At 39.7% G+C, this 482455-nt stretch overlaps 2 protein-coding genes and 2 long non-coding RNA genes across 7 annotated transcripts; 1 reads left to right on the top strand and 3 right to left on the bottom strand.

Moving 5' to 3' along the window:
* Positions 1-78108: 78108 nt before the first annotated feature.
* Positions 78109-82063, bottom strand: FZD10 (frizzled class receptor 10). Its single transcript, XM_009473107.2, has one exon. The coding sequence runs from the start codon at positions 81045-81047 to the stop codon at positions 79290-79292; it is 1758 nt and encodes a 585-aa protein (XP_009471382.1). The 5' UTR covers positions 81048-82063; the 3' UTR covers positions 78109-79289.
* A 25973-nt stretch (positions 82064-108036) lies between these two features.
* LOC148056079 (uncharacterized) lies at positions 108037-155673 on the bottom strand. Of its 2 annotated transcripts, none has more exons than XR_015704135.1 (5): positions 155569-155673; positions 151812-151873; positions 150215-150274; positions 114008-114114; positions 108037-109079 (listed from the first exon to the last, which is right to left on the bottom strand). It is a non-coding gene; the product is annotated as an uncharacterized LOC148056079 (long non-coding RNA). The 2 variants fall into 2 exon arrangements; XR_015704136.1 differs by having other exon boundaries at positions 108037-108770.
* A 31278-nt stretch (positions 155674-186951) lies between these two features.
* TMEM132D (transmembrane protein 132D) lies at positions 186952-466617 on the top strand. Of its 3 annotated transcripts, none has more exons than XM_087754869.1 (9): positions 186952-187028; positions 262742-263630; positions 309555-309701; positions 369334-369517; positions 423004-423147; positions 456979-457184; positions 458307-458580; positions 460330-460521; positions 463519-466617. In XM_087754869.1, exons 1-9 carry the CDS (start codon positions 186998-187000, stop codon positions 464692-464694), a joined length of 3243 nt encoding a protein of 1080 aa, XP_087610995.1. In that variant the 5' UTR covers positions 186952-186997; the 3' UTR covers positions 464695-466617. The 3 variants fall into 3 exon arrangements, with proteins under 3 accessions (XP_087610995.1, XP_009471371.1, XP_087610994.1); XM_009473096.2 differs by lacking the exon at positions 186952-187028 and adding an exon at positions 201412-202168; XM_087754868.1 differs by lacking the exon at positions 186952-187028 and adding an exon at positions 246049-246135.
* Positions 441100-452348, bottom strand: LOC148056078 (uncharacterized). Its single transcript, XR_015704140.1, has 3 exons — positions 452187-452348; positions 442595-442684; positions 441100-441273 (listed from the first exon to the last, which is right to left on the bottom strand). It is a non-coding gene; the product is annotated as an uncharacterized LOC148056078 (long non-coding RNA).
* Positions 466618-482455: the final 15838 nt, after the last annotated feature.

Here is a 482455-nt window from a genome sequence, read left to right as displayed (position 1 = left end):
AGTTTGTGTCCAAATCCTGAGCAAAGTGAGCAAGAAGTAGTTTGACATAAGTTCTCAATAAATAGCCACATTAAACGGAGAGGTCACATTAAATAGACAGGAACAAGGCCTCCAGAAGTTAACACTATAATTAGATTTGTAAAGCGCATTGTATAAATAAGTACAAAATTCTGTAAGATGTGGTCCTGTCCTTTATTATCTGTATTTTTTAAGTAGTAAGAGGAGATGGTGAATTAGGGTATGGAGTATGTAAGAATAGAACCGAAACAGTCTTTTGATTTAGGTATTATACAGTAAAATATTGTATTATTCCAAAAGGCAATGGGATGTATTTCAGTAGAGAGACTAGCAAGAGTTCTTAAGTTTAGATAGATTGATTTCAGCTCCTTTAGCAACCCGGTTTGATCTAATTGTCTTTTTATTGCTCTGAACATCCCTGAATTATGCAGAGAATTTGGGTTATGTGATTTAGTGTTGGATTAAAAAATGTCACAGCTTAACTTTCTTTAAAATAGTGTAGAACTTTCTTCACAGTCAACGAAGTTCATTATTTTTTTGTTCAAAGCCCAGCTGCAGGCCTGGAGCATTTCTCATAAATATCAGGAAGTACCCGAAGCCACAGTCAGGATTAAAGAGTCGATCTGAACCTTAGATCTCAGCTTTAAAGCTGTAATGCACAGTGAATTTGGTTTCACAGTAAAGGAAATGGTAATTGCTGAAGTATGTTTTCTTAAGTTGCAAAATCATTTTTTTAACTGTTTTCATTGAAACCTCTGTCAGCGCTGTGCATGAGAATGAGGGATCTTGCAGCACAGCACTTAGGCACGACCACAGCATGGCATTTGCCTATTGGTGTCACTGCTACCGAGACGGAGGCCAGCGTGGCTACTCCTTTGTGCACAGTATCAGACCCGCAGTCACAATCTAGAGGACTATCTAAGCAAGTGAATTAACAATTTCAATATGCTATTCCAAGAATTTCTTCTGAAAGATGGGTAAAGTTCTTGGTTACTCTCTTGAGAACCAAGAACACAAATCCACAAGTGCTATTCTTAGTTACAAAAGCGCAGAGTAAATTCCTCAGTATAGTAGTCAGGTATTAGAAAAAGCACTTTTCTCCTGGCTCCCTACAAATAGAGTCTGGTCTGCAGGGCTGAAAGGAGGGGAAGAACACACCTAAGTACCAAACACGTTTCTACACGTCTTCTACACCTGGGTAGCTGCACCAACCAAACCACACACCCCGTATTCTGTTTCCATAGCGGTTTATTTAATCTGAACATTTCATTGCATGAAGACGACTGTCTTTATTGTAGCGGAAAATAAAATATGAACATTTGGTACTCCCTGACCTTTTTCAAAGGGTGTTGCATATAAACATGTACTTCTTTCCACAAGTGGCAGTATTTACTCATAGTCTACTGCTTCATTCATGTAAGTGATCCAGATACAATATAACTCTTAAGACTGACTGTTGTGCTCTTGAAAACTTGGCTTGCTTGGATACTTCATATACCAGGTATAGAAGGTATACTTCATAAGGCACTTGCACAAAGAGGAAGCATTGGCAAAAGTATTATTATTTGCAGTCTACATAAGCAAAGACACAAGCCTGTTTTCACAGCTTCAGTGAATCTATCACAAGCTGCCTATAAAGGCAATAGGTTTTAGTTAGCGTGCTTGTGAATTCAGTATTGCGATGATACCAAAACACTGATGAACACTTAAGCCTCTATTGACCCACCCGCAATTCTGTGGGATTCCATATAGATCTTTAAGATCCTGGCCAGCAGTTGTAGACTTTCTTCAAGGATTCATAGTTTTCAGAAATTTTGCTAGATTACGTCAAAGACATTAATAAGAGTTTCATATCTTTTCCTCCTATATTTGATTGTCAAGACCTGAAGTCACTTTTGTCATCTTGTATTGCACCCTCTCTACGACAACATGAATATTTCAGTGGTGTTTTAGCACTTAACTTCATTCCAAACTGTCTAGTAAGTACCTTGGAAATTAAATGCATTGCTCCATATTTAAGGCTGTCGTTTTAAATTATTGAACAGCAAAATAATGAAGGTTTAATTTAAATTTTAAACCTGTTCCTTAAATCTTATTTTAGCATCTCTCATTTAGAATTAATCAATCACAATGAACTGATATATAATACAGTAAGTTAAAATTAATAGGGCTCAATCTTTACTGCTGCATATTTAAAGGAAGCACATTTGTCACTACGGAAAGATGTTTCTCCTACATGTAAAATGAATTAAAAACGAGCACCACATAGTAAAGTGATGCAAAGATTGCATGAGAAAGAAAAATGAGTGCATTGTTTCATTATGAAACGTTCCAGCCTAGACCTTCCTCCCAGGGCACACGAGTGAGGCAATCTGCTAAACCAGAGCCATGAAGGGCCTGGGAGCAGAAGGTACAGAGCCACGTTAACAGAGGCTGCACTGGTGTGCTGATGCCCCTACAGGAACGGCAGCGGGTTTCTTGGTGGTGGTTGTGTTGGGAAGGTAGTGGTGATTAGAATGAGAAAGAATTGGAATGGGGTTTCTTTTAGGTGCTGTCAAAGTATGGATGTAACCTCAGATACCGAAGATGCGTTTCAGTTCAGGATCTGAATAAGTTTCGGACTGCTTACTCTGTCACTAGTTTGGGTTTCATATTAGTTCAGTCTTTCATTTGTGTGCTTGAATTACTGACACAGATATCAATAACAGGGGAACTAGCAAGAGTTATTATCTGGAGTCTGATGGGAATCAACTCTCACAACTGAGATAATTTTGCTCCAGATGAGCAACTGATTTTAAATTTCCCTACCTTAACACTTGAATCCATTTTGGTAACCAACAGCAGGCAGGGCTTCATCCAGTGGGATGCTGGCAGGTTTCTGCAGAGCTCCTAATTTATTCTAAGCACTCCAGAAATAAACACATGGATTTTAATTCCCTAAATGGCTTACGTGACAAACTTTCAATTGAGGTGCGTGGAGGAACAGGCTCTGTGTGGTTATAGTCTACAATATAGAACTTGAACACCAAACCGATACTGGAATCTCCTGCTTCGATGGTGCCTATTCTTGAAGATGCCTAATTTCATATGGACTGAATGTTTTGATTATAGATTTCCTCAGGCACTCCAGGTCAGTCTTTTGTACTTTCCCAGCACAAAACTGTCTTGACAAAACTGATCAGGTTCTTTGCACCAAAGAGGCAGCTTAGGAGAAAACAAGTCTCTCCAGGTCAGATGCATGCAGCCTGTGGGTTACATCCATGACAACATGGGCAAGATACAGAAAGGCCCGTACCAGGAAAGAGCGGCAGCCAGGAATAAGCAGCAGTCACAGTCAGAACATTCACCCACCGACAAGATCATTTCTACGCGCTCTCAAATTCAGCCTAAGCAAAAGATATGTGGGCCACGTGAATTATTCCCATAGGGGCAGCCTAACCTCAGCCATTCTTCATCTTGGGCATCTTTCGAGCATGCAGGGGCGTATTTGCATGAATTACCTGTGAACTGTGAGTCCAGTCAAGAAATGAGAAAGCAAGAGAGAAGAGGGGCCATAAGCATCAGCTCTTCCTTTGAAAAATCTACATGACTTGTATGATCAAAAAGGACACACACCACTAGTTGAAGACAAGAGCTGGAGGTCATTCACTTGAGAGAGGGTTCAAGTGGAGCCTAAGTGGATGACAGTACACTCTGGCAGCCCTGAATAAAGCCAGGAAATAATTTTTGAGAGTGGTGGAAAGCAGGACCGTAGCCTCCTCCATGGCATGTGCTGGTGCATGCACTTCAGGCAACGCGGTGGGGAAATTACTGTTACTCTGCAGAGCTTTCCTTACTGAATCAAGCCTGCATCCATCTATAAATGCGAAGAAGGGGACAGAGGGGTTCAAGTCCAGCATGCAGATGTTAGGCTGGCTCAATGTGCTGACTATTTGGGACTCCTCCCGAGTCTTACTTACTGGGCAGAGGAACTTTGGCCAAGAGCCAGGCATCTTTACTGCATCGAGACCCGAGTTGCTAAACTCGGGTGCAAAGTTTGTAATACTTTGGTAGTTTCTGTTGTAGCTATAAAATGCTTGAAGTGGGTCTTTTCAGTGACAGAAGAATTATACAGCGACCAAATCTGCAGGACCATCTCTGAGATGGTCTGGGAACCTATGTAACCAGCTCCAAAGGGTGTTGGGAACGTACAAATCCCTGCCCGCCAGCGCGCAGTGAGAGCACAGACAGTGTTTTGCTATGTGTTGTGTACACACAGACAGGCAATAGTCAGCTCCCAAAAATGTAAGCCAGAAATGCCCACTGCATTCAGACTTCTGTCAAGGGAAACAAAACCCCATCCAGAACACAGAAAGATGTTTTGAAAACAGGTTCTCTTTCACATTGCTTTGTTCTGTTTTTCTCATTGTCAAACATAGAGTTAACTCCTGCCTGACACTGTGCTATGGATAGGAGACTGGCAGATGCTATAAAAACACAGTGAAATCTTCCAGTCTCCCAGTAAAATAAAAAGCACCAGCTTCCAGCCCTTAGAAGTCGTTAAGCACATGTTTAAAAGAAGTGATTTTTTTTTAGAAGGACACAAAATTTTTCTAAACTTCAAGTTTTTAATGGCTCCCACCAAATCCAGGTTTATGGTCTTATAGTGACAAACACAACATCTGGTTGTACAGAGCAAGAAATACCAATCAGTCCTAATACCAAAATATAAAAATCTCTGAGCCATTTGTAGTTTTTCTGTACTGCTGGTGGCAAGCAGAGAGTGAAGGACAGAGCAATGATGCTAGAAGATTGATCAGCATTAATTTGAAAACTAATTCTTAAGATTTATCCTTTATGACTAATGAAGAAAAATTCATGCTGAACTCTACTTTATATCATTTTACATATCCCTGGCCCAATCAATGAATCTCCCGAGTGCATTTGCCCCTATTTCAGCCAAAGACGCCTGTGACACTAGTCTTAACTGCTGTCCTTGTGACAGCTCCCTAATCAAAATCAGGTTTTTACAGTATTTTTTTTAGCCTGTGGTTTCCTTATTTCTGTCTGACTCACTTTTCTGATGGACACTACAAATAAAAGTTATTTTAAGCAAAATTTCTACAGGGAAGATGCTTTTCCTGAAGGAAAGATGATCAATCTTGCCTTGGACTCATCAGCAATAGCCTTCAAGGAAAAATAAAACAACAATCTTGTTTATTACCTGATCTCCATCAACTGCTGTTGTTGCATGCAGGACTTCCGTATGGCAACTTTGTGCTACTCAGACTGTGTTGTTATTTCACCATTGTCACTACTAACCTTTTAATTTCCACAGATTTTCATCTCTAAGTGTCTTAATTAGGCAGAAATAATGAGCTAGTGAATTCACCTGATAGCACCTCCTGAACTAAATACAAGATGAGTGATGCTAAAACTGCTTACTCCGTGCATTTTAGATAGGAATCATGAGCTAAATTTCATTGCTACTGGTCAGGGAAATAAAAAAGAAAGAAAATATACACACAGATTTACTCCCATTTTTCCTTTCCCCTTGGCTTCATTTTTACCCTTCTTTCCACTGGAGGAATTGTCTGGACCGTTCCTTTTGGACCAGATAGCTGCCTAGATGCTACCTAGATAATTAAAACTGTAGTTATTTTTTTTCCTTAAATCTGTTTATCAAATTCATTGTGATGGCTACATTGATATTGCCTGACAATCTGTTTCATTATAGCCTAAACAAATGCTAATCCTTTATTTAATTAAGAAGATATATAGATTAAGGCAGATGCAATGTCTTTTTGTAACAAAAGACCTGCCCAGTGTTTTTGGAAGCAGACAAAAAACAAGACATGTCACATTTCAGCCAAATAAAAAAATGCAAGTAGGGCATTAGTCCAATGCTTTTGTATTGTGCATTTCAAAGTTTGCACCCAGTGGGTGGGGCAAAAATAAATCAGGGCCTCCTATGGTGAAAGTGTATTTGGGATTCAAGCATCTAGATCTGACCCTATCTTCTGCTCCCTGGGATTGTCAGCTGCTTCAGGGGTCGTCTGATATATACCTCCTTTTCTCACTTCTGAGAATTTTTAGCTTGGAGTGTGTTTGAAAACACTTCAGAAAAAGGGTGGAAAACACAGAGTGCCTTCTTTGAAATAGACTCCTTTGTTAAATTCCTTTCCCAAGGGTAAAGAGACTCTCAAACACCTGAGGGCAACAAATGACTCTATTCAACGCTCTCACAAATGACCTAATAGACTCCCAAAGGGTGACAATAGCTTATTTGTCATCATTTCTTGTCAGCTATTTATAGCACCAATGTAAATTGAAGGAAAACAATAAATACCTGAGTTATTTTCTTTATTTTGAAGATTCGTTAAAGTCCAAATGGTGCTTTACAATTTTAAAACCCCAATAATTAATTTTGCAATTGAATTTAAACCATTCTCACACTTTTTATGTTATGTTAAGTAACGTTTGTATCTACCTAAATGCAAAACATCTGTCACCATTTCACTCACTTCCCTTGGAATATTTGCAGACAATGACTTTATAAAATTCTGGTTTGGTTAACTTTTAAAATGTCAAATCATAGCCTGATGGACCATGTTACAAATGATCCTGCTCAATGGATTTCCACGTGGACTTGGGTGAGAAAGCATGGTGATCAATATGGTAGTAGAGATCCTGATCTCAGTAGCAGTAATTTGAAGATGTAGTAACTCCATTGTATTTAAAATCTGTTCTGGACTGAATTCTGATCCATGGTGCTACCCACTGCATTGCTCTTGCATCTATCAAATATAGATGTACTATTAAATATATTTGATATTATAATATATCCTGTCAAGCAGAGGATGTACTTATGTACATGGCTTTACTGACTTGAGTTGTGCAGATACGTGTTAAATGAGTCTAGTACAAATGGCTTTACCACTATCACTAATGCTTTTCAAGCAACACTTCTGAAGCATCACCATGTCTCTAGACACAACTGAATGAAATGACTGAGGGCTCATTAGGTTTTCTTTTGGTGTCTTTTTTGTTGCAATTTATTTGCCCAGATCAATTCAAGTCAGTGGAGCTGTGCCAATTTACACTATCCTGCTGAAGTGGCCCTAAGAAATCTAGCCACATAGTATATTCTCTGAGTTCTCTCTAGGGTGTTTTATGTGGACTGCATCATTTGTAATGCAGCACGGTATGTAAAATATGTCTTTCCATCTCTTGCAACATCTTTTGCAATATCCTTTGACTTATCAGCTTCATTGTCATCCCCATCTCCTTCATATATTTCTTTTGATGTCTGTGATGAAAACACCCATCTCCTGGCTGCAGGAGTCAAACATCTTGGTTACTAGTTTCACTGGTCCATATACATATGCATACATGTATACAGATCTATGTATGTATTTAAATTTTTATACTTATTACATGGATTCCCCCTGGAAAAAAGAAGAAAGAGACAGAATTCACATGAGGCACATGAACAACACTCAGATACTGCTGTGGGATACTGCTGTGGTCATGGCTGCAGCAGACACAAAATTAGGAAGAGTAAGTGGCCTGGTTTCGGCTGATATAATTTTCTTCCTAGTAGCTGTTTTAGTGCTGTGTTTTGGATTTAGGATGGCAATAATGTTGATAGCACACTGATGTTTGAGTTGTTGCTAAGCAGTGCTTACACTAAGTCAAAGACTTTTCAGCTTCCCCTGCCCTGCCCGATGCACAAGAAGCTGGGAGGGGGCACAGCCAGGACAGCTGGCCCAGACTGGCCCCAGGGCTGTTCCATACTGTATGGTGTCATGTCCAGTATAGATATTGGGGGGGTTGGCTGGGGGGCAGTGATCGCTGCTCGGGGACGGGCTTGGTGTCGTTGGCGGGTGGTGAGCGGTTGCATCACTTGTTTTTCCTGGGTTTTTGTTCTTTTTTTGTTGTTGTTTTCCTTTTCACTATTATTGTTGTTGCTGTTGTTTTATTTCAATTATTAAACTGTTCTTATCCATGAGTTATCTTACTTTCACCCTTCCGATTCTCTCCCCCATCCCACTGGGAAGAGGAGGGCGAGCGAGCGGCTGCATGGTGCTTAGTTGCTGGCTGGGGTTAAAGCAAGACAGTAAGTGAGGATTAACGGCTGTCAAAAGAAACATTCATGTGCCCCAACCAAGTTTTAGAGAGATTTGGGCACCTAAATCCTCAGCTTCAGTCTGCGTAATTTTTTTAGCATATGTCTAACCTTGGATAGGCCTGAAATCATTCTTTGACCACTTAGTTTCCAGATCCTCACAGTTCTGTCTTCTCGACATAGGCGGGTGAGCAGCTGGGTACCACTCCTGCCTGAACCCTCCTGGAATACAGGACCAGAGGGACTATCACAGTACCAATTCCTGGAGGAGCATGCCAGATACATAGCGATAGCCCTGAGCTTGGCACAACGTGCAGGGGTTGTGGCCATTCGTATTTTAAAATAACACACCTGACTTTTACATGCAGTGGTTTCATGGTGAGAGAGCTCAGCCAGGAGGTATAGGTTCAAAACCAAAAAATAAGGTAATGAAGAGACAAAATGTACCATTAGTTTATATTCACTAGGAGGAGGGAACTGTGGGTGCCCATGCGGGTGTAAAGAAGTTCTTGCTTTCAAAGTCTGCATAGTGCTGTGCTGTGGCTCTTACTCCTACTAACCTCCTTGTAAGCAGATTAAAGATGTCCCAAAGGAGAAATATAGTTCACTAAAAGTATCAAGGAAGAGAAATCTTTTTTTCAGAGTTTTCAGGGATGAGAATAGGAAACAAAAGGGAAAATTCAGCTCATGGTAGCTGTTAATTTTAAGAAGAATTAATGATTGTGAGCATTGCACCAAATCATCCCGTGCCTTAGTAAGTGTGAATCATCTCACCCAGTCTCTGCTACCTAAAAGTTAGGAGTTTGATCTGAACTAGTTATCTGGACTTCGTCAGTGGGGGTAGTATATGCCATATCTAGAGGATATGCTTTCCCATCGTAAGTATTGATAGGATGGTTGCATTCTGCAGGTGCTGGTTTCTTTCCGTCAGCAATATTCTTCTAAACTAATCATCAAGGTTCATGCCTGTTTTAGATGGCTGAAGCTAAAAGAAAGTAATTCTGCCTTTTTGTAGACATTATAATTTTGTGTGTAGTCACTATGTTCAAGGAAGGATGAATGCCTTTAGGCAGCTGGAGACGAAGGAGCAAAGGAAAATATATATGCTCACTAACGTCTGGAAAAACTCTTCATGTTGCAGTTGTGTTCCTGTATGCATAATGGCTTATGGGACTGAGAGACCCCAGGCTTGTAGGGAAGTCAGCTTTTGTGAGCTCAGATGACAAAAGGGGGCTAGATTTCAGGCCCACAAAATTGTCTGCTGTTTATTTTTGTTCTGCAGAAGGAGAACTCCTTTTCATTGGTTCTGAAGCATTATCTCAGTAGGTATGATTAATAATAACAATCAAATATTACAAACGTACACAGGTAGCTAATGTCAGATAATGATTTTGTAAAAGCCTGTTCAGAGCTGGATTAGACTTGGTACGCAAAATGCTAACAGCAATGATGATAAATGTTATTGAAATATTGTTAATGCAGATACATCCTAACATATGTCCTCTGCATCTTTTCTAACTTAATATATGATAAACAAAACATCAATTAGATCTAAGGAAAAAGAAAAAAAAGAGACGCTGTAATACGGCCATAATATAGCGATAAAATCAAGTGCCTCTCCAAGTCTCCATTTATGTATTTAAATGATCTTTGCCTTAAACAATGGTTGTAACCAGACAGACATATGGTAAATATGTCCCGATCCATTATGTGCTAGTCAGACCAAGAAAGCTGGTCGGGCAGGGGGAGGTTTGGTATTAAAAGTGATCTGGTGTTATGTACACTCAAGTAACCCCTTCATGGGGAAGAAGGGGGGGGAAAAAAACTTTGTGAAAAGGGAAAAAAAATCTTAAAAAGCAAAGCTGAACACTTTGCTGCTGTGCAGTGAAAGTGAGAAACGGTCCCCCCTGCCGGGGAAGTTGATGAATAATCCGCAGATCTCAAGCTGAGCCTTGGGCTCAGAGCGGCTGGTATCCCATACTAACACTAATCAACCAGTATGAAACATCCATTTTAAACGCAAATGAGGGGGGCCTTTTCAAAGGAGACCCAAAGAGGGGAGGGAGGGGGAGTTCAAAGCTCAAAATGGTTCTTTCTTTCTCTCTCTCTCTCTCTCTCTCTTTTTTCTAAAGAAGACAGAAATATGGTTGGTTATTATCTAAGTTATTGCTGCAAAGAATTTTGAAATTAAAAGATAAGCTTTCAGAGGAAGCTCAGTAATTTTCATAAAGAAGGACTTAAAACAGATGTGCCCTCTTTAATCGGGGTGTGCTTGAAAAAATATAAATGCATTTTTAACATAGCAGGGGGAAAAAATCATATGGTTACACATTTGTCTCCTGGGCAAAAATAATTAAAAAAAAAAAAAGTCTCACTGCATTAAGTATCTCACAAATAGCCACCACTACAACTTTCTTATCTTGCAAAAAGTGGGGTGAATGATTAGCCAGTGTTTAGAAAGCAGAGAAATATCTTATGTTGTTTGCTCTATTTTTCCTTTTTTTCACTCTGGCTTTTTCCTATTCAAATAACCGCTAAAGTGAATTAACATCTTCATCAGGGTCAGTCTGTGACTGCTAGTAAAACCCTAATATTTACTGATATTTCATTGGTTGTCTTTCTTCTCAGAAAACTTTTTCTTACAATTTCTGTGTCCGGTAGCATGCTGTGGCAAATAAATTCTCTATCCAAAACTCTGGTCTCTTACCTTCGTTCTGGCAATATGGGACTCCCTGTATGGATTCTGCCCAGAAAAAAAGATGCCACTGATAGCTGAGAAGGTTTCCCTGAATAAAGGCTAGGGACTCAGATGTTAAAGATTCAATGTTTTCTAAATGTTCTGCCTGAACACTACTAGCTTTGAATGAGCTATTTTTGCCGTGTTTTCCTAAGTCCATGCTGAAGGAGGATGCATTTTGGCTAGGAAGTTATTGCTAGAATATGGAATAGCAAGGAGCTAATTTGGTTTTCTGGAATAAAGTAACACAACAATCCTCATAACGAGCCTCTCCCCAAGAAAACCACATGTCCTGACTGGTTGCTCAACTACAGCTTATAACAAGTCTGACAGCTGCCACGGGAAAGTTTTTGTACAGAACATTACTGACATGTTTTGTAAAGTGCACAAAGAGCTAACAATCCTGCAGCATTAAACTTGTGTACCTTTTGGCTGGAGCAGCAAGAAGTTGTAACTTCTTTTTCAAGAATGCCTCTTGAAGAGGGCTGTTTCTGCAAACCCACCCTTAGCACACCTCAGCCAGGGCTTTCACAGCGGGTAGCAAATCTCCCACTGGTGTCAGAGAGAACAGCAGCTCCTGCATCTATGCTTTCTTCTTGTTGCTATCCAGATTGGCTCAGGCTACATCACAGATGTCCAGAATGATCATCGCTATGTGCCACCCCACGTCTGCTTGCGTGGGGGGCACACAGGCCTGTGTCCTTGCAGTAGACCTTATGGAGAGTCACCTGAAGGCGGGCAGCTCGTGGTGCAGGCACCTCTCTGTCAATAAGCCCTCATTCCCATGAGGTCACTTCACCCAGGAAATCACCTGGGCACAGCGAGCTTTTCTAGTGGGCACTGAACTGGCGTTGCTACCTGGAGCCTTCAAGGAAGAGGTATGCCAGGATGGGAAGGTCCTCCCTTATTAGTTATCAGACCCAACAGAAGTTTTTTGCTCTTTGAAGTATCACAGGAGTCTGTAGAGACCCTGAAAAAGGATGGTAGGATGGTAAACCACCTTTCAAACAGCAGCAAGACAGGCAAGGCATAAATGGCTGTTGTATTTTTCCTTGAGCAAATACGAATTGGAGCCCTCTGTCTACACATGGATATGCTCCCAACAACCTTTGCAATTGCCTTTTTTTTTTTTTTCAGCAAGTCGCTAAATTATGTTAGTGGTTTAGTGCTCCAAACATCTACTGTGGTGGCTGGGGACCACAGGCGTACTCCTTCCACGAGGTGCCTTTCTCTTGTCTTGTGCTCTCCAGGACTTGTGTGAGGGGGAAGGGAGCCGGGGCAGCGCAGCCGTGTTACACCGTGGGGCAGTGCCCGGGAAGGGAGAGTTCCCAGCTGGGCAGTGAAGCTGTTTGGTTCTTCTGAAACAACGCAAGGCACACGCATAGCTGGGTGGAAGGTCTGATCCTCCTTACTTTGTACGAATATAAATTTTCAATGTTAAATACATGCATAGGCTCAGATACGATTTTGTGTGCGCAGCTATAGTCTGGAACCCGATTCTGCAAATCTGATGGCTGTAAATATGCCATGAATTTTGAAGGGAGTTGTCTAGCTATAAGGAATGTGGTTCCATTACCAGTTATGTCAGCTGACAGCTGTACTCACAACTAAGCCACAGAACAATAAAACAGCACCTAATTATTAGAGGGAGTCAGGCACAGCAGGAGACCTGCTTTGACATTTGCCCATTTATGACTTAAATATTATGGCCACCCAGCAGTAGGAGAAAAGCAATACAACCTTTTGACATAAAAAGCACCCATTATCTAGTTTTCCTTTTGTATAAGCAAAATAATCTTCTCAATACGCACTACAGCTCTTTTAACGAAGAAGTGAGAGGAAAGAAATTTGCTGAAGAAAAATGAGATGCCAAATGCAAATGTTTCTGTCCTCAGCACACAGAAATCATAGGCTTAAGGTATGGCAGTAGCCTTGAGAACTGTGTTCACTTTTCTGTAAACCTGACTATTTCGGTTTAAAATTTTTCCTTTAATTTAATAGTGGCATAGTTTTAGCATAACAGAAATACAGTGTTCCTTCTCCTGTATTCAAGAGTCCGCTTTCAAGGCTGAATGGTGACTTCTAATCTCTGTACTAACACTCCACATGTTTACACAAAAAAAGCTGCTTCCCATAAATTTTTTGTGGATCATAAAGTCAGTCTTCTTTATGTCCCACATTAGACCTCATTCATGACCAGTAGCCTAAGAGTGGACCAAAATAAAAAAGTCCTGAACATAAATAGCAAGTAGTTGATCATGATCACCCTTTGGGTAAGCCAGGCAAAGAGGGGGACAAAAACGAGAGTGCCCACAAAATGGACGGTTGTCACCTCTCAAACCACTGGTTCTCTACCCTGGTCTGCGGTAAGCTAAGTTCTATCATTCTTTAATAATAACATTTTAAAATGCTTGGAAATGCTGATGATAAATGCAAACTCACTGTTTTTTTGGTTTTGTTTATGATTCAGGAGTCTTCCAAGTGGTTCTTTGACCTTTATACAATATTTCACTTAATACCTTGCCTATCTGATGAAATTTTGCTGCTCTATCAGTCTGTTACAATGGTCCATAATACATAGACAGTATGTCAATCAAGCACGATTTACAACTCAACACAGGCACTTAAAAGAGTTGGTGTTACTGATGTAACATATTAAGGATGTAATCTATTACGGATTATAATGATGCAATGTGCTCGTTTTCGTTATGCAGATTTCTCTTATATAGACGAGAATCTACTACAGCTTTGCACTTGTAGCCCATTGCAATATTTACTTTTTACAATTCTGGAAAAAAGGCCAAATCTTGTTTGCCGTGCTCCCATGAGATGTTTCATTGAGTGAGAAAGTAGAACAGCATTTGGGCCAAAATCGAACATATTTCGAAACAATCTGCTGTTCTGTGTACCTCTCAAATGTCTTTGGAATTCTTTTAATTCAAAATTCTTTTGGCTTCTTCAGCTTCAGCACAAGTTAATCCTATAATAGAACAACACTCATTAAAATTAAGAAAATGTTAGTTACACTGCGGCTGTAATTAAAACCAGTCCTTGATGTTATAAGAGCTGTACACTATTTTCAAGATATAATTGATACCCATGGTGATTTATTCAATCTATGCACACATTTTGCTAAATCTTTTAAACACTTTACATTTTCTTTTTAGAGAACAGACCATTAAAATGGAGTGATTTCTGCAGTTTAGATTATACGCATTTTATGGTCTTCTTCATTTCAAGTTCTATTGAGTAGCATATTAAATGTCTCTTGATTCTGTTTATGCATTGGCTTGAGTTGATATAAACTGTACAGTTCTTAAGTGCCATTGATCGCTCCTACAGAACAATAGGCTATTACTTGGATGTCCTACATTTGTAAAATAAATCAGTGCATTTAAGCTATACTTGGTTTCTAGTCAGTGCAGTATTTGTAGCATTAACATTTTTGATCTGTCATATCAGTTGTAAAAGAAAACAAGTATGAAGTCTCCTTCATGATTTGCTTTTAAAATGTAATTGAATTCTACAGCCAAGTGCATTAATCATGGTTGGTTATTTAACAGAGGTTTTCAAATTTGTGAAGTACTTTTTGAAGTTAATGTTACCACCCTGTTTTTCTTAAGAATGATTATTTACAGCCAGTTTGGTTGGGGCTACCAAAGCAGTGGGGTTTTATCCTCAAGCTAGAGAGAAGTGGGTCATCTGGTCTCTTGATTTCTGTAGCATTTGTCTGACGTGCTGTCCCTGGAGAATCCAAGTCAGATCAGAACTCACAATTCTTGCTGAAATGAATATATTACTTAAAGTTTGCTTTCATGCAGTATTTTGCAATATCTCTGCATGCAGGCATGTCCTTTGGTATTTTTCCCCCACACAAATGATGCTACTGTAAAATCTTCAAGTTTAGACAAAGAAGAAGTACTTTCTTATTTTTTGTATTTCAGCACTCAAGGAGGACCTCCTGCTCCTGAATCCAGACTCATCTTTTCCCCCTTGCTGACTCCACTTCATGCTGGAGATGTCACTATTTCTGTGGTCTTAACTTCTTCCCCAGATGGAAATCTCCCTCGTGGGCTAAGATTTAGCTGCAGAGAGGAAGCATAAACTGAAGGAACTGAGGAAAGGAATAGCAGCTTCATTTTGGTTGGAAAAAAGTCTGAGACATACCTATCTCTCACATCAAGCAGAGATTAAACACAAAAGGCAACACAAAATAGGGAGGAAATAATTTTCTCACAGAGTGCTCTCTCAGCATAAAGGAATTTAAAGGAAATTATGTCTGTAGGATTCTGTGTAACAGTGGCAGAGCTGTGCAGCTGTGGCAGAAAAAGCAGTGGTGGGTTCAGAGCAGATGTTGGTGGGTACACGGCCTGTACGGAGACAGCCTCTTCTTGATTTGAAGAATCTGGTGGGTTCATGTTCAGCTTTCACAAACTCTTTCACGAGAAGATAAACCTTGTGTTCAGAGAAAAAACTCATAGAAGCTCAGTGTGAAGATACTTCCAGTGTTTTTCCTTGGATTTTTTCCTCCTCACAAATTTCTGGTGATCTGAGCAGTGATCCAATCCCGAGGCAACTGAGAGAGGTGACTTTCCATGTAACCTACAAACATCCTCATCTGGTCTCATCTGTGCTTTGTCTATGTTAGCACAACTGGTGGCTCTTCTTTTGTTTGCCTTGCACTGGAGCCAAAAGAAATACTCACTCTTATCTAAGACAGTGATATGGAGCAAAAAGAAAAAGAAGCATTTGAATAACCAGAATAATGGCAAAATATATGCAGGTTGATCGGTGTGGTGGAGATCTGTAAAACGGGAAGGGAAGGATAGGTCTGCAAAATCTATTTCTTACTAGAAAATGCATTCTAATCTCTTGCACCAGTATTAATTTTATTCAAAGAAACAAAACGTGCTCAACAAGCTTATAAACACGGGTAGGAATGATGGTAGTTTCCAAAAATATGCCTGTATTGCCAGTTTTCCAGACCTGAGTCCCCTAGTGCCAAAAATGTGTATTGCTTGTGCCTGTGGCCATCATTCTTTATGTATGACAAGGTAATAGATTGTGCTTCTAACGGGAAAAAACAAAACAATATTAAATGATTCTCCAGCTTAATTAAAAGCATAATAATTAAAGAGACTTGCATACAACTAGATTGAGAATCCAGATTGTCTGAGAAGAAAAGTTCATAGATGTTTTGCACGTCCTATCCTCCGCTCAGACATCAGATCCTCACTGAGCAGCAATGGTACTACACTGGAACCTGTGCCAGGTTACAGCAATAATTGCAAGCCCCCCAGGATCCAAGCTCAGAAATTTTTGTATGTTCTCAGGAGACAAAGATGAGTGATCATCAAAGGCAGAGGAACACAGCATGACTGTCATAAGCCTGAAGTTACAACTTAGACATGCAATAGAAAATATCATTGGTACCTCTCCAGTGCATAGCCTGTAGTAATTAAAAACTTGATCCCTGCTGTTTTATCATCTCATTAGCAATGGGGGCACAAGACTTTTATCCTTGTTTGTCAGGAATCAAACATACCAGAGGAACTCTGATTATAAATTGATGAAAGTAAAGTTAAACTTTTAAATAAGAGCAGTTTCAGTTCACAATGTTTTTAAAGCTGATTAAAGAGATCTCATTTCAGTTAAAAATAATACGTAAGTCCAGCACAGATAGTAGAGGTCATCACTGGGAACGGGATGTGAAATAGCATTTGAAAAAGTGCACATACTTTTAAAATGTACTGGCTGAGAAGTAAATACAAGCCCTTTCTGATAGTTTTAATATAACAGGTTTCAAACTTTTGATGAATTTTAACTCTTCAAACATTTCAAAAATCTCAAGTTTGTGATGGTTTTCATTGCCTAAAGTTATTGGACAGAGAGGTATCGTTACCGTGTCAGTGAATACAGTGTGGTATTTTGTTTCTATTAATGATAAATTCTGCTAGTAACAGTAGTAGTGGCTCCCCCTCAAATACCTTGCCAACAACCAGTTCAGCATTTGTTTCAACAAGGCAGGATTATGGTATAACGAAAAGCCTCTTGAAATCAATGCAAAAGATCCTATTTACTTTTGTGGGTTTTGGCTAAGTCTCTTTAAGAAGAATTCTTCAAGTAGTTCCAGGATGGTCCCAGGTTTCCAGAAATATTGTCACTTTATTGCATTTTAATAAATCTCTGACCTGAGCAGTGGTACCAGCATTGAACTGGGCAGAGGCAAATTTGGTGGGAGAGAACTGAGCGTAACATTCTTTTCTTTTGTTTGATACCATCTGAAATCACATTTTTCCCCCCTTTTTTTCTCCCATGAATCTCTGTTTCTCCTTCCCTTTCTTCTTCTTCTTCTTCTTAAGATCTGTGACTTTCCTGTCGGAGGTCTAACAGGCTAACGTACCTGAACCACTGTTCTGATTTCATTAACAAGTTTTTTATCCCAATGAAAAAGCTGGGCCTATGTCTTTTCATAGTGAGGAGGAAGCCACCCTTGATGTTTTGGGTCATTATAAGAAAGGATACCATTCATTATTTCGGAGCAATGGTGAATCAAAAGTACAGAATCTGAATAACTTTTTTCTTTCAACCTGGCAAAAGACAAGTCCTTTAAGACAAGAAGACTAATCAAGAACTCAAGGACTTTTTTCAAGTGAAAAAGGCAAGCAATGAGAAACAAAGCAAAAATGATGATACAGTAACTCATTATTTTAGTGTGATTACTTTATGAGAAATAAAGTTATCAGATTCAGCAGAATTCTTTATGTCTGAGCATCTGTCCATCGAAGACAGAAGAGAATTACATGTTGAACTAACTTCTTTTACAGAAAATTGCATCTTTAAAATATTGTTTCTACAGCAGATAAGTGAGACGGTTGCTTAAACAATCTCTCATCAGTGTCAAAGCCCAGAATTATTCCAAGTGAAAAATAAAGAACTAGATAGGCTATTTTCTGAAAACTTACGATGAAGGATTTATTTTTCAAGATGGGAAAAAATATACTTTAAATTTTGACCATTTAATTAAATTGAAATGGATCAAACAGAAAAGTGACAGAAAGGAAATCTATTTAATAACTGAGCATAATTGGCTGATTGAACTCATTGTCACCATACAAACCGCGGAGGCAAGAACGTAATGGGACTCTATGAAGAAACAGATACATCACAAAAAGTTTTGTGAAATTATGATAGCTATTTTTCCAAACTGCAGTTTTTGAAAGGATATAAAACTTTATACTTCAGGGCATAACTCGAACTGTTGGGGCTTGGGGAGAAAGCTTTCCCCCCAGGCAGGTTACCCCTGGGTGACTAACTGAAGCATTCCTTTCCCCTTCCTATGCAGCATCTGTTCCTAGCTTTTCTTAAAAACAGGATACTGGGCTAACTATACCACTAGTCTGATCAAGTATGGAATTTTGACTATGTGTCTAAGTGAAAACAGAACTCAGCCAAGCAAAAAATTTTTGAGCAGTGGGATATTCTTTCTCTACAGGGATGTTTAGTCAGAATTGTGTAGCTCCCAAATGGACAAAGGAATAAGAGGAAACATACTACCAAAAAAAAGATATTTACACTGATTCCTGAAAACATAGTTAAGAACATATGCTTGAAGACAATGAGCCTAGATACTTGGGTAGATAATAATATATGCCTGAGGTTTCTATTACAAAAGCAAAAGCCAAAATAATCTTTCTAAAATCTTAACTATCTGGATACAGATATTTTCCTGTGGTACACAGCAAATCTGAAATCTGCATGATTTCTTCTTAGCACAATTTAACATTATTCCTAGCGAATACAAATTACAGTGTTCTTACACTATACAATCTCCCAAACAGAGAATATTTTATTTTCCATCTACACACATCTAAAAACTCCTCATTTTTTATGATCTAAGGTATGAATTCTTTTTCATAATACTGCTAATAATCTGCTACACAGAATTCTAATATTAAATCTTGGTCCTCTTGATTTTCAGATTAAAGAGGAATAGTAGAGAGAAAAAAGCAAATGAGTGTCTTCCATCAAGTCACTTTGAATCCTTAAACTGGAAATGCAGATACCTCAGACTAAGTTAACCCACATGGACCAGCATGACATTTCCAGAATCTCCTTTTTTCAGCCTCAAACCCTTTAAATTAACAACAGTTGAGGAATGCATCATGGTATGTATGCTGCAACTAAGGAAAGAAAATGGTCTGACAAGATTGCCATTCAATTCTACATTTAACCTGTTCAGTATTAGCACCAATGTTTCATTACACTGCATCTGGTCTCAGGTCTATGTGAGGGGAGCGTTGTTAGAAGAAGGAAGGGGAAGCCTGTTTATTCATGGATGTAATTTTTTTTCAGGGTGGCTAGTAATCTTCATATTAGACTGAGTGGTTTGCTTCATTAACTTTCTATTTGTTTTCCCAGGTTGATAAGAAGAGGATGTGTACATGTGTTAGGGGTTTCTTAAACAAAATATCAAAAGATAAACTATTTGTACTTCCATTCCTTTCGTAAATCCATTAATCCATTAAACATTATTCCAAGACAACTATGAGGAAAAGTCTTATTTTCTACACATATGTTCTCTGTTCAAGGCTATGTGCTTCTGTAAGCAAATTTGAACACAGGATGGTCAAATGAAAGGAGAGCACAAAAAAGAGGCATCAGCTAAATAGTCCAGATCCTATCTGAGAGCACTCTAAAGCCCAAGAGAGAAGGACAGAAGCATTAATTCTCAAATCTGTAGTCTTCTTCTCCCCATCAGTTTCACTGGCAATTGCACAACACACGGGTTATTATTTAGTCACGCTAGTCCTTCCACTTCTAAATGAACCCTCTTTCCTCCCATACTCTGTTCACACACACGTAGCTTGAAAGCTAGCACTCCAGGAGAGTAGGGAAATGGATCTTCTGCAGAAGTCATGGAGCAACAGGATCTGAGAGAAAATAATCTTGAAGCAGTATAGTGAGTGGCTGGCTTCCATGAAGCTTTCAGAAATACAAAATCACTGCCAAGTTTACGAGACTGGAGCACAAGGTAGCGGCAATCGGATCAACATCCTTTTCAACACCTGACAAGTCAGAGGTGGTACCACTGTCAGCACAGACAGTAAAAAGCAGTGCTATTGCAAGGTGAAGCTATGCTTGCTGGCATCATACTCCTTTATTTTTTTTATCAGTGCTGTGGAATTTCCTGTCCCTTTGTCCAAATTTCCCATCCAAGGAGAGTTAGGAATTTTGCAAGTAGCAGCTACTATGGTCACCCTTTGACTTCAGCCTGGATAATGTTCTCTGTGCCAGCACTGATCTCCGCTGCATGCTTTTCTTATCTTGAAAGTGAGGTTAGTGCACGTGGGAAAACAGACGAAGAGTTTCCATTAAATTAGTAAAACTAATTGTTTACTTAGGCACCATTCAGTGGGAAAGCAGGAGAAGTGGTCCATTAGAGTGATTCTCTGAATTGGTGTAAATTGCAACAGTTCAATGGAAATAAATGAAATGACAGCAGTTTGCATCTGCTGAATATCTGGCCTTCTGTATTTAGCCATTAATGCCCATACCGATGTAGTTTTAAACAATTTTAAACAGTAATATTTCTATTACAAGCCAAAATGCACTATGACCACCATTTTAATATGAATTTTTTCGGATATGGGGTTTTTTCCAAGTGACATAAATCTTGATGGATTGATCACCTCAGCAACTCAATACATTTTTAGTGACAATAAAAACAAGTTACAATTAGATACTGTTAGTACAAAAATATTCATCTAGCTAATTCAAGCTTGGGTGGATATACCACTTATCTGCATTCAGCCTCAGGTCATTCAGAAGCAGACCTACTTAAATCAAGCTATCAACCCAGTATATCTTCCTACTAGAACTCTAGTTAAATGATACTCCATTACTGGACAGACTAGGTATTTATATCCAATTTTACAAGTATCAAATCATGAATTCTTTAAAGAAAAAAAAACTTGACCAGAACTTATACACTTCAGATATTCTAGTAATGCAGGTCCCATATATCATTACTGCTTACACAGAATAATAGGTTTGCATATACAAAAGCTTTTCCCCGTGGTTGCATACATATGAGTTACTTGTCCACCGCTCCCTTTTTTTGTGCAACCAAATTCGTCCCCATGGGTTCATTCTCCAAAAGGATCGTCCAGTGAAAAGGAATATCATAATGGCACTGGAGTGCACATACCTTGCAGAAATGTAGTAATCGCAACACTGCAACTGGGATTTGCAATAAAGAAATCAAAAGATTCCCTCCAAGATTTACTAGAAGAACTTTCTAATTCCCTGACCTACCCAGATGCAACTAGATAAGTAACAGAAAAAGCAAGTTCCACTTCCAAACTGAACACAATATAACAATAATAGTGAGTTCTCCAGTCTGCCACAAGTACATCTGAATTGCTTTGTGTGTCAGGTAATTCAGAGTAATCCGAAACTACAATCTTTTTGTTTGTGTTCGTAGAACTAGCAGGGTACTTACTAGGCCCTTGTCATGAACGTAGGGTAAAATCCTTGTGCCTAACTCTCAGAGATGTTGAGCACCCACAGCTACAGTTGACTTCATCTGAAATTGCAGTGATCTACAGCCTTGGAACTTGGTTTCTCACTCAATAAATTAGGCAAAAAATTCAAAGTGCAGAATACAGTTTGCTCTTAATCACATCATCATTTGGTCTGAACAAAATTAAGGTAACAAAGATCTCAAGGGTCTTAAAAACAAAAATATAGAGAAAATAATGACTGGAAGGACACACCCAATTGTATTGCATAAGTACAATCTCATTACTGCTAAATATATTGTAACCTGCTTATAGTGATTGCATCTTCTGATCTGTAGCCGAGTAAGGAAAAATGTTATTTCTATTCTGAATGGTGGATTCTTCCCATTCTGTATTGCTGTTTAATTGTACAAGATTTAAAGAGCAGCTGCACATGGATGTCACAGACCACTGCTTATATTCTCCCCCTGCTCCAAGACCCTCTTCTTTCAAATTGTGCATTTGGTTAAAATAGGTAAATTAAAGCTCACAGCAGTGTTTCCAAAGTATACTTAACTTGAAATTTGTTCTTTCTAGTTTAGCCATACTATCATCTAAGCAAAAATGGATAGTTCAAATACTAAAGAAAGATGAAGCAAATACTGCTTGCTCTGAGATTCAGAACGTTACGAGTTTCTTACCAGAGACTACCATATACGCCATGCAAGATCCTATATAAGAGAGCCTGGCACTGGCGATACCAGGCATGCTTACAGTCCAGTTACTATGGGTACAGCAACGGAAGACCACAGAAGCCAAGAATATCACAAAGACTCTTGTCAGGATGTCTAATACTCAGAAAGAACTATAGCCAAGAATAGCATATGCTTGCTCCTAACTATGCCCAGCCCTCTGAACAGATAGGCAGCTGCACTGATGGCATGTACTTCTGCCCAAGGGCATAAGCTATGAGGACAAAAGAATTCAGAGTCTTGAAGACCGTGGGGATACCTGTTAGAGTCTGAGAACCAACATGTTTCCAGGGTTTGCAGGCTTCTAAGCAGTTTTGTTTCCACCAAAACTGCAGAAGGAGGCAGGAAAAGGATGTACAGATCAAACCATGCAAAATCTCAGTTTATTCTTGATACGCATTCACATTGTGATGAGCACTGCATTTGGCTTTTCCCTTGGGGCATCAACAACAAAGCCTCATTGGCCCATCTTAAACTGGGGATTTTGAAGCTGCCTACAGCATTTGCAGGCCTGCTGAGCTCTCCCTAAACCCCATGTATGGTTTTTCAAGAGGATTGCTCCCTGAGCTGGTTTTTTCCTTTCACTACCCGACAAGTGGTCCAGATTAAGGCTTGAGTGCTTCCTGCAACTATGGAATGCCTGCAAAAATAAAACACATCTTAAACAGGGTGAGTACTAGGTCAAATCTATCTGCTGTAACAACTGTCTGAGCTGAGCAGAGTTTAGAACAAAATCTGGAGTACAGATCTCTTTCTATAAACAAACTATAAACATTGCCACGGAGAAACTAGTCGTCTCTTAAAATCATATATGTACCAGCAACATATAAATCAGGCTTACTATATAGCAGGTCAAACAAACAGCTATTATTACCTTTTCTCTTTTTTTTGGCACTGCTATTATTTAAAATATGTCTCTCTTCTGAGATGAGGAGAAAGACTTCATTCCCAGGCACAGAAGGAGAACTTCAGAGATAAATATGTTTCTGACTCACTCAAATCAAAGCTGACCCTGTGGTTGAAGTTGGTGATAAAAAAAAAAAAAAAGTAAAAGAAAACTGTTCCCCTTCACTATAAGTGGAAAAGAAACTTCAGCAAAGATAGTGTAAAAAAGGGAAGAAAAGGATTGCTCACCCCCAGCCAGCTCTTTTAGGATCTTATCACTAATATAACATTTAACAGACAGCCGTCTCAAGCGTGAACGAGCCATTCCCCCTCTTGAAAAGTCTTTTTGCTTAGCCAAGCTTAAAAAACCTTTTCAAGATAAACATTACACAAAGTGAAGCATAAATTCAGTAAAAGTCACAAAGATGCAGCATGCAGCCAGACTATATAGGATGTTAAAATACAATCTTTCCTTATGCTGACATCTGTGACTCACGCCCAAGGCCTGATCCAAAGTCCACTGAAGTCAACTGAGTGCACCAGCTGTCCGTCCGTAAGAGGGAAGTTTGCTGACCAAAAATCAGAATAAGGTCCCTGCTGATGGGATTGCACAGATCCCATGGCCAGGAAGGTCACCCAGGGGATGTTCTTGCTTATGCATCCCTCCTCAGGTTCTGGCAGAGACACTTCTGTAGAATTTATTCCCTGTCCTGTCCAACTGGGAACCCCACCAGAAAATCTGAGAGATGGATAAAATGAATATTTCAGCAAGGAATCCCTTTTGTTATGTAGGAGCCATTCTACCCAAAATAGATGCAATTCATACAGCTGCTCAAATGAAATAATTGCATTTTGGATTGTTTGCATTAGTCTCTATTATTTATTACACACCCAGAGAAACAAGATAAACAAAAATTATTCAGGTCAAACTCAAGCACTTAAAAATAAGAAAATGCCAGGAGTTAAGATGCTCGTGGAGCAGTACTAGCCTCCTGCTGTTTATACATTATGGCAGAGTTCTTAATTACATAATTACATTTTTTTCCAGAGAACCCATGCCTCATTCAGCACATGGAGACAGATCGGTGCTGTTCAATGCTTCCCTTTATCTCCAGCATTCGGTGTGCACCTCCCTATCTTATGTACAGCACGCTAACTGGCTTTGAGACAGAATTATTCATTTCCTAATGGACCTTTCTGTAGCACTTATCACTGAAGTATCACTATCTTAAAAACATAACTTATGCTTTCAGGCTCTGTGAAGACAAATAACAGCATTATTGCCACTTTGTTTGCCAGAATTTTTTTAACACAAAACCACGACAAATTTATCCTTCCTCTTACTCCCAGAAATGACTGAGGCAGTCAGCTGAGATCACACATTTCAGGACAAACAGATACAGTTTGGTAGTACTATGAGCAACTGAGATGTGTCTCGTAATTGGAAGCGTTGGGCAACCTGCCTCACAAACAGTGCAACTGGCTCCATTTGCTGTTCTGTGCAGGAAATGTATGCTTCCTCTTGAAAAAAACCGAAAAGGAGAATGGTCATGCCCTTTCCTCCTGCCCCAAAGAATTTATGGGCTAACTCAGACAAATAAAATACATAGTTTATTAGAAGTCAGGGAGACATTAGTCATCACAGCAACAGTATAATAGACTTTCTCTGAAAAGGGTTTTAAGGAAGGAATTGAAGATATCTGTCATATTTGGCATATGCAAGAATGTACATACACCTTATGCAAACACTGTTGGATTAAATGTAAGTTTTTTGATGGATGTTGAATCTGGCCCAGAGGGAATAGTTAGAAGATATAATGGATATGAGCATGATGGGGAGATGTTGGGCGAAATACACTTTGGGGAAAGCAGCCAAATTTATTTGCAGTTGTTATGCATGAATAGCCTGGTGTAAGTAAAGAACGAACTTCACAGGGACAAATGGGATATATCCGCTTTATTTGGTAATATGGATTCGAAAGGGCAGATCCAGTAGTGCTGCCTTAGGGGCATGAACGACACCAGATCAAATAAAATAGATACTTCCAGTTGCCCTATAGTTATATAGTTTGTACTTTTAAAATATCTACTCCCTTTATATGCAGAATATTTCCATAAACCGCACTGAAATTCTCAGCTGGTACTTTCTCATCCCGTTTTATACCCAAGACAGTTAAGGCAGGTAAGCAGAAGTCTGGAGTCCAGTGCCCATACGTTAGAAGTTAGCATCATAGCCCTTGCTAGCAAGACCTGGCACTGAAAGTGCTTTGCCTTTACAGGAATGGAACACTTTCAGTTCCTATAGGACTGGCCATTTGCGAATTTTAACTCCAAGGTTTGGCTTTCCATTTGGTCTGTGTAGAAGCACATGTGGGTTTTTTTGTCTTCCCGGTTGTGCACAGTAGCCCTGGTTGCAAAATTGGCGAGTAGAGCCAAGCTTCTGCAGTTCCCTGTGCCCCGCACCAGGAGGGTAATCTTGTCTGCTTTCAGCTCACCAACCTGACATCGCTGCTTACACATGCAGTGGCTGGCACAGCAGCTATTTTGTGTGGATGTAAGAAGGTTCCTTGGGCCTTCCAATTACTCTGCCCAAGACGAGTCGCACAGAAACCCAGGGAATTAAGGTGCTCAAAGCCCCAGGAGGCCTGACTTTGCATTGTCACGCCTGTATTTCCTCACTATCCACTTAAGGAAAAAGGCTGAAGGCTGACCGTGCAATGGAGACTGAGCTATTCCTTTATCTGAAAAAGAGAGCCGAATATATTGAATGTTTTCTCCCTTTGCCACACACGCACACCAAGCAACACGGATTTACATGAGCCTGCACCGCACCGCTCAGCCAAGCACATTAAGCTATCAGCACATCATCAAACCATCACCAACACTTCCTGCCTTCCTCTCCCCTGCTTCTTGTTATTCACCCTTTGCCAGGCAGCGGCAACCACAATCTGCAGCTTAACAGCTTGCACTACACTGAAAAGAAACCCCTGCACAAAGAAATGTAACCACAAAATTATGTCACTCAGTAGCAATTAGCTTTGTTTTCAATATACACAAACTTTGGGGCTGGGGAGGAATTAAAATGTAATAGCAATTGTGCGGGGAAGCAGGTGAGTGACTTTGTGGCTTATGGGGGATCTACTACTTCTCTTGGGATGGATAAAGTCTGTATTTCACTGACGCTATGGCAAGTCCAAACACTCTGGCATACAGGGAAAACTAGTGATTTGTATCTGATCTGAAACCACAGAACAAACAGGAAGAATGTTACAGACTTTTGCCCTCATGCAGTGACTGACACGATGTTTTGAACAGCAATTACATGTCTGAAAATTGACATATTGCTGGTAGCAGCACAAAAGGCACCCTCTTTCAATAGCTGTTACTCAGCAATCAGTGTCCAACCCTTAATGTTTTCTTTTGTTGAAAAAAAAAAAATCAGAAAACCTAAAGTAAACCACAATCTGGTTCTGTGCCAACAATATTAACCAGCTTCTTCTAGAGCCTTTGAAGTTAGCAGGGGGCATCCAATCTTGTGGTGCAAGTAAAGAATGATACTTTAAGCGATTCCTTTTCATCCCTTTAACTTAATGAAAGATTAATAGCCTTGTTATTTTTGTTTCTGCTTTATTTTTTATTTTCGGCGGGCGGGGGGGAGAATGTTTGGCACTTGTTGAAACTGAAATGCTGCCTATAATGATTTTATGGATCAGTGAAGCACTGAGTTGTTTGGGTGTTGGTTTTTTTTCTTTCCCCTGCCTGTGAATCCTGTTTAACAATGCAAGGCACAAACCAAGTTACGTTCTGTAAGTCCAAAAAAATAGCCATACATATATTTTGGGGAAGTAGGTGGAAGAAGGTAGAAGGAAGCTTTTAGAGTGCACAGACCTAAAAGAAAAAGTAGTGAGGGGGGGCTTAGCAAATCTTTTCAGTCAAAAAGCTGCGGATTAGTTATAAAAATGTAATCCACTTCTAGCTGAAGAAAGCAGCTTTATGTCGCTGCTGGCTGTGAAGATACAATGTGGGTTTTATAACCACCATTTATTTATATATTTTCAACCAAATCCAACAGGGCAGCATTCCTGGCTTGTTGCCATTCGGGGTGTAGGAGATAGGTAGCTTTTATTTTGTCTTTCTGTTTTCATTGCATATCCCTTTTGGGGGGCGAAGGGGGGTCATAGGTCTCACAAATATCTCCTAAAAACATTACTGCAGCCATCTATTCCCTTTGCTTCCATATTCAGATTTTCTGGGCTACATTGTGTTACTTGTTACCATGTGCGCAACCCCATATAAAACCGTAGCGAACCACAGGAGAAGCATGGTGTAATACCGTGCGACCTGCAAGAGTTTCACGTTGCCAGCTGAGGATCTGGCCTGACACCTCCCCTGAGCTGGCACAGCAATCGTATATGGAAGCGTAGCTGCTATTTTTAGTATTATACCTCAGACATTGGATTTTGAGCATGGGTAGGACAAATGCGATGTGGCCCATGACAATTGAACGAGAGACCCGATAGCGCTCTAAATAAACCCATTATAATCACTACTTACGGTGTGTTTATTAACTTCGGATCTTGTATTCAAAAGCTCTTTACACATAATAAACCTAGGGTAGAGTGTGCACATTCACTCCAGCTTAAGCACACCAGGAGAAGAATATGTATTTTTACTTTCATTTTATGAAAGCAAAGTCCTTAGTGTTTCATTTCCACCACCAAAGGAAGTCGATCTTTGCTATAATATATTTATATATTTTTATATAGCATAAATTACAGTGATACAATTATAGTAACTTACATATTTCTAATATATTAAATTACTATATGAAATAAACTACTCTCTCAGAATCATACAGAGATTTGTGATGGGGCCAGGACCTGATTCCAGATTTCTCATCTCCTAAGCAGGGTTTTATCCATTTATCCAGCATAAAGTTTCATTCAGGATGTCACATTACATTACAGTTAATGAGATCCCTGCAGCATCTTATAGCCAATGTTTACAACATTGCTAAATTTTGTTATAATTCTTTGGTGGTCTGTTTTTCCTCAAATTTCCTGTTTAACCTGGTACTAAATTTTGCATCTGATGTCTACTTTAATTCTTCAGGTAACTGCAAAAAAGAGTGACTCAAATACATTAACACAATTACTGCAAGCAGTGAGCGAACTCCTTTCATCATAAATCGCCCCTCAGTGTCTGACAGAGAAAAAGGATGGGATCCAGCGTTTCGAAGGGGGAGAAGTACCGAGCGTTGCGATGTACGTTAGCAAAGAGACGGCAGAAATGCAGTAGTGGATATCATGTGCACAATGTAACAAAGCTTGCAATCCAAGTTCTTTCTAGGAGCTAGCCTTAAGGTTGGCAATTCCACTGAGCCAGCCTACCTCCCTGACATGTAACCGTCCTGACAGGCAGAGTATTACATGCTTTAAAAGTTGTCTGCATCAGAATTCAGAGGAAAGACGGTCCCAATGTACAAAATAAAACACATCACTGCTCTTGATAACTAGCCTGTTTCAAATGAGAAATCACAGTAGTGTAATACTGTAAAAATTAAACAGAATTTTTCTGCTATTATACCAAACAGCCTACTTAATAAATGGGTAATGAAAAAGAATAATTTATTACAGCTTGTGAATTTTGACAGTTCTAAAAAGATGTTCTTAGAGTTTCCCCAAAGGGAGAAGAAGGATGTTTCTTCCTTAACACACTGGCTTTAGATGTAATTTCTCTGTCTGTAGAATTTTGCTCCTGCCTAGTAGAAGGGTTTAGATTTTTTTTTTCTTACATCATAACCTATTTTAAGCAATTATAATCTATGAGTAATAAATCATTTTCATTCACCTCTCATGGGGAGAAAAAAGATGTGAGAGAGCGTTCTGGAGTTTTAATTTATATCAATGTTTGCATTACTATTAAATGAATTAAATGGGTTCTACAAATGTTCTCTCATAGATCTGCAATAAATTATGGAGCATCTCAACCTAAGACATTTAATTGTCTCTTTTACCAGCTTTTTGTTTTGTTTTATTTATTTTTTAAATTGCATAGCACAAACAGTTATAAAACACACTGAAAAACTCAAAAGACTCTTGGGTATTGCAATGTAGGACATAACTTCAACCATTACAAACATTGCATATCCATTTGAATTGCGGAATTTGCAGAGACCCAGGTTCTGCCTCGGAAGCAGTCTAGCCTCTGCCAGTACTGACACGGGTATAAGCAGTTCCAAGGGAGACCGTTCCTAAAACAAAACACTGACCCTGGCAAAATCAACTGGGATTTTTCATCCATGGTTTATTCCCAGCTTGTCTTATGATGGCGTGGCATAATTATTATGAAGGTGTATCTTTTAAATGGCAAGAGGGAGTAACTAAACTAATCTGACTAAACATATGAAGGTAGAGCTGGGGTAAAACATGCATTAAGGGGAACAGATACTTGAACTTACATTTCACACTTTCTTGTTGGGCTTTTGAAGGAACCTAGAGTACGCGTACAGGGGTTCCATAAGAGCTCCAAAATTTTACTTAGAACACGCTGAAGACGATGGGACTCACCTTATCAGACAGATCATCTGTCCTGTCTTCTGCTCCTGACCAAGGCCAAGGGCAGATGTTTTCTAGCAAATTACAAGAAATCACATGCTGAACAAAACTAGTATTATCTGCTGATAGAAGATTTCCAACTTCATGCATGTATCATGCAGCACACCCTTTTTAAGGTTTTTATTTCAACTTATTTAACAGGACATTAGAGATTTTTGTTCACTTCCCCTTACTCCCTCAAAGTTTTTAGTGTCATTTATGTATCTACTCCAATGGACAATTCTTGCAGTTTACCAAAGTGTTTTACTTCCCTTCATTTACTCTCCAATATAGTAGAAATTCTATCTTGCCCTCACCAAACCATGTAATACACATCTAATATTTTTACATTATCATTAGGCCAAATAAATCAATTAACATATTTTAAGGAGTGAAAACCTAGTACTTAAGTCTTCATACTCAAAAAAAAAAAAAAGACTTGTTCTATTTATGTCCATTTTTACCCTTTGAAATGATTCATCTTAGAAGAAGGAACAATTTGACAGCAAATGAAACTGCTAACCTCAGAAATATTTCCTTAGTTCCATTTGCAGTCCAAAACATTCCATTTCTTCAACTTTTCACAACTGCTTTGCACCAAACTGTAGTCGCTATGTAACATGATTACTTTTGAACAGCTGAACAGTTTCTCTTCAAGTCTTTCTTAGTATATGACTTTATTGAAAGTTTTACTTTGCTTGTTTATTGGATTTTCTTTATCTGACACTGCAACACAAATCTTTATACTGAACACATTTTATGCAGGAAAATAAAATAATTTGATTTCAGAACAACCATTTTAAATGGTCGGTCTGACATAGAAGAGCTACTTAATCATTACAGAATTTACATGTACACTACAGTACACATGTACACTAACATAAAGCAAAACCCATTGTAAAGCTCATCACAATTACAGCAAAGTTCACAATTTTCCCTTTCAGTTCTAAGTTTATAAAGTATCAACAAGAATTAGCAAAGTAAAAAAAAGAAAACTGAGAGCAAATGACTAAATTTTCACTACTTTGCAGCAGGACAAATTAGCCCAGGTGGAGTCTGGTGCTGCTGAAGGTAGTCAGCTTCCAGTACGCGAGCAAATTTTTCAAAACTGCTTAGATATTTCTACTACACATTTCAGTGTGCAATGTTTTCTGAGTGACTTGAATGAAAGGCTCCATAGAAAACCCTTAGGAAGACCCAGATGTTCAAGGAAGCCCTCCTATTAAGGAACTCCTGCAACTGAGACTTAATTGAACATTGGTTCCAGTTTTATCACGTTGCACGGGTTTGGGATTTGCACATTGCAATTTATAGGATGAGCACTTAAAAAAACCCCACTTTTTTCATGGACCAGCAGGGGAGCTACTTTAATCAGAACGAAGCACAGGTAGAAGAGAATTATTTGTCATTCATTATTGCAGTTTATTATGTCCCTGATACACAAAGGCGAAGCCTTTATGAAGAAAAGTTCTGAAGAAATACTGCTGTTGAGGTTAAGTAGGCAACTGCCCTTCAAAACTGCATTTGTTTCAGAAATTTTCATTCTGTTATTGATAACTCCTATACAGCCATTCCCCCCAAATAATCTAGACAAAACTCCTCTGATCCTAGGTAATATTAGTCAACAGAGCCTAAGCAGCTAATGTACTTTACAGTATTATGTGAATCTGTGCAGAACACAATATTTGGATTGTAGAGCTGTTGACAAAAGACTGATACTGTTCAGGCAACCATGGCCCACACGTCAGACTTTTGTAGTTCCACTCCATCAGAATAAGCATCTGGGAAAGCTGATAGAGGGAAGTCGATTGCTCCCTCTACACAGAGAAATAATTCGTATTTCCTGCATTTGAAAATCAAGCAAGTGTATCTTGTTTTGGGATGCATTCACAAACACTACTGCAAGTACTGTAACAACACTTTCTCCACGCTGGCCAGAATTTAGGGTTGCATTCAATTTTCAACAGTTGATTCTATAAAACCTAAATGTAAAAATACTATCATCATAGTAAGCAAGACTTATACCAAATGTTCCAAGCTTGAAATGATTTTCAGACATTGAGTTGGCACAGTCCTGAGGTAAATGATTTACCAGATTTACAGATTTACCTGCTGAAAGCCTGGGCACAGCTTTAATTCGTGACACAGCCTCGTGAAAACTGGGCCTCAGGGAATGCAAGGAGGAGCCATCTCTGCCAGCCCTCCTGCCCCTTCGGGCCAGAACGCCTCCTGTTTTTTGGTCTCCTTCTAGCAGAGATCACATTTAACAATGCAATTTATTTCTGCAGTGGTTTCTTGTCATTAGCGCCCTGTGTAAAGATATGGTTACTTTAGACCAGTAAACCCCATTAATGCAATTTGCCTGGTATGCCCTTTCAACATCAATAACCATGTTTTATAGATGGGCAAGCAGAGGCAGAGAGGTTAAATGATTTCCGTAAAGCCTGAGCCAATGTCTGTCTGGAATTAGAAAATTTGCTAGTACCTGTAGTTATCTCGTTCTGCAAATGAAATACCCATCAGTGCTGATGTGCGATGTCTTTATGGACTTACTAACTGTTAGGATTAATTTTACCCAACACATGCAATGCATTTAAAAACACACTTGATTTTATTTGAAAATTAAGCATTTGTTTTGCACTTTGCTGAATTGGGCCCCAAATGAATAAAGACAGATTACATTCTAAACCTGTCTTCCGTTCATTCTTAATGTACACCTGCAATGCATTGCTCTTCCAGTTCCAGAGTAAAGGATATACTTATTTGGATCTATAGCAAACATCTATAAATGGAAAAGCCAGCAAACTGGTGGGTTGTGGGTTTTTTTGCTTGTTAGTTTAACCAAACGTGGGGCTGCCTTGTAGATATACATTCCCAAAGCTGGCAATGGCATTTGGTTCCATTGCAATGTCACATTAGTCTGGATATACCTCTTCAGTGCGTCATTTTTTACTGACAAATTGAGGGGGAGGGAAGGACACCTAAGGATTTTGAAGGAAGCAAGCAAGAACATAAGATATCAGAAAAAAATAGTGATACCAAGGACATAAGGACACAACTATGTAGCATGTGATTGAATTAAGAGCAGCTGATCCACATCCAGGCAGATTCATGGAGCCATCATGAATGTTCTTAATAATGCAATTCCATCCAGACTGTGTTATTAGTTCAGTAGAGATTTTACCCCCAGAGCATCTGCAGACTTTGATTTGGATCCAGGGAATTGCTTAACAGCTGGAAAATCTTAAAGGTTGAATGGGAATTTTGTGTTATGCAATTTTCTCATCTTGATGAATGGGGGCGTTAGGCATGGGACTTGAGTTAGCACTGATGGAAGCTACCCTTGCATTAGTATGGATGGAAAGGAGGATGCACCCTCAAGATCTTGATACGTGCTAGCTTGAGCTGTTATCTATGTGTATGCTACAAAGAACAGTAATGAGTTCAGTACTGGTATGAAGTCTCATGAAAGAGTCTAAGATTTTCAAGCATGCATTTAATTTAGGCATCAACAGAATTAAACAGAAACTGTTTATTGCAGTCCATATAGGTAGCAACATTCAATTGCTTCTTTCGTTAACTGTTAATTATTTGAGCCAAAGTCTCCATTGCTGAGCATCTGATTATGGCCATTATGTGACATGAAATGTATTAGTCTTTTATAAGGATGGACTTAGGGAAAAGAGGATGTTTTACTAAAAAAAAAAGTTGGTTTTATTTTTTTTTTTGAGAAGCTCATATTACTTCAGGTTTTATGATAAAAAATTGAAAGAGGGATATATGTTTTTGAAGGAAGGACAGCCTTTTCCATTAAGAATACAAATTTGATGATTCAATGGAAATTTTGCTGAGTGCTAAGTGTCCAAAAAGCCTGCATGTGCACATATTTAATTCGGAAATTAAGATCTCCACAGAGCTTATGGTTACTTACACTATATTGCCAAAGAAACCGAGAAGAATTTTTTGGACTAATCTCTCCTGGTTAGTAGGCCCACTGTGGTGGCAGGCACGAGGAGTCAGCATGGAGACAATAATTTCTATAACCTCAGTGCTTCTTCAGAGGCCTGCCTGAATTCCATGTAACAGGACAGGGGAGAAAAGATGAAAATTGCTAAGGTAATAAGAAATTATGCCCTTAATTCTGACACTTCCTAACTTCTGAAAGTTTAACTTTTCAACCAGAACATTCTTTTAATTTGTTAGCTTATTATTATGGGCAGCTCTGGTTGGGAAGCTGCATTGCACAGTAGGGATGCTTACCTATTGCTTGTTCAAAAGTGGACACATCCCTGTCAACCTTAACTTCTTTTGAGATTTTGGCCTAATGTTCATTAATTAACTTTACTGTGAGATGAACCATTTTTACAAGATGTTTGCAGCAAAAGACTTTACCTGGAGAAAAAAGCCCTTCTGTATTCAACTTAAGTTACAAACGAAAGCATGCATGGTTTTTTGGATAGCTCCATCTTTATCGCACACAGGCTGTAGCTGTAAGTTTTAAGTCTCACAATATCTCCAGCTCTAACCCACCCGTTTAAGATAATCGCCCGTTCGTCACTGTGTCTTTGCCAGAGATAACTGACCCCTCCACTGAGCTGACAGAGTAGTTCCCTACGCAGCTTCAGGCCGATTAGCCAAGAGAGTTTAGGCAGTTTAAAGAGGGGGCTGAGGTTATCTGCCTGGAACAGATATTGCCTGTAGAGTGAGGAGCCCCACAAAACATTGCCAGCATAATGGCAGGATTCAGCTTACGCTACATAAGATTTTACACTGGTACTGTATCGGGAAACTACTTACGAGGACTCTGTATGACTAGAGGACCAATTATGACTTGTAGGTCTTGCATGTGGCATGAGGATCCACGAAGAGGACGACTGCAGATCTTAATTTGCTTGTCTCTAGCAGTGATAGCAAAAACCCTGTGCATTCTATATCCTGTCCCGCTGTATAAATTTCTGACATGGGTCTTCAATTAGCACTAATTATGTATTCAAAGGAAGAGTAAGGATGTTCCTGTTTTTCTAGAGGGGGTGAAAAATCATGTTTCTCTGAGCTTAGCTTTAATATCTCTGCATCCTCATTCTCTATTTCAAAAGCAAAGCTGATGCCATGAGGCACTGCAGGAATTTGGAAAATATGCTTTGCTTTTGAAACAGAAGCTTCAAATCCACTTTAAATCCCATATAAAAGTTAGTCCAAGAAAGTCAATGAATGGATCATGATCAAAGTCTCTTTATTGAATTTTCTAACAGCTTCCGACAAAATATGTTTTAAAAGGAACTGACTGCATCAAGTGCTTTCCAGAAAGCTGAAATGATAACTCTGAGTTCATGATAGCCGAGAGAAGTAAGAGATGAAACCTCAGTGCCTACATAGTGTATGGGTTGTTTTATATGAGTTGCCAAACTGTTGTGAATTCCAAAATATTCTGTGTGAAATTTATCATTTCAACTTTCAACAAAGAAATGGAAACACTGTGTTTCTTAAGGACTACTGCCAAACAACCATACTCACAATGCACGATTCTGTATTCTGGGAGTACCTTTGACTTATCTCTGCCATGCTATCACTAAGCAACACTTCGCTTATGAACAAAGGTACTGGTCCTTACATTTACTGAATCTAATTTCTCATTTTAAACATTTTACATGTGATCCCTCATTGCTTCTTTCCTTCTGCACGGCAGGACACAGTTAATACAAAACGCTCAGAATGATCAGGATGGAATTATCTAACAACTAGTTTGCTCCACGGTGATTGCTCAAGGTACAAAGCAAAAGAGAATCAACTGTGATGCTACAAGTAGCCAAATGCATAGCCGGTTACTGAGCAACCATTTTAGTCTAAAATCTCACTGAAAAACCTTAGGATAAAATACTTCTGTGGTATGTGGACTTCGTAAGCCATTCGACAGGGTGCTGTACCTTTTACAGAACTCTACAGGACAGATGAAAAAAAACCCCAAACAAATTAAAAGCCCAGATAAAAAGTTTCACCTGTTGAATTTTGCAGATTCAAGTCCAATGACAGAATTTTGGTTTCAGGCATATTTATTCAGGACTTGTTAACTGCAAAGAAAAAAGGATTTATTCCTGAAAATTTCCATGCAGACAACTATCAGTTTGAATGGGAATCAGGTTCAGGAAAGGCCTGTGGAGTCAGATACGTTTAGTTTAATAATTGTAGTTTGATGAGGTTTATTTATTCAGTAAGAGACTTGCACATGGCTGATTGTAGTGAAGTTTCTTTTTCATTGCCTTTGTACTGACATGGGAATGGGCAAATTTTTGTATTTTGTAGACAACTTTGAGCCTGTGAGTAATAAGGCAAAACACTGTAGAAAAAAAACTAAAGAGATTGTGCTTATCAATAAGCCTCAGGAAACAATACCAAAAACTGCTGTCACGACAGGGCACACAAGCATTGCTAACACCGTTACAGCCTAAGCCACCCCAGAAGACAGAGCCAAAGGTTAAAGCGATGGTGTGGAATACATAGACATCGCTGTAAAATGACAGATATTTATATTTACCTGTCCAGAAACTGAAAACGGTAAGATAAAATAAATTAGTGAGATGGTTGAGATTGTTCCTTATAAGGCCCCTCCTAAGGTATTGGGTTGAGAAATTTAAGGGCCAAGTATACTTTTCCAGTACCTGGAATCTGGCTGTGGGTCACTGTAAAGTGGGTAATGCTCCACAGCTCCCACCGTGGCATAAATCTGTGAGATGCCTGTCAAATGAGTTTTCAAGGATTTTTTGTACTGTAACTATGAACACAAATACTGATACCTTTCTTCATATAGAGTTGTACTACCTTGGATAATGTGTTTGCAGCATTCAACAGGAGTCTTCGTAATGCTAACCAATAACAGCAAGGGTGCCAGAATCCAGCCTTTAATCTTTTGCTAACTGAGTCATTGCTGAGGTGAATAATTTACTATGAGGACACAAAGTTGAGCAGTGATAGAAGGAATTTGCTGAATTATGATTTCTGTTTCCTTTCTACAAGTCTCTGCCAATAAAAATTCTAAATGCTGAGTTAGACAAAGTTAGGTTCAATTTATTGTTTCAAGCCTGTTGTGCCCACAGCATTTTCCTGCATTTAAATCCCAATCTAGGAATTGTACTGCACAACAAATCTCGTAATAAGCATTCACAAAAAAATTCACCTTCAGAAGGTATGACCCAACATACATGAAAGTTTCCCTGTGTTTAAATCATGCCTGTGGCTTCACAGGGAATTGAAAATACTCCTCACCTCTTAACTGGCACTTAACATCTCTTGGTGTTTAACAGCAATGCCTCAGTTTCTCTGAATGTTGCCTATCTGTTCCCTAAAGATATCAGAAAACGGATAATTCTATTTGTGAAGTGCGGTATTGTGCTAAAATGGAAGATGTAGTGGAAATGTGAAGCATTTTTAGCACTAGATTCAGGGACAAGCTATTTGTCTGCTAGGCTCGGCTGTACCTCCGTTGGTTTGCCTTGGGCAGTCTGGCCCCCCTTGTACGCCATAACACCTAGAGCAAAGGTATGAGAGTTGGAGGCGCAGCTGGATACCAGTGAGGAAGAGGGGAGTATGTTGGGGGAGAAAGGCTGTTTAAGGGAAAATGTTTATGGAAAATTCATGAGAGATTGGTATTGGTGCGCTAGCAGGAGAACACGTGGGGGAACAGAGAAAACACAGAGAAAGAGAGGGAGAGAGAAAGATTGGGGGGGCAGGAATGGTCTTCTGGTATAAATTCCCACCAGTATGGATATTCTTGACCACACTTCAAACAAGTTTTAATTTCAGTTTCAGCAATTGTGTTTATGTCCCATTTAATTTTCTGTTTTCCCTAGATTTATATCCTGTCCTGTGTACAATCATCTGTTCCTTGGTTTTTGGAACTCTGACAAATTTTGATATAAAAAATAATGTTTACCTTTAAATCATTTTCCATGTAGCCCTCTTTTCTTCCGTGTATTTTGTGTTAACCTCAATAGTTGAGCACCCTGCGTTTTTAGCTACCACCTCACATCCCTGACCTATAGCATTCCCCATATTGTATATAACCACAGAGAGGACTGTGATGTTAAATACAAAAGAGAAATAGGAGTGTTGTAAGGTCGTATGCTTCTTGCATAAGGGATTTCAAAGGAAGCAATTGTTTAAAGGACTGGAAGATGACAGAAAATAATCTGTGTAATCCAACAATCAAAACCTGTATTCATTAGCACAGGGAACTTTGTTGGGTGCCTCAGAAAATGGAAAGGTGAGTAGTCAAACTGAGAGCAGCTCTTTAATTTCCCACATTTCAAGGCGCAAAGAATAGGCTCTGTGTGTTTGGACTATTGTAGTTTTGACTTTCATATTTCTAAACCTCAGGATTTAGATCTGAATCTTGAAAGTGATTCAGACTTTCGCCAGTTCTCCTGTCCTCAGCTGAAATACAATGTCGAGTTTTTTTGAAATAATTGTGCAGCTATGACCATTCCTTCAATAAGGCATTTTCTACATGAGCAGAATTCTTTGAAGTGCGGAGCGATGAAGATGGTGAGGGCCAAAGGTGAAAGCTGTGCAATAGAAGTTTACATTCCAGTCAGAGAACAGGTTGGAGGGGTGAAGGAATTAGTCTATTGATATTCAGTGCTTTGACCTGCTAACAATAACTGTGGCGCAGGGGTTATAACAGTGGCACATCCCTACGTTGTGTATCAGTGGAGGGAGACAGACCTTATCTGCTTTAGTTCGCTTTGGAGGCAAAATCAGCAGGGCTTTTGCCACGTGGTCACCAGTCGCTGCTACTGGGGAGAATGGGGGAAAAATTGTTCCTAATTCCTCCATCATTGCATTGGGTCTAATAATAAGTCAGCTACAGATCTGCAATGTGATGGGCATTTTTCAAAATGTGATGCTGCGAAAGAGAAAATAAATTAATAGGGTATTCTGTGCTGGATTTTAAAGGGCATATAGACTAAGGAAAGCAACTCCCTGCTGCTTTTCTCCCCTTTAAGATAAAAAAAAAAAAAATCCTCTTTTTCACTTTGAAAGTATTTTTTCTAAAAAATAATCAAAGCAACACCAACAATTTTTTGACACCAGAGAATACTTTTCCCTTGGTACACAGCACATTTATAACACAGCTCAGCTAGCCCTGCGGGTAGAATTTTGTGCTGGGGATCTGCAGTTTTACTAACACAAACCCAACAAGATTTAGCCCATACAGTGGAAAAGGCACTACCCAGTTGACATTTAGCTAGCAAGGCACGCTGGGCTCTGGCTCTGGGTCTGCCTCCAACCTCTACCTCTAGCAATCACTTCCCAAATCCCTGGCTTTGCTTTGTCTCCTGCCATTTGTCACTGCCTTGGCAAGCATGGCTTATCAGCTAGACACCAGCATAATGCATATAATAAAGTAGTAAAATATTATGTAACAGGAGGCACAAATCTGTGAACAGTTTAGATTCTGTTTGTACTTAGGATTGCAAAACTTAGACATGTAGGTAACTTGATTACATCACCTAGTTCGTTTTTTTGGCGAGTGTAGGACTGTTTCCAGGCTCTAGTCTGGCTTCGTTTTTATGAATTCAGACTGGAAACTTTTTTCCCCCCCATATAAAATTAATCTTTAGCTTAGTATTCTACCTTACCTAATAAACCCTCCTCCATAGCTGCCAGCCCACAGAAGTCACAGGCCTAAGATAAATGGGCTGTCTGGACTGCTCACTCCTCGGAGGCAGAAGAGCTCCGGTGTTACTGGCCAGGGATCCCAGGTGCGGCAGTTAAATCACCTGCCATTTTATTAAAGGGCAGACAGACTGCAGCCATAGCGCTATATGAAATGGTCTGGTGAATGCAAATTATACTCATTCCCAATGATTTTGAAAAGATAATGAAAAAGGGTTTTTCACTTGGCAACAAGATGCCAACATTTTGGAAAAACATTTTAGCTCTGTGGCAGAGCTCCCAAGGCACGTTGGGGAGATGAAGCCCTGTTATTTCTTAAGAATAAATAGTATCCTTTATCTCCAGCAGCTGGTCAGAGATGAAGCAGTGACTCAGAGACCTGGTCAGCACTTTATCTATTGAGTCAACCTGCACTTTATTAACATGGTCATCTCCAAATGCCTTAGCTTGCTTCTCAACAAATGTCTGAAAACCCCAGGCCAGAAAACTGTGTAGTGTCTTTTGTTTAACATATTAAAGAAGCAGCTTCATAATGCAGGCTCAAAGGACAGCGAGATCACCTTTGATTTTATATGTGCTTATTCAAAGGCTGCTTCAGTCAGAAGGAAAGGTATTTGAGTAAGAAGAGCATTCAGTGTGGTTGTAATTGCAGGTGAGGTGCCATCTGGGCACAGCCTAATCTCTACCACAAAGCCAACTGCAATGCCGACTGCAAAGCTGCTGTAAAAACCTACTCCCAAGCAAATAAGAACCAATAACAGGTTTTCATTCCAAATGGAGATTTTAATCCTACCAGTGTTGACTTGAATCATACATTAAAATAAAGCAAGCCTTACAAGCCCCTCATTAATAATTCCTAAACATAACACTGAGTGAACTAATATGCTGAGCTAGCAAACTGAGCTGTTTGAATGGCTGGTGTGGAGCATTCAGCCCAGCCTGTACCAGCAGTTTTCTTCAGAAGACCATAAACCCAATCATTTCAATAATCATTCTGATATATTGCTGCAACCACATCTCTCTTTGCAGGGCCACTGACAGAATGGAAGTTAGCTACAGGCACCGGTGGCTTTTCAGCATGCCACGCTGTGGGAGCGCTCACAAAAAATCACAGGCTTTGCCCAATGTGGCATTTTGTTACTTTACCCTGAGGTGAACTTCAGAGAGGTAATTTAGGAGAAGAAACACTCCTGAACTGTTTGAGTAGGGCTCTGATATGCCAAAGGCTATCTCCAGTTAGTTAGGTAGACCTGCTTTACAAAAGACTAGAGTTAATTCAATTCTTGTTAGCATTTTAAACTTCAAGTCTAACTACAGATGTTGAATAGCTTAAATTAAATATATATATATATATATAATTTTTTTTGTTTAATAAAACCAAAGTTGACACAGCGGTCAACATATTAGCTCTGGACTTGTAAAAGCTATATTCAAATTCCTACTCTGCCCAGGCCTCTTGTGTGACCCTGGGTAAGTCATTTCACACCTCCTTGCCTCAGTTTCCCATTTGTGTAATGGAGATAAAATTATTTGTCTAAGTCCTAGGGACATAGCGAACATGGTGGTCTGACAAATCTCAGTCTATTTGGGTTATTGTCTTTTGCGTTACTGTAGTGCTGAGGATGTGTTGTCAGGATTCCACAGAGGGAGGTCTTACGCAAAACATAAGAAAATGAGGGTCTTTGTCTCAGAGAGCTGCCATTTGAAACGAGAAACGGATACAGACAGGTAGGAGAGTCCAGCAAAATAATGAAACAATATTAATCATTATGACAGGTTGTGATCTTCGAAAACCAGCAGCCAAATGGTTAAAAATGAAAGTTTTCAGTGGTGTAATGTAAGGCTGTACCATGAATATTTAAGAGATGCCTCTCAAGAATGAGGGCCGGTGTGGGAGACAGCACAAAGGTGTTTGTTTGAAATTGAACAATTAGGTTGATTAGTTAAAGCTTAGATATTTTACTACATATGCAGAATAAACAACTAGCACACCAGTGGGAGACAGTGAACAGAACACATCAGTTAAATGTGGCTTATAATACAGTCATGTTTTCAGCTCTGCTGTTATCCTTTCATTAAAGTTATTAACAGAGATTTGTTACGAAACTACTGTTGTGAGCACTGTCCAGCACAGCCTGCTCGGCTAGTGGTCAGCTAATGGTGTGACTGAAGTGTGAGAGGAGAAGCCACATCTTTTTCTCAGCTGCCCCTGTTTCACTTCCCCCTCCCAACCCTATACTGAATTTCTAGTGGTTTTCTTTAATTTCACATGTTGAAAAGACTGAGTGATCCTTTTTCTCAGATGGTCTTTCTAGAACCCCCAACAGAGTGTGAATAATTATTCCCACTCTGTTGGGGCTTTGATAAGACTCTTATGGCTGCCTTTTGCTCAGCGTCTCAGCCTTTGTTCCTGCTAAAGTTATTTTCTTTCTTAGGAAATGAGAAAAAAAAAAGGTAAAAACTGTAACACGATCAAGGAAAATTGTAATTTTAATAATAGTAATAACAATAAAAATATTGACTTGAAAACTATAAATGCTTGGTCAAATCCCTCTGGTAAGTGAGTAATCATCATGTGTTTACCTCTCTTTTTAAAGAGAGCACAATTTAGAAAAAGAATTGGCTGGAAAGGAGTTTAAGAGGTGTCTGAATATGAACTTTGACTTCTGTCTGGAAGCAGTGTCCTGGCCATCTAGTTTAGACTGAATACAACCTGTAATATTTAACGGATGCCACAGGTTTGAAAGTTTTTATAGCTTTGTTGCAAGTATTGAGAAACAAGCATATTTAGAAACACATGTGAATAAACTGGGAGGCCCTATGATATAGGAATCAAAGCACATAGCTGCCTTCCCTTCCCCCTTGAAAAAGGCATAGAAGGTGATACTGTTGACTAAACAAAAAGCTTTGTCTGAACATATGTATGCTCTGATGCTCATGGGACGCGGGAAAGAGGTTAATCCTAAATTCAAACATCTCTTCAAACACCGATTAGCTATCTTAATACAAAGGACCACACATTACAAAGGAGACCATTTTAACCTTTCTACCTCAGTTCATGTTCCACAAACAAACAGGCCAAACTCTGTGCACTGTTACTGTAACTGCAGTCTGAGGTAATTCAATAAGGCTTATCCAGGTGTAACTGCAGGCACATTGCGGCCTAATGCACACACACACAATGGCAGAAGGATAAAAGGGGGAATATCTTCAAGAAAATAGGTTATTCCAGACTTTTCAAAAGCAACCTGTAGTTGATGTTTGGGTCTATTATTAAAATTAAACATACCTGAAGCCTATAGGTTTCCACAGCCATCTTATTTTAGGCATTGCAGTGCTGAGTAGCGGCATGAGATCAAAGTAATGGTGCATACAGATATATTGGCGTTTTGAGATTGGAAGATAAATAATTCATACATTGAAAACAGAGTTGGGTTGGGGATATTATAGATTAATTCCATCTTACACTTTTTTCCCTCTCTCTCCCCCCCTGTTTTTTTTGCTAGTGGGAGACCTACTGCCCTTGTCCCTTTCTTCTGATTTCTGAATCTGCCACAGGCACTGTTAGAATTACAGCAGTGATAAGAAAAAATCAGGCGTGGGATTTGAATTAATGCTTTTAGACAAATCTCCATTCCATCTCTAATTCTAATGCTAATTACATTTGCAGATCAAAGCCTGTTCGTTAAAGTTTTGCTTTTGAATACATGTAAAGATTTTACTTTTTTGTTTGATATTTTTTCCATTTTTGGAGAAATGCTTCTTCCAGTAGAGACCAGATGTTCCTAAAATATCCCTTTGGAACAGCACGGCTTTGGTTCTCTGTTTTCCTTTCTTTGAATCTTTTGTATGCATTGGGTGCAGCATTGTTCTGTTACTGTATAGGCAATGCATCTTTCTGACTTACTTGGTTTCTGTTTAGAAAAAGCCAGTGATAACTTAATAAGTGAGTGCAAATAATTGCAAGTATGTTTAACTGCATGCTCAGTATTGCCAACTGCAGGTATTCAAAATTTGCATCAGCTTCAATAAAATTATGAGATTACAAGGAAGAGATTTAAAATAGATATATATTGACAACTGAGTTATTTTTATTTTCCCTCTGACTTTCAGGTTTATATGATATACACCTGCCATCTGCTTCTACAAGTAGGAGGACTGGAAGTTATTTCTTCTCTTCCTTTTTTTTTTTTTTCCCCCCCGAGGTGAAGCAGAACCTTTCTAGCATGGATTCCTTATATTTGGGCTTTCAGAAACAGAAACATAAATGTCATGCAACTCATGATAAAACCGTAAAAGCTGGCAACACAGGCACAAGTCTCATCGCACTCAAATTTAAGCTTGGCATGTCTGTACGTGTTTGTAGGATCAGAGCCTATTTTGCAAGTGTCAGATAATGAAAATCAGGGAAAGTCAGAAATTTTTAACACCACAACATAAGTCAGAGATTTTTAACACCAGAGCCTCAGGGGTTGTAGCAAAAGAGTACGAGCTCATTTCAGGAGGAAATAAAAAGAAGGAAAAAGAGAATGGTGGAATCGAAGTGTGAAAAGAGGAGATTAGGTGCTGAAAGGGGCTGGGTTGCATGCAGGAGGAAGCAGAAAAGGTTCAGAGGGTGAAAAAGACAATTAGTGGAGTATAAATCTAAAAAAGCCAATTTCTGAAATAAAGAGGTGTTAACTTAAGGCAGCTAGAGAGAGGATTAGTCAAGGAAGTGACAGGCCGCAGTTCGGAAAAAGTGGGATTCTCAAAGCTGATCAGGACTGAGAACAACTACACTGTATTACATACATTTATAAGGCATTTAAACTGTATAATGAAAGCTGGTCCCTTTTCTAGGCACGATGCAGGCTTCTTCCATCACGTCCCCCCCTAGAGGTGTACTAGAGATAGCCGAATTCTGGCTGGTGTCGTCTATCTGCAGGCAGCAGCGAAGGGCCTGCTGACTCAGGCGAATTGCTTGTGGAATCTCCTTAGATGTCAGGCACAGTGTGACTCTTCCTATCTTTGCAGCAACAGGAAAACAGTCAACAAGAATCATTACCTCAGCTACGACAGAGCTGTTCAGTGCCTTCCATTCCATCAGATCTGACAGTCACAGAGTACAAAAGGTCCCTGCGCAGCATGGGGCAGCCTTTCTGTACCTTTCCCCAAACACCTAGGAGTATTTCAGACTCGATCCTGGTATAGTAGCTAAAATCCTCCTGCATACATCACAGTAATAGCATTATAAATGCTTATTGCCCCTCCAAAAAAGCTTTGGGTTCCCATTCACTAGGAATCCTCTCCTTGGATTTTTTTTTCTAACATATGTATTAAGTTAAAGCATCTTGATTTTCTCCCATGGCAGAGACTTTCACTATCTCCCTGCCACTACTGCAAAAGCCTGCAGCTCATCTACTCGGGCAGGCATGATGTTGCTATTCATACCTGTGTAAAGAAAAAGAAGAGTAACAGACATTGCTTCTTGTCCATTTGATACGGACATATTTTTTTGCAATGGGAAACTGAAAAGTCTGGAGGGAAAAATCAAACCAGAATCAAATTCTGCTCACATGCGTCCACATGTATTTGCAACCAAGTCAGTTATTTCCAATTTTAGTCAACACACGCAGAGACTTTTGGATATAAATTGGCAACCCTGAAAAATCTCTCCCAAAGGACTGTGTATTTGGCAGGAAGCATGCAATTACCTGGGTGTTAAGAGATCATGTAAAGTGCTGCCAGAAAAAGCTGCTTGCAATATACAACGAGTTGTACTGATACACAGTCCCCAGGAATTACAGTATTTACTTCTGAATAGCATTTGCTGCTCTCTCATCTATTCCCTAGAAGTTTATATACATAGACGTAGAGATCACCCTTGCAACTATAGGGATTTCCCATTGACACAAGATTACCAGAAAATATCTAACTAGAAGAAATCCTCTTCCCTTCTGTCTTCTACAATGCTGCAGGATGGAAGAAGGTATGTTAGCTAGATTTGATCTGCCATCCTAAAGCTTATGGCTAGGAAGCATCTGCATCTGCATACAGTTGGAAGATACAATTCCATATGGGAAAAGAATAAATAAAAACATGAAATGTAACAGACCAAGCTTTCAGCTGGGTAAATCAGCCTTTCTCCCTTAAACTCACTGGAACCATGCCTATTTATATCATCTAAGAATCTAGACAGTTATCTGGGCTTGCCAGCTCACCGTAGGGCTAAACATAGCTTTAACCAATTAAATGTTCATTAGGGGCAAGACGGAAAGGATAGCAGAAGCCGAAACTCAGAACCAGTCAGCACTTACGCTCTTGTTCTTTTATCAAATGAAACATTAACATTTTGTGGAACATCTTTTTCTGCATGGGTAAGCATAAAGCCTACTATAAATACTGGTTTAGATCTACTGGGGAGTTATTTTATCTATGAGTTTGGGGGGTTTTTTTGGCTTACTGGTATGTCAGCCTTCTTAGCATAGCACAGTTATCTCAGTATAAAAGTACCTGACACTTATCACTAAACTTACAGGAGTCATCGATGTGATATGGATACCTTAATCTGTAAAACTACTTCATAATAGTTTCAAACTACCATACTGTGATACAAAATCACATGTATACAAGACCTAACCTGCAACCTACCTCTAACATTAATCTGACAGTGAACACCTGGAAATCAGAAAAGGACAGGAGCAGTTAGCCCAAAATGTAATTTCCACGTTATGCCTAGGAAACTGCAATTTACCTTGGTCTAAAGATATAGCAAAAAGACTCGTACACCATGGATGTCTCATTTAAATCAAGAGTCAGATTCAGTACCATCTGGCCCTCCACAGTCACCCTTGATTCATGCCCTGCAACTTAATGGTGGATTCTAGGCACAAGGAATATAAACCGATCTATGCATGAAGTGTCAGCAATCCCTGACATTTACGCTTTTGTTGGTTTTATCACTTGAGATAGTCTCCCCTTGTGTTGGAGTACTGCCATGATGACTCACACACAATCGTGTTTGCAAACTTGGCCATGCACATGTTACAAGCTGTTCTTTAAATGAGTATAAGAAGACATCTCATAATCCTGAAGCAAAACTCTTTCAAAAGGTACACAGACAGAATGTGCTGGCTCTTTTTTTCAAAGGTTTGAGAAAAGGTGATAGAAATTAATAAGAGCTCATAATGCAAAATAAACAGAAAAAGAAAAGAACTTGGCAAATATCTTAAAAACAAACCCTTTTTTAAGGTTGGTGCTCTCTTTTACCCATATAATGTCTATTTCAGCTGTCGGTTAGCTTTTCCCTAATGCTGTGGCTCTAAAGCTTTTTTTTTACTCTGACCACCTGGCCTTCTCTCCTGTGAGGATGGTTATGGCAGGCTGCTCATAACTCTGTGCCACTTAATTGTAGTCATCACCCTTAGGCTGTGGCTCTCATGTTTACAATGCCCGTCCTAATAAATTTCTCACTTTTCTGGTTCAAAGTTCTACTTACAGATTTTTAAATATTTTGGGGTTGGAGGAGGACAGGGAGATTGTTTTTGTGAGCATCATGCTTCTGAAGGCATGAAGAAACTCAGCCAGTAAAGAAGGTATTGCAGCATTTCCTGAAGATGGGTGAACTGAGAAGAATCTCTCTCTGGCTTAGCAATGAAGAAGGAAACCTAAGAGTACTTGTCAAGTGTTCAAGTAATTAATTTCTGTGGTTTCTCAACTAATAATGAAGTCTCATTATCAGCATATTTTGATCCAGTTATGCAGTGTCTCTGAAATGATGACACAGTATTGTGGACCATTGCTATAGCAATGGCTATCCCAATCTTGAGCAACAGTACATAGAAGACGTGAAAGTAGTACAGCAGGAACCAGCAGTACTGCCTCCAACGCTGCACATCGGGGCGTGTCTGCAGGTGTGTTCTCTTCTATTACAACAGGATCAAACAGCAAAGTAGCAGCATCACTATTGAACAAAAAGGGGCTTTTACAGCGCCCTCGCTGCACTGTTAATAGTAGCTGTTACAATGCGAGGCCTACTTTTCCTTGCACGTCTTATTTTTTCCTGTGATCTTTGTCATTCAATACACAGGATGAATTATTTTTACAATACGTTGTGGAGATCAGAGAATATTATCCTTTTTAACAGATGGAGAATTGCACAGAGATATTAAGTCTGGAAGTATTCATTAATTTAAGCTTTGAGACATGGAAGGCCTGATTTTTTTCAGAGTAGCTTTTATTATAAAGTGCAAATTGCTCTGCACTTCTGCAAATCAGAACTAAGAATCTCTGGTTAGATGTGGTCTGGCAACGACATAAATTAATTACCTTTTCTGAAAAATACAGTTTAAATGTTTGCACTGGCACTACATTCTGCAGTTGAATTCAGTTCTGCAGGACAGCTTCCTTAACTAAGAAACCATCTTCCCTCTTTCTGCAAGCTTGTGATTAAACACACTTTAAATTCTTTACGAATTCTTCTTCAGTTCTTGGTCCCATTGACTCCAAGTGCCAGTCTCCTTATCCTGATAATTCCAGTCTTATCGAGTTCTTTGTGCAATTAATATTCTCCAGGGTCTTCACGTCTCCCGCTCACCTTGACACTTCTGCTTTCTCCGGACACTCTGTACCTACTTCCTCCTCTAGTTTTCAGCATTGACTTTGTCCAGTCAGTCTCAGGGATGGAGCAGGTGAAAGGACAGTTCAATCAAATCCAGACTCGGTGAGACATTCAGGTATTCATACTGCTCATAAATCTTTAGAGGCTTTGGATGATAAACTCCAGCAAGTTTCTGCTGCATGCGTGTGAACTGCAATAGCTGCAGTGCTTTTATCTTCGATAACTTAATGTGAGTTTTCAAAGGAAAAGCAAAAAGCCCATATGCAATGCAACGAACATCCTTCTGCCAAATTTCAAGCCCTCACTCCAAAGTATAAAGTCTCTAGAGTGTTTCAAAGTAAATCTTATCAGATTTCTTAGCACACAATCATATTATGGCTAATGTTGGTCACCTTTAATACTAGGTTGCAGTACCAGCTCTGCCTATGATGCAAGCCTTTGAATCCAGCGACTAAGTTGTATTTCTGGAGGCATATCTGCAGCTTTTATCTACATCTGTGGCTGCCACATGTATGCATCTAAAGACATTTTTTTTCTTTCAAATTGAAGTCAGGATTCCAGTTTGCTTTCACTTAACTTTTTAATCTGGCTCTAACATCCCCAAATGATATTTCCCTACATCATCAATGAGGTCTGATCAGCTCATGGCAGCTGCAATATAATTGTGACAGAGAAAACCTTTGTCTTTTGAAGTGTCCGTCCTTTCTGCTTTGCTCATTTTCCGCTTGCAGTAATTTCCTCCACCATTCAAGCACCACGGAAGTCGTAACTGACAAATGGGAGAACTAATCTGGTTATTAGCTGAGGCACAGGCTTTTCAGCAGCTTCCTGGGGTGAGCTGTACAAAGAGCTTTCTTACTAGGGAAAATACTGACCTGGGTGTTGTCAAATCTCTTGCAGAGACAAGGTCAGGTGAGTCTCTGATCACATATTAAACAAAAGTAATTATTTTAATCCAAAGTAGTTTAAAGGTGAGAGATAAAAAGACTTTCTACCGAAGATTTAACAGCAGAATTCATATTAATGGCTTTAAATGTGAACTTCAGTTCACTAAGATGGAAAATCATTACATGAAACATGCATGAAAATTGAAGTTGCACACAAACAAGGGCAGTTTACTGTTAACTTTTGCACTCTAGGCAGTTAAGGAACAGTTCAAATGCCTGGGATTTCAGGAGAGGTGTCAGTTTATACAGAGTAGAAAAACAGGCCAAGTTCTGTTCTCAGGGTGAAATTCACAGCTGTAAAATGTCTATGTATCTCCTAAAATAAAGCTAGGTTGGCATATGCAGGCTTGGCTTGCACTCTACATAACGACCAACTTCTCTTTCAATGGCGCTTGGAAGCAAAATCTGCAGCAGAATAAACGCCAGTATATTTTGCTGCAGATTTCCTGTATATGTATTTTCATGCAACCTTTCAACCTGCTAGTGGTCCGAATATACTGTAAAATCCAGAATGAAGTATAAGTACATTAATTTATAAAGTCATTACAAATGGACTGATTTCTGCAGTACAAAAAATATCTGCTAATCTCTAATATCTTCTAACCTAAATCTTAGTTGCCTCATTGACCATTCTAATTCATAAAATTCAGCGCTGCAAATACGAGTATCACTCAACAGCCAGGTGCCTTGTTCTGTCTTTTCTAACAACCAGCAGTGACATTTTGAATCTGGACCTGACATACCAGGTTTCATCTCAAGCCTTGTATTACTACAGGAGAAGTAAGAAAATTATTTTCAAGGGGACAAATGAATTGTTTAAAGTTGATGAATGTGTACTCAATGAAAGACAGCTGAGCTTGCAGAGACCCAAAGAAAGGATGTTTCCAGCAAACCGACAAGCCTGCATAGCTCCCATTAACGTTGCAAGTTATGCACACGTAGAGTGAGGAAAACGGACTCCAATTAATGTGTTTATAGAGGAAAATGCTGCTTCCAGTGTACTGTTCCCCAGCTGAGCTGAGAGTGACTTCCCAAGATAAGACCCTGCTGCTACTCAGCTTCTAAATAAGGTAAGAGAAGATTGGGCGATGGGAGGTTCAGATGGCAAAGTGAATTTGCCTTGGTGAATTTGAAGTGCTTACATTGCAGTCTGCAGTTCAGCCGTTTACCTGGTTTCTGGGTGCTTTTTTATTTACTGTCAATTTAACGAACCTTGTCCTCTGTTGATAAGGAGTCTTAGTGCTCAGCTTAGCCCACCAATTTCCCCTCTGCTGCCCCAAGCTTTTATAATATCACATTTATTTTGGTGACTATAATATATGTGTTTGTAAGCCCTCACACTGGGCAGCAGTGCATGTTAATTCATTAAGCCTGACAGAATGTAAAATTACAACACAACAATAAGAATGTTGTCCCTGTACTGATGTATAATTAAAGCACGGTCATCCAGGGAAACTTAAGTTCCCTTCTTCAGGGAAACCTTTTGTAATTCAGAGCAGTTTAAACCACTAGTTATTCAAGTAGGTTAATTCTCTCTCCAGTATCTTCTCTTAGATAGGTATCTTGTGAAGGATCTCTGATGTGGGCAAATAGAATGATCTGCATCTATTCCACCCCGGGCTCTGATTTCACAAGCTTAACACAGCTGGATTGACTCCATACTGGATTAACAGACTTCTAGCAAAACCAGCTTGTGCTACAGGAAATGCGGTGACATAACAAGTTCAACTTGGTCCTGATCACATACGGTCATCAGAGGATTCACCGGCGCTTTGGGAGGGAACAGAGGCGCTGCGCACTCTCTTCTGAGTGAATCTTTTTGGATTCTCTTCATCAAAACGGATGAAGTTCCACTGTGCCTGCTTAAAGTTTCCTTGCAGCTTCACTTAGATAAACTGTTCTTTCTCATGTCCTATCCTGGGTTGCTATGGCTGGCTAAACTTAAGTAGCTGTCATGCCTTATCTAAACTATAGATTAAGAAGTATATTAAATGATCTGTAATAGATAAATAAGAGAAGTATAAGAACAAATTTAAATTTGGCCCCTTCTCTATTTCTAAAAGCAAATCACATCATTTACAAAGAAATCAAAAGAAATACGAATGGGATAGGCCCCTTCTTTCAGTATGGTGGTATGAGCTGGTGGTAAAGGTGCAGGCTTTTGTTAGCTAAAAGCACATTTTGTTACATCTCACTTCCACCGCAGGGTTGTTGAAGGCGTGGGGCCAACAGTCAGAAGGGTAAAGTCCCACTGAGTATCTATAGCCCATTTCAGCAGTAGCAGCACAGAGTTTGCAGCCACCTCATCTTCTAGCAAGGGCCCGTGCTCATTTATGAAATTCACTTCATCTGCGCATGAAGCACAAAGGATAGATACTACTTAAATTCCAACATCCATGATGTGTATTAGGGCTTGTCCTGGCATGCCGCAAAAGAAGTAAAAGTCTGCAGGAGTACTTTGCTGGCACAGGCTAGGAATTGACAAAGTGATTAGAAATGGCTAAATTTTTTTTTTCAGCAATGCAAACTCAGTTGTACTCTTATGGCAACAGAAACCTGCTGTATAAGGAATCTGCTGCTCCCAGCCTCTACTCATCACCATTTTGGCCCATCTTCTTGGAGGCCTGTGCTTGCTGACCATAATTACCTTGCCTGCACAAGCCCATACAAAGCCGTGGAAGCAGACAGAAGTAGCTGCATGAAGCAGAGGTGCAATGCCACATATCCTCTTGTGATATGCCTGGAGACTGGAGGGACAAATGATCCAAGGGAACAATAGCCCCCCCCCCCTTCCATTTTTTTTATAGCTTAGTATTCCCTTTCTTTTAATTGTACAGTAATCTGGCTGAAGATTTTACCTGCTATGAATACAGTGACTTTGATTTACACTGGTGGAGCACCAGGTTACAACAGTGAAGTTTCACAGAGTAAAGAATGAGGAGAAAATAGAAGTAGTTCATGGGGTATCACATATTTTAGAAAAACAGAAACTTCGAAGAGTCTCAGAACGGTTCCCCTTTCTTTGCTCTGACTCTTCAAATTTTTTCTCTTGCACCAAAACAGACTATTTGTTTATTACAGCAGGAACTAATATTTTCCCTGTAGCCAGTTAAAAGAAATACATCCTCTTTGTGGCTTTGAAAATCCCTACAGGATTATGAATGAATACTTCAAGAGTGTATTATAAATTCAGACATGTCTATTGGGCTTTCAAGTATCACAGCGGGAGCTTCTTACTGAGGCAACCTGAGGGTAAAGGCTTTCCCACCTTTCCAAAGTGACTCCTCCCACAAAATTTTCTTAGGCTGAAGTTAAAAAAAAAACCACCACCCTACCTAGTTGAGCTTCTTAGAGCTACTTCATTCTAAGCAGAACTGAATATAGACATAATTTAGTACAATCACATACCCAGACATTGCTCTGGAGCCCGCTCAGTTTTCCTGCCACATGCGATATCTTGCACACTCTTTAATGGTAGGTTGTTGTTTGAAACCAATGTGCTTTTTATTTTAAAGTCTAAGCAGTTTAGTTAAAAAACTTGTTTTCCAGCACGGGCTGTCCTAGATGCGCTATGAGCACCTGTCATTATCTCCTCCAAATTCCGCTGTTGCTCCTACTTGCCAACTGGCAGCGTCACAGCATTGTGACAGCGATTACAAAGTAGGATTAGACATAGCCCATTCCTCCCATCCCCTGCTGCGAGTGCTGAACCAGCAACTTTGCCATGTTTTGATCAGATGCACTCAGCACTGACATATAAATCAGGGACAGCACTAAAGGGAGAGGGAAGGAATCAGCAACAAAGAGGCAAAATCAAGGGCAACTTGGAAGGAAAAAATGGGACTAAAGAGAGTTTAAAAAGCACATAGCTTTGAATCTATATGTACTTCTAAAGGGGATGAGGGGTGTTGCTACTTTCAAAAGAATTCATGCATTTTCAGGTTTTTGAATGCACATCGCCCCAGTAAAAAACCTCCAGTGGGCTGAGTCTCAGAATGAGCTGCAAGATGAAAATGCGTTTTAGCTGGCAATTGAAGGGCAGTTGTTAAGAAGTCCTGTCAGACAGTCTTTGAAATTTAAGAACCACCTGCAGCAACTGGTGTAGGTGGTACTTGTAACACTGTGCATGGTGCTGACTTAAGGGCTCAGCAGATGTTGTGCATGGGTGTAACTTCTTCATAAAGATTAGCAGAAAGGCTTAAAGACATAAATACATTATCTTTATGGATGTCAGCTAAAAATACAAGAGAGTATCAAGAAAAAAGTCAAAGAGGATGGTGAACTTCTGAGGATTTTTCTTGATCTGTTAGGTATCAGAAAAGACAAGCTGATGTCGAGGTGCTCCAACATTGCAGCAATGGAGGAAGATTTGGGATTGGCAACTATTCTTACAACATACGGGACACAGAGCATGAAGATGAGGAAACACGTTGTAGTTGATCATCTCTAGTGCCTAAGTCTGTATTCCCAACACTGTGCTAGCACTTTTGTGAAAGCAGCTGCCATTGAAGAAATTAGCTTTCAAAAGAAACACTTGGAGGAAGAGGCATGAAGACAACTTCCAAAACAAGACATACTCATTCTTGCACTATATTGCTATGCCATTTGCCATACTGCAACTGTAGTTAAACCTAAGTATCTGTAGAAATGTTGACTGTCTAAACCCTCACTTTACAATGCAAAATCCCACGGGTGCAGAAGAAAAACACGCGTTTCACAACTAATGCTCATACACACTTCCAAATTCTTGCACATATACTCAACTTTAAACAGGTATGAAATTTCTCTCAAGTCTCTTGAAGAACTATTTAAATCTTAAATACATAATATGCAGGCACTTTTGCAGGACAGTGGTCCAAGACACAGCCACTCCTCAAATACTTTACAGTACAATCTGTGACTGAACTTTGGAAAGGTGACGGAGAGGAACTATGCGTATCATCTGACCTGGGTCTATGTGATTTAAAATCAGCACAGCGAAGTGACAACAAATCCCTCTGATTTCATCCAAGCTTAACTAGTAGGCAAAAGCGTTCTCTTAGTTAGTCCATTCACAGTGAACTCCTTGGTCTGAATGGAAGAATTCTACATTTCCACTGGTGAAACTGAAGACCAGCTTTGTCCTTTGCTCTCTGTCTGACTTATTAAGCCTGCTAATTTGTATTTATAACTATAAATACAGAGATCATACCCTAGGTCAAGCATTTTCTAAAATTCTCTAGCGTAGGCTCACCCAGTACAATATATCCCTTAGTTTTAGTTGGCAAATATAACAGAAACAAGAATGAAAGCAATAAGATCTCACACACTTGAAAAAACAAGATTGTTATCTCCATTTTTCAATTGCTATTAGTGAGAAAAGTAGCCAGCAATATGTAGGTCAGCATCAGTAGCTGCTTTGGTAGTCTGAGAACAGTTTAAAGGAAGGAAGAAGTTTCTCTTTGTGGTTTAATAAGTTACTCTATATCCATGAAGTAGTTGTGTCTCGCCCCCAAAGGGAGAACCATTATCAGCAAATGAATGAACAGGGCATTCTGTGTTATGCCAGTAGCACTGTCTTTGAAAACAAGGGAGACAAGAAAAGTACATTCAGTGTGACTTTTATTTTCCTGTCTACCATTGTAACGGAGCTCCTCCATTAACTCATTCTTGTCAGGCTGAATTGAAGGTGACAGTTAATAACTTACACCAGCATCTGCTTGCACTTGATGCAACAGCAATAGAGCTCTGCAGTGTCCTCACAGTGTGTGGAGACCTGGTACATGGAAAGAGGCAGAATCTAATACTATCAGAGTATTAGATACAGCTGGAGGAAAAATATCGATATGCTCTTGGGCCAATGAGCTCTCCTTAGGTCACCTGGAAACTCCAGTTCCTACTGAGGTACCAGTAAAATCTGGTGAATATAAATATTCTGCTTCCACTAAGTTATCAGAAGTTCAGTTCCTTACTGATACCACCCCACTCACTCAATTAAGCTGCACTGAGTTTTCCCAGCAGGCAGGACCTGGATCTGAGCTAGAAAAATAATGAATATTTTTATTTTACAGCCGTATGCAATGACTGATCCAGATGATAGCCCCTTCTGCAATGTGGGAATTCAGGAACTCAGATCAGTGACAGGGAAAACTCCACTTCAGCCCATGTGGCGGTACTGTTACGGCAGTGTGACTGTGCCAAACAGTGATCCACCAGGTGGAGACCTGCTGTATCACCACTGTCATACCAGTTTGTGAAGGACTGAGCCCTGGGCAGGCATGTCATCTGGCAGTGAGTGTTTCAATCTTGTCCTAATTATCTTTCTAATCCCTTAGATAATTTATATCATTACCGCTGTATATTATACTATCTCCTTGAATGTGTTCTAACCTAGAAAAAATTACATTAGCCAATACATTGCTCTACCTGACCTAGCTGTGCAAGCAAAACTTTTGCATCGCTCTCAAATTTGCACTTGGGCTTTTCCATGAGACCTTTTAGCGCACAAGTCAAAGTAACAGATCTGTAATTGGTTTCAAAGCATGCTTGGATTAAGTCATTACCTACCATTGCATAATGAGATATATCACACCCCTCAGTCAAACCGTTTAGGCGTTCCTTAACATTTGCTCTTATCGTTACACTTTCAGTAATTTTCAAACATCAGAGACTGTCGGTGCCAAATTTTGTTTTGTCCTTCCATCAGTGTGTGGGACAGCAGGTTTTGGTACACTCGCTTTATTCCTTCTGTCAGGTAGGACAAATTCTGCCTTTAATTATACCCTACTCTAAATGAACACACGTCTGGAGTGCTGACGTCTCCCAGTATTGCTACAGTGATTGTCTCACAAACCATTTGTCTGGGTTTTTTCACATTGTCATGTTGCCATTTTTTGCTATGTGATTTATAGTATTTCCCTTTCATCTTCACCTGTGCCCTTTTCTGAATGGAGTACATGGAAAAAAACCCTCAAAAGTGGGACATATTTTCCCAGTGATAATCTTTACTGTTTCACTTTCTTTCCTTCCTTTTCTATCCCTCCCTTTATTTCACTAGATTCTTTTGCAGTGGCCTAGATTTAACATCCTTTTACAGCCGATTCTTGTAGCTGCAAAGCCCTGCTAATATCATATTGTACTACTCAGAAAAAGTTATTTAGGGCAGGGACAGTCTTTTTGGTCTATGTTAGCACACAGATGTCTTGAGCCAGACCTGAAACTCAGAGGTACTGCTACAATATGAATGATAGCAAGAGAGCTAAATATATATATATCTATACATCTGTAACTGTATAGAGAAAGGGGAAAGTAAATGTATCTAAAATTTGAATGAAAGCTTTTCTGTTTACTCACTTTATTTATGATCCATAATAACCAACCCTACTCCCCTTCATTTTTTCAGAGGTCACCTACTTCCTTACTTGCCTTTCTACAACCCCTATCCCCAACCTTTTTATTTCCTTAAGATTCTTGCTCCTGAATTATTAGTGTATTGTTCACAGCTACGCACCGTAGCAGAAGGTAACCATGGTAATGGTCCCTTGAAACAACTCTTAAAATTGTTGGCTAAAAATTCTAGTGTACCAAAGTAGCCTAAAGGGGACAATTCACAAACATGGCAGGATAAGGCCATGCATGAGTCTGTGTTAGTATTCCACTGGCCACAAGTCCAGCAAAAGAGATTCCTGGTTTCCCTTCCGACGGCCGCTCGTTTCTGCATGTTCGTCACAGATCACCATCTGTTCCATTTTGCTGATTCAGTGTTTGGATGGTTGGGCTCTATACCAGACCCTGTATCAATTTTGAAAGCAAAACCAACAAAAAACGAACCTTGCTTCTACTTTTTCCTCAGTTACTATTTTTAAACCAGAAAACGTCACAGTTCTGCGTTGGGACACAACGAAAATAAAGCACTGATTCAGAAGAAAAGAGCAAAGGGGGCACGAATAAGCAGGAATGAGAATTTCTTCAATCTGTTCTAACAGGACATGGAACCACAGGCTAACAGTATGCAGAGGCAAAAAAAAAAGAAAGCCTTGTTTGAAGAACTTGCAAGTAACTCAAGAGCTGTTGTTCTCTTCCCCTCAATCGAGTGACTGTATCATCAAAGGGCTTTTTGCATCCATAGCATCCAACAAACTAGCTTGAAACTCTCAGGAATTTAGATAGCATCCTCTTCTTGGATCTTGAATGGAGCCTGCTGGATGCGATACTAAGCTTTGTTCCCTGGTAAGCTAAAGATCCTTTTCTCAGTGTAAGTGTGTGTGTGTGAGACAGAGCGGCTGTGTCAGAATGGATGATCTCAGCTTCTTGAGTGGCTTTAATTGTATAGGCTAATCATCCCATCCAGGCTGATTTCATTTATTCTGCCTGTGACACAGTAAGCCTCTATGTGGCACAAACAATACAAGAATAAATAAACCCAAATATTAATCATTCCTGGCATTGTAACTGTTGAGTGTTGCAGGGGACCTATGTGAAAATGCTGACAAGCAATGCAGGGAGGGTTGGAAAGAGACCTATGTCTCCACTGGTATCACTTCTCTGTGCTAAATTATTTTGGACAAATGAACATTTAATCCTTAGAGCTCATATATCTGAAAAGCATCTGATTCATCTTTGAAATGGGATGGACTGGACAGGCGCTCAGTACTGTCAGAATATTTTGCAAGGAGGGAATAGTCCTGTCCCGGTTTCAGGGTATGATCAGAAAACCTAAGATTAATCCCCCTGGGGACTCAGACTTCCTATATCAGAGTGGGTAAGTCATTAATTACTTTCCAAGTACTTTACAGCGTTGCAAGCAGAAAACCTTTTGAACCTCTGCTCTCAGAATGGTCCGTTCGCTTATGCTTTCACCCAGGCTGCATGTGTGAAATACGTGTTTGTGCACGACAACAAGGGCTTTTTGGCAGGTACATCACACATACCTTAATATGTAACTTGCTGACTATTATTAGAATGATTTAGGAAACAGATTAATCAAAACAGTTTAAAGTGATGTTTGCCAGTAAGGATTGGAAGCCTGTTAAACAATCCATACAAACACAGCCATTTTGAGCCTCTGCCATTTACCATCTGGCTCCATCTCCGAACTCCCCTCCTCTTCAAACACTGCAGAAACTTAATCTCCCTCCTCTCAGGCATAACCCAGCCGTGCAGCTTCTCTTCCTGGGCAGCAGGAGGAGGTAGGGTTCAAATCCATTTGTTTTCAGTGGCATCCCACTGTACTTATGGTTTGCTTGCTTGCACTTGTCTCTCTACATGTATAGCTGAGCAGAGACTTCTACCTCGGTGCAGACAGTGGAGGTTAATAATACAACTTCTTCCACAAACAGAAACATATTTTACCTGTAAACAGCTGGAACTACCCTGTCTCCAGCAGAACTGCATGAAGAGAGCTATCTCAAAAGCAAAGCTTGAGAGTTCAGAGGCTATGTTATGGTAACTCTAGCATTTTCTAACTTTTTCTGATTTTAACTCAGAGGTTGAATTAATAGAATTTCTTTGCATTAATAACCTCATTTTAACTAAAGGAAAAAAATGAAATGAAATCACATTAATCATGTTAGTATTTAAATTGTTTTAATTGGACTTTGAAGTTCATGTATAACTTAGGTGAAAGGGATAAAAGATGGCCATGTCTCCATTTTTGTGGGTTTGCTTCTTCTAATTCTTTAATTTAGACCATGGTGAGGCTAACACAGAAGCAGGTGTGTTTACATTGTAACAGCTGCTCTTTGGTAACAATGCTGACTTTAGAGTTAATAAGAGCTTGGAATTTGTTGAATATTGAAAAGTACAGATAAATTATCAAATTACTGTAGAGATCTACAATATCTGTCCCTTACTTTTTTGTTTGTTATCCTTCTTGATTTTTTCCTTCTGATGTTAATGTTCTCGTAAGAAAAAAAAAAGGCAAAACCAAAGCCCCCAAACTTAGTTTTCTGTCTCGTGTTTTCTCCTTTTTTCCAGGAAGAACAAAAAGCAAGCCCTATGCCTGTCTCCATATTGCCTCCCGCCGTCACCAGGGACAATACCTCCAGGTAAAAACAACTTCAACCCTTGCAATACCTCCAGCGATCCTCCCACTACTGAACCAAGCCATGCCTTAAATCCTTTTCCATAACACACCCTATTTTCTCTCATTGCCTTTATGATTCCCCACAACAGCTTTCTCCCACATTCCCCAGCTACTTTTGTTTACCCTCCTGGACGAGCACAAAATAGGAAAAGCTTTGAGAGGCATGAACCTACACTTGCACTGGTTAACCAACTGGTATGTACGTACTGCTGGGCCATGAGATAAGCCTGCGCGACCAGGCTGCCTAAACTGCATGTGTGAGAGCAGAGCCTTCCCTGCCTTCTGCTCTCTGACTGCTGAACTCCTGAAATGTGGGAATTTAAGTGCTTCAGATCTCCACCCTTCTTTTAAGTTTAGTGGAGATTTGCTGATAGGGTGAACAGAAATATAAGGAGGGAACAGATAAACATTGTGAATATAGGAACCTTATTTCCTTAGTATAAGAAGTTAAAAATGGGTCTGAAACCCCATCTACAGTTTTGTCTGCCCTTTAATACTTAAAATGAGAATGGCCGACCTTTTACTATATAATAGCTTTTCTGTCTCTTCTATGTATTTATATGGTCTCCATTACCATAGTAATAGGATCCTCACATCCTATAATGAATGTGATTCCCCCTGTCTCCCTCCAACGCAGATGAACAGTACTGTCATCCCAATTTTAAATGTAGGAATTGGGCCAGAGAGAGACTACGGCCTTAGCGTAGAAAGCAAGGTCTAAGCAAATGGGCATATGCATTGCAACACACAGCACTATCGCACTTCATTGTGTGTAAAGCCTTAAAAACCTGTCTTGTGCTGCGGTTCCCCTCAGCAGCCACCATCGCAAAAAGAACATCACTTTCTGCTGTGCCAAATTCACGCTGAAGAGCAAACGCAGAGCAAAACTGTAAAGGTGATCAGATCAGGTCCTGGTTTTGGTTTCTTGCTCCCCTTCTCACTCTCCTTTCTTTCCTGTTCCATTTCTATATTTTTCTGCTCTTTTCTCTACTTCTCCCCTTCTCTTATTAAACCAGACATTAAAAAGAAGCATTTCCTATCTATAGCACTTGAGAAAGAGCTTGTTTCAATAGAGCTTGACTCAGAGCCTTCCAGCTCACATCTGTGGCTCCACAAAGGCAGGAAATACTTCCTATTAGCTGTTTTCTTGAATTGTTTTATGCTTGTAGTAAATTAGTGGCTCTCCCTTGACTATGGAGCTCTTTATGCAGAATGCCTAGCCTTCCACCTTAACAGGCTGTATTGACCATGCTCTGTAAAAAGTTTATACCTTGAAAAACAAAAAAGGCATCCAATTTAGATTAAGTAGGTGAAGGCTTTCATTGTACAGTGTTGCCACAAGCTTCTGATGCACCTGACTTATTACAGATATAGATAAGTAAACAAAATATCTTTCTTCTCTTAAAGAGGTTTAGCTGTGTAATCAAAAGTAATTCAGTACCTGTTTAGCCTTAGTACTGGCTAACAAGAGGCAGATTCCACGCCCTAGTGGAAGAAAGATCAAAGGCTCTTTTGGCATTAATGAATGCTAAGCAAAAACCCCAAATATTTAATCAAGAGGGAACAAAACCTTAAGACTCATGCAGCTGTGAGCATTTTCACAAATTTTCATAGTTTATACTTGAATCATATCTAAGGGTTTGTTACCATATAGATGAACAGGATTAAAGTCAGGTGACAAAGGGTGGGATTTTCAAAGCCTTTTTAGAACTGCCATAGAGTTGAATGGGGCCTAGGTTGGGACAACAGGGGAAGAGCTATTACAGGCTGTCACTTCTGAAAAAGCATTTAATGTGATGGGAGTGCGATTATGACTTAGAAACACAACAAATGCTTTAGAGGGAGGCAAAAAGAAAAGAATGCACCTGACTGGTTTTGTAAGGCTGCTTAAAAGTGATACAGCAATGCTTTCCCAAACAAAGTGGCAATCAGCTGATATCCTGAAGCAGAAGATTTGATTACCCAGCTTACCAAACACAATGCCAGTTGTCACACAATTACCCTAAATAATTATAATAATGTATTATTTTAATTGCAGTTGTGCTAGGGAGCCTTGGTGATAGATCAGAATCCACCTTGCAATGCTCCAGCATGTACAAAAGAACCGGGGGTTCTTTCCCCAGAGAGTTTATGGAAGATGATGGGCAGGAAAAACACATGGAATCTGCCCACTGATGTTGGTGAGCACAACAAGAAACAATCATATTACACCAGATGTTTAACCAATGCTATTTTTGTATAGACATCACAGCAAAGTAGACATTTTAAAAGGTATTACAGGGACTACAATGCAATTACTTAGGAGATATTTAAGAGGTGCTCCACCTGTACACAGATGTAATACAAAAAAAGCAAACGGGCTTAACTGAAAAATAATAATTAAGTGATGAAGGTGACATCAAAAGGAGTAGTTGTGGATATGACATCTAGCTACTGTGTGAAAGATGTTAGGTAATGAAGTCCACAAAGAGCCTTGTAAGTATTTGAAGTGGTGGAGAAGGGGCATCTTGTAAAGGCAAGCCACAAGCAGATCATGCCACAACACAATCCAACCAAGAAATCAGGAAGATCATCTCTGCAGTAATGTGTTGATGATAAAATTGAGATAAGATGGAATTCATTGGTACGGGCAGAAAGAGGTTATGACTACTAAGATACAATAAGAGGAATCTGTATTTCACCCATGTATACAGGGAAGAAAAGAAGTATTTTAGATGTGTTTTGCAAGAAGAAAATTAAGGCTTTCCATACAGCTTGGATGTGATGATCTATGGAGAAAAAAACAAGGCAAAAATAGAGTTTGAGTTGTACACCCAAATGTTGGTAAGGATGACAAAAAAAAAGCAAGCATCAAAGTTTATAGGCAAACTGTTGTCAGAAAGCAGTGTTGAGATTTTAACGTGGATAGGAGGGGAGTTTCCTTTGTAAGAGCTAAAAAGGAAAACAAAACCAAAAATTATCTTAGCTCTTACAGTCCAAGCTGAATGTGGAGGACTGGCAGTTAAAAAAGCATTATTTAACTGTGCAACTGGTGCATTTACTGTGGAAATCAATGAGCCAGAAAAAAGGCAGAAGATGCTAAGCAATTTGTAAGTGTCTGCTTTCAAAGTAAACCACATGAAAAATTCATTTAAATATTTTGGAGTGAAATGTTCAGGTGATGAAAATTGGGAAATCTTCTACAAAATCAATGAAGCTTTGCATCAGTTGAATATTCTTTGGTTACCTCTTTACCTTTTTTTTTTTTTTTAAATATGGTTGAAAACCAATATTATTTACGTGGACTACATAATGCTACATTAATTGAGAAATCACCCAGCAGATGAAATTTTAATGTGGATAAAACCAACAAAAAGTGAACTGCTAGAAAAATCTTATTTACCAAATACTTATTGGAAGTACTCAGCTTCTTAGAACAGAACATAGATGATGTTGAGTATTTTTATTATCCCTTATTAAAAACGATGAAAAGAAGAGACATTGCTCTCTTAATCCATCAAAGCCCAAAGGAATCTATGTTGTACAGAAAGTGAATAGAAAAAAAAATAAGTGATATTCCCTAGAATGAGGTCAATGTTCATTCTTGGAGATTCAGAAAACGCACTTTGCAGCACCTAATTCTGTGAGGGAAATGATCTATAAAATTGCAGAAGCAGAAAGTCTCACGGAAGACAGAACACGTGCCAAGGTTTCACCAGTACTTTGGATGTCTGTAGGATTGTACACAGAGCTCAAAATTTTCAAAGAAAAGAAACATAAACATTCTTCTTGCATCTACAAATGCTTGCATCTGAATTTGTAATTGGGGCAATTACCAACTAAATTACCTGCCTGCATATGTAACTAGGTAATCTGCATACTTCAATTTGCATTTTTGTGGTACCGACAGCCTTCATAATTGTGTCCTGTGCTTTCACTGAGGTCTAGTAATTAAATGAAAGGACAGAGGGCCTAGAGGTTTCTGGATCCTTGCAGAGGCTGAGTCACCTGTTGATTCTGTTGTGCCACATGGTAACCTGAGTAGGCAGTTAAACGGAATTAGTCATTCTCGCTTGGGAACTACTCATCTGCAGAAACAGATGTTGCCATGTTTACAAATATCAGAAAGGGTGGAATTCTGAAGACTTCTACGGTAGGGCAAAACTTAGTACTGACTCAGAATCTCTCCCCCTCTCTATTAAATTCTAGATCATCTGAGTTTAAAAACAACAGATTATATCTGCAAAATACCTCTTTTTAATCCAAAGATAAACAGATGAATTGTTTGCTTTCATAAATATCAGTATTTGTTTCCAATAGTTTTTTCTTTCTCATAGGAGCTTGTTACTAGAAAAGAGCATCTGAATCATCAAGTCCAGGATCCCTCAGTCAGAGACAACCATGCAACAGATGCTCACCCAGAAGGGTCCACAAAATTGCTACTCCCTACCTTTCACACACACTTCCCACCATCACATAGTGAAGTTTAGACCTGAAGTAAAAGATTGAGGGACACAGTAATAATTACTACTAGAAAGAGGATAGAAAACATGAAGAATATTACCAGTGATTTATGCCTCTACTAAGCACTGTATCTGTTAGATGACTCTAGTAAGTGTGTGTTGCACACTACAGGAGGGAAAAAAAAAAAAACAACAAACCAAAAAACCTCCATGGTCCCTGCCAGTCTGACCTGAGAGAAAATTCCTTCTTTCCTGACCCCAAATCAGGCAATCAGCCTAACTCTGGGTGTGTGAGCAAGACTCATCAGCCAGGCATTTGTAAGTGTTTAATACCACTTGCCAAATCCACCCTCAAGCTGTGGCCAACCTCAGTGCTTCAGAGAAAGATAGAAAAGGAGATTCAGAAGCATGATGCAAAATGAAATTTTGGGCTTTCCAAAGAGCTCAGTTGTGATGAACTAGAGAGAAAAAAAAGAAGTAAAAAGTAGAGTTCACATTGTACATCCTGAGGATGACAATATTTCCACTCCATTCCATTTTCAAAAAACAAACAAACAAAAAAAGGACCAGAATTTTTAGGCAAACTATTGTCAGAAAGATGCGATGAGATTTTGGTGTGGATAGGAAGGGAATTTCTTTTGCAAGAGCTAAAAAGAAAAACTAGCAAAACAACAAAATTTAGTACTCATGGTTTTAAAATAGTCAGAACAGCCCAAATTAAAAAGTAGTCATAACCAAATAACGTGCTTTTCAGTGACTTTTGATTACCCCTGAGGAAAAAAAGTAGGCAAATTATACATCAAAATGGAAAACATCCTTTCTTTTCTCTTACAGTTAGCTAGTGAGAATCCATACACCACGGTGTTTGTAAAAAATAAACATGAAATGAAGCAGAGTTCAAGCAGCTTTTCAAATCCATTGGGGTTATCTGTAAATCAAATACTCATGACTTAAAACACCAGGTGAAACACCGACCTCAAGATTCCCTCCTAACCTATGATCTCTTCCATACACTTGCTGAGCTCATTTCATATTACCTCTTCTTTAGCTTTAGAGCTTCACAATGGAAAACAATGCCTGCTTTTTAACAGCATCTAACTAGCAAAAGAAGTTAAGAGAAAAGGCGCATACATAGTTTATAAGAATACTTTCAAAGGCCATTCTCAGGTCTCATACAATGCATCTATGTACCCTGTTGAAGCTGATGGGACTACTCAATGATACTGCTATCAGAAAGAACAGAATCGGTCCCACCAACTTGAAAGTGTATGATCATTCTGTATTACCTTCTGTATGATCATTCTGTTCTGCTCTTGAATAAAGCTTTGCCAAGAGCTGATTGGCCTTGATTTACTCAAGCTGATGCATTTCATCTCAAAAAATGGGTATTCAAAGTAGAAATCTGCACTCACTTCTGATAAATGATATGGCCCACCTGAAACTGGAATTGCTCTCTTAAAGCCTGTGGCTCACCAGAGGAACCCTTTAGCAGCTGAGTTCCTAGTTTAGCTAGGAATCCAGCCTTCTGTTGTCTGTAGCACTCTCCTTTTTTTAACCTGTTCATTTGTTAGTAAGGCACAATGTACTGGAAAAAGAAAAGGCAGATGGGTGGAGTATTACTGAACAAACACTGATTCCACAGGAATTGATTTCAATGGCTTCAATTCACATATTCTTCTGAGCACGATGTGGATATCCATGTCATAAACCAGTCACATCTATCCTGCCCTCTGTAACAGGATCGGCATGAATGTCAGCCCAGCACAGGAGACAGACCAGCCAAGGCCCATGTTTCCTCACTAACAATATGCCTATTTCTTTTGGTTTTGCTCATCTTGTATCATGTATTTGTAGCCTGGCTTTTATCCTACCTGCATATATATTATGGTCAGTTTTTAATAGATAAGAATATTGATTATGGATGATATTGATTTAATCAGTGTTTGGTAACTTCACGAATTTGGTCATTATGTATACAGCAGTGCAATGATGAACAGACCAGTTATTCTTCTGGCGGATAGGCAACAGAAAGTGGGAGGCTGTTTCAGCCAGCATGGAAAGATAGCATAAAAGTCATGAGTGGGTGAAGGAAACCAAAGCTTGGGTGGAGCAAAAAGAAAGGGGTAGGGTGTGAATTGAGATGATGGTGAAGCTGCAGGCAAGGGTGACACATTCTGTTCAGTTATTAAAATGCTTTTAATTATCTTTCATGCTTAACATTCCATTAGCACCATGCTGCCATGGGTGGAGACTGATGGGTGGAAAGGGGCATCATTCCCCTCCTATCCTTACGCAATTCAAACCACAGTGATAACTGGTAAATGCCTAGAGATAAGGCCCTTTCACTTATTCACTCCTCCTAAATATAAGTTGAGCTTTCTCTAGGTGTTCTACCTTTCCTGTGTCCATGAAGGTTATTCATCTGCTGAAGCCAAACTATAACAGACATACCGGTTTTTGCAGTTATTAAGATCACTGAGGCCAGTCTTTCTTGTCCATACGATGCTTGCCGAGGGTGTGTGGCCTAATTAATAGGTGGAGCTGTTTAAAGGAAAAATAGAAACATAGGCCATTTTTCCCTTTTCCTCACTGACAAAATTCCTAACTGACAGGAAAAGATGCTTTCCCAGTAATTGCATCAGCCCTGTTTCTGATTGGGACAGGCACTCCCAAAGTGTAGTGACCAATCCCAGACTGTGCCAGGATCATGAACAAAGAGAACTTAGTTTAAAAAAAACCTCAAATAACCCACAGCATTTTTACAGGCACTGCAATAAAATGGACTGTGGTCACATGATTTTCAACACGTTTTAAAGATTCCTATTTGGGGAACAAGAGCTAGAATAGAATTTGTAAACTTGTCTTATAACTTATTCTTTTCTTTACAAGAGTGATTCACTGTGCTGATGGGATCAGCTGCCTCAAATCTCTTTTGTAGTTATCTGACTTTTAGGAGCTGGACAGAGGACGGGCTCTGCTGCAGCAGATCTCAGCTACTATCCTCACTGCCTGTGAAATGGCTCTGAAAAGAAGATGTCCTCTTCTTGCGATGAAGACTATTTGTTCACCACCTCTGGTTTTCAGAGAATCCTTGATTTCTCTCTGCGGTGACAACCGTGATAGGTCCAGCCTGCTCCAACATTTTGGCAATAATCCTACATCTTTTCTTTCGCGTCCTTTCTCAGAAAGGTTCTACACGCTTTTTCCAAGGGAGGGCGGGATATTTTGCCTGTCATTTTGCAGTTCTGAACTCAGTTCTAGAGGTACCATCATACCTATATATACAAAATGAACTAATGAAAACTGTAAGTCTTAAAGTCCTGAGGGAGATTTCTTAGATGATCTGTGGAAAATGCTAGATTTTGGCAGATGAATCAAACTTTTCCAGCAAAAAGGAGTGACTGTACTGAAGAAACTCTTGACTGTATAGTAACTATACACTAGCAGAATAAATCATCAATAATCAAAGGTTATATTGCAAAATCTAAAGCTGAGGCACAATAATGACTCTGTGAAGTGCTGAACTGGGGATGCTAGCGTAGTACGTTGCAATCATATTGCCACAGGAAGAACTATCTGCTATCTTTATTGCCCATTATATGAAGTTTTGATTGCTCCCAGAACCTCATCATAGATATTATTTTATGAACATTTATAAAATAAGAAAATAAAATTTTAGACACCCAATAATGTGTTGTATTTTATAAAATATGGTAATTCGGTAAGTCACCAGGCATTCACATATTTTCGATATACGAAGCTCCACTCTCTCCCAACCTTCTGCCATTCAAATTCGCCTTCAAAAGCCATATATCCCTTCTCTTGCTCTGCCTTAGCTTCACTCCTACATTTTAGACTGGTAATTCAAGGTTTCAGTCTCACAGAATTTATGAAGATGAAAGAGCCAGCACACAGGCAAGATATCAGTCTTGCCCTTATACAAAAAAGCTGGTTCCTCATTACCCACAGGAATCCAGGATATGGGAGCCCCGCCAAGATATCAGTTTGCCCCATGAAAGACAACAAGTCTAGTGGCTTCATGAATTTTCTGAAACCGGGAGCACACTGGCCAGATAGCATCAGTCAGCTCTAACTTGTTCCTGAAAGAGAGCGACACTCTGCTCCTGCTGTGTTCCCAAAGCACCTCTTCCACAGCACCTGTGGGAACCACTGCTTCACGCAGATATAAGATATTGTTGATGCTCTATCTAAAAACTGTGGCTCCCAGCTCAGCTGACTGGGGGTGATTTCCCCCTCCATCCCTGTGTGAGTCAGCTGCTCCACGGTGCCTGCAGCGATTCAGCTGTGCCTCCCTTCTAACATGTTCCTGCCTCACTAACTGGGAACGACTTGTCTACACTCTGTTGCGTTTCAGCCCACTATCTGTAATAGGATGATATAACTTCGGTGCTAATATTTAGATTAACAAACGTTATAGTTTGAGGTGATCAGATATTACGCTAACTGAAGCCATATAAAGATCTAAGATAGCAGACTCAAATTCATGAAATTCTGAGCATTTATTTTAGTTACTGCTTCATGGTTCTGGGCCCTACTCAAGGGCCCAGCTTGTTACATTCTGCACTATAGAGTGCCACAATATTTTAAAGGATTACTTTACCATCACTTTTACTGTACTAGCATTTATTTTTCATCAGAGGTCTGACATACACCAGTAACACATTAATCATGTGTCACTCATCCCATGGGAAACACAGAAAACAAATAGAAACCAACCATTCCTTTCCTAACATGAACTCCTCTCATTAACTTGGGAATTTGATTTGCTGATTGCTTTTGTTGTTTTCAGAAATCACTTCTGCAAATGATCAGAATGAAAAGGAGATAATTTAGGGAGGTCGTCCTTGTAAAAAAAGGAAAAGAAAAAAAATCACTACATAGTTTCTTGAAATGCTGCTTGTACATTTGAAGTACAAATCCAAAAGATTAAACCCGCCTTGAAGTATGATTTACTGATTTGAATATCAACATACTCAATATTCTCGTGGCGAGAGTTTCATGTATTGTCAGACTGTGATGACAGAAAGGGATATTTTGTCATATACATTTACTAAACTATTCACCGATTACAGCTATTTGAGTACTGTATGTTTTTGAACAGATATAATGAAAAAACAAGTCATGAATCACTCATTGTAGTGACCTAGGTTATTACAGGAGCCTTCTACATCAGTCACAAGCTGACTCTACTTGTTAAAATCAGTTGCAAAGCTTGCACTGGATCAGTGCTTTAAAAAGACTGCTTTAGGAAAAATATATAATGCTAGAGCCCCTACAGTTTTGGTTTTGTTTTGTTGTTTGTTTGTTTGTTTGTTTTCAAATGCATAGATTTCATTTACTGAAATTTTGCCTTTTGGTGTGTCTATGAAACAAGAGCTTGAGCTCCAGACTAGACAGATCCCTCTCCCATCAGTGACAGAAAAAATTGTGCATTTCAAAGGAACCTCCCTGCAAGTCCAAGGAACTTTTTGTTATGTAAATGAGACTAACTTGTTTGTTTTTGTTGATGTTTTTAAATGCCAAGTTGTAGATACGTCAGTTGTGTTAAACACATCAAACAAGGAACCAGAACGTCAGTCTCCTGCATTCTGAGTTCTGCTGTAGACATGGATAGTTTGCTTAAGGTTGCATTTCAAACAGCAGCTCTTTGATGCTTTAAATACCCAGCTGAACAGTGATCATTAACACAAGAAGGTGGGAACATGTAGTCAAATGGAGATTACTTGCAGGAGAGGGACATGAACAGGGATTGCCAAACTGAAATAGCTTCTACCTCAAAATTACTTCAAACTAATAAAAAAATAAAAAATATATACAAACCCAAAAACTGTCACTGCTAGTGTTGATATTTAAAACCTCCACTGCTACCATGAATAATAAATGGAAAAAAAAATGTTCTGGTTCTCTTCAATCTGGAAACTTGAATTCTTCCATGGATGTGGACTGTGGATTAGGTACTATAGGATTCACCATAGGATCGGAAATCACAGGACCTGAGCTGGGTTCCTGACTGGCGTTAAAGTGAGTCTGGGCACGTCTACATTGCACAATGGAGATCTTCAATCTGCACAGGCTGCAGTGCAGAGATGAAAGCTGCAAACCCATGTCACAACATTTCAACAAGTTTCACAAAAAGATCACTACAATGTTTTCAGCCCTTTTGAGCCTTATGATTCCCAAGTTAAAAAGAAAACCATTAGTTTGCCTTCTGGGCTCCAGAGATACGTGGAAGTTTCAGCAGCGAGAGATTTGAGTGCAGAATTTGTACAATGGAAACAGAAGCTTGAGTTCTCAAAATAACTTCTAAATAATTGCTTTTAGAATTTTGTTTTTCTAGGAAATGCATAATATTTATAGACAGATCAAAGCTGCATTTTTATCAGAGAGTATATGATCCACGGAGTACTCGCTCTGGCTGTGATTCTTCTTTTGTGTTGTGTGACGCCTGAAACCCTGTGGATGATAGCAGCCTGAGGAGGGGAAGACAAACTCACAATGGTTCCATTCCATCATATTTCCAATATGTGCATGCACAGACAAGGGCAGTTTCTGATTACCAAGGGCTGAAATAAACAAGTACTTGGACCCAGTCCAGCCATTCTGAGGCTGATCTCCACTTTTTTCTTTAAATGTGGCAATCCCCCAATCTCATTGGTGTTTCCTGTACTACTTAATAAAAGCAGAATCTGGTTCGGTTAAGTACCTTGTTCAGAGGTCACTAACCATCCACAGTCTATATGAAGCCAAATTTGGATATTAAAAAAAGGAGTAAAGAACATATCTTTTTCTGTCTTTAAAATATTGGTTTTATCCTATCCTGCAAATGAAGGGCTTTGAGTAATTTTCAACACTGATGAAAGAGCTGCATGATACACCCCTTCACAGTCCAAACTACATGGGCTCTAAGGGTGGAAATTTCAAAGCAACGTGCAGGAGAACCTGTTGCCCCAGATAAGTTAATTAACAAAACCAGTAATGGCTGGAGTTCTGAATTTGATTATTCTTCAAACCTTTTCTTGTCACTGCATTGTGATTTGTTTCAAAAACCATACATGTGCAACTTGAGTTTACCAAAAGATGTCACACTGTAATACTCTTCTCTTCTAATTGTGTAAAATACTGTGTATAAAATTAGATAATCAGATTCCACTCTAAAGATTGCTACACTTATACACAATAACCAGGAATCATGGAAGCAAAATCTGTGAATGTCATTTCTGTAACTGTGAGGAGAGTAGTGGGTCAGAGCAGTACGACAGAAACCAAAGCTCCTGGGAACCAGATTATATTAATGCGCGAAAAAAAGCAGTTGAGTTTATGTATCTCTAGCTTTAGGACTTACATAATGACAACTCCCTTGCGGCAGTTTGTGCCTGCCTTCCTCCTCTCCCATGGTTCCGTTCTCAGTATCTTTAGCCTACTTACTACCTATGCTCCATTTTCCTTCTCATTCTTTTTTGGAGAAATTCACAATTTGCAAAGTTTCAACTCACTCCGTATAGAGAGACTCAGTCAGTGTTTATTATGAAATTTGCTATCAAAGACAACCCTACAGCATTCAAGATTCAGAAGTCTCTTTCACACCCTTCTCCTTGTTAAGTATACAAAGGAGGTTCTTGAAGAGCTGCTATAGACTGTAAAAAGAAACATAAAATTTGGTCCACTCTTCATGTTCCTATCTCAGTAGCCAGACTGAAACAAAGCAAAAAAATACTACCCAGGATTGCAGCTACTTCTTTGTAAGACACTTCCCAAATACCGTGTAGCAGTACAGTTTGCACTATCTATGGGTGGTGTTATCAGTAGCAGTCAGTACACTTCAGAAGTTTTGGATATGTGTTTCAGTGAAGGTTTCAAGCACTTCAGTACTGCTCCAGACTAGCTAAGCTGAAAGTCAGCTGAAACACAGGCTCACCCTTGCTAATTAAATTTTCTGGATGATTCTTTCGCTATGATTGGCCTAGAACTAACAAAATATATCCACTGGTCTGTCCCATGCCACCTGGAATTCAAAAGAGCTGAGCTGTACAGATATAAAAGAGCAGAGAGGAAAGGGCAAGCTAAGTTTTAGATAGCCCCCAAAAAACCCTAGCTTGAGCTGACTTTAAATTTTAGAAAAAGATTTTTGTCTGTCCCTTCTTAACCACAACAGTGTTTGTAACAGCCATTCTTGTGCAAAGTAACTTTACCTCTATCATAAAGAAAGCATAAAGCTTAGATAATTTGGGAGCTGTGTGTGTGAATAAAAATCCAAACTCGGCAGCAGTGCTGTTGCATAAATGGGCTGGACCTATTACCTTAAATTGTCATAAAGATACAGGAGAACGGTACTACTGCATTATGCTTATGGTCCTCACATTATGCTTCAATTCAATTGCCAAAATTTCTAAGAGGGAAATTACTAAAAAGACCTTAAAAGATTGCAAGCTTAAAACCATCTAAAGTTAGACTTGATCTTCCAAACCCCACGGTTCAGGTTTACCCTACTTGGTCCAGTGTTCTGTCCTTAAAATTACCTTTATACTTATCACCATGCCTACACTGGGAATTGCATCAACTTAATTAAATAGTTTTTTTAATCTGGTTTCAAATTGATCAAGTTAAGTTAGCATAAAAATCATACGTAGACAGGTAGCTTGTTTTTTATTATCTACTAATTGTCAATGAATAACTTATGAAAATGTTACCAATGTGTCTTCTGTCAAACACAAAAGGCTTACTGAAGAAACTAAGAGGCTGCATTGAGACTGATGCAAAAGGATGAGAAGTCTAGGGAAACTGTCATATCTCATTAGTAAAATCAGTACTCTAAAGAACAAAAAAGGTTCTTTTATGTAATTTAAAAAAAGAAAAAAGATGACAGGATTCAAAAAAACCCCAACACCTACATTAATTAAAAAGCCTAAAACCTCCGTAGAAATCTGTCCTTTCTTTAAAAATCAATTTACAATACAAAATGCTGACAACATGAAATAAAAATATTTTGACCAGGTTCACTAAAATCTTAAAAAGAAGAAAAATGGTATAACTGAAAGAATATCAAAGGTCCAGGTTTCAATACCATGACTTCTAATGTTATCAAATTATTGTAGTGATCATAGTCCAGTTTTAAAATTTGTTTAAAGTTAAAGAACCGTGAAGGTCAAAATCAGTCTCATCATTGCTATTTGTAATGTAGTTGTAAGTGTAGTGTTGCTGTAGCTGTGAGGAACTAAGGATATGAGAAAGCCAGGCTGAAGGCAGATATAATGTTTCTATTAGACCAGCTGGGTATAACTGGGAAAAACTTGCAAGCTTTGAGGCATACAAACCTCTCCTCAGGCTAAAAGCTTTTGAGTGCAAGGTGGGTTTTTTTTCCTGTTTTATCAATTGATCAAATGTTCTTTCTCCCTTTCCTGTTTATTATTTCACACAGATAGATACTACTCTCAGATAAAGGAAATATAAAATAAAAAATACACAAGACAGAACCAAACAATGTTTGTCTTCAACAAAAGACTATTTTCAAGTTTAAGGCACCTGCTCAGAACTGGCAGTCTCTTCTTGACAGTCTCCTGTGTTCATCAGCACCTTTGGTAGCTCAGAACTTTGAACCTCTGTTTCTTACCACAGTCCCTATCCAAAAAGAAAGATAAAACGCAAGTTTTGAAATATCTTTTCGTTTATGTTGAACAAAAAAGCTCAAAGCAGTCATAGCTACTGGCCAGTACCACAGAAAGCTGTGTGTGGGCAGATTAGAGACTAAAAGGATGGGATCACTTGAGAGGAGGGTAAGAGAAGCAAGTCACATGCAGATGATGAAAGACTGATCAGCAGTGGAAGAGAGGGGAAGGGGAACAGAAGTGCTGATCAGTGAAGAAAGGAGGAAACAAGGAGCACATTGTGGGCTCAACTCAAAATGTTGCTGTTCGGCGGTAGCTCCCACAGATGCTATAGGTCTGGGCCCCCTGGAAAAGGCGGACTCATGAACAAAGATGTAAATTGACTGAAGAATTTTTGATGGGGTATCCTGCCAGTAGGAAATGCAGATTTATTAATATTGAGCATTCTGCAATAAATATGAGTGCAGTGTTCTCAAAAAGCCTAAATAAATGTAAAAAAAAAAAATTCCACTCCATTCCAACATTATCAACATCCAATATTTCTGAATTTCATTTTGAAATGACACTTGGTTTTGCAACATACTATACTTTGTCCATGCTAACATAGCAGCACATTTTGAAAATATAATTGAAATAATTTCACTCACTGTTTTTTTTTTCCATATCATGAATTTATGTCATGTCAGGACTTTAAAAAAAAATGCTCTGATGTGGGGAAAAAAAAAGTAAAACCAAATACTTTTCCTGTAGTACACGCTTTCCTTGAGATAGGAAGTTTGATTCAAAGCATACACTGAAATTAGTTGGAGTCCCATTGATTTCAGTGGAGGAGATCTTGAAGAATAGAAGGAAGAAACTAGTGACAACAAATTGAAGGAATTCCTTTTTAAACAATGCCTTACAAATATACACAATGATCACTCAGTCCTGCCTTTGACGTACAACTCCCCAAAGCTTTAACTTGGCTACTAAGGAAAAGCAGAATTGGGCTCCCAAACCAGACAGGCCCGAACCACATCTGTTCTCAGACACACTGGAATTAACTAATGAGATACCGCTGACTGCAGTGTGCGTTTGCATCGACTGGCAAGTCCATACCAAAGTCCTGCATATACAACATCAGATAATCAGTGGAGGCTCATTTCTGTGATTTGTCATATGGCCTTTCGGGAAGTCAAAGCCTTGTTTTGTGCTATTTTCTAGAAATACCCATTACATTTCGCAAGTAAGACAAAGCTATTTGGAAGAGTACTTATTAAGCTAAAATCTGATCTACCAAACCAGGACCTGTTTGTTTCACAAACCTGATCATGTGTTTCTTCTGGATAAACATGTAAAGATGCAGAAAGCTCGAGCTGAACAGATTCATGGGCAATACATACTCTTGCTTGGACAAAAAAATGAAACCAGGTTAATGTTAGCACCCCGGCTGATTTTAACTTGTAGCTCACTGGAAATAAAGCTTTTGTAATGGGAATGTTGATACAACCTGAACTGTGAGAGCACAAACACTGCTACTGAAATACAGTTTTGAGTAAGCTCCATCAAGGAGTGTTTTGTAAATGAATAATGACTTTGCTTAAAGCCAATCAACATCAAGTGTGTTAAAAAAGATGAAATAGTGCTGGAAGGCAGTGGGAGGTAGAGGAGCCTCAAAGTGCAAACAGGTGCTGATCTCCCTTCAGGGGGGATTGAGTGGCACAGACCTTACAGGCCTGTCACTTCTGATCAAAGCAAGCTCCAAGACCACATAATCACCATCACCCACCTTTTAAAGGATGCCCTGATTTATCATCTGTCAGTGTTAATAACTTGGCTACTCTGTCTAAAATACTTAAGAACATTACACAAGGATAACGTTTCAAATTTTTTTAAAGAAACGCGTACATGTTTTAAACTAAAATGCACTGAAGTTCCTCCTTTGAGGCCATCTGTTGTTGGAGACCACCTGTCATCAAAAGACCACCTGAGCACATAATATCCCATCATTACAGAACTATCCCCTTGAAGCCATGGATTTTAAGTGTTAGAATAAGAAGGGTGTATGTTACAGACATTGTTGTTACTGGGCTTTTCATATAGTTTGAAGCCATGGGATGACAGCCATATGTGAATAATGGCTTCATAATAACATACATATGAAATGCTACTTTGGAAAAATCTGATAAGAGATCTGAACATTCCTTGACTGAGCTCCTCACATCCTTTCAACCATGGTGCTTGCACTGTACTGTTCAAAGTGTCCTAATAGGTCATATCTAAAACCAAACCTTGAAACTACTGAGCTTAATTTTCTTTCTAGTTACAAGAAGCATTGGCATTTCACTGAGAAAAAAGACTCATGTAATTGTAAATAGAATTTTGTGGGGGTTTTTCTGAATCCCATTTTTCCCTGCTGATCTCATACTCTTACCGCATTAATCTCTCTTCAGTAAACAAAAGTACTCTTCCAAGCTACCCTTGCCACAAAAAAAGGAATTTTCTTCCTTTCTTCTACCTGGCCCTAACATATGGCTCTCCACTTGAATGTTGAGACATAATCTGCGTCATCACAACCTACACAGTTTGAGACAATTTCTACCCTCATGGGTAACCTACAGCTCCGACGGGAGAGAACTGAGCACTTGTACACAAGCCTGTGGCAAACATCTGATTCTTGATTTACAGTGTATGTATATAGGATTATTTTTTTTGAGATATTTTTATCTGATAAATGCCACTGGACTGTGATAAAATATCCTTTCCAGAAGGACATTCTGGACTTGCATTCCTCCCTCGACAAGTTTGCTATGGAGTGACTGAATTGTTAATATATCCACATATAGGTACTTGTCTTAAAAGTCTACTGATAAGCAAATACCCAATAGACCTTGACAATACCTAGAGAAAAATCCTATAAAATTCAACAAATAAAAATATGAACATGATTTTACTAAAATATAAAATTACTGTCGAAAGTAAAGAAGTTTAATATAGAATATTTTTGTGATATTCTTCTTAAAGACTTTTTGGTATTGTTATTATCATCATCATCATCATAATTTAACTAATGTGCAGACATCTAAGACAAGTATAAAATTCTCTGTTAAATTATTGTTATATTAAATCACTGAAATGTTGTGAAAATAAGTATATCAATTTCCCTTAACAGTTGTAAGCTTCCAATTCTTTAAGTAGCAACTCGACCTCAATATTAAACTGTTAAGACTGTTAGAAGTTATGGGACAGTAAGAAGTACAATTCCTGAATTAATTCATTCTGAAGATGTCCTTAAAGACAATCTTTATACTCTGCTGCATGTACAGTACATTAGTCCTGATGCAATGAAATCAGCCTCATAAACAATCTAGTTCACTTACCAGTAAAAAAAAAAAAATCCCGAATAACTGCAAAGCTGAAATAAAATCTGAATTCTTACTTTACAGTTTAGCAAGAATCTATTTGTAACATGATGCATCTACCCAAGCATTCATATTTGGCATTTTGATAGAAGAATTTGCAGTTCTGCTCTGGTGACAATGAGGGGCCTAAGCTGACAATTGATTAAATTCAGAATAGCAGCAGGAATTCAGCCACTGCAGAACACCTCTCTTCATTCTTTTTTTCTCTTCCAGAATCCTAGTAGCAGACTGTAAAAATACATGATCAACAATGAAAGCAAACAATTTTCTATAGTCTATGAAAATAGTGAGATGTTTATTTCAGTGGCTAATGTATTTTAGAGCGATGCCTGAAACCATTCTCTAAACAAATCTGTGTCTAGTAAAACCAGCACTAACCTTCATGTCAGAGATGAAATTTCTGTGAGGCAGATACATTACTGGCAAGGTGACATACATAATTCGAGCAACCTGGTCTAGTGGAAGGTGTCCATGCCCATGGCAGGGGGGCTGGAACTAGATGATCTTTAAGGTCCCTTCCAACCCAAACCATTCTATGATTCTGTGATTCTATAATAACAAAACACATATTTGAAGGATTCCCGTAGCAATTTGTCATACACAGATTACTTTAAAACTTTGTATTTCTTGGGATCTAATGTAATTGATCTTAACTAGAACATACACAGATGCAAAGGCATTAATTCAGTAGTTTCAGAAGTGAATTTGTTTAGTGCAATGTCCTACTTTGGCTCCAGCAGGATTAACTTCCAGGGCATCTAAAAGCTGTGCACCAAACAGTGGCACATAAGCGCAAGGGAGGAAAAATATATTTCCTCTTCCCCCAACAGATAAATTTTATATTGAAAGCTGCTTTGCATATATGCATTTTAGACAGAGATTATTAATAATACCTGCAACATCTTTTTTGTCATTCAAGTTCCTAGTCATTACTAGAAACATTTAAAAAGACTACAAGATGACTAAAATTCATCTGTAGTACTGCACAGATAAACTGAAAAACCAGGCCACTAAGATCCTTTTGTTATAAAGTTCCTTGCCACAAGATGACTGTCACAGGGATCCTTGCTCTACCAAAGTCCACTAAGACCTCTCTTCTTTCTATGAGATACCTGATAAAGCGATTTCTAGAACAGCCTGTGTGAGAAAGTGAGGTTATGTTACTATTGCACCAGGTGATCACACAGCCTGTTACTCAACTGCATGGAAAACTTCAGGGTCATACAAAATCATGCTCCACTAGAAACTTTTTGAAAATGCATTTACAATTTTAACCTTATCAGATAGCTTTCTTAAAGTCGTATTCAAATTCTGTATTTATATTTCCCCTCTTCTTTCTCCTGATCTTCCCGAAGTCTTTTCCCAAACAACAGTGATACTTTCAGCAGTGTTAGAAGAGAAAAAAAATCCCCGAAGAGCAGAGACTGAATTGTATTCAACCTGTGCTGAAGTGAGCCAGCTATCTTTAACATGCTGAACATACCCTATGCAAATTTTAAAGGGGTGTTAACCAAGGATCATTGTTGTAATCTCAGTGCTCTGTAAACATGGTACTACTCTACCTCACTGCAGCTTTTTTACATCGCTAAAGCTTATTCCCATTCCGTTTTCTCAGTTGCAGAGGTTCACAGAAAGATGCAACTTCAAAATCCATTTATTTAATTCCAACTTGCAATTTCTTTCGAGTAAATTATTGTTCTATCTGCTTCTACTTGCAGGCAAGTATAACAACAACTATTATATTCAAAGTGTGCTTTTATCAAATAATTGAGAAAACAAGTTTATTAACCACAAAGCACATCAGAGAAAGTTTAGAACACACAAAATTATCAAACTAAAGAACATATTTTATTTTTAATAAAATAGTGGAGCATGAAAAATAATTGTATATTACAGATATATACAGCACACAACTGTGCACCCCCAGCACAGTAAAGAGCATCACTCTATACAAAGCTTCCCTTTGCAGAATCTAGTGCTTCTTGATCTATTCATAGTGAAAATTTGTTTAACAATAGAAAGAGTCAATAAGCCCTTTGGGTCTCTTTGAATTGACCCCCCCCCCTTTTTTTTTTGCACAGATCAGTCCAAACGTGTATAACATTGGCTTGATTTCCATTAAAAAGCCACAAAATGTAACACTAAAGGGTTTCTGAGGACTAGACCTCTTAGTTCTTTTGTTAAGAGATTTCTTTTGTTGTCTTTATGTACAGCAAAATACTTGTTTCTCTTTTCATGTCATGGTAAGAAAAAAAATGTATTGCACATTATTCTTATTCACAAAGTTTGTGTCTGGTGCAGGAAGTTTCTCTTTTAGTGAAAGAATATTGGTGAGCATTATAGATTGAACCTATTTTTAGGCACTCCAAACTAGCCCACTAGGCTGAGATGACTTGTAAAGGATTTCTCTCTCTCTTTTTTTTTTTTTTTTAAAGTTAGCACGGAAGTTGCTTTCACAGATAGCATACTTACTGAGGACAGGCCTCTTTGGGACCTTAGTTTCCCTAAAGAGACAATGCTCACTTGGGCACTTTCAAAATAAAATCATTGCTCCATAAAACTTGACTATACCTTGTTACTTAGAAACTTGTAGGAAATCCAGCTCAGCTACATGAAAAAGTTAAATAGGGTGATGGGTTGGGTTTGTTGTGTTTTTTTTTTTTTTAAAAATAACTCTGAAGGCTGGATGAAGTACTTAACTACAAATTAGTAACAGAAGAGACTGTTTTAATTCACAATATTTCTTTCACTGAAAACCTTTCCATAAGTACATTTACCTTCAGTTTTTCACCAGGTCCTGAATTCAGCATGATACATTTTTTGCCTTGAGATATTAAACTGTTCTCTGACAAAAAAAAAAAGCATGATTTATTTTTTAATTTCTGACTGCTACTGTGGACATTTGTAAGTCTGTAAGGTGAGACACAGTCTTTTCTAAAACCTGGTCACACACAAGTGGGTGGCTGTAATGTCGATTCATATTTTGCAAGGTGAGTTTTCTGTGGATGTTGAGGTTTTTTGTAGATTCCGCTACTTGTAATAACACTTGCAGGTTTTCTCCTACTTCTCTTCTTTAATCTTCGACTACAAACATTTTGCCAGGACTGAAGAGTCTTGGAAGTCCAGATCCACATACCACTAGTAATGCCCACAACTAATAACATAAAAATTTTGACCATAAAAATTTCTACTGCTGGAATAGAGTTATTCATCATGCAGTCTAAATTTTTAGTCTGATTGTTCATCTTGCATTTCTGTTGAGTTGCCACAATTTTCCAATAATCCATATTAAGTCTTTCATAAAAATAGCAAGCTATCACACAAGTTGCAGGCACTGTATACAAGACTGAGAAGACACCAATCCTGACCATAAGTTTCTCCAACTTGTCAGTATTTTCTCCACCTGTTTTCATCACCCTCCTGATATGAAAAAGGGCCACAAACCCCGAAAGAATAAAAGAAGTGCCAATGATTAGATAACAAGCCAAAGGAATGAGTACAAACCCCGTCAAGGCATTCACATCCATGCTTCCAACATAGCACAACCCTGTCAGCTCATCTCCAGCCACCCTTCTCATAACTAGGATCATTATGGTCTTCACAGCTGGAATGGCCCACGCTGCCAAATGAAAGTAGCTACTGTTTGCTTCAATTGCTTCGTGCCCCCATTTTTTCCCAGCTGCTAGAAACCAAGTTAAAGTCAAGATTACCCACCACAAGGAACTTGCCATACCAAAGTAATACAGAACCAGGAACACAATGGTGCAGCCCGTGCTCTCCAGTCCTTCCTGGATGACATAGAGCTGGCCGCTGTCCCTATCACAGGCAATACTTTCAGCACCTGAAAAGAGGCGAATTATGTACCCCACCGAGTAGACACAGTAGCACATTGAGAGGAAGATAATGGGCCTCTCAGGGTACTTGAAACGCTGAGGATCTATCAGAAAAGTGAGTACAGTAAAAGCACTGGAGAAGAAGCACAGAATGGACCAGATGGCAATCCAAATGACAGCAAATTGTTTGTCATCCCTGCTCCAGTAAACGTCAACCCCCGGAGTGCAGAGCGGCGCGCAGGAAGCGCTCTTTTCCACATGGTGGAACTTGCCAGGGTTTTCACAGGAGGTCCTGCTGAGGCTGTCCTTATGCTGCTGCAGATCGTGGCCACCGCTGGGCCTCTGTGGACGAAACATGGGTGGCAGCATGCTGGATCCCCTGGGTGGCTCATCTGATCCGTTGTTGGGGGCCTCCATGCACAGGTAATTGGGGTCATTCTTGTTGGGCAGTTTGCTGCAGTCTAAGGAGTCTGGCCATTTAAAATTGAACTGCTCCATAATAGGAGAGCATTTCAGCCTCGCCTGCTCGCACATAACCCTGCAGGCTGGGATTGGTGTAGAAACCTGCTCTGTGCACATAGGGGCATAGAGGGAGCAGAGGAAAAATTTCAGATGGCTGTGGCAACCGTACTCCACCAAGGGGGCAAACTCGTGCAGCTGAATGGCAGCTTCCCTTTGGTTTTCGTGTCCCATCAGGTTAGGCATCCTCGTCATGTTGTACCCTATATCCTTGCACATGGGGATTTCGATCGGCTGGCACCTCCCGTCACCGGGGCGGTCAAAGTCTATGGAGCTTATCCCCGCGCAGGAGCAGGTCAGCCAGCAGAGCACCAGCAGAGCCCGCACCAAGTTCCTCCTCCCTGGCCCCATTGTGGCGGCCGCCGCGGCGCAGGCGGCCACGCGTGGGGCCGGAGTGCGGCTCCCTCCCGCAGGCGCCCGGCGCCGGGGCCGTGCGGGCGGGGAGCGGGGCAGGCGGCAGTCACTTCAGCGGCCGCACGGCTCCTGCCCGGGACAGCATCGCCCCCGACCCTGGCGGGGGGGCGCGGCGGCGGGGGGCGGCGGCGGGGGGCTCAGCATGGCCCGGGCCGCTCAGCACCGGCCCCGCCGGCGGCGTGGGGAGGCGGGCCAGCAGCTTGGCAAACAACCGGGAAAAGAAAAAGTACCCCCAATCCACAGCTGCGCAAAACTTACTGCGGGGAGCCCGGCAACTTTCTTTTCCCCGGGCTTCCACTTTTGCGATCCGTCTTTCCACCGCCCTTCCTCCTCCCCGCTGCTGCTTCCTCGAAGCACGGGCAGAGCGATGCCGGAATAGTTTGGCTCTGGGCAGATCCGAGCGATCACTGCTTCAACTTGCACATGTCCCGGGCGGCTTCTTGGTGCAGCGGGTTCCTCCGGGGATTTTCCTCTTCCTAGAACGGGTCACAGCTCCCTACTTTCGTGCCGAGAGGTGGGGATTGGTTTATCCGAGTGTAGAATAAAGGAGGAGGAGGAGGAAATATCTAAGCCACTGAAGAGGGGGGCCTGAAAAATGCCCCCCTCCGCCGCCCTCCGGCCTGGCTTTGCAATAGGCCGGCTCTCGGGCGCGCTGCAGGGCGGGCGGCTCGCCGGTGCGCGGTCTGTGCCGGCTCCGCTCCCCCCGCCTCAGCAGGAGCGCCGGGGGCTGGAGCAGCTGGGGTTTTTAGGGGGCGGTTGAGTCCAAGGATAAAATAAAAAAAAAAAAAAAAAAAACCTGTGCAGGATCCGCCTCGCATACGACATCCACTTTGCATGAGAAAGGTGAAGCTGACACGGTGATTACTTTCCAATCACTCGGAACGCCTTGAAACCTCCTTAAGGACCCCTACAGGTTTTCCTTGATCAGCACAGATTAGAAAAAGCCCCATTTGTTTCTCTCTCCTTCTGTCTGTCTTTCCTTCCTTTCTCCTTTCCCTCCCCTGAAAGTTTACCAAGACCTGTTCTCTGGAAGGCGTCAGCCTCCCCTCCCTGGCTCAGGTAGGAAGCGCGGGGAGCGAGCGCTCCAGACTCCGCGTCTCCCGACGAGAGGCTGAAGGTGGTGCCTCCTTGGCTGCCTTTATTGGAGGGGGGGCAACGCTTCAGCAGGGAGGCCGTGGGGAGGAGGATGCGTTTTATGGCGAGCGCTATAAACTCTTCGCTGCCAGGGTCATAAAATACGGTTGCTTTCAGCCTGGAATCTCAGCTGTTTTCAAATGTCGTGCTTTGTCTCGAATTCCTAAATGAACAGGACAGGCAGGATTGCTGAAAAAGTACCTGATTATGTTTTTAATCACAGTATGGCATCACTTGAAAAGTAGCTTGCTTTTCTTTTTTTTTTTTTTCTTTTCCTTAAGTAAGAACCCCTAAGAGGACTAGAGACATACCCTTGGGGAAGTTACTTCATCCACTGTAGAAAAGATACTTACAGATTTTGGAGACGGAGATCATTCTAAAGTGAGTTGTGTTTACTTTTTAAGTTAAGCTTTGAGATTTATTTTGCTTATTGGTCTATCGGAGCTAGAAGGAAGAAGTTAAATCCCAAGCCAAACTATAATTCACAATTTTACCGACTGAAAAGGAGCACTGTGATCAGAAGTCAAAAGATTAGCTCTACTCCCCCCCCCCCCCCCCCCCCCCGTCCTTTGAGCTTAGTTTTAGCGAACATATTAATGAAGAAGGAAAAGCTCTCCTTCTCTTCATTCATGCTCGCCCACACAAACCGGGCTCCTCTGCATTAGTGCCTGTTTCTTATCGAAATGAACACGGATTCTCCTGGAAAGTACCAAATCCCGCAGGGTCAGAGTTAATACCCCACCAGGCTCTAGAAAGGAAACTGTTGGCTTCCTCAATTGTGATAAGGCTGAAATGGATCCAAGCAAGGACAACAAACCAGGGCTAATGTTTGTCTTTGAAAACCCTGAAGATGTGGCTAGTTTTTGCCTAGAAGTAAAAGCCATCATAAAAACGTTTTAAAACAGTAGTCGTCTTTTTGTGGCTTTTCAGTGGATGGAGGAGATTACACTTATAAAGTACTGGTCTTAGGGGCTGACCTCTTCCTTGGGCACTTTTAGATTCCTTAGGGAATGTTACAAAAGCAGGCAGTGTTATGTGCAAAAAAAGCTTTATTTATTTTAGTGTGTCTGTGTGTGTGTATGCGTGTGAGAGAGAGTGTGTGTTGGGGCATTTCCATTCTTCATTAATCTAAGCCTGTTTTCTTAGTATTTGTATGCATCCTGATTCCTCTTCTAGAGAGCTCAGTTGGGGGTAGTAGGGAAGTGTGGGGAAAGCTTTTACAGGGGACAAGGAAATTCTACTTTAAAAAGTAGAATTTAAATAATAATAAAAAGTAGAATTTAAATAATGCATAAGATGAACATATTCAATATTTGTTTTGTTCAACTTGATTGTTTGGGAGCTTGTTTTTCTTTTTTTTTTTTTTTTTCCCAACAAGTATTTTTGAAAAGCATATTATATCACCATTCATATTAATCTAGAAAAAATACATGAAATAAAACATGGCCTGTTTTCTTCTATAGCACTGATAGCAACCTTTTTCTCCTAAGAGGCAAAAAGAAATACAAATGAAAGTGAGAAAAAGGGGGGGGGGGGACCCCCAACCTTTGCAGTTGTGTCTCTCTTAATTGATCGTTTATGTGCCAATTTAAATCAGCCTCGTTTTTCTAGCCATTATTTTAGCCAACGCATCCCGCTTTAGATCATTTATTTTACTTTCTATATTTTTAAAGAGCTATCTAGGGGTATCTCCCATTCAACACACTTGAGTCAGTGAAACTAACAAATAGAACATTATTATAGAAAAATGAGAGCGCTGAGAAATCAGCAACTGGAAGATACCTCTGTAACTAATAAATGAAAAGAACCTTTTGATGGCTCCAGCTGAAAAGATATTTTATTTTATTTTTTTCTCCTGTGTGTGGGATTTGAGATGTGTGATTCTATGGAGCAGCCAGGCACCCCTGCTGCTAGGCCCTGGCTAGGAGTTGGCCCCCCTCTGGCAAATGTTATGGAGAATTGGGAGGAATTTTATGGCTGTCTTTTCCCTCAGCTCTTTTTTCTTTTGTCTTCTTTGAAGAATGACTTTAGACATTTTATTTACATATTTAACCATGGATGAAAGAGGAAAAAGAAAGCATTTGGGCCGTTGTGGGAATAGTGATATGTTTAAATTAATGGAAATCTTATTAGGCTTCTAAAATTTTAAGCAAAAGATTTTTAATGAAACTTTATAATTAAACATGATTTCAAATAATGTGCTAACTCACAGGAAAGATGCATTTCTCCCTCTAGCTATCCATCTCCCCACCTCCCAAAAATGTGCAGAGGAACCATCTGTATCTTAAAGTCCAGCTCTTCTTCTGTCCCATAAGCAAAAAGATTAAAAACCTGAATATTTAATAAGGCATGTCATAATTCAAACCATAACTAAATATTTTGTAGGTAAAGCAAACCATAAACAAGACAAGAAAAAAGACACCACCCCCCCTCATCCCTGCAATGGCAAAGTTTAATGCTGTGCAATCTATTGCAGTGACAGTGTAATAAAATACTTTGATATGGGTAATGGTGAAAATCAAAGTTGCATCTATTCTCTACATGTTAGAGTCAATGGAAATTACAGTGCTAGGCAAGGTTTTCTGAAATGGGATTAAAGAAAACCCAAATAATCCCTTTGAGATAAAATGTTCTGACACTTCAGCAGTAAAGAGAAATGAAATGATAGGCTTGGGGAGTTGAAGAGTTAATTAATACATTAAAGATTTTTAGTAAAATAGTCTAAATTACTTATGATTAACAATAGTGTGTTGTGACAGAACATGAACTGATATTGACAGTCTTATGTTTAAGAAGTCTGTAGTGGTAGCTGTTTTTCAGGTTTAATATTTTTGGCCAGCTGTTTATTACACAAAAAATAGAGATCAGTTTAATGTTAGTCCCACTCAGTAATCCTGTCCTCATCTATATTTGTATTCATTCATTCAGACACTTTCTAACTGCTTACATCTGATATATGTTTCATTCTGGTAACAGATTCTAACATATATATTTTTAAAAAAATCTTAGCCATACAGAAGGTAGCAACTGTAAAAGAAAAAGATCACACACAAAAAAAGAAAACTGATAACTATTTTAGCAATTTTATAAGCCTGCCTTTCTTACTGCGTTTCCACTAGATCTTCATAAAATTAAATGGCATACAGAAAAATATTTACTTTTTAAACCAAATGGGTTTATTTTTTCCTAGCCACAGAATCTTTGTAGCAGTTTTCCTCCAATATTTAAATAAACATGTCCGCCTAATAGGACAGGCATACTGAGAAATATTCCCATGCAAGTGCGAATATTCACAATGCACAAAAGTTTTAATTACCTTAGAAAGCCACCATCACCAACAGTTAAAAGAATTAAAAACAAAAACAAATCATAAATGGATGAGTGGGTTGTATAGTATTGGCGTAATACAATTTAGCTGGCTATTTTAAGGGCACTTCCCTTGAAATGTGGTTTGAAATATTACCAAAGGTTCGACGGGGTGCATTAGTGTGAATTGCAAATCAGAACATTTCTTTAATCCCCTTTTCATGGCCTGGCTTCGGATCAGTGGCATCTAAGGGACTCCCCACTGATTCTGGCTCAGGAGGAACCATTCACTGGGGCAGCTTCCCTCCTCTATTCCCACAGTCCAGAAAACAACACCACAGACAGACACCCTCCAACTAAATTAGATTAAACTCCTTCTCTTCCACAGCACATTAGCCTTTTCACTGCCCAAGATTCATTATTCAGCTACTCCTAATTTAAAGGTACAGTATTTTTCTCCTCTTAGGAACAAAAACAACAAACAAAACTAAAGCCAAAGCAGAATAAAAAAAGATTCCCGGTCAGAAATAAACCCAATAATTCTGAAATTCCATAAAGGGAGGAGAATATCCTTTCCACTTATACTCTAATATTACAGGGACGTTACCATTTTAAGGCACGGGCCACAACAGAAATTTCTGCAGAGACTAAAAACAAGGACAGGCCTAGTAAAAAAGAAAACGCACACAGATTTTCTTCTCTCATATACACCATTCGACAGACTTCATTCATTGTTCTTTTTGCATGCACTGTTTGCATATCTTGCAGCCAAATCTAGACTTGTAAAGGCATAAATGCAGTGAAAACTGCATATGATAGTGAGGATTAATTAGTTCTCTTCTAGTCACTTCCTCCCTTATTTTCCTTCCATAACTTCTCCCCTCCTACTTTTCAAGATAAACCCAATCTTTTTAAAACTCTCATTCAGGTGTGAGTATGTACCTCTTCACAAACACAAATGCAAGCAGCTAACAAGAGACAGGAGCAGTAAGATCCCAGGCAAGCTGTCTCCTGGGTCTCAAGGGTCTACTGCTGCACTTGGGCACCAGGCATTGCAGGCACATGAACCAGTTCCTAGGAACTCCCAGTTCTGGGCACTATTTTATATAACCTACGTTACTGTGTACCACCTGGATGGTGCAAAAGGAGAAAAGTGATAATCTCTAGGCATTAATCTTCGCTGGTTTAAGAAAAAAATGAACCACCCTGCTACAGAAGAATCTTTGCTCCTCATGCTGTTTTGTAAAGCATCACTAAAGTACCTTTCCAATAAAATTCCAGTACAAATATTTGCAGCATCTAGCTTGCACAGAACGGGTAAAATAATTTTAGTTTTGTTCTTCTGGAAGATCCTGAAAGACACTCTCAGTGCCTGCAGCTCCCAGTTGTAGTTTCAGTGCCTCTCTAAATTAGCATCTAGATTATGGAAAGATGATGGGGTAGATGAAAGCAACCTGAGGTATATGGCAGTATTTCTGACATATGGATGTTATCCTATTTCACTTGAGCTTGCAGCAGACGAAAGATGTTGTGTCTGGCTTTCCTCAGTCCACCAAGGGCCTTCATGCCCAGGCAATAATCTTGTGGAAATCTCCCTTCTCTGCTAGTAAACTTTTGCAATACTATAGTCTTCCTGCTGGCCATGCATCTGATCTCCTGAATATCATTCAATTCAGGTTTCTCACTAATATTGTATCTTTTAATTGCCTATGCAATGCCTTAAGCATTTTGGCACCTCTGGTGCAGGCAGGGACTTTCAGGAGTAAAACGATGGTAATAAATACATTTATTACTGCTATAGTAGAGGACAGCAAGATCTATTCCCAATGCTAAACATCATTCGTGAACTTCCAAAGAAATATATAGAAGTCCATTTACCTGAGAGTTACTCTACTTTGCTTATGTGAAAACTTGATGAGAAATGCTGCGAAATTAGGCTTTCTTCTGAAGGTTGCAGGACAGGCTTATACTTTTCAGGCCTAAAATCTCTAAATAAAAGGGTAATGTAGCTATAGGACAGGTCTGAGGATTGAGATTGTTGGAGGCTTATTCTGTTTCCTTTCATACGTGTTCACTACTTGTTTTGGTGGTGGAAGAAATGGCCTGTGGGCATTGATGTAAAAGATAATTTCCAACTGCCTGTAACAGTTGAAGTAGTCACATCCCAGCTTCTGTATCCATCCTCTAATATTCAGAACAGACTGGGGACAGGCCAGCAGTAAAGATTTAGAATATGCAATTAGAAAGGGAATGAGGTTTATCTGAGCTCTGTCCTCCCTATCTGAGGGAATGAGCTGCCAGGGGAAGCAAATGTGAGCTGGAGATCCCTGCTGCTTTGACATGAAGCATTGTTTTCATCCTCAACTCCAGGATTTAAGAGCCTCAAAGATGCCACAAAGTGTCAATCTGTGTCCACCACTCACATCCTATTTTACCTAGGTAATCTTTTTTCAGTATCTTAATTCTTAATTTTTGATACTTTTACAACACTTTCTACATCAAAGTGCTGTTGAAACCTTTGTAAAGGTCACCAAACTTGTGTAGGTAGAAGGCAATAAATAGGATTAGATATTGTTTTGGTACTTCTGTAACTGGCCAGATTCAAGAAATCATGAAGAAGATGCACTTATCCAGAAACAAACAAAAAATCTGAAAATCAGCATATTTTCAGACTTCTACATTTCTCGGACTTGGGATAATAATTAAAAAACCCCAAAAAACAACTAGAAGCTTTGACCTACAAAACTTGAAAAATCTCCCTCATTGAAAATCAGTGACAGCTACACTTTAATTCTCTTACATGCTTTTTGCAATATCCCTATTCCATAAGAAGATGGCATTGTCTTTCACCAACTGTTCAGCAGTAGAGAGTTGGGATACAATAGACAAGTCAGTTCTCTTTATCCTATATTTTCCAAACCCATTCATTATTCTGGTATTATTTCTATGGTCTTTTTCACTTCAGAAGACCAGTTTATACTTTTACAGTGCCTCACTTCATAATGCCTATATGTTTGTCCCATACAAGACGGAGAGAACAATTTTAGAGTTTTATCAGTAGTCTCTAAACTGTCACACAAGGAAAACTAATGTAGTGGTGAAACTGTGTTAGCAATCTATTTAATGCGTTTAAGATGATTTTCTAGTTTGGGAGGTAGGCTAAAACTCCAGACCTCCCTATGTGAACCCTCATGTCTTTTCACCACCTCTAACTTATACTGTTGTCTTAAGGTAATTTTTATTTGCATGATTTAATAACAGTATCAGTTTTAACCTTTGACAGTCCTTGACCCAGTTTTATCTGCCTAAGTGTCAAATTAATCCTGGGAGGAGGGACAAAAGCATATTGGAAGAGAGCTGCAAAGTCATTTACAACCTAACGCAAGGGCTCCCCTGGCCCAACCTCAGCCCCCGTTAAACAGCTGAAAGGCAGTCGCTTTCTGACGCATCCTCCCTTGGCCCTTGTCTTTGGCACTTCGCTACGTGAGCCAGAGAGGCCTAGGCCAGCTCCTTTGCCTGCTGCAGAGGATACCAGGATTCTTACATGTTCATTAAGCAAATGGTAAAGATGTCTCAGGCCCTTTTATCCAACAGAGTTCCTTTACAGCACCTCATGTTATATTGTATTGCACTTCACAGTACAGGTGGTGGCAGCCACAGTAACACCCCTTTCTGAAGTTCTGAATAAAGGTTTTCAAATCATTTTTCAGAAGACAGGTAAGAGACGTTTACTTTCCTAATACTACACTGATTTTCTTTGATTTATCATATTATCTCTTTGGAAAGTTTTTACTCTAACATTATTTAAAAAAAAAATCTGAAAAAATCAGTTTGGAAACCTGCAATGTACCTTCTCTCATGCTTGATATAGACCGCTGTAATAAAAACATAGCCTGATATATCAGCCACCTTAGCATATAGAAAGCAATCCTAGCATAAGTTGCCTTCCTGTCTCAAGTTCAATTCTCTTCATAAGAGCCTCTTAAAACTGACTATAATAGAGACTCGTGCGTCTCCGTGTTTTACAAGTATGAATTAATTAATGCTTTTAAAAATCCTTGTGTGCTATTGTAGGTAAGTCCTTTTATAATCAATATAAAGGAGAATAAAATGTGATATAAAATAGGTACCCTGCATCAGAAACTGAATAAAGAGCACAGTAAGAAATTAAATTCTGGCATTCTAATTCAAACCCTGCTCCTTCTCCTAAATTAATCTTTTTCCTTCTCAGATGTTTACCAACACCTTTCATTCACTCGACAAGACTCCAAAGCCAGGTCTGAAAGGCACATATGGCATGTATGGTACGTATATAATTGGCTATCTTGTCTCCTTGCAACAGTGGATTCTTTGGTGATGATGCCAAAATGGAGAGTATACCTTGGTAACTGCACGTTAATTTAGTGCTGGACAGTTGCTGGTGTGCTGCCTGGTGTGTACTTCTTGCTAAGCAAAGCGAAGAAAGCAAAGTGTGCTACTGAAAGTCACCGAATGTCAATGTCAGGGAACAGCTTTTTACAGACAATCAAGGATCTCTCCAGAGACTGCAGCCACACAGCAAATTCATGTGCATTCTACATCAGTGGAGTACAGGTGGGTACCAGGCAAGTCTCCTAATTTACTACGGCTTACTCCTGCCTTGCAGACTCAGCAAATAGCCTTCAGCATATAGAACAAAATTCAGCTATTTTGGTTAAGCATGCTTAAAAAAGATCAGTGTAAACGGGGTGCCTGAGCACAGTAAGCTTTGTGTCAGTGCAGCTGTAAAAGCGCAGGTCTTCAACAGTGATGTTGTGAACTTTGCTGGCCACTGCCAGCTGAATTAGCCAGTGTAAAGCAGGCCAGAGCACGTACACTGCTGCAGTGTGAAATGGCACGATATTTTCTTTTTCGGGTGGATAACCACCATGGTAAGGGCCAAATCCTGGTATTATTGGAAGCAAAGACGTTGCTGTGCTGTTCAATGGAAGCAGACATTGTCTTTCCAATTACATAATTCTTCAAAACTACAGCTATTGCGGCCCATTCCTATCATGGCACTGGCCCACACTAGGATGGGTTTGTCTGTGCTTTGCTCATGCTTCTTGTTTTATGTAAATTCTATTTTCAACTATATTTTTCCTTGCGTTTCACCTCTAGTGTTATGTGGTAATTCTTCAGAATATGGGCAGAGAATTAGTATGTAAATGGTCTGGGGCCTAAATTTTGTCCTCACCTATACCAGAATAAATCAATATTTACTTGAATTTCACTAGTGCTAGAAGGAGTATCCAGCACTTTGGGCCAAAAGAAATCTGACTTCCATGATGCAGTTATGCTTCTGTGATGGATCTGAACTAAAATCTAGTAATTCAAAATTTCCCATGCATGTATGATAGCTATATGATATTCCCTATAGGTGTATGCTAATCCCCAATAGATAGTATGATATATTGAGGATGTACCAATTCCACAGTAGCTTTGTGTTTTACCCATTCTGACACTCTTCGCCAGGCATCTGCTAGAGGGCACTGTCAGAGACAGGATATCGTGCTAGATGGACTTTTGGCCTGAGCTGCGCATCCATTCTACATTCTTATATTCTTAGGTACCATGGATGGATGGTATGGGTTTAATCACCGCTGTACGTTGCTCTTGGATATTCTCCATCTGGCATTTTAATTTTAAGGGTGTGATGGCAATTGCACGTTCTCTGAAGCAAGCATGAGAAGTGAGAAATTTAAATACCATTGTTTGGACTGCTATTTATTATTTCCAGATCACAAAAAAGAGACACTTCCTGTATCTCGCAAGCAAGAGGCACAAGAGAGACTGATCCAGTAGTTGGGGCAGGCATGTCAAATTTCACAAAATGAGCATAAAGGTCACATATAAAAGTTGGTTCTGTCCAAAAGCCACAGTTGGTGTGTTTGTAGTACAGTCTTTCTCTCATCTGATGACACTAAAAACTAATCGTAGCTGGTTGGCAGAATCTCTAATCCAGGATGTCAGAGTGCAGGACAAGAGAGACCTGGTTAGGCTGTGTTTTGGGCCAGAGTGTGTGTTGGCTACTTGAGTCCCACATTCACTCACAGCCTGAACCTCAGTTCATCCTCGCGTCACAAAATCCAATCTCTTAATTTATCCTGGAACCCAACTCATCACACATAACCTGACAAGGCTGTATTTCCCATGTCAAAGCAGGAATTTGATAGAAACGTTAAAGCATTAGACTGAGAATCAACCTGGCTCAAATCCACAAACTGCCAGCATGGTACAGAATAAGACACGTAAATCTCTCCCATACAGTGAAGTTATACCAGTATAAAATGTAGTGAGGAAGTGTTACATTTAGATTCCTCTCAGATGTTCAGTTTTTTTCCCTATTATTATTATTATGAAATGATTAAAACAAGGTGGGAGAAAAGACCTGCTTAGTCTGAAATACTTGTATCTGCAGAGGGAACTGCACAGACAACAGCATGGTTTCAGTATAATGATAGAGTATTACTGGGAAATGCCCCTGTGTATATAAGCCCATTGTCTAACTTTGTGTTTCCCCTGTGTGTAAATGAAGAATATTCTGCTTGATGTTAGTGAATGGGAAGTGTTTGGACACTGCAGTGTTGGAATATACTATTACTTCATGAGAGAGTGATCAGAAAACTCAGACATTTGGGAAGATACAGATAGACCTTTTTAGATCGATTGCAAGTTCAGTACACATAATAATCCAGTTTTGGCAATCTCATGTTCCAGAGCACAGAAACAGTGTTACATGTTGCACACATTAAGCAACCAAGTATACAGAATCAATTCAAAGCAGCTGTTGAAGATCAGAAATTTTTAGGGGAGCTATAGGGTGAATTCCTCCATCTATACATCTTTTTTTGGAAGGGGGAATGCAAAGGAGGAGGGAATGAAAAATTGATACTGCTCTGTGCTCCAGATGAAAGAACAAACATAATTTTATTTTCTTTAATGACTTCACTGGATTCTGAAATTAAACCCAGCGGGTAAAAAGATCCTGTGCAGATTTCAAAAGAGATCATGTAGTCTGTCCATGTGCTAAGGCAGACACATTTTTTTTAAGCCCTGCCATGTTCTGCAAAACTGAAAAAGGGTTATCCCTGTAAGCATTCCGCTTTTCAAAGCCATCTATCTCTCTCCACCTACCCCAAGTCAGTGGATATTCCAAAATAAATGTCATCCTAGCTTTAAATGTCATTTTGTGGTTCCTCCCTCTAACTTTAGAATTCCTATATACTCTGCATTAAATATTATTAGAGCTCAACATACAGACAGCACTCCTTTTTTTTTTAACCTCTCAGCAGAGCCAGACAAAAAAAAAAAAAAGAGCAAAAAAAACCTAACAAAAAACCCAGCCGTATAAATAACTGAATATAATCCCCAGTACAGATTTTAAACCAATTGAACTGAATAGCTAACCTTCACTCTGAACTCACTCCAGCTGCAGGTTAATGCAGTTAATTGCAGAGCACCTGGTCTAAGCCTCAGGTATATGAATCATCCCCACAGCACACCTTTCAATCTTTTATTCTTATGTAATGCCCTGGGGCAGCTGACAGTGCCTGTTTAAGCTTTGTTCCTAGTGGGTGTGCCAATACGCTGTCAGAATTCCCTTATTATATGCAAAAGAAAGGTTGTACTTTAAAGCGTGTGTATGTATCTCCAAGGCTGTGGTTTGAGGATACACTGTCTCCAGTAGCAATACTGACTTTAACACGTACCTACCTTCCCTCCAAAGGAGCCTCTGCTGCGTGTTGCTGCTCCCAGGCTAGGTGCGCATTCCACCAGTTTCGCTAACACAGCTGTTTGTGGGGTCACGCTGTGAACTGCATCAGGAAATTGAGTCGTCTTAAAAATCAACCCTAACGATATTTACAGATTTTTAACACCAAAACAGTGCAGAACAGTAAGCTAGTATTGCTTCCGGAATCAGCACATTCTCAAATGGTGGCCTGTGAGTGCGGATACATAAAGCAATGTGTATGTATACATATATACGTGTCTATGTGTGTGCTTTTGTTTGTATGTGTTTGTAAGATAGAAATATTTTTCAGTGTCTATGTACATACACATTACTTCAGACGCTCATATATGACATCCTTTTAAAACAAAGGCTAGTCCTCTTTAGTTGGGTAAGTTCTTTTTTTAAGTGAACTGCATAGCTTTTATCCATGGAAAGCCTGTTCTTGGACATAGGTTTATTTATAACATCAACAGTAAAAAGGCAAACTGAATTAACTGTTTACCTAAATACTATAATGTATATGCATATAACATATGTACAACCATGTGTGTTTTATAAACAAATACCTATGTGCACATGTATCGGGCACTGAAATGCCTACAGGGTCTTTTGGTACGGGTGAACTACTTGTAGATATTTGTAAGTTCTTGCTAGTCTGGGATTGATTATGTCCTGCTTATTAAAGTGGTTTGCAGCTTTAAACTGGTAAATATCATTTAAAAAGGGCGGGACAGTGTTTTGAAAATAGTTGGTCACTGCCTTATCTTGCACAGACATAACTATGAAAGTACTATCTTATTTATCTTACCATATACTAACCGAACTACATTTCTTTACATAGTTTTAATGCAATTGTGTCACATGACATCCTTCAACTACAGGTGATATGTAGATAAAGAACATGAAACTGAGGGATGTTAAGGAGGTTAGTGGAAAAAAGTTGCAAAGAGAAGGCAAGTGAGCTGCATTGACCATGTACTTTGTGCACAAAATTAATGATGGCTTGTACAAGAATCGTATTATAAGAATGACAGTCTGGAAATTATAAAACTGCCCCCTCTTTAGCAATACTGATTTCTTGTTTCTTTGATGTGTGTTAGCACAGAAGATTAGGTTACTCCTTAAATTACACACAAATAACAATCAGACATTGTCACAACAGTCCTGATGTCATCTTTTCCATTATGCTATTCCACTACATTGGTTGGCAAACTACCACTCAAATATCAAAGCACACACTCATAATGATTAAGATTTCAAGCTACTTATTTTCAGTCTGCCTGATACTCATTTTTTTGCCTCTTGCTTCATTAACTGTCCCCATATATAATGAGTATGTTGCGAGTGTAAAATACTAAATTTCTGATTTCATAGCATCTGATGTTTGCTTTGCCCAAGTATAATAAAGGAGCAAACCCAAGGGGAGTGTTTAGCTAAGTACTGTAAGCCTCCACAAGCAGGAGCCTTCCGAGAAACTGGGATGTTAGCTGTTCAGGCAAAAAAGGCCAAATCTGCTTTCACGGAAATCAACATCAAAACTCCTGCTGACTTACATGGAGTCAGGACTTTGTAGCTGGTGAGGTCACGTTCAAATGCAACTTTGGAGCCCAGAGTGAGACCACACCTCAAGGGTGAGTGGCAGGTCCAAAAGAGCAGAGCATTCAGTTACCCTTACAGGCTACAGATGAGTTCCATTACATAGAAACAAGAATTTCTATCTGTGATGCCTGGTTTAGGATAGATAGTTATCTTTGATGACCCACAGGAAGACTGGTGACTTTATCTTAAGCTATGGATAAGATTTAAATAATCAAAATAGTTTCCTTAGTTACACTCTATTTACTATCAGTCACAGGGCATTAATCCAATGAATATTTAGACAATCTGAGGTCATTATGGTATATCTTCCCCCTTTGTAATCAGTATTGGCTCGTTCAATTGGGTGGGATACTTCATCATATATTGTAATGACACAGATGTGCATCTACCCTGGTGTGACAGGAGAATTGAAATCATGCCATTTATTATCTAAAATAGCCTACTTGAGTTCAGGCGTAACTCATCTACTATAAATTAAGATCATCTTTCGGTAAGGGCCTGAGCAAGGTCTGTGCATCACTTAAGCTCTTCAAGTAATGCCAAAGTGATGCACAGTGGAGAATTTCACCATGAGAAATGGGGTCCCTCTTATATTCTGTCTCTAAAACAGAATATATTAAAAAGTCAGCAGTGATTCAAAGTCCATGACATAAATGGGAAGTTGCTCCAGCAACCCTAATTTTGTTCAGTTACGGACTCTAGAATCTAGTCTAATGCTTTTAATGTTTTCACTGTCCTTGGCTTTAGCTTTATTAAAAATTCAGCTTGAAATTCAATTAGATGATACTTTATGTTATTGGAGTAAATATAGTTTAATCATCAGTTTGGTTATTTACTTCCCATTTTGCTTTTCCATGTTAAAACAGTGAAATAATATAGTTACCATAATCTCCCCATTTCTGCTGGTCGCAGGTATTCCTGCAGAATCTTTCTTCCCACTCTAGAACAAGTGTTTATAAAAATGCTCTGTCAAAGGTAAGCAGAGAATAGACACATCCCTTCTTGACTCTTACGATGAATGCTTGCTGATGCAGGTTGTAAACTTCATAGCATTTATTCCAAACAAAAGCCTGTTATTATGTAGTGGGGCTTATCTGTAACAGGGGAAAGGAAAGAGGAATGCTTGCTCTTGTTTCTATAGCTCAGTTTGATTTTATTACTATTTAGCTGATATTACAGTCAGGTTTTTTTAAAAAGAGGGAAAGAAAAAAAGTGTGGACTTCATTTTGTTTAGCTTCTAATCTCTTGCCAAATGAATTAGCTAGAAGCATTTTATACTGACAAAATATGGTCTAAGCTGTAACAGTTCTGACTCATCTGTTGCTGTCCGGTCTCCCTCGAGAATTAGCTTACTGTAGCCAAGGAAAGTTTCAGTCCATATCTATTAATCTTCATGGAGATACTTCTTTGAACCTGGGATCTCACTGCCTTATGAAATGGTAGCACAGGAGAAACCCACCCAAGTTTATGGGCTAAGGTAAGCAATCAATCAATGCAAACAACAGTACCATGCAGACAAGATTTAATAAGAAGAATGAATGGAACCAGCTAAGCCCCCAGGGACAGATGAACCTACTTCTCATTTTCTGTTTATTAAAACCATTCATATCAATTTGCCATGTGGAAGCATTTAGTTCATTCAAGCACAAGTGCAATTTAAAAATCCTGTTAATAATACTTTAAAATACAGACTGTCAAATTCTTTACACACAGGTGATAAGGGAACAGGAGTGGCAGCTGAAGATATCCAATTCCAATCTCAGTGCAAGATTTACTAAACAATGGGTCAAACTCACTTTTTCTGTAACTTCTCTGAAGCTAATATAGTTACAGGAGGCAGGAATTTAGGAAAACACATCCATTCACTGCCCTCCAAAGGCTAGATACGAACTTCTCTGAAGTTATTTTTTTTTTTTTCACATCAGTTTTCTGAGATTGACCTTTCCATTTGCTCTAACTGGCTGTGAACAGAGTTCAAGAAGCTTGTAAGAGTTCCTGGAAAACTCAAAAAGCTTCTTTTTCTTAGGAGTAAGATGCACCTTGCAAGCTCTTCCATTACTGAGACCAAAGGATACTCATTCTGGCTAAAAGGCACTTGCTGTATTTTGCATACTCACTGCAGGTCTCCTTATCCATGCTACCGAAAGGAGCCAAAACACAGACCTGCTTCACTGGGCAGAATTAAGTCAGGCCATTAACAGTTGTGGTCATTGCTCTTGGGAGAATGCTCTTTGCAAGACATTTAATGGGAAAATTTATCCAAAAAAGGTAAATTGCTAGGGAGCTAGCCCTGTCACCCTATTTCCCTGCATCAGTCCTTGTGCAAAAGTATATATTCTTATGAATGAGAAAGATCACATTTGACTCAGCGTTCGACCTGTCTCTGCGGTGAGTTGTGCTTCTGGGCTTGATCCAAAGCTTGCTGAAATGATAGTCTCTTCATTAACTTGAACTACCTATAATTCAGACCCTATATATGTCAGTTTAAGAATATGACAAATGTCTGTTTGTGGACTTTGGGAGTGTAATTGCCAAAGAGCAAGTTAAGATGCAAAACAGAAGTTTTCCTCATGTGGCCTTGGCTTTCCCTTACCCTCTTACGTTCATCGCCAATAAGCCAGACACTTAGCCCTAGCATAACATTAATCTTCACACAGATAATTAGTATCACACCTACAGGCTCTGTTTCTTTTAAATAATCCTTTGATGAATGCTAGAGATATTAAGCATATTATTAGAAGGAGATGGTGCTTAGAAGAAGCAAAAAATGCTATGCTTCCTGACTGCTTTGTTCTTTTGAATTATTGCATGGTAAAAAAAGAAAACAAAACCTTCTCTCTCTTCCAAAAGGATATACAAAATGCTGCTACAGATTTGGCGGAACTGTTTTAGGTTCAAGTAGTTACTAATAATCTACGGCAGGAAGGAGAGGAAAGGCAACCTCAAACTCTCAAAATATTCAATAAACTCGTGGTTCAGGAATAGCTCAACACATGGCAGCCTATAAACCTCAAGGCTGGGAATTGAAACAGCAGCTTGGTATGAAGTGACCAGACCAGACCTCCCTTCTTAAACTAAGAGACTACAGTACCTGGTGAAGTTTTATAGCCCTAACAAGATCTTTAACAAATTAAAGCCACTGGAACTATGACTTTGTTCTTTCTTTTCAAGCTGCCCACCTTCCCATTCCTATCCAGCAATGCTACTGCCCAACGGATGGTTTTAATTCAGGCCGCAGAACGGTACAAAGCTTGGTATTCATACGATAAGCCTTTCAAAGAAGAATTTAGGTTTATTGGAGTTGTTTAATTGTTGTAGAAGGTCCGCTATAATAAATAAAGACTTCTGTCACTTTTGTCTCTTTGTTATAATTGACTAAATCTATCAGAATATATTCATAGCTGAGGGAAGCCTGGCATACTTGTGACTGCACTTATATTTGCATTATTTATGTAGCAACAAGAACTAGATAAGGCAAAGAAACAAGATCCTTGATCATCATCTCCTTTGATCATCTTCCCCCTTCCCCCACCACTTATGCAGTGCATACCATAGAGGTATTTTGGTTCATAACTGGAGTTCCACATATCAGTTCCAGGAATACTACACCAAAATTTACCCAACATTTGAAGGTACATGGGGTTGCTATGTTCTGAGGCTTCACTGTAGGATTATCCTTTTGCCTGTGGCAATACTAGTGCCCCATACGATGACCTGTGAATTGCTGAGCATGCACAGCTGCAGTATAAGCTATCCTGTGTTGCCTTCCTGCCCAGTAAGCAGCTAGTCAACATGCACTGCAAGCATGAGAAGGAAACACAATGATGCAAATACTTCTTCACCAGAAATCAATCTAAACTGTTCATGTAGAAAAGATCTGGACCAGCAGCAGTTCAGTTTATCCTCAAAGATAGATCAGCTCTCAGCATACAGTCCAGGTTCTACCTGCTTTTGCTCTCCCAGCTAGCCAGATGTGCCTGTGCAGTACTTCCCATAGTGCTGTGGATGTTCAGTACTTTTATTTCTTTCCTTCCTCTAAGAACTTTTGGTTTTCTGTGGACTTTCACTGTTTAAATTCCCAGCCAAAGAAAGATGCCCATCAGAACACAGGCAATGGTCCAAGGAAGTCCCTTTGCATACAAATATGAGACAGACATAGCGAACATTTTCCTTCACTTTCAGTTTAAGTTTCAGCTTTAAATCACATTCCATAAACTATCTTCCCATTCTGTTCAGGATAGCTCTTGGTTTTAGCATCAGGCTACCAGAGAGTAGCAAATTGGTACCAAGGCTTTGCATACTTAAAGGAAAAGAAAAGCACATTCATACGCATAATAGGATGTAAACCATGTCAGTGAGCAGAAAGAAAATGCTAGGAAAATCCTTTCCTATGACAAGTATGGAGATTTGGGTTTAGTCCTAGATAGTTCACATTTTGAATTCATTGTCAGGTTTGGCATCTGCCCTCCTATTGCTTACACAGGAGCCTAAGAATCAAACAGAAATCCTGAAGATGTTGCACTTGAAATCAGATCCGCATTTGTTAGGGAGCTTTCATGGTCCAGGTGTAAAATCTCCAATAAACATTAGACATAACTCAAACTGAGAAAACCACCCCCTAGTTTGACAAGCTGCTAACTACAAGGCCACAAAGTACAAAGAAGCAGCTTCTGACATCAAGGTGCATGGTATTCTTAACTGACACCCATAAAACTAAAATTAGTCAAAACACATTCTTTACCAGGCCTTGGAGCTGCGTTTACTGCACACTGAATAAAAATCCTCACAAAAGAAAAAGTTTCAGTTGCTGAGACTAAACTTGGAAATCACATTCCCAAAATATCCTCACTGAAGGTTTAAATCTTATTTAATGCACTTTGGAAGGCTCTTCACTGACTTTAGTGGTTATTCTCAAAAAAGTAAAACAAGCTTTTACCCCCCCAAAACACAGAAAATAACACTATTCAGGACAAAAAGAATCAGAAGTTGTTAGGGTGTTGCTGCTCATTAAAACTGCAGGACTGACAAATAAGCTTACTAGAATACGTAGTGAAAGTTTATACTAATAATATGCCACTTCCACTTAGCTGAACATTTCTTCACGATGGCTACGAAAACACACTTTCCAATGACAAGTTGTTTTCACATTTTCCATAAGACATCCCAACCATAAATGACATTTTGCTATGAGATGCTAAATCTCTTATGTAATGTCTTTTTTACGCTATAGCTGATTTCCTAGTGTAATGTTTTGCATTTCATGACTTGTAAATTCAGCAGACTTTCTTTTCTAAGAGAAATTAATATAAACATTATGAAATCTTTTACCTCTGATTGTTTCTAATTCCTTCTACAAAACTGTGTGTTTCTCTGATGACTGCATTACTGAAGGAACATGTCTGCCAACCCAAATGTTTATATTTCCACTGAAACTTGTGTTATAATGCTGGAAAAGTGCAATAGAAAAATCAAAGCTTAAAAAGGCAAAAAATTAGAAGCCAGGAGAACCTGGGAAGGAAAAGAGTGGGGACTCCTAACCAACATCGCTGTATAGTGCAGACAAGTAGAGTGATTGACTCCTCTTTACTACCTGATGCCCCCTTCTAAAATCCATCTCCACTGACTTTACCGGGCTTTGGATCAAGCTATTAGCAGAAAAGTGCTCTAAGTAAATGCATCTCTATGTCAAAAAATTTTCATAGCATGATGGTGGATAATACAATATTCTGACGTTCTTGATGATGATAACTGTCATAATCAATGACTTCATCTCTGGCTAGTCTGAAATTCTGTTTCTGTATCTAACAGAGTCTCTAACAGCCGAAATGGAGCAGACAACAGGCACGCAGCAGACCGCATTGTGGAAATGTATACACTCTTTTACATTCAAGTTCAAATTACAAGCAGTCAATGAACAATGTGTTAATGCATGGCAGTTACTGATTACAGAATTTAAGAGTTGAGTCTGGTGGTTTATAACCACAGCTTATTAATGTCTATAGGGAATCTATTTATTTGTTGGCCCTCCCCTACAATTTCCAAGCTCTGAAACAGAAGTGCTGTGCAGCAGACTGTCTTGATGACTTGCAGTGAGAATAAAGTCTTATTACTTGAACTTTCATTAGGAGAACCAGAATTGAATAAAATTATCTTTCCATCCATATAACAATGTCGACACAGATAAGACTTCAAAAACCATTAACCATGTCTCCAGATCCGAAATTATGGGTTTTTTTCTCCTGTAACTTACCAAGTTGTTTAATTTCATTGCAACAGATGCATTTTCATTTCATGATTCTACTGTACTTCATTATGCTAGTCCAAAGGAAGAGAGGAGAGAGAATATCTAGAAGTTGACTGTGATATAACAGCGATGGTGTGAAATATGGAAATAATGTTATCTGCAAACAGCAACATTACTACATTTGTACAATTAGTTGTATATATACAAAAATAAAAATATGAACACACTCCTTGAATTGCATCCTTTTGCGTTTATGTTATTTGAAGTTTGCATATGCTTTTATCTGTGTTGGATACTTTATTCTATCTGAATGGTGGCCCATAGACCTCTTTTCACTTTTCAGTTGGTTGAGCTTGAGTGTTTGTTCTTACTTCTGTCTACTCTAATAGATCATCCATTATATTCCAGTTTAAAGAGATGGTTAATCTCATATTACCCTATAACAGTGGTTTTAGCTGTGGTTGTCTCCATAAGCAGCACAGTGCCATAGGCACCCAAAAAGAATGTTTCCCACTTAGAGGGTTTCATCAACAGATGTAGCGGACCATACACTGCTGCAGGAGATCCAGATACATGTGACATATTAGAAGTAATCCAGAAATCGTGGCTAGTGCTGGTCATGTACACAAAGGCAACAGTTTTGCTAGGGCACAAGTTAATGCAGTCAGTGAGGCAATTTACATGTTTTCAGAAGCTGACTTGGTTTCTGCAAGTCACAGAGCCAAGGAAACACACTGCCCGCTGTCAGCCCTTGCACCTACTTTGGCACCAATAGAGGGAAGAAGGGAACACAAAATACGTGTAACTGGGGGAAACCATGACTTCAGAATGATATTGAATTCATCCCTAGCTTCTAGAGTCTGTACCTCTGTGTCATAAGGCAGACAGAATCTCGTAAAATAATTTTGTATAGGTACTTGGGCTTGGTTCTTTTTATACCTGTATAGCTCTGATTGTACAGAAAAATCCTCGTAAAGAAAGGGTCCTATATCAGGGATTGCATACCGTTGATAGTCAAGCCTCAGACTGTCACAAAGCAGAAAAAAATCACATCAGTCCTGCAATGTCTTCCTCACTTCAATAACCTCAGGACTTTATTGGAGGTACATGCATGGGCTATAAAACCATAACTTTCCTAGATCAAACAGCATGCCAGAAGTTTGGACTTGGTTCCTACCAAATGCTGTGCAAGGTCCAAGATGTGCTCAGCTTGCACTGAGTAGGTGACAATGCAAAGGTCTATATTGAAACAGAAGACTACTGCAGTTCAGACCCTCATATTAACATCTTGCCACCATTAAGCTAAATTCAAATGTTGTGATAGCAGTATAAGGTTTTATAACACTTAGAAAAAAGTATCCATTTTCTTACAAACTCCCCTGATACCAAATTTGGTAAGGTAAAAGCTAGAAGGGTGAAGCAGTGTGCCAGTAAAAGTTTGTTTTCTTCTGCCAAGGAAACTGCTTTTTTCAAGGCAGATTCAATTAAAGGCAATGGATGTTACCTTGAGGAGCTACTTTGTTTACATTTCAAAGGCCTAGTCTGCCTGTTAGACTGATACTGTTTCATGCAGCTCCTTAATGAAAAGCATTTGTTTGGTATTATACCTCAACAGCAAATTAGATTCTCCCAAGACAGTTTGACTATGTGAGAAAGCCTTTGTGACTGCCCAGACTTCTGTGGTGTCATTAAGATAATGACCCTCACATCTGCTCCTTCAAATGCTATTCACAAGGAAAACATAAAAATTATTCAGATCTATTACAAATTTAGAGAGTTTATCACCCCAAGTGGATTTAGATAACTTATTTTCCCCCTAAATTGCTGAACTCAACTTGAAATAAATTACAATAGTGAACATTTTGAAAGTTTTTCTTACCCACTAACTTTAACCAATGTCCCTTTCAGGCTCTGACACTGTTTGATCATAGCAAGCAGCAGTGGCAGCTTTTTTCAGAGAATTTTGGAAGGGTTCTTCCTATACCAAGAGATGAAAATGATGGAAAAGTGGCAAGGAAAATGACTGCAACCATGTTAGATATTTCCTGCCTCTTGCTTCTCTTGTATTGTCATTAAAAAAAAAAAAAGGGCACACTCTGCCTTTACTGAATATTTCCACTACCAATGGCTAGGAATGAAAGTAACAGTCTACCAGTAAGTTACATTCATAGAATCTTTGAGATAAGATCCAGAAAAAGCTACAAGAACTCCACTTAGCTTGAGAAGCAAACTCTGCTGTAATGTAAACCAGCTATAGAATAGTTACATATACGGAAGCTAGTGTGGCAACATTTTAATACCCATCACTTCAGTGGCTACCACATGCTAGAAAATAACTATAATTTGTGTGGTGAGAGATTTATGCAGTGAATACTGTTCTGGAGTACGTGTCAATCAAAAATCCCTTGAACTAAAATCTAAAAGCCATGTTATCTTTTCTATTATTGCTGGTATGCTATTGCAGTCAAGTTTGGAGTGCTCCCTGAATGAAGTATGGAAGATTCATCCCAATACTACAAATATATTTAGAAGAAAACAGCATAATTAAGATTGATTTATATTCGCACCTCAAAATCACTTCAGTATTATTTGTCACATACAGAAGCTGAGCACACCTGAGTGACTTGCCCACCTTACATTCAGTCACTGGGCCTGCTAAACAAGGTAATTTTCACTTTGCCAAAGAAAGCTAGAAACACTGTATCCTCAACCAGAAGAGCTTGAATGACAAGTGACTCATATTAGGAATTCCTTGTGTTCAATCAGCTACCCTTGATGTGAGATAAAGAGAGTTGATGAAAACAGACAGAACCCAGTTTCAGTCTTCTCTTGGGAAGAGTGAAGACCTTTTTTACATAGGGACAAATTCATTCCTGGCATAAGGCTTTTTGCTTTAGTGGAATTATACCAAGGATGAAAACAGGTCATCTTGTTTTGTACTACATGCTTCACATCAATGATGAAATAAACTGGGTCTCAAAGGAGACATGATAAGAAGTCAGCATTCATGCTTTGTTGTGATTTCTTTTAAACTATAAAACCTTCTAACGCTTAGTTTTTAAAATATATTAGTTTGATTTATCATTGACTTACACAACACTCGCTGCAATGACAACTAAAAGCTTTTCATGGAAAATAAAACACTACTTTCTGAAACCATCCAGACCCAGCAAAGCATATGTATCATAGCCCTCACAAAGAAATCAGAAATCACCGGCCTTAAGTATCAAACTGCAAGGAAGGGGGGGGGGGGAGGGGAGAACAAAGGCTTTCTAATTATTCTGCATATCTCCATTTTAGTATGCTTGATTTGTGATGCTTTAATGAACCCTGATTCTCAAAAAAATGCTGGGTACCTGTTTACTCAGAATTAGGCATGTTCTACTAGGCATCCAAAGACAGTTGATGGGAAGATTCAAGGAGAGCAGGCAGAGCTGAATATTTACTTTATTTTATGATTCTGTCCTGGTCTGAACTACAGTGTTTGTAACCTGAACATCTCTTTTGTACTATTCTGAATATATTTATAGTACTCTATAGTAATGGTTGCAAATGCTGCAGTCACACTATCACGCAGTCAGCTATATTGCTTTGATCATCCCATTATTTGGGTTATTTAACAACAGTTCAAAATGGCTGAGAACCACACAGAGATGACTCAATTGTATCATTAACCATGAACAGCAACTACATGTTAACAATCTGTAACTACCCCTGAACAATGTAAACAGGAAGCCTGGTGCTGGAAATTCATTTTGAGGATTTCCACTGTTGTTGCAGACAATGTTTCAATGATCCTAGGTCACAAATAGAGTTATAAACTACGAAATGTCTTCACGAAGAGCCAGCTAGGAGTTTCAACTGTTGCTGGACCAAAAGAATATACATTTTCAGCGGTTCCTAAAGAGATTTTGTGTCGCTACCTTCAACAGAACTATACAAAAAGTGTCACAGCATTTTAATTTAGTTGTATCGAATAAACTACCAGTGATATGTCTGACATAATCTGTATGATACCTGTGATACATTTTTATGATTAAAAATATAATCTCTACTAAATATTAACAAGAGCATTGTGTAAATTAAAATTAACTTTAGACCTCAAAAATTATCCTCTCCAAATCAAGGTAGCCATGAGCTTGTAGTGACCACACATCTACTAGAAAGTTTTCATTCTACTTTGGGGATTGACCAGAAATTTGGCCACTGAGCCAGTCAGAATTTTAAAATATTAAGAGAAATGGAGACAACTAGGGCTTACATGGCATATATTCAGAAAAAGATGAAAATTTTATTGGATGGGAAAGTAGTTTCAAATCCAATCCAGAACCAAAGTATGTGGATTTGGTCACGGTTCCTTTGCCCATATACAAAACACACTCTAAAGTGCATCCTGGTTCCTTGATCATCCAGACCTAAGGAGCACATACCACAGCTTCCCCCCAGCATTTGCACCTGGGTTCCTAATTCATGGAAACTGGGTCATGGGGTGAGGGGACAGCAAGTGGCCTAACACTGCTGTGTGCCCGAGGAGCTGGGACGTGGCTGGAACGCCCCTGTTGTGACAAACTGCTCAACAAATTAATTCAAATTAATTCACAAGAAATAAAAATCAGTTAAAAGCAATAAAAAAAAATGTGCAAAATACTTCAAAATCTTAAATACTTCCTTGAACGTGGTTATAAACGTAAAAATGTTGGTTCTATATTTCCATGACTTCAGAGCGAAGTGACCGCGTGACTGAAATGCTGCCAGGACTGCTCTCCACTACCCAGTTTATGCAGCAGACCAAGAATATGCCCTAAACTTTTCTATAATAAGGATGTTCTGGAAAAAAATTAGGAAATCTCAATCTCAAATTCAGAACATTTATGCAATGCTGTAAAATGCTATGTGTTTGCAGGTTTTGGGGGTTTGGTTTGTTTGGTTTTTTTTGTTTTTTTTTTTTTTTTTTTAATTGTTTCTTTTGCTGCTGTTTTGGTTTATCCCAAAAATCTTCACAAGCTGTTCCTGGGAACAATGCTATTTAAAGTAATCTTCAGAAACTTCCATGACATCATCTAAGATCAAACATTTCTACTTGAATAAGGAATATAAGAAACCCACAGCAGAAGACTACAAATCTATAACTGCAGATTCCAGCCAGTGCATTTTGTGGAATATGGAAGGGAACACGGACAGGAGTCATACTGATGACAACAAGGAAGATATCACTGCAGAATTAACGATATGAAAAAGCCAACCACCTTATAACTCAAGAATCCCTCTAAAAAGGTACTATATTTTCAATATGCTGTCAAAATATTGCATTTAATTGTTTGGAAATTGGTCTTCAAATACATATAAACGTTATTATTTTAGGATATCTTTGCTTTGTTCTATATTTAGTGAAATTTCCAGACTCTTAGTACCTCAGAAGACAGCAGTCCAAAAAGGAATCAACATCAACATCAGACCAACAGAAGAGCAGCTTTGAGCAGTGCTCCAGCTCTCAGAGGCTTTTCCTTACTGGGAAAAGGAAATCTCCCACTCCTGTACCAGACCACAGACTGCCAGAGTGACTGCTGCTGAAGGCTTTTTCACAGGGCTTCCTTCTGGTATCAGAGAGCAACAGTCAGCCCTGCCCTTATCTGACAAGTTCTATTGATCCCTCTCTCATCAAGTTCCCACCTCAAATTCCTAGACCCCTAATCTCCCCAAAATCTGCCTGATTGCACCCACAGAAGTCTTCCCTCAAGGTTCCCACCTAACTTGTTCTTGGGGATCACCTGCACCCCCACAGCTCCCTCAGACCTCTATGACCTTTTCCAGCTTCCTTGCCTAACGCCTCCCAGACCTCCCTTCTTTCTGTCCCCTACAATGTAATTTGCCACTGCCACCAAATAGAATTGCATTTATTTTGCTGAGAAGCCTCAAGTCAGGTTAAGTACATTTAGATCCGTTTCCAAATACTGCGTTCGGGGGTTCTGTAATCACAGTGAGACATCCATTTACAGGCCTTGGTATGTCTATTGACTTAACTGACTTTGAACAGGAGTTTTAGTGACCTAAAGCAACTAAGAGAACCAATTTTCTACTGTATGTTCCAGCCCATTTGATATAATCTATAGAGCAGAACAAATTGTGTCAATAATTATATTGGATTTTACTGAAAAGCAACCTCTATATAAACAACAGAACAAATCAAATGAAAACACAGTAATCTGAACAAATGTTTTCAGTACCAGAAAGTGTAAGGTGAGCAAATTGCTGCCCTAAGGACAAGGTGAAAATCCCTAGCCCCCCTTTCCAAAGCAAACAAATAGTAGTGAAATGTAATTTGATGCTCATTTCCACCAAGGGAAAACATTTTGTCAGCCACCTTTTTTTTGAGGTTGCCCTAACATTGTTTTCTTGTAATCTGATCCTAACAAGTGCTCTCAGTAACTATCTTAATGACTCTCGGGGGGGGGGGGGGGGGGGAGGGAAGGCAGTTGATGAGCAAGTGTACTAACAAGGCTGAATTATGCTGTACACTTCAGTGCTCACCTTGCTCAAAGGCTCTCAAACAACTTAATAAATATTGAGTTAGATACATTTTACTGCTCTTTGGCCACAATACCCATTTTACATATGGATCAAATGTGGTATTTCTCAAAAGCATCAGTTTCAAAAACAGCAAAATGTTCAGTCTTTAAGAAGTCTGCGGAAGCTACAAGTTTTCAGCGACTGAAGATGTTTCTCCCCAGATACATCAAATTTTAAAGCAACAAAAATTGAGGACTTTTAAAAGAGCTGGACATAACTGATTTATTGAAAATCACATACAAAGCAGTAACATAACTAGAAGTAGAATCTAGAAATTTTAAAATTTAGTACTTTGTACCATCCAGGTTAGCAGTGACCAACTGAGACAGATGGCAAATTTGTGTGTTGAGGACTGACCATGATATGGATTTATTTTTAAGTGGGCTTACAAACAAAGCAGAGCACCACCAAAGCTTGTACCAAAGTTATATTTTTTTAATGCTTTGATGAAGAAACTATTTCACTTTGATTTCAGAGTTTCTTTATAGCTTTTGACTGACAGGCAGCCCTTTACATTATTAATAAATGTTTTGAATTTGAAGTCTTTAAACTAAAAAGTTTTTTGGGAGGAGCTTTGAAAAACCTAGAAATAAAGCAACTCATCATAACACTGATAAGATAACGGTTTTTTCACACTGAACTTTGGTTTAGTATATCAGAGTCATGATTTTAATCACAAATTCTATCTAATGTTGAAATAAATGCCAAGGATGATGACTAGAGGAGCTCTGTCTTTATAAATCTCACATCAAATAAACTGGGAAGGTGACATTCACAAGCGTGTACCAGGAGGGAGCACTTCATCATCTCAGAACACAATTCAGTCCTGTACAGAGGGTAAGTCCAGAGCTTGTGCACTGAGCAGAGGAGAGGAATAGCAAACTTCAGCCTAAGAAGCTTCTGCTCTGATTCATGGCTGAGAGCAGCCTGTTTTCCACCAGTCGTTATGGAAGGAGTGGAGGAATGCCAATCTTCCAAGCTAGAATTAGCCTTTGAAAAAAAGCCCCTTACGAACCTTGGTCCAGTGTCCAGAACCAGTGGAAAACCTCTTCTTGAACTGCACAGAAGCAAATTACTGTAAAAGACTGAGCAATGATGCATCTGGCCCTAGGGAATTCCTCTAGATCCATTGCTATTTTCTTTTATTGATCTGAATTCCTTTACTCATTAAGTAGACAGGCTTAGTGCAGGGAAGAATTTTCTTTTCCCCCTAGGTCACAAAGCAGCAATATATCTACTTCTGCTGCAGCCTCTGAACACAGCACAAAATCCAAGCAGCTATATTGGTTCAGAATTAAGGTCCATCCAGCCCAGTATCCCAGTCAGCTTTCCTTAGGCACAGCCAACAGCATATACAGAGACTGATCTGCAAGCAAAGCAGATCAGATTGAGCAAACGAAACAATTCTATGGTCCAGAGATAAAGAACATCACATTGTTAATGAAGCAACACACAGAGTAGAAGTGTCTTTAGGAGAGTAGGAAAGCTGGGAAGGTTAGCCAGCTGAGGGCTGGAGAAAGGGGGAATAGGAGACAGCTCTATGAAGTAAAACGAGGGAACAGGGGGAGAAAAGTAAATCTGGGGTGGGTAGTGGAGTTTTGGAAAAGTAAGAAGGCTCAAGGACCAAGTGTGAAGTAATAAGGCTCAAGGGCCAAGTGTGTTTCAAATGCCTTTGTAAAGGTAAATGAAGAGATAACTGAAGTTGACCTCAAAGCAGCCCCCTTTTTCTTCCATACTCTTGGCTGCTACCATCTAATGCCTTCCTGGGAAGGAAAGAGAAAGGAAGGGGATGAGCCTGCTTCTGTCTCAAGGAGGGAGAGTCTGTGAGGTGGAACCAAAAGACCTTACTAGTGGTGTTTTTACTCCTGCAGGTGCTAAAAGATGGGGCTGACAAGGGCTACTGCTGCTGCAGGGATGGCCTCCTGATCACTCTCCTCCCCAAACATTATCAACTCCTCTGTATACACCTAACTTAACATCTTCTTTGGTTGCAGCAAAAGTAATAGAAAGGAGGAAACAAATGGTGCTTGAGCAGCTGGTGTCCTCTTGCTCAAGGGAGACAATCTGCCACCCGCCACTTTATGTTCTGCATATGCCTAAAGCACCCTCCTGCATTCAGATGCTGACTCACGGGAACTTCGTACTTGCTACGAGTACACACACAAATATACACATAAAATGAACAGAGGTGTCTTAAGTGTCATGAAGAAGAGATTTTAAATAACTGTATGACATAAAATACAGATATGTCATCCATCAAACCAGCAATGAACTTTGGAAGAGGACCCATGTTTCCCAAATACTCCAGTCTCACAGTTAAGGTAGACATTACAAATCACCCTTGCTTATCACCCAACATATGATCATTCAGTATGACACTCCATCAGTGAAGTTCACAAATTTTCTGTTTTCAGAGGAGATTTCTACTTGAAAAACAACTGCAAGCTGTCATTCTCATTTATGGTTTCACCCTGAAGCTTCTTATGTATGTGCAGCAAAGTTTGTAAGTCATTTGCATGCCAGCAGAAGTGTGAGTAGCAACCAAATGTCACAGTCCACTGCAGAGTCCTTCGCAATGATTATCAGTAAAAGCCAAGTTTCTGGATTTCACTCAAGCAATACATAGCAGCAACAGCATCATTCATGTTAGAACCATAGCTCCTTTAGGTACAGAGTTGGCATTTGACATACAAGGAGTTTACATTTTGGTAACATAAAACCTTAATGTATGGTAATAAATATACTGGAAAAGATTTCATCATATGTTTTGTTTCATCATAAATTGACAGGAACTAGTGAATTAAACAGACCTCCCTACCTCTTTTCACATGATAACTCTCTTAATAGTTACAGAATATTGCACCTTTCATAACATAAGGGTTTTTTAAAGTACATTTTAGCTTAAAAGAGCGTCAGTGTTTATGCAGGGTTTATACAGACTGATCTGCAGTAATCTATCTAGAGTTCTTTTCCCTTGATGAGAGATATTTGAAGTGGTCCTTACTGTATTCTAATGCTTCACCCATTGCATAAAGAGCTACTTCTGAAAAAGCCCATGATGTACTGGGTAAAACATCAAGAGCAATTAGATTTAGCAAAATTATTCAGAAGAGGCCCAAGATCAAATAAACATTGCTTTTCCACAGCAGAGGGGAACACTCTCTTACTTTTTCCCTAACAACAAGGTACTGACAGCGGTGTTTCAAGCGGGATGGGGCCAGACTTTGATCTCAGCAGGGGGGCTTGTGTTAGCCACAACTGCAAGCTGTCTTAAAACCCACAGGTCAAGCAGGTATTTTTAGTTCTATTTTGAAGACGTAGAAAGATACTTTCTCTCATTTCAACAGCACGACTATTTATTTTGGGGCAGGAAGGGAGGGGGAACTGCAGACAGATATGTTGTTGAGATAAATCAAAATAAAAGAGACATTCAATATTTATCCATTAAGAAAAAATAGAATACTTCCTGTGTGACAGAATCCCTCCCGCTCATTTTAACAGCTATATCCCTCATAGAAATTAATAGGTAAGAATTAAAAAACAATGTTCCATAGCAGCAGTCTAAACATTACAGTAACTCTTTAAATTGTAGCATTTTGGACAATTGTTGCAGATCATTTCAGTAGTCATTGAAAGAAATTAATCAGTTTAATTCAAAATTTTAAATACTGCCAGGGTGGGAGCAAGCTATTGTTTAGTCTAAAAAACAAAGATAAAGAAAAAATGTGAATGGAAACACATAAATTCTTGGAAGTATCAGGCTTTTACTGTAGATATGTATGTTTTAGGTTTATTAAGGCAGCCCCTAATGACCAAGCAAGAATTGATCCCTCTGCCCTAAGTAGCGGTCAGCAGCTTCTGTTCTTCCAATCTTTTAGTCAAAATGGACACAACACACAGATTATAAAAACACATATCATTTAAGTGTGTATCACTGTGTGATGCAGCAGATAGAAAGTTGGATTTTCGAGGTTTTCTGATGCGGTCAATTTATAGGGAATAAACTAGAAGGAAAGACAAAGCGAAACAGAGGAAAGAGATAGAGCAGACAGAAGATTGGCAGAGGTGTCTGAAGCTGAAGCGACAAAACAACGAAGAAGAGGTGGGGGCTGAGGATAGCACAAACAGACAGTCGCTGCCAGACAGACGAAATCCTGCCATGACAGCAAAAGTCTTTCAGAATATTCAAAGGCCCCTGCAGCATGGACTGGCTGGACTATATACTTGTTGTCTCGCCGTACTTTTACCCCAAGGCCAAACAGCAGTGGGAGACAGAGAGGCACTACCTGTTTCCTCAGTTTCTCCCTTGCAAAGGTCTGAATGCAAAGGATTCTGGTGAAAGCTGTACTGGAAATAGCCTGTATGTGGTTATGGCCCCAAGCCTGCAAAACTTGCACACATGAGATTCCCACCGACTTGGATGGGAATTTTGTGCATAATCATTTCAGTGTCTGACCACAAAAGCCATAATTGGAATTAAAACATCAACTGAATTGTTAAATATCCAGAACCTTGGCACCAAGATAATATGGTTTAACTTTAGACTGAATACATGACATTTACATCTATATATTATCTTATGTGATCCTGGGCATTTTAGTAGATTTTCAGTTACTGCACAGAAAGAATAAATTAAAAGTTGCCCTATATGGTGATAGTAAGGATATTACAAACACATATTTTAAATCAAAGCAATTTTCCCCCCCAACATCCACTCACCCATGAAAATTATTTTTAAAAGTACAGTGCAAACCACAATTTTTTCTTTGTATTTATTATAAAAGCTTTCCTTCCCTTAATGTTTGATTTATCTATAAAAGGCAAAAATGTTTTGTTAGTAAGCCTCAACCTTTGGCAGCCAAAGTGACTAAATTTCCTACAAATAATTTCAGTTACTCTTTTGTTTACCAATGTGCTTGTTTCCCATAATACCCCTGGGAAGATATAATGTCCCTGTGCAGATGTTCAATGTTATAATTGGGCAGCATTCAGCAGAAATGTCATCAGTGACACAACACTCTAACAATAAAAGAAAATGAAATAGACATCACAGGGGACTCCCATTTCAAAGCAAACCTTCAAGGATCTGAACGGGAAGCATATTTTCCATATTACAAGTTCTCATTTAAATTACAAAAGTACATTGACATTTATTTCCTGAACAGATGAGTTTATCACTAGTTTAGTAATGAGTATCAATGGCAACTGAAATTACTGTTCCTTTCATACTGAGCTTCTTTTGAAGAATGCCTTTCCTTTACTTACATTCTCATAGAGATTTCTTTTATTCTGACTATAACATCCATCATTTTGCATAAATATAAATTTTCTTTTTATTAAGAATAGATGCTGCAATAACACATGTTTTTGCAGGACAGCATGAACAACCCATTTCAGCCTGGACTTGTGCCAAACGCTACTTTCCAGTCAGTCCAGCTGTAATTGAGTACCTGATCTCACGGTCTAAGAGACCAAAGGGAAATAACACTAGAGGCTGCACTATTCCCATGTTTGCTATTGGCTACAGAAGCTGACGTGCTAACTAAATGCAGCACCCCAGACTCAGGGGAACTGTGCTGAAATGTCTTTCTGTGCTTGAACGACTATGTTCACGTAAGTGGAAACATGCCAGCAGGATATACAGGTAGGAGTTGGTATCTTCTGGCTATTGTGAGACCACCCACTCAGAAATCCATGGCCCCCCAGGGACACCTTCTCCATGAACCATCACTTCACTAATAACCAGCCACATGGAGATCTGCTGTGAGGAGTACTGCATAAGATGGTAAAAGCAGTCCCACAAACTAATATCAAGGGAAAAGATCTAGAGGTATGTCTAAAAAGTTATGAATCCAAATTCTGTTCACAGGTACACACAGAGTAAATCCTACTACCTTTATACAGGCAAGAATTCAGAAAAATGTTGTGGGTAAGAATTCCGAGAAATTCAGAAACAGAGCAAAATTCATCTATATTCCATCAGCTTCATCCAGAAGACAAGTTAAACTGGCTTTTCTACATTCTCTCCCAGAACTTACACGATGGTGATCCCTGCCCAACTCACTAGCAGATTAGCCAGAAGCGTATTTAAGTAGTTACCACAGGTATTCTACAAGGAAGCTTCAGGGCACATCAAGGTAGATGCTGCAACCATGCCATGCATGGCATAATCCTTTGCTATTTGAGACTGACAGGATACACCAATGAAGTAACTCAATATTGAATAAAACAATACCTGATTTCTGTCACATGACAAGCAAAAACAGTATGTAACAATCTTTTGTGCTGTCTCACCTCTTATTCCTGTGTACAGAAGTGCACAATTTCAGAATCTCAGCGGAAGGTTCAGGAGGATGATCCTCAGTTAAACTCGCCTCAGCTGGAGAAGGTTTTGCATTTGGCTGCAGAACAAACAAACAAACAAATCCAGTGTAGTGCACAAAAGAAAACTTTGAAGTAACTGTCTGATGTAGTCTGAGGTACAATGTGCTAAAGAAGTCTCAAATGAAGAATTGCAGGAGTCCATACCTGAGGGGGAAGGGAGGGAGTATAAATTGGAGCAAGGAATTCACACAGTACATTTTCTTTCAAAGCATCGTGTCCATTTGCAAGCCTTGAAGCTACAATTTGCAGTTTTGTCATAAACCTTTTGGTAACGTAGTGGAAAAATACCAGTATCCAGTCTATATCACGGCTCCCATGATTTGCTGTATTGACTGAACTGCGGCTATGAAGTCTGTTACCCTAGACGAAGCCTCCAGCCTGACAAAAAGGTTTTCATAGAATATTCTTAGGTAACACAATACACCCCACAATTACCACCACCTCAGTGGTACTTCTCAGCTGCTATAACAATTTTATCCAGAATTAGAAGAACTTCCTTAGAATATCTGTAACTCTTCCGGGCCTATCTATGTTTTGCCCTTCTGGAAGCGGACAACCAAGCAAAAAGCTAATAAAAATTACATACTTACCAGATGAAGCAGCATACATAGGAGGAAGAACTCTTTTCACCTCCAGAATTTCAGTCACCAAACACCCCTTATGCTGCTGCACTCCCACAGAGTAACAACAGAACAAAAATATCTAAACAAAAGTCCTATCCTGTCTTTCCCCAGCAGAGTTTTGACCCTTCCAAAGGAGACATTCCTGAGATTTTATGAAGTCCAGCAGGAACTTGTTTTTGTTATTGATCTTAAGCAGAAGTCATACAAATGCTACTAGCCAAGGATGGTGGTTTGAAAAAGGTCTAAGAGAAATGACATTACATACACACACATGACCTCTAATGACAGGGAAGGAGTAAATATAGTACTGCAGCCACCTCCTCTGCCCTCCTCAACTCAAGCCACCTTGAGACTTTGTTGCTTTCTTAAGCTCCTGCTGTTCTGACTGTGTCTTTTCCCACCTTCTCCAATCCTTTCATTCAACTGCATTTTCCTCTGCACTAAAATCAAATACTTGTTCACAGTTCTGTGTAGGTGAGGGCAAAATTACATCTCTTCATTTTTTCTTCCCCTCCTCAATCTCTCTCCTGAGGGTTCCCTTAATCGCAAGTCAGTCTCCATGCCTTCCCTCCTGCTAAGTTCTTATGCCACCAATAAGGTCAGAGTTTTGCCATCTCCCATTCCTCTTTCCTGTACAAAACAATCTAGACTCAGCAGTGATCTCCATATCCAGTGACCATATTTTCCCTTCCTTTTAACTACCAGCATAGGTGTCATAAACTATGTCTTTAGTGACACAAGCCTATTTCAGCACAAATAACTGTATGCTTCTAGTTACTCTATTTGGGACTATAAACCGCTAATTCAGCCATGTTGGTGTGTGACATTTGTGTGATGGTGGGTCAGAGCTGGCTGCTGAGGAGGAAATAATTCCATACGGAACCAAAATAAATCATACAAATCCAGAATGCTGAGAGGAAAGGAAAGAAAAAAAGGAAAATGGCAGTAGGAAAAGGTGAAAAATGATAAATACCAGAAATGGATCAATTTTGCATGGAAGTTCTGATAATGAGCACATCCTACTCCTAACTAAAAGAGCTGACCTTGACACTGAAAAGCTTTAAATTTTGAAATAAAAAGTGATGGAAAGGGGAAAATGGGACAACACTTTCAGGAAAGTAGTTATAAAAATGTGTTTTTCTCAGGTAACACTTATATGTATAAGATACTGAGCTGTTATTCTGAATTTAACAGTGGAATTTCCAAAATCAGCGAACACTTTTTAGAAGCTACATTGCATTGTGTATTTTGTAATGAATCAGATCTCGGTTTGGTCATGTATTTTGGTATCTCAACAGGAACGCAGCAGCTGGAAGTAAGGAATTCAAGAGCCTACCCCATTGATTCTTCTGCCATAATCCACAAACTCAGATGCTGCATTTAGATCCTTTAAAATAAACTATCAGAGGCAGAGGAAGGTGTTGAAAACAGCTTCAGAAAGTTACCTTAAATCCTCTAACGTACTACAATGTAGGTACATCTGTGCTGGCTCTAGCAGATGTTGGAGAGTTTGCTTTTTATTTTTTTTAAGTGAAAAAGAGGCAACCAGGCCTTTAACAGACCCTCTTTGATCTCACCTGGAAGGAAAGTTATAAACTGTCCCTGAGAATCTCTACAGTTCAGGCTTAAAAGACAAAGGAGAGGAGAATGTGAAAAGAACAGGAAGCAGCACATAAAATAAAGCAAATGGGCTTTGAAACGCAGCCTGGTTCCCGGGAATGGCACTGTGTCTAGTTATGTCCTTGGAAGGTTTTTTTTTTTTAAAAAAAGCTGTCTCAGAGATGTGCCAAACCACTTGCTCTTGATTTGGGTGGCAGCAAATGGGACACGACAAATAGAGCAGAGCGTAGTTGTTGCACTGCCCACAGCAAAGAAAGTACCACTTAGAGGATAGCAAGAAAAGGAAAGGTGATAACCCCTGAAATTGCCCATCCACAAGAGAAGGTTTAAAGAAAACAACGCCTGGAAAGCTGTATTTTAGAAAAGAAAGCCTATCAGAACACACACAATATAAAAAATTAGCGTATCTCTAACTATACATTTTGTTTTCCTGCAAACACAAGAAAAAATTGTACCTAGTTATTGTGATTAGTAGTCCTTAAATTACAGCCAAAGGAAAGTGTAAGAAGTTAAAAGGTACTCAAAAAATCTGTAATAGAAAATTAACAGTAGCTGCAACACATCAGAATCTGTCCATTAATGCCACCTGGCATGAGCTGCTATTGTAGCTGTCCCATTACCACCCTGACAAATTGCTCTGTTCCATGCTATGGACTTTGTAGTGCAAACAATTCTATTTCATTATTGCAAAACAGTATTATTTCCAGGTTTTATTTTAGTCTTCAACTTTTTCTAATCCTTGCAACAATACGAGTGTATGGAAGTAAATGCTGGCTACTTTACTGAAGAATATAGGTGCTGGGCTGAGTTACAGAAATACAAATTTTATCTGCAGAATACTGTGCATCATAGGGCAATGATTGTCACGGAGCTCTATATGCTACACTAAGCTATTTATGGAGCCTTAGTCAATGGCTAGCACAATCTGAAGTCACGGTCTCCGCTATTAGTCTACTGTGGAATTTCACAGAAATTCCATATCCTTCTCCATTTAAAAGCGTACATAATTAACTATTATGTACAGATTGCAAAACAAGCAAAAGATGCCAATTTTTCCAATGAAGGTCGTTAGAAATAGCTCCCAAAAAATGTTTCTGATGTCCTTGCCAGTTACTGAAATATATTTCTATAGCACTTTTGTATAATTTAATAACAGAGTTAAGCGGGTATAGTTGCAGTCTATCTCACTCCCCAGTAGGAGAAACTCTGGCAGTGAAAATATCCTTTTAGCATCTCTATTCTTTCTCAAAAATGGGGAAAGTATGTGCCTCATACCTCCTGCAGAATAAGAAACGGTTCTGGAGAATGGGAAGAATTTAGAGGTACTACTGGAATGGGGAGGATAGATGACCGACATGCCCAGGAGCTACAGGTTCAGTTACAATAATGGATTTTACATATATTTCTCTGTTGCTATTTCATCTCCATGTGTAGTCTGCAATTTTCTTTGACTTCAGTGAAGTACATGAATTCCATAGTCTGTGGAGGAGAGGAACGAGGCACAGATAAAGTACTGTTATTTGTTTGGGGTGGGAAGGGGAGGCCCTTACTTTTTTTCTTTTTTTTTTTTCTTTTTTAAAGATTTCATCCCAGGATTTTAATTTTTCCATTAAAGCATTCCTATATTTTGTTCTGTGACCTTGACTTTCTTCTTATGCTGTTTGGTTTAAATTCTGTCCATTTTAGACCCTGAATGAATACAAAGGAGGCAAAGCATCTGCAGACTTAAGGTGAACTAAATCCTTGTTAAATGGATGAACTATATGTTTACAAAGAATAAAACAGCACTTAACTAAATGGAAAGTCTATTACAAGAACCAAAGAAGGATCGATGGCCTGAGTTCTTGCTGTTTTATCAATGCGGAGCAGTTATATGTTTTTATTACAAGAACCTCTATCCTAAGCAAAATTTGAACTCTAAAAGGAGGTGTACAGAGCCTCCTGAAGCCCAGACCATAATGATCAGGATATAGTACAAAATAAAGCAAATAGAAAGTAGTACGAGGTGGTGATGTAGGTGCAGTGAATAGGGAATTATTTGGATTAGATATCTGCTTTATCCTCTCAATAGTCAAGCAAAGCTGAACTACAGCAATTCAGAAGAGTGTGTTTAATTTTATTTTTCTAATTCTGGTGTCTGTGTTGACTCTCATGGTCCTTCTTTCCCAATGTATTAGAAATAGAAATGTTGTCGTAACAATTATTTCCATTTCAGCAGCAAAAGGCAGTCTCAGAAACCTCACGTTCTTAGCAAAGATTGTGCTTTCTCTCTCAACCACAGATAGTAAAGGAAGGTTTGATACTCCACAGTGTTAGGATGGAGCATTTGTGGCTTTGACAGAGCTCCACAGTCAAGAAATTGCCATTTCTGAGTTTGCAGTGAGATCAAAACTTTTCCAAATTACTCTAGCTTTACCAATTAGGTTAGACTATCCAGCAACTGTATGGGCACACAAACTCCTTCGGGGAGATAAAGGAAAGGCAACACCACCTCGGACACTTCTTTCATCTTCACATTTCTAAAATCTAGAGACCCTTGAGAACAGAAAACAACTTACATTACAACAACTTAAAAATAAACTAATAAATTGTACCTGCACATCATTGAACATATACTTTCCTATGACCTTGAGTGTCCATGCTTTAATTTACTTTTACTCTTTTAGTTGAATGGGGTACATTCATAAACCCTGATGTGTGCCCATTCTTTTACTGTTTTCACACCCTACCGACTGTGCTCAGAATAGATATACCTGTTGGGTTTGCTTCAAGAAGCACTCTCCCCTTTTGCTCATCAGGTAGAACATCGTGCATGCCACTACATGCCTAACTATTGCGTCCATGGTTTTGCTGGATTGAGACATCCAGTTTGTACTTGCACCCTTTACAAATGTCACTCGACCTGTCTGAAGATAATACACACCCACCGATATCAACACACAGAATCAAACCTGTGTTTTTGGCTTAAGTTAAAAATAAATCAAGGGAAGACTTCATACATCATTTTCTATGTTTTTCTGGTGTTAGATTGTTCTGCATAGAATTCTATCAACAGAACTTGTATTCGATGAATGAAATATGGAGTGATAGGGACTGTTTTCAGGTGGGGCTATTCACCTGTACCAAAAGAACCATTCAGTTACCAGGATTTTCTAACTATTTACTTTTCAATTTTCCTAAGCATCACTTCATTTACCATGTTCACTAACAGACTGGCACACAATTTGCCACTTGGCCAGTAGTTTATCCATATCAACCAATGGGTGATGTACTTGCCTTTCTTTTCACTGCATTTCTCTACAACAAAACATTTCTTGTTGTCAATATTCAATACTACTTGATATTTTTCACTATTTGTATACAAAATGAGATTCTCTCCTCTCTACCTTGTACAATAAAACCTATCCCTACAGGCCCCTTAGGTAAGCAGGTAGTCCTCTCGCAGCTCAAATACATCAGCAATCCCTTCAGTGTCTGTTACTAGTGTACAGAACCAAATCCTTAGCTGGTGCAAACTGTCTTAGCTCCACTGACTTCAAAGCTGCAGCATCCTACTCTCACTGAAGATCCCACTCATATACTAGAAACAACTTATATCTGATTCAGAGAGACCTCTGCTTAACAGAATGCATGCAGTATCCAATGCAAAACTATTTCATCATATTAAACCTTTCTTATTATGCTTTATAACAGTATAGGCAATTCTCAGGGAAGGACAGTGATATTTAAATGAGGGTATGGTCTGCGTACTGGGGCACAACTTACAGCAATAACTATTATAGCGGGTATAGTCCAAACCAGAAAATGCCAATCCTGTGTATTCTCAGCAGCCTTCATTGATGACATGGTATTGATGTATCTCATATATTGCTCCATCTCAGGGCTCACAAGGCTGCACATTTGCTCTTTCTTCACTGTAAAGAGTTGTTCCCTCTCAGTTCATGGTAATAGAGAAGGAACTCTCTACCAAGTTATCTTTTTTTTGAAGTTTTTATAGTTCTTTCTTCTAGCTTCATTAACGAGCTGATGGCCATGGTACAGCAGTAAATTACTACACCTTTCAAAAGTAGGTTAGCAACCTGAATAAGAGTGATTCCACTCCAGCAATTTTACCTCCTCCCCCCCATCACACACCCTTTTTAATTGCACATTTTCTAAAATAGTCTGAGATCTGGATCAGCAAATGGTCCTTTTGGTGCCAGCACAGAAAATATTAATATGGCAAAATGTCCTGCGCAAACTCGCATATCTCTGTGTACCACAAATCTGATATTTATATGCTTGCTTCCCAAGCACACTTTTTCATAGCAGAACATGCTGCTGAAGTTTTTACCACACAATATTTTCTTCTTTCTTGTTTCTGGGTGGTTTTTTGTTGGGTTTTTGTTCTTGGTTTGACTTTTTTTTTTTTTTTTACTCCTTATTAACAAGGCAAATCCTGTTTTACTTGTTTACCCTCAAGGAATTCTGTTGTTATAATTATTTTCATAATTTTAATTGTAGTGCAAATATATGAAAAATATCTCTCTAAAATACTAGCTGGATTACAATAGCACAGTGGCCCATTGCATATTCGGGACCTGTTGTATTACTCTATTATTATGCACTGCCAGAAAATACAGTAAGTCTCACTCCAGAGGAGTCTGCAATCTAAATAAAAAATACTCTCCATATTCAGAGCAATGAGTGGTTATGATATTCCAGGTAATGGAAATACCAGTACCATACTGCTTCCAGACCCCAGCAAGTTCTCAAAAGGTCGGTCTGTGTGTTGTACACAGCCCCATGGTATGGCTGTTTCCAGGAAAGTTTACAAGCTTGGGCATAGTGCCATGCAAATCCACAAAGCCAGCTCAGATGTATCTACAACAATCTTCCCAAAGCTTCTGGTTCCAGATACACGGCACAGGCACACCTAAACTGTCTTAATATCTAAGTAGGTTTATTAGCTTGGGCCCAGCCTGACATGAATGGAGATCTGAGCTGACAGCAGAATCAGTGCATCTGCATATCACACACAGTCTGAGCTAACAAGCCCTTCTAGGGTAGAATCTGTTCAGAGCTGGTTTGAGCAGCTCGATGCCCGTGATTCCATTTACCTGCAAGACGGACAATCACGCCTGCAGATATAGAACTGAAGGTAGAGAGTATGGATGAATGGCATATGAAGATACAGAGAAGAGGTACAACAGTTTGCAAAGATTTCCACAGCTTGCTTGTGGAAATTTCTGCCGCTTTTTCCATTCATAATCTAGATCCTTAAGTTTATGACTAGCCTTTCTCTTATTTAAAAAAAAAAATAAAAAAAAATCAGTCTTAGAATTCTACTTCTGGCTACATGGAAAATTTAAGAAGTTATGAAGGCATTAACTAAAGAAAGACGTATCAGATACATCAACATACATTGTATTTTTCCCACTACAGAGAAAAATTTCGTGATAAAAATGTATATCTTACAGTTTCACATCGTGAAACAGAAGCGAAATTGAACTAATAATGCATAGATTTGCTGTATGTATGAACTGACAGGCATTAAATAAACACTCTCTTGTTAGCCAAAATCTTGTTCCAGTTTGTAGCATATCAACATACACATTAGTAATACCTCTGAAATTGTCACTCTCTAGACAGGAAGAGAAACCTAATTTGCATTAGGATAGTAAACATCAAACTAATCTTGACTTCCACAGATCAAATTTATATTTTTATTTTGATTTACTGGTTATCAAGTGTCAATTTAAAGTGAATGTCAAAGAACATTAATTTTCAAACCCCTGAAAAGAAGAAGAAGAAATCCCCCAAAGCAGTCAGTAAAACAGATCATGTTTCCTATTCCAAGAGAGTCTAGTTATAGTACTTTGATGGTAAAATAAAACTCTTTAATCTGTGGCATAATCCTGAAGATAGCATGCTAAAACTTGAAGGACACCAGCATGCAGATGTTCTGAAAGACATCTTTTTAACCCCTGGGCTACCTCGCTTGCCAAGAAAATTTAATCTTCTAACATGTACATTCATGAACAGTCTACTGCTAATAGTGTCTATGGGACAGCAATGTTTCCTGCTGACAAGGGTCTGATCCTGAAGCTACTGCATCTGGTATTTAGATATGGTGGAGGATTTGAATTTAACAGGAGTTAAAGTTGCAAAGATTGGAGCCTGGTTTGTGGACATTTACTTAAAAATCTTTATTGCAAAAACTCCAATCTCTCATATATTCAATAAAAAAGTTAAGAAAAACATTTCAAATTTGTGCACCTGACGTGTTGAACTTTACTCATGGGGGTCATCACCTTGAAATCAAGAGATGACACTTGCAAGTAAAACGAACCACATGTACAAGGCTTTATAGACCTGAAGCCTGTTAATGAAATACATTTACAAAGAACTCACGGGCTGTATATAATCCTTGTTGTAATTTCTCTTTAAAAAAGTAAAGAAATTAAAAATTGACTATTAAGCAAAAAGCACATGTTACTATGTAATTATGGAGACATGCTTTTTAGAGTGATCAAACCAAAAATTTTGATATGTAATCTCTTAAAATATTACAGCCAATGCTGAGTGAAGCACGCACTCTGAAAATCCCATAAGGGGTGTGAACTGGGAAAGGATTTGTGCTGGCCGCTGTGCTGAAGGTAGAAATAAATGATTCATGGTTTGAATTTAAGAACCACTTAGCCTTGCTTTTTGTAAAGTTTACTGAATCTTCCCATTGTGAAAAGGATGGAGAGTCACAGGCTACCGAGGTGTATATATGCACTGTCATTTAATGTTGAGGTCATTGTAGCCAGGACCCAAAGAATGAGGAGATGCTTTGCAGTGCTGCTTTCAGGTGCATGCAGATCTGAACAATTACTCCATATAGCTCATTTCAAAAGAACGTAGAGAAGATGGAGAATCCAAAAAAAAGAAGGAAGCAATCCTATAAACTGCACTAGTAAACAGTGCATTTGATTAAGCTCTCAGTTAAACAAATGCCGTTTCCAGCATAATCCATAAATCCATACACAGAGATTTCAAAAACCAAAGATTTGAGAAAATAAAAACAAAGCTAAGAAAAGCCTTTTATTCTTCTCTAAAACTTCCGAAGATGCCCATGGGACTGAATTTTGATCTCACCCCACTAGAATCTGTACAGTATTTCGGACTCCACCAAAGTATTTCATGTGAAAGCCTAACTTTCAAGATTTCATCATTTTCTAATGGGGAGTTTTACACTGACCATTAGTAATTTTTTTTAAAAGGGCACATTTCAGGTTATTCCATCTAGCATACAGACTGATAAAGAGATGGACTTTCTATGGATTTACTAAGGTAAATCTTAGAGAGATTACATATCACAGCTGCAACAATGAAATCCGTCAGAAAGCCGAGTGCTGGAGATACTCAAATTCCTCTGTAATTAGCACATTGATAAAATCCAAATGCCAAACCCTAGCAACCTCAAGGAGCGTGCAAAGAAGCTAAGTAACACAGCAAAGAAGTGACATTTACGTGACCCTGGCTTTTTTACACAGTATCAGGCAGCTGGAAGACTGCTGCTCCTGGAGGAGAAGGAATGGGGGGAAGGGAGCAAGAATAACTCAAGTTATTGCTTTGAAAATTTAGTGCTTTTATAATTGGGACTATAGCCTTGAGTAATTTTCCAGAATCTTTTTTGTTACAGGAACTAGGAAGCAAAATAGGAAGCATTTTTATCTTACCTTGTTTTGATTAGTCAGTATGAAGATACCAATACAAAATCAGGATTGCACTGAACTGAAGATCTATTATGACCTGAAATTGCCTGGAATTTTAGTTTTCTCTCTTCAGTTTTTTAAAGATGTTCTTATCAAAGTGAATGCAACTCTGCAATAATCTTTGGAAATGCCTGTTAGTATAGAACTATGCCAATTTTAAAAAAAGAATGCATAAGCTGGGATTCTATACCTGCTATTGCTAATCTAAGTTTAGGTTTTGCATAATATATGTGTTCATGACAACAGACCTGCACCTATTAAATGCCATAGAGGCAAAAAATTCCCGTTAGTTTGATAAGCAGCAAAAATTCACTTCATCTATCCCGCTATTCTTCAAACTCTTATCAATCAATGGGAGTTGTCCAAGGAATACTGGTGCCAGTTGGAGATTCATGTATGGAAAATAACACTAAAGAGGACTGAAGAGTGTGCTTCTTTATAAGCATAAATCCCCCAAACCCCAGACTACCTCACGACAGTGATTAGGCCTATATACCTCCATATAGGATCCAACCTTAGAATCATGGACTTTAGGTCTACCTATATTGTGGGGACAGAGTAAGTCAGCTGGGAGAGGTTAAAGGAAAAAAAAAAAACCAAGGCTGCTTTTTGGTTGTGGTAGGTTTTTTTTTTTTGGTACTGTCATGTTCACCTCTTTCTCAGTGGCCAGTACAGGTCAGCCAGCACGTGTGTGTTAAATGTTGTGATCTGTCACTAGCACAGGCCAGCAGGAAAATTGCTGTGTCCTAAAAGCAGCAGAAAAGCAGGGAGGGAACTGTGACTCAGAGGGATGCGTTTGAATCATGGGGCCTTCTGAGGGAGGGGGATGCAGTTTGTGCAATCCTTGCTCAGGGCTGTGCTTTGAGCACCGCCTAATCTTTCAGATCACAATGGAATGGAAATAGCAATATATGGGCTTCTAGCAAATATCACAAATGATCATCTCATGACAGCTCAAGACAGTAAATGTTATGCAATTTATATAGCATAAAGAATTATATCCTTGTTTATCTAATCTGACTCTTATTGCTATGGAAATAAATGGCTTAGTTAAAGGAGTAAGGAAAGCATGATTTGATGAAGTGTGTAAGAAACTATGCAGAAGATATTTTTTCAAAGCAGACTAGGAGATTTAGATGCTCAGTCTCTTTTAATACAGAGACTTTGAACCCCAGCCTTGAATTTTTCCCACATATATTAGTAAACATGAAACATTACAGAAGCCATATGTTTTCAGTCTGTTTCTACTGGTTTACATTTTGGGGTGTGATAAAAAAAATCCAGAAGTGACAGTTTTCAGGCTTGTCAGAAAAATGTGACTTGTACGAGCCTCTAGTTACGGTTTGGAATAAATCCACTTTGGACTTACAACGTTCAGTTTGGGAAACAGAAGGAGGTCCAATTCAGCTACAGTTCAGGTGCAAAATTAAAGCTGCCAGCTCAGCAAACATTCTAGCAGCTCCCTCCATCCAGCCGCTGTTTGCAGCCTCCTGTAGGCTCTGGCTGTACTTCTGAAAGACTCTTGCAGCCCACGTATAACACTGAAGCAGGAAGAGGCAGTTAAGAACCTTTTTCTGTTTGTCACAGAGAGAGTGCCTCAGAGCTGTCTAGCATGCTGGAAGGGTGTAACTTGTAGGTTTTCTTGTTATTTAACAGCATACACTGTGTCCTTGTTTGTAGATGAGCAGCAGCAGCAAAAGGCCTCTCCTAGACTGGCAGGGTTATTTTACATTACACATTTAAGTCTGCTCAGGGTCATTACCTATATTGGCAAAATCAATTTGATCTGTATTGAAGTTGTAGAATTCATGTATGGACTTGTAACCATGTCCAAATACAGTGGTATTCCACTCCAAAGAGCAAAATAATGCTCCAAGGAGCCTCCACTGATTTCATTAAGGCTTGCATGGATGTAACTACAATCCTTAAATGGTAGTTGATGTCATGTGAACATTTTCTTCTTCAGATTTCTTTCAGTGCATTAGATTACCATTCTGAAGAAGTTTAAGATTTCAAATTTTCATCCTGATTCATGGAGGGAAATTTTTAGATCTACTCTAGACACTTTAGCTTGGAGCTAGAGAAAAGCAGGAGAGTTAACCCCAAGAACAGAACAACTAAATACTGAATTTCATGCTGCTTCTTATCTGGATTTCAAAATAAAGCCAAAGAAAAGTTGTGCTGAACTACTGAAGTAGTTATTTAAATTCACACATTAAATTTACAGTTAAACATATTTTAGCAAGTTTCCAGGTTTTTTCTTTTTCTACCTTTGTCTTCCTTCATTTCAAGATTTGGAGTAAAGCCCACATTTCTGAATATTTAACCTTCACTGGAAAAAGGAACACAAAATATCCCATCCTCCAGTAGTGTTTTACAGCAGAACAGACAGTTATGCTCACTTTTCCTTCTCTTCTTCCATTCTTTGAATCATGCACCCTTCCTTTGGCAATGACGACAAAGATTGAAGCAGCTGGGGTTCTAACATTCAAATATTCCCAAACACCTCGGTAATCTTATTTTTTATAATATTTTTTTATTTTTAAGTAAGTTAATGCAAAAATCATCATGGTCAAAACATGGTATGTAGAAACAACTGAAGCACAAATTTGCTCTTTGCAATATCAGTGCTTTTTCCGACACATTATTTTCATTCCCAAAGACATTTTTACAAGCCAATGCGATCAAGACTATCTTTACATAAACTGCCAAAGCAGATATAATTGTGAATGGTCAGTGATTAAGCACTATGCCTTGGGCTCATTATCTGAAGCTGAAGTTACTCTACAGACCAGTGCGAAGGCTGATGTATCATTAAGCCTCTAACAAGAGCCTGTATCCCATTGTATTTCCATGCCACAGGTTATCATGGCAGTCGAAACACTTCTATTGATTTTCAATCTGTAACATTATGCACAAGTTTCTGAAGTCTACTTGCAGCCCAACATTGGCCATCTTTTCAATAATGCTTTTACATGCTGTGTTATGTCATATTATGGAAGACCACTGCTTCCTCTCAGAAGGATGGCATCAGCATAAAGTCAGTCAGAATTTCAGGGCTGGACATTCAGTTGTCATGCCAATACAAACCACTCAGAGAAAAACTTGGAAATTAAACAAGTCCATCCCTGCTTTATTTGCCCAGCTATAAAATGGGGATAATTGTCAGCTACTAATCAGGTGTGATTTGCAGTTTAATTGATACTTATCACATCCCTTGGTATTCTCAGATAAAAGGTGTTAAATAGTCTTTACTAAACATTGTTCATTAAAACATGTAAGTAGAGAATAAAGGAAGCCAAAAGCCAAAGGTAAATCATCATCTTTAAAAAGATGCATTTTGTAGTAGTTTCTCTAGAGGACCAAGTAAATCTGTCATATTATACCATTATGTATTATTAGTAAGACAGAATCTGACCCAAAGTAGCTAGGTAGTGCAGGAGAAAATACATTTATGAGCAGCTGATGAAGATGGGGAAACAATAATCCTTATTGCCACTGACTTGCCATAAGCCTTGAAACAGACTGTTTCATTCCTCTACTTCCACCACATTCCCTTCTGTGTGTCTATTTAGACTGTAATTGTTCCGAGACAGAAACTGTCATAGCTTTAATTATAGTCAATAACCAGCCTCTCTAATAATTCTTGAAAATGTCTTTCTGAGGCTATTACACTCTAGAAAATAGCATGCATATTCTGTAATAATTATTCCTAGCATAGCATGACCTCCTTCTTACCACCTTCTTTAATCTAAATAGCAGACACACATTTGGAGGTACAGAAGAGAGAGTGATTTGCCCAAGATTACTTAGCAGGTCAGTGACTGAATCAGGAGTAGAAATCCTGGTTCCTGACATCCACCGGAGGTTGTACCTGCTGGACCACATCATCGCGCTAAGGATCCCAATACTTTGCTCTCCTACAATTGCGCCATTCATCCAGGAAGTTACAGGCACTGCATTCTACTCTACAGAACCCACGTGAAACAGATAAGGATCATACACTGTGCATTTTGAAAACATGAAAGAAACAACCTCTGTTTAGAATGATTGTATTTAGTACAAACAGCCAGTTGGAATGACTGAAACCGAATCCAGGTAAGAGTGCTGAGAAGTTAAGTGTGTGTTTAGCTCTCCAAAGGTTTAAGAAAAATGTTAAGAGAAGCTATTTTCATATAGGTTTTAGAGAACAGCTCAATGGTTTGCAGGAAGGTTAGAAATAAATACAACTCTCTGCCAGGAACATTTTAACAGAGCTTGTCTTGCAGAATGGCTATATCCCATCTAAAGCCAAAATGATGTGAAAATATTTCCTAGTATGTTGTCTGTGCTGTTGTATAGCTTTCCCATGTATGATAATATCAGAACTTCTTAAACTCTCTTTAAAAGAAAGAGGTATCAGGTGACAAAATTACATAAATACTAGAACAAGGAAGAGAGAGAGTGCGGTCTCTTCAGCGCTAAAATCCTGACCATCCTAGGCATCTTCAGCAATGGGGCCAGCCATTCAGAAACAAGTCACACAGAAACCGCCAGCTGGTACCAGAATCAATTAAAAGCTTCGGGCTTCATTTTCACTTTTGTTTTTCCTTAATTATCCTTGAAGATGAATAGTAATTGAAATAGAGAGCCTACATTTCACCACAAAACGACAACAATATCAGCTTCTGGTACCAATCCACAAATATCCACTTCTCTCTGACAAGACAGTAACATTCTCTTTCTTGGGATATTCTCACCTTTCGTTTATTCTACACTCCAACAAAGCGGGCTTAAATGCAACCAAACAAGCAACTATACTATCTTAGCTTGCTTTCTGCTTCTGTGTTGTTGTTGTTCTAGGAAATTTAAAAGCAAGGACTACTTACACTGCACACATCCTTATGCATGTCATATTAGAGAGAATAATAAATACAAGAAGGATGATGTACTTAAAATGAAAAAAATTAAGAAAGTAGTAAAATTGAGGTCAAGAATATAGTTGTCCTGATTGTCTTCGCAGATTTACCTTTTTGTCTCTTGCCCTTCCACAACAGAGCTGCAATAATTTAGCCCTTTATATGGCTCTGTAAAGCACTAAGGAATGCTCAGTAAATCAAACAGGAGAGAAGTGGGTGCAATAAGCCTAACCCTTGCTTTCCACATACAGAGATTTTGTACAAAGGAACTGTGTCTGAAAAGAAATGTAGGTTTTTAAAATTAGATTTATTTTATATACTGAAGGTAAAAAAAATTTAAAGGATGTGAAGTGCTTTCTACTAAGTCTAGATGTCACCGTAAGATTTCTCTGAATTAGAGGATTTCTTGAGGAATGTAGATACTGCTGTATGTGTGAAGAAAAGCTAAACATGTTTCTATACACAATATCTACACTATTCACAAGGCAGCTTCTGATTCCAATCAAAGTAACCTAGGACTAACATAAACGGACGGTATGTAACAAATGGAGAAATCAAAAGGTGGCAAAGCTTCTTGCTCCTTTCCCTGGCTCTGTGCAGCTTACCACAGGCATTGTGACACCTTAATGCCATTCAGCAGCTAGAGGTAAGTGATCTTCCTTTCCTGCAGGCTCGGCATGTGCTTAGTTCTGTAGTTTCTTCTCCATCTCTCAAATACTATTGCAGTGTATTTTTTTTAAAAAAAGCATTTGATTTCTCTTTTGATTGATCTCATATCAAATTAAATTCTGAAACTGTACTCTAAAAAACATATATTCCAAGGTGTCTAATCAACACTGTCTCCTGATCCCTAACTGAGGACCCTAGGAGCTGCTAATATTAATATCAATACTGTAAATTGACAGTAATCATTGAGCCAGTGCCATGGAGGCTGGATTTAATCCATGAGCATTCTGAACTACAGTCTTGTCAGTGGTAACTGGATACAGCTCAATGACTTCAATACAACTTTGCTAATCAGAACCACAATTGAGGTTCTGATACATTCTATTTGTATAAAGTCTGGAATTATTTCCATTCTAATTTCCTGTTTTCAGTTGCTCCTAGGTTTCTAAAAGATTATAATTTAAAATGGAAACTTTTCTTTCTAAGGGTGAGCACGGTGCCTGCTCCCTGATTGATGTAACAGGATATAATTCCTAAATACAGGAAATACATCACTTCTATTTTATAAGGAGAGAATACTTGTTTGTGCCTGGCTGAAATTGTTATTACATATTATTAGCATTCAGTGAAGCACAGTTGCTGGATGGATGTGGGAGAAAACACACAGGATATTCTTATTAAAAATTGTTTCATATGCACCCACCACAATAACTCCAGCTCTCCTCCCCATGTCCTATATTGCTTGCCCTTCTTTTTATTATATCACCAGCACAGTATCCATTTCTCTGGATTCCCTGCATGCCCCTTTCACAAGAGGGTTAGTGGCAGCATGGGCTCTCTTTGGTTCCAAATTGTGGGTGTGCTGACTGGTTAGCCTACACTAGAAGGCTTCCTGGTTGAAAGGTAGGGCAAACAAGAACTGGTGATATTATAGCTAATATTAACATATAAACAAACATTAAAATACATAATACTAGAAAAGATAGCACGCAAATGGATACTTCTAAATATGCAGTCACGTAACATTGCTTTCTCACAGGTAAGTTTTTGTTGAATTGTTCACAATTCTGCCAAAATTGTCATCACCACAAAACAGCACTGAATGCAAGGTTTGAAGGGAAAAGCAATATCTTTTATTGGATCTGCTGACTAGAAAATATGTATGGGCCCATAGTATTATAGTATTTCATCAGTTCTGACAATAAAGCAGCTAAACCAGGTTTAACCTAATTATGTTAATCAGCCAGACAATTTAAAAGAAAAAAGTTAGTCAGCGTGGAGCAAAGAAAATGCTAGCAAAAAGAGAGGTGAAAGTTCCTGAAAGAAGCCTAAAAATCTGTCTAATAAAATCAAACCATATGAAGTTCCTGGGCTCCTGTGAATGCCTGCTGACCCTTCCACTGATTAAATTAGTTCATTTTGTCATACCATATCTTCATTAAAGGTTAAAAAAACCTAACATGAACAAAAAACCCCAACAAACATCTTTTCTATTTGTCTTTCTGCCTTTGTCTTTAAACTCATTGATAAGAGCAGGTGAACAAAAAAAGTGTTATGAATTGCAGAATCCCCCTCTTTCTGCTTCTTTATGGCTACTTTTGTGGTGGAACCAACAAAAAATATTCCCCTACTATCTTTTTTAACAAGGCCAATGGAAAATAACCCTTGATCTAAAATAATCATCACTGAATGAACATTTGGCATATAGTCTGTATGACAACAAAATGAGCTACATCAAAGAAAGGACAGCAGGAAAAGGAATGTGGGATAAGGGCAGGGAGCATCATTATAAATACAATGACATTAAACTCAATAGTTTAGGGCAGAAGGGGCGATACAGCCCTGAGAACACCATCTGAGCAAGATAAGAACTTACCTTGTTAAAAGGACCATGCTATTAGTTTCTAAAAAGATAAGAAGATGAGCTCCTAATCTAAGGAATCTGTGAACTAGGCTATCAACACAAAATATGGATTAAGGGAATGTTTGGCTGGATTATTAGATATCTAATTTACATCAATTTATCTGAAATCATGTCACTAACACCCCACAGGAGAGTACAGTATTTGCAAATTCACTGACAGGAGATCGATCTTTCATTTTTTAATTTCTACTCTATGTTTTTATTTAACAGGAGTCTGTTTGGCATTTATATTCCTAACTAACTACAATGGCATTTGTATGCTTGAGTGTTGTTAGATGGAATTCTCCCAGGTATATTTAGCTCCTATGGAGAGTAAGAAATTTAAGAAAGAAAAAATACTAGATACATCTTTTTATTCTTATTTTTAAATTAATCTTGTAAAAATCATTCATGTGTCAGTATCCACTGTGGGATGTATACTTCAGCTTTAGAGAATGTTAGACTGATGACACTGCCCCTATGTGGCTACAATTAGAAAACGATAAAAAGCAATATCTATTTAACATAATTTTCCCAGCTCTCTTCATTTAGTGGAAGGCAACATTTAGGGCAACTCATCTTAGGTGAGCTACAGCAGATGCTCACTGGAAGCTAACAGTAGTGTGAACACTTCTTAAATACATTCCTGTGTCTCTTCCAAAAACATCTGGGGCATTTTTAAAAATCCTACTTATCTGTTGAAACACTGAATGAATCAAGGAGATAAAGTCTTGGGACAAATTTCTGAGAGCAAATTCTTACATTTACAGCTTCCATGTGCACAAACTGCTGCAAGAATGGGAATATAAAGAAAACTAAACCAAAAACACCAGGGACAAAGAAAGAATGTTCAAGTACCTGTGCTCATGCATGTCACACAGTGATTTTTATTTACATTTTCACAGGGTTTTTTTGTAGGATTAATGTTTTTCAGAGAAAGATAGCCAGTAGCAGATAGAAGGCTTTATTCTTCCACTGATTTCAGCATTTAACTTGTTTCAAAATTTACCTTTCTTAGTTGCAGCTTCAAAAAAAGTCTTAATCTGCAGAAAGGGAATAATGGAACTGTTCTACTTGAAAGAGACACTGGGAAGATATCTTCTCTGGGGACATGCTCATACTGCTTGACAAGACCAAAAGAATAAAAATGAACAGACCAAAAGAGTAGAAATCCCATGTGTTTATGACATCTTTGACACAAGACAGCGAAGTAGCATATTTGCCATGATATACCTTGGTTGTGTTTATTAGGATAGTACAAAGCTATTTTGTATCAAGATCTGGACACAACCTGTACTGGAACTATGATCTGAATTACAGTGTAGAAGAGGCCAAAGGTTTTCACTTATGGCTAGACCTGTATTCTTATGGGAAAACTATCTTCTACATATTGTAATGAATATGAGGCTACCCAACACTGCATTCATTATAATTTTTACCAAATGCAGACTAGATTAAGGGGGTGAAACAGGGGGGAATGATGTATACTAACATATACATCTGAACTCTATCAAACAAATTAATGACACAATAGACTTTGTGTTATAACTCATTTACATTTCAATATCCCACAGATATCCCCTCTGCTGACTGTGCCCAAAGGACGTGCTTTCAACTTAGTTACAATCTGTTCTATTCTGTTACAGATTCAATTTATATTAGTTTTCATATCTACAGACTTATATGTAACTTTCAGAATCAGGGAGGATTACCGCATTGCCATGGGGTACTTAGCTGAAATGGAGCATATGGCTATTAATATTACTATGAATCTGTTGCTTTAGGCCACATTAGATTGCCTTTGGGGTTCTAATTCTTAAGAAGAAAGGATTGAAGTACAGTCATCCTCTTTTGGTGCAAAAGATTTGGAATAAATAATCACTTGTACTTTTTTTATTTACATGCCTCATTTAGGTAACCTTCAACATAGCAAAAATTTAGACAGGGTTCTGGCTCATCATATTGTCTGTGGCATATTTAGCTTTAAGCATTTTTTTGTTTTCCTTCTTTTGTTAAAAAAAGTTCATAATACTTTAATAGGGCTTTATACTTTTAAGTCATTGTATTGAGTCATATTTAGCTTTAGAATTGCCTGCTTTTCTTCAGTTCAACATCTTAATAAATAACTGCACTTTTATTCACTATAACAGCTAACTTGAGTTACTTTCTTAAAATAATATATTTCAAACTGTTGTATCTTGTGTAAGAATAACCAAACTGAAAAGCATTGGTTTGCAAAGAGAAGCTAAATTAACATTTTAAGCTGGGTAACTTGAATTGCTGAGAGCCAATTACATCAAGCATCAGTTGCAATCAAAGCTTCAACTTCTCTCTTCAGCAGACTAACTAGCTTGAATTTAAAGCATCAGATAAACTGAGCTAGATATTTGCATGTGTGAATAAGTTGAATTAGAAACAAATCTTAAGGGCTATTTTGGTCTTACAATGTACTGAAGAGAAGTCCCAGAGTTCCAGCTGACACTTACCTCCATCAGGCTGGGGAACAACAGGACACAGAGTAACAAAATTATGTCAGGGGTCTGGAAAGTGTCAAAGGCTATTTAAGGCGAACGGAAAAGTGGTATTTGGAGGGATAGATTTACATAGAATTACAGAACTGGACTTTCTAACTTTTGTCTCTACTGACAATCCCCCTTTCTCTTCTCAGTAAAATGAGAATAAAGGAATTTTCAGGGAAAGGGGGAGAACTGAGATTGCTTAGCACTTTAAGTCCCACAGCATGAAAAAACAAGCCCTCTTTTAAAAGTGAAAGAAAAAGAAGGAATGAAAAGATAGATTTACTAGAATAAGAGAATGTGAGCAGATACTGAAGTTCTGGAGTGGCTCCGATTTGCAAGGCATAAGGAAGATCCAAAAAAGAAGAAACTGTGCAACCATTTTTTAAGACTTCACATTATGTTTACTCGATATCTTTCCTCAAACAAGAATAACAACCTAACATGACTGTGCTTAACTAAGAGAAAGGAAAAGAATGTGAGCAATGGTATTATAGTACACAGTCACCTGAAAATGAACTGTCAGCAGATAGAGCTGACAAGAGCAAGATTAAAATCAAGCCTTACCTAGTACATAGCCCTGTCCTCAGGGAACTGTGCTCCTGTATGCGGGGTTGATCTTGTTTTATAGTTTGGCAATACTAAGCATGGATTGAAACAACTGTGATACTATATAAACAACCTACCATTGACATGGGGCTAAATGTCCCAAGCAATACTACCCACAAAAAATACAGAAGTCAACTAATTGCAAACTGCAAAACTGCATGTCTGAACAGGCCCTTGAAAGTGCTAATATTAATCTGCAAGTACAAGAAATAATTTTACATACAATGAAGTATATGCTGTCTCCTAAGGCATGTGGTATATTTTGCAGGTACCAGTTTACAAACTGACCTGCAGAATCCAGACATTACTATTTAAGAGTATCTCAGGCATAACCTCACTATATGAAACCTGTTTTGCACCTTGAAGTAGTTTATGGCACATCTTGCACAATATTTCATAACGATCGCTCGCCTTTTTAAAATCTCCTTCAAACTGCCACAGCCCAAGCGCCATATAAGCACATTTTCAAAGAAATGTTGATTCGAAACCATAATTTACCTTCTCCCTCCCAAAACAAGGGATGTACATTCTCCCTGTAACTGACACTTTCTCATAAGATTTTATTTTGATATGGCTTTTTGTTCTGCAATGTTTCACCACCCAGCAGCACTCTGCTAATCTACACTTCAATGGTAGAATTCACCAGAGCTACAGGTTTAAATAGCACATCTTGAGACAGGAACAATGGAGGGGGGATGGCTCTACAATAAATAAATAAAGCCCTCTCACACACTTAAAGCCAAATGCCTGCTGGGACTTAGGTTCAAAAGCACATTTGGAAACTGATCCCTTGAGAAGATATGTTTGTTACAGTGTTTGGCCTCAGGATTTAAAAGGATTTGCTTTTAAACTGTTACTTTACTGCAAGTATGTGACTGGAGGCCTCAGGTGTGAAAGTCCTTTGATAAAAGGGACTAGTGTGTGCCAGATACAGCAAATGAAAAGCATTAAGACTAATAGGAGCTGGGAAGTGGAAAGCAGGGAAAGGATGTGGACAAAGTCCATCAAGTTTAAGGCAAGCAAATGCTTCAAATGCAAGAGGGATGAGAAACCACAAAAGCCCTTGAACTTCTTGCTTTGCATACATGAGTGATTACACTAACAAACTCTTAAGGAACTGAATACCAAACTTGCAAGGAAGGGTCATTTCCACTTAATCAGGTGAAGCCCGGCTGGAATCTGTGAACAAAACCTCCACAGAGTATTACGGCTGGAAGAAACCACAGGGGTCATCTAGGCCCTTTGCTCTACTGCAAAATCAGCTCTACTTAGGTCACTCCAGACAGACAAATGTTTATCTACCTGTACTTAAAGACCTTTAACACTGAAGAGACTGCAGTTTCACCACAGGAAATCTATTCCAATGCTTCGTTCTACTGCCATCAGAAAGTGTTTCTTAATGTCTGATTCAGATACTTCGTGCTGCAACCCACACCTGTTACTGCTCATCCTGTCTGTAGGGGATAAAAAGAAGAGCCCAATCCCTTTTTCTTTGCCAGTCTTAAATATTTGAAGATCCTTTGGTCTCCGAACTACATCAGTCTCAAACTGTGCTCCTCATACACCACTGATTACATGAGCAAAACTGCATCAGTTCTCTAATCAGAGAATCTCTGCATCATTTTCATTTTAGGAGTGAGGTGCATCATATTTCTCTTACCTCAAGATAATTATACTTTGTCTCCTCAACGACTCCTATATAACAAAGAAACTTTCCTTCCATACCAAAAATTGCTCCAAGAGAAACTACAGTAAGCACATGTTGCACTGAAATTTGCAAGACTTATACTTCTCCACAATTTGCTTCATACTGGAATTGAGCACTGTAAATTGTTTTCTCAGTATATTTCATGGCAGAGTACTCTTTCAGTGCTCTAAAATGGCTACAGCTGACAAACCTGTGGGCTGCACTTATAGTCTGCTAGATACTGGACAGATTAATAGTGGTTCAGTATCAAAAGCTTATGTATGCAATATATTTGTTTGTTTCAACTTGAAAACCCTGAAGAACTGTGTGTACATGAACCAAAACTAGATGTGGGCACAAGATGAAAAAGTGACAGTCCCTGTTGCATACAACATACATATGACCTAATCTGGAGACAGCGCATGCAGTCCTAGAACAGAACTCTTGTTAACTGTCATTCCTCTGCTGAAATAACAAGAAATCATAACTGGAGCACTACAACATCTAAACTACTTCAGGTCATTCAACCACATATTTGTTGTCAGTACCCATCCCATCTTTTTCAGAGTAACAAAAAAGTCAGTTATGACTGTAAACTCCTTAGTATCAAAACTATGCTTATCACATTGCGGTGCAACCACAAGTAAGTTACAGGTGCATGGCTTCCACAAAAAATCAGGCTACCTACCTTCTGTGTAAGAAGGTTCTCAGGGGCACTACTTCACCATACGAGGCTGTCAAAATACATAGATATCTTGCTCTGGAATGCCACATACACATTAAGCTGACTAAAGGGAAAAGAACATTATATTTATATGACATTTCATATTCTATAGCAACAAATTCAGAGCTGTCTTGCCAAATAAATACTGCATATACTGTTACGTGTTGCACAGCATTCAAGACCAAACTCAGAATATACACTATATAGCATCTAGGTATGAAGGTATAAGGAAAATCAATTTTTTTCTTTCTGACAAACAGTTGCATTCTGGGAGAAAAGAGACATGTATTGACTTTTTAGATGAAGATTATGTGAGGCAGAGAAGACAAGTGTAAAACAAACTGCAATGTGGGGCCCAACATTAATCATATTAGACTTCATAAATTTTGGCAAAATGTTTAATGCAAAACTTTTCCAAAATATGTATTTATTAAGAAATAGTTACAATATATCATAGCTGCAATAGCCCTAATGATACAAGCACACTGAGGAAGAGCATGCAAGCTTTCTGGCCTACAAGTCCACAGCTGTGAAATAGCTCTGAAGAAATTCTTGCATTCCTGATAGGACAACCTGTTTTCTTAGTATATCATGCCATGAGATGTATTGTGTCTAATAAAAATATTACCTCAATCACCAAGTCATTCTTTTGTTTGATGCAAAAATATTTCAGGAAAGTTTCTGAAGTCAGAATCAAGCAATGACCTACCCTCTAACAGCTTAGTTACTAGGAGAACAATCTATTTTAAATGTGAAATACTCAATCTTAGGGCAGGAACTGGAACCTGAATCTTTTGGATAGTATCTTAAATACTATGCTAATGAAAGTCTCTGAATGGTCAGAAGTATTTCTCTCATGGTAGTAAAAAAACCCTGGAATTATTTTTTGAAACTGCCGTCTATTTCAGCTTTGGTGACCAAATGGTATTTATGAACGTCCTTTTTCACCTTTTCACTTTTTCAACTACAAAGGAAAAGGAAAATCTCTCCACTAACAAGTATACAGCCATTATTTCACATTACTGCAGACAGTGAAAAGCCATTCTCAAATACCCTTGCCACAACAGTGACTAAACCCCTTGAAAGTCTACATAGTCCAAAACCTGATTCTAATCATTGTATGTAGCTCTACCTCGTGGCCTCACGTATGTACTGCAACAGCATTAGCCAAAAAAAAAACCTGCTTGCAGCAAAAAAGAATTTATTAAGTTGGCGGTTGCTTTGGTCATTGATATCATAGACCTCAATTTAGTTATCATTTAGTCCAAAAATATGATCTGGCTCTTTAACCCTAGAAGTGCCTACACTCTACATACTTATCTCACTTTCTCATTTCACTTTCACTGTCAAAACCCACTTTTTCATTTCAGCATCAAGTTATTCCATTTATGACAGGAAATAGGAGCACAGGATCTAGATATATGCATAAACCCAACGGGAACCTAGAAACTGTTTTTCTTTGTTGGATTCCCATTAGGGCCTCAGTCTATTAACTAATGTCTGGATATGGACTGTACTGGGCTCCACAGGAAAAAAGTATGTAACGGCAGCTTTCTTTTAAGTTAGAGAGGAAGGCCACACATTTTTATTATACAATCTTTGTGTAATTAAAATATACATCCAGAAACTAGGAGATACAGGTTAAATTTCTACCTTAAGAGCCTCTGATCCATATACCTTTCTTCCAGGAGTGGACCCAGACATGTACATTGCTCTGCATAAGACATCATTTGCATTTTCTACTGCAACTGTGTGGAAAATCCCAAAAGCAGAAAGAACTGTACAATCACTGTGCACTGAAACAGTAGTCTGGGCAGTCATATCAGGGTTGGAGGTATAGTGTTTGCTTCATTTCCAAGGTCTGTTTTGTATTTTATTCAATCATGATTTCAAGTGAAATGCAGAAATTAATCCTTGCTCTAAGACTGAACAAAGGCTTCCCCTTTCCCCAGCCAATGATTTTACAATTATATTAGCAAACATGACTTCAGTATTCTTTTGCTCTCTACCTCTGGCACAAAACCTTTCCTTCATAGTGGTAAAGCTCAAAGTACAGCTGTAGAAAGAGCTTGCTGCCTGCCTAAAGACAGCAATAAGGGAATTTCTTGTGAAAAAAGAAATACAAATTTTAATCACTGTCAGATGGCAGGATAATCTGAATTAATGCTACAGTTTGCTATATAATAAGGTATGAGATGGCAACACCATTGCCTTTTACTTTTCTGCTTGAAAATTTTTAAAAGAAAAAAAGAGAACTTTATTCATTTACTTGAAAGAAGTGAAGGAAATACAGCCACTAGCAGAGAGGTGAAGATTATGGCTATAGATGCAGGTATGAAGGCCCTTTCTGGCAGACATGATTAAAGAACTATTGGGATAGAATTACAAGTTCATTCTTGTGAATTGCTCCTGTTGCCTCGCTCTAGGTAGCTAGTCAACTGTGGTGACTAGCTGTCTCCCCAGTTAGCATACTGGATTAAATTCCATCAACCCCAGTCTGTCCTACACATGGCACAGGGAAAGGCCTGATTTGCAGCCAACTAAGTCCTTTCTTGGAATTTATCTTTATTCTGTGTCAATTCTCAATCCATTGGACACAGGAAAACCAGCACTGACTACCTTCATAGGAGTGTCAAAGATATGCACAGCAAGGGTGGCAGGGGGTATATGACACAGCATGCTACTCTAAATAGGAGATGGAATTCCACACTTTGCATAAAATGGGATGTTAACACCTTCACTGCACTTTGGTTTCCACCTTTCCTGCTATAGCCTGTTATCTGTAAGGAAACTATTACAAAGATAGGGTTGTTATTTCTACTGCCTCTAATGTCAATTGCAATGACTAGAGCACAGTTAATTGGAAGATTCAGTCCTTCCTACCTACTTTTTTTACTAATCATGGCCTGACATCTAATTGTAATTGTGTAACACAATTGCAGATCTTATTTGGTAGACAATTTAGATTCAGTATTAGAGGAATACTGAAATAATACTAAGCAACAGAGAAGTAAAGACTAAGCTCATTTAAAAACAAAGGGTTATTTGTATACTAAAAATCTTCAACCATGAATTTTTAATACAACAATACAACTCTTCCAACAATACAACTTCACAAAGTGTTTTGGTATTTTCAGATCTAGATTCACTAAAACCAGTTTCAAAAGAAAATGCAGCTTAGTTGCAGCTGGGATCCAAGTTGAAAAAACTAATGTAATATATGTAATCATACCAACAGAAATCATGGCTCCTTTTGCTTTAAGATAACACAGCAAATACTTTCAAAAGCTGGCAAACACAGGACTGCTGTAAGATTATGTGTCACTGCTCTGGAACAGTGCATAACAAAGTGGATTAAGGCCTTTAAACATCAAGGAATAAAGGTGGTTGACACCCCTTCTGATAGTGCAGCAACAGACCTAAAATCTTGGCAAAACTGTATGATGAAAACAGCAGAGGCTGAGGTGCCTGATTCTGGCACCATTTGGGCCTAAAATGTTGCAGTATTTAATCTTGAAAAATAGCAAATTTTTTTTTTCAGTTTTCACTAGCTGAGATTCTGCACGCAACAGCATTAAATGCTAAAGGGGGCATCCTGACATCCTCTGTATTTCCTTTTTCCATTGATCTCTTTCCAAAGAAGGAAATTAAACTGACATAACACAAGTGATAGAATACAGATGAAAACGGTTAATCACATCAGACAATTTTGAAATCAGCAGCCCATGCATGCCAGGAAACATGGATTTATGTGGCATTTAGAATGTAACACAATCTTTTGTATTTCTCTATATTGGGGCATTTTCTGCATTTTTATTCATTAGATAGAACTGCAAAGTACATCCCTAAAGTGTGACACACAAATTAGCTCACTAAAAGTAATAAACTGGGAAAAGATAGTTATGATACTTAGTTAAGGATGTTACAACCTAGAAAGCTAAAATATTATTCCCTTAACCATAAAGAATTATTTATTAGGTCATACTAAATGCACAGTAGCCCAGCACCCTGTCTCTGGTCATGGGCCCAGGAAAGGCAAAAGAATGAGGCAAAGAGATAGTGATACTTCTCAGAATGCTTCACTGGATTCCAAAAATTTATGACTCCAGAAGCTTCCAAACCAGTAAATGTGCTTGAATTTAACAGTTCTTGGTAACTGTTTCCTCTATGAATTTGTCCAGTTGGTTTTTAAGTATTAGCACTAAAGGTTGACAAAATACCAAATTCATATGTTGTCAGTATTGCTTTTGGAAAGCCAATGGAAATTCTTAACATATTTCTCTGAAGTGGATTTCAAGATTTTGTCTCGGTATCTTGGAACACTGATTCAACAACTGGTCAGGGCTGCAAGCTTTTAATGCCTTCTATGTAATACCATTCTATTTCTGCATAAAACAATTTAATAACCATTCTTTTCTACTGCATTCAAGTTAGATAACCACATACATTCATATGTAGAACTCACATGAAGATGGAAGCATTTTCTTTTGCAGATTATTTAGACTACCTGATATTGAGATAAGTTACAAAGAAACATGCAATTGAGAATTATTTTAAAACTAGGCACTACAAAGCCTCTAAGTAAAGAATGAAGACTGAAAGAAACTGCAGTTTTATAAACAAAGCTTATTACCTAGCTGCAGCACTGAAAAGCATGGTTCACCCCTTTCAACCCTCCTTTAGAAAAATATAGGTGATGGAGTTGAATTATACCTTATGCTGTACAGCCACTAGATGTCAGCATCTACTACTTTCATCATTTAAATACATTTTTCCATAAGAAGCAAGAGCAAGAGGGTGGCATGTACAAAGAATTTGGCTTTGCACCAAATTCTGGTATCTCCACATCACTGCTCATCCTGAACTTCTGAAGATATTTCAGAGCTTCAGATTTGGAATTTTTATCTTTGGATAGGTAAAACTGTTACACAGCACTGATCTGAGATTTTGGCTAGACATTATTCTTGAGAAGCAACCACATGCACATACCAAAAAATTTATATATATATAATCTTTCAAGTACATTTAGAGAAGGAAAAAAGCAACTATATTTCAAATTCTACATTGGCAACACACATTCCTTTTGTGCAAGACTTGGGGAAAATATTTTTTCAATATTTGTTAAAAATTATGACTATTTGGGTACATTAAAAAGCTGTATCTTCAATCAGTAATACAGGATGGAGAACAATGGACAACTGTAGCAATTCTGCAGGGCTGTAACACATCACTAGTTAAACAGTAGTCAACTATTTTTATCTTAGAGGAGATACTCAAGCAAACATTTACTGGAATTACACAACATAGTTGAACTTGCCTTGATTCGTGTTAAAATTCTTACCAGTCTTATTTTTCCACAAGCCTGATTCATGTGAAATTAGGTCCACAACATTGCAAGAGTGATGCTTTTGTTATTTTTATAACATGGCATATGCTTCCTAGCCAGTATGAGTGATCAGTGAAGTGCTCCATTTAAAAGACTTTCAAACAGTCCTTGAAAGCATTAAGCAACACCTGCACCTGTCTCATCACAAGCTAACCTGCACAAGCCTGCTACCTCCTGGTGCTTTAGCAGATACTGAAGAACACTATGCAGCAAAAAGATAGCTTTTATAAAGCCAATTGCTTTTTTGCTTTCCAGCAGCATTACTCTACACAATGGTTCATTCAGACTCTGCCTTCACTTAAGCAGACCTTTAAACAGCCTTTACTGTTTGTTTGGGCCTTTTTTCCACTAGTCTCTTCAGATCACCTGTGTCAAAAATTCACCAAATATCACCCAGGGAACCAAGGTAGTCATTGAAAGAGCATCACTATTAAAAATAGTGAGAATTCTGGCCAAGTTTATTGTGGGCTCTGAACATGCACTTGTCCTTGCACCACAGGCATGCTGAAAGGGGAAGCATACTAAAGATTAACGTATTTTTAAAAAGCATGTAAAGACAGGTAAACTAAGACACTGCTCCAATTTCTAGATATCCCTGAGGATTTGGGCAAGCTGATGCTGAAATTCTGCAAGCCAACATCTTCTGAATAAAAATACTCCAGAAAGCTATTCCAACTACAGACCAGGTTTAAGATTATTACATTTTATAAATTCTATGATGGAAACTGAAGAACTGCAGTGGGCAAAAATGATATTGCATACTGATTTGGCAAACTACTGACTACTTGACACTGAGACACCTTTGGCTATTTCTAATTATTTATGAGTTTTCTTACATGTGTGTAGGGTGACCAATTCTGCTTAGCCAAAACATTTAGGACAGAGGAAGGTTAAACACAGTTGCATTCTCATGCAGATAATAGGTTTGATTTTAACCAATGCTTTCTCCTAGTGTTAATACCTTTGGCAGATAGTGCTCTATCACATTATCACATTATTACTTTCCTGTGAATGCCTTAGTGAGAAATCTCATTTTATATCTTGACTCATAACTACATTTCATTTTTATGAGAAAAATCCTGTAAAATTCAAGTCCTCTTGCTTCCTCAGAGAAGAGGGGGGAAAAACTGACAAAATGAATTCGATGCATGGTTTACATATTGTCACTATTCAGATATCTCTGACAATGGACTGTTCAAATTTCAGACGGAATATAAGCAACAGGCACCTTTGTGGTACCCTCTTCATCCTCCAAATTAATCTTCATGCTTGTTTAAAGGACGAAGATTGGCTTAAACATGACATGTCTGGATATTCTTGTTATCCATAGAAATATCTAACAACTCTAGATCTTTCTCTACTATATTTCTTAAAAGTGAGCCAGGACCCCTCTCCTAATTTTGCCTCTTTAGTGGACATTTGTCATTCTGTACAACACAGGGTTGGTCTCAGTTTTATTCAACAATATTTAACATGACCCAACACTAACAAAGCTATGGGAGCTTTTGCCATTTTGACAGAAGCAAAAAGCCATCCTTCCACAAAGTCAGCTGTGAGTCCTCTAATCTCTAACTGCTTTCAATAGGCAGCAGGTTGGGCCCCATGACTTACAGCAGCTTCAGACTTCTGTGACAGAGAAACACACTCAGCTCAGCTAATGCCAAAGGATAAATTATCTATGTAATTTGCATAAAAAGTACTCCAATCAGATATATCCTTTCCTGTTATGGTGTTTTATGTGGTATTTCAGAAATCATATTCATAGATCAATGAATTCAGTTACTTTAATTCCCTGAATTTTACAACAAGGCTGAACCAAACATAAAATAGATTGGCAGATCCAGGCAAAACAAAATTCTATATTCTACAAGCTATGAACATTTTATCACATCACTTCAACATCAAAGGGCTGATTAATGGTCCTGGCATTTCTGAACTCAGCAATTCTTCCTTGCTCAGATATGAGGCATTGCAGAAGCTATGATAAGTGTCCAAAGTCCTGTCTGTTTAATCTCACTAAATTATTCCCCAACCATTTATCTTTCAGTTGTGTTATTTAAGAAAGGCTGCATTTTCAGGTAGAAATCTGAGCAATGACATCTTGGTAGGCTGGTGGGGCATGCCTAAGTTATGGAGCACTTCTTCCCAAACTGAATCCAAGATAATCTTTCCACTGAGGAAGGACACTGGAATTTGTGTACCAATTGTAGGAGTAAACAAGGTGCCAATCTCAGCTCTATCCCTAAGTAACAAACTTGGGTCATAATTCAATCCATGCCTAGCAAACAAGCCAAAATCATTTTGGCTTGCATATTAAAGGGTTGATTCTAGAGAGTCATGAGTGAAAACATTTTCACTCCTTAAATGCGAGGTGTACATTTTACTAAAAACAATGACAGTATTAAAACCACGTTGATCAAAATCTACAGTCAACAGGAAGGTATCACAAAAGGCTTAAGTGTAACTGACCAAAGTACAGAAGATGAAACAATAAAAGCAACACCACCTATCCTAAGCTGAAATAGTGATCCACTTTAGGTCTGTTAAAACTTCTCTTCAAAATGGCAAGAAATTAATTTGTATCATCATTATTGAATATTCATAGATTAGGTCCCAAACTAAGGGCTTCATTTGACTCAGTCCAAAGTATATTTCTATCTACTAGGTGGTATACTAGCAGGTGAAGAGAAAATGCATAATGTAACCCATAATGCCAACAGATTTAGCCTGATGTTCACCACAGGCCATTTCAATTTCAGTTTTTCTACATAAAATACATTTTCAATATATTAGGCGATAACTATTAATGAGCTAGGAAAAAAGTAAATAAAAGCTAAGTCACCCATCAAATATCTTGCAAAAAGATGCTGTGACTGGAAAAAACCACTGATCATTTTATATACCTGGACTATGTTTTTAAGTTACTTTCATCAGTAAAGACAAATTTGCCATTAAACACACTTGCCAATTCCATTAATTTCAATTAACAATGTCTGCATCTCATCTCCCTTCCTTAGTCAACTAAGTATGGGAATTTGCCCACCACTTAATCTTTACTGCAGAAACTCATAAATAGCCTCAGTCCAAGCCCTGCTGTGAGTTAACACTGTGCCTGTTCAAAGCACCCACCCATTGTCCCCAAGGTCATGAAAGGGGCCTGGGAGGAGTTGCAGATCTTGCTCCCAAAGGCCTTGTTTACACTAGATTCTTTTTTTTTATACTGTTCTCCACAACTATAACATAGCTGCAGCCCAACCAGTGGCAGTCCTGGATTACACAGGCCACTGAGACTTTAGATAAAGTTTTTGAATTTGGGCCATCTGCCAAGTCCCATTAACTTCCAGAAAGCCTAACTCCACTATGTGGCTTTGAAAACCCAAATCCTAACACTTGTTTCTTCTTGACCTCTTCTGATCTTTTTTCTTCTGCCATTAGTGTGAGTTCAGAACCACATCCAGAAGAATCATGGTTAAAATGCCTGCAGTACTTCCATCAGGACCATCTTTACTGAAAATGTAACAAAGCCAAAAGTAAATTTGGAAATTTACAGAATTTGGCTGGCTTGAGTGCAGTAAGAACCTTTGATGTCTGGACATTTGAGTAGCAGGATGTATAGCTACATCCAGAACAAACAGTTTTCAACAGAAATCCTGGCAAAAATTAAACTGGAAATTAAACAACCTTGCAGCTGAGCAACAAGTATGATTTGCTCAAACAGAAAAGGAAAGCAGAATATAAAAATCAAGTCCTGCCTGGTCTTTTCCACTCTAGAAAAGTTAACTTTGTGCATATTGCTTTACAGGCAGATGTTTTGAAAAAGTTTCAAGGTTCTTCAAATTCCATTTACAAGTAAGCTTAGAATCACATTTATTGCTGTAAAGATTATTAGCTAAAAACCTAAATATTTTTCTATTCTTCAGCCATTATGGTCTTAATGATACAGCATTAGGAACTGCACTTAGTTTCTCACAGAGCAAGAGCATTGTGTTTTTATTTGTAGCTGTTTTCCAGACATTGTTAAAGCAACTGTGCTTTAGTAAGTATGATACATACTGTTAGAAAACACACACAGATCTGACTGTCATTAACAGTGCTTGTTTCCAGTATTCTGCTAGTAACAAACTACAACAGATACCAAAGAAAGTGTAAATCTACACAAAGAGATCTTGCCATCATCAAGAACCACAATTCTACACCTCACACCTTTCTCCCCCATTCTTCCCATCTGTAATTACTATTTGATTCCTCACACACTTGCTTTTGTTTCTGCTTTTATGGCTGAAATGGATCCCTGTTTACATTGATATGGAATGCAGGTAACTCTTCAAAGAATTAATTCTGCATAACATTAACTGTAAGAGAACATGTAATAGAAATATCACCACGACTCAAACTTTTAGTACTAGTTTTCATTCCTCAAAGAAAGGAGAGACAGATGAAAGTCCACACATGCATGAGAAAAAACAGTAAGGAAAAATAGGGGCATAGAGAAATTCTCCTGGACCTTAAAAATCCTACCTTGTTCAAGCTGCCTTTCCAACTGCTATTATAGAATTAGAGCATAAGAGAAAAAACATGTCTCAAGTCTGCATGTAACCCATGTTCATAAAGCAAGCTTAGCAATTTATGATGATCTTTTTGAGCAGAAGTTCAATTAGGAAATCCTTATTTGTCAGGGTTTGACTTCCCCGGTTGATGAGATTGAGCCATACATTTTAATCAAGATTTGATTAACATTTCTTTTCCTCCCTCTTCCAACAAAGGCTCAATAATAGGTTCTGCCTAACAACTCCATGCTCTGTTGTTTCCAATGGAGACAGATGAAGTTATATTCCCTGCAGACAGCCTGATTTCCCAAGAACATATCAGTTGATCACCACTATGTTGTCCTGTAGCAGAGACATTTCTTTTATTACTACTTATAAATTTCTATTTAGCATATCTGAAGTATTACAATTAAAACCTGATGTAATCACATTGTTCAATATGCCAAAGGAGTGTGAGCTCTTGCAGGCATGACTTTGGGCCTAGATGTTCATGACCAAACAAGAAATGCAAGCAAAGAACATTTGAACAGGAGTTTAAAACAACCAACTTTACTGAAAAGCAGTTCTCATTTTGGGTGAAATCAAATCACCTCTGTGTACACAGAATACATAGTACCTGAAGTTACCACTTGCCTCCACCTCCTGATTAATGTAAAAAATCAGAAGATGGGTCTAGATGTTACTTCTGAAGGTACACTCTTATCACAGTGGCCCTTCATTTCCCTCCCACCCTAACTCAGTGCTTGTTTAAAGCCTGAAAACACATCTGTTCATAATTGGCCAGTTATTTTTTCACCTCTGTCATCACCTAGAAGGGATACAGCAATCAAGACAGTTGCAAAGAAGCAATCTTCTAGCTGACCCCCTATTCCTCCCATAAGAGTGGGACAAAAGCTGTACGTAGGAAACATGATTGCACAGGATGACCAGTAGATGACAGCATATACTTAACACTAAATTGTTTCCAATCTTTATAACTTAGTTTTTCATTTATTAAACTGAATGAATACACTTTGCAACTCATTAGATACATCCAATAGCAACACAAAACCTTATTTATAAAGCCAGTACACTAACAACATTAAAAAAACATCTAACTTACCAAATGACTTTAGACAGAAGAAAACGGGACTGGCCTATCTGATATACCATGCTTAGATGAGTGGAGTTTTAGCCAAGTACACCAAATGAAGATCCATCTGTTTTCAGGTCAGGAGTCTACAAAATAGTTTCATTCCCTTGTTTTTGTTTTGATTGGCCTCTTATTCTCTGGGAAACAGCATTTTCAAAATAGTTTGAAGTTGAATCATTAACAGTTCTCACATGCTTTGAGCAAAAGTGATTTTGATTTTTAAATCTCTCACTACACTTAGTCCAACCTGACTGGTTGCTGCCACTGAAGCACTAGCCCTACTTGCTCCTAGTGAGAAGATCCTACTTTTTTTAAGTCACTGCTTTATTTGCTTCTGCATCCCATAATCTTTTCAGTCTTCTTTGGTGTGTCCAATTTAGAGAAATCACTCTTCATCTTTTCATTAATGTGCTCAGAACATTTTGTATAAAATAAATAAAAATACTGACTAGTTCAAAAAATGTGTATTTTTGAAAGGAGGGGGTTTAATGCCAAGGCACTAATTAGCCAACACAGATGCAGGAAGTTAGATTTTGATGATGTGATCAGATGTAAAAAGAAGATAATACACAGTCAAAGAGAGAAAAATGATGCATTATACCCTCAAGAAAGGGATTTGATTTGTTTGCCTTTTAAAGTCAAGTGCTGAAGCCGAATGAGCTGAAACCCAGTTTTAATGCATGGAGAAGAACATCTGTGATGGGGATGGTCCAGAATACACAACATATGGAATGATCAGACAAAAGCCCATTTCAACTTCAGAGGAAGAAATGAAATGCTCTCCTCTCCAACTACAGATCCTAGAGAAAATCTCACAGAAAGGGAGGGTCAGTGGTAACTAGCAAACATTGATGTTTCAGATGTAGCTGTAAGGAATACACCTGTGTAACAGCTGGCATCTCAGCCTGTCCTGTGCTGAAGCAGCTATTTTTCCTTTTAACAGCAAAAGCAGCCTCATTTCCTCTGTGGAGCAGGGAAGGGGAAAGACATAACTCATACAGAACAGAACCATAAAGTCACTCTTAACATGCAATTCAGTCATTTCGTGCACAAGATCTTTTTGCTGATAATGCTTTGTACACCTACCTAGAAATCTCTTTTAAGACTATATAATGACATGAACATTAAGAATAGGAGTGGATTAAGACAGTATGCTATGATTAGTCTCAAGATTCACCAGACAACAGTGCTCTCCATCTTCTCACTTGCCCTTTTTACCTTTATTCCAGGAATTTATGTATTAAACAGCAGTATGAAACTCAAAGCCCTTCCATAATAACTTTATCTTTAGCAAATATTCAAAAAAATCATTCTATTATTCTAGATTCTTTTGGGACTGAGCTGCAGAGACACATAAAAGCAAATACCTACTTCAGAGTCTTTCTTTTAAGGGGGACAAACTAAAATAACACATCTGGGGCCAAGGGCTTGTCTCTATTCCTGATGGACTTTGGCACTGCAAATTTCAGTGACAGCAGGCAGTTGTTATTATCCATCACTATATAAACTGATAAAGTGCAAAGAAACCTCATTTTTAACAATGATTTAGGGTGCTGCTAAAGCTTCGTACTTTCCAACTCTGAGTGACAACTCAGAGTGCACGCATAGTTCTTTCCTATAATACAAGTGTTCAAGCTTTTATCATTTATAGAAAATAAATCAAGTATTTATTAGAAAACTAGAAATCTGAAGAAAATTAAATTTGTTTACTCAACCACCCAGCTGGTTAGGTAGAAAAAGTAAACATTCCTTTGAAATCCAACATATTGTTCACTATTAGAAAGCTATTTCTGAAAAAAACTCAGTATTTTTACAAGCAGGAAAAGTGATAGGCAACATGACAGAAGCCAGATTTTTTTCTGCTCTCCCAAAAGCCTTTCTTAGGCTGAAGGTCAGAAATGTCAGACATTCATACATTGTTTTTAGACAGAGAGTTGGCACAGGTGTTCTGGCTAATCCAAATTCTGGTTTCTTGCATGTGGTATTTAAGCAGGTGAAAGAAGACCATCTCCAAAAGCTGTTAAATAAACATGTAAAGAGCATTTTGGCAAGATCAACTCTTACCTTTCAATAGAAGTTTGAAAACATTTTTACTTCACTTCTCTTGTACTTCTAGGAGTGATTCTATGAGAAAAAAATTAAAAATTAATATCCTTTATGTTTCTACACTATAAACAAGCAAACATAATAGATCACAGAAAATAAATCTCCCATCATTCCTTCTTTTCCATTTTTTTGGGGGAGGGTTCTTTGGTTTCAAAAAAAAGTCAGGGAGTTATCCCAACTGCATACCTAGTTGATATAAAAGAACACTTCACAGCCTTGAAAAAACTCTTGTAAGGCATGCCAGTATCATGACACCTAATTTCTACATGAGGAATAACAAACTCAAACTCTTGATATTTTTAAAAAAGTGACAGGCACCTGTTTGTAACAATTGGTGTAAATTCAGAATTTCTAAACATTGTCCCTTATGTGTCCTGTTCAAGGCTGCACAGTAGACCAGTATCAGCCACAATCAGGAATCTGGATATTCCTATTTCCCAATTTGGGATCCCTTCACCAGATTATGATTTTTTCCCTTGGGAATAAGACACAAATATTGCTATTTACTCAGTTACACTTTTTGGATACCAAGCTGACAAACTTTTTTAGTAAATAGCTGCCATTTGTTAATATTCTTTGTAGAACAGTACAAAACACTTGGGATTAAATGTCAGAGGCATCTTAAACCAGGGCTAAAGCATATGCCATAAGCATTAAAGAAGCCCCACTGTCAGTGATATTTACAGTTGCCACTTCCCACCAATAAGTATGGCAATGTGCTTGTGGAGGTAACCTGCATTCTGGCTTCTTCTCAGCCTCGTTTTAATGCCATTCTGATTTATGAATCTACAACTGTAGATACAGCAAAATAAATTTGTGCAAGTCACATGAGACTTTTTTGAGGTATAAGTAATAATGCATACAGGTCTTTTCCTGTTCAAATGACAAAGCAGCACTTAAGGCAGTTCTCACATGAAATATCTTTTTTTAAGCTCTGAATATAGAATCAGGCTTTAAATTCACATAGGCAGTGCTGTATTGGCTAGAATGGAAAATCAGATTTGTGCATGTCAAAGACCAGAATAATTGCATCACGAATAAAGGCAGACTCAGAAGGGCTATTAGGGAGAACAGAAAAGAAGCTTTCTTTTAATTGCTGAAGTGAGACATCCAAATTAATACAAGACCACATCTGTATAATTGAAAACACTACCAGATGAAGTAATGTGTGCTCAAATAAAAGGCAACAAGATATTAAAGTTCTTGTGACATCTTAATCAGAAAAACAAATACAGGCATTAATAAACAGAGTGACTTAGGCAATTATTTTAAGTTTTTAAATTAATTTGCTTTGCATTACTTCATAAACTTGTATGTTAATACCAAATACAGTTTTCCAGTAAGGCCATGAGAACACACACTGGGTATTTAAAAGTAGCTAAGAGTTAACTACTTACCAGATATAAAGAGAAATAAATTGCAACATTATAATTTAAATTCTTATCTACAGCCAGGATCATCTACAACTGATCACCTTTGCTAAACTGTCTTGTCTGCTGATCACAGGCATGTTATCCCCATAGACACTCATTTTTGGATGGCCCTCAGACATTACCTTAAAAAACAAGGTGATAATTGGCTCTGACATCTCAAACACCAGATCCCTGTAGAAGGAGCCTGCAAGTAGAAATTTGACAGAGGTTCTTCAAAGGGAAATCCAGTGAATGACTTTCTATAAGTCCACTAAAACCTCAGCATTAAATCCTAAGGAAATAAACTTAAGCTTTTGATTCACCAGTGTTTTGCACATCGATGTAACCACTTACACCCACATAAATCCAATATAATGGCAGCATTTGCCTCCAAATTGCACAGTACAGTTTTCTACAAAGCCTTCAGTACTACTGCGAGAAGATTTAAGCTTGTACTTGAAAGCAGTTTATTAGAAATTAAAAGGTACATGTACACACAAAGCAGAATGATGGATCATAAGTTTTATAGATCCTGCTCTGCAGGATACAGTCAACAGCAAAAGTTTCATTATTTACTGGTAATGAAAAGTTGCACATAGATATTTATCATTAATATGCCAACTATTTGTTTACATCTGGAACTGCCTATTTGCAAATTGGGACACAAAGACATTTCTTGACAACTGAGACTTAAATTTCTTAAGAAAAGTTGGTTAAATGACACTAAAAAAATAAAGATCCATCTTTTGTGTGACTGTGTTATGCAAGGAGTATCACTGTTTATGTTTTATAGCTCAAGTAAGCCTTGTATCACAATTCCAACTGAAGCAGGAAGCCTTCTGTGCCTTGTGTGGGTCTGTATCACAGAGCAGCTTCAGCACTCTTTCCATTTATGCCCGAATAAAGCACATTAAGACTCTAGTTACTACTTTCAGTGTTCCTCTACTACTGGTTACAGTACTACTAGTTATTCAAGTCACTGTGCAGCAACTTGTTTACTCTATAGCACAGGGCAAGCCATTTTACTTTTGAGTGCCCTTCCTGCAACCCCATAGAATAGTGAGGATTAACTAATATTTCCAAAATGCTCCCTGAAACTTAAGTAACTTAATTTCTAATTATAAAGATCTTGTACCTCCTGCATCTACAAGAGCAGGAAACATGTATGACAAGGTATCCTGAGGAGTTTTCTGAAAAAGCTCTGAAAAAACTGCTGGAAAGGAAACATCACATTCCCACACAAAATCCATGCATTGCTCATGTCCTGAACACTATAATTATTTATTCATTTTGAAATACATTGTTATGATAGTCAAGACTAACTTGTGGCAAGCATCTGAAAGAAAGTGCAAAGCTATTTTAGGACATGAAGCACAAAACATTTACTGTTCATGTATTTTTCTTGAGCCCTTTGTATGTCAAATATTTCCACAAAGGAAAGCATTATTCTTAGAAGATATCTGAAGCAAAAGAAAAACTCAAATTCTCAGACTTGAAGCTGAACTCCAAATAGCAAGATTAAGCTTAAAACAGCTGGCTTCATTATTTACTTGGGGGAAATGAGAACTCTAAACTCACCTATAGCCTCTTACCACTGCCTTATAGGTGCAGAGGAGACAACATAAGAAGAGCTGATTTTCTTTTTAAAAATAATGTTAACCCTATTCTATGCATATCTAACAGTACTACACATACAGGAAGAGCAAGCAAAGATATCTGCTTCATTTGTCCTACACTAAAACAGCAAAAGACTTCAAAACAAATAAGTCCGTTAAACAACAAATTCTCTATTGGTTGGGATCAGATCTATTATTTTTCTAAACAAGCTTTAAAACTAAAATTCACTATGATAATCATTTTCCAAAACTTCATTGACAAAAATTGAAGCCTAAGAAGCTAGGCCTATTTCTTAAAACCTTCGGGTCAATAAGGAAAAATCACCTTTTGTTCTGGTTCCACACAACCTATTTTACAGCTGTTGTTTATCAGCTCAAGTGCACTTTTATGAACCTGAATGCAATATGAAAGTTCTTGATGTATTTTAGAGAACAAGGCATTATTGACATTTCCATATATTAGAGGCTGAAGGAAAAATGCATATTGATGATAGAGTTGTTCCAAAAAGGAAGGAATAAGAAACCATTTAAGATTTTTAGATACTTTCTGGATGTTGGATTAGCCAACTTTAACAGTGACATAAGAGAGAGCATTTCGTAGCTTTGGTATTTTATGCATTCCATTTAATGCAAATACACATTTCACCAGACAAGACAAGATGGCTTGGCTGCTTTTACGCACAGTCAACCACTTCCAAAAACTCTCCTCATGAAATCATGAGCCCAAAGAGATCAACAGCAAGTTTTAACTCAACAAGTGCAGATTTTATTTTTGTTAACACACTAGTCCTTTACTACCATACAGAGATAAAACTTCATAAAGTGCACAAATGTACTGTATCATTTATTTCCCCAGAAGATATCTTGGTATTAACATAGTTAAAACTTCTTTCCAATCATCACTACTACTGCTTTTTTTAAGATCAGGATTAAATGGCAATTACTTAGAAAGAAGCATTATACTTAATTTGCTCATTTGCAGTACCAGCAAGCAGCACACTAACTAGATAGAGTTATCAGCTGTAAAAACCTTATTAAGCAGAAATAGGAATTAATTAGGGTTGCAACTCTAGAATCAAAGCAGGTCAACATCCTAAGGTTGCTTGAGGACTTTTGTTTGACCTACAGATGATTACTACAATAAAATGCCCTCAGGAAGTTAACTCAGTGGGAAATGTTTTATTTATCACTTGCATACACTATATGACTAAATAGCATGATTGCAAGTTAGGTTAAAATTGTTTATTTATTCGAAGGCCTTAAGTTTTGAGTCCAGGCGTTACTGTTGCATAATAAATAGCAACTGTCTGCCATGCCAGCAGTTTAAAAAAAAAACACATAGGATTGCCAGAGCTTTTTATTTCTGTTGTACTTACATGTATAGTAACAAGCTATATATTTAAAAGTTGTCTGTTAAAGAGATTTCTCAGAGTAGTAAGTACATTTGAAGAACAGGAAAAAAACTTCAAAGTTTCATGCTATTTCAACATCATCCACTCCAGTACAACTTTCTTTTCTGAGATGCTTACATCACATCTTGTTAAAAATATATCTGAAAACATGTTAGTTACCTAGCTAGACTCAGGAAGAAAGCCTTAGCATACCAATAAAAAACAATTAAAAAAGCCTGTTACAGTGTCCAAATAGAAGGAAAACCACAAAAGTGATAATTTCTTTCCCCTTTTACTTGAAAACTATTTTGGCAAAGAAAAAAATTGAACTAGTACCATAAGCTGTGACTATACCAACAGTCCAGACTGCTGTTTTAAAGATAACTAGAGCCTAAATGTGACAGGACCACCATTTGATCATTTTTTTCTTGTTACAGAGTAAGGGCAGACCATTACAGACCAACAGGCACCATGTTGACTCTGCTGGACTAGCTCCACCACACATGGGGAATGAAGCTAGGCCCTTCTCTCCTGTTTACATTACATGTAGAAACATATGAAAGAAAAATTTCCTTCCTCCTGCCTACTCAGTACAGGTAGAGAAAGCTGTTACCTGATGAAGACAAATCAGACTGAAAAGCCTGCTGTCCTATATTACCTCAAGCACTCACCCTCCATTGCCACAAAGATTCTTATTTATTGGAGCTAAGGAGGGCACAGGTGCTGAAGCCACAATCCTGAGGAAGACCACAAAGTGCCTGTAGCCACCTCTAGTGCTCAGCAAGCTAGGGAGGTCTCCCTCCTGACTACACCAGGGAGGAACATGTTACTGGCTCAGAACAAGCTGCTCACAACAGACAGCAAAATTAAAAAAGGCTACTAGAAATTCTCACCTCAGATGAGCTACCGCCGCTACCACAGCGACCAAGAACTCCTCGCCTCGCGCTCCTCTTTCTTCCTTCCCACCCTCGCCTCGCGCTCCTCTTTCTTCCTTCCCGCCCTCGCCTCGCGCTCCTCTTCCCTCCCGCCCAGCCCTTTTACCTCACGTGCCGAGCCCTGATTGGCTGCTGACTGCGCCCACCGCCTTTTTAGCTGTTCTTCCCGGGCAGCGGCGGTGTCTCGCGCCTGCTCTCCTCAGGGTGCTGTCTGTAAGTGCGGTGGGTGTGGGCCGCGCTGGGCGTTCAGGGATCGGCCGGAGGGTGAGGGAGTGCTGGGGGGAGTTAGACAAGCCTCCCCCGGTAGAGATCTCTGTTTGTGGGCAGTGCTCGGGGCACCCGGGCTGAGTTGCCGTTCTCCTGAGGGGAGTGAGAGAAGGGAGGGCTTTGGTGTGAGGTAAAGCTGGGGACCTGGAGGGGGGTGCTAGGCTGAAAGCATCCTATTCTCTTAAGAAGAGTCTGTAGTGTGGGTGGGTGCTGCCCTGCCCCTCTTTCCTTGCAGGTGGAATGAGAAGGGAGGGAATCCTGGCCCAGGTGCTGGGACCCCCCCCCCCCTTAGACTGTCTCCTTCTGGGCTGTGAGTACTGAACTTGACTGGTGCTTGAAGGAGGTTGGCAAGGTGCTGTGACCCTGTGGGGTTGTGGTAAGGAGGAGAAACCTTAAAACAGTGAGTAGGCCTTGTGGAGAAGGAAAACTAGACCAGTCTGTCAGAAGCAAGATGGCTGTTCTTAATGATGGTGAGAAAATGACTTGCACTCCTTCTGCCTATGTTAAGCTGTGCTTGTCTTGGGGTTTGAACTAATAATGGGGCTTGTTTGAGGCACATCCCTTACAGCTGGAACCCAGCATCACACTGAACATCACATTTATTCCAATTCTGATTTTTGTAAGGTTATTTGGATTTGCTGTGGGAGTTGCATGCTAAAGATTAGCCATACCACAAGCTAGATATGTATTTCACTTAAACAGTTTAATAGACCATAAAATAATATAGGCCACACTATGTAAGAATTTTGCTCATATTGAGATAGACCTTTTCTTGTTCTATCATTATAAAAAGCCATGGATAATGGTACACTTACCTGTGATGCAATACATGCTTACCATTTGTTGTAAAATTGTGAGGAAGTCTATAAAGAGGATCCAACTTTATCAGAACCAAACTGATGAAACCAACTGTGCGGCTGCATTACACTGTTGTGACAGCCTGCTGAAAGACAGGAGTGCACACATAGTATTGTGCTTTCCACCTGCTGGTCAAGACTGTGACAGGGAAGAGGTGTCTTGAGATTAAAGTGTGCCACAGGCCTGGTTCAGCCTGTGGGCCAACAGCTGGACCATGCTAACTGAAATCAAGATTCATGGCTTTGTTAATGCCACCAAAATTTTAAACAGTCTTTTTATCAACAAGCAAAATGTGTAAGGCCCTGCATTTTCTGGGTGCTATGCTATTTAAAGACTACAGATGACAAATAGTGCTATAACTGTGTGGTCTAGGACAGCTGTCAAGATGCTGCTAAATTTAGTTGATAACAGAATATAAATCTTGGGGCACAGTGCAGTAATTCAGGATTGTGTATTAAAGTGACAGTGTCTTTTTGTGATTGTCTTTTTGCAATGCAAGACAAACTCATGATAACTGGTGCACAGCTGAAGCTGTGAAACATGAAAATAGGTTTTCCTCTCTTCCACTGTATAAACTGAAGAGATCAGATTTAATGAATGCTCAACTTCAATTATTCAACCTATAACTTAACAAAGAAACATGAAGGTAACCATGTTTAACTGTGTTTGCATATCAGTAGATTTCATTATGAGAAAACTGAATAGGGTGCAGAACTGGCAGGGCTTATGTACCTTTCTAGTTCACAGAGTAGCTCTTGGGATTTGATCTGTGACAAGTAAAGCTGGTTCTCTCTCCCTTTCCTGGGAACCTGTGATTTAAACAAAAAAGTTTTGGCTGTCTGCAAGGGGAATGAAACCAGCAATAGTCTTGACTGTTTATAGTTCTAGTTCTCCTTGCTCACGTGATATTCATGTTCCTGTCTTCCAAAATACTGTTTTTGTTGAAAGCCAGATAGTATCATGCAAATACACTGTCATTGTGTAGCTGAAGTTCTCATCCTAAAAGGAGAATGGGAGCTAGAGGCAACTTGGTAGGACATACAAATTTATGATTTTGAAGGTATCCATATATTTTTCAGAACTTGAATATTCAGGATTTCAGCTAAAGATTGACAAATTAAAAAAAAAATTCTTTGGAAAATCCATATCATACACAGAAAAACATTGGCACACAAACTGACCAGGATACAGAAACATAATAGGGCAGGAAGGAAAACAAGAGAATCATCTGGTGCAGCTTAGGTTAAACAATAAGCAAAGAGGACAGCTGGATGATCTGACAAGGAATCAGATAGTAGTAATCAGGTAGCTCTTGACAAGGAATAAGAAGGAGGGGAATTCATTGCATCTTTGGGTTTTCTGCACATCCATTAATATGCAGCATAAACATGAAAAATGCTTTATGCCATCAGTACTTCTTTCTATAGGAAAGAACAAAATATAAGATAAAAATATCCAGCAGCATAAAAAAGTTCTGGTACAGCAGAAGCATTGGATATTTGATAATAACACAGTCAAAAGACCCTGCAGCTCCCTCTCGTTATCTTGGCTTCTCTTGAAAGCTGACACTAACAATATATTTTTGCCATATTTGTTGTGACAGCATAGGTATCTTGCCCAGTATATGCTAAAAGTCTTGCTAGTGTGACCGTGGATCAAACAACATAACCATTTAATTACGCAAAGTGACTTCCTTATTCCTTTCCCATCTTCTATAGGAAATGCTGTAAAATTGCCACTTTGTAAATAGAGATCAAGAATGTCGCTACATCTATGTCATTGGTCTACCAATGAAACACTGCAAAGATAGTTTCACCCCACCAGTATTAAAGGGAGAGAGCTGGCTATAAGCACTTGTTTCTTCTTGGCCTCTTCCTTTGTTAGTTCCCTTATTAATGAAATATTCTGTACTGTCCCTGTATTTTTTGTCTGCCTTCCCCCTTTCTATTTTGGTGGTTTTGCTGAAGTTATTACTGACTTCAAATATCAAACAGGTAGCTGATATTGATTTCTCCCCCTGCCATGCACTAAAATGTAAATGGAGGTGAAAGAGCCTTGACGGGGAAGAGAACCCATGACACTTGTTATAGAATCATAGAATGGAATTGGAATGAGTTGGAAGGGACCTTAAGGATCCTCTGGTTCCAACCCTGCTGCCATGGTCGGGGACACCTTCTGCTAGACCAGGTTGCTCAAAGCCTCATCCAACCTGGCCTTGAACATTTCCAGGGAGGGGTCATCCACAACTTCTCTGGTCAACCTGTTCCAGTGTCTCACCACCCTCACAGTAAAGGATTTCTTCCTAATATCTAATCCAAATCTACCCTCTTTCAGTTTAAAACAGTTACCCCTCATCTTATCACTGTGCTAATTTTCTAAAAGACTGATTATCTTCTTTGCTTAGACAGTTATGCTGATCCCTAGACATCCTTGATGTATTCTTCTGACAGAAGGAATTAGACTTATCTGATCTTGTTTACAAAAACATATGGAAAATTGGTTTTGTCTCAGCATGATATTTTTTAGTAGTGTAACTGCTGACTCAGGTAGACCTTACATCATGGAGAAAAAGATCAGAATTTAACTGTTCAAAGAGTAGCAGAGTTTTTTCACATCTTTTAGCTGAACTATTTAACTATTAAAATGAACTGGTTTGCTGATAATTTTTCTTGGAAAAAGTTCCAAGTGCACACATTTGAAAAGGAACAAATCCTCCATGGTGTCCGGATTGTTGACCCTGCTTTTGTTTTGGGGAAATACTTCTTTTTTCCCAGAAAGTCGCTGCACTGATAGCTTCAGGTCCACTGAAACTCCTAAGTGTTTGTTACATACTCTTAGTTATCCATAATTGAATATGCCATTAAGATTTTGGTCAATTTGAGAGTATTTCGGTTCATTGGCTTTATAAAATCTCCTGGGTTCATCATTACATTACCTTTGCTGCATACCTTCCCTCATCCCTGTCATTTTCCAGTTAACGCTCAAGCCTATTTCCATGCAAAGGGCTGGTGCTTAAGACATGAACAAACTGCATCTTAGTTTTACTTGTTAACATTTAGGCCCCAATGAAATCCCTGATGTTGAAAACATTTGAGTTAATTTAGGCATTAGATTTAGCAGGAATATTCATATGAGTAAATGTTTTCACAATTGCTTTTGTCCCAGAGGACAAAGATTAAATGAAATTTGATGCTTAATATATTACTTTTTCCTGTGACTATAAATTTCATAGGAGTACACTGCTTTTTCATTCTTTTCCTTTAAAATGATAGCTAAAATGATGAGAATTATTAAATGGAATCTATCAAGACATAACTTATGAATTGGTAATGTGACAATATAAAAAAAATCAAATCCATGCTTCCTTTGTGTTGGTAACACTTGGTTTTCTGTAAGACCAAAGTTCAGCCTCTGTAAATCTCACTACAGTTTTGCATTCAGATTGGGCACAGAAACAGTGTCATTTTCTGAAGAATTCCATTTTTTTGTTTCTAATGAGCTAGCAAATGTAGTAGTGTGGCTTTTATTACTCTTCTTGCTTACATGCCTGTGGTTTTTTTTCCTTCTGAACCATAGAAAATTGTTTGGCATGTCTTAGGCTTAATAAACTGTGTAGGTTCTTCAGGTAAAAAAATATTACGTATCGGACCTAAGTAGTGAAGGTATTTGTGATGATGATCATTATCTGTATTTTAAAGAAGTGAAAATACCATTGAAAGAGGGCAGGACTAATGGTTCATATACTGCTTACACAAATCTACTGCTTCAGCCTGGTTCACTTTTATATCCACATAGAATGGAACTGAGATTGTTATTCTGGGTGTACATCCAGGGATATATGTTTGAAAGCATTGGAGTTAAAGGCTGTGGAATTCAAGCTTAATTTTTTTAAAGTTCACATTGTTGGTATAGATTATGCTGTAATTTGTCCAAGAGATGCAGGTGCAAAATTATATGGAATTTATTCTGATTACAGTTAAACTAGGATCAGTGTGCCCTTTTACCATGCCGTAAAGGGTCCTTCCCAGGCTTTTGCTACTTTGCCATCATGAAGGGGATGTCATCTACTTTCTGCAGCTTTTTAGCTGAAGTGCCTTTTTCATGTTAAATCAAATGAAAACTATTCAATACTTAACTGTTGTTGCTGTTTTGTTACCTGGAGCATTTGCCTGACAAAAAAAAAAAATCACTGAAATATCCCATAAGACTTCTTATCATTATCAGCTTGACAGCAGTGTAATGTTTTGATTTAGATTAGTGACTCATGATGGCTGCTATTAAAACTTTTGCTTTCCCTGAAAACTGTTTTTCAATTACTTTTTTTTTGTGACAAGATGAAGGAGTTGGTGTTGAAGGTGAATTGGGATACTTTGTGTGGTTAGGATTCAAGTTCTTTCTATTTAGTTATTTTCATTCTTTATAAAACATGGCTTTATTGTTTTTTTATCATTTAATATACTCAGTTGAAGTTGAGAGAAGTTACCTAATAATTTTGCAGCTAAGAACTCTTATGTTTCAAAGGCAAAATAATTCAGCTGAGCTAAATAAACCTTGCAAAACCAGGATGTATTTATTCCTCACCAAGATCATTTCTTGAAGTCTTCACTGGGCATGAAGCAACAGCAAGTGAATGAGTGGTTGTGTACTCCTTTCTCATTCTGATTGCTGCTAGGGATCTGCCCCAAGGCCTGCAGCAGTGATTTTCCCCAGTATTCAGGAGTACTTCTTAATTAACTGTGCTCTGCTTCTATTTGACCTCACTTTAGACTTCCCTAAACAGATTCCATTATGTGCCTTGTGTATCTGGCAAACTTCCATCATACCTTCTTTGGGTTTGATTGAGATGAGGAGCAACAACAGGCCAAGCAACTGGGCAGAACAGACCTAATCAGAAATGTGAATTATGATTTGCTTTTGTAGTTGAATAGAACAGAAACGTTCCCAGTTCTTTCATATGCTGTATTCTCATTTAAAATAATACAAGTGAAACAAATGTATAGATGCAGTTAGCTAGGAAGATGATTATGAAAAAGATCTGTATCTCAAAAAATTTTGATTGCAGTAATCTAAATAGCACTTTCTTCCTCACTGATTTTGGCCTTAGTCGATTTGTAGGATTCAGTGAAGAATATCCTCAAGTCTAGTTGGAGTGAGTTACATTGGAAGTGTTTGAGCTGTAGTTTGACTGTTACACAGCCCTTCATGCAAAAACTAGACCTTTCTGCATTATTTCCTCAATAGCTAGCTCTGTGCAGGCAGTGCTGTGCTAACATGTCTGTGTTGCTCCCAGAGCTGAGATAATCCTGGAAACTTCATAGCCATGCATACTAGGTATTCAAGTCTGAGCTAGCTCACTCCTGGTGGAAGCAAGCTGAAGAATCTTCATACCTGGTTTTAATAATCTGTAATCTAAATAAATTGCCTACAGATGTTGCTTGTGAAAGGTGATAGCTCTAGTGGCTGATGCTTCTCATTTATCAAATCTTGCAGTCTTGAGCCTTCTATGAAACTAGTGGCAGTTTTATCTGAACAAACTTGGGTGTGCTCTTGATAGCACAGAGACAATGAATTACTAACAACCAGATGAGTTCAGATAGCCAAATCAGTAGCTAGGTTGAAAATGTCACCCTTGGCTTCTGTTTCCTTGAATCAGACCACAGGGCATAGAAGTCAAAAGACTAACCTGTTGTTGCCCTTTGCCCCACATGCCCAGCCTACCAGTCCCCAAGCATTCAGCATTGAACACTGTACAAATTGCCATTCAAGCTACCATGTGCAGTTCAAGACATTTGCATACCTGCAGTACCATACAGCTGTGACCCAATAGTTTCATGGCTATCACAAGAATTATTATGAAATTGTGCTCTACTTTCAAGTGTTCTCCACACCCCACATCAGCCCCATCCCCCCAGTTTAAGATAAAGAAATGACATTTTCTCACTAAGCATATTTTCTGGGAAGCTGCCTTGTGAGTCCTGCTTTCAGTCAGAAAAATAAGTAAGCTTTTTAGCTATACCTACCAAAATTAGCAGTCACTCCAGGAGAATCAAAGGAGTTTCATTAGAATCAAATTAACTGTATGTCTTCTACAGCATAATTATAGAGCTTGCTATGTTACATTGAGGCAAAGAGGAATACATATTGCTTGCTCTTTGTCTAACAGGACAGAATAACAGCACCAATGTTGCGTACATGTTCTGCCTAATAGTATAGGTTAGGCAGTATTTCTCTCCACTGGACTGTGAACCAGAGCAATTAACAGCTAATATTTTCTTCCACTGAGAAAATAACTTAAAATTTTCTTTTAGCTTTCTAGCCCAGTTAATGATTATTTAGATTGTACGTGTGTTGTGTCTTAGGCCAAAGGACATAAATTTTCAGAAGTTCAGTGGTCCATCTTCCTATTGCTGAAATAAAAAAAACAACAACCAAAAAGCCCACAACAGTTTATGTAAATTAGTAAGTGGGAAATAGCATCCCAAGTCTGCATAAGGTAAATTAGTCGTTTGTTCTGCTTTCAAAAGATGATTTAGAAAGCTCAATTCAAGTAGTAAGTAAATTTATCCTCAAATCATCACCCCTTTTCTTTAGAAAGACCAACAGGGGAAATAATGTCAAGTTGGATTTACAAAACTTTTGTTCCAGTAGCAGATGAGTTCACTAACACTTCAGTAAAAATCTACTAGTGCTTGTTGACCTGCCAGTGCCTTTAATGTTAGTCAATATTGTAAGCATGTGAAGCTGGTGGAAGATCATACAGAAAGATAGCTAGAAAAATTGACTTGGAAAAGACCTTTTTCTAGGGAAAGCTTTTTTCAGATACTAATTCTAACTAAGTTTGCACAAGCTTTTCTGCTGTACTAGTTTGAATTGTTTCATACAGTTAATGAAGCTATGTTGATTTACAAATGTGATAGTCCTTATAATGCAGCTATAAACTCGTTAGAGCTTGATTGATTTCTCCAAACATTAAAAAACTAAGAGGTGAAAACATTGCTTCATCTCTTGCCTAAATTTTGCGTACTTTCAGCAAACATCAGTTAAAAAAAAAATAAATAGCACTTACTGAAACCATTGGCACAGTGTGTTAAGCTTTTCTTCAACGAGCTACCCTATGAATAGTCTCTGACCTGTCACCTGGAAGGAGAAGCCTATTGCTCACTTAAGGAAAAAGTCTTCATTACTAGGGCATAATTTTTGCCTGTACAGTTCTTCAGACTGCAGCTATTTCATCCATATGATGTGCCACACAGTCTGCCACCCTACTCATTATTTTCTGATTCTCCACATCCTACACAGGTCTATTACCTAGATGCAATGCTAACACTTGGATTTTAGGAGCAGACCATTCTGCTTCCAGTTGAAGGATACTGATTTTTACATTTAATTCTCTCTTAGCTTGCTCCAGATTTCCAGAGATGCCTGTCACCTGCTGTAATATAGAAATCAGAATAGCAGAAGGTTGGAAAGAGATGTGAATCTTGTAAACTGTGAGTTACAAATAATAAAGATGTGTGTAACTAATATGTGCGCAAGCTACTAGAATTTAGTATAGATAAAATATGATATTTGGATTACAGTATTAAATGTGCACTTAGAAGAGGGAATAAGTACAGTATCTGACATTGTGGCATGTTATGTATTAAAACCCCCTATTTTTAACACTGTCAGTCACAGATAAAATTTCTACTGTATATCTTTCTCCAAAGTCTATATACAGGTGACAGACCACTTGCAAGGGTTGCCATCAGTTATCCAGACTTACTGAATTATTCTTAAATAATGAAAAACTAAAATGAACTGGGACCTGAGTCGTAAAAAGAGATTAATAATTAACCAACAAATTTCTGGTGATGGTTCACAATATATTTTCTTTTTAAATGGTTGGTAGTAAGTGTTCAGTGAGAAAACAAATATGAACTGAAGCAAAGGAAATGTCAGGTCATCTAATGAAACTGATGTCAGAGTGAGTCAGCATGATGAGGGATTATATTTAAAAGCAGTGGAAAGCATTTGAATCTGTAATTGGGTAAAAGGGTCATCTTTTCTGATTTGGTTTAGCTGTGACTAAGAAGCCTTTATGCACCATTTCCTCAGCAAAGAGGCAGATTCAAAACTGAGTGCAAGGAAGATGTTCAATCCAGATATACTGGCAAAAGGCAGAAAATGTACTTTGGATATCCAAATCCCATTTTAGAAAAATCTGCCTTCGTGATATAAGATGCTAGTGCTCCCATAGTACCCACTCATTTCTCCAGCCCTCAGAAATACTGCTTTTTAGAGTTTTCAAAAGCCAGCACAAGTATAAAGGCCATAAAGGATATATTTCATCAACTGTGAAGTTATGCAAAGCTGCTAAGAATGTGTTTAGGTTGAAGTAAGGGGTAATCCTGTCCTATGGGATTATTCATTCTTTTAATCTAAACCCACTTAATACTTTCCCGCATTGGGTCTCTTACTGGCAAGTATTTATTTAATACATTTGTATTAGCCAGGCTGCTCATGAAAGGATAAAGTCAGTCATCTTCCTAAACTTTATGCACAGTCTTGTAGGACATATAGGGTTTCCTAATACTCATTTGAAGCCTGGGGCAGAACTCTGGTCCTAACTCCTCATTAAGTCCACAAACTCATTTTTCCCTTTTAAGCAAGGGAAAAATAAAAACAAACAGGAGAAATGTAAAGAGAAAGGAGAAATAGGGAACAGTTTGAAATGCTATTTTGATAACACTTTATTTTATACATCATATACAGATCTTAGCTTCAGTTACATGTTCACTGCTTTTTCCTGTGGATGTTTCTCTGGAAAAAAAATGCAGTCATGTCATTACAAAATGACATAACCATTACCAACAATACAATTGTCATTGTATCTCACAGACGACGTAATTATTTTCTAAGATATTTGTATTATCTCTTGATGCGTAGCATAAATGAAACAATTTCCAACTGTCTCAGTCTTGAGAGAGAATAACAATTAAATTTAACAGATTAATTTCATGATTGTGACTGTATTAATAGAAAGCAGTGTGCAAAAGCACTGCAAAAAAAAAAACAAACACAAGCCCCTCTCCATTTATTACTTCACTTAAAGTTGTCTCTCACATCAGCAGGAAAATGGAATAGATACCTAGGATTCTAGAATCCAAATTACTTGAAGCTAACTTGATATTTATCTTTTTGAAAAGTGGTTTATTATTAGTATGAAAAAGTCTAATACTTGGAATTCAGTCTGTTGTTTTGCCACAAATAAAAGCATGCTTTGGAAGATCATTTAACCTTTCTGTTACCCATGATCTAACCAAGGCGGTTAATATGCAGCCCTCATACTTCTGGCAGCTGAACTTTTAGTAAAGAAACATATCTTTTTCAAGCTATCTTAATCACCGCATTCTTCTTATCTTTTTTTCCCCATAAAGATTTCATTTCAATTAACAGTTCACTAAACTTGTCATTGCCTTTTGAAGGACATGTTCAATTCAATTACAAGTTAGGTTCCCATTTTTTCAGGTTTTTCTAGCTTTTTGCCTAATAAGTAGAGGTTGACAGAGGATTCTATTACTATAACCTTTAATTAGGAAACTTACATTTTCTGCCTGTCTTAAGGTTTAATATTGCCATTTGTTAATATAACATTTTGAGTACCTGTAATTGCAATAGGAATAATATCAAAATTAGAAGTAGAGTTGTGTGGCACCTGGTGTTGAAAGGAGAAGTCAGTAAACTCTTGCAGTGCATAAATATGAGACTTAGTTGTGAAGCAGTATGAGATAGGAACCAAGTGTGTGAGTGTCATGCTCAGAAGATTAGTCAAGTCTTGGGCAAGGCAGTAGATGAGAGAGAAAACAGATGAAGTGACTTATAATAGCAATGAAAAATAAAGTAAAAATGTTCAGTGACAGTCTGGAATCAAGATCAGTCCTTAGAAGCAAGTGAACACACTAGGTTGTGCTTTTTTGCTGCTGCAGAGACAAAGGAGATAATCTCTTCATGCCTAGGATGAACAGAAAAAGATAAAATGGAGGCAAATTGCAGCAAAGACTTAAATGTCTTTTTCTGGTGACTAGCATGGTAGTAGAGTTAATGCCCTGGAATTAATTGCCCTGGGAGGCTATATGACATATACCATAGTGTCCATCATTAGAGGACCACAAGAAGAAGCTGGACAAACATCTGTCATGAATGATGTATATGTCCTACCTTGGAGAAGGTATTAACCAACTTCTTTTATCTTTTTAGTTTTAATATACAGAAAAATCCTTGAAATGAAATAATAGGTGTCAAGAAAGGGTTTATCCAATACATGGGTTTAATTGAGAAAACAGAAGGAAAAATGTTTTTTTTATTTTTAATTTCCTAACCAGCTACCATCTCTCCAGACTAATCTAGAACTCTTTAAAGCAAAGGATAAACATATTCCTTTTCCAAATAAAATAGTTTGCCCATAAGCTTCCTTAAAAATTCAGCACACTCAAACTGCTAAAGCCTTCCCTTTTAGTTTGTACAATAAGTAGCTGAAGCCATATATTTAATGTAGTGCAGGTTTCAATATTAAGAGAGAAAAGCAGGGTTAGCTGGTAGAGTTTAGCAGAGAGTCACTGTGTGTGCTAGCATCTTTCTTGGATTTATTTGGTAAATGAGTGTAAGTAGAGTGACTGACAACAAAGGCACCAATTCTCTGAATTAAGAAAGTGTTTGAGAAAGGATGCTTAGATTTTATTTGGCAGTAGGAGTACAAGTAATGCCATCCAGTTACCTTAACAGATCCTGTGATACTAGAACCTCAACCAGGATCTAAAAATTACTTAATATGAATAAAATATTTATTTTTTTCCTTGTATAATGGATAAGCTATCTTAAAATAGTGCCATGTGAATAAACCCCTCTAGCTCAACAGCAAAATGCTCAAGTTGTCATCCTGCCTCTGCATATGAGACATGACTGAATCAGTTCTACTGAATTCAACTGTAATAAAAAAATCATAAGACTTGGATTTCAGTTACCCCCAAGAAGGGCACCCCAGCATATGCAGAAGTATTCATTGTGGTAGTACACTCCAGGCTTATGCTTGTTGCAAGGTGTAATTTTGGCTGTTGTCCTAAAATCCTTTTCTGCAGGATGTGTGATAACCTAGCTCAAGTACCTAACGTATTGTGTAAAAGGGACATTAAGCTATATAGCAATATCTGGCAGTGGAACTGACTGGACCAGTTGAGAGGCTGGCCCATGCACTGAGAAAATAGATAAGAAAATAATAAAGGTACACCAGTCCTGCAAGAAATGCGTCACTGAGCATGACCTAGTATGGGTCCTAAGTTCTTGGCTACATGATTCTTTTATGAAAAATGATATATGGGTACTAGCTCTTTATTGCTGCTTATCAAAACATCTAAATTTGCAAAAAGAACTGGATTTGACTCTTGATGAAAGAATTGTTTTGTAAGAGTGAAGGTAAATTAATTATTAATAGTTATATAATCACAATATTAATAATTAAATAGTAAATACAAGTTTAAATGCATGTTTTCCTAAGCTCAATGGAAAATGATTGCTAGAGGTGCACCAAATTAAAGCACTGCAGAGGACTGCCATGTCAGGCATTCCCTCTGTATAATCAGTGGAGATGGTGCCATCAAATCCTTGAGCTTCTTCAACCCCTAAACCTCTATATGCTGCCAGCCCCATATAGCTGTGATTTGTGGCACAAAGTGCTTTTACTTGGGGAATGCTATACTGTGGGACCTATGTGAGGGAAATAACCTTGGTCTTCTGCTGAAGGGAAAGAGGAGGTTTGGGTTTGTTCCCAAGGGGTGGCAGAAAGTGCACTGTTCTCCCTCAACTAATTTGAAGCATAGGAGGCACAAGATGAATTTGCATTATGCAGCAGAAGATTCTGTGGAATCTCCTTAGATAATGCCAACCTATGCAAGCTTGAGCTCTTATACTCACCTTATGGAGTGCCTGGAAAAGAGATAAGCTTAGATCTGAAAGCAGTATAGTTATCTTAGCATGGTGCTGTGACTGAACTGCTGCAACTCTTACTATTTCCGACTCTGGTGCTGTGTTGGATGCTGCTTGTTGAGTTGCCCTTGGCCCATGCTTTGTGTGACAAAGACCTGCTTACAGAGGTTCAATTTTTAAACACAGATTCAAGAGTAGATGGTAGCTGCTTTAACAGCGCCTTCCAGTGCTGTAGGGAATGAGGACACAAAATACACTGCTTCACGAAAGGGTCATGATCATTCGTAAGTTGTTCTCTCAGGCATAACCTTTTATTTTCTGCTGTGTATAACAGTCAATACAACTGGCTCTTGGTACATTAACTCTAGATGCTATATTAATGCAAATAGTAATCAAAGACGTTGCCTGAACAATATTCCTAATTGTCTCTTAGTGAATATTTTAAGACCAAGACTACAGAGCAAGTTTTTTTCTTTTTAACTGTCCAACAAGCACAGATAGAACAGCTGAACAAAGAAGCAGCAAATTGTTATCAGCAACTCTAGCTTAAAAGATTTAAGGCCCAAGATCTGTTCTGTCAATGGTGAAGCCAAGGCCAGCTACTCCTATTTTTCAGTAAGCATTTCTGGTCAGATCTTAGTCAACAAGAAGTCAGTTCAGTTTAAGTTTAGACCTATCTTGCTTCCATAGTTTCCTTGACTTCTACTCAACTTGTGGGAATTTTGATTTAGAGAACAGTCCAAGAACTAGATATCAAGAGTTGATGAGAAAATGCTTCTCTCTCCACTGCATAAAGGCATCATAACTTCTACCCTCTCATTCTTCATTAATATGCAGTTAGACAATTTATATACCACTTTATTCATTAGCATATAAATTGCTGCCAATATACTGCATTCCCAGAGCAAAAATAAACCAGTGTGAGGAACGGAAAAGCTACCACAAAATGCCTAGTATTTTTATATCTATAGCTGCTTCAGTGAATTATAACACAACAGAGTCAAACTGTTACACTTTGCTTCATTATGCAGAAATGCTGCTGTGACCGCTTTCTCACCACTGTTAATGCCTTATGTTTTGAAATATCAAAATATTTTCTGAAATGGAACCATTATTTCCTGTTTGGAAAGCAAGCAAATATTTTTGTAAAATATTCTAAATAAAAATTTAAAATCAGCTTGTTATTATTTCTGTTACAATGTCACTCAAGCTCCAAACTATGCCAGTAAAGCTAACCATACAGCAAAGTGATTCTACTCTAACCATGATTATGAATACAAGGTTGCTCTTTTAATATGAATCTGCAAACTCTTTGCTTAGATGTGACACAAGAGAGTGTGTCTATATCCTATTGTCAGTAGGGATGCCAATATTCCTTATGAAAATACAGTTTGGACACCTATACTTTGTGCCAGTTTGGTAAGCAAATGAACTACGTTTTCTACTAGCAAAAGGCTAGGTTTGCTGGTACATCTGTGTTTAGGAAAAGGTTTTTTTATGTTCTAGTTTGGGACATCAACAAAGAAACTCATTTGAGTCTTCCTGTAATGGTTTAAGAGGATGTTGTCTCGTCTGATCATTCTGCAGAAGAGAAAGTGACACCCCCATTTCAACCATTGCAATGCAAGGTTGATATTAGCTTAAACCACTTCTGAAGACAGATTTAAAATGGGGTGCAAAACAGTGTTCTTTGACTAGTAGTCATGGCCTGTGTATAAAGTGAGGTGTACAGGAAGGGGCACTAGCATATAAAGTTGCTGCAGCCAGGGTTGATAGACCTTTTGCTGAGGATATCTGATGCCACACATCCTGTGCTCCATTCAGGGCATGAATTCTAAGTGCAGATCAGAATCGGGGACATCGGAACTTCCAGTTGGTACCTCAAATCCCCCTGTGGCCTGTTTCAGCTTTTGTGACGTTCCAGTGAAGCCAGCATCACAGTGGAATTTTGCTAGGTGTAATGAGGGGACCTTACTTATATTGGACCTTCAGAAATAAGAGATATGAACAGTAAGAGCATACCTATAGGAATTATAGTATTTACCTGCAAAGAAAAATTCCTTTTTTTTCGCTCAGGAAAGTAATTGTAAATTGCATAGCATGTAGGAAGAAATAGCTTGATATGAAGTTGTAAGACGCAGTTAACAGCAGTAAATTTTAGTACAGAAGACAGATTTATTTTAGCAATTGCTTTTCAAATCCTTGTTTTGTTTCAAATTGTATTCCCGCTGTGTGTCTGTGAACACAGTTAAGCCCGCTTGCCTTTCTGATGGAGGGCCTGATCAATTTAATGCCTTCAGGCAACATTATCAGCCAGCTGTTTTTTCTATCATATCGTGGGCAGTATGATGTATTTTTTTTAAAATCTGAGAATGAACTCTGAATTTCTGGTTCAATGGCAGGGTATCATTAGGCCACAGTGAAAATCCACATATGCTACAAGAAATTTTCCATTTATATGATGCTGTCTTAAATTAGAGAACACATTTCAGGATCATACACATCTGTTAAATTTCTTGATCCCTCAAAATAATTGATACTTGGTTTTCTAAAGCTGTGCATTGAAGGAAAGTACCCCATCAATAAATTTAACCCAAGGTGAGTCAGTAGAAATATATTCAGTTCTTGTTATCCTTTTGGCTACGTATTCAGCGTAATGCAGAATCTCTCCAACACATGCAGGAGTCTAACACTGTCCTTTAGCACCTGGATTCTTTGAAATTTCAGGATATTAATTCTTTAAATTCTCAAGGGAGTATATTTATATATTAAAAACTGTCAATATCCATTCTATGGAATTAATTTTGTATATTTATGACTATATTTGTTAATGTTCTCAGAGTTCGATTGCCTTTGGGGTTTCCCACTTTCTTGCCATGTGGTACCAGACATGAACAAATGGTAGTTCTCAGTCACTTGGAACTGGTATGAAGCACTGAAGCAGTGGCAGAATCTTGCAGTTAAAATAATGTTTACTAATTACTAGTTTCCTTAGGAGCTGAAAGCTATGTATACTATAAACACTGATTTGTGACATCTCATGCTAAACTATGAAATGTGCAGGAAAACCACAATTAAACCCTTCTTAATATAAATGCTATTGAATTTAGGCAAACAAAATTAAAATTTATAATGCTTCAAATTAAAAGCCATTAATTTTGGTATATCAAGGAAGTCTGATGTTAGGTATTGTACTGAGGGAAGACTTCTGTAAAGTTTTTATCTAGCTCTAGAAGTTTCTTCAGCTTGTGAAGAATGTTTGAGATTCCAATTTGGATCTTCATGTGAATTGATCAGTTACCTATCCTCCAGGAGTACCTGTTTGTACTAGGAGTAAATACTTGAGTAAGGTATGTGTACATGGTAAATCAATGGAAGCTTATACACAGCTGTATTGTCACGTTCCCACACCAAATAAATCTTACTAATTATGCAGAAGATTGTTTCCCTGTTGCAGCCTAATGATTTACCTTCTGACTCTACTAGGGTGTATGATCTTTACATACAATTATAACGCTGGCATCCTGGAAGATTTGTTGATAGGGTTACTTTATGGAAGACAACACAATCTTCTATTTAAGACAGTCAGTTTAAAGTAATTATGACCTTCATCTTCATGCAGCTTTGATTCATCTGGACTGTGCTTTCAGTTGTAGGTTAACAGTAACACACAAATAATAATCTACTACTTATTTTTAAATGGCAACAAAATTTCTGTTGGGATCAGAAGTATAATAAACATACCAGAAATATATCTGTATCGCTGGCCTGAATGAACAAAGCAGTCCACACTCTAATAGCCCTTTTAAAGGTAGGTATGTAAGTGTTATCATTGCTTTTTATAAAGCAGGCAAAAACTTTCGTCTTTGCCTTCTTGCATTATACCTGGTCTTTGGCTGCAAAAACTTCTGACCCTGAATGGTGCTATGGAATTCATATCAGTCTCAGAGAAGGCTCATTTGTATTTCTAGTGTTCTACTAAGTAAAACTTACCCGCTCTATTGCTTTAAGCAAGACCAGTAATAAATATTTAGGAAACTCCCATGAAGATAAGTTTATCAGAAAAGATTATTATCTCCTTTTGCAACAGTATTAAATCCTGATTTTTTCCAGCCTACAAATCAACTCTGAAACTATCACTAATTGCTGGCAAAAAAACCCCAAACAACCACCCCATTAAGCTTGGAAAGCACCATGTTAAATGTTATTTCTCCAAAGAGCAGTGCTCAATTTTTCTGCCATGGGAAGAAATAAGTTAGTGATCATATCCTAACCAAATGTAGCAGCTACAATGTTTAATCTCAAGCCTTCTTATATGCAGACCAAATAATTTTAGATGATTAATAAATGTTTTATGACACAGACACATATACAGAAATCTGAAAAAGCAGAGAAAAAGTCGTCCCTTCTTTGGATGCATAGTGTCCTTGGATTGATTTGGAAATTTAATTTGCTAGAGAAGGAGGATATTGTTGTTTGCTTAAAACTTAAATATGATCTGGGAAAACTGGAATAGCTGTGTATTTGATTACTGGTGTACTTCTATTAGAGTGGACATGTGGTTTTCTCTTCCTAGATAGATATATTGCATCTAAATGAAGAACAATAACCCCTTGTAGAAAAAAGTTTCAAATAATTAAACAAGACCCAAAATCCAGTGTGCTTTGAGCACATTATTTACCAGCCTGTGCAAACTCAGATCTGTTTGGTCTAAACTGTTCCCATCTGGCTTAGCAGAGAGACATCAGCTCCTCTCCAGATTGTGCTGAGGGTTTCAGCTGATTGCTGCCTTTTGTGCTAATAAGCACAGAACTCATTCTGCCTAACGATGGAACTCGAACATGAACATCTGGGGAAGCACAAGGTGTCTTGTTAACAGTCTTGCTGTCTCCACATGTAGGAGTTCAATGACTCCTTGATGGTGTGACAGTTTCTCTGATAACAAAATTAATTAGCAGGCTTCATCTAAAGCACTTGCTCTGATGTGGCATCTTCCTACAAAGGTCTCTTGACTTCTCATCATAACTCTTGCTCTCAGTGAAAACAGACGCTTCTTAAAAAATGAGAGACAAAAGACATGATCAGCCAATTTTTGCTCTTTCACTGTACCTGTGAAATATTAAAAAAAGTTGGGCAAACATTGACCATTATTGAAGATAATGACCTGAAGCATTTGATTTCATTCTCTGAAACCTTCTGGCAACCATTACTTTCTTCCTTCTGTGTTAAGCAGTGTTATGTTTAGGGAAATACAAAAAGCCTTTCTTGGCTTATCTTTTCTTCTATTGTAAAGACTCATACAAAATCAGCATGATCCATCATAGTCATTCTGGTATAAGTCTATGAGGAAAATGGAGGTGAATTACAACAGCAAATGAGAGGCATGCCAAATTAAATAAAGAATTTGCTCTTTAAAAAAATCTCATGGGAAAATAGTCTGTTGAAACACTCTTTAATATTCGATTCAGCTGTGAGGGGAGTAGGTTGCTTAGAAGGCTGGAGAGACCTGATTGTGAAAGACAGATGAGAAATGGTAGAGCATAAATTGCTAGGATGCTGGAGGTATTTATGTCACTAAAATTGACCTTTAGCCTGATTTTAAATGTTTTAATTTGTATGTCACATGAAAAATGTTAGTATGTGTGAGGTGGTTTTGATACCTGTATTTACAAGAGCATAGGCAAACACTAGAAATTAACATAAATATTACTGCTAAGTTTGTAAAAAAGCATGTATACAAAATCTACAGGAAAAAATATTTCTATTTTTGGATGCACGATAGCTTCAACAGGTATGGGATTCATTGGGACTATTGCACTTGTGCAAATGACCTTGAACACATTAAATTCTGCATTCAAGAGTTGATTTCACATGAGCTATGTGTACAGCATGAGGTCTACCAAACCCAGCACTCCATATTTTTTTTTTTTTGTCTTGCACCCAAGAAATCCATAGAAAAATGCAGCCAAGCCAAGTCAGTCACCTGTATACACTACTGCTTATTAATTTTGTCTTCATAATGTGATTATGAGATCTGCATCCGCTGTTCCCCACTTCCTGATGGGAAAGCCAACCATGAGATAGTTTAAATGTCTTCTGCAAATTTAGGAATTAGATCTTTATCAATGGCTATGGAGGAAGGGAGAATGCAGATTAACTTCTCCCTACACACCATGAACATATCCTCATTTTGTTTATCTGTGAACCTCTGTAAGGGCATAAACGCCATTCAGATTCATTTCTTATCTATCCCTATTTAGTCTAGTTTCTGGTGGAACAGTACATCTGGATGGTTCAATGACTGCATTGCTATGAAAAGTTAAAAATCACGTGAGATTTTTCAAGTTAACAGACTGTGATTGATACTGGCAGATAACATTGCCAGATATTTAAATTCTTTGTTTTATTATACTATCTATGCATGCTAGGCACGGACCACGACTTCCATTAACTATATACTCTTTAAAAAAAAAAAAAAAGACAAATACGATGTGTGTTGCCCCCTTTACCCTCTAGTAAGTGTAAGATAGTTTATCCCTTTATTCCCCCTAATTGTTCCTGTGTTAATTTGTTCATACCCTGAGAAAACTTAGCAGGAAGCCTCGGCTGGAAGACTTGAACTCAAAGTTAAAGATTACCAGATGGGATGTAAATCTGTGGTACTGGTATTGGAGTCCTAAATACAAAAAATTGACACATGAAAACACAGAAGAGGCAAAACTAGAGTTCAGTTGGAAGGAATATTTAAGTATATTAAAAAATAGTGTGGCCAGCAGGACTAGAGAAGGTATTGTTCCCCTGTACTCAGGCTGCACCTCGACTACTGTGTTCAGTTTTGGGCCCCTCGCTACAAGAAGGACATGGAGGGGCTGGAGCGTGGCCAGAGAAGGGCAACGAAGCTGGGGAAGGGTCTGGAGCACAAGGCTGGTGAGGAGCGGCTGAGGGAGCTGGGGTTGTTGAGCCTGGAGAAAAGGAGGCTGAGGGGAGACCTTATCGTCCTCTACAACTCCTTGAAAGGAGGCTGGAGCCAGGTGGGGGTCGGTTTCTTCTGCCAAGTAACAAGCAATAGGACAAAAGGAAATGGCGTCAAGCTGCACCAGGGGAGGTTTAGGCTGGATATTAGGAAAAATTTCTTCACCGAAAGGGCTGTCAGGCCCTGGCACGGGCTGCCCAGGGAAGTGGTTGAGTCCCCATCCCTGGAGGTATTTAAAAGACAGGGAGATGTGGTGCTTAGGGACATGGTTTAGTGGTGGGCTTGGCAGTGCTGGGTTAACAGTTGGACTTGATCTTAAAGGTCTTTTCCAATCTAGATGATTCTATATATGAAAATAAAAATGCTGAATGGGCAGAAGAAATGACTATTCAAGTCAGCATGTGGCTGGCTACTTGTGCAGCTGAGAATTGCATCTGTAATGAGACACATGGACGGATGCTTAGTCGGTGTAAATCAGTATAGCTCCACTGAAGTCTATGTAGATGGACAAATTTAAATCAGCTAGGATCCAGACCTGCTGCCATTAGAGACTTAAGACAAGCTACTTTCAAATTCAGTGCTGGAAGCCTGTAGAATCCAGCAAACTCCTGAATACACAAATAGCTGAAGCTCTAAGTAGTGTCACTGCTCAGATTTTGGCCATTTAGTAACAATGGTATAAGTGCCTCATTTAGCAATGATTTCCTATTTCCTTTGAAGTTCTCTGTACCACTTATTGTTCCCAAGGCAGCTCTCTGGTTTTCAGGTTCTTGTAATGCTCTCTGAAATTTATTTTGGAGTTGATATTTTCAAAGTGAAGGGCAGTAAAACGAACTTATTTCTTCTGTCTTACATGAGCGTGTAAGAAAAGTGTTTAGCAGTTGGTAAAGTGTATTTGAGGTGCTGAGATAAACTTGGCAAACTGAGTACTTTTTACACTTGGATTTTAGTAGATTCCATATAGTTTGGAGGCTTATATTAAATACTTTTTTCTAAATTTTTTTCATGGTAAGTCTAGGGTATGCTGGCAGAGTTGCAATATGGGATGTTAGGAGTTAGCAAGAGACAGGTAAGGTGTACGCTCTTTACCAAAAATGTTGTAGGAAACATTAAAGTTCCAGCTTTAAAATGGGTCACAGTGCAAATGGGAACTGATGTTCCTGTAAGTGCAGACTGGCCATTCATGTGTGACTAAATAAATAAATAAACAGATGAACTCACAAGCTACTTCCCAGACAGGTAAGGCTGTCCTATTAAATTATTATTTAAACTGTGCTAACCCACTTTACGGTTACAGTCACTTTTATTTCATCATGTTGACTAAAACTGTAGTTTCAAATGTTCCCAACACTCTTGTTCAGACTTCTCTTTTGAGCAAGGCATTCTGTTTGGTGTGTCACTATGAGAGGAAGAATTCTTCTTCATTTCTCCCCTTCTTTTTAATGAAACGATTTATCAAGTTGCGTGAGTAAAATTCCATTTCCTTCAAAGCTTCTAGAGGTAATGGCAAGGATAATGACCCTAATAACGGCACTACTGAACTGTAAAAACTGATCAAAATGTCTTCTTGAAATTTAATTGCCAACAAAGCCATGAACTCTGCACACCATGGTGGAGAAAGCCAATGGGCTCAGCTTAGGCAAAAAGATGAGCGTATCGAGACACTAGATGTTAAGAAATTAGTTGTCTTTTTTGAAATGTGCTTGAGTTGACTAAGTGGATTTATCTAAAGCGAAACTATTCTGTGTATTAGATGATAATGCCACGTTTTACAAATTAGTTCTCTGAAATGTGAACTGGGTTTGTGATTGTCTTTATTAATGACCCGCTTGTTGATCTTGATGATCTAAGTTATCATAAAAGTAACAGAGAACCCTAGCTTTAAGGGAAGGAGCCAGAACTCCTGGCATCAGGGCTGAAGTGATAACCATTTTTGGGGTGGTTTGCTGTAGAGACATTTACATGTGGCAGGATGGCAGCCTCAGTCAATGTGTGTTGAAATAGGTGGCAACTTTCCATTAACATTTTGGGGATTTTAGTCAGAGCTGTAGATACTTCTATGATGTGGTGGATTCACAGTGGAATATTATAGTGGAAGTTCTTGAAGTTCAGAAGAAGAGCAAGCCATCATAAAAAAAAAAAAAAAAATAAAAAAATATCCATTTAATGAGTTTGTCTGACTTTACAAATGACACTCTATTAGAATTGCAATAAAAAATACCAGTTTACATCCTTTTCTGTTTTAGAGATGCATTATTAGCTTCTCAAGATTATCGTTTCAGGTAGTTCAATTGTTTTACAAGAACAAAGCTTTCTTGACAGTCTTGTTCAAGACATAATTAGAACAATTAAGTCATTTTAGGTTAACTTCAGCAGCAAAGAAACCCATAGACTTTAACAGGAGCAGGATCAGCTTTGAACTAAGCTTAGGCATAATTTTTTTTTATTCCTTTGAAGCCACAAATAAAATAATCTCTCTCACATGGATGGATTTGCTAGTTAATTATCCACAGCATCTGCAGCACAGAATTCAGTCTTATGCCATTTAAGGTTTGGCAAGACAGATATATGGCTCTGCAATCAGAAAATTGCATCCTTGCTTAAAAACACTTTGACATCTGAAATTACTAAGAGCCAGATGCTGGCTTGATTTGGTGGACTTATGTAGGTATGTCTAGTGCAAAGTGACTACACATTCAAGACCAATTTATCCATGTCTGTGCTTCCCGTTGCAATATACTTTTGAAAATTTTGAAATTCTTTTAATTCTCGCTGGAGGTGGCATCCAATATCCTGAAAAAAAGTAGAGGTTTTCCTACAATAAAATAGCAAAAAATTCTTGTACTTGATATGGAGTTTGAATGGCAAACTTTTGATTTGGAACTGTACCTCACCAAGGTTTTAGGAGTGTTCAGAAATAAAGCTGGAGATTGTCCTGTGTAATAGAGGCTGTTACAATGTCTGGATCAGATGAAAGTACAAAATTTAACGATGTTCGTAACTGTGGTATTATTTCCCTCTATGTGGACAGATCGTTTTTCACAATTACATATGAATATACATAAACCTGACAGGAAATTCTCTGTTCTGGTCATCTGCATAACAGCTGGTTCCAACCCAGAAATGCTTGTATCAGAGCTAATAGGAACACTCTGAACATACTAAATAAAATCCCTTCCATAGCTTTCCTTACTGAATGGTTCCAATGACCAATGCCCCTCTTTGTTAAAATTTATGTGTCATTTCTGGTATAAACATTGTCAATGATTATTTACAGTCTTTAAATACTCTAAGTCCTTTTTCTGAAACTTGGCTTTAGGACTCTCTTATGTTGTTTTATATTGGTGAAATGCTGTTCGGTTCATTGCTGCTATTCAATGTTGAAAGTGCAGTAAGCCCCACTTTGTTAGTATTATCTCTGCAGTTCCATTATTGAGATAGAGGCTACTCGGAAAAGGATGATATCTTTCACCATTTTGGGAAGTGTTACCGTTCCCTGAGGAAATGCAAACATCCCACACTCAGTTACTTTATTCAAGTGTAATTTAAAACCGGCTCTCAAGCATAATGGGATGTTACAGCCAATATTTATTTTCCTTTCATTAGATAAATAGTATTAAATTGCAATCCTTGAGAAAATTGTACAGACTGTATCACATCTGAATGTGTTTGAGCTTGAGTCTCGCTCAGGCAAATTCTCATCATATTCAAATAACCATCATTATGCAAATAAGAACATTCTCATTTCCAAGCAAGTTTAAAATGGATGTTTGTTTTTATCATGATGAATTATCTTCCTCCTGGTAGCAGACAGCTATGTGCAGCTCCGAAGAACTGTACAGGTCCTGTTTATTCTTCAGACTTCTTTTGCCAGTTGCAAGCTGATTTTTTTGCTAGCTAGGATAGGCTTTGATTGTTCTTCTTCCCATGTATCTTGCTTGAAAAACAGCACAACCAAGCTTTTCTTATCACCAGCATTTTTGGCTCGTTGGTGTTACCAAATTTGCCCATAACAAATCTTTTTTTTTTTTTTTTTTTAATCAGTCAGTGGCAATCCAAGGTCGTTGCCTTCCAGAGGCAGGCCAGCATTTCATACCACCATATGTATACCCTGTGACTAAGGAGTAAATCCTGGGTTTAATGCTCAGCTTCAGCACTTATCCCAGACAATAGAGCAAAGAAAGAAATGTTTCTTCTATCCGCCTTTGGCCTGTGAACTGTTTTGCAGCTGTTACAGGTTTGACTGAAACAACCTCTGCAACCTCAATAGTTACCCCTCCTTTTTTCCTAAGGTCAAGAGAGTAATGCCTCAGCCATTTTAAAACATGTAGGTTTTGGTACCCAAATGCCAGTGGATACCTCCTTTTATAGAATAGATGAATAATCTCAGATTTAATGAGGCATCTACAAAGACAGTTAATAGCTGTGTAAGGTCCTCATGCGGTGTTAGACACTTCTAGTTGTTGAAGATTCTGTATCTATAGTAGTTCCAGGACTCTTGTCTCCTCAGTGTAACTGGGCCTCTGCTATGCCCTGTGTTCAGCTACACCTGTAGTGCATGGCAAAGGATGTGGTTTGACATCCGTGGGAACTGGCAGTGCTCCCAGCCCATCCAAGTGTTCACACACTGAGCTCTTATCTCTGGTTACTTCGAAGGTTCTGCTGGTTTGTAAAAAAAAAAAAAAAACCTCACAAAATGCATCAGGCAATGTGTTTATGCCTTGACTCTATCCTGCAGCAACTTATTGCAAGTGTTTGATATTTAAAATACAATTCATTTGTTCTGGATTTATGCCACAATCTGCACAATGGAGTCCTAGTCATGGCTAAGGCCCTACGCACTGCTACGATTAAAATGATGATTAACTAATAATATATGGGTCACAAAGACAAAGGAAAGGACTGTAGTAACAGGGTTTTTTTGTTTGACTGTTTTCTGCATTATCTGTCTGGATCTCATAAAAAAAATTATTTCAGTGGTGGCCAGTCTACATGGTAGAAATACATGTTAAATCCCCAATTTGCAGAATGTCCACTCAAAATGGGCTTTTTTAGACCTTATTTTGATGTTTCTTGTACTTATTTTTCACAGTACATGAGAACAGATTAAATATGACTGCTGCAACTATTGCTGTGTCAGAGGTACTGTACAAAGCTTGCAAATTGCGGTTTCCTTATATAAAATAAGGCTCTTCCGTGAGAGCCATTTTATTCTATCAGCGAGTGCCTCAAGGTAGAAATTAATTATAATTCAGAAAAGCATAAATAAAAGGCTGCAAAAGTCATCTTCATTTTTCTCTTTGATGTATATGTTGTGCAAAAGGAACGGTAGTTTTAATAAGAGTTATAGTATTCAGCCAAAACTTAAGATCTCTATTAATTCTTAATACTTAAAAATAAATGGATTGTTATGGAGATGACAAAGTCTCACAAACATTTCTTACTTGCTTTCTTAGACTGTTACCGGATTCCTCTCTAAGCTGTGCAGAAAATGACTAATTTTTAGTCTAGTTACAGATACTGCAAATGAAATGTACTGCCTCATTTACGACACAGAGGTGCAAAGTGAAACAGGACACTAGAACTAATATCTGTTGTAGGACATATTTTATGCAGATGATGGTCCATTTAACTTTAAAAAATCCTAGTTCTATGAAACAAGAAGAATTAAATCTTGTCAGAGTCCCAGCTTTTTCACATGATACAGCGTTCAATATAAATTCACCAGTGCTTTCTATATCTAAACCTATAAATCCATAGGTTCTTCAATCAAAGATAATGTCTACAATCTATTACATATTAAATGATTTTCCATTTTTGCTTCCATAATATTCAGAAGACAAAAGGTATGCAACAGGATAACTCCTTTTGTCCTAGCTTTAAAATTTTGCTAATGCAATGAAAAATAAATAACAAAAACAATCCCCCTCATATCTGGATTAACTGCAACCTTCTGTGCCCTTTCTGTTCTTTCAGTTTTTCTGCCAAGCATACTGAGGATTAAGAATTCAAAATATATAGCTGGAACAGAAGTGCTTAATTCTCTGCAGAGGCATAAGAGAATGTATAAGTGAGCTATAGGCCAAGAGTTCTTGTTATGATAGCAACATTGCTCTTATTTATATTTACAGTTAATGTTATAGCTTCTGTGAATTAAAAGATGCCACCAAACTACTTGAAAAGGAAATGTAATCTGTAAATAGGTACTTTATGCACACTGTATCGTTTCCAGTTCAGTTAAGCAAAAAGATTTTTCATCCTCTAGTCTAACAGCTTATCCTATGAAGTTATGTCTGCATGCAAGTATGTGCTACAGGCCAAAATCTGCTTTCATTTATATCTTTGTAAGATCGCTATCTTAAAAGAAGTTGAACAGGATGTTTTCTGTGACCAGATTCTATCCCTAGCCATTTCTCTGTGTGATCTTCAAATAACCACAGTTCCTAAGCATGGTTGATGAGAAGCAGTTGCTAGTGTGTTTTATTTATTAAAACTGATTTGTGTGTATTTTTTAGGTATGTTTCAACTTCTTTGAAACTGGTTCTTTCAGTAGAGTAGGTAGATGTCCCTCAGATTACTGAATGAATAGAAGATTTATTTTAGAGTAGATCTTCACAGATATAGGAAATCATGAGATTTAAACTACTTTTCTAATCAGGGTGGAGGATTTTTGACATTTTAAGCTTTTTCTCTTTAAAAAAATACTTTAGAACAGAACATATGAGGATTCTTGTAGATATTGAATGCAAGAGGGGAAAGTCTTGGGAGGGAATATTAAATTTTTTTGTAGCCCTTTCTAATACCATTGATTTGGAACTGCTTGTTCCCATCAACCATGGGGTGGATAATCAAATTTGTACTTTTAGTCTTAACACTCAGCTAAATCCTGGAGTGCTCAAATTTGCTTTGTTTTGGAAGGATCAAAGATCTGACTGAGTTTTTGTATGCAGTATGCTGTCTGGTTTCACTCTGATTCAATTAGGAAATAGATGATAAGCTTTTACAACACTCAAGGGGTCACTTGGATGGAGTTAATGAAGAAACAAAAGGTGTAATAAGGCAATGCTCTTTTCTGAGTGACTAATGTTTGAAGGAGGGACAGCTCTATTAGGAGCAGATGAAGGGGAAGAAAAACATACATCAAGTCTGCCCCAACCTTTTATTGACAGGCAGTCCTAGTTTACGTGAAAAAGCAGCCACAAATGCTCACTGGAATGAAAAGACACAGATTTTAAATTCGTAATTCTTTGGTGGATGGTGGCCTGGCATGCCATCTGATTTGCATTTGATTTTATCTGGACATGGCCTCTGTCAACTCCCATGCTAAAGATCATATGGATAGAGAGGCATATCTCATACCATTGCCTTTGCTACTAAAACACATTACTTGCTTGTATAGTCTGGGCTTAAAATTATTTTTTCTTTTGCTAATATGAAGGTTCTTAATTCCTGTAATGCAAGTGTTGTTTATCTAACATAGGCAAAATAATTTAAATTATTTATTAATGGCACATTTAATTAAAATAGCTTAGCTGCTTAATGTGCATAGCGTACATAATTTGTGTCCTTAAATGACAAATAGTTTCTTTATTTTCATCTTTTTAACTAGATGGAATGGATGTGTATGTTACCTATTTATGCTGTTTGGTTTACTTCATTCTTTTGATAGACTAATAACCCCCTTTGCTGAGGAGCGCACAGCTTTAATTTCTATCATTAACTACAATGACTTTAGAACGAAAACAAATTGTGATGTTGTTTGCATGACAAAAATAGTCCGTTTTCCTGATAAGACCATTTAAAAAGTTTAGCATAATCTTAGTTTAATCTAAACTACTGTGTTGTGGTCTAATATTTAAACCAGTGATGTTTATAACAGACTTCATGAACAAGACCAATACTTGTTTCAAATGCTGTAATTTTTGCTAAGCACAATGCCTCTTAGCCTCCTGCAGTGTAAGAGTTGTTACAACACTATACCACATTCTTAAGTTAAAATGTACTAAGCTCATGTAGAGAGAGTAGAACAAATAAATGAAAGTGAAATCAGTGGCTCTTAAATAAAATAAAAATTGCAAAAGGATGTAGCTTACCTTATGAGCTCCATTTTATAATGACAGCTGTTTTATTACACCTTTTACTGACCATGTGTTTAATCAATATAAAACTCTAATAATGTAACAAGATCCTGCAATGTTTTCTGACAAGTACTTGTAAATTTTTCTGGAATACTACTTGTTAAACAAAGATTAAATGTGGCTATTAAAAGCTGGCAATAACGTTCCAGGAAGGGAGCTTTATTTCTGCACATGAAATGGGTACTGGGAAAGGATTGTTAAACTCTATAAACTTAAAAAAATGAGGTAGTGACAGAATAGCTATTACTTTATATAAATAGTCCAATAAGCAAAATTGCACTTGCGTTGGACTACATGACTACGAGATTCTCAGCAGCACAGAAAGCAAAGAAAAATTGTGTTCATTCCTATATAGCATCACTTCAGATAAAATAACATGAATTGCATCAATTACATGTCCTAATTGATACTGTTTGATTAAATCACCTAAACATGCATTGCTGAAATTATTACTTACTGTGCAATGGTGGCACTAGCCTGACTAATGTCAGTTTAAGTTTCTGAGTATAAAACCACTTGAAAAAATGCTGGACATAATTTAAGATTTAATTTGCTTTCTAAATCGCAGATTAGAAAATCAGTTAGTGCCAGATTACAAATATCCTCGCTCCCACTGATGATCAGCTATGCACATAAAAAGTCTTTCTGACCTGCATGTAACCACCTGTGTGAGCTGATGTTCATTATAGAAGTAGAGAGTTCAAATTCTTGACCTTAGAACAAGAGTTAGAAGGCTGCAATGCTGCAGAATGACTACTTAAGGATTAAACAAATGCTAAGAGCATATCCAAAGCTTATACTTCTCTTAGGAAAGAAAGTTAAGCTGATACTGATAAGCAAGAAGATCAGCTGCATGATAGAAATTGAGTGTTTCAGAAATTTGAAGTCAGCAGTTAATCTTGTGGTTGAAACATAAGCCTATGGGATAGGAAAAGCATATCCTGGGTTTTCTCAGACAGGTTTTTGGATCAGATGCCATAAAAAGCCTAATTTTGCCAAGGTTTGAGGGGACTGACACCCATGTTTCCAGCTATAGGCTGTTGTTCCTTTTGAAGCTAAGTCATAGCACAGCAACGAATGAAAAACACATGAGTCTGGAAGGAGAGGAAACAAAAAAGAGCTTAACTGTCCTGTAGTGGTTGGGGCATCTGAGAACGGAGAGTCCAGGTACTGCTTATCTAGTTACTGTTGAGTATTGAATATAAAATTAACCTGAGAAAAAGCCTCCTTATTCCCTCCCAGCTGAGTGCCTTAACCCCTAGATTTAAGAGTCACTACAGTATCATACTCCTGATTGATAGAAAAATGTAATTTTTAGTTGTCATTGAAAATTGTTCCAGGCTTGTTCAGGCTAGATCTCGACGTTTGCTGCATGCTGCCAGTTATGTAATTCAGTGTTAAATCTAGATTTATGTGATTTTGAGATAAAGATTACATTTGATCTAATCCTGGGATACACCTTGCTTATTTTTGGAGATCCATGAAAACAAACTCAGTAACAAGATCTATACATAACAATTCTTACAAACTTATGATCAATTAACAGCAACTCTCTTTCTTTCTTCTTTTTTTTTTTTTTGGCAAGTCTCCTGACCAAATAAAGTCTTTTGATGGTCATCCAAAGATGTAAGAGATTTACATTTTTTTTCCTTGTGCAAATCACAAGCCAGACTTTTGAAGTTAATCATGCTTTAATGATATAAACCAATAGGAGAATCAGGTGAAGTGCTTAAACCCAAGTAATGAAAGAATTCTCTTTTAAAAAACAAGGCCAAGTAATTTCTTTGTAAAACTAATGAAGTAATGATTTTGGAAGATAAAACACTTCAGAAAAACATTTTTATTTATACTCCTTGAACTTTTTATATAGCCTGCTTAGTAGCTATAAAATAATGTTAGAAACAATATCATTTCTGCAGAATATAAAATGATGGTTTACTCTGCTGTTCCCCCACCACTACCTTTTTTACATTTAACACCAGTAGAGACCCCAGCTCTGGAAGACGAAGGATCACTTTATTCACTATGCCCCTCTACAACTTTATCCACATGTGAACATTTAGGATAAAGGTGATGTAAGAGGGGAGACACTTTAAGGGTCATTTTTTAAGCATTTCTTACTATTCTTATGTACTAACTTTCTATATAATTTTCCCTGTAGGTATTGGAATATAAGATTTGACATCTTACCCTTCCATGTGACCTTTTAAAATATAGGTAAATATGCTGGCATCAGTATACTCAGCTTGGCTGTAGACTCTGTGGGCTATAAATGAAAAATGATTTCTCCAAGCAGTGATTTGTTGTATGTCACTTCTCTTCTGTCTCTCCTGGGAGAGGTAGTAAGGATAGTTTCCCTAACAGAAAGCAAGAAAGATAGAAGTAGAAGCTGAGTCAGGCTCTGCTCTTTTACCTTTTATCCTTCATTTGGAAAGGATAAAGCTCATATAACCATCTTACTCAGTCTTTTATTGGATGGATTTCTTGTGAAAATCAAAGACTAGGTCAAAGTAGAAAACAACCCAAATAGTTCTGTGAATGTCAGAATGAAGCCTGTTTTTTCTAAGACTTTGTTGCAATAGTTGATTTTAATTGGTGCCTAAAAAGCTTTTTGTGTATAACTGCGCTAGTATTGGTCAGTCTCAGTGGAGTTTTGTGACGGCTTTGAGTACTTCAACGTTCTTACTGGAAGTGTATCATGGAAATTATTATTCTTTTATTCATCTCTTGAAGGTCACTTCTTATTTTATTGTGGTCCAGTGTAACTCACTAGCCACAATCCAGAAAATGGGGAATTTAGCTATAATCTCAAACTAAGCACAGAAAATCTTTTCTCTGGGATTTTAGCTTTAGTTATGAGTGTGTTTTGGAAATGATAAACACACTAGCAGTGACTCTAATCGCCAGTCCTTCCAGCCACACCTGACCATGCTGTGCCTGCTTGGCAAAGGCCTACTCATTGTCTAACCCAGCTGTACCTGTTTACTTTACAGATTAACTAGGCTCATCTGCACCTGATTACCTACAGCTGGTGAACTATGAGCAGCTGTAACTAATTCAGGCATTGACTAGCTCAGCCCTACCCAGTCATGACTTTGGGAAGGTCAGTGGTTCAGAGCTGTTGCCGGGTCAGGGTTGGCAGCCTCTAAAATCTCAAGGAGAGCAGGCAGTTGGAAATCGTTCCTTACTGATGGCAGGATTTCTCACACACAGACAATCAGGTATCCTGCTAGGGGTTTAATTACTTGCAAGACGGTTAATTAGCTTCTTGCTGTAAAGATTGTACTGCAGAAGAGTTATTTCTGCCTGTTTTAGAAAACTCTGGGTCTTTTCTTTTTACTGGAAAACAAGCTTCATACAGGTGAAGAAGGAAAAATGTGAGACTTTGACAGAGATGCAACAGGTTGTTGTGCTTGTATTACTATGCTTGTTTTACGGCAAAATATCAGTAATGGTATGGCAATTCACCTTACCTCTACTGGCTTTTTAAAAAAACACAGGACTTTCCAAGGTATCACACAATTAGAACTACAGAGGACTAATTGGATCCTGGTACTTCTGACAGTCATGTCTCTCAATTGCCCTACTGTTTTTAATGTGCCTGAGTGATCAACGTGAGACAATATTGACTATGTTTCACTGTGCTCAAAGACTGCATTCCAAAGAAAGATCGTGAATGTGCTATAGACTTAATAATGTTGTTTCTCCTGGGACCTGAAGGAGTTGAGTGTTCTAGTTGATCTTCCTGACAGAAAGGGAATGTCTCTCTATACTTTACCTCCTGTGGATCTTCATGGAGCTTTTACAAGAGCTATCTGATCATTGGCTACATCATTTAAGTCTTTTTGGCAGGTTTCTGAAAATGCTGGAAGTAAATCATAACTTGTCCTAATCTCTTTTAAATGGCTGAAGGCTTTAGGTAAATTGAGTCATGCCAACATGACAAAGTACAGTCACTGACTGTCCCATTCCTTACGGTCACTGCAACAATATGTACTTTCAGTTCGTTTGTCGTAAAGACTACTCTTTGTCTAAAATAAATAAGTCCAATTATGAGATTTTCATAGGAATTCTACATTCGGAAAATGGACCTAATAATAGAAATACAGCCTTTTGTCTTTGGCCCTGTGAAAACATGTATCCAATTTTAAAGTCAGTGGAAGTCTTAGAAGCTCCTGCCAACACCTGCTTTCTTTTATCATGAACAGCTCTGATATATCTACAAAATAAAATCTATGGGTTTCATCCTGTACTCTTTGCATGCTGTAAGTCCTTGTCCTAACTGCAGTGAAGAAATTCTGCCCAGTTTGGCAGAAATAGGTTATAAATTGGAAGATTTTATTGAGAAGGTAATGTTAACTTTTGATGATTTATTTGAAGGAGAGAGAGGCAAAGATACTCGTGACACCTTGTCTATGGCAAGAAAGATTGAAAAAGCAAAATTTACAATCAGAGCAACTGTACAGTTGTTAGATTTACCCCAAGAAATAATTTAGTCTGTGAAACAGGACCTTTAAGTGCTTATGTTCACTTGTAACTTTCACATAACTATGTATGAGATTATGACAGTGAAACTACCAGATTAGTGAGGCTCTGACAGCACTATATTAATGTAATATATTATGTTTTGGTAAATCCTTGTAAACATGTAATCATTAATTACTATTTGCAAAAAACTGTCAGAAGGTACATATTACTTTTTTATAATGGGGTAAACTGGAATTTAATATTCAGTTACTCTGTTTAAGATCATCTAGCAAAACTAGAAAAAAGTTGAAAATATAATCCAACCTTCCTAATTTCCAATCATTTTCTTTAACTACTAGGTAATATATTCACATTGACAAAATACCTATCATGGTTGTTTTGGTTGGTATTTTTATGGTTTTGCGTTTTTTTTTTTTTTAAGTGGAGAGTTCCTCTTTGTAGCACTGGCCAGTGGCAGATACTTAGGTAGAAATATATTAATACAATTTTTTTCCCCTGAGGTTTTATATTTTTTAGCTTCAGCAGCTTGAAAGCTTGAAGACTATGTTTAACAGCCACCTTTGAACATATTCTCTGTGAATTTGTTAATGGAAACAAATGGATGAATTTTGTCCATTCTCGTTTGAACTGGTTTTTATTTTTGGCCTCCACAAATTCTTGTGGCAATGAGTTTGGCAACAGCTTATTTTGCTTTGTCTGAAAGAGATCTTCCTTTGGTTTCTTTTCCTTAAGTTCTCATATTGTGCGGAAAAAATTAACAGCAATTCCTCATGCATTTCCTTTACACCATTCATGGTTTTTTTTATAGTCTCTATTATGCCCCCTTCAGTACTTTTGTTTTTAAGATCAAGTCCTATTCTATGTATTTTTGTTGGGAAGTTATTTCACACCCCACATGATCTTGCTTTCCCTTCACTCTCTTGTGTCTTCCCTATGTTTTTTGAGGCAATGATAAGAATTGGATGTAGTATTTAAGAGGTATGTTGTGCATTTGCATGATAGCTTTAACTTTATTCTCTATTTATTTTGTAATTTTTTAAATAAATTACCTACATTTTCTATAGGAATAACCATGTCTTCTCCTCCCTTCTTACTAATATTTTTTCTAATTCCACATGTAGAATTTATCTTTTTTTAGGTATAACTGATAAATGTGTCTATTAACATTCAGAGATGCTGATCTTCTATTTAACTTAGAAATCTGTGCTTCAAGTCTGAAGAGAAAACTAATTACCTGAATCTTTGCCTGCTTCTCAAACTTAGACAAATGTTGCCCCTACCCCTGTGCCTTGTCTTCCTCATGTCTTTGCTCTATTGTGATTATGGCATCATTTACTCATAAGCATTCCTAAATTCCTGCTTGCCTTTGAGTGCTGAGCTGATGTTTTTTTAAAAAAAAAAAAAATCTACAATGAGTGTAATATCTGTCTTCCAAGTGTGAAGAGCTAGTGTCTATCAGGGTATATTTACTCTTAAAGTATCTTTTTTCCCCATATTCATCCCTTTGCACTTTATCTGCTTACAGGGATCATACTGCCATTCACACCGGTCAGGGAGACGTAGATGGAACCATGTTTAGTTATGCTGAGGTAAAAATCTCTCATGAGATTTGGTCAGTTTAGCTGGAATCTTGTTTTGGAAGACTACCAGGAAAAATAGTTGAACGTATGGTGATGAAATGTTTTTGTCTTTCAGTTTTTAATGTCTTTGCTTTTATATTTCATTTTTGTATTTGTTATAAAAGTTGATACAGAAAGAAAAGATTTTTACAGAGTGAATCAAATGTAAACTCCTTTGTGAAATTGAACTTGTCTTCTGCATAGTGTTAGTGCATATATAAAGCTAATTGGAGACATGAGAACATGCACAATATACTTTCTGAAAAACCTCTCAAGATTAGATATAACTAAGAAAATCCAGGTTTTGCTCTGAACTGTACTACAATACTTTGTGATCTAGCTGTGTTACTTCATTTCCCATTGTGTTTAAAATTTCCATCTTCTTAAGATGTAGAAATAAGAATGCTGTTATATTTGTAAGCTATTCTGAGATGCTGAGGTAGAAAATGCTATAAATTGAATGCAAAGCATTTATACTGAATGTAAATCATGGTAATGATCATGACTCAGGGCATTTCCTGGGAGCATTAACTCTACAGAAGATGTTTGCTTCTGTTCATTAACCTCAGGAAAAACTAGTTGTTAATGACCTTAGCCACTAAGGTGCTCTCCAAGTTGTGTGTTTGCCCTCAGTAGGCTCTGAGCTGGTAGCTGGGAACTCAGTCTGTTCTGTTCTCAGAGGATTTTATTTTTGTGCTTGTATTACAGCATTATTGGGCATTTGCCTGGAGTTAATACCCTCACATGTTAGATTGAATCAAGGTATCAGAGAAAGTAATCTAGATTCTATTAAAACTAGATACTTTGAGCCTAAGGGACCAGTAGGCTACAGGTGAGGCTCTAGGAAAGAGGATTGTCTGGAGAACAGCTGTTTTGCAGCAGCAGCAAAGGCAAGGCTGTTAGGTCCAGGACCAGAGCCTGTGCATATCAAAAAGCACAAATCAATTAGAATCACAGAATTGTTTAGGTTGGAAAAGACCTCCAAGATCATCAAGTCCAACCATTAACCTAGCACTCCTAAGGCCAACACTAAACCATGTCCCTAAGCACCGCATCTACGCGGCTTTTAAGTACCTCCAGGGATGGGGACGCAACCACTTCCCTGGGCAGCCTGTTCTAGTGCTTGACAACCCCTTTGGTGAAGAAATTTTTCTTAATATCCAACCTAAACCTCCCCTGGTGCAACTTGAGGCCATTTCCTCTTGTCCTATCACTTGCTACTTGGGAAAAGAGGCTGACCCCCCACCTCACTACAACCTCCTTTCCGAGACTGATAAGGTCTCCCCTCAGCCTCCTTTTCTCCAGGCTCAACAACCCCAGCTCCCTCAGCCGCTCCTCACCAGCCTTGTGCTCCAGACCCTGCCCCAGCTTCGCTGCCCTTCTCTGGCCACGCTCCAGCCCCTCCATGTCCTTCTTGTAGTGAGGGGCCCAAAACTGAACACAGGATTCGAGGTGCGGCCTCACCAGTGCCGAGTACAGGGAGATGATACCTTCCCTAGTCCTGCTGGCCACACTATTTCTGATACAAGCCAGTATGCTATTGGCCTTCTTGGCCACCTGGGCACTCTGCTGGCTCCTATTCAGCCAGCTGTCAACCAACACCCCCAGGTCCTTTTCCACCAGGCAGCTCTCCAGCCATTCCTCCCCCAGCCTGCAGCATTGCATGGGGACCCAAGTGCAGGACCCAGCACTGAGCCTTGTTGAACCTCACACAGTTGGCCTTGGCCCATGGATCCAGCCTGTCCAGATCCCTCTGCAGAGCCTTCCTGCCCTCCAGCAGATCCACGCTCCTGCCCAACTTGGTGTCGTCTGCAAACTTAGTGAGGGTGCACTAGATTAAACCTCAAGCAGCTTCTATCAGTAATGGCTGACCTTGCTGGAACACAGGTGACTTGAAAGGTGACAGCATTCCGTTTAGTACTCCCCCAAAATACAATGAACTTAAAGTAGTATTCAGAATGATGGCACTTCACAGAAAGTTTTAGCCTGCACTTAGTCACTGTGTTGACCTTGAGCCTAGGCATCCCTTACTGGTCTTGTTCAGGTTGAAACAGGATAGGTAATGGATAGACTAGCATTCTGGACAGCTGCAGGTTTATATTCCAAACTAAAAAACTTAAGGTTTGGTGGCTAAAGTAGTCATAGATATCTTTCAGTGTTACGAGAATATAAGCAAAATATTTTTTTTTGTTAGTTAACACTACAGGAAATGCTATAGTTTTCAAGCCTCTGTGTGTATAAGTGCAGAAATAACACCCCAGGTGACAGCTCAAATCATGAAAACACAAGCTATGTGGAGGAAGGGAATTTGCAGATGCAAGTGTATGGTAGAATTAACATTGTTCAACCCAATGAAAGAATAGTCAGTGTTCTTCCTACACTTTCTTTCTAATGCCTTTTAACTGGATGGCAGCTGTGGGAAGGCCTCTAATTACAGAACAACAAGCTGTTTCCAATAAGATATCTGACTGATTTTTAATTGATTATTTGGAAACTTTTTGTTTATATATGAAAGGTTTTCTTTGGGAAAGACTACTTTCCTATGTGATTTTGTCCTGGGCAATAATAAAACCAAACTATTTTGGAGGATAGAGGATCAAGCTAATTCATCAATATTCTGGTTTGTGCTTTTTTTAAGTTGGCTTGACATTAATCTATGTTGTCTGGTGCCTGAAAAAAAATGACAATTTGACTGCTTTGTTTGCCTGTTCTCTATCAGCCAGCCTCCATGGCAGGACTGTTTCTCCTATGATACACTAGAGTGCAGTATCAACTCAGTTCAATGTATTTAAAAGTTTATGTTCCATTTTCCCGGTAGAAACTGAAAGAGAAAACCAAACTTTCACTTCCCCCATATGGGTTTTAGTAAGCTCTTCGAGTTGCTGTGCAGCATTTATTCACAAAATAAATATAACAGCCAGCAAACTTGTGCCACTTCTGGGGGTTGGGAACTGCTAATTAGAACAGCAGTGTTGTCAGACTGAATGTCAGCAACTTCCTTCAGGTGGAATTTTAAGCATCATAAGGTAGTTACTCATAAACCTGGTTTAGGATCAAGCCATTAAAAAATCAAGCTTTTTGTTAATCTCCTAAACCACCTTATTCTCTCTCGTTTCTTTCAATTTTGCTACTGTAAATTCATTGCAGGTTCTAATCCCTCAGCTTTCCAATTTTGCATGTAATTTTGTATCTTTTAACAGAATCTTGTTCTCAAAGTTGCTTTTTGCCACATGTTCATGGAGCTAGTGTAATTTTCCCCTCCCCAATTTCCTTCTCCAGCAGCTCCAACTGCAAGGACAGCCAATGTTTATAGTGAGAAGGTTAAAATATTCTAGATATCGTTGGTTGCTTCCTCCCATTTACTGACTCTGCAATTTCAATATGAAATCTACTGTAATGTGGAAGCTGTTTCCAATATACTATAAGGGCTTCTTACCATATGCTCTCCCGTCTGTGATAAGAATGAGGGTTTTGGAAAAAAAGGCAAAAATTTCAGTGCGTGACAGTAATTGAGCTGTGTGCAATATCTGCCTGCTTTAAGAAAGTCTTGAAAAGTAAATATGTGTATTATACATGTCATGAGATCCTCTACCTCCAGTTTATTCCACATTGCTGATCAAATATTTTCTGTGCAAAAGATAATGGGTATGAGGCCTGGAGAATTAATGAAACTAAATACATCTCAAGAACTATAATTCAGTAAACAGCTTGCAGTCACTCCAATTGATTGAAGTGGCTTTTAGGCCTTCAGTGATGACTGACACCTTTCCTAAAGATTAACCACAACAATATGTTAAACTTAAATGCAAGTGTCGTTATAAATTCTTTAAGACTTTCTGCAAAACCCGCCCACCCTGGTAATGTCTGATGTTTCTAATCTAAGTGAGGCTAGAGCAGGAAGAGGTATGTAGGTCTGTAGTATGTATCTTAAAAACCCCCCAACCGTGCCGAACAACCGACCAACCAACAAAAAACCCACAGAAGAAGGGGAAAAAAGAGGAACTGTTTAATTTTAAATGTCTTTATTGAAATTACCTTTAAATCTTACAAGTTTCTGTGTTACAAAGATTTTTCCTCTTGATGTATTTGTTATTCCTATCTCTTATCGTACGGAAAGAATGAAATTAGCAAAAATAGATTCAGTGTTAAAAGGTGTACTTTCTTATAGAGTAGGTTTGAATTTGGCTCTCTATAACTACTCATTTTGCAACACTTATTTTAATCTTCCATTCATAATTAGTTTATAAAGAGCCAATAAATTATTAAACTCTAATAGCATTACAACATGGATGTAATGCTAAAAATTGTAATAAGCGCTTCAGTGTTGGCTATTACCTATAAGCAGATAACAGAACCCATCATACATAACTATTTATCCCTCATTAAAAATCTATTAAAGACTTACACTTTATAGATCAACCCTTAATATACAGTGTGATCAAAAAATACATAGAATTCTGTATGCAGACAAAAATATTTCAGAAAAACATTGCCAATATTTTGGGGAACAACAATTTTTCAATAGTCAATAACAGATCCAGGAAGGGAAACAGAAAAATATTTTCTGTGTTCTTCAAAACAGCATTTGCTTAGCTAATTGAAGAAATCTCATTCTTTTTGAAACCATATTAAGCAATATGGTCAGTCAGCATGCTTCAAGGGACTGTACTGACTCTATTCTTTGATATCTGTAAATAGAAAACTTTACAAACTGGAAGTTCTACTTTTTGTTCTAATGCTTTTGTTTTACTGTTTCCTCACCTTCACACTTCTTTCTGTCATTTATTTCAGTAGATGTCAATTCTTGTTTAATTTTAGAGGAGAAAATGTGTTGCGCCTCCTGTAGTGAGCCTTAGGCGTTGTATCAAGCCTCACAGAACAAATGTAGCACTAGGGGTCACTAGCACTCCATCATTCACCAGCATCTGGTGGAAAACATGCCTGATTTTTGTCGCAGCAACAAGCCTATTTTGCTATGAAGTTTAGTAATATTTGCACTGCCAAACAGGCAACTGTTTCAAGGTCTAATGTATACATGCAAGTAGACACCATATGTGTTTACAAAGATATGTTTATGAAAGATCGCAAACTATTCAGAGCTGCTATTCTTTATGTATTTGGGTTTCTCATTCCTTCCAAATTCTTGGGCTGTATTGTGTTTCTTTGTGTATTTCATACTAACCTACAGTCAGCCTGTAAATTATTGTACCCATATGTCACTGGGTCTCAGGAAACTACATACCTTTTAAATCTAACTCGCAGTAATCAGTATGTGGCAGTCACAAATGCGGTACCTGAGAGTTTTTGCAGGACTGGGCTCCTTCATTCTAAGAGGTGTTGGGCACAGAACATGAACTGGTTCTCAAAAAAAATTTCTAATCACTGAAGATCTGTCCCCTACTCACAGTATTGTGCTACAAAAATATAATTAGTGTACTTAATGACCCTTATACTAAAAAATGTCAGTTGATTAAGCATAAATGGTGCATTTTTTTAATCCTGTTTAATAAAATTGCTGTATTTTCAGTATTTTTTCCATTAAAATTGAAGGTCTAAACAATGATTAAAAAACCCTCTGTAGATAATAAATCACTATCTGTAGTAGCTTACTAAATATGGAAAAAAATCTTGGGATGGAATTTAGCAGGGAAGATGGAAAATAATTTTTTTTTGCATACACCACATGCCAGGGGTGTTTCGATTAGAAGGTTTTTATTCAGTCTATATAAAGAGAAGGACATTTTTATAAAGCAAAGATTTTCTTTCTGCTTCATATTGAAAACACCGTAGGTTTTTCAGGGATGATAGCTGAGTCTTATTCCTTCTCAAAACAAAACAACACTAGCATTTAGTAAAGGTCAGAAGTTCTTGGGTGCAGAGCGGGCAGTGAGGGTTGTGGGTAACGGTTCTGCATGTGAGGTGTAGTTAGGCTGTGGAGATCCTTTTCTTGTGAACCAAGATGTTATGTCCAAAGTTAACACGAGTTCAAGGGAGACCTATAAAAGGAAAAGTTGTTGAGGGTTTCTAAATACATAGAGACCACCTCTGGCTCAGGTATTGAAGGCTGAGAGAGCATTCAAGGGAATTATTATGTATTCTGGCCTTATTCTTAATTCTTCCCTATGCATCTGCTTTTGGCCACTATGGGAGACAGCATAGCAGGCTACACAGACCTTTGATCTGTCCTATTCCTCTGTTCATTTTCATTTGATATAAAAAAAAGATATTTAAAAAAAAAAAAAAGGAAGCTGGTATTGCCTGCAGGGAAATGTTTTCATCATCATCATAGTAATTTTAAATGGGCTTTGCCCTCTCTGCTTGTAAGGCATCATGTCAACTCATCTTTAGTTACATCTCAGAACAGTCACAGTAACATCCTCTGTTCTGTTATTTCATGTAATCTGCTCCTAAAAACCACTGTCGGTTTCTTAATTACACCACTGAGAATGTTACCAGATCGGACGCTGTTGCATGCTGACGCTTACATTACAGCCATTTAGATCACTTCACCTGTTGTAACTGAGCAAGTACTAGTACTAATACGTAGCATTTCACTGCCATGGAGGCTTGAGTTCAACCCAACCAGGAAGAAGTTTTATTTGTACCTATTAATTTTCTCATGATATATATACTTCTTCCTATAGTGATTTTTTTCCCTGATGTGCACACATACTGGTTAGTTTATTCAATGAGCTTTTATTCAGGCTGGCTGCTGCATCTTACAAAATTTCATCCATATAAATCACTGCACTTTATTGTACTGTGAGTACAGTAACTTGCAGCCAAAGCAGCTTTTAAAATCTTGCCATCAGGTGAAGCAGGTTAATATATTAGTTCATTAATTCAAATAAAAAAGCCCTCTTAGATAGACTTTTTGTCTATTAGAGTGCTGCTGATTTGGCTGATAACAGCCTAGCTGTGTTGCGATAAGGTTCTTTGTCATTTTTAGAACTCATTTGGAACTAAGCTATTTCTGAGTTTTCATTGGAAACAAGTAAAGGAGAGTGAAAACTCTGACTGACATCATCTGTTTTTTCAGCTATTGTGAACTGACAGCAAGCCCAGCAACATAAAGTAACTTGATAAGAATACTATTCACCACTAAGGTTAGCGTTTGATCATTAAAGAGATAGGCACTCTGAGGGGTATTACCATTGACAGTACAACTACAAGCTGTCGAATAGATTTTTATTTCAGCCCAGTGAAGATTTTGAACTGAATATGCTTCTCTCATACAACAGAAGCATTATAAGCAAACCAAGTAATTTTATTTTTTATTTTCTTATGTGGTATGAGTGAACAGATGAGAATTAGTTTAAAACAAATTAACAAAGATTTAGTGCTTCATCCTGCTGTCACTGAAACAAAAATCTAAGTGCTGGTTAACGTCAAAAACGAGTAAGATCCAGAAATTAAAATGAAGTTGAAGAGTGTGACTCAGTTTGGTCTTTGCAGCATCTCCCATTATCTCATTCTGATTTTCATATTATTTATGTGGGAGCATCACAAAAAGACTTCAGCTGCTGACTGTGACTCAGCTGGCCAAGATGTAGTGTACACATGCAACAGAAAGAAGTCCCTTCCCCAAAGACTCTGCGTTACCCAAACAGAGAGAAAAGACTGCAGATAGATGTGATGAAGAAATGAGTGATAGAAACGTAAAATACCAGTGGAACAACTTATGTTTTGCCTTATGAACGGCAGTAACAGTACATCTGCTGCTTCACGACTACTAAATGTTTTGAAGACAACACATTAAATTGTATAAAATTGCTGGGAGGTCAAACTGATCATGCTGATTCCTTTTCATCTTCTGAATCTATGATTCTAATTGCTCCTTATTTTGGATGTTGTGTAGTAACAAACCCAGATAATCCATTTCAACACCCTCTGTGCAATCTTCAAGCAATGTGGGGGAAAAAAAAATAGGAGTAAAACTCTGTCTCTCTAAAAATCAATGGTAAAGTATCCACTGACTTCAGCAGCGCCAGGATTTTTCTCTTGGAATTTAATGGGAAGTGAAAAACATTTTTGGAGAAAAATATGTAACTGCTCAGTTTAAAAGACTCAATAATATGTCCTGCTATTCCACGTCTGTGGGCACTGAGAGAATTGTTAGAATGCAATTGGCTTTTGAAATGAATTGTTTGCTTTCAGGTTACTGGACACACTCTGTATTTCTATGTCTTTATATATATATAAAAAAAGCGTGGAATTATTGGGCAGAGGAACATTTTTGCTAGTTCACCTGCCTACAATCTTTTCTGTAGTCTACTGTTCTTTTCTGTGTCAATAGGGTTTCTCCCAGACTTGTACTTCTAGCTTGTCAATGAGGGAACATTACTGTCTCAAAAAAAAACCCCCAAAACCTCAAACAAAAATGCAAATTGATAAACTGATGAGAACAATTAGCATTTCTAATTACATAAAGCAGATTACATATATCAGTTGATATATCACACTGAAGATGAAACAAGAAGTCTCAAGGTAACGATGGATTTTCTCATTAACTTGTTGGATGCAGATTAATCAGTTTTCTACCTTTACAGTCAGCCATAGGTTATGGGGATGCAGGTCTCTTTATTCTCTCTTGCGTTTTCCTAAAGCCAGTTCTTCCTTCACAATTAGTTGTGTTAATTACCCAGAAAAGATTAGGCATAGTTGCCAAAATAACATATTGCTAATAAAAGAGGAAGACGTTTTCTCATTACTGAGTAGTATGAATTGATGTGAGCGGTGTCTAGGAAAGGTTTTCATCACAAAAGTGCTAGGTAGCCAGGCTAGAGTTTGTACAGTCGAAGTGTTGTCACCTGCACTCATAGGAAGAAACTAGAATTGGGACAGCCACCCTGCAGAGTGAAATGGGGCAAGTGGGCCAGCCTTCAGCTGTCGCTTCAGTACGGTATCCGCGGAGGCGAAGGGCAGGTTATCCCGTGCAGGGCGCACCCAGGGAATGAGTGCACTTGCTCATTTCTGGAGGGACTGGAGGCAACAGTGTATTCCCGAGTCAGCTTTGAGAGGGCTTGGCACCCGCAGCTGGTTCATGGGGATAACAGGATAGTGGAAGAGGAGGAGGAGGATGTTGACAAAATACCCACTAAAAGTAAAATATCTGCAGGGTGCTTTGGAGCAAAAAGGGTATTGATGCGTCGAATTTAATAATTAGTTAGTGACCTTTCAGAGTGACTTTGAAAAACATAAGGAAAAAAATAATAGTCCAGCTTTCTTTTTTTTTTTTCTTTCACAAGACCAAATTAGGAAATGAATCTGTTCAGTGAGTAGCATCATTTTGGACCTGGATAAAGGATCCTAGGTTCCCTGTTTTCCATATTTTTGCTGGAAAATTAAATAAGTGCTTCCAAGTCTGCTGTTTCAACAACGATGTTGCTAAACACAAAAAAAAGGGAAAGAACCTAATCAAATATAATATGGCTGGTATTAAAACTCCCTCTTGCTCTGCAATTCTGTAACTGCTTTTGCCATTCTTTCAGTCTAGTTACCCCTGAATGACTGGAAGGCAGTAAAACTGCATGTACAGAACATCGCCAAATGCTGCACAAAATAACAAAAAGCAAAAGCCAAGTATTGGCCATAGAGTCAGAAGTGGTAAAAGTAAATAGAAGAGAATCTGTTTTGTTGGGTTTTTTTGTTTTATTCCAACAAAATTTTTTAAAACAAAAAGTTGGTAACAAAACCCCTCACACCTGTATCTGGAAAGCTCTTCCCTCTTTGCACTTTTCATACCTTTTGTAGACTATAGGAAGCTCCTCCTTATCCATCAAAATGCAGATTAACCGGTATATTATGCTGGCGTATTTCACCTGGCTACTGAAGGAGGCTGGGCATTGACCTCCTCCTCCAGGGGACGATTGTTTTATCTTGGAGAGAGAGTATTATTTTATAGTAATTCTCCTATGTTGGACAATGCTGTAAGTTTTTGGCCACAACATGCTATGTATCATGGCAATAACAATTTTTGGTCTTCTTTCAGATAGTGAATGTTCTGAGATGGTATATTTCTGTTTCAGACATAATGCCAGTTCTAGAGGTATGCTTCTTTTCAGGTCTGGGGAACCTCCCTGGGACTGGCGATACTTCTAAAACTGATCTGAACTTCTAAAATGAATTCACAACATCACACAAAATACAGCCTTTTCTCATTGCATGGTTGATTGTGTTGGCAAACAGAAAATGTACGGTTTCAATGTTTATTTTCATAGACCTGTTTTAAAGCTTCAGCATTGCGGATGTTAATATAAAAAAGAAATGTTTTTATTGCTCCCAAACATGTGCCCCATGAAGGAACAAAGTGGCTCTAAGTTCTTGTAGCTACTTTTTGGTTTTTGGTTGTTGGTTGGGTTGTTTGTTTGTTTGTTTTAGTTTGGGCTGCAGTAAACTGCATTTTGCTGCTATGCGATCAGCCAAGGATCATATAAATCTCATTACTGAGCTTGACCGAAGGGTTGGGTTAGCAGAATGGTTCTGGCATTGATACCTTCTGCAACGGAAAACCTGAGATCGGTTATTTTTCCCCAGCACTTTTGAACACTGTTTAGACCAAACGTAGGCGTTTTTTCTGCTGTTCTTGCAATAGGTATGAAGTATTTTACTACACAGTCTTTGCATTATTTCCCTATTGCGGCTGCACCACGCTTCGTTTGGCTCACGACTGTTTCAGTGGCTTAGGGAGAGCTGAACGCACGATAAATTTGGCTGAGGGTAGGAGCCCAAGCCCAACCACGTGCAGCAGCGCCCACCCACCAAAGCGCCGTGCTTCGCCGCTTCGGGCGGCGGAGGGATGGGGCTCGTTCGGGTGCCGGCAGGAGCGGGGCTGGGGCCGGCCCTGGGGCCGCCTCGCTCCCGCCGGGGCCGGCCCGGGGCGCTGCCGGCAGCGGCGCGGTCTCGCCGGCTGCCGCTCTCTCCCTGGCTCCGCGGCCGCCGGGCTTCGGGAGCCCCTCCGGCGCGGCAGAGCGGGGCTGCCCATCCGCTGCGCGGGGCCGGCCCTGCCGGCAGGGTTTGGGGGAGGCTGGCTGTCACACCCGGCACGGAGCAGCTGCGTGTCCCCGCCGCCGGGGATGCCCCTCTCTGCCCGTACCGCGGAGCCACCTCTCCCCTCCCCTGCCGAGGGTGAGCCCCCGCCGGGCACCAGCCCCCGGCAGCCGCGCTGCCCGCCGCCTCCGCGGCCGCGCCCGGCAGCCCCGCCCCGCTCCGCCCCGCCCCGCGCCCCGCTGCCCGGGGATTGGGGCTGCCTGGCGCCAGGCGGGGCTTGGGTCGTCTGCTTATTTATTTATTTGTTTCCCTCCTCTTTTTGTTATTTTTCGCGACACCTCCCGGCTTAAATCTCTATCTCTGTAAATAGCAACCGCGGCACGCGTAGGATGGGCCGGGGCCGGAGGAGGCGGGCGGGCGGGCGGGCCGGGGCCGGCGCCCCGGTGCGGTCTCAAGCCGAGCAGCATCCGCTGGGGCCGCAGGTCCCCGCCGGCCGCGGCCGCTGCGCCCGCCGGCCCCGAGAGCAGTGAGCACATCTGTGGCGATGACCTTCCGCAGGGAGCCGCGCTCGCCCCCTCCCTCTCTTGCAGAAAGTCAAACAAGTCAAGGAGGAAATTGAGAACTTAAAAAAAAAAAAAGAGCGAGAGCGCAACAACAAACCCCCTGCCTCCGTGTCTGGATGATTTCCGGGCTGATCAGCATCACCTAAAGGAAAACTTTGGTGACGCCCGGGGAGCGGACGTGCTGTTCCACCGGGATGCGGGCACCGGCTCTGTGAAGCGCGGGCAGGCGGGTCCCCGCCCGCGGAGGCGGGGGTGCGCGCCGCGGAGCCCCGCAGCCCCTGCCCAGCGCGCCTGACCCTGCCGGCTCGGGGCTCTTCTGGGCTAAGGGGGCTGCTTGCCTGCCTCGGGCAGCTGAGGCTCGGGACTGAGATTTTAACCAGAATTGTTTCCTATTTATTTGTTGAGAGGAGAGGGTTTTTTCTTCCACAGCATCATCTGTTTTGAAGAAAGGAGGGAGGAAAGGGGAGGGTTAAAGCTAAAGAAGTAAGTCCTCTCTCCGAAGGAAATGCCTTTTGCGCTCTCCAGATGACCTTTTCTGAAAATGCAGCCTCTCCAGTTGACCGATTTTTATTTTGACTACAAAGTGTGTGAAACTGAGCCCTAACTTCTCCACAAACCCTAGGATGTGCACTTCTGGGATTAGCAATATGGGGCATCTGTTGTCACCTCTCCTCTTGAGCCTGGCAGCAGTTTTTTCCAAAGGTAAGGCTCAATCTGTTCTGTCTGTTTCACTGCATCTTGTTTCTTGTTTATTTTGCATACGCAGCCTCTCTCCCCTCTCTTTGCAATGCCTCGAATGTTGATACCCACAATTCATGACTGAAGGACTTGGGGGGAGTCATGTGCTAGTCTAAAACAAAGATAATGTGATGGGAAATCCTGAGTGGCAGGATTTTTTCTTGGTCGACTGTGACAGTCTACCCATTTACTGAAGCATTTGTTACCTGCCTATTATACTTTTGATCATGTAGTAGATGCTGGTGATGAGCTGAGCTGGTATCCAGCCAGCTTTGCATTGTGAAGGGTTTCTTATCTGGAAATTTGAAATCTTCAGGGGTACAAGCTATTGGAGTTAGCTGCCCCACTGTTATCTTCTATGTAATTTTTCAAAATAAAATCTTGCATCTCAGACTGGCTGGCAATGCTTTAGTGGACCAGAGAAATTTGTGCTTGCTGAAATGTTTAAGAGCTGTGATGAGAGCCTGAACCAGGTGTCTGATAGTCTGTATGCTGAATAGAGTTTGAATGTCCTGACAGCATGACTTGAGACGACTCAGTGATATCTTCTTGTTGCCCTCAACTGTGTTTACAGTAAGAATCAGAAAACCAGCATATAGGTAATCCATACTTTTTTGTGTGCATTTAAATCCTCCTTTGAACTTAAAGTTTCATTGATGGCCTCAGCCAAAAGGTGAATGCATTTTTGCAGTACTTAATTTAGATGATTCTGAGGATTCCTGTCGAACATAAATTAGGAGAAATGCACATTTCTACTGAGAAGACATTGTACATCAACAGCTATATTTTGGCAGGAAAACAAAATTAAAGTTCACACGTGGTTAGTCTTCAGAGAGGAATAATAGCATATGCATTTAATCTATGATTTTGCAAACATACTGATGAAGAGTTCTGCTTACAAACATCACTATTTAAAAAAGGAGTTAGTTATTCTTAACACCTCTTTATGCTTCCAGATATCAGCACTTTTCTTTTTTCTTAAGTGAGTTATTTTTACTAATTACTTTGTATCCAGAACTGAACTTACTGACAGAAGGCAAAATATACAGCTACATACTTCTGTGGTGGTTTCCTGTATCAAATTCACTTCTCCTCCTTTTTCCTTAGAACGGGTTAAGAAAGAAAGGAACAAAATTATATGTCCCGTCAAATGTTACCTAAATGCAGTGCCTGCATAAGTACAGTTTTAAAGTTGCAATTGGAAATGCATTAGCAGCAGGGATTGGAAGTCTGAGTCTTTTCAAAAGATTGCTTCATTCACATTGCACGCCAGTAGCTTTTGATTTCCCAGCTAGGTTGTAAATTATGTATTTTATTATAAGCAATATCAGTACTTTGGATAGGCTAACAATGCAGTAGGAATATTAACTTTTCCATCTCCTATTTTTTGGTGTGTTTCAGTTTGCAGCCTTAACACTGTATTAACATAGTGTTTGACTGAGATTGCAGCTTATTCCAAGATTGGAGTAAAAGTGGCATGTCAGTCCCACAGAGTACAGTGTTTGTTTTATTGCCAGCTCAGCAATTATAACATTCATATATTATTTTATTCTTAAATGTTACTTGCATCTCCTTTGAAAGATAAGCATAGGCAGAAAATTGCACTTGGAAAGGAGGTCTCTTAGGTGGAAAAAAAATGCTATAAAAACTGACGAGTGAGATTTTTCTATGTATTATGATTGTGAAGTCTCATTAAATCTGATATGTCTTGAAACCAGATGCACAAGATCCCATTAGAATTACTGGTATTCTCTGTGCTATTTATTTTGCACTTCAGATATCCAGTATACCACTGCGTGATTGCTGGGAGTCTGCTGTTTAGTAATACAGATATCTATCTTTAATGTAATTGTCTATTTCCATACTTGGTCACAGACTCCATCTGTACTACTATGCCTTAGTACACTCTGAAAAGACCAGAGTGTTCCAGAGATTTGCAGTATAAACTTGACAATGTAAAAGCTTGATTCCCCTCCCGCCCCGTAAGAAGATGAAAACCAAAAAAATAATCAGACTTGATTACTACTACAGGGCATGTTTCTTTGATGCCTTTCTGTTGCTAATAGAAAAACTCTCTCATTTATGACATGATGACAAAGTTTTCCTAAAGAGATAAAAGAATCTTTTAACATGCAACAGCAATCAGCTGTCTATTGTATATAGGTCTGTTGCTGATTACTCAGAACCATGGCAACGCACCTTTTTACTGCACAGTTTCCAAATCTTTTGGGTAATAATGTTGAAGACTTGAGAATACTATTGCGGTTTTGCTTTGCTTTTATCTTGTAAATGCAGAAAACAGCTCCAACCTGAGAAATGAAATGTTGTTTTCAATAATGAGCTTCATGTTCTTATCAGAACAATTTGTCACTGATGATATTATCCATGTGTTTTAATATATTGTCAGTCTCTCTCTGTGTGTGTGTACATAGAGAGAGAGAGAGAGAGAGACAAAGGACAGAGATTATAAGGCTATGTAACTGTAGTTGTGGGGGCAGTTGCATTTCACAGCTTTGTCTTCAACTAGGAGTTTTCTTGAGTCAGTCTTAGGGAGGCAATGCTTACCCTCAGTCAGTTGGGCATTTTGCTATTTGGTATCAACTATGAAATCTTCAATTAAAAAATAACCAAGTGCAGTTGACGTTAATGAAAACACAGACTAATACAACAGGCACAATAATGTGGGCGTTTTGATCCCTTGTTTAAGGGGAAACCCTCTCATTAGCTTCATTGGAGTAGAATAAAAACTTCAATACCTTACTTGAACACCAGGTTCCATGCTTGGCTTAAGTCTATAATGAACTGGACATCTCCTGTAAGAGGCTAAACAATTTTAGGATGTATGTTGTGAGACTTAAGATTGAGGAGCTTTTTACATAATGAATGTTTGTTGTCAGATAAAAAACCTGATTTAATTAATTTCAAATTTTCGTTCTAAGTTGGCAGTAACAAAACAAGTGAATATTTTAGTGACACTTTCTGCCTGCGTTCTGCTCAGCATTCTACGTTCTTCTCTGTCATCCTGTGCTGAAATCTTCCTTCAGGTTGCTTTCTAATGAGATCTCAGGCCACATAGCTGCTGTTTTGATTTTCTTTTTCTCTCAGTTTTTATAAATGTGGACGCTTGGCAACTGCATTAGGCAGGATTACCCTGTATACCCTTAAGAGTGTTCCCCATAGACTAGAGATGTGGGTAGTACATTTGCAGTGATGCCAATCTCCTATTATAGGAAGTGTGGGGGAGGGAAATCTCTCGGAAACGAAACCCCCAAACATTTAGTTTTGGTTACATTATAGGAGAGAAGTATCTGGATATTTGGATTTAAATTGCCTCTGTTTCCTTTGGAATTACCCATGTCACAGTATTCTTTGAACCCTCTTGATTTCCATTGAATCTTATACTGCAGATTTTTTTTGTCTCGTTATGGACAAACTCTATTTTTGGCTTTCTCTTGCAATTACTGATTCCGTTGATGACACTTAGTATCAGAATATGTCATTCTGTCCACCAATACTTCACCGATGATTTCAGTGGATTGTGAATTGTAGTTGTATAGAAAGCCACTTTCCTTCCCTTTGATCTCACCTGTGCATCCACTGGCTTCAGTGGGGGTAGTGATCTACAAAGAGCTACACAGCTGAGCTTGTTAGTTGTGTTCCATCTTCCACAAGGCTGTGGACCATTTCTGAAGATCTTTATGTGCGATCTTCCACTGACATTGAAGCAGACTATGGACTTAATATAAGTAGACGCATGGAAAATGAAAAGCTGGGGAGTGCAACAACCTGTGTTTCAGCACTGCTTGCTTTGGAGTTCATTACTCTGGAACGCTGGCAGTATATTATTAATGAAAATAGTGCTGTATATGGATTAAAATTGAAGATTATTTTATTTGATTTAAGATATGTATTCTTTCTTTCCCCTCCTTGGTGGTGACTAAAGAGGAGTTCAGGATTGATAGATTTTGCTCGTGATGATGAGGGACACATTCTTTTTCTCAAAGCAACAGTGCTGATATAGCTTGTGGACAGACTCGTCATAGGCATCTGTTGCTCTAGCTGTGCAATTGATTTGTGTAGAAAATTTACTGCATGCTGATTTCAGATGACCACTGCTTAGATGAGCATGAAGTACAGGTGTGGTCAGTAGGAGTTTTTCTTGTAAGCTTTGCCTGTGTGCAGAAACCCAAAAAGTTTTCTTAAAAACCCAAAAGATAAAGGAAGTCTTTCTAGCTTAAGGTTCAAGCTGTTCCCATAAAACCAAGGTTTTTGTACTTTGTCCCAGCTGCATTGAACTTACAGTCATTTGAGACATTATACAAGGGAAGGGGAAACTAAGTTGCACTTTTTTTGCTCTTATTCTGTTTCTTGCCCCAGTGTACTTCTGGGAGAAGCCCTGTTCTGATTTCTTTTCTTTCAGTAAAAATAATAAGTTCAGACTAAACTAAAAAATTCTACAGCTAGACCCATGTTTTATTTGTTAGCTGCAATACTGGCTTAATGTGATTTGGTTTTTAATATTTCCCTGTAATGTTCTCATTTTTTACTTCTGTCTTTTCTTTTATTAGTTCCATAGGACTGGTGGGCTCTGTGACACCAACCAATGTTTTAAGTATTAATAAAAGCAGCTTTATTCAATAAAGATCAGTTTTATTTAATAAAAGAGAGAATCAAAAGATAATCCGATTCTTCATGCTGCATTCGCATTAAATCAGCCTCCTGAGGTTGTTGTGGATGCCAAGTCTAGTGGCAGTCTATTACAGGTCCTGGGATACATAAACATGACTCCAGACAGATTGATTGCAGAGAAGCTGAAGAGGCAGCTGAGATTCATCGCAGGTTTGGCTTATATAGTGTTACATTAAATTATTTGATTTTCACTAGTCTTTGTAATATTGCCTGCTGCATTATTAATGGTAGTTCAAAATGAAGTGGATTTTAAATAGTTCAGAGACATTTAGATAACACTAATTACTATGAGCAGATTTAAAGTACATATTTGAGGATGTTAGGCTACTTCACCCTCCTCCACGGGGGGAAAATTAACTATAGAATGAGGATTGTCTTCTTCATGTCCTTGATTTCTTCTTTTATTGAATAGACTTAATTCCAGTGTAAGGTGTTAGTCTGGTGGCCCCACAGAGCTAATGGATTGAAAGTTGTCATCCTCCAAAGAGGCACAGCCTATGTAATATCTATGCAAGCTTCCACTTTCTACTTCAGTAGTGTGACTTAAACTCGATCTAGAGGATGATATAACTTCCAGTTCTACGATATAGGATATTATAACCATCTATTGATTCACAATGGGTGTGATCCAGAGCCCATTACAGTCAGTATATGGGGTTTTATTGCCTTTAGTAGGCTTTAATTCAGAGTGTAGACAGAGTTTTCTGGAGTGGTATTTTTCAGCCTGTGGCCCACACACCAGTGGTGATTCATAGAACATCTGAGCAGTGTTGTGAAACCAGTGCCAGAAACCTTATGCATGCAAGCTAGGAAAAAACAAGGGGAGGAAATAGAAGTAACAAGGACGCTTTCAGAGTACATCCCAATTTGTGTGTGGTTGTAAACAAAGACCTTTGTGACAATACTGTGTAAGATGGTCTGGATTTCTTTCAAAAAGTTAGATGTCTCTTGTCCTTAAAAGGGTTGAGAAAAAACACGGTAGTGAGACTAACTGTAGTAATTTAAAGTATTTCTCTGAACTGTTTGGTATTGCCTCAGTACTTCAGACAGAATCACTGTTGGTGTGAGTGTTTCTAATCCACTGCAGCATAGGTTCACTTAAATCAACATTGAGTAGTGGTTCAGTGAAGCAACGTAGGAGTAGTCTGCCAGTCACTTAACAGCATCTGCACTCTAGGGTCAATTAACTTCCTAAAAGGCTTCCGCTGTAATCACAGGGGATGTTTGTTTGTTCTTACACCCTCAGTCTTGGTTTTTTTAATTAAGGTTTCCAGAAAGGTTTCTGGAGGGAGTTTTCTGTGTTGCAGACGATTGTATCCCTGAAAGTTGCTCAGCAAAATGCACACATTTTTTCTTTCTTGTACAGACCATGTAGAAATGGTTGGTAGTGGATGCATCTACGCTGATGCCACGTTTCCCCAAATTTACAAAACAAAAGGCTCCTTCCCTCCTCCTGTAGTCACTTCACCTTCTCACAGGCCCATCTAGCTCTGTTTTTAAAGTTAGTTTGAATTTATTTGGTTTGTTTAGTTATTTGGGGTTTTATTTGTAAATAAAGACTTTTGTCACAATGCTGTGGAAGATGATTTGGATGAGGTGCTCCAGAAATTTGCTATCAGAATGGTTAGTAACCATTTTCCAGCCTTAATTTATTCAATACCATTTTATACCCATTTGCTTTTCTGCTAATGGTGTCTTTTAAACTTAATAGCTCTTCTTCTCCTTGGTGGAATGCAATGGGCCTCATTAGTTTGCAGTTTTGCAGCTAGAGCAAGCAAAATAAAACCACATGCAAAAATGACCATGTAGACTGTAAAACATGAGAAGGGGGAAGAATATTGAATAACATAGATCCTATAAAGAGAGCAAAATAAATGACTTAGCTAGTTATGTAGAAAAAAGTAGCAGGGGTAATAATAATGAGCGCACCAAGCAGAAGTGTGGAAAGATATCAACACACTCTTTATTCTTGGTGTATACAACTTTACAGGATAGACTAAGGAGCAACAGAAGAAGTGTCCTCTCCAGCTGAACCAGGATGCTCTACAGCATGCCTTTTGATCTATTTTCTTTCAAGGTAGGCCGACTGTTGAGCAGGCAGCCTGCAGACCTCTTGCTGAGGAACAAGGCAGACGTCCAGATATTCACACAGAAGAAGCTGCACGTCTTGCATGCTAAAAAAAAAAAATCCTCCGAGTCAGAGAGTTTAGTCTCATCTAATGCTAAATGATCTCAGAACATTGAATTTTGTTGGCCCTCAACATCACTTCCTTGCTTTTTATTTATATTTTTAAAAGTGTACATTTTATGTCTTCAGTATACATTATGTAAATTCATTGTACAAGAGAAGGAATCCAAAGTTGGCAGAGATAACTAGCCAATAGTGTCTCTGAATATTAATCCAATCCATAGTATGAGAAAGGAAACAATACCACTTAGTCTTCAATCCACTCACTCGTCAAAGATCTTGTGTTAACATGTAATTGTATCTTCCATTTTCTACTGAGCCGTGGTGACTCATTCCATTTGTCTTCAAGAAAAGAAAATAGTGGTGATTTGCACGTGCCTACAGTTGAAATATCTGTATTTATCTGAGTTTTGCATCTCTGTCTTAATGTAATCAGTCTTGCTTGGTTGATTTTAATTTGGTAGTACACATTGGGTGGTTAGTTTTCTTGTCTATGCATGGCAAACTCCGACATTTGACTTCCTACATTGCTTTTAGCAAAATAGGGTATATTGTCAGGTTTTCCTGCTATGAAGGAGGTCTTGATGTTGTTTCAATGGATTGTGTTTTGAGCTACTGTTGAATGAACTATTCAGCTCTGACAGAACTTCCCAGTGTAATAGATGTGTAAAACCACCATGTATCAGCAGTTACCCTCCTGTCATCTTTAGCACATTTTCAGAAATAAAAACGGGATCTAGTTTGCTCAGGTTCACAAGCCTGTACCTCTTGAAGGATATCATTATGTGGTCAACAGTATGGGACTTGGGGCAGAATTGAGCAATCCTGGTTCTGCCCAGCAGAGGAAGGAGGTGCATACACACTCTGTAAGCTTATTACCACACTCTGTTACTCTGTAAGCAGCATACAATGAATACTTATAGAGTTTTCACTAATCTGTCCCATGTACACTAATTTTCACCATCTCTCTTTTGTTTAGGATCTATTTAACTCAGAGCATAGGATCTGTTTAACTCAGAGTTAGCTGCTTTGTTAGGTGTTAAGCTCACCTACAGAATTAGGCTCGTATGAAAACACTAGAAGAACTTGTCCTACCTTCTGTAGAAGAGAATGGAAAAGGACCATATGCAAAAGGAGTGTCTCATAATCTATTGGTGTGCTAGTGCACATCCGATAGATGACTAACTGAAATTTGTCATCTTCTAGACTGTAGTGGCAAGGCCGCTATTTCCAGATGTCTCTAATGAGTTGCTTTGTACCCATTCTTAGAAATCCTGCTGAAATTCCAACTGCTCAGCAATCCTGTAAATCAGGGTGTGAGAAGATGAGGATCCAAAATTTAGTGGACACTTCTCAAATCTGATTTTAGTCTTTCCGAGTTGTGATATCCCGCTTAATGACAAAGAGTAGTTCCACCTTCAGTGAAGGTGGAATATATTGCTTTTTAAAGCTTGATATGATGCTTTCCATAGATCTTCCCTTGTTTGCTCAGGGTTTATCAGTTAAGGTTCTCTTATTCCATACCTTTTTCCATATTGTTGGGCAAACAATTGTAAGGCTATCATGACTTTAGCTGTGCTCTGCTCTCTCCTTTGTGGTTGACTGTGTCCCCTGCAGCAGTTGTCTGATAAGAGATGATTTCTTGCATACTGAACACTTGTGCACAGTAGGATTCTGTTATATACTTCTGACTCTTTGACACCATCTGCCCAGTAAAGTGGTTTTAATGGGTTTCCACTGAGCCAGCCTGTACTACAGCCCTGACAGCATGCTCTGTGTTTTTAAAAATAAACAAAATCTCTTCAGACAAGCTATTCATGAACATTGGCTTCTCCAGCAAAATTTGAGGATTACATAGTTTGATATATTGAGGAGGCAGAAATATCTCTATTTGATGGACTTTAAAATAGGAAAATGACTGATAGCTTGGAATGGTCTTCTAATAGTACTAGTTTATTTTTTTAAATGATCTTATAAAGCATATTTCCTGTCCCATTTTTTAGTCGGGTATTATTATCCTTTTACAGAAATGCAATCATTTTACCTTGTTGGAGTTCTCTTCTTTATGAAAGCTGGGAATGTAGTGGTTCACGGTGGTGATTTAGGAGTCAGTGTACCCACTGGCTTTCTGTAACCTTTGGAAAATCACTTCAGTTCTCTGCTTTCTCTTTTCCTTTTAAACTGTCTTGTCTACTCAGAATACAAGTTGTTCAGAGCAGGACCTGTTTTACTTGCTGTTTATATAGCATCTGCCCCTCTTCTCAGGTGAGAATGGACATTTTACCACATGAAAATAATTAATTAGTAGTGGCTGAGTTAGAAATTGGAATGCAGCATTCCGATTGTCCTGATCGCTGGACAACATGAACAACTCAGAGGCCTGCAAGAATCCAAAAGAAGAGTAGGGCAAGGGAAAAAAAAAAAGATATCATGAAAGCATCTGTGTGATTAAAAAATTCTAAGAGCTTAAGTAGATCCCATTGCATGATGTTACAATTAATAAGCTATCTAAACCTTTTCAAACAGCAACATGATAAAGGGAATGTAAAAAGCTTCTTATAAAAAGATGTCATAAAGATGTTTTTATATTTCTTTCTGTTATAATCCATGTTACTAAACTACTAAAGAAAAGATTTTGAATATCTGTATTAATAATGCAAGAAACCACTTACAATGAAAAAATGTTTTTTTGGCAGATAGTACAGATCTTAGAAATATTTCATTCCTTCTCTGCCCCTTCAAGTCTTTGGGGTTTATTTTAAGCTCTTTATGTTAGTAAGTTGCAAACATAGTGGGTCGTGGTGGTGATGAGATGGACTGGTGAAAGAAACTGTTGGCTAGTCTCTTCTGTTATTGAGGGGACATGAAAATTGAAACAGTCAAAATAAATGGATTCTTCTGAACTTCCGAGCTGGCTTGATAAGAACACACAGAGAATCAGACACAATCCTATTCTTTAGTCTTTAAGTTCTTTTTTCTAAATTACATGGAGTTTGACCTCCAGCCAAGATGAAGGTTTTAATCTGAAGCAGGGGTTTCTTTTGTCTTCTCTATGCCCTATACAGTATTAGTCCTGGTTTGTAGATCTGTGTGGGGAGCCAGTACAAGATATTTGAACCTCTCTTTCTAGCTGACCATTTACTCGAGAATAACTGTTGCTGAGGTCCCCAAGAAAAACAATCTTCTGTGCTACTGTGGCATTTTGGGTGAATAGACCATAAGGCTAGGGCAGCTTTTCAGTATATTCTGAGATGTGCAATACCTTCACATAAAAGAACCATTCACAACAGTCATTAGCTTTAGAACCTTTTGTGCAATAAAGACATTTAGCATTTTTAACCTGTGGAATATGCACATGATGGTACCATTTGTGAGAAAATTGGCAAGATCCCTTCTTTGCAGCTGAAGAAACAGACGGTTCCATCATCGTTTAATAAATGGTCAACAGCAGAGCTGTGTATATGAAGTTTTCAAACTGTGTGAATCTTTGCTGTTTGCAGGTTTTCTTACATTTTCTGGCTAATTTGGTTGAAAGCTTGTGGACCGTCTTATCAATACTGCATCCAAGTTCAGGTTCCTTTTATCTTCTCATGTTTTCATCCTTGTAGATTTCTTTGCACTTGCTGTCTTTTGAAATCAAACAGCTCCTCGAGATCTAGAATCCAGACTGAATTTAATGGATCCAATTTCAGATTAGAAAAAATATAAAGGAAATATCACTATGAATTCCCTTGAGAATGAAAATGGTATTTCCCAAATGCATCCAGCAGACTGATATTTTGAGTGGTATCTCAGTGCTCCTTTCTCTTTGCTTTTGTTAATGCTTCATTTGTGTAATGGATGAAATGCAAACTAAGGCAAATACCTAGGATCTGTGATCCTTACGCAGTTGTTTGCTGCTGCTGTTACCTTTTTTTTCCCTTTGTCCTATCATAACTTTGGATGTTGCTGTTTCTGCTGCAGTAGTTTAAAATACATATATCAGCATCGGCCGTGTCTTTTCTTGCCTTTTTATTTAGACTCTTTATCTGAGTAGCAATAGATCAGAGTAATGGTACAATAATCACTGTTGAAGCATTTATTTGTTTGTTTTCTTTCTATTTCTATGCAATCATATGCTCCTTTCATCCTTTCGTCTATTCCTATCAGAATTATGCATGCAGTTTGGATCAGACCCTGAAAAAAGAGAAATGCTTGTAAGTGGAGAATACTATATATAGCAGACCTTTGTTACAGTATTTATAGTCTTGATGTTTAGAATGTCTTCATATGCATTATAGGTTCTCACCAAATAATCAAATTGCATCAATAATAATAATAAAAAGGATGGTTCTTGAAGAGATTCTTTTCAACTGTTCTCTTTTCAGCAGCTTCAGAAAAGAGCGATGAATTTGGCAGCGTATTTGCAGTGCTAACAAATCTGGGCTTTGGCAGTCTAAATCAGGAACAGTGAATTCAAAACTGAAGATCCCTCACAGAGATGTCCTGATAGTAACTACCTTTAGGTGCAGGGGGGAGCATTCACAGACCTCGGTTGATTTTAGCTGTTGCAGTAGGTCATAGGGTAATCTCTCAGTTAATTAGCTCTGTCAAACCTTAAGTCTTTATGGCCTACAACTTCTATCTGGAAGGTTGCTGGGAGACAGTGAAGATCAAGGGATGAAGAAAAATTCCCCCCAGAATGCAAAGAGAGCATTGCAGGATGTTATTTGGTGTAACAGGACCTTTCTAGTGTTTCAGTTCATACTGTGGAGTGCTAAAGCCCGTCATTTTTTTTTCTAATAAGTACATTTTCATTTGTGTTTTCAACCTGAGAATAGTAGCCATCCTAGTCTTTGTATTTGTGGTGACACCGCACCATTCCCTCAGCCTCTCGGGTATGGTCTTTGACTTGTTGCAGATGTCTGCTGCCAGTTTGAACAATTTGTCAGAAAAACTGTACATTCTCACACTTGTTTTATCTTCTTCTGACAGACAGGTACTACCAAATCTCATCCGGAGCCTACAGAATTATGGTAGCAGTTTCAGTTATATTTTATGCTTCTTTGACATCTGTCTTAGGAATAGCTGATCTATTGTATTTGTCCTGGTCTAAGTCCGACTGGTCCTTTGCAAATGCTGCTTTCCAGTACCTCTTCATTTTCTTCTCCAATGACTGAATAAATGTTTCTCTCAGACACTCAGTAAGTGAATTCCTCCATAGTTCTTGCACTTTCTCTTTCCTCCTTAATCATAGGTCAGTGCTATTACTGTTTTCCTTCCAGTTGCAAGGCCAAGTCTTGTTTTTAGCACTGAGATAAACAGAAGGAATCATGGAGAAAAACAGACTATATAATCTTAGATTTTGAGATGACATTGAACTTGTAGTACTGACCTGTAGGAGTTATCAGAAAATAATTGGAAATCTAGGCTGGGAGCCCAGAAAATTAAGATTGAGGGCAAGCAAGAAGAAATTTATGAAAGTTGGAAGACGAAGAAATAAAAATCAAACTCTGTGTTCTGTGCTACTACTCTGCAGGGTAAGAACTGATAGTGAAGAAGGGGATTGTGAAGAGCACATAATAAAGAAAATAAGAATATCTGCTTCTTGTGCTCTGTGGCCTGCTTCAGACAGATAGTATGTGCACAGACAATGTCCATCACCAGAATGGTCCCAGGAGGTCTGATGTCCTCAGATTCCCTCACACATGCCTATACCATAGCCCAGGGGCAAGTTACACATATATTTGACCTTATCCTGTAAAACTGGTATCCTACCAAACTGCAAAATTACTCTCACATTAGATAAAGCAGTTTGAACTAAGAGGACACAATCTCTTCTACACAAAATGGCCGGGGGCAGAGCTGTTTTTCTGAGGTGGTTCCCAAAATCACTGTAAGTGCTTCTTGCAGATATATTCTGGCTAAAGACCTTAGCTGATACAGGGGAATGGGAGTCGGGCATCTACCATGCAGTCTAATACTGAAAAACTGGAAAAGAAGCTTTGCTCTGTTCAGCAAAACAAGTGAAACACTCTGGAATTTTTAAATTAGTGGAACATCCTTGGTGGGGGACAACTGAAATTTTAACTTTAGTTTCAGACTAAAAAAAATATTGAACTACCGTAATTTTTCATGGAATAAATAAATCTTAATTTTGCCTATGATGGATTCGAGTCACAAATATGCAAGATAGGTTTTTGCTTGTTTTCATAATAATCTCATGTGAAATCGTTTGTACTTTAATTCACCCACCTGAAAGGAAAGCTAAGGTAGCTGATGCTCAGTTACTTCTTTATATTCAGTGGTTAAAAACAACTCCTTTTGTTTTTGCAGTAAAATATTTTCTGATTCATGTGAGCTGCTGCTTAATTCTCACCTCTCTTTCCAGTAGTAAAGGGTCTTTCTCAGCATTCTTTCCTTTGCATAATGGGAGCTCTCACACTTTGCAAATGCCCTCGGTGTCCTTCCTTGACCTGCTGGCAAAAGGTGATACTGAAAAGTTTTTTGTTTCTTTCTCAATTGAAGGAGATTGCACAGCTCTCGCAATAGAACTTGCCTTCTGCCCTGGACAAGTAGTCATCAAATGTGCTGGTAACAGAGAAATGATGCATTACGTGGTACTACAGATACCATGCAACTTAAGAGAAAGAAATAATGAAATGACATAGTATTTTATATTGCAATGAAAACTGTGTTAAGTGCTGTGAAAACACAGCAAGGAACAAGAAGTCTTTGGAGTCAAGGTCTAGCTTTACAGGAGAAATGTGCAGAATTTTTATAATTTGGCTGTGGGAAGCGGTTATGACAGACCTTTCCTGGAAATTAAAAAAAACGTATTTTGCAGGTATAGTGCTAGCACAGTAGTTGAACAGCGGTGCTTTCCTATATTTTGGGTGTTGAATTTTGTTCACTTAAATCTACACTGTAAGCTGTAAGCAGTCAGAAGAAAATTTGTAATCATTCTTTACTAGGCTGAATCTGATCTGAAAATGAGCATGGATGGTGTGGCTCCTCAGTAGGCTAAGTCAGGCTCAGCTGGGGCTGCTGCAGTCTCTCTTTCTTGTATGGCATTGGCATTTATGCAGTTGAGTAATGAACCATGCAGAGGGCTGACTGATCCAGCTGAAAACTAATCTTTTTTTCTCATTTACATAGGTTAGGGGTTTTTTTTGCAGACGCCAAATACTGCAGTTGCGTATTGAGGTGGTTCAGCTCCCTGATCTGATGGAAAACTAACCCACCAAAAAGAAAAGCTTTCCAACAGATATGGGACTGTGAATAATCTCACCCTGAGACCACGTGCTCAGCAGATCTGAGACGAAGAAGGGCTGAGGAGTGTGTGCCTCAGTAGCCTGTAATTACTCTTTCTTTGTGTAATATCAAACTATACCTCCAGTAATCTGTTCCTAGGCCTTTTCATTCTCATTCCCTTGTAGAAAAAAAAACATGATTATAGAAATCAGATGTTGTTCAAGCTTATGGAATAGCATGGAAACCAGTCAAAATGGAGAAGAGTTTGACAGTGACCACTTGATATATTTATAATTGCCATTTTCAGCTGATAACTTTACTAGAGTAGCACCCCATTCCATCTACAAAACAGCAACACTTTTAAAATAAAAGTATAATAGTAATATGTAATGATGACCAAGGTAATGCCATGCAAGTTAGACAAAGATATGATAATTTTATATAACAAATACTATCAGTCTCAGTTCTCCCTCAGTAAATTCCTTTTCATGGCTTGGTTGAAGTTTTTGAAGGGGAGGGAAAGCATCCCACTATTGTTGATAATGTGGTGATGACTAAAATTTATACTTTTGGATTCGGCTATAATACTGCAACCTGAAGGGGACACTACTTACCTGTATGCTGAATATTTTGATGAGCGAGTTGAAAGATTTTTTGGAAACTTCTTTATATTCTTAATCCAGCCAAACTAATTCTGAGTAGCTGAATTCTGTAGCAGTGATGATAGAGGCTGCAGTATGGTGATGAAGGTGTAAGACACAGGAGTTTCCAGGAAGAAATTTGGATTTTATTTCCTTGCCCCAGTCGCGTAGCTGCGGTCATTTTCAGCCATCGCCAATGGCTGCTATTGCAGCCGTTTCCAAAAAGCTGAGCATCCCCCTTTCATAATCATGGATCTGGGCCAGCCTAGCATTTTCTCCTTGGCTTTCCGTTCTGTACTAAGCATTACAGACTACTATTGTATGAGATCTCTCACATCTGCCTATCACCCAGGCAGTTCCCAGTTCTTAGTCACTTGTTTTTTTTCTTTCCTTATGAAATAGTGCTGTGACTAAATTGGTAAGTCTTAATGGCTCATCATATCTTGCCTGGGCTTCCTGTTTCCGACCCCCGTTTTCTCTTCCACCGCCAGAATGTACATACTAGTAGACAAATGCCATCTGGGAATTGTAAATCTGTCACAAGTACCCCTGTTATTAGTTTGTGTGTATCAAGATGCAAGGACTGTTATAAATGCTTACTAATCTGCATCAGAGTTACGTTTTTTTTAAAATTATGTCCATCTTGATTCTTAAGGCATCTAGCTTTTAGGTCAAAGTCTGTAAGCTCACAGGAGTGTTTATTTTATTACAGTGGAATGGTTAGACCAGCATGGGGGCAAATGGCTGTTTGAGTCATGGACCAGTTCCTAATTATACCTGTGTGCTTCCTTAATGGAATTCAAATAAATGATTTTGTTGTGTGAAAGAAGGGGCATTATACTTATTTCTAAATTCTTTTTAAGATGTCAGCATGTAGCCCTGAGGATGTGAAAGCAAGGTAGATGTTGTCAGCCTCCCTGGCTGCTCTGAATTAGTCTGAACCCATTGGAAATGAAAGGTTCAGAGAGCACAGATGGAATAGATTGAAGTAGCAGCTTTGAGTGAATTGAAAGGGCAAGTTTACTGGCTAATCGTGATCTCTATGGCAGAAAGATATCTAATAGATTGAAATTGTCAGACATTGTGAAGTCCTCGAAAGAACTGCTTAAGGCTTTTTGCTTTCCAATTCTGGCTTATGGTAGCCACCTTCTTTTTAATTAAAATCTCTTTTGCTTTCACATAATGAAAATAAAATGTGGAAGCATATAACATTTAATGAATATGTGAGGCATGAACTGTTCTTATCTTGGTTGATTTTTGCTTTCTTTTAAGATAACAAAATTGCATGAATACATCTGTTTAGAGATTATATTTCTTCATTCTGTAGATGAAGGCTAGATTTTTAGAAGTGTTTGGTTTTAAATTTAAGCACCAAAATGAGTGGAGAGATTTTCAGTCAGTCTCAACATTGCTGTGGGCTTTCTTGAAAGTCCATCCAGAAATGTCACAGAGGGAAGTGGTGAATGCTGAATGCTTGTGAACCCTCCCACACCGACTGAGGGAGCAGAGCACTAGAAAATCTAGGCCTTGACTCTTGAAAACTTTAGTACAGCTCCCAGCTCAGTGGACAGCATCTTGGCTGGAGTTTGAGGATGCTGGTGTGGTATGAAGAACTATTCATATTACAACAAAAGTTGATGAAGAGGTTTTTTTAAATTTTGGCTTTAATTTGCTTCATTTAGAGAAGGGAGTGATCTCATACTTAACAGGCAATTCTATTTAAGCAGTTCTTTGACTTAAAGCTAAGAAAGAAGTGCAGCCTCTGTTTTGTTATTCTGTATTTGCTTCTTCAGGCTGATCTTTAAGAAATGCAGTGAGCTGTTAAGATATATAAGCCACCTTCTGATACAAATTTTAAATGCCTGAAAATAGGAGACAAAAACAGGCAGTACAGTAGGATGCCATGATATGAAAAACCCAGAATAATTCAAAATTATACTATTGGTTTCATTGTAAATAGCAGCATACTTTTGTTTTTAATTCAGAATTTCTGTTCCACTGTATATATTCAATTTCACTGTGTTATCTTCTGCTGGCAGGATTTCTTTGTCTTGCAACTGAAAGTCACTATCAGATCAGTCACTAGCACCTTAAAGTCCACAATTTGCTCCAAACTCCCAATGTCCAAAATATAAAACTTAAGATTGCTTTAAAACTATCTTGAACTAGTTTTACAGTTATCACATTTTTTCACATTTTTAGATGTTAGAGCCAAATCTGAGTTTTGCTGGAAGACTTGAATTGATGACAGACCTTTTCTACACCAGTCAGTGTTCTTTCTATGAAGCTCTTTCACTTCTCCAGTCCCTCACCCAAACATTTCCTCTAAACCTAACAGGTTTATATACATAATACATAATATATAATATATATAATAATATATATACACTATATAATAATATATATATATACACAATCTTAAAATGTATGATGACACTCTGAAGGTTTTGGGGGCTTTCCTGATGCCTTCCGATGACTTTCTGGAGACAGGTGCTATTTTCATGTTTTCTTATACAGAGTGCAATATGTGAGATAGAATCCTAGCTCTACAAATTCAGTCATTGACTTCAGTATGACCAAGACTTCTTCCTCCCATTATTCTTGAAAAATGAGTTGAAGTGGATAGAAATAAAGCCAAATATGTGCATTGTCCATTATATGATTTTGAAATGTCATATGAATGAAGTTCCACACTCGTGCTCTGCTTTGGTTAAGTGACAAGTCCAGTTCTTCTGCTAGAATTCACCAAGAAGAAAAATTGCATTAAAAAAAAAAAGTGCTGCTTTAAAGACAGATTCAGTCACCCTTAGTCTTACTTTGCAAAGTCTTATTCAACAGGAGCCCCCACAAAATATACAGGACAACAGAAACTGATTTTTCGTAATTGAAAGAGAAATTATGGTAGGATAATGGCTAACATGGGTTGGTAAGTCTTGTGTTATTTACATACAAAAAGTACCCAAATTTTAGGTAAGTGCTTGGAATAGATACAATACCTGAAGACTTGTTTAGCTTTTGCACAGCAGCTGATAGTCTCCAGCATCTATACCTTCTCTAATTTGTTAGCTCAGTCCTGTCATAAGCCACAACACAGTGCATTGTTGATGCTGCAAGCTCTGTCCTGTTTTGGAAAAGGTGGAGCAATGCGTTAACAGCATGAATTCAATAAAGAATGGACGGGCGAGTGCATTAGCCATTAGTTTGTCAACTTCATGAAGCACAGTGCTTTCTCAAGTCTGTGAGGAGCCTAATGAGCTATGATCAGGGACTGTGAGCCAGCCTCCCTAGCATCATCTACAAAACGGCACTTATCAACAGGGTGCAAGCAGCCAAAGTGAATGTGTAGAGGTTTGTCCATCAGACTGGATATTTGTCAAGCTCCCCATGCTGTCTGTCTGAAGGAATGGCTCTATACCACCACCAGCCAGGGCCATTATTGTAACGCTCAGATGTTTGTATGAATACTAATAAAAATCCCTCTACTCACAGCAGTAAATTGTTAGTCTGAAAGGTATGTCCATGAACAGTCCATGAACATGAAAGGTATGTCCATGAACAGTTAAATTTCAAGGCCTCAGCTTATATCTCTTTTCCTATATTACAAGTTCATGTTACCCCTGTTACCTGCAGGAATTTGCTTCCAGTAATATTCCTTTTGCCTGTATACTGACTCTTGTGGAGAGCTATGGATTCCTTCATATCCTGTACCCCTCAGCTTGGGACCACACTTGATGTTTCTAAGATATGAAAAAAAAGTTGAAATGAAAACCAGAATACATTTATATCCCTTTGAAGTTCTTAAAGCAAGAGAAATACCAGGTGTTGTATTGAGTGTCTTAACCTTAAATGGAAGAAAATACTTCCTAATAGTGATATCGATGCGAATATGAAAAAAAACCTAGGAAATGTGGTGGAAGTCCTGTCTGCAGTGGGAGTTTAGTACCAGAAGGATAAGATTGGATTAGAGGATTGGAAATTTCCGGGGGGGGGGGCGGGAAGCCGCATCTATCCCAAATCAGCCCTCCCTTTTCCTGGTTTCTATGAGGCAACATGAAGGGACTGAACATCAGCAAGTCCCGATGTCCTTTCCAAGCAGAATCACATTGATTGGATTGTTCTTAAGACTTTCATTGATCATAGAATTGATCTGCGTTCTCCTTTCCCCAGGATTACACAAACGACTGCTATCTTGCATGATAGGTTTTTATCATTCCCAAATAAAGCTTTCATGCTTCTTGTATGCACAGTACAGTCCATATCTGCTTCCTAAAATTAAGTTCTTGTTACAGAGCTGGTTAATATCACAATATCCACTTTCTTATTAGGATATCCGCTTTCCACATGTTGATGCTCCCAGAAGTAGGGATGTGCTCAGTTTTCTTCATTTCACTTCATATGTGAACTTTTCACTACATATGTGAACACTTGCTTGTGGTTGGCTACAATAGATTAGAGCATGGAGCTACGTTCCTAGGGTCTGATGCCCTCTTCCACATCCTCATAGTGCTCATCTATTCTAAATGTTTTCTTTTTTCGGTAACATATGAGATAGATCTTGGCATAAAGGAGAACATTTAAAGAAATCAGAAATTAAGTGTTTTAATAAAGAGTAGGCGAGACACTGGAATACTATTAGATTTTGGTTATTATTAATTCAAGGGGGGAAAAAAGGAGTGTAAAATTAACACAACCTCGGCTGAAGTTTGTGGCTTTGAAGAAAATGGGGCCTCAGAGGAGTAGCAGGACTCAGGCTTGATTAAACTGGGATTTCAGAAATTCTCTGTGCTGAATGAAATAAAAAGGCCTTCAATCTAATTAGATAGTATTGTGGAGGGGTAGGAGGAAGAGAGGTATTTCTGACCCGTTGGCTTTTTATATAACCTTTAATCCATGGGATGTGTTTGTAAACATTTTGGTAGATTTATTTTTTTTCTCAAGGGAATTTGGTCTTGAATTCTAACCTTTTGATAACTTTGCTTAGGAAAATTTGAGGAGAAAACCATCTAATAGTCCTATTAAAATACAGACTTCCTGGAGGCCTGTTCTGTAATTTTTCCTGATGAAAGTTCATATTTTAGTCATATACCTTGTTTGTATTTTGATGAGGAAAAGATATTCAGGAGGAAATGCAGCTGTCGATTTTTCTCAAGAGATTTCCTTTGTGCTGCCTACTCTGTTTTATGTTAGAAGATGCTCACAAAGAGACTAGCATACTAGCCAGCTGAAGCCAGTAGGAGTCACCCCTTTTATACACTAAAGACATATTTTTTTGTTACTGTGGTGCAAAAAGGAAACATACCTTTTACCGGAATTACTTTTGGGTTATAATGTAAAAGAGAGGAGATTTAAGTCCAAAAATTTATAATTCAATGGAATGGTGCCTTATTCTTACATGATGTTTTTGATCAGGTGATTTCAAACCACTTAACAAAGGAATTTTACAGCATGTTTTGTCCAGAAGAAGGGAGAGATCTGGGACTAGAGTACAGATTTTCTAGAATCCTACTCCCTTTTCTCTCTGTTGGGTTAAACTGCTTTCCTGCAGTTTTGATTTCTGGAATATGCATCTGGTTTAAGGACTAGTAATTCTTATATACTTTAGAGGAGCTAATTGGTACTTGTTCTGCAGTTGTCTATTATGGCATGAGTAATAAGAAGATGTAGAGAGATGTTTAGAATCAAATTTGCTTTTCATTTTGTGTCTACGTCACCTTAATTTAAGGGTTAATAGGGGAATCTGAGAGACCTAACATAGTGCCTGCTTAAATATATTATAGGCACAATTTTAGAAATGACAGGTATATTTTTGGAAAATCTCTACTAAACTGTGAATTTCTTCAAGGAGAAAAGCTAACAGAAAAGCATTGTAATTATGTGTTTTGAAATGGAATTAATCCTTGACCCTTTGGAGAAGAGAAGATGCTATTTCCGCTTAGAGAGTGGTATAGATTAATTTGGATGGTTTAATAGAGTCACTTCAGACTTTCCATCTTTTTATTTACAGTAATTTATCAGGCTTCAAAATTCACACTGAACTTCATGATAAACAGGCTTAGGCCAGAGAAATATTTTTCCCAGGTGCATGGTTTAGGAGCTGACCCACTCACATTGCAGAAGAATTTCCAGTGCTGGTGTCCTTTGGCATTTTGGTGTAAATCTATGTTCATGTAATTCCTGAAAGACTGAGAAGCCGAATATGTGTTTTTGCTGTCAAATCTCAATTTGTTTGGACAGCCTGGCAATCAGTGGAAATATCAACTAAGGTGCTGTGCACATTGTAGTTAAAGCCTCCAGGGAAAGCTTTCTTTATTTGAACATTGTTTATGCAAGCAAGTTCCTTGTGGCATAATATGTCTCAAGATTAAACAAGTGTGAGTGAGATATGTGTTTCCTTTTTCACAGTCTTTTATTTCTAATATTCTTAAATTAGGAGAATTTCAGATCTGCAACCTACTACAAAGTTCAAAATAGACTTTGATTTATGATGGCTGCAGCTTGTGTTAAAGCTTACTTGCTACTTTCGTGTTTGCTGTTGCTCCATTAAGTACTACCTTTGGTTGCTGTTTTTGCTGAGCTGAGTTGTTGAAGAACACATTACAACTGCTTGTACTTCATTGGTTTGGTGTCTAAGAAAATTCTGAAGGAAGAGAAGCTCAGTGTTCCCATGTCTCCAGACTAAAATAGTTAATGTGTTCTGCAACAAAACAGCATCAGGAAGAGAAAGACCAGATTTTGAAACAAACATGAGCTCCATGCCTGGGGAGCACCCCAGACAATAAAAAACTGCAGGTGTGAGAAGAAAACTGGCGCAGCTTGAGTAGACTGGCTCCTGCTCCGGATGCCATTCAATCACTTTGCGTTTACATTGCAGCACTGGGGTCAGAATTTGGCCCACTCTTAGGAAATTTACCACTCTTTTTGCTACTGAAGCCCGACTAAAATCCATTAACTATGGATTGTAGGTTTCATTTTCAAAATTGTGAAGGTTTACTTGAAAGAATAGAAGTCATGGTTTGGACTGCTTCCTGTTTTCTTCATGACTGGTTTGTATGTACTAAGGATGGATAAGAATTAAAACAATGAAATAATTGTTATTCCATTTAAAAGTCTTGTGATTAATATGGAAACATGATTTGCATGTTTTCCAAAACGTAACTCTACCAGTTGTGTTTGTTTCTTTTACTACACTTGATTCTGTCATGTCTAAATACTTAGTTTCATCTATGTATCCAATAACAGAAACAGCAGCAAAAACTTTTTAAATAAGTATATTGTATTAGTAAAAGAAGCATCTGTATCCCTGTATTAGTAACAGCCCACCCAGTACCTTTAAAGTTCAATCACTGTGGTGGTTTATGCTGAGGAACTGGCTGTAGCAATTTGTGTAATGGAGAAAACAACTGTTACTGAGCAGTGCTGAATGATTGAATTTTATTGATTCATAAAAAATCCTGGAGGTTAATATCTTTGTTTCATGAAACAGATGTTTAATTCTGAGCCTGGGCTATTGGCTCTTTTATGTCTGAAGAGGAAAAAAATAGATGTTTTGGATTACAGTTGACTGTGTAATTGTACATGACAGATGTATTAAATTAGCCTTTCCCAAAGCTTTTGGTGTTTTGCCTCTCTGAACTGTAAATTTTACTTGACTTTCTCATTTGCAGGTGGCATGAGACTGTTCTGTGCATGTTTCATGTTTCCCAGATAGGACAAAATATTCCAGGTTCGCTGTGAAGTTATAGACCACTTACATATGGGTAAAAGACAAATTCTCTAGCATTTCTGCTTCAGACTATAATGTAAATGAGGGGACTGAAGGAAAGAACCATTAAAAATAAATTCTGCATATGCTTTTGATTTGCCTAAATCCAAACACTGAATGTTGTCCAGGTTTAATGTTCCAATCTGTGTCACAGTCTGCTTTTACCCCTTGAGTGCATGAGGGCATTCTGCGAGCATTTAATGAACCAGACGCTTCTAAAGTTTTATTAACAACATAGGCATTGTATTTTAGCCCATGTCATCGTCCTCTGCTGATTAAAACACGCAAACCTCTTATAAAATGGGATGCTCTGTGTGTGTAGGTAGCACTTGTTTAAGCTTAATTTTCATCCGATTTTCAAGAACCCTGACTAAATTCAGCTACTTGTTACCTTGATGTAAAGGCAGAGCAGTTTCTGGGGAATTACCATGGATTTACTTTGCTTTAACAGGAAACAGAATTTATCCCCTTTGATTTTAACAGGAGGACAAACTTTCTAATTAGAGTCACTTCTGCTTTCACAGCACATGTATTGGATACATGTGCTTTCCCTGGTTTTATTTCCTAATATAGAAAGCCTTTGTAGGATCTTTTCTTTAAAAACTGGCATCTGTGTTTCCGATTTTAAAAATTATCTTAAGAAAACTTTGCATTTGAATTCCTTTATTCCTTTATGTTTTCACCTTTTTGGTGTATCAAAAAGAAAAAAAACCTTGAAATTCCTTTTTGGGGGAACTATCTTTGTTAAGCTCATGTTATTTATCACTCATTAAAAAACGCAGACATTTTAAAATTTTTTTTTAAAATGTGTCAATATATGAAATAACTAACTGTACCAGATAACAAGCAGTTTAAAATACAGGTAGCTTATAACAAGAAAATTAATTTTCTCCGATTACAATAAGAGCTGCTTATGGTTTATTTAACAAAAAGTTAAGTTCTGTTGTTCACAGAACATTGAAGAATTACTGAGTCAATAACATATCCTAAGAATGGAAAGTTTGCAAAATCTTCTATAACTCAACACATTCTTATATAACTATTTCCTAAAAGCATTCTTGAGATGTCTTCAAAAGATGCTTCTGAAAAATTTGATCCAATGATACTAAACCAATGACTTCAGTAAATTCTGGATTGAGTCCAAGGAGATTATTCTTCCTGAAAGAAGAATTGGAAAATTTCTTGGAGGGCTTTTTGGAATGAAGATGCAATATAAAACTGAGTCCCGAGAGATTTAGTGTGATTATTTCTCACCATTAGAGTTAACTGATGAAATAAATACATCACTCTGTGTCAGTTTATACCAGTTCAGAACCTGACTCTTGATCCCGGAGAGCCTATTCATACCAGCTATTCAGAGTTGCAAAAAAATCCAATCAATTTCAGTGTTTCTGCTCAGGTGAGTAGAAGAGAAAGCCAGCCTGACTTCAGCATTTGTTTCTTCATTCTGTTCAGCCAATGTCGTGGTTAACGGGTATTTTGTGTACATAAATGGCAGAGGAATAAAATACATTGGACAAAATTGTAAAGCAATTTTTTCCTACTGTTCACTCATGTGCCCTGCAAGCTGACACAATGTTCAAAGCAGATTTTTCGTTTGTGTGATTTTCTTATTCTTTAGAAAAGTTGAAATGAATTCAGATGGATTTATTAGTGGTTCCTTTAATTAGTTTGTTAATGGCTATATTTACAAGACTGGCTGCGTAAGTCTTATTTACTGCTGGTTAGAGCATAATAATTATTGATCTCTATACACTGTATTAGGAAAAAATACATAGAGATTTACTGCTAACAAAAGAAGCTTTTGAAGATGATAACTCATTCGGATTTTTGGAAGGCAGTTGTCTATTTCTTATGAGTTATTAGTACTAATGGGAGTCATATGTACAGTGGGAGGCAAAATGAGCTATTAACCTACATAGCAAGTTGTATAGTATTGTAAATCCTTCCTGTCTATGTTACGATGGATCCATTTGTGTGACAAGCAGGATGAAGATAAAGTAGTCGTGCATCTTTCAGAGACTGAAAGATTGCTGAGAGAGGGAAAGAGAGAACAGACACAGCAGGGCACCTGCGGTGACAAAAATTCTGCCCTTCCCCTTCCTGTGGGCTGGAGGGGGCTGGGCAAGGCAAGGGCTTGCTGGGAGACGCTATTAGTCTGAACTTGAACCTGAAAGCAAGGACCTGTCATGCAAAGGCACATAGGCAGGGGGATGTAAATCCCTACCTAAATGTGTTTTACTTAGTCACATCGAATTTTCTCTGGTTTATGTGGTTAAATGATCTAATACAGCTTCATGTGAACTGTAAGGATAGTTTCCAGTTGCTCTAGGAATATGAGTTTCAATATGCATATAAGCTACTTTTATTATGCGGTTCGTATTCTAATGACATAGCCTCAAATAGGGAAATAGTGAATTCTGCAGCACTTTTCATTGGCCTCTTAGGTTTTGAAATACCTAGAAAGTGATTTCAGAATAAAGTCTTTTTTTCATATAGACTGGAACTAGCAGTTGAAAATTTAGTCTTGGTACAACTATTTTGAAATCAGTTTCAGCAGAAGAAAGTTTCAGTGTTCTCTTTTTTCATGGAGTAAAACTAGCTTTACAGCTTGCTGGGATTTTTCCCTAACTTCTATGAATTCTGTCTGTTACAGCACACACACACAGCCTTGAGACCATTACTAAGTCCCATTTGTCTGTGGTCGCCTAGCTGTCCTTTTGACAACATGCTTCAAATCAGTATGTGACTGGCTTTTCCGGCAACAGCCTGTTGGAAACTGAGTACTGCGTAAAGCTTTCTGTAGCAGAAATCTGTGGGGTATCTTAAATAATCTAAGAAATGGTATTCAAAGCCATGTTGGGATTCTGGAGTTTGAAATTAATTTTGTGAACAGAGAAATTCTCCAAGCCAAATTAGGTGTCATGCTTTAGAACTAGTACTCTCTTTGCTACGTAGCCCTTGTCTTTTTGTTTTGTTTTGGTTTATATTCACTTTTCCATCTTATGGTTGTATATATAATAAGTCACAAGGGTTTGTTAACAGCATACTCTTAATAATTTGAGATTTGAACTGCTTAGTGCAGCCAGCTGGCTGCATAAGGCTAGCCAGAGAGAGGATGGCATACAGCAGTAATACTTTACTATCCCAGAATGGCAACACAGGAGGTCATTGCAGGCACACACATTACCTATGTGATTAGTACTGTATGTAGTGCCTGACGGGTAAGTCATACTTTGTGCTGTGTGTTCCTATCAGGTAGTACAGTAATAACTCTGGAATTCTGAGAATACAAGCTATGGTAGACAGGAAAAAGGGAATATGTATCTTTGTTTACGGAAATGGTGTCCAAATGCTCTTTAGGAGATGAAGAACGAACCTTCCCCAAAGACGTTTGATTAATCTCTTGTTTTTAGAGTACATGATACTCTATGGGGAGTGGAGGTGAAAGATCAGTTAGACTGTCTACTTTGTACCTTCTGACAATGCAATTTTTCCCTAAAATGTTCGTTTTAACTTTCTTATGTGATGAACCTTCATTAGTTCTATTTCATTCACAAGCACAAGATAAATGTAAAATCCTAGTAGAGTCTTTCTGTACTTGTGGCAAGTGAGTGTCACTATATTGATTGCTTAGTCCAAGAAGAATGAGAAATTGAGCTCAGGACTTTGATTAATACACAACAGATCTTTTCACTAGATTAGCATAATCATTACAGTCTGGGACTGTGTTTTCACTCAGAGTATCCTTCTGTAGTGGTCAAGGAATTAATTACACAAAGTGAAGAGACAATTCTTTACTAAAAATTTTGTATGTTTGGTTGTTAAAGGAGCTCTCTCCTGCTGAGTCTTCAATAAAACTTGGCCAAGTGGCAGGAGTAAATTTACGGCTCAGTGATATAATCTCTGAAGAATGGTTAGATGACTGTTGTGGTAACTAAGCCCCACCCAGCCGCTCGCTCACTCCTGCAGGTGGGATGGGGGAGAGAATCGGAAGAGTAAAAGTGAGAGAACTCGTGGGTTGAGATAAAGACGCTTTAATAGGTAAAGCAAAAGCCGCACACACAAGCAAAGCAAAACAAGGAATTCACTCACTCCTTCCCATGGGCAGGCAGGTGCTCAGCCATCCCCAGGAAAGCAGGGCTCCATCACACGTAACGGTTACTTGGGAAGACAAACGCCATCACTCCAAACGTCCCCCCTTTCCTTCTTCTTCCCCCAGCTTTATATGCTGAGCATGACATCATACGGTGTGGGATAGCCCTGTGGGCAGTCGGGGTCAGCTGTCCTGGCCGTGTCCCCTCCCAGCTCCTGGTGCCCCGCAGCCTCCTCGCTGCTGGGGTGGGGGGAGCAGCAGCAAAGGCCTTGACTCTGTGTCAGCACTGCTCAGCAACAGTGAAACCATCCCTGTGTTAGCAATGCTGTTTCCAGCACAAATCCAAAACATGGCCCCATACCAGCTGCTGTGAGGAAAATTAACTCTATCCCAGCCAAAACCAGCACAATGACAATCTTTCTCATTCAGATATGGATTTCAACTGTTTAATGTGGAGGGGACATGAGCAGGGCAGAACAAAACAATCAGACTCTGTCTGGGGTTCTGGAAGCCTGTGGCTGTGCAGATTTGCTTCTGTTTCCATTGCCATGGACTTCAGTGGGAGCAGGACTAAGCTTTGCCAAAATAAGACCTTGATCCAAACAAGTAGTAAATTGCAAATGTAACATGGTGGGACAAAGGACAAAGGTCAAGAGGAAATGGCCTCAAGCTGCACCAGGGCAGGTTTAGATTGGATATTAGGAAAAATTTCTTCACCGAAAGGGTTGTCAAGCGTTGGAACAGGCTGCCCAGGGAAGTGGTTGAGTCCCCATCCCTGGAGGTATTTAAAAGATGTGTAGACATGGTGCTTAGGAACATGGTTTAGTGGTGGACTTGGCAGTATTAGGTTTACAGTTGGACTCAATGATCTTAGGGGTCTTTTCCAACCTAAATGATTCTATGATTCTATGATCACAAGACCGAGGGTTGAGCATCAGAGATAGTCTGTGGCAAAAATGGAGACCTGACTGTTACTGATGGCTTTTGACCTTCTTCAGAACTTAGCCTTCACTTTGTATAGGCCAGAGCATTACATAATTTATGCAGAATTTAATGTCACCCAGTCTCTCCAAATGAAATGCGGTATTAATGACAAGGTCTGTCTCTGTTGCGGAAGAAAGTTGTGTGTACTAAGCTCAAGAGAAAAGTCAACGGATTCTCTCTATACAATGAAGTGAGTGTACAAGAGGAAAAGGAGCCATTTAAAATCTATACATTTTGTTTAATGAAATTCTGCATTTAAACTTCCCCACTGTGTTTTGTGCCGTTTCATACCTAGTCATTTTGCTCTATGCAAGTGTGTCCATGTGAAGGTACACAGAAAGAAAAGGGAAGGAGGGGGAGAATAAATGTGGATGGGGTGCAAAGGTTATTTTTGATTTTGAAAATAACTTCAATAGATACAGCTTGCTTCATGACAGCTGTGCTATCCTCACTTCATTCCAAATTTAAACTTAAATTTCCCTGACGTTGCCTTGCCCATTTATATATCTTCAGGGAAAGCAAATAACTTCAGTCTTGTGTTTGCTTTCCAGTATTTCACAAATCTTTATTGTAGGAAGAACTGGACAGACAAGAGGTATTATAACATCCTTCTGCTGAATGATGCCAGAGGCAATCAGGGGCTACTCAGCATAAGGAGAGATGGCATCTTCTCTCCATGTCTGATTATCTGTAGAACGAAATATTGTGGAGTTTATTGGATGGTAGTTATGGGTTTGTTTTCCATACCTGCCAAGTCTGCTGCACTGGAAGGATTCTGACGGGTGAGTGAAGATGTCCTGGAATTTTACTGAGAATGAAGGAAATTTTCTAGTTACCTTTTGCTCCTCATGCATGAATTTGGGAGACATTTTGGGTGTAAGCCACCTTCCCTTTTTTTTAATACAACAGAAAGAGCCTGAGGAGGAATGTGTTGAGCCATGCCTAGAGTATCATGTAACATGTAAAGACAATAACTATGTGTTTGCACAGGGACACCTTTGTCTCAGCAGCGGCAAATATTTCCAGAATACAAATAACAGCATTAGAGAGATGAAACCAAAGATGAACAAGAACATATGTTTTAGTTCGTGGCTCTGTGAGGAAAGGAACACAGCTAGTCATGGCTGCTCACCCTCTCATGGGGTCCTCATCGCCATTTGCAAGGAAAGAGAACTGACCTCATGCACGGCACAAAACCTTGAAGGTATAAAGCTTTTAAAAAGCATGTCATTATAAGTTGGAAAGTATGTTTGTTAAGAGAGAGAGAAATAATTATATGTTTTGCGTTTGTAGGCCTTGAAACATAGTGAATGGTATCGTGGCAGGGCTTCAGGGCTTGCACAGCATTTTAGATAACCTGTGGTACTTCGGTCCTGATCTGCCTTTACATATCGCTCATGCAATCATTTTCACTGCAGTCAAGATATGTGGTTATTAATGAACACGCTCTAAACCTCTGTGAGCAGAAGCTTTCATTTGCATAGTCTGTCTTCAGGGCACACTTCATTTCACTTAGAATAAATTATCATACATTTATCATTAGTTAGCAAATTATTATCATTAATATAAACAAATACATGGCACTTTCCTTCGTGAAGATTACCTTTTAATCATGTAGGGGGTGTGGCAAGCACTTTTACATACGTTGTTCTGCATAGATGTGTTCTCTGTTTCCACGTGTGTGTATTTAAGTGTGGAGAAACTTGCCAGTGATTCTTTTCTGGTAGCTCCTGATCTATTAGGAAGAGCAAAAAAGGCAAAAAACCCCACCCCAAAACAAATAAGAAAAAGTATTCATAATGTGTGAGATGATGATACTCCTTTCATTGATCTGTGTGGAATACTTCAGTCTTCACTGTTATTGCTAGGTATGGGGTTTTTTGTTGGATTTGTGATACATTGAAGCTTACAAATAGAGGCATGATTGCAGCATAGATAGATAAACCTGAATTGGCTTTCATCTAACTGATGTAGGTACCAATATCTATGAAACTAAAGCCATTGGAAAGCTGCTAAAGAATATGCTGAAGCCATTAGTTCATGAGTTTACTGCTTCTGGCAGAGTGGGATATTAGTGAGATCAAGACAGCACAGCTCCAAATCACATCTCTCACATTTGTTTTTCCTTTCGTTTCCCTGTGAGACTGTGGAGAATGTCTCCCTCCCACCATTCATCGTACTTCCACTTCGAGAAGATTTTTCTCCAGATTTTTCTTCCTTAAAGGTCCTCTGAAGAGGGGTGGCTGATCTGAATGTGTTCCCTCTTCTGGGCAATATTATTTGTGTTGTGGAATCTCTGCAGAGCGGGTTCAGGTCTTCTCTCTCTACAGTCTGTCCATCTGTGTACCATGCGTATTTCCTTCTTAAACAGAAAATCCCTTCTAACAGCTGTGATCATTCATGCATGAGCACAGCATTTCTTCCCATTTTACTAAAGGCTATCACGAATACCCTACTGTCAAAGCCTGGAAAATTTTGTGCAGTAATACTGATAGGTAAGATTAAAAGTATGGTTATATTCTGCATTTGAAGGATTGCTATGGTAGAATAATCAGTCTCATGGTATTTGGTGCTTTTGAGAAGTTATGGATTTAGCTACGAATCCCACTTTCATTTATTAAAAAGAACTTCACATTTCTGTGGTTGTGGAGGAAACTCTGAACATATTTGAGCCTTTAAGGTTTATATCTGAAGACAAATAAAAAGGAATCCTTAATATTTCTGTGCAAGTTATTGCAATTCCTTCTTTCTGAGACAGGAGGGAAACAGACTGAGACTATAGTTATGAGAGGTATTAACTCTTAAGCCTGTAAGTGCAGACTGAAACATTAGAGCTGCAGTTGCTTTGTTTGTGGGTTTTTGTCTTTTATGTTTTGAGTGGAAGGAGAAATTCAAGAAGGGCAATGAAAATCTATGTTGTCAGTTTGACTCTTTGTTATTTATTTTTCTGCAGAGTTTGTTGGAACAACAATATTTATTGTAATGCCTTCAGCATCCTCAAATAAGGAGTGTTATAAGAATGCAAAGTCAGATTATACTATGTAGTTATTGACTTTATTTCTGGTCTGTGTAGACAAGAAACAATGTAAAAGATATCAGCAAACTTGAAATTACAGGCAGTAGAGGTATTTACTCGACGAATATATTTCCTTCTCAGGCTCACCTAATAGAGTTCCCCAGTTTTTGTGGAATGCTCTACTGCTGGTAAAGTCAACAAAACCTCTGGAGCTATGCTGGGGACTTGACCCTAATATCTTACCTTCTGCTGCTTCCCTGAATTGGATCTTCATCTGCATTTAGATCATTCTTATGTCTCGGATGCACATAAGAATAAAAGCTGCACGACACCCAAGTAAGCCATGGGAGAATCAAGAAGACCTATATATCACATCCTTCATACAGGTCTTGCATAAATATGGGTATCTTCTTCTCCCCCTCCACAAATTTTCAGTGAGAGGCCAGTCTGTCTCTAAAAAACCAAGCGATGTAATACCAAAATACCATTGTACAGAGGCATTTTACATGCAGCCTACGAGTGTAGTGTGTTTCAGTTGCTCGGCTTCACTCACTGAAGCTTTCACTTCAGGCTGATTTCTTAATTCCAGTAGTATTTTTGAGCCATTCTGACAATGCCAAAGCATATTATGACAAAATCGGGAAAAAAATCTATTCTCTTGGCACCTATTTCTTCGGAGGTTATGAAAGAATGATAAAACCGGAGTTTTCTTCTAACTCCAGCTCCAGTTTTTCCCTCCTGAGAAAAGAATTGCTGAGCCAGAGCTAATGGATGACTGATTAGGGACGAGCCGTACAACATTTTTGCAATGAACATATTTTGCTTTTGAGTACCTTTATCTGAAAGGACGTCTTTCTCCATAGTGAGGCATAGTTGGAGAAGTGATCTCTAAGATGGAATAGCTATTCCAGTGCCTGCCATGATTTTTCTTATTTAATCTAAAGCATTGAGGCAACTTACCTAGTCTCCTTCAATGCATGTTATTATAATACATAGTTACTACGGAGTAAACGTCACCACAAATCTGTATTCTCCTTTGCAAGATTATAAGGCTGAGTCAAAAAATGCAGTAGTGAAAAAGTATATAGAAGCCCAACACAAATATTAATTGTGCCATTTGTTTCCTTTGATATATACATCTGAATACTGCAAAACTGCTTTTTTTTTCTTTTATATGCTTGAACAGTTAGAAATTATCCTACACTCTTAATAGCAGTATGATTAGCTTTTTGAAAGAAAATAGGGGAGATGTAAGTTCATGATATTAACTTTGTTTTAAAGTGTTTCCCTTAGTCACCAAGATTGAGTGCTTGAATATCCACCTGATGTTAGAGGTTATGAAAAGGGGAAATATAGAAACACAGAAACTTGCTTGTATGAACCAATTTGCTTGTAGGAACAAAGGTGTGAAGTTGTGACTGGAAAAAGGGTGGGGATGGGGAAGGTGTGGTTTTAATTTGTCTCCGTTTCTCACTATCCAAATCTATTTCAATTGCCAATAAATTCTTTTTCCCCAAGTCGAGTTATTTTGCCAGTGACGGAAATGAGTAAGTGACCTCCCTGTCTTTATATCAGTCCCTGAGCTTTTTCATCTTATTTTCGCCCCCATCCTCTTGAGGAGGGGAGTGAGAGAGTGGCTGGGTGGGTGTTCGGCAGCTGGCCAGGGTCAACCCACCACAGTCCTGCATACAGATTTGTGTGTTTTATGGGGGATAACCATCATCCCCAAAGCTGTGAGTAGTCTGGGATTTCATCTTGACCAAAGCATTTGCTTATGTTAAGATCTTGAACTAGTTGTCTAGCATATTTGTCCTTGAGTCAGCCCACTGGAATTCTGGTAAAATAGCAGGACCTTTCTGAAATTCAATGTTGTATCTGAGCTGCTGCTCTGCTGGGTAAATATTTATTATTAGCAATAGGTATATAATACTGTTAATTTATGCTGTGCTTTGCAAACATAGATAAGGCATGTTCTCTAACATTAGGAAGCTGCAGTTGAAACGAAACATGTACAATTACAAATGACTGCAAAAGAATATAGGAGTATTAACAAAAAGAAATGGGAGATTTTGAGGAGGGATTGGCAGAAGAGTGGGAGTTCTGGCTAATGGTCTGTCGTCTCAGATTTATGTACGAGATCTGTGAACAGCAAAATTGGCTCTCTCCATTCTCAGCATGTCTGGGAAGTTATGGAAGAATTTTTTTGGAGAAAATTTATGAAGAAATTATGGGAGTACAAAAGGGCTATGATGCCTCTGAGTGTTAAAGACAAACAGGCTAATTTGTTCTCCTTTAACTGATTGCTTAATGTTAATTTCAGCCTGTGCAAATAATTGCCTGGGGGTTAGGGAAGAACACTTCAGGTATTTACTTTTTGGTATTGCTACCTATGTGAATATACATGCAACTTAAGAGTCATTTTGCAGCATGTTTTTGCTCATACTTTTCGGAGACCATGCCTTGGGTTGCCAGATTTTTTCCATTTAATTTACTACTAATCCTGTTGCAACTTTAACTCTTTAAGTGCTATAAATAACGACAAGCATATCTTCCTTTATTGAGGAGGAGAAGAAAAGCTTCTTTTCATTTACATGCATATTTTTCATTCATTTTTTGATATGTCATTCTACTCTGGATTTCTGGAGCGCACTCTCTATGCATAGTGTTTACGTTTATGTCTATACTGAGGTTGAAATTACTGATTTTTTTTACAGCTTTGTCTACAGAGGTCCTGCAGACAGATGAAGCTAATTTGATTGTGTCTTGCTGTGGACTCTCTCAAGTAGTATACTGAAATTTAAAGACATGAATGCGATACATATTACAGGTGTAAAATATCCAGCCATGAATGGGAAATGGGAAATCTGTTATGAAGCAGATACTAAAGATTTTAAAAATGTAATCTATGGCCAGGAAGTGAAAGCTAATATAAAATCACTTTTCCAGGCACCTCTGTGGAAAACCTTTTCATCATCTAGGTTTATCTCCAGGGCAAATGGATTGATGGTCACAGAAGACTTTCTTTGGAAACAATCTCAGTGTCATAAAAGTCAAGTAAGATTTGACCCTTATACTAGGCAGAGATCTAGTATAAGCCACAGGAATTGCCGCACTCTATACCTGATTTATAAGACAGTTGCCTGCTTTGCCTCCAGATCTTAAAACAGGATCTAATACTCGTTGTTTCAAAGAGCTAACTGGTCCTGCAAAATTCTTTCAAATGCTTAATGTTAAGTATTGTAATGGTGCAAATTAACACTGTTGTACTGGATAATTTTTACGTTCTTTAGTCCATCTGCTTGCTCAAGGCATTGAGTTTTCTTGTTAATAATCCTGGGTCAGATGAAGAAGGGAAGAAATGCTGGATGTGATCCTTAATATTCAGTTCTCCAATAATTTTATTGGCAAACTGACTTTCCAAAGGCTTGGGACTACAACGTTTTCCATACCTGAAGCAGTAATTTTCCTTCTACTGTGTATTAACAGCCACATAGTAGCTTCTTTATTCTTTGCTAGGTGATAAAATGACTTGGACATTTTAATAACATCTGGCAAATTATTTTCATTTCCCCTTTTATATGATTAATAACAGTCTAGATCACCATGTAGATACAGTGTCTCTCTACTTACTATGTGGGTTCATGCATATATAATGTAATATGGAATAAGATGGATATAGAAAATAATAAGCAATCAGTATAATGGGTTATAGTCAAAAACTCTAATCTGAGCACTTAAAAAACTTTAAATGAAAGATTCTGGGTTTGGAATGTGAAATCAGTTTTGAACTTTACAGCTTCAGTTAATCCCTGTTGAAAATTGATGTCCAAGCCAAAAGAGCCAAATTCTTTTGAATGAAATCTTTTGCTGACTTTTTCTAAAGCATTTTGCCGTGTCCAGTCAGTGAATTGCCTGTATGCACTTTGTTCACTGTAAATATGTTTCTCACTTGGGGGAGGGTGCATTATGAAACAACAAACTGCTCTTGTCTTTAGATTGGCTTTAGGTTTCACATTGATTTGGCTGGGGCACCACATTATAGCAGTTTAAGAATTATTCAGGATATTTCCAAAGATGCAGTCAGCAAATTCCAGTGCTAATAAATAAGGCACTTGCATATTAAACTGAATGGAGAGTTTATTAAATTACTTACTTAAAACGCTAAGAAGTGTATTGGAAAGAACTAGTAGAGAGCCATTCAGAAGGAGCAGGAGTAGCTAAAAAGCAGATTGCTTTAATAGGATCATAAAAGATATCTTTGGTTGTCTTTTTCTTGAGGAATTGGAACAGATGAGACTTCGACAATTCTGAGATGAATGAAGTAAGATATTTTGCATCATGAACCGTAGCTGACAATACAAAACTCTATTAGTTACTGCCAACTGCATGTTTTTCCTGGCTTTTGACAATCGTAAGTTATAGACTGCAGTTGTGTGGTTTTCATAATGTGTTATATAATTGTATCATAGATTATGTGATACTAGCTAGAACTGGTAATAAAGAAGTTCAATTTCAGATATTATATAGCTGTTAATATGAGTTCTGTGTTGTTTTCCTTCCAAATATGAGGCATTTGACGTGTTCTCAACTGCACATAATTCTAAAAATATTATCATCAAAAATAATAATGATATTTACTTTTGTAGATCACAGTAAATCAGTATGTGTTAGACCATTTAAAGTTTTGTTGTTTTTTATTTTTTTAAACCACATTTAGATGAAGTTTTACATTTCTAAGGAAAAAAAGCTTAACATTCCTAAGAAAACCTGTGACAAGCTATTTTAGCCTCATCCTTTAGGTTTAGGAACTTTGCAGTTAGATTCCCTTAGGAGTCTTGCAATTAAGTCAGTATTTTTTATGCGTTTGGATTGAGGAATGACATGTAAGTCTCAGTAACTTGTTGTCATAGGAGCTCGTGTCCATGTGGACCATGGAAAGTGTCTTTGTGGTTTTCAGAAGTAAGCAAGTTGAGAAGGTGAATGTCTCCCTGTGTCGCATGATTGTGCTACAGAACATATAAGTGGTTGATTAGGAAATGATGAGACAAAAAGATCTCGTATCATTAGAATCTAATGAAAGCCTAAACTTGCAACTTCAATTCTCTTTCTGCTTCAGCTGAATTAGAACTTTGTTCTAAGATACCTGGAGATGCTGGCTTGAATGAGCAACAAATTGCTCTCTTCTGGAAATTCTGGCAGCACTGCTGAGATCATGTACTTAAAACAGCAATGTCTTCAGTCAACTGTATTTTAGCAGTTCTTCAGTACCCAAGGGAATTGCCTGCTCTCAACTTGATGTGGCTACTTCCACTGGGTTGTATCTAAACTTTATTAAGATTTTTAATGACTCTGTTGTTTTTTTAAAGGGTCTTCATTAGAAGCACGAAGCTTCCTTTATCCAGTTGGGATTTCACAGCTGTAGCTTGGAGGAAACCTTGCGTAGGAGAATGAGTGTCAGTCTTTTGAGACAAGAGGCTTGGACTTACAATGTGTCACTGACTGCTTGCCTGACCAAGGGGAACTGAATTTTTTACTCAGTCAGGTCACTAATGGAAATTTTATTTGCTTAAATATCCATCAGCAGAGCTATAAAGTTGTATTTATTCAAGTTTGTGTAGTACTAAATACTTCTATACAAAAAGTAGCTTGCTTTATGACTGTACTGATTTGTCTTGAGATTTGTCTTGAAAAACTAGTACGATAGATTTTCCTTATAGCCCCATTTCAGCATGAAATTATTTTCCGTGGTAGTAACGGAATTAGGACTGATTTGGATGTCTGGATTTGGACATTTTGATTCATTCTTGCTCCCAGCCTTGCTCCTGTTTTTTGTAATGGCAACAGAATCTGTTGCACTTAATAGGATTTTCCTTATTGCATGATTGCATGACTTAAACTTACTTGTATAATAGTGGCTGATGGTCTCCCACTAGATCGGAGGTAGTCCAGCAAGGAGTTTTTGGATGCTCTCTCTCCCACTTTTTCCCTGACGCTTGCATCTCATTTTGTTCTCTTTCTTTGTGGTAGCTTTTTTCATAACTATTTGTCATAGTGATAAAAATGGGGATCTCTGCCTTCATATGTGCAGCAAGGAACAGCTCACAAAATGCTCCTTCGCTAGACTGTGAACGATTGTTTTCCAGTGCTAGTCTGTAAGCACAGCATTACAAATATTCCTTGAGTCTTATTAATCACAGGTCTGCCAAATCCAAGATTTAAAATATAACTTGGTAAATATCAATGCTTTATTTTTGTTCTTAACTGTGTTCCAGAGGCCAGACTGAGGAGTTCAAAATGCGTAGTTCACAGCATGCAGTTTTCCAGTATTTATTTAGTGCAAAGCTGCAGACCGTACAAAGTAATCCCAGTGCAATATCAACTCACAAACAATTTTCTAAAGCATCTTTAATGTACAGTGTTACTGTACCCAGAGGTGTAGGAGAGCAGTATTAATGCAGGCATGATAGTTCTGAGTGTTCATATGAGTCCTCAAGGAATAATAAACAGCTTGAAATAACAACCAACAAATTCTCCAGATGCTTTTTATCTATGTGTCGGCAACTGTGTTGATTCCAGATCAATGCAGGGTATTAAGACATTTATATGATTGAGCTAAAAAGCTGCCAGGTTGTACAAGCATCAGGCTTGTAAAAAACAGGAGAGCTGAGTAAAGTATTCTGTTCACAAACTGCAGGAATGGAACTTCTTGATAACATAACAGAGTGTCAGTGGGAAGATTTTGGTTTTAATTTAGTAAGCGTACTGGGAAAGTTGAGGTATATGTAAGTCACTTGATTACCTGATCCCAATATTTGCATATTTTGCTGGTATAAAAAGAGACTCCTGGCAGTAAGGCACAATTCATTCCTTAGACAACAGAAACATGAAGCCTTTGTTTCAGATGCAATCCCAACGGAGCTCAGAGTATGCCTGTCATAACAATTACTGGGTTTGCCTCTCTTATTCCTGGCTTTGCATAGCTATGTGATTCTTATTGATGCCACAGTTTGGCACCATGGAACTTCTCTGTAAAGCAGTGAATATATAGAGTACTTCTGTGACAACCAGTTGTTGTCTTGGCTTGTATCACAGTACAAAATCTAGACAAAGAAGCCGATCTGAAGATGATGAAGTCCTTTGGAGCCCTGTTTAATTGGCTGCGTGGAGATTTGGATCAGACTGTATTTTTTGATTGCATGTGTCAAAACCACACATGGTTGCATAAAATTGAGTTTCATCCAGCTTTTCTTTGAAATCTTTTGATAATATGAAATTCCAATGGCATAGTAGACCCAGATAAGTTATTGACACAAACTCCTATGAAGTAAAATTACTGGTTTCTGTTCAGCTCTTGTAGCCACACACTTTTAATACAAGAAACTTTATACAGAAAGGTCGAAGTGACAATTTTTTTCAGAATCCTTCAATCCTCACTTGTGTCAAGATGCAAACCATGACGTTAATCATCTTCCTTAGTGGCATGTTTTTTCATCCCCCTGAATTGGGGGTTATATGTAGCAATCCAGCAGTATGCAGTCTCACTTAAAAAGGGAATGTAATAAAAATCTAATGCACAAAAGCATCCATGTAGGAATATGCTCTAAAATCTAAGCAAATATCTACCAGGCAAAGGTTTTAATATTTAGTAGTATTTTTAAAAATACAAATTATTTCCAAGACTTCATGCTTAACATGGGTTAATCCCACCTAGGGATGTACCATGGCAGTGGCTTGGAGAAAAGAGTAAGAACTGGAGCTACCCATTAGCAGCGATCAGTGCAGAGCATGCTGGTGGAGTTGCACAGCATCCCTCATCCTCTTGTGTTGACCTCTCCTGAAAATCCACCCAGAAGCACTGCAGACCTTCTGCGTGTCAAGCATTTTCACGAAGTTTTGAAATATATTCAGATACAAACTGTGTTTTCCTGAAAATATATCTGTAGCTATGGGTGATTAGAAGCAGAAAATCTTGTCTCGATACCTTTTTTTGGAAAATGGCTATAGGAACCTCTTGGGCAAAACATCGTGAAAAGTGTTGGGTTCTTTTTTTTTTTTTAATTTACTCTTGTGTTAGTAAATACAGAGCCTTCCACTGTTTATTCCTAAGTCATTAAATGTATTTCAGAATATTCTGAGTACTCACACAAGTGCTCCTCAGGTGTTGGAATTTCATGCATTTTACTTAAGCATGTTTTGTGTGAAAGCACATTATTTGTTAGTTGTCATCTGCTGTTCCTCTTTTTTAAAAGTTTGTTAGCAAGTTAGGAGATCTAAAAGTATTTCTTTGATTTCGTTGACCTAATTTCATTCTTAATTGCTTTTCCAGTTGAAATCCAAATGAGGTAATGTTCATCAAATAGAGAGAGAAAACAAGCAAAAGAATAGACACTTTAGTTTTATGCCTGAACCCTAATCAGTAGAAAATATTTTTTAAAGTGGATATGAGCTTTTACAGAACTCCCAGGCTTTCATGTCATGTTAGAGTAAAGCACTTCTTCGCAAGAAAGTGTTACACAGTTTTAGCTAGATACCGCACAAAGAAAAGCTTTCTAAATATCATCACCTTTACTTTTCAGGGCTTATTTCTGCAGCCTTTTTTCTGTGACAAATTTACTCACATGACTAATCTCATTGGCTTAAATTGAATACTGTCAGGAATAACAACTGCGTGAGTAAACTAGAGATGATTTTTATCCCTTTTGAAAACTGAGGTGTTAGAACTGTTCCCTCTTAAATATCTTTCCAGTGGCCCTTGCACCATTCAAGTTACACAGCACTACATAAAATTCATTACAACTCAATTATAAGGCTCATTAGGTAGATGCTGGCATTTTGGTTATCTTACCAAGTTGTGAAACATATTCATTTATTATCCATGGTATTGTTAAAATCAGAATGGTACAGTGAAGCCAAACATAACATAAAAGATGGTTCAGAGCATAAAACCGTGGATCTTTGCCAAGAAAATGTTTTATGTAACCTGCTTTGAAATCTCCCTGTGCTATGTTCATGGCTGAAACACAATGGGAGAACTGTACTTTGGAGGTGATAATGAAGTCAGAGCACCTTTGACAGATTGCCACTGCATGCTGGCTTATGGTGGGTTTTATCCTTTTCATCTCTTGAATTTTTCCAGCATGTAGAAAGTATATTTATCTACCTGTACACCTTTAAATATGCTCTGGCTCTTGCTTTCTTTGTTAATTAGCCTTGGTTTCCACAGTGGAGTGCTAGCAACAGCAGAATCTGTGACAGGGACTCAAGCTTCCTAAGCGCTTTACACAGCTAACGAGTAATTTGTCCTGTTTCAAGCAGTCAGTGAGAATCCCCACCCAGGATGGCATTTACCAGCATTCAGGAGCTTCTTTACTTAGTGCATCATTAGAGCAGGCTGCAGCTGATCATTTTCAAGACTGAATCTACTGCTGTAAGGGTGCTTCCATGTATGAGGTTTGGAAACTAGGCTAGCTTTTGCGTTTGACTACTCCTTTCTAAAACTGGGGGTTTCTCTTGGTTCAGTGAGTATATGTGCCTGTAAATGTTTCGTATGCTACCATTATGTGCAAATTAGTGCAGTTTACATACACCGTGTCTTATCCTAAGGTGCCTATTTCATTGTGGTGTCCCTTTATTGTTAACTTAAACAGGGACAGAAGAAAGCTCAGTTAGAGCTTTTTCCTCATCCTGTTGTTTCTTGGGACATTTCTGTTAGTACCTCCAAGTCGTGCCTTTAATTCTTCTTCTCAGGTACCCTTAAGTTACTGACTCTCTTATACATCTGAACAGGACCTCCCAGTATCTGGTTATGTCAGCCAGTTCAGGCTGAACTTCTGTGAACCTGCCCAGCTAGCTGATTTCAGTAGCAGTAGTTGTACACCTGTGCGGTTATGGAGATCTGCATGGGCCAGGAAAGGAAGTCAAGCACGCAAATAACAGGACACCAACTTCAATAGAAATAATCTTGCATCTCTGTGCAGTGATTCCTGCTATAAAGATATGTTTCTACTGTCTTTACTGGTTATGTGGTGTCAACACTGTTGTACATGAGCAACTGATTTTAAATACTATAGCTATGGCTTAGCTCTTTGCTGGTGAACCCTTGTTGTGGTCATCTGAGTAAGGACCACAAATCTGCACAATCCCATTGCTCACATCGTTTCCATCGTGTTCCATGTTTTGCTCCCTGGTAAAGTAAATAGATCTAACGTTTCAGTTTTGGCCTGAATTCTACCATGTGCCTTTTAATCCAGTGAAATTCAGCCATCTTGTATCTTGCTACTCTTAATATTAACTTGTGTCTCAACATTATGAAGTCACGACTCATTTAGGCTGTACTTCCTTTACGCAGAGAACATCTTGATTTGCTGTACTGTTTGCATCTTGATGGGTCTTCCTTTCGTAAAACAACAGATCAGAAGTAACAGCTTTGAACTGTTTGGAAACAGGCACATCCCCAATGATGAGTGAAGGCCTCCTGAGAAATGTATGAGAGAGAGCTCTGACTCATGCCCTTATTCTGCAGGTGAAACCTGTTGCCAAGCTTCACAGGGGGAATTTTATGTTGATTGCCCATGACGTGTAGGCTCCTGGGGTAAAGAGAGGACTTGCATCAGTCTAGCACACTTCATCCCCATGTGCAAAGTTGAAAGGTTCTTAATGCCCAAAAGAGAGGGAAATACCACTGAACTGTGAAGAAATGAGAATAGACTGGTACCTTACTTCTCAAGTGGCCTAGCTGACATTCGTTTAACTACTCACAAAGTAGGGACTTTTTGCGTTCCCTACTTTGTGAGTGTGGTGGTCACAATCCGATTCCAATTAAGAGCTGCTTTTCCAGCCTAAGGCAAAAAGTGTGCTTACTTCTTAGCAAACTGACAGGCGGGTATTCCCAGGAGTGTATTGACCATGTTTTACTTATTCCCTTGCCATTCTGTCAAAGCGAGATGAAAAGCGTTGTGTTTGTTCTTTACTCCCCTCCTCAGTGGCCAAGGTAATGAATCTTCCGTAGTCTGTCAACGCCTGTGTCCTCTCCATTACTCAGAGACACTAAGCAAGATAAATGGTGCTGTGTAATGACTCTGTAAGAATTCCAGTCATGATTTGTCTAAACGGGTAGGGCAGCCCCTGGAGTTACACACTATCATCTGCAGATCCTATTTCAGTTGGACTTTGAACTTAGCTTTTGATGCTTAAACTGGAGCCCTACTCCCACAAATCTCAGATTAAGTGAAGTCTTTTATAATGTCTTTTCTTGCATGGTCATTTCTTGTGCTTCCTGTTTGAGAAGATAAAGGACACTGTAAATTCTCCTGTAAGAGCACCTGTGTCAGTGAGAAACTGTGCCCCAGAAAATTAAATTCTTCTGCTGTATTAAGTGTTCAGATTTCAAGCTACAAAAGCCTTCTGAGTAAAAGCTACTCAGTGTATAGTTTCTCTATTAACAAACTGCTGTATACACTAAGTTATATTGTGTGGCTGCCTCCTGTTTCGATAAGCACATAAATGAGATGTGCTGAATCTACTCTTTTCACAGACAGTAATTCAAATTAGGTGTTAAACTGCAGCCGAAATTTTAAAATGGACATTATTCATATGAATGGGAGTAGTTACCCCTTAATGCTCACACCTTGATCAGGAAAGTAACTGTCAAGAAAGGTCGAAATTCCAACAGCCCCTCTGAAATTTCTTGCAGAATTGAGCGATATAAAGTTTTCAGAGCAATATTGAAATAATAGGAGGAGGACATTTATTATTCTTTCACCTAATTATGATACATTTACCTTCTTTAGTTCTTCTCATTTCAATTTTACTTACAGACAGAAATGTGTGCTGTGCATTAGTAAGTGCTCTTCTGCTCTTGATAAGGATCATTTCCATGCCTGTATTTTGTAAGCACTACGGTGCATTTTTGAGTAGGATACATGTCACCTTTAGGTATGAGGGCTGTAAATAGAAATGTACTATGCATTTATTTTTTCCAATAGTATAAAGTTTTCATTGGGGTATAGGAATACATAGCTTGATTTTTATTGCATTTCCCTTTAACTTTATTTATGGAAATACTGTTTGGGTTTATTGTTGGCATGAAACATGCTACTTCAACACATTACTGCAACATTGTCATGAAGGAAACGTTTTTTTAAAGGTTATGCTCTGTCTTTGATCAGTAATGCATGCTACTAATACCTGCACACTGGAAATTGCTCTGAGACTAAACTTTCATATAGGCTAACAAACACAGGATAACAACTTTGCTTAAACTTAATCTCACCATAGTACAACGATGAGCTAATTGATCTGCACTGAAAATCATTAGGTACTTGAAGCCATGATGCGAATTGCACTGTATTGTGGTCAGGAGACACTGTGCATGAGACAAAGCCCCTATGGTTTGTACCTTTGATTAGGACCACAATTTTTTTTCTCTTTGTCTTCTGATGAAATCATAGTAGAGCCAGCTGAAAATCATCATTATTCTAGTACTTAGTGTGGGATTTAGTGAGGTACAGCTGAAACCATTCTTCAGAGAGCTTATTCTCTTCAGATACTTGGAGAACTGTTACTTCATCACCAGCAGCAGTCAAATATTTCCTCTGCTGCTTTTCCTCTTAGCAAGCTTGTGAGAATTTTTGGTCTTTACTTCTTCTTTCTTTCTCCCCCTTAAAAGTAATGAGAAACCTTTCCTACTCAGATCTCAATCAGCCTGCACACCAATTAAGCTAATTGGCAACATGTTTGATACACTCACTAATTACAGCTGCAGAAGTTTTCAGAGAACAACCTTTCTGCAATTTTTCCTTCAATCAAAAAATAAAAAGCAATAATCCACCCCCCAACCCACCCCACCCCCCGTTACCTGGTAGGACTGTTAAAATGCTTTCAGAACAATTTGGTAAGGTGACTCCCTAACTATCTGGTTGCTGTGGCCGTTTAGTACCGTTTGAGCATTTCAGTGAGGAGGTAGACACTTCTAAAGAATTTTCTCATAGGAGATTTTCTGATGAATAACTCTGGGCAGGCAGTGGTGTCAGGAAAGGCATTACTGGAGCGTGTGCTATTCTGAGTACTGTAAGAGCATAAAAGCTTATAGAAGGCTCTCACAAACTAATTTAACTTAGAGCAGCCTTGGGGTTTTGCTAAGTCATGCAATTAGCCAAACCATCCCCTGGTGTGTGTTCTAATTAAATACAGAGTTCCTCCCCTCGGTCCCCCTCATCGTTTCAAGAGCAGTTCATGCTATCTGCTGGTCTCACTTACCGGTCACAATAGCTTTGAAAGGACAATGTGTTACGTAAAAGCTGTAAATCCTGCTTATAAAGAAAGTAAGTTGCTGGAGTTTGGATTTTCTTTTTTGGTCGTGCTTTAGTGGAGAGAGGACAATTCTAACTATTTAAATTGAAGTATTAGCAATAACTGGTAATATACCGCTTGCCGTTGTAGAGAAGAGCTGAGCTGCTCTGGTCTGCGAATGAGACTGACTTCATCTTTTGTTTTTCAACCTAAGCGGGGAAAAAAAAGGTGTATCTTCTCTTTTAATTTCATGTTTCCTGTGGATTGTTGGTTTTATGCATAACCCATTTCCATCTGGTATTATTTCAGCTGAGCTGCCTTGACTTATTTTTAATCAGTCTCCAAGTGCTGTTACCAGATCTAGTCTTCTTACAAAGAAGTAATTTGTTGCCTTGGGCCTTGTGACTAGAAGGGAATAATGCTTAAGCAGGGACACACATACAGAAAGGAAGACAATGACTTCTAACGCTGTTGAAATGTCAGACCATGACCTTTAAAAAGGCTGAAAGAAACCAGAGGGCACAAGCCCTAAGGGATATTTCTGCATGAACAAGGGTGGGAGTTGACTATTTTTGTATCCACAAAAAAAAGGTGATATATTGCTGCTTTCACTTATTCAGCCTATAGAATTACACATGTTTTTAAGCCGAGATCACATTGTGCTCTGTTGAGGAAACAAGAAGAGTCCTCTTTTCAGAAAGTAGACCTGAAGTTAAGTGCATATTATGGTTGTGCATCCTCTTAAATGTAAATAATTTGAAACGTCCTGGCAGGAGCAGTACTTTAAAAAATGAACGACAACAAAGCAACAACAAAGAAAATAGCAGCCCCCTCCCAAAACAAAACCACAGGTACTGTGCAGATAAACCAACTGGAAATCTTTAGCTAATGTGAGAGAGAAGGGTTTTGTTTCACACCATATTTGAAATACCCACACAGAGCAGGAAAGCCTTCTCAGGAAGTTACCTGTCCTACGCTTAGAGGAGCGGGCTGGTGATGGTAATTGCAGTGCGCTTCCTTGCAGTCTCCAGCCGTTCTTCGGAATTAGCCTGTAGGTCCCGATGTGGTCACAATACAAGGCAATAGTGGACTTCAGGTGATGTAGGAAGCAACAGGCAGAAAGATGCTAATAAAACCAGTAAGATTCTCCAGGTATAAAGTATTTACTTTTTAGCTTGTATTGCGATAACAACTGGACAGAATTTAGTGCTTTTGTGCTGAGGAAGGAACTGCATGCACATGCAGCAGAGATGTAGCAACCTCGAAGAACCAGCTATGTAACTTTTTTAGCATGCAGTCTGCCTGCCCTGCTAATTCTCATGGGGCACTACGTGCGCTTTATCTGATGAACTTTTTATTGGGAACATTTCTCCTGTTTCTGTAGTTACGAGATTCTTCTCCTATTACAAGCATCTCCTCCCAAGATATTACCAATGAATCTGATCTGTCTTCCTTCTTCAGGTAGAATAGTAAGGTATCAAAATTACTTAAGATATACGAAGTTCTTCACTTTCAATGACTATGGTATCAGTAATGCCACTTGCTATTTATACAATTTCAGCCCTCAAGTCTTAAATTTTATATGTGGCACCTCTGTGAACCATATGTAATTTGGGAGAACACTTTTAATATGTCATTTTAATGCTTTTGCTTTTCTTCACTTTCAGTGGTTTGTCTTGGTTGATTTATTCCTGGATATTTCCTTAAGCGCCAGGCAGTAAATGTCTGTGATTTGTTTGAGCAACTCAAACCGTTTTTCAGGTACCAGGAAAGGGGTCTTAAGTATTTGTAGACTGCATGCATAATATGTAAAGAAGCTTAGCTTAGTTTGTAAAACAAGCAATAGTGACATAAATTAGATTAAGTAATCAGTGCTTTTCTGTTCAGTCTTAATTATGTATTTGTTGTTTTCCAAATACAGGTTTAATCCTTATCTTTGTTATGTAATAACACAACAGTTAGTAGTGATTTGTGGATCACGGTGAGCAGGCATAGAAATACTTGCTCAGCTGTTTATTCCATTTATCCAGTGATTTGATTGTTATCCAAACAGGACAATGAGAGGTTCAAGAATGCTTCCCTATGAATGACTAATGTCAAGCTTTAAAGGACCTGCCTTTATTATGGGTGTACTAGGTTAAAAAACATTCCACTACCTCTTTTACAAGCCAGTTTAGTAGAAAGGCTGTGGATTAAAATGGAGACACAGAATAGCTTTCCTGTGAAACTAATATTCAAAAAGTGAGACGGAGTTTGAGAAGAAAGGTTGGAGGCTTTAAATGTTTTTCTTTTTGACTTTTACAGGGTAACATAATCTTTTATTAAGGTTTTATTAGATTTTTTTTTTTGCTTCCCTTTTGTAGTGATGGGGTGAAAAAAGGAATTTCGCTTTAGATTGGCCTGAGAGAATTGGTCTTGGTTTTTGATTAGTTTAGCTGGGCAGCTGAAAAATCAGTTATTCACACGGATTTAAAGTAGAATATACAAAACTGCGGCATCAGTTCTATAAATTAGCCCTACTGAATAAAATGCAGTGGCCAGTGCATGTTCCAAATGCAACTTAAATAGGGTAATGCCTTTTTGCTGGTTTTCTGCTTGCAGACAAATCCTACCATCTCTCTTGCTCTACCTAGTAGATACTGTTCTTTATTCTGTAGACATTCAATTAGAGAACCTCATCTTTTAATCTGTTATTTACAAGCAGTGATGTGAAGCATCAGTCAATTATACAATTGTAAAATCCATTTGGTACAGACTTAACATATACAACTTAATATGTTTGCTTGCAGTAGGATTTGCTCTTAACTCCACAGAAACATAGATGCTAAAAATGAATTAAACTATTTCAAATGTGCATATGGATTCACATGTGCAAATATGCACTGAGACACTCACGAGGATAATTGTTTTGAATGCTCAGAGAACCAGCCTCTAAGAGCTTGCTATGACAGGGACTTCAGTTTGTGCTCTTTATAAGTGTGAAGACCTGCTTGGCAGAAAGTATATCTGTAATTTGTTTTAAATGTAGGATTATTGTTTCTGAGCTTTCCATTGTATGTTTTTCACGAGTGCTTCTGAAATCTTTTGTTCAAAGCTTTCCAGTGGAACTAGAACGCAAAACTATTCATGTCCAAGTAGCAGAGATTTTTAAGTATCCAAGATAATTGCAGGGTAGGGGAAAATAATCTTGAGCTCTCGGTGCTGCTTGTGCAGCTCCCCTGCAGTCTTTATTGCTGCTGAATTTCAAACGTCCTCCACATGCTCCAGGAGGAACTTCCCTGCAACTAAATGGCCAGACTCCTCTGCTCCATGTCTCGTGGCATCCTCCTCCTCAGATTCTGACTGTGACACCCAGGTGTAACATTGCAATTTCTAGTCAGGCTTCAAGAAAACAAGGTATTTAGCTGAGGCAGATTTTAATATGACCTTTAGAATCTGCGAGGAGATGTGAAACTGGCTCAAAATTGACAGAACAAACTCCCAAAGAAGTGCTAAAGAAAACACTGGAGACTGTGTTGGGCAGGAAAAAAAAAAAGAAGAGTTCTAGCTTATCTTTCTCTTTTTAGGTGTTATGGAGTGTCAAACACTGCAGCATCTGTATCAGTTTATCTAGAAACCACTTTTAAGTAGGTACGTGAAGGAAGAGAAAGAGGATGATTTGAAAAGAAATCAGTTTCTGAATAAGACTTTGGCGATTTGCATGAGCAAAGAACTTTCCCTAGATTTAGTTAAATGAATACTAGGTAATTTCAGGAGTTCATGTCCTTTGGAGTTTGCCCGGATTGGGGGCGGGGTGAGGGGTATTATGGAGCTATAAAATGATAATTTCAATTGTCTTAGCTCTTCTGTCTATAACACTTTTGAGAAAGTTGAGAGAATAGCACGCTGGTTTATTTCCAGAATACGAACAGAAAGCACTTTAAAGATACAGTAATATACCATGCCTCTGTAAAATATATTTCTAAAGAGGCAAAACATTTCATTACAAAATAAGCTGTCAAATTGCAAACTGGCTTTGCTTCCAAAAGATAATAACAACTCACAACCCTGTAGAACAGTAATTCAGGCTTTCAAAGGTATTTTAAGTCAGAAAAGATGCACACAATGCGTTATTGAATATTTAAAGTACTTGACCTGGTTAGTGACTTGCAATGAAATTCTACTTGTGTATTTCAGGTCTAAATACAGTTGAAAAATTAACTCCTAAGTAAATACATCTGCACTCTTCAAAGAATCATAATCTGTTGTGTCTCTCTTGCACTGGAAAATCAGAGTGGTTGTCTCTCTTAAAAAGGTTTGGGGGTTCGCCGTGCTAGCTCGTTATTGGAACAGTGTGGTTGAATTAGCTGTGCCTGGGCTAAGGCAAGGGCAAGCAATGAGCTTCATGTTTGTGATCAACCAAGGGCTTGAAACTGATGCAGGTTTCTGCATGGTGATGACTCCAGGAGCTGCCGGACAATCCGGAATGATCCAGCAGCCCCCTGCCACCAGAAGGAATTGGTCCCACTCTCCAACAGCAGGGCTCTGGCGTGTAACTGCCCTCCTGTGCACGCTCTTGAAACCTCAGCCAGCCTCTTACTGAGCCAATACAATGTGCTAATTCACCAGAAAATAAGCCAGGAAAAGTAGATTATTTCTGCCAATCTAGATGAGCTGAGTCATTTCCCCTGAAAGAAGAGATGACCGCCCAGTTTGGCTAGTGGGGAAAGCATGATTTTGGAACTGGGAGGAAACAAAAGTGGAGTGAGAAGAGGAGCCACTTAGCAGCAAGTTTTAGACTGGATCATCTCTTCTGCTCAGTCACGATCTGGGAGTGGTTTATCATGGATACTCCTGGGGATGATAAAGCAGCTGAGGTATAGCTAGCTGCACACACAGCTGCTTTAGTTAGCTCTGCAAAACTTTCTTTAGAAAAAAGTATGTATTCATTTTTCCTCCCTGGCAGAGAGAGACAGAGAGAGAGAGGGGGAAGATACTATGCCTGATGCTATTAGAGATAGCTGAGCATCTGTAAGCATGCTACAGGCCTGCTAGAAGTTTGATGTCATTTAATGGTCAGAGTAAGACCCCTGAAAACCTGCCTGGTTAGTTATTCTGGTGTTTGTGTGCCTTTTTTTCAGGCAAACTCTTTTTCTGAGAGACCTTAGCTTCCTATTTAGTTGAGAAGAAGATGAAAAGGATCGGGAATGTGTCAGGGTTACAGGTGTGCCTTGTAGCAAAGAGAGAAAACTTCATGCAAAGGATGAAGACCTCATGATTCAGAAACTAATAAGAGCATGTCAAGAAGGTTCTTGCTCATCTCCATTAATGAGTATAGCCTTTGTATTAGGGGAAAGTTGGTGAGTTATCTTAGTGATTGCTGACAGATTTGGACTGTTCATGTTATTTTAGATCAGCTTTTCAGGACAGGAATTAAACCTTTGTTTCCTGAATCTTCTAAGCAGGAGGGCCCTATGGATTCAGGACACTGTGCATTCCCATGTTCATAGCGTGTCTCCAGAGACCATAGTGAAGAATGGAAATAATCAGGATGCAGTGTTAATTAGCTCTGGTTGTGTTTCATGCTACCAAAGTCAGATTCTTTCTTGTATCTGTGCCTTGTGTGTGTACACATGTCTATATGCATACACATATGCTGTGGTGCCCTCCAATTTCTAGACTTTTCAGGTACAAATACCCGTTAATATCTTCATTTCCTTCTGAGAACACACTCAAATATTTTTAAGTTGCTTGTTCTTTAATGAATGTAAAATGGGTATGTATTTAGTGAAATATTGCTAGTTTTATTGACATTCCTGGAAATTTACTGCATATACCAGCATTACGGTGTTATTTAAATAAGACTTAAAAAAAAAAAATCTTTTTCTCTTGTTAGTGAATGTAGCAATAGAAGATCAATATTGCAATTGTTGGATGTACAATTTCAGTGTTAGGCACAGAGCCTACAGCAAGTTGTAGAGGCACGATATGGATTAACAAATTTAAAACGAATTTTTAAAAAAAACATACTCTGAAGGGGGAGAATGATCAGCCAGCAGCCACGAACACTTCTGTGTGCAGTTCACATTCCACTGGAATTGGATTAGGGTATATAGACATGGCTTGTCTCATAAAAGGCTGGCAGCAGAAACTGGCCTATTACTTTTGCTGAGTCAGGTGTTAATTTAATGCCTAGAATTTTTTTCTTCCCATCAATAATGGCGTGGTAGCAGAACTGCAGCCTCCACACAGTCCCTGGTATTCTTGCAGAAAATGAAGGGGGAATTTTGCAGCCATTTGAGGCAGAATCCGATGGACTTCTGATTGTCTGAATAGAGTCTGTTTAAGCAGTGTAAGGCTGTTCCGTGCGCAGTCCTGTATTTCTGTCTCTGTCATGAAGAATTTGACAATTGATGTTGGATTCCTGGCACTCTGCGCTCCCCCACTACCCAGCCTTACTTTCCTCTTATTGGTTCCTAAACACAATTACACTAGAAATAGTATTTAAGTCAAGATACTTCTGGTAAGAATTTCAGCTTTCTAAGTTTGTGGGCTTTTTTGGGCTTGGGGGGTGTGTGTGTGTGTGTTTCTTTTGTTTTTGAAATCTTTGAAATCTTCATCTATTCTTTCTTCCTCTGCATGTGGAGGCATAGGAGGGGAGGGGGGACAGAAAGGGAGACACAAACTATTGCCAGCGAAAGTCTGAGAAATCTTTCAGTACGTCAGACACTGAAGCCCTTGTCTCTCAGGTCTTCCGCCATTAGGGTGCCTTGAGCCAGGAGTGGGTAGCACCTAGCCTAGTACTATTTTCATTAAAGAGAGATTCTGTCTTTTTATGTTCATTAAATAAATGCATCAAAATTGCAAAAAATTCCAGGAGCTGGTGTGTGTCAAGATGGCCCAGGGAGTTAATGATGAAAGCTCACTGCTTGCTGTAAGCAATGACACACTCAAGGCAGTGATGCGTCTTGTCGTGTCTAGTACCTTCTACTCCTTGCATCACGTGCAGTTGATGGATTGGGGACAGCCCTCTCTGTGATTATTGATGTTTTGCACCTGGAGTGTCAGAAAAATTTTCCTAGCCCCTCTTTCCCTGTCCCCCAGTAGTTAACATGACTGTGGGTTTGGGGTTTTTTTTCTGTTTTTCTTACTGTAAACTTTGTGGTGCCCATCACTGCTTTGCCCTTTCATGTTCAGGCTGACAACAGATCTTGTGTGAAACAGTGCCATATCCTTTTATCTTAATACTTTTCTCTGTAATTATTACTTTGCTGCCTTCTCAGGTGGGAACTTGCCTTTGTTATATGATCTTTCTCTGATCATTTTTGTATCACTTGGTAATATAAGGGTGTATGTGTTCCTCTGTGACCCTTTTATTTAAATGATTTCTTTATCTGTCTGTCAATGTGAATAATAAAATAACTTCAGGATTGTTCATCTCCCTCCTAATGAATGATGAGGTGTAGTCTGTCCTGACATCAATGATTAATTTACAAAAGTTTCTTCAAAGTTCAGTAAAATGTGATATTCAAAGAAAATATTGTGTCATTGTGTCATCAGACTATAGTGCTGTTGTCAAAAAGACCTTATCTGACTGATAATCAGGCCCATTAAGGCAACTGGAATTCCTGGTTTGATACAGCAACCGGGAATACAGTCTGCATCCCTGAGTGTGCATCAAGGATGAGCACTCATAAACCCATCAAGTCAAATAACAGAGTTAAAGTATGAAAAGTGCTGGATGAGTATATGACCTTTAATGATTCTTGGAATCGTGTGTATAAGGTTATGCATGCCAAGATCGGATGCCTGCTCTCACTCCAGACATGGAGGCATGGAAATTCTTTGAAGTCATGATTCAACTTTCAGCCCTATCATTTATGGCAGTCCACAAGGAGTTCCTGACAGGCAGGCTGTGGAATTGATAGATTCATTTTGGGTTTAGTTTATTGCCCTGCTTTTGAAGCATCAGATAGCGGCTCATGTTAAGACTGAGGATTGTTTCGGTGGTGCCAGTTGCTATGTCTGGTGGAGCAAGAGCTCCCTTTCTAGACGACCATTTTCTGAATGTTTGTAACTTCTAAATTTTTCTGTAAAATCAAACTTCTGTTCCTGTGTGAAAGAGATTGTGTGGAGAGACCACGTAATAGGTCTCTTCAGACTGCTCTGCCTGCTTCATTTTCTAACATTCCCTGTTACTGTTTCATCCTTGGGCAATTATCATTCTTCTCTGAGAACAATGCTGTTCCCAATTGTGGTCTAGGAACATCCCATTGACAACATAAATAATGCTGTCGTGGTCACAGCAGTTGAATGGTCCAATCGCACACTTGACTGTGTGTACTTGATCTGGGATACAGTGACAGTAGGTACGAAGTGTATCATCCAGATTTACTGCCCTCCTTTAGGTAAAACCAGCAGCTTGAGCCAGGGTCCTTGAAATCCTTGACTGACAATTCTTTGAGGTGGGCCAAATGGTACACCACTAAAGATGGAGTAGATTTCTTAATTGAGGATTGCTCTGCAGATGTATTTCTTGTTTTCTGATTCAGCATTGTATTTGGAGACCCTTCTGGGATGAATTTCATGCTGTATTTCATTAGGAGGTTTTCTTCCTTTCCCACTCAGGTCATAGATGCTTCTTTGTGGAGTTAATAGAGAAACCGCAAGATGAACTATAAGATTGCTCAAGAGGAGCAATCTAGCAGGATTGATAACACAGAAGCAAAAGTGGTTAAGACATGCTTGGATGGGCAGGATGTAACGTTGCCTCTTGCAAAGGAGTCCAGCATCTCTTTCAGCAAAGCATTGACTGACTTGTCTTTCTGCACAGGAACATTCGCATGAAGTTTAAGCACGTTGTGTCAGAGTACTTTCTTCCTTGCAGGACTCGGCACTTAAAAATTCTTTCTGTTTTTGACTGCAGTAGCGATGCTTGATGGCTTTCATAAAAAGAATGGTTTGCAAGCGTGTGTTCCTCTTAGAACTGATGGTACAAATGATTTATCTGCATCTGTACAAAGTTTAATCTGCTTTATTCAGCATCTACTTTGTGACTGTCGCTTAATGTATGTTGCACTCTCTAATAATACTCCAACTTCTTTAAAATTCTCTTATAAGAAATGAGGAGTCACCTTTTTACAAAGAAGCTCTTCTACGTAGTCTGTGGCATTGATGTTCAAGTAGTCTTTCCCTTGCTTTGTAACAAGCTCCGCACAGACCTGCAGAACTGGAACAAGCGTTGTAATAACTTGGGGAAAGGGAGGGATGTTGGCAGGTTGGGAACAGTGTTGTTCTCAGAGAAGAATGATAATTTCCCAAGGATGAAACGGTTACAGGGAATGTTAGAAAATGAAGCAGGCAGAGCAGTCTGAAATGCGAATAAGGGAAGGACTTAAAAAGAAATTGGTGACTTTTTGGCTTTGAAGCCATTTTTTCTATTTAATTTGCTACAGATAAATGCATGACTCTTGGGTTCCAGAGTTCTATTTTTGTTTTCCTATTTGTGACACATTGATTTAGCCTTATCGCTGTTCTGTTGATGCTTGCCCTTTAGAATGATGGTGTTTGTTACCGAAAGCATGAGATTTTTTTTTTTGAAACTTTCTTTAATGGTGTGACAACACTAGGAGGAAAGATTAGGGTTCCTGCTGCCAGATAGGCTGTACTCTTTTATTTCTGTACTGGTATGGAAGATAGATGCTGATACTCCTCTTCCAAGAAAGCAGGTGAAGAATGATGGGAAATCAGTTCTCCAGTGTGAATAACGATACTAATGCGTTAATTGTTACTTCAGCCTTGTGTTACACAGCTGCGTAGAGAATAATGTGGTCACTGAACATTTTAAGTATAATAATGTCTTCATAAGAAAATACTTGGTTGTAATAAATAGGTCCTATTCAGGATGGGAAAACTTACCTGTTGCACTGTTCCTGTGAAGTGTAGGCAGGAGCTCGCCATCACGCTGTATCTCTGTGCTAGAGATGTGATGGCTCAGTATCCTCTGTTATCTGTTCGTGGCAGAGATGTTGAACGAGAGTTTTCTTTTTTTGGCTGATATGACAAAGTAGTGGAAGACTACAGGAAAATCTGGCAGATTTAGTCCTCAACCCCCCTTATGTTTTCAGGTTTTATCAAAAAATCGCTGTTGAAAATCTTTTTGAAATGTTGAGATCGAATACTGACTACAGGGAGGAATTAGTGATTTATGACTGGTTTCTAGCCCTGAATGCATACTGGCTTTATGGCTTTTGGTAAATCCCATCACTATTTTGGCATCAATTTCCAGTGCTTAAAACCTTGTCTATTAACTGGAATTGCAGATTCTTTCAGGCAAACACTGCTCCTGCTGATGAAGTCTGATTTCTGTTAAGGCTTCTGGTCGCAGAAGTAATAAAGATTTAATAATATAATTAAATTCCCAGAATCAATGCTAAAATGAGATGCTAACTAGGGAAGAAAGCTAGCCTGTCCAACCGGATACCAAGCAGTTCACTTTTGGATGCATATAACATAGTATAACCTAACAGAAAATTAATCGTGCAGCTTTTGGTTTAATTTCTTGTCGGGGAATAACTCCAGTATGCAATTTTCAATATGGATATCTGTGGGATAGATTCATGTGTTCGTGGCACCAAGTCATTAAAATACTTTCCTGACTCTGTGTTACTGCACAGATTAGGTGTGCGGCTGTGTGAAAATGGTTTCAAAGAAAATAATCTGCAGGAAGACCCTGGGTGGGTTTGCAGGTTTTTGATCATGTTGGTGCAGCGTGTTTCTTCTCGGGGCTTTCATTTGTTGCCTTCCAGTGCATCTGAGCTATCGACGTTCTTTACAGCCTGCTGTGCTGTGCTGCTCTGTATCTACAGTGCTCCCTCCCTCTGGACTTGTGTTGAGCACCACTGCAACGTGTAACCAATGAACAACTTCATTGCTTTTAAACAAGCAAAAGGAGCAACTGCCACAAAGCCTGTATTGCCTTTCTGTCTGAGGTCAAAACCTCTCATCAGTTTGTCACTGTCATAAAGCTGTTCTCAATAAAGCGTAGCACTTAATCAAAAGCTTGAAAATGCAATGCTAATTGTTTTAAGAAAATTGAAGCTGCCACAAGACTGGCAAAAGAGGGAACACAGTAAGTCATCCTTGGAAAGCTCCAGTTTTGTCTATTCATGTGTGAGGAGTGCACAGAAGGATGCTTCAACCTAAGGAAGGAACATGACAAGCAACCAACAAATCCTATAAGATGGAAATGATCCTACTCAGATATTAATGTAACACAGTCTTAATTGACTCTGTCCATAGTAAGTGACACATACTGGCAGAGCAGATCATCCCTCTGTTAAGAACTGACTGAGATACGCCTGGGGATCGTAGTCACTGTGTTTATAGCTTAGCTTTAAACTGCCTTACTTTTGAGCACTAGTGGACTCAGCCACTTAACTAGGTTGAGACTGAAAAATTTTAATTTTCCAAAAGTGAGCATAAAGTTTTATCGGAACAGACGTCCTTGTGACATTAGTTTCCAGATCTGGAAATAGATCACGCTACCAGGTTGTTTTGTTTTGTTTTCCTAGAGATTTTGGCCAAAAAAAAAATTTCCAATGCATAACAAACCTAGGAGAGAAAAACTGTTCAGAAAATTCAAGGAGTATAGCTGAAACTAACTAAAAAGGTAAAATTTCTGGCCAGACTGAAAAGAACCACTTATCTCAATCCCCAAGGTACAGTAACAAACTTCATCTATTGCGTTACCAGTCTGAGCTTGCAGCTGGTAAGGCAATTTTCCTAAGAAGTTGTTCCCTTCAATCTACAAGAAAAAGGCAATTTTTTTTTTTTAAATAGTAGCATTATGTAATTGATTGGAAGAGTGGTTTATTGCTCATGAATGCTGGATGATTGTGGATTGAACAGTTTTAAAAATAAAGTAACTGTTAGGGCAATGAAGTCCCAAGGATCTGGCAATATAGAATGAAGTTAGTGGTCTGGCAGATTTCTTCAATTTTCTGAAGCCATGGTCAATAACTTTGCAGTAAAACTGAGATATGAATAGTGTTTTTGTCATTGATTGAGAGCTGCTGTTATATGATATTAAAGAAATAAAGATTTAAGATTTTTAGTCAGACTGCAGCACAAAATTAATAGCCTAATGAAGAAAGCAGTATGACCTTTTGGAAGGTAAATGCAGCATGTTTACAATGTCATGTTTGGGGATATATCATATGCGCAAGCTTTGGCTGTGCAGGAGGAGACTGAATATGCTGCCTTTTTCTCAGATTTTTTTCAGATTCACTGACCTGCAAAGAATTTGCTTCTTCCATCAATGCCAAGTATTTTTTAAACAGTGTCAGTCAGGGGAAGATTTACTAGAGAGGAAAGAAAACCACCCTACTACAGCATCTCTTCCCAGGTGGCCACTGATTGAAATCCTCAACAAACCATTCACAGCATGAGAAGTCAAATACAGACGTACTTGTAAGGGATTGAGAAATAATAGCTCCTGGCATAAGCATAGCATCAAGATTAGATATTATTGGTTTGCTTCAAACTGTTGGGGGTCATCCCCTGAATCCAGAATGCTGTAACACCCCTCTGCAGTTGCAGTAGACTGTCTTCACCAGGCCTTGCAGAGAAGCAGTTTACTCCAGTTGAGGGTCAGCCCCTTGAGGTTCAGTAGCACTGTGAGGCATCGCTTGCTGTGGTCCTCTGGAAGAATCTGTTTTTTCCTCTGCGATGTCTCGGCTTAAGATAAACTGACCTTACAGCTTGCCACAACTAATCAATTCAAAGTTGAGCAGAACACCGTGGATCATAGGAATCTATCCTTACATGGAAAGATTAAACTCCTCGGAGTTTGTTTTAATCTGGTACCACTGCTTTTTCTATTAACACAGAGTACGATGTCCTCTGTGCTGTGCATCCACACAGAGAACTAGTAAGGCTAGTTACTGTGCTGCACTCTTGCCCTTGGTTATCCTGCTGCCAAGTTCCCCATGTAGACATGCCTTCCGATACCGTGGTACAGTAAAGATAAATTGCAGTTCCCAAATTTAACGGTGTATTTTTTGTCTTGATGATGTTTCCTTAACAGCACTTCAGTTACCCATCCTTTATTTTGTTTGACATACTTAAACTGAGAGCTTTGCTGTGTGATTCTTGTCTTATTTATTCAGGTGGGTTATTCCTGTGGAATTTTGATTGTGATGGTATAGATCAGATGTAATATTTAGGGTAGATGATATGACTTAAATCTTTAAACCTCCACTTTTATACCGGATCTTGCCCAATAACACACAAATTGTAATCTTCTGCAATTCTGCCTTTGTAAAAACATGCATAATTTTTACAAAAATAGTCATGGTTGCCATTAAGGACGCTGATAGTTGGTTTTGTTTTTAATTTCCTATCCTTCAGAATCCTTAATAAACTTTCACAGTCAAAATCCAGATGGTACTGCAGAGCTCAGTGTAGTTTTTGAGAATTTTTTTCTGTTTGTTCTGATTATAACTCTTCCCCAGATAAAAGTGTAAAATTGTTTAAATTTTTGGCCTTTGGCTGTTTGGAAAGCTGCTGACAGCTTCCAGCATAAGCCAATTCATATTCCGTGCACGTCCACAGCTTGATGGTAGGGGAAAGTGTAACAGTGAGCAGACCAGTTTGCCATTGCCCAAAAATTTAAAAACCAATGGACCCTGCTCTATCTGGTGAGATTGTTTCCTTTTTTTTTAATAGGCAGTTCACCTTCTGTGTTTTGTTTGGGTTTGTTTGGGTTTTTTTTTTGTGTTGCTCTCCTATTCCGAAGAGTCATTGATTTACAAACTCTGAGGAACAGTGTCCTGTGGAGGTGGGGAATACAGAGGGAAGATTTTTAATCCCTTAGATAATTAAGCACTAAAATAAATGATTAAAAAATTATGAGGCGAAACACTCTGTTAGTTTTAATATAAAAATAATGTACTTCTCCCTGTGGAATGCAAGGGAGGGAGCTGCAATCAAAATAAGGGAAATGAAAAATTGAATACCCTGAGCTTTTTTCCTCTCTCTAAGTTGCCTCCGTGATGCCTCACTGTGTTTAATGGTGCTTTGCCAAGCTGTTGGGAGGAGTACAAAATGAGTGTGGAATTTATAAATGGGACATTAGATGGAGGAACGATGTTATGGGCTGGGTGATCTGAGGAGTACAACAGCAGAACAGATTTCGCCTTAGGGCTGGATAGGAGAGACGCATCCCTGCAACTCTAAGTACTAGCAAAGCCATTTAGAGTTGTTAGAAATCTTTGTTGGGGGATTATCTAGAAAAAGGTCTTTAAAAACTTCATCTGCTCTCAATGAATATCTGGAGAGAGAGTGGGAGCTGAATGCTGAGAAGACCAAGGCTAAAATAAAGGGTGGTTTTGCATGCAAAGAATCTCTGCAGTTTACTCTTGATTAAAAACAAGCAGAAAAGCCTTGGGTGTGAGTTCCTCTAAATTCAAACAAGATCTAAGCTGAATTTTCCACCTCTAGGGATTATGGGACTTCAGCCTTTTATTGCTGTTGCAATTTACAGTCTGATACGATGATGTGTGCTGAGGCCACTTCCCTGATACTTCAGATGGAATTTATTTCTAATTCCAGGTGGGGTTTAGGAGTTGACATTAATTTGTCTTTTAAAAGTAAGGTTTTATTTTAATTGTTTGTTGGGAGAGGAATTTTAGTTTTTCAAGATGGAGAGAAAGATTTCCAAAACCTTGAAACTCTTCTCTGCAATCCTTTCTTCCTGGCCTCTTTCACTCTGAGATTTGTTCCTTCTGTCTTACAGCTGAATGATGCCCACCCGTAGCGAGGATTTGTTGGTGTGTGCATGTGTGTTTGTGTTTTAATAGCCAGCTGGTTTTGCTTTTCCACACAGAAAGTTCTTTGCTCCAGTTTTCCAGTTCATTGTTTTGCATTACCTTAGTGCCTGGAGATGTTAACTGAGATCACAGCCTTGTTATTGTAGGTGATGCTCTTACAGTAAGATAAGTCTGTTGCATTTGCAGTCTACGCAGACAAAGGGTGAGGGGAAATAAACAGTAATACCCTTATTTGTTGGACATGGAACAGCAGTGCAGGAAAAGCACCTTGTCTGAGATTGGACAAAGTCTACGGCAGGGTGAGACCTCCCGCATTAACTGCTTTGTGGCGGAGGTGCCTTGATGGACGCGCTGGTTATGGGGAGCATCAGTGCGGCTGCCTCTCTTGCAGAGTGAATTCCCCTTTCAGGTTATACAGCCCGTAGGTAGACAAGATGATTGTTGCTGTGAGAGGCACTTTCCAGATCGTTTTTCGTGAACGCTTGTGGTCTGAAGTCGGAGATTTTTGGGAACTAACGATACTTTCCCATAGGATTTGAAGATAACAAGCCTCTTCTACCCTGTTCTAGGATTTGCAATGAACTGGAGTACATAAATTGTAGATTGGTGGTTAGGAGTAACTGACATCAGTTTAGTCCACTGCAGTACTTGATGAGCAAATAAATATTTAGGTCAGATGCCAAACAGAAAATAAGAACTAAAAAGCATTGTGGCCTAGAGCTTGGGAAACTGGTTTGCCTTCCAATGCTGACTGTGGTAATCCCTTGTCACCTTTCTGAATAAGGGTAAGGATTTGAACTTGCTGTGGAAAAAAAATGCAATTTATTTCACAATTAGAGTGTAAAGACATAAGCACGAAGGTCAGATGTTCAAACAGGAAAGGTCATGTTATATTTGCATCTGTATTTTTTAACAGTGTATGTCTTTGCTCTTTGGGACTGACAGTTCCTAGAAAGGATGGAGAGCTTATTCTTTAATATGATAGCCTGCCTCAAGTAATTGCTCAATGGCACAGTTAAAATAGATATCTCGCAGCAAGAGAGGCTCAGTGTCATTGAAAATGTTCTTTCAATGTGCAGTGATGTACAGCCTACAGATAATGCGGTTGTATTAAGGAACAATGTAGGGTTAGGCAACAACAGTGGCGTGAATCCTGATAGTTATTTACAGGAAAAAACCTCTTTTCATAGATGAAGTGAAATAGAAGGGACTATAAATTGGATGCAAATAAAGCTCCTTTTGAAATCCTCTAGTACCAGAGTGTTGTAAACGAGCTTTTGTATAAATGGTTATTGTGCTACTATTCTTAAAGTGAAATTCAGCCTTGTGCAAGAAACCACTTAAAGCCCATGTATTGCTTGAGAGTGCTGAAAAGAAGGTTGAAGTGAACTCTAAGTGGTCCATGTGCAGCATTTGATGTAAAATTATTGCATTGGTTTCCTGTACAGGTGCAGCTTACTTTCGTGATCAAATTCCTTTTTAAGTGTGCCTGTGCAGTGATCTTATGTTGCAGATGCTGACCGGGTAATTTTGCTTTCCAATAGTAAATGTGTATTGCAAGTGAAGATGTGACCTTTGGCATGGGTAAACCTACACAAGCTGCTACTTTTAATCTAGCTGCCATATAGAACGTATCATAACCTATTGTTTTCCAAGCTAACTAGATAAATCATCATCTACCTAGGCAGCTTCTGCATGGATTGATCATGCTTGCTCTTGCCACTAATATCAGCTACAGCACTGTCAATCCCCTCAGTAAAGTCAATGAGGTTATATCACAGTATGACTTAAAGATCTGATCTTTTAAACTCTCCTTTCCTTTCAACAGTGACTGAGAGTCGAGGGATCCTGGAGAGTATACAGAGGTTTTCTTTACTGCCAACTTACTTGCCTGTGACCTATCGTATCCACAATGCGGATGTTTCCTTCTTTCTTAAGGAAGCCAACCAGGATATTATGAGGAATTCTAGCTTGCAGTCCCGAGTGGAATCCTTTCTGATCTACAAATCCAAGAAGCCACCTGTGTTAAATGCCAGCTATGGACCTTTTTCCGTTGAACAAGTAGTGCCCCAGGACTTAATGTTGTCTTCAAATCCATTTGGATCTACTAACAAGTTCTCCTTTAATTGGAAACTTAAGGCCTTCATAATGAGTGACAAAATTTATCTGAGCAAGCCCAAAGTCCAGGTCCTGTTCTACATCGTGGGCAGGGACTGGGATGACTATAGCACCACGGAACGGCTGCCCTGCCTGCGGGTGTTCGCCTTCCGAGAGACGCGGGAAGTCAGAGGCAGCTGCAGATTGCAAGGGGATCTGGGGCTGTGTGTGGCAGAGCTGGAGCTCCTGCCAAGCTGGTTTAACCCCCCCACGGTTGTTGCTGGCCGTAAGAAACCAATGGATCAGTCTGAAGGGAGCCCTGTGGAGCTTTACTATGCCATACAACCAGGAGATGAGAAAGGGGAATGCACCAAGGAGGATGTAAGGAAAAGTAATGGGATCCGACCGGGGCGCAATGACATTGATGAGTCGGGACCTCCCTTGCAGAGGATTGGAAGTGTTTTCCTTTACCAGACACATGCTGGCCCTTCTTTAAATGAAATGAGATTGGATCATAATATTGCCATCCAGTATGCACCAAAGACTGTCAAGCAAGGTGACATTTTGACTTTCCTTGTATCTGTTGCTAAAAATTCAACAGAAGATCAGTTCACCCTCAGGTAAGGCTGCTTCGTGTTTCTTTGGTACCTTACTTTTTGTTTCTCTGCTCTTGGTATGGGAAGTCACTTTCTCATGTATAAATTGCCTAACAATCCTTCAATTGCTGCTCTACAGAAGTTGTATTGCAGTTGGTTGACTCAACGTTTCTCCTATTGTTCAGTCTAATATTGTGTGAATTGTCTGAGATGTGATCTCTTTGAGTGAGAAAGGCCTTTTCTTGAAGTTGTCCTTTGAGTACTTCTTGTAGAAACTGAAATAGTAGAGCTGGGACCTATCTGTGTGCTAATAGGAGATAACATTTAAAGTCTCCTGAGCTGGAGTTTGCAGTGCTCCTAATCTCTCATTGAACTTATGTTAAGATTAGTAAAGCTCAAATCCGCAAAGGAAGGTATTTATAGGAAGTGAGCAAGAATTAGGCATCTAAGTAGGATTTATGTGCTTAAACATCTCTCCCCAACTTCTTGTAAGCCTGGTTCTGTTTTATAGGATGATTGAGGTTCCTAAGCATTATTGATATACCAAAACCATTTCTGAAAATGAAAAATAACTGAGGGTGGAGGTGGTTGTTTTTTTGAATGTAACATCAAGTGCTGCATTGATTTACTTCATTGCTTTCCAAGCATGGGTGTATTACAGTGGGAAGCTCACTATAACCACCAATGTAATACAAGAAAGAACAGCAAAGGCTGTCAGGCTGTGCTGTGGCAAACTGAGCAGATGTGCATTGCATGAAGTGGGACTGTCCCGTTGCCTTTTCAGGTTCGCCACTTTGTGTTCCGGCACTATAAACTAGGGTTGTGTGGCTGACACATGGAAGACTGGTGTGTGTAGAGCTGATTTCATTCTCTTATCCCTTACCAATGACTCGTGTCAGCTCTTTTAGAACTGGAGGTAAATGTACTCTGGCTCCTGAGATTAAGACTGACTTGTCTTGGGTGTTTGTCTGAGAAATGACCATTGGTGCCAAAGCCCACAAAGGCTCACAAAACACACCTCCAAAAGAGGAGACGCATCGTAAGAGGGCGCAGTAAATTCCCTGCTCTTACGAATGTCACAGATGCACCATAGTCAACAGCTGTGCTGAGCACTAGAGATGCTTGGTGCCTTTACCTAAGAAATCATATCCTACTCTGACTTGAGACAAAATACACTCTCCTTTCTCTGGTGGTTATACATCTCAAGCTCCAAAAATCTCTGGCTAAAGTCGCCTAGATATGTTTCAGGGCTCAATTATTAAAAAGGCAGAAAGCTGTAAATGCAACATTGTTGAACTCGGATGTATACCTCGTACTGGAGTAAGGAGTAAGTCGCATTTGACTCCACTAACCTAAGTAGTAAGGGCTCAAAATAGTCATTTTCATTCTTCCCCCGGAGATTTGTGTGGGATTTCTGGGGGACAGTGGTTTGCCATGAAATCAGGTCATTTTTCCTTTGCAAGTGCGTGATATATAAACTGAATAACCATAGCACTGTCTTGAGGACAGTTATTTCCTCTTCATCTGGTAGAGGACAAACACCAGTAGGATATCTACTCCTCTTACCACATCAAGTTTTCATTTTCCGAGTCAATCTGCCTAAGATTTAAGTTGTTTCCTGAGTGGCTAATTTCAAGACAGACAATCTGAGGCCCTCATAGAAGGGTTCAGGGATGTCTTTCCATCTTTCTCTATACTAATGACTTTAAAGGGACATTACTTCAGACATGCATGGAAACTTATACCACGTATGAAAATTGGTTTAAATATAAACATTAAAAACCTTTTCTATCTAAGAGAGAATTAAGGTAAAAACCTTTTGTTGTTTTTACTTTGTAAAGGCAGGGTCTTAGAAATCTGACTTCAAAGCATCTATATTTCCGTGAGCTGTGATCAGTTAAAAGTGGAGCTAGTTATAACCATGATAATTATATTATATGTAGGTTTATAAAACTTTCAAAAATCTTGCTTTGTTTAAATTAGGATGAAAACTGAACACCTGAACTTTTAAATGAATGCTTCTAAAATTAATTTTCTGGAACAAAAAGGAAAAGATGTGTTTGAATTTAGGTTTTTATTTTGAGAACTAAGGTATCATGAAACAAAAAAAGGCTAAAAATAGATAGCAAATATGGGTTCAAAATGAAAAATGTGGCATTTTCTTCTTCAAAAACATCAGTTTGCTGTTACCTTTTAAAAACATAAACTTCTGTAACAGCTTGCTGTTACTCATGTCACTTCCATGAATTTTGATTTCTCTCGACCTGCTTTTCTAACAGTAACTGGCTTTCAGACTCTAATCTGCTGCAATATGGGAGTAGTTATAATAGTGTGCTTCTAAAGCACCACAGCCTGTCTGTCTTTGATCTAGCTGCAGCATGTCTAAGCTCTTGTTTGGTTGTTTTCTTGGTCGGAATTGTAGTATCCGTGTTCTGCATTCATCCCTCCATGACATGTACATAGCTAATTCAGCTTTTGGTGGTTGTTAATTTATATATATCTTCTGCTGTAAGGAAAAAAGCAACTACCAGGTTGCTTTGGCTTAAATTCTTTTTTACGTTGGGATCTCCTATAATCCCAGTGTCAGACAAGATGCTAACGCTGCTTTCGTGGCCCTCTCTTTAGAAGTAAATGTCACTCTAAGTGATTAGATATTAAAGTAGCCTCTGAATGAAATAAGGGCCTATTTCAGGACTGGAAATCTAATGTGTCAGTCTAGTATATCCATTATCCACAACTAAATGATCTTTAAAGGTCTATTCCAACCCAAACCATTCTAGGATTCTACTATATAGGTTCTCTTTTGACATGGTCAACTAAACAAAAGACTGCATCTGTGATATGCTGCCTGTTCTGATTTCGGAATAGGCTCACCAGCTGGCCTTGTGTAAAAGCCATCGGAGACCTCTTCTGGGACCCGATCGAGTTTTAAGTCTCTAAATTTTCTTGGTTTGTAGAGGTACAGACATTGGGTCAGGGTAGATTGAAAGAAACTTCCTCCTGTTGGAACAGGTTCATGAGGGCATGAACAGACATGTAAAAAGGTCCTCTGTCCTGTCAGTTGACATGGAGCAAGAAGGAGCAGAAATGATCCATCCGTGTAAATAATCAATAAAATGATTGATCATAATACATAGGAAAGGATAACAGACCTTGTCCACTCAGACAGAAATGGCGAGTCTAAGGAAAAAAAAATGCAGTTTGGGGAGAGGAAGAGCAGTGTCTGGCCTCAGCTGTTACACAGAAGGTCCCTCTGTATTTTTTATAAAAACACCTGCTATTAATATTCCACTGGAGCTCAAAGTGGCTCAGCGTGGGGCAAAGGCACAATTAAAACACCATGTTTTCTTACAGGACTCTGCATTTATGATTTGTATAACAATAGAAATTTACAGATCCAAATGATCCCTTTTTCCCATACAATGTATGGATTTTCATGAACCGATGGCCAGTTTTTACATTTCTAAATTAAAAAAACTATGCCTGTTATGCAATATAAACTAGATGGTGAAAACACAGGATCGCACATTAAAACCCACTATGTGGTCAGATTACTTTCTCTGTAGCCCTTTGAAGTAATGTGTTTCATGATGCCTTGTTTCACCAGACTGATTTTCAACAGGCCACTGCAGAAGCAGGACTTAGCTCTAACAAACTCTGGCTGTTTCCAACTTTGGGGTTGCTAGATCTTTAGTTTGTGAAGACCGTAAATGAATTCTGTGAGTATCTGTTGCATCTGGTTAAGAAGAGGCTAATATGGCTAGCACTGCCAGCCATTGTCATATAATGAAGACATCAGATTTCTTCTTGCAGACACAGATTTGGTACCCCGTAATCCATAAGCTTCCAGGGTGACTTTAAGCAAGTCAATTAATCTGCCTCTTTCTCCTTTCCCTTTCTCTAACCTGGCAGTGCTGGGAATAGTGACTACTTCCATGCTGTGGCCCCTGATTGCAATGGCAGTACTGCTCCTTGGGACAAAAAGTGGTGTGCTGGTGGCTGTTGTGCACTGTAATGCATAGTGGTCTTTATGGTTTCTGCTCCTATGTTGTAAATATCAATGAAGCCCGCGTGTGCTGCATCTGGCTGGTCTCTTCTCACTCTGATCTCCTCTCTGATAAAGGAAAGGGACCTTTATCCACGCCCCCATCTCTCTTTTATGAGAAAATTGTATTAATTTTTATTTTGAAACAGTTCCTTATTTTTAGAAGTTCTACCTTGAGTGGCAGCAAGACTTGGAACTGTATTCATAAAGTGAGGCCAAGGGCTGCTGGCAAAATGCTTTTACCATTGCTTTTGCTTCAGTGGACTGGAAATCATGGCTTGAACAGATGGAAAATATAGGATATACAGGTCAAAAAAGAAGAAACAGCTATGCAAAACAACCGAAAGTCAAAAATTACTCATTGCTACTGAGTATTTTTTGTTTCAAAACAATTATGTTTAGAGTAAACTCTATCCCCTTTTTAATAGGAAGTTGTCTCCAAGGGGAACCTTCTAGAAACTGCTAAGTACTGAATTATATAGAGAAAGCTACCTTTGGGTTTTTTTTCCTCATACTGCTGTTCTGCGCAGTGGAAAATTTAGAGTAGTGAACATGAAACTGATGGACTGTTTTTAATTTTGTGAAAGAGTTGGACCATAAGGGCCAAGGTCTAGGGTTTTTTTCTAATGAACTAGAGAAATTAAAAATATTTGTCTTGACTCTGTATGGGTGTGAGAGTTAGAGGAAAGGAAGGAGAGAGAAAATGTAAATGATGGATAAATATGGAATACTGCTGTAAGCACCAGGTTGTAAGCTTGGACTGGAGCACTGAGCCTTAAGAAACTGACTGATTTCTCAGCTTAATTCACACACTTGCTTCCTCTTTGGTCTTGGCCCAGTCGCTTAACGTCTCTGAAGCCATTTTATCACTGCTAATATTGCCAATTATTTGAAGATGACATGCTGTATATAAGCAACAAGCAATTATATCTTCCCAGGGAAGCAGTATTAAATGCCTTTATAAAATAAGTGATTGTCCTGTGCGTTTATCCTGTTATCTGCTCTCCTTTTGAATGCAAATTAATTATTCATTGTATTTTTTGTAACTGGCCACATGGGAGGGTTGTGTGCTGAGGCACAAATAGTGGCATACATCCTAGCCCAAAGAAAGTCGCTGTAGAGCCCGCAGCCATGCCTCTGTGATCAAAGGCAAACCTCAAGGTCCCTTGACACTGACCAGCGCTGGACATACAGCCTGTGCAGTCCCAGAGACTTTTTGTCATCTTTTTGCATGCTGATGACCAGAGAAGGCTGAAGACTCTCTCTCCTTCTCATCAAAAGGTGTTGAAAGATCCCTGAAGTTTGTGGAAAATATTGTCGTCTATTTTGTTTTACTGTTTTTCTCCAAATTTCAAGATACGTATATTGGAAACTGAAATTAAAAGGAAATCTTTATCTGAAGTTTTTTGCTGAGAATGGAAAATGTATGAAGTATTACTTCATGTCAGTCCTTCAAAATGCTTTCAGTAATTAATGCTTCAAAGCTTCTTGTGTTATGCAATTACAATTCCTGTTTGCTGCAAGCCCAAATTACTGCTGGTTATTTACACTGTGCTGGGTTACGTACATTACAATTAATATATGTAGGGAAGCCATAGTTTTCCAAACACAGGAACGTGACTTTTCTGAATCTTCTTTAGTTCTCTTTTACTAGCATGTTTTTGCTGAGCTTAATAAATATAACCTTGCTTTTTGTTTTAAAGTCAACAGTATCGATAATTTCTGCTTGCAACCTTTTAAATTTGTTTTCCTGTTTCTGGAGATGAATCAACACAGAAATGATAGAGGTGGAATTGCCTTAAGGTACTTAACGTCAGGCATAGATATATTCATCAGTGAAAAAAGTTGTAGCTTTTTTTTTTTTTTTACAGCTATTCAATTTATAATTATACTTAGTGAATCCTGTGTGCTGAATTATATACAGTTACCCTTAAAGAAGTAAATGAAGTTCTGGCAGAACTGATGATGATTATAGATTTCTAGTTTCCCAAATCTGATATCCCACCCCCCACCCCCCCGGAAAAATGTAGAAAAAACATTCATTTCATTTCTTCATTCTGAAATGGAATCTGGGATACCAGAGTTTACCAGGACGTTGGGAAAGGTGCCTTTTTGTTGCATCTGTCTCTTTTTACATTGTGATATGGACTTTGCCAGAAATGGACAGCACGGCACAGTGTGCCAGTGTCAGGTAGGGCAGCGTGAAGCATCCCGGCGGGCGGGGAGAGATTGCAGGATCTAATGCTGCTCCCATTTACGAGAAGTGCATTCTGTTTTTATTTTAAGCTGCGATGTAGTTTGTGTTGCTATTGTTTGCATGCCCTTTTCTCTAATGTTTAGCATATGAGGGGAGAGCTGTATCCTTTTGATTATCTGGTGGAGCCAGCTCCGTTGTTTTGGGTTTTTTGTTTGTTGTTTTTCCCCCCTCAGTTCATCCACTTTGCCAGAATTATCTGCAGCAGAAGCATGGGAGTAGACTTTTTCCTGAGCATCCAGTAGCTTCACCTCTGCCTCCAGTATAGCCTTACAGCATGCACTGCCTTATTGTAATTCCTACACTTGCGTCCTCCAGTAATAGAGTTTCATGGTGGAAACTTGCATTTAAGGGCTGAGCTCCCCAGAAAGGGTTGGTAAGAACTGGTTGTTGGTAACAGGAGTTTGGATATGGCCACGTAATAAGGCAGAGCTTCTTAGGCTTCGTAAGCCCCTTACATTCACAGGCTCTCTCCAGAGTTGCTCACGCATTGGCTCAACACAGGGATGGGGCTTCCTGGCAGTTGGGTGCTCTGTTGGGTGATATCTGAGGGAAGAGAGTTCACCTACCACTGCTGCAGCCCAAGGTGCTCCAGGATTAGGCTTGAAGTGAGCTTCTAGTGGGCCGATATAAGTGCCTGCAGAGTGAAAGCGCTCTTACTGTTTTGCTCTCCTATGGCAAGTAGATTTATATGCAAAATATACACTTTGCAAATGGTTCTTTTTTGCTCTCCTACCTGCCTGGGGCTTTCCCTCTTTTCTCCTTCCCGGGAACATGCTTTCTTCCCTGCTGAGATCAGCTAAGTTCGTATTATAGTGTATGATGACCTCGCTGCAAGCATGGGAGGTGATGGTAAGAAGTGAGAACATGCACTGTGCAGTAGAGGACATGTAGGAGTGCAAAGGGGTATGGGAATTACGTGTTTTGAAGAGCGGACCTTTTTACCGGCATTTTATTGCCGGAAATTGGAATGGGTTTGTGCGAAGATCTAAATAGAGAAAATTAGTTGATTGTGCTGTCTGCTTAGCTCTGCTTTTTCCTTTATATATGTGACCTAATGCATTCAAGAGATGCTGCTGGAGTGGAAAAATAAACTCCAAGAGAAGAAAGAAAACCTTGTGATTGACAGAAGCGATTGGAAGCTGGGAGACGAGCTTTGCTATTTCTAGCTGTCATAGACTTTTCATTGTGACATGGAAGTCTAAGACCTAAAAAAGAACTTGATGCTCAAAAATCACACTTAAATAGAATTTAGTTATCTGAATTCAAGTGAGCGGTCCCCCAGGGCCCTATCCATTTGCCCAGGCACACAGGTTATAAAAGTGATCCAATAGCCTATGAGGTAGGACATACAGCACTGAGGAGCAGGGACGATCTTCCAAGTGGCATCTACTAAAAATTTGGCCTTGAAGAAGTAGACATCCCTCTCTGATATTTCCTACTGACTTTATCTGTGTAGATCTGTACGTGTGATCTTTAAACTTAAATCCTTTAAAGTTAGGCACTGGAATTCATCTAACCAGAATTCTTGTTTCCTTTGCATCCAATGTGAAATCGCTGGGTGTTTTGTGGGGATGCTGAGCTCCGAAATTAGCTTTCAGAAGAGTCACAAACTGTGCCCTACAAGGTGATAGGGCCAGTGGTGTGCCTGCTCGTTCATGGTGGATTGACAGCATGGAGAACCTTTGGGCATCACAGCTGCAGCCAACGGAAATTTGGGATAAAAATACATGCAGCCACATGTTTTGAAAAATAAATCCTAGTCTTTGCTTTCCTCATCTGCTAAGAAGAAGTTAGTAACATCTGTCTTGGTAAAATGTGCTACTTCTCCGAGATGAATGAGCTAATCAGAGATCTTTGTTTAGGAGATATTCCATAAGTACAAAGGACGGTTATAATCCACCAAGCCCCACAGGTCATCTGCTAGCTCACTTCTGTAATAATGATTGATTTGCTTTATTGGTTTGAATTCTATTTATATTTGAGAGAGAAATATATCTTATCAGCAATGAATTCTAACAGTCCTGAATTATTTAACATTTTATAGGATCTTCCTTTTGGTGTATGTATTTTCTCAATCAACATTAAAAATTGTGAAGGAGAATAAGCTCTTAAGTGGAAGAGATTAGGATTGGTTTTCCAGTTAAAGAATCCTGCCTTCGTTTCTCATATTCTTTCATGTTCATAGCATTGTGGCCTCGAATGTTTTCTTTAGCTGTTGCTGCTGAGCGAATAGCTATTGGAAAATCTTTTCATTTGGAGGAAATCCAGTTTAGCTTCACTAGCAGCAAGGAGTGTCCTGATTTTATACTGTTAAGTTGGTCTATGCTATCCTAACCTATATATAGTTTTGGGTTTCACTGTCAAAATCTATCACCAGATTTCTGGAGGAAAGAAGTAAAAAGTATAAAATACCTTTATTCTTAAGAAACGACTGAAGGTTGTACTGGAAACTTGTAAAACTCTCATATTGTGAGAAAGGTGAGATTTTGTGTAAACTGTATCTATGATATTTCTTCATTTGTAAACCAAACTTGGGGGTCAGAGATATGTAGGTATCATTTTTATAAACTGTTGAGAGGGTTTGTGGTCTGCCTATGGTATTTTAAATCTCATCTTCCTGATGATAATTGTGGGAATACAGTGCCTGGGGTGAAATCATGGTAGTGAATAAGCAATGCTCATTGACAATCAGGAAAATGTTTCCTAAAAGGCCCTTAGAGTTTAGGTTACATGAACTTCTCTTATTTGTCGTTTTATCTAACCATCGATCAATAATAATCCAGCAAACGTGAAAAAGGCTGCACAAATACATGAGGGTAGCAGAGTCAAGATCATTAGCACTCAATTTATACAGCAAGAAAATTTGAACAAGACTGACAGTTTATCAAATTGCTTGTGTGCTCCTCTAATGCTGAGCTAAATCAAATTTTATTTTTATTGCAGAAATAAATCGTATTTTAGTAGTAGAAACAATCAGGAAATTAGTGATCAGGAAGGTTACCAGCCACATAAAACTCTAATGAGATGGGCTTTTCTCTAGGCCTTAGATTATGTGGCTATTTCATGCTATCCCAATCCTGAATTTGTACCTCTTCTGCCAGATTGAAAATGGGCATTTTTCATGTCCTTCTATAGCTTTGGTTTGTTCTGTCATGTAAACAGCCCTTCCACATTCTGGTTTAAACAACTCAAAAATCTTCTCTTCTCCATGACTGACATGCACACCCCCACCCCCTTAACTGATGTTGTGGCCTACTTTGACCAATTTAAAACTAAGGAGAGAAGAGGAACTAAAAAAAAAAATCCTTCTGATTCTTTTGAATTACAACCTCTAAATTTCATCTGTTCCACTGCTCGGTCTTGATGTGAAACTGAATTTAATATTTTTCCTGGGTTCTTTGTCCTTGCAAAGAACAGGGTAGAGAAAATTTTCCATTGATGTTTATTTCTTCAGTTTGAAAAACCGCCCCAGATCACTGAGTTGGCTACCTGACTGATGGTCACCAGGTCACGATCTTGTCCAGCAGTAATACAAAAGGCTCCTGAACTGGCAATACACAGCCCCTTAGCAAGCATGAGCTCCCCAGGTTGCCTCGTTTCCCCTGCCTTGTCACTTTTTTGGAGCCTTTACTATAATCTCTTCACCAAGAGATGGTACGATAGGCAAAAGGAAGTTTCTTTTGGCAGTATGACCTTAGCAGATGAGGAAGCCTGTATCTGATTGTAGCAGCTTCTAGAGTTCATGTATCTTATGTTAGTGGCTGAATATGACTCTGATTTTCAGAAGGCATAAAAAAGTGCATTTAAGGTAACTTCAGGAGATGTGATCAATCTTCCCTCTTCTTGCCTCCCTCTTCAGCCAAAGTTTGGGAAAATGTCTTTGGCAAAATGTAAGGAATGACCAAAAGACAGCTTCTGGTGCTAAGGAAATCTGAAAACTTAGAAACTGCCTAATCCTTCAGAGGGAAAAGAAGATAAAAGATAGAGCAGTCTGGGCCTTTTTTTTACATAGACTAGAGGCAAAGTGACTGTTTAGGAAGGGCAACAATGCCTGACACTATTTAACAGTACCTTGAGATTTTTAACAGCAATCTTACAGTATCCTCAAGGTTTCCAGGCCTTGTAGCTTGGTTTGCCCTTTTTGTAAAGGTGGCCTTTAACAAGGTGAATCGCTCTTGATGGTCTCCTGGGCTGACACTTCAGTCAGATTGTATTCAGTGGCATAAACTAGATAAATGACACGTTGCAGTAAGTGGGAGTTACGTACTGGCACCTAAGAAGATGACAGTCTTGTGTCTTTATTGTTTCATCGTAATAAATGTTATTTCCTAATATAAGCTTGTACAGTGATGGCCTTTCTAAAGTAGTGCTAAGGTGAAATCGCACCTGTGCTACTGGCTGGTAAAAGGCTTCACTCTCAGACTAAATATTTTTTTCTTTTTTTTTCTGCTGTGTTCAGCATACTGTACAAGCATGAATTAACTTTCATATCCTGTTTATGAGGTAGTCAAGCAAATATAATTTTTTCCCATCTTCTAGATGGGGAAATAGCTTTCCTGCATTTTTAAGTGACTTGCTAATGGCCCCAAAATTGTCAGTAGCAGTACGGAGACAAGTACTTAAGAACTATTGACTTCTAGGGCACTCTATTACCTCCTGTTGCACTGGCAGATTATATTAAGAAGAAAATAGTTCTTTCTGTTAAAATGATTCCAGTTAAGATCCTCTGCCTTGAGAATCAAAGTCACGTAGACCAAGCAGATGTCAAAAAACAGAGAAAGATCAAGCAAACCATTACTCACATGAGCAGTCTTTACAGCTGACTTATTATTATGGTTTATGGCATTGCAGTAGTACCTAGGAGCTACTGTCACACTCCAAGGCCTACTACCCTACTGTCAATACATGCAGAACAAAGACTGACTCCCAGCCTTTGCAAGGAGGAAGCACAGTTGGTTGGACCATCAATAAATGTGAAGCTGTGTGATCAGTACATTGATATTCTGCGAACAGATACCAGGGTAAGTGTGCTGCTTGCACTAGATAGTCTCTGTGCTGCTGCGTGTAAATGTACTCCTAAGAGTCAGAGTGGGCTGCGCGGTCACTGCTCTATCCATGCAGTTACAGGCTGGGTAGCTTTATTCTGCTTGTCCTGCTGAAAGGGGCCTGTTTGCCTACTGTTCCTCTCCTAAGCGCTTGATAACAAAGAAACATTACAGTAATGGGAGCTCTTTGACACTGGAGCTTTATTTCCCTAGGATTTATTTTTTCTCATTCAGAAAAAGCAGGCAATGAAACTCAAGTTTCACATGTAGACTACAGTTAGAGTTTACCCTACTGACCCTTAGCTTCAAGTGGGAAGAATATAAAACGTGATTCAACACTTAGTCAGTGTTCTGCATCCTTTATCCTAAGCTACAGCTAACGATGGCAGCGGAGGTTTTTCTGCATCATTCCACTGAGTGCTCCAACCATGAGATCTGTGTGCTTGGACTGTTCTCCTGTCCCTTTCCTAGTCCTGTTCCAAAGGAATCCGTGTGTTTATTAATGCACAAATGCCTTTTGCGGAGACAGCTTGCCACGTAGGCCTTGAAGAAGAGTATTTTGCAACAGGAAGAGGTTTCGGCTTGATAGCTCAAACATCAGTGGACAAGAGCAGGTAGATCTCCTTTAGGGACAGTAAAGCCAGGTCAGTACAAATCACTCTAGGTGCTGCTTTTGCCTGTCTGTTACCCTGAATGTGGAATGAGTAGCACTCTTTCGTGGGTTGGTCCTTGGAGTTCAGTGTAAACTTCAGCCTCCAATGAACCCGATTTAATCCATCTAAGTATACCAACTATTGCTGGGTGTTTTCCTGACAGAGCAGACAGCAGGACTTGAGTCACTTGGTCCATCCCAGGAGTCAGTCTTTAGTTTGGATGCAATAACACATTATATTCTTAAGTTCTGCTTTTATCCCAGGAGGACAGAAAGAGAACCTGCCTGACATGGTTCAGTCGAGCATCTTGACGTAGGCAAGCCTAAGGAAAGGACACGGTGAATCTGGCCTCTGATCGTAACAGAAAAAATGTAAAGTAGGCTGATGTGCATATCGAGAGCCTATTTTGTGTTCCATAGCTGCGCTATTTGGGATTGCATTATTGGATTGCTGTTCAGTACTTCAAAGTTATTGTTCCTGCTACGTTATGGAGACATTGGGAGATTTAGTTAGGGAAAACTGTTTTTGCTATATAACTCATTAACTTAGGGAGATGAGTAACATTAGCAGAAATTAACTTAACTTGGTTATAGCTGGGAAATATGGGTTTGTTTGGTTTGTTGTTTTTGTGGGGTTTGGGGGGTTTTTGTTTGTTTGTTGTTTTTGTTGTTGTTGTAGGGTTTTTTTGTGGTGGGTTTTTTGGTTTTTTTTTTTAGGCGTGGGGATATTTAGGGTAGTACAAGTTAAATTTCTGGAATCAATATCTTTGAGTTTTATTTTCTTCCCATAGAACTTCTCAGTTCTCAATGGAGAAAACATTAGAGGCTCCTTTGTGGTAAGAAATGAAACAATATGAAAGAAGGCTGTCAGGTCTGTGCTAGATAAATGGGAGACAGATGGTAAGTGTGATTGGCACTGACAAGGTGTGAGCTGCCTTGTTTGCAGGTGCTGCTCCTGTCATCCATCACACTTTCACCTAATAGTGGGAGATGTCACTGTGATGTACTTAAATCCCCAACTGACTGATAAAGTGAAGCTAACGGGAAGAAGGGTTTGGGTGAGGGCATTGTACTGGGAACAGCGTGACTTTAACGTGTGTTAACACAGATAAAGAAGCATCAAACATTGTGTTTTGAGGTAACACACGGAGCATTTCGCTCTCCCTAATGCCGTTTGATCTGTGGAAGGATTTCTTATTGTTTTATCGGGACCAGGGGATTATACATCTCACACCAATGCCTCGCCTGAGCTTGGGGCCAGGGGCAGCCCTCCCACTGGGTCACTGCCCATCTGCCTCCCATCTCCTTGAGAGTAAAACACTTTCATGCTGCTGTTGTGGGGCAGGGAAACATGCCCCTTGAGAAGGTTCAGAGGCTGTCAGAATGCTGAGTTCCTGTCTGCTTTGGATGGCTATTTCTAAAGCAAGGCTTGTGCAAAACCCAGTGAAAACTTTCTAGCTCTGACGTGCCCCAGCCACTACGTGAAGTCACGCAGTGGCAAAAAGTTATAGAAGTATTTTATCACCCTTCCAACTGCCTGTCAAGAACCCCTCTGCCCAGTCTGGTTGTTGCAGTGAGCATGTCTGTTCCAGTTTCTTGTACTTTCTTAGTTATTACTGACAAGTTTAGGAGCTGGATGTTGGCTCTGGTATGCTCTTCTTATCTTCTTGTTGGTTGCCCAGTTATGTGTATCTTTACATAAAACTATCTGGCTATTGCTCTTTTTTATCTTAATCTTGGTGGCCAAATATGTAGAACATTCTTGTAAAACTTTGGGTCAATGAACTTCCTTTCTCTCCCTCTAATAGTCTAGTAAAACATGAAATTCCATCCAGGTAAGGATTTTTTCTATTTTCCAAATACTTTTAAAAAATAAAGATAAAGTGCATTGAAGAATAAAAGACATTTCAGGGTAGGGAAGTAACTTCTTTGGTTTGAAACTTCTGAAATATTTTGACTTTTCACAATGTTGCATTCACATTTTTTAAGGGTAACAGTTATCCGAAATGAACACACACATATGAAATGCTTCAGGCAATCTCAAAGTGCATTTTTGATCACAAAGAAATGTAACATCAGTTTCGTATTTCTAATGACAGATCTGAGCCCTTTTAGATTTTAAATGTATTACTTTTTCTTAAAGGAACAGATCTGACATATCCTTGTATCACCTACATAAAGCCATGGTGTATTTTAATAAATTGTCTTGTTACTTTATCAAATTCCACTTATTCATGATATCAACTTTCCAAACAAAAGATCTTTCATGTCTGCAAAAATCACAAAATGCACCCATCTCTTCTTGCTCATTGTTAAAATACAGTACATCAGGGAATCCTCAGCTTCCCTCTACAAGGAACAGTGGCAAAAATCAAACAAAAGCGAGTACCGTTTGAAACTAGGATTATCTGCTTGACATATCTTTTGTAGCTCTTCCCCGTTAGCCATGTTGGAAGCTCACCTCTCCAAGTGTCCTGCGTGCTGCCCAGAGATCCTCTGCCAACAAGCACTTCTTCAACCAGATGGATATGGGGTTTTATCCTGGTACAGCAGTGTGGTCCCAAAGCACTGTTTCTTCTGCTGGTGTTCATTTAACTGTGAAATACCGCAGGATCTGAGGGAGCGGGGGGCAATCTGTGTGCCGGCAGACCTCAAGTAGAGTGTTTCATTTCAATTTGCCTGCTCTGCTTCCCAGGGGAATGCTCCCTCTTCCTTCTCCTCCTCCTGTTTCCACAGCATCAGTCACTTTTCAGGCCAGTTTTGTCTCTCTTCCTTGTTGCTGTGTTGCCAGCCATAAGGCAAGCAGTGTCACTAAGATGTCTTCCTCTTCTACTCTTCCTGCCACCGCCACTGCTGGGAACGATACCTTCATCTGCTCTCAGTGTTAACTACTTTCAAACCAATGAGCTGTATATTTTCTCCCTGAGCTTATTTATACAGTTTTATTGTTGTTACTATCTCTTGTTCCTTTGTGCTTTCCAGCTTTGCCAAATGTTACGTCTGAGGCAATTGCCTTTCCCGTCCATCGAGTTGTTTTACTTTCCTTTGTTCCAAGAATACGATTTTCCTAGGCAGCCTAGGAACTAACTTAATCAGATATTATTTTCCTGATGAAAAATTCAACAGCAGAACAAAAATTCAATTTTTGGCTTAAAAAAAAAAATAGCAGAAAATGTAGATCCACATCCCCCACCCCCATTTCCCATCAGTGTTTTGGCAATCGAAAATCTGACATCTTTAGCTGAAAGCTGCCAAACCCTGGACTTGTCAACAGCTTTTGTTTCAGTTTTTCTGCATTCAGCAAAGTCTTACTTGATAAAAAAGCTGATTTTTCATAGGAAAAAAACCCTCTAACCTTCTTGTCTTTTTGTTGTCAGGTGGTTCCGCTATATCCTCTGAGGCCCTGATCTCATTCTTATCACTAGCATAGCCAGAACGCCGTTCTGCGCAGGAGCGCGGTGCCAACCTGAGCACCCCTTTCTCCTCATGTGCATGCACTGGCAAGAGTTTCTGTCTCCTAGTCCTGCATGGAGCCCATCCCGCCATCGTGTTTACAGTCCTAAGTACTATTTTGCTTCACAGTGTTGTATCCTGAAGCTTACAGTGAAGCCGGTCTGACTCATTAACTCCATCTCTTGCAGCATACTTGCTTTGCACCTCTCTATCTTGTTTACATTTCAATGGCCTTTCCCAACCTGTTGCTCTGCAATGTGTTTCCCATATCTTCTTTTCTGGCTGCCACATCAACACCCACTTCCCCGGCATGGAAATCCTATGAGAAGGGAGGAGAGTGGAACTACTATTATGAAGTCAGTGTCTGTGTTGGCTGATTTATTTAACTCCATCACAAAGAACATCAATAGTAATAGCCTATAGTAGATATTCCATTGCACAAAATAATTGATCAGAAGTGTATTATAGTAGACATAATCTGATCTAAATATGTAACAGTTAATTTAAAATGATGAAACTAAACACTGGCTGTCAACACAGGAAGTATTGACTTTAGGATATTAAAAACCACACACCCTGAGACAAGATATCTAGCATCATTGCCCAAATTGACAATACTCTTGAACACTTAGTGCAGCACATATTCTGCTGTAGATATCTTTAGAAGCTTCATTGCTGAAACGTAGGATTAGTGATACATTTATGGGTATGTATTTAATAGCATTGAGTACAGAGTTATTGTCAGCATAGAGTTTGTTTTCAGTATTTTGATAGAAGTTGACATATTTGGAGCCTGTGTCCAAATCCGAGTATCGTTTTGTTTGCATTAGTTATTTTTTGTTAAATGCTCTTTGATAAGCAAAAACTTTTACATTCTCATGTTCTTCAAAAGCAAAGGAGCAATTCTTCCCATGTTCTAACGAGGACAGTGCGCTTGATTTGGTACCATGCAAGCTGTACTGGGCAGAAATCCTCAGCCCATGCAAATTGCCATGTTCTGTTGCAGTAAAGTCAGAGGATCTGGCTCACAAAATATTATGTAGCTACTTCAGTGGTTCTCTGTGACTTATCTATGTGATTGCGTGTTTATCTGATGTAAGGATAAAAGATGTCTGTGCCTAAGTAATGTAGGGAAACTTTATTTTCCTACTTTTTAAAATTGTTGTCTTCCCATTCCTTTCTCAATTGTGTCTTTACAAATCTTTGTACCTAATACCTAAAAGCTCTGAAGCGTTTGGGTTTAAGGATTGTCTTCTTTTTGAGCAATTGCCTATTTTAAGTATTCATTACTCAAGCTAACAGGTACTGAAAATGGCTTTAAATCATCTGTTGGGTTTTTCCTTGCTTGCTTTGTTTATTGTTTTATTTAAGGGATCGGGTTGCTTGCCTCTAGTTCTTGAACTTTTAAATTTCATGTATGAAGGCTTTTTTTTCTCTGCAACTAGAAATGCTAATTGACTTTGGTTTGAGTTATCAATGTAAAAAAATAATGATAATAATAAAAAAAAAAATCTATGTTAAAATACCCTTTCTAATATGTGCCTGTGATCTAGATTTTGCAGAGACAGTAATTGCTTTGCCAGTCTGTAGGTTGGAGCAATCTGTAAAACCTGAAAGAAAAATGTCAGTCGCCACCAGCAGAAGCAATTGTTTGTGGACAAATTCAGACCCAGAAGGGATAAGTCAATTTTCAACATTACCGCTGTAGTTCAGAGAGATGTTTAAATAGGCCTTCCACTGCTTAAATGGAAGGGGGAGGGAGGGAGGTGAGCTATAGGTATGTGCAATGCGAAGAGAGAAAGGAGCTACAATGAAGAGAATAAACATCAAAGCTGCTGGAAGGAGCAATATAAACTTGTAACAGATTTCCAGCAAAAGCAGCTATTGTATTTGCCTCTTTCATATATCCTGGCTCCCTTTGACTAAAACACCTTCCTGTGACAATACTGTCTCTCTTCCAGCATCATTTCCATGTCTAACACAGATGCTGGCGAAGCAAAAAGCGGCCCTTTTTTCCAAGAGTTCAAGCATTCAGACAAGCGCCAGATTCAGCACTGCAAGGGTGATATTCTGAGGGCCAAGGTGGGCTGGAGGGGAGGGAGAGGGAAGGAGCAGAGACAGGGCTGCTAAACCTCCAGGCCAAACAGAGCCAGTGGGTGCCTTACAGTGGAAGGCTTTTTCCAGTGTCAGTCTGGAAAGACTGTAACCAGTGCCATTTCTAGCATTTTCAGAAATAGATTCATTTCAAAGAAGTGCTGTTCACGGGAGTTGTAGAAGATTTGCAATAGCACAATGTTTTGGGAGCCCAGCAGTAACTTGCTATGGCTCAGAGTTGCCAGTGGAATTCAAAAGTGAGCAGCAAAGCTGCTCCCCACACAGTATAGTGATGGCTTGAAATCAATAGAAAGCAGATAGTTTCAGAGGAATAATTTTGTTTGGGACAGCATATCATAGCGTGTGCCAACGTGAATGTACTGGTTTTGTTGCACACTTATAAATTCATGGAAGCAAACTGAGATGACCTGTGCAAATATCTATACACGCTCACTAATCAGGTTGTGTGATTTGGAAATGGCACAGGGATGAGTCAGAGTTCCCAAAATCTCAGGGTGCAAGAATTTCAATTACCTCATGCTTTTGAATATTGGCATCATATTCTTTTTTTTAAGAGATTACACAGATATAGGCCTGAGGCAGAACTGGATGCACAAACAACTTTCTGTTTTACTGAAACATTCAATATTTTACTTCTTGCTGCCTAAGGAATGGTCAGAGTTTTGTACCCCTGAGCTCTAAACGGATGACGCAGTTGAGGTAGCTTGTGCTCCTGGAAATGTGTCCAGGAAACCATTGTATTGAACACATCTCGCTCAGGTGATCTGCAGTCGTCTTGGGCTTTTGGAGACCTTTAACAGTTCCCATGCACAGTGTGTCAAATAGAGAGCAGGGCTTCCTAGCAACTTGTTTGTGACCATACAGATGTTCAACCTTTGCTGAAACATGATAAAGAAACCAAACCCTAGGACTTCAGACATCCGTCATGACTGGGAACTTACTCTAGGACATGCAGGATCCTGTACACATTGGCAAGTTTCATGAATTTACTGTAAGTTTTCCAATATATATTAATAATGAGGGAATAGGTGAAATTTCTTTCATTGTATTATTCTAGCTTCTTGACCCTTTTGATAGAGGAAATATATTAGCTTTCAGTTAAAAATTCTCTAAGCCAGATGTCTGTGGAGAAATGCTTTATGCATGACTTTGAAATCTTGTAATAATTAGTTGGATAAAACAATTTGGAATACCTGAAAAATCTCATTATTTAGCTGAATAGGTTTAGACTTAATCATCTAGAGTTGGTGATACTTTTCAGCTGTGACAGAAGATAGGAAGAGCTTGGCTGTTCAGGGGTTTTTTGGTTTTGTTTTGGTGGGGTTTTTTGGGTTTTGTTTTTTTTTTTTTTTTTTGAAAATAGAGTCCAAATGTCAGTTCAGGAATGCTTTAAAATAGCAAGCTGTTCACCACAGGCTTGCAAATGGATGGACTAGGACCTAACAGAATAAATAAGTTGGCTGCAGGGAAAGAGTTGAAAGAGGAAAAGGAGGAGGAAAGAAAGAAGGGCATTCCCCAAGATAAATGAACATCTGTGAAATAAGACACTTCTAAATGTATGCTAATGGCCTAAATGTTTCCATATTCAATTAAGTAATAAGTCCCGAGTTGGCAATATCATCCCAAAACATTCATTTACTAAGCGAAGGCTCCACTGGGATAGCAGAGGCACCATAATGAACTGACGTGGGCAGTAAGATATGATAATGCCTACTTCAGAGGGAATTACCACTTTCATAATGCAATTTACAACAAGAATTTAGTTGTTAGAGGGGTTTTTTTCCTCTTCATTATGACAGTGTAATTATGACTCTAGTGGCTCAGAATAATTTCAAGAGGAGTGAGTTGCCAAAGCTTTTGCACTGAGTATTCTCAGGCACTTTGAATACGGGACTAAGTGCTGCTGCTTTGATAAATAATAATCAAGTGGAAGGTTCACATAGGACAGCAGCCTACTTACAGCTGATCTCATCCTCCTTCACTGCGTTCCACCTATAATGTACTTAATGTCGTCTTCTTTACTCTGTATTATTATTTATCTGCTTGATTAAAAAAAACAAAAAAACCAACCAAACAAAAAAAAAAACAAAAAAAAAAACCCCAAAGTGTAATACCTGCTGTAAATCAGCCTAGTTCAACAATAACTGTAACAAGCTCTGGTACAGTATTTTCATTTACAGATGCTGGTGCACCTGTATAGAACAGTCAGTGTCACTCCTTATTTACAGATGGTGAATTGGAAGTAGAGGAAGGCTGAATTGAGCTTTGTGGTCTCTGAGCCAGGCTGTCTGAGAGCTGGGAACAAAGTTTTTTTTGAGACTTAGTGTGGTGCCCATTGCTATATAGTCAACAAAACTATGCTAGTTTATTCCAGTTGTGGCATTGGCCTATTATGCAACTGTGACAAAGAATAACAGACTTACAGGTATCTCCAAAAGAAACCCTTGTGGTGTGTGTCAGGGGTTGTTACCATAGAGCCAGGTTACTTTGGTATAAATCCTGAGAACATAAAAAGACCGTTATTTCCAGGGCCTGCAGCTAACAGCACTGGCACCCAATATTTGTCCCTATCCAACATTTGCAGGGTCACTAACTCTACAATGTTTCACCTGTGTAACCTGAAAATCTGTTATAAGTGTGTAGAATTGTATAGGTGACTGGTGCTTGCTTGTTATTACAAGTGTAGGAGTCCTGGGCACTTTGAATAGACTGAATTTTCTACAGCCATTTATCCATAAGAGGTGTCTAGAATCCCTCTAGAATTTCTTTCCAAACTACATCTAAATGCAGTGAAAGGTGCTTCCAGTGGCTACTCAAAACCATAAGCAATTTATTAAGTCATTGTCTAGTAGACAGTCTTTCACTTTAGCCTTTAAACTTGAATGAGTGCATTTGAACATGGAAATAATCCTTCTTGATGTTCTGTGCCCCCTCTGGTTGCATTCAGGTATTTTTCTGTGTTTCCAGACCAGCCAGGCACTACTATGTACTTGGTGTCAGCAGTCTTTGTTTGGAATAACTGCTCCTGAATAAACTCAGTGTTAGTTTGTTTGTTTTTTTCCCTACAGTTGTCTTGGGAAGATTGTAAAATCTGGCACTTGGCATATATTGCAATGGTCTTGTAAGACAGAACCCTATTGTGTGCAATATGCTTTTTTATATTTCTTTCTGAGAGGCACTGCGAGATTGACTGTATGTTTGTTTCTTAATGCGGTATTTACAAAATCTTTTACAATTACTGCAAACTTTTCATCTTCATGTTGTAGTAGATCTGGCTTCTTCTAGAAGCTGAACTGGATTTGCTGGAGCCTGGAAAGACAGCTTTTGTTTTAGCTGAGCTATCTGCTCTGGTGAGGCGTTTTTTTCAAGCTTGAAATGAACAGCTTAAATGTAACGCATGCCCTTTTGTGCGTCATTGGCGCTGTCACAGTCTGTGGGTGATTGACATCTCCATGAAGAGGAAGAGGATTTGGTAATTCATTCATATCACAAGCTTGTTACTGATGGGGTATTTGTTTTCATAGGTGACTGCAATACCATATGAAAGTCAGGTACCAGTAACTTTGAAACCATGTCAGAGATGTCTCCTGATGGATCTGGATGTCACCTGGGGGGAGGAGGGGAAGTGTGTGTATGGAGCATATAATTCATTCACAGAGATGCTGACAAGATCCTTTTAGGCTCTTGGTAGTCAAACTAGATGGTGATTTTTGCGGGACCCTAATGAATACACTGCTAAATGTGTTAGGAAGCTTTGGAAAAACTAGAAATGAATAGTAGGTGATTATCAGATGCCTTGTATTTCTTAAAACTAAAATAAATGCTAAGCCAAAAAAAATTAATAATAGATAAAAAGGACTTTGGCCATTTATAAGTCTCATTTTATCTTTAGGTTTCGTAGTCTTTTACAAAAATCTCTGACTCCATTTTGCAGTCAGGTGAGCTGAAGCAAGAAAGAAATGTGAGGCCGAATTGCTCAGTGTCAAGTCAACAGGAGAGCTGATTATTTTCCTTTTACGTGGTACTAAGATGCCTTACAGCTTCCCTGTTTGGTATATTAAACACACTAGCAGGTTTTGAAGATAGGTCAGAGAATACATGGGGAATAGCTAGGAATTTTTTCTCCTTTTGTGATTTAATAGACTCTCTTTCTCTGTTTGCCCTCTAAGGGAACCAATACATTTAATATCCAATTTCTCTCATCTACCATCAGAAGGCAAATGTGATGCCAGATGAATATACTTTCAAGAATACTTAACCTAATGGGCATGTAAAGCCTAGTAGTTATCAGTTGTTTGTCCGCTCTCTTGTATAATTGTTTTCAGTAATAGGTGCGTACCACACACTGAGACACCTTAGTGAGGGCCAGTGGCAGATTTCTGTGTAGCTTCTCTTGCTCTTAGAGTGGAACCAAACAAAGAAATGCAACATATTCAGCCATTTTCAGTGCCCTGTGAATACCAATTGGAATATGCTGCTTTGAATACATAACCATGTTAATAACCAAAATTGAGCATTTGATCCACCTGTGGTCCAACATGTGTAGCAACAATGACGGGCTTTTAATACTGTATGTGCCACACAGGCAAAAGTTGAAAGAGCGGACAGAGCTTTCTGGTTGATACAGAAAGGATGCAACTATCTGTTTCTGACCCTCGCAAGCCCCTGAGCTCATGCACAAAAGAAGCAACATGCAAAACAAGAAAAATAATCCAGAAAAGTTCATTAGTGTCAAATCTGATAACAATGATAAAGGACAAAAAAAAGTTAAGAGAACAGCAACAAACAGACAAATTAGAAGCGAACCATCTGGTTCCCTGACTACACTAGGCAAGAGTGCTGATGTTAAAGCCATTTGGAACAATTAACTGTAGTGGCTTGAGCTGGCGCTGGGAATAAATACAACGGTATATGGTATATTTCATAGTGTATGTTTTCATTAAGAGTGCCACTATAGTGCCACCATTTTTTGGTATTTTGTTTTTCTTCCATGGGCTGAAATATTTCAGCAGAGCTCAGATGTGAACTGATCAGCTTCTATCAACTGTTTGTATTCTTCTTCTAAAGTAAATTTGAATAATGAACTGCTTTCTCCTAGGGCTGTGGTCCTGAGAACAAGGGTAGAGTTGACATGCGCAGAAAGCGGGGCTCAGGGATGTTCTCCGAGACTCCTTACAAAAGCAGCCCTGTGCCTGGGGGATGCGTTAGTCTTAGCGTAGGTTTGGGGCTAGGCATGAGCAGGTCTTACACTGGGCAGAGCTGGGTCCGTTCCCACCCAGAGCTTCATAACTCTGAGTCTCTTTTTTTTTTTTTTTTTTTTTCCCTCCTTGTGCTAAGCATGGATGGTGCGTGTGTTAGCACCAAGCCTGGCCCCACAGCAAGCTGGTACAAGAAGGATGGAGCTCCTGCATAGCAGCTGGGGGGTGGGGATCCCCACCAACTGAAAAGCAGCAGGGCTTCCACTGGCAAGAGAAACTCACAGATTTGGCTGAAACCTGAGCACCAGTTTTCAATGTCTGTGGCTGCTGAAAGACCAATGTTGATTGCAGTGCTGTCAAAATGAGTTTTGTATTTGAGAGATGCCTTGCTGCTACCGTGCTGACATTTCACATATTTGCAACACTGGGCTGTAGTTTCTCTTCCAGTTGGACAAGTTGTGGTTTGGCATATTCCCCAAGCAGTCCTTGTACTGCAGTGTTTTATTTTGCCACCCATCCTTGTCTGGTCATATAATCTAGCATAATTAGGGCTGCGCATGATATTCCAGGGTGGTTTAATGGATAATTTGCTTCAGAGTATTTGTAAATAAATTCCCCTTGAGACCTGTTTGCATGCATCTTTAGGCACCTAAAGTCTTAATTACAAGCCAGTTGGTGCTAAAACAGCAATGCTACACCTTTCAAGTCAGGTTTCCTCACCTTGAGGTTGCATCCATGAGGGGTTTAGGGAATAGAGGTTATAATTTGCTTTTGCAGACATTTCTGGGACTGCAGTGTTCTACCTGGGTCTGAGTGACATTCTAAGAGGTATGAAATTCCTTCCTAGCTTTGAAAAGAAAAGTCACAGACATCACTTCAGTTTGAACCCTGGAAATGAATGAAAGTCCCATGGAGCGTTCCAGGGAGGGGCAAGTGTGTCAGGCTCAGCAGTGAATGGCTTTGGCAGGCACTTACTGATGGCTGGGTAATAACTGCTGCAGGGGAGGGCGAGGAGGTGTCTGGGGCTTCAGGTCATTGTTTCTTTGCTGTGCAGCGGATTGATTTTTACCAGTGTCTTTTTGCTTTTAAAAAGTTAACTTCACAAATTGCTGTATGTCCTCTTAGCTCATATACTCCAGTAGCATAATTTTTATGTCTTGTCACAAAGTTATGTGTGAATATTTCCACTTCTGTATCATTGTTTTATTTTTTCTGCTCTTTGTAAATGAGCTGCATTACAACAAGTACAAACAAAGCAATCCTGAACAGAGGGGTTGGCTGGGTCCCAAAAAATACTTGAGCACAGAGATTCGGGTAGAAATCCCAAATCCCGTTATTTAACTTCATATCTACCAGGAAGTTCACAGTTGCCTGGAGTTTAAAAACATAAGGTTACTTTGGCACCTGACGTGCAGCTTTTGCATGTGCTCTGAACTGTAACCACTTTGCTTTTTTTGGGTGAAAAAAACCCCAGTAGGTTATCCAGCTTTATTTTTTTGACAGTAACTTCTGGAACCGATATGAAATGGCAGGAGGAATTATAAACCATAAATGTTTTGAGTTCTGTGGTCACAGTATTTCTGATCATTACTGAGAGACCTGAATTGTTGAACTCATGGCACTCATGGGTTATTTTTTTTGCCTGATATGGGATTTACAGTCTAAGAAGGTCTTTGGGTAGAGGATGCACTCAGAACAGAAGAAATAATGCTTTGATGAAGCTGTTTTCATCACAGAGTTCAGCAGACACAAGCTGTGTGTCCAGAGCCACCGGCAGTGATGGTGGTACTGTTCCCTCTCACAGAAAAATACCAGACAATACTGTAGTTGCTGGAGCCCAGTAAAAGGAGCGCATGTACTGGGGGGTTCTGGATGCACCTCTCCTGTGCATATATATATCCTTGTATATAAAGGACTGCCAGCATAAACTGTATCTAATCTCAATATCAGGTGTGCATCATGGAGTGTTTGGGATCCTGGCTGGAGCATGCTGTGGTTTGCCTCCCGATCACACACCTGGTTTTCCTTCTTTGCAGAAACAGTCACAGGAGTGAGCTAGTATGGACCTAGGTCTTGTCCCAGAAGAAATTCAAGTGCAGATGGAGCACCCAGAAGTAGGTTCTTGAAAGTGCTCCCTGGTCTCTTGGTTTTGACATAGCTAGTGATGCCTGTCTAAGTGCTGTAGAGCAATCAGGGTGAGAAAAAGGATTTCAGACTCTTCAGTGTTTCCCTTTGTCTGGTTTAGTCATCTCTATGCAGAGCACTAGGTGCTGGGAAAGCCATTCTTAAGGGAGTAACTCTACCCTTTTACAAGGAACTGGGATGTCTAATTGAATCCATACACATAACTCCACCATCACTCTCTTAAAAGTTAGGTGCAGAAATGCTCATGGATTTTTCAGTTGAGCAACCTAAAGTTGAAAATGAGCTGCAACATGTATTTAAGAAGCCATATTTTCTAAGTGATTAAATCTGTGTGGCAGCGTATGATCAGTAACAAGCCCAGTTCCTATTAGAATACTCTCTTATTTATGACTGACCAACATAGCCTCATCTGTCATCACTTCACTCTTACAATCTGTTTTCTAAATAAAATCATAACTTAACCATATGCTTGACAGAATTATGTAGCAGCTTTAGTGTGTTTATTTTTTGCTCTGCTGTATACATCAGTCCACACTCAGTTTGAAAGTCTGTTCTTTATTACTGTTGTAAACTCGACTGGGTCATTCGTATCCTGTGGGTATTAAGAGAACAGCCGTTTAGGTTCAGATTTGTCCAGTGACAGAGTATAGGAGGCAGCATTCAAAATCCTTAAGAGATGCATTACCTTTCCTTCACAATGATTATAGTTTAAAGGTTTGAGATTTACAGAAAATTGTTTCAGGTACCTTATAGTATACTGTCTCTTTTTTCCTCTTATTGGCAATCAATATTTTATAGGATGAAACAGATGCAAGCTGTTCAGATTTTGGACTTCTCTTTGGCTTAGCCAGCATAAAAACACAGGCTGGGTATTAATGCTCCTGTGATACAATGATTTAATCTTTGAAGAATATGTTATCAGCTGATCGGGGGAATTAAAAACTGGCCAGCTGCCATACAAAACTCAGCAAGCAACCACTAAATCTTTGTGGCTCACAGGGAAAGGTTGACTTGAAGTCAAAAAATAGATATAAACAGTGAGAAAAGACCCTTAATGTATATATTCCAATCCCAATAAAATGGATTCATTTCAGATACATCAGGATTGCTATGTATTTCTTTGAAACTGATAACTGAAGTTATTAAGCCAAAAGATCCAATTGTCTCAAATCTTAATACAGTCTCAAGAAGAGAAAAATGGTGTCGCACCGAGGTAGGAAATGAGACCTCATTCTGTTCCAGTCACGCATGCTTTGCAAATGAAAGTCATTAGGGTAGACTGCAGCTGGACTCAGAAAGGGATACGACGTGGGTTTGGCACCGCAATGTGTTTTGTTTAGATTATATGTTTGGGATTTTTCTTTTTAATTCATGGATAATGCTTTTAGAGTGCTTTCCAGCACCTAAGTGACTTTCTAGCCTAGATCCAGTTGATTGCTCATGGTGCTATGTTCCCATGGTGTTTAGAAGCTCCCGAAATTGTGTTATGGGAAAGGTACATCTTGGAGTGGGGACTGCGTAGTTGGGAGTGGTTATGTGTGTAGATGCTTTCTGGTTTTGAATGTTATCAGCAAAGGACTGCATAGCTGTAAGCCTGATGGCTCTGGTTGGCAAAGCCAGCATTTGTAGGACCCCATTCAGTGAAGAACTGCAATACATGTGGCTTACTTTGCCCACGACTGCTGTGTTCCAGGGGTCAACAGTAACGAGCAGAAAAGGATGAATTCCTGATTTGAGGACATATTCCCTAAAGACAAGCTTGGCCTTTTTAAAATCTAGAAAAGTATTAATAAATGAATACATCCTTTCAATATATCAATATATTCTTTTAAAATGGGAAGTCTTTTCAAAGATTTCAAAATCATTTAGAAAAACATATGAACGTGTAGTCTACTATTTAACAGAGGCAACCTGGAAAACGTTATCAACAACGGCACTCCTCTTCATAATTACAGTGTGGGGGCTACTGCTGTACAAACCACAGGAACAAATCAGACTAAGCGGGGCTCAAGCTGATCAAATACATCGCAGTAGCACAAAGAAGCTACATGTCAGGTACCCTTAGAATCCCAAAAACCTTCTACTTAGAATTCAAATTAGACTTACATAGATGTTATTTATTTTCCGATATTAATAAATAGTCTGTTTCTGGCAGAACTCAAAACTATTTAGTGATAGGGAACATAAAAATAATATATATTTATTTTTTTATAATGAGGAAGGTTAATTTAGTGAAGTGACAATAATTTTAGAATAATAATATGCTTATTCATAATATGTAGTGCCATCTCTTCTACATTCCTTTGTGTACACTAAGTGCCCTCTTCTTTTTATCTTATGTAAATTTTGTACTGCCTTGCATTGTCTAAAATTGTACTTATCTTTAATAAGCAGTAATTAGTAACGACATGGCAAAGTCCTATCTTTAATGGTCTGGTAACAAGGCAAGAAAGATTGGGCAATAGCATTAAAACAGGTCCTTTTCTCTGGAGTGCAAACTGGAGACGGCCTGTGAACGTTTTCACTGAATACAAAGGCCTTAAAAGCATTCTGTAGCTCTGAAGATCCAGAACTGCCAGAAACGTTTTCCTGAGAAGGGAACTGCAGCAATGACAAGGATAGATTTGTGTCTTTAGCAGGTGAACTGAGGGTGGAAAAGTAGTTAGGCAAAAGCAAATCAACGAGCAAAATTTTTATTTAGATGAGTGAATTTTGGGAAGCTTTGGTACCTTAGGAAAGCTAATAGACGTGGTACCTCCCAGGGTTTAAAAAAAATGAATGGTGCCCCCTGTTTCTGTGGGAAATTTATAAGATCAATTATACACAACTGTTTTTGAGAAGAATTATTAAATTGTTCGGAAGCTTTATAGATGTCTCAAAACTGCTGGTGAAAATGAAGTGTGTTCTGGAAGCGACATGGCTTATTTTGAGATATATTATGGATGCTGCAAGTGTTCCCGACATTGAATAAATCATTTCACATATTTTTAACTACCTGTCTAGGAATCTTGAAATGAGAAACAGACATAATAAATAATTTATTGTGCAGAACAGGAGCAAATATGTGTATTACACCCTTTGATTCCCAAAAACATCTTGCTGAGCAAAGCCCTGTGATTTAATAGATCTTTGCAATATACTGCTGTTTCACCAGCGTCTTAAAATAAACTTATATGCAATGAACCTGAGCTATCCTCAGTGGCCAATGAAATCAATGGGCAGTTTTCTAGCAATAGCAATGTCAGCTTTACAATTCAGTGCTCTTGAGTAAAAGCCGTTTTCTGTTCTTCCCGTCCTAGAGCTTATTTTGCAAGGGGCTGCTTTCTCATGGCAAGCTAGCAGAGTTTTGAAGCGGTTTCAGTTTGTGTCAATGGCGACAGCCAAAATCTCTGAAGGGATTTCTAAGGAAGCCAGAAAGAAATTAACAGGCTGAGAGGTTCCTTGATTATAAGTAAATATTGTATTTCAATTGGGTGAATGCTGAAAGGAAAAGACCAGAAAAGAGGGACAAGAAATTAGAAACGTGGAATGGAGGTAGTATGGAGAGCGCCTTAGGGATAAGAATGAGAATGAGGCTTGCAAATTTCTGAGCAGGCAAGAATACACAAAAATAGGAGTTTTCTGTGTTTAGGGAAATGGGATTTGGATATTCTGTGAAGAACTACACGGAATGCGGGTCGGTATAACACTGAATAAACTTTGTGGGTGCAGGGGTTCCATCTAATCTATGTTCTTCTGTGATCTTGCTCGCGAGAAGCTGAATTAGAGACACATTTGCAAACGTGAACTTTCATCCTGGGTGTCTCATTCTGGGGTATATTTCCGTGAAAGACAATCAAGACTGGATTTTGAGACGAACAGCGAGCTTGTAGCATCTTTGGAAGAAAATACCATTTCTGGATTTTGAACACCAGAACACTATAATCCAACTTACCGACTCCACTTTTTTTCTGTCAGGTATGTGACAGGAGAAGAGACCTGCTAGTAACTACTCTGCTTCTGGTGCGCGGTCTCACCCAAACGTTCTTTGGCCCTTGCTTTGCACGGGATGGTACAGATTTTTTTTTTTTTTTTCCCTGTAAATATTTCTTTCCAAGGAGCAGTACAAAAGTGTTCTTTTTCTTAGAGCCTTGCTGACGCCCTGCTTTATGTCACTGTAATAGTCACTTACTTGGCATACCATGGGCTACGGTGAAGTGATCCCAGTTTCTCTATTTCTCTCCCAAAAGTGAGTGATAATATTGTTATAGGAACATGGCATACTGAGGATGATAGAGCTCATTTTCTCTCCTCCTTCTGTTCCAGCTGAGGGGAAATTCTCTGCTATGATGCCATTAAAAAAACACTGTGTCGTGACTGCAGGGTAAAGTGGTTCCCCGAGTAGAGCCAGTGTGTGTGAGTCAAAAGGAAGGCCACCTGGCTCTTAAATACCCACCTAAGGCTGATCAGTTTTCTTTCTATTACTATTGGCTTGATGAAACTTCAGTTTTGACCTTTGGAAGTGCGATAGCCTGATGGGACTTGCAGCTCCTTTGCTTTCAAAGTGACTTCACAGAACATGAAACTGGTAAGAGGAACATTTCCAATATCTTGCTTGAATTAATTCTGAACTGACTTATACCCAATTTCATTCAAATCAGACAGTGCAGATGAGAGTTGGCAATTTGCATAGACATAGCAATTTGGAGAGGGGCTGCAGAAGAGCTTTTTAAAATCCACACGGAGTGCATGTCCTCAGTCTCCGAGCATGAGTAAAATCCAGGAAATTCTGAATTCTTAGTTCTTTTTTGTCAGTCTCTCTTGTTTGCTCAAGTCCAATTACTCGAACTAAAAATATCCTATTATATCATGGGGTAAATAGGTATGCTTCTCTGCAGTGTTGGGAAATTAATGAACATTTGAAAATGTGAATCTACCATATTGCCGTATTATCATTAGTTTCAGTATATATTGCAAATAACATTTTGAAGACCTTTTTTTTTTTTTAAGTTTGAAAGAGATGAATAGGAATTATTGAAATAATGGGCTAAAATCTTATTTTAAATTGGATTCTGTTTCTTTAAATGATATTTTACTATGAATTTCTGTTTTGTCCAATGATGTGTTTAGCCATCTTTGGTTTTTTATCAGGTAATAGTCTTTTCCTGCATCACCAATATCAGTAGCATTTAGCTTCTATTTTAATTAATCCCTTGTTCAGAGCAGAGCACGTCTCAAGACAGTGCTATGGCACTGATCAGTCAATGCATAACCAAATATAATAATGCCTCTGATACATAGTACCATACTGAGTGACCCAGTTTCCAAATTTCAGTCTAACTTTGCTCTGCTTCAAGGACAAACTTAATGAACATTTGACATCAGATAATTCATTCTAACTGTATATACCAGAGCTATTGCCTACCTGCTAATACAAGTAGGATTTGCCAACAGCACTTCCTAGTATTTGACTCTCCAGTGCTGTTCATGACTTTTCTTCCCTTCAGATTGGTGGGTTTTTTTGGCCAGGTGGAGTGAAAGTTTATTAGCGTACCCTCCTACACTGCTGCAGTGCATACATATGTATAGTGATAGGTCTGTCGGAAAGAGTCTCCTAGAGGGAAGGTCTTCAAATTAGCCTTCAGAAGGGCCTGTCAGATTAATTTTTTTTTTTTTTTTTCATTGTGTACCATTTTAGTAAATCTCCTCTAGCAGTCACTCCCTGACTTCCAGGCAGATGTTTTTGGAAGAGGAAATATTTCTTTATTTAGCAAAACCTTGGGGCTGATTTATTGCCCCTTGTACCCACAATTCTCTTCCTCCCTTGGAAATACCCTCCTTGACTCTGTTCTGTGCAGGGAACTGTGCTGGATGCCAGATCTTGCACGAGGGCCCCAGTGTGCCCGTGAGGGCTGCTATTCTAGCTGATACCAACATTCATTTTCAACATCGGGGCAAGGAACTTGCGAGACAAAGAAGATGAGAAGTCAGGGCTTTGTGCTTGGGAAACAGCCTCTCCAAAGGAGGCCACTCTCAGAATCCCCATCCCCATGGACTGGGTGAGGGTAGGACGTGTTACATGTAGGGATTAGTGGATTTACCCCGTCTTTCCCCAAGCTAGCCCTGTTAAAGACAGGCAGCTCTTGATGATGTTTGCAATATTAGCAAATAGTGATTCCTAAAACATAATAGGAGGTTTTTGTCATTGATATATAGCTGAATTACAAGCTTTGCCATGAATTTTATACAATCCTAATGGACTGTAATCCTTATAATAAGACAGGCTTGCGACTGAGATTACTAAAATATTTACCCCGGCATCTTTTTTCTTTTAATAGGTTTGTCTTCTATCTCTTAAAAGAAAGCAATACATCAACAGAAAAACAGATATTTTTCATCAGTCTGTTAGCAGCAGCCAGCACTTCAGCCAACAGGAAAAGTTTGTGTTTTTTAATAACATATATTATCCTGGTTTTTCCGTATTTCCTGACTGAGAAAGGCAGTTCCAAGGGAACATTTGTAGCCACAGAGAGGAGACTGACACTTGCCTTTTTCTTTTTATAACAGTCTGTGCTACAACGTCTTTGTTTCCCCAGTCCCACATTGACCTTCTGCAACTCTGCATAGTCACTTTGGAGTCCCCAGTCTCAGGGCTTTTTCTACGCACCCCACACCAGCACACTGATAAGGAATAGATTTAAATATTTAAATCGGTTGTCCCTCCCCGCTTCCTCTGGCCCTTTGGCATGCATGGTTGTTTTCATGGTTCGATTGTGCTCTTTGCTTGCAGGACGTGTGTCGTGTCATCGCCAGTTTTCTCACGGTAGGATCCGTGATGGCAGGGACCGTTGTTTAATTAGTCTCTCGACAAACTGCCTCGAGTTGCAAAGGCAGTTGTTCAAAGGAATATGCAGTAGACCGTGAAGCACGCAGAGCTACCTTGATTGTGGACTTGAAATAGGTCTTCAAAGAAAACTTTCTGTATAAAGAATCTGTGTGCAAAATGGCTCATGAAGTGCTAATTTCAATGCAGCTGAATGAACTGTGGACTGAATTCTTCATTGCCATGTTTATTGATTCATCATTTACCTCTCTGCAATTTGGGAATAAAACAGTGTGATTTTCGGAATGATAGCACTGTGTGCACATTTTGTGCAGGAGAAATTTCAGCTACAGCTGGAAAAATGTTCTTTATGAAACAGATGTCTGCCTTTCCCCTGCCTTAAACTCATTAAAAAACAAAAAAACCCTAAAACAGTCTAAAAGGTGAGCGTGGTATCTGTGACTTTACTTTTGACCAATCGCCCAGAAATACCTTGATCTCAAAGCTAAGTGGGGACGGGTCAGCTCTGCTCTTGCACTAGAAATCTTCAGAGAACTGTGTGGTACCAGGGATCCCATGGATGAGGGTACTTTCCTTCCAAATCAGCATGGCTCTGTTGCCCTGTTGTCATCCGTTGGACTTCTATCCCGAGTCTCAAATAAATATAAATCCAGTGTTAACTTCTGTCTGTTGTGTTAGAGAGATGAATTAGGTTTTGCAGGTTTTTCAATATTGTGAATTTTAACCCGGTTATCAAAATACCAACATGTATTGTATTCTGCCAACCTCAATTGCCTGTGATGTTTCAGTGGGTCACAGAGCTAGGTTGTGTCTTCTACAGTGACTTTCATGGGAATAGAGCATACTGAATGTCTCAAAGCAGTTACTACAATGACAAATCTTCAACCAAAGACCATGGCTCAGAAAGGGGAGTTGCGGTATTCACAGAGGCCTCTGCTGCTACTGGCATCTTATTTGGAAAAGTGTGTTTTGTTTTGTTTTGTTTTTAAGGGGTACTATTCGGTCAGTTCCAGTTTTTGCTAACAGATTTTTAACTCTTTACCATTCTACAGTGTCAGTTGGCGTGTAAACATTCGTGTTCAGTTGGCATCATAAGCATACTGTCAGAGTGAGTCTCTCATTTGTCCTCACCTACTGTGCTTCAATTCATAATACAGAGCAGTTGTGAAGTAAGCAAGTTAGATTTCTTTCCAGTTAAGCCACACCAGAAGACGTGGTCACCAAATGCACTCCATCAGCTGAAGGAACATCACACCGCAGAACCAGGCTAGGACAGCAGCAGGTACAGCCACCGAGTCTCCTATAGCATAGACATGGTGTCCTCGTACCATTGCGCTGTATGAATAGTCTCCTGTTGCGCTACAGACAGCTCTCTAAGACTCCCTTACAAACTCTGGTAGTAGGCGGTGCATGGCATGTGTTGAGGGAAAGGGGTGAATTATATCCTCAGTGCCAAAGCCTGCAGGCAGGCCTGCTGGGCCTGCTATAATTTAAACAGGCAACTGCAGTGTCTCAGTGTGCTTGAGGGTTGCAGCAGCCCCACGGCGGAGAGGCACGCGGCTTGGGTTTGGGCGCCAGGTCTGCACCATCACTAAATGTGGTTAAACTGCTGACGTGCCCTCAATCAGGGGTGTACCTGGAGTGTGCTGCAGCTCCCGTCTGGTCTCCAGACCCCGGCTCGGAGGGGGCAGCGCGTGGCCCAGGCTTGCTTCAGTGCGCGGTCAGGAGAGGATGGCTGCATGTGGCTGAAACTGAGAGCCTTTTTTGAACACTAAGTTTGACCACAAGTCTATCAAAAGTGTCAAACCCCCACAAACAGGTTTGAGTTTGCGAGTGCACATCCACTTGGCAAGAGCGCAGGAGTTAATTGATCGGAGGCGAAGCTAAGCAAACAGGCGCGGGGATTTTAGTGGGTCTGTGCGATGCCTTAATCCCTGGGCAGACTATTAATTTCCTTCACTACAACCATATGGGTTTCCCATGCTGAATGGTAGCGTTATGCTGTGTTTTAAAATCCTTACTGCCTAATAAGAGCATGGGGATTCCCAAAACTATAGCTCCCATTTCTTGTAGTTTAAAGAATGAGGGGAAGTCAATGTCTGATAAACTTATGGTTTAAGTTATTTTCCTGGGCTCCCTTTCTGCAATTTTTCTCTCTCCGTCATGGTTTCTTCAGCCTCCATGTATTCCATCACTCTCGGCACTTTATCATCCAGCCATTTATCCATTGTGCTGATGTTTTGGTTGCCTGATAAAACCGCTCATATTTCTTAGCGGATTTTGTCCTGCCAGCTGGTAGCCAGGGATACAACATTTTTACTTTCAGGAACCACTGCCTAGTGGTCACTTCTGCCTTGGAGAATTTTAAAAAGTGGCAAATGATTTAGAGTGTTAACATTTTTGGCTGATTGCTACTGGGCTTTTGCTGCAGAAGTAAAAAATGTCAGTCATTGCCACAAGCAGGATTTCTGTATGTCAGCTCACTAAAACTTTTTAAAACCTCTATTTTCAAAAGAGCAATCTGCTTCCAAAAATTGTGACACGTTAAACCTGCTGTCTAAAACTACAAAGTTTTAATATAAGATAAAAGAAAAATGTATGTGCACTATAATTCTTGCTCAGACCCTATTTTAAGCTCTCATATTCTGTTTCATGATATTTAACTTTGAGCCCCGATAGGTGGACTTTAGGGGGTTCTCACACATTTGAATTCCATAGTAGGGTTGTTAGAACAACTGTATGCTGTGATGAGAAGTCTCTAACTCCCTGTTATCTTTCTTATATTAAAATACACAAATAGAATAAAGCAATCCAAGGAAATGCATGAAATTTGAGGCCAAGAGGAGGTGCAATTATTAGTTTTTCAGGATTTGTATGTGGAGAGGATTACCAGCTGCCTTTGTGTTCCTGCAAAATAGCTCTGTCTTGGAGAGCAATTGACAGGGAGGTCTTTGCGTAATTCCAAGGGATCTCTGCTTCTGCTTGCTTGGATCAGCTAAGCCCTCTGCTATGGCTCTTGCAGTATTAAAATCATAACCGTAACTGTGCTCTGACATGCACTAGGGTTAACTGCTGCAGCTGGATACAGACCACATTGCGTGTGCCCTACATTAAGGACACGGAATAATTTTGGGCAGTGTCATTTTTGTATTAATTGAACTCCCTTCTGCATCAGTGGCTTCATTGAGCTATTAGGGTTTGCCTGCAGCAGAAATCCTTGCTATTATTTAGCAAATGTTGCTTTGGTAGCCACTCGTGCAGATGACAGAAAGATGGTTAAATATGTCAGTATAGATGCATAGTGTTCAGCCTGAGATTTTACGTATATAACAAAAATTCCTATTTGAATTGCTTAGTGAATATCTATTTTATGCCGATAGCAACTCTTTGGAGCAATGCAGGCTTTTTTCTCCATTAAAGAACCCAAACCTTTATTTATACACTTACTTTACATTTTCTTTACTGTAGACCTGATTCTGTAAACCTTAAGTAATGTCATCAGGGATCAGCAGAACTGCTCCCGTGAGTGAGGAAACACCTTTATGAAAAAGGGCTTGCAGACTCAGGATTTTTGCAGCCAAGATTGTTATATGCTGTTTTTCTGTCTCTCTGATGCTATTCTTTGAACATCTGACATACACGTCATTGAATGAAGGGCAAACACAGCACATATGGATCCATGGGTGTTTTTTAAAATTTTTGGATGAGTTAATGTGATGGTACAGCTTGCCGTAGATTGCTTCTGCGTTACCTCCTAGAGGGGGCTGCATATAGGTAATGGATGAGAGAATTCCTGTATAAGAGAACCAAGTATTCACAATTTCTGTGATGTCCAGAAAATGATTTTATCTGCAGCTGTGAGAAGTTGCTAGGGAACAGTGCTAACTCATTTTCACTGATGGGTCTTTGTTAACACTGTCGAGGTAATCTTCTCTTTCGTTGCTCAGTGATATTGCTGTTTCATTTTGCATTAGGATGTGATTTGGAAATACCTCAGAACTGTCCTGCTTATGAAGTTGGAAATAAACTTTCCAATAAAGAACCTTTTTTAGATCACCTCCAAGCACCAAACCCTTCACCAGCACTGCCATGAGTTTCAAGGTGTCCCCCTGAAGAACTGAAAGGGCAGATGCACTGCCAAGCACTGGGGCTGCTCTCACTGGGAGGAGCATTAGGCTCACAAAGCATTTGTGCAGTTGAGGCTCTCCAGGAGAGGACAGGAACAGTTTTGGAGATTCTTTTGAGATAAATGTGCTGTCTGCATTTATGATATTATTGTGATTGCTAATACATTTTAGCCTCAGCCTTGAATCATTTGCTTGAAGGTGTGCACTGCTTTTTTCTGACAGCTAGTAGTCACGTTGTGAAGGGAGTTTGGGCAGTGGCTATTGATCTGCTTGATAAGTCAAAATTCTTGTAGTTTTGATTGCTAGCAGCATCCCCCATTCAGCTCTTGTGAAAAGGTGATTAGCCAGGTCATAGCTCTGGAGTAGTACCTGCATCCCTCAACAATTGTGTCTTATTGTGTGACTTCAAACCCAAAAGGTCGTGCACTAGATGCTGCTTTGCAGATAGAGCCAAAGAAATAGTCTTACCAACCCCATTATAGAGCTCTGTTCCTTATTCTGCAACTGTTTGTTTTGGAAGACTCGTACTGCATGGTTCACCAGCCTTGTTGTCTTTATTCACTGTGCTCTTAATATTCTCAGCCAATTTAAGTGAATCCGGAAGAATTTCTCCACTTGTTGCTTGCCCACTCAGCATCAGAGTATATGTACACGTACATAAACACACACATAAAAATGTCCCTCCAGCACTTAAAAATAATAGGAAAAAAAGGTTTGTTGTTCCGTGCCGTTTTACTCCGCTGCAATGGATAAATGGGTAATCCTTCATTACACCCATCTTTGCTCTAGATGGCTCTCTGGGGGTTGCTCACAATCAACTTCACCCACATGCTTGTTGTGGTATGGTAGCTGTTTCCTACCGGTTTTTTCACCTCTGAAATGGGGCAAATGGTACTCTATTTTCACTGCACAGTCCCCAGTACTGTACTTTGGTTTTCCTATCCCTTCTTAAATCTAAGCCAAATTTAAAAAATTGTTGATTGCTCAGGCTGTGCTGTTAGCAGCTTTGCTGATGTTTGGCCAGGAAAGGAAGGGATGTATTGCATTGTTTTCTTTTTACAAGCAGTTTAGAAAGATGTGTTTCAGACCCTGCATCATATTTTTGCATTTATTTTGGAAGCAGTAGCTGGGAACAGTCCACAGGGCTTCCAACCACTTTAAATCAGCAGGCAGCACTATTTATCTTTGTCTTTCATTTCTGTAAACAAACACCTTCCTTCACACCCTTGAATACATAAATATTTTGTTTTGTTTAGTATCGGTGCTCATTATTGCCCAATTATGCTTTCCTGTAGGAAAACGTGCCATACAGCTGGAAGAGGTGACAGTAAGTCAGTGTTATGTTAAAACGCTGCATTTGCTGAGTACTTTCGGGTAAAAAGAGATCATGGATTACCTCTTCACCTTGACCTCTAACTATCAGCGTTAAGACAGTATCTCCTCTTAAACTTCTCTGTGCTTGTTTTGTAATTCGTATTGAGATATGGCTATGGGCAGGAATACCAGCTTGTCCCTTAACGCAATAATACCTCCTTAGAGCATCGCTAACAGTACTATTGTCAGTTGTAACAATGGTGTCTTATCTATTGTATTACTGAGATTTTGCCTGCTAGTAGCACACTTTTCTGTATTGCCACTTCAGGTTACAATGCTGCTATTTTCCTCTTTCTCAGTGCTTTGCCACTTATTTGACATCATGTACAGTCCACAAGATGAAATTAGCAGACGGGTGCACCAGCCAGACTGCTGGCTGACTCAGACATGAAGTTTATGAAAAACCTGTTTCTGACTTCTCCTTCATGTTGGGAGTCGCAAGGTGGCTGCTGCTGGGGTCCCTGGGGAGGCGCAGTGCTATTCTTACTACTCGCGTAACTCCTAAGGTTTGCTTCCTGAGCTCTAATTTGGGGTCTGTCTTCAACAAAAAGATCCGGTTCTGCAGGCCACAAAGGGTTCTGGTTCCCGCTGAGGATCGGGCCCTCTCATGGCTTGTTGTAAGTGAATAGAAGTCAGAGCTACAAACTCTATATTTGTTTCTGCTTGAAATTGATTTCTATGCGTTCTTTCCTTTTAATTCTCCAGAGACTTGTGCGTTTTACATCTTGCAAAACATGTTTTTAATAAGGACTTTCTGTCTGAAAGCCACAGGAATAAAATCTAAATCTGTGTGTGTAATGCATGTGTGTATACATATATAGGCAACTGTGTGCATGCACGTAAACTATAAGTGCAATAGGCGATTTTGTCAAGTTCAAGAGGTATATATTACAAAGAGATCTATTTTATTTAACTCCTGGTATTCACAAATCAACTTTTGAAGCCTAAATAGGTCTTGTGCCCTTTCACTAATTAAATTTTGTGATAAATTCACCTGGGCTGTATTTTTGTAATATCTCCATTTGAATGAGGGTGGTTTAGTGTCTGTGTGGAACGGTTTTTCCTTCTGAAATGTTAATTAGATGGAGAGCATGTTATGCTTTGGAAAAGCTGCATTGCAAACCCATAGATAAACAGATTGATTTAATTTTAATCCGCTTTCATGGTGATGCATAATGATAACTGGTTTCTGTCTCGCAGGGCTGAAAACCACAGACCTTAATAAGAGTTTGTGGGTATATTATACAGCTTTAAATAGCTTATGTTGTGCTAGACCTCTCTCCATAAATTATTCTAACTCCATTGGTATCCCAGGGACTCCCGATTCTCTTCTGCTGTGGATTTTCAATCAGTGAAACTATTAGTGTAATCTGAAGAAACTTCGAGGCATCTTCTCTGAAAACAACTGACAACACTGGTTTGTACATGAAGTATTCAATGGGGAAAACAGAACAAAAAAAGCCTTACAGAAGCCAACTCTGTACACTAAATCCTGGCATCCAAATCCTACCTCTTATAAGCCATGCCAAAATGGGTTATGAAATTAAAACCCAGACATTCAGATGGTTAGTATAAAGTGGTGTCTTACTGCATGACATAATTTTTGTGATGTGTCATTCCTGTTGCACAGAGAAAGCTGCAATGTTGTTTAGTCAGTTCTAAACCAGTTTATTTAAATGGGCCCTTCTCAAATACAGTTCCTTCCATTGAAAGAGTTTCAACTATGAAGGCTTGATAGGGAAAACTTTTTTTTTTAATCGTCTTTATTTCTTCAGGGGTTCATGATAGATACAAATCCACAAAGCCTTTGTACGCTTGGTTTTCATCCACTCACTGCAGATGAGCCTTAAGTCTAACAAAAACAGGCTGAGTTCTGCCTGTTTTCTCAATGACAGACACGTTTTATTTTTGACTGATGTTCAAAGAGATGAATCTCTTTCAGGCTCAAATTCTGTCCTATATTAGCTTCAGCCATAAAAAGCAATGAAACTGCAGAGGAAGGCAAAAGAAGAGTATGGCCTTAAAGTGTATAAATTTAGCATCACTCTAATGTTGTACATAAAATTAGAAGTGAAAATGCTGGGGACACAAATTCCAACCAGTCCTCCTTGTACCATGGAGTGGTTAATTGGATCAGCTCTGTTTATATAAGAAATGTGTCCAAGTCAATCTTTCGAAGCCAATAGGGAAAAAAGACTTTTGCAAAAGGGACTGGGCCACGTATGCTAAAAGTGTTTGCTCTGATTCCTCATTTGCTGCAAGACCCCCCCACAGTGACACAAGTTCCAGCACTAGCTGAGGTGGAAGAAGTGGTGGCTTCTGATACCAAGAAGCTCTAATCTATCGATTAGGCCAAGAAGCTCTAATCTACTCTGCCCCAAAGACGGATTTTCAGGGAGACTGGAAAGACAAAGGGGCCTGCTGTCCACCTAATTACCTCTGGTTTTTGCTTTCACTAGGAAGATTGGCTTCATGCTTCACCCTCTCTTTTACTTTTGTTATGTCTGTTATGCTCTCTGACTAACATACTTAATTCTCATTCTAGTGCTATTCATTAGCTTACTAGCTTTTCTGGCATTCACAAACCTGTCTTACCTGTGTTGTCTTTAATTTTGGTACTCCAAAATGAAAAAGAAGCCTGTCCTGAAGTAAAGGCAGAAAATTTGTTGCTATTTTCCATTGCTATCTGATGTTCTGGTGCATTTTAACGTGATTCTTAGGCACAGAGAGCTGCAGATGCAGCACATGCAGTGTAAGGTAAGAAATGGGTCACCGCCATGTAAGCTTGTTGAGAGTAACCAGAACCAAAAAAATTGGCAATAGTCTGAGGGATGATGGTGGGCAGTAACACGTATTCTTTTTTCCATACTTGAGAAGAGAATAGAACTGGTCCTGGGATTGCTTGGTAGAATCACACCTCTGGGAAGGGATGAGGTTGTTTGCAGGATGTGAAACATCAGGATGCAAATGTCAGCCTGAAGTGTTCTGCTATCAAAATGGTCTCACTTATGCAACGTGCAGCAACAGAATGACCTCGGGTACTGCAGAGGGTGACCACGTTTAGTGTACTCGGAGCGTTAGCTTTTGAGGCGGCGACCATTCTGCTCTTACTGACTTGCCAGCAAGAGGTAGCTACCTGGGAATTGTTTAGTTCTCCGGCTTAGTCATGCCAAAATTGCAGTCTAGATTTTAGATCCCGTGGTAGCATCCAGTCCCGTACTGCCTGATTCTCAAGCTGCGACATTTAACTCTGGTCTTCAGAAAGACCCTGATGAGATCTGTCAGCCCATGGTTAGAGTCTGGGGAATGGCTATTTTACCTATTCAGCCTCTTCAAAGCTAGTAACAGTGGAGCCCCAGGAAATACGAACTAGATGTTTCCACCTCCAGCAGCTGTAATTTGTTACTGGGTCAAGAGGTGATGTCATTGGAAAGAGCCTGCATGAAGAGCAACCTGTGGCTTAGCCATCAGCAAAAATGGGCTCTGGGCAATGACATATATTGGGTATTTACAGGGTAGGATCGTGAATGCTTTCAGGGTTTCTTGCGGGGGAGTATTTTGCTGCTGTCTTAGATCAGTGCACTAGACTTTCCAGGGAGTGGAAATGGACCCGATTTCTTTGCCTTATGCCATGAAGAGCTATGGTCAGGTCCGTTTCCACTCACATTTTGCTTGTCTTTGGTTTCAAATGGACTGGTGGGGGGAAAAGCCTTTCCTACACTTATTACTCTTGTCACAGTCCAAAGGTGGTGAATATTCATAAAATGAAGACTGCCATCCTGTACAGTTAAACACTTATTTTTGTCTCTCTCCATTGCTGGGTTAAGATTAGGCTCTGGGCAGGAAAAAGCACTAAAGATAAACAGAAATAGAACCCCCCTCAAGTTATTTCTGAAGTGCTTTGGGGAGATACAGTGACAAGGCAAATTCAGAGCCCGCTGCTGTGTCTGTTAGGTGCCTAGAAGCTCTCAAAAATGCACCCCTCTGTACGCAATCTATCCGCCACCTTCTAGTCGCCACTGGTAATAAGATGATAACCAGTGGTAGCACCTGTGTTCACAGCCTCCCTTTTCTTTTTATTCCTTTGATGTTGAAAGTAACTCACTTTCTCAGAAGGAGCATGAAAGGTTCCCACAGATCTTTGCCCTGAGCGCTCACAGTAATAGAAAACTAGATTCAATGTCATGGGTCTAAAACATCTTTATTTTGAGCTGTTTAGGGGTTAGATTCCCTGTTTATTTGCACTTTGTTTTGGAATGGAGGGATGTGTGATATTTGTATGCTGCAGGAGGGACATTGTCAGGAGTAAAATGTGGCGAGGGGAGTCCTGCTTGTGGCAGGATATCTGCGCCCTCCGCATGCTCCCTGGCTTTGATCTCCTGCACGTCTTGAGGGTGAATTTGCGTGTGTGCTCGCGCTCTCTCCTCTTTCCCTTCCCTGTGGTGCTTCAAACCAGACACTCTGTTGACATTGTACCGTGGCCCTTAGCAGCACACGTGCTGTAATGCTGTTATTTTTCACCAGCCAGCTGTTCCACTTTATACAACACTTAAGTAACAATTTCACAGCCATTACCAGCCTGCAGTAATAACATGGGCTGAAAGCTAAGCGCTAACTGGTTGTAAGCTGCAAAAACTGGGGGAGCTAAAACAGACACTTTGATAAATGAGAAAGGACATTGCCTGCATTTTAATTGGTGGAGTCGAAGCCTCTTTTATCACTAGAGTAAACACAGTGTTTAGTGGGTCATGAGATAGAATTGGGAATCACTATCTTTATGCACTTAAGAAATGTATTTCCTTCATTTCAGGTGTGATGTATTGATTCTGGGAGTTCCATGTTGGTTTTTTGGTTGTTTGTTTTTTTTTTTTCTTTCTCCCTTCCCTTGATTTGTACCCTGTCAGCACTGACGGGTTTTCAGGGATTGAGGGCTCCCAAGGGCTTTGTTTGCCATGATTGATTTGGTGCAAGGGGTGAGCTGCTTATGAGTCTCAGTAACCAGTGTGCTGCTCTGTGAGCAGTGATCCAGAGGTAAATAACAGCCTGTAGTAACACCTATGGAAGTGTTTAGTTGGATAGGTGCCTTGTTTGAGAGAGGGGGAAAAAACAAAACAAAACAAAAAACCAACACCAAAAAACCCCCAAACCAAAGCCTCAAACAAAACCAGCCGCAACAGAATGTTTAATAAGTCTTTTCTTTCCTCTTCTTTTCCAAAGTGAACTGATGGGCACCAGATACTCAAACAACTTTACTTTCTGCTGCCCAGCCACAGTGTGTTAAGCAAACATACAATCTGTTGTACTTACTGTTAACTGTGAGAAAATAAATGAAAAAGCTTTCTCAGATGCCTTTTTGCCTATTGCAGCTGAGAAATCTTAGGAGGCTGAACTGCGGCTGAACCAAGAGGCTGTCTCATGAGCACTCTCACGAGCAGCTGAAGGGTTGAAGACCCAGCTTGCCCTGTGACAGCCAGGCGATTCAATAAAGCAGATTTGCAAGAAAGTAATTGAGCCCTGACAGCAGTCATAGTGTTTGCACCTCAGGTATCTTCAGTTTTATCTGTTGACAAATAACATACCTTCAGTTATTATTAACCCTGTTTCATCCGGGTCATTCTTTGGTAATTGCAAAGTGCTACTGCCACTGTAAATTGGGTGAATAAAATTCTGCAACTCCCCAACAGTGGCAAAGACAGCACCAAGACACACTGGAGGAAAAAGCGTTTCCTGGGATCGTGGAATTGAAGCTTTTGTGCTAATTACAGAAGTGTATTTAACTGATTCTTCAAAAAGAGTTCCTAACCTCTAATTCTGTAGAAAACAGCAATCTTGTTAATATTCAGTAAAATCAGGGGTTTGGAGCTTTTAATAGATGACTAAATTAGACCTTATAAAAAGGAAATCATGATCCATAGACTGCAGTTACCCCAAGGAGTGTACACCAGGATCTGCATTTGTTTTGAAATATTAGATATCTGTGCAGGATGGCAGTTTGTCAGTGGAGAAAGCGAATGTCAAGGATAAACAAACTCAGCTTGTCTTTCTGGTTTTGTGTCCTTTTTTCTGGTTTACCTCGTCACTCTGGCATTTAAAAGAATCCAGACAGGAAATAAGAGGATGGCATCTGTTATGTGTCTGTGTTTGTACACTTAATTTTAATCTGGTTTTTAATGTGTTTTAAAATATAATTGAGTAATTTCCACTATTTTCAGTTTGTGGCTGTTTACTTAGCAGTACTGAGACCCTGCACAGCTTTCTTGATTGCAGTAAAGCTATTGCATATGTGCCAGCAGAGCAAGGTAAAATATGCTGTGCTCTAAGGCTGCTTTTTGCTTGATTCCCTACCAGTTTTGTTAATAAAACATATAAAAACATAGCAGTTGTATAGTCAATATCATCTGTTGTGTGTTTTTAAGTAGCAATTGTAACATAGTAATTGCTTTTAGCCTCCAGTCATGGGAAAATGGTTGCTTTTAGGTAAGGCTACTGACTGTTTGGGTTCCCAGGACATGTACCCTTCCCCGCCCCTGCCCCCCGAGAAATGTTGTCCAGAAGAATTCAAGGGCTTAATATCTCTGGCCGGGACTTCCAAATGTCTCACAACAGGATCAGTGTTCCTGCATGTGTCCCAGGGAGGCTCCAGGACATATAGAAAGCTTAGATAATACTCATTGGCGCATGCAGACTGTGAGGGCAGCAGTTGGTTACTGATCAAATACACCGCGCGCTACACCGATGGTTTATTATACCTACACAGCTGCCCTGAGGGGCAGTTGCCTTTCCAAATACATAAACTGAGCTAGGTGGCCCAAATCCCACGCCGGTACCTTCTCATCAGCTATGATCAACTACTGGAGAGACAGCTAGCACATGAGAGAGCTAGAAGGGTGGGTATGAGTTTCTTAATCATAGCCAGCTTAACTTGGAAAGATGTGAACCACCCTTGTTTCCCTGTGAAGTGGGAACCATTTTTTTTCTCATTGGTCTTAGTTGACACCCAGCAGTTCTCCTTTCTTGAGGTGGAACAGAAAGGCAGGACCAGATGCCAGTCACTAGGAATAGCTAAAGACATATGCTGAAAAACGTTTCATCCAGATTGTCTGGCCTTTTTCTGTCTCCCTCTCTTTCTCCGAGATGCCAGGAATGCAGTTTAATTTCCACTCTTCTTTGACCATTGATCTCTTGTCCTGAGGGATGTCTGTGGTCTAGGAGCAGTAACTGCACCTGCTTAAAATACATTTTGTGAAAGTAGCATAGAAGAACATGAGCACAAATCGGTGGTCTTCGTGTATTAATTCTTCCAGGTGTTCTAAGGAAATTACAGCCACTGCTGTGGAGTTAGTGGTAGAAGAAATGAGAGATAACTCTTTTTATCCAAGACAGTTGAAGGAATCCTTTGGCTTTTTATTCTGAAAACATCTGTGTGGATGTTGTCCTTCTAAGATTTCACAAGTAATTTCATGCGGAGGCAGAGCTGGTAGTGCTTGTTTTACCGATATTAGCATCTCTGCATGGCAGCAGCTGTTTATACAAAAAATCACATACCTTTTTGTTTCTTTGCCCAGAATTGAGAACTTGCCATAACACTGAATGGATTTTGTGTATATGAGACTTTAAGCAAACATAATTAAACTGTCATTTCTTGACAGCTCATATATGAGGCTGTTTGACCACGGTAGACTTTTGGTTTTTGTAAACACATGGAGAAACCAAAAGTTAATACCACCAGAAACTCATAATTCGGTAAACTGGCCAACATTTTATAGCTGTGGACTAATTCAATGGTGCCTTAAGATACATATTTAGGTATTTAGTTAAATAAAGGGAGAGAAAGAATTCAGGATTACAACAGCTGCTAAGAGGAAGTAAAACAGGTATTTAAAAATGCATATATGTTGTTCCTCTTTTCCACTGGTTATTCAAAACCAGAAATATTGTGCTCACACATGAGAATCAGAAAGTACTTCTCGGTAGGAGCCAGTCCAGTGGTCGTGACTGTAACATTTTGTCATACAGCTTTTCCTATTGTTTCCCTCGTACTTGGAAACAGCCTTCCCAAGGAGCCACTCACTTCTGGAAAAATAAGAACATTTTTAAGTATTTTTAGGATCAGAGCTGATAGAACAGTTAAGCCCAACAGTATTAAAAGAAAATGAAGAAATGTTGTGGACTCGGAAAGATGATGAAAATTGGAGCAAAGATATGAAATGTCATCTTTGAGTAATTGCCGGGGGCAGGGAGAAGAAAAGGTAGATTTTGCTTGTAGTACAAGTGCTAGCAAGGATTCTCAGCTCCTCACTCCAAATATAAGGCACAGCAACACTGACTTATTTTTGGGACAAAAATGATACTTTCCTCTCCAATACAATAACTTCTAGTCAAGCGAGAGCCTTAAGATGCTCAGTGGTGCCCACAGTACGATAATGGAAGAGCAGGAGTGAGGACTGTGCTCCAGGACAAATCTACTCTGCAATTTAGCTATGACTAAAGCTGTAATTACCATTAGTTCAATAAGATTTCTGTCTTGATATAATTTCTTCAAAATATGAAATTCTTAATTAATTTTCTCATCTCTTTTCCTTGTAATACTGTTGAACTCTAATGAGCGGTAGCATTTTCTGTGGGGCAGTAATGAGAAAATAATTAAGAAATAAGTAACAGATCGAGCTGACATTTTGTATCTAATTGGTGAAATATCCTCTCCTTCCTCCTAGGGCAAAGGTGAAGAAAGGTGTGAACATTTTCAGTGTAAGAGCCAGCAGCCCATACTTATGGGACATCAGAGAGAGCATGGATTATACCGGGAAATATGCACCAGCTGTTATTGTTTGCCAGAGGAAATCTGCTGCTTCTGAAAACAGGTAGGTCATTTCCAGCAGCCTATCTTTTAATAACTAGTGGTTGTTTTTCCTTTTCAAAGCATTTTGCCATGATTTTAATATTATAGTGCATGATGAAAATGCTTTTAGAAAAGCGCTGAATGTCTTTATTTTGTAGTGCATTGTTAATTTTACCACATAGGCTTTGAACAAAATGTTATTCGGTCCTAATACTCAAGGTAAAACTAGCAGGAAACATTGTTTTCACAGAGTATTTAGAAGAACATGTTTCGTACCTTAGAATTTGGTTGTGACTAGTTTAGTCTCTTCAGATTATTTGCTGCCAGGCATTATAGCGGGGGTAATTACTTTTGGCGGGGGGGTTGTTGTTGTTTTGGGTTTGTTTTGTTTTGTTTTGTTTTGTTTAATTTTTGCTTGGGTTTTTTTTGGTGGGTTGTTTTTTTTGGGGGGGGGGGTCTTTTTTGGGGGGAGGGTGGGGGTTTTTTTGGTTTTTTTATCCAGCAGAAACTAAAATGTACTCCTGGTATCAAACCCACATATTCGTTGGTGAGATTTATGTGAATTTTTAATTTGCAGAAGGGAATAGATTTTTCCATTTTCTATTTCCATTGTGCAAGAACTTAGATAGATAGGACACTGACCTGTCTTAAACAGCCTTCATCTGGCAGGTGGATGTTCCTTTTCTAGTCACAACTGATTGCTTTAATGAATACGGTTTTATATAATTTGCTGCTTCTTGTTCATTGTTTCTGGAACTGTATGTCAAATGCATATTTATAAGGATCTGACTGCCTGCCTATGTATTGTGTTTGTCATTGCTGTTAGAAAGCTTGCCATGTAACATGGAAGTTCTGTGTTGTGATTTACTTCTGAAATTTTACAAAACCTTATAGGCTTTGGGGATTTACTACGTGGTTTAGAATTTTTAAATAAATAACCCTCTGAGCCTAATGACTAGAAAGTTTCATGCCTTTGCAATCTGGGTATATGAAAAAAAGAGGAAGGGAAGAATTTCCCTTCCTAATCATGACAAATCACTTTCTCCTTATTATAACTCAGATTCTACACAATTTCGCTGCTATAGTATCCTGAATTTTCCCATCTAAAGCATATATTGTCTCGTACCTGACTGAATTTTATTGGTCAAAGAAGCAGTGTGTATGTGTGCCAAGGTCAGAGCTTCCTACTGTCTAGCACAGTCTGTCAGACAGATTCTTTAAAATCCCAGTTCAAAGCTATTTGAAGACAGTGTGAATATTTTCATTGACTGAAACGGGCGTTGGATCAAAATCAAAGATTATTTCAACGATGAGTTTTCTATCACACTTTATCTTGTTGGGTCCCTACAGTGCATTTGCCTGATGTCTGTTCCTCGTCAGGAAAATATAATGCAACCTCATGGGGGAATTGAAGCTTGGCAACTTATTTCCCTTCACTATTCATCATTCAGCGGCAAGCCTTCAAAATGACCCCTTGTACACAAAAAATTACATACCTTTCATGCAGTGGTTGTGGATTCTGTGTACTTTCACATGCTGAGTATAAGCATTGCTTCACGTTTATTAAAAGAAATGTGAGCTCGTATACATGTTGGATTTTACTGGAAAGAAAAGCAAGTGGAGACAAGGTATATGTGTAACTCTCTGGTTTGACTTATTCCATCCAAGTTCCCCGTTGAGATTTTGTGGTTTTCTCACTTTTGAGAACTTCTTCCTCATTATTTGTGAATAAATGTAAAATATTTGGAATGTATTATTCAGTATGTTGTTTTCCTTTAATTAAATATAGTCATATCTGTTTTGCTATTCATTTTAAGAAGTAAGATCGAGCATTATATGGGGAAAGAGAGTGTGCTCAATATTTTTTGGGAAACAATTTTTTTCCTTATCTAGACATGTTTGGTGTCACTAAATATGCACAATGGCTAACAGCTAAATATTGGTGTCTCTTACCAAATTGTTTGCCTCCATAGTTCATTTAGAAATTTGACAAACTCTGTTTGCATATCATTTAATTACTCTTAAAAATCAGAGATCTGATCACATGAATGCAAAGGTGGCAATGTTAATTAACTAAAGATTCAATACCTTTGTGCTTCTGATAGTTTTACATGGATCAGGAACTAGTGTTAATAAAGCTAACTTACTGTAACAGGTGTAATTTCACAGATTACGGAGGCACTTGAGCGAGTGACAAGCTTAACCAGGATGCCGGAGCATTTCTTTATCGAAGTTTGAAACAGATCAGTCATTTTGTCTGGAGAGGTTTTGGCACTGAAAGCTTATCGTAACAGGATTAACATATAAATATTATCACAGCCAGCAGGGTGTTTTAGAATGAATATTAACAACAAATATTATGAGTCTGTATGAGAATAACTAATTAAGCCCATCTGTCAAATACGATTTGAAGTTCTCGGTGCCTTGCTTATTATGGGCTTGTGACACTGTTCCAGATTAATGGTGAAGCAATTATAAAGTTCCCCCCGATTCTTCTGATTTCACTCTCGGGCAATAATAATTTAGTAGCACTCTAAATCCTGACCCGTGAGATTATTAGATGGGCTTACTACTTTTAGCATCTGTACAGCACTTCTGTTCTTCTCTGTGAAGCATCTATCTTCCATCCCTCTATTGTTATGTAGATGACCAAAAAAAACAAATAGAGAATGGTGTGATGGGAATTAACCAGTGACTCAGAAATGTGACTTGGGAAACACTGAAACAATGATTGAATCAGGGAGGTACATCCTACTATGTGCCATCCTTTACTTATTTCCTTTGGAAGTTGGCTGATCTTTGTTTTTCTTGATTCCTCATGTAATGAGGTGAATAGAATAGAAAGATGAGATCAGAGGAGTACTGCATTTTCAGTGTGTTTTCTTGGGTTAGTGCTGTTTCTCATTGTACCTGAAATTAAACATCTCTGCTGTGCTAGTGAGGATTGAGAAGAAGAATAGCCGAAAGTGGAAGATCTGGATTCCTGTCTGTTCTGCTCCAGTGTTTCCTGTTGGACTGGAAGCATGCTAGGTGGGATGGGTTTGGAAAATCATTGAGGTGGCTGAAGATGCAGATTTACTGGATTTTCCTTGTCTGCAAAACATGATTGATAGCACTTTCCTGTATCCATAGCTTCCATGGAGACATTAAGCAAGATGTTCTGATATGATACTAATGGGCGTCATGATCCTCTTAAAATATTTTATTCATGTTTATATTTTTGGGTACAAATGTTCGTTATTCCATTGGAGAATACATTATTGTTCCCTGTGCTTATGTTGGGAATGAGGCCATTGATCCAAGCAAGTGCAAAATAATTATAGACAAAGCTTGGCCATCTCTGAGTAGAACCTTAATGTCTGGATATGACCATTTACTGCCTTATCCCCGAATGTCTTTGAACTATATCATGGATAAGCTTTGTTCAGCGATTTCCTTTGCCCTATGCGTATCATTGGAAATATTACATAGATAACATTTCTTTTGATGCTTTTCCACTTGCACTTTTGGGTTACAGTTCTGTAGCATTGAAGGAGTTATTGGCTTATGCTGCCTGAAACCAGATGCTGGTCCCGCTATTAGTAAAGAAACTTATTTTCATTTTGAACTATGAGTGACTGAATCAGTCAGTGATAATATGGGCACAGTAAGACACAATGACAGTATTTTCTGGGCTATATCCCTCATTTGTTCCTGCGTGCCTCATTTTTTCATGATACTGTATTTCAGTGCTTAATTTTCTTAACATTTTTATAATACAAGAAATTAACTCGATATTAGATAATAACAGGGGACAGGAAAACGTATGGCAGCATTGCCTTTGATCTTCCTACACAATACTTTTTTTTATTACATTTATACCATTATCCTTAGTGCCCTATATTTCTCATTTTCAAATCTAGTTACTTAACATTTAGTTTTCATATTGTAACAACAGTGAGCTATTGCCTCATTCTCTTACTTGTTGCATCTGCCAGTACATTTGATAGACTCTCAAGAGTGCTATAATCCTAAAATGCTTCTGAAGCAACAAAAGCAACAAATTTGACATAAATAACAGCCTAATAGCCACAATAATTACATTATGTCTCTTGCTGGTGTTCATCAAAATGCTTCATAAAAATATGCTTTATGTTTTAGATCACCATTAATTTTTTTTCCTTGCTATTCATGTGCTCACATGACTTTATCAACTAGAGGTTTATTATTGCTTGGAAAGAAAATTTTATACTCAATGGAATTACAGAAAAGATGCATGATGTAGCAAAAATAATTTCCAGTGTATTTTGTCCCATCACATTGTGTGTGAATCACAGGAGCTTCAGTTTATCATGCTGAAACAAAAGCAAGAAAAGAAAATCATACGTGCTTTCAGATGGGATATATTCAAGTATGACATTAAAAAAGCTGGGCAGGCAGAGTGGGCAAAGCGTTGGGTTAGGCTGTATCTTTGGGTGTTTTTATGGCAACCCAAGAGATTTTTTTTTTTTTTTTCTCCTTCAAAAGATAAAGCAATATGTGAATTCTGAGCAAAAAAGATTTCTCCTTTTCTTTTTTTTTGAATACTATTTTTACTATTGGGGGGGTGGGAGGGAAGGGAGATATCTTTTATGTGGTTCCAAATTACTTTCTGAGAATAATTATTCAGCCCTAAAAAACCTGGCTATTCACTCAGCATCATTGATGCTGATGTAATACATTAAGATATGTATTATTGGGCAGATATATGTTAATTTGATTCTGAGATACCAGAGTTCAACTCCATTTATACTTCCGAGCCACATGGGTGATGATCAGCTGTAAACGTATTTACCCTGGGTAGATTTAGAGTTTCATACTGTTTACCATTTGGCCTTTTCTTTTACTTTCCTCTGTTATTTGAAACCTCTAGGCTTCTAAGAGTTTATATGTTGTGATGATGTGAAAGTACTAAACATCTCAGAAGTCATGTTTACATTCCGCTGTTTGAAAGCAATTACTCACAAATGTCTATTTCTCATTTTAAAACTTAAATGTGCCCTCTGAGAGAGAAACCTTTGAGATGTTGAGGCGAAATGAATTTGTATGAACCAAGCCTCAGTGCATCGTTCTTTTACGTGCTGACACACTTTTTAATTTTTTTAAAAAGAAAACCATTTTATTTATCAAGAAATGCAGAATCTCTCTTGAAATCATCCTACTCAATGCTAATATGCTAGAAAAAATATTTATGATTACCATCTTGAAACAAATCAGAAGAGATGAAATATTAACCAACAACTATTAGATAAAGGCATTATTAGCCAACTTTTTTACCTGTTTGTTTGAAAGAGACTCATTCATTTAAAAACAAAAAGATTGCAGGAAAGCACTTCAAAGGCATGTAGATAGTCTTCCGGCATCTTAGAGGTGGACTCTGTTCCTATATCCCTGACATTTACATGAAGGAGGTACCACAGGGCAATTCAGCTGTCACTATGAAGAAGATTCCCTTTAATCTCAGCTGAATTTTAGGGTTCTCCTTAGAGAGGAAGGCTATTCCTGTGTTCTTTTCTTTGTGAGCATAATGTTATTTGAAACAGGAAAAGTGACAATTAGCATTGAATTGCTGGTGCTCTCTTTTGAGGCAGATCTAATTTCCTCATTCCGGGATCATCCTTTTGAAATACTAATGTACAGTTATATAGCATTTACCATCTCCTAACGGCTTGCAGTTGGTGATATTCAGAGCTACATCGTTGCTACATGCATATCATCTTAAGGAAAGTGGTAGAGGTGAAGTTACCCCTAAAATGTAACTCGATACGACTTAATAGTTCACAAGAGGACTGAAGAGTCAGGAAAGTAAAGGAGATTCTCAATAGTGCCTGTACCTTTTCATACCACTATGGTATCCCTCCATCACCTGTAGGATTTTATGTGCTGAATGGGAGAAAGTCGGACACCACCTCTAGAAGGGTACATGATAAGCACCGAGATCGTATAAGGGCTTTTATTCTACTTTATGGTCAAGTGCAAAGAATAAAAATACGCCAGAAAGTTTTAGGGCAGGGGCAGGATTTACTGCAGTGCAGCTGATTGTTGCTTTATATGGTTTTAGCAATGTAGGATGAAGAATATTCTTTAAAGTAGTGCTTCATGTTTCCAGAATACATTGATATATTGACTGTTTTCTCCTGATCTTTACCGCTCCTGCCCTAGCTAAAAGTAACTGAAAAGAGTAGTTGAAGCTTTAGTTAAATAGCCACTTTGATCTGGTACATGTTGTACCCTTAGCTTCTGGAGGCTGCAGTGGAGTCACAAGGGGTCAGGGACAGAGGGCCACCTTTTTCAGTGGCAACCCAGAGGCTGCAGATTTTCTAGGACTTGAATCCTTGAAGCAGAGAGTTGGGATCACTGTCACAGTTATGCCAGCACACTACACACCCCAGGGAGAACTGGAGTTATCAACTGTCAGCTCTCATTGCATGTGTAGGAATAATGATAAAAATTATGAGAAAATACAATAAACTGATAAAGGCATCATGTTAATTTGGGAGGGTTTTGCGCTAAGTCTAATTTGTCTTGGAATCTGTGGTCATTTTCTAGCACGTTATTGTATATGTCTCTGCTTTTGTGACAGTCTGTCCCAAGTGGAAATAAGTCCAATGAATAATTACAGACAGTAGTAACTGCAGACTGGTGTCCTAATGACCTAACTGGTCACGGGCTGGTGGCCATTCACTGACTGTCCACCATCTTCAGTATAGATGCCTCATCCAACTCTTCTGTCCATTCCAGGCTGTCCACCTCTGTATACCCAGAAACCCTGGGAAGAAATTCTGTATCCTCTACAATGTCACAGCAGAAGACAACCTGAGAAAGTGTTTCTTAATTTGACTTGGACCAGTTCCATGTTTCACATATGCTAGCACCAGGATAACCTCGCCCAACTCATTTCAGCTATGGCCCCAGGGTAGAGCTTTGAACAGAAGGAATTTTGGCTGCAAGAAGCGTGCTTGTAAGGAGGGATGAATTTAATTTCCTGTCCTAGCTCATCTGAAAGCGGGGGGGGGGGGGGTATCCCCTTTGTATTTTTTGATTAAATTTTATTGATTTTTATTTTAGATACAAAAGTAATCATGGAAAGCAAGGATCCAGTAAGTACTGCATATGTGAGGTTCCCTAATGATACCAAAATTGAATATCGAACAGGTACTCAGTATTCCCTTGTTCATGATCTTAGCTAGGAATTCAAGAAAAAGTGTGCTATCTTCATCAACAGTTATTGTGATAGCTCAAAAGGTTGAGGCTTGTTGAATGAACCTGAGAAGTCCTGGGAGAAATTCTGATGATTCCTGTGCTCACATAACTAGAGACTATATTATAATGCTTACATAGGCGAAGGCAGTTACATTTTTGGCATTTCAAGAAGTTCTCAAGACACGAAGTTGTCTGTGATGTGCTGGTAATTAGGCTTGTTTTCTTTGATATATAGTACCTTCTATAAAATGAGGTGCTATAGCACAATGATCAGCATGACTTTGCTAAAATGCCAGGGGTTGTCTAGAGGGAGTCTTCTGAAGATACTGTAATTGTTCAGATTAAATGATCTGCCTCTGTAAAATCTGCAAACAATAAATAATGTTAGCTGTTCAATTCACTGAGAGCTCTTGGCATGCAGAACTGGGAATCAAATCATTTGAGGGAGACAGTCTAAGCCTAAGTAATTTGCTGACAGAACTCAGTTACAGAGAGGGCAGATCATTCACAGATACACTGGGTTTTTTTGTCTTGTCTTCTCTCTCCTTGGGTGATACGCAGGTGTTTTACAGGTCTTTCTGCCACCTCCCTCGTAGAAGAGATGCCCTTCTTTCTGTATGGCGTTGAAGTAGCTAAGGGACATTTCCAATAGTCTGGATGACCTCATGCATATTTTGTGTCTTTATTTTTACCCTGGTGTTATCCAGTGTGATAAATATAATTTTAAATTTAAGGGGGAATGATTTCCCTTGAGAACCTTGAGGATTCATCATCATCATCATGCTTGCTCTGTGTTTGTGGTACTTAGCACTGTAGTCCTTAAACCTCTTGTAGCCCCAAGGGTCAAAATAACAATTCCAGTGGGACGAAAACAGTTTGCTACCTATTACAAAAGGGACAGCAAGTGAGTAATCTCCTGTCTATTAAAAATCTAATATTAAATGCAAAAGTGTGTCTTGTGAAAGTATCTCTAATGCTGCTGTTGATTTTCTTTTCCTTGGAGGAAATCTTGTAAGAAGTAATACTAATTATTGAGAGAGTTGAAAAGTGAATGGATGACTTAAAATATGAGCTGAGGCTGAAAATACGCCTGTTGCTGTTGAGGCACGGGGATTCCCATTTTTTGGATGAAAGAAGTCATTAAATCTAGTCAACGTACAACAAAGCGTGGATCAGAAGGTTAACAGAATTATGTAATACAATCTAGCATCCATATAAATCTTAAAACTAATCCTGAGTAAATTCCAACTGCAAGTACAAGGCTGAAGTTCACTGGGCATTTGAGTTATTTTATGGCTTCAACTCTTAATGTATAGATTTATTGATGACGTGAACAAGCTAGGATTGCAATATTAAACGTCTAGGGGCGGTTTATATGAACTGATCATCCTCTAATTATTTCACTTTGATCACCTCTTGGCCTTTTAACCACCTCTAATGGGGTAAGATAGGGCTGCTGCCCCGGCTTGATAGAGGCACAGAGAGGACATGGGCTAAACTTTAAGGACAGTTCTGACACTAATACACGACATCACCTGTTGGGGTTTATGTGCACGCGGTGAGATGGGGTTACGTAGCTAGGCTGAGGGTGAGCTCTGTATAAGTCGATACACTGAGCAGGGAGCTGCACTGAGCTAATCGCTAAGACGATGCAGAATCGGTGGTGCGTTGTTTTAGGACCCCATGTAACTGCAGAAGCCTTAATAACTTGCCCTGGCTCACGTGGGAAGTGTGACAGAGCAGGAGTTAAATGGAGATCTTCTCCTCATGTGTCAGCTGGCCCCTTGAGACTCAACTTGCACCAAAAGCTGCTTGCTTTTTTTCTAGTCAGGAAAAACCTTCCCTCCCAGGAGTTTATATAGAGTTCTCTGGAACTGGTAGTGTGTCTGAGACCTCTTTTTGAAGAGTCTCTATTGACTTCCATACCAATAGAAGAAACTGGGCTTTGTTAGGGTCATGGGATGCCTTGTCTTTGTGGACATCATGGATTCCACTATATATACATACCTATGTAAAAATCGGCAACAGGACAGAAAACTGAGGTGTAAGATTCCATAGGCAGAGCTGTCTGTGATCGCTGGCTATTTTGGGTTACATGAAAGGAGTGTGTAATGTGATTCATTCCTCCCCCTGCATGGTAATCTGCAACAACAAGCAGTACTTGCACCTCTACCAGCACACTCCATCTTCTGCAAATGTTTTCCAGGCTAAGGTGTAATCTGGAGTATAAATTTTTAGTGTTACATAGAGCTGTTTTAATGTTCAATACGCTTTCAATTTGCACCTCTGTTAAAGTCTGAATCTTTCCATTTGAAATCCATCCACATCGTGTAAGTTTATGAATCATGTGTTTTATGTACGATAGTTTGACACAAAATTGAGTACAGGAATGCATAGAAAAGATGTTACCTAAGAAGTTAGACAAAACCACATTTTAGAGTGTGTAGGAGTGGGGAACCAGTCTATATCTTCTATGGCAAATATGGGAGCCAGGAAGACTGGCTTGTTGCATGATTCTTTGGAAAAGTACAGGAATCATTCAGTACAGGGTACGTTTCCATTTGTAACTCAGAAACCCTGAGAGCGTTTCCATGCAAGAAGTATAAATATGATTTCATATTAGGTACGCTTTAAAATTTGAGTAACTGACAGCTCTGCTGTTTTGCCTTTGATACAAGCCCAGCCTAGGCTGGTCAGGATGCAAAGTCACAATCCAGTAGCAAATGTAACCATCTGATAAAAAGCCTGTCTACCACTTGTTCTGCACTCTTGTTGATAATATAAAGATGATGAAGGGATTGGTTGGCCATGATGTCTCTGTGGTTGAAATTCATTGTCAGGATGGTAGTTGAGGGATTGCCTGCACTTACGTGAACGTGTTTAATATTATTTTTAGATTTGGGGATTACCTGAAGCTATTATTCAAATGTGCAATTAGCTGAATGGATGACTACTATCTCCGTCCTTTCTTGACATAAATTTTTCTCTGCCATATTGCAAGAACACGTGCCTGCCTTTTCCTCAGCTTTAGCTGCAATACTTGTAGAATACCTTCAATGTTGACAAGATATTATCTTTTTTTAAAGTCTTTATTCACTGGCAGCTTTCCTAAATCCTAGTTTTGTGAACTTCAGCATGGGGACTGTGGAACAGGATAGCTATTCAATTTATACTGCCGAAAGTGAGACTATATTACTTTCATCTTCTATTTTTTACACTGCCTTTCTAAATCAACTGTAAAATCAATCCCAAAGCATCTGTTTCTGATATTTCTATAATTCCTGTTCCAGCTATACCTTAATGCACCAGAGTCTCCATAGGTTTGTTTATAGCAGCATTGGCAGGTGCAGATGTGCTCTTATCCCATATTAAAGATGAAGGCTGTCATACCAAAAGACCAAGGAATATATGTCTGTGTGGCACAGAGTAGTGCCATGTGGAGACAGATGGTCCAACCTGACTGTGACACAGCACCACATGCTCATTTGTAGAATCATAGGATCGTTTAGGTTGGACAGGACCTTTAAAATCATCAAGTCCAACCATTAACCCATCACTCCCAAGCCCACCACTAAACCATGTCCCTAAGCACCACATCCACCCGTCTTTTAAATACCTCCAGGGATGGGGACTCAACCCCTTCCCTGGGCAGCCTGTGCCAGGGCCTGACAGCCCTTTCAATGAAGAAATTTTTCCTAACATCCAACCTAAACCTGCCCTGGTGCAGCTTGATGCCATTTCCTCTCGTCCTATCGCTTGTTACTTGGCAGAGGAGACTGACCCCCACCTCGCTACAACCTCCTTTCAGGGAGTTGTAGAAAGCGATAAGGTCTCCCCTCAGCCTCTTTTTCTCCAGGTTAAGCAAGCCCTGGTCACAGAATGAGCAGCATCTTAGAAAATAGGACTGTATCATATACATGGCATATCAGTGTGAGCTCAGAAGAACGTAAAGTGCTGAGTGGAACTTCTTCATTTTCCGTTTATTTGAATCTTACATTTAATCTTATACCAGAAAGAAAATAATTAGCTTGAATAATTTTGAATCCAATTAATCTATTCCTAAGTGGCAAATATTGTACCTAGAAACAGATCGATTATGAAGTGTTTCCTCTGAGATGCATTTTCCTGTTAATTGTTGAAGCAATTAATTTTCTTACAGACACATGCAGATCTCCATGTGAAGTAGTTATGGCAAGGAAAGCAAAAGGCATAGAAGAGAACAAAAGAGGACTATAATAAAATATTAAGATTATCACAGAATTAATAAATATAATATATATACAATGTGTTATATATGTTGTATATACATTATGCATTTGTCAACATCCATAACAGAGAGGCTTTCAAAAGTTGCAGAAGTTAGGACAGCTTAGAATTAGAATCTTTCATGCATATTCATTAAAAACAGTTTTACTTACATGAACACATGGTACTTTTTCCATAGGATTATGGGCAGAGAAGAATTTGGCAGACAAACTCTGACAAGTCTTTATATGTGTCTTTCAAAATAACATCTCCACGCCGCTGCCCCCCAAGACTTACAGTTTGGAGAAATGTGGGCAGATTTTCATAGGGAAAACAAATTGCAATTTTGCATTTTGGATGCAAAATCCAAAGTTTATCCAAACGATACAACCCTTGCCAATTTTTGAGTCCTCACTTGAAAGCATAAGAAACATCATAATGTTCTTCTGTTTTTTTCAATGTTTATTTCCAATTCTAAACATCTTTTAATATGAGCAGACAATGCTGTTCTCCTAAACTCTACTGCACATGGCTAAATGGCTACAATTTTAACTTGGCTTTCCCCAAAAGTTTAAATCTAGACACACCCTTGACATGAAAATTTATATCTGAGTAGCTTCATTTTTGGCAAGGTTGTCAGCTACCGTATGGAAGACTCTGCAACAAATAATTTTGAATGGTCTTAATTGTTTTTGTAGCTATCAAAACCACAAATAATATATTCCCATATTCTCACAGATATCTCTGTTTTATGTTGGAGACACACACACTCAGTGCATACATACTGTCTATATTGCAATTCTTTTTCAGTTCTAATAGATTGAATCAGGTTTGATTTTATGCACGTTCAATACCAAGAACTCTGCGGAAGGGAGGGGCTTTAGGTGTATTCTACATTTGGTTTATGTATTTTAGTGAGATAAACCCCCGACATAGTCCTTAAGAGTCTGAAAGAGAATTACAATGTCTTGATGAAAAATTACTGTTTATTCAAAAATCAAGACTTCGTTCTCATAAACAACATGAAAATAAATCTTGTTTGCAGTGGCTCTAAGCAGCAAATGATCAAGGATTTAGTTGTCTCTAGTGCATGGAGATAAATGCACAGTTTCAGAAACGTAGCTTTCCGCTCAAGCCTTTGAGATGGTGGGAATAAGCATTTGTTTTGTAAAAGTAGTATTTTTGCTCTTTACTTTTGGCACTCTCATTATGCTTATGTAACTCTCTGGTAAAATATTTCCTGTTCAGGGGTTTAAGGGATTAATCTTGTTTATGAAAAGAAATGCTTTTTCTGCTTCTTGGGTAAAGCACAAATAAAGATTTTACTCTACAATTGTAATCATAGCTTGTAAACACATTGAGAAAGTCCTAATGAACTGCTAATGATAATCCAGGTGCTTCTGTCAGAAACACAGAAATTATAGAAGAATTAAGTTACAAAAGAATGCACAATTATCAGACAGGTGAAAACAACTCTTAGGTAGGGGAATTATTTACTGGCAAGCACAATCCTGTGCATCTAGATCTGCTGGCCAGCTGGGGTGAAAGATGATGTTCTCATCCCCCTTTGACTTGAGAGACTGAGTATTTATTTTTTCCTAACAAAAAAAATACAAGAAATGGAACTTCGGAAAGTGGAGAAAGAAGAATTGTGCTAGGTGCAGCGTAAAGAAAGGAAATATTTAGATGAAGACTAAGAGAAAAAGCAACATGTGTATTATGAGGATCCTTACAATGCAAACATAGGAAGGGCTAAATTACATTGCTTGATTTGCAACCCTAACATTCTTTTAATGTAGTTTTAATAAATGCATTTGTTTTTCTATATTGCCAGTTAGATTAGTCTGTAAATCCTGCTAAAAATTCTGGTAGTAATAGGTGAAATACTTTACCGATGGATGTTAATACTGTGTTGCTTGGTCAGGTTGCCTAGTGCTGTAGCACTGGAGCTAGGGATGATCTGCCTGTCCCACTCTTCAGGAGTCTTCCTTTTACCTGGGGTGCCAAAGAGAGGGATTCCTGGGAACTAAGGCAGCGATGTGGCCGTTCACTCACCTGCGAGCAGAGCAAAATTGTGTGTGTTTGAGCCTTTGTTTGGTTCTCTCTTTCTGTGTTTACCGTTTCTGCAGAGCTGAGTCCCAGGTGGGATGTTACCAGAGCAAATGTCTACTGGGCGCTAAGAAAGCATTGGCAGAACGCTGCCGAAGAGCGCAGTTGGGCAGCGGGTCAGTGGGAAGGAAGGGAGCGCTGCGGTCCTGGTAGCACAGGAGAGAGTTAACGAGGATGTGGGTGGGTGTCAGGGTCAGTACCACAGCATGCGGGCACCTCCCGGCCAAGCTGTGAGGCACTACGCTTCCAGGGAAAGCGGCTAGGCTGTTAAGGCCTGCCTGCCGTCTTTCTCTAAAATCAGGGCAATTACCAGCTACAGTGTGTCGTGCTGTAGGGAAGGTTAACCAGAGCTATTTTAAACAAGTCATCTCCCAAGGAACAAGCAATCTGAAAATTGTTGTTTAAACATCTGGCTGTGGGGCAACATTCCTAAATACCATTTTTCATGGCAAGTTCTAAGTCACTTGGATGCTATGGTTTTAAGAAGCAAAAATGTGTACTTAAGTCCATCAGAAAAGTAGCATTTTGCGTCTGTGAGTGTGCAGAACTCTCCTGTTCTAAAATTAGAAAGTCAATTTGTCTCTTAAGCCAGGGGAACAAGAAGCTCTACATGCCCTCTGAAATTAGCAATGAAACAAGCTGTATTGAACTCATCTATAGCTTTACACCTTCAGGGCAGTGGCTGGAACCAAGATAGACAATATTTCTCCAGGCTGTCACAGTTATTTTACAAGAGGAAAAGCAGGAGGGGGAGGAGAGAGTTGCTTTGGTCTGATCTCTAAATGAAATAATCAGCTGAACTTTTAAAATCATCCAGAAGATTAAAGGACACTTCAAACAGTCTACTATGTCAAGTTTTAATTTATTCTGCTGAATATCTCTCCCTTAATTGTCACAAAACTAAGACATTAAAGCTAACAGAGTCATGTGCTCCATTAAAAGGTGCTGTTACTTTAGAGGAAGGTGTTACTGGAGAAAATGAATGCGGAGGGAGGTCTTTCATGTAGTATAGACCTAGAAAAAAGAATTAAGACAATAATTTAATGCTTTTGATTTTTTTATGGATAGTACTTGGGAAGAATTTAACATTATTGTAGGTATGCAAGAATCTGTATCTTTTTTGTTATAGTAGAAGCAAGTGTCACTGCAAAGGGTTGCTCTGAGAGGTATTAAGCAGATGTGAAGGCACTGACCATAAGCATCTTGAATTCCCACAGTCTTCAACAAAACTTGAGCCTAGAGATGTAAGGATTTGGACAATTCCAGAAACTTTCAAGGAAAAAAATGTGATGTCATTGTAAGACGTGCACACAACTTTTGCTGTGTTTTTTCCCCCCAAAGGCCTGGGTATAAATTTGAAAAGAAATTAGTACAGCTGCATATCAAGCCTTAAGAATTATTTTTGCGACTAATAAATAATTCAAATTAAGTTACATATATGTATGCAGTATTAGGCAATTGCAATTTCAATATATTGTAGATTAAATTCACCTTAAATTTGTGCTGTGCTAATGGCATCTCAATGAATGTGCATAAAGATGTCAAGTTAATTTTTCAAGCTTTTTTCTCCTAAAATACGAGATGTTTCCTGTAGCTACATTAGGTCTTAATTTACATACTGTTTCTGCACTCTGTGGATATTACTTTCTTTTTTGTTTACACGTCAACAATATTCATGCTTTCTATTTTTAACGTTATAATATTCCTCCTATTTTAGAGAGATGTCAACAGGCAAATATATATATTCAAGTACTTCAGCATACTGTGCAGATCCATCGCTAATAATAGGCATATGATGGTTTTTTCCAAAGTAAAGAATTTATGCTTATTTATGTCATAAATACAGCTAGCAGTACTATACATGTGCTAACTCAAGAATACATTTGTCACTTTTAATGAAGTAGATAAAGCAAGTAACTATAGCTAGGCCAATTTTTCCTGAGTTTCATTGTTTTTTCTTTGGGGAAAAAGGGGGATTTTAGCCAGGTTTTCTGAGGAAATGAGCCTTATGCTACCATGCTGCTTGTGCATGTGTGTTTTAAATTTGACAGCAGCATAACTGACTCAAAGATGGTTATATTCTTATATGTTTCATGAAAATAGGCAGACAGTAGAGGAAAAAGACTTTAGAGGGTCCCCAGGCAGCTGAGTTCTTATCAATAGCCAATTATGGAAAAATCTTCAATAAGAGCTTGTACTTTCTTGGACCTGAGAGTCAATCAACCGTGAGACAGAGCTCTATAGGAAACTAGCTTTTATTTGCTCCATCCTCATGGAGCTGCTGCTTTGTCATGCTTATGTAATTTCCAGAAAATCTCGCCTCTGTAGTACAGACCTGGCTTCAGTGCGTAACAATTGGCAGTGCGTTGTAATGTTGAAAGGGCCCTTTGTCAAAAATAAGGTAGGCTGGATCTGGAGTTCAGTAAAGGTTCCGCTTTGATGTATCCTAAAAGGAGGAAGGGGGAATTATCAGCCTAAAATGCTGTCGAGCCTAACCAAAATGTTAACGGTGTGAAGCTAGAAAACTAAAACTGGGCTCTTGGGTAGAAACTACGGTATAGCTTTTACATTTGTGTGAGTGTAGCCTATGACCTAGAATAATAGTAATTACATTTGTGTTTTAATTTAAGTGCTCCCAAATCTTCTAGGCTTTCTACCACCAGGATCCCTTCCTGAGCCAGGTGAGCTCTGCCGGGATGCAAATAGTCCTAGGGAATCCTGCAGCAGCGTTACCTTTCCCAGGCATGGCTGGGAAGGCTGGAGACAAGAAACTGGGTAGATGGACAGTCATGGAAGCAACCACCAGAGTCCTGTGGGTGCTCAGGGAGGCATATGCCCTTGGAGTTGCTACAGTGCCTTGTACTGTGGGTCCGGAGATCTGCCTGGTCGTGGCGGGCTCCGCACAGACGCAGCAAGCTGTAGCCCCTCTTCTGAGGACCTGTGTCTTAGCTGAGACCTGTGACCGCAGGCCTGTGCTGCCAGGCAGCGAGATACTCTGTTCAGGGTGTAGAACTGGGAAAAAGCTAAAACCATGGCTCTGGAAGCCAGATGTAAAAATTCCCTTTCACTGGAATGCAAGGGAGACATTTCCATTGCTCTTGGCTCTCCTGTTTCGTGCCAGTACAGGTCTGTTTGGAGGGCTGTGTTCTCCACTGTATGAGAACATGAGTGCTATAGTCTACTGCTCCCAATTCCAAGGACTGAATCTACCTGGCTGCTTAACAAGGAGCTACAGCTGCATCCTGATCTGAATAACATCTTCAGTACTCTGTGCAGCTGCCCTTTTTATCCTCTCTTCATTTTTCCATTAATTAGACTTATTTATGAATACGTCTCTCCTTGTAGCACACCCAAAGCTGAGAGCTGGTAAAACGTGATTCGATGTAGTCCAACTGTGAAAAGATACAGGCCCAGTCAAAGCACGGTGCTTTAAGGACAGCCACTGGCCCTAGCTGAAGTGGGCCAAAGCACGCGTGCTGGGGTCACTCCAGGGGCCCCTGCATGAAGAGGTTCAGGGCAGAGGAGGTGCACGGGGTTAGGCCAAGCAGCGGTGATTCCCAGCGCTGGTTCCTCTGAGGTGAGCTGACCCCTCCAACCGGGAAATTTGTTTGCTCCTCCCTCAGTTTCCCAGGAGGATGCAAAGTGCCGCTGACGCGGAGCACGAGAGCAGGTGGTATATCTGGAGTTTGAGAAGGACGGGGTGGGTTAAATGCCTGTGGGGTGTAACAGCTGTGCTTGATTCTGCTTTACAGCAAGGGAAAGGGCTAAATAAGGCAGAACGAGCCCTTCAGAGGTTAGTACTGTCTGAATCCCACAGTTCCACTTGAACTGTGATGAACGTAACAGGTTTCATTTTGGAGAGCATACAAACATTAGCTGTGGCACGGAGGCACACCTTGCTACCTCTCTTTGACTCCAAAATCTAAGTTTTTTCAAGAGGAAAATGTCTTAGTAGGGAAAATGGAAGTCAAATCTTCAAGGTTAAAAAGTTCTGTCTAACCTTTCACATTAGTACTCGGAAGAATTATTTTTGAAAGTTAATAAAGCACATGAGTTCACCTCATACAGCTATTTCCCTCCCTAAACAAATTGCTTTTATTGTCAAAACTACAAATTTAGGCATTGCGATCAATACCATCTTTTTATGAGCTGTCAGTAAAGGGACTTGAAGATACAGCTTTGCTTGATTGTCGAGGAATAAAGATTGATCAGCCCTGTTGCTTCTTCTGTATGGATCCTGGGTTGAGTCACATACAGGATACAAAGCAAAGCACTATCACCTCATCCCTCTTCAAAATCACATAGTCAATAGCTTTTCCTCTGCACATTTCTGCAAGCGCTTGAGAGTACAACCCCAATTAATATGTTAAGAAGTGCAGAGAGGAGGAACGTGTTTTGGTGTCAGGGTCTTTCCCTGACAGAAAAATGTGATTTTAATTCCAAATTTGGTTCATTTCACAAAAGGTATTGAGCCAAGACTGTTAGCATTTACTCTTTCATGTTTTCTTTTATTGTTTTTTAAATGAAGACAAGAAAAAGAAGAACACAAGATGATAACAAAAGACTGCTGGCCCGCAGCAACTTGTTGAATCTTGTGAGGCATTTTGGGACAGCAGTCAGTGTCATATGCTGTTCTCGTTGCATCAGTCCGAGAAGGCAGGTTGTTTTACAGGGAAGTCCAGTCCTTGTATATACTGTCGTCAGAGAGTTTGCTGAATGTAATTATTTCCAATGGAAAAAGGGGCTTTGGCTGAGCTGTGTTATTTTCATTGTATGCATTCAGCATTGCTGGATTTATAACATAGGTAACTTAACATGCTTGTGCATGATGCAAGTCACCCAGTGTCCACAACTTATTTAGAGCTTAAGTCAGTTAAGAAATTATGTGCCTCAACTGCAGATTTGTAAGGGGAGGAGGGGTGGTGTATGATAATCTTCCTATTCTTTGTCTGCCGTATTAAAATTGTGAGCTCTTCAAGGCACAGATGTCTTATAATGTGATACTTGGATCTTATAATTGATTGATTGGCCTCTGTAGGTGCTACTGTCATCCAAAGCATGTCATCATTTGGGGCTGGCTAGTGTGGATGAATGTAGGTAGCTGAATAATAATTCATAAGGAAATGAGAATGTTTAGGAAAGAAAATGGCTGGTCAGATGTATAGAAGTAGTGCAGTGGATTGTAGAACAAGATTTACTAGCGAAGGGTAGAGGAAAGGGGCTGGGACTCCGACACCGAGCTTGGCTCTGCCATGAGGATGTGGTGTCACGGTTCAGCTGAGCGGATGGCTGTGCCTGCGGAAGGGGGGGACCTGCCTTCCCCTCCTGCTTTTCCTTTGTGCCCTGGCCTTACAGGGAGCTGGTTCGGCCATCTAAACTGCCAGAAACCAACATTGTAGAAATATTGTGGTAGTTCCTCAAAATGGCTTATTGAAAATCCCGTGTGAGTGCCAGAAGGAGGGGAGGAGCTGCAGTGAGTACTGAGAACACAGCGAGTCAATGGGCACGGCCCTGCCAGCAGCAGCTGGAAGTTAGAGGCATCACGCTCGGTGCGACCTTAGACAAGTGATGATACATTCATGGCTTAGTTTTTTCACATATAAGAGTGGGGACAATAATACTGTCTAGCTCCTAAGACTGAGGTGATAATATTAAGCATTATGTGCTTAGTGTATATAAAAGCTTTTGAAAACCTTGGATGGAAGGCTTATAAAAAACAAATGTAAGATACAGTGGACGTCATTCTGTAGCAAGTCTAACAGTCCTGCACTTAACTATTGGTTTTCACTGAATCTTTTCCTTAGGCATGTTAACTTCGCTTTTATAGTCTATCAGGAGGCACCGTATTTAGCTCTCCCTGTTCAAGGTTTGCTGACCTAGAATCCCACTGAAATGGAGTGGAAAGCCCATGAAAATTTCACTGCATTTGCACTCAAGTGGCATATGGCCATGGTGTTAATAAAAAAAAAAAAAAAGAAAAAAAAAGAAAAAAGTGATAGTCCTCGAGTCTCCATGGAGACTAAGCATACTGAAAGGGGTGGGAGTACAAAATATTTTCAACCTTAGGTTGAAAGGCAGAGATCAAAAGTTGTTCTGGTTAAAATGCTGTGCTGAGTTGAATGATAAGGCATTTTACACAAGTTCTTCACAAAATAGTTTGGATGCGAGATTAAGAGGAAATTTCCTGTACCGTTTCTAATGGGTTACTGGAATAGATCTTGATGTATATTGTCGGTGCCTTTGTCAAATTTCTGCTAGAATGCATAAGCCAGAAAGTATAATACCCGTCCTGGCAATAAGGAATTCTTGTTTTACAAGGTAACATTCAAATTCTTTTAGAGGATCATAAAAACTAGATAAAAGCAGATCCAGCAGAAATTGGGACATTCCATGTGATTAAGATGTCTGTCTGGCAAAGAAGCCTATAAAATAAGCTTTCCCAAACACTTGCCTTAGGAAGGGAAGAGTGAGAAAGAGAACCACGTGAAAGGTGTTCCCCAAAATGCAACAGCAAACTTGTTTTTGTTGATAGCTAGTAAATTTGGTCGAGTCCTATTTTTCAGTCATTTGGAGAACAAGAAAGCATAGCTGATAAAGCATTACTGGGGAAAAAAAAAATCACATTACTGGTTAAATGAAAAATGGAGAGCAGGGAAGAATGAACTTTGTAACTTTTTGTTCCAAGGTGAATATAGCAGTAACATGTTGGTGACATCCAAATAGCGTGTTTTGCATGATATTAGCAAAAATGCATGCTAATGTGGGTTCTGGGATTGAAAAATCACTACTTTGACTTTTTCCATCTCAGATAATCACATCCTGTACACACATAATATTTAAGGTCAGAACTGTGACAGCACAGTGGCTTAATCTCCCTCTGAAAAGTCAACTGGTCCTTCTGTAAGCAGCAGAACTTCAGAAACTTGGTTTGGTATGGATTTGTGTCCTACATTTTTTTCATCCTTATGCCCTTCTGTAGTGCTGCTAGTATTATACATTGCCAACATCCTCCTCCTTCCAGTATTCCCAGCTCCTTCCCATGTTCCCTCATTACAAGCCAAACAAGTGGGCAACATCTCTTATTGAATTGACACTGACACTGTCGGGATGGGACTGACAGATAAATGGACAGACAATTTGCCTCTGTAAGATCATTTCCATGGGAAAAACAGGTTAAAAAAGAAGAGAACCATCTGGCTGTTCTTGGTGCTTATGATTAGGAAAGTTTATTGAGTCCCCTGTAGCTGATAGTGGACAAGGCTGGTTTCTTTTATTTTTTTTACACATGTGGATCTTTTACTATATGTTCTATAAATATAGCCAAAGATGTCTATACATTTAGTACACTAAGAGGGGAAAAAAGAGAAGCAGAATTCGGAGAGGAAGATGGTTGAGAGGTTTGTGCAGGTAAGTCCTCCTGTTATTGATACGGATGCTACCTTGCTGACTTTGGAGTCCTCCTTTATTGAACAAGCACAGGAGGCAGTTCAGTACAAAGTATGAAAAACTTTGTTATCTTGTTCTCTCTGGGTCTGATTCTGAATTTGCTTGAACACGGATTGTGAGACTGAATCTTATTACTTTGTGATGGAGTTTTGCCAAGGATATAACCACAACAAGATTTCTATATTAAAGTAATTTTTGAGTATTATTAAAAAAATTAAAAAAGGCCCTGCCCTCTTGCTTCCTTTAGACCATAGCTGAACAAATACACAATTTGGGGAAGAGCCGAAAGAAAAACAGCACACGCAAAATGCAAAAATATATTCAGTTCAGTATTGCTGTCTGCCTTGAAATTGGTTTCCCCTGTCAATAAACAACCGAACAGATGGAAAAGGTCTGAAACAAAGGGAAAACATTACCTAACAAAAATGGTTAGTGCTTGTTATCTGGAGAGAGTGTTTAAGTAAAGACAATCTTAATTTAGGTAAATAAATAAATGAAAGATTGGCTTGCAACATAATGAAATATGAATTTAAAAAAATATGACATTGTTGGATTTTGTTTTATGAAATGTAGCAAACTTGAAATGAGAGAGAGAACATTTTATGATATAGGTGCTGGCACTACCAAAAATACAGATGGTTTTGATAACTCTTAATGTGTCTCAGCAGCCAGTGCAGCATTTTGCTTGTCGTGTTCTGTGTGGGAAATCTAGCTAATGGACTGGTTTGCATTGCCTGTCATTTTTGTTCCCTAGAGTCAAACCAACGGACTATTCCCGGAATCTCTTCATTTGCTTGGAATGATTTAGTAACAAACATTTTTGTCTCTCATGGATCCTATTCTGTATTTCTTTGACCCTGTAATGGACTGGCATCCAGACATGGCTCAAACTTAGGGCCCAAGGTTTGCAAGCAAGCAACACTTTAGAAAGTGATCCTTTACTTCCCAGAGGCTGACAAAGTACACCTACCTTTTTAATACCTTGTTATTTGTTGGGGTGTTTATATTGAATCTGTTTATTCTTCCCTAACTCCCTTTAATAGAAACTAGATGTGTAGTTAATTTAATAACGGTAGCTGGGTCAAAGGAATTATTTCATGCCACCTCACAGTTAGTAGGAATTAAGACATTTAATTTTGAAGACTATTGTGTATGCAGGAATTTTCCATTTCAAAAAGAATAATTAGTGCTATTGTTAAATTAATTGGGTTTATCTTTGGTCAGCTTTACATCCCAGAATGACTGAAGAAACAGAACAGTTAAAATGTTTTCTTTACTTAATTATCACTGTGACTATATTAATGGCTGTTCGGTTTTGGCACATATAAACTCTTTGGATCAATGGTAGTCCAGTTGCTTTGATTTTTGTGATTAGCCTAATTTGAAAATGGAAACTGCATCTAGCATGCACCTGAAAAAATGTATATGCATTCAGGTCCTTGTGTGGCTTTAATCACACAGCCAATTTTTACTAAGCTTAGTTTGAATGTTAAATGTTGGTGCATGTGGGGCGGATTCAAATGGAATGTACTATTAAAGTTAAAAACCCCAGGAAAACCTCAGCTAGTCTAATTTTTTTTTCTTTATTGTGATTTTGGAGTAGGAAAAAGTTGCTCCCCTCCCCCCAAAACCCCTTCTTCTGTGTAGATCAAGACACAGAGCTCTTCAAAAAACACTTTGCCATGTTCACTTGTAACATTAATTTGTTTGCCAAAGCTCTGAGTGGGTGTTTAATTTTATTTAATGGACAGTATGAATAGCCTCTGGTGCTTAATTTAGAATTTATACGATTTCCCACTTCTCTTAGATAAATCCTAGTGAAGGAAACATCTTTTATCCATCAGGAAAGTTGTGATTTCCACCCCCTTTATAGTCTTGTTTTATTTAGAACATTCTATTTCCTCTTCTCTTGGGGCAGTATCTAAATTCCTTGTCAGGTAATTAACTATATTAGATGTATTAGATTAAAACATTTGAACATTTTTTGGTCAGAGAAACAACGTTTAATGAATTAGTTCAGTGTACGTATTCTCACTGGGAGCTTTGTGCTCATTTTCTGCCTGTCCAAAATTGCAGGAGCTTTTGCAAGGTCTTAATGCAAATGTGCTGCTGATGTAGGCACTTATGTTGTCACATTCCCGTATGCATTGGAAGCTTTTTAATGGCTCTGATGGTATATTCTTCATGTTTTCTCCAGTTCCCTATCTGGTTTAGAGAGCTTAGTACTGAATGAGCCACAATTTGTAATGTGATATGAAAACCGTGTTGTGACTGAATGTGATGTTACCTGTCCCTTGGGCAATAAGTTCACTCTCAGGTCGTCTCTTTTCTGGGGGCCACCAATAGCAGTTCCTTTGCCTTAGGGCTAGCAGAGTTGCATGGAAGGAACTAAACTACTTCTCTACTTTGGAAAATTGCTAAACAGAGTCTCAAGCAGTGGAGACAAGCAGTGCTCTTGAATTCGAGGGATTTGGAACACAGTTATCCAGCTGCATTGGAGTTTGGGGGTTCTCCGGGGAGAGAGTGAAAGAGGGGGACACGGTGGAGGTAGGGAGATGTGACTGCTTTGGTTGCTTCGAACAAAGAGAGTAAGATTTTATAAGAATTGAGATGCTGCTTTTTTATTCCTCCTTCCCCCACCCTGCCCTGCAACTGGCTGCCTGAAACCAGCAGCAGTTGTCTGTAAAAGCTCAGTACAAACAAGTATGTCACCCCCTGCTCTGGCACGTGCCAGGGAACCGGGAATCGCCATGCCTGAGTTCCGTGAGATGCTTTAGCTGCCACCGCTGCGGACAGTAGAGAAAAGTTGTTACACAAGCAGCCGCACAATGAAAATGTGGGAGGGAGGACTAACCAGCAGTGCATTGTCGACATGGAAAATGACAGGAGTGACCGCTTTCTTGGAAACGGACACTGTTTCGTTGCTCACACCTGAACAGAAACTTGAAACTTGCTTTGAGTGGTCTGTTATACCCATATTTGATTTTACAGTTTTCCTTACAATTAACAGATAAGGTGCTTTTCTACCCCCACTCAGCATGCTATTTATCCTTCCTAGACAAGGGCCATTACATGCTGTCTCTTTTTCAGGCAAAATCCAATAAATTCTCTGATCTCTGCTGTAAAACTGGGCCAAACGGATAGTGCAGAGGAGTCATCTGTCATGATTCCTTCTTAGTGTCTTGCAGCAAGTGAGTAGGTAGGAAGAATATACCAAGGCCTTTCCTCGGTATTTCCTTCTTTTAGCTCGATCTCGAAGAACCCAGTCTCAAGCAATAAAGTTTACACGGTGAAATTCACAACTTCTTTCTCTCCGCCCCTGTTGTTTTGTTTTACAGAAAGTGAAAGCCCCGCAAGCAGTTGGGGCTTCTCTTTGTTTTTTGAAATATTTTATGGGGCTTTGGATAGAAAAACATATCACCTCAGTTAGCATTGGCACCATTTATTTAGTTGCATTTCATTCGTATGCACAATCTTAATCTCCTCTTGTTTACTCTTGTTGCAACACAAGAGGAGGAGATAGGAGATCAGTCAGTGTAACTAATATTCATCTTGTAGGCAATAGGTAAAACTATGGTAAAGTTAAAGAAAAGAGTAAATGCCCTTCACAGGGCATCACAGACTGGTATGGTTAGCCAAGAAGAGAGACCTCATTTTGCTCTACAGGAAGTTTTAGAAGCATGGATTTTGTGTAATTACTATACTGCTATCTTCACATCTTGGCACCCTACCTCCGTAAGGCTGACCTACAACACATGTTCTGTCCCTTCCCTAGCTCCTGATTCACTGAAGTGTTTAAGTCTAGTCTTAAATCTTAATGACATCAGTGGGACTTGAACACTTGCTTGAAATTCAGCAATGATACTTTCTTGAAATATTTACTTAAAATTAATCTATTGGAGGGGTGGATTTAAGAGCATGTTTCAAGTTAAGATGGGGACAATTTGAAAAAAGAACAAGTATGAAATGCGAGGTATGGAATCATGGCTGTGAGGGCTTTACGTCAAGAGATACTGATCTTTAGCTAGAGTAACTCATTGGACATCCATTGCTTAATGGGATAACAGTAATTTACAGAAAAGGCTGGATAAAATAGCAGCTAAGTCAATAGGCTCCCCTAGACTTACACGTGCTTTAGATCGGACTGCTGCTGAGACGAGTGCCGTTTGGACAGGCAGCCTTGGAGCACTATAATGGTGTAGGGTCTTATAATAAACAAGACAAAGATATTCTAAGGTGACTAGTGATTTTGGTTGCATCAAATTTGAATTTTGCAAATATAGAAACTGAGCTGAGATCTGATTTATAGAAATGCTTGAATACTATCTTTGGCAGGGGAGGGGTGAATAAAAAGTTCAGTCACACTGTCCCCAGTCAGGCACGTGTATCATTAGTTTCTGTAAAAATCTTGACCAAATGGAATTGAAATCTTTCTCCCTTTTTTCCATGCTTTCTCCAGTTTCTCCTTTCACTGCTGTTCAGCAACGGTGGTACAGAACAGACAAAGAGAAGAAAATTTTCTCCCTATTTCTCATCTGGTTCCAGGGTGACCAACAGGAGATAAATCTGTCAGGTCTTAGACCAGGCTATTGTGGCAGACTTTCTCACTGAGGAATTAATACCTCTGGGATCACAGTAAGAAAGCGGATCAGTCATCTTCAAAGTTGTGAAGCGACGGCTTTCTCAGCTGCTCTCAGAGGTTGCTGCTCGGCAGGTTACCTACAGCTGGTTTTGAATTAGTGGACATAGGAGCTTTCAATGTATAAACATAGAAGGGGGAAAAAAATCTTGCCCACAATTATTTAAAAATTGAGCAAGAAGAGAGTTTGAATTGTGAAGGTCACAGCACTGGCTGAAATCTTCGACAGCAATAGTTCTCCATCTCTGGGGATTAACATATTTTAGATTCAAACTGATGGTTAGATAATGCTGCGTTCAACATACTGGGGGTATTCGCAGTATTTTAATAGTAAGCTCAGTAAGGCAGGCATTTATTTCATAAAGAAAGTTAATGCCAGTCTGGTCTAACAGCCAAGCAAGCTGATTAAAGTTTGGTAGACCCTACTGACATTTCTAATAAAGAAATCACTACCACAGCATTTTTCCTGCTTAAAGCAACAAGAGCAAGAATGGTGAAGAAATAAAACCTTTAGAGAGAGAAAGAAACTGTTGGCAGCAGCTTTTAATTTCCTGCATTTAATCACTAGTGCTCAGCTTTTGCCACCACTGTAGCACATAGAACAGTAAGACTGGTAATATATTCATTGCCCATCATTTACTTGAGTGCCCGGAAATTAGGAATGTGCGGAGGCTAACTTAGGCATAATGTTATAAGAAGAGGATGGAGAGTCTACGGGGGAGTGCCATGTCACAGTCACAATAAAATAATTCTATGGCAAACTTATTCTAGACCTTCTAATTGGCTTATTGACAGATTTTTCCAGTCTTATTCATGTTGCAGATTTCCCAGTGGGAGCTTCATAATTTGGGTCCTTCCTGGGTGACCTGTGTAAACCACTGCTCGGTGTGTATTGCGCAAGCCCTCAGCCACGCTGGCTCTACAAAAATAGGTCCTCACCTCGAAGCTTGCTGCTGAGCTCTGAAGGACCCCAGTGTCAGTCAAGGTGACTAAGCATGGGAATGGAAAGGCAAGATATGAATACTGGAGTTGACTTTCACAATCCAGAGATGAAAGGATGCTTTATGTCCACACTTTTAGGTAAATTAGACATCAAAGGTCATTAGTTAGTCCTTATCATATTACAATGAAAATTAGATTGTTAATTACATAGCAGTATGAATTCTGAACACATTTGTAGCACTTCTCATCTGCGTTTTTCAAGCATTTTATTAGTGTAAGAAAAAGAAATAGCAAACCTTTAACAATAATACATACTTGTCCAGCCTATTTGGGTTTAATACTGTCATGATATAAAGCCAATTGTTTGCTCTGATAGCGAAGAGAGCGCGTGATATAGCAGAGGACTTGAGTAACTCTCCAATGGATCAGGACATGATAAGTCACCATGTGGTGCATCTGAAACTGTTTCTGAATTGTGGGCAGAGGATCTGTCTTGCATCTAGTTCAAATTCTGAACAGGAAAAAAGTTGATATCATAGGCTTATTTAAGGCTAAATAGCGTAAATAAAGTGGAAAAAAACCCGAGCTAGCAGATGCAGTATATCTAAACAGATACTTTTTCTATTGTAATTCCATCTTCAGGAACTGGTTTTAAGCACTAGGCATTGTTCAGTGTGATGGTATTTAAAGGACCTAAAGTTTCAAATGGGCGCAGAACCCATGTAATTATAAGAGCTAAACCAGAGTTTTAAAAGATATTCCCACACCTACTTTTACCCTTACCTACTTTGGGATAGCCATCGCTATGTTTATTTGGCTAATGAGGCTATCTCATTGTGACCACTTAGATTTTTAGAAGCCGTTTTTAGGTTTTCTTTTAGATTATTCTTCAGATTTTAAAGAAATTCCTGGGAATGTTGCAAAGTCGTATCCTTATCCTCATCCTCCTTAAAGCCTCACCTTAAAAACTCTCCAAGCTCACCAGCAGCTTCTGTAGCTTGCGGGTCTGTCCAGACCCACGCCTCTCGCCCACCCTGTGTCACCCCCCTGCTTCCCTAAATGTCTGTGTGCAGTCTTGCTCTGTTCTCCTACAGTCACGCTGCAGGCTCCTGGGGTCAGGAGCCATCTGTTGCACTGTGTTTGCTGCCGCACCTACTGCAGTCTGGTGCCGATATCCTCTTCTGTGAGACCTCTGCTGAAAAAATGAATAATTACGTATGTGTATGTCCAGTAGTGCAGAACTGAGTTAACTACGTCATTTGGGCATCCTCCTGGGAGCATGTGTTGATGAGAAAAATTTTATGAGCAACATTCATCAGATGCTTTGCACTGCTTCTGATCTTGCTGTAGTGAATGACAGTATCTGGTGTTAAATTTAGCTTTGGCTTTATCATATTTAGCCATTATTTATTAGGTCATTATTTGCCTTAAAATAAATGACATGGAAATGAAGCGCTGCAGAGGACAGGCTAGGTTTGTAAACTATACAAGTGTTTATTGTCCCTTCCATCCCACGTGTCTGTCTTCCCTTTGCTCTAAAGCTGTATAGGGACCGAGGAAATGTGGAAAATAGTGTATGAGTTCTCCAAAAGTCTGTCTCCCACGTGATACTTATTACTTTCCAAGCGAACCCTTGGCTGCCGCTGCTGCTGCTGTATATTTATGATCAAAGAGTACTTCAATCATTTCTAGATAACTTCATAATAAAGTTGTACTGTCCAAATACTCTGTGTAATGCGCAAGGATTTATGTACCTCAGATGTGTATGCAGCAGACAGACAGAAGTAACGTTGAAAATCCTACCATTAAAATAGGTGCCTTTTGGCAAATACCTATGTCAGTAAAGCTTAAAGAACTGGCAGATCTTATATTTGAAGTCATCTTTGCATTCGCAGGTAGACCAGTTTTCTGTGCTAGGGACCTCTTGCTTTGGATGAACTTTGGTACATGTGCTATGTGACAGTTTACATGAAAAAGTGATTTTTTTTAACGTGCATGGTTTAGCACCCTGTAACGCATCTCCTAGCTTGGAAATTGAGTTGTGTACAAAAGGTGCAAAAATCAAATCTAAAAATATATCCAAGTGTCAGACTAAATTAAAATTCATGCTTCATTAAATGGGTATGGTACAACTAAGAGGTCTTGGTAGAAGCAGAGCTGCTGCTTTTGTTTAGCGTTTTAGCAAACTGGGACTCCGGAGCCTCAAATCTCTTTACAAATTCCCATGGTGTTGAGTTAATGGCATTGAGCGGTATGGTTAGCTTTTGTAATGTTTCACTATGATTCCTAGTTTGCCAGGATACCTGATTTTGCTTTTACAGCAGTCATTATGGCATATCTTCAAACTGAATTTAGGCTTTATGTATTCCCTTTGTATTGTATCACCCATCTTCTTCCTATGAGTTAAAATACCTGCCAGATGCTGTAGCACACCTGCGATTTGCAAACCGTTACTCTTACGTGATGCATGAAGTGCAACTGTGGTCAGCCAGCGTGTGTAAGGTGAGCACACACAGCACATGTGGCTTCTGGGACTGGTTAGATACAATGTAGGTGTAGTGGCTTGCGCGTCTATGTGCCGAGTTTTTCCTACCCTTTGATGTTTAGTAGTCAGCCCTGCTTTAAGAGGGATTTCAGAGAAACAGCTTTTTCAAATCAAATACTGAGAGCTTTTGCAGACTGGGAATCTTTGCCGTGGTCCCAACACGATCCTGAGCCCCGGAGCAGAAATACTGCAGCTGAATGTTCCACATTGTTGATTTTGTGCTGTTTCAGCAGTGGAGATATCAGGAGATCTGAGTACGTATCTGAGCTGAGGGCCATAGCTTCTTTCAAAGTATAAAATCCAGCGGAGTGCTTTTTGAAATGGGCAAGTTGACTTTTGACACAGAAGCATCGATTTCCTTCCTCTCCTTTGAGTTCATGTTTTTACATTTCCTTGACTTCTGACATTTTGCAGATTTTTGCAAATGAATGTGATGATAGACAGGAATAAACTTAATTATGGGAGTCAAAGATGAACCAGAGAGGAATGCAAAGCAGGTCAAGGGAGGAAAAGGTGATGGGAGCATTCCGGCAGTGACATAAGGGACATCTCTACCAGATAACACAGAAAGAGATTTCAGTCCTACAAAGGAATCCTAAGGTATTTCCAACCCTTTCTCTATTACTCGTTAACCTTCACAACCCTGAGCAAAAGTCCGCTGGTGTCTTTCCTTAAACCCAGAGGACTCTGGTCAAACCTGCAATGTACTTCAATTGGAAAACAAGTCCCAGCTCAGCACAGCCAATGGAATGGATTTCAGCTCGGTGGTGGTAGCGCTCCGATTCCTCAGGATAGCTGTGAGCCAGGGTGTGGGCTTGAAGGTACTTCACACACACCTTTCTGTGTCTGTTGATGCCATTTGAGCTACGCCAGCTGCTGTGCTGTGGTATAGGAGTTCTCTGTGAGGGGAGCTGCCAGGAATAATCATGTAGGGATTCTCTGTAAGTTATTAACAGACTTGGAAGATTGACTGTAAAATGTGGGAAAAGTCAGGAAAAGAGTCTCTTCAGCGATGAAAGGATATTTTACCCCTCAGTGCATGGAGATGTCCACCGGTGAGCCAGCACTCCGAAGGCTGGATAGCTTTCCTGTTTGGGAACAGCTGTAATACCTTGTTTTATTGCCTTGGTGAATTCCAATATGCGTTGTCACTGTGCTTTCTGAAATATTACGACTATCTGAGGCCAGGGCAAGTTTTCCACGGAAAATGATAATGATGTTCTTCCTTTATTTTAATTAGTATTTTAGTGGAAGTGAAAAATTTGCTGATTTATGTAACTCTTTAAACCAGGGCAGGGCAGCAAACTTCAGAGTAATTTATTTCTTGACATATATATTGCAGTGATTTTGAACACTTTTTGCAGCAGTTTGCAATCCTTTTCTGCAGAGCAAAATACTCACCTCAGACAGTGGAATTTCACAAAGGCATGACTGCTTTATGCACTTCATGGTTATTTGCTATTTTTGCAGCCTCATCTGTGAATTTCTACTATATGGCCTCACGCAGGCATGTTCATTTCTATCTGCTGTGCTGAAGTATTTATGTGGATTGTTTTAAGAATACGTTTTTCACCAGTTTAAGGTAAAAAAAAAAAAAGTCTTAATTTTAAATACTTATAATTTATATCTATCAACTTTTTTCTGTATGTGAATATCTTTTATGAACAAAGGTATAACTTGCCTTTTAGCAACTAGTAACAACCAAATATGAATCTCGTCTAGTTTAGACCATTTCCAGACCATTGTAGTATTTTTCCTTACAAGTCATACTTCTAGGACATTAATCAATCTAAATAGAAAAGCAAATGGATGTACTACTTTGAGAGGTTGATCTAGAGCCTGAGAAAGCCAACAAACCTAAGGATGAATATATTCCACCTGCCAATATAATTCGTAGTAGTTCTGTGCTTAGAAGTTAACTATGAAACTCCAGGTGTCTCCACAAAAGCCATCTGAAGAATAATCTACTACTCTCCTGCTTTAATGTCAAACTCTCAGGTACATAGTTTTTATCTTAAAAGGCTTAACAGCTGTCCCCGAGCACTATTAATTCCTGTCCTTGGTACATGTCAGTGGGAGTTAGGCGAGGAGTCTGCCTGTCTGCTTTTGTAAATAGCACTGGACTGCAACTGGTCTGCAACTTCAGCAGCTTGCATAACTGTGTCTGTGCTAAGACACACTTTCCATCCCACCACTTGGACCGTGACCCTGATAAAGGAGGTATTAATATTTGAATTGTATTTAAAAAATTGTAAAACATGTAGTTTGCCATGAACATAAATTCTCATTGTCTTAACTAGAAATTCAAATGCTTATGCTCAGCCATCTGCTTCAGCTCTACCTCTCCTGATACTCCTTTAATGTTTTTTGCTGGGCTTTACTCTTGTGTTTCTGTGTGTGTATGGAAACAGATTTTATCATAAATCCTTTAAAAGATAAGGAGCTCAAAAGTGATCTTTATTAATTCCAAAGAAGATTGAAACCAGACAGCAAGTAAAGAGCAGCATGAGGGCATTCTACACACCATCACAGCCATGGCAGAGTGATGCTAAAGAACAGCTGACAAGGGTACATGGAAAATATTCCTTGTTCAGGTACAATATTGGGTTTTACACAGCCTTGAAATATGAATGTCAGAGGAGGATCCAGCTTCCCCCATCACTGTAGTGATCCAATAAGGATTTGGAGGCCCAACAAGGGACTTAATTGCGAAGGACGCCTATGGAAAATAGAGACTACGCTGGCTCAGTCCCAGATGGCATAATTGTCCCTTGAGATAAAAAGATATTTGAGTTAGCGCTGAATGAGTTTAACGCTGGGACCAGAAGTAGTGTAGATGTGTCAGTGCGATGCTAATTAGTCTTTCTAGTTTCCCATCATGTATTTGCACTTCTATTAAAACAGTGAGGTTCCCATACTGGAGTTTTTCGCACACCCTGACTGTTCCTTATTGTCAGACTGTCTGAGCACCACGTAACGTTTCATGTGGTTATCACTGTAATATCTTTGTCAGGTAGGGGAGCAGAAAAGGGGAGATGAGGCCCAGAAAGACTCCATGATTTGTCCACTGTGACAGCAAATCTAGGATTTATTGATTTATTAGCGGAATGATGCAGTGACTTAAAGCAGACCCCAAGATTGCTGATCTACAGATTCCTAGATTTAATGCCCCTTTTAAAACACTTCTGCTTTGAATACTGAGCCTCTAATATTAGCTTTTCAGGAATCCATATTTATTGTTCAGTTATGGCTCTGTTTTCAAGGACAAAAATTGTTTTTGAAGTGCAAGGTAGTGGCCCACAGTACACATAGAACTGAGAGAGATCTAGTGAATAATGTAATAGATTAATTTAACCGATTATGTTTTGCAATTGTGGACAAGAAATGAAGCATGTGATATTAAAACTATTTTAAATGCAGCATTCAGAAAAAATGCTTGTGATGCTATCATTACGGTGGTGGAGACAGCAGAGACTAGTTAAAGGAAAATCCTTGGGTGTCATAGAGTTGTATGTTCCTCTAGAGTCTTCATCTTATGTGCCCAGTTTGTCTCATGATCCTTAATAGGCTGCCACAAATGGGAAACTAGGAGGCCGAGTTCCCCCTAGTGTGCAGCTGCTGCGGGAGGTAAGAGCTGTAAACTGTTGTGCAGGCTTCCTGCGTATTGTTTGTGAAAATGTGATTATGTGGTACTCATTACATTTTCTAAAATCCGGCTTCAGCATCCTGTCCTCTCAATACATCAGCTGGTAGGAGCCTTCTCTGATGATGTCCTATTTCTATCATGATGTTTTTTTACTGCTTATGAAGATAAATTTTCTCCAGTCTACCTCTGTTGGCCCTTATGAGTTTGGAAGATATTTTTCAGTGCTTGCTTTTTCTCTCCCCTGTAATTGCAGTGTAATTGATGTGGGGCACTTTTTAATTTGCCTGTAGTTTCTGGTAAAGACTGTATACATGACGCACTATTATTCCAGTACAGCTAAGATTTGTAGTAGTCCCTGGTACAAATCATTTCACATTCTCACTTGGTAATCAGGATGCACCATTGGATCTGAACGTCTCCAAACCTGTAGCATGTTCCCCTGCGGCATTCATTTAGCCCAGGAAATGAGAAACATTACTGTCCTTGTTTTAGAAGAGAAACTTGGATGCGTATGTTTATGGTAGGAAGCATTCAGCAGCACTGTAGGCTTGAGGAATTCCCACTTCTTACCCAGCTGTTTGTACCCACACTGTGCCTGGGACCAGCCTCTCTCCCCCCACTCCCATTTCATGGACATGCTGTACTGAGCACCCAGTCAGTGAACTGATCCATGTTAAAAATAACCCATTTTTGGCAACCTTTATTTTTGTTACCCAAAGTAACAACTCGTATCATGAACCTATGCCTAGAGGCGCAGAGGAGCAGAAAGATTTTGGCCACAAAGAGCCAGGGCACGCTGGGTTTGCCTGTGAGGTTAAACTAAATTTCCTCGCACCGATGCTTGTTCCCAGGCTGCAGTCATGGTCCCTTCAAGGCAGCTGGCACAGCTCTGTGTGGCCGCTCTGTGGAGAGTCCAGAAGCTCTCAAGAAAAGGGGTACTGATAGTGAGCATGGCAGTGATCCGAGTTGAAAGGCAGCCCTAACATTGTGTCTCTTGTAATGTCACCCTGAGCTGGGGCAGGGAATTGCCTTTAGGTTTTCCCAGTCCTAGTTTACAACACAGCCGCCAGTGCCTTACCGCCTCTTCTGGGATAACATCAGGCATTGCCCTGTTTTGCACATAGAAATACCGAGATGCAGAAAGTTCACTAATTGCTGTATCTAATCATGTAAGTTTTTTGACTTCAGTGGGCTCAGCCTAGCTTCAGCGCAGTCACGCTCTTAGGCTTGTTACACACAACTCCAACGTGAAAATGTGCTTAACCATAGGCATGTGTTTTTCCAAGTAGAGATAGGTTTAAGCATGTACTTTTAAACTACTTTGTGCATTAATGTCATCTTAAGTTGAAGCTATTTACATGGCTTAAATACTTGCTTAAAATCTTTGCTATCTTGGGGCTTTTCTGCATAGCAAGCGGGGGAGAATTTGGCATCAGGTAATTTGTTGAAGGTGACACAGGAGGTCCATGGCAGGGCCTGGAGCAGAATCCATTTCTGCTGACTTGCATTCCTCTACTTAGACATGATTTCCCTTTCCTTATGGAGGCAAAAGCAAACCTGGCATCTTGTCACTGCAGAGCGCTTACGCTTCCCCTTCGCTGGCACACGAACAACTCTAAATAGTGAACAGTTGACCTCCTTCCAGAGAGTGTTAATAATAAAACTTTTTTTCTACAGCAACAACAACAATTGGCATAGGCCTGTAGGCACTTACGCATCGCTTTGCTCTGACAGGTGGTGAAGTCTTGCTGGGAAGAAGCAAATTCTTCTCTATTTGCTGCTTTCTTTTTTGTCTTTTCCTTTCGGTCCCTGACCTGAACTGATCCTGGACATGAGCATCCGAGGCCCGCTTTGCACTGCAAAGGTTTGCTGCTACCACTGTGTGGTGAGGTAGAATAGGGTAAGCAGACAGACTGCTTTGTCCCACGTGGCTTAAAGCTGTTCCCACAATGAAATCACTGTATTGAAAAAAACATTTTTTTTGAAAGCTTAACCGTGCTTATGTAAAGGCTATGCTTGTATAAAATGTCATAAAAATCAAGTCTCTTACGGCATTACCATGCTAAGAAAAGAGTAATTTCTCATGTAGATTTGGCATTTCTTGGCTGTTGTTCCTGTGTAAAAACAAAAAAACAACAAAAAAACCCTCCATGAACAAAACCAAAATCCCAGTGTACTTTATTGAGGGAAATACTATAAATTAAAAATATCTCTGCAACTTTAAGGCTGACAGCTGGCAACTGGTTAACCTTTTTTTGTGGTTCATGAGAAAGAAGGGACCGCAGGTTACAATTATCTGTCTTAATGTTGTAGTAGGTATTAATGTGTAATTGCATTTTGGACACAAAAATGAGAATGTAATTTACAGGGCTGCGTCATTTACTAATTTCTTGCTTAATGACTGTAGTCTGTGCTACTTTGACAGAAGGTACACATGCTGCTGAGCGAGCTGCTCTTCTAACCGTGCCCTGATTACACATAAATTCTGCAAAAGCCCAGGTATGAAGAAGGATTCACTGAGGGTTTGTAAAAAGGTGGTGTGTTACCTACTACTGTCCTGGATTTCTACTGTCCGTTTCAGTCTCCTGGCGATCGTTTTATAAGTTTCATTCTGTGACTAACCGAGAGCAGTGTCTCTTTTGGGGATATTTTCCTCAACAGTTAAGCACTGAGAATGTTCCCTCTGGGTAGTCTCAGCGGTCTGTTTGGGAGCATCACATTGCTTCCTTGCAGGGATATAGGAAAGAAAATAGTTGCACAGCAGGAAATGGGCCACATGTGGTGGTGTTATTTCAAAAGAGGCTTGAGGAAGATTGATCCGGAGCTTCACCCGCAAGGTGAAAGTAATGCCTCTTATAAAGTAAAGACAACTCCACAATAGGATTGCTTATAAAAGAATCTGCATTCCTTCTGTGTGCATGGATGTGCTCATGCTGCTTAATTGTCATTCAAAATGGAACTCGCCCTGCTCATGTCCTTTCACATAAGATGTTTATTAACTCAGTTTATTAAAGAGACAAGGCAGAAAAAAAGATATGCGCAGCATCCATTTACAAGCAAACCATCTGCAGGCTGGCATACCTGCTCTGGATCTCCCAGGAAGGGATCATGTCTTGAAGGAAGATCAACATGACTAACAGAAGCTTCTAGTCTATGGCAAATATCGCACTGATTTTTTTCAGGATATGGCAAAAAGCATCCCAGTGTGGAGCATGCTATGGGATGTCTTATGTGCCGAAATGTTACATTGCTCTTTGCTTTTACACGAATTCTTCTCTGTCATTCTTCAAACTATTGGACTATTTTTAAGATGTAGCACTTGACGGTGAATCTGTGTTTTTTTCCTGTAAATAAATAAGTAAAATTACCTTACCATCAGGAACTTTTACCTTGATTTCAGTCCCCCTGAAGATGCTTGGAAAACAAAACCCCCGCATGTCTGCTGTGCCTAAATGATTAAGATTAGAAGCCCAGTGATGTTGAAAGCCCCTGTATGTAACAGGACCGCCTCACAAACGAGTGGACAGCTCATCTTAAGGACTTTTGTCCTCTGCGGAGAGGTTTCTGGTTGCTCTCAGTGCTTGATAGGGAGAAGTGGCAGGTTTCAGAGGGCAGACTTCTTTGTCCAACGAACCAGAACTTCTGTGACCCACGCTGAGTGTACACTGGTGGACACGGAGCACTCTGTAGTTGTCCATGCCTCACTGAGGTTTAGCACCTGTGAATACCTGGGGCAAATCTCGCAAGAGCCTGTTGCAAACAACTGAATAGGTTACAAAATGTGCATAAACCAAGCAAAGGTAATGTCACGTAAATGTGTCACGTGCTGATATTTTCCTGGTTGCCATGTAGTTCATATAATTTACAATGATGTTTCATGTTGTGCTAGTAATTAAAAATCAGGCATTTTATAAAAATAAGTGAGTCTTAAGAGATTGCGACTTCAGCTCGGTGTTTGTAGTTTGACATATGCTGAGAGGCCAAGGCATCAGGCACATTATGAGCTTTACACAGAGTGCTGCTTAGCACAGTGCAGTTCAGCAATGTTTCACTATCTGTTAATAAAACCTGAAGGTTACACATTGTTTTTGTGATGTCAGTGACAATTTACCACCACAAATTATTGAAAGTGATAATTCAGTGGGGTGATTCATCTACAGTGTGCTCTTGTGTTCAGGGAGGGAAAGTGTAGCTCTCATGTTGTTTAGCTGCTGGCACAAAATGACTAGCAATTGTCAGAAAGCATTTATTTTTCTCTCTTGACATTTCCTCCTAGCAACGTGTAGTATATACATTTCCTATAAATTATAAGGCTTTTTTTTTCCTTTCCTCCTCCAATTCTTTGTGAGGCAACAGGAAAATATTAAGTACAAGGCAAAGCACACGCAAGCATGTAGCAGGCGTATGACCCTCAAGGCATGCAGTGAAATTCCTTCTGTGAACCCACAAGCAATGTTTTAAAGGCATTCAGATTTAACGCTCATCTGTTCTTACCAGCAGCTCTGAGAAGGGGATTAAAGAGCCTCTAAGAGTTTTGCAATAGCTCTTGAGAAGCTAAGAGCACACAAAAATCAAGCCTTGAAACTGAAACAAATAATGTTTCTTATACCTGAATGGTTTTAGAATTGGTGTAATTTACAAGAGAAAAGTAGAAAAGCAAAGGCCAGAATGTTAATAAATTCCACAGTATTTCTTAGCATGAAATTATATCAAGAAGTGAAGTCAGATGTGTATATGTTCATGTATGTATGTAAGCCATGCATTCTTTAAACTTGAATGTGTGACTTTAAGGTCATCATTTAAAATCAATTCCAGATATCATTATTCTTTGCTTTCTGAGGTACCAATAATATATTAGGTGCTTTTAAAATATTCTGAACTATGAGGACATCACAGACTAAAATCTAAACAGGTAACTGAATAGGGTTTAGTGGGAAAGGGGAGGATTGGTACACAGTTTACGTATACAGGCTGAGTCATATTGTTTCACAGCATGGCAGAACAGTCTGAAAAAGACTTTGCTGCAGACAGGAGAGGTCAGTATACATTAGAGCTGTATGATGAGCGTGCTTTGTGGTTTAGCTACACCAGCCCCCACAGTGGAAATGACTTGGAGTTGGATTCTATTTTGTCAAGATAAATATTTGAGGTGGGCACAGGACAAGAAGGTTTTAATAAAGGTTGTAGCTGGATCCCAAATATATCCACGCATCCTTGCTATCAATGTCACTAAAAATCAGTGCTGTCTTTCAGCGGCTTTTGCATCATGAATACAGCATATGCTGCTGCAGAGTGTGTCCTAGGGGCCAAAGAAACCACCTGTGTATGCTGGTCCTGGCAGGAGCGCTTTCCTGGCCAGTTCTGGAACAACTTTGACTGTCTGTAGGGAGAAACTTCAGATACAGCAGTATCAGGAGAACTCTCCAAACCATGTTTACCTGTTTATGGCTTTACACCCTGGGCAGCCTCCAGCTACCTTGTCTGCTGTAGTAGGGATGACACTAAGTAGAAGAGATTGGCATCATCATTGCAGAGGTCTTGGGTTGTTTTTTGATTTTGGAAGAGCACTGCTACTATCTTTCTCAAGAGCAAATGGGCTCTGGTGAGTAGAGGTTACCTGCAAGGGCATCCTGTGTTGTGTCTTATGAGCAATCCAGAATTTAATATTCCTGTCTCCCACAGTCTTGCTGCTGTCCAAAAACTTCGTTATACTGTAAGCTCTTTGGGCAGCAACTAGGGCTTTACAACAGTATTGCATCTTGTAGCCTGTGATGAGTTTACAAAGAAGCAGTAAGGAAACTGCCTCTGGACAGTATGCCTTGAGCATCTTCCAGGCTGCGGCCCTACAAAAGTAGGTCATATACAGGAACTATATGTTTCCAGCTTGCAGTCAGCCTTTCAGGCTCCAGTCTGGCTTAGGATGACAGCAGAAAGTTATTTTGGACACTATCTATCTTGTTCCTCAGCAACCTGTATAATGCAGTGCTTTAGGATGTACCAACTGTATCCAGAAAGGCGGTAGCCTCAGAGACCAGTGGGTGTGTGCTGTCCCCGTGGGCCCTGGGTGCAGGAGGAAGACATTCACTTTGCAGAGGCTTGGCCTAAGCTTGCCTCGAGGTGCAGTACAACAAGGGTTAAAGACAAAAGCATTACGGAGGATGGAAATACTTACCAGATGGAATACTGACTCTCTAGAATTTCAGTTGAAATGTAGCCCTGGGTCCTAGATGAAATAGGATTGCTTAAGTCAGCTCCGCTCCTCAGACATGAGAACTATCCAAGTTCTTATATATAATTTATCCTTCTTTTTAGGCAACTTTCTTCTTCATCTCTAGCTCCGAATATGTTGTTCCTTTTGATATCTTAGGCTAGGGCTAATATTTTACTATTCCAGAAGAATCCAGGGGTATTTTTAGGCTTTTGAACAATGGTTTACCACTCTACGTGTTGTAAAAGGAACAAAGAGCAGAAAACTCAACAGTTGTACTCTTAAGTTTATCTCTGAGGAAGGGCTGCCCAGCCGGAGGGCTTGGGGCAGGAGCTAACCTCTGGTGGACAGGGTGATCCCAGCATAAAACTGGGTCTCAAAACATGTCCTATTTCGTGCTAGAAATTAAAAGAAACAGATACGAGTTGAAGATACTGTAATGATTATGGTGACTCTTCTGATGCTTCATTAAAATGTTTTAAAACAATATCTTGATCTAAATGTTCGGGTCTCCTAATGCTGTGTTATTTCCTTTGTGCACATATAGATAAGTGGTAGTTCCATAACACTTGTCTAACAATTTCTCTCATCTCTCACTGCACTAGACTCAAATTGAAGCAAATTGCTTTTTAAAATCAGAAGTGTTGAAGGTTGTAAAATTGCCCTCTGAAGGTCCTAATGCTCAGCAAGCCAGTCAGCTCATGTACTGTATTTTGACCCCCTCTTTATGAATTTCTGATGCTGAATACAACAGCAGTCGAAGATACCAGCTCCAGCAGGGTTCTTTGGCTAAAATCTGTGACCAAATATGAGCATTTTCTGCTGTTATGGACTTCTCATCACCACATTTCTGTTTCCTTTTTCCTTCTTTTAATATTCCACTCTGTCAAATTATCAAAACAACATTTATTTAATTAGCGTAATTTATTTATGTCCATTTAAAGTTGTCTTCCCTAAGTATAGCATGATGTGCCTTTATCTGGTTTTTATTTTTCTTCAAGCTACGTGTGTGCTTTTTTCAGTGGAAGCTAGCAGAAAACAGTTGCTTAAGCCACAAAGGGATTTTCTTGTCTGTTTTCGCTAACTTTTCTACATTATGCACTTGTAACTCGTGGAAGTTCCCAAACAGGGTTCTTAACGTCAGCAGCAGAGGGTGTAAAGGAAGTCGAGTTCCCGCCTGCCTGCCCTACGCACGGTGTCACACGTTCTCGCCGTGAGAGAGAATTTAATCCTTTCAAGTAGTCGTGCCACCTCAGCAGGTCAGACTCATTCCTAAGGTCCCGTTCACTCAGTGCTGACTGTGGTATTTAGAACTGAGCTGAGTGGATATAGAAGATTTTTCTACCTCCTATTTGGAGAAAAGGTATTTACTCACCTCGTGAGCTGTTAGTAGGTACACTATCAGTTGCACCTTGAATGAGAGTGTAGCTGTTACACAGTAGCAGTATCCTGCATGTTGATCTGTTAAGCTATATCTACAATTGGTAGCCTGAAGTCTTTGATGCTAGTGTGTTTATAGGAGGACTTGCTTAAAATCTAAGTTTTTAAAAAAGTCTTATTTGTCTGCTATGTTAAGTACACTTCAGTTGTAGATTTCAGTGGAAATTAAGAGGCTTTGCATCTTGATAGACGAGAGATCCAGCCACAAGCACGGAAAAATCGACAGATTCTCTGGGCCACCCGAGTTCTTCATAGAAATGGAATGAAACTTGATTTTTTTTCCTGGTTTCAGTCCAGATCTGATGTCAACTATTACAAGCAGGAATGAAGAACAAGGAGGGTTTATGCATTCTACAGGAATTTTTAAAGCTAGAGACAGTTGCCATTCTACGCTCAGGTGGCATGAAGGGCCTTTTCTGAAATGTTTGTGCAGAGTTGGGAAGAAACTTCACTATGTCAGAACACGAACCAAGAGATCAGGACACGTGAGAGAACAGCTGAGTACCTTCATAGCCAGCCTGCAGTATTAATTTCTGCTTTTCTTTTTTCAGTCTTTCAAGCTGTATCTATTCTACTTTCAGTTGATAATTAGAGGGAAGCTGTGTCAGAGATTGTCACGTTAACCAGGTCGTTGATGTACTTCCATCATCTAAGGCTCTAGAATGAAGAGTCCAGCTGATAGTTTTGCCCTTCCCGTTGTTTCCCAGCACCTGCAGTGAGCCCTGCAGCCTTTGGAAGTGCTGACTGGACTTAGCACAACACTGATGGAGTGCAGGAGCTCCAAGGAGGTTTCTGATTATCTGTTCTTCCACCTGGACAAAAGCTTGCTGCAAAATCTTAGAAAAGCCTTCCGGTAGAAAAGACAGCTGGAAAGGAGAGAAGAGTTAGTGGCAAGGGAAAGGATCATCTTAGGTATAAGTCACTACAGCTTTGTTCAGCTTTGTGCCAGAATATCTCCCGTGGGCCTCTTCCTCACAAGCAGGCAGGCAAACTTGCAAAATTGTATTTGCTTCTTTGAAGAGATGCAAATTAATGGTTAATTAATGTTGAGGTATAAGGAAAGAAGACAAAGGGAGGAGAGATATGGAATTGTGATGATTTCTGGTTTATGTCTGGAAATGACCCAAGAATATTGGGTCAGAATACAAAGAACTGAGATGGAATCACAGGGCATGAGACCTGCTTTTCTTTAGGGTGACAGTGAGTTCAGACTTCGTCCTGAATGCCACTGCAGCTTGGTCTGATGGATATGACAATAGTCCAGGGAGTCAAGACTATTACAGTGGAAACTGCATGCTCATTGGAATGGTAAAACTCCCATTTATTTCAGCCAGGGACTGGGGTTTACCTCTTTTCCTACTTCTTCTAGTAATCTGCTCTGGCACCTCTATTCCATTGAATGGATTGCTGTGCAGGCTAGCAGCAGTCAAGCTGATAGATCAGCATAGCACCATGTGGAGCTACTAACTTCTGTCTCCAAAGTAACACAGCGGTGCTAGAGAGGTGCCAGGCGGGGATGCTCTCGCGTGCCTACGCTGCTTCCACCCTTGGAGACAGGCACCAGCAGCGCCGGGGTCTCTGTGCTGCACCATGCTCCACTGCAGGCTGCAGAGGTCCCAAAAATCATCTTCAAGTCACTGCGTTTCTGTGTTTTCTAGTTTTTGTAGCATGTGAAAAGCCTATTGCTATACCTGCATGTTCATAAAATACTTTAAGATCTCTGCATGAAAGAGACTAGAGAGACCTCAGTGGTATGGTTACTACTACAACTATCAAAACGTATTCTCTAAAAAAAATTTCACACTCATATGTCAAGGTCTCCAAATATATGGGTAGAATCTCAATTGCCTGCGTTATGGCTAACTTGGTTTTTTTCCCTCTTTCTCTCTCTCCCCCCTTCATTGTTTGAAATAACAATCGCCTCTGCAAAATTCAGGGATAAGGCTGCAGCTGGCATGTATGAAGATTTCTTTTGCTCCCACAGTGGGGTGTATAATTGACAGTAATGGCTGTAAAATCCAGAGCTTGGGGGCTAGGGTTTTTTTTCAAGCCATCACTCTGGAAAATACAGAGTTTGATCAATGGCTGAGCATTTCAGACTGGTATTAATAAATGCAGAATGTTAAAGATCCACTTTAAGAATAAATAATCTAATTCAGTTTATAATCCTAACTGTTGTTTAAAAAGAAATAAGAGTAATAATGAAAACAAATTACCTTTGATTTAAATATTAATCTTATATGGTAATTGTGCCTGAATAAATATTTCAGTTGCAGAGAGTGGATTGTATTGTCAAACATTGGAAACTGTGCTGCAACTGACTTCAGTGTCCTGTAGTTATGTTTCGTAAAGAAGAGCTGAAATGCTTTGAAAGCTTTCTTCTGCTCTGTCTGTTCTCTGTGTGTCACCGTGTATTACGGCGTGCCTCCGTGAGTGATGTATGCTAACTGAAGGAAGGAAAGGACGTCAAACTGGCACAGACTCCTCGCTGGGGTTGCTCCAGCCAGATCAAAATGATATATATCTTCATAAAGCCAGCAGCATTCACAGCACTGGGGGCTTTGTGTTGTCTAGGAACGCGAAGCACAGCTAAAAATTCTCTCTGTTGTAGATTTAGGGGGAGCTGGTGCAGCTGATACTGTAAGTTGGTGCTACTAACCTAATCTAGTTATAAAATGATGTGTCACTGAACTTTTCTTTAAACAGACAACTTAGATCTCCAGTCATTTAGAAAACTGCATCATCAGCTACTACTTTTATTTTTCATCATTTCTCTTTCCCTGCTGAATCTTGTCGAACTCCACTGTACTGTTGAAGACCAGAATTACCACCTAAACAGTCCCCAGGTTTGAAGGGCTTCAGAACAAACTAATGGAGGACTTAATATCTTCATTTTAAAGACTGACAGGAAGGCCATTTTTCCAATGATGTATTACACATTTGAATGCAATGGAGTGGAATAATCTAGCTAGAAAAGAACCCAGGTTTTGAAATCTAGCTCTTCTTTTATGGACTACGATGGGCTTTGCAGCTTATGGAGGCTAGGAAGTTGTGATAAAGAAGAACCTGACCATTCTTCAAGGTGTTCCACTCTGATGGATGTACTGCAAGCAAGTCTAGTCTATGAATGTGAAAGGATGAGGTTCTGCTTTTGTAGCATCTCAATGATCGAGATTTGGATTTTTTGAAAATCCTAATTTAGCCCTGAACTCTTCTTTCTGGCCTGTTGTGAAGAATTTTCACTGGCAAATCTCAAAGCCCTGAATCATATTCAGAATGTCAGAAAACTATAGCAAAGAGTGGTGAAGTAGCTTGCACAGGGTCACTCACCAGAGCAGTGACAGAGCTGGGCGGCTCCTGTGTTCTCAGTTCAGTGCTTTATGTCAACAGCAATATTTCATGACTCTCTGGCTGCTTCTGTTGTATCCCTGCTTGGGAAGGACTTGGTGCCATGGGAGCCACTTAATTCAGCCCGGTTCTGGTAGCAAATTTCACCTGGAACTTCAGCAGTGGTATAGGGTAAGTGGAAGTTTCTCTTTCCATCAGCTATGAATTTGGCTGTATTTTATGCGATAAATGAGAAGAGCAGAGGATCATCATATTTTCAACGTATGACTTTCTGAAAATAGGAGCACACTTTAATTTACACCCATCAATACTGATGGAGATGTCACTATTTTTGTACCTATGGGAGAAATATCTGCGATGGAACTGCTAACTGCTTTAATCCTCTTCATTTCCCTTTCTTACACAAATGACTTCCAAGTTGTTTCTAATTCATCTTTTCTCCACACAATTCATCTGCCCACCTCTCACATTTATGTAAAAACTTTGGCATCAATCCTTGACTATTTCATATTTGAGAATATCTTGTTCCTTAGCATTGGTAAAGTGTGCACCAGAGACGTAGGTATGAATTTGTGGTTTCTTGGTTTACATTTCCATAAAGGTTGCAGAACACGGTGCTTCTTTTGTGAACAAAGTGTGAGAGTTCTAAATTATTAAATATGGAAATAAGAGATAGACATGTGTAGTGGCTCTTTTTCTTTTGGAATTGTCAAGGAGAAACGTGATTCGTTGATGTTACAGTATGGTTTTACCATGAAAAAGATTCTTTTCCCTTCCTTAAGTTTCAGAGTTACTGCTATTCATTGTGCGTCCTAGGATGCTGTTATATAGAAAATAATCATATTGCCTTTTAAATTTACATTAGCTGTGCTAGTGATCATAAGCAACCCATCAGATACCAAGTGCACTCGACGCTGAGAAGCTTAGTAGTGAGAGGAAGACTCATTTATTCATGACGACATTATGAGCTTTGGTTTACTGCTTTCCTTAAATAGTCAGGGTGTCCAGGAGCAAAAGTGTAGGTCGTGCTCTTAATTATGTGGGAGACCTGTTTCAAGGGTTCTGTATCCCTACAGGGGTCATTTTCATGCAGCATTGAACAAGGGTCAGGAGTAATTCTCTCCATGTATAATTTGGTGAATTTACTGAGTTGAACTGGTGATTTTGCTGATAAATGAGAGCCTAGCTCAGCAGAGTATTTAAATTCATTCCTATTTAGCAGAATACTTACACATATGCTTAACTTATAAAATGAGATTGAGTCCCAGAAGACTGAAAGAGCTTGCTTCAGTGGTTTGCTGAGCAGGGGTCAACTTCTGAACTGGAACTGTAAAAAAAAAATCAGGGAGCCATAAAAGTGAAGGCGTGTTTCAGCGAGCAGCCAAAAGATAGAAGCCTGGTTTCTATGTGTTTGCTTCTCAGGAATGAGGGCGTACCTGGATTCTTAGGGAGTGTACTGCATCCTTTCTGTCAGAGGGGTTAATCACTTGGTCTCTTCTCTTCTGTTGTCTGCTTGCTTCCAAAAAGCTTGATAATTCTTAACCTCTATCCTTCTGCCTAGTTTTGTTGAAATTGGTCTGTTACTGGAGGGAATGACAGACGCACGGATATACTGATTGCATAATCCTTCCTTTATTAAGGAACTAGGCAAAAACCGAAAAAGGCTTGTTACAGCCATATCTGCCACTGCAAAAAATATTTCTTTCTAAGCATTTTATCCTATCTAATTTTAAACCTTTCCAGTTATTGTGTCTGCCATTTCCTTTTGAGACTCTTCCACTATCCTTTTGCTTTGAATTTGGTCCATATTTCCTATTGTTTCTAATTATACTCTCCTGCCTACCTGCTCTAGCAATTTCTCTCCTTGACGCTTAAATCCTTGAAATATTTGTGGAAAGTTAGCACTTTCTGTTTCTTCTGCCTTTTAAACCTCACCTACTGATTTTTTCAGAAAATCACCAACCTACCTTCTGCTCTTCTTGATGTTACTTCAAGTATTGCACATTCAGGCCCTCTGAAAATCTGGCAGGTTATTTCTTCTACCTTTTTTAGAAAAACTTGTCCATTTCCTTCAATCGTGGTGGCTCTTATTTGTACATTATCCTGCTGTGCAATGAAAGCATAACTAAAGTCAAGCAGCTTGAGTAAAGCAAAAGGAAAACCATGCCTAAAAATCTGTTTATATTCATAAACCGAGGTGATAATTTTGGCAGTGCTATCTTTTAATTCTTCTTGTCATTTGCTTGCTTTTATTACTCATAACAGCCGCCTGTTGGATTTCTCCACACATATTCCAAGAATCATGCTAGTGACGAGGTTTGAAGTGTGTGGCGTATCTGAATTTTCCATCTTGCTTGCTTGGAGGAGACATTTTAAGTCTACTTTTCTTGGTGATTGTGTGTTCCAGTTAGTACACTCTTGAGGGTTTTCCGTTGCAGTGAAAGAAGAGTAGTGTGGATATTTACAATGTTTTCACATTAGCCTTGCAAAGAAAGAGCGTTTACATTCAGTTAAGACATTAAAGACTCAAAATTGGACTATGAAACCATAGTGCAATAGCAGTAAGAGTATAAAAAAAAAAGTCAGTAATTCAAGCAACCTAATATTTAGGTGTCTGCCATGAAATGAAATCCTACTTGTGTTTTGATACACAACTTTTTCACCTCTGATGTCATTGTCATCTTCTTGTGAAGCTCTGCTATTCATAAAGGGAAATCTGATTCACAGATTTCAATAAAGGTGGCAAATTTTGCAACGCCTCTGAGTAGAAATTGATCTTCACTTACTGCTTTTCCCCATTATGTGAATGATTTATGAACCTGTTGAAACTATTAATGATGACTAGCATTACTGAATTCATAACTGTAATAATTACGATCTCTCTTCCCTTGCCTCCAGTTCAATAAAATCAATATGTCTTTTTAAAGGGCTAGATGTACATCTTTCCACTGTCGATTATAAAGATTTCTAAGTACGGTCCTAAGATTCTTACAAGTAGAAGCAATGCAGTTTGTGCTGCTGCTCGGCCCCCAGAGTTGGTGGTTGTTTCCCACAGAATCTTCTTATAAGATCCAAGATGAGTATCTTCAAACATATCAATAAAAGTGGCTTTAAAGCCCAAATTACACTAGATGGAAGTTTGCCAAATAGGAAGGAACCTTATGTGATGTGATATGCCCATCACATAAGCTGATGGCATGAGATCCTCACTCTTGTTAGGTGATATTTCTTATTCACACCGGCACATTTCCTTAGTATTTCATGAAGCATTTCCCTAATTCACACCATGACTGTTTTTCTCTCTCCTCCAGTTTTCTAGTCATGAGTTTGATCGTATTATTACTTTTACTGAAAGAGTACTTTACTTTTGGAAATGGCAAACAGCTGTAGTTGTATTTTGACAGAGTGTATTGAGATAAGGTAGTGAGAACCTACCATTTCTCAGCCTGCCTACTTAGATCAGTGAATATTTAAAGTCCACTTAGGTTTATCTGCAGAAATGCAGTTCTTTTGTTTATAGCTATATTGGGGTAGGGAAGGAGTTGTTTGGCTGGAGGTGATTTGAGGACACAGAAATGTGGAAGGGATAATTTTGAGTGAGGGACCTATTACCAGCCATTACATGTTTCCAGAAGGCCTGTGGAGTTATTTAATGTTTTGCTACGAGCATTTGTTGTAGGCAGTGGAGCTGCATTTGGCCATACTATCCATTTCAGTGTCTGGAGCATGCTATGGTACGGTCGCTCTGAGCAATGGCTCACAGAAGGCTTCAGTTCCAGCCAGGGTGGCTCCTCTGACTGCGTTAACCATTAGAATAATCAGGTTCTGGAAGAGCCTTTCAGGGGAATAGGGATTTAAAATCCCTAACTGCTTTTAAAATGGAGCTTGATAAGTTTATGAAGAGATTATATGATGTGGTGGTTGCAGGAGCAGGGAACTATCCATATGGACCAAGGTCTCTTCCTGTCCAGACCAGCACATAAATGCAGTTCTGTCTGCCTTCCTGTGCTGAAATTTTGTCATCCAGAATGAATGATCATAGCTTTCATATGGACAGCTGGTCTTTGTGTTTGCTTTAGCAGCTCCTGGGCCATTTGCATAAATAAGATTAGGATTGCTTGATAAGTGGTTGCTGATGGTCAGATAGAAAAAATAGACCTCACCAAAGAATGGTGACTGAGTGTACTCACATAAATCAGTGCAAATTGTTGCTGTTATCTACCCTGCGGATAGTTTCCTCGTCTTAGTACACCTTCTGTTGGCTAATTCTCTGCAGCATAATAGCCACAATCAAAACTTGCCCTTACTATTTTTCTTCATTGTAATTCCTCAGAGAGTATCCAAGGATTGCCAGGACATACATCTCCCCTTACATCTCACCAACCCTTCTGAGCTCAGGTGCATGCAGCCCCAGGCTCCAAGTGGTGAAAAGTCAGGTGTGTCAACACTGGATGCAATGAGACCCAAAATGATGACACCGCTTGACTTAATGGAGGAGTTCATGCTAATGAGAACATGAGTTCTGTGAGCTTTTGAACTCTCACAATTTTTAATGTCACAAGTACATCAAAAACTATGATTTGATTTGACAGGGCCTAGGACTCAGCTGCAGACCTGTATCATCATCCTGTCTGCATGATTTCATCATGGCTATCAGATTATCTCAAGGTGTACAGAGGGGAAACATCTGCTCAAATACTAAAACTATGCCCTAGCTGGAGCAGGGAAGGGGTACTGTACCTTGATTGTTACAGCCAAAGTATTTTAATGAGTGTACCTCTTAGCCTACCAGGTCAAGCTTGAAATACGTTGATAAAGCAAAACAAATGTACATACTGCAGTGCATGCCCAGAGACATCCGTTCCATACTGCAAACTTTAACATGTATAATATGGAAAACAGAGATCAATATTTGCATGTGCGCTTACAGTCATCTTCAATTGATAAAAATTGGTAGAGAACAACATGGCTGTCTGCATGTCGTTAGAATTCCCAAATAGTTATATATTTTACTAAACTTTTAATATTTATATTATCAATCAGGTCTTTAGGCTCTTTCCTGTATTGTATGCTTTTCTTCATGAGGGTCTTGTTTCCCCTTACAGTACAGCAGATACTAATGACCTTGATGAAATAGATGCTGCATTTTTAAGGAGCTTGGTTGTGCTGAAGCTCACAAGTGCTGTGCAGCCACCAAATGGGACTGTGAAGGTGAACGGGTGAAAAGCTGAGGGTTTCCATTTAGTGCTGGTGATCAGATACTGTTTTGCTGTAGGACAGACAGTCTTGGAAATAGCCTGGCAGAGCATGGTGTTAATTGTCACGTTTTAGTAAATGTAGTCTCTTGATATCACCATTCTTAGCATGCCTCCAGATCCGTTATTTTCACTGTAAGAATTTGTTTGTGAAAGGAGCTTTCTTATCATTGCATATTAATGCTGTCTTTCAATTAAATGCGGACAGAATAGTTTGGGAAATCACTTGTGGTGGAAGAGAACAGAAGCCTAACAGACATCAGGATGACTTCTAGTTACTTGCTTATGGCCAAGTTTCAAATCTTTAAGAGCTGATGGAAGAGATGACTCAATTCTTATGCCTGCCTGTGTCCATTACACATGGATGTTAGTGTACGAAGTGCAGGTCTAAGCGCTCAGGCTATCCCAACGTTTTTGTAGGATCACAAAAAGGTCTCTAAATGATGTGCCTCTTTGGAAAACCATGTGAGAAAATTTAAACCATTCAAACTTCATCCAGCACTGAAATTGGCCCTGCTTTGAGAAAGGCATTAGACCAGATGGCTTTCAGAGGTCCCTTCCAACCAAGGTTACCCTATAATTCTGTGATTTAAAAGTATATTTCAGCCTGAAGCTCTTTCAAAAAGCTGGGCCGGGGGAGGCAATGTATATATTCTCTCTTCATTTTATTTTTCATGTTATTGCTTAAAAATAAGAAGGAAAAGAGATTCTGGAAGCTTCTTTTATTTTAATATTAAGGAAGCCGGAAAGCATTTCTTTTTTAATTCTAGACTTGGCAGGTACTGAACATTGGGGTAAAGAAAACATCTTTTTTTTTTTTTTTTTGTTGAAAAGAACTTTGCACTTTTGCAAGACGTATGAGTTCAGCAGAAATACTTGCTGAATAGTTCACAGCAGAGGAAGTTCCTGTAGTTGAGGATACTAATCTTATATATTGGATATGCCTTGGCAGATCTCTCCAAAGCCGCCACTAATTTTGAAATGTACTGAGGCCTTGAGTCTAGTGAAATGTAATGCTGCTTTTATATATAATTGCATTTGTTGAACCAGTGTGGACGCTAATAAGCAAGGCATAAAAAAGGTGTGTTATAGGTCTCACCTTGGAGCTATGTGCGAAGATACTGGATCTTCCACTCTGGATTAAAGACTATAATTAAATTTTTTAAAAGTGGGCAGGGGAGATAATTTTAAAATAATTTTGGATTCCAAAGTTAAATGACCAAGATGGGCATCAAGGAGAGCAGCTGATGTCTGAAGCATGGATCATAAAGCAGCAAAATGTTGCATCTTTAATGTGAATGTGAAAATAATAACTTAGCCTGGTAAAGTATTACTTCTTGGGGAGACTCACTCTAGAAGTACCTTTTAGACCAGTTTCTCAACGTGTTTGGGCTGGTGGTTCCTTGCTTGAACCTTTTAAATGCATTGCATTTGCTAGAAAAATAAATATAAGCACTGTATCAGTGGCAGACATAAATGTGTGTGTATATATATACACACAAAATATATATAGTATATATAAGTATATATATATAAGTGTGTGTGTATATATATATATAAAAGTGTATATATATGAGAGATTTATTAGATCTGTATTTCAGAAGCTGAACAAAAGCATGCAATCATGAAAGGAAAAAACGGGTGGAGTTAGAGGAGTAAGATTTTTACTCTTCAGCACCTCATAGCCCCTTTGATTGCTTCTACCCAGGACTATGATCACGGCCTGGAAAATGTTGTTGTAGGCCCTGTGATAGGCACTCTGTAGAAGACAGAATGAAGGCTGTTTATACGTATTCTGCGTGTTCCCTTTTGCAGAGGGGTGGATCTCGCAGGACCAGAGTCAATGACTGGATTATCTCTTTGTTCAGCTCAATTTTGCCTAACTGTAATTGGGCTAGTTGTGCACAGAGTATTGAGCTAGGTCTCGGGCACAGCATACGCCTCCTGCATGGCCACATACATCCACGGGAGCAAGGACTTCCCTTGGGCTCGTGTGTGGTCATCGTGGGGGCAAAGCCCTATTGCCTTTGTTAAACAAAATTCTGGAACTCAAGGGAAGCTTTCTTGTATAGCACATACGCAGATACCTTGGTCTACATGGGTGCCTTTTGGGGATAAATAATTACTAAAAAAGACTTAACCTGAATTCAGCAAGTCAAATCCCGCATTATTTATGCACAAGTATAAATTTGCTGTTCATGTATATAAGGGTTTTTAAGTAGATAAATATTTGTAGGATGAGGAAGGAATTTTGCTGCAGGGTAGTGCGCTGAGCACAGTGCTTGACGTCATGAGTTGGTATTCTGGGATTACTTAATAGCAAATATTTGCAGCACTAGCCTTGTGATTTTTTAGTATGAAAATACTGGGTCTCATTCCCTGCTGATCGGTGTTATGTTTGTGTGACTCCTCCCGTTCAGCAAAACGTTTCTTTCATTTTCAGGAGGCGGTGATAGTGAAGTGATAGTGGCAGTGTTAACAGTCTGGGAAATTGTCATGTGAATGAAATACCTAAGGCTTTTTTTAGGAACGTTCAAGACTGGGCTTGATCTAAAGGCTTACGTCTGAGCGTCATGGTGTAAGAGTCAAATTCCGATAGCACTGCCAGTCCTGGGCAAACCAAGGATATGGGTTCAACACATCACTTCCATGTGTACCGAAGTGTTATTTAATTGAGGCCTTTCTACTTGGTTTTCCTACCCATAAAATGACTATTATGTTATATTTCTCCTATTTTTTTCTTTTGTCAGTTAAGACAACAATCATCGCTTTCTGCAGCTGTCTCGTACAGCGTAGTCTGAGCCTTAGATGGATCCTGTAGAAACTTTACCAATTAATAACAATCATTTGTGGCTGTATGCCTGCTTTCCTCTTTTGCAATTTTATCACGCTTGTATGTGAGTTATGTTGTATTTATTGTTATTTTTATGCTGAGGACAATAAAAACCAGCAGGTAGAGAAACCCAGGTTGACAACGTATTTGCAGTGTTCTATTAGACTTCGTACTGTCAGTAAAACTGTTTTCTTAGCCCTGCAATTCAGTCCCACCTGCATAGTAACTGTGGGTTTTCTGCTGTTGCCTCATGACTGGGCTACTTCAAAAGTACTTGATGTTTACTGACTACTGTGTTGAATAATTTATTGAATGATTATTAGGCTGGATGTAATAAAGTCAGTGTTAATTTACCATTCCCCCCTTAGCATAATGTGGTAAATGATCACTGGATTTACTGTGTCAAGAGATGCTCAGAATGATGGTTCTGAACTGAAATGCTGGCTTGGTGGGAAATTATGTTTTAATTTATATTATATTAAAAGATTTGCTAATTTTTACCCACTTTTGAATGGTTTGAGTTATTTGGGGAAAGTGCTATCAACAGCTGGAAAATTGTATCGTGAATAATTTACTTGGAAATAGCAAAAAAAAGCCAAATAAATAATTCAGTAAATATTTCTCAACCAGCACTGCTGATGTCATGCTCCAGAGAGATGGGTCAATTTTTTTTAAATAACTTTATTACATGATTAGCAGACTTGTTTTTTTGTGATTTTTCTTGCTAGTTGGTTCACTTCATATGCTGATTCCTGAAGAAAAATGACTTTTCAGCCTACCCATCACTGAATTTTTAATAATAAGATGACAATGAATAAAATTAAATTTTAATGTACTGCTGTATGTATCACCTTACCTTGATATATCAATGGTGAATAATGATCTTTGCTGTAATGCAGTAGGCTAGATTCTACAGATAGTGGTTTTTTAGAATCCCCTCTCTGACCTTGGGAAGGTCAGAGCCCCAAGCCGCATGCCTCACTTTCCTGTCTAAAGTATTTCTTCCTTTTTGGTATTTTTTTAGACCAGGAGCAGGGACTCATACATATAGTATGTATTTACTCGTTCGCTGGCAACATATGGTGGAGGTATTGCACCATATTGTTTAGTTTTGTTTTAATAAAATTCTAACTTTTGGAGTAAACTCAGGCATTTTATTTTTAACGGCAAAGGAGGGGTGGGAATCCTGCTAGCCTTGCCAGCTAGATCCATACCTACTGAATGGATTTGGGAGATCAAGCATTGGATATGCTGAGCTCACATTCTGGAGCCGAGCCAGCTCCTCGGCTGGCGAAAGGCAATATCATGCAGTTAACTTGTTATGTTTAATGTCAAATCTTGTAATATTTGCCTTTTACCTTAAATCCTAGTTGTAGGAATAAAATAGTTCACTGAAATTCTGCAATTCTTATCCTCTATAAAAGTTTTTCCCCAAAAGCTGGAAAATATTCATTGATTGCGCTCTGGCTCAGAAACCAGAAGGAAAAGACGATCAGATGCCTTAAAATAAAGAATATCTCTTTGCCTGTAAGATTATTTTGAGGGGGTTTAGCTTACAGTTTTTGTACATGTGAGACTGGTAAAAAAACCGCCAGCCCGGAGATGTAAAGCTTCCAAAGATTGCACATCAGTAGTGGAACGCTTTTCTCAGCTTTGTGTTCCCACACTGTATTGAAGAGTTCAAGTCTTGCCTGAAGCAGACGTGTTTCTGTGCATAGTTTGCGGGTAGACCTGCACAGGAAACCTAAAGGTAGCATGTTTTGATTGCTGAAGTTAAAAATAAAATACACAAAAAAAACCCCACATAAAAAAGAGATTAAATGTGGATGTGAAGTTTATACCCATCATCATCTCTTGCAGAAGGATTTTTAAATCCCCCCTGGCTGAATTGGAAGACGTTATCAGCATTTCCAAAGCAATGGCTTACTGTGGGGTGATGAGCACCAAAGAAAAGCCCAAATAAATGAGCCTACCGTAACACAGAGCGTTCCTTTCTCATTCTGTGCTTTTTATTCCTCAGATGTCGGTATTATGGTCTCCTTGTCAGTGATCCCACATTTTTTACTTACACATCCTATACACGTAATTTCTAGGATGCTATCAAACATGCCAAGCAGTAGTTTATTGCATTGCAAGTACCTGTTTATGCAGAAGAGAGGTGATCTCTGTCTCTCTGGGAAATACAGAGAGGAATGCAAATGTGTCCCCCTGCCACAACAGTTTGACTCTCATGTAAAGGCTTTTTAAAACAAAAAAAACCTCCCCACAAATAAAATGATGCTCTTTCCTGAAACGAGAGTGGTGGGTATTGTTAAGAATTCAGCAAAGAGTAGACAGGCAACCTTTTCTTGGTGAAGATAAACTAAAATATTATCAGGATCCTTTCCTGACTTCTTTAAATATAGGTGGAAAGACTGACTCAACTGAGAAGGAAGTTTGAAACTGTATTTTCTTTTTTTGGCTATTGTCTACACTAGCTCCGTTTCCCATTTATCTGGATTTTTTTAGGTGTTTGTCACAAAGCACCTATACACTTCAAGCCTCATTGTTTATTTTTCTATCGTTCTCCTTTTATCTACATTTCACAGAAGTTCGTTTTCTACTTTTCTATCTCTCACGTCCTTCTGTAACAGGTCATTTTTCTTTTTCTCCCTGTGATTTTTTTTTTTCTTGATTTCTTCTCGTTTCTTCTTCCTTTTTTTCCCCATCCAAAATCTATTTAGGTGGCAAGACAATATGTTACTCAGTTGCGTGCTCTCAGTAGCATTGCAAAATGGATAAAGTCCACAGACTTCTGGCCCTGCTAGGGATATGCTGCTATAGAGGATGGTAAGTGCAATGCCTGTGCGCTGTAGTGGAGCTCCAGGGTTGGAGAGAGATGATTAAGCAGAAGGGAAGGAGGTACAAAAAAGCAGATATACCGAAGGAAAGGCTGCTTCTCTAGTGGTCCTTTGAAGTACCTTTGACCTCCTCATGTTTCGTTATGAAACAAGCACCCTTTAGTGATAGTATTAGGAGTAATGGCTTGTGATTCCAAAAGGGATGGGCAAAAAAGGTTTATAAAACTGCTCATAGTGAAATTGTTTAAATTCTGAAGAAAATAGCATAGAAAAAACTTTTCAAAAAAACTATATCAGAAACTAATTGTTTTGGAAAACTGTGGAGTTCTGTTACCAAATGGCAGTGCCTTGTTTTCACTGCTCTTTGTTATGCCTTTATTCTACATCTCATATTGTTTTATATTATTTCCTACCACACACGGAAGAAGTTACATTTAACACATATTGCCACTGGTGGCTCTGTGCAGTGGCAGAACAGGTGACAGCAAGCCTTAAAACCTTTTTGCAGCCCAACTGATAGAGCTGGAAATAGCTAGCATGGTGTTTTTATCTGGTATGACAACATAGCATATTATCTTACTTTTATCCAAAGATTTCTACTTATTTTTAAATCACTTTATTTCTGAAATAGTGGTTATACACCACTTTGTGTGTATAAATCATCTTATACACTTTGCGGTATATAAATCATCTTATCCCTCTTTTTATGGGAAAGTAATTTTCAGTTTAATTTTCTCTCCTGTAAAATGAGGATAATGGTTTTCACAAACTCCCTCAGGTCTCACGAGGTCAGCTGTGCTGCTGTCTCCCCTCTCTTATGCTAGAAAGTTTTTCCAGTTATCCCTGGAAACATTTCTTCCTTTTCTGAGCACTGCTTTTCCACCTCTCAGCCTGGCCTGTGCAGCGTTTCAGGCCACAGACTCTTTCAATACCCTGCAAGAGATGTGCTGGAGACCTAAATACATGTGTGGAGGTAGAAAAGAATAAAGATTACCTTCTTTCTCTCTTCTCCCCAAGGCTCTTTCATTAACATTCCTATGATACATCTTATTTAGCATATTCATGGCTTTAGGCTTCTTGTGTCCATTATAGCCTTCTAAAGATAGTGATAAAACTTTATATGTTGTATTACAAGAAACATTACATGCCCAGTCGTTTTAGTAAGTTCAGAACAAATCTTGTTTTGTGAGCATTATATAAAGATTGAAGCTGATACCACAGCTAGTGAAATCAGGAATGGGATACTTGAATTGACTAACACTGCCAACATCCAGTAGCTATTCTTGGATTTACAGGGTCTCTTCTTGCAAATTGTGTCTTGCAGGGCATACCATCCCTAGAGACCCAGGAGAGCGGATGGTTCTTTCTCTAAAGAAACCTGACACAGTGGCACAGGTGTTAGCAGTTGGCCGGGGGCCTTGACACCAGCCTCTCAGACTTAAAAGGACTCCTGGGCCGAAAGGGCAGAAGAGAGATTTTTTAAAAAAAAAAAAAAAAAAAAAATTGCCTCGGTCAGGGATGTGTCAGAAGAAGCAGGTGCAGAGTGGCTCTGTGGAGGTAGGAAATACTCCCCTAGAGACGGGACAGAGTTTCCCATTGCTCTTAATTTGTCAGAGCTGCTTGATCTTTTGTTAGACAGGAAATAAAAGGCAGATTAAGAAATGCAATACGAACGTGCCTGGGCTGTCCTGGCTGAAGGGAGGAAAGACCAGACTATACTCCATTCCAATTAACTTTTCTTTTTTTTTCTGTCTTCCTTGTTTTCAGATTGGGCTGAGACCCTTTAAAATGTGTCTACACGGCACACAGCTCAGCAGGGCTCTGTTCACAAGGAGAGCTTATTGGCACCACATTGAACTCCATTACAGTTTAACTCTCAGCTATAAACAACAAAACCCCATGTGAAGGATTTGGCTTTAAATTAGCACCAAGAACTGTTTCGCTTTGACCGCTCTTCAACTCAGCTTGGATTGCTGTTGTGAACCTTTGGGTTTGTCCATCCCAAACTTTCTAATCATGTAGCCTCCCCTATTGTAACTGATACTGTTGCTGTACTCTTGATAGCAATGCTGGTTTTAACGTTAGCAAAGACAAGCTGCCAACATGCTGTTGCGTTATAGTGACCATAAAGTGTATGCCTACCTTGAGGAGGATTAGGCAGTGCATCGTTTCCAGTAGCAATGGCTGACTACCCAGCAGAAATATTCCTATTGTACCAAGCAGCCTTGACTTTAAAAGAAAAGCCACAAATATTTTTGTGTGACTGAACCCTGGTAATGAATACTATTTGTCCAAATTTCTTCATTTACATTTTTTAACTGTAATTTCTGAAGGGTAACTTTTTCACTTACTTCTCTATTGAAAGATTTCAATTGCTAAATACTGCTTAGAAAGGCTGTAAATTGGGGGCACAGATCCATGGGACTTGCACATGGAAGGATCATCGTAGTAAGTGATGAGTAAAGTAATTAAACAAAAGGTCCTGGCCTGGTGCTGACAGCCTGGATCTGATCATAGGTCATGCAATACTTTCACATTTTTTTTATATACCTTTAGTAGCAGTAATGAGATTCTTATTGATTTTGGAGGTGCTTTGTAATCTTGTCATTTGGAGGTGTTTAGTATTTCTAAGAACTAGTTCAAATAATTTCTATCAAAATCACATTTAGTAGCAAAGTGGGTTTGTTTTGGTTTTTTTTTTTTTCTACAAGAAATTCTTAATTAAAATACATGCTTTAAAGGAGAAATTAAAAGAAAATGTTTCCATTATTTTGAGATTACTGTAGTTGTGCCATATGGGAGCTGTAGTTCAAGAATATAAGGACCATGCTCCACTTCTCTCTCCCCATCTTTTCCTCCCTTCTTTGTTTTCCTGTATCCTAATCATTTCTCTCCTTTTCTCCTAATCCCCAACATACCTCGAAAAGATTAACCTGATTGCCTTTTTTGACAATCCCTTGGGTTTTCGGTGGTGTTCTGCCCTGCAGTCCCCTCCGGTGCAGCTGTTACGGGACACGTTTCTGGTGACAGCACCAGTTCTGCAAAGCCGGTGACTGGTAGTAGCAGGCATCAATGCAATAATAAAGAAAGGCACCCTGAATAGAAGCACAAAACCAAGGTTCGTTATATGAAGATTCAATTAGTTCTTTAAACACAGAAACTGTGATAGAACATACTGTACAAAACAGGATCACTGCCAAGTATTTATAGGCAATGCATTGCCTATTCCTGCTCCTACAATTAAGGTAACTGAGTTTCAATAGCCACAGCTGCATAAAGCAGCTTTCTGATCCTACCTAGGTCAGCATGAAATTCAGCTGCATTCAGTGCTAGTTTAGAAATTGTGCGCTTTTTTTTTTTTTCCCTGACATGAAGAAATGAGAAATTGAATACAATGTGTTCCATTTTGGAAACACAGAGGCTCCTTTTAAATTCCAACCAGGATAGCAAGAACTCAATGCATCCATTAAAATCTGAACCTTGAAGATGGTCAGATTAAACTCTTCAAGCAGTAGCTTTGGATAAGGCACTGCATTTAGCCAGCATGATAAAAATCTCTGAGTATTTTGGGAAGAATCCCAAACTGTGGCTGTTGTCATAACTGGTCTTCATAAAAAATATGCCTGGCTTTAGCTCTTTTTCCACATCAGCTGGGAGAACCTCCTGGGTTTTCGGCACATTCTGCAGTTCTCTAATTAGCTGCTGAAATGTTTCCTCTGTCTTCTAGTTGCACTCTCCAACGTAACACTTCAGTGCTATGCCATTCTTTCTCTCCTTGAGTATTATCCCACTGAAAGAAATTCTGCTCTTTCCCCTGCACGCAAACTCTGAAGACCTGTTCAGCCTTCAGTGCTTCAGAAGTAAAAGCACTGTCATTCTCAATATCCCCCAGCTTTCTGCACTGCTAAGAAATTCTGCGTTCCTCAACAACTTTACAATAAATTGAATATTTTCTTGTCTCTCCAAATGCCACTGAACTATGGAGCTCACCTTGCCAAGGTACACAATAGGAACTTCACTGCATTGCTTTCTATAAAGTAGCTGATTTTATAAGAAGCTTTGCAGGAATTGCGCCAATGAGCCCCTTTCCAATTTTCTCTCTTCACATTTCTGCTTTATGGTAGTCACTTAAATGAACCATGTAACCTTAGGAAGGACAGCATGTAAAGACAAAGTAATATATCAGTAGCCCCAGTGTTGCCAGAGTATCCTGGAGAATCACATCTAGTAACTCTTTCGTCTTTTCTAGTGCTTTTTACTTAAGGATCCTGGCAGGATTGGCCAACGTTAAAAATCCAGTTTTGTAACTCTCCTCTCCCGCAACAAGCTAAATTATCTGTAATTCCTAGTTTAGCAAAGGACGAAAAGAGCTTCGGACAGACATTCACAGCAAGGTAGCAATATAGCCAAAAATTAATTCTAAGTTTTCCAGTCCTCTGCTCCCTGCAGCCCTGGTTCACGGACCTCATCCTGAGCTTTGAACTCTCTTCCATGCCTCCCTTTTTAAAAAGCAGAAAATACTTCTAATGCAGTAATTTCCCATTTCAAGGAGTGATTCCCTTTAGAATTGCTCATGTGTTGCTTTACCAGGGAGGAAATACAATGTGCTCGTTAAAGGGAGAGCCTTGGAGTCAGGATTTTTAGGCTGTAGCTTTAGCCTTAGCTTTACCTTGATTTGTTTTTGTTTCTTCACCTGTAAAATGGAGCAGTGCTTAGTGATCCGTGTTACAGAGTGTTACTAAGCCACTTGAATATATGGGAAATACCCTGAAATCTTAAGACAAGAGCAAATGATTAATTCATTATTAAATCCATCATCCCACCGAATCCTCTCTTTGGAAGAGCCTTAATCCAATGTTTCATTAATATAAAAGCAATTATATTGCTGGGTTATCAGTCATGTGAATGGAACCTTTCTTTTTCTTTCTTTCTTGCAGTGCGGATGGTCCCTCGTCTGAAATCATGCAGATTGATTTTGAAATTGAAGACCTAACTGACCTACCGGGGACCCAGCTCATCACATGGCAAGTAGAATATCCTGGAGATACAACGTCTGATCTAGGAATCTCCAAGATCTACGTAAGCCAGAAGGACCTGGTAGGAGTTCTCCCTTTGGCTATGGTAAGAAATTGTCATTCTGCAAGTTTTTAATATTGCTTTACAACTCTAGTGTCTGACAGATGGAAATGATCTGCTGAAGGGGATAGGGGAACAGAAAGTTTCAGCATGTTGAGAAACAGATATTAACTTCTGAAGTTTGCTTTGTTCAGCAGTGAGACCACATGAGGGGAAACCATAGCTTCCCATGGAGGGCCCAGTCATGTTCTCTTTGACCAATACACTGACTTCTTGGAGGCAGAAGCTGAGCTCAGGGCATTTCCAGTATTCAGAACTCACTCTTGTTGTATGAAGTGGTATACTTGGATACTCAGTTCAATGTGGTATAAGTCTTGAATCACAAATACTCTTACATTGGGGCTAGTGTTTAAGGACTCCCTGAATCACAGTTTTTTCAGTTTTTGAATTCTGACTCCATATTCATTTAAGAGTGAGAAGAGAAATGGAAGTCATGGCATGACTTCTGAGTAATTTTTAATTACCTGGGGAACACAAAATACAGTACATAGCCAACTGTCTGTTCTACGTAAATGCGTTCAAATGGGTTGCCTCACTATCACGGTGCAAACTATAGGCCTTGAAAAATACCTGATTCTTTAGCCTTGGTCTTACCTAAACAAACTGTTAGATATCCAAATTCCAGCTGCAAACAGAAATTCTGTGCGTTTCCTCTTCTCTCCCCTTCACGTTTCTTCATTGTTAGAGCTGAAGTATACTTGTCTAAGGTCTGGCTGTGCCCCATTTTTATTCTTAGACAATCTATTAGAAAACATTGACACGTTGTTTAGCACTGAGAGAAAAACAAAAATCAATCTCAGAGCATTTAAAAAAATGTAACCTGGATGTTTGCTTAGTGATAGCCAGTTAATTATGCCATAATTGAAGGCTGAAGGTGTTATCCACACTTCCAGACTCACAGAACTGATAACAGCTATTATTGTTATTTACCAAGTTTAGAACTACTCAGATGTCATGATTCTTCATTTCACCAAAAATATTTCTTTCTTTTGTAATGGCTCATGGTTTCATTACCAAGGTGTATATCACAGTTGAAACAGCTCTCTCCATCTGGAATTGTGGCCACCTAACAAATCAGAGTTGTATATCTAATCTTTTTGTTTTGCATGACTGTTTTCATGGGCTAGTTCCTGCTGTTGAACAGTGGGTGATCTCTTCTGGTTTGTCGATAGGAGAAGAGGCTTTCAGGTCTGTACATGGGACCTGATGTGCAGTCACACGAGTTCTGGAGTATTGAGGGTTAAGGCTGTAGAGGTGATCTGATTTATATAATCTGAGATGTTGGGGGTTTTATTTGCTCCGTCTCTTAATGAAAAGATAATAGATTTCTTTCCTAGTGGTTCCAATGGTTGCAGAAAACACTAGTTCTTCTTATACGTGCCCATGATCGCTTTAGTATCAAGTGATATAGTCGCAAAAAATAGTTTGTAAGAACAAAGATAGATTCTCTTGGCAGTTGCTACAAATCAACTCACTCTCTTCATTTCCATTAAAAGATGAAAAAAAAGCCCGTTTTCCAGAAGCACAAAATTCTATGCTCAGAGGTCATATGAAGTCTATAAAGTTATCAGTAGGTGGCATTTTACAAGGCAACAGGCATTGGGGTAACAGATAAGAGAGAAAGCAAAGATAAATGGCAGGGGTCCCCTAATTACTGATAGACTGCGAATAGTTTTAACCTTCTTTGCATTAGCTGGAGTGTCAGGGAAGAAACTCTGGGGTATTGCGAATCTCTAAATCTTTGTAGTACTTTGTGCTTAGGAAATGATGATTCAGGCGCAGACCTTTCAAGACATGTAACTGAGATTAGTTTGGCGCTTCAGATTTCCCTGTGATCTTAGCAAAGCTAGTTTGTAATTTACAAAATTAAAATAAAAAGATAAGTAAATTCTTCTCTTCCGTTTAGGAAGAACCACAATGAAAACAAAGTGTTATATTGTTTCTCTGTTTCTGGCGACTGGGGTTAATTTGGGTGAGTTTTGCTGGGCTTCTTAGCGGAACATGTAATTTCATGTTTAGAAGCACCAAACAGAAATGCTGTTGAATATTTCAATTACAGGTTAATTTTTCAAAAGAACAATTTTACTGCTTTAACATTAGGCAGAAGCTTTGTTTTTTAATAGACTAGCACATACCACCTCTGCACCAGGTTTGTTTTCTGTAGTCTTTTCTGCTAGCTATTACGGATTTGTAAATAGCAAAGCAGAAGATTGGCCAATTTAGAGCTTCCTCTTTTCTTTCTTTGACTTACAAAATGCTGCAATGGAAAGACTTAAATGTATATATCAGCATCAGGACACACTGGAAATGCCTACTTTCTGCTGAAGTTATTAGGACACTTGCTGCACTCACCTTATGTTTCTCCAGTGCATTTTTTTTTCTCCTGTGGCATATTAGCATTCCAGCTTCAGAGGCCCCTGCGGGGCCCTACACCAATAACGGAACGGCAACACAAGTCACAGTAGAGCACTCAAGGATATTGATGAGAAAAACTGTAGGGTGTATTTTATGGATGTGTGGGTACCATAAAGGCTGATATTTCTGACACTTTAATAACACCTTTTCTAATTTTAAAGTGTAACAGAGCCCCTCTTGATAAGCTGTGCATGGGACCCCAGTCAGCCCTTGTTAACAGAATGGCAATAGCATGGGAGAAGACATTTAATCTGAGAACATTGTAAGAACCTCTGAGCACCTGTTTGGATATTTGCAATGCACGATTCTTTCCCTTAAGCCCGGTGAAATGCAGGCAAAGATGTTTATCCAGGGTTATAAAAAATTATTGGCCTTTTACCACGATTGCTTTGTAGTCTCTCTTATAGCCATGTAGCAATGTCTCGCCTTGTTGACAGAAACTAAACCATCCACTAAACCCCGTGGAAGAGGCAGATGTTTGTATGGTATAATGTTCTTCCCCAGCAGTTTCCACTGTAATTTGTGCATTTCTTGCACGGGCACTTTTCAAAACTCTCCCCATTTCCCTGCCAGCTTTCGCACTGCAAGGTCTGTGTCTCCAGGTAGTGTGTGGCCAGGGAACTGGAAAAGAGTGGTCTTCAGAACACGTTGATCAGTACAGCAATTATAGAAACAGAGTGCTTTATTCTGGGTGGAGAATTCTGGACAAGAAATGCCAGAGGATTACTCCACGGTAATTATTGAAAATTTGGCCCTTTAAAAAAAAAAATCGTAAGTAAATAGTGAAGAAGTAAAAACCTTCTGTGTTGTTCTTTGTTGTGAACTAACACACAGATTATTTCTCTTTAAGTGTCATTCTCTTAATATTCACCTGTAATAGGGTACCCCTTGAGACAGAAACCGTAGCACGTCTTAAGACCTTTGAAATATGGTATTAAAAAGGCTTATGGTCCATTTGTTCATTAACTGTCTTGAACATGCTAAACTGCTGAGGTTTTTTGAGTTGAGGACCCGCGATGTAGTGTGACAGCCAGTGAGAATAATATCCCTGAATCTTCTAGAATATGACATTATTTTTTTATTGGCATCCTAAAGAAGCAGCTTCCAGTTCCTATTTGACTTCTTTCTGGTGTTTCTTCCCTATTTTATTTCACTCTCATTTTGTTAGGTGATGAATGGCATAGGTTTAATCACCCAAATTGTACATTTGCTGCTATTGATTATTGTTGCTTTTTAAGCATTCTGTCAGCTCTTTCATAATTATGGTGCTCACCTTTTGTTGAACCTTAATGATTAGGTGAGGATGAGAGGCAGACGAGCTCTGTAGCCATCTGTGTACGTACAAGATAATCCCTACTGAGAAAGGCAGAGGGCAAATATGACATGCTGGTAAATGGATAAGTTGAAATCTGTTCTGTAAATAATAATAATAAAAATCATGAATAATAAAATACCTGGGCTGGTTCTTAACTGAACCAGCTCTGAATCTGTAAATCACCTGTCTTACCTGCGTATGTGCCCTAAATCTGTTCTGTCTGTGTCCTCCCTGTATTCAATAATCTGATAAGGAATCAGGGCAAAACACCTGTGTGATAAATCTCATGGGGGAGATGTTGGTCCCAGGGTTGATAAATCCCTTATTAGAGTAGTCCTTTGACTAGAAAATATATTGTGTTAACTTTACTTTCTCCTAGAATACAGAAAAAATATGTGCAGGATGCTCCGTGTCCCTTCAGAAATTCTTGAAAAGGTTGCAGGTTCCTGACCTTCAATTTTTGATAAATTGTTGTCCGCATATGTGTTTTAAATTTATAAATCAGCAAGTCAATATTAGAGTCAGTCTGGCTCACACAAATGTAGTTGCCCTGATGTTCAAGGCATTATTAGGTTTAAAGATGTGGATGTGGACCAGATGTTTCAGGTGGTGGTAGGACATACGAGGCTGATGAAGAAGCCAGGTAGTTGGATGATGAGCACCCTTGTGTATAAAAAGTCTGTGAATCTGGATTGCTTTTTTGAGAGACTCCCCAGCCCTTAGAGATGAACTGATGTTGATGCCAGCTGTAACAGACTGCCTTGTATGATCTGTGCGACCAGGAAAGAGCAGAAAAGTTTTGCCTTCCAGAGCAAGAATGCTTGAGTACTGCAGAGTCATGGTAGCAGTGGCTGAGTAGTCCTGGATTACCTCATACCAATCATGATATTAATATTTTGGAGTCAATAATGCAGCTTTGTTGCTGCCCAGAGAATCTCAAGCTTGCTGGCAGGCAGGCCTGGCTGAATTAGCAGGTTTCACCTTAGCGGGGACTGGCAGGACAGGCTCCCTGCAGCCTTTATCAAACTCAGCTCCAGTCTGGGGCTTGGTGCGTTGTATGCCCATGTGTCTGTGGAGTGCCTGTCTTTCCTTCTTACTGTATACACTGGGACAGCTCTTAGGTATGACTGTAATTTAGTTATATAAATTAATTATAATTTAATAATTAACCTTATTATTAGAGAACTGAAATGGACAGGAAGAAAAGATGCGATTTGAAACTTGATTAATGGCACAGTGGTGAGGTTGCAGGCTGCTTGGCAGAGGCAAGAACTCCTAAGACAACCTTCCATCCCTTCCAGCCATATTTTAGCAGGCAAAGGTGGATGGTGAACAGTGAATTACAGACTTGTATCAGCAACCGAGCTTCCATTATCTCTCTGATTTTGGCCCGTTATTTATTATCCTTAAGCAGTGCAACATCGGCCTCCAAGACAGTCAAGTGAGGTGTGAGGCAGAGAGAGATTTAAATCAAGTGTAGAAAAAAACTCTGAGAAGAGACTCCTGATTTATGACAGGCTTAAACAGAGTCAGTGACCAAAGTCCAGCTCATTACTTTGCAGCAAACAGATTGTAGTGAAGGCAAAGAATTATTCCTGCTCATCTGACCCTACCGAGGAGTCCCAGCGTGGCCAGCTGTCCTTGCTCTCAGAAACACGCGGACACTCAGCTCTGTTCTTGCAGAGCAAAGCTGCTTTGGTGCAGATTGAACTGACCTATTTTTAAGCTGCAAATGAAGGTGGTTTAAAGAAACTTGGGTGAGCTATTAGGAAGAAGGATCACATTATCCTTCATCTCAGGTGACCTATGAGGTTAGTAACCTCCAGGAAAGGGTCACTGATAGTGTTGGAGCAAAATAACCTTTTAAACCAGCACAACCATTTTTGCAATACACAAGTGGAATATTTATTTTACAAGGTCAGGTTAATAAATTATCTGTAAAAAGCAAAAGTTGTCTTTATTTCTTGAGCAGAAATATTTTATAATGCATAGCATGTAACAAACTTCATATTTAAGGTGATACTTTGTTAAAAGGTCTGTTTTGGTGCATCCTAGCACAGTTATCACAGCAACATTGACTGTAAACCCATTCTCCCCTTGCAGATGAACATGCTCTTGTCCTCAGACCCATTAGAGCCATTTTGGCTTGTCAGAAGTTATATTTATGGCAGTCATATTAAATAAATTGTATCCAAAACCTGAATACCAGTTTAACATTATACCTTTTAGATAATTTATTGTTTCAACTTGCTCCTGATGTTCTTTATAAAAATTTAACAAAAATGTTGACAGGAAGTAAACTGTTCTACATACCATCAGCATGAGAAGCTGGATAAATAGACCAAATAAATAAGTAAAGTCAATTGCTGCAGCAAAGAGGCTATTATATAGGAAGCATCTCCATATTACAATTACTTCTAATAATTACAGGAATCGGCTGTCATGGTAGCGCCAGTCACTGCTGGGTCTTAAAATTGCTTAGGGTATTAATGCCCTTATAAATATATGTATCTGAAACATTTAATTTTTAGCTAGTGCTGGTTTTGTTCTGTTAGAGGCTGGATACGTAGCTCAGATTTAGCTACCAGAGTGCTCAGTGCTACTCAAACACATATTTAATTATAGCCTCACCCTGAAGAACTCAGAAGACAAACAGAGAAGACTAATAAAGATAAAAACATAAAGTATTGGTTCCTTCTTACGGAAGAGGGATGGGGATGGGCAGTGCGCTGACATTCCTCCTGAAGTCAACCAGATTGCCTTCTCCTAGACCTTGGCTCTTCTTCCCTAGTACAGAAAACGTGATGGGTGGTTCATGGTCCCTGGAGCACAGACCTAGTTGTGCAAGTTCCATCATTGCTGGAGCTTATGGTCCACATGTAGCTCTAAAGGTGGCGTGGCTGTCCCTGCATCTTCCTTAGGCTCCCCCTTCTGCTCCGGTGCTTTGCCACACCTCATGTTGGCAGAGTGCTGCTGTTTTCCCTCGGGAGCTGCTCAGGAGTATGACGGGGGCCCATGCTGGGCTAGTGGAATAGGATATTGGAGGCTGTTACAGCCTTCTCTCTGCCATCTTAAGCTGACAATTAGGACGCTTTTGGATGAAATGAACGCTTTTCTGTGGGAGAACTGAAACGTGAATCTCCATCTTGTCTGTATGACATAGGTGAATAAATTGGTTACAGGGAGGATCTGCTGTTGGCTGACTGGCCTGGGTTCTGCCTGGCAGCCGAGACGTGCAGGATCACATCAGCCAGAATCAGCTGCCCTACTCAACTTTAAGTGTGAATATTTCTAAACACTTCCACTGACAGTCAGCTTTATGAAAAAGACATCTAGATAGTAGTTAAAAGCTTTTACCTTCCTAATTCATAGCTTTTAAATTGCAATTATAATATTCGGCAAGTTTTCAAGTATTTAATTAAGATGTTACCCATTTCTGAAGAGGAACCTTTCAAATCAAAATTATATTAGTGAATCACGGATGAAATCTACTCATGCGAAAGGGAGAAACCTTTGGATCATTGTGATATTGCATGCAACCATTTTCTTTTTGTGAGTATATCTTATTGCTTCCTAAAATTAGGTAGGTCAAGGTCTTACAATTTCATCTCATAAAACAGACTTTCCATTTTCCCAGTAACATCTCTTGGCACCTACCAGTCCAGATTTTATTCGTCTCTCTTGGAAATATATACCCAAGATGACTACGGGATACCAGGTAATGTCCCTTGCCATCGTTGTCTAAGGGTTTATCCCCTGGAAATGGTTTTTCTCCATCTCAGATGATACATGCATGGGTTTGGTTCTAGTTGTTGTTGATTTTTGTTCAGTCGGTCGGGGTGGGTGGGGTGTAAAATGGTATACATTGACCCTTTGACTGAGTATTATATGCAGATCTTTCTTTTGCTGTGTTGTTTTAAGCTGAAGACCTCTTACCTGGTGGCTGACACTCTTGCTGTCAGTCCCCATGATTGGACTTCGCACTGTGTGTTACTGCATTTCATTCCATTTCTTTTTCCTGAATCTTTGTTTTTATCTGGTGGTTCTTATTCAATAGTTCAAACTCCTGTATTGACAATGGCTCCCAAACTGATACCATTAGCAAATTTCAGTAGTAGCCTGTTTCGTCTTGCTCCAGGGTCATTATTGACAGCAATAAAAAAAAAAAAAATCTGTCCCTAGGCTAATTCTGGAATATCGTTGTATCAGTTCCGAGGAACAGGTTGTCTTACTAACTGTCGATCTCACAGCTTTCCCTGGATCGCTCTTTGGATTGGTTCTCTGTGGTTCAGGCAACTTCGACGGGAAGGACTTTGTATTCAAAAGCTTGTTAATCAGTCTCTCTGCGATGCATGAGTCAGATTAGATTCTGTTTCACATGCTAATAACTGTAATGAGCCTCTGCAGTTAATAGAAGAAAATGTTTCATCCCGTAAACACATACTAATCTATTATGCTTCAGAAACTAATTGAATCACAGGTATCTGAAGCTGCGAGACATTTTTCCCATACAAAGATGTCAATTATTTATGCTTTTTCAGAGCGTGTGATATTGGCACCTGTCTGTGCCCAAGCGGTGGACCAGGCAGCTGAGTAGGCCAACTGGGTGTGACCGTTCTGGTGTTCCTACCTGACTGTGTGCAAGAAGTGAAGATACTCAGTTGCAAGGGGGCTAATGTATAGGGTTCATTTCCCAATTAGAATTACCTATTAAAAATGGCTTGGCTTGGTCTTCAACTTAGTATTATTATTACTGCTATGCTAAACATTGGCCTTGCTCTAGCAGGCTTCTATTGTCTAACTACCAACAGACAGACGCGTGAGTCACTAGCACATAGCATTTTGGTTTGTATACAGAGAATGAAATGAGAAAATAATACAAGCACTTGGCAGTCAAAGATGCCTATCTCCAGAATCCAACAAATACCATATTCTTTGGATTTTTCCTTCCACAATTAATGACGACCCTGGGGTTCTTAACACTTGAAATAACAAGCAGTAGCTCTTTCCCCTTATAATTAGACATTTCATTGACCTGTGGAGCATGCAATGAAACAGTAACTGTGTTCATTGCAACATCAGTGAAAACATTTTGCTACTTAGATTCCCAAGCATTGAAAACCATCAAGTAGGTCTTCCAGTTTAATGCAATTCTTTTTCTGCCAAAGGTTATTACAGGCTCATGGAAAAAGATCTTGATGATGATGTTGTTTAAGACAGGAGGTTAGAAATCTTGGGTTTGTATCTGGAGCTGCAGTTGCTAGCTGACTAATACCGTAATCACCTGTAATAACAGAAAGCAAGTCACCCAGTTTTTGTCTGAGTGGGGGAATGAGTAATGAGGGCTTCGACTGGCTGCTGGCAAAGCTGCTGACAGCCACACAATTTGATGTGGAACATTGAAAATTGGGTTCCCTGGAGAAGCAGGAACAAACACAAAGATATTTTTCTTATGAATTAAAGCCTAAGAAAAATAGCTTTGCATAACAGCTGCTGTTCTTTCTTAAATGCGAGTTACATATGTTTTTCTTGATTAGACACATGCAGTTGAACTGGGTTGAAACAAACCCAATCCTTCAGCCCCGACAGTCTTTCTGTGTTGCTCTGAAGCTGCATGATGCTATGAAATGTAGAAGGACCAGGAAAACATGGCAGATCTGAATTTAGAGCAAGTTTCACCCAGAACTTGTCCCTGCTTCAATAGACACAAGATTTAGAAGTCCTGGCCCATTTTCACACGGCTGTAAAGCCATTGGTATTAAAAATGTTATGAATTTAAAACAGAAATAATTTGGTGGTGAATCGAGTTTTCAGAGTGCAGATCTCATAAATATTTGATAATTTTCCTGCAGCCCAGGTTCAGCCAGCTGAAAGGGACCTCATTTTCAGTAGCAAGTGCTTTGTATGATTTTAAAGTCAGGATCTCTTAAGATGTCTCACACTGAGTGCCCAGAATCACCAGTCATCACTGAAAATATTGCACCACCTAATACGGATTATTTTTCCAATATTTTTATATCTTTATGTTAATCAGACTCAATTAATATTAAAGAAATTTCAAGGGTTTTTGTTAAGAAAAAAACAGAGATGGTGTTTGCTTGCTTTTATTGAAATACAGTCAGATTAGTTTTATAGAAAACAGATTACTGCCTTCTGTTCCTCTTTTGTTTTATGTCAAGTTTCACTCACGGGATTTTGTAACACAACACTGCTATACAGCGTAGTAGTAAACATTGCAAAACAACCTTTAATTCTGACGGCTAAATTGTATTTGAGATACAAAAGATCACAGAAACTTTTCTTCTATGCTCAGATTTGGCAAATCTGGTCACATCAGGATCCAGAGCTTACATTGATTTCAGAACATTCCTTCAAATAAATGTTCATTGAAGTGTCATGTGTCCCCCCGCTTTCTAATCAGCGAGTCTTTCTGAAGAGTTGTTAGAATCACAGAGCAGCTGAGGTTGAAGAGCGCCCCAACATTAGCTAGTCCAATGCCCTGCTCTGAGAGCCGCTTCCTCTGGGCTGTGTCCACTTGAGTCTTGAACACCTCCAGAGATGGAGATCCCACAATCTCTCTGGGAAAACTCTTTCAGTATTTGATCACCCTCATGGTAATTTGTTTTTCCATGTATCCAAATGGAGTTTCCCATGTTCTAACTTGTGTCCTGTGCCTCTCATCCTATTGCCGTACAGGCCTGAGGACAGTCTGGCTTCAGCTTCTCTGTATCTTCTGATCGGGTAGCTGTAGAAAGCAGTAAGGTCTCCCATTTGCCTTCTCTTCTTAAGACTGAACAGACCCAGCTCTCTCCGCCTCTCCGTGTACATTATGTGCTCCAGCCCTTGACCAGCTTGGTGGCCCTGCAGTAGCCTCGCTCCAGTGCATCAATACCCTTCGCTTGAGCTACAGCCTCCATTGGCTTCCCGCCTCTTAATTGATGTGGTTATGAAAAGATTTTTTTTCTGTTTGGCATAATGAAAAGGATGCTGCCTTAATTGGTTCCCTTCAGATTAGCGATTTGAATAAAACATAGCTGAAAAAGAAGCAGCAAATCTCTCCCTACTGAAATAGATCCATCACCACTGTGGTGCTGCTCGAGCAAAGCGGGCGGGTATCACTCTCTTCAGCTTCTTGACATTATTTTCAGATGTGTTTTGTGATTTTAAGGTACCATTTGGGGGTTGGGAGCTTCCCTTTTTTCTTGCTTTTCTTTTGAAAACTAAAGCTTTTGAAATTATTTATTTATAAGCCATGAAAATCTCCCCAAAATGGATTTTAACAAGTGTGTAATTGGATAATTTGACAACTGGTAAGCTGAAGCCCCAGAGATCAGGAATTACACTTCACTACAGAATAGTCATTCTTCATGTAGAATTAATTAGATTTCCTCTAGATTACAAGTAGTAAGAAGAGTAGTCAATTAAGAGAATTATTCTCTGACTTTTCCATCCTTCTTTTAATTGCCAGCCAGTGGTATTAAGAATTCCTTTTTCTATGTGAGGTGTCCTCAGAGGCAGGATGCCAGAAAGAGGATGAGGGACAAGGGATTGAACCCTGCCCAGGGTTCAGAAGAAATGACCCCTGGCTTTGTGTGCGACTTGACTCGCCTTCTGAGGGACTGGTTATCCATTGGGCCTGAAAGCTGCTGGGTTCATGGGAGGCAGACAGCAAAATGAGGACAGGTTCCTGGTCAGTTGAGGGTAATGTTTTTCAGCAGCATTGCTAAATCAAGTAACACTTACTCCTTTTCTCCCCTACCCCGCTTCTCACCTGGGTTAGTACTAATGCCTATGCAGCTGCTGCAGAGCTGGGCTGAAGACCTGAGTTTAGCTAAAAACAACCATTCTTTTTTTTTTTCTTGGGCCACTCTGAACCCAGCTCAGTTCCCCAGTTTGCTTTATCACCTGCCCATACAAAAGCAACAGCGGCACTAGCAAAGGAGTGGTTAAAAAAGTGGAGGCAGAAGTCACTTCAGGTAACGTGGCTCCTGAAATGACAGCTTCAGGTACGAATATTGGCAACAGCCTAAAAGATCTGGAGGGAAGCTTAAACTTTTGTCATGTGTGGGCATGGGCAGCTGGACAGGGTGGAAGAGCTCTCTGCTCTGGCCTGTCCTCTCCAAGGGCAGGGACTGGGGCACACAGCAAGGGAGGTGTTGCCTTTGTGGTGATTTTGTTATTTTTATTTTGCATTGCTTTGGGGCTGTGCAAAATGAATTTGACAAAGTGGATTTATGTGCAGGATGTTTCTGAACCTGAAAGCATATGTACAAGGTGATCTTTGATCTTGTACCTCCTCTTTCTCCTTCCTTTCACACTGGCTGTTGGAGTGGCTTTCTGTGTGGTGGGACAGCAGACAGCAAAGGAGGGGCTCAGAGGAAAATGATTTTGTTTAGGCAGGAAGGGATAGAGCAGAGCAGACTGTGATTCAGATGGATGTCTGAGTCATACATCGTACCTCCCGAGGCTCTTCTTGATGTAAGGCACCTTACACTGTGCCTAGGGAGAAATCTAGTCTGTGGACTATGCAGAGGGATATTTTCAGGTGCTACTAAGTGTTGTCTGGAGGAGCAACATGAACACATGGCCTCCAGAAGAGTGGTCTTATTCACCTTGGAAGAAGGACAGTAGAGACTTGCCTAAAGACAGATGACATGGACCCAAATCACCCAGAATTAAGATCTCAGAATTTAATGTTTACTGAATGCAGAGAAAATAAATATATAAGGGGATGTTTTTTCATTTTTATTGTGACCTTCAAAGAAGGGATGAGGGGAAAAAAAAGAAAAATAGGAAATCTGTATAGCTGAGATTTCAGAGTACCTAATGTTTTGTAATCACTGATGTCATTTCTAATTGTGAAGAGAATACAAAAACCAAACAACATCAAAATGTGAAAAGTGTTCGTTTAAAAAAGCTTGACATTTAAAGAGACTAAATTGTAGGCATATAAGAAATGTAAATGTGAAATAAAAAAAAAAATCAGGTTCTTTTTCATACCACTTAGTAGTAGTTCTATCATAAAATAACAGAATCACTACCCTGGAGTAGGATTCTGCAAAATTACTACCCTGGAGATACAGTAGTTACAGTTCAAAGTGACTTTTTTCTGCCATGCTAAACTTCTATTTCCTAAACCCGTCAGCTCCAAATAGTGTGAAAGGAAGTATTTAAACCACTCTATACCTTGCATGAAGATCAGTCCTGCTAATTTGAAAGTAAATTGCAGGACTTTCAAATGTTCAAACCAGCAGTAAAAACCAGTGATTGTTAAAAGATATAGAAAAGTAGTGCAGTTTCATAAAGAACAGCAATACGCTACAGTGATAAGTCTTTTCATTGTAATTCATACTAAAATTCCCAAATTTTGCTTGTAATATTTGTGAGGCAAATTACCTTTGAATTTAAAAATAATTCTCTCTGTTTCAGTGGAATAAAGGTGTGTTGTTTTCACATATGTATTTTCTCTTTGATCTTAAGATGTCAGAAAGTGGAGTTAAGTTTCCTTGTCATAACTGGGTACAATCTAATATATGTATATAGCTCTTTGCTGATTTAGTGATAACAGGAACCACTAAAAAAAGTAAAAAGCTTAGACATGAGGGGAAAAACAAAGCATTTCAACATTTAAAACAGAGAGGAAAAAAACTGAACATATGTAAAAATATGTAAAAGTATACATCTAATTTTGTCATAAACAAAACCAGAAATGAGTAGATCTGTATTGCAGCTGGCATCCAAGAAAACCAAAGCTCTCCTACTCTGGGGACTTGGCTGAGCAGATGCAGTAAAAGCTAGTGTCAAATTTTGTAGTTTAGGGGCATGTTTTGTTTTGTGGTCTGTTAAATGATTATTAATTTCTTACTGTAAAAAACTTAGATTCCTTTTTTTTTTTTTTTTTTAAACTTGGCTTTCTAAAGCAATTCTCAGCTTTCTCTCTGTCTCAGCCCCAGTCCGTGTTCCCCTGGCTTCTATAGAATGAGTGGAAGGTCTTTAGGAGTAAGGAAAAGTACAGTTCCGCTTATCTTTGTTTCTGATGTACCTTTTCCATATTAAACTGGGAAGATGTACATAAAGAATGAGAAAGTATATTGTTGGTATTTAGCCAGAATATAGATAGCCTATTCTGTGAGTTTGAAGATGTTTTCTTTCCTTGCTTCTGTTTTCCTTTCCATGTGTCTTCACAGCCTTATTAAATAATATGCTTTCTGAGGCAGGGACTGCTTTAAATACATTATTTATGTATAGTGTCCATAACAGCATGGCTCTGATTTCAGTTGGATATGCTGGGTTACAATATAACGCTAAGAATAATATATGAGCAAGCTCAAGTAATGGAGATTGTCTGCCTGCTCAGTTTTTGCAAGGGGACTTGAAGAAGTAATTTAGGACACTGTGATTATGAGACCTGGTGAACAGAACATGTCACTAGGATTCTGAGCAATAAACTTATGGGGGGGGCGCAAAACCTTCAGTCCTTCAAAATACGTTCAGGCTTTTTCTCATTGTCTGACATGGAAATGCGGCAATATCCAGTTTGACAATTATTTTTGTTTAGCTTTTGAAAAATCCATGTGCTCAGATCACTGTGGTTGCCCTTACCCTGGTCCAACACGAGGCTGTTCTGTATTGTCTGCTAGTATCTGTACTATGAAAGGAAAACATAACATGGTAAGTCGCCAGGCAGGAATTTTACCTTTTTCATTTCAGGAGGAAGATCTGCCAAGTTAGCCTGGTTTTGTGACATTTCTATTTAAAAGCACAGTAAAATACAAAACCAGAAAGAGTTTCCAGCTGGAAGAAGTGATTCTTCTTCCAGGATAAACTCAAATTACCAGAGGCAGAGGAAAGCAGTGGTTCTGCAGTGCAGACTGAGATGCCAATTTCTGGCATCCCAGCAGCTGAGAATGAGGTTGAGCCTTATAGAAACTGAGGTTTTGTTAACGTTTGGGACTGTAAGTCATAAAGAACTGGGCTAATAACTGGAAAAGATTGGGAAACCCCTGCACAAAATCTTTCTGTTCACTTCCATACATCCTAATAATCCAGATTAACGAAATAGGAGGAAGCATCATCAGGGATCTCTTAGTCGATTGAGGAGGCAGATTTTACTGCCATGTACATGTCTCTAATGGATTCTCATAGTCCAGAAGACTTCAAAGATTAAGGTAAGAGGATATGCTTTTCTGTTTCTCTTGATAAAATTGCACAGGGACATCAATGAAGAATATAATCTATGGAGAAACTCAGAAAATTCTAGAGTGAGGGAAGAACTGAAATTATTTTTCTTACGTTTGCCATTTTTCAAGGGTACTGAGGTTTCTATCTGTTCTGTCACCTTTCCCTGTCCTGTTACAAGTGGAGTCTGAATAAAACAGAAGCCAGCACTCTTCCAGAGACCTTGAGAGCTGACCTGATTTCATCACTGTAGTAACTTCCCTCTGGGCAGTGTGCAACCTGATAGCCAGGTTTTTTTCTGCTTTTGCATTGCCAGCAAACCACCCCTTAATATGATTGCTACACTGAATGGTCCTGCATGCCCAGGTAAACAGCTGGGCAGTTATCACCTCTGCAACATCTGGCTGGCCAAGAAGTGCCCTTGCTCCTTTGTGAGCTGCGTTTGATCCAGTGCTGTCAAGAGCAAGGTCGCCCACCTTGCTATCTCCGGCGTACAGCAGGTGGTGGTACTCTGATCGTGTGCTTGTTTTCTATTTATACCTTTTTGGATTTACAGAATTTCTTGTTACTTTCTGGAGTGTCCGTTGTGGAGGCACATTAAACTTCAATGAGTTTATAATGGTGGTGTGGTTCTCTTTCCAATAAGGACTTTGTTGAGCAGATCTTAATTGTAAGAATTCTTGCTGCTGATGTCTGAAAGCAGTTAGTAAACACGAATCTTCTAAAAAAAGACTTAACAACTAGCCAAACTATTAGTAAGCCAGCAGCATGTTGCAGTAAGATGTCTGTAGATACATGGGCTATTTGTTTATGTCTATAGATGCTTGCAGATTAAAAAAGTAAAGGCTCCTTTTGCTATTCCCCCAGGTGAGAAGGCAGCTGTGTCATTAAAAAGCGGTTCGGCTGTACAAACACAGCCATGGTTTCTGCTGGTAGAGCTGTATTAGGATCTTCTTGCTACTTTTCATACTGTTGAGCAGCATATCTGACAGAAGGGTTTTGTACAGGTCTGTACTTCATAATCCTAAAGTTGGACAGTCTTAGAGGAAGTAACAACAAATTTATCCTTAAAATAACCAGGATATTTATATGCAGCATATAAAACGCAAATTACAAGTGACATGGATTTAATAGTGTAAAAAAACCCAGTATCCTATCTCTGAGAAACTACGTGAAACTTTTAATTGCCACAGGTTTTAGACAAGACCAATTAGATAATTAAATGGAAGGGAAAAGCACTGATATGGAAGCACATCTTAATAGCATTAGGTGCAGAGTCGGAAGAAGGTAGTTTTGATTCCTCCTCTGACACTGGCTTTCTAAGGGCATGTGAGTAATTCTACCAAAATGCAGTCACTTCTAAACCTGGCTGACCCTTCCGTGCATCCTCTTCCTCACCTGTGTAACGAGGGTACCATGGCAGTTTTGCTTCTCTCCTCTGGAGCAGTACAAGTTTTAGTCCAATAACATCTGTCAAGCAGTTTGAATTCCTCCAGCAGAACTTTTGCAAATGCTGAAAACAGGGGAGGAGAATTTGGATGCTCTGATGAACCGACTGCACTGTTTTAACTTCATACCTATCTTCCCAGTGCCCTCTGCTGGATGCCGTATTTAACCTTCCCGTGGACGTCATTTCTTCACACTTCAGTGTTTGCAGTACACCTGTGAATATCTTCTTGGTCGCTTTCTCTTACTTGTCTGTTTTGCAGTATTTCTGGTAGAGAAAAGGATGCCCAGTCATGCCCTTTCAAAAGTCACTACATGCACTTGAGAATGTATACTTGCATAATTCCTTTAGTAATGGTAACTAATGCACAGAAAGGATTTAGAGTGGGAGCAAGGAAAAGGAAGGGTGGGAATGCGACAGCAGCTGACGTAGCTGAAGTAGGCTCTGTTAACAAACCGACATTTAGAAATATCTGCCACTGGGCTCTTACCTTGTCTCTTTTTTTTTTTTTTCCCCCCCTTAAGTGGATTAATCAAGAGTTGCTTCATGGACAAATAGCTGAAAGCAAGCATTTAACTTATTTCCTGTTTTTAAAAATCTTAATACTAATAAACATTGAAGAATGCTTGCAATAAGTGCTTAGAGGAACTTAAGAGAACCTAAAGTCACTGAATAACTATACAGCAGACAGCATTCCTGTAATCTTTGATACATCTTATCAATTTTAATGATGATTACACTAGCAGTTTTTTAATTGTATCACAGGGTGGAATTCTTAGTATGAGAGGCTCTCTCTAATGCCGCGTACACAGCTCCCTGCACAGTAAACACTTTCTGACCCTTCCCTTTCTTTCCGCTTGGATGTTGGCAGAGCCCTGTAAAACGTGGCTAGGCAGAGTGAGCTGCCGGGGGAACGCCAGCCCGCTGGGCAGGCGGGGCGAGAGAGCCGCAGCCTGGCACCTCGGGAAGCTGCTGGTAGCACTGGTCATCCCTCTCCCACCCAGGTGCGGGGTCCTCGGAAGAGTTTCACGTTCCTCTCTCCTATTTAAGACCAAAAAACACTTGAGAAATCTGTCCCCGTTTTGTTGGATGTAGGTAGAAAAAGCTTTATGTGATTTCAGGGTACACCTGGATGGTGGTTAAACACAGGCTGATGCTGCCCAAAACCATGGAAGATTTTAGACCAGCAGCTTTGGTTTGGGCTGTAGTTTCATGTTTCACTTCAGGCATTTGACAAATAACTTCAAATGTCAACCTAAGAAAAACTGCTGTGGAAAAGAAGTGTTAGTCCAGCCGCATCTAATGCGAGCACTTTACCTTGTCACTATATTTTTGAAGGCTGTGAAAGACGAAAACTGTCTGTTAAAGGGCTCCAATTGGTTTTATTTAAAGAATGATAGATCTCTCTGTGGTCAAAGAGCAGCTTTTGTTTTGTTGCTTCTTTTCATGTCTGTCTGATTCTCTTCCACGTACGCTCTGGCTTTTGGTTGAAACTCGGGAGAGAAAGCCAAAGTGAACATTTCACACCTTGCTTGCATAAACAGTTCATATTGTTGGAAAAATCCCCACCATTGAGCAAATGTAATTATTTATTTAAGAAGAGATCCACAGGAGCTGTACTACTGTGTGACTACGATTCTTTATGGCTATGCAAATTACTTGCAGCTGCCCTCCTCTAAGCTGTTCACGAGGCATTAGAGAAAAGGATTGACTTTCAGAATTCACTGGAAAGAAATGAAAATGAGTTTATTATAAAGGTATCAGTATAAGAGCTCTGAGCCACAGGCCTATTGACTTATTCTTCCACCTGAACGTATCTATAGGCAGACTATCAGCTTGCTTTTTGTCTTGTGTATACTCGAGTCAGAATCATTCCCATTTCATGAGTGCTTATGTGAAGAAACAGATGTGCTACTTCTGTCCTGGATATCGGTGTAGAAGGGTATGAAAAGATCATCAGGTGATCTTCAAAATATATTAAAAATAATTTTCCATTTGTAAATGGTCTGCACTGAAGACATGAACTGGACCAGACAGACAGTGTTTAGCACTTACCTGAACTCCCTCTCGCGCCTTTTCAGAGTTGCGAGTGATTTGTTGCCTTTCTGCGCCCACCAGACACAGGAAGGATGTGCCTGTCTGCATGTACAGCTACAGGTGCTTAATGAACAGCCTTCAAGGAACTTGCCAAACCTGGGAAAGAGGGCTCACTTTATTTTGTGTTGCTTTAGTTTTTTAATTTCTTGGTACTCTTGACTCTGCGGAAGAGCTGAATGGGACTGTCTTTGGTCTCTGGGGGTAGTAATAGGTCTTAATGCCCCTGGCTGGTCGTACCTGGGGACTCCCCTCACACCCATGGGCCCAGGAGCCCCATTTCAGCTCAGCCTAGGTCAGTCAGTCCTGCCTCACAATCACCAAACCCGCACAGCTAGCATACCCTCAACAGATCGCTTGTCCTTCTTCCACTCCTTAATTTTTTCAAGCGTGAATTTTCTGCTTTTAGAAGACACGTGTGTGACTCATTGCCTTGCGTAGTGATCAATGGTGTCTGAGTCTTGCTGGGAAAACAGGTTATACTAAAGGGGTGGCAAATTCCCTCCGTCTCCAGTTGACCCCCACTATGGAAAAGTTACTTGGCTTGCTCACAACTACATTAGGAAGCCACGTTAAATATTTTGCAAAGCTTCTTTATAGCTCTCGATAAGAAATGTTTTATTTGGACAAGATGATTGTTGTACGTTCATTCCAGCTGAAACATTCTCTTCTGTTCTACTCTAAGGGCTATACATTTGTACAGTTGGATTTTGCAAGATTCAAATTTTCAAGGTAAGAAGCAGGACCAGAAAGAGCACTTAAGAATCATGGCATTTAGCATGGAACATGGAAGTTATAAATATATTTGGCTTTTTTTTTTTCCTATCTATAAGTGTTCTGTTCCTTAGCACTTTAAGAGGATTGCATAGCTTGATTTTTATAACCATGGCTAACTTGTCTGCAGTGAGCATTACTGAATCTGATGAAAACTACTGTTAAAAACGTCTGAATGAGACATAATGACCACAGCTTTTCCATTGCCTTTATCTGTAAAACTTAGTAAATGGATAAAAAAGGGATTTCTAGTGTGCAAGAAAATTGTAGCTATATAATTAGTAGAGGCTGAATGTATTAGATGAAAGAAGATGATTATTTTAAAAGATTGAAGTTGGTTATTTTTCTTCTCCTGGGAGTGTCATTTATGTTGTTTCTTGCCAGTGGCATTCCCTATGAAAACATGAATTGAGCTTCAAAAGGGTCTGTATATTTGTTGCATTTTTATTACTAAGGCAAAAACAGTAGAAACAGCAGTACTTAATATTTCTCTGAATAAGTCTGCAAAGCACAAAAACTGTAATCCAACCTTGGCTTGAGAAAGGCTTGCTACTGAGTCACAACTAAGAGAGAAATGTAACGTGAGGAGGGGAAGGGGATGGCCAGGGCAAGAAATGCATTTGCCTGTGGTGACATTGAGAGACCTAGAGGGTACGGCAAAAGGAGATTGCCTGTAGTCACCTATTAGTTTCATCCAGGTATATCCAGAGAGTGCTAGAGAGTAGAAAAGGGAAGAAAAAGAACATATATGAGTTATATCTTGGTAGCTCTGGCCGTAATTGCTCACTAGAGGCAAAACTGTTGCTGGTGCCTTGTCGGTTAAAATGCTTATACACTATTCATGCACTAGTGAGGTGTTTAACACCTCTTCCTCTCAGATGAGTTTGAGCTTTACTGCTCCTGTTCTTGCCTGCTAAATATCTCAACATGTAGATATGGTTACTGTTTTGTAGAGTATTTCTCCTTATTGCCTTAATAATTTGGATCATTATATCTGTTTTCAGTTATAAAACAAATCCTACTGCATGCATTATTTTTATAATCAGCTTTAGTTATGTTTTCAGGTACTTGTAGTCAGCACTGGCAACAGATCTTCTGGGATCGGCATTTTTGTAGATGAGGTTTCTATAACAATACTTGTGGGATGTCATTAAAGGGTTACAAATACAGTTTGGCTGCAAAGGATTTGATGAGTAAAGCAATGCAGAGTTTAGTACAGCCAGTCAGGGCTGTTTGGCGTATACAAAAGTGAATGCACGTATTGAAGGCTCTTGGAGGGCATGAACTGTGACCTGAAAACATCGTTATTGTTTAAATATACCTCTTTGTACCTTTATTTTAAAAAGCAAAAATGAATGTGGGGAATGTTTCTCTTGAGCATAGCTGGAGAATAGATTGGTGGATTCAGAGCATGTGAAATCCATTTCTCGAGTATATCGATAAATACGCTATTCTTTCCCAGTGTTCTTAAATGGACCATATTGAAAGACTGCACCAACAAAATCCTATATTTTATGCAGGCAGAATAGGTAATTACACTCTGCAATGCCCGTTTAAGGGCACAGGTACCCATTTCGCAAATACTAATGAGCCTATGCAAATGTTGGGTGCAAGGAAAAAAACCAGCATCCTTTGAAAATTTATCCCTTTAGACCAAATTCTGTCCTTGAAAATACATGCAGAATTCCCATTGACTCTGATGGGCTGTGCAAGAATACATTTGACAGAAGAATTTCATCCTTAGAATTCCCTTTCTTTTCTGCAGCTTCCTGCTTGGCTCTTATGTTAGGTTTTTATTTTCTCTTGGTTTAGGTAAGCAAAATATTTCTGCATTGGGGAATTAAAAGGAATTTTCTTGGGAACATTTACTGCTTTGTTTGAAATTATTATTCTTGAAAATAATTTAAATGAGATGCCTAGCATAATAAAATGTTTTATTTTATTCACTGTGTATTCAGCAGGTAGCTGACACAATAGCTTTAGAAACTGTGCCGTGTATAGTTACAACTGAAAGGAACATTGTGTTTTTCAGAACATAGACATGAAGCATAGATAATCTGCCTAAAATCTCTAACTATAATCAGGAGTCCCATCTATTAATTTGGGCATCAACCTTTTGTCTTTGTTGACCACTGGATCTGTATATTAGACTCTACTCAGCTAATGAGAAATAGCCTGATACTTGAGTGAAACGGATCAGCTGGAGCCAGATGGTAGACTAAGAGAGATCGATTTCTTTAAACCACTGACTCCCACCGGTGTGATTTGATGCTACCCCACCTCCAGCAAGGCTTGAGATCTTGTTAGGCTTGTTCAGTTTGATGAACATTTCAATCAACAACTGCTGCCCTACTGCTGCCAGTTTCACTGCCTCTCTCAAGCCATCTTTCTTACTTTGTAAGGTGGCCAGATAAGTCTTCTGTTAAGCGTTTAATGGGGTAGGCAGAGGCCTTCCCTATGGCAGATTAGACTGTGAAGGTATTGTCTTGCATTAATTTTCACCTCTCTGTGTGAGATAAGCTAATCTTCTAATCACCCATCTCTAAGGTGCATCACTTAAACTGATAAAATTAGAGGACCTTTAATAGAAAAAATATTTTGCCATCAGTCCTGCCTCCCCTTTCGGTGTGAGGAGAGGAAAAAAGGAAAGGAGATGTTTCGCATCCTAGTTTCAGCTAATATTTTAATGCTTCCATTGAAGACTTAAATTTTTGCCTATCCAGGCTGACTCATAAAAATAGCCCTTGCCTCACTTTCTACTTTCCTGCTTACTGGTAAACTTTTCTTTTAACCTCACCTTTTACTGTTTCTCTTCTTGTCTTTTCTTGCTAAAGCTTACCTCTGCTCTTGAATGTAGGCAACAATGAAAATCTCACATGACATTGCCAAGTCCTTGGCTTTTTCAGTACTTGGTAGTCAGTAACGTAAACTTTGCCTGTAGCCTATGAAAGGTGGCATGTCTGAAAGTGGTCGGCTTTCCCCCCCCATACATGAGGCCAGATTCGAGTGCCCAAAATAGAATCCAGATGTCACTTGGTATGAAAGTTTAATGCAGGAGGGAAGTCCCATTCCATATTCCTTCCCATTTAGGCAAATGGCGAATTTCCTATAGATGTCAGTGGTGCGGTGTTAGGTATTCTGCCTTTTTTTCTTTTTTATAATAATATCTTTAACATTGGAGTGAATATTTATGTATCTATATGCTTTTCAGAATGTTTATGTTGGAACAGTTTGTAAACTGTTCCTTTGACACAAGCCTGTTTCTGATCGGAGTATTAAGAAAGCAGATTGTTTAAATGCGTCAATTATGATAAGTCAATCAAAAAAATTCCATGCCATACAGCAAATATGGAAATGCCTCATTTATTTGCTGATGTCAGATTTTTAGGGGATACCAACACTATACTGCTACCATCATTACAAAGCCTCAACCGGGAATAGTCAGTGTCTCGCGCTCTATGACAATTTTTGGAAAGCAGCTTGTGATTGACTATTTAATGAAGCAGAAAGTGGAGTTAGGTTTGCATTATAGGAGAATACTGAAATGAAATGAAATCTCATCCTCAAAAGGAAAAAACCCTAACTTTCTAGCTCCTCTTCTTCAGATGTCTTCATTTAAATGCAAATAGCAGCTTCATCCACATTGAAATAAAAAAGCCTCTTTTTTTCCCTGGGAAACAATAATGAGGGTAAATTTAAGTCATTTCATCTTTGTAATAAGATAATCCTTTTCAATGTTCATGGTAATATTATGATAAAGGTTGATTTTAAAATTATTATTTTTGGCTAGGGGAATGTATTTTTGGCTTTTGTAGAAGCAGGAATTCTGAATTCGCTGTAACTCTGCCCAGATGCTGCTCCTGGGGTCAGTAAGTTCAGGGAACTGATCTAGATTCTATTGAGCCCAGTGGGCAGACACTCCATAATATTATCTGCAACTAAATTTTTCCCACCTACACTTTTTCTGGTTGATGAAAACGATGGTATGGTACTTGGGGGATTTCCTTGTGCTACTTGTACACAAGCAGATTTCATCAGCCCAAGACTGGTTGCACTTATCTGATTTATTGACTTTAGCGGCAGTAGAGAAGATGACAATACGTCAAGATGACTATGAGGTTCTGGAACAACTGTTCTGGTTTATCATATGCTTTCACTCAACATCTCACTGATTCTGGCCCAGGCTCTACTGAGGATGTCCAATTGCTGCTGGTGTGGATAAAATAAAATTAATTTCTCTGCTGTATTTTCTGACACTAAAATTCTGTGTCTTGTAATATGTGTTCCTTGTAACACTGATAGGGAGTGTGCGCGTGTGTTTATACGCATAGGTGCAGTGATTATAGATCTGATAAACTGCAGTAGCGTTTAGCTGTTAGCATGAGCATTTGATAACTTTATCTGTCAGTTCTCCTTGAAACGTTACCCAAATCTTATCATATCTTTCCAAACTCTGAGCAGCTTCAAAGTACTTCTCTCCTTTAAAAAAACCCAAGACAAAAATGTTTCCCTAGTATCTCAATGGAGTGAAGTCCAGGATAGCTAATATGCAGTGCTGGAAAGGAGTTGGAGCTGGTTGAGAGAGGAGTATGAATTTTATACAACAGCTTAATATTCAGAATTCAAAACCTTTCTATTTAGCCATGGAAGATCCAAAGGCAATAGGATATCATAGCATGTAGGTATACGGCAAGATCTTTCCAGCAGTCCAGCAATCAAAACATACTTTTATTACTGTAGCCTTTTTTGATCAAACCCCAAATTATTAATGTAACTATTAATAGATATCAGAACACTTGTTGATGTAGCTACTGAAAAAGAATGGGCTCCCTACATATTTCAAGCGATTGGCCAGACTTGATCCATATGCCCTTGGTGGTTTGGGGGTATTTTGCAGCTAAGAATAAGCAAATACCAGCCTTTCTGCCACATACAGATCTAATAGAAATGAGCGGGAAGATTTAAAAATTGGCAGAGACCGCTTTCTGTAATTGGTATTATGACTATTAGTAGTATTAGTTCTAATAGTACTATTTACTATCAGCTATAAGTATACTGTTTACTCGGTTATATCAAGCCTTTTTTTTCCACTTTGAATACATCTTTAAAGATATTTCATGTTCATGTCCATAATCCTTGACTGCTTCTTCAGATAGCTGTTTAAGGTCTCTGTCATGTGTTTTGAATTCCCTCTAAGCACAGCAAGAGGGCAATAACATGTATTATGTCCAAGACGGTCATTGCAGTATACTATAGGTATATATTACCTGCATTTTGCTTTTCTTTCTATTGCATATTTTTACATTGTTAGACTTTAATTAGCACATTAAATACATAGTTTCCCTTTATGAAGCCAGAAGGGTTTTCTTTGCAGTGAAAATGAGTGGTTCAATTACCCTTCTACTAATGGATAAAACGTAATTAACATTGTCTTGAGGCTAATTTTCATTTATGCTGCCATTCTCCATAAGCTGAACATCATTCTCTGGAAAAAGTCAATGTGTCACTTTTATTAGCCCAGTTTGCACTTTAACACCAAGAAAATTAATTCAAGATACATTAACGTACTTAACTTCAAATACAATGAAATGATACGATGGCAGAAGATAACTCTAACGTGTCCTTTATGAAGTCATGCAGTTTGGTTGTGGGTGTGCTTGAAAAATGGGGTTGTATTTACGTGCTTGCACTTTGTGAAAAGGACAGAAAGTAAAAAGGACTTCCAAGCCAGCTGCTGTTCATAAACTTGCCATGGTTTACATCCTTTCACATGTGAACGGTAGCCAGAAAACCTTTTTCAGATGGACTTTCTTTCCATCAGCTATGTTATCTTCAAAGGCTACAGCTGTGCAATTGTACCTAAGCTTTTAGGCCTGAAAAATATTGACAGTATCTGTTCCATCCTTGTAGCACAATTGCAGAACCATGGGCAATAGATTTGGGGGCATATTTTAGTGCTTTAGAAGCCCATAAGGAAAACCACTTCAGAAATACAGGCAGTGGACCAGAGCCTTGAATGATTTTTTTGCTACTCTATGTTTTTAAATATCTAGTCTATGCTGACATGCGAGAGACGTCTGGGACTTCTCTGCTTTCACACTGGGATTTTACAGTTAGAAAACATTTCCCCACATTTAGTTTACATTTTCCATTGCCCACTTTAATCCTAAAGCTCCTAGTTATAGTCCTCTCTGGGACCCTAAACAATACCTCTTTTCCTCCCTTTTGTTTGGGTCTAGCACTAAGAGCCTAGTTCCCTGCTATGGGAAATGCTATGATGTAAATAAGAAATACATACCTGTTGAATTACTGTTACGGATTCTTTCTAGCAACTATTCCGATTGCTGCTGCTGTTGACAGTGGTTCACCCACACCCTGAGCTAGTTATTGGACATGTTTCACCATAAATGATGTTATGGTGAGATAATGAACCTCCCTTCACCTTAATCAATCCACCCCAAGAACACACTCCCAAAACAGAGTGACATAGCGGACCTCTGAAATCTCCATCTTTTCCAGAAGTGACTCCTTGATGCTTGATTTTTTGTTCTGATTGCAGAAGTAACAATCTGACCCTGAAGCATGTACGTGGAATTCAAGTGTTCTGCTATTGTTTTTCAGTTCTTATATATCCCCCACGGACAAACCTTTAGCACCTGCAAATCTGAAACAATAATAACCATGGTGATGAAGAGAGACTGCAGTGTGATTATAGTTTTGCTTTGCCCTCTGTTGGGAGCATCTTTTTATAGCAGTAACCTCTCTGTGTAACGCTGTAAAAATAAGCGGGATAGGATGAAGGCATACCAGCTGTGCAGAAGGAGATAAACTCAAATAGTACTGTATTACGACAGCAAAATCCACTGGTTCTTATAGAAAAACATGCCTTAAGAAGCGAGCAGACATTTCCACAATGAAAAGCTCAGCATTTTTACTTCAGTTTCCACCAGAGACTGCAGAAGCAGGAGTGAGGAGTGTAAGGCAGGTGCCCCAAATGGTCACCTTCCCCAGCCACCTGCTTCTGCAGAGCTGAGTGCCCCCACTACAGGAATTATCCTAGCCCTACGGAAAAGGAGTGATGTTGGGGTTTGCCATTCTTTTAGGTACCCAAGGACAGGGATTGGCACTAGATTCTGCAGAATGTGGATGAAACCAGTTCAGTATTCAGAGTGAACTTCCAATGTGCCTTTGGTTTTGGCATTTAGGAATAGTTCTGCATCCATCACCTGCCTCTGGGGTGAGAAAACGAAAAATAATCACAGAGCTATCATGAATGCAAAAATATGTATTATCGATAAACTTTTCATTCTCAACATACTTTCAAGTCCATTTTGCCTTGGATAATTATCCCAGTGAACAAAGCTTGGAATCTCCAGGATGTGTTAACTTTAATTCAGGCCAAGAGATCAGTCTTGGACCAGCTGATTGCCTGCAGTAATCACCCAAGGGTCTGATTGTGGGTTGCTTTATATAACAGTGAGCTGCAGGTGGGTCAGCACAGGTTAATTGGTGCAACAATGATTAATAGTTGAATTAAATGTGAAAAGGCCAGGAAGGGTATATCTAATGCAATGATTTTCTTCAGTTGCCGCCTTCTCAGGCTGCGTAAGAGCATGAATGCCTAAGTGGTTTTGTCCTTTCATGTCCCCTGTTTTGTCCTTTCATGTCCCTACCATGGTTAAGCATAGCATCTTCAGTGGCTTGGCAGTGGTAGGTAGAGCTGTGGGAGTCAGCCAGATTACTCCGTTCTTTTCGGTGATGTACGTGTCAGTTTGGAAATCTGTCTTTCTCAGTCTAGAGTGGACATGTTTGTGTCAAAGTCATGTTGTAGGGTGTAAACACTCAGCAATTGACCCAGGGAATGGAGAGCACTTCACTGTTTGTCCCAGCTCACAGTTCTGCTCTAAAGTTTATTTGAATTCATTTGGGAATGAGTGAAAACCTTTCTGAGGATCCCCTGGTGGGAGTGAGGTCTGGACTCTAATGCAGCTGAGAAAAAAGGATAGGAAGAAAAGGCAAATTAAGACCTACTTGTTTCAGAAGAGCGGTGGAATATGGTACTAGCCTATCTCTAGCACGAACAGCTAGGGAAAAATGTTTATATGAAGACAAGATCCTGCTTGGATTCAGGTTGAATCCATAGATAAAACCCCAAGGAAACCTGTAGGTGAGAAAAAGAAGAACACCTGGTAATGGACATTGTAAATCACTCCCAAGTAAAAGACAGGTATCAAATCTTGTGCTCTGCAAAAGTGGTGTGATGGAGGAGATGAAATCTCTCTGGCCAGTTTCACTGTGTGGAAGTAAAACTTGTAGGTTCAGAAGCAGGGAAACATTACGGACACATATAGTTGTGTCTCCATCTGGTTCCCAGCTCGACCCTTTGAAATTGGCTCCTGCACCATGTGGTGCCTTCCTGGGAGTGGTAGAAGAGTAACTCTCAGCCCCGCTGCCGTCCGCACGAGTGAGCCATAAAGTTTAACTTCTTAATTAAATTTTGGCAAAAAGCACAATGGCGACTAGGTATGTGGCACGGAATAAAGCTTTAACACAGCTGCTTTATTTCAGCAAATTTTCAGTGCATCTAGCTGTTTAGGCTGAGCATGTGTTTTACTGAATTAGGCCCAAAAGCATGAAGTCTATGAAGAAAAAGAGCAAAACTCCAGAGATAAGACACAGTTTGCACCAAAGCAGCAGATTTCTTCCTCTTTTCTGAGTTTGAATGTAGTTAGGAAAAGAAATATGTTCCAAAAAATACAATCGTTATGGCATTAAATATACATATATGTTAGTAACAAGGTTGTAAGAGGCCTGGCTGATAAAGTTTACATGAAAAGAACCTTTTTTTTTTCTGTAATACACAGCCTGGTCCTGTGTACAGATTGTTAGAAAACAGTTTCAAAAGACAGGTTGGCTGCTCAGGATCTAATCTCGGCAGGAATGCCCATTATTGCTCTCATTAAATCAATGTGCCCAGTCTCAGCATATTTAAGGGTCTGTCAGCATTTCCATTTAATGACCATCACATATAATACATTGGCCTCTTTCTTTGTGTTGCACAGAGGTTATCAGTATGCTGTGGACACTCATATTTTACAATATATTTAAGAAACAGCAGGATTTAAATTTCATTGAACAGTTTTGACTGAGATACTGGATTAGCATTTCAAATACTTTTTTCTGCTAACCTCTTGGGTAAGCCCTAATTATTTAAAAGTAAAAGGCTTTCAGAAATAGATGACATCGCTAATTGAAACAGTCACAAATGAAAAAATAATGTACATGCTGCAAGTTAACCTAAACAATTTGGCTGTCTATAGGGGCCATTACAGCAATCAGAGGTAGATTAACTACGGGGAGGAGCAGGGGGGGTCAAGGAGTCTGTAGCAACATGTACTAACTAGGATCCAAAACACATTTGTTACAAAATGTGTATGGACTACTCGGTCTTTCTGTTATCTGATCCTTGTGTATTATTATTGTAAGTTATGGGCAGGCTACATAATTTCGTAATTGTATTCCTAGAAAATTACATTCTATTTTGCTCTTTAAAAAAAAAGAGCACAGTAAGGATCAAAAGAAATTTAGTATCTTTGGACACCAAAATTCTGCTTGGCACTTTCAGGAAGCTGAATTATTCTGAAACAGCCCTTCAAGGTGGAGTTTGAAAATGATCTGTTACTGGGCAGAGTAGTGCCCCAGGCTAGTTTTAGGTCAGCTTCAGGACTGCTCTGTTCATCCCATTTTGCAGTGGGATGCATTACTGGTTAGATATGGATCACCATAATCACTGAGGCACCAATAAAGTGTCTGAAAATCTCACCCTCAGATTCTTCTTCCTTTCTTTTTTTCCAATAAACGTACAGGTCACAGTGGTTTTAGACATCTCATTTAAACTGCAGCTTGAATACAAAACGTAGTTCGTAATTCCTGCATTTCTTCCTTCTAGTTGTGATCCCCTTAATAAAGGTTTTCTCTTGATTCAAGAGGAAAATGTGACCAATACTGACAAGGGAAATCATAATGCTTATTCCATCCCAGGAGCACTCAGAAGTTTGACTAATTATGGTTTATACGACTGCTAAACAAATGGTGCAGAATGAGCCCTGTTTGGGCTCTGTGCTAAATAAGCTGCTACAGGGATCCCAGCTAAAATGACAACCGATAGATTCAGTAGCTTACAGCAGCTACGTGCAGGGAATTGTCTGGGAAGGACAGTACGCCCCTTAGCAGGGAATTCAGCCAGCCCCAGCTCCTGCTGCTCGCAACGTACAAAGCAGAGGGGTGATGAAATCTTGGATCTAAAGGATCATTCTGGCCAAGCTCCAATTTATTTTCTTCCCCGCTATATAGACATCCTCTTCTCTCCAATACCTTTTTCCCTGCTTCTTAACCTGTGCTTCTGCTTTGGCTCTGTAAGTGCACTATTTCAAGCATGAGCCAAAGGCCGTGGGAATAAAAGTAGAGCCAGGAGCTTTAGTAACAGATTCCCTCCAGTTCAAAACACCTTTCCACCAAATAGCAAGCCAACATTGACATCTCTGTGTTTCAGAACTGAAGTTGTATTCTTCACAGTATTTTGGCTATTAGGAATTGGTCAGAGATAAGAGAAAAAAATGTTATGGGCTGTACTATTGAATTCTATCCATCTTAATGCAGTTTCAGAGCAAATCCCTCCATGTCATGTAAGTAGAGCATTAAAGGAAACAGCACTCAAGATGATGTTGTTAAATGTACTTTAATACCACAATCATTTATTATGTTCATGTTGTATCTTTCATAATAATAATAAATTTGAAAGCAAATATTTATGCAACATAAACCTAGCTTAAGGCAGGCTTTAGAGTTTAGAAAGCTCCAAATGCTGTTCAGAATCTCTCACAGGCACTTAAAAAACTTAAATTCTCAGTGTAGGAATTTTTCAATGAAATCCCTTTCTTTTCCTCCATTTCCTCTGCCTGGGTGACAATCCTTCCCTGAAGTGGATGAGGGATGGATATTTTTGTGACTCAAAGCTTTGCTCTTTGACTTCTCTGAAAGCCTTAGGTTCTACCCATAAATCCCAAAGTACCCAGCAGCCTTCGGTCTGATGTCTCTCAGGAAGTCCGAGTGGAGTTTTGGTGGCTTTGCTTTAATAGGCTCTGTGTGTTGAAGGCTTTAATAGTGCTCTGTCTGCTCAGCAGTGCCTGTGTTGGTACCAGATGGACATTGCCAGGGCCTCAGATGGTGGGAGACTTTTATAATACACATTGCATTTGACCAGAAAGAAAATAAATATATGAGGAGTCTCTTAATATCACTACAGGGATGTGTCTTTCTCATTTTGGTTTCCCCTTTGTCAAGCACGCTGGAACCATTTTTGTTTCTTTGCTTATATAGCTCCAAACTGAGCTCCAAAGTTGGTGCTTTTCTCACTGTCCAAAGCCATAATCTGTCACCCCACTGACATGTCTTTACTGTTGAATTTTGAGGGCAGACTATGGGAGAGCAGTTGGATATCAGAGGAGGACACTGCACTAGGGAAGCTTAGGTGCTGGCATCAAGTAGGCTGTCTGAGACAGCATTCAAGCTCCTGTTGAATTCAAAGAGGCTTGAATGCTGGAGGTTCAGGAGAGGAGACCTTATTCTCCCTTGCTGTTGTTAGAAGGTGAGCCAAGCCTTCCACCCAGTTGTGCAGACTACTGGTGAATGTGTGGTAGATGCCTTCTTCTGAGCTTGACCTATACATGATATAGGTCTGTTGGTGCTGGTGTTAGAGAACATGGCTGTAGTTTTTAGTGTAGAAGATCTATAGTTTGGTAGCAATTTTGTTGATTGTTGTAGTGACCCTTCGCATGTTCCTCTGCCAGTTTAGCAAATAACTGGAAGCAAAGTTTATCCCAGAATACATTGCAATTGGAGAGTATGAAAAAATTCTATGCCCAGTTGATCCATTTGTTGTATTCACAATACTCTGGTCCTTATTCTGGTAAGGCAGCCTACCTAGCAAGACATGACTGGTAGGAGTTTTTCCTGAAAACGTCCTGTGAGATCACGACTTCAATCTACAGAGCACTTTGGGTTAGAAGGGAGCTGTATAAAGTTAAAAATTCATGTGCTGCTTCCAACTCCCACTTGGCTTCCTGTGGCTTCAGCAAGATTCTTCTGATGTTGGAGAGAAGTGAAGACAGAGAATGTCAAATATTTGGGCCCTGATGCTGAAAGAATATGTCACCATGAAGCTGTATTGACAATTAGCAAACACCCTGTCTCTCCCATATCAAGTCTTATTCAGCTGAATGGCAATGGATTATATTTTGTATAATGAGGCATGATCTATCCCAAGTATTTAGCATAATGGGAGAACAGTAAATCATTCTGGATTTGTCAGCAGAAGACTTGGATGCTTTACATTAGGTAAATAAACAGTGCCTCATTATGCTCCAGAGTTTGTGTGAAATCAGGAGGCAGGAATTGTATTATTGTGTTTCCAATGGTTGATAATTATTTTAAACCATTGGAGTGAACAGGTTGTAATTCATTTGTACCTCCCTTTTGTCTGCTGTTGAAGAAGAGTTGAGGAATAGCCATGCTTGTAAGCACTGCTGTGTGCCTGGCACTGATAAATGTATCAAACTCTTGCATGACTTTATCTAGGAAACAGATTTTGATAGCTTGCTAGGATTTAGGTCATTGGATAATTCAGTGCAAACTGCAAATCTTAATGCTATTGACAAAAGACAGAGCACAAATAGGCAGCACTTTCTATAAATCCCAGACCTGTAAGTAGCTCTCTTTTCACAGATTTATCGTAAATGTCCTTGAAAGCTATCCAAAAAAATGAACACCCTGGGTCTAGATTGACAGGTTGGCTTTTCAGATTTGTTGCATCCATGTTTGCCCTGTAAGGGATGTTGTAAAAGGCCTGCTTTATAATGGCATGTGAACCTGTGCAGAATACAAACTTTCTAGGATTCAGATCTAACCTCCTACAGTGTACAAGGAGAACTCCTCTGAAATTGCTAGAGTCGCATGTCTACCAGACTAATTTATCTGGGACTTGAGTAAGTTCCTCCTACTCATCTTTTGGAATGTTAAAATACTAAAGGGAGAGGCTGAGATGCACCTCAGAAACCCAGGAGACTGGTTGGTTTGTGTGGGAAAAAGACAGGAGACAAAGAAATTGGGAATGTCAAAAAGAAAGGGTAACATTAGGTGAAAGGATACATACTTTTCTGATGCATGCTTTGGTTTTGTTTAGCTTTAATTAAAAAAAAGGGGGGGAGAGAAAAAACTGTCTGTCAACCACAGGTAAGCCAGCAGCGCCCATCTTCTGGATAGTCACTTCCTGAGCCTCTCTTTCAGAGGCTGGTCGTTTTTTCCATGCTAGGAATAAATTTGAAATAACATATACGATTTCAGAGTTTCTTGCCTTTTTGGTTTTTAGAAATTCAGGTCTAGTCTAGCTTGAAACACTCTGTGACAATAGAGAAGTGACATACGTCACACCTAAAAAGAGACCGGAGACAGAGTGACAGACAGTGATTGTGCTCAGATTAATCTAAATCCTGGTTTCTGGCATGCTTTAGTTAACACTCATTTAATTCAGCTGCGTGACATAGAGGAAAAAAATCTTTGTCAACCTCGGCACCCTGATCCACCAGCTGTAAAACTTCACAACACAGACATTATGTGTTTTGTCACTAAAACACAGCCCTTGGGGTTTAGTGCCATTTTAATGAAAATCAAGAGGATGAATACCTTTGCATGACTTTTGGGGAGAGGATTTAAGACCTGTGGAATAGTACAGCAAGTTCTACTCATTAATCTGAAGTCTTAGATCTCTTACCTTAGCAGAGGTAGAAGACTATACACATGAAGAAAAACACCCTTAGTGTCCATTATCACTGGGGAAATTAGTTTCAGAATTGGGCCTGTGTTCCTTACGGAATTAAGGAATTTTCAGGTGCATCAGGGAAAACTGTTCTTTACTGTTGTCGTCCCCAAAATGGGGAGCTCTGAAAATCCTGAAGGCCCATACTGGGAATCTGAACTTTAAAACGGGACTCTGAACATATAAAGGCAAGAAAGCACGTATGAGGGCTGTCACTTTTTTAGTGCTCAGAGCAGCATCTGGGATAGAAACACAGTGAGCCAAGCACATCTTCGGGCACAGTCTGCTGGTTTGAGAGTCTGTAGGCTTTCTCCAACAGTAGCTGTCAAACAAGACCAGCAAAGCATGAAGTAACTTTTTCTTCCCTTCTGCCTCTTGTTCCAATGTTACTTAAAAGGCGCTGCTTTCAGGCAAATACACTGAAGACCTTTCTTTAAAACATGTTAAAATGATAACATATATTTGTTAATAACGCCAGAATGCCAGGACTTTAAAATTACTGTCAAAAAGAGTAACAATAATTTATACTGTCAAAGAGCGAATCTGTGCACAGAAGTGCTCTCTTAAGTTTTCAAGGAACTTTTAGCAGGAACTTTGTGTTCAATCCCAGTAGTTACACATCTGTGGTATTATAGGAATTGCTGTAATATTTTGGCACATGAGGAAATCTGGGGATGTAAGTACCAGATTAATCATTCTGTCAGATTTAAAATCGATTCATGTATATTTTCTGCTTATTCTGTGAGAGTGGAAAAGTTACCTGACTTGAGATGCATATTTCAGAACTGTTCATTTCACAGGAAAAAATCAGAATAAGACTAGTAGGAGTGCAATGTATATATCGTCTGTAATAGCTGTGCTCCTTGTGATCAAAGGCAGAACTTCTCAATGTGCAATTACATAGTATCATGACCCTATGATCGAGAGCTGGCAAGAATTTCATTGGATCCGAATAGGCAGGGTGATGACAAGGTGTTTACAGAAGTTGATAGCGTGACCTTACATTTTACGTTTTTACCATGAGTGTGCTTGCCCTTTTCTTCTTCAAATGCTATCATTTCATTTTCTGAGGTTCTTTAATTCTTCGTCAGTCATCATTTACTTAGAGCTTGAAGGCAGAATTCAGGTGTCACCTCTTAGTCAGGTGTAACTATGGTAACAAGGCAAGAATGAAGATTTGTGGTCTTCCAATGCACATTTTGCCTAGGGTTAATAATGACCCCAACATTGGCAGCACTTAATATCCCCAAGCAATTACAGAAGGAATTGAAGGAACATGACGGAAGATGAATGAGGATATTGATATGGATAATTCTGGACATCAGATACCAGCTAGGAAGGAAATGAAGTCTTCCGATGATACATGGGAAAGGCAGAAGTTCAAATTCCACTCTCTGTCTTTTTTTCTGAAGGTCAAAGATGGACAGGACACAGCCTGGCCCTATTTCCCTGCAAGGGTCCTATTTCAGCCTCCTTAGACACCTTGTCTAACAAAGGGAAGGGCTGGGCAGTCATGAACATAGTCTGGAGGTGGAGATGTGCTGAGCTGGTGGTGAGCACTTCAGAGGACGTTTCAGTGCTCAGGTGCCTCTTCCCACTTCTCTGCAGGCTGCTCTGCTGAGGCAGCTCAAACTGATTTAACTGCTCAGTGCCTCCTTGGCCATCTTGGTCAGGAATCTCCATCCCATCCCATCCGGTGGCTCAGCACTCATCAGACCTGAAGCTGAGCCATTTCAGGTACGTCAGCAGAATACTAGCCCAATCAAATGCACTTAACTCTTGTGGCTTAGCAGGACCAAATGGTCAGCACAGGGGCTGAGAAGCAGGTGAGGGGGAAGGCTGTGGCAGCCAGCATTTGTATTCCTCGGGGAAGGTGTGTTGTGTTCCTATTTCACAGTCTAGTAACATAAAACCCCAATCCTGCTAGCTTCTACAGGTGAAACTGCTCCCAGGCTTCTGCTCTGCCTGTTCGCTGCCATCCATCCCTGGCTCACGTTTCTCCCTTTCCCAGCAGGGATATTAGATTCATGACTTCTTGTTGAAATCACAAACCATGAGGTTTTAATCCCCCCATCCTCTGAACTGTCGTGGACCTGATGAAATATTCTTGTCAGTGTGCTGGGGCTGGAGTCATGAACAAAATGTCCCATCTAACCTCTAGCATGGCGCTGCTCTAACTACAACTGTCACTTTTGCACATTGCAGCACGTGGAAGTATTTTGAGATATGCATTCCACTTGCAAGGAAGCAAAGCTCAGCTCCAGCTTTCATCGTGTCCGGCTTTCAGAGACGTTCATTTCCAATATGAACATCCCCCTTCTTTGAACAGCACTCTTTGAGAGGACGTTAAATATACTGCACCTAGATCCGATACAAAGTTCTGGTAGGACGTTACCAGTAGTAGTAGACTTTACGATGCTTTCTCCCTCTGACTGAATTAGAAATAGATTACATCAGCTCATTGTCAATGAGCTTCTGACACTGATCTTTGCTTTCGCTTTGGTCTGGGTACGTAGCTTTGCAAACCACCTTTTGTCTAAAGCTGCTGCATGTCTACTTGCAGTCTTTAGCAATCACAAATATATCTGTTCCTACTTAAAGTCTCTGCACACTGCGCACATGTAGCCTGGAAGAGACCAGGTGATGATGTGAATATAGATTAAATTGTATTTTAAGTATTACTTCTCTGATTGCAATTTCTGGTCCTCCTGATGAAGTGGTCTGTCTGTTTTGTTTGTGCTGTCAATGGGAATGCTTTGAAAATTGCTCTGGTGCTGAGGAGAGCAGGAGGAAAACATTGCTTTACGGTAAGCATTTTGAAAGAATGTTTACACCCAGAGCATCAAATTAATTTCCCCAAAGAACAGGCTGAGCTGATCAAAACCAAAAATGATCATTGGTTTTGCACATATTTGAATACAAATAATTTCATTTCAAAAAGTCTGTTAAATGCAGCAGCTCATGCTTATTTCCATATTTCCTCAAGCACAACATAATTATTTTCTTAGGCTCTATTTTCTTGGTTTTGTTAACCGTGGAATACGTTGTAGCATCCTTTTCTCTGCGATGCAGGAGGTGCAGGGGCAGCTCAGTGACTGGGCAGAATCAGGGCACAGCTTGAGACCTGGTGTTCCTGATCTTGGTTCACTGAGGTGCCAACCAGTGGAGGCAGAGCAGCAGCACATCAGTCTTGTGTTTTCTTTTTTTTTTTTTTTTTTTTAATGTTTTTCTGCAAAGCTTTTGATTCTCAGTTGAACTCCTTTGGGAATCCTAATGGAAAAATAGTTGAAAGCTTCAAAATCTCTAGAAGTTCTGCCAGATCTTTATGCGTCCTCAGAAATTCTTTAGCATTTGTGAGAATTGACTATCATTAGCACCCACATACTTAGTTTTTCATATATATTTTTTTTAGATGTGCCTCATCACAGTAGTTAGTGAATTGCATTACAGTTACCTAATAGCCTACAAGGCTGGAGAATTATGATCCTTTTGCTAAACACAGGGAATCGAGCAGCTTAGTTAGACTTCATAACTGTTCTTCAGGCCTTTCAGGGCATATGTGGCTGAAGTAGGAATCGGTGTCTAGGTCACCTCTGCTTCCTTTGGTTACACGCTTGATAACTGCTGCCCTATTCCTTAAACTTGTTCTGAATCTCATCTGTGAGAGGTGGTGTCGTAAACAGCAAAATAGACTGGAAAATCCCAGCACGTGACATCGATTACAAAAATGTGAATTCATCCTCCCTAAAATCAAAACCTATACCATTTAGTGTAATTCAGGCAAAAAACCTTCAGTATAACTCTAGTCCTCTGAAAAGCCTAACAACTAGGATGGAAAACCTTCCAGATTAAGTAGAGCTGAATATAATGAATGCAAAAGGTGAGGTGCCAATTGGGTGCTTTTGCTCTGTACAGTTGGCATTTAGCTGGCAGGTCAAACAGGAGTGTCCCCAATGCTCTAAGACTAACCTCTGTAAAAATATCAGGTACTGAAAAAAAACATTTAATTTGATTATGGGTAGCTTTACCAACCTTTTCCACTAAGCCACACACTAATTTATAGGAGATTTTGTAACTTGTGGAGTCAAAACACGTATGTATACGTGCTAAAAATAGAAAACCCTTGAAAGACAGCTTTAGGGATTCTGCAGGGGCTGTTTAGCTTCTGGCTGGAAGGATGGCAGCCTGTGTTGGATGGTATCAGACCCATCTGTGCTGGAGAGCGACACGTGCCTCTCGTGAAGCCGCTCTGGTTGTGCTGCAGTAGTGAAACAAGTTGTCAAATGGAGGATGATCATTCAAGACTCAGTTTGGATCCCTGTTACTGGCCTGTTGTGACTGGGAGCACTGCGGGGTGTGCTTGACCCCCAAAGTAAAAGAAGAGCTCTGGGTCACCCTGCAAGCTGCTCTAGAAACAACAGTGGTGGGTGGCAGAGCTGCTACAGTCAGGCTGACTGACAGCTGGAGGAGGAAAATGCACAAAATGAAGGAGACTTCAAGGAATCCCTAAAACATAAAAAGGGCATGGGTTTTAAAAATGCAAAATTCCATCTATTTGTCACAGTGTGATAGTTTGTAAAGCGATGCTGACACTTTGCATTTTACATATTATGTCTCACCCTTTATCCAAACAATGATTTCAAGGGAGTTTGTAAGTACTGTCAGTATCCTCTCTCCATAGGCAAATGTGGATCTAAACACAGGGAAGTTAAAGTAGAAAAACTGACATTTTCAAAGCAAGGGTCAAATTCTAATGTGCAAGTATGACACCTAAATTCATATCCAGACTCTGAATTATAAGGAACCTGACCACTGAAAATGCTCAGCACACAATTCCCAGGCAGCTCACTTGTATTGAATTTTAATGGAGTAATTTAATTAGGTCTGTAAACACAGATTTAGGTGAGTAATGGCAGACAAGTTTGAAAATGTTGTGCTTTGGCTTGTCCAGTAGTCTTGCAACAAATGTGTGATGCTGCTACGGCCAGGACACAGCCTGGTCAAAACTCATCTGCTCCCAAAGAGACACAGTCAATAGCTTATTGGTATTCTTTATCGTAAAGCTTCTTGCAGGAGAGGCTTCTCTCTGGCCAGATAAAAGTCATCATACACATATCCTTGAATCAGTATCGTTCATTATCTCAGCATAATCATAAAGTATTGTAGAGATAGGTATTCCAGATTTTAATTAAGTCAAGAAGAAGGATGAAGTTCTTGCCCCCAATAAAAGATGAAGCTCTGTGCATGTCCTAACTTAAACCATGTCAGTAGTTTCAGTGAAGTAGCTGAAAATCAGGAGTCTAATTATGGAAATGACCAACCAAATTAGTATCAGAGGAGTCATGTGAGTTAGATGAGGTGATGTGAGAGCGGTAGTACTGAGAGAACGGGGTTACTTGGCAGACAGCAGTGTTCAGGATACTGAAGACAGTATTTTTGTAGATGATTATGTAGAATAAATAAACCTCATATGGAATCTGTTCACACAGTTGTGGAAAAGCAGACTTTAAGGTCTGAGCATCAGAGTTTAATGTGAACAGAATCTCTAAACAGAGAGTTGACAGTGTTAACAAAGGTAATATTAGATTTGAATGAGAAACTTTGTACGGTTAATTAAAAATCAAAGACATAGTTATAATAGAAGTAATTATCCAGGAGTATTAAATCAGTTGCAAGTCCAAGCCCATAAAAGAATTAATCAGGAATAATTTAATATTTGATATTGAGGGCTTATATTTTCCACTAATGCCAAAATCCATTCCATTAACCAATACAATTCTTCAAGTCTATCTATAAAATGAGTCCCTGAAAGCAGGACAATAGATGAGCAACTCTATGGGAAGTTTTAATTCTGCTTTTAAACTACAGATACAGTAAATAGAGTACTGTTTCTGTCTAGAGAATCACACTGGCTAGGGCCAAAGATTTTTCTGATCCATCTCCCCGTGTCCAGCAGTGGCTGATAGCAGATGCCATGGGAATGATCTGAGAGCAAAGAAAACTGCTTTCAAGGGTATGTAACTCAGCATGTTTGTGATCTAGAAGTGCGATCTAGTTCTTTCTTCCATTAATGTATTTAATTGCTTTTTAAATTGCAATGGACATCAATCCATGCAAACATTCCTGTTTTCTGTGGCAATGAGTTTCATGATTCAGCTACATTATATGGAAAAACATCATCTTCTGTTTGTTTTGAGCCCTGCCATCTGATAATTTTTGCCCTTTTCTTTTGTGATGCGAGACTATGAATCTCTGGTCTTGGTTCCCTTTCACCAGCCCACTGATCATCCCATGGATCTCTCTTGTAGCCTCTCTCGGTCATCTTTTTTTTCTTGCATCACCTTTTGGGGCCCTTCTCAGTTGTCCTAGACATGAACAGTGAATAATTAAAGGAGGTTAGAGAGGGAAAGCAGAAAGGATGATTTGCTTTTTATGAAGAGGGAGTTGAAATGCTGGGGACATTGGGAGAAATTCCCAATGTAGAAAGCAGAAAGGCATAAAAGAAGCATTGAATGATGGGGAGATTGTGATTACCATCTAACCACTGATAAGTTACCAACTCAGCTCAAACCAGATCTCACTGAAGTCAGTGCAAGCCATCACGCTAACTCTGATTCTTGAAAACAGGCTTTTGTTGAGCAAAACTGTCATTTTATCAAGGTAGGTCAGGAGCTTTGTGCAGCTTTTGGCTGCAGGGCCCCTAGCTTGTAGTAAATTTTGAACAAACAGGAAAACCTAAGCAAATAAAAGCAAAAGTCAGATTATTTCAGTCCCATGTGTCTGGCGGTACCTTGAAGAAGAACCAAGCTTTTATTGCTGTCATCTAAAGATTTTCTTTTTCTTTTTTAACCCAATAAATAGGCTTGCCACAAACCAGGTCCGAGCCTACTGCAACCGTTTATCAACTTGGCTCCTGCAGGAGCAAATGTCTAGAGGCAGTCTGTATAGCTGGCAACAAGGTGATAAATGGTCACACCAGGCTCAATGTTGGCATCTGAAGGCAGTTATTTATCAGATCAAGCGCTTTATAAACTATCAATAAAAGGCTCTGTACCTTTCCCGTCCTTCCTAACTGTAAACTTACCTCTGAACAAGTTATCTGGAAAAAACTCTTTCCTCAAGCATGTGTCTCTTAATTTTCAAAATTTGCAAAAAAAGGCTAGGACCTTGAGATACTTGTAGTTGCGTTTGGTTATGGTTGTGGGCTATCATATCACAGTAAGATGGTCTGTTAGTCATCAGGTTTACGCTCATTAAAATCAGTGAGAATTTTGCTGTTGAAGTCATCAGATACAGTACGAGTCCCAGTCCTTCCTAGATGTCTGATCTTGGAAACAGCCTCCTGTGTAGTCACCTAACACTACAAATAACGGCATTTGTTATCAGTGTGAGTGTTGCAGCCTAGAACTGTTCAGGTTCACAACTTCATTATCGTTACAGAGTGACTAGTTCTTGATATGGTGCTTTATTCATATGATTTTTTTTTTCTCATATTTAAAATGAGAAGCAGCTGAAGGAAGAAAAGGAAGCTGTTACTCTTTCACTGACATCAGGAGAATTATTGGATACAGATCTCTGTATACATCAGATTAGGAAAATACTTCAAATGTCCTGGGTACAAAATTTGTAATTTGATGTTAAGTCCGGATTTATTTCCTTGAGGACATTGGACCAACACTAACATAAGTTGTCTACCAACCATTCCAGGAGGATTAGACATTAAACAATTGTTGCAGAATGTACAATACAGTCTTAAAGACATTGAATCTGCAGCATGCATGTTCCCCGGGATATTATTACAAGACTCTTCATGTCTTTTTTCTAATGGCTTTTTGGATTCCCTGCTTTCAGCCTGCCACAACCAGCTTTACAAGTGTCCAACCGCTCTTTTCCTCTGTTATTAATTTTTTTCTATTGTGGAGCATTTCTGATCATTCTTCTGTCTGTCTAACTGCTTCTTAAGTTTATTGCTTTTCTGTGGTGCTGTTAGGGATTTTATTTCCCAACTGGTATTACTTTTTAACTACTCATGTAAATCTGTATCAGTTCAGATTCATGCAGAAAAAACAATTTGTCACAAATCTGCAAAGGCTAAATGATCAAAGCAGAGCTTGCGGGCTCGCTACTTTCTTTCTCTGCCTACTTCATCAGACCTAAAAATACTCTATCTTCATTCAGGTTGTTATACTGGCCTGTACTATAGACTTTATGTACGGCTGGGGAAATAAATGTATGGGTTAGTTTCTTGTTGTATCTGGAAGATCAGCAAAGTTGCACCCATTTATATCTGCACAGGATCTGGCAGTAGTTGTTGTCACAGGCTAATCACACAGAAGAAGTTCTAAAACTGTAGTGCCACTGAAATCCAGGCACCAAAATATCTTTATGGGCATAGGACTTGTAACTACAGAGTTTTTTGGAAATAAAATTTTGGTTGCTGTGTCATATGAAAAAAAAAAAAATAATCCAAATTTCCTTACCAAGACCAAATGCAAAGAGATGAAATTTTGGGCTCCTCAGCTGTAGAGGTGGCAGTGTTATAACCAAAGGTACGTATGGATAAATGGCACTTGCCCACTTTTGTTCCTAGAAATACAGTGTTAATGCCTTTCTCAACACACGGTGTGACACAGCGAATGGATGAGTTTACCCACAATGGCATGAGGGTACAACCTCTGCAGCCACGACAGGTAGGGACCGGCGTCCTTATTCAGTCACTGTCATGGATTTTTTCTAAGGACATACTGTGACCCAAATTCTGCCCTGGGCATCGTGGTGTTCTCACGAAGGTCATGGTCACATGTCTCAGAGCAGACTTTGGCCCCATTTGCCATATGGGAGCTGGAACATCATATTTTTCCTGAATGTCCCTTTTGTTTATTTTTGTGTTTCTGTTAAAAGTTCAAATGAAGAGCTAATTACTAACCCAGCAGAGCTCGTTAGCTGCAGGCTTCCCCGCTGCTCTGCCGTTAGTCTGCTCATGAATGAATTTTTGGTTTTGAGGCAGGTTTCCAGGGCCCCTGTGATGGTCCCAATTTAGCTCAGGCTGCTTATTGCTTGACATTCCTAAATATGAATGTGCTACGAAAAGTACAAGGCCAATATATAAGGAAACTTTGGAATAGGCAACTTCATCACTTCTCCTCTGTATAGTGAGCAGGAGAACGTGAGTTCTCTTGTTCCTTACAAACCTCTTTCTTCTCTTTAGAAATGTGAAAAACTAGTTCAGTCCTTGCTCTCTGGCTCTGCCATGGGAGCTTATGTTAATTGCCTCACTGGGGCAGATTTCATCCTTGCAAATCTGCTTTTTTTCTCATTGTCACTGCATCATTTTCTCCTTGTCTTCCCACCAGGATTTTCCATGTGCAGCAGGGGAGATGGGATGGCAGAGCTCCAGGGGCTGCTCCTGGCTTTGCCAGTGGCTCCGTGTGGAGGCTTGGGCAGGTCTCCTAACTTACTGCTTCTCAGCTTTTGCCTCTGGAAAACTGCAAGGGTGATAGTAGAACTTTTTAAATTATGTGAAAATCAGGTCAGAGTTGATAAATGTGTTAGGATTGTTGTTATTGTAGAAAATGCTAAATGGCTTTCCTCTCTGAGAAGTACTTTGTAGACATGGAGGGAACTGAATCTCTCTATATATTTATAAACACCATACGTGCACCTTGATGCACCTGTTTTGCTGACAGGTCTTGCTTGACCTCACAGGGCTAAACCAAAGTTGTGAGAGATGGGAGGAGAGGAACAAACATGTCTGTCTGAGACTTGCAACATCCTCTAGTCACTATGGCAGAGTGGAATTTTAAAGAGGGTTGCGAAGTAACTAGCTCTGCAAGTGTCATGGGAAAAAGCATGGATGTGCTGGTGAAAGAGCTGACTGGTAGACACTAAAAGCTGGGAAAATTGTAGGAGCTAATAGAGCAGCTAGGTAGGATGGGGCAAAAACGTCACGGACTTTGAGGTGAAAATGAGGCCTTTGCATTTTGTGCCTGGGTTATGGCGACCCTCAAGTTCAGAAAACTAAGTAGGTGCTGCGTGCTTGGTGCTGGAGCTTAAGGCAGCGCTTGGCAAGCCAGCAGCGGAGGCGAGTCCTCTGTGGAGATCTGTAATAAGGAAGGCTGCATCCACACCGCTGCCCACATCAGCTGGGGTTCAGATGGGTCAGTGTAAACATGTGGCTGGCAAGGGAAACGTGACTCATCAAGGCAAACGCATGGCAAGAGTTCGGTACGGGAAAATAATTGAATGTTTCACAGCAGGGCTTCAAAGTACGAACAAAACTCTGCATAAAGCACTGACAGACAGACCTCAGCAGATGTATCATCACACATTACAAGAAGTTGTTTTCAGGTGTGAATTTGTTGGTAAAACAGTAGAAAAATCTAAACTTATTCAGAAAATAAAACATCGAATCTCCTTTTGTTCCATCTGTTCTGCGTATCTCAGAGGACTCTGATGGGACCTGATTCCCACACGGCCTGAGTCTGGGGAAGCCTTTTACAGAAACCTTGTTCCCCAGTAGCATAAAGACACATCATTTATACCTCTGTGATAAGCACTTAGAAATATTTTTCTGAGAAAGTTGATGTATCTACTGTGATCATTGACTCGTTTATGCATTGCTAATCTATAGTATCAACAGTTCCGGTCAGTGCAGAAACAGGCTTCATCCCACATGTGATTATGTGGGAGGGAGAGAACAGAAAATGGAGTGTGAGAGCAGCGTACGAGAGCAGGGAGGTCTCGCTGCTAAAACAACAGCTTCAGTTACCAGCTGTGCCCAGCATCCATTGCAACATTTGCTACGTGTCGTATTATACAGACATTTGCAAAGTCCTTTATCCTTTAACAAAGTGAAGTGGGACAGTGCTTTTCCTGTATTTTCTTTAGTCAACAGCTAGCCTTCCCTGGAGAAACTCTAAGAGTCTCCCTCCTTTCCTGTCCCTTCCCCTGTTCTCTGCCTCAGATCCCTTCCCGCTCCCCGTCTCCCACCCTTCCCAGCCTCAGCTCTCTTTCAGCTTGTCATTTGCTGGCTGTGACAGTGCAGAAGTGTGGCTGTGGCCAGAGCAGACAGTGAGGACCGGGGCAGGAGGGAGTCCCTGGTGGCGCAGAGCCCTGCCCCTGCCCCGTCACTCACCCGGGGGCAGCAGTGGCCGCAGGAGGGGGAGAGGAGCAGAGGCTGCAGGCAGGGAAGAATGCAGTTTTCGTCACTGTCTGGCTCTGGAAAGCAGGGAATGACAGAAAACAACCTGTCACATTTTTCTGCTGGATATTTCTGCATCCCAAGGGCTGCTCTAATCTGCTCCTTGCTGGCCAGGCCCCAAGGATCTGTATGGCAGATGGGGAAAGTGTTCCCCGGCTGTGGCCCTTAGTATTCCCTTTAGGCCACCGAGTGCACGGGGTTTAGCACAGCGTGGAAGACGGGAAGGATTCATGTGCAGCTCAGAATACAGCCTGGGAATGACAGCAGCAAGCTGTAGAAGAAAGAGAAGGAAAAACCCCAGCATATTAAACAAAGCCAGTGATTTGTTTTGGGATTTTTAATGCTTCCCTCCATGAAAGCGAAGCTGTTTCAGTCAGTTTGACCCCAGTCATTCTGGCTCTGCTACACATCGCACCAAATATTTACTCTGCTAAATTGCATTGCTAGAGTCTCATTGGAATCTTTTCTTTGAAGTGATATCCTAGAGCTTTCATTTTGTTGCTGGAAATCCCTACATCACATCCCATCGTCCACCCCTTACAGAGCTCCAAAACCCCTGCAGGCACCAAACCCCTCTGCATTAGGCTTCCTAACTGCAGGCCTGAGAATCAAAAGAGCCTTCACGCTGGCACATCAATCCGGGGGCTGAGATACTGACCCCGTGTGTGAAATTTTGATTGGGTTTAGCTAATTTTGCATGACATGTCCCTACCAGTCTCCCCAGTCTCAGCAATTCAGCAGCATCAGACACAGTGTATTCGTGTACCTTAGGCCAGATCTCCCAGCTCTGCTTTTCTGAAAGGTCTTCCTTTGACAATCAGACATGCCTTTCCCTCCTGCAATGATGTCTGAAGTGCTGGCAGCCTGCTTAGGAAAAGCAAAGAAGAAATCCTCCCCAAGTTTGTTTGTTTGTTTGCTTTTAAGAGCAAACCTTGTTGATTATCAGCTAAAGCAGTCTGTCTAGAGACCAAAATCAAGTATGCACACACAGCTTCATGGAGTTACAGTTTGGAGCCTGTGAATTAATTAGCAATTTCTCTGAAGAACCACAGCCTGACAATTTGCAGACTTCATAGCTCTCTGACTTCGATAAACAGGCAACGTACATGACAGATTCCTGGGATCATGGTAGCCTACTTAGCACTGCAAACCACCAAAACACCAAAGGAGGACTTGCCAAAAGTAAGCTAACACAATTTCTGAATGTTAGACATCAAAGCATTAAAGGGACTTTGTCATTTTAAACCTGAGACAAATTAAAATTTGCATTTACTCTATAGCTAGGAAAAAAACTGAACTCCCACGGGAGGATTTGACGACTCAGCTATTTGAGTGTAAAGGAGATCCAGTATGGCTTGCATAGCTTACTGGTAACATTACAAACTGTCCCTTTGCTAAATAGTTCATTACCATCTCTAGATAGTTTGCCTGTGGGCTGCCTGCTCCCAGAAATCCTTAGCAGAAAATACAGGCTTAAAATGACACACTTCTGCTCTGTAAAGTCACTGTTAAAAAAATTAAAATTTTGTGTGCCTTTACCCCAGCAGCAGGGCTGTAAATAACAGCACCGAAAACAGAGGCAATGTCCTATCACCCCTACTTTGTTCTTGCATTTGTTGTGTGCTTGCCGTGTTTCACCTTAAAGAAAACTGTTACCTATTGTTAGTTGGTTCAGCAGCTTGACCTCAGATCTGAACTGTGGACGGGACGCTGCACAAATACTAAAAAAAAAAAAAAATTCCCTGTTTTGAGGTGATTCCAGTCCAGATACATGAGACAGACAAAGGTAAGGAAAAGGGACGTGACAGGCGAAGGCATTTTTCTCTCACCCGGAGTGAGGTTATTTATTTCCTGGCTTTTTCATTGCTTAAAGATGTGGAGTTGCATCCTGCAGTAATAGGCAGTGTCTACGAGCCAGGATTGCCTCGTCGTAACAACATACGAATGCAAAACATGGGAATTTACCAGCCTGAACGGCAACTTCACTTCACCGAGGCAGATACAGTAGCACCTGGATTTTGCTTCTAAGATGCATTTCTTTCCTTCTTGAGCTTTTTACTGAACATCACAGGCTGTGTAATGAGAGACCTCTCGCTGCTGATGGTCTTATTAATGATCCCACTTTCCCTTTGTAACACCTGCCTGTTATTTTGCGCCTTCTCTCCCTATTTACTATGCACAGCACTGTCTTGTATATTTAGCTTTTCTTTCCCCCACCTCAAACTTAGCAGTGATAGATTCTGTCTATACAGAGATGAAAGTTTGTTAGTAAGAATATAAACTAGCTAAAAGGCTTTGCAAGAATTAACTCTCAGATTAAATAGTTATTTGTCCTGAATGCCTCAGGTATGATATGAGGAGGGGCAAGCAGTCTTTGTGATTATCCCATGTTGATTTTTTTTGCCTACAGCACAATCCAGCCGTTGGCTGTTCTCTGTTTTTAACTGAAAAGTTGTGATTGCTGTACTTCATATGTATATGTGGCTTTGTTTCACTGCTCATCCTTGCCAAATCCACTCACTCCGTGAGCATTGATTCTGCCCCAGTGGAGGAGCAGTGAGAGCGTGGCTGGCGGCGAGTCACCCCCCCCGTTGCATGGCAGGCTAAACTTTTCAAGGAATCACAGACTGAAAAAGAAAGAATGAAAAATATATTCAGGCATTGATTCTGCCACCCATTGGTTTCTAAACAATGGGTTTGCAATCACATTTTGCTATTAAAAAAAAAAATAATTCATTTTTCCCTCTCTAGCAGCTGTGTGGAAGACTAGGAGTCAGCAGGTAGATATATCCAGAGAATCATGCATTTGGGTTTCTGTTTATGTTCCTTTTTAACCCTGTGCCAGCACATCTGATTGTGGAGCTCTCTTGTCTGTACCATGGAAAAAAGGAAACTGATTGAGTAGCAAGTGCTTAAATTAAATGTGATTAATTTGCCTTTATATCACCCTCCTCTCTCCCATTCCCAATGACTTCAGATTTCACTCTGCACAATGAAAGGTGCACACATTAAATCAAACAGTTAACTTTGAAGTTCATGCTAGTCTTTTCACATTTTTGCATTCAGGTTTCACCATCATTTCTCATACTTGCAGTATTTCAACTTGTACTTGCAACCTTTCTATTTATATTAAAGGCCTCACAAATTCTTTGGTGTTATTTCTGGCCACAGTTCCTTTATTCCTTTGGACACAGAAGAATCGCAGCTAATTTTTCAATCTTTTTTACTGCATTGAAAGGCTTGGAAACCACAGGGCAAATAAAGAAATTAGAATTATATTTTATTTATTTCAAGCTATGATATTTCAGGACTGAACTCAAGCTGTTTGCAAGCTCAGAGCTGGTAATAATGTACTACAACCAAGGAAATTTGCTTTGGAGCATTTTCAGTTCCTCTGCACCACCATGTATCTAGCCCCACCAGCTGCTTCTAAAACTTGTACTTCAGCTGCCGTAATCTTATCGTTAAAGGTGGATTTAAGTCTTAAGAACCAATGAACAAACCTTTGTGCTTGCAACCAGAAGCTGGAAGATGACTCTGCATTTAAGGTGCAAGCTCAGCTTTACTCCAGCGCTGAGTACTAATCCAGTACAGTCGAGTGTTAGGTGGTGCGAACTCACAGCACCTCCTTGAGAGAGACACATCCATTTGCTTTATTGTTCAGCTGCTGCTTTCTGACTTTTCAAATCCCTTCTATGTTGTTGTTTTTGTTTCCTATCCTTGCAGTGGTAACATGAGGAAAAGAGCTGAATTTGACCACATCCATGAGGATGTCAAGCATTTTGACTTTATTGGTTTAGAAGCTTACTAAATTTAAACAGAAGCATTAACATGGCTTTAGGCTCTCTTGACAGTTATAAACTCTTCCTTGGGGGGATTTCTGTAATGCTTTCTAATCAGCTTAAGGAGTTAATTAAACAGCTGTCACTTAGCTTCTTAATTCTGAGACTTGATGCTAAATAAGATTTGAAATTAGTTGTGCATGACTGAAGCATGGATTCTCCGATATAAATAAGATGGCTGCTAGCTGAAGAGGAGGAAAATCTAGGCCTTTTTAAAATAAATAGTGAAAAGATTCAAGGTGGTACCCTGGATTAATGCTCTATGGGCTGATTAATAGAAAAGAAGAAAAAAGAGGAAAATGGAGGTTATTAATGAGTGCCAAATGGGACGGATTTTCAGGCAGCTATTCATTCTCATTTGGTGGCATGCCCTGGACTTCGGGAGACTTCAAAGATCATTTTATTCTCTTCCCTATTGCAGTCTGTACGTAGTAACCCAAATGCCAAGATACCTACTGAAAACAAAAAGAAACATGCTTGATTTTAGAAGCTGAGATATTTAGCCTGCAAAAATATATTCCACTACTATAATAAAAAATGTAACTGGAGATCTGCTGTGCTTATAGAATACGTATTATAGTGTTGTGGGGACTTTTTAATACTTTTTTCCATGTGTATTGTAGTAGGACAAGTACTGCTCCTGGAGGGTATGAGCTGCGGATCAGTCCAAGTTATTTTGAGGAAACATGCCTGCAGGTCTTTTTTGAAAACAAGCTGGTACCTTGCTCACTGCTGCTTGTAGTGTTACGAGGTTTGTGAGGGCTAACAGGGATTTGGCATTAAAATGATGTGTTGAATCGTGCTAAAATGCTTTTGGAAAAGAATGCTGACAGTGACTACTAAACTTTTCTTTGTCACATAAATCTGATGTGGGGCCTCAAAGCTAAGCATGAGTTAGTCATATATTTATTTCTTTTAAGAGTCATTATTAATACAAACATTAGGAAATATTGTGTACACAGAGAGAGCTGGGGGAAGAAAAAGAAATTCCTTAAGATTTATAAAGATACTGTTAAAGTCCTCTCTTTCACCCCAGGAATTAATAAGGCAAAAGATATCCAAAGGGAAATTAAATTGCAGGCAAGCTACCAATTAAAGTTGAAAAAACTAATAGGTATTCACTTCTGCATTTCTACCTAAATAGATGCTTACTGTGTACATCTTCTGAATATGTTTCTGCTGGAGGGCTTAATATGCTCAGTTATTTAATATGAATCTCTTCAGTAGGCAAAGAATGCTCGCTCCAGAATCTTCTTTAAAAGTATTACTATTTTTTTAATGTGGTAGCAATTTCAGAATAAAGATTACCTGGTCTTCCATTTCTATTACATGGAGAAAAATGTTTTTCTCTGTTTGCTATTATTATTTCATTTTATTATTTGGGGGGGTTCAGTGTATGTGAATTAGAGAGATATGCTATGTAATAGTTAGAGAAACCTCAGCATCTTTTTAATAGCTGCTCAGGGAATCAACTTTTAGCAGTTCGAATATTTGGCTATAGCTTTGCAAAAGCATAATGATTTCTATCTTGCCATGCCATCATATCTCCTATAATCTATGTTAGTTATGGATAAAGAACGTAATATTTCTTCAGAAGATTCCTTTATCACTAATTAAAAGTAACACTATCACTATTTAAAAGTAACACTTTTAAATTAGTAACTATTTAGATTTATAGCTTTTACATGCTGAGACTCTGAACTATAAATTTCTGTATAGCTAAAGAAGTATCATGTTTGTTTCCTCAAAATGAAATAATTTTTATATGCTTTCACCAGGGGAACATTAAGCCTTTTCTAGCCATTAAACAAATGACTGAAGAAGCATTTTACTCTGCCCCTGCTGTGTAAATTGGTGTGAATGGTTATTATGCCTCTATGTTCAAGGGTGAGATGCAAACCAGGTGCCTAAAGAAATCGTCCTCAAAGTCCATACGTGTAGAGGTACTGAAAACTCTGCAGACAGCATATACAGCTCAGTTACTCTAGTGTAGACTAGCACAGCTTCAGACTATTGCCAGCTTGCTTTGCCCTTCTTTCACTTCAGAGAGATATTGGGTGGATTTGCTTTCCTGGGAGTCAACAAGTAGTTGCTGATAGAAAGTCAGAAAATCACCACAGACGTTTCTATGAACTCCAGGCATTAATTCTTGCCCCCCACCTCCCTCATTTCCTTTGGAGAGAGAGAGGGGACAAAGATTGTTTTGGAGATTTTTAGGACTAAGAATCAGCAATGCTGTCACATGCTGCACGTTGTGCTGATGGGGACTACGCACAGTTCTGGATACACTTTGATTCGGAACATAGATCTGGAACATGGATACAGGCAAAAACTACAAAAATTTGAACCAGGGATCTTTGATTTTGGATGGAGACAGCATACGAATTTGCTTCCTTACCTTAGAATCAGGTATGAATACGCTCATCTCCTTGCATTCAAGTACTCTCATTAAAGTCCTTGTGATCATTCACACATTTGGGTTAAGTACAGATCCATCAGACTGTAGCCTCGGATAGAAAGCTCTGGGGCAGGACCTGAGACCATGTTACTGAGCTTTGAAGCCAACTGAGACTCTGGACATGCAGAAATTCCCTGTGGATTAGATAGGTTATGCACAGGCTTTTAGAAGGTAGCTGAGAAGGAAAACAGGGCAGTGGCAGTGAAAGAGCTGAGCACTAAGTAGCATGTTTTCACATGTGTTTCCATAAAGTGATAGGTACCAGATATATTAGGATGCAGACTGTGTTCAGAATATCCAAAGCCGGCACTTGGAAAATTCGGAAACTCGGAAGAAATTCTTGAAGCTTGTGAGAATCATTCTCGGTTACTAGCTCTTGCCAGGGGAAATTACATCTGCCTTTGGTAAGCAGACCTCATTAATCACGCTGTTTCAAAGGCTTGGTTATTAAACTTCCCTTTGCTTTATAAAATAATTGCAGGAGTCATACTGTAATGTATCCACTGGAGAAATAAGGCCATTCCTGCTTGGGGGAGCAGGTCTTTTCAGCTTGGTACAAGGTGCAAGTAGCTAGGCATGTGGTATGGCCTCAGATAGTCCCAACAAAATGAGATTCATGCCCAAGTGTTTGCAAAATCAGGACCCTAATGCCTGGTTTCTGTAATTATTGTGGACGCTTAACAGCACTTGTTCTGTCAAGCTGCCCCCATTTGCAGGTCTCTGGAGCCTGTAGCAGAGTAGCAAAAGTATCTAAATAACTGCTGCAAAACCCAGATCTGAAAAAAATAAAAGAACCTGGAAAGTTAATTGCAAATCTTTCCGAGATCCCAGTTGCTTGAATAATATGTTCTCTACTGAGAACAAATGTGCACTCAAGACAGAATGGCCTTACAGTACAGGCAGATATTCTCACCTTTGCATGAATTATAATTTCAAAATATCTGAACGGCTTTTGTGCTGAGGGAGGGAGAGGATTTTCTTCTTAAGTTCTCTTTTTGTGAAATCGTATTTCACCCTCCTCTAAAGATCATGGTGAGGATGGGGAAACTTTAGCAAAGCAGCTATCAAAAGACCAGGAGGTTTTTTTCTTTCTTTCTTTAAATATTGCTTTGAATCCCAATAAAGTGTCTCTGTTTCTTTAAGTAGCAGGAAAAGGTCTTTTTGATCCATATCCTTTAGATGAGAGAAATCCCAGCTTCTCCTCTTTAGCCCAAGAGGCAGTAGGGGGAGTCATCATCTTCTCATAACTTGGTTTCAATCTCCCACTTTGTCATCTTCCACAAGTAAAATCAGGTTAGTCTTAGAGCTCATACTGTGAGCTGTTTAGATAATGAGAAGTTAGCACTTGGGGGGCTTTGGAAGCCTTCATTTCACAAGAGCCAGCTGAAATCAAGAGCCTCTTGTTCTACGGGATGGTCTGTGATTCGCAGGCACAGTTCTGAAAAGTTCAAAGGCCTTTCCAGGAACGAGCAGTATCTTGCAATTAGGAGCGGAAGAATTCCAGCACCAGTTTGTGCTCTCGCTGTACCTTGGCACAGTCAGTAATATCCGCTGTGCGAGACTGATGTGACACCCAGGTAACCGAGAGTGCTGTTTAGTCTCGTGCTCTTCATGTAGTCAGAGATCAATGCTTTTAAATTAGAAGTGATAAATCAAACAGAAGGAATGCATTTTGCAATAGTCATCACAACGATGACGTAGCAGTGACGCAGGTCGCTACAGAGCTCATTTTGTCTAAAGAGCCCAGGCGCTTCTCAGAGTCCTTCCTTTTTGGGAGAGGATGCATGAGCCTCATTAACCGGTAAAGAAACAGTTGTGAACAAGTGCTTGCCCACCATTACCCAACAAGAGACAGGATAAGTCCTAGAAAACCTGACGAGGGTCTGATTCCCTACAGTCCTGTGGTACATATAGTCATTTACGCAAGACCAGAATGGTGGTAGGCTTAAACTAATTCCCTAGGAGGCAGAGCAGGGGGAACCAGATCTTACCTGCCATAACAGACAGTGCTACTAGCCCATTTTATAGGCTGCGAATTGGGAGGCTTAAGTTGAATCTGCCAACATTGCATCCCAAAAAGCAGCCTAAAGCCTGCCTCTAAGACTGGAGTTGTTTCCATACACATGGCCAGCCTGAGTGTCCAACCGAACTAACGCACCGTCAGAGGCCATGCTAGAGCACGCCCTGCGTGCCAGATGGTTTCATGGGCTACCAGGTGGCTTTTGTAGCAGCTATTATCCCTGTGCAGGCTGTCTACAGGCTGGAAGTTAGAAAGTGTGCGGATTGCAGAAGACACCCCGGCTGCAGGGACTTGTAAAAGATCACCCGGGACATTTGGGGCAAAATGGGTTCCTGGCTATCCTCAATCCAAACTTGTTCCCTAACAATTATACAGTACTTCTTTGGTCTAAATGTTTACAGTATTTGTCCAAAAGTGTCATATAATTTCAGTATTTGTAGAAAACCTTTCAGAAAACAGTATTCTGGATAAAACTGCAAGACATAAGACATTATTTTATGTAATCAGCAAGATCATTAGTGAGCTCCTCAGGATGGAGATTTCACTATTGCTAGATGCAAGGTTTATGTTTATCAGGTTTACGCGGTGCAGGGTCATTCCTCGGGTGTTAGGTTGCTCTGACACTCGATGAGCATTCATGAAATAGCAATTAGGGCATGACAAATGTCTTAACAGCCCTGAATCAGAACTGGGAGTTTCGTTCCAGGATTGAAGGGAGGAAATTAGTCTTTTCTGCCTGCTGCCCTTGGAACAGTTCTTGGCATAGCCATTAGAAATTAAAATAAAACTGAATCTAGGTGGTACTAATGAAATAGTAAAATATATTAACTAAAGGAGCTTTTTTTGTTCTCTTAGGAAGCAGAGATCCTGAATACAGCTATTCTCACTGGGAAAACAGTGGCTGTGCCTGTCAAAGTGATCTCTGTGGAAGATGATGGGACTGTGACTGATCTTCTGGAATCTGTGGAGTGCAGATCATCAGACGAAGATGTCATTAAGGTAGGATCATACTGCTCCATTGCACAAAGGCAGAGGCCCTGCAAAATGGGTGTTCTTTAACGTGACAAGTTCTTTCATCTTCCTAACTGTTCTGTTGCTGGAAGACAAAGGTTTATTATCCCTGTTATGTATAGATTGGTTCAGTAGAGCAATAAAACAAACACAAAATCGCACATTTTCCATCCTGCATGTCAAATACTTGGAATTGTCTGTCGCTTCCCGCTTTTGAAGTATTTTTGGAGTTCCCTCTACCTTTACGTTTTATTTTTCAGCTATATGGGCTGTGTAGGTTCAGGAATGCTGTCAGCTGATGTCCTAGAGAAGGAGGTTATTCCTCTGAAGTTGGTTTGCCGCATTGGAACAGGAGCTGTATGACTCAAAGTTCAGGTCTCTTCGTGGTACTGACCCAGTAGTGTATTGCAAGCAACATTAGCTTTAAATTTGGAATTTTCTTTGGTCACAGTTGCTGCTAGGGTGTCTCACAGGAAACACTGGCCACCAATCATGGACTAGGAACTGCTGGATAAGACACTTGACCAGTGGATTTACTCTGTACAACAGCTCTATAGCCTAAACTTCCTTGAAAGATAAATGGCAGGCAATAATATATGCGACTCGTAGTTTTGACTCACAGCGTGTACTTTCCTAGCCAGTGGTGAGGAGAGAGCTTGCAGGAATGCATTCAAGTGTCTTTTTATTACTGAAATCTTAGGATCAGACTGGACGCTCAAGAAAATTGCTGCTTCTTGAAGGCTTTCAGCTTGTACCAATATTACCACTAAAAGCTTGTAAAAAGTCCTGTATATTCCTAGTCAGCTTGCTTAATGGTTAACACACATTAATGGTAATGGAAGAACACAGTCAGCAGTGGTTATTGTGGGAAATATGGTGGAAAGTATTCCAGTATAGTGACAGAAAAGTTGGCTTGTCTACAGCAGCTTTTATCTTTTCACAAACTTACCTGTGGTTGTCACTTGAGAAGAGGAAACGAGAGACATTGCTACAAATAAAAGTTAAAATTGAATTTTTTTAACATAACCAGCATGTCACAAAACCAGCGATTACAAATACTACAGGCTACCCTTCCAGCTGCTGGAAATCACTGTTATCCCATTAACTTTTGTGAACTGTACCATATTGAGGACTCGGCCTTTGTGAAATTTGCCTTAGCCTAAAGCTGACTGGAATGCTAAGCTGTCTCCCTGTTACATTAGTTCATTTTATTTTGGATTCAAACAGCTGAGGGTAGCGTTTAGCTCCAAAGCAAGCCTCCCTGGGCCCCATTAGCTGACAAAGACTCTTCCTAGTGGATGTTTCTTGCTTTTATAGGCAAAGATGAGTGTAGGTACTTGGTTCTTACTGTCATATGGGAAACTGTTGGGAGTTTGAGACATACCTATAAGTTCAGTAACTTCATGTCACTAAGGGAGTGACAACTTGGAGCAGGGTAATTAAAGAATAGAGCTGGGTATGGGTTTGCATGCTCTTCCTTGAGCCATCTCTAAACAGAATTTAATTTTTTGTCAAAAAATGGCAATGTTTACACTCATTGGACTTGTTTTAAGAAACTTCATGATAATTTCTCATACACAAGATAAATCCAAGCAACTTAAAAGTCCAGCATTTTTTATGTTTCCCTTTTAGAATCCATTCAGGGTTTCTATTTACCTGAATAGCCACCATGCTGGTATTTTCTGATTAAAAGTCTTTCTGTCTGTCTTAATCCAGACTTTTTTTTTTTTTTACTTCTGTGAAGACCTTTTGAATCTGCTCTATCTCCAAATATAGCAAACTGATGGACTGAATCTAGGTTTAAAAACAGAAATATAGATTTTGGGGTCCTTGCCTTGTTTTGTGGAAGTTAATGGACTAAGTCTTCACTCACTAACTCTTTAACTAACATTTTAGTTTTTTCAGAGAACTGGAAAAAATAATTTGAAAGCAAATATATCATTTGGAAGGTATTTTAAAAATCAGTTTCGTTTTCCGAAGTTTTAGTTTATCAGAATGATTTGGCGTGTTCAAGGGATATTTGTGAAATGGTTTTGGCTGATATAAATCTGCAACGGTTTGTGGTATACAATATGCTCAGCTCCAACCCTGGCAAAGAGGTTAAAGGGGTAGTACTGCTTAACTGTATATCTATCATTAATTGTAAGTACATGAATCTACCAATAAAGGCTTGCGTGCTTAATATTATTAATATACATACCTTTGCACAGCGATGCTAATGACAGGCCCTATGTCAAAGCAGGAAATCACCAGTTGGGGATCAAAACATTCTGGGCTTCTGCAGACATCCCACTCGAGTTCCCTCCTCCGCAGTAGGGAGGTAGGTTTCAGCAGCATTAAAATGAGTTGCCAGTTTAAAGTGAGCTCTTAATTGAAAATGTGTCTCTGAGTTTTCAGTTTACCTGCTCTGTTTCAGACCAAGCTTTATTCACAGGCATCTTATCTAATGAAGATAAAGATATATAATTACTGACCAGCCTTCAGCATGCAACAGTAATTAGAGTTTCTGTTCTCTGGGCATTAGAGTAGTGAATATAAAATGCAAGAAAAAGTCTGCTTAAAATGCCTGTTGAAATATAAAGATTAAGATTACATTTCTTCGTGTCTTTACTGTTGCTGGTTTTTAACGCATCTGTCATGTAGCATCTAACAGATTGATTACATCTTTGTGGCTTAGCTTTTATTCCTAATTTTTTTTGTGCTGATTAATGATGAGTTTAAGCTTATTTTCCTTGCAGAATGAGGATACCTCCTCCTTCTTTCAGTTTCAGGGGCCACGTTTATTACTCGGTTCTTTCATCTGGGACTTCAAAGAACTTTAAATAGCTAGACCATATTCTGCACTTTGTTTTCTGCCAAAGTGCATGTACTTGAACTTGGTTGAATAAGTCAGGACAGAATTTAGTCCATTAAAACAATATTATTATTGACAAATGATTGTCTGAAATTATTTGGTCCACCATGACAGAGTAACCATGCCAAAAAATGGAAGCATGTTATAGGCTCTGTTTCACAAATGAGGAATCGGAGGCACAGAAAAGTTAAGGTGAGAATTTCAAAGTGCTGTAAAGAAGTTCTGACCATTGAAGTAGATGATAAAACTCCTACTGCCCACATGGAAAAGAGTGACTGGAAGACTTTTTTTTGTTGAGTTGTTAATATGTATCAAATTCTCAAGGTTATTTAAATCAAGAAGGAGGAGAGGAGAGAGGAAAAATCAGCATCTTTTAATCTTTCATTTTGAAAAGACATTTCCATTTCAAAATGGCCATTTTTTCAAGGCTCAACAAAGCCTAAAAGTCTCCAAAGCAACACTTTCCAATGCTCTGGGTTTTCAATTTGATGAGTTAATTGAAAAACTGCATTTTGGTTGCCCTGAAATGAAAAAACCTTTAGATTCATTTTGTTTGATCAGTTAACTAAAAATTCCAATATATTCTCAGCTCTGTCCAGAAGCCACTTGCCAGAAGTCACACAGTGAATGGTGCCAACACTGGGAACAGGATACCGTTTCTCTGGCCCTTTTTTATACCACACTGTATATTTTGCAGAAGACTCCATTCCAGATCTGTGTGTTATGCAAAATTACGTGCTTTTCTAACAAAATACCTTTAGCTTATTTCCTTCTAGAGCATCTTGGGCCAGCATGGGTTTATGAAAGGGATGTCCTGCTTCACCAATCTGGTCTCCTTCTAAGACAAGGTGACCCGCTTAGTGGTTGAGGGGAAGGCTGTGGATGTTGTCTACTTGGACTTTAGTAAGGCCTTTGACACTGTCTCCCACAGCATGCTCCTGGAGAAGCTGGCTGCTCACGGCTTGGATAAGTGCACTCTGCGCTGGGTTAAAAACTGGCTGGACAGCCGAGCCCAGGGGAAGTTTAGGTTGGATATTAGGAAAAACTTCTTCACTGAAAGGGCTGTCAGGCACTGGCACGGGCTGCCCAGGGCAGGGGTTGAGTCTCCATCCCTGGAGGTATTTAAAAGAAGGGTAGACGTGGTGCTTGAGGACATGGTTTAGTGGTGGGCTTGGCAGTGATAGGTTAACGGTTGGATTCAATGATCTTAAGGGTCTTTTCCAACCTTAACGATTCTATGATTCTATAATCTTGTACTTTTCTGGGATCTCAGATAAGGATGCAAACGGGAGGGCAGGCATACTAACTTTTGTCTGTATTACAACCAAACTCCTAGGGGCAGAAGGAGGGTTGTTACTACTGATATCCTTTGCACAACCTAGGACTTACCACAGACCTGTGGGACTGTCCCCCATGTGCAGGGGCCGTGCAAGATGTTGCAGGGTGGCCTGTCGCTCTGAATTCCCGTTTCCCAAAGCTTTACAACCAGTTCTGGCTGTGGCCCGATTGCCTGGCGTTTGTGCTTGTCCTCTGCAGAGCCTCATCTTCCTGGCTTTGCGTGAGGAGCGAAGCAGTAATGCTGTAGTCCTGCTTGCTGTTTATCAAGCCGCTGTAGAGCTGCAGAGCCAGACTGCTGCACCCACAGCTACATGGTAGGAAGTTATCGCTGATCGGGCAAAGGGTTGGTATCTGCTTTGTTCTGTTCGCTTTGGACTGTATTAGAAGGGATAACAACACACTTGGCACAATATCACATTCAGGTGAGGTTGTCGCATGGGTTTTGGTCGCTCAGGGTTCAGAGGACCCAAATAGAAGGAAAAAGCAGGTGTAATCAGTGTAGTTTGTTGAATGATATCAAAGAAAATACTTTCCCATCAGCAAATGGGATTTTGTCTAGATTGAATGCTTGCATAGAATATGGTCGCATAGGCTGAATTTTATAATGGGAAGATAAATCTCTGCCTTGAGGGTTTGGTGAAGATCAAGTTCATGACATGGTTTTCCACAGTATAATGTGCTTTCTCTCACCAGCTGTACTGCCTTATTCCATCCCAAACAATTTTGATCTGTCTTGAAACAAACATTTGATTTAAGTCAGCAAATGGATGTTTTTATTTTCTGCGATGTCTAAACATTTCGTTTTGACAGAAAATGATGAAATCATGTCCTGTCATTTCAACTCAGTTTCAGTATTCCTGACATCAGAATCTTTCTGAACTTTTCACCTTAGGATGAAGCAACTGTGAAAAAGAAAGTACTTTTTCTGATCTGCTCTAGTAATCGGGAGACAGGACAAACTCCGAAAAATGCACTATCAGAAATAAAAGTTGTAATAATAACTGTTGAGTTCAGGCCATGTGCTGTTGATGCTGGTTATAAAGGGAGCAGGAAAAATTTTAATCTCTCCCTGGTATGAAGAGCAGACATGGCAAAGATGAGTTCTGAATGTAAAACTGATATAACAGTCCCACATCTCCCAGGAATCATCTGAAACTCACCTAAAGCTGTTGAAGTTACTGGATTTCTCTCTTTCATATTCTGCCAATTCATCATCCTGATGTGAATCTTGAGAAGTAACAAGGTTTTTGTGGAGTTGTTTGCCCTTTTGTAATCATCCGTACTGAAAATCCCAGTGTGACTGCTACAGTTGCTGTTCACTGCAGTTTCTTTATATTTATGAAAGACTATAAGCTTATAAGATACAAAATTTCTCTGTAATGGAAAAATCCAAATAATTCCTGAATTGAGACTTGCGCAAAATTCTACAGGAGATACCCAGAAATCTGTCACTTTGTGCCTAACGGGAAAGAATACGTCTTCTTGTAGAGCCAGGGATGATCATCTCTTTCTGTGGGTATTTCTGTTCCTTTATTGGGAAGAATATGTCTATATCCATAAAAAGAATGAGGGAAAATCTAAAGAATATCCAAACAGTGATGCCAAAGGGGATCTGAGTGAGAGGATTTAGTCATTTGCTGAACCCAAAAGGGGCCAGTGAATGTCCCTAATGTGTTAAAGAATTGCTAAGCTGCAATTCTGTGACTGTTTAAAACTAACTAACATGGAGCTGCCATCCCTGTCTTTCTGCTGGCCATGAGTGCAGCTGAGTGAAAATGAATCAATATTTTTTTTTTGGTGAATGAGCTGTCTGCCTCCTCAGCTCCCTGCTCCCTGACTGAGTTCATTTCAGATGCTCACGATGCTTGTGCCAGCACTGGGAAAGAAGTGACATCGGAGTGGGAATAAGTAGCTGAGGGTGAGAGGTGGCCAGGAGTGCTTCTTTCTATTGTGTATTCACTTAAATGACATGTGAAATTATGGCTTTGCACCGGCATTCCCATGCTGTCACATCATTAGTCTGATACCGTCTATGCAAAAAGCTTATCCTGGCCCTGTGCCTGTGAATCCCCCCCAGTGAAGATGCTCAGGAGCTATCGTGAAGAAGATCTTCCAAGTGGCTCACCTATTTCTGAGTGTCAGATTTGTACGGCAAAAGTTACCCATGCAGGAATGTCAAAATCATGTTGCCTTTCAAAGGGGATTAGGGGCCTTACTTTTTTTAGCTGCTTTTAAAACCCAGCTCATTGTACACTGAATCCCAGTACTGAGAAGCGCTCCATCATCTCAATGAAAAGAGATTGGTTGATCTCTAGAAAAAAGTGCCGAGAAAGTAAGGAACAGACAAGCTGAATACAAAAGGAAATTAGTTCTCTTCTTTCTTCCACCGGGCGAAGCCAGCAGTGCATTACTGAAGCACATGATGTTACACTGATATAAATGAAAGCTAAATTGGGCTCAGATCATCCAATAGCACCTGTCTCCAAAACAGGAGCTTGCATTAATCACTATAAGTTGTGATTCTTTCTCTTAAAAAGTTCCCTTTAGCTTTAAAACTCTGTGTTCTTCAGTTCCAGTGACCGTCTGCCACTTTCTTTTAGAAGATGTGGTATTTATAGCTCTTTGTGCCTGCTCTAAGCCATCCTCCAGATCATGACACAAACCTCTGTGTTGCTTTGTTACCACGCGGTAAAAAGTTACAATATGCCATATAAACGACTGTCTTCTCAGCATGATTTAGGGTTTTTCTGGACATATCAGATACAGCATAGCCAATAAATGACTTTGCTTTTGCTTATCATTTGCAGGTCTGTCCAGATGTTGTATTAGCTATGGAAGGGATTGGTCTTATTAAAATAAAAATATATGTAACAAGGTATTTTCAGCTGATTTAAATATGCTTAGATCTCGTGACTGTATCAGTACTATATTGATTAATATTAGCTGAAGATGAGTCTGGTGATCTGGAGTTAGTAGAGAAACTGCTGGTCAGATCTGAAATATCCTGAATATGAGCTATGGGATACTTGGGGGACTCCTAGAGTTCTCAGAGGCAATTGGAAGAACAAGGGGCTTATTTAGGACATACATATATGAAGGAAAAAAAGAGCCTACAAGTGTTAGGAAGGCTAAGAGGTCGAAAGGACATAATGAGCCGGGACTTGTAATCATGTCCAGTTCTCTCCTCTTCATTGGTAATGAAGAAAGGAAGCATGTTCTAGTGGTTAAACCTGGGTTGGGATTTTAGGCATTACGGATTCTTATAAGGGCTCAGTCTGCATACCGTGTGTGACACTTGGTTTTCATTTCATTTGCCTCTGCCTTAATAAGACTGGATAACAACTGGATTACCCATTGGATGGGTTTTCAGATGCTGCATTGAAATGTGCTGGTTATAGTGTGGGCTCTGGCGTATGCTTTCAGCTGTGACATCGGTGTGCTATTGTGATCTTTGGCATGTCATTTATTTGATCTGTCTCAGCATAGACGCATACAAAAGATGTAAAATGGTTCTGAATTACCTTGACAGATAAAGAGCATTAATACTAAATCCTTGAAAAATGGTTTGAGATCTTTGCATAAAATGTACTATCTAAGCATCATCATTACGCTTGTTAATAATATGCATAACCCTAACTAGGACAGAGCACAGACTCTTTAGGAAGCACTGCTGTTAAATTTAACTGAATCACAGCCCATAAAAATGGCTGTCATGATAAAATATTAGTGGCTGAATAAGGATTTAGAAATTTTTCCAGATTTCTTATGTACCGGAGTCTGTGCAGGTTTACTGACTGAAGATTTGTTCCCTTTTATCCACTGTCTGGACCATTTTGCATTACTTGCTAGGACCTTGTTGAGGCAAGCACATAACTCTTTTTGCCTGAAGCTTAAAAGGCGAGGACTTTGTACATCAGGCCACAGGCTAAATGAATTGACTTAGGCAAAGTAAGTTTCAGACCTTTGTGGCTGATCCACTGAAATAGGGTAATTTTCAAATTATTTTTCTATTCTGTTTTAGACAGACAATCATGATCAGTAATTACCAGACCAAGGATTAATTAATAAGGAGAGAAGAAATGTAGATGCAAATTGAGAGGGTGAACAGTTCCCTTTGGTACGATGGAGAGCGTACTTGAATTTCTGAGTGTGCTCATAGCACTTCTAAATTCACGAAGAAATCTTGCAGATCGATGTCCTGCTGCAGCTGTAATGGTGAAACACCTGTATCCACAGAGGAGGTTTTCATGTCTCTCTTCCTTTCCATATATGTGCAGGAAAATTAGTCTAAAGGCAATGTATGGGAGGTGACGTGTCCACCTTTGGATATATTTCTCCCTCCAGTGCTTGACTCTTAGCTGCTGTTGTCACTGACATTCAGCTGGTGATGTCCAGCCCACCCATCATCCTAACGCAGCCTCATCTGTCACTCCTCCTGCAGTTCCTCTGTAGTGGCTGTCCAGCCGTCCCGTGCTGTCTGTTGCTGCTGCTTTGGCTATTTTTCTGTGCTTGCCGTGTCTTAAATGTTTTCCTCTGTGTTTCTGCCTTTACCTAATCTCTTTGGTTGCCTTTTTTTAACCTTCTTATATCAGTCCCATTGCTAACCTTTTCTGAAAGCTTCCAGACAATAAAATATCTAGTGGTATCCTAATGGCTCATAAGCACCATTGGCTGCATGTCTACATCCTGCAGTTCCTTATTTAAGATTCGCAGAAGTGCTCAACTTCCACTTAGGGAGCTAGGTAAGCTTTGGCAGAGCAAATGTATCCTATGAAGGACCAATTCATCCTTTTCTAGATATGTTTTTGGTGTGGCATAATCAAATAAAAAATAAATTGCTGTCCTTAAGTATCTCAGAATGCGTATGTTTTGCAGGCAGATGTTTTTGCATTGTTTCATTCTGCCAAGTGCAGTGTAGTCCCGGCTTGTGCTCCCAGCTCTTCCCTGGTTTTCCATCATGACTTTTGGCTACCCATTTACTTGTTCTCTTTGCAGTTACCTATAAAATTGACATAGTACTTCTGAAGGATTTCCAAGAGCGTGAGAAGATAAACAAGTAAAACACATCTGAAAAGTACTTTGAGATGTCAGAATACAGGGAGTTATCTGAGTCCAGTATCAAAAATAATGATCTGTAATAGTTCTCATGCTTTACACATGTGACGGGATCTGGTCTATTGCCTTTTCTAGGATGTGGCACAGGTGTTGTATTTGTCTGTAGGAGATGTTAGTACTGTTACTTTTCCCACATCAGCTGTCCATAGAAATGCAGTACAACTTTCCTGTTCCAGCCTTACTTTGCAGCATTGCCTTGTTTAACTGGTTATTGGATCATAAGCCTGATTTTTGAGGCTGTTTAAGCATTCAAATCCAATTACTTTAATTGGGAATTAGAAACCTAAGCACCTACAAAAACTGTTCTTAACAGCTTTTCAATTTTAGTTAAAAGTGTAACAGTGTATTTAGAGCAGGTGGGTATTACAGAAAGCTGATATTTTCTCCTAACTTATGTAATGTCTTCTATATAATAACTATTAAAAATAACCTGATTATTTGCAAGCAGGTAATTATTTTGCAACTGTAAAGGGTTTTTGTTTGAATATATTTAGGGCATCTTCTTCAGACTTTGGGATTTGAGTGCCTTCAGCAATTTCTTTTAGCATTTGTGAGCATGTGAAAAGCTGTTGTAGTGTTTGAGATTTTGTGCAGACCTGGAGCTGACACCAAAATGAAACCTATGAACGTGACGTTCCATTACATGCTCCATTTCATTCTACTAAAAGCCAGAGAGGGAGAAGTGCAACTTCAGTAATGAAGGAAAGCATCATTTGCCCTGGTGACTAGGCATCTAAAGGCACAATAGATGTGTACTAAACTACATTTTGTGACTTGTCTGTAAGCATTAGATTAATTGCTCTTGACTATCACTAAAAGAAAAAATCAGGGCCAGTCTCACATGCACACGTACCATTTCTGCTAATGATTGGATCTCATTTCTGCCATCGAAAATCCAGAGTTAACCCAGCGTCGTTAATGGGATTGCTCTGCACTTTATTTGACGACAAGAAGAGAAAGTCTAGTCCTTACTGGGAAATTTTTTTGTCTCAGCACAGCTCCCACTGTCACTGGATGGTTTAGTTTGGCATCAGCTTAATGCTGAAAGCAAAGATCAGCCAGAGCCAATTTTAGCTGTTTCAGTGCCATAGCCATACGTCAGCCCATGTTTCCTTGAAAGTTCTTCACACATTTTGATGATGCTGAGCTAAGTTTCAAGCTTGTAACAAATCTTGAAAGCAACTGTTTCCCTAGGGCTGAGAATTTCATCACAAGGATTTCACAGAGGCCTGCAGATGGGATAAGAAACAGCCCCTCTGGCAATACAGTTGCATGTACTATACTAATTTTTGAAGACACCTTGACAAGTAGTTTTCCAAATTCTGCCCTTTGTTCCCAGGTTAAACAATGCGAGTGTCTAATCTCATCTCCCGCTCTCTCTCCTCTAAGTAGATTCAGCTGGGCTGCATTCATTGATATTTATTTCGTTGGAGCTCAGGCTGCTAGGAAAGCTGTCTGTAGGTATGGGTAACCTCATCCTGTACTTTTTAGTATCCAGATCTGACAGTTATCGTCTGGTCTCCAGCAGGGCTAATTACGGATAAGAGTTTTCTTCATAGGCTGGTTGGTTGGTTTGTTGCTGTTGAGGCTCTGAGAAAACAGAGTGCATATAATGAGACATTAAATGTCATGAAGTGTGCCCAACACAGAAAAACTGTAGGAAAAATAAATCAGAAATTACTCAGGGACATGAATGAAGATGATGCCAGAGGCACATTAGCTGGGAGGGGGCTTCCTTCACTCAGCAGTGCAGGAAACAAATGAAGAACAATCTGTTATTGTGCTGGCGGAGGGGAGATCCACCGTGGAAGGGTCGTGGTCTCTTTCCCACTCAGTCATGAGCAAAAGATGAGTTATCTGCTTTACACACTGTCAAGGGTGAAATGATCAGCTGTTCACAATTTTCTAGTTTAAACAATTATGTTTAATCATATACTTTTGCTAGAGGTTGGTATAATATGTCAAGATGATGTCAATCCTTTAGGGCCATAAGCTGCCCCTTATTTTACAATGGATATCCCCAGATGTGGTAATAATTAGCTTTGTCTGATCTGTCATTTGCTCTGTTTTTGTTTAGTGAAAGGATCCAAGGAATGATTAGAAAAACAACTGGATTGTAAGGCTGAAGTTGTCAATGTGATTTAAGGTCACTGAGGTTGTATAGTCTAATGGGAGTTGAGCACACATTGGAAAATATAATTCAAGAGATCGGTTTAAGTGCATGATCAGGATGAAATCTGAACTATCCCTGGCAAGGTCTGGCAGTAAGCAGGTGATGTCCACCAACCCAAAAATAGAAAAACTGTCATCCACCAGCCAGCTGCAGTAAGTACAGAAAATTCTGCTGAATCCTCAGCCTTACTACTCAGCTATCGTTACATTTTCCTTTTGAAAAGGCTTTAGATGCAAAGTGCTCTGTTCAGATCCACCTGGTATCTGCAGCACACAGGTTGGAATTGAGAGGCACATTTCTGTCTTCTGGAACCTAGTCCCTGTGCAGATCAGTTTGCTGCTAGCAGATTTCATGGGTGCTTCAGGGCTGCCCTGAGTTTTAATGAGCGAAATCGTAAGACCATCACTCAGGCAGGCTTTTCTGGAGTTTGGTATGTTTTCTTTTCCTGGAAACACCCCCAACTTGGCTCTTTTGTCAGAAGCTGACACTGTAGTGACCAGTCCAGTTATCTGTAAGTGGAAAAGCCTCATATGTTTTCTTTCCTCTTTATACCATGACAGGAGTGCAGGTGGGCCAGAGCCGGGGGCCCAAGACTGACCTGAGTATATCTCTGAGGATGCTCGGAGATACTCCCTGCTCATCAAAGAAGGAAAATAAGGGAAAAACCTGCTGAAAATAATCCGATTCTGCCTGCACTGGTATCACTGTAAAACAGAGGCAAACTGCTGAGAGTGGTTTTGTTACAAGGATATAAACTGGTATAAAATGAATGCCAGCTTCCTAGGGAATGGGGCACCACCATGATCTCCCACTGTCTAATTGTCTGTTCCACTAAATACTTCTCTAGCTAGCCTGGGGCTTTTGGGGGGTTACATCAAGTCTTTCATTTGTGAGAGTCACGTTTTTCCTTTTCAAATGAAATGTAGCCTGAAATAGAGAAAAGAGCAGTTTCTAACTGAACTCCCACCTAAATCCATTATAGCTTCTGAAGTCATTGGGATGGGGAGATAAAAGAACTGTAAGGATCCCAATATGTAAATATAGATGTAAAAGTTTGTTTGGCAGGATGGAGGTTAGAGGCTAGATATCATGAAACCAAACATAAAGCTTCTTGGTAGAAATTGAATCAGTGCATTAGTTATCATGGATTTTCATAAAAATAAAGTAGTAATGCACATTCATGTTTCAGTTCATAAATGTGAAGTGACAGCCTATGAGTTAGCCACTGAAACGATATTATGGACCCAAAAAGAATAATAGAAGAAATTGAGAAAGCAGAGGAGAGAGTTGTAATAGAATTGAGCATTGGCATAAATATAAATCATGAAAGGGAGACTGATTTAATGAAAGATATGAAAGTCAGAAACTCAAGGTGTTAAAAAGATCATCTGCTCATCTGGTAAAGAATCCCTAAGGCTACACAACTTTTAGCTGAAACAGCCAGATTTACTTAAAGTAGATGAACTTTAAAATTGTATAAGAAATAATATATTGCAAGGGAACATGCTCTGCAGTACGCACAGTCTATTAAGAAGTTCTGCAAAAGAGGAAGAAGCTTACATTGATCCATTGGAAAATTATGTTTGCTCATAAATTTTGTCAGAAGATTTGCAAGTAGATATGGAAATGAGAAACTGTTGTAATCCCAAGAGCCTAAATAGCAACATTTACTTGCTAGCCAGCTATGAGGATTTGGAAGAAAACGCTCTTGGTGAAATAAGTTGGCCAGGCTACTTCTGTGGATGGTGTTTTGTACATAAAAAGCAGGTAGGACAGACACAGATGCCATGTGAGTGACATCTCCATCTAAGTGTCTGCTAATGTGGAAAGATTTATTTTAGCTTGTGAAAGCGTTTCAGGATTCACACATATCCATCTATAAGTGCAAAGAAACTAAAATCTCCCTTGTCTGCACATGTCTGAGGGAAGAAGGCTCAAAGATCCAGATGAAACTGTGCTAAGATCTCCTCTCAATTTCTGAGAGTGACAGAACAACTCTTTTTTAGTACTGCTATATGCAGAAAAACATGGAAGCCAACAAGTTTGAAGTGTAGCTTGGTCCCCAGCAGTCCTATAGGTGTGAATAACTACACACTGAGATTTTGCAGCAGTCATGGTTCTGGTGTAAATATGACATCTTTCATTTTCCTCCATTATATGGAGTCCTGCTCTTCAAACAAATAAAAAGAAAAGTATTAGGGAGCCTCTTCTTAACTGTTGTATCTCAGACCGCTGAAATACGCACATATGTACACACAGATAGGGTGAGACACAGCAGAGAAGATCCCAGGGAGGAACTATACATATCCTGTAACCAGCTTTTCTCGTTCTATAATGTGATTTTGCATGGCAAAGATCACCTCTGCTTCTGAAAAAAAATCTGAATAATCTTAGCAAGTCCCTCGTTGCACCTTCCTGAGGCAGACAACCCTTATTCACCTGAGGGGGAAATAAGGAGTTTAATAACTCACCTAAAAATCTAACAGTAAATAATTCTTGGAGAAGTTCAGAAGGCTTTCTGGAGCCCACTGAATGCCAGCCCGCACAAAGAAGTGCTCCCTCTTTCTCAGTCTTACTCTCCCTGGGAATGGATGAGTGGCAATCGTCAGATACATGCAACTTTTTTCATAGTAGCTCTTGAAGTTGAGTGCAACTGAGTGATGGCACAGGCGGGCTTCCAGCAGGAGAACGGAGGAGAGGGACAGGACGCCAGCAGACCTTGCAGTCTGCCACTTTGAAGCTGCAATGGCAAATGCATGATTAGCAAGCACAGGGCTACCAAATGAGCCCAGTCTCTGCTCTGTTTTGAATAAAAAAGGTAAGTTTATGAGCAGCTGGAATTGCAGTACCAGGTTGAGCTCAGTACAATTGCAGTAATATTTAGTCCTTGTCGTCAGTTGTCTACTCAGCCCACTGATGAGTGTGGAATAAAACCGGAGTGAGCTCCTGCCAGCTCGCTGTGCTGAGAGCTTGGCATTAATATGTACATTTTTCTGAGGAACTTTGCATATAGTTGAGCTGTCCAGTTTGTTCATATTGTCTGGAAACCAGGAGGAGAGGGCGCAGCTGCCCAGCTGCTGCAGGTGCCTGCAATGTAGGCCAGGGTGTGCTTATGCAGGGGACTTGTGCATTAGCGTAAGTGAAGCACTAAAGACTGAGCATGTCTAGCACAGCATCAACACTAAATACGTGAGTGTTGCTGGGTTTTGGCCGTGAGGTCTTCATAAAAGAGCAAGTGTACCTGTGAAATGCCAGAGAAGATCTGACAGGCTGCACTGCCAGGTCACTTGCGTGCCCTCTTAAGAAGTGAAGCATTCACGTATCCACCTAAGTCTGGAACTAGCAATTCCTGAAGAGCACCACTATTAAAAAAAGGCTCCACTCATCTTCCTGGAAATTTCTTAAGCTTAAGGAAAAAGGTCATCTTAACATCCTGCTAAAAAGTAAGGAAAATGTCTCTACTCTTTCATGTAGGTGTATGTGAGGGACTCAGACCTCTCTTAACACAGTTCACAAATGTGGGCGCTCGTGGCCAAGCTAAAAAGCACCAGCTTCATGAAATGCGCTTTTCGTGCCAGCCTTCTTCCTCCCCTCTGAGCTGTACCTGCAAAGGAAGTGCTGAAGATTATCTGGTGCTGTGGTAATGCTTCTGGAAGCACTGCTTTTGGGAAGCCAGTCTGCGTCCCCTGGGCTGATGTGTCTGGGCTGGTTCTGAGCCTACTTAAACATGAGTGAGTCAAGAAAGAGGAGTCAGTGTCTCAGCTTTGTTGTAAAAATTGATTGGTCTTAGGCTTATGGCTGTGTATTTGTGTGATTTGGAGCAGAACAGGAGATGGTCCAGGACTAAGGCTCCATCACCTGCCTTGTTCAAATCACAATAACTGAATGTAAAACTCTGCTAATGCCCCTTTCCGCATCCCTAGACCATGTGTGCTGTTTTCAAGAGGAGATCTTTTATTTTAGAAGGTTCATTTCTACCAGCTCATATGTGAGTAACAGCATCTGCTCTTTCAAGTAGTGAAGATGTAACACGTCTCTAAGCACTGCAGGACCAAGTGAAGCTGCTGCTTGACAGTTCTGTTACATGTTTTCATAAATGTTTCTTTGGAGGTGGGAATATCTGTCTTCGAAAGGAGATGCAGGTCTCTCCAGGGTGCTACAGAACTTGGTGCAAATCCTGGTATTCAAAAGTCCCTCTCATGCCTCTGACTTTAAACCCTGTAATGAATTAGATAGACACAAGAATAGTCACCCATCCTTTGTCTGTGGTGTAATCCTGATTTCCATAGAGGAATTTTCACCATTCTTCAATTACAAGGCCAAATCCAGATTAAAAGTCTTCCTCATGGCTTCATCTGTTTTCCTCTTTGTGTCTTTGTTGCCTGCATCCAGAATGCATGCACGGAGCTGCTCTGCTTCTTCCAGCCTGTGCTGGGAGACACAAGCTGCTGGCTGGTACAGTTCTTCCATTAAGTGTCCAGAGTTCATCATAGGTTTTAAATACGAGTTTGCTGGAAGAGGTCCAGCTACTGAGTACACAGCCCCACACCTCCTCATTCCTGTAGCTTCTGCACCCTGGTGTCTTCACACAAAACACAGCTTCACCAGGACTTCTTGATCAGTTATGCAGGTTTGTTATTAACATCATCAGTTCCTAAACACTGAGAACATGCAAGACATGTCAATACAGCAGGGTAGTATGCTTTCAGACGGAGTCCCTTTCCCATAATCTGGGTATTCTTTCTTCTTGGTTGCTTGAAGATAGTTCAGATACCAAAGTTCAGGGCTCAACTCAATTTAACAGTAAACAGATAGATGGTATGAGTGCTTGTCAGGAGGGAAAGAGTGTGAAAGCATTTGCAAGATCAAAGCAGCATGACTCCCATCAGAGTCAGTGGGGAACAAGCAGCTAAAGTCTTACAAAATGCTTTCAAATTATCCTCCACCTTCGATTCCCTATCCTCACTGAAACCAGCTCCTGAAATGTTTTATTGAAAGTGTTCCTCTTGTCATTTCTTTGAAAGCGAAAGGAAGCTCAGAGGAGCTGTAGGCTCAGGTTAGCAGCAAGATCAACTGCTTTTCACTTGAAGGCCAAACGGCACCTCGACTGCACTGCCATGTAACCCCATTAGCTGCAATAGGGCTGACAGGTTGAGAGCTAGAGCACAATTTGGCTTTCTCTTTGGTTATGGTGAGAAAAGACGATGTTTTTCTAATCTTAGGCTGACCCTGAGCATGTCTTAAAAACTGCCTTTGCTTTGATGACTGTTAGCCCCAAGCACATCATAGCTTAAATCCTGTATATCTGGCCTGTTGTCTTCTGCATTGTAAGAGCCATAGACAAGAGACAGACATTTGCTTTTACCATGTTTATTACTGTCTCTTTTAGTGCATTTATATTATGATAGCACCTACATCTCCCAACAGCACTGAGTCTCAATGACCAGGAACTGCAGGTCCCTATCAGAGACTGTCCTGTGGCAATCTGAACAGCTATGAATAAAACATTAATGAATGAAATGAGCAGAAAACAAAACCTTTTATGAGGTCAAATGGCAGAGATTAAATAGAAAGTGTGTCTCTCCAGTCCTCACCTGGACTTCTATCTGTTCCATGAGTGTGTTTTTTGTTTCCTAATTTTTTCTAGAATATACCTGTGAGAGGAAATGGTTTCTGGCCTGGCTTTCCTATTTATGCTAAGTATAGCTATTTTCATGGTTTGGTTGATTGTTATCAAACCTTAGAGTAATGAGGCTTCATTTCTAGCCCCAGATAGCATTTGCAGATAGCATTCCCCAGCACTCTGTGACCATGGGAAAGCTCCATAAACATTTAATTCCTTCATTTGCACAATGAGGATAATAATATCTATACTAAATAAATAAGTATTTATATGAAAAAATGCACACACGGACACGCATTGATGTCATAAACACTGAGACTTCACTATGATGTGCTTTACAAAGTGTTGTTGGGAGATTTTTTTGCAAAATGCTGAGACCCTATTAGATAATAGGAATAGTTTGAATATAAAATGTTCATCATCATCGCCATTTTTGTTATTATTTTATTAGACTGAGCAAAGAAAGAGGCATGGAAATGAAACAGTATTGATCCATAGTAATTTAACTGGTCCTAAATCAGGCCTTTGTTTAGGTGCATGAGGAAAACAGGATGCCTATGCTCCCATCTTTTTAATATGTTTTTTCCTTGAATTTTCTTGATTTAATGAAATGCAATCAATTTTCAGGCAACGGCTTGTCTTGCGCATCAGAACAGTTCACGAAGTAACGTAAATTATCGCCATTATTGCTATAAATACAGGTGAGAATAATATATTTAGCATTTTATCACATCTAATAAGGAGAGAAGAAAGTATGAAATAACATTTGCTTTGTACGCTGCAAACTTATCTAATTGCATTCTAGCAACATAAATTATGTTGCTACAAAGACTTCAGTTCACTCCAGGTCATCAGAAAGGGTGCCGAACGCTGCAGTCTGCTTTGGTCTCCTATCTACAAGTTCAGAAGAGCTTGAAGTAGTGGCTTTCATGGGTGTTGCGTTGTTCTGTCTGTTAGCGTGCAAAATAGGTACAACTGGACATGCTTTTGCTTTTGTGATCGATGTTGAATCTGAGGAACAAAGATGAAATACTTGTTTCCCTCTTTTACTTAGAAAACCCACATTTCTTGTAGATAATATGCATGGACTACAGACAGGAGAAGTTGTACATTATATATCTGAATATATGGCTTAAAAATCACTGAAATCTTCAAACTGAGCTGAAAGGAACAATATGTCCAGCTATGGAAAACATTCCTGACAGTCATTTGTCTAAGCAGATCTGAAAAATTACTGCAGATGGTAATTCTGCTGTCTTCCAGTCCTCAACGATTCCTAGAGTTGGAGTGTTTCTGATCCTCTCTAGTTCAGATCCTTTTCTTCACTGCTGTCACCAGGCCAATCTTTCCCTGTGCTGTACTTAATTGTTTTTATCCAACTTCGTACTTTGCTTTTACCTTTCTTGAATTGCATCTGTTTATTTCAGACAATTTTCTACACTATCAAGATCATTTTGAATTCTAATCCTGTTCTCCAAAGTACTTACAACTCCTCCCAGCTTGGCATCATCTGCAAATTTAATGAAATTAATTAAATGAAAATTAAATGAAAGACTCCCATTGACTTCAAGGGGCATTGGAGTAAACCCAAACTGTCTTACATCTTTAAGAAATGGTTCAAGTGAAATACACTTATTGCTTTACAGGCCGATTTTGTAAGGGAAAAAGACAGATGCATGCTGAATAATTCAGGGTCATTGTTGCTGACTGAGAGGGATTTAACTAATTTGTCAAAATAATGACCTTTGTTCACAGTGGGGAGCAAGCGGTTTTGGATTATTTCTGTCCCCAGAGAGATGCTGGAGGAGCCTGGGTTTAGCTCAGCGCCACCGCAAGGGGCTTATTTAGAGATGTGAAATGAAAGGTAAGCATTAGTAGCAGCGTTGTTTGCAGATAGTGGGAGGCATGTTAGAAAGATGATGATATTTTCCTTTAAGCCTGAAGGGAACACTGCTGCTCCCCAGTCCATGGAATACTTGGGAATGCCAGGATCACGCCCGTCCTGTTCCCAGCTTTGATCTTGTGTATGTGTGCACATGTGCACATGCACACGCCCACACACACACATTTTGATTCATTGCTGTTTCCCCATTAAAAGGAAACCAATAGGCACTGAAAGCTTGACATCTTCCTTAAATGAGTGCACAGAGAGCACGTACCTAGCAGAGAGGGAAAGGACAGAGCTCCCTGTCTGGAGCTTGGTTGATAACAAGCAAGCTGTAGAGGAGCTTGTTAAAAACAAGCGTATCAGGCAGTGAGGCCCCAGCCATGCCAATCTGCTGCAACTCATGCAAACGTGGTCACAGTCTGACCTCCGTGTGTCACAGCTTACCAATGTGAGGGGTGTCGAGCTCACAGCCATGTGCCGTTTTGCAGTCCAGCGTGGAAACTCATTTATCTTCAGTTGTCCAGAAACAGGCAACTGGAGGAAGAGAAGGTTGTGTTAGTGGGTCAAGTGAGGACAGAAATCCCCTCGTTGCTCAGCATCCTAGCCCACAAGGATGCTCTCTTCTGTTCCAATACAAACTTTGCAGTCACTTTTACGGCAAGTGTTGTTTGGAAAACATTCTCTGGCATTTCAGCTTGTCCATGTTGGCTGATGCCAGCTTTCATCTGGCACTTGTGTATTATGGCTGCTGTGCTGCTGTTGGAGCACAATCCTGCTTATATATGCTTCTCTGCAAGTGATTTTTGGCTTAAAAAGGCATAGGTCTCTTTGAGAAATGTTTTGTGCTTTGCTGTTGCATTATTTTTCTCCAGCCACTGCAAGGTGTTGGCCAGCTTTCCAGAGCCTGGCATGCATGCATGAGTGTATGTATGTTGCAACAGATTTTTCCTTTTTCTTCTAAGTGGTAATGTTGGATATCTGAATACTTGCCAGAGGAATAGAACTAGACTTTGCCTGTGCAAACGCAGTATCAGAAAGAAGACGGAATCTTTAAGACTCTCTGAAGTCATCCCGTTACCAAGATGGAAATCTCTTTGTCCGTGTAGCTCTAACTTCTAAAGCCTGCCATTGCTAAACATATTTCATCTCCTTTTCCCTGTGTTGGAGTGACTGAAAGGCAGTGCCCTTGCTCAGGATGACGTCTGAGTTACACAAGTAATTTCAGCAGCATTTGGTCATTGTTCTATTAAGTACCAGCTGAGACTTGGCTTAACTCAAGGAGTTGCCTGCAGATCTGTGCTTGTGGGACACTGAAGTCTGAGAGCACTAAAGAGTTCAAACTCCTCTCCTTTCATCATGGCATTCTCTTCTCACTGCAGGGTCTTTTCATTCACTTCTCCTGTGTGGCTCTCACCTCCTTTAAGTCTGTGGAGGTCTGATCTCATACTTGGCTTAGGTCAGATCGGTTCTCAGTGGTGTCCCTAACTAAAATTTATGTATAACCCATTACTCTTTGGAAAGAAATTATAAGAGCAGGACACTTTTTGTTTGAGGGAAGAAGTGCTGGCCCTTTAGGGTAGGATCAAAGATTACCAGAGCCAAAGAAAAGTCTGAGGATTGGATGAAATCCTTGGGCAGAAATATTGCATTCTTAATGCTCTAAACATTAAGGTTGTCCTATGAAGTAGAATGTGCTATTGTCCGCACTTAACGGATGGAAAATGGCTCTACTGAAAACTGGATCCTTGAACATCCAATCCAGTTTGTTGCTGGAGGGCTAGAGCCATGACATGCCTGTGATGTCTGTGGCATGCCATGGCCTATGGCACAGAGGTCCCAAGCTAGTGAGCCTGCCCAATGCTGTACTCTGTGGAGGAAGGTATGGAGCTAATTTATGTGGGCACAGCACCACGCAAACAGAACTGTATTGCTTTCAGTGCTCAACTGGTTAGACGTGTTGTAAATCTCCATAGCTCACCCAGCTGAGGACTGGCGTGTCCATAGTCAGCCCAGGTGCACCTTGCAGGCATGCTGTTGGGAAGGCTTGGCAGAGGAGGCAACACAACCAGGTCTTCCTGGTTCCATGTGACTGCCTTCACCACCCTCCTGTCTTCCCTCCTTTATGGCTGTTTTTGTCCAGAAGGGCCAAACTTTATAATCCATTTGCAAAAGTCAAAGTGTCATTTCTGAGTCTTTGGTAACCACCTGTCGCTGCAGCATGAGCGACGTAATTAGAACTGACAATCCCTGTCTAGAGATTTCTTGGAAGCTGGAAAAATGAGAATGTTGTCAAAAAAATAGCAATGCTTCCAGTCTGCAAGGCAGTGATGGAGATGAAAGATGAGTGATTCCAAGGAGGCAGAGAATATATCAGCCCAGTGCCTTTTTCTAACTAGTTTAGAAGTCCAAAATGGTCTATAAGGATTTACATTTCTCTGTAGCCTTAAAGAAAATGTATTTTAAGCTGGCTTCTCTATTTCTCTCTCTTTGCTGGACCAAACCAACAGCAAGCTTCATAGCCGTCATGCTGAAAACCACAATACGGGTGGCAATTTCTTTTGCATCAGTTGATGCAAAAGAATTTTAAAATTTTATTCATTTTTTAGTTTTTTAGTCATTTTCCATAAAATTATGAAAACTCTTTAAAAGAGGATCTTATTTTTTCTAACAGAGAAAAAATAAATTTAATTGGAAGCAGTGTTGAGTCATACTGTGCTCTCAATTTTGAGTAACAGATACAAATCTCAGAATATGATATGAATTTTTTGTCGGTGGACAGTGACTTCAGTTGCCTTTAGTGCTCACATTTCAGAGCAGAAACGAGTCAGATGGAGAGGTAGGGATTTCTCTTCAGGAGCTGTTTAAAAGATCTATTTGTAACAACTGCCGTCTCTGCTGACACTTTGAGAATTGAGCTAGGGGCCTCCTGAGTTAGGAGCTCAATCTGAAAGAGGGGAGCTAAATCACATAGCTTGCCTAACTGTGGGATCTTACACTGCCTGTGCAGCAGGGCGTGCGGAGGAGCTGCAATGCACGCTACTCAGCACATCGTGCATGCTCCGCTTCCATCCCACCTACACCCTCAAAAGCAGCATATATGTAATAGGCATTTGAATTTGCTTGTGAAGTAGAGCTCTCCTTTGCACTTGTACAATATATCAAAAATGACCTGGTAGGGCTAGATGAGAAATGACTGGAAGTGTGTCTCAGGGTAATGAAGAGAAAAATAGGAGTTCTTTAGAAAGACATGCTTGTTAACATAATTGTAATATATGTGATGGCTGTGCCAAAAAAGAAGGCTCAACATAGCCAATGGAAATACTGTACTATGCAAATATTGCAGAGATTCAGAGAGTCTAATCCCTACATCTGCCTATGTGATTATAGTGCATGGGTATGACCCAAAAAGTAAAAAGGTACCATGGCTAGTGAAGCCACAAGGAGCCATGAGGGTGGCAGCAGCGTGTGTGCCAAGAGCAAAGGCGCGGTGCTCCCACAGGCGGTGGGGCCAAGGGAGCTGCTGGGTGCGAGAGCAGGGTCTGCCCCCCTTTCGAATAACAGGGCACTGTGGTAGGAGAGCCCTGCGACTGTGGGATTCGTTTCTTGGCTGGGTCCCAAATGTTCTGTGAAGGCTTAGGCATGTGATTTGATCTCTGTGTGATTCAGCTCTTTGTCTCAAATAAAGGAAAATAAAGGTCTCGTTTCCTGCCTTGGTTAGATGTTACAAGAGCTTTACGAAGGGATCATCACTAGCTGGGTATCGGGGGGTCTCATCTCTGTGACTCTAAAGTGCTGTTACAACACGTTAATGAAACATTTTTAGGAGGAACATTTTTAGGGTTTGGATTTGGTGATTATCAAAGGGGAATGATCTCTACATGGCAGAAACCATGCCTCACTGAGGAGTACCCTGGTGCAAGGCTGCAGCAAAGAAAGATGTGGGATTCTCAGTGGTGGATCCCTGGTACACTGTCCCCAAAGAGGGAGGGGGAGTTCAGAGAGGTGTTCATTTGGGACTGACCAAGGACTCAAGCATGTATGAAACAGAAGTTTCCCCAACTAGGAAACTTAGTAAACAGTTGGTGTTACAGCCCGGTTGTGCTACCAGCACATCTGCAGCTTATGAGACAAGGGTGAGCCCCGGTCTCTGGGGGAGGACAAGCCCGCAGCTTGCTGCAGTACGAAGGGACATCCTGGGAGGCTGCGCTCTCCCTGGGTGGCACAGATGAGAAACCTCTTTTTCATGCAGCATAATCTTTTCTTAAAAGAATCTTTTGCTGTTGTGTAGAACAACCAGCATTCGAGTGAAACATTGCTTTCGGAATTGATCTTCCAGTTATATGTTTGTTGTTCTAACAGGCAACTGAGAATGACACGCGTATTTTCTGCGGTCAGCATATGAGGGCATAAAGCACATACCAGGTAAATTCATCCAAATATAGATTTGTTGCTTAATACAGTACAAAGCAGTGTAAAATCAATAAGTATTGTGGTAGCCAATAGAAATATTATTGGTCATTTGTGAATGAAAGAAATAGAGTGAAAAAAATTTGATGCCTTCAGCTGAATTGCATGCTGGATCGCCTGTGGAACAGGAAGGAGTTGGCAGAGATTTTGGTTACCTATAGACAAGGGAAGTATGAAGTATCTCAGATATGACAATTACATGCTTTGCACACCTAGTTTTACTGTTGTGATAATTATAGACAAAATCAAAGTTACTGACTGGAGGTTAATGCTGCTGGTTGTTTAGTTCCACAGTGTGGGTCTGAAATCAACGTGTCGGTGTGCTGTTGGGAGCGCTCCAGCCCCAGCGTGCTGGGAGAGCCGGGCAGCGGTGGGACGGCTCCATACCGGCACTGCCAGTGCTCCTTCATCTGCCCTTTTTGCGTCTGGGGAGATTCAGGATCTCCTAAGGTCCTTCAGCTGCCCTGGGAGAATATAAGCGTTATTTGAAATACTTTGCCTTCCTGTATATGCAGTCAGATCCGTACTGCTTGCAGTTCTGCCCGGTTTCCTCTCAGCTGCTCCCAAAGCGGGGGTCTCACATGCAGTACGAGCAGCCCTTAGAACAGGCTGTTTCAGGCTGCGTGCATCTCGATTACCTTCCTCTCCCCAAGCGTTGCTTCACTGACTGGATCTGACAAATGTAGAAGACTGACCGTCCCCTTTACAGCAGTTTTGTTTCAGCATTTAGTCTATCCAATTTGTCACATTCTTCATCGGCTCTGCTTCACCTGGAAGTCGGGTATTTATTACCCAGAGACAAACAAGCAGCCTGTGTGTCCCCTTTCTTTCAGGAGTGTAAAGCGAAGGCGTTCTATTGCCATTAGTCCTCTTTAAGCTTTACTGGAAGGAGGGGGGAAATGCCATTCTCAGTTTGGTAATGAAAAGCTTGGGTCCTGGATGTGTTTGTCATTCTTCTCCCGCTTTACTTGGATGACTGCAGTGAGTGATATGTGGTTTTCAGATCAAGAGAGAAATAGGAGGATGTAACTTAATTAACATAGGCAAGAAAGTGTTGTCACATTTATTACAAACAATTGTGGTTTCTAAAATCTAGAGCCTGAGGTGGTGGGTTGAGTCCAGCAGCTCTCTGGCTAGTCGTCAGACAGTACTGCCTGTCTAAAGCTCTCCTACGTGACAGTGCTGGCATTCCCGTGTCCTGCTGATTTAGAGGAGCAGACACCGAAGCCGTCTCATTCTTTTGCTTATCCTGTGCTGGCAGGATCGCGGCTCGCTGAATATCAAGAGCAGCAGGTGGGCAGGAAGTCGCCACCTTCCTTTTCCAGCTGGAAAGCAGGAATTGCAGCCTAGCCAACAGCAAATGAGGGATGGCCATAGCAGCAAAAGCGGTGGAGAACAGCAGGAGTGAATGAAGCCATTTGATTTCTTTTCGCGTTGCCTGCTTGCCAGGGACACAGTTCCACCCTCCGCCATGTCCCACAGGACTGTATCGTGCCCTCGGTGTGGCTGTGATTGACTGCTGCTGCGGGTGGAAAAAGTGAAGGACTGTCCTCTAACTACAGATAAATTTTAAGCAACAGAAAGATGTATTTGTGTAACCCTAGCACCTGAGCTCGCTCTTGTTTCTTATAAACTAAGCTTTGCAAAATCCCTGTAAAACAAGGGGATAGTATCCTCATTTTACAAATATATCAAAGGGAGATTAAAGCCCAGATTCTTAAAGAGATTTAACCACCAAGCTCTCCTTGAGTTCAGTGGGAGTTAACACTTCAATAGCCTTGAGAGTATGGATCTCAATAAATTACACACAGTCATCTAATAAGTGTGTGATGGAATTGGGAATTAATCCCAGACTTTCGGAAAGGTTGTTCTGTGCCCTTATGTTCATTTCTGCAAATGAGAATAGCACTATTCATTGCACTAAAGGTACTCCAGATTTCATGTGATTGGATTTTAATTGAGCAGAGTTTTATTGTGATGGTTTTGTTTTGATTTGTGGCCCCAGTTGATTACAGCTTATTGGGGAAAATTTGGCAGAATATATTCTATCAGAATTTGTAGTTCTGTAAAACAGCTTAGTGAAATTATGCTAATTTCCCTGGAATTTCATCTCTGACAGAAAAAGGAAGAAAAGGATGCTAGCAGGTTCCCATTGTGTCAAAGAAACGTCTTGTTTTGACATTTCCAAAATGAAATGTTTTGATTTTTCATTTTAAAATAACTTTTTCCTTGGTGTTACAGTATTTTTACATAATTTTAATCATTTGAAATTGAAATTAAACTGAATTTCATGACCCAAAAATGAAACCAAATGTAGGTGTCTTGAAAGCCCTCCTGAAGTGAAGCATCCATCCTCCAGGCGGCTCTACTGCCAGTCCCGTGGGAAAGGGGCTGCTCAGCACCGGGAACACGTCACCCTCAGGTGGCTCCTGGCTGTCCTGAGCACAGTGCCTGAGTGAGGACAAAGAAGATGCTCTTTACAGACTGCAGGTAGCCCTTAGGCAGGCACTAAATCATGGGTGAGGACAGTGTGTACGGGGGCTTCGTGATGTGTCCACGAATGACTGTGTGTCACCTGCTCTTCTCTCGCTCCGTCCTTGAAAAATGTGTAGGTTCTGTGAAATCCACTGCATAGAGGTAAATTTGACCGTTCTTAGTGGAAATGGCTGAAAAAGCAACACTGAAGGGAAAAATCCACCAAAATCTTATAGGTCAGATCTTGATTTAAAAAACCAAAAGGTGATTCCTGAGGAGAGACTTTTAATGAGGGGATTTTTCAGTTAGTTACACCAACGCACTGCAAACATTGTGTCAGATCCGTAATGTTCGCAAAGGAAGTATTAAACTCGCAGCTAGAATTGGGTATTTGCCCAGAATTGTAAGTCCTTTTAAAATGTGCCATTGCATATTTCACTCAGGTATATTTTGCTGAGGATAATATATTGACGTTTGCCACAAAGCTATAGAACAAACTAAAAAATTTCTTAGAAATTAATTGGTATCAGAGCTCTCTTAATCAATATGCTCTCTAATGTGCTTCAGGTGGATTAGTGCAGTAAAAAACATTTTCCATTTGCACAGGTCTCTGCTAATATCTATTTATTGCTGAACTTCCTCTGGAGCAGTGCTAGATGTGCTTCCATCATGATGCTATGGAGATGCCTGGCAGGAAAAAAGTCCTTAAGACCCTTAGAAACTAAGCTGTTTGTCTCTGGGTAAAAAAGCAGATGCAGTTGTGGATTGCGGTATTTTTTGGTGTCATGCTGCAATAGGAGAACCACTGCAGAAAAGTGTGGACACTTTGAAGGTGTGGACCTTCAAAGTTCAGAGCACCCTCTGTTTTTTCTGAATATGCTGAGTTCAGATGTGTCACTTGGCATGTCCTCTAAAAAAGGCACAGCCTTACTGCACAGAGCGGAGAACCAGATATTAAACAACAAAGAGGTACGAAGCCTTGTGGACACAGCTCATCATTTACCAACTTTGAAAGGGTATTTTCAGATTTTGGTAGATATTTCAATACTCACAGTCAAAATTCAAAATATTTAAAATTAAGATGACCTTATGCAGTGTAAATCCCCCGAAACGGGAAAAGCTGTCAAGGTGATGCTAGATCTGTCTGGAATCCAGTTGCTAGGGTTCAAGCCAAGTCATTCTTCTTTTGGCAGCTGCAGAGCAGCCTGGCTTGGGACGTTAACCCCGCTGAACGTGCGAGTCACTGAATAACTGAGGGACAGGAAGAGCATCCATAAACTCAATGTGATACCCGTTTGCCGTTACTGTTTCTTTCTGGAGGGAAAAAAAAAAATCTTCTCTGCAACACAAGAGGTGCCTTAATTATTCCTCAAGAGCAGCTGTTCAGTGGTTGTTCCTAATTCCAGCAGCATCCAGGGCGGATAACAGATCTGCTGCTGCCGTCAGATCTGGGGACAGTCGTTTCTTACCCTCAGGGTCCTCACAGAGTCTCAGACTAGGACAGGTCCCTTCTCTAGACATATAGTGGGTTTAGGGCTGATCTTCCCCCTGTGCTGCTTCTTCATTATAGTCATTTATCTCTGCCTTGCATCGTTTCAGGCTGGATTCAGTTATCACAGTAACGAATCTCACTCCAACACCGCGGGTTAAGCGCGGGTGATTAAAGGTGACTCCGCCTCCCCCGAGTCATTTACAAGTGACTTATAGAGCTAATAATGGCCTCATCCTTTTGTACCTTGGTACACAGCTTGTGTTCTGGAGTCTTTTATAGCTCAAATGAGCTGCTTTTCCTTATTTATTTCCCTCCTCATTCATTTTTAATGGTTATATGAGACTCCCCCATTCTTCTTCTGACAGCAATGATTTAGGCAGGACTCATTAACATAACTTGCGTTACTAAATATCACCATTTATGCTGGCAGACCAAGGAAAATGTGTGCAGTGCTAAATCAGAAGAGATCCCGTGAGCTTGCCAAGGTGGCAGGGCTGTGTTTGAAGTGTATATTATAAACGGAGAGTGCTTTTATGGGAGAAGGATCGCTTACAGAAGCATGGATTGGGGACAGTGTCCCAGAGTATTTCTGAAATATAGAGTTTATGTGGAAATATCAGAGACTTACTTTCCTAATTGGCCACCCTTGAAATGTCTAAACCAGAAAACTGCTCTAGGTACATCTTATTTTCAAAGACTTATTAGCTGTGACTTTGTAAGAGTTCCAGCAGAATTACCATAGCAGAAAAGCAGTTTCCTGTGAGGGTTTTAGCGTTATCCCGTGGGAATTTAATAATGATAATGAGGTGGGGAAAGACGGCTACAGCTACTTCTGAGAGCTAGCAGAGAAATGCTGGGTATTTCTTCTGGGAATTATGGTGCACGTTCCCCTTTCCCTCCCTCCCATTAGATCTTTGGATTCTACCCAGCCCAAACCTAGCACAGAGTTTATGGGACCAGAGGAACAGTCAGCCACGCAAATGTGTATCTGCCATAGACAGCTTCTGCAAAAGGCTAATGGGAAAAGCAGTAAAATCCTTTTATGAAAGGGATGGGAACAATTTTCACTGGAGAACTGGATGCAGGAGGTCAGCGTGGTAGGGATCACGTGTGATTTGTGAGGGGCCTTATTGCTTCTTTCCATGTTTTTCCCAGGCTGGCTGAAGTCCTGCTACTACAAGGCCTCAAAGGGCTTAGTGTTTTATTCCACAGAGAGTCTTGCAAACTGTGAAATAAAATAAAAGAAATTAATAAAAACTGATTTCCCTTGCTTGTGATCACACCTGATGAGCTTGCAGAATATGGGGTGTTTTGAAGGAGAGTGCTGACTTCCTTTCAAATAACACAAAAAGGCCTTTTAAGTAAACATAAAAAAGAAGTGCCTCAGACCAGCAATATCCCCCTCCTTTTCTGGTCAATATTGGTTTGCCAGGGGAAGAGTCCTGTGTTAAAGTGACCCAGCAGCATCACTTTCCCAGTTGCAAGGCTACCAGCTGAATTTTGGGCAGAGTTTTGGGGCACCCGATGCACAGAGCTGCACGTGGGGCTGAGGAGCGCACAGTTACAGCGAGGGTGCTGCGGGAGGAAGCAGCAGTGACTTACCTCTGTTCCCGTTTCTGACAGTAGGACTGGGGGTTTGAATTAAATGCAACGCTGAGCACATTTGAAATATTCCACTCTGCGCATTTTGTAGCACTGATGATCGAACTTGACATCCAGCTCGCCAGAAGCCACGTGTTTGGCATGTACATGGCACACTTGGAAATCTAATTCCTCATTCTGTGCTGCGCCGGCAATAAGGGACCTCTGACCTCGGCTGCCCTGGCGCACAGAGATTAGATACGTGCGTGTGACTCGGAGGAAGCTGTCTGAGTTGTTCACTGATGTAAGAAAAAGAGGTGGAGCTGCAGGAGCCGAACAAAACCCAAAGCACTTTTATAACCTACCAAGTTCATGCCCAAAAAAGCCATTCAAACCCCAGTTCCCTCAAGAGATAAAAGTCCCCTGTATTGAGAGAATTTCTGGAGCATCTTGTGAGCACTAAGTACAGCCTCCCTTAATTAATGGAAGGCAGCTTAGCGTAGTTGTGTGAAAAGCTCCTGTGACACAAAGCCCAGGAAGGTTTTAGCAAGGGAGCACAGCACCAGAAGGGTTTAATGGCATTACAATGTCCTTCAATTACAGTGGCCACAAGACACAGAGATGTATTCCAGCAGCACGTTAGCAGTAAAAGAAAATCTACTCTTTCTCTCCTGAGCCCTTGTCACATTTACTGAAAACTGGAGTCGCTATCCCTGAGATACCAAAACTCAAAGGCAGGAGGAAAGGAAAAGGCGATATGGGTGGGAGTCCCCGATCTTGGAAAGAAAACAAATTGGTTCTCCCCACAAATTGCCCAGCTTGCTCCGGCCCCTTTGTAGTTCCTATTGCATTTTATAATGTGTTTAATAGTTTTCCGATGTCTGCCTGTCTTGGGACAAAGCTTTTGGAACCTCCTAATTCCCTTAGTAACTAGCTGTCGGGAAGCTGTTTGTTGATTTGGTACAGACCCTCTCTTTCGTCCGCATGCTCACGTACGCATATCCGAGGGTAGGTGCGGTCACTCCATTCATGTGTTTAATAAACTTGAACCACAGCCATTCCTGTTGTGTGTGGCGAGGCGTGTAAAGCAAGAAGTGTAGTACAGGAAGGAGGGCTGGTAGTTAAAGGCTGTTTATATGAATTAACGCTTAAGAAAAGGAGCTGCTTGACAGACTGAGGAATTGAAATCCATTACAGATTGAAAAGGAGACATGCAGGTTCAGAGAAGGCGGTGGCAGCAGAAGCTTCTCTGTGCTGACCCCATCAACATTAATGCGGAGAAGCCATGCGAGGGGGGACCCGGTCACTCCCTCCGCCTGTGTCAGCCGCGGGGACGGCCCGGAGGCTGCCAGCTGCTGCGCTGCATCTGACGGGTCTTCACTCATGTGCAGAGGTTCAGCCGAGTCCCATCAAACTCATTTCACAAAATATTCGCTCATTTCCAACAAACAGCTTAGAAAACTCAATGTCAAAAGAAACAGAGAAGCACAATTTTTCTTCTTTCCTACATCTTTTTAGTCTTTCTCTTGTGCTGGAAGATGAATGGTTCGGATGTGTCTGCAGTAACACAGGCATGGCTAATCTGCCGTTCTATTGATGACCTGTTTCTGAATGTCCTGGCCTGATTTATGAAAATGTACTGTACTTTGCACCATGTTTTGATGTTGCTCTGTTAGGACTGCATGCAAGCTGCAGCAGAACAGTGATGCTTATTCATTCAAACCGTGAAGGGCTGGCTGGGAACTGAATGAGCTCATAGTTGTTGCTGTCTTCGCTTACAGAAAGGGAAACAGGAGGATACAGGTATCCCAAGCCTAGTCATTCTTTTCCTGACCATCAGTTTGTTTTATAAATCATATAAAAACTTGAAAGTACAAGGTCATGGTATTTATTTAATCGTTCATATAGCAGGTTTTTAGGGATGGATTCTTATTTTAACTCTTCTTTCTGTAATAACCCCTGGTCAAGTTGGAACTGAGGTCTGTTTGCCTGCCAAATTTTCTTTCTCTTGCTATTGCTTGAGCATTAACGAGTTTAAAATCTGAGAGTCTGATTCCCATCTCTTACTAGCATAATTCAGCAGTCACTTCTATTGTTTGGGAGAGTTTCAGCCTTGTTCCAGCCCTTGCATGCTGAACTGCTCTTCGCACACACACAGACCAATAAAAACAACAGCAAAATCCCACCTGTGCTATCTAGGTGTGCTTCAAAAGCTACCATCAGACAGGGAAACCTTACCCTGGCAGAAGGATGTTTGGCAGGTCCCCCACTAGAAGCCCTGTTGCAAGCGCAGAGGACAGGCCGGAGAGGTCTGCCGGGAGCAGAGCTCCAGGGGCTCAGCGCTCTGCTCTGCAGAGGACACTGCTGTGGTTCGGAAACATTCCTCAACTATGATTTCTGTGCTTCAAGGCACAGAAGTTTACCTGTTACCTTAAATCGCTAGGAAATGGTTTCAGTCCTGGGTTGATCAGCCACGGAGACATTTAATTGCCTAATGTGTTAATTAGCTAAGATTCACAAATATGAGGCGTGGCTAGCTGGAAGCAGGGGTGGCGAGGAAGTCACACTGAACGCTGCTACCTGGCCCCACGCCCCACGAAAGGAAAATCCTTGTCTTCAGGCCGTTCACTTGTACATGTGGTCCAGCCTGCAGAGCACAAAGACAAAGTGAAGGACCTCAGAGCAATCAGCTCCCAGGCAGAATGTTTTCCTTGGGGCCACATTGTCTTCAGCTTTGATCTGTTGCCTCTCAGGTGGAAATCAGCACTTTGAGACTGCCCAGTTTTTCCTCTCACTGGCATCCCAGGGAAAAGAGGAAAGGTAGAAAGCAGCAGACAGAGCTTATTAGCGCAGAGGAGGGTTGTCTGGTTTGAGAACAGCACTTAAACTACAAAAAGGCAACAGGGGTAAGTGCAGTGCCAGCAAGGAACAGACAAATTCCACTTAGGAAAGCAAGGTACCCCATGGGGTGGGAGAAGGAGCACATGTACCAGGCACTGCCCAAAGGTCTTCTGGCTTCCCGCCTGTCGGACTGGCTATCAGATGTCGCAGGTTGTAACTACGATGTAGTTCTTGCCCTGAAAATATTACACTTGCATTAGTGAGCCTTCTGCAAGGATGCAAGAATAACGTCTTCTCTCTTGCTGCTGCCCACACACACTGCTCCCGGAAGGGGAATGTGCGTATGCCTCCAGCCTTCCCTGTAGCCATTTCTGCAGGCTCACATGAAGCTTCTCCCGGAGTTTTGCAGAGTCTCATCTTCCTCAGCTCAGGCCAGCTTGGATCAGCATTATGAAGTGAGGATTACACTAGTGACATAGGCCCCAGCCGGAGCCAGGACTCGTCTGTGCCTAGCTGCCTGCTGTGAGGTCCTTCCCTTGCGTTGATCACTCCCATGTTTTGAGGCTTTTTTGACAGCAACTAGGTTTTCTTGCTGTGCAGCATGCTGAGATTGGATCTTGACGTGAGCCGTTAAGAGCTAGTGTAAAACACGCTAACACGAGAATATCCCGAAAAACATAAATCTGCCTGTAAATAAACACCTTATTTTCCTGCTGAAACCAATGGTAACTATAAGATTTTGACCTTAAAATGGACATTGCTTGCAAGACAGGCATTGCAAGAGTCACGATAACCTTTTTTGATACGTTACCTAGGCTCAAACAAGCAAGGGTGGAAATGGATTTGCTATGGATCTGTCTGTAAGGGGGGTGGTTGTTGTTTGAAGATAATAATATTAGGAATGCAAATTATCCTACAAAAGCTGGTGATATTTAAATACGATTTAAATTCATTTAGCATTTAAACAGAAAAGTAGAAAATGGCATTAAATTCAGATGAGGATAAGAGTATGCATTCTGGAGTCAAAAATATGAAATATGTCTACAAAATGGAATAGAAGGTCTAGCTGGTAATGGATTGTGAAAAGAGTTCAGGGTTTTAATAGATCATTCCTTCAGATCATCAGCACGGTAAAGTGGTAGTTAATAAATTATCTGACGTGTACGTTTACTCGTATATTTTAACTAGCTGTAATGAACAGGTCCTGTCAGCTCACCTAGATCCTTGCAATAGCTGCTAAATCGCTTGAGTGAGATTTAGTAACTCTCAGCAATATTGATGTCCAGAGCTGCAGGTAATAAATAAAGTGACATCAGGACTAGCTTGAGCAGAACATTGTGTAAGACCTTTGTCAGGCTTGCAGCAGAGATGAAGCTGTTTGGCCCCAATGAACACCACTGGGCATCAGTGAGCTCTCCCCTGTGATTAGTTTTTGGTTGATGTGACCACCCCATGCCCTGGCACCTGTAACGAGACTCCTAAAGAACCTTTTGTCCCAGTTTGGGCTTGACTAGAGAAATTTGTCCCCTGCTCAGTTCTGTATACAGGCAGTTACCTGTTCCTCCCCGCAGGTATGTGCTGTTCCTCAGGCTGCACGCAAAGAGGAGGAGGAGGAGGATAGTAGCGTCTGACTGAGCTTTGGGGAGAGGAGAAGAATCCTCTTTCGGTGTCATTATACTAGGACTATCCTAGTGTTGGAGTGGGAATTAAGGACAGAAAGAAGCTGTTCTTTTATCTTAGATTACACTGGAAATGTTTATAGCAGAAAAAGCCTGCCTGTTAAAATGATGCCAAATTACACAGGCTATTAAGGGCACACTAGGCACCTTTCTTGTTATTCCTGGTTGTCCTCTGAACTTGGAGCTAGTTTAAACCTATACCCTTTCTCTTCCTCCCACTCACTTTCCCAGCATGTGGTGTACTTTATAATTTGTGAAGAGACTCATTAATTTTTTTTTATTCTTTTTTTCAGGTTTCTGACAGATGTGACTATGTCTTTGTCAATGGGAAGGAAATGAAAGGCAAAGTGAATGTCATAGTTAATTTTACTTACCAGCATCTGAGTGCCCCTTTAGAAATGACAGTCTGGGTTCCTCGTCTCCCGCTGCAAATAGAGGTCTCTGACACAGAACTAAATCAGATCAAGGGGTGGAGAGTCCCCATCATCTCTAATAAGAGGTAGGTTTCATTAGAGGATTTTCATTCTGGGCTGTGCACTTGCCAAAGACCTGTCAGGGCCGGTGGATCTGAACATGCTCGTTTGGCCTTAATGTAATTCCGGTGTAAATTTGAAGGTCGCCAGACATTCAACAGGCTCCTGCACTGGACTTATGAGGGAAATGGAAACTGCAGGTTGAATGATCCTACATTGGAAATCAATTTCCTTTTATAGCGCCAGTGACAGAGATGGAAAGAGCCAGTTGGTCCAGTTAGGCAGGACCAGTCATGGGGGCAGCAGGAGGGCACCAACAAGGCCCAGCTCTGGCAAGGCTGGTCAGTCTCCAGCCCCTTTCACGGGTCCTGCCAGATAATTTATTCATTGTTAATGGTCACGATTAGTACATAGGGTAGGGTCCCGTGGCACTGATCGGTGTCCCAAAGTCAGGACACTAATACGCTAGGGCTTTAAAGGTACCATCTGTGCCCACAAGTCAGTGGCATGTGAATGACAGGACAGAGGATGGATGTAGGCAGATCCGGACTGTTTATATCTGTTGTCAGTGTTATTAAGAACCAGAAGAACAAATTGATAAAGTAGGTACTTGCTATTCCCACCTACCTATGAAGACATCATTTATCACCATGTTTCTGTTAGTATCACACTGAAGAGATGGGGATTTTGACGTGATTTCAACCTGAATGCCACACAGAAAGGGATGCGTATGTAGGTGCAGACAGGGGAGATTTCCATGGCAACACAAAGATGTTTATGGGAAGATACAGAAAGAGAAAAGTGTGAAGGTCCAGAAAATAAGGACTTAACATGGAAAATAATGAGATATTTGGAGAGGACGATGTGGTAGTGAAGCTAGCAGGCCAGCTGGTGATTCTAGCAACTGTTTTGAAGATGTAGGCAGTCTGGAGGTCTCATTTATGAATGAGGGAAACAGGATAAAAGTGGGGGAACCTGACTGATTTCAGAAATGCACTGAAGGAAGCAGCTTCAGCAGAGCAACAGAAGGGGGTAAAGGCCCCTTGTTCCAGCAACTAGGCTGCAGACTTACGTCAGCAATAGCTATCCTGTTGCAAGCTCTCCCAGCACCAGTTTAAATGAATTTTTTATTCTTGGTGTCCTACCAGACCAGCCAGGGACAGCGATGATGAAGAAGAGGATGAACGTAAGGGAAGAGGCTGCGCCCTTCAATACCAACATGCGATGGTGCGAGTCCTCACGCAGTTTGTAGCTGAAGCCTCAGACCCCGGCGGCCAGCTGAGCTATTTACTGGGTTCTGACTGGCAGATTGACATTACCGACCTGGTGAGTGACTTCATGCAGGTGGAGGAGCCAAGAATCGCTAAGCTACAGGACGGACAGGTTTTGATTGGGCAGGAGCTTGGAATGACAACAATTCAGGTAGGGAAAATTAATTACTTATTCCTTTTCTTCCATTAACCCACTGCCTTGGGAACTGAGGTACTGATGAGGGGTACAGCAGCTTCTTGCATTAGCAACAGGAAATGGAGCTGTGAATTTTTGAATGGAGCAGAACTGCAGTAAGGACTGGAAGACGCAGGAGGGATGGTTTTCTCTTCTTATCTTGTGCCCTGAAGTAATGTAGATTGCAGTTTTAGTAAATTTAGTCCAACCTGTATACTGGGAGGCTGTTTCTGATTATTTTTGTCTAAGGCTTTTTTTGAACCTGGAGCCAGTACATGGGCTATCAGAAGGCATGCAGCTGGTGAAACAGCTCAGTCTTCTCAAAGCCTACACTGACAGAGCAAAGGGTAAAGGAAAAATTGACTAGTGCTGGTTGAGGAACTGAGGCTGCAATATAAGTCCCATGGGATCAAATGCCTGCATGCCTTGCAAGCTCAAGGAATGTGTTACAAAATATAAACGTTGGGGTATATTTCAGAATACGCACAAAGCAATAATAGTAATTGGCACTCCTAAAATGATGTTAGAAGACTGATTAGTGACAACTACACTATGTTCTCCAGGGGTCCAGATTTAACTTCATTGGTTCCAGCCAACATGGCCAAGAACATGACCTATAAATGCCACTGTATATGTGGCTGTACCTTAGTGTCCCCACTCTGAATTAACTCACCTAAACCTATGCATCGTGTCATCGGCAGCTTTTCCCATATAGTTTTTCCTGTGCTGCAGAGAGCTAGTGGCCTAGAAAATGGCGTCCCAGAAGAAAAGAAAAGAAAAAAGAGAGAGAGAGAGAGAGAGAGGTTAATCCAGTGGTACTACAAAGTAGAAAACATGTTAAAAAGCACTGGAACGGGAAAAAAAATCTAGCTCTCCAAACATGCTCATCATCCCAAACTGTCAAACTAGAAAACAGCAACCATACCTGTCGATAACAGAGGTTGTTAGGGCTGGAGAAATGGGATTTGAGATTTTTGACTTTCTGCAGAATCTGTAAAGATTTTCTGAATGACTTTCCAAAGCTCTGGGACTCACAATGCTCCAACAAATGCACATAAAACTGTGGAAAAAAAAATCCAAGGGAAAAAAGCTGAGAGCAAGTCATATTTAAAGAATACCTCTTATAAACTGCTTCAAAAATGCTCTGTACCCTATATGGGTCATTAAATTCAACTTGCTTGCTGATGAGCATCTTTGGATGTCACGTATCAGTGTACTGACCTCCATGCACATTTTTTTAACGAAAACAAGTTTTCTCTGTCAATTTTGTATACAGTACCATGAGTGATTGTTGTAGCAATACATTAGCTACACAGGACACTTTCTTTCCATAGGATAGAAATAAATGCTATTTATTCAATGGATTTTATATAAATCTACAGATTGCATTATATATATGCTACCTAAAAACATGATCATTAGTAAAATAATTGCATTTCACATAAAGATTACATTTACAAATAGTTAATCCATCTGAAACAGAGGTGAATGGCATAGCTGATTACAATTACATTGGTAAAAGACATTATAAGCACCCTATTATTGCAGAAGAGTTATAAAACGCGACTAGCCATTTTTTAATCATATTTTAATAGCGTCTGTCTGCTAAGAGTAATTCTGCCCATTACCATAAATATCACTTATCTGTATTACAGTAGTTCTGTGTAGCTGTTTTGCTTGGTGCTATGCAAAATGGCTGTTGCTAACTTCGATTTTTCTTTTCAGATATTGTCCCCCCTTTCAGATGCTATCTTGGCCGAGAAGACAGTGACAGTTCTGGACGAGAAGGTGACAATAACTGACCTGGGAGTGCAGCTGGTGACTGGATTGTCGCTTTCTCTGCAGCTCAGTCCAGGAAGCAACAAGGCCATCTTTGCTACAGCAGTAGCACAAGAGCTGCTCCAGTCTCCAAAGCAGGTACTATTGCCTGCCTGTACTGTGTTGTGGAAGGACACCCCTCTGATTCACTATATCTACCATTACAAGCTGATGGAATCAACCAGATTTTTATTAATATATGCTAATGAAACATTTTCCTTATGGGCACTTTTTTTTGAAGGGCACTACGCACCCTAACAGAAAAACAAAGATCTTACAAAAATGGCACTATGTCTAAACAATCCCAGTCAACAAACAAGCATACCCCACCTGTCATGGCTGCATCCCATAAATAAGACATACAGCTCAATGATGCGTTGTAATTAAGCAACAGAAGTCCCTTTACACACACACACGCATGCACACCCACACACACCCCCACACCCCCACCCAGCCACCCCACCCCCCTTTCTGCCCCGTCCAGCACCTCCCAGATTACAGGACATACAGCTAACTAGGTTGCCAAGTTCAGCCTCCCACCACAGGTACCCAAATCAACCCTTTACGTCCATCTTTAAATGAGAAAGTGCTTTACGTTATGCTTCTTCCTTTAATTACTTTCTGTGGGCATTTTAAGAAGTTGGGGAACATCCCTTTCATTGTGATTCATTACTAGAATATGAATCAGCATCATTGACTCATTTCCTGATTGATGATTTCATAAACCAATTTTTTTTTCCCCTCTTAGTCCCTGTATTAGGGAACCAACAGTTACTAAGGGCTTCTGGACTTTACCATGTCCACATCAGTCCCTGCTTGATATTTGTCCTTGTGCTTCTGTCTACATTTGAAATTTAAACTTTTTTTTCAACCCAAATCCATCAGTCTGGGACTTACATCAAGGATGCCCTGAGCTCTGAACGCTTAAACATGTTCTGAGCTTTAAAGGTAAATGATCATGACACGCACGTTTGAAATCTGGCCAACTGTTGAGATGCTTTAATTCATCATAGGGTCTTATCCTTGGGATGCAGGATGAGAAACAATGCAGCACTGCTGTCTTTATAGGGTGATAAAAATCAGGCTCCCATAGTCTTCCAGGAGTTCAGAAATCAATGCCAGGGAGCTAGAAGTAAGGCCAGTGAGCTAATCCATTGCTGACATGAGGAGTTAAACAAACTACCCTGAAATCAGCCCAAAAGCTGGGGCTAATGGCATTTAGTCCGAGTATGCTGCCCAGCACTGACATTTCACTTCCCAGAAATGGAGTCTAGAAAAGTCCCTCTCTGGATGCAGGGGTACAGTCAGAACAACATTGGATCGGTATTAAACCAGAGAGGAAGATGTGCACCTTCCACCCTTCAAGGACTTACTCCGCTTTGAAAGGCATCTGATTCCTTCCATTGCTTAGTACATGATTTTCAGAGCACAATCCCTATAAGCAAAGCAGTGCAAAATTATTAAATGATTATGCAGGTTTAAGCAACACAGTGGGAGGATGAGAGCTGATGACATAAATTCTATGCGGCCTTCAAGAAACATCCAAAGATTAATAAACACAAAGCTAGGATTTATGACAGTGTCAGCAAAGTCTTAGGGCTCTGTCCTGAAATAGAGACAGAAGCAAATCTCCCATTGAAGCATGGGGAGCTTTATGGCTGTAAGGATTTCAGAATCAGGCCAGTAGATTATGCACAATACAGTCCCAAAAGACCGGAGGTTTATTCTCTGTGATCTGAACAGGTGAATGACTATGTGCTAGAAACAATTTAAAAGGTAATGATATATATTTATTTTCTGTATATAGGTTGAGTTAGAATGTAAATACTGTCTGTTTGAAAAAACTGCTTATTTAAAAAACAAGACCTTTATAATCACGCTTCCTGCAAGTATGGTTATTAATCTGTTCGTTAGGTGTTTGTCTGTCTGTCAGGCTCTCTCTCAGAGCAGGATGATCCCAACTCTTACTACACAAGAGCTCACCTCGTTTTAGACACCAAAAAATCCACTCATCAAGCCAGGAGTCTGTCTGGTGTGGATTCTCCAGTGTCTAATAAGGTGCAAATATCCCAGCCAAAACAGACCGAGTCAGGCCATCAGAAGGAGAGCAGAATTAGATTCCAGGAGAATTAGAATAATCAGAATTATTATTAATTCCAGGAGAATTAGAATAATCAGAATTAGATTCCAGGAGAGCAATCTGAATTTTGTCTGTAAATGATTGATGTGTGAATGCCGAGATTTTTTCCAGGTAGCACGACACTTTTCAATAGCCATTTGAGAGTCCTTAGAGGACCTGGTTTCCAGAAATGGGTGAGCACATGTTTTCTGAAATCTAAGAATACTTTAAAAAGTTTCAAGTTAGAAACCAGAAGTCAAGGTTCCCAGGAATGCTGCACCATTACACATGTGCAAGTACAGAATTAGTACTCAGGTCTGACCCATTTACAGGCAGTAAGCCTCCGTGCACTCTGAAGTACGCAATCTGCATTGCTGTGATACGAGATTAAACTTCATTATTGTCTTGCTTTTAATTGCTAACAAGCATGAAAATTATCCTGGCCATTTCCTAAAGAAGCAACTGATCAGTTTCCTCTGCTTGTGTAAAACGCTAGTTTAATTTGAGAGACAAAAATCAAGGATTGAAGCTATGGAGCCATGTATGGACCTACTTGCTATATTAGGTATTTTTTAACATGTGTTGTCTGTAACAAGAGGAGACTTTGTATTTTAAGCAGTTTAGAAATAATGTAATATTTTTTTCATTTAAATATACAACGGTAAATGATCTCAGTCACTGGTAATGCTTTCTGACATGCAATTTATTATGGTGCTGAAGTAGATTCTGCAGAGCCCAGGGGATACAGCTCCTTTAAGCACCTTTGGGGAAACAAATCTTATTATCAATGAGTGTTTTAAACTAGTATTTCTCTTCACATCTTGGCAAGATATTAATTTTATTGCTCTCCCTTTTTATTTCTTTCCTGGTTATAAATGGTTTATGGATCTTGTGAGGAGGAGGGAATAGACCAGGACAGAACCAATTTCCCTCGATGTTTGTTCTTAATGTGCATATATTTGTTTTATATATTATAGGAAGCAGCCATCAGCTGCTGGATCCAGTTCAGTGATGGATCTGTCATGCCCCTGGATATTTATGACTCCAAAGACTTCTCCTTGTCAGCTACATCTCTGGATGAGAAGGTGGTCTCCATTCACCATGACCCCAAATTCAAGTGGCCTGTGATTGCTGCTGAGACAGAAGGCCAGGGGACACTGGTGAAGGTAGAGATGGTGATCAGTGAATCATGCCAGAAATCCAAAAGAAAGAGCATCCTAGCTGTTGGAAGCGGTAGCATTAAAGTGAAGTTTGGGCAGAGTGATGCCAACATCAGTGACAGTAAACACAGGGGTGCTGGTGTCCACCTAGAAAATCGTGCCAGTGACCGGCATCAGAAAACCCCTCTGCAGGAAAGAGCTGGGCTAGATGGCCAGTATTACAGCTCCTCAATGGGCCATGAGCAAGGCAAGGGGACTACCACTCAAAGGTCTATTTTAAGTAAAAAAGAAGACAGAGAAAGCCTCCTGGATGATGACAGTCATCTGCAGAACATTCCAATAGACTTCACGAGCTTTCCTGCACAGGTGGATCTGCCAAGAAACAACGGAGACTTGGAAGAGAATGACCTAGTCCAGACCCCCAGGGGACTCAGCGATCTGGAGATAGGAATGTATGCTCTTCTGGGAGTCTTTTGCCTGGCAATTCTGGTCTTCCTTATCAATTGTGTCACTTTTGCTTTGAAGTACAGAAACAAACAAGTTCCCTTTGAAGAGCAAGAAGGCTTGAGCCACTCTCATGACTGGGTTGGGCTAAGCAACAGGACAGAACTTCTGGAGAATCACATAAATTTCTCATCCCAACAAGACGAACATATCACAGCCATTGACAGAGGAGTGGACTATGAAGAGAGCAAATATCTCCTCAACACAAATGCCGCCAAAAATATTAATGGACAGTCTTTCAGGTCTACCGAGTCCACATTCACTGAAGGGAAAGAACAGAAAAGTGAACCAACTACTTCTCCTACCTCTAAGAGGAAACGGGTTAAATTCACCACCTTTACCACCATCTCCTCTGATGATGGGTGTCCAACTGTCAACTCAATCTTGATGAGTAGTGAGGATGACATTAAATGGGTCTGCCAGGATATGGACCTGGGAGAGTGCAAAGAACTTAAAAACTATATGGAGAGATTACATGAAAATGTGTAACACGACACAAAAGACTTTTTTGTTTGGTTTGTTCGTTCGTTTGTTTTTCACTCACCTTCTGCCTTTAATTTTGGGTAGTGGGGCAAAATGTTGTATTGATAACAAGAATCATCTGGTGGATAATAACTCAATGGAGCCCCAAGAAGCCACCCAAAAGCAGCTGGGAAAGCAGAGATCCTGGACAGCTCTTAAAATTCAAGTCTTCTCTGTGCTCAGAGATGGAAGTGAGAGATGTGTGCGGTTTTTTTGATGCATGGTAACATGAAAAAAAAACTTAGCAAAATAATACGATTACATTCTCTGAGCTTTCCCAGGAAATCAATAAATATAACAAACTCCAGTGCAGTTTGGATATAACAACGTTCGCACAGCTCTACTGTTCAATATTGCAAGCTTTGGTTAAAAGCAAAAAATTGGTCTCAGAATAAATAGATCCATGAAGAGAGCATGTCGTTGAAGCCACATGCAGAGAATATCCATCCAAAAACATTAACTTAAAGCTGACAAAAACCAACATTGTGAGCAAAGCCACTCCCAGAGCTGAAAAGTCATGAGTTTCCAAAGAACCTAGAGGGGAAAAAGGAGTAACTGGGCTGTTTACAAACCAGCACGTTTGCCTCCCAAGCACTGAGAATGGATACACATATACGGTTAAATCTGAAACTCTTTTTAAGTAGATGCCAAGGTAATAAACTTTGCCAGCCGATTTTCAGTATTTCTTAATTTGTAAAATAGGAGAAGATATTATCTATACTGAGAATATCACTCATATAAAGGAAGGTCTGTTTTGGAAAGTTTGAGAGAACAAGCTATTTTTAAAAGCCCACTTTATTTGATTATCCTGTGTCAAATTTGTATTCCCAGCCATTTCCCTGGAGTGCTCCCCATCTGGTATCCTGAGGGCACTTACTAGCACCAGTCAACTTTGGGAGCGTGTGGTTTCATCTTTCCCTTCCATGCACTCTCGCTTCTCCACAATGTGCTCTTGCCAAGCACAGACACTGTTGGTACCACGCTGGTACTTGCTTTACATGCTGTCGTTCACCAAAGCTGGCCACTCTCTCTTGGGTAAGTGTAACTTGCACTGAACTCAGACACCAACAGCAACTGCCTCTTTGTCCGTCCCCTCCCCGGAAGAGGTCAGGTTGTTCAGTTCCTTCTGCTCATGCTTCTTTAGACCCCTGTTCAGCACATTTAGAGGGCACGCACAGGTCACAGAGAAGTGCTGCACATTCAACATTGAAACCTGAACAGCTAAACTCGGTAGATAACACTTGTTTTTCCCGGAGGTGATGGTTATCTTTTGTTTTCTACTGATAAGGATGTACATATGGTAGGATTTCAGTCATTACCCTTTGAATCCAATGTGCCCTCCAGCCCTAAAACCATGACATTTTTGTGAGGTCCAAAAGCAGTCTCCAATGACCAGCGGCAAAATGCCAAAGCACTAACTAAAATCCAGCTTATATTTCAAGTTTTCCTTTATTTTCCAGAGTGAGTCCTCTTCCTCCTTTTATTATTAAGTCTCTTTCTGTCATTGAATCTAGGTTGCTCAGTTTAATACACACCCACCCTCCCACAAACACTTAGATTGAATCCCTCTATATTTAGAATGTACTGTAGATTGTAAGAATGTAATATATATATTTATAAACATGCCAACTGTGAATAAAATTTGCATTTTAGTGGCTTCATCTTTTTTCCTACTCTGAACGCCTCTTTCCTTTCACTGTCAGAGCGTTTACCCTAAAAGAGACTGGCAGCAATATGGAGACTTGTCCTTTGATGAAACGGTGAATTCAGGCTCTTAGCACAATCTAGTCACGAAGTTTTACATTGTGCAGTGTTGGGGGGAGAAGATATAACATCAACAACGTGTTATGCTACAAATGTATTTGCACCAAGTCACCCTTCCAAGATTTGAAACTATTTGCAAATAAATCCACATGCATATTTCTAGCCTGAAAGCCTGATATGTGAGTTTCTGATATTGGTGCTATTGGGAAGATCCACATTTGGCTAAATGTCTTTGAAGACAATTTTAAAAGAGTAAGTTGGTGTAAACAGGGCAAATATGCCCAAAACTTTGGAGATCAATACTTGCACATCAGATGGTCTTTGCTTTCTTTCAGCACCTCTCATCAAGGCCTGGATTACTCAGTCCTGTGCAAGCTCAAGGACAAGGTGCAACAAGCTCAAGGACAAAGTGCCACAGTGAGGACAGCACAGTGCAGGGCCCAGACTAGCTCTGGATGAGCGCTCAGGTGAGGGAAGCAGCCTTGGTGCCGTAGCAAAGCACTGCGACCTCCCAGCAGGTTCAGCAGTGTTCTAGCCCACAGACTTGCCTCTAATTCCGGAGCTATTTTGGGTGCTTTTTACACATCACTACATCGTGTCCACAGACATTTGCCCTTGGGAATGTGGAGATCAGGGTGAAAGTGGCCAAATCTCAGCTAGCAGTCTGTGCAGATCGGATGCGTGCATGCATGCAAGGCTGCCTTGCAAAAGCATCAGTGCATGGCCCATCTTTCTCCTTTGGAAAGAGTAGGTACCAGCCACGCTGGGAGCAGGCTGTCAGAATTGCTTTACCAATGAGCTGCTATGGTAAATCCAGATTTTTGCATTAGCTGCCTCTGGGGATCATGAGGAACTAACAGCAAGTTCATCTGGTAGCACAAACCACTGAAATGTTCTCCTAGGACAAAACAGCCGCCAGCTACAATGCTAAGGATACTGACATTCAGATTTATGCCTTTCTGCTTGCTCAGAGGTCCCTGCTGTCTCTAACAGCTGTAGCTTGCTATTATCCATAGGGCAATACTATAAATAATACCTAGTATTTAGAGTGCTCTTTATCCATAGATCTCAAAGTGCTCTGAGCAAGGCGGATTCCTTATTGACATGGAGAACACCAAGGTTAAGTGATTTGCCCAAAGTAACATAGGCAATCTATGGGAAAACCAGAGAGACATCACTCCTCCCCACACCCTTTAATGTATCACAGTCACTGGGCAGGATCCTGAGCTCTGCTCAAGGAGAAGCCAGAGTGGATTGTGGCCATCTGTATGCAAGCAAACGCTCTTAATTAATCTGCTAATAGCAGAATAAATCAACTTTCTATAGAGATTTTTGTATGTACCTATCTATCTAAATATCTATGTGTTGGGGGGGTGTGCTTGTGTATATTGACTTTTCTCACAGCACAGGGCCCAGACTTTTAAGTGAGAGCTTCTGCACCATGGAGCATCTTAAAGGGGAAAGCTTGTGTTTCAGGCAATCAGATGAGAATCCCATTTGGCAGGTGAAGGGGATTAAATTCTGTTCCCCATTATAAAAGCAGTGATGGTGTTTAGATGCTGCATACGCATGACATTTTGCAGCTGCAGCTCCCATTGGCAATCTCTTAAGTCTGATAAAGAGCCTGGCTGATAGCAAGCAGTCTTCTGTGAGTGTTATTACTTTTTTTCCCGACCCCCAGTTGCCTCCTTATTTTCATGTTTGAGTCTCTTTTCGTGTGAGTAGCTAGAATGATAGACTGATACAGGCACGTTAACAAAAGAAAATGTGTCTGATGCACTTTGGCTTTTTTTAGACACTTCATGCATAAATACAATGAGTAGAAACTTGATGGTCCTATAAATCAGGTAAGCTGGTTCTTTACTGTCTTCCTTCATTTTAAAGGCTTCCCCTTCAGCAGTCTTAAATATATAGTGGTTTAGACCAAGCTGCATTAATACACCAGTGAATTCAAATTCTGAGCAATGCAGCTAAATAATTGGTTTGGAACAAGAGTTCTATGGAGGTAAGTGACTTGAAAAACCAGAATAGGTATTAAATCGATGTGCAGCCTGCACTAAGTAGCTCTAGAAACTACTTTCACAGCTCGTTTCCATAATGAATGAGATGTAAATGAAATGAGCACACTGGAGACACTTTAGCTTGGCTCTGTATATGTTCAGCTTCTCCAAGACTGCCTGCTCTCATTCCCCTGTGGTCTGTGGAGCTGCTGCTTTGTGGAAGATCCTTAGCGAGAGCTAAAGGACTCATGTACTACAACTTAGAAGAGTCTTTCACAGGTGTCACTTAGGAGAGAGTGTTGGTTGGACTCATGTATGTATTGATCAAGCAAAGTCCAGTAAGCAGCACTGAGGAATTGACTCAGGCAAGGAGCTATCACTGCCAAATGTTGCGTTTAGAAAATGCCTCAAGTATTTTAAAAAAACTCTCGGAGATTAATTTATTTAGTCCTTGAAAGCCCAGGAACTCTGTCACATATTTCTGTATGTTTATTGTAGTACTGTATCCTATTCATGCGCAGCATTAGAGCACTGCAGCAAGACATCTTATTGCTTATAGTACAATGCCTACCATAAAAAATCGGTTCTATATTACTACCAGCCGATACTATCAGGAGTACACAACATAATGTACCTGTTTGAAGTAGGAGAGGCTTTTGTCCTGCAGGAGAGTTACATGGTGCCAGCGTGAGCTCCCCACACAGGGGTAGCGGGACTAACCATTCTTCACTGCCATGTCTGGCCCCAGAACAAGCTGCCTCTCGGGGACGGGTAGGAGACCAAGAGAGCTCTAAAGCAAGTTAGGATATCACTTGCAAAGTGCTGAGGAGATAGGATTTGCATTCTGCTTCCAGTTCATTTATCACTGTTTGAAAACTCACAGGAGGGGCTGCTTATGCACTTAATACCAGGCATATGTTTAAGCATCTTTCTGAATCGGTGTTTGGTCTCCAACAGCCATCATCTTCCTCATGCATCAAGAATGCCTCTTTCCTGTGAAATTAGTGAGTGCGATCGTGCTGTTTAGCTTCTTGGTGAATGCTTTAATAGATGAAGTTCTAAAGTGGCAGCAATAAGGGCCTGAGAAGAGCAGAGTGCCTGGCACATCGTGCCCGTAATCAGGAGTGTTAGAAGGGCCAAGGTTACGTGAGTCAAGCAAGTATGCCTGAAACTGGATCATTTTATACCTTTTTGCTGATTTGATATGAAGACCTCTGTCAACAAATCCTTCATTATGCAGGCTTCCTGCTCCGTCTCTGTGAGGAACAGCAAATTAAGCAGCCCACATATGCAATATTAATGGCTGGAGAAGCAGCACTGCTACTCTGTTTGTATGTACTGCCAATGCTCATTAAGAAATTCCTGTCACGTTGTAAAGATGGCTGGTAGATTACATACGACAATTTCCTGCATCTTTCTCCTTAAAACAGCCCCTGGAGCCTGGGGGAACACGTTCAGTACTGAACCACGTTTGTTTGCACCACCTACCAGACAGAACTCACTTCTCCCTTGTTTCAGTGGGTGCAAATGAGGCCTCCTGTTGCATTTTCCCCTTCTGCAATCACAGGCGCTTCTCTAACTCTGACTGATGCTGTGCCGGCACACTGACGGTGGCTGGATATTAGCTATTTGGTATCTGAATTCTATGGCACCTGACAGAACTCAAACCAATATTACCAGCACTAGAAAGGTGCGGCTTTGAAGTGTAACAGGGACTTTGCTTGTTCATGTTCAGACCTTTGTTTCTAATAATTAAATTAGAGCTTCCTGCAGTCAGTTAACATATTAATGACCTAAAAACCAATCCAAAGAGCTTCACTGCTCATCCCTGATGATAGGAGACTGTAAAGATGACTAAGAGTCCCATTTTCAACACTTTACTGAGCTCAGTAAGCACAGATGAACAGAGTAGAGGAGAAATAAGGATAGGAGTAAAGGGGCTGAACTCTCCATGAGCACTGTTTAGCTTAGCACACACTGGATGTGTCCAGCTGCCTTCAGCAGAAGCATGGGTCCAGTGGTAGCTACAGATTTGTACTGCAGCTTATCCACCATCTGCTCCTGCATGGTTGTATCTCAGCCTGCTTATACAGAGGCCAGTGCCAGGAGCTGGTCCTGAGAGCCCCAGCTGCATCCCTGTGTGGTGGTGCTCAGCAGCCAAGCACAGAGCCATCAAAATCAGTTGTTCCTCTGAGCAGATCACCCCTTCTTCCACCCTTGTGCTATGCCGTGAGGCCCCACTGCAGAACTGCCAGGTATCACCACCTACCTCTGCCTCTGTGAGCATTCAGGGCTCCCTGAGCTCTTAGGTATCTTACTGGGTATTAATAGAGAACTGTGGGCTTAACAGCAGGCGCTAGACCGGTCCCCAGGAGCTTTAGTTCTTCACCCAGCACTGGTAATCCATGTGCCTCCACTTTATTGCACCTTCTGGATTGTTTGCTTAGCCTAAAGTCTGCAGGACTGTGCCCTGCCCGCACTGCTGCACCATGGGGCCATGATCTTTGGTGGAAGGTGAAGTTGCTGATGCTCCTGGGATGGTCCCTGACAGGATGATCTGTATTCGCGTGCTCTGCTCCTGGTGGGATTCTCCCACCAGTACAGATGCATCTCCTGCCTCCCAGTTTCTCCAGCAAATCCTTTGCCTGATTGACTGTGGACATCCATTTTCCATCCTGTTGTCATCAAGCCAAAAACCCAAATCACTGTGCTCTTCTCTGCCATTAATAACTTTTTACAGCTTGCTTTCGTCAGTCCTCCCTCTCAGGCCTAATCGATAGCTTTGCTCTTAGCGTTTGGCATTCCCTTCTGTTCTGCCAGTCAGGATACCAAGGTCAAATCAGTCCCTTTTGTATTTCTCCCTTAAATAAATAGTATCAGACTGCCACGTCTTAACGCAAATTATTTTGTAATACTGAAAAATCCCAAGTATTGATCAGATCTAGCCCTGTAGCTAGCTCTCTACATAGCCTTGACTGTAGCTTTAATACAGCACTCAATAATGTGTCTTTTGCAAGACCAACTCATACAGCTGAAGAGGCACTTTTGGCAGGCTGCGAGTGCAAGCTTAGAAAGATTTTTTTCATTGCACCGCACAGCCCTCATACAATCACGCCAGCCCCTGAAGAGCAATAGGATTTTAATCAGCTCTTCTAATTGTTTTGTCCCCTGGTCTAGTACAGAGCCAGTGTCCCCCACTCCTAAAGCACCAGTGATGAGGGACTGTAATTGAAAAGGATGCCCTTCTAACCCAATTTTAATATGATTTGTGAGGCTACTGGGGATGATTGCTGCAAAGCAGCAGCAGAGATGGAGGACAGACAGACAAACTGAACACCATTACTCAATTCAGGCCTTAAGCCAGGGGGAATTTCAAGGTTTTGGAGCAAGAGCCATGCCAGAGCGCAGAAAACTTTGCTAACAGCTAAATTATGCCGCTTTGTTGCTCCTAAAAAAATAACATCACCCTCACCTCCTTCAGAGTCACACCCTTACATCTTGAAAGCCTGATGCAGCTTCTCACCCCCCCACCCAGCAATGGTCCGGGCTATAAACAGCCTCTCCTCCGTTTGGGGTGTAGGCTTGGAAGCTCTGTAGGGGATGGAAAAAGAGAAAGCAGCAGAGAGGGGAGAAAGGAGCAAAAGGGGACGTAGCTAAGCTGGGACACGGGAGGCATTTTGTAGCTTCACCTGTTGGGAAAGGGAACAGTAATAAACACTGCTGTTTCTGGGCTTCGTGAACTGTAAACAGCCTGTCTGTGTACTGCAGGGTGCCCAGCCTACCCCTGAGAGCAGCCCGGAGCTGTGAGGAGCGGTGCAGCCTCTGGTAGGATTTGCAGAGAGCCCGGTGTCCCCAGCTCAGCCTGGGAAGGGCCCAGGCTGGGTCTCACCTGCCTCCTGCCTGCGTCTGCTGAGCCTGCACTGGATTCAGGCTCCCACCAGCAGAGTAAATGGTGAAAGTTGCTGGTTTAATCACGAGCTCCCAATCTGCTACCCGAGAGGGCTGGTGCTTGGGTGTGTTTAAGGCGGTTGCAAAGCACAAATCTCTGAGGGAAGTGCCCCACTCATTAGTGTTATCTGCTGCTTTGGCTTTGGATGGAAGCAAAGGGTGGGAGATTATTATTTTCTATTATAAGGCAGTAGGAAGCCTTAAACAATACATATTCATGTATTTGTGTGTGTATATACATATATATGCCTTACGTATATGCGAAGTAGACTTATGCTGTCCTCATTTCTAGCCTTAATTCATCATTTGCTTACTACAACTTTCCCATCCCCCATTTTAATATTTTCACTTACCGTACTTTGAAGACCTAGAAATAGCTTGTCAGATTGAGACAGCTCTTGAGAAGTTTAATTTTCCTAATGCTTGTTGGAAATCCCCTTTCTGAATCTGCAGGAATATTAAGGTTCTTAGCATGAGCTGTGCGGAGAGGGAATTTGCAAGTAAAGCTGTCAGTGAATTGCAATTGGGTTAGGAAAGCCTTGATGGACAGCACTGATGGGCGCAGGCTCTGTCTCCCGAGGAGGGAAGGATGCTTGCTGAGCATGCCGTGGGTGGCAGAGCTGGGAGGGGGCGGGTAGGTGCCAACCGCTTGTTTTCTCTCTGCCAGCCCTACAGGGAACACAGGTAGTCAGACAAAATTAGAGCAGAGGCACACAGAGCGTTTGCAAGCAAAGGTAACAGTTGTAATGGCTTTTGCTGCTGATTCCCCACCTGGATTTCTAATGTTGCTGTTTCTGGCTGTCACAGCCGGTAGGAACTTGTTGCGCCCTGACTCCTGGTTGCCGGCAGCGCGGTGCTCCTGCGACGGTGGCCTCTGCAGAAAGGTGCTGCTGTGCCTGTGCCCCTGCACCCAGATGGGAACAGCTAGGAAGCCTCTTACAGTGCCTATGTTAAAAGGTGCAGGGACAGGGCTAAAAGAAGCTTGAACGAAAGCTTTATTGACAGCACTGTGCATTACCTGAGTGTTCAATGCCGTTCCCAGAAAGGCAGTACTATTGTGAAGGACTCTTCATATAGAGAGGAGAAATAAAAAGGTATTTTGCAAATAGCCAGAGAACAGCAAGTGTCCCTTAGCTATTGACAGTGACAGGAAAGCACAGTAATTTGAGAACAGGTAACCTGTCAGTGTCTGAATCCTTGTGCTTAGTTCTGTGTCCACATAAAGGTCCCTATCTGACAACTGCACAAACCAAGGGGGATCGCTCCCCCTTTGTCATCAAGGGGACATGAATAAGCAGCCGCATTCACAAAAGCAGGGCCCTAGCAAGGACCCCTGCTTCCATGACAAGCTCTGAGGTCTCTGCTGAGTGCAGCTGTGAGTGCTGGCAAACCCAGAAGGTCCGCTGAACTGAACCCACTGCAGGTTCAGGGCTGAAGATTAGGCCAGTTGTATCTGCTGCTGGAGCTGGGCCCGGACCAGCCTGCAGATCGGAGCTTTGCAGCAGCAGGCCCAAGTGTGTTGGCTTGGGGCCATTTCTATTGCATGCTATTGCATATATTTTTAATAAAAAGCATCTAATTTGTGAGTGGAAGTGCCAAGCGAGTGTCTTCCTCGTAGTGGGAGGCCAGCAGCTCTGCTTGCTGATGGCTGTCGTCAAGCTACTCCGAAGGCATGATGGGCTCGCGCAGGAGTTCAAAGATGCAGGCATGCAATCAGCCTATTTTCCTCCATCCTTAGCAGAAGCAAAAGAGTTAAGTGAGATCAGAAAAGCTGATAATTCCTCCTCCTCCTCTTTTACCACCTGCTATTTTCTTCCTGAGTATCTAGACTCAAAGTATTACTGAAATTAAATATAGCAATTCAGGCTGCCCATTGTTCCCTGCTCTGTAATGTGCCGGAGTGGCACCTTTGTATTCATCCGTCCATCCCCATCTCCTCAGATGTGCTGCTCACACAATAGTTATTGTTGTAGAAGGGACCTGGAATGAGCTCTTGCATTATTCACTTCATTTATTTTGATACAATATTTGGAGCCACTTCATTAAATTCTCTTACAATGTCCTGTCATTTTTTTCCCATCTCCTTGCCAATGCCTGGCTCATACAGATAATATAACAACAACAGTATGGCGTGTGGGGAGGTGGGGGAATGGACTTGTTTTCTACAAAAGGAGCTAGCTATGAATTAACTTGACTTATTGATCTCCGTATTCCCTCCCTTCCTCCCTCCCCCCCAAAAAAAGAGTACAACTGGTTTGAAACACATCATTTACGGGTAGTAGATATGGGCAGTAACTATTCAGGACAATTAAGTCTTGAACAAAGAAAAAACCATACAGCTTTACAGACACTGTGTGGATACGCAGCAGGCGGCAGGATATATAAACACCTATTTACTAGCACTGAAAAATGAACTGCAGTCTCTTGCCTCTTTCAGTGTTTTCATAGATGCAACAGATCAGACTCATGAAGCATTTTTTTTTCCTTTTTAATGTTCTAAGTGCGTGTGAGCTGAGGAGGGACTGATGTAACACAGCCTCTCCATTTCACTCAGGGCCTGCTGTTTTCCCGGCATCGCAGAATTTGTCAGAGCTGCCAGGGATGTCAGAGAGCTTTCCTCCCAGGTGTGGCTTGCAAATTGCTCCAAGGGAAGGGGTAGACTTTGGCTCAGCAGTTCAAACACTCCAGTGAGCGGGGTGGATGTTGAAGAAATGAGTTTTGTACAACGGAGCTCAGAAAATGAACCCGCTGCAATTCTTCCCAGGTTATTTTTTTCCCAGCATTTCTGTCCTGCCTCCTCATAACAATAGTCCACACAGTATTTAAGGTGCAAAGGCATAAGGACTCCCCTGCGCTTGCTGCTTGGATACATTTTAGGCAGGTTCACAAGATGACCTGTGTCCTTCCCTTTCCTCCAAGCCGTCCCCATACACCTCCTCGTTAAACCGCAGCCGAGGCAGCAGCCTCCAGCTGCCCCAGCACTTCTGAAAGGGCGAACACTTGCAGACCTCTGGAGGGGTTTCATAGGTGTAGACCGAACACATTGGGGAGCAGCAAAACATCAACCGACATGATCTTCCAGAGACTGGGGGGTCTGAGAGCCAGATGTGGGAACCTAATAGTGTCAAGCCTAATCAGCAGCGTTTTACTCAGCCGCGGGACGCTCTCCACACTGTTTTAGCTTTGGAGGAATATGCAATGTGTTTTCAGCCTTTCAGCCCCTGTTGTGAACAGATACAACGTTATAAGGCCTTACACCACTGAATGCTTTCCTTTCCCACATGTGAATAACCCTGTACGGGTATGAAGTGCCCGTGGTCCGGTCTGTCTGTCTGTGCACCGAGGGGATGGTACAGCTGTGTCTGTCACAGGTGGCATTGCTTCTGCTGTGGGCAAGCCCCAAGTGATGAGATCTCAGAGGTTTTTGGAGCTCCTGTTCCACTGCCAGGAGTCCTGCCTGCGGTTCGGGGCTGCTGCTAGAAACCTTGCAGCTGTGAGTGGCATATTACGGTGTAAAACAGCGGCAGCGAGGAGAAGTGAGGAAATAAAAGTAAAACCATTCCAAAAAGAGTAGGTCAGGGCGGTCAATTAAGCCAAAACTTTTCAGGGCTAAGAAGCATCCAGTCCATGTAAGTGGAGAGAGTGATGGGCAGGAGCCTCCATGAAGGCCAGCTGTGCTGCAGAGAAGCCCATCCCGCTCCTTGAATTATGCCACGGAAAATGCTTTCGGGCAATTTAACATTAAAATGTCAGAACATTGTGGCTCTGGGGACATCCATAGCTGATGGAGTGCGTGTCGGCTGGTTGGGAATTGGAGCCGAGACTTCTGTGGGTGGTTGTCTGAATAAAAAGCAATAAGTAGAAAAACCACCAACGCATAAATACGTCTCATCCATGGGGCTGTGGTGGTGCCTTGAGCATTGTCGTGGCCAGGACACTCAGGAGCGAATCTGGAGACTCTGCGTCTCCAGATTAGACTCTGGCTTTGCAACCACACATGCTTTTCATTTTAAGTACGTAGTTAAGCTTATTTGAGTAATAGAGCTAGTCCTATGTTTACCCAATGTATGTAAACAGATATTAGGTTTCACCTATTTGTCCTTATATTTATCTTTGCTGTTCATCATCCAAAGCCACAGTACCCAAGGAAAGGTATATACTTGTCTGGACTGGAAAATAAATAGTAATCTGGAGGTAACTCTAGATCTCAATGAATTAGAAACAGCTAGCTATAATTTTACTGCTGGAGAATATGCTTTCTTGGACTGTCCCTGGAAGTAGAGAGCTGCAGCGGAGGAGTCAGACTCTGAACTCCTGTAGCAATTAAGCCAGCGGGGCTCGAGCAGGAGCCACAGAGGTGAGGAAACCACAGGCCATAGGAATCGCTTAATACAATGTACTTACAAACCCTTGGGACAACTACTGTAAATATGAGACAGAAAGAACTAATTGTGATGATGGGAGAGGTAAAGACGTGATTATTTATTATTTTCTGTGGTAGTAGCACTAGTAAAAGCTTGTCATTTCCATATGTATATTTTTGGCACTGCAGAGAAGCTTCTGGCCACTGCAACACCCAGGAGCCGGGGTGCGTGCTCTCCTCCCAGCCTTTTAATGCGGGCTTTCTGCAGCAGCATAAATTTCCTTCTGTGACAGATGAGAGCCGCTGAGCCAAAGGCAGCCAAAACTCTTTTTCATCCTAATTGCTCTGCGGCCTGTTCCTCCTTCAAAAAGTGCCTTTGCTGAAATATTGCAGTGACCATAAATTTTGTATGTATTGAGAGAGTAGCATGATTATTTAGCTGTTTAGACTATATTTGCCCTGAAATGCAGAGCACAGTTGATACCTGAACCTTGTGTGTTGATACATTTGATTGCATTCAGTCAAGAGGCTGGGATGGTTTTTTGGAAACAAGTTATTAACAGCAACTTCCTTTTAAAGGTTATTGTTAATTATTTACCTCCTTGGTGGTGCCAGGTTTTTACTAGCTAGCAGAAAGGGCTTGGGGCTTGCCTTTTTCACAGAGTCCCCTGGAAGTTGTGCCTGGCTGGCTGGCACCGCTCATGCCCGTTGGGGACAGTGCAGGGAGGACAGCGCTGACGATAAACTGGAAAGCCCCCCCTTGCAAGGGCTGGAGAGGGGGCCCTGATCACCTTTGGACCTCTAACTACTATGAGATCCATACAATATAGGAGAGCATCTTAGGGGTTTTCTTCCATTTTTTTGGAGGCTGCTGTTGCGTTTCAATTCTCTTAATTGAGATGTGTCAGCATCTCGTGCTGCGTGTTTGGGGGAATCTGACATGATCACAGTTGCTTTTACATGTGGTGCCAAGACAGACCAAGGCAGTAATGATTTCCACCTGGTTTTTGTTCCTTTCTTTAACCGTATCTGTTGCTATCAGATCTGAGCTCTTGAGCTGCATGAGGCACCAAAATGCGAGAGGCAGGCTGGCCCAGGTGTTGCTATGCAAAGCAGGGGAAGTTTCAGCTCGTAAAGTCTTGATTTGCTGTGTGGTTGTGGTTTTTTTTTTTTAAATTTTTGCTTATGGAAATGAATATTCAATATAAAATAAAATGCTTTGGTTTGGGGAATATCTTATGAGAATTTTTCTTTAACATTTTGGAGGGTTGGGCAGGGAGTTGCCTTTTAAATAAGCTTAATTAGATAAAGCTGGACTCAAAAGGCTTCATTTGCAACTGTTTTTCTGGTGGAAATACTAGAGGTGAGTGTTTAAAACTACTATTTTATGCTTTTTTTGCAAGTGAATTAATCCTCCACATGTTACTTTACTTCAGTTTAAATTACCATAGAGGGACTAGGACTGGGCTAATAAGGAACACAGCCTGTGTTCCTAGCCCCCAAAGGCAGCCCTGTTTCCAATGGGCAATTTGTTATGTATTGACATTCAAATATTTGGTGTGGAAAAGAAAAAAGAACATTTCACTGTTTGCAGCATAAACCAGTTTTCGAGTCATTCATAATCTTTATGTAGAAGTCAATTAAAGATCTCACTGAAAGCAGAGGTTCGTGGGACAGAAGTCCACTCCTGATTTATCAGTGGTAGAAACACTGTTTGCCATGAAAGTCAATACGGCGTAATATTCCGCAGAGCTTTTCCCTGTGGTGACAATTATTTTAATTACTCTACTGACAGATTAATTCTTTTCTAATTTTTAGTATATACAGTATCACTATATAGTAACTACTTGGGTTTTTTAATGCCTCGTGAGCTGTATCATGGCTGGCATCATTTTGCAGCTAAGCCTTCCGGCGGGCTGCCTGGCACTGACTGTACTCACGTGCGCGCCCATTTCTAAGCAAGACCTACAGATGCCTCATGGGATGAGAGGGAGGGAAACAACAATATCGTGGGCATATACCCTTCTCCTGGACAGTACATATCACTGCAGGAAACAAGCAAGCAAACAAAACCCCCAGGTAAACACAGCCCCGATCCCAGGCCATCGGAGCCGGGCACAGGGTGAGTGCCGGCGCAGCGAGGAAGGTATCAGCTCCCCAGTGATGAACCTCTTATGTGTTTCGCTTGGGCTCCCTGGCCCTCCTGAGCTGGTGCAGCTGCAGGCGCTGTTTTCATCCTCACCAAGCTGTGATTGTGCCGATTTGTGCCCGGAGCATCTTTCATCCGCATGCTCCAAGCTGCCGCAGCAACAGACGGCTGTTCCCGCAGCCCCCGATACCCCTGCCACATGCTGCGTCCTGCTGACAGATTTGCCTGTTGAGGCAGAGAGAGGAAAGCGGGGTTGATTTTTCTCCAGGTCGGGCTGTGAGAGCTCGGACAGGCGAGCGCGGGCAGGAGCCCTGGGGCTGGGCCAGGCCGGGGGCAGAGCCAAAGCCCGTCCCAGGGCAGGGCCCTCCAGTGAGGCTGTGAGGGTGGGCAGCTTAATGGCGGGGGGAAAGCAGCCGTGCAGCACTGGCAATAGCTTTTCCTGCTAATTTTTCTTTTAATTACAAATGCCCGTTTCAGTTGCAAGGGAGTTTGTTTTGGGGAATATTCTCTTTCCATTATTACAGCAAAGTGCAATACTTTGAACTGGTCTGTTGCCAGCTAACACCATTTTATTAAGTCTGTCTTCAATTTTTCTAATGACTACTGAGACAGTTGCTGGTTTAGTCCTTTTTTACCTCTGAAGCCATAGGTATCACCACGTACCCTCTAACTCTGTCCTGATGTCCACAATCAAAATTACCTTTTACTACTGTGTCCTTTTGATATGTTTGGTTTTAGTGTAGTTGGTATCAGATGTTTTCTAGCAAAGAGTTAAGGTTGTGAGAGAGACTGAAAAGGCCTCTGACAACACGCCTCCGCGCCGCCTCTGCTGCAGGTCGGGTTTCCAAAGGCGCAGAGCAGGGCTGTGGGTCTGGGTCACAGACGGACAGGTTTTGTGTTCTTAAAACCTGTCGGGGAGCTAATTCCCCTCTTGGTGTTGGAGCTGCAACATTCAGGTTAGCGGCCATGCACCGATGAACTGGAGAGAGAACTTGGTCCCAAGCAGCTGCCTGGAAAGCGGAGCTCATGAACATGCATGGAGTTAGGAGCTGGCTAACAGCTCAATCTGCTAGCGCCCACGCTCAAACCACAGCTCGGGAAGCAGAGGTGGAGTGGGTGTCCGATCCTTGAATAGCTGCGAAAGCAAATGTCCTCAACAGACCAGTCTAGTCTGCATGGCTGTGCTGAATTTTCAGCCTCTAGCAGGTATTGGGCAGCAAAAAAGAGTTAGAAGTGAAACATTTTCAGGAGTGTAGGACTTTATCTTCTTCTTTGCTCCAGCCATTGACTCCCAGTCCCACTGGCTTGGGAACTGGAGAGGATTCGGAGAGGGGAATGATTAAAAGACTGGAAAACATCTCAGAGAAAGAGAGAGTCAAAGAGCGCAATCCATGCTGTGTATCAAAGGGAGCTTATGTGGTGCTTTCGCCGCAACCCGTAAGTACTTACGTGGTGAACACAAATTTGAACAGACTCTTTAATCCATAGGCAAAAGTCACTACCATCAGGGTATGAAGCTGTAGCTGTACAAACGCAGACCAGAAACAAGTTTCTTATGGTGAGGGAACAAGTCACCAAGGATTGCAACAGGTTTATCACTTGTGTTTTTAGATGTTTTTCTGGAAGCAGTGTTCTGATTCAGGTGCTGCCACCAGGCTGGATGTAGGAAGTCAGAAGGTATCTGCTCTGCAGGAGTTTGAATTAGATGACCATGGTGCTTTCTTTTGGTCTCAAAAAAAAGAATCTGGCAGTCTCTGGGTAAGGCCGTCTGTAGAACAAAAGGCAAAAAACAATGTTCTCAGCTCTTATTGAGCTCTAATTCCTTTGAATAGGAGCTACATTATATCTAAGGCACGCTAAGGACTGGTTTTAATCTGATGCAAGTGCATGGACTGCAGTCACGTTATTTCTCATTTCACTGAGGTTAACTGAGAATATGTTTCAAACTATACATTGCTCATTGCCCATGAAAAGGCCTGACACAGAGTTCACTGAAGTATGATTCCCACAGACTTCACTGAGCGCTAAATCCTTCAGAGCTAAATTCTAATTTTAGCTACCCCAGAGCACATTCGAATGGTGTTACCTGCAGCGTTCGCTTTGGTTTTCAGCACCACCGTATTTGAGCAGCTCAGACTTTCCAGCTCCTCTTGCCTCGCAGTGTTCCCATGAAATAGGGGCAGTCATCCCCGTGCGAGCTTGGCCGCAGCAGGCAGTCCGTGCTGCAGCCGAGAACTGAACTCACATCGCACAAACCCTAGTCCAGAGTCTTAAATCTGAGCTTATTCCTCATTTTGGAGTAAACCAAAATAAACCAAAAAAATTTCTTTATTTTGGAGTAAACCACTCCAGTCTGGCCGTAGTTACTTTTATATAGCATTGCATTTTCTTACTAAATGGCTTGTTTTTCAGAATATTCCATTAACCTTTGTTTTGTTGGTGGCTTCAGCTTGGTAGTAGGAATAGAAACTCAGACTGCCGTCTTCTGCTTTTAATCTGAGTCAAGCGGTGGCAATGAAATTGCATGTTTTGAGTAATTCTGTGTGTTTTCTCACCAGAATACTGAGCCACAGCCTTAACCTTCCCAGTAGTTCATGGCAGTTACAGCTGAGTTATTTGATTAAAATATTATTTTTACCAGCTACTTAAAAGTACTGCAGCAATCTGATTTATTCTCTTTGTTAGTGCTTGTTTGTTTAGTCTTTCAGATGAAATGAACTTACCATTCATTTAGTACTAATGCCAAGAGAACTATTGTATTCAAAAATAATGGAGCATAATATGCAGCGAAACATGGGTATTTTGCTCACGCAGTTGCATATATACACAATGGAAATTATTTGGCGGCTTAGGGTGTTAATCTGCTCCCTCTGTGAATGAGTACTTGCAGCTTTTGTATCAGCCCACAGCTACCCCCCGCTCCACGGCGGCTGTATCCCAGGCCAGAGAGGGAGCCTTTCGCTCTGGAGCTACCTGCCGGGTGTTGTCACAAATAAATGACAATGCACTTGTCACGACAGGGTGTTGCTTTCGCCCGCACAGCTCGCAAGGGCTTAGAGAGCTGTCTCGCTTCCAGGGTATCTGTTTCTTGTGGCTTCTCCTTCAGGTGTTTGTCTACAAAAAGATTCTGTCCTCCAGTCCCAAACCCCTTGTCAGAAAGTCGGTACCTGAATTTGGGGTGGAATTTATCTTACTGAGATGTGGGTGGAGACAAATACCTTCAGTGGGTGGCTCATCCTCACCTAAGGCTGTGTTGATGAACTATCGTTTTGATGAGGCCTGGACTCTTCACTGACCATAAAGGAAATCTGGAGAAACAGTTTTCTATATTTATGAGATCCTCACACGAAGGTGAGATTAATCTTGCTAACCACAAAGTAGTTTAGAGGAAATCAGTTCCTATTTGTCTTCATGCAGAAATGCCCCTGCTGAAGATTCATGTCTCTTCCATGGATCCAAGATTGCCTCCGCTCGTTTCGTCACAGGCAGGGTGAGCACTTGTTC

Source organism: Nipponia nippon, unplaced genomic scaffold (genome assembly GCF_047370975.1).
Source record: "Nipponia nippon isolate SJK-2023a ecotype South Korea unplaced genomic scaffold, ASM4737097v1 scaffold_18, whole genome shotgun sequence".
Lineage (NCBI taxonomy): Eukaryota > Metazoa > Chordata > Aves > Pelecaniformes > Threskiornithidae > Nipponia > Nipponia nippon.
The sequence above is the reverse complement of the archived record's forward strand: the minus strand, read 5'-3'. Positions and strand labels throughout refer to the sequence as shown.

Excerpts from the sequence above, each read along its gene's own strand:
- FZD10 (XM_009473107.2), bottom strand. The coding sequence starts at position 81,047 with ATGGGGCCAGGGAGGAGGAACTTGGTGCGGGCTCTGCTGGTGCTCTGC.
- TMEM132D (XM_009473096.2), top strand. The coding sequence starts at position 202,090 with ATGTGCACTTCTGGGATTAGCAATATGGGGCATCTGTTGTCACCTCTC. Across the intron at positions 263,631-309,554 it reads GAAGATCAGTTCACCCTCAG|GGCAAAGGTGAAGAAAGGTG; the intron begins GTAAGGCTGCTT and ends CCTTCCTCCTAG. Across the intron at positions 457,185-458,306 it reads CCCATCATCTCTAATAAGAG|ACCAGCCAGGGACAGCGATG; the intron begins GTAGGTTTCATT and ends GTGTCCTACCAG.